General features: G+C 39.5%; 10 protein-coding genes across 16 annotated transcripts in view; 5 read left to right on the top strand and 5 right to left on the bottom strand.

The window, feature by feature from the left end:
* The window catches only part of RELN (reelin), a gene marked incomplete at both ends in the record, with an annotated part of 529,938 nt that extends 481,794 nt beyond the window's left edge, over window positions 1-48,144 (top strand). The window contains 18 exons of the mRNA XM_079711605.1: window positions 9,487-9,627; window positions 11,137-11,314; window positions 13,680-13,873; window positions 17,200-17,456; window positions 19,891-20,045; window positions 21,105-21,319; window positions 24,045-24,222; window positions 24,917-25,092; window positions 25,239-25,345; window positions 26,438-26,680; window positions 27,291-27,466; window positions 31,356-31,429; window positions 32,249-32,410; window positions 33,151-33,308; window positions 35,351-35,570; window positions 37,410-37,607; window positions 38,278-38,376; window positions 48,048-48,144. Coding sequence (XP_079567731.1) covers window positions 9,487-9,627; window positions 11,137-11,314; window positions 13,680-13,873; window positions 17,200-17,456; window positions 19,891-20,045; window positions 21,105-21,319; window positions 24,045-24,222; window positions 24,917-25,092; window positions 25,239-25,345; window positions 26,438-26,680; window positions 27,291-27,466; window positions 31,356-31,429; window positions 32,249-32,410; window positions 33,151-33,308; window positions 35,351-35,570; window positions 37,410-37,607; window positions 38,278-38,376; window positions 48,048-48,144 — 3,028 coding nt within the window. The remainder of the gene's footprint in view (window positions 1-9,486; window positions 9,628-11,136; window positions 11,315-13,679; window positions 13,874-17,199; window positions 17,457-19,890; window positions 20,046-21,104; window positions 21,320-24,044; window positions 24,223-24,916; window positions 25,093-25,238; window positions 25,346-26,437; window positions 26,681-27,290; window positions 27,467-31,355; window positions 31,430-32,248; window positions 32,411-33,150; window positions 33,309-35,350; window positions 35,571-37,409; window positions 37,608-38,277; window positions 38,377-48,047) is intronic.
* Window positions 48,145-75,763: 27,619 nt separating this feature from the next.
* Window positions 75,764-106,591, top strand: SLC26A5 (solute carrier family 26 member 5; the record flags this gene model as incomplete). The annotated part of the gene is made up of 18 exons (XM_079711045.1): window positions 75,764-75,921; window positions 77,694-77,833; window positions 81,387-81,497; window positions 82,569-82,735; window positions 83,281-83,445; window positions 85,377-85,529; window positions 88,448-88,530; window positions 93,327-93,474; window positions 94,754-94,867; window positions 95,659-95,736; window positions 96,417-96,512; window positions 96,728-96,834; window positions 100,768-100,837; window positions 102,772-102,864; window positions 103,589-103,696; window positions 104,365-104,565; window positions 105,168-105,222; window positions 106,407-106,591. Exons 1-18 carry the CDS (start codon window positions 75,770-75,772, stop codon window positions 106,589-106,591), a joined length of 2,226 nt encoding a protein of 741 aa, XP_079567171.1. The 5' UTR covers window positions 75,764-75,769.
* A 5,757-nt stretch (window positions 106,592-112,348) lies between these two features.
* On the bottom strand, window positions 112,349-126,942 carry PSMC2 (proteasome 26S subunit, ATPase 2). The gene is made up of 12 exons (XM_079711142.1): window positions 126,817-126,942; window positions 125,089-125,126; window positions 124,422-124,503; window positions 123,608-123,707; window positions 117,870-118,001; window positions 117,390-117,462; window positions 116,713-116,808; window positions 115,884-116,048; window positions 114,900-114,987; window positions 112,882-113,084; window positions 112,692-112,788; window positions 112,349-112,609 (listed from the first exon to the last, which is right to left on the bottom strand). Exons 1-12 carry the CDS (start codon window positions 126,884-126,886, stop codon window positions 112,452-112,454), a joined length of 1,302 nt encoding a protein of 433 aa, XP_079567268.1. The 5' UTR covers window positions 126,887-126,942; the 3' UTR covers window positions 112,349-112,451.
* Window positions 126,943-129,767: 2,825 nt separating this feature from the next.
* DNAJC2 (DnaJ heat shock protein family (Hsp40) member C2) lies at window positions 129,768-159,355 on the top strand. Of its 2 annotated transcripts, none has more exons than XM_079711461.1 (17): window positions 129,768-129,949; window positions 132,046-132,236; window positions 135,256-135,331; window positions 144,041-144,139; window positions 145,200-145,341; window positions 146,808-146,888; window positions 147,995-148,060; window positions 148,564-148,655; window positions 148,734-148,855; window positions 149,266-149,415; window positions 152,842-152,930; window positions 153,005-153,074; window positions 154,972-155,156; window positions 155,923-156,023; window positions 156,146-156,253; window positions 158,789-158,943; window positions 159,209-159,355. In XM_079711461.1, the coding sequence occupies exons 1-17, from the start codon at window positions 129,886-129,888 to the stop codon at window positions 159,281-159,283; spliced, it is 1,866 nt and encodes a 621-aa protein (XP_079567587.1). In that variant the 5' UTR covers window positions 129,768-129,885; the 3' UTR covers window positions 159,284-159,355. The 2 variants fall into 2 exon arrangements, with proteins under 2 accessions (XP_079567587.1, XP_079567588.1); XM_079711462.1 differs by having other exon boundaries at window positions 129,934-129,949; window positions 132,135-132,236.
* A 127-nt stretch (window positions 159,356-159,482) lies between these two features.
* PMPCB (peptidase, mitochondrial processing subunit beta) lies at window positions 159,483-175,549 on the bottom strand (the record flags this gene model as incomplete). Its single annotated transcript, XM_079711244.1, has 13 exons — window positions 159,483-159,619; window positions 159,709-159,784; window positions 159,942-160,030; window positions 160,114-160,199; window positions 161,208-161,368; window positions 162,895-163,038; window positions 163,899-164,011; window positions 167,029-167,108; window positions 167,496-167,694; window positions 172,928-173,057; window positions 173,420-173,506; window positions 174,221-174,361; window positions 175,418-175,549. 13 exons carry the CDS (start codon window positions 175,547-175,549, stop codon window positions 159,555-159,557), a joined length of 1,503 nt encoding a protein of 500 aa, XP_079567370.1. The 3' UTR covers window positions 159,483-159,554.
* Window positions 175,550-209,866: 34,317 nt separating this feature from the next.
* Window positions 209,867-251,984, top strand: NAPEPLD (N-acyl phosphatidylethanolamine phospholipase D; the record flags this gene model as incomplete). The annotated part of the gene is made up of 5 exons (XM_079711361.1): window positions 209,867-210,105; window positions 226,126-226,432; window positions 242,459-243,105; window positions 246,775-246,889; window positions 251,856-251,984. The coding sequence occupies 5 exons, from the start codon at window positions 209,867-209,869 to the stop codon at window positions 251,982-251,984; spliced, it is 1,437 nt and encodes a 478-aa protein (XP_079567487.1).
* Window positions 251,985-256,023: 4,039 nt separating this feature from the next.
* Window positions 256,024-289,873, bottom strand: ARMC10 (armadillo repeat containing 10; the record flags this gene model as incomplete). Of its 4 annotated transcripts, XM_079711028.1 has the most annotated exons (6): window positions 256,024-256,426; window positions 257,579-257,650; window positions 262,752-262,928; window positions 266,265-266,399; window positions 268,710-268,858; window positions 289,735-289,873. In XM_079711028.1, the coding sequence occupies 6 exons, from the start codon at window positions 289,871-289,873 to the stop codon at window positions 256,175-256,177; spliced, it is 924 nt and encodes a 307-aa protein (XP_079567154.1). In that variant the 3' UTR covers window positions 256,024-256,174. The 4 variants fall into 4 exon arrangements, with proteins under 4 accessions (XP_079567154.1, XP_079567155.1, XP_079567156.1 ...); XM_079711029.1 differs by lacking the exon at window positions 257,579-257,650; XM_079711030.1 differs by lacking the exon at window positions 262,752-262,928.
* A 466-nt stretch (window positions 289,874-290,339) lies between these two features.
* On the top strand, window positions 290,340-473,782 carry FBXL13 (F-box and leucine rich repeat protein 13; the record flags this gene model as incomplete). Its single annotated transcript, XM_079711473.1, is given in 25 exon segments — window positions 290,340-290,414; window positions 305,229-305,332; window positions 306,423-306,513; window positions 313,804-313,871; window positions 314,985-315,139; window positions 316,306-316,415; window positions 318,655-318,822; window positions 354,192-354,287; window positions 356,754-356,886; window positions 379,199-379,251; window positions 382,652-382,752; window positions 394,273-394,402; window positions 421,335-421,433; window positions 422,183-422,300; window positions 422,613-422,648; window positions 422,651-422,774; window positions 427,660-427,779; window positions 428,673-428,700; window positions 428,704-428,799; window positions 450,456-450,495; window positions 450,498-450,535; window positions 462,173-462,307; window positions 467,446-467,609; window positions 473,673-473,747; window positions 473,749-473,782. Coding segments are annotated over 25 exon segments (2,391 nt in total).
* On the bottom strand, window positions 362,846-375,755 carry LRRC17 (leucine rich repeat containing 17; the record flags this gene model as incomplete). Its single annotated transcript, XM_079711459.1, has 3 exons — window positions 362,846-363,243; window positions 366,784-366,939; window positions 374,987-375,755. The coding sequence occupies 3 exons, from the start codon at window positions 375,753-375,755 to the stop codon at window positions 362,846-362,848; spliced, it is 1,323 nt and encodes a 440-aa protein (XP_079567585.1).
* Window positions 473,783-484,649: 10,867 nt separating the features above from the next.
* On the bottom strand, window positions 484,650-551,059 carry FAM185A (family with sequence similarity 185 member A; the record flags this gene model as incomplete). Of its 3 annotated transcripts, XM_079711474.1 has the most annotated exons (8): window positions 484,650-484,762; window positions 505,405-505,539; window positions 509,157-509,252; window positions 524,394-524,435; window positions 537,073-537,211; window positions 542,392-542,484; window positions 547,968-548,077; window positions 550,633-551,059. In XM_079711474.1, the coding sequence occupies 8 exons, from the start codon at window positions 551,057-551,059 to the stop codon at window positions 484,650-484,652; spliced, it is 1,155 nt and encodes a 384-aa protein (XP_079567600.1). The 3 variants fall into 3 exon arrangements, with proteins under 3 accessions (XP_079567600.1, XP_079567601.1, XP_079567602.1); XM_079711475.1 differs by lacking the exon at window positions 524,394-524,435; XM_079711476.1 differs by lacking the exon at window positions 547,968-548,077 and having other exon boundaries at window positions 550,868-551,059.
* Between the last annotated feature and the right edge of the window lie 25,657 nt (window positions 551,060-576,716).

Below are 576,716 nucleotides of genomic sequence, written 5' to 3'. Positions count from 1 at the left end.
CACAGAAGCCATTCAATGTGTGCAGGAAGTTTAAAGGAATGGTGATAAGCTCAGGAAGGGGCAAAAAGATTGTGGAAGGACTGGAGTGATGGAATGGGGTTGGAGGAGTCTGTACCTTTTGGCACGTAAACAAATTTAGAGTAGGAGGATATTTTTCAATGATATTCCCAACTACTGTAACTGCAAAGAACAGGCTTTATTCTAAGAAAACCAAATAACTAAACATAATATTTATTGGGTTAATCATGGAGAAATAGTCAAGGGAATTACAAGTTCTTTTTTTTTAAGCCATTTATTTAATTAACAAAAGGAGAGAAAGAAAAACACATTCCAAAGTTAAAATGCTGATAAATGACAGAAAATTCACACTGAATCACCAGCTTCTATGTTGTATAATGTCTTTTTTTTAACATCTTTATTGGAATATAATTGCTTTACAATGTTGTGTTAGCTTCTGCTGTATAACACAGTGAATCAGCTGTACATATACATATATCTCCATGTACCCTCCCTCTTGCGTCTCCCTCCCACCCTCCCTATCCCACCCCTCTAGGTGGTCCCAAAGCACCGAGCTGATGTCCCTGTGCTATGCAGCTACTTCCCACTAGCTATCTATTTTACATTTGGTAGTGTATATATGTCCATGCCACTCTCTCACTTTGTCCCAGCTTACCCTTCCCCCTCCCCGTGTCCTCAAGTCCATACTCTACGTCTGTGTCTTTATTCCTGTCCTACCCCTAGGTTCGTGAGAGCCATTTTTTTTGATTCCGTATATATGTGTTAGCATATGGTATTTGTTTTCCTCTTTCTGACTTACTTCACTCTGTATGACAGACTCTAGGTCCATCCACCTCACTACAAATAACTCAATTTCATTTCTTTTTATGGCTAACATTCCATTGTATATATGTGCCACATCTTCTTTATCCATTCATCTGTCAGTGGACACTTAGGTTGCTGCCATGTCCCGGCTATTGTAAATAGAGCTGCAATGAACATTGTGGTACATGTCTCTTTCTGAATTAGGGATTTCTCAGGGTATATGCCCAGTAGTAGGATTGCTGGGTCATATGGTAGTTCTATTTTTAATTTTTTAAGGAACTTCCATACTGTTCTCCATAGTGGCTGTATCAATTTACATTCCCACCAACAGTGCAAGAGGGTTCCATTTTCTCCACACCCCCTCCAGCATTTATTGTCTGTAGATTTTTTGGTGATGGCCATTTTGACTGGTGTGAGGTGATACCTCACTGTAGTTTTGATTTGCATTTCTCTAATGATTAGTGATGTTGAGCATTCTTTAATGTGTTTGTTGGCAATCTGTATATCTTCTTTGGAGAATGTCTATTTCAGTCTTCTGCCCATTTTTGGATTGGGTTGCTTGTTTTTTTGATATTGAGCTGCATGAGCTGCTTGTATATTTTAGAGATTAATCCTTTTTCAGTTGCTTCATTTGCAAATATTCTCTCCCATTCTGAGGGTTGTCTTTTCATCTTGTTTATGGCTTCCTTTGCTGTGCAAAAGCACTTAAAAAAGCACTTAAAGTTTCATTAGGTACCATTAATTTATTTTTGTCTTTATTTCAGTTTCTCAAGGAGGTGGGTCAAAAAGAATCTTGCTGTGATTTATGTCATAGAGTGTTCTGCCTATGTTTTCCTCTAAGAGTTTTATAGTGTCTGGCCTTACATTTAGGTCTTTATTCCAGTTTGAGTTCATTTTTGTGTATGGTGTTAGGGAGTGTTCTAATTTCATTCTTTTGCATGTAGCTGTCCAGTTTTCCCAGCACCACTTATTGAAGACGCTGTCTTTTCTCCATTATATATTCTCGCCTCCTTTATCAAAAGTAAGGTGACCATATGTGCATGGGTTTATCTCTGGGCTTTTTTTCCTGTTTTTGTTTTTGTTTTATCCTATATTTCTGTTTTTGTGCCAGTACCATACTGTCTTGATTACTGTAGCTTTGTAGTATAGCCTGAACTCAGCCTGATTCCTCCAGCTCCACTTTTCTTTCTCAAGATCACTTTGGCTATTTGGGGTCTTTTGTGTTTCCATACAAATTGTGAAATTTTTTTGTTCTAGTTCTATGAAAAATGCCATTGCTGTTTGATAGGGATTGCATTGAATCTGTAGATTGTTTTGGGTAGTATACTCATTTTCACAATGTTGATTCTTCCGATCCAAGAACATGATATATCTCTCCATCTGTTTGTATCATCTTTAATTTCTTTCATCACTTTCTTACAGTTTTCTACATACAGGTCTTTTGTCTCCTTAGGTAGGTTTATTCCTAGGTATTTATTCTTTTTGTTGCAATGGTAAATGGGAGTGTTTCCCCCATTTCTCTTTCAGATTTTTCATCATTAGTGTATAAGAATGCAAGAGACTTCTGTGCATTAATTTTGTATCCTGAAACTTTACCAAATCCATTGATTAGCTCTAGTAGTTTTCTGGTAGCATCTTTAGGATTTCTATGTATAGTATCATGTCATCTGCAAGCAGTGACAGTTTTACTTCTTCTTTTCTGATTTGTATGCCTTTTTTTGGGGGGGGGTGTGGACCATGTTTTTTTGCTTGTTTGTTTTTTTATTTTATTTTTTTAACATCTTTATTGGAGTGTAATTGCTTTACAATGGTGTATTTCCTTTTCTTCTCTGATTGCTGTGACTAAAACTTCCAAAACTATGTTGAATAATAGCGGTGAGAGTGGGCAGCCTTGTCTTGTTCCTGATCTTAGTGGAAATGGTTTCAGTTTTTCACCAATGAGAATGATGTTGGCTGGGGGTTTGTCATATATGACCTGTATTGTGTTGAGGTGGATTCCCTCTATGCCTACATTCTGCAGAGTTTTTATCATAAATGGGTGTTGAATTTTGTTGAAAGCTTTTTCTGCATCTGCATTGAGATGATCATATGGTTTTTATCCTTCAGTTTGTTTATATGGTTTATCACACTGATTGATTTGTATATTGAAGAATCCTTGCATTCCTGGGATAAACCCCACATGTCATGGTGTATGATCCTTTAAATGTGCTGCTGGATTCTGTTTGCTAGTATTTTGTTGAGGATTTTTACATCTATGTTCATCAGTGATATTGGCCTGTAGTTTTCTTTCTTTGTGACATCCTTGCCTGGTTTTGGTATCAAGGTGATGGTGGCCTCGTAGAATGAGTTTGGGAGTGTTCCTCCCTCTGCTATATTTTGGAAGAGTTTGAGAAGGATAGGTGTTATCTCTTCTCTAAATATTTGATCACATTCACCTGTAGAACCAGCTGATCCTGGGCTCTTGTTTGTTGGAAGATTTTTAATCACAGTTTCAACTTCATTACTTATGATTGGTGTGTTCATATTTTCTATTTCTTCCTGGTTCAGTCTTGGAAGGTTGTGCTTTTCTAAGAATTTGTCCATTTCTTCCAGGTTGTCCATTTTATTGGCATAGAGTTGCTTGTAGTAATCTCTCATGATCTTTTGTATTTCTGCAGTGTCAGTTGTTACTTCTCCTTTTTCATTTCTATTTCTGTTGATTTGAGTCTTCTCCCTTTTTTTTCTTGAGGAGTCTAGCTTATAGTTTTATCAATTTTGTTTATCTTCTCAAAGAACCAGCTTTTAGTTTTATTGACCTTTGCTATTGTTTCCTTCATTTCTTTTTCATTTATTTCTGATCTGATCCTTATGCTTTCTTTCCTTCTGCTGACTTTGGGGTTTTTTGTTTGTTTGTTTCTCTAATTGCTTTAGGTGTAAGGTTAGGTTGTTTATTTGAGATTTTTCTTGTTTCTTGAGGTAGGATTGTATTGCTATAAACTTCCCTCTTAGAACTGCTTTTGCTGCATCCCATAGGTTTTGGGTCGTCATGTTTTCATTGTCATTTGTTTCTAGGTATTTTTTGATTTCCTCTTTGATTTCTTCAGTGATCTCTTGGTTATTTAGTAGCATATTGTTTACCTCCATGTGTTTGTATTTTTTAGTTTTTTTCCTGTAATTGATATCTACTCTCATAGTGTTGTGGTCAGAAAACATACTTGATACGATTTCAATTTTCTTAAATTTACTAAGGCTTGATTTGTGACCCAAGATATGATCTATCCTGGAGAATGTTCCATGAGCACTTAAGAAGAAAGTTTATTCTGTTGTTTTGGGATGGAATGTCCTATAAATATCAATTAAGTCCATCTTGTTTAGTGTATCATTTAAAGCTTGTGTTTCCTTATTTATTTTCATGATCTGTCCATTGGTGATAGTAGGGCGTTGAAGTCCCCTACTATGATTATGTTACTGTCGATTTCCCCTTTTATGGCTGTTAGCATTTGCCTTATGTATTGAGGTGCTCCTATGTTGGGTGCATAAATATTTACAATTGTTATATCTTCTTCTTGGATTGATCCCTTGATCATTATGTAATGTCCTTCTTTGTCTCTTGTAATAGTCTTTATTTTAAAGTCTATTTTGTCTGATATGAGAATTGCTACTCCAGATTTCTTTTGATTTCCATTTGCATGGAATATCCTTTTCCATCCCCTCACTTTCAGCCTGTATGTGTCCCTAAGTCTTAAGTTAGTCTCTTGTAGACAGCATATATACAGGCCTTGTTTTTGTATCCATTCAGCCAGTCTGTGTCTTTTGGTTGGAGCATTTAATCCATTTGCATTTAAGGTAATTATTGACATGTATGTTCCTGTTACCATTTTCTTAATTGTTTTGGGTTTGTTTTTGTAGGTCTTTTCCTTCTCTTGTGTTTCCTGCCTACAGAAGTTCCTTTAGCATTTGTTGTAAAGCTGGCTTGATGGTGCTGAAGTCTCTTAACTTTTGCTTGTCTGTAAAGGTTTTAATTTCTCCATCAAGTCTGAATGAGATCCTGGCTGGGTAGGGTAATCTTGTTTGTAGGTTTTTCCCTTTCATCTCTTTAAATATGTCATGCCACTCCTTTCTGGCTTGCAGAGTTTCTGCTGAAAGATTAGCTGTTAACCTTCTGGGGATTCCCGTATATGTTATTTGTTGCTTTTCCCTTGCTGCTTTTAATATTTTTTCTTTGTATTTAATTTTTGATAGTTTGATTAATATGTGTCTTGGCATGTTTCTCCTTGGATTTTCCTGTATGGGACTCTCTACGTTTCCTGGACTTGCTTGACTATTTCCATTCCCATGTTACGGAAGTTTTCAACTACAATGTCTTAAAATATTTTCTCAGACACTTTCTTTTTCTCTTCTTCTTCTGGGACCCCTCTAATTTGAATATGTTGGTGCATTTAGTGTTGTCCCAGAGGTCTCTGAGACTGTCCTCAATTCTTTTCATTCCTTTTTCTTTATTCTGCTCTGCGGTAGTTATTTCCACTATTTTATCTTCCAGGTCACTTATCCGTTCTTCTGCCTCAGTTATTCTGCTACTGATTTCATTTTTAATTTCATTTATTGTGTTGTTCATCATTGTTTGTTTGCTCTTTAGTTCTTCTAGGTCCTTGTTAAATGTTTCTTGTATTTTCTCCATTCTGTTTCCAAGATTTTTGATCATCTTTACTATCATTACTCTGAATTCTTTTTCAGGTAGACTGCCTATTTCCTCTTCATTTGTTTGGTCTGGTGGGTTTTTACCTTGCTCCTTCATCTGCTGCACATTTCTCTGTCTTCTTATTTTGTATAACTTACTGTGTTTGGGGTCTCCTTTTCACAGGCTGCAGGTTCATAGTTCCCGTTGTTTTTGGTGTCTGCCCCCAGTGGGTGAGGCTGGTTCAGTGGCTTGTGTAGGCTTCCTGTTGTAGGGGACTGGTGCCTTTGTTCTAGTGGGTGGGGCTGGATCTTGTCTTTCTGGTGGGCAGGGCCACCACATGCTAGGCAGCTCTGCCATCCTCCACTCCTAGGAAGATCTCCCCCGCCTTTAACAATCATCAAATCACTGCCCTCTCCACCACTGACCCCCAGCCCCTGCCCGACCACTCTCAAGACGTCTCCTATTTGATTCTTTCTGGCCACCTTTATTGCTGCCAATTAAACATTCTTTCAGTAAAGGTTTATGAAGCCCCATCTGTAGGAGTCACCAACAGTAAAATGGTAATTAAGGAGAATAATCCAACAGAGGAAACTATGCATGAATAGGCACTTTTATTAAAACGTGATAAGAGCTTTAATAAAAGGTGATGGATTTGTCAGAATGGCCATCATCAAAAAGTCTACAAATAATAAATGCTGGAGAGGATGTGGAGAAAAGGGAACCCTCCTACTCTGTTGGTCGGAATATAAATTGGTGCAGCCACTATGGAGAACAGTATGGAGTTTCCTTAAAAAACTAAAAACAGAGCTACCATGTGATCCAGCAATCCCACTCCTGGGCATACATCTGGAAAAGACGAAAACTCTCATTCAAAAAGATACGTGCACCCTAATGTTCATAACAGCACTATTACAATATCCAAGGCATGGAAGCAACCTAAATGCTCATTGACAGATGAATAGATGAAGAAGATGTGAGATGTATATATATATATATACAATGGGATATTACTCAGCCATAAAGAAGAATGAAATAATGCCATTTGCAGCAACATGGATGGACCAGAAGGTTATCATACTAAGTGAAATATGTCAGAAAGAGAAAGACAAATATCATATGGAATCGCTTATATGTGGAATCTTTAAAAATGATACAAATGAACTTATTTACAAAAGAGAAATAAACTCACAGACATAGAAAACAAATTTATGGTTATCAAAGGGAAAGGGAGGGGGAGAGATAAATTAGGAATTTGGGAGTAACAGATACACACTACTATGTATAAAATAGATTTTAAAAAGTACCTACCGGGGCTTCCCTGGTGGCGCGGTGGTGGAGAGTCCGCCTGCCGATGCAGGGGACACGGGTTCGTGCCCCGGTCTGGGAAGATCCCACATGCCGCGGAGTGGCTGGGCCCGTGAGCCATGGCCGCTGAGCCTGCGCATGCGGAGCCTGTGCTCCGCAACGGGAGAGGCCACAACAGTGAGAGGCCCGCGTACCGCAAAAAAAAAAAAAGTACCTACTGTATAGCACAGGAGACTGTAGTCAATATCTTATAATAAACTATAATGGAAAAGAATATGAAAAAGAACATATAAGATGTTACAGAAAAGCCCAAACGAATTTTTTGGCCAACCCAATATACATATATATATATATATATATATATATATATATATATATATATAACTGAATATATGTATATAAACTGAATCACTTTGCGTACACGTGAAACATTGTATATCAACTATACTTCAATTTAAAAAAAATTTAAAGGTAATGGAGCATATATAAAATATTAGGGGAACAAGGAAATCTTATTACTTGCCCACTACCTATGCACACTGAAGATATAAAACAATATTCCTTGAAGGAATACAGAGATATTTCCTGCCCTTCAGAAACATATAATCTAAAAGACAGAATAAGTATGTTAAGTGTTGACTTGTTATTAAAATCCAAGTAATGATGTGCTATGGAAAATACGATATTCCTCTATGTTATTTATAAGATGTTGCTGCATGTACCAGGCATAGCTATTAATAAACTTAGTCTTTTTTAAAAATTAACTAATGATCAGAGCACTGAGTTACACAGCCACAGCAGGGGCATCTTCATATTACTTACTCTGAGAATACCCGCTCCCTGCACCTTAGAGCACCTACTGAGTGCTAGGTGCTGTACACTGAGTGTATAATGTTAAACAAAAAGAGATTCACCCTGCTCCCTTACAACTTTTCTGAGGAAGAGACAGACATTTAAGAAATACATGTGCAAACAAATATATGACTACAGTTGTGATAAATACTATGAAAGGAAAAGAACCATTTGCTATGGAAGAAATGTAGTTTTTAAAGGGATCTGAAAGAATATTACTCTATGAGGACCTAACATTCCCTCTGAGACCTGAAGGACACACAGAGGTTAACCGGGCAGAAAGGAAAAACATGCCAGCAGAAGGCAAGAAAGAGTTGGAGGAGCTTCAGGAGCTGAGAGGAGGAGCCGGGCTCCAGAAGGGAGGCTGAGGGACCAGAGGAGAGGGCTCAGCTCCGGCAGAGCCTTGTGGGCCAAGGAGGAGCTTGGGATTGAAGTTAAGTGCAATAGCAAGTGACAGGAGGGTATTAGGTAGACGTTTCTCTGCTGAGACGAACAGATGGGAGCTGGCAAGCAAGACAGATTATGGAGAAATGAGTGCATAGATGCTCAGCAAACAGATATCAAACGGAACGATTTATTTTCAGAGTGAAGATTTGAGTTTTGTGGTTTCTTTTCTATTTTCTAAACTTAATATAAATGTGTTCAGTTGGAAAATTTTAAATCCTTGCTGTTATTTGGTCTTTGGCCCTGCCTAAAACAGGTATCTTTCAGTCAAGTGGTTAGCATATCTCTTAATGAGAAAAGTATATAAATCCATAAAACAAGAGTTGCTTTGGCTAATTATTTCCTCCAAGGTCTTTGAATGTTCAAGCTCACTTGAGCCTCAGGCATTGTTTGGATTTTACTGCCATCTAGTGTCCCTAAACACGTAAGTTTATTTGTCCTTATGAACAAGACTGTCCCCCAAGCTGTGCAAATGAGCAAATATATATTCTCCAGAATGGGAGAATCCCTGTTTGGGTTTTATTTACATTGCATTTAAATCAATATAAGATAAGTCTGGTCTTACTATCCTCTCTCTTCTCTGTCCAATTATCTTATCTAGGGTTTCACTGATCCTTCTGATATACACCCCCAGTCTTCCTAAGGCTCTCATTGTGAGAATTCCTCATAATTGCTGAGCAGTGTGCCTCCTGTACAAAAGTGTCTGGCCTTAGGGAGCACGTAGGAGTTGAAATCCTCTCCCCAACTCAAATGCAGAGGGGTTATGGCTGCTCAAGGACAAACATCATTTCCTAAAATGCAAATACAACTTGGCAGCAGCCCTGTTGTCCCTCCACAATGATTTCCACACAAAATTTAGGGCTCACTGGTCCCATGAGGCTACTGATTTTAGCATTCATTTTAGTATCTGTTTTAGTCTGTTTTCACAAGGCTCAGAAAGCTCATTGGCCTAAAATATTGGGTTGGCCCAAAATTTCCTTCAGCTTTTAAGTAAAAATAAAAGACACATTTTTTCATTTCCGCCAAGAACTTTATTGAACAACGTATTCACCGTTTTGTTCCACTACATTCTGCCATGCTGATACGACAGCTGTCCCAGTACAATCTAACAAAATTGTTTCAAATGAAGTTAAAGACAACTAAGCGGCACTAGAGCCATCTTACGGGAAAAAAACGAATGAACTTTTCAGCCAACACAGTATATTCTCAAGCTATTGCAGTTCAGTTTGGTTTGGTTTTCTTAATCAAAGTTTGGCAAAGAATTGGCCATAATGAGTACATTTTTCGGAACACAAGTGAGGACGTACGTGCATTTGTGTACAGTCCTCCATGCACTTGTTCAGACATACCAGAACACGTTCTCTTGTCCATCACATCCTTCATTATAATTCTCTTTTTCTTCAAAGGTCCCAAGCCACTCGTTTCCGTTGGCATCAACCAGCTCCTTTTGACAAGCAGCAGACATGGGCAATAGATAATGTCTATATCGGGGATGGCTGCACAGATATGTGCAGTGGCCATGGAAGGTGCATCCAAGGAAACTGTGTGTAAGTAGGTTTTTTTTCTTCCTTTTACAGAAAGTTCCTGACTCACTTTCCGGCCAGGAGATTTTTCTGAAACTGTTTTTTTAATCACTTCCAAGCTGCTTTAGGTTATATTGATACATTTTTCCTGAAATCTGACCTTGAGCTAACTATGGAGTTTATGGCTATCTTTGTTCTTGCTTAGAGATTAGGAACTGAACAATAGCTATCTTGTAGGGAGAAGGCTGAGTTATAATTGACTTGTTTTATTTTCTTCTATGTTTCTGTGATATGAGCCTTGAAAAAGACATTAGAAGAAGTTCAGGAGTTCCATATGTTCTGACTGAAAATAATACATCCTAAGTATTTTTCTCACTTAGGTCTGAATGTATGTAGTGATATGCCTTACTTGTGGTTTCAGTGGTATTCCTGTGGTATTTGCATAAGGAAGTATATAAATGCCTGATCAATTTGCCAGGTGTATTTGATGGAGAGACCTACAATTTTACTCAGAGAGCCTTAGTATCTTTGGAAGGATCTAAATAAAGAGAGAGAGAGAGAGAGAGAGAGAGAGAGTGAGTGAGAGAGAGAGAGAGAGTGTGTGTGTGTGTGTGTGTGTATGTGTGTGTGTGTTGTGTACTACAGGGCTCTGGGCTTTATTTTCAAAGACTCTGCTGTTCGATGGGGTACTATGAATGAAAATGCTGATAGAGAATTCAGTTCCTTCTCCACTAATCCCTGTACACCTGGGGAGTCTTTCCTTTGATTAATGATTCTAGCCCATATCCAGCATGACCTCTGAGATCCCGGAGCCTCCCAGTCCTATATTCATATTTCCTCCAACACTGAACAGGGAATTCACTTCTGTGGTCAGAGATGCTATCCAAAGTACCCTCTGCTGTTTGGAACATGGCCTCTTGGATTCCTGATTGGCTCAAAGCCTCTATTAAAAAGACCAGTTTCGGGCTTCCCTGGTGGCGCAGTGGTTGAGAGTCCTCCTGCCGATGCAGGGCACACGGGTTCGTGCCCCAGTCCAGGAAGATCCCACATGCCGCGGAGCGGCTGGGCCCGTGAGCCATGGCCGCTGAGCCTGCGCGTCCGGAGCCTGTGCTCCGCAACGGGAGAGGCCACAACAGTGAGAAGCCCGCGTACCACAAAAAAAAAAAAAAAAAAAAAAAGACCAGTTTCATAAATTATTAGGACCAACCAGTTTACTTTGGTAGCTGCAATTACTTATCAGCCATCCAGAGCTGTGTCATGCAGGGACAGGGCTTTAGTAAATTCTTTCAAATTGCTTCTCTCTCCACCTGTAAGCCCAAGTCACTACTTTAGGAAAGCATAGAGGCAGTTAATTCACAGCTTATTTCTAACCTAAAGCACTGTTAAGGAGAGCAGGTGAATTCCAGCAAGCTCTGTGAAGATAACCTTTCATCATCTTGGACTAGGAAAAGGAGTTGGCTTCGCTAATTTGAGAGAACACTTGCAGGGGCTTTGTTTGATGTTGACTTTTCTTTTCTCTTTCTCCACTCCCAGCTGTGACGAGCAGTGGGGTGGCCTGTACTGTGATGAGCCCCAGACCTCCCTTCCAACCCAACTCAAAGACAACTTCAATCGGGCCCCATCCAACCAGAACTGGCTGACTGTGAATGGAGGGAAATTAAGTACTGTGTGTGGAGCTGTGGCTTCGGGAATGGCTCTGCATTTCAGTGGGGTTAGTGTTTGGCTGCTGTTTATTCATTTCTGCATCCTCTGAGTTCCCCCCCAAAAAGTCAAGTCTCTTTTGAAGTTTAATTTGCAAATCAGGATGCAGAGTTAGACACTCTAAATGCACAACCCTGATGTGAACTCACAACTTTCTACAAATCAGAAAATGCTAATTATTTTCAGCACTTTCCTACCACAAATTAGCTGCGACAATTTAATTATGCAGGGTAGTGTCAGCACAGGCATACTTAAGTACACATTTAAAAAGGACTTAAATGAATTTCCACCCTGGGATAGAGAGCTTGCACAATGTGTGAGGGTCTTCCACCTGAATGATGCTCTAATTGAAAATTCCTGAGCTTGCAACAGATTTGGGATTTAGGGAGCCAAAAATCTGGAAAATGAGCTTCAGTTTCCTGAATTTATTAACAATAATTAATCCCTTATGTAAATTATCCAAGAAAGAGTAATTGTTAGTAATTACTAAACGTGTATTTTTAGCAGATTATTTTATGAATGATAGCAGCAACGTTAGAAAATTGCTTTGAGAAATTTCATAGTCATTATGCATTGCTGCCAAAGATGACTTGTTTAAAAGTAGAATTTCTCCAGTACTATAATTAAATACCCTTTACAGGCAATTTAATTTTTAAAAATTACAAATTCACTATCAGTTCGTTACTGCCCTACCACATCCTACCTTAGAGTTTACGTTTGTGCCAATGAAATATACTAGTATTTTAGCCCAAGAGTAGCAAGAAGACATACATTATGTTGGATTTTTATAATCATCAACAGTGATTAAGAATGTAGTGTTTCATGAAAGAATGCTCAGCATCATTAATCATTAGAGAAATGCAAATCAAAACTACAATGAGATATCGTCTCACACCGGTCAGAATGGCCATGATCAAAAAATCTAGAAACAGTAAATGCTGGAGAGGATGTGGAGAAAAGGGAACACTCTTGCACTGCTGGTGGGAATGTGAATTGGTACAGCCACTATGGAGAACAGTATGGAGGTTCCTTAAAAAACTACAAATAGAACTACCATACGACCCAGCAATCCCACTACTAGGCATATACCCTGAGAACACCATAATTCAAAAAGAGACATGTACCACAATGTTCATTGCAGCTCTATTTACAATAGCCAGGACATGGAAGCAACCTAAGTGTCCATCAGCAGATGAATGGATAAAGAAGATGTGGCACATATATACAATGGAATATTTCTCAGCCATAAAAAGAAATGAAATTGATTTATTTGTAGTGAGGTGGATGGACCTAGAGTCTGTCATACAGAGGGAAGTAAGTCAGAAAGAGAAAAACAAATACCGTATGCTAACACATATATATGGAATCTAAGAAAAAAAAAAAAGTTCATGAAGAACCTAGGGGCAAGATGGGAATAAAGACACAGACCTACTAGAGAATGGACTTGAGGATACGGGGGGTGGGGGGGAAGGGTAAGCTGGGACAGAGTGAGAGAGTGGCATGGACATATACACACTACCAGATGTAAAACAGATAGCTAGTGGGAAGCAGCCGCATAGCACAGGGAGATCAGCTCGGTGCTTTGTGACCACCTAGAGGGGTGGGACAGGGAGGGTGGGAGGGAGGGAGACGCAAGAGGGAAGGGATGTGGGAACAGATGTATATGTATGACTGATTCACTTTGTTATAAAGTAGAAACTAACACACCATTGTAAAGCATTTATACTCCAATAAAGATGTTAAAAAAAAAAAAAAAAGAATGCAGTGTTCACAGTACTCCTCCTAGCTTAGATGGAACTCTAAGAGGCCTAGTTTTCTTCATAGTTTCAACTAAGAAATGACTCTGTTAATGAATTAATATAGAAAACATTAAAATCAACTATAAAAGTTTAAAAAGCTTACAACTAATATCGCTAATTATAATTAAGTTGTATTACATTTTTGGACATCATTTTTAAATTTCATATTAAAATAGTCATCTCAGTGTACTATTTTGTTAATAGCTGATACCTTTTTAAAAATCTAAAGGATACCTATAAATACCTAGAAATAATTTAATAAAAATATAGAATAGTTACTTAATTTCAGCTCTCCTGTTGCTTAGAAGAAAATAGAAGAGAATCTCTTTAGAATACATTGCCCTTTGTAAGTAAATTCTAATACTGAAATTTCAAAGTTCAGCATATATTTGCTGTGTACCTACTGTGTGCTAAAGGCCATAGTAGGAGTTAGTATAATAGGAGAGATAAGAAAATCATTATTGCAATACTGTGTGACTTGTATTGCAAAAGAAAGGATGGAAGCCAGAGAATACCTAGAACGTGTAATGATGATTCCTTATCACCGTGTTGTTGCATTCTGCTTCTTTTCCTTAGGGTTGCAGTCGGCTCTTGGTCACAGTGGATCTAAACCTCACTAATTCTGAGTTTATCCAATTTTACTTCATGTATGGATGCCTGATCACACCAAACAACCGTAACCAAGGTGTTCTCTTGGAGTATTCTGTCAATGGAGGCATTACCTGGAACCTGCTAATGGAAATCTTCTATGACCAGTACAGTAAACCTGGGTTTGTATTCTATTTTATCTCTTATAACTAGTATGTTGAGCAAAGATGCTTAGTAAGACCTGCCAGCAATCCATCACAGGGACCACAGGGGACCTGGACCACACTCACCAGTAGAGGATGCCTCTGAGACCAACACGAAGACAAGGTTTCTGAGCTACATAAACAGCTGGTTTGGGGTTTTTATTTCAAAAAAAACTAGTTTGTGAATCCGCAAATAAAATAAAATACACAATCACAATGCCAATAATGAATAGACCCACTGTAAACACTCATATAAATTAATGAATATATGATAATTAATTTCAACAGCATTTTGGGAAAGTGGAAACAGAAAAGTAATTTATTTGTTTGTTTATATCGTGTTCACTCCATTTTAGAGAATTGGGGGCTAGAAAATAAACACAAAATGTAAATATCCTTAAGAAGCCTAGAGTCTATTTTTAAATTCCTTATTGAAAAACCCTGAAGAAACACAATGTATGGGTCATTTTTAAGCATATACTCTTGAAGGGCAAAAAACAATTGCGGCTGATTAGAAAAGTCCCAAGGTTGTTAAAAAGGAAAAGAGCATGTTTATTAAAGTAGGAGGAGGAGAATAGGGAAGAGGAAGGTGATATAGGAGAGAAAGAGAGAAGGAGAGAAGGTTGGAGGAGAGCAGCCAGAGGGGAGGGGAGGGCTGACTGCAGCCCAGTCAAGAAACAGAATAAATAAAAGGAGAAACGTAGATAATCTCAGTGCATGGCAAGCCAGGTACAAGCTAAAAATTACGTAAAATAAAAACAATCAAGAACCTTGTAAATGATCATTTAAATTCAACGAATCGGTCAAGGATATGTTCAGCTGTGAATTACAGAAAACCTAAAATAACATAAAAGGTGTTTTTTCCTCTCTTATGTAAGTTAGATCCAGAAGGAAGTAACCCAGAGCTGCTACAGCGGCTCCACCAGGTCCAGAGACCCAGGTTCCTTCTAACTGGTACTTCCGCCACACTCAACGCTTTGGTCTGAGAGGACCCCCATTCCAGCCTGCAGGCAGGAGGATGGGGCAAGAGCAGTGTGCTGTCTCTCTTTAAGGACACTTCCTAACCGTTGTCCACACTTCCATTCACATTCTAATAGCCAGAACTTAGTCACAGAGACACACCCAGATGCAAGGCAGTCTGGACATAAGCAAAAGTTCTGCCATAAGCAAAAGTTTTAAATACTGCACTTGCATTAAAGTTGGACACCAGTAAAGGATTCCAGATAGAAACTAAGTGGTACACAGTGTAATAGTGCAAAAAAATGTGCTCACCTATTAGTAGGAGATAGTAGGCAAGGCAAGTAAACTGTTTATGGAGAAAGTTATAATGACTCTCACATATGAGTTCCTGAACACTTTAACAGCATAATATACAGGGAGAAGGAAGTTATGTTTCTGTAGGATAAAAGCATAACTGTCTAATCCACTTTAGTTCTCTGAAGGAGAAACAAATTCACCAAGGTAGGAACAGTGGTCATAATTTATTTACACTTTTCGGTAGCCTTGGATAAATTTCCACTCCAGAGGTTTTTAAAATGTGGTCAAGGATTTATCAGGAAAGAGAAATAAAGATAAAAGATCGTTGCTCTGGATAAAGAAGTGTGATTGTGTGTCCCTCCAGGAACGGATAGATTTCTGATGTTATTTAATACTTTTTAAAATGTTAATTACACATGCCAATTCAAAGGAAAAAAATTATAGAAAGATCTTACAAGGTGAGCATACAAAAAAAGAGGGAAGGGAGGGGCACAGGTGAGCTTCAAAACTGAGATGCATGAGGAAATGAACTTTGGAAAAGATTATTTACCTAAAGACTCATGGTCTCCAAGCTGCCAGTTACTACACAGCTGACAGTCTGGGATTCACAATCTACACTTCCCTTCCCTAAGACCAAGACCCACTGAGTTATCATGGCCCAAAGTGTGCACAAAATGATGGACATAATCAAAAAAAGTATTTAAGGGACTTCGCTGGTAGTCCAGTGGCTAAGACTCTGCACTCCCAATGCAGGGGGCCCAGGTTCGATCCCTGGTCAGGGAACTAGATCCCACATGCCACAACTAAAGATCCTGCATGCCGTGACTAAGACCCAGAGCAGCCAAATAAATAAAATAAATAAATAAATATTTTTAAAAAGTATTTAAAATCCAAGTACTGGAAATCCAACTAATAACATCCTAGCCTTGAATGGATTTTGATTGCCCCTCATCTGGAATACTTCCTGCTCTTCTGGTCATTATACTTAAAGGAAGACATCAAAGAGAGAAGAAGAAGGAAACATAAAATCAACAAGGAGATAGTATGTAGGCAAAACTAAAATAACAAAACCTCTTCCATGTGAAAGACGAAAACCCAGGGGTCATATTGAAGCCCTCAGCTTAAGGGGTCTTCCCAGGATGAACTGCAGTGCTAACACGCAGAGGCAGCCCTGGAATGTAAAGGGAGGTAGATTAGCATGGATAAAAAGATGAGACTTTATAGGAGAGTAAACCTCAGGAAATTATATTCCCCAACAGATTTTATGAGTTGTGAATATCATTTCGAAGGGGTTTGATATCTTCCTGGGGTTTTAATGCATCATTGTGATTAAGGGGTATTTCCGACCTTATTTGTAGCTGGTAAAGATTCATGTTGGAGGGTGGAGCCATGTGTTTCCATGTCTGTCTTTGGTGATTGAGTCAGGGACAGCCTGCTCGGCTTGTTAGCCCATGGTTCTCACTCAGCATTTCTAAGTATAATGTTTTCAATAAAGCATAAAGTGGATGTCAAACCAGGCAACTGATGAAGTAATTACATATATCCTGGTACTCTCAGGCTGAGAACCCAAATGTCCTGCCACAATCTAGTGTCCAAATTCCAAGCAAGTTTCTGGTACACATGGGAGTGGAATAAAATCAAGGTGGCAGGAGAAGGAAACAGATGAAACCAACCCCTGAGTGGCAGAAAAAATGTCAGTATTGGTTTATGTCTACCAAAGTGCATATACCCTATGCCTACCGATCTGGAGGGTCTCTAGGCAAGCAGAAAACTGTAGGGTCCCTCTTAGTCCTGCCCAGGGACAGTTAGAGCAAGGGGGTAGTTCCAGGATGCTTGAATTTGTTCACATTCTGTTTCCCCAGTTTAGTGATTTGTGAGACTTCGTAAAATTAAGACAGTTTATCGTGGTTTTTAAAAACGATTTTAGCTAACGTCCTCTCCTCATCCTCCCTGTGACATGTAATATCTTATCTCTGGTTGCACATCCCTTCCTCGCATTAGATATTTGACAAGACTTTCCCCCCCACCCCAACCATCATTTTCTTCAGATTCGTGAATATCCTTCTCCCCTCTGACGCTAAAGAGATTGCTACTCGTTTCCGCTGGTGGCAGCCGAGACACGACGGCCTGGACCAGAACGACTGGGCCATTGACAACGTCCTCATCTCAGGGTCTGCGGACCAGAGGACCGTCATGCTGGACACCTTCAGCAGCGCCCCAGTGCCCCAGCACGAGCGTTCACCCTCGGACGCTGGCCCTGTGGGAAGAATTGCTTTCGACATGTTTATGGAAGACAAAACTTCAGGTAAATTTTTCACTGATGCTAAATGAAAATCCATTTGGGTCTTCTCCAAAAAGTGCAATGTGGAACCTTTTACAAATTTTCAAGTGGTACAGAAACAGTGAAAAGGGTGTCACCCTTTTGCTTCTCTCAACCTTCCTGGTTTACATTGTAACTAAATCTTTTCTTTCGGTCAAGCCAGCAAGTTTGTTTTAATAAATAGCATTCAATAATTTTATTAACAGGGTAATTTTCTTTAAAAAATTTTTCATTTCTAGATACATAGATACATACATTTCTAGATACATACTTACATAGATCTGATTCAGAACTTTGTTAAAGTACTTATTTATTTTTCCCTATGTAATGGTTTACATAAGTGAGTTTATGATCAGAGAATAATTTTAGTACAACTTCTGTACGAATAAAAGCAAATACATATTTTTCAAGTACCTAAAATAGTGATTTTTACTTTAGACTAATTCGTGTTGTACAATTAAGCTCCTGCTTGTCTTGCAAAGACAGTGCTCCTAGAAAGTGTAATATCTACTTATATAAGTAGTTTATGATATTGTGGAAGAGATTGATGTTAGCTGATTAATGTAAGCCCTTTTTCATCAGGATTGCAGAGTTCTAGCATAAAATAAAATATGTACCCCAGAATAAACTCAGGGTATTCTTATTGGAATTCAAATCTCTGTGCTTTTTGATTCTTGAGTCCTGTATCTGTACTGTAGGACTAAATGTAGCTCCAAATGCCATGGAATGAAAACTTAACAGATAATGGCATTGTGGTAGCCATTTGAGTCCTGGAGATAAACTGCTTGTTCTACAGACATATGTTATGCTCAGACAAAATCAAAAAGACACAACACTGGTGAAGGCTCAATTCCAATTAAATTGTTTGGTCTCTTCTCTGACTCTTCTGAGGCCAGCCAACTCTGTGATTTGCACAGTAACCCAAGCCTCCAGTTGCACCCATTCATCTTCACTGTGAATGCTGGAGCTAACCAGGAAACTGCCAGAGAAACGTTGGACCTATGAAATCAAAGTGTATCAGGAATTAGATGAAATTTCCAGATATGTTTAATGTCTGACCTTTCTGGGATAAAATCATTATGTTAAAACACCTCTTCCAGGCTTCCTTGGTGGCGCAGTGGTTGGGAATCCGCCTGCGCATGCAGGGGACATGGGTTCGTGCCCTGGTCCGGTAGGATCTCGCATGCCGCGGAGCAACTAAGCCTGTGCGCCACGGCTGCTGAGCCCGTGTGCCACAACTGCTGCAGCCCGCGTGCCTAGAGCCTGTGCTCCGCAGCAGAGAAGCCACTGCAATGAGAGGCCCGGGCACCGGAACGGAGAGTAGCCCCCACTCGCCACAACTAGAGAAAGCCCACGCCCAGCAGTGAAGACCCAACACAGCCAAAAATAAATAAATTTATTAAAAAAAAAAAAAACCTCTTCCGAAAGGGAAAGGAAATTGTGACAGACACAAACGTGTGCACACACGCACGTGTGTGTGTGTGTGTGTGTGTGTTTGAGAGAGAGGGACAATAGGATTATTCTGCACTGATCAGATCATAACCTTGCTGCTTAAATTTTCCTTAGACTCCTAGAAGCTTTTTTTAAAAAATCACTTTATTGAGGTGTAATTGATGTACAAAATGCTTTAGATATTTAATGTATACAATTTGATGAGTTTGGAGATAAGTGTTCACCCATGAAACCGTCACCACAATAAAGGCCATAATTTATCAATCGCCTCCAAAAGTTTCCTCCAGCCCCCCTCTTTTTTAATATTGATTTTTCTGTTATGGTAAGAGCACTTAACATTAAGATCTCTCTTAGCAAATTTTTAAGTATGAAATGCAGAATTGTTAACTGTAGGCCCCATGTTGTACAGTAGATCTCCTGAGCTTATTCAGCCTTGCATTACTGAAACTTTGTGCCCTTTGAGTGACAAGTCCCCATTTCCCCCTTCCACTATTCTACTCTCTGGTTCTATGAGTTTTACTATTACAATTTTTTTAATTGCCCAGAAGGTACTACCAAAATTTGAGTAGAAATAACTAACTCACTTGGCTATCATGTTACTAAAAATCTTCCTCTATCATGTTACTAAAAATCTTCCTCCTTCTTTAGATTCTGCCTAAAAAGTTTAACACCTGTCAGAAAAAAGAAATGGGTATATATTTTCCTTTGCTTTTCATCTGTAACACATACAATACACTCTTTCTTTCTAAAAGTAAACTTAGCTAGTATTGGATACTTGATATATCTCAATCTCTCAGTATCCATGTTCCTAAAACTATGTGCTTACATTAGTGTTTTGTCTATGGATGGTATGTAATAAGAGAGATTTCTACTTCAAATAATTCTAGATCTTGCCTAAAGTGAAAATTTGTTTCAAAGTATTTTTGTCATAAATCTGTCATAAAATTTTTGTTTTTCTTTTTTTAAGTAAATGAGCACTGGCTATTCCATGATGATTGTACAGTAGAAAGATTCTGTGACTCCCCTGATGGTGTCATGATTTGTGGTAGTCACGATGGAAGAGAAGTGTATGCAGTGACCCATGACCTGACTCCCACTGAAGGCTGGATCATGCAATTCAAGGTGAAAATGTGATGACCTCAATTACATAAATAGCCATACACCAGCAATATAAAAATGAAAAAAATTGTGGAGACAACGATCATACAGTATTTTATTGACTTAATACATACTTTGAAAAATGAAATTTAATATTAAGATAATATATCAATACATCCCAACTACATATAACTTAATGATTAAAAGTATTTTATTTTTGAACTATTTCAAGATGAAACTTACATAAGAGTAAATGTGTTTCTGTCTGGGATTAAATACTGATAGAGCAAAATATTGATAAATAAAATGTAGGATACTGATTTCAATTCCCTGAGTTTAAATCATTATATGATTTAGGCAATTTTTTTCCTTTAAGAGAAGATTAAAGCTATTGCAGTTATACCTACTTCTTTTTTTATACCTACTTTCTTTACAAAAGCATTTCAGTGTTTCTGGAGAAAGAAAATTATAGAAAACAAAGGCATGATTAGCATTAATGCCAACATCAATTTTGGCCAAGATTTTATTTCAATCAATTTATTCTGTCTACCTCAATCCCACTGTATTAGCAACAAATGTTGCATTATGACTATCTCCATCAACAAAGGGTTAGGGTCGAAGGTACCTTCTGTAATTACTTCATTGCATCTTACTTGTAGTTGAAAGTGATTTATTGAGAGTCATAAATTGTATAACAAAACAGTAAACTTGGTAAAGCTGTTAGTAATCCTTCTTGGTCGAGCATTCTGCCAAACAGAAGTGCCAGACCATTAGCACAACAAACAACAATTTGTAAGAGTAGGCCCAGGCCTACCAAGGCAATCAGCCAGCCATGGCAGAAGCACAGATTTCAGCTTCTCTCCAAACTCCCTGCACAATATATGTGACACTTTCTATAATTTGTCACCTTGGGCAACCATGTCAACTCCGCCGTCTATCAGCAGAGCAAATAATGAACCTGAAAATACAGGACAGGTGTGGTTGTCTGTCAAGTGATCAGCAACTTTCTGGCTACCAAGTCTTTAGAGCAGAAACTGTAATATGGTTTTAATATCTTAATAATCTTGCATTTCCATTTGTTAGATCTCTGTTGGATGTAAAGTATCTGAAAAAGTCACCCAGAATCAAATTCACGTGCAGTACTCTACTGACTTTGGTGTGAGCTGGAATTATCTGGTCCCTCAGTGCTTACCTGCAGACCCAAAATGCTCTGGAAGTGTTTCTCAACCATCTGTATTCTTTCCAACTAAAGGATGGAAAAGGATCACCTACCTACTTCCTGAAAGTTTAGTTGGAAAGTAAGTAGAAAATTAAAATAAAGCCTAGTTCTAAGCACTAGAAATAGGTTTAGGGACACTGTGGTCAGCCTGAAAGTATTGTGTAATTGTGGATAAAATGCTCTCTTCCTCCCTAACTCTGAAGGTTCTCTAACTGGTGACCTCCATGATGAGTTAATTTAAGGAGACCTCAAATTGTAATCCTCAGACTTGTCAAGATAGGCCTTGACAGGCCCTTCCATTTTCCATACCTCAGTGTCTGAAAATGGTGATGGCCTTGGAGCCAGTTGAAAACATGTATGCTACCTTATGGACCTTGTAAATTGTGGTCCACTGTACATCATACGCTTTGCACATTACTGCCTTGTCCATCCATGATAGAGCCAAGAACAAAACCTAACTCATCATGCTATTTGTACAAATCCTAACTCTTCATGCTATTTGTACAAATGTAGTTTGTAGGTAGGTTTCATTTTTTTCTTATCAAAGCATTATGTTCTGCACCTGCAGTGAAAAGTAATTAGCCTGGAGCAGTAGTGAGCCAAGATGATTAAACTGTTTTTTGAAAAGTATGTGGATAAGTTAATTTAGGCAATTACAAAAAATTTCCAAAGATGCCACATGCTGCAACTAAGACCCCATGCAGCCAAATAAATAAATAAATATATATTTTTTAAAAATTTCCCTTCGGGCTTCCCTGGTGGCGCAGTGGTTGGGAGTCCGCCTGCCGATGCAGGGGACACGGGTTCGTGCCCCGGTCCGGGAAGATCCCACATGCCATGGAGCGGCTGGGCCTGTGAACCATGGCCGCTGAGGCTGTGCGTCCGGAGCCTGTGCTCCGCAACGGGAGAGGCCACAGCAGTGAGAGGCCTGGGTACCGCAAAAAAAAAAAAAAAAAAAAAAAAAAATTTCCCTTCAACTATAAAATTAGGGGAAAAGATACATTAAAGAAGATGACAGGTATACTTCTACCATATGAATCACAGTTTCTGGCTAAATGAAGAACCTTCTTGTGAAACAGAGTTAGGATATAGGACCAGAACATATAGAGCCTTTGAATAAGGTGCTTACACATGGCAAAAAAAAAAAAAAAAGTCCCTTAGAGATCATTTATTACATGACCACTCACAGTTTTCTGCTACATATCTAAAGGGCTTAGTCAATTAATGTGCTAGAAAACAATCAGGATACTTTCAGCTGCAGGTAACAGAAAACTCCATTCAAATTAAAATTAAATGTGGCTCAGTTGAAGATGAAATGTATTATATCTATAATGAAAAAAACCCAAAGATAAGTGGACTCTAGGATTGGTTGATTGACAAGCTCAACAGTGTCTTCAAGGACATTGTTATTTCTTACTCTCTTACTCTTACTCTTCGCTCCACTGTCCACGCATGGATGTCACACTCAGTCTTCAGGCTGGTTCCCCTCGTGAACATAGATGACTTCCAGAAAGCTGGAGCACAGTGCATCCTTACCTGTGTCCAATGGGAGAGAGAGAGGGAGAGTCGCTTTTCTTTCTAACAGACCTGGAGCAAGTGCCTCCTTGCATCCCATTGGTACAAATTAGTTCAAGAATGCCCGTTCCTCGGGGCTTCCCTGGTGGCGCAGAGGTTGAGAGTCCGCCTGCCGAGGCAGGGGACACGGGTTCGTGCCCTGGTCCGGGAAGGTCCCACATGCCGCTTAGCGGCTGGGCCCGTGAGCCATGGCCGCTGAGCCTGCGCGTCCGGAGCATGTGCTCCGCAACGGGAGAGGCCGCAGCAGTGAGGCCCGCGTATCACCAAAAAAAAAAAAAAAAAAAGCCCGTTCCTGACTCCGTCAATAGTGAGGGGCATTATATTACAGTGATTATCTCATATGACTCATCTGGGCTGAAATGGATGCTGGGGAGCCACCACAACCTCATTTCCTCATTTCCCCCTCCTATCTTTACTCTGTTTTTTATAATGAGGTATAATTTACATTCAGTAAAATGAACACATTTTAATTGTTCCTCACCGTGAGTTCTTCCCATTGTATAACCCGTGTAACCACCACATGAAACAAGATACAGAACATTCACATCGTCCCAGAATGTTCCCTCATGCACTGTGAACTCTTTCCACCAAAATAGGGTGGCATCTTTTAATATCAGGTTAATTATGAGGCTTGTATGTTCCCCAGAAGACAGAGAAGAGCAATGATGAAATTGAAATCTCAGGGAAATTTTCCTTTAATATATAACCCTTTCAAAATTGTTTTCTAATTAGCACAGTTACTCTGAGAATATTCTTTATCTTTGGGGAATTCAGAAGTTGCTGTTTCCCAACCACCTGAGGGCTGTGTGTATGCTGACAAGGCTCTGTCAAAGGATTGATTCACCTTCTGTACGATTTCAGGAATACGATTAATGAATAGAAATGGTGTCGCAGCCACTGGACTCCAGTTCATAAGCTCCCTGATTTATGATAGTTACGGATTTGCATTTTTAAATGTTCCTTTTGCTTGAAATAGAGATTCCACTGTGGTTTTGGTGGGTTTTTTTTACAAGTTTACTCACGTATTTTAAAATGTAAATTGAACTGGCTTTAAACTTCCATTTCTAGAAAGATAGTGGTACTCTGAAGACATCTTTTATTAACCCATTTCATCTTGTCAGAATGATTTAAATGTTTTTTCTCTTGACTACTGAATAGACACGCAGGAAAATGGACCTGAGCAAAGTTAACTTTTGTTCTTCACTCCTTTGCTCTTGTGTTGCCAATAGTCCAGTAAGGTTTAGGTTCTATCAGAAGCACTCAGATACGCAGTGGGCAATTGACAATTTCTACCTGGGCCCTGAATGCTTGGACAACTGCAGAGGCCATGGAGACTGCTTAAAGGAACAGTGCATCTGTGATCCGGGATACTCTGGGCCAAACTGCTACTTGACTCACACTCTGAAGGTAATGTTAAAGCCCCTGAAGGAAGCATGTACTCGCATTGCGGACCGTGCATCAAGAACCAACTTAAGAGTGAGACTAATAATTTATAACCACATTCTTTGGGGCCCCCAGTAAATAAATCCTTTGTATGGAAACTTTAAAAATATGTATTAGGTTTAAGGGTTCTGGATTCCTAAATCAATCTCCAAGGTGGAGGGCACGTACTCCCAGGGAGAACAAGACAATCAATCAGGGAATATTGGGGGGGAAAGTGCTAAAACATCTGTTTTATTTTATCTTACTCCTTTAAATTTTCAATTTTTGTTCGTGTTTCATAGAATCAAAATAAAGTACAAAAGTATTTTTATATAATATATAAATAAATAAGTATATTTTGAGAGTACATGCTTAAGTAACATTTTACCAGTGGGAGTATTACTATACTCAACTTTACAATTGTCTTATTTTAAGATTCTAGATTTTAAATTCCAATTATTAAACATTATTTAAGCAGTTTAAATGAGTTTCAATATATGATGGAAAAGAATACTGTGGATGTATCCTGTTGGGTTTCTTTTAGTATCTTTTGGAAAAGCATTTGAAATCAGCTCTAATTTTTTTCAAGTCCAAGATGTAATTCTGTATTGTCTTAACTATTCCGTAATTATTCTTTAAAATTGTTATTTTTAAACACATGCCACTTAATCTTTTCCAGACTTTCCTGAAGGAACGCTTTGACAGTGAAGAAATCAAGCCTGATTTATGGATGTCCTTGGAAGGTGGAAGTACTTGTACTGAGTGTGGGATTCTTGCAGAGGACACTGCACTCTATTTTGGGGGATCCACAGTGAGACAAGCTATTACCCAAGATTTAGATCTCAGAGGGGCAAAGTAAGTCAATTTTTTGTTATTTTGGTCACAACTTAGCATATTGGCCCCCGAACCAGAATGCGTGTGGAAGAAGCTGTTATCCAGGACTTGAGTAGACGATTTGTTCTAATTAACTGTTCTGACGGATAATATGTGCTTGCGTTCAGATTCCTGCAATACTGGGGGCGCATCGGTAGTGAGAATAACATGACCTCCTGCCATCGGCCCATCTGCCGGAAGGAAGGCGTGCTGTTGGACTACTCTACCGATGGAGGCACGTTTTGGGGGTGAAAGCCACGCCCTGGAGCAGATTGCCACATTCCATCCAGTGCCCCTCAGCAAAGTCCCTGCAAAACTTTGCTGACCTGGCAGTGCAAATAGTGAAAGCCACAAAGAGAAAGCTACAGACCTTAGTTGCATTACACGTTCTATATACGTGTGACTTCTGTGTTATACAAAATCTACCCAAAAAAGGACAAGAGAGAAATCACATTAAAAAAAATAAACTCCAAACTTTATGAATAAAGAAAATAATCACGATGCTTAGCTGAAGCTTGATTATAAATGATACAATTAAGAAATAAATTTTTGCTTGGTCTTCCAAGTAAAAGATAATTTTAAAAACATTTTAAAGTGTTTTAAAAAGCTTTTGTGTGAACAAGCATGTAATAAATGCTATAGAAGAGCTACAAGAAAACGTCATTAGTTGTGAAAAAAGATAGTCAATTCGTGAGTCTGTCCTACTTTTAAGAAGATTCTGTTTCATTATTTTGAAGTAGCTGAAACCAGGCCAGTAGTACCATGAGGTCTTTAGAAAATCAGCTTTAGCAGATAGGTATCATTCTTAATAACTGGCAGATAAATAGATGACCCTAAAGTATTTTAGGGTATTCAAAGAGTTTTCTGAAGTAATGTAAACATTCCACCTACTCTTTTTATCAGTTGATGACAGAAGCTTCATATTTGTGCAACAAATCACAAATTGCATAGAATTATAATAGCTATATTTAAAAATACTAGGAGTTCTTGTCCAGAAACATGCAAAACATGGGTGTTTCTCATTATTTATGAGAAATAATGCATATAGGAATCGAGAACAAAATTTTAGAAGCAGAAAGTATATAATTTTTACTTAAGTGTTTCTATTTGTGGCCAAGTATTTCTAAATACCCTCCTTCCCCTTATATCATCAGCCTCATTTTGAAACAATATGTATAAGTGGGGAACACTTATATTAAAGTCAGTGAAATCAGTTCTCATTATCTGGCTGAAGATTTCTTTGGGAAATTTATGGTAACTGCAGTATACTGGTGGTTTGTGGTGTTTTGTCCAGATATGTTACTTTTTTGGTGTATTTGCTTTATAGGAATTACTTGGACTTTGCTCCATGAGATGGATTATCAAAAATACATTTCTGTCAGACACGACTACATCCTTCTTCCCGAGGATGCCCTCACCAACACAACTCGACTTCGCTGGTGGCAGCCTTTTGTGATCAGCAATGGACTTGTGGTCTCCGGGGTAGAGCGTGCTCAGTGGGCACTAGACAACATTTTGATTGGCGGGGCAGAAATCAATCCCAGTCAACTGGTCGACACTTTTGATGATGGTAAGAAACAAGACATTGAACAATCTTTCCTGTGAGTCTTTTGTCTGCTTATGTCTTCACATGAGTTACTATATGAAAAGCCTTTAGATGAGTTCCTAGCACATATTTACTGATCAACGAATGTTAGCTATTATTTTGCCCAATAGTTTATACATCTTCAAGGTTGGCTGCTTGTTGAAATGTCAACTAAGAATTTATGTTGAAATGTCAACTAAGACTTTAATAAATCTCATTAAAGACAAAATGTCTCGCTCTAAGTATAATTTGAAATTTCAGTAGCCCCAAATAATTTCCTTTTCTTTAGGAATTTCTGTGCAGAGATACACATTGTATTGGTTTGAAAGTATACCAGGAAAAATTTTGCAGTGGTGAAAGTTACCAGTCTAGCAATTACATTTTAAAACTTGAGTAATCATTGTTCTAGCATTTAATAATCTTTTCTAGATGTGATTTCTCATCTTGGATTTATATATTATACCAATTAAATAAAATAAAAGTCAATCTTAAAGAGTAAGCAAAGAGCTAGAGCATAGACATTCAAGTAGTTCAACACTAAACCAATTAATTCAAGAGAATAACATGCCATATTGCTTCCAATTTACCTTAACAGAAGGCACTTCCCATGAAGAAAACTGGAGTTTTTACCCTAATGCAGTGAGGACAGCAGGATTCTGTGGCAATCCATCCTTCCACCTCTACTGGCCAAATAAAAAGAAGGACAAGACTCACAATGCACTCTCCTCCAGAGAACTCATTATACAGCCAGGATACATGATGCAGTTTAAAGTAAGGGGAAGCGGCTCTTCCAGAGTCTGGCATTACATTTGGGGGAGGGGGTATAGAGAGAATACTTACTTGAACAACTCCAAGGAAATTATTGATTTCATTCATTAAAAGAGACTTTATCAATAAAAGAAGTTATCTTTCACAAAGACCTTTATCTTGTAGGATTATTTGAACACAGGTTAAAATCTAAGTATATTGGGACATAGCAAGAAATGTAACTGTATGGTATCTCAGATATGTAATCCTGAGTTCATTTTTCCAAACTTGGAAATAAAAAGCTCAAATAGGCACATCTGCTTATTAGTTTCTTTGTCTCTGTCCCTTTCTGTCTGTCTCTCTCCTCCATTTCTCTACCACTTTCTCTTTATGCCTGTTTCATACATCAAGCCACTTTGCTTCTTTAGCTATCCTTTTTTATTATGTCTTTCCATTTTCCTTTTGTCTCTGACTTCCAAAAACGAACCTGTACATTAGCCCAATTGGAACTTACCAAATCCTCAAAGATTTGAAAAGGACTCTCACTTCTTATAATTGCATATTTTATTCATATAGAAGAATGGAAGGGAAGGCATAGGAGGTAATTAATAGACAATTAGAAAGATAAAGTAATATTAATGTCTTTCTCACTGCAGAACACACTAAAAAGGGGCATTACAGAAATGCAGTTTATTACTAGATCATTTTAAAGAGACAAATCAGTTCTAATACCCTTATTTAAAAAGATGTGCTACAGGGCTTCCCTGGTGGCACAGTGGTTGGGAGTCCGCCTGCCGTTGCAGGGAACACGGGTTCATGCCCTGGTCCGGGAAGATCCCACATGCCGCGGAGCGGCTGGGCCCGTGAGCCATGGCCGCTGAGCCTGCGCATCCGGAGCCTGTGCTCCGCAACGGGAGAGGCCACGGCAGTGAGAGGCCCGCGTACCACAAAAAAAAAAAAGATGTGCTACAATCACAATAGTAAGAATCCTTATCAGTATAATAAAAATGTATTCACAACTGGGAGAAGGGGAAAATGAGGACTTATTATGTATAGGGTTTCAGTTTTGCAAGATGAAAAATTCCTAGAGATATGTTGCAAAAAAAAAACAAAAAAAATAAATTTTCTGGTTTCCTCAGCTCTTTATTAAACTCTCCTTCAGAGACTGGAGGGTGAGACAAGCCCCCCAAATGCTACCACTCCCTCAGTACTGTCTTTAATTTAGTGACATGAAGGATGCTCAAGGTCATGTCCAGTGTTATACCACCCCTAATTCCAAGCCACGTCCTTTAAGGCTTTCCCTCTACCAGGCTCACATCAGAGCATTTTTTGATTAAGTTGGTTGGGACCTCCTCTTTTGCTGCCTCTATCAACCCAGAGCTGAAGAGACTGAAATTTTCTTCTCTAGCCAAGTCAATTTGTTTCTTAAAAAAAACCAAAAGCTTGTCCCCAGAAATTTAATGATTAAAGTGTCACTAAATCTGCATTTTTACAGTCACCATAGAATGGTTACCTGTATATGTGTGGCTGAGTTGCTTTGCTGTGTGCCTGAAACTGTCACAACATTGTTAATCGGCTACACCCATATATAAAAGAAAAAGTTTAAAAAATAAAAAAATAGGGCTTCCCTGGTGGCGCAGTGGTCGAGAGTCCGCCTGCCGATGCAGGGGACACGGGTTCGTGCCCCGGTCCGGGAAGATCCCACATGCCGCGGAGCGGCTGGGCCCGTGAGCCATGGCCGCTGAGCCTGCGTGTCCGGAGCCTGTGCTCCGCAACGGGAGAGGCCACAGCAGTGAGAGGCCCGCGTACCGCAAAAAAATAAATAAATAAAAATAAATAAAAATAAATAAAAAATAAATAAAAAAATAAAGTCACCATAGACTTTCTAAACACCATATCCAACAGCTTTCAGCTTTCACCCATTCCTCCTTTTTCCTTTTCTTTGTACTATTTGGCACTCTTGTCCTTATCTTCTCCAGCTCGTGAAATTCTCTTTGCTATTGGCCTCTGGGTTCTCTGCTGCTTCTCCTCTTACCTTCTTGATGTCCACGTCTGTCTCCTTTTTGGTTCCTCTTCTTCCCTCAACCTGGTAAATATCAGCATTTCTTAGTGCTTCTCCCTGGCTTTCTTCTCTCTTCACAGACATTCTCACCTTTGGAAGCTTCATTCATCCTCTGGCTTCAAATATCCCATCTTTAAGAGCAACTCCCAGATCTGCATATCCAACCTTGACTGGCTCATCAGCAGTCAATTCAGTACTTTTAATAGCCTGTGTACATCTCTACACCTCTGTCTTACTGGCACCTCAACTCAGCTGTCTAACAGTGAACTTCATATCTTCCTGCCCCATGCCAACTTCTCTTTCTGATTTTCCTATTTCTCTTGTTGGCACTGCCTGTCACCTATTCACTGGCTCTAAATTGTAATTTAGTCTTTGACTTTGCACTTTTCACATCTAATCAGTTACTACATCCTTTTAATTCTAACTCCCAGTGTTCCTGGCACCCATCCCATCTCCTCTATTTGCACTATTACCACCTTTATTCTGGCCCTAATTAAATGAGTAGGCCACTGAGTAGTCCTTTCCTTTCTAATCTCTCTCCACTCCCACCCGTCTTCAACAGCACAGTCAGATTGATCCTTACAAAGCACAGCTTTGAGCCCATCATTCCACTGCTCATTAACCCTTCACGACTCCCCACTGCCTACCAAATTAAGATCAAACACCTTTGACTACAACTCATGGTCTGTCAAACTCAACCAATCTTTCCGACCTCCTCCACCAATATTCCACATACTCTACACTTAGACCAAAACACACCACACGCTGCACTCCAGACATGCCACAGTGCTTTCCCACCCAAATGTCTTTCTCCTGGCTCTACGTCTCAGACTCTTCCCATTCTTCAGGGACAGTTCACATACACTCTACCTGATGAATTCTTTTCTTTTTTTTAATTGAAATATATTTGACATATAGCATTGTGTAAATTTAGGGTATACAACATGTTGATTTGATACATTTATATATTGTAATATGATTGCCACAATAGTGATAATTAGCACCTCTATCACGTCACATAATTATCTTTTCTTTTTGTAGCTGGAATAATTTAGATCTCCCACTTCTGATGCACTATTTTCTAACCCACTTAATAAGATTCAATCTCTCCTTCCTGTGAAGCACCACAGCATTTTATTTGTATGTGTTCTGGTTTACATTTCCACTATTGGAATATACTTTCTATTCTACCTCTGAAACCAGGGTTGTTTTATGAATAAGCGTATAGTCTAAAGTTTTTAGCATTAACCTTCCCTAGTATCAGCACTGACATAGGACTTATTGATTGAGTAGATGATTAGAACTTAAATTTGAATCACCAAATTTTTCTAGCATTTATGCATTATTGATGATTCAAGCATTTAATTGCACATAATATGGAATGCTTTTATTCACATGGAAATGGAAAAAGACTAGGAATAAATATTAAGTAGTTAAAAATTGCTATTTTTAATTACAAATAAAAATTTAATGGTAGCATCAATGAAGATAGGATATCAATGAACATGTTTTGAACCAATGATACTTTGTTTCTTTCCTTTAATTCTCCAAATACTGCTTTCCTTTTGACCAATTTATCTTCCCCAAATTTATGATTAATATGTTATACTAATTAAGTAAATAGAAATAGTATTTTTTTAACCTTAATTCTCATCTCCTTGCAAAATGGCATGACTTTAACAAAGCTCAAAAGAATGTATTCTTGGTGTCCTGGCAGGCTGCTCTGTAAAAGCTTCTCTGAATACTTCTTGATTACTTTTCAGAGTCATAATGAACAGAGATGGGATTTCTAATTAATGAGAGGTATTATTTAATCTAGCCTGACACATATCAATTGTTTGCTTGTTTTAGATTGTGGTGGGCTGTGAAGCTACTTCTTGTGGTGACCTTCATTCCGTAATGTTGGAGTACACTAAGGATGCAAGGTTTGTGAACTACTGTTTTACATTTCCTCCAAACGTGAATATACAATTCAAATGTTTGTCTACTTTTAAGGCAGCTGCTTACAGGGGAGCATTCTTATGTATTAAAAGTGGCAGTTCCTGTGTATACATGTAAAAATTTCATTTGTATAAAATTCACACACGTATCTTATTTTCAAATTTTTCCTTCAAACTAAGAAAAATCAATGTTATATTACGCTGCAGCCAACAAACTTTACATTGTAAGTTAAGGAAGACACTACGTTTGTCCTCAAAGTAGAACCCTCTTTTATTCACGTTGCGTGTTCTCAACCAACCCTAATAAAAATATAGATCAATGAAAGGTCTGAACATGCTTTAGCTAGAGTCACACCTCCTAAAGCATAATAGCAGCACTGAGCATCAGTCTGACAGAGGAAGGTTGCCTTGTTGGTGCTGGCAGGCCTGCCTCTCACCACCACTTTGAAAAATGAATTATAGTGAGAAAGTTTGGGTAGATAGAGACCTTTGTCAGTCGACTCCAGGTGTAGTTCTTGTAACAATATCAGTGGGAGGAAGTCACTAGAATGCCACTGATCCTGCCATCATTTTATTCTGTCATCTGTGAATATATTAATGTGCCTGTAAAGAGTTAGGATCTATCTCATGGGAGGTAGTTTTCAATTTTTCTTGTTATTATCTGTAATTATAAATATATATAGGAAATAGGAAAGTTATATAAAAATGTCTTAATTTAACCCAACCCTAAAGCATTCCCTTGACATTAGACAGGTCATGTATTTCTCTGAAGAGCTTCTAATGCAGCCTTTTTGGTCTCTGCAGGTCCGATTCCTGGCAGCTCGTTCAGACCCAGTGCCTTCCTTCCTCTTCAAACAGCATTGGCTGCTCCCCCTTCCAGTTCCATGAAGCCACCATCTACAACGCTGTCAACAGCTCCAGCTGGAAGAGAATCACCATCCAGCTGCCTGACCATGTCTCCTCCAGGTAGGTTGCACACTAAGGTAAACTTTGTGGAATCATCTGCCAGTCTCTGCAGAGCACATACAATGAGGCAAGAGCACCTGATACAATGAGGCTAGACTTTTAGTTGCAGCCCTAGTACCCTTTCCCCTCATCTCCCCCTCCTCTCACCAACCCATGCCCCTAAATGGCAATTGCATGTCCCAAGAAGAAATAGGATCTTGTTTGTAAATGATTCATAGACGTCGAATTTTCTTTCGATTAAATACCACAGCACACACCAAACTCAATCACAGGCCCAGAGTCACAAATGCCCAGAGACTTGGACTTGGCACCGTATCTGTCCCAGTGTTCTGTGCCCCCAAAGGCTGTGCTGTTTCTCCCAGAATCAGTGCCCTCTGGGTTAGGCCAGGCTGGTTGGGTTACGCAAAGCTGCAGAATAAATATAATGGAGCACAGTCTTCCTAGAGCAGCATTTATTTTCCTCAAAGATTTGAACATGATACACCACTACAGGAAAAACAGACAGGTCTATTATGGAACAGAATAGGAAATTCACATAAAAATTTCAGGGCTTTTGGGGTATAGACTCCTAGAATGGGAGGGGTACACATTCACTCACCTCCACCCATTGGATGCTTTGGGGAGAAGTTTGGGAAGCCCTTTTCTTAGAAATAGCCCCCATTCCCAGAGGCTGGATGCTGGACATAGCCATGGAAAATAACAGCCTCCTGAATCCCTTCTGCTCTCTGTGGGACTTTCAGTGCAACACAGTTTCGCTGGATCCAGAAGGGCGAAGAAACGGAGAAGCAAAGCTGGGCAATTGACCACGTGTACATCGGAGAGGCTTGCCCCAAGCTCTGCAGTGGGCACGGATACTGCACCACTGGCGCCATCTGCATCTGCGATGAAAGTTTCCAAGGTCAGAATCCCATTTTGTCGATCTTGACACAGGAGGCCATGGAGTTCCCCTCATCTCAACGTGTGTGCAAAGGCTGCTAGGAAAGGGATAGAAACTCTGGCCTGAGGGATGTGAGATAGCTGATACACTCTTTGATCACAGTTATTTGCCTTTGGAATGAATTACCAAGGGTCATTTATGCTCTGTTCCTTGAATTTTTAAAAACGCAGATTTTATCCTCCCAGGCTATTCTATAGTACCTCACATTCTCCAACTTCCATATACCTCCCGGCTCCAACCCCTACCTTTCACACTTGATTTCCACTCTGGACCTCTCTCCTGCCTGGCCTGACTGCCTGTCCTAGATACTGGACCTTTCGCGGTCCAGGGAGCAGCCACTGTCCTCCCAAGATGGAGCCGACAATTCAAGATGTTCTGTTTCCCAGGTCACTCTGTCACATACGAAAAAACCTTCATGACTCAAAAAAATATACTTTTACTGCTTGAATTTCTAGAGGCTAACTGTGCATTTGGGGCAGAGTATTCAGTCAACTTCTAACATCCCAGGAGGTTGCTCTGTCGGCCTGTTTGAAGGCCTGCAGCCCTACTTTCTTTTGATGCAATGTTTCTCATAGGTTTCAGCCTCTATGTTACAAAGTTCACTCTATCTAATTACCCTTATACCCTCGGAGCCTAATAGCAATGCACAGTAAATCTTTTTTGAGTGAATCCTTACACTGCCTTATCCCTTACCATTTACACAGTATCCACCAATACATTCAGCAGAGTCATTTAGTATTTATGATATTCCCCATAAATTAGCTATGGTTAATATCATTATTCCCACTTTACAGGTAAAGAAACTGAGGCTCAGGGAGATTAAGTGACTTGCCTAAGGTCACATAGCAAGGACATGTCAGTAAGAAGACCAGAACTCGAGTTGTCCTTTCCAGTCAGCCTTGCTGTCTCTCAGAGCTGAGAGAGTTACCCAAAGAGAACCAAACTATACAGCTTCCCCAAGGGTACAGTGGAAGAGCCCATAGATTTGCACTGAGTAGAATCCATCTAGATTTCTTGGTGGATGCTACTTCCTTGCCTCCAAGTGAAATGAGTATGGTAAATGCAGACCGCTGCACATCTCTGAGGTTAGAAATTACTTAGCTGCCCTCTTTTTCCCCTGGTCTCATTACCACTGAGACCAACTGGGTCTGTTTGTATATTAGCTGGAGAATTTGAACTTTAGGCAAATGAGCAAATCAAGTGTCTCACAAGGAGTCCTAGGTGTCTGGAATTTGCCCTCTTCCCTGATCCAACAGAGCTATGACCTTTTGATTTTGAACTATTGTAGACATTGAGAAGAGTTGTGCTGTTCCAGTGAAGGAGAAATGCGAAGACATACACAGAAGCTAAAGTAGCACCTTCCTTAAATGCCCATATTTCAGCTCTGTGGTCTCTCAGAGACACTTCCAGTTTTTTATTCATGTATTTATCCCAGCTTCATGATGGAATATTTTATATGTGCTCAGTATTGTGCTAGGTGCTGGGATCCAACATTTATATGTGTTCAATATTGTGCTAGGTGCTGGGATCCAACAATGAATAAAATATAGACTCTGTTCTCAAGCATCATCAAATATAAGAGCTAGAAGGAGAACAAGAACATGACTTATTTTCTGCTACAAAATCACGCTAGGGGACAAGTAATTAGGTTGTCTCTAATGCCAGGGTGAGATCACCCTCTGGAGACACGTCATTGGTAAACATACAGGCCCAACCAGATGCTGTAGTTTTTTAACAATGGGCTTACACAAGAAATAAGCACATTAGCACCTACATATTTTAGTAAACATTGACTCAAAGATAATGGTATTTTTCAGCAACACAAGTCAACTGGAATAAAAGAGAAACATGCATTTCTGGGAGTCTATATCTGCTTGGTATTTTGTCATTCTTACAATAAATCTGAAATTGATTGGATTAAATCTGAAATTGAATGCTTGTTCTTAATCTTGGATGATTCTGCTTGTTCCAGCTAATTTTTGCAACTATTCCTTTCCCTCTAGGAGATGATTGCTCTGTTTTCAGTCATGATCTTCCCAGTTATATTAAAGATAATTTTGAGTCCGCAAGAGTCACTGAGGCAAACTGGGAGACTATTCAAGGCGGAGTGATAGGAAGTGGCTGTGGGCAGCTGGCACCCTATGCCCATGGAGACTCACTCTATTTTAACGGCTGTCAAATAAGGCAAGCTGCCACCAAACCTCTGGATCTCACTCGAGCAAGGTAATACAACTCCCAGGTTGTAGTCCAGACATAGAATCAGTCACAAGCGCCTCATTGTCTGCTGTTAGCAATGATCATGAACTTTATGGCACAGGTGTCACTAAGCAGTGGAAACCTAAATATCATCTGAATTTGGTATGAAAAAACATTATATGTTTTCACAACTCAGAATTATGCTTTGCTTAAATTTAGTGTAGAATTACCTTGTATCTCTTCACACACACTGGCTGAGTGTTGGTAACATAGGCATAAGCCTGGAGAAATGGCCCAGTATAAGAAATGGATAAGTGTATCACATCAACATGTTGAACACCGTGAACTTGCACAATGTTAGAGGCCAATTGTATCTCAATAAAGTTGACAAAAATAAATAATTGGTTATGAATAATCTATATAGATAATTTAATATGGACCATATGCAAGCATGTAAATATAAATGTGAATGTGAAGAAGATGCGTAGTAATGCACACATACATATTCCTGTATTTAGCATATGTAGCTATAAAAGGAAGTGGAGGACCGATGGCTGGCTGGATGGGAACTTTACAAGTTCACGTGCTTTATGAGCTGCACGGCAATGCAGAATAGAGAGGACAGAGAAAAGGAGACCCGAGAGGGTTCCTTCCCCACCTGCCCTTCCCAGCTCTACCACCTTAGCCAGAGCAAAAACAGCTTATTGTCTGTGTAATTAAAGAAGAGATTCCAAGGCTTTATAAAGGTTGCAAGATACTAGACTACTCACTGAATGCTGAAAAGTGCATGAGTATTTTTGAGAATTAAATGTTGGGTTAGTGGGAATGTAGATGTTTACTTGAAGCTTAATATTAGTAATGTATTTTCAGAGGCAGAAAGGCGGGTTGGGGGGCCTTCAATATGATAAACAATAAAAATATTAAAAAATTAATTCCTGTAGAGTAACCATATAACTAACCATAGACACCAGAAGTTGCTGTGTCCACCCATCCCCAATATTTTTCCTACCAAAAAGATGTACATAATCTAGTACATCAACCTGATGTACTAGTACATCAACCTAGATCAACCTGATGTCTTCCTTGACCCCATATATAGCTACAACTAGCCACTTAGTTAATGATTGCACACCATGTCATGCAAGTAACTTTGCTTTAAATTAATTAATGCATTTAAATAATGCATTTACCAGTTTAAGTCAGGCTCTTTATTTGACCACCTGTTAATCACTAGGAATCTTACGAGGATAGATTTCCTATGTTTAAAAACTGTATCTTCTAAGGGCAAGGATGCCTGTGAAAAACAAAAGGACACGTCAAACACGATAGCAGATATTGTCCAGAGCCTGTGTGTCTAACTCAGTTTTCCCTCTGCTCTGATCTCCAGATATCCTTTCCTAAAATACACATGATGATTTATCCTTGTCCAGATTCTGTTCAGCTTGAAGCTATTTGTAAAAAGCATGTAGCGTAAATACTGTGGTTTTATTTCTTGTCCTCTCCATGTCCTCAGCTGCCTATTTGGCCCATATCACTTTGCAGAGAACAGAAGGTGTTTCAGGAGAAATGCTCTAACAAGATTTCTAACATCATAAGAAGAAAAAAGATCTTTGAAAGTCAAAATTTTCACTGTGTAGAACACCAGCCTTCTGGGCTTATTTTTCATATGTGTGATGTAAAAGATAGGTTCAATAAATTTTGTTATTTATGTGACTTAGTCATAAGACTGGATGCTTCTACTTTTACTATATTATGAACATGAAAATTATGGACTTTAGGAACAAGAAAGATAAAAAAATAGAATGTATAACTCCTTGAATACTTCCTGACTTTTGTTTACATGTGGTTTCCCCTGTGTTTGTTCAGCAAAATCATGTTTGTTTTGCAAATTGGGAGTACATCGCAGACAGACAGCTGCAACAGCGACCTGAGTGGCCCCCACGCCGTGGACAAGGCCGTGCTGCTGCAGTACAGTGTCAACAACGGGATCACCTGGCACGTCATCGCGCAGCACCAGCCGAAGGACTTCACGCAGGCTCAGAGGGTGTCCTACAACGTTCCCCTGTAAGCGGTCAGAGAGCAAAAGCATGGTGTCACACATGATCCTAACAATTAACAGTGTTTGGTGAAGTTACTGAACCAACGCTGCAAAAGTAGGTGGTGGCAGAACCAAGACTAATCCAGATCTCCCGAGTTGTGTTACCGTTTTCTATTAGGACAACAGGCACAACTGGAAGCCAGGATAAGGTCAAGAGGGAAGAGAGAAAAACAATTAAATACAAGGGTGCATTGTGCATATTTCCCTCCCAGTAACCAGTGTTTCTAGTCGTTTAGGAAACAACATTTTTAATCTTCTGCTGGGTACACCGGTTTAAAAATTTGCTGAGGATAGGCAGCTTAGTCAGTTTTGCCTGGCATGGTACCCCAGCGTCTAGTACGGTGTCCATCACATAGAAGGCATGTCACATTTGTTGACTAAAGATGTGACTCTTCCAGGTACTAGTGGAGCAAGGGGAAGAAGGGAGAGAGATGTAGAAGGATTGCAAATCCTTGAGTAGCCAATAAGACTTGATGCTGCTTAGGAGAATACTATGACCTGAGCAAATCTAAATTCTAATACCCAAAGTTATGTTGATTAAGATTAGACTATTGTAGTTGAAGTCTGGAAGTCACCCACCAGAAAGTTCTCTGTGTTCTAGTGTTTAATCTCTTTGTCCTTCTATCTGTGACCCAGGGAGGCACGGATGAAAGGAGTTTTATTGCGCTGGTGGCAGCCACGCCACAATGGAACAGGTCATGATCAATGGGCTTTGGACCATGTGGAGGTCGTCCTGTGAGTATCTGATACATAGCATCTCATGTCCATTTCAGAAAGGTCTGAAATTCCTTTGATATGGCATGCCCCTTAATTCAGTAAGAACTGTCCCTGATGCGAAACCCCCATGGGACCACTTTGGCTTATACTCTTCCACAGTTGCAAACTACAGCTCTAGTCAACAGTGAAATAACAAAGCCCCGAATATAATTTAATATACCTTAGAAAACTTCAATAAGCAAAGGTTTATTAAGGGTTTGACAATATTAATTAAATTGGATCGAACAGAAGTCTCCAGGTAAATGGGAAACAGTGCCTACTACCAGATCTGAGTTGCCTTATAAAATGGAATGACATCCTGAAAAGAAAAAGGATCTGTACTGGTCTATGTACAGAGTATCACTAGGACATGTGCGCAATTACAAACACCTGTCCTAGCAACAGATGCCTGGGGCATTCTTCCATTTAATGACATGGTCAAAACTAGAAGAAAGAATTTGTGGTTTCAGATTCCTCGTGACCAATCCCAGCGCCTAAGAAGTCAAGAGTGTTCCCCCACGGTTTCTCCCATAGAATAAAGTTGTTAGCGCTCTCACCTAACTGGGTTGACTGTTCCACAGTGAGATGACTTGCTTTTTCTCTAACAATCTAGTTCCTGTAGAACTGGAATGCTTATGTCTCGACGGGTTCGGACTGATGGCTCCAAGTGGTTGGCAAGGAGAGGCGAATCTTCTCGGTAGATAGGTTCAAATGTTCATTCTGTTTACCAAATCGGAAACGAAATCAGTCCCTTGGCTGATTTCAGTCATTTTGAAAGCAAATTTAAGTGATTAATTGGTAGGAAGCCTACCAGATTTGTTTTCTTTCAATCATAGCCATGAGCTGAATTTTTCAGTCTTGAGTTAGCCCTCGTCTTAGTTTTCACTGAGGCACCTGCTTGCATGGCATCCATATCAATCCCCAAATCCAAGAGCAACCCGGTTCCTACACAAGCTCTCACTGTGCGCTCTGCTGCTTTGGACAACTTGCTGGGCTCTGCCTCCATAAGATAGAGTTGAAGTTTAAAGTAACAGTCCAGACTCACTTGAATCTATATTATGAGGCTGATGTTTTACTTAGATTTTGATTTCCTCAGACTGCATTATTCCAGGAGAATAGACTAACCTGGGCTCTAAAACGAATGATGTATGGTAAGTTCAGAGAGAGAGATATCCAGACAGACCAAAAGGCAACCCTCTAGCCATTATGCTCTGGCTACTTTCCTTTCAGAGCAGTGCTTCTCAATCTGATTGAACATCAGAATCACTTAGGAGCTTTTGGAAGCATCAATGAGTGTCCCAATGTCCATGCCCATACCTACGGATTACTTGATTTAAATTGATCTTCAGTGAGACCTGAGCATCGGTCTTTTGTAAAAGCACCTCAGTTCATTCTAATAAACTGGTTGAGAATCAAATTTAGAGTCAATAACCAGTTTTTATCTTTCAAGTCTCTTGCCAAGACAGTTTACCTTAATGGGGCTTCCTGTGCCTGACAAAGCATTACCAACTTTTATGGAAAGTTCAAAGCTTGACAGTCCTCAGTAGAAGGCAGGATGCTAATACTGACCTTGGGTAGATACAACAATTGTTAACATGTCATGTGTTTGAAAGGATATTTCTTATCCCCCCATACAACCAAGCAATTGCAGTTATCCATTTTGGATTTCAAAGGCATATTATCACCACAGTTTCCTCCCATGTACTAAGATTAAAGAGTAGGTGGGGTCAGAAGTACAAATATACTCCCTGGTATAAAATAACCCCTTGACAATTTGGGGGCAGAACAGAGTTGACCTGCTGCCTCAGAGGTTCTCACCACACAGCTCCCCAGGGAACCTTCTGGTATACCTGCTGTTGGTATTAATTTTTATAAGCAGTAACCAGAACCATGATATTATTACAAGAATCAAGGTCAGATTATATAAGATACCAGAAACCTAGCATTTCTGGTATTTTTCTGGAGCAATAATCTGTATTTATAAAGACTTCACTTTTATTCCATCTCCAGAATTTTAAGACTTCGAAGAGTTTAGCACGTAGGCACCTGTCTGCTCTTATTCTGCATGATTGTTTCAAAGTCTCAGGGCACTAAAACATTTCAAATGAGAAAACAGCATTGCCACACATGCAGAGTATTGCATGACTTGAGTTTTATTCAGTCTTCTTTTGGTGAATAATTTTAAATTATAACTTTACACGTGTTACCATAAAATTTTATATACTTATATAAATATGTGTGTGTATATATATAATATGTTAAAATTTGTTAAAACTAAAGGAGTCACTTTGTTTTCCTTCTTTTTTGGAAAGAAGAAATACTTCATAAAGCTGAGTTCAATCAATGAGTTGTTTAAAAAATACGGTACAAAGAAATTATATTTTCAGAACTATGTTTTTGATGTTTTGCTCTTGTCTTAGGATTTAATATTTCTATGCCACTGTATTCTTTCAAACTGCTTATTTTCAGAAGAGTCACAAAAAGTTTTAAGGCATTTGCTAGTTAATATGCCCTTAGTAGCTCTACAAAACAGTTACTTTAATTCATTTATTTGATGAGCTTAAAAATGAAGTTCCAGATAATTCAGAAAAATAAAATATAATAATTTTCCAAGTGTCTTGCAACCAAGTAAAGCACAAAGAAGCCAGCCAAGGTTCATGTCACAATTCACAAATATTACTAATTATAACTTTGCTGCAGTAGATGTATATTTAGAAATGGAGAGGTGGAATACTCCCATAAAGCCCTATTAAATTCAAAATATCCTCCTAATTAACTATACTTTTGTATAATAACACTTAGTTATAGGAACTAATAATGTTAACTCCTTAACTGTGGAGGGCACAGGAGGCTGAGGTGCATATCTCAAGAGATACAAGCCCTGCCTAATTGAATGCCACAGATAGGGCAACTAATATGTTTTTTGCAACCAATGGTTGGGGGTATACATTTTTAGAACATATTTTCTTTTCTGAGTAAAGATTGGCCCTAATCTAGCTTTATTACCATAGTTTAGCTTTTGTGCATGTGCACTAAGAACACATGCTAAAAACTCCTAGAAAGAAAAACTGTGGTCACGCATGGTATCTTGAGTCTAACCCCAGTACTGCCCATATTAACCAAGAAGATACATGAGTTTGATGAGAAAAAAATGTAGCACTTTTGAAAATATTTCAGAGTTTAGGAGTGCATCCTAAATGAGCAAGATAGAGAATATAGTTTTAATTTAATGGTTTAATTCTAAGATACTCCATCCAGAAGGATTTGAGTTTCATAAATATGGATATACAGAACAAGCCCCACACCATAAAGATAAAAACCACAGTTTTAGCATTTAACAAGCGAAGTCACTTATGCCTTATGCTTGTTTGAGAGTGTAATCTCCCCACTCTGATGATGTTTTTCAATAAAACCTGCACATGAAAAACACTTCATGACGATAAGCCTTTGCTAATCTGCCACAGAACAGATGAACTGAATTGACAGATCACTTTTTTCCAGCCTCACTAGCTTACAAAAAGTCCTCATCCGTAAAGTCTGAGTGATGCAGCTTAACACAGTCATTGACAGTCAAGCATCAGAAACCTAATTTCTCTGAATTCATTGGCTAGTGTAGAATATTTGTTTTTCAGTAAATGTTTTTGAATACATTTGGGCAGATCCCTTACAAGATCCATGCTGGTGGGGTTCTTCTTAGGATAAAAGGGGATCCTTTGTCTTATTGCTGGGCACTCACCCTTCTACCCTAAGAATCTCCCTCACCCAACTATGCATTTCATTCACACATCACATTTCCTGTGTACGTGTCTAAGTCACAACCTGTCATGTGTACAAGGAAGCGGGCCAATTTTTGCATGTGTCCCTTGAAAGCAAATGGCTCAGTCAAGAGTCAGCCTTTGTGAATTGATGTACGAAAAAGTGAATTATTACCACATTTGCTGAGAATTGGAAACGAATATGCTGCTAACTATGGTCTTAAAGGCATTTATCAGATTTTATAATATGAGTTCCATCATGGCTATTCCCTCATGTATTCATTATCAAGAGACTGTCACATTTTTGGCACAAATGATTTATGGAGAACAGCATATTACATTTGTTGCAAAGCATATTTATCCTTTATTAAATTTGATTGTGTTGTTTGATATAGAGGACTTACGTATTTTTAAGAGCCCATTCCTTAATATATTCAGGAATAAGTATGTTCTAAAATGTAAATAATTGAAAAATCAAATAATAAAATTAATGGTAGTTATTAAACTATTACTTTCATATTTATACTTTATATGCAACATTTATGCCAAATGTAGTACTATAGCTACATGTACCTTGACATACGGTTATGAGCAAATATTGCATGTTGCATTACATAGAAAAGTTAAATATATGTATATATTAGGTATAGGAGAATAAGAAATAACTTCTTTAATTTTTATTTTCAAAAGAGATGAAAAATCCTATATCGCATCTAAACCTGATCAGACTTTTATGACTAATCACAGTGCTGCATGTGTTGAAAGGCATTTTTTAACTTGTGTTATATTTCATTATTTGCTGTCATTGGTTTTCCACTAGAGTAAGGTAAGTCCTCTTACTAATTCTGGGGAACTGTTTACTAATAGTTTCATCAGTGTTACCTACATTAACTGAGAAGTTTTGTAGAAGACCTTTGCAACTGAAAAAAAAAAAACTGTGAAAACAAAGTTATATGTGATACTGAAATATACTGGAACACTTGAAACCTATATCATGTAAGCTCGGAGTTCAGCCAAATCGTGGTAATTTTCTGATGTATACAATACGGGGCACAAGAGCATAGACCAGAGTACCAATCAGCATTCCTTCATTTGAATGTTTGACTCTGTGCCTGGGATTTTGTTAGGTGCTCTTGAAACGTTAACAGTTTATAAGTTTGTTATGAGGGGAAAGTGAAAATAGAAATGTGTGGAAAAGAGCTAGGGGCTTTGATTAAATGGAGTGTCTTTCAAAAGATCTCTTGTGCTGGAGATGAGTGAGGATGCCTAGACTTCTTAATTCTATTCTAAGTTAATAAATGAACAGGCAAAAGGGAATGGGTTTATTCATAATATTTGTGAGTTCTAGATGCTATCCTTAGGTAAGATTGGCCTTTTTAAATATATATTTACATTTGCTCTCTAATAGAGAAACTTTAAAACTTAGGAAAGAAGGAATCCTTAGGTAAGATTGGCCTTCTTTAATATATATTTACATTGGTCCTCTGATGGAGATACTTTAAACTTAGGAAAGAAGGTAAAATGTTTATCATTTATTAAACAAATGCATATTCTACTAGAAGCTTTCATTTAATCCTTACAATTCCCCAAGGTACACAATATCAGATATTATTCCTATCCCCATTCAGCAGAGAAAAGAATGAAACCTTCTACATTTGTGAGATATATGAGCCCACACTTACCTACATGTAGCCCTCCTGAAAACACATGGCCTTGAAAGTAAAATGTACTTTTTTTTCTTCTATGCAGGGCAGTTTCATTGATTAGTTTCAGTGGCAGCTTCCCATTCTACTCTCGTCAATATTTCTCTGAAAGATAATGGCAGTCACTGGATTCTTATTTTTGCATTGATATAAAATATTATTTATTGTATCATTTTGTTTTGATGAAAAATAAATTACTGAACAGTAAAAATACCTAAATTTCTGTGAGTTCAAATTACTTCTACCAAGTCTCTATCTTCCCCATTTCCTTTAGAATCAATTAAAAATCAGTCAACTTTTTTCATAATAATAACCTAAGATAGTGGCTCCAGTGCAGAAGAGCAGTTCGAGAGAACAGTCACTAGTTCTTGAAAAAACTTGCAATATCCGTATTTCCTATGCAGAAACAGGGAAGCATTTTATTATTCCATATGCTGTCTAAAGTCCCCAAATTCCCTCAGTGATAATGGAAATTTAAGTTAGCATTTCCAAGAAGTCATCATTCTCCCTTCCTTCAATGACTTAACTCATAATGGGAGTTTATAAATGGACCTAGTTCTATTCAGAATCAGAGCAAATTGATAAGTACTGTAGTTGGTATGCCTTGGGATGAATATTACCTGCTTTCACTGGAATTACAATAAAAATAATTTCCCCTATAATCACAGTGAAGAAATAAATCCTTAAAATTCCACCACACCTTAATTATTTTGGTTATAGGTTTATCTATAACTATACATCTACATGTATCAAAAACAAAAATAGGCTCTCAGATCTGCTTCACAAAAAAAGATAATAAGCATGAGATCTTTAAACTTGTTTAAAATTCCCCTAATGCCCAATCCTATAACTTAAGACATTTTAGAAGCTACAACAAGTTTAATAACCATGTCAGTTTATTAAATGGTCCTCGAAGCAGGCAGCACTTTGATATAGCTTCCCATGGTGCTTGATTTTCAAAAGCTTATGAACTGGAAAAATCTGCTTTGTTAGATTCCAACTTAACTGTCTCCAGAGATATTTATGCTTTACATAACAAAATTACTAGTTAGTTTCAAGTGTGCTTTGAAAATGTGGCCATTTCTAATGTGACTACAAAACACTAGACATCTATAGCAAATGCTGAGTGCATATCAACATTCGCAGAGATCCAAAGATATGCTACTGATATGAAAATGTATTCAAAATTAAAGGGTATCCAGTGAATCAAAATGCCTCCTAAAGTAGAGGTCAGCTTCCAAGCTGGACTGATCAATTATCAAGGTATTAAAAGATCTGCAACCTGTTAATATTTATTTTCTCACATACAAAAATGAAGAATTTAAATCAGTCCATAATAAGTAAATAGTTATAAGGAGAAGTGGCTTTAAAGCCATTAAACATGCACATCAACTTTTGTTCAAATTAAATATTCCTTTGTTCCCGGATATGGAGGTCACTTTCATGTCCATCTCGGTCACATTAAGGTAACTAAATATCTTGAGTGTTCTGAGTTTATCTTTTTACCGTGTAAGATATTTTAACTATTTTAAATTCTCTTTGAGTACCTTATATCTTTAAATGTGTTTTCAACGGAATATTTTCATTGCTTTAACTTTGCAATTATTCCTTATAGTTAAAGAGTAATGATTTACAACAGGAATCCAATCAGTAAGTCACCATAAGTTCAACAAACATGCCTTGACCCCCCAGGGGTCAGGCAGGAGGCTCAGCGCTCTGATGTGGGGCTGGAGGGAGTGGGGCACATCCACGACACCCACCGCAGTTTAGTCAATGGGGAGCCAAGAGGTGAACACAAATCATCTCCATGCAAAGCAGAAACTGAGCACTATGGGGGTTCACAGGAGGGGGCGGAAATCCCTACTGCAGGGGGTAAGCAAGAAAGAAAATGTGATACTTGAAAAATGAGTAGGAATTTTAGGAAGCTGTGTTGGGGATTGTCCAATAAGGCAGATGGAAGAGGCTCAAGGTGAGTCTGAATAGAGATGTCTGTGTGAGGTGTAGCGGATGAAAGGACTTGAAAAACAGAGTAAGTGAAACATGTGGAGGACTTGAAATAGCTGGCGAAGTTGACTTACAAGGATTATGAATGGTTTTGTTGTATTTTTTTTTTTAACAAGATAAAGCCAGCATTTGAGGGAAAGTTTACTGAAACTGGTGTGCAAAATTCATTGTGTGTATGCGTGGGAAGATGCACACACACACATACATACAATTACACATTCGGTGATACTTTCTTAGTATTTCATAGTATCTTTTCAGTGGTGTTTCTTTCATAAGGGGAGAGAATGTGGAGGCTAGCTTAGGGGGCCACTGTAATAGCTCAGGGAAATTCAGGGAAAGGGACACAAGGTGTCCTAGGATGCTGGCAGGAAGACAGCTAGTGCCAGTCCCAATCTTCTGTGACGAAAGAGGTGAGAGGTTTCTTTCTCCTGACACTTGATTAGTTCAGTACATTAGGTCGTTGTCCGCTTTTTGTAACTAGACTTTACGTAGGCAGCAACTAGTACTTACAGCAGCTAATGAATAATGGATGCATTCATTTCCTTCTTCAACTATGACATTGAAACAGGTCAACTTGGTTGACACAGGGGAGCAAGGAGGGTAGTCAAGCTACCTGAAGACGAAACCTGATTTTTTTCTTTTTCTCTACAGTGTCTTCAGAGTATATTTTGTTTCCATTCTATAGTTTCTAGCATTTTGATAGTATAGAAATCCAGGGTGAAAAGTTATTAGCACTTTATTTTGCAAAATATATATCAATGTGATGTCTTCTTTTTATCAAGTTTTCAGCACAGATACTATTGCTTTTTGATTAAACATATCTGATGAAGTTCACTTTATGCATTTTCCTTTGAGAGATTTTATTATAAATTTTCTTTTCTAATGATCAAACATCTAGAAAATCCTATTTTAAAGGTTTCTGTATGTTACAAGTGTTAGTATAATATCCTAGGTAAAACAGTATCATTTTACACCTTGCCTGGTCTGTTGATCATTAATAACTCAGAAGAATACACTGCTCAGTGCAAAATTATCCATTCCCACCTCTTTACCGTGACTCAAGTTCATGTCATATTGACTGACCTTCATGGTGATAGCACATCACATGACATTATCCTGCTCCATACCCATTTTATGTTTCCATAAAATTAAGGAGGAAAAGACTTTAGGACCAGACAGTATTCAAGAGACTCAGTGAATTTGGAAAATACTAAGAGGCTCACACTTAAAAACCACACTTCAATGCTACATAGAGACATGTTGTGACTCCAGTCCATGTGTGAAAGGAGTCTGATTCTTGTCAGTGACCTTATGGATAATGATCCTTTTTAAATTACATTTTGATACCAAAACTTTAACAGCTGTCTCTACCAGTATCGTGCATATTCCTACAGGCTCCTAAAATCCATTTTCAGTATTTTTATCAGCTTCACATAGAGTATGTATGCATGAACGTGTATGTACATACATGGAGGGAATATATACACATACATTGACATCTATACATTGAGTTACACTTTCTTAGTATTTTATGATCTTTTTTCAGTGGGGTGTCTCCTTCATAAGGCCATGTGTATAGAATATGACCCAAGCTGCTTATTGTTTGAGGAAGGCAGTGGAATCCGACCTTCTGAGAAAAAAACTTTCTTTCTTATTTTGCCCCTGAGACTGCATAAAATAGGAAGCTCAAGCTGATTCAGATAACAAGTTTGTTTTCCCTTTGTTTTTGCTTTTTAAGCTTTAAATGAAAATGTTTGCTGAAAGAATCAGATTATGCTTTCTACTTGTTAAAGATGTATTTAAATAAGGTAATGGGTACAGCCCGCACTTTTTCTCAAATGAACTCCATCCAAGTAAATGTTTTCAAGAATAAAATTAAAAATCCAAAAAGTTTCGGTCCAGTTTTGCAATAAATCAAGAGAATTTACCATTTTTTCTGGTTCGGGCCTCACTCATGAAAAGAAGGGAATTTCTTCAAGGCCAAAGGCAGTGAATTCAGGTGTCAACCTTTAGTTCTTCTATCCTGGGGTGGTAATGTCAGCATGACCTATTAACCCTGAAAATTTTCAAATAAGTATCAGGGTAACTTAGGACCTAGACTAAGGTTCTAGATTGTGCTTTCAATGATGGGACTTACATGCTCTTTCTCCTTTCCCTCCCCTGCCTCTGTCCTTTCTGATTTTAACAGCACTCGCAAACAAAATTACATGATGAATTTTTCACGACAACATGGGCTCAGGCACTTCTACAACAGAAGACGAAGGTCACTTAGACGATACCCATGAGGAATCAAAAAGTTTATTTTTCCTTCCAACTTGTGATGTGTTGTTTTCCGTTCTTTTAAATCTTGTACTGCATCTGATATCAGGAAATTTCTGTGAAGGACTTGGTGATTAACTGAAAGCCCTTCTCCAGACTGAGTATACACCACTTTCCCACACTGTGAACTAATGACAAGTGACTTATTTTCTCATAAGTAAATGTCTTCATGTTGATGTGTCTGTGCAAATTGTGATCTGTGGTAATATCAGTTACAGTGGCAGTATTGAAAATAAGAAATAGTTTAACAGAAAAAAAAGTTTAAGCACAAAAGTTTAAGAGATTTTATGTTTAAAATGGCATTTAGTACAGTATTTAACATTCTTGGTCACAAAGCTATTTAAGTGGACTGTATTTCAGCTATGTATCATGTTTTATATGATTAAATTATCATTGTTTGTCCTTTATGTATTCTCTTCTACAATATAACAACACATTGACACTGTATTTACTTATGTTGCAATATTTTGCTGCTGAATTTCAGGCTACTTATATCCTGCAGAAAATTCATTGAAATACCTACTCAAGAAGATAGTTGTAAAGATATTGTATCTCCTTTAATATACCCCTTGAAATGTATGTTGGCTTAGCGTTGTTTTGTGGATAAGAAAGATGCCTGACCTTGAAATATTTTCTACTTAAAAATTGTGGATGAAGACCCTATCTCCCACAAAGGAATTCCCATTTCCTTGTCTAAAGATTCTTTTAAAGTGTTCTGTGGCTGATTTACTAACAGTAACTGCCATTTTGTGTCTGTGGTAACAGAGTGATTTGTAAAACAGTGGATGTTTTCATTGTGTTCTCTTTGTGGATTGTTTTTCCTGCGGGTCATATTCATACCTTTCTGATGAAGTTGTACCAACACCAGCAACATTATAATGGCCCTGTAGCCCTGAACTCTCTATTAACGTAACGAAAAGGTTGCACTCTAGGGTGAACCATGCTAAAAGACCATGCTTAAATAAAAATTATGTTCAAAAGCCATTTGAAGTTCATTTGTCTTTATTTACTGTTAATTAAATTTTCTGTAGGATTTATAAACCTGGTCAGGTTTGGAGAGAACAGTGTCAAATATATTTACGGTTTTTTAATTTTGTTTCATCATTGATAATAGCAATTATGAAGCCACACTCTCAATGTAGCCATTTTTCTCTTACTCAGGTTTTTTCTATTTTTCACTCTGTAATTACACTAAGAAAAGCCAGTAGAGAATTTTGAAAACTATTTAACTCCTGAAAATTTTGTTAGCTGCTGACATAATGCCTAGCTCATAATAAGTACTCATGCATTCATTCAGCAAATATCTACTGAGTGCTTGCTATTTGACAGGCACTGTGCTAAGTGTTGAGGATAAAAATGCTGATTGAGACATTTTCCCTGCTTGTTTTTAACATCTACAAAAAAATAAATATGTTGATATTGTTGAATTTGTTGGCTTTCCAGAGGGCTAAAAAAATATACCCAGGTAATAAAGGGCTGAATGTCAGTAGTATTTCTCATTGGATGATCTCCAATGAGATTGGATATCATTGGATTTCTCATTGAAACGATAAGGGATGATCTCACTGAGAAGTTTAGTTAAATTTTATTTTGAGTCTGGTATCAAATCCATTGTAAATCATTGCCTTGGAGATACAAGGCCTTCTTTTTTCTACCTAATATATGACATATTGTATAATTCAGTGCATATGTGGCCCATAAATGTTTCTAAATATTGTATCTTAATTGTTGATTCTTCGTTCACAAATTGTCTGCTGCTGGCTCACCATTTGGTGGTATTTTTGTTTCATTTTTTTCATTGGTACGAGGGGTTGAATTTTTCCCAAAGCCTCGTCTTTCCAAGTAACTTATATGCGCCATAGAACTACCCCCTGACTACGGCTGAGATATTTTCAGTGCTCCCATCCATGTGTCTCGCCGTCAGAACAGGATTTGAACTCCCCACCAATTCATCTCCTCGAAATTTTAAAACCGTAAGTTGGGACTCACATCTATTGGTTTATTTAATTTGAAAACATAGTTAAAGTAGGAATTCAAGTATTGTTGGCTCAACTGACTTATCTTGCCAAAGGAAACAAAGTTTAGTAACCGATAAAAAGTATCTGTATGGCCGAGTTTCCATGGTTTCTACACTGTTGTCTCTTCTTCACTGTATATTGTAATGTAAACTACACTCATATCTAATTTAAATATATTCAATATCACACGTATTTTACCTTTTACCTAAAAAATAACACATATATTACTTTAAAAATGCCCCACACTGAGGTGGTCACTAGCACTCTCTTCCTTATGTTCCAAGGTTAAAGAAAGAATTAGAGGGGATCACTTAAAACATGTACCCATTCATTTTAATGTTTTCCAGTTGATATTTTTGACAGCAAATTGTATATGTCAGCAAGACCCCAGACGCTAGGACATCAACAATACTGAAAATAAGAAAATACGGTTAATACAAATCTTTGTAGAGAGTAGTATAGTGTCAGTAACATTGAATAGGTTACAATATCAGTAAAAATTGTATTTGTGTATACAGCATGACGAAGCTACTTCTGGGTATTTACCATAGTAAAACTCTCACATGTATACACAAAGAGATTTGTGCAAGAATGTTCACAGCAGCATTATTTGTACTTGCAAATAATGGGAAGCAATCCAAGCGTACATCAACAAGAGAATGGATAAATTGTGATTTATTTGCATAATAGAACATTGTTTGGTGGATAAACTTAGAGTATACCTATTAACGATAACAACAAAAGTTGCAAAATTATAAATGTAGTATGATGCCATTTATCAAATATTAAAACTTGCAGACAAATACTGTATATTGCTTATGAATACATGCATACGTTGCAAAACTATAAAAGCATGTATGGGAGTGATACATACAAATGCATGATGGTAGTTACTTCGCGTGAGGAAATAAGATCAGAGTGGGGGATGTGGAAGACATTGTATCTAAAATATTTTATTTCTTTTTTAAAAGTCAAAAGATAATATAATGTTAAGACTTGAATGAGTTGTGTGCATACAAATGGGTTTGTCATATTTCTGTTCTCATGTGAGGATCTAAATATTATAGCAAAAAAAAAAAAAAAAGAATAGGGAATTCCCTGGTGGTCCAGTGGTTAGGACTCGGCACTCACATTGCTGGGGGCCTGGGTTCAATATCCCGCAAGCTGCGTGACAAGGCCAAAAAAAGAAAAGAATAAATAGGCTTTGTCAGGCAGATTCAGTGGGGAAATATATTCTAGCAATAGAGCAGCATGTGCAAAAATGCAAAGGCGGGAAGCAGCTTGGCTCCTTGGGGGAGTCAAAGCTCATTTGTATTTGAGGAGAGGCGCCGGGGAGCAGCCTGGAGAGACGTCAGGGTCCAAGGTTGCTGGGGGCCTTAGGAGGGAGAGAAGGGGAGCACTTGCTCAAACTAACAAAGTTCCGCTTTACCCAGGAGGCGCCGGGATAAGTCCACTCTGACCAAAGTGTGGAGAGGGGTCGGAGTTAAGGAAAGAAGCTGGGAGACTGGAATTAACAGGTAGATTTGGGACAACAGCTGAGGAATAATTTTAAGTTGACTGATAAGAATGTTGCTAAGGATTCATACTTCTCTAGAGAAACTACAAACTGCTTCACATACAAAATATAGTAGTAAATACCAAAAGTGACTATGTGTTTATATATTGTGCAGAAGGCAAAGAAAAAAAACAGCTGTTACTGAAAGAATTCCAGTTCAGAGGTGAGCGGGGCTTGTCATCATAACTGTATCTTCTATTTAGTCCTTTGGGTGCTTATTATAAATGAATTTTTACAGTATTTTTTAAACCCAACATGGATGGAAATGGATGCTGTCTTTATGGACACGGAAGACCATGCAATGACAATGGGAAAGTCTGCCTCTCTCCAGTGGCCTTATTACCTTATTCCAGCCCCTGGTTCCAGTGTCCAGAAACCATGTCAATACAGCAGAGAAAGAAAAGTTAAGTCTGGAAACATGACTTTTATGGAGAAAATACTGGTTGAATAATATATGGATATACATGTGAATAATAAAAAGGCACAGAAACTGTAAGAAATATTGCCTCAGTAAATCTAGAGACAGTAAACTAACTTACAGCAAAATTATTATAAGAATCCCTTAATGTTACTATCCATGGAAACCAGACATACTATGATAAGTCAGGCACTTTTCACCACCTCTGCAATCACCGTAACAAAAACTAAACAACTCCCTTAAACACTGTAGAAACCCAGGCATTCCTAATTTTAATGTAATTTCTTTCATGTTCATATTTTAGGTGATTCGAAGTTGATTATTTGGTCTTCCTCTAAATTTCCTAACTGTAATAAAATATTTATAACTATAAAATGTTGGAAACTACATGAATATCCAAACATACATGAGTGTTTGAACACAGTGTGGTGCGTATACACAATGGAGTATTATATAGCTGTAAAAAAGAATGAGGATAATCTCTGTGAAGTGATATGGAGTGATTTCCATAGATATTGGGACGTGAAAAAAGCTAAGCACAAAAGAGCATTTACAGTCACTCTTTAAGAAAGAAGAGAAAACAGAACACATAGCTATACCTGCTTAGCATTATGGAGAGAAACCAGGAAGAATAAGACAGAAAATCATGAAGTTGGTTACTCCGGGGGGGATTGGGTGGCATGAGTGGAACAAAGGAGGGAAGACATTTCTCTGACTATTAACATTTGTATAGCTTTCACTTTGGAGGTCAATATTAATCTACAAGTTCCAAAATTAAATCAAGCCACCAAACTGAAAGTAAACTCATCTCCAAATTAGAAACAATAGCACTAACTCACAAAGTTGTGATATAAGTTAATACAGGTAAGGTGCTTAGAACAATGCCAAGCACGTGTGCCAAGCACTAATAAGTGTTACTCAGTATTACTATTACAATTGTTATTATATTAGGTACCTGAGCACTACTTCCAAAAATAGTTTAATCCAACTATCTACAGTGTTGCTACTCAATATTTGGTCCTCCATTCGGCCCACCAGCCCCACCTAGGAGCTTGTTAGAAGTGCATATCTCAGGCCCAACCCAGACCGACTGAATCAGAATCTGCATTTTTAACAAGAATCCCAGGTGATTCCCAAGTACATTGTAATTTAAGTACTGGGCTGCAGGACCTGTGGGTGACAAGGTAATCTCCTAAAATGGCAAAGACCAGTGTCAAATGGACGACAACAGAAAGTCATGTCACAGGAATCCCATTCCTTCTCAGTATCTCACTCTGTTAGGATTTATTCAGAGATGATCAAAGCCTGAAGAAAAGCAAAATTGGTTTTACACACAGGCCGAGATACCAGTAACTTCATCACAGGACTCTCAGGCTGGTGTGGCGCCCTTGAAGAGAGTGCCCCCCTGTGGAGTAGAGAGGAAATTTCCAGCTCTCCCGTCGCATGCTGCGAGGGTGATACCCGGCCTCTGCTCAGAAGGCACTGGGTCTCCAGGTGCGCTTTTCAGCTTTAAGACCCGCTCCCAAATAGCTAGCTCGTCATATGTGTCACAAAAGTATGCACTCTGGAAACGCACAAAAGCAGAAAGAAAAAAAAATGACCCTAATGAACCAACCATAATCCTTGCTAAGACAAAACCAGAGGAAAGTTTTTATATTGAAATCATTTCCACCCCTCACCTTCTCGGATTCGAGCACTCTGGCCACGGTGCTCTCTTTTATCCTAGGTGCTAAAAACAAAACAGGCTCTTCCCTTCCCTCTTTGCTTCTTCTTTTATCACTTCCTTCGTTCCAGTCTCCATTTCCCCTCCATTTATATTCCTTTCTCCTAAATTGCATATTATGTTGCGTTACTTAATAAAAAAACAAAAGCTGATTTGTAAATTCTAACTCGAATGCCTGGGAAAGAATCTGTCGCGCATGTTTGCAGGTAGTGTTCATCCGAGGCAATTCGTCAAAGCTTTAAAAAACAAAGCAACTGCACTGTCAATTCAGTACTGTCATTGTTGCTGTGTCAATGTGAGTCTCCATAAAGAGTGTATTTTGAAATATCTGTTAGGGTATTTTCATTAAAAAAAAAATGACAGTAAGCAATGTTTCCCGCTTGAATACTCTCGCTTGTCTATTGTGTTTGCTGCACGAATCCCATCTTGAGGAGTCCGCGGGCCGCGGGAGACGAGGGTGGGTGTGGCTCGCGCAGCACTGCGGGGCTGGACGCGCGGGGTGTGGCTTTCCTTCCACCTTAGAAGTTCGAGAGGAGGCTCTGGGTCGCAGGGGTCGCGCGGCGAGGCGCGGCGGGGGGCGGGGCGGGCTCGGGTTACGGGTCGCGCTGGGCGCCGCGCCTCCACTGCCGGTCTAGGGAGCAGTGGCGCGGCGTCGAGGCGGCAGCGGCTCCGGAGCGCGGCGGGGCGGCGGCTCCGCCCAGGGCAGCGCCGGGCAGCGCCGGCCGGTGAGTGCGCGCGGGCCGGGGCCGGGGCCGGGGCCGGGGCCGGGGCCGGGGCCGGGGGCGGGAGCGGCCGCGGCGCGCGCGGAGCGCCCCCCGCCTGGTCCGCGGGGGCCCACGGGGCTTGCTGCGTCGTCGCCTCTCCCGGCGTCTTTAGCCCCTCTCTGTGTTTCGGGCTCTCTACCTCTCCGAAAACCCCTTTCCTAAAACGAATTCAACATTTGGCGTGCCCACGCCTTGGCCGTCTCTCACCCCTGACAGGATAAAGTCTGAAGAAGCGCCTGCCTTTGCCAACCCGCCCTCCACCCCCGAGGCCGCGGCCGCACAGCTTCTTTACCCGACGTTTGCGTCTTCCCTGGACGTGTGCGTCCCTGTGGTTCTAACGCAACCCTCTGGTCTTTACAGTTTTGTTTTCGTAGCTTCTCAGGCGCCCAGAACCCTCCGCCCTGCCCTGCTGTGCGCAGCCTCAGGCCGCGTGTACCCCAGCCCCGGTGCTGCCCTTCGTCTTCTCCCTGGAGCCCGGCGCCGCCCCCAGCCAAGCCGGGAGCCGGGGTGCGCTCGCCGCTTGGACGGCTCTGGTTCCCCCAGGTGTGGTTCGGAGACTGGGCCGCCCCCCGCCTCCTCCCGGCGCCCGGGGGACGTTTGAACCCCGAGTCTCCGGCCTCTCCCTGAGCGGAGGGCTTGCTGAGAGCCTTCCTGCCCTAGAATTTGGTAGTGGTGGCCTCCCGCCTAAGACAAGTCTCCGGCCTAAGCAGTGGGCGCTCTACCGTAATAGCCGCCCTGATATGATGGCCTCTGAAAGCCCTGACTTGTAAAACAGTTGATCAGGAAATCAGTTCGCTTGCATTGGCTGCCTCGCTGGGGCGCACTCTGGGCCAGACCCACGAGGAAGCAGGATAGAAACCCCAAAGCAGCGGTCAGATAGGCTGTGAGGCAGGTGGGGAGATTCTTTTCCTCCCCGTGATGAGGACTGTGTATCAGTGTGGAGTCTAAAACTTTCAAACCCTGAATGGAAACTTACAACAAAAATGGCAATTTCGGGGTGGAGGCTGGACTGAGATTCATCTTTTTCTTTCTTTCTTTCTTTCTTTTTTTTTTTTTTGCGGTACGCGGGCCTCTCACTGTTGTGGCCTCTCCCGTTGCGGAGCACAGGCTCCGGACGCGCAGGCTCAGCGGCCATGGCTCACGGGCCCAGCCGCTCCGCGGCATGTGGGATCTTCCCGGACCGGGGCACGAACCCGTGTCGGCAGGCGGACTCTCAACCACTGCGCCACCTGGGAAGCCCGGCTTCATCTTTTTCTTATCTGAGAACTGGGAACAATCTCTAGTGTTATATAAATGTATCATTTAAGGTGAGCTTGGAAATGGAGAGGAATTTGAAGCATGCAATAGGATGCATAAGCCTTTCGGAAGTGAAATTTGAAATAGGTTTTTGCCAGGCAACCCTTCTAATTATTTCTGTAGTGTTTCTTTGTTTCTGAAGACTTTCAGGCAGGGGACGGGAGGCAGGAGAAATTCAAGCCAATTTGCATTAGAAAGAAACAGGGGGAAGAATTCCTAGGTAAGGTTGCTATGGCTGATACCTTAAGTGCACTGCTGGAAAGCATTCTAGCCTGTTAAGTAACACCGAAAGCCCCAATTCTGTTACGTAGCATTTCTTTCTTTTTTTTTTTTCTCTTTAACTACTCTGAAACTATACAGAGTTACACGTTCCTCATTAATTTATGAGTGATACCAAAAGAATTGACTCAATCCAACAAGAATTTGAGCACCTTTCCTGTATGAGGTGCTTTGCTAAGAGCTGCAGAAGAATGGAAGATGGTGGAACTTTGTAATTAAAACAACAACAACAACAACAGTGGACTGATTTGTAAGGTGTAGGTGCAGGTGTGCACTGCCTGTTCAATTTGAAATCAAAAACAGTTGGGCTTCTCTTCATGCTAAATGCCACGTGTAGCCCCTGATAACTTAATCATTTGGCAATTTTATCCTGCCATTGCAGGTGGTCTGCATTTTAGTAATTCCAAAGTAAAAGGTTTTCTAAGTAATACAACTTAAGAAAGTAAGTACGTTTTCCTTAGCGTTTGCATTACCATTAAGTTAATGAAGTCAAAATCAACAAGAAAAATTAGATGATGATTTTCCTTTCCTTTGGTCTCAAACTAGTGAATCTTGCACAAAAGAAGACGGAGTCAGCATGAATAAATTTAATTTCTGGTGCTTTCCAAACTGTTGTATCTAAGTCCATTCTTTTGGAAGATAGATCCAGTTTCGTGAAATCTTTCAAGCCTTCTTGTGAAAGATAGTTCCAGAGGCCAACTTCATAAAACCTTTAACTGTAGATATCAGAAGCCATCAACATCATCCTCAGCGTCCCAATTTTACCCTTGAAAACAGTTGTATTCTAGGGGACTTTTGGGGAGAGGACAGGCCTTTTTAAAAATCTGGCCAAAGCTAGGGACTTTATCCCTAGAAAAAATGCACACTCATTTAGAATGTTGTGTATCTTTTGGAGGATTCATGGTATCTTGCTTCAGAACAGGGGCAGTGGTTAAGAATCTGCCTGACAATGCAGGGGACACAGGTTCGAGCCCTGGTCTGGGAAGATCCCACATGCCGTGGAGCAACTAAACCCGTGAGCCACAACTACTGAGCCTGTGCTCTAGAGCCCACGAGCCACAACTACTGAAGCCTGTGCGCCTAGAGCCCGTGCTGTGCACCAAGAAAAGCCACCGCAGTGAGAAGCCCGCGCACAGCAACAAAGACCCAGCACAGCCAAAAATAATAAATAAATAAATACATTTATTTAAAAAACAAAAAAAGAACAGGAGCAATAAATAAGTCAGAAGGTGGGTAGATGGAAGAAAATGGAAATGAAGCAAGGATGCGGGTAAATCTACAGACTGTAGATATATTTTAATTTACTTCAAATGGAATAAATACCTGGCCTTTTGAGTAAGTGTTCTGTGAATGGGAAGTAATAATTGTATTAGTTGTAAAAGACTGAAGACAAATTAGTCCTATTAATTTTTTAGTTGCTCAAGATCAGCTTTTATCTTGAACATTATGAATCTCGTTTTTCAATTTTTCTTGTTCTTCTCAAGGAAAGTGTTTCTGAGATGATTTTTCTCTTGGCGCTGATGCCTCATTCAGAACAGTTTATCATGTGCCAACTTTTCTAATATGGGAATGGTTGAGTTCAAAATTTGAACTTGCTCACTCTCACACAACACATACTAGTAGTTCACCTTTGGGAAGGAGATAGATATAGTATATAATTACCATATTCAACGTGAACCACTGTGATAGCAGTGGTTGTGTCTTGGAGAGAGTTGGTTCGTATTAGGAATGAGCGGACAGCATTAAGAATATTCTGGACGTAACTTCTTTTAAAAAGAAACAGTAACCAGTGGATTAACTTTCCTTCTTCTATCCCCAGGGCCAAGGAGCAAGCTCTCCCGTCTCCAGCTCTCAGCCTCACAGATCAAGATTTCACTGAGCTGCACTAGACCTCCCATCTGGGGACCCTGCCCCCTGCTCCGTGTGCTGCACGTTGGATCTGGGTAAGTAGAGGCCCCTGGAACTAGTAAATTGGGAGAGTGGGTCATAGGTAGTGATGAATTTTACCTGCACTACAAGATTCCTTAATATTTCCAGAAGCCTATATCACGAAGCACTATTTGGAAGAAAATGGTAAGAAAGAGAATGCCAGAACCATCACGGCTTACTGTCTCCTTTTAACTTGGATCAGGACCAACCTAACTGATCCTTAGATATGAACCAGTTTTAACTTATCTTATCTTTGACTGACAACTAGGTAACTGGTCACAACCCTAGAATGTCATTGATAGACATTAACTGGATTACTAAATTAATGGAGATCATGGTTTTAATCCAAGTTCTCTCCTTAACTAGGTATGTGATCTTGGTTAAGTAACAAATCAATTAAATTATTTGGACCTTAATTTTTCTATGTATAAAGTGTGTGTCATGGGATCAGTGGTTCTCAACTACTGTGTAGTTCCATGCATTTGATGGAACTGGAGAGTTTATTTAAAATATGTGTATACACTGGGTCAGAGATTCTGATTTAATTGGTCTGGGGCAGGCCCAGACATCTCTGTTTTTTAAAAGTCCCCCCACCCCCTCAGGAAGCACTAATGTCCAGCCAAGATTGAGAATCACTGGGTTAAATAAACGCTAAGAACTGATTCTAAGGTTGTGTAACCTAAAAACAGTAAAATCTGCTTTCATGCGTAGCTTGGCCCAGCATTACGTCCACTCCATGGTAACCAAGCCTAAACACGCCTTTCTAAGAAGCAGTCCAAATCAAGCAATTTAAATTTATTCAGGGAAGATGCTGTGCCTTCCCGTCATTTCAATATTCCCACAATGCTTTGCGAGTTCTCTGCACCTCGTTCGTTTTGATGGACTGAATTGGGTGTAACTCTGCCCATCTAAAATGATTAGCTGTTCCTGAAGGTCCCCAGAGACGATTATCTCTCTTCTCTCGGTATCCATGCCAGTGTTTACTAGCCTATTGAAAGTTTCTCCTAGAGGTGACCTGTGACTTTCTGGGGTTGGGGAGAAGGTGTCAGCAAGGGATAAGGATGATCGCATCGATCGTTGCTGAAATGTGAGCTCCTGTGTCCAAACTGAGATAAAAAAATGATCCTCACACCTTCTCAAGTAGTTGTAGACTATCGAGTTACCAGAACTGAGATAGGAGCACGTTGTTTACTTTCATCAGTTGTTGGGGCCTAATCTTGTTGCCATTACATTGTAAATTCTGTACATGTTCACACTTTGAAAATCATTCTTCAGTTTAGAGATAGGAGTTATTAAAGTGACATTTATTTCTCTTTATCCTACCCTTTTTTTCCTCCCACTACCCTTCGTATCCCAAAACACTTAGAAGAAAAAAAACTGTGTATGTGTGACTGTCAGATCAGTAAAGGGAAATGGACCTAAGCTGTGTATGTGTGACTGTCAGATCAGTAAAGGGAAATGGACCTAAGCTGTGTATGTGTGACTGTCAGATCAGTAAAGGGAAATGGACCTAAGCTGACAAAAGATGGAAAGGCATTAAGAAGGAAACGTAAAACAAGGCTCAGGAGGCTCATGGATTGCAAGGAGCTACACTTAATTTCTTTTCTCTCTGCTATTGGTCTTAGAGCCGCTACACATTGATTCTCAAGTTTTCTAAACTTTAGGCAAATTGGATCCCACCTGCTGTGTGTTGGTGGACGTGGGCTTGTGGCCCATGATCCCTCCGTGTTCCCTGCATCTTCCATACACAGTGCGTGGAGTGGTATCTTCATGGGTGAATTGGCAGCCTGGACATACTTGGTCTAATTCAGCCTTGACCAGTCCCAGAGCCTGACTTAATCCTAAATAATGTCTTAGGTTGGGGAATATTTTCTTCTGGAGTGGAAAGCTACTGGCTCTGGGACTCTTTACTTTTGTGTCTCGGAGCTGCCCTTACCTGGCGTCAAAAATCTGATGGAGAAGCACAGATTCAGCTCAGCCCCGCACTCTCCATCCTCCTAGAGCTGGCTGCACTCAGAAAAAATTCTAAGATTGGATTTGTTTTTTATGTTTATTGCTGATCATTGTTCCCAAAGATTTAGTGGTATTGGGCACAGGCTGTTTTGTTATTTCACAGTTTATTCTTTACATCTTAAAATGAATTAAGATAGGCATAAATACTAGAAAAGGATGGTTTTATCATCATAACTTTAAATCTCATGAAACACTTAATTCTTGCTAAACTCAAACACCCAATTATGTGTTTATATATAAGCATTTGTCCTCCCACAAATCTAATTTTTGAAGCTAGTAAGTATAATCAGGATTGGTCTGGTTCTTAGGATTGTCATTAGTTTGCTTCTTAATCTTTACTTCCTCAAGGTAATTAGAAATGATAACATCTTCTTAACTGGTCCCTGTTTTCTTGAACACTTTTAACAACAGTCTCCAAAGCTAACGGGGTATTTTGTTTCTTCCTTCCTTCCTTGGTTCACTTACCCGTTCAACAAATGTCTAATGAAGTTCTGCTTTGCACCTGTCCTCCTGTGGCTGTCATTTTTGCGAAGGGAGGAGAGGAGACAGAAAATAAAGAAGTAAAATACATCGTGAGTTCGATGGTGATACGTGCTGTGGAGGAAAAGAAAGCTGGGAGGAAGGCAGTGGAGGAGTTGGTTGGGCAACATTTAAAATAAGGTGGCCTGAGAAGGCGACCCTGAGACTAGACCCGAAGATGATCAAAAAAAAGAAAAGAAAAGAATAGGTTATGGAACTTTCTGGGAGTGGAGCTTTCTAGCCCACACAGTGGCCCTGAGGCAGGTGTAGGCCTGGCACATACACAAAACAGCAAGGAGGTCTGAGTGGCTGGAGCAGAATGATGAGGGGGGATGTGGAAGGAAATGAAATCAGCAAAGAAAGGGGCGGCTGTGTGCTGGAGTCTGGGAGGGTCGGGAAGATCCTGCAGGGCCTTTTCCGTGGGATACTTGTACGGTGCAATGAAGATGCGGCTTCTTACTGGTTAGCCGAAACAATGGAAGCCCTGTGATCTCTGTTTCTTCTTTGTTACACCCTCTGGATGTTAACCATCAAATCAGGCGATGCCGATATTTCCCCTTGTGGTTTCTTTATCCCCAAGGTTGGCTCTTGAGTGGGATTCAGTCTTCCCATCTTTGCTTTCTTGATGCCCTGAAGATTAGGCTTGCCCTTCCTTTTGTGTGTGTGTGTGTGTGTGTGTGTGTGTGTGGTACGCGGGCCTCTCACTGTTGTGGCCTCTCCCGTTGCGGAGCACAGGCTCCGGACGCGCAGGCCCAGCGGCCATGGCTCACGGGCCCAGCCGCTCTGCGGCATGTGGGATCCTCCCGGACCGGGGCACGAACCCGTGTCCCCTGCACCGGCAGGCGGACTCTCAACCACTGCGCCACCAGGGAAGCCCTCTTGCCCTTCCTTTTTAAAGAATGTGCCACTAGTCAATAAGAAACAAAAAGTGTCAGTACCAAAACCAACAATCCTGAGAGAAATTAATAAACTTACACAATGTATATCCTTGGTTTATACTGTAGTCCAGACACAAAGTGGTTGCATAGCTAGTGAATAGAATTTAGCCTGTGTGATTTGTTGGGTCCGCACATTGTTTTATAAAAATTTGTGTTGGTTTCCAACAGTTAAAAATTAAAAAAGTTTTCATTAAAATACAGTTTCAAGTTCTCTCTGAAAATTGAATGTTCTATTTGTATGAAGTTCTAGAATAAGCAAAACTGATCTATGAAGATGGAAATTGGAACTGAGGCTCCCTGACGTGGGGGTGTGGCAGGGATTGACTAGGTAGGGCCTCTAGGAGAAATTCTGGATGATGAAAAGGTTCTGTGCATAGTAGTCTGAAATGCATCATAAAACACATTAAACCATACACTGATCTGTGCAGTTCACTATATGTCAGTCGAACCTCAATATGAAGAAAGTTTAAAATGGAAGCCAGCATTCAGTGAGAGCCGACTAGCAGTGACCACTTCGGACTTGGCCTGTGCTCTTGAGATTGGCACAGACTCACCTGGTTCACTTCAATCATTGTCATTACCTACCTGGCCGCTGTAGGTGGTATTGGTGTGTGATTCCTGCAGTAGTGGTTTTGGTTTCAATTATCAATGGAGAAGAAATCTGAAAGGGCCTGATAATGCTTCACTGGCGGTGGAGAAATTATTACCTGCCTCCTTGGGTTGTATGTGAAGCATGTAACAAAAACATAAACCTGGTAGCTTGGATCCATCCATCTCTCAATTAGCGGTATTCTCAAATCTGGGATTCTCAGAGGTCTCTGAACATAAATCTCACCTTTCCTCTCAAATGTCAGGGTCGCCTATGTTTGCAGACTCCTCCTCTGAAAGTATAACAGAAAGTACCTTTCACTCCTATTATCAGCACTTAAAACGTACTTTTATTATGTTTGTTATGAAAATAATAGGGTCTACTGTGGAAATCCTAGAAAGTACAGGCAAGAAGAAAATAAAATTACCCACAATTCCAAACATAACCTCTGTTTACCATTTTGTGGTAAATGCTTTCACATTTTTCTCCATACACCTGTATATACTTTATATTGAAAATACGTTTACTATGTAAAATTTAGCACACAATCGCCCAATTTGCAAAATGAAAAAAAAAAATAAGTTAAAGATGAAAGATGACAGAGTAAGCACAGGCATTTGCCTTCCCTGTGTCCTATAACTCTTTTTAAATGGCTGTAACATGATACACACAGTAGGAAGAACTCTGAAGAGAATGGGATAGCGAAATGTTTGGAGGCAAGTTGCTGATGAAACAGAACCAAGATTTGGATCACCACCAGGATCAGGAAGGACCACCAGGGGAGGGAGAGTGACCCTCTAGAAAGAAGCTCTGAGCATGAAGTCAGCAAGGACAGAGAGCAGGCATGAGCAGGGGGGCCTGAAAGCAGAGAGGCTGGTGGCAAGTCTGTGAGTTAGTTAAGGTGAACCAATGCTTCTGGTGTGAGTTTGGCCTTGTAGAGTAAACCCTTTCTGTTTCTAGCATTTGAAAAGAGAGGTGCCCCTAGCCTGAAGGCCAGCCCTTGCCTCCTCATCCTGAAGTCAAGCTACACAGCATTGTAAATCAGCTATACTTCAATTAAAAAAATAAAATAAAAATCTAAGGACTATCAAAAAAAAAAAAGAAATAAAATAGCTTTAAAAATATGTGAGTACCCTCAGTGATTAAAAAGATATTGTTCCCATACAACAAAAACATAATTCTATAAAGAAAAAGTATAATCAAAAAACAGGCAAAAAAGGATCTTGAAAATTTTAAACGTAATTACTACAATAAAAATTAGTTTATTAGAGCAGCTGATAGATAAAGTTCAAGAAATCTCCTGGAATGTACAATGAAATGTCAAAGAGATGGAGAATATATATGCTACAAAAGATAAGAAACATAGAGAAACAGTCCATTAAGTCCAATTTCAGCCTATTGGGTCTCTAGAAAGAGAAAACAAAATGGAAGGGAAGAAGTTGACAAAAAAATACTAGGAAAAGATTTCCTGTAGTTGAGGAAAAGCATGAGATAAAAATGATCCATCAAATGAATGGAAAAATATCTATATAGAGATATAATCATTATAAAATTTCAGAGTCAAGGATACAGAGAGGTTCCTAAAACTTTCTGAAAGGGAAAATAAAGTCACTCAAGATTGATGTAAATAAAGCTTCTCATCATTGAACTGGATACTAAACTACAGTGGAGTAATGCCTTCAGAGTTATGAGGGAAAATGATTTTGAACTTAAAATTCTGTTGCCAGTAAAATTATTAAGAGTGAGAGTAAAATGAAGACATTTAGGAGGAACATGTGAAATAAGAGTGTTACTCCCCAAATGCAATCCTAGGCTGGCAGCTTTGTACCAGGCTTAGAAAGAAATTGATACAAATTAAAACAAATAGTCAGTAAACTCCAAGAAGAATGACTTTAAGAAGAACTAGGTAATTTCTGTTCAACAGATAGAACCAGTAATGAACTGTATTCACATAGTTATAATAACAGGACATCTAGCAACCTGGAGAACTAAACTGAGTCGTACAGACCTCCCTTTAGTACAAACATACAAAAATAAAGAATAAAACACAATGACATGTTTAAATAAGTAGTTAACTTTAAAATAAAGACTGCCAGAAGAATGCAGGAAATGGTTTAAAAGAGCACTAAGTGCAAGCTTATACTCAGCACAACCATAGCAGTTTCTCTGGGGGATACAGATCCTGGGGCGTGGGGATGGGATCATGCCATTTAAATCTGGAAGGAAGACGTGACCTCAGGCCCAAGGAGACAGGGAACCTCTTCTCACCTCCCTCCCGCTTAATATGAGCTTACAATTTTAAAAACGTACAAACCACCATAAGGGAATTTCAACAAACAAAACAAATAGAAGAATCAGATCCCAAAGAATTGAAAATAATAGAAATATGTGAAAAAAGTCATAAGTGTGTTAAAAATTATTAAAGGGGTAAAAAGAATAGAAAAAAGGAAAAAATAGTGCACAAAACATATTTCAAAAAGAAGATAAACGAAAAATATAGGCTTTTTAAAAAAATTAATGTACTAACTAAACAACATATTAGAGCCAAAGGTAGATTAGTGAACTGGAAGCCAAATCTGAGAAAATTGCCTAGAATCAACCCATTGAGGTTAAAAAATGGAAAATGTCAGAGGTTAAAAGACACAATGGTATAATGAGACGCTCCAAGAAATGTCTAATAGAAATTCCAGAAGGAAAAAATAGAGAGAATGACTTAGCCTATATTGGTTATATAGGTAAACAAATTAAAAGGTAATACAGGGACTTCCCTGGTGGTGCAGTGGTTAAGAATCCCCCTGACAATGCAGGGGACCCGGCTTTGATCCCTGGTTCGGGGAGATCCCACATGCCGTGGAGCAACTAAGCCCGTGTACCACAACTACTGAGCCTGTGTACCACAACTACTGAGCCTGTGTGCCACAAGTACTGAAGCCCACGCGCTTAGAGCTGGTGCTCCGCAACAAGAGAAGCCACCGCAATGAGAAGCCCGCACACCACAACAAAGAGTAGCCCCCGCTCACCACAACTAGAGAAAGCCTGCATGCAGAGCCACGAAGACCCAGTGCAGCCAAAAATAAATAATATTTTTTTTTAAGTAATACAATCTAGCAAAAAATTGCAGGGAGTGTGGAGACTTAAATATTCATTTTTCATGGTAAGCATTCATAAATAATGTATAATTTCGATAAATCAAAAGATAGACTCAGCCATGAAAAGAAAGGAAATTGAATTATTTGTAGTGAGGTGGATGCACCTAGAGTCTGTCATAGAGAGTGAAGTAAGTCAGAAAGAGAAAAATACCGTATGCTAATACATATGTGGAATCTTTAAAAAAGAAAAAAAAAGGTTCTGAAGAACCTAGGGGCAGGACAGGAATAAAGACACAGACGTAGAGAATGGACTAGAGGACACAGGGAGGGGGAAGGGTAAGCTGGAACAAAGTGAGAGAGTAGCACTGACATATATACACTACCAAATGTAAAACTGATAGCTAGTGGGAAGCAGCCGCATAGCACAGGGAGATCAGCTCGGTGCTTTGTGACCACCTAGAGGGGTGGGATAGGGAGGGTGGGAGGGAGACGCAAGAGGGAGGGGATATGGGGATATATGTATAGGTGTAGCTGACTCACTTCGTTATACAGGAGAAACTAACACACCATTGTAAAGCAATTATACTCCAATAAAGATGTTAAAAAAAAAAGATAGCCATATAATTATATTACTTGGAGCAGTAGTTCTCAATCCTAGAGGAGATTTGGAAATGTATCATAGTGACTGGAGGGCACTACTAGCATTTATTTAGTATTGGAGATGAAAATGCAAAATGCACAGCACAGTTCCACACAAGTCCCACCCAAAATACTAATAGCACTGTTTTTGAAAATGCTGATTTAGAGTTAAAAATAAGCCCACAAGAAGAACTAAAAACAAACTGGTTTTAAGAAAATGGTCGCTTCAGTGAATACAGCTGGAGTTGGGGGAAAGAGGGATGGAAAACTGTTTATTTTTGTGATTAGCCCTTCCATAATACTTGTATTTTTATCATGTCTGTATCATTATTATTATTATTATTTATTTTGTGTGTGTGTGTGTGGTACGCGGGCCTCTCACTGTTGTGGCCTCTCCCGCTGTGGAGCACAGGCTCCTGAGGCGCAGGCTCAGCGGCCGTGGCCCACGGGCCCAGCCGCTCCACGGCATGTGGGATCTTCCCAGACCGGGGCACGAACCCATGTCCCCTGCATCGGGAGGCAGACTCTCAACCACTGCACCACCAGGGTAGCCCATGTCTGTATTATTTTGACTAAAGTTATTATTTTAGAAAAAGAAATGACTGGTAAGCCAGTAGTTCTTTCATTTTCACTTAAACTAGAGAACTCTTTCTTATTAAAATATCTGTCATTCAAACTTAAGCACCAATATGAATTACTGAGCTTTTTGTCCCAAAGAAGATTCTGGAGGCATATCTTCTGACTATTAATGATCTTTCATGTGTTCCTAGTTGGAAAATAAATCTTGCAATTTATCAACTTAAGGAGTCACAGAAAATTAGTGCTGGAAGGGATTCAGTATCTTTAGTGGAACTGAATAATTTTTCCATGGTATGGTGGTTTTTATAAATTTATTTATTTATTTATTTTTGGCTGCGTCAGGTCTTCCTTGCTGCCCACAGGCATTCTGTAGTTGTGGAGAGCGGGGGCTACTCTTTGTTGCCGTGCGCAGGCTTCTCATTGCGGTGGCTTCTCTTGTCGTGGATCACAGGCTCTAGGCGCGCGGGCTCAGTAGTTGTGGCCCGCAGGCTCTAGAGGGAAGACTCAGTAGTTGTAGCACACGGGCTTAGTTGCTCCACAGCATGTGGGATCTTCCCAGACCAGGGCTCGAACCCATGTCCCCTGCATTGGCAGGTGGATTCTTAACCACTGCGCCATCAGGGAAGTCCCTGGTATGGTGGTTTTAATCAGTAGTTCTGTATAGGACAAAGGAGGATGGGAATACATTCAAATAGCTAGAGCATATGGCTTCAAATTTGAACGTGTAGCCTGCCTTTTATGGTCCTATAGGACCTCATCCTATTTGACCTCTCCAGTTTCATTTCCTGTAACTACCTAAAACGAAGTTGTTACCAGTGCTTTTGGTATTCTGTGAATAGGTCCTATTAATTTTTACCTTTCACTTCTGTGTGCAGTCACACACCCTCACTTTTTGCCTTCTATCCCTCAGGAGCTACTTCCAATGCAGTATCCTCTCCGAAACCTTCCTTGACCTCTAATCTTGCTTCTAGTTTGGTTAAGACCACCATGCTTCCTAAGCAACAAATCACAAGTGACAACATGTGCCTATAATTAATATAATTTCGATAAAAGTAGATAAACATTTTGACGTGATTAATCTGCTGCACAGTTAATGAGGCAGCATAGCATAAGAGCATGGTTTCTGCAGTGAGCAGACCTAAATTCCAATCCCAGCTGTTATCACTCTGAAAAATGTGGGTAATTCCTCCCTTACATAGATACTGTGATTCTTCAATGGCAGAGTCTCAACAAATGTTATACTATAATGACTAATTATTGTGTATAGACAAACTCACATAAATGTCAATCATTCATAATATTTTTTAAGTCAGTTTGAAGTTTTTATGTACTCACTTTGTAAATTATCCACTACTTAAAGTGAGCATTAACGTTGTTTAAATATGAACTATATTTTATTACCATTACACACATAAACTCAGATTGAAAAACAAAATCTCACTTGTGATAGCAGAAAATTTGAAGTAGCCTAAGTGTCTAATAATAAGGAAGGTGGTTAACTAAATCATGGTACATATATATTAGAAAATATTATACAATCATTAAAAAATATCTTCTGAAGTTGTTTATTTTTTTTAATTTTATTCTTTATTTTTTGGTGCATTGGGTCCTTGTTGCTGTGCGCGGGCTTTCTTTAGTTGAGGCAAGTGAGAGCTACTCTTTGTTGCGGTGTACGGGTTTCTCATTGCGGTGGCTTCTCTTGTTGCGGAGCACAGGGTCTAGGCACATGGGCTTCAGTAGTTGTGGCGCAGGGGCTTAGTTGCTCCACGGCATGTGGGATCTTCCCAGACCAGGGATCGAACCTGTGTCCCCTGCATTGGCAGGCGGATTCTCAACCACTGCACCACCAGTGAAGTTCCTGAAGTTGTTTATTGAGATGGCAAAATGTTTATGATATAATGTTAAGTAAAAAAAAATTTTAATGCAAAACTATTAAGACTATTTCAGCCATGTGAATATACATTACATATACATACAAACATATGTATTTGCAAGATACATTTACTATGTATCATTTATGCATGAGAAAAATGGAAAATTTCCAAATTTTCACAGTGCTTATATATTACTTTTATAATAAGAAGGTAAAAAGTAACATGATTTTTATATCAAAGCCCCTTGATCTGATTTCCTAAGTGTTGTATTTCCTCACCAGTGATCTCTTGCTCCCATCCCCAGAACCTCCTATGTTCCCCTGTATGTTCCATTATTTCATATGCCCCTAGCCACCTGTAAGACATCCTTAAAAGGATACAGATTGCTGCAAAGACATTAGATGACAAGTTCCCTGAGGGCATGAACCATAGTTTACGAATCTGTAAGCACAGTCAACTTGCATGTTTCAACCAAACATATAAGTAGGGACTAAGTAGGTTTGTATTGAACGAATGAATAAATGGAGACCCAAGGCCTCGAGAAATGGAGCAGGTGAAAGGAAATAAATGTGAGGTTCGTCTAAAAGGTAATAGTAGTTATAAATAATAAATATTGAGTGCCTTATTCTAAGCGCCTCATAATTCTTACATTAAGCCTCAGTGTAGCACTACTAGTACTGGACAAGCAAATTGAGGAACATCCACATAACAGCACAGTATGCAGCTGTTTAAAAAAGCACAAGAATGAGGAAACTTTTTTGTACTGATATGGAAAGGTCACCAAGATATCGTAAGTGAAGAAAGCAAGGTGTAGAACGGTGTTAAGTCATGCTACCGTTTATAAGAAGAAGACCATATACTCATATCTGCTTATGTAGAAAATATCTCTGGAAAGACACACAGGAAGGAAACTGACACCATGATTGCCTCCCAGCCACGGAATGGCAGTGTAACTTCACTTTAATTCTTTTTACACATGAGTTTTTGAGCCTTGTGAACATGTCAGTGATTCAAAAAGACAATTAAATGAAAACAAAGGAAAATCATTATCCCCACTTACAAATGAGCAACCCGAGGTTGAAGGAAATTAGGTACCCTCTCCACAGCAGTAATAATAATGGTCACACTTATTGAGCACTTAACTGTGTGCCAGACCCCATGTAAGTACTTTAGAAACATTTTCTAATTTATTTTCACAGATATATAACGAGGTTTTATCTGAGTGGTATAGCTGAAGAATCGGAAGGAAACATATAATTTATTTTCCAATCCAGGACATTCTGGAAGTACGAATTACTCTGGGACAGCAAGCATAAGCCAGGACTTATGGTCACCCTATTTAGAGAGGTCAGGTAACTTGCTAGATGTCCTAGCAAGAGGGCAGTACCAGGACTGGAACTTAGATCTGTGTGATTTCACAGCCTATGCTCCGAACTTCCACTTATAGATAAACAAATGAAGGCTTGTAGAAAACACCTATTAAGTGCCAGTTCCAATCTACAAACACAGTCTCCGAACCCAAAGCCTACCATATTGTGTTGCCTCTCTGGATACTAATCTAAGAATCCTTTGGCTGAGGAGGTAGGTGGCCTCCTCCTCAGGGGAGGTGGATAATTATAAAAGAAGAGGGAAGGGATGGGAAGAGCCCCAGGCTACATCCTCCAGCAGCCTTGGCCCCTAGCACTCAAAAACACTCCGGGAGCATTCAGTCAACAAGCTGCATGCCACTGTGTGCTAGGTGTTCAGACAATGGCCCTCCCCTCATGGAGCTTACAGTCTACATTCAGGACCAGTTTGCATGGATTTTGCATGGCCTTTGGCTCTTTCTACATATTGGGCCTCTTTAATTAATCAATGATTGTTAATAAGGGAAAGCAGGGCATTTATCTTGGTTATGCTGAAAGTCCCAGAAGTGTAGAAAAGAGGAAGCAGCTTTTTCAAATTGCTTTCAGGGAAAGGCTGGTAATGTCATAGGTGAAAGAAAAATTATTTCTGGACTGTAATTCTTTTCTGGACTATCAGCTTACTCTGTGAGCTTTGAAAAATAGAGACTCCAGAATTACTAAATCAGAATTTCTAGAGGGCCTGGAAATCTGTGGTTTTTGACGCCCTCCATGTGATTCCAATGTGCTTCCAAGTATGGGGACTCCCGGTCTAGTTGATCCTGTCATAACAGTATAGAATAGCTCAGATGATTGAGAGGCAGGACTAGGGCCAGACCCCGCCCCCAATCTCCAGTTTGGAGCATCTCCCACAAAAGCATAGTGAATCTTCATAACTGTCAAGCAATTCTTGCCTTTAGTTTGAAGTTTAAAACGTTGCTGCTGTTATAAATAAACATGTAGTTTTACATTTTTATTTATAAATATCTGAGCCTTTTATATTTGATGACTACTTTGAATAGGAAACAAGGTTTGCATTCTGAGAATATTTTTGGATAAGTCAAGTGAGTGAAGATGAGCTCCTTTTCTCACAAAGTGAGGGAGTTAAATTGTATGATTTCCAAGATTACTTTCAGATCTAGAAATCTATGTTGAAAGATGTTCTAAACTGTTTTTAAATCCCTTCTTTCATAGCTGTGGAAAGCAGGGCTTGAATGTCTAGATCAATTTGCTTTTCTGTTATTAGTATTTTCGTTGGAGGGCCTGCCAGAAGACTTGTCCCTTTGGGCCATCTGAGAGGTGACTTTTCTCATGTGAGGGTTTATGTACTTAGTCTTACAACTTGGTGATTTATAATTGCAATCAGCACACTGGAAGCTCATTATCTGTCAGATAAGCGTCTGGTCATTTGATCTCCTGCGTTGGTCCCTTGGTTACTTTGCCTCTCTTCTTCTGATAAGGTGGTTATTGATAGCCTTCAAGGCTTTAATTATTTAATCATTGTGATGAGCATAAAAAGTTCCCCAATAGGACAGCCTTTCATTATAACATCCTCTTCTCCTTTACTCTTCTCAGCAGTCCTTTTCTTTCCCAGTTGAGACATCTTTGAACTGCCAGGTATCTCAAGGAGGACATAGATTGTAGCCAGGGTCCTAAAACCTCAAAAATTTGAGAATCCCGTCTTTTCTGTGTCTCTTCCTGACCTACAGAGAGTTATTGTTGCAAGGTTTAGCAAAGAAAAATATGATACTCAGTTAAAGTTGGGATAAACAATAAATTTTTCATATAAGTATGCCCCATGCAATATTTGGAACATACTTACACTAACCAACTATTTCTTGCTTATCTGACATTCAAATTTAATCGGACATCCTGTATTTTATTTGGCAACACTGCAGAGAGTGCATACCCTAAGGCTTTCCTAAGTCCATCTCATGTCTTGGGGTCTAAATTCCTTTAATATTTGATCCTAATTTAAACCTTGAATGGAATGTTTGTAACAACTAAGACTTCAGTTTTATTCAGCATTTGCATGAGGTGTAGTGGATGTTGCACTGCCCACCTACACACAACTCCCTTTTGTTATGAGAATATACAAATAGAAATAAGACTTTGCTGGAGAAACCTAAGCTAGATAATTCTCTCTTTTCTAAGTTTTTATTAAATATTTCAAAGATACACATAAGCAAAGACAGTAATATAATGCATTGCACACAATTTATTTACACCCTATTCAGTTTTCTTCTTTTTGTTTGGTTGGTCGGGTAGGTAAATGTGAGTGTGTATACTGCCAGCCCCTAAGTCAGTGGTTTTGAACCTTGGCTGTGCATTTGAATCACTTGGAGAGCTTTTAAACTCTCAATCCCTGCCTGCCTCCCAGACCAATTAAATCAGAATCCCTGGCAGTAGCGTCAGGTGATTCCAGTGTGCAGCCAGGGCTGAGAACCAGTGCCCTGAATGAAAATGGCAAATGCAAAGAAACATTTTTTACTGGTAAATCATGTCCTTATATTTCATATTCCTCTTCAAAACTTATTTCGTGTATTATTCAGTAAGCATATTACATTATAGCATATTATATGTATTGTATTATAGCATAGCATATGTTATTTTATAAAGTTTACTTTAAAAAAACTCATCTGGCTTTAATCATGTCACTGATTCATTATTAATTTTGGAAAAGCCTATAATTGGTTTTTGTTTTCAGATGTTTCTTTGTGATTTTCCTATGTCTTTTTCATATGTATTTCTCTCTCTTAGGTTATAAAACAGTGATTTTTAACTTTATCTGCTCATTGGAATCATCTTACAATGCACTAAAAAACAATGCCTGGGCCACACCTCCCAGAGGCCCTGCTCGGAGGCTCTGTGCTAATTGGTCTGGTGTAGAGCCCAGGCATTGCTGTTTTTCAAAAGCACCTGAGGAGGTTCCGTGTTTAGGCCGAGTTGAAAGCCAGTATTTCTAAATATGTTAAATTCCTACCTAGCTGAGCATCTGAATCTTGCTGGAGAAATTTAAAACTTACATAGAATTGCCCTGCTTAACGAGGTAGAAATTATTTCCAGGTTCTGTGAGGAGGAGAAATGAGGGGGTGATAAATGGCCTTCCGAGTAATAGGTGTAAGTGAGGCATTTCTGTGGGGGATGGCCAAAGGCTTTTGAGAATAAAGAGAAGGATCTCGAATATTTTAGAAATATTTTATTTCTTCTGCTACACTTCAGCCTAACCTATCATGTTACTCTGAAAACTTGAAAGAAGGTTGCCACTCAGGTACAGGGATGTGTGCCCACACCTACTCGGAGTAAGTGCCCACGGTCCAGGCCCCACCTATGGGACCCTAATTCAGGAGGTTCAGAGTGAGGCCAGACACCAGTCCTTTGAAACCTTCCCCAGGTGGTGAGAGGGCCGCTTTGGTCACTGCTGCCTTCTACGATAACACATCCCTAGACGTGGTCATCACAGTTCATCCCAGCGACAGCTGGGCAGATTCATGTGGAGTAACAGTAATATCAGTGGTAAAAGTAGGTTTTGGCAACAGGGATTCTTAGTAAACCTCCCTCAGATCTACCTGGTCTTTTTCCCCTTGAGTGGCTATATCAAGAAGGAAGTGACCTTTCTAAAGCAGGACAGAAGACAGCCAAGGAGGAGGTGTCCAGAAGCATAAATAATGAAATTAAAATGTCAGAGCAGACTTACTCTTCTGTAATATGAAGTAACAGAGAGGAGGCGTGCCATACACTCTCAACAACGTGATGCACCCGTCCAGAGGCTGTGTACGTTCACCAGTGAGACAAGGACTGAACGGGGTCCTGGGAATTCAGGGTATGGTATTGCCTCAAGGAATTTGCAATCTAGAAGAGGAGACCAATAATTATATAGTGGGAAGAAATAGAAAATTATACGAAGCAGCAAGTATATACTGACATCCTGGGGGATTACAGGTGAGAGGAGACTCAGGAAAGCAAAGGACAAAACCTGGCTTTTGAAAGATGCAGTGATTGGGGTGTGGAGAAAATGGAAGGAGAGCGAGGGGAAAGAAACCGTTTCTTGTCAGAGTGAGTGGAACCCTGGGCATGGGCACAGAGGCTTAAAGCAGCGCGGGAGGTTGCCTGAATTGCACATGGTTCTGTGATGCTGTCGCGTGACGTTCTGGAGGAGCTGGGGGCAGGGGAAGGCAGAGTGGTGGAGTTGTTGCGTTTCAGACCCCGCCCGCATACCTCGGCCCCGCCATGCTTGGATATTATGATGAGTTCCTGGAATAATAAATAAAAAGTTAGATGAGAAGCCAGCCAGCCTTGCTAACTCTAAAACAAAAGATGTACAATCTTACTTTGTCAGAGTCTGCTGCAGAATCCTCTTTCTCCAGGCTTATCTTTTCATATCATCCGTCCTGATACTTAGTTGCATTTGCTGCTAGAATTCCCTTTTATTCTAGACTTTTAAATTTTCAGCCTCCTTGGACTTAGGCATTTATTTTGCGTGATGTTTCCTGGTTGAAAACACGAACGTGATTTCAATGTGAATGTTAAGCTTTCACCATAAGGGAATTGGATTGACCAGCATCAATAATCCCCAGCCTTCTCTCAGTCACCACACAGGCCCCTAACCATTAACCCACGCCAACCCCCAACTCCTCTGCCTTAACTTCCTTCAGTTAGGACTGATGGCTTTAGTTGTTGTTGTGCACTTAATTTTTCTTATAAAATATATCATTCAAATTTACAGACAGAGTCGTGTATGAAACACCAGTTGACTTACCACATGACTTAGTCAAATCTTAACATTTTGCTCTTTTTGTGCCAGTTCTTTTTCTACAAACTGAACATTGCAGATTCGGTTAGTTGAAGCTCCCTGTCTCTTCCGAGTCTCGGTCCCCTTCTCTCCAGAGGTAACACCATCCTGGTCTTAGTGTTTATCATTGACATGCATGCTTTTGTACATTCGCTATATATATGTGTATACACAAACAACCTACATTATTGCTTGGTAAGGTTTTTAAACTTTGTTTAAATAAATGCATCCTTGAAGTACCCACCTGTGCCTTGCATTTTTATTGAAAATTAAGTTTTTGAGATTTATTGATGATGACATACAGATTTAGTTCATTTTTTTAAATTACTGCATAGCGTTCAATTTGTGACTATACAAAAATTTATGTTTTATTGCATATAGGTAGACATTTGGGTTTTTTCCAACTTTTCACTGTCATAAAGCTGCAATTAACATCCTTGTACACATTCCCATGTGCAGAAACATACTGGGTTTTTATTCCTTAATCATTTCTTTTACTCATATGAGTAGTATTTATTATGTAGATAGGTAGGTAGGTAGATAGATAGATATAAATATAGATATATCAGTCATCCTAATAGTCTTACACATGACAACACAATAAACTTCAAAATGATTATAACATTGCACTGACGTTTTCACCTTGTAGCTCTTGTGGAGACAGGCCTCAGCTCTGAACCCTAGAATAATTTAAGGAGTAACCAAATGTGAATACAGAATTGGAAAGGAGGCTAATGTACCTTCAAGAAACTTAGGGTCAATTTAAGCACTGATCTTGCTACTTTTTCTTTTTCTTTGATGTGTAAATGGTTAGAGTCAGCCTGATTCCCTGTTTCCTTAATATTGACTTGGAGTCAACTTGCTGCAGTATTTAGCCACTGAAGTTAACACGATCCTTTGTTTAAAGTAGGCACACTACCCCCTCGTTGCCCTGGGAGAGACAACATGTTTTTTTACTGACTTTGCTTTCCTTTCATTTATTAGTGCCTACTCTGTCCAGATCACTAGGTTAAGTGCTCTGGGTGTCCAAAGATGAAGAGGTCCTCAGAATAACTTGCAATCATACCGCCAAGAAGAGATGCATCGGAACAGTCATCAGTAGGATTTTGGCATCTGACATAGAGTTTTATTTTCTCCCTTAGTGAAACTCAGGAAATGCTCGTCTCCTGCTATTGATGAATAGTTTCAGAGTACTATGGATCATGTTGAAGAAACTGAAATCCTTGCAGCAACCCAGCGGTACTATGTGGAAAGACCTATCTTTAGTCATCCGGTCCTCCAGGAAAGACTGCACAAGAAGGACAAGATTCCGGATTCCATCGGGGATAAGCTGAAACAGGCATTCACGTATGTTGTTTCAACCTATTTCCTTTAATCTGCTATTCAGTTATGAGAGAAGCAAGGTCAAATGTATAAAGAGAATCTGGCAATGTGGAGGAAAAAACAAATGGTGAGCCCTCGTGATTTGCAGAGCTGTCCACACAGTTCATTTAGTGGTAGATATTTGACGGAACACAAGCTTCATTACATATTTCACCATATTTATTAAATTCCTTCTATGCTTTATGTCTGTATAAAGGTTTATATAAACAACCCACTTTCCAATTTTCCACCCACCTACATAATATCCACCTCTTCCATTTGTCTCTCAGGAATGTTCCAACCCCTCTTTTTCCCACTTGACTTCTACTCCATGTGGCAACACCCTGAATCTATGCATTTAAGTCCCCAGCCTAAGCTATCAAGGACACTCAGTGTCTTAGGACACTTACCATTCCCAGGCCAGCAACATGGCTGTGTAATACATATGTGCCTGACGTGTACCTGATTGCACACCTGATTTTGCAAACCATCTGATGGCTGCCTTCTGAACCCTTGAGACCACAACTTCTGTGCTGGTTCATATAAGCTTCACAGTGACCCTGTGCTCTAGGTGTGACATCACGAGAGGTTGAAGGTATATGCACTAGAGTCAGACTGTCTGAGTTTTGATCCTAGTCCCAACCGCCCACCAGCTGTGCACTTGAGTTTCCTGCTTTGTAAAATGGGAATAGTAATTAGTGCTTACATCATCGAGTTCCTGGGGTTAAAACCTATTAATATATGCAAAGTGCAAGGCACATGGCAAGCACTATATAAATGCAGCTGTTATTAATATTTCAATTTTCTAAACCAGGAGACTGCTATGAAATCTGATTTCTTTCACTCAAATTCATTGCTCTTGCCATAGTTGTCTCACATTTTGCTTCCCGTATCTTCCTGCATCTAATTACCAGATACTCTTAACCACTAAAGGTACTGTATAAAATACCATGCATGCTGCAGTAATGCATTATCCTTTTAAATGGAATAAGTTGCTTCCTCATCACCAGGAGAACTTGAGGCTGTCATAGCAGCGATGGAACTCATCTGTCCGTACTCTTACTCACTGATGTCTTTGATTATAGGCATAGACTGGCAAAAGGACTGGCTGAGGTCCAGAATATAGTCTGTGTATCAAAGTTAATTAAACCATCCAGGGATTAAATGCAAAGCCTTGGTTTTTTCAGCATGGTGTTCACCTAACCAAGACAACCAGACATAGACCTAGCTACAGTGCTCCCGTGACAAATGGTGTTTTGAGTTTACCTAATCAGAGACCCTAAAGCACTGAACACATATTCATAAAGCTCATAATACCTGTGTAAATTTCCTTCATTTTATAAGGAAAGGGAAAACTAAGTGGGTAGATGCTGGTCATTAGTTGCACATCCAAAAGTTAACTCAATCAGTAAATAATTCCCCTACTTCACTTTATACCAACACAGGAAGCACATTAAGGGTTTCACCTGTTGAAATAATAGCTTATGGGATATCTCAACTATTTTGAAGCTAATTTTTTTTTTTCATGGTCGGTTGTAGAGCATTAGAGTGGAGCCAATTCAGATGTTCCTATTTTTAAACAATAATAATAACAATAAGCAGGTCTTCTTGTCTCTGACCTCTGCAAAGTAGAAGAGTCATCCTCGGCCCCAGTTTTGAGTCCTTCCTTAACTGCTCCAGGTTATGAGGAAGGGAAAAGGCCTTGGTGTGAATGCTACAGAAATGGTCCTCATTTTATCTATTTCTGTGTCCTCCAGATGTACTCCTAAGAAAATACGAAATATCATTTACATGTTCCTCCCCATAACCAAGTGGTTGCCTGCATACAGATTCAAGGAGTATGTGTTGGGTGACTTAGTCTCGGGCATAAGCACAGGTGTGCTGCAGCTTCCTCAAGGTCAGTAGAATATCTTTCTTTCTTTCTGTCCTTTGCTACCATCTCCTCAAACCGTTGCTTGACCATTTTTCTGTTTAATTTCATCGGGATTGGAAATTCATAGTTTTTATCATTATCGTTCTAGTAACCTTCACCTGTTTAAAGGAATTCTCCAGAAATAACCCTTTTAAATGACCTTTTCAAAGCCCCGGAGATATTAGCTGTAGAATGTGGTAATACTGTTTTACAGACCAGCACCTTTAGGAGCCGGCTGGGCCTGGCCTTTCTCTCGCTAAGTTAATCAGTCATTCCGTGAGCATGTTGTTGAGGTTGTCCTTTTTTGTTGTTGTTTTTTTTGTTGCTTTTTAAATTTTTTTGAAGTATAGTTGATTTACAATGTTCTGTTTCATTCAGGGGTTGTCCTTGTTCAGGTTCTTGACTTATAAGTCCATATTCTTCTTACAAGGGGCCATGATATACTGAATTCTTGTGCCTTTGTGTGATTTTATATGTGATATAAGTACTTAAGAAAACACTCATTAATTATTCCTCTGTTCACACACATTTGTCAAGTATCTGCCTGGCTGTCCCCACCTTCAGGGAACTAACTATCCAATCAGGGAGAGAAACACGAAGCACATAACAGCACGCATCAGTTTTTAATTGCAAATGATGGTAAACACTGTGAAGGAAGATACAGGGCACTCTGACGTGGTGACACTAGGGGGACCTAATTTAAGCAGGTAAGTCACAAAAACCCCTTTAGGAAGGTGACGTTGAAGTGAGACCTGAAGGACGAGCAGCAGGGAGGTAAAGAATGCGAAGAAGTGCACTTCAGGACGAAGTGATAGCATGTGTGAAGGCATTTAGCAGGAAGAGAATCGGGTGTTTGGAGAATTATGAGAGAGGCAGGATGCTAGGAGTGTGGGGAGTGAGGGGCTGGTGGCCGGCAAGGCGAGCAGTGGCAGGTGTGCACAGCCTTGACGGGCCCCTTTGGATTTCGTTCTGAGCGCAATGAAAGCTGTCAGCGTGCTTTTTTCAGTTGGGTATTTCTAGTAAGAGACCACTGAGACTATGGACTTGGCTGGCGAGAGGTCCCCAGGATGAATGTAGGGAGACCAATTAGAGGTGACAGTGACTCAGTGTGGCCAAAAGGTGATAATGGCTTGAACAGCCTCTAGGTAAGCTGGCAGAAAATCTATTCCCTTCTCCAGTTGCCCCAAAACTAATTACTGAACAATCAATTTGTAAAAAAAAAAAAAAAAAAATTATTTTCCCCAGTGATCAGTTAGCTGAGTTTTTAATTTTCCAAGTGACTGAGTTATCAAATCTATTAAATCTGTTAAACAAAATCCTTAAATCAGGTCTAGGACCATTCTCCACAACAATTTTGGCACCCACACCCCAAGGATAGAGAAAGGGATGTATTTAAAGGCAGAGGTGAGGGCAGGGGGAGGAGCAGACAGAGGCTGGGCATCTGGAGTGGGAAATAGGAGCTAGACTGACATTCAGTCAAGTCGGACTGACAGAGCCACCGGAAATGGCTGCAGTGAACGCAGGTAAACGGATACGGCAAAGAAGTCCTCAGAATTTAGCCTAGTTGGGTTTTCACTGACGTGCCATTCCACAAAGTTTTTTGGACCTGTAGACATTATGTAAACATCTACCCGTTGAACTGTGAGCTCACAAAGGCTCTTCCTTGCCCTGTTCAGCTCCAAAGAGCCTGCAAGAACTTACAGCACAAGGCAGATGGTCACCTGTCCCCAGAGAAAAGAGCTATAGTGACAAAGAATATTCTCAGAACTGAAATACGTGAGTTTTCAGACTGAGAGCAACCATCAGGTACCCATCAGAATTAATGAAAAATTACCTTAAAACAAGACACACCATTGTAAAATATCAGAATACCAGGAATAAATAGAAGATCCCAAAACTTTGTAGAAAGGAAAAAAAAAGTCACATAACCATGAAATCATAACCTAGAGGAATCTGAAAAAATAGGCATTACAGAAGGTCAACAGTTTATATCTACAACGATAAACCAAGAAGTAACAATGTGAACAGGTTATGTAGAACGGGTTTCTCAGCCTGTACCATGTACATTGGTGGTGGTGGGGGCATCCTGTGCATTGCAGGATGGGTAGCAGCATCCCTGGCTTCTACCCACCAGATGCAGCAGCAGCCCCACTCCCAGGCTCGGTAATAAAGAATGTCTCCAGACACTGCCAGATGTCCCCTGGGGGTGGGCAGAATCCTCTGATGTAGGAAGTGCTGATTTAGAAAAACAGAGATAAATGGTAGAAAAACAGCTGAAAGAGTTAGAAGTGAGTGCTTCCGGGGAGTGGAACCTAGAGTAAGGCAGAAGAGTGCTGGCTTTTCCTCCCAGCCTCCCTAGTACTGCTTGGCTTTTTATACTATGGACATGCGTTTCTTTGCTAGAAATAAAACATTTTTTAAATGCAACATTAAAGTTACCATATTATTACATATGAAATAGGGGTGCTTTCCCAACTCTTCTTTTGCTAAAATGTTCTTATCCACAACATGACAATGCATTACATGAACTTTCTAGTTATTCCAGATACTTGGTGAGGCCCCAAAGCTGAGAACAAAGGGTGTTTATTGCTTACACGCTCTAAAGAGGGATTCCAGGCCATCCATGCAAAACGATGAGTGAATCGTTTATAGTGCATCACTCCAACAGGATGTAAGGGGACAAGAAGACTGATACTAGATTTGGAAAGAGAATTTTTGAGAGAAAGGTGAAAAGCCCTATGCATTTCCCCTCCACCTAAAGTTAAGGAAGGAAGGACTGCAAGAGAATCACTTGGAGCACGGGACGTGTGTCCCCTAGAGTTTGTGGGCACTATTGCCTAATTCTTGCAAAAAAAAAAAAAAATCTACAGGTGAAAGGGTGTGAACTGCCTATGACAGCAAAATGAAGAGGACCCTTCCTGTGGGCATGGCCTGCACTTGCACATTTTCCTGGGGTAAAGCATCAGATAACTGGGCACGCTGGGAGGTAACCAGGCTTGGCTCATTTGAAAGGTACCTGCCCAAGAAGTCTGCCTACAGGATGAGCAGCTGCCAGCAGAAAGAACCTGGAGGAGGTGTAAGAACTGGAAACTGTAAGGGGCCTAGGTCGTTGGGGGGCGGCATTACATCGGCCAGGGAATAGTACAGTGAGAGTTCCTCACTGAAAACGGATCTCCAGAGAACCCTGAAAACACCCCATTGGAGAAACAGCTGGCATTTGGGCATCAACATCAGATTACAACTGCACCAGTCAAGTAAGACTTCCTGCCTTTATGTAATTTGGGAAAGAATAAAGCAGAAAAAAATCCACTCCTGGCAAAGAGGAGATGACAAGGAAAACTGTCTCAACCTGGACTCTGAACACAAATATAGGATTCCATGTAACAGTGGGATGGAAGGGTGGGCATGTTCAAACACATCTGCTTAAATTAACATGATTTTCACTTGTTCATCATAGATAAAGAACCAAGAGAAAAATACACATAGCCCTCTGTTTTCTAATGAGCTCCCCATTTCTGTTTGGTTTTTAATCCCACAGGTTTAGCCTTTGCAATGTTGGCAGCTGTGCCTCCGGTGTTTGGCCTGTACTCTTCATTTTACCCCGTTATCATGTATTGTTTTTTTGGAACCTCCAGACACATATCCATAGGTAAACCTTATAGTTGATATTTTAGTACCTTTCCTTTTGGGTTTCCAAGCTTTTCAGTGTGCCAAAGAAACAGCATGTTTGTTATTAGGACATCTGCTTAGTAACAACTTTTGTTACTGTATACCCAATAGGTGCTTTTAAAGATTTCTAGAACTAACAGCTTTCTTAAAATCTGGGCATAATAGAAAAAGACAATTTTCTTGTGTAAAAAGAGCAATTGTTGAAATCTGTGAAATAAGTGCTTGAGTTCATAATACAATTTGCCTGCATCTGTTTTTTTTTCCTCTGTTTTATTAGTGATACTGCAAGTTCCTAATTACTATGCATATAATGCATTTTCATCTTATTTTAGGCACTGAATTGTACTTGGTTTCTCTTTAGTGTATTTAGGATCAGATTTATATGGATTTCATAATAGTGTTGATGCTGCCTGAGGCGGCCACCAGCCAGCACACACAAGGTCTCAGCTGTCCGTTGCTGGGTAACACATACCCCCCCCAAGTTTAGCAGCTAAAAACAACCACCATGTGATTATCTCTCACAGTTCCTGTGGGTCAGGATTTGGGAAGGGCTCATCTGGGCAGTTTAGGCTCAGCGTCTCTCAAGCAGTTAAGGGTCAGGCGGGAGCTAGAGCCAGAGCAGCTACAGGAAGGCTGGACTCCCCCCTCCGTCTCTTCTTACCTCCCGCCCCCACCCTCTCTCCACGTGGTCCTGACCGCGGCTTTCTTGCTTGTCAGGCTGCATCACAAGCGAGCAGTACAGCTCTCAGGTGGAAGCCGCATCACCTTTTGTTACCTGGCCTCAGCAGTCATGCAGTATCACTTCTGCTGCATTCTTTTGATTACTAGCATGTCACAAGTCCACCCAGATTCAAGGAGAGAGGACTTAGACCACCTCTTCATGGGGAAATGTCGGGGTTCTAGAAGAGTGTGTGGGATGGAAGATTTTGTCACAGTGCAGTGTTATTTCAAGGAGGATTTATTGACCTCACCTGTGTCTCCTGGGGTGCTGGAAACAACCACATCAGACACACTGAACATAATTTCCCTGATTAATGCTTCCTTATTTCAGGTCCGTTTGCAGTTATTAGCCTGATGATAGGCGGCGTGGCTGTTCGATTAGTACCAGATGATATAGTCATTCCAGGAGGAGTAAACGCAACCAACGGTACGGAGGCCAGAGATGCTTTGAGAGTGAAAGTCGCCATGTCTGTGACCTTACTTACAGGAATCATTCAGGTAAGACTCACAGATGTGGAAATGGGCTCTCATTTGCTCATTTAATAAATATCCGTTGAGCACACTTGGCTGGTCTACCTGGTGGACAGGGTCAGCCAGCAAAACTCCAGAGCCCAGGGTTCATAGCTCAGGAACGCCAGTCCCACTGCATGCCTTACTTAAGTTGATACTGAATAGGAACTAGCTAGCTTCAGTTGGATACTTTAGAGATTCCAAAAGCAAGACTAGCTTGAAGCGGGATGGGTTAGTAATGGGAAGAGGGCCTGGAGGGAACAGGAAGTGACATGACTAAGCCTACCCCCACTTCTGAGGGACAGAGAGAGTACGGGGGTGCCCACTGCTCCGTGGGGCTCCAGGCCCTTCCACACCTTCCATTGTTTTCTGCATAACCAGTGATTGATTTATTAGCTGCTTACTTGCTGCAGGTGCAAGTTTGTAGTGTTAGAAAATGGTCCAGAAAGAACTTTTTAAATGTTTTCTGTTGGTTTTAACTTCCTGACCTATCATGTGATTTATTTGTTTCTTTGTCATTAAAAAAAAAAAAGTTTTGCCTAGGTGTCTGTAGGTTCGGATTTGTGGCCATATATCTCACGGAGCCCCTGGTCCGTGGGTTTACCACTGCGGCAGCTGTGCATGTCTTCACCTCCATGTTAAAATACCTGTTTGGAGTTAAAACAAAGCGGTACAGTGGGATCTTTTCAGTGGTGTATGTAAGTAAGCAACTTCCCGACTTACTGGTACTTGTTTTCCATTCTTTATTTTTCCCCATTCTCTTCTGTATCTCTTTGACTTTCAAGGCTCACTTTTCTTATTTCCAAGAATTTCAATAAAATGGAGAAGATTTAGTTATTCTAAGGCTTTTCTGAGAAGAACACTACAAGGAAAATTAAACCTTAAAGTCTCATTTCTTTAATATATGATACTATCTACCTCACAAGGAATTTTTTGGTTAGGTCTTTTTTTTAATATTTATTTATTCGGCTGTGCTGGGTCTTAGTTGCGGCATGCAGGATCTAGTTCCCCGACCAGGGATCCAACCCGGGCCCCCTGCATTGGGAGCATGGAGTCTTAACCACTGGACCACCAGGGAAGTCCCCGGTTAGGTCTTTATTTGGTTATTTCACCTTGACTCTAGTTAGCTAAGGAAACAGCTTTTTTCTTAAGACCAAATTAGATTATCTTTGGGAACTAACAAATAATTTAAAGGCATTATGGGATAATAGATCTCTCTCAAAAACTGCTTCCTCAAGCAGGCAAAAAAATAAGTCTGTAAAGGATTTAACTATCACAATTAACCAGTTTAATCTAATAAAGTATACATAGATCCTTCTACCCAACTCAGAGAAAATATAAATTATTTGCAAGCACGTAGGTAACAGTGGTAATAACTGATCACATTGAGAGTGGTCATGTAAAACTGATCACAAATTCTAAAAATGCAGTGTTGTTTCACATGGTGCAGCCCAGTAGCAATCAATAACTAAATATAGCTTTAAAACCCCCATGCATTTGGAAACCAAAAACATATTTTTAAATAACCCATGGATAAAGAGGAAGTTACGAAATAATTAAAACCAAATGACAGTGTAAGTACTACATACCAGAACTGAGATGCTGCTAAAGCTATCCTTGGAATGAGAGATCTATAGCCTTCGGAGGTATTGATGTGTCAGACACTGTGTTAGGCAGAGCAGTGAGTTTACAGTCCAATGGGAAGACAAGTAGTCAACTGCTAATCACATAAATATGTAATTAAGTACAAATTGTGTTAAGTGCTATGAAGAAAAAATCAGGCTGCTCTGAAAGTTGAATAGGGAGACATTTAGATTAGGTGTCTAGGAAAGTCGCTTTGAGGAAGTCACAGTTAAATTGAGTCCTTCAATGATTAGAATGGAGTCCAACTGTGGGAGCATTCCCTAAATTACTAAATTCTTCGTTTCCCGTAATAGCTGGTAACATGCTTCTTACTCTGAGATTTCTCAAAATGCCTTGCCACAAAGGAAATAGAACGGACAAGTATACTAGAGAATGCTCCTAGGCATTGATTGGAAAAGTGTGTAGCCTGGGCTCGGTGGTAACCTACTTTCCCAGGGTCCAGATAAGTACTGACTGCATTTGGGGTGCCGAGACTGCAGCCTTAGGAGAAAAGTAAGCGGCTTTCTTCTCTAACTTTCCTGGGCTTCTTTCCAAGCTTCAGCCACTCTCTTCCCTTCAAAGCTCACCTGATTCGTCTTTCACCTGCTAACAGTGATTTCTCTCCCTCTTTCATCTCCTAAAAGCTTTTGTATGTATTTACCTTTGGATTTTTTTGCTGATATTACCCCTAATCCTTTCCTAATGCTCAGGACTCAGCTTCAGTGTTACTTTTCTGAATTTTACAATTCTACATTGAGATGTTAGCGTAGCAAAGAACACTGTAATATAAGATTGTCAGGTAAGGTTTACAACTACCAAGTTGTATGACTGGGTAAAAATGACTCCTAATTGGTGAAAGCTGCAGAGAGAGAGAGACTTCAGCCTGAGAACCTTTAGCTAGAAATGTCCGCTAACGGGCTGGCTGGTGTGAATTAGAGCGCTAGACTGTCTCTGTCTCTTCAGGGGCTCTTGCTTGATGTAACATCCGGCGTTCACTGTGTTGCAGAGTACAGTTGCTGTGTTGCAGAATGTTAAAAACCTCAACGTGTGTTCCCTAGGCGTTGGGCTGATGGTCTTTGGTTTGCTGCTGGGTGGCAAGGAGTTTAATGAGAGATTTAAAGAGAAATTGCCAGCGCCCATCCCTTTAGAGTTCTTTGCGGTAAGTCAACTTCCAGCAGCATACACCTACCTATTTCTGTGCGGGGTTTAGAAGTGGACCCGGAGGAGGAAATTCGACCTCTTTTCTCTCACTTCTGCCAAGAGAAGGTTGGAATTTGTCAAGGGGAACTTTTACAGATACACTGACAAAAAAAGAAAAGCATTAAAGCAGAGTCATGGATCGTTTTTAAAATATAGCTGAAGTCTGTCCATAAAAATGTGAATGTAAATTATCTTTGAATGAAATTATGGAGATTTTTCTTTTTCAAAGTTTTTATTGTCTAATTGTTTTATAATGAACATATAAACTTTAATAACCTGAAAAAATTAAGCTGTGTCCATTCTGAAAAGAGCAAATGACAAAGGTTCCCAAACTTTCTTGGTTCCTGGCACTCCTAGGCCAAAAGAAATACCTAACTAATAGTTCCATTTACTAAGTAGTAAGGTCCAAACAACTTCATACGTATTTATGTTTAACAACTTAAGAATTGTTTGTAAAAATAATGCACATAAATTGAAATAAATATATTTTATGACATTCTTAAATCACCACAGTAATTTATTAATGAATGCGTATGGCGGCTGGTGGGCACTTCACAGTCCCTCAAACCTGGGAATCAGATGGACACCACTACCATCATTTCCTGTTCACTTTGATTTTTGCATGGTACCTGCTTTTTTATCACAGTGACCACTGAATGCCCAGCTTTGCAAACATGTGGTGTGACTGAAAGGAATGTAGTAGGAACTAATATCGGAACTGTGAACTACCTCAAACTAGAAGTTTGCATGGTGTCTGACAGGTGTCACTATTTTCCTTCAAAGTCATGTCCCACAGTGTCCTGGTGAGTTCTCCTTGGGAGCCTGGAGCACTTTGGTGTATAGTTTTTTTGTTGTTGTTTTTTGTTTTTTTAACATCTTTATTGGAGGATAATTGCTTTACAATGGTGTGTTAGTTTCTGCTTTATAACAAAGTGAATCAGTTATACATATGTTCCCATATCTCTTCCCTCTTGCGTCTGGTGTATAGTTTGGGAACCACAAGGAGAAGAAATAAAAAGTATAGGTGTCTGATCCAAATCTAGCAAAAAGTTCCAGCCACAAAAACCACTGGCTCGTGTAGCTCACAAAGAAGCCAGGCCCTTTGACCCTTTTCCTTGCTTTCGTCTTGTCTATACCCGAATAGGACTGTCTCTCGCTGTCTTAAGACCTGTTCTCTCACTGGGGCTGGGCCCAGAGTTCCTTTTTCCTCTTGGAGAACAGCAAGAGGTTCTCAGCTCCTTCGCATGGCAGTGGAGAAAGGCAAGCCCTAATCATGAAGTAAATGATGAAGACTGACTTTCCTGGCTTCAGATCCTACTTTTGTCCACTTTCCAGATTCCCTTTAAAGTTTCCTTCATGTTTCCCAGGGCAGTGGTTCTCCAGAATTCTATCATTATAATTATGGTTGAACCTGTTTTTTGTTTTTTGGGTTTTTTTTTGTTTTGTTTTGGTTTGGTTTTTTTTTTTTGCGTTACGCAGGCCTCTCACCGCTGTGGCCTCTCCCGTTGCGGAGCACAGGCTCCGGACGCGCAGGCTCAGCAGCCATGGCTCACGGGCCCAGCCGCTCCGCAGCATGTGGGATCTTCCCGGCCCGGGGCACGAACCCGTGTCCCCTGCATCGGCAGGCGGACTCTCAACCACTGCGCCACCAGGGAAGCCCTTGGGGTTTTTTTTAACTTCTTATCTGTATGCTCCTCAGAGCAAGGGAGAGGGAAGCCATACTGGAAAATTTGGGACAGAATCTTCATGACTCTCTTTAAACATACAGTTCCTTTCTTATCATAAAATTGTTTGGGGTTCTGCATTCTGTTTCACAATGCATCTGTTTGTGTTGGTAGGAAAGCTTTGGTTTCAATTTATTTATCACTGCATAAAGTTGATGCTCCAGGAACTTGAGCCATGTGTGTCCTGTGGATTTGAATTTTCTGGGCACTTCCCCAGTTTGCGACGCACAACAGATGCAATTAAGGGTGACAGACATTGAAACCAACAAAGGGGCATTTCATCATGGCGGCCAGAAGCAGCCACTCCCTCGGTCTCTCGGGCCGCTGTGTCTGATAATGAGCCCACCTTCCTCTTGGTTCCCTGCAGCAGCCCCCTTTGGCAGGGGTCTGGCTCCCTTCCCTGGCCAGCCGTATGCCTTCCCTCCTGGCTAATCCACTCAGAAAGTTCTACAAGCAGTGGTTCTTTGGGATGAAGAAAGTTGCTGTCTCTCCTGTTATTTTTCCTCTCCTTGTAGCTCACTATGGCTTGTACTTTACACACAGACTGAATCTGTGCCCCGACAATCCAGGCAACCTTACGTACAAGGACACTCTGTGATGGGTGGTTTCACCCTGACCCTGACTCGGCAACAGACATGGGAGAAGATAGCCATGGGGTGCTGGTGGAGGCGTCTAACCACCTTGGTGCTGCTGTCCTGGAAACAAGAGTCCATAGGAAGATTGTGCAATAGATCCAAACCTACATGTTATAATGATACACTGTCACTGTACCACCCTCATGATACATATTTCATGTCCTTTATTTGTGCCACCTTGGCCAGAGCCTCATTTTACCTGCCCCAAAGGCAAAGCCAACTCCTGAAAGGTTTTACAGCTTCTTTGTTTGTAGCCAACTAGCCAAATGCCTCAGGATGGAACAGAACAAAGTATAGAGAAAAGAATTCCAGGCCACAAGGAGACTGTAGCGTCCATTTTAATTTTGCAGAGAAGGGCCATTAGGAGAAGTTAGAATTGCTGGAAGCTAACTATAATTCTTTTTTAAAAAAAATGAGAAAGAATAGATTTGGCTTGGCTAACAAGTTCTTTGAAGCTTATTTTTGTGGTGTTTGAATGTTCATTTCTAAAGGTACGTTTGATTTTGTGTCTGTTTCAGGTGGTTATGGGAACTGGCATTTCAGCTGGGTTTAACCTGCATGAATCGTACAATGTGGATGTCGTTGGGACACTTCCTCTGGGGTAGGAAAATAATTTCAAGTAACCGTGTGACTTGAATAATCGAGGGATCTATTATTGCTTCTAACTCCTGCTTTAGTATTGCAATGAACAATCTTTTTTTTTTTTTTTTCCTACATATCAAATAGCTGAGGGTTTGGGGGTTTTGAGTTTGGTTTTTTTGGCTGTGTGTGGGGGGGTGGTGGCTTATTGTGGTTAAAAAAAAATAACATGAAACTTAACCATTTTAACCATTCATAAGTGTACAGTCCAGTACTGTTAAGTATATTCACATTGTTGTGAAACAGATCTCCAGAACTTTTTCATCTTGCAAATCTGAAACTATACCGTTAAACAGTAACTCTCCATTCTCCTTTCCCTCCAGCCCCTACTTTCTATCTCTGTGAATCCGATTACTCTAGTACTTGTAAGTGGAATCATACACTACTTGCCTTCTTTGTGACTGGCTTATTTCATTTAGCATAATACCAAGGTTCATCCATGTTGTAGCATGTGACAGGATTTCCTTCCTCTTTAAAGCAGAATAAAATTCCATCTTATGTATATACCACATTTTGTTTATGCATTCATCTGTTGATGGACATTTGGGTTGCTTCCACCTCTTAGCTATTGTGAATAATCCTGCTATGAGCATGGGTGTGCAAGTGTCTCTTCAAGACCCTGCTTTCAGTTCTTTTGGATATACATATAGAAGTGGGATTGCTGGATCATATGATAGTCTGCTTTAACTTTTTGAGGAACCTCCATAATGTTTTCCAAAGTGGTGGCACCATTTTACAGTCCTACCAACTATGGCATGTGGTTTTTCGTTTTGTTCTGTTTCCTGTTTAGCATTTATCGGTTTTTTAGATCTCTTCCTGGGTAGCTTTGGAGCTAAAAGCAAACCGACCTAAATCTAGCCTGCCACTTAGTAGCTTTGTGACCTTGGGCAAGTCACTTATCCTCTCAAAGCCTCAGTTTCCTCCCCTGCTAGGTAAGCATGGTAATTAATGACTATCTCAAGAGCAGTTGTGAGAGTTACAGGAGACAATGTGTCTGAAGTGGCCAGTGTAGCATTTGGCATGCACAGTGCACGTTCAAGACATGTTCCTTGAAAGTTCTGTGGCTCATCATTTCAACCAGGTTTCTAGTTTTAAATCATATATTACTTCTTTGCTTCATCTGTTTTTCTTTCACCAAATTCTACATTTTAAAAATTTTACTGGGCTTCCCTGGTGGCGCAGTCGTTGAGTGTCCACCTGCCGATGCAGGGGACACGGGTTCGTGCCCCGGTCCGGGAAGATCCCACATGCCGTGGAGCGGCTGGGCCCGTGAGCCATGGCCGCTGGGCCTGCGCGTCCGGAGCCTGTGCTCCACAACGGGAGAGGCCACAGCAGTGAGAGGCCCGCATACCGCCAAAAAAAAAAAAAAAAAAAAAAAAATGTTACTATTACTTTTATATTTGAAGGAGTGAGCGTGACTGCGAGCCTCTCCTGGTCTCCCTGTGCCCCTCTCTGATCCTCTGGCTGTCTCTGTACCTCTCTGCGTGTCTCTGTCTTTCTGTCCCTGGTACTGTCTCTTTCTTGCCACTCTGTTCTCTCTTTCCAAAAGAAGAGTCAGACATTTGCCCAGATGCTGGACATTGACAGGACCCGGTATATTCCATCAGGCCTTGCCCCTGGAACCACCTAAGAATCTCCAGGGAAGCACAGGCAGCAGGAGTTGCTCCTTAAGCCAAAGTTCAGAAGCCTGCATTCAACTTCAGCGAACTGCTGTCATAAACGTGTTACTTATGATTCAGTGTAAAGGTATAACACAGGGATAACCCTTGTTTTTCTATTTGCACTTATAATTTTTTAAGTACTCTTATACCCACCATGTCCGTTGATGCTCACAATTACACTGTTGATATATGTTATCTTCATTTAACAGAGAAGAAAGTCCATTTATTCCCATTTATTCAGCATATGTTTATTGAGTGCCTATTATGTGCCAGGGACACGCAGTTAAAAACAAAAGTGAACATGCAAGCAAAAAAGCCTTTGGTCTCATGGAACTTATATTCTACTAGGAGAGATAGACAATACATCGATAGTGAGACATGCTACGAAGACAAGGGCAGCCAGGTAAGGGATAGGCGGGGCTGGCGTTGCTGTTTTAGGTAGGGTATCAAGGAAGGCGACATTTGAGAGACACGAGTGCAGTGTGGTATGTCCCAGCCTGGACCCAGAACTCAATCTTCTGATACCCAGTTGTGTGATCTTTCCACTACCTCACACCTGGCTCACTGACGTAATTCATCATGTGATAAACATGTGTCTTTGGATCCAGTAGATAACCCTATTCAACAACTAATCACAAATAATCTACATGTGAATTCTCACGCTTAGATTTCTCCTTTTAAAAGTTCACATGCCACCATCATCCCTACCTAATACCTTCCTCTCCCTATTGCATCATACCCAAATACGGTGCTTTCCCTCTATGTGTGAGAGCTAAACTTTTTTTAAAAATAAATTTATTTATTTTATTTATCTATTTTTGGCTGTGTTGGGTCTTCGTTGCTGCACGCAGGCTTTCTCTAGTTGGCGGTGAGCGGGGACTGCTCTGCATTGCAGTGCACAGGCTACTCGTTGCAGTGGCTTCTCTTGTTGCGGAGCACGGGCTTCAGTAGTTGTGGCACACAGGCTCTAGGAGAGCTAAACATGTTTTTAAAAACTAAGAACATTTTACCTTTTTGAAACTTGGCTTCCCAGAAACCTTATCTTTCTGGAACTTTGCCCAAAACCAGGCAGGCAACCAGTCGTGCCTCCCTAACTTGCCGTCTGTAACAGTCATACTGCTTCAGTGATCTGTGAGTCCCACCGCCGAAGAACAGTGGCTTATAACAATGTCCGTTCATCTGCTCGCAGTTTGTCAGTGTAGGTGGGGCTCAGCTGAGTGGTTGTCTCCCTTGGGGTCTCTCAGGCAGCTGCAGACTCTGAAGGGGTGACCAGGGCTGGAGGATCCAAGAAGGCCTCGCTCACATGTCTGACAGCTCAGCTGCAGTGGCTGGAACAGCTGAGGGCTGGCTGGCATCTTCTCTCCATACGGGTCTCCAGCAGGGTAGCCAGGTTCTTTATGTGTCAGCTCAGGGCAACAGGACCGAAAAGCAGAAGCTGCCAGGCTGCTTACAGCACTCATACAACATCACTCCCACCACATTCTGTTGGTCAAAGCAAATCACAAGGCCAGCCCAGATTCAACCAGAGGGGAAACAGACCACATCTAGATAGGGGGGCAGCCCACAGAAGTATGGGAGGAATTGGTGGTGGCTGTATTTGGAAACAAACTAACACACACACACACACACACACACGCGCGCGCGCGCGCGCGCGCGTCCAGAAGGTGACAGCTGACTGTTAGAGATCCCATTCACGGCAATATATCACGTTCCTTGGTTTACTTCTCGTAACTCACTGCAGCATACATTCTTTTCTCATATTCTTATTCCTCAGACCCAAACCTGCTGCCAGGCCTTCTCTCCTGGTTAGTGCTTATGTAGCAAAGTGCAAGGGAAAGACAGTGAGTTCTGTAGTCAGACCCCCTGCGTCTGATTCCCTTCTCCATCTTCAGCAGATTACTTAACATCTGCAAGCATCCATTTTTTCACCTATAAATTGGGGTAATAATGGCACCCCTCTAAAAGGATTGTTGTGAGGGCAAATGAGATGACACATATCAAGCAGGTAGCACACAATCTAGGCTTAACATATGTTGTTCCTTTGCTCTCTCCCTTTCCCTTACCTCAGAACCCGAGACAGCCCCTTTGTCACTGTGATATGACACAGTATGAGAAATAGTGTGGAGAGACGTGTTCTTCGTGGTTTTTGTTGTACTTAATAGATGAGCTGTTTGACCTTGGACACATTACTTGGCCTCACTGTGCCTCATTTTCCTCATCTGTAAAATGGGGATTATAATGGTACCTAGCTCACAGTGCTGCTGGAGATAAACACAGAACCCGGCACAAGAGGAAGCACCTAATGAATGACTGTAACAGTAATAATATTGTACATCAATTAATTGATATTATTATTTAGCCCAGTGCCCTGCATTGGAGCACGTGCCTTTGAAAACCTCTCTTGCCCCTTCCCCCATACCATTCTGGGGAACACCTGTTCTGTTCTTTTAGGACAAAGGTTCCAAACTATAAGAATGGACCACAAAAATTAGGTTCCCCATTGGGGAGCTCCAGGAGCCACACTTTTGGCCTCTCCAGATTCCTAAGATTCCCAGAGGTAACCCAAGGAGAAAAATCTGCTGCTGCTTATTTCCCATGTCAGACACTCACCTAAAGGGATCCAGGGGAGAAACAGGGTCCTGACATCAAACAGCAAGGGAGAGCACTGAGTACCTAGTGTTGCCCGGACAGTAGTAATTCTCTGATATGAGAGCCCCTGTCCACCTCCCTCCTCACCTCAGTTTTTGGTTCGAATGTCTTGTGGCATCTGAGCGCTTCGCTGACCCTCTCCTCTTCCTGTTCTGAGTCTTACTTACATCTGCCATACAGGCTGCCGTGAGGTGTGAGGTTACTCCTTTTCTAAATAAAACGGCATTTGATCTCTGCTGATAACCCATTCAGGTAGAAAGCCGGCACTCTGGGGTTGGGGCCTGGAAAGAACTTGTGTGTCCAAGAGGGCCCTGCTTTTTGCCAAACAAGTACCCAGGTGTTGATCACCTCATCTGCAGATAATGCCCCCCTACCATGCTCCCCTCTAGCTGCGTGTTTTTTTTCCAGTGGTCACAATGCCCAGGTTAAAGTCAGCTTCACCTTTCAGGCTGCTACCTCCAGCCAATCCGGACACCAGCCTCTTCCACCTTGTGTACGTGGATGCCATTGCCATAGCCATCGTTGGATTTTCAGTGACCATCTCAATGGCCAAGACCTTGGCAAATAAGCATGGCTACCAGGTTGATGGCAATCAGGTAAAAATCATTCATTTCCTGCGGATGTTTCCTGGTGGCACAGTCATCTTGCTCTGCTATAGGAGACAAAGAAACTGGATTTCTCCATCTTTTTTTTTTTTTTTTTTTTTTTTGGCATTACGTGGGCTTCTCACTGCTGTGGCCTCTCCCGTTGTGGAGCACAGGCTCCGGACGCGCAGGCCCAGCAGCCATGGCTCACGGGCCTAGCCGCTCCGCGGCATGTGGGATCCCCCCGGACCGGGGCACGAACCCGCGTCCCCTGCATCGGCAGGCGGACTCCCAACCACTGCGCCACCAGGGAAGCCCTGGATTTCTCCATCTTGGTAGAAAAAAAATTACTTTGGTGATGGATGTATTTGAAGCATGTATTTATTCAACACCACAATTTTTTCGTGGTTTGTGTGCCTTAAATCATCAGAACCCTGAGGTACAGACCTTCACCTTCCTCACCTCATTAGTAGGTGCAGTCTCCACTCTGAGGTTTACAGCTCGCCATACTCCTCTAGGCGCTATCCTTATTTCTAAAGCTCACAGCCTGAGAATCTAACATTTTTCCAGAACCATTTTTACTCCACAAAAAAGCCTTCTCTTTGTTCACTGAACTTTGAGTTTATGATTCATCACTTAAACTCCATAATACATTCTTTGCCGCCTTCTTTTATAAGATAGCTACAGATAAAGTATTTAATCTGAATACCATGAGCCATTATTTATTTCTAAGATAAATACCCAGTGTGTATTTATCTTAGAAATTCACACTGTGTATTTCTAAGAGGCGACTAGACGCTCCATATTCATACGAGACACAGTAATCCATCTAGGAAAACCGCAGGTTGCCCTGAGATCAGGACTCACTCACTGGTCCCAAGAGGACACTGGCATGGGCTCCTTGATGAGCAAGAGCCCGGGCATTTAAAAGATGCCAGTAGTCCTGTTCACCAGTAACTTTCTCTTAAACAACAAAAATATTTTGTCCATTTTGCTGCAGTTTTCTTTGAAAACAAAAGCATTATCTGTGTAGAGAGTGTGTTTGGGAAAGAGGGGGCTAGGTGGTGAGCACAGCATTTATCTCCAACACAATAAAAATTCAAGGTGTTTCTCTCCCACCTTAAATTATGCATTAATTCCTGTTTTGAACTCATGTTAAACAAATCCTTGTATCTGGAAAGAGAATGAAGAGACAGCCTGTACTGCTGAAAATGTGCATTAAATGGACCATCATGCCTGGCTTCCTGAAAAATAACTGATCTCTTTTGTGCTTTGCTTCCACGTGGAAAAGGAGCTCATTGCCCTGGGACTGTGCAATTCCACCGGCTCACTCTTCCAGACTTTTGCGATTTCATGCTCCTTGTCTCGAAGCCTTGTTCAGGAGGGAACTGGAGGGAAGACACAGGTGCGTATGCAACTGGCCTCCAAGGTCTGGTGATTTGGGTGATAAACTTTAATCTGTTGATTATATTCTGCCTGAAGATCCATGCTCCAGTGAGCTGTGTATGAATCAGAGAAAGGCATGATTGGTTGAAGCAAATCACAAGGAACTGAATCTGCAGAAAAGGGGTATATTCGCCAGTCAAATCGAAAAATTAAACAACACTCCCTGCTACCAGTAAACCTCAAAGTTCAGACATAGGATGTTGTCATGAAAGCCTGAGAGTGAGTATGGGCAGGATGCCAGCACCATCCAATAGACCTTTCTGCTGTGATGGAAATGTTTGATATTTGTACTGTCCAGTATGGCAGCCACTAGCCACATGTAGCTCTTGAGCACTTGAAATGTAGCTCGTGCAACCAAGACCTGAATTTTTAATTTTATTTAATTTTACTTTTTAAAATTTAAATAGCCGCATGTGGCTAGTGGCTACCACTTTGGATGGCAGAGTCTTATCTGAACTCTTCTGGCCCCTGTGAGTCTTGGGTCAGCACCATACATCTCCTTTCCCCCACCCCTGGCACGGGCATTTCATTCAGGGTATTTAAATATTTCAGCTCCTGTTTAAAGGCTATATGAGGAACCAAAACCTCAGAAAGAGAGTGGGAACGACTTACAGGTTTATGTAATGGTATGGATGACTTATGTGAAGCCATATCTTCCCACGGTGATTATCAAAAGACTAAGACCAACCCATGCCCCACCTCTCACTCAGGTCTCCTAAAAGCCCCTTCCACGTGTCTTCTCTCATTCAGCTTGCAGGTTGTTTGGCCTCATTAATGATTCTGCTGGTCATATTAGCCACTGGATTCCTCTTTGAATCATTACCCCAGGTATGTGGCTTGGACTTGGTGTGAGGTTGTCTCATGTATAGAGATTTTGCTATTTTATTTGTTTATATTTTTGTGGCTGTCTCATGGGTTTTTACTCTAACCCTAGTGAGGTGGTATGAGAAAGAGCCAAGGCTAGGATCAATATCCTGTCCCACAATCTGCCAGTAACTGGGACCTAGGGAAAGCCATCTCAGCATCTTTGATTCTCAGTTTCTTTATCTGCAAAGTGGAGGTTTTGGTTTGGCCAATCTCCAAGGTCCTTCCCTCTTTGATCTGCTATGACCTTATACTCCCATTAAAAAGTTGAGATGGCCTACACTCATAAAACATTTAGTTACTGGAACATTTAAATCTAGTAGAGCTCAGGAATGCTATAGCACAGAGAAAATCATAATGCAGGAAGACCATGGGTGAGATAAGTCCTTGAGTACCATTTAATTCTGAACCTCTTGACCACCATGCAGGTTTGCTACTAGGTTATAAGCCTGGTTTTCAAGTCCCATTTTAGCTAACCAAGTCCTGAACACCCAGGTGTTCTTGTCTCCACATGTACCATCACTGCCCTGTAGGAAGGGAGTGGGGAAAGGACGGTGGGAGGGCAGCCGCAGGACAGTGAGGGGCCAGCAAAGGAGGTCTCTGGACATAAGAGGAGAGGCATGCATGAATGTGCTGTGTTTCAGGCTGTGCTGTCGGCCATTGTGATCGTCAACCTGAAAGGAATGTTTATGCAATTCTCAGATCTCCCCTTTTTCTGGAGAACCAGCAAGATAGAGCTGGTAAGTAACAAAGGTGATTGCTAGGTGAATATGTCATAGCAACAAATGTATTGTTGCTGATAAAAATGTGAGAAAGATAAGTTACTGTGGCCAGTTATTATATGCAGTATCCAGTTAGGCAACAAGGCTAGGTACTCTGTGTGTGTGTGTGTGTGTGTAACTCTTAGGAAATTTTTCACATGGTTCTCCCTGAAGCTCTCTTGTCTTCTGTTTAGACCATCTGGCTTACCACCTTTGTTTCCTCCTTGTTCCTGGGATTGGACTATGGCTTGATTACTGCTGTGATCATCGCACTGATGACTGTGATTTACAGAACACAGAGGTGAGTACACAGATGGGCATGGGTGTGCGTCCTGCCTGAGGCTGCAACAGTGAGTTTAAACGTAGATCACAGCTCGATCTGGTCAAAGTAAGCTCTTTGGTTACTTCTGGTCAGCGTGAAAGGGACCTGAGGACTCATGGGGCTTGTTGACTAAATAAACAAAATGCCAAATGAAAAACTCAATATGGTCGTGCCAGATGCTCTAGTCTATCACGGTTTATAATTCCATCAGTGGTTTTCTTAAAAGAGCCTCATTTGTCCCATGGTTCCTGCCAATCTGGCCCCTGTGGCACCCTGGCTTATTTACCCTCTTGTGAGGGTAAATGAACTGTGTGTTCTTGCAGTCTGCTTTGGCACCGGGTGCTGACATAGGTTTTGATAACATGGAGCAGACGCTGACACCAAGTTATCATATGTGGGGCTTCAGCTGTTCCTTCCTCCACCCTGAAATATTATCACCTGTCATCTCTTCTCCTAGTACGAAGCTGAGCCCAATGGGGAAGGTATAAAATAACTTTAAAAAAATACTCTGTTCATAATAAATAAATAAATCACTATAAAGAAAAAAAGGGAAACATTATGTTTTCAAATAGCCTGACTTTGGAGTCAGACAACCTTAGCTTCAAGTCCTGGCTGCACACTCTATATAAGCTCTGTGATTTTACGTGACCTCTTGGAGCCTCCGTCTCTGCCTCTGTAAAATGAGACCAGTACTTGCTGCCTCAAAGAGTCACAGTAAGGTTCAAATGAGAATAATGCACATGAAGAGCCCGGCGCAGTGCCTGGCACATCCTATGCATGCAACAAATTTAACACGGGAGGAATGAAAATGAGGTTAGTCTGATTTTGCCTGGAGTTGCAAATCCCACGATAGTTCTTCAAGTTCTGATTGTGGTATATTGAAGGGCTGCTAGATGGAAACGATGGGGTGCTCCCCACTCTACAGGGTAGGAAATGAGCATTTTCCTCTTCAGAAACGACATAGAGGGAAATGTAAACAACATGTGGAATCTAAACTCAAAAATTACACTGTTTTTAATAACAAACTCTACCCTGTCACCCACTTTTATGTAAAAGAAGTTCACCCTCCCCCCATTTTTTGTTTGTTTGTTTTATTGTTTTTTCTTGCGGTACGCAGGCCCCTCACTGTTGTGGCCTCTCCCGTTGCGGAGCACAGGCTCCGGACGCGCAGGCTCAGCGGCCATGGCTCACGGGCTTAGTTGCTCTGCAGCATGTGGGATCTTCCCGGACCAGGGCACGAACCCGTGTCCCCTGCATCGGCAGGCGGACTCTCAGCCACCGCGCCACCAGGGAAGCCCTCCCCCACCCCGTTTTTATACGAGCATTATTAGTACATGCAAGAGTTCTTTATCTCAGAGCTTTAGTGAACATCATGGTTTAAAAATATCTATATCCTTTAACAAGCCATGGTATAGAATTGGAGATTTTTTTTTCACTTTTTGGTGGTTTTTTTACCCAAATAATAGTTTATGATTTCTTATCATAAATTTTAAAGTTAGGCAGGTCGTTTTTTAAATGCGCTGCTGCTTTTTCTCCCCCAAATAATTAACTAAAGTTCATTTTTAATGTTCTGTCCCTGTTGGTGATTGTGCTGGGTCTTTGTAGGTTAGAGTTTGGGGAGCCAGTACCAAGGCTACGTGTTTATTTTCAGCTGCTCCTTCCTCTGTAATTAGGGCATGCTGTCCAGAGAGGGCTAGTGCTTCACTGGCTTTGCTTGTATTCCAAACACCCAGGTTCCCTCAAAGCCCACATGGTTAAGGGACAATCAGTTCATCAACATATAGTTCCTTATGCCTCCTCCGTGCAGGCGTTGTGGGTAATGCTATAAACGTAACGGAAATTCAGTTTTTGCCCCCAAGCGGGGGCAAAACATATTAAAATAATTATAATCTTATAATTTTAATTGGACAGTTTTTTGGGGGGACTACTAGGTTCCCAGGGAGATACTAGACTCTAGGGATATTGCAGTAAATAAAACATGGTCCTTCCCTTCAGAAAGGCTGCACTCTCCTAAGGATGACAGATACATAATGATAATGATGATGCTAATCATGATAATGAAGTAATGGTGGCACTAAATTATTGTAGTTAGTCATGTGCCTGGCTGTGTGCGAAGATCCACACTTTATGTCATTCATCCTTCCTGCCCAATGACTGTTAGCATCCCCGTTTCACAGATGGGGAAACTGAGGCCTAGATCGATTGAGTAACTTGGATCACACAGCAAGTGGTAGGCAATGATTCAAATATGAGTTTTTGTGAATCCAGAGGCTAACTCTTAATCAGCATTTTATAATCCATCTTCAAGAAATTGGAATACACAGTTGTAAGTGCTTCAGTTAAGGGTAAGCAAGGTACAAGTGATAATAAGCATAAGAGATGGACAAATAAAACCCCATCAGAGTTCATAAAGAGAGACTTTCTTGCTCCTGGGGTGACTAGGGAAGAAACAAGGAGTATTTAGACCTGAGGAAGTGGGATTCCAGCACACACCAGCTGGTCAGGAAGGCCTTTCCCTCATCTGCCTGTTGAAATCCATGTAAGTTTAGACCCCGCTCACCCAGCCAGAGAGATCCCAACTCCCCTGTGCGCCCACAGCAGCATTGTGGTCCTCCAGCACCTCACATGTCTCCCAGTTACTTGTGTACTTGTGTGGTCCCTGTGTCCACCCCTCACTCACCTCCGTCCGCTGGCACTGGATTGCAACATGTGGACATTTCGAGTCTCATATGGAAGGTTTTCTCATAATTGGGAACTCAACTGAGAACCTTGCCTCTCATCTCCAGTATCAGTCGTTGGTGTTATATTTGTCCACAGACGTCACTAGACTGTGAGCACCTTGGTTGTGTACGCGAGGCTCCTAGAGCCCAGTACCAGCATATAGTGTGTGTTCCCTGAATGCTTGTTGAAGGAATCCACCTAGAAAAACCCCTGACATTTCTGCTATAGATTCTAACTCACAAAGCACTTGCACATATGCGCTGAGAACACCAGAGCATAGTAACAAGACCATGGAATGTCTGTACAAGACCTTGAGCCATATTCTGGCTCTGCCAAGCTCTCTGACCTTGAACAGCTCACCTAACCCCACTGGACTTCAATTTCTCTTCCACATGACGGCAGAAATAAGCCCACTAGGGTTTTTCATGGGCTACAATGAGGTAATATCAGGTGCTTAAGAAGTAGTACCTGTCATCATTTCAGTATCTGATTTGAGCCAGACTGTCCTGTAAAAAGAATTCGGAATTTGCGCTTTTAAAAAATAATGTTTAAAACCTATTCACACCAGACTTCAGAAAACTTTCTATGCTGATTGGAGATTTTTCCCCCACACCTTCTGTTGACTAACCCCCCGCCCACTGCTCCACGAGTCAGAGACTCTTTTTTTTTTTTTTTTTTTTTTTTTTCAGAGACTCTTATTAGAGACAGAACGGAAGTCCCCTCTCCTGCTTTAGAATTAAAACAGGAAGATAATTCTGTCTACCCAGTAACATGAGATCGAGTTACACGTCCCTGGCACAATTCATTTTTGCCCCCATCTTTAGATGCCTGAGTCTTTTGTCTTGATCAGGTTGTGTGTGTGCCATACAGGATACAGGATGTGTGTAGTGTTATGTAGTGGGTATGTACGTGGTGTGCGTATGTGCTGTGTGTGTGTGGGGGGTATGTGTGTTGTGAGGTGTATGTGTTGTGTGTGTATATTGCGTACGTCTTGGGGATGTGTGTGGGGTGTGTTAGGCTTGGAATGGCACTGGGAATGTGAACATATGTGGAGCCCTTCTGAAAAGGCACCATAAAAGGATCAAGTATCCCTGAAGTCACTAGCAAATCCAACGTGCAGAACCCCGTGTTTCCGTCAAGTCCTGCACATCAGCACATTGGTATTTTAACACGCTCCTTCTCTGTCTTCAGTCCGAGCTACATAGTCCTTGGGCAGCTTCCTGACACTGATGTGTACATTGACATAGACGCGTATGAGGAGGTAGGACCTTTTTCTATCATTTTAAATGGTTGTAAGCATGTGATGTGACTGGCCAACTAGATATTATTTTTACTTAGGACAAAGAGTGGGGTGGAGAGCAGGCAGGTGTGGTGGTCAAAGTGAAAAGCCTGAACTTCAGTTTACTGTCTGGATTCAGTTTTACAGTTTATACTACACGTCAGTTACACAACCTCCTAATATTTATTTTTCCTCTTTTTTTAATGAGGATAAACATACATTCTTGGACTTAAAGTATATGTTTACAAAATACTGAGACTGCTTGCCACGGTGGTCTGTATGGGCATGATTTCCTTCTGATGAATTTAAACAGGTGGTAAAATACTAGTATTAGCAGTGTAAAATGTAGGTGGTGGGGCTATGGAATTCTCCCGCTTCATTTTTTTCCTGCTTCATTTTTTAATATATAAATTTATCTATTATATTTTATTTATTTTTGGCCACGTTGGGTCTTCGTTGCAGTGCACGGGCTTCTCACTGTGGTGGCTTCTCGTCGCGGAGCACGGGCTCTAGGCGCATGGGCTTCAGTAGTTGTGGCTCACGGGCTCTAGAGCACAGGCTCAGTAGTTGTGGCACACAGGCTTAGGTGCTCTGCGGCATGTGGGATCTTCCCGGACCGGGGCACGAGCCCACGTCCCCTGCATCAGCAAGCGGACTCTTAACCACTGCGCCACCAGGGAAGCCTCCCTGCTTCATTTTTTTTTTTTTTTTTTTTTTTTTTTTTTTTTTTGTGGTATGCGGGCCTCTCACTGCTGTGGCCTCTCCCGTTGCGGAGCACAGGCTCCAGACGCGCAGGCTCAGCAGCCATGGCCCACGGGCCCAGCCGCTCCGCGGCACATGGGATCCTCCCAGACCGGGGCACGAACCCGTATCCCCTGCATCGGCAGGCGGACCCTCAACCACTGCGCCACCAGGGAGGCCCCCTGCTTCATTTTTAATCGTTAAAATTATGGCTTAAAATATTCTTGACTTTGAATGTTCTTATGTGGAATCATCTTTTACAAAGTCTTAAACTAGTTTTATCTGTTTGTTTTGTTTTATGCTTGGAAAGAAATTCTCAAACTCACTATAAGATATTAAGAAATCAAACTGGTGTTAGGATTCTATTTTTTCCCCCTTCCTAAAGAATTATGTGCTGGGTTACTTGTTTCCAGCTGCACTCTAGAGTTCCATGAGGCTTCTTTTTTTTTTTTTTTTTTTTTATGGCTGTGTTGGGTCTTCGTTTCTGTGCGAGGGCTTTCTCTAGTTGTGGCAAGTGGGGGCCACTCCTCATCGTGGTGCGCAGGCCTCTCACTATCGCAGCCTCTCTTGTTGCGGAGCACAGGCTCCAGACGAGCAGGCTCAGTAATTGTGGCTTACGGGGCCAGCTGCTCCGTGGCATGTGGGATCGTCCCAGACCAGGGCTCGAACCCGTGTGTCCTGCATTGGCAGGCAGACTCAACCACTGCGCCACCAGGGAAGCCCCCATGAGGCTTCTTGATAAAATTTTCACTCTGTTTCACTTGGGTCCATTTTCACTCCTGCCTACGTTCTGTGACTCAACCAATATCAGACTCTGTTCATTTTATTTGGCTGCTTGTCACAGTCTGAGTGGCAGCTTCGCCTTTCCTACCCACTTCTCTTTTTTTTTTTTTTTTAACATATTTCAGTTTCTTCTTTGTACTTTATGGTAAAAATGAAACAAAGAAAGACTTTTAAAAGAAATGAAAATATGTGCATTTTTAAAAGCGTTCTGCTCAGCACGCATTCCTCCAGAGCATGAGTAGGTCAGCTAGAGTGACATTATTTTATTTAAACACTGTCAGAGGGCCCTTAGCAACTTCTGTATTAATTTTCAAGTTAGAAGAGGGAGGCAGTCGCTGTTTCGATTCTGAAATATTTCCATATATTAAATTCACTAACATTTTATTTCTCAGGTGAAAGAAGTTCCTGGAATAAAAATATTCCAAATAAATGCCCCAATTTATTATGCAAATAGTGACTTATACAGCAATGCATTAAAAAGAAAGGTGAGTCACAAGAAACTAAGGGTGATTATTTCTGAGGAGCGAATCTGAGGATTGATAGGCATGGGAGGTCACTTAAATGTCTTGGTCTACCTTTTACACTATTTGTTTTTCTTCGCCTCTGTTTTTTAAATTGTGGTATAATATACATAACTTAAAATTTATCTTTTTTGTTTTGTTTTATTTTTCTTTACATAAAATTTATCATTTTAACCACTTGGAACTGTACACGTCAGTGGCTGGAATTAAGTACGTTCGCATTGTTGTGTAACCAACACCGCTATTCATTCTCTTTTATCATATGCATGTATTACCTTTTCAAAAATATTTTTTTAAAAAAAGCGAAAAACTAATTTTAAATTTCTTATTCTTGGGTTCCTTTGATCATGATTAGGACTCCACCCCACACTATCCAGCAAGGAGGAAAACCTTCCAGTCAACCCACAGAGTCTCTGAGAGATCTAAGTTTGAAAAATACTACTTTAAAATTCTCTTTAATATTTAGCTTCTGGTTGTCTGGAATCAAGACCAAGAATAAGAAAAGTTACTACTGTTCTTTTAATGAGGGATAACCCAGTTCAGGGCATCTGAGGGAAAGGTAGAGCAAGGGTTATGGTGATGATTGGGCGTAGAAAACAGTCAGATGGAGAGATTTGAAGATTAATTGCTTTGGGTGGGTTCCTGGGAGCCAAGAAGTGATTTTTGCATCTATTGCCCTTCCGTAAAGACTGGAGTGAACCCAGCCTTCATAATGGGAGCAAGAAGAAAGGCCATGAAGAAGTATGCTAAGGAAGTTGGCAATGCCAACATGGCCAATGCGACCGTCGTCAAAGTGGTGAGTGATCCCTTCATCGTAACTTTCCCTTGTCTCTTGATCTGCAGTGCCCCCCACCTTTATTCATGATTGAAGTTTTAACACAGCATAAAGTCCCTAAAGTAGGAAAGCTTAGAAACAAGCTAAGTATCCTTTGTATATTAAAGATACATGGTAAGGTCAGTTATGAGAATGCTTCTGAAATAAGTAGTGATAGGAGCCCAGGAAAACATGGTTTTAAAAAATAGAAATCACACAGTATCTTAATAAATGTTACCATTATTACTTTGTCAGAGATTCATTCAGCTGATAGTAAAAAAAAAACAAACAAACTCAGAATGGTTTTTGCTGTTTGGGCTTATGATAACTGTGGTCTGTCATGTTGAAGTTAATGGGACTATTTTAGAAGTTAGGGGAAAATGTATATGATGACTAAAGAGAGTGGATTTCATTGGACAAAAGAACAAAAGGAAGAGGAGGAAGAAAAAAAGAAACAGCTAACACTAAATATTGTGTACATATCCTTTTTTGTCATATTACAGGGCTAGGATATAGCAGATATTTTGGAAACGGTCTGGTATAGTCAGAAACTTGAGCATATGAGGACTAAGTTTTCCCTCATAAATCTTTCTCAGAACCGAAATATGAGTTGTTCATAGCACTCTGGTTTGGTTTGATTTTTAACATAGGATGCAGAAGCAGATGGAGAAGATGGCACCAAGCCTGAGGAAGAGGAGAATGAAATAAAATATCCCCCAGTAGTCACCAAGAGCACACTTCCTGAGGAACTGCAAAGATTTATGCCACCAGGGGATAACGTCCACACCATCATTCTGGATTTTACGCAAGTCAATTTTATTGATTCCGTTGGTGTAAAAACTCTGGCAGGGGTAAGCATCATCTTCAACACGTCTTTTAATATCTCTGTGCCCAGTATCACCATCAGTAAAATCAGAGAATTGAACTAGGGTCCTTCTTCAACTCTCAAAATTTTGTTGTTGTTTTTGTTTTTCAACTTTTGATTGTGGAATATATCGAAAATATACAAAATAAAGAGCAGAGTGTAATGAACCCCCATGTAACTATCACTCAGATTTAACTATTATCAGTTCATGGTCAATTTTGTTTCATTTATCCCCACACCCATTTTCCCCTTCTCTTAGTTTGAAGCACATCCCACTCATAATCTATAAATATTACAGTATATATCTCTTCGAGAAGATTCTTTTAAAAAACCATTACCATAATACCTTTAGTACACTTAAATAAAATTTGACAAGAATTCTTTGATGTTCCAAATTATCACTGTTGATATAAAAATCAAACAAAATACAGATTTTTAAATGATTAGTTCAAAATGCATAATTATTGAAGTGGAGTAGCTCAAGTGAATGAACCAGAGCATCTTACATCACTAAATACGTATTGATAGAAAGAAACTTGCACCTCACAGAGTCAAGAGAAATTAAACTTTATTTCAACGTTATTACAGATTGTAAAAGAATATGGAGATGTCGGCATTTATGTGTATTTGGCAGGATGCAGTGGTGAGTACACTTGTAGAATGGGAGAAGTTTTAACCTTTTGGTTTTGTTTCTGTTTTTTAAATAACTGCATTTGGAAGTATTTTCCCTTAATTTTAGTTTTAGGTGAAAATGAAAATTATTCTTCTGAAAATCTAAAGCTAGCTTTGAAATTTGCCACTGACAGCACTCACATCCCTGGGTTACTTGGTGGTAGGCCTCCTGTACTGGAGTTGGAGGAAAGGAGCTAATAAACCATTGTTCAGGGCTGGTATATTTTTTAGTAATTATTTTTGTAATGGCTGCTATAAACATAGTTATATAAAATCATTTAGGTTTTTCCAGACAGTGCCTGCTCTTTTTGTTTTAATATAAATTTTGGCTAAAACAGTGCTTGAAAATGAAATTCACATAAAGGCATCACTTTTCACCTACCAAAATGGCAAAAATCGAAAATGTTTGACAGCAGGCTCTGTAGGCTCACTGTGGGATGACAGGAACCCTCAGACATTGCTGGTGGGAGTGCAAACTGGAGCAGCCTCTGTGGAGGGCAGACAGGCATTTTCTTTCAAAATTACAATGCATTTACCTTTAACCCAGCAAATCCAACAGTATGCTACACACATTCAAAATAACACATGTACATGGTTAATGATCATAGTACTGTCTCTAAGAACAAAACACTAGAAAATAAGTAATTGTCAAACAAAAGGGACCAGTTAAATAAACTAGGGCACATTTACACCATAGAATAACACCATGTATAGTAAAAAATTTTTATTATATCATTTTAATATTTAAACTATATGAAAGTGTTACGTTTTTAAATGTTTAAGACTGACACCCAGAGTGTGGGCTAATTTTCTTCTTTTTATTTATTATTTACTGATTTATTTTATTTATTCTTGGCTGCATCAGGTCTTAGTTGCGGGATCTTTGTTGAGGCATGCAGCGCGCAGGCTTCTCTCTAGTTGTGGCATGCAGGTTTTCTCTCTAGTTGTGGCGTGCAGGCTCCAGGGCACGTGGGCTCTCTAGCTGAGGCGCGCCAGCTCAGTAGTTCTGGTGGGCGGGCTTAGGTGCCCCGCGGCATGTGGGATCTTAGTTCCCCGACCAGGGATTGAACCACGTCCCCTGTATTGGAAGGTGGATTCTTTACCACTGGACCACCAGGGAAGTCCCTGGGCTAATTTTCCCTTCTTCTTTTATAGCACAAGTCGTGAGTGACCTCACTCGAAATCAATTCTTTGAAAATCCTGCCTTACTGGAGCTGCTGTTCCACAGCATTCACGATGCAGTCTTAGGCAGCCAAGTTCGAGAGGCGCTTGCCGAACAGGAGGCCACAGCTGTTCCTCCGCAGGAGGACTCTGAGCCCAACGCCACTCCGGAAGCTTAGACGAGGAGCTCAGCCTGCAATGGGGTATGAGCTTCTCGTGAAATTACTAACCTACACACTTTAAATAGTAGACACTAAATGTTTTTTTCCTAAGGGTAAATACTAGTAGTAGGTAAATACTAGTAAATACAAGGCTTGATTTGGAGGGTGAATGACGCATAGCAAGATGTATCTTACTTGTATTTTTTTTAATTGACTATTTCAAAGATATTATTAGCCTCTTGCCTGCATTTATTGTGTAGTGACATTTCTGTTACTCTTTAGTATTATCTTTGTGAACTTAAGGTATTTCTTTAAGTACTTTATCCACAAATCAGATACCCTGTCACCAGATGGGTAGTAGCTCTTTGCTTTTGTATTTGTTGATCTACAGATTTTCTGTAATCAGTTATCTCACAGAGGAGGCAAACCCCCAATTTTCTAGAAGTTCTTCTTTTAAAATAACCATTTATTGTTACAGAAGCAATGTAAGTACATTGCAGAAAATTAGAAAATATAGACAAGCAAAAATAAGAAAAACATTACATTACCAGCAAAGATTATTGCTAACACCTTAATGCATGTCCTTCCAGATCTTTTTCTATCCGTATATATTGACATCTTTTAACCAAAATAAGATCATACTCTGCATAGTGTTCTGTGTGTGACCTGTTCTTTTTCAGTCATCCATCTCTGCTTTCTCATTCTAGAACATGTTTACCTCAGACCATATTCAAACTTCCCCAATTGTCTCCACAGTTGTAGTTGGTTTATCCAAACTAGTATTCATCCTGTGACCTTACACGACAAATGGTCATGTCCCTCTAAGTCCCATAACTGTGTCTTAATCTAGCACTGTCCCTTTTTTGATGACATTGACTTGTTAAAGGGAGTTGGGGCCGTTGTCCTGTAGAATCCCATCTTGTGAGCGTGTCCACTCACTTTTTCAAGGTGTTATTTAGTTTGTTCCTTTATTTCCTGAACTACCTATGATCTAGAAGTTATGTCTAACTAAAGGCGTCATGAATTTGAATAAAACATTTCTTGCTAGAATATATCATAGATGAACACACGCTTCAAATCGCATCACAACAGAAAACAAGTAATATCTAGTTGACCTACCATTAATGATGCTAAAATAAATCACTGGGATTAACATGACAACCAATCCCCCAATTACATTTTCTCCTTTGTGACTAGTGAGTTAGCTGTATGGTGTTCCTTTGGCATTGAATGAATGCCCAGTTCTCCATTAGCCGTTCACCCAGGGGTTTTAACGTCTAGTGTTAATCCTTGCCTAAAGCATCAATTTTATTAAGGTGTGTGAATTTTCTTTTCCAATTCTTTCATTTCTTCTGCATTTATCAGTTGGTGTTTCTGTGTAAACTACAGCTTTCCCTCAACTTGAATTATTTAGTCATCCTTAAATATAGTTCTTACTGGAAGGGCAGGTTAAATTTTTTTTTTCCATTTAGTTATCAACTTCAAAGTAAGGAGTTGGTTTAATAGATGGTGACGAATTAGGTTCTTTTTGATTTTTCCTTTTTCGTATAATTATACACTCATGAATTGTTGTCGTTTTAATGTGTTTCAGTGCATTATAGTTATTCTTTTTGGTGTTCAAATTGTCACACCTGTGGCCAGTAGGAGGCCCTAGAAGTTTTGTTGTTGTTGCTAAAAGTGATTTTACCACATATTTTAGAAAACTCCTGGGTATAATTTAATACCTTCCTTCTAAGTCCATAGAGTTAGTTAATTCTTCGTCAAACTCAGTTTCAAGCCGATGAGTGAGTAAAATGCTGTTTGAAGCATTTTCTCTACAGTTGTTCAAAAGGAGTGGGGAGACCTTTAAGCCACTTTGTCATCAGAAGTTCCTGCTCCTGTAATTCTCACCACCTGCTCACTCCAAATCACAGCACAGGGCCTCCCTGGTGGCGCAGTGGTTGAGAGTCCGCCTGCCGATGCAGGGGACGCGGGTTCGTGCCCCGGTCTGGGAGGATCCCACATGACACGGAGCGGCTGGGCCCGTGAGCCATGGCCGCTGAGCCTGCGCGTCCGGAGCCTGTGCTCCGCAACGGGAGAGGCCACAACAGTGAGAGGCCCGTGTAACGCAAAAATAAATAAATAAATAAATAAATAAAATCACAGCACAAGTATTAGCCAACCTACCTAAAGCCTCATCTGCTAAGATTTCCTGCTAATAGTTGTTTTTGTTTTTGTTTTACGTGTTTCCTTTTTGGCTCCTTGTTTTAGTTTTCACGAAGAAAACACTTCCAGGGGAAAAGTGCATCAGGAAAGAAGTAGGTTAGCATGGGTCTAGTCCAAACCAAACCCTATGGCTTGTTTGCTTTAAGTCTTATCAGGTTTCTCAGTGACTTTACTAATTTAATTCAGAGTAGACCCCCGCCCCTTTCTAATCAATACTTTATCTAGATCTAGAGTGAAATTAGATTTGCAGTCAGTTATTTCCTTTGCAATCATCAGATACATCTGCATTCTGATACAGACTGCCTTCTGAAAGAGCACGTAGTTATAGGACCTCAGCTTATACTAGAAACTTTTATAAAAGGGCTTGTATCATTTCAGCCATGAAAGTAGAACTTAAGGATTTTAAACAATATTATAAAATATTTTATTGCATAATCTTTAGCACCAGTCTTCAATAAATGCTTTACACACAGCATATATTCAAGTCCTGGTTACTGATAGATTGAAAGCAGTATACAAAAAAAATACTTGTCTGTAGCTTACAAATTTGTATTTAACTTTTCTGTCCTTTAATTTTTAACCTATTTTGAATAGAATTCTACCATGTACATAAAAAGCATTTAAGTCCTACTGAGGGGTAATATGTTTTTGTTTTGGCATGCCTCTGATATCATAAGAATGTATTTCAAAATGTATTCTATCTATATGTAAATATTTTGGAATGTTTTACTTAGAGTTATTTCCTACAGTGGGAAATTTCCTGAATTCTTTTACTTACAATCAAGTTTTGTCTCTACCTCCTTCTTTCTGGACCTTAAAAGCTGCTAGTATATACCTTTCTATGTTTTTCAGCCCTGGTTCAAATTCAGATTCTTACTGCCCTATCAAAAAGGGCATAATCCACACTGATGGATATAGGGACTAGACTAGCCTTATTTTATGGGAATATGGGAAAGCCCTATTTCCAGGAAGGTCCCATATAGTGATGTGGTCTTTCTCAAATCCTGTGCAACACGACCATGGTTGTTCTCTGTCTCATGACTGGATGGAATATGTTTGCAAACAGTTTTGAACCAGGGCCCGGGAAACTCCTCATTCAGGTCATAGACGCTGACTGTACAATCATATGGCAGCTGAGAGTGGGATCCCAATGCCAATCTCATCTGCAGTGGGACTCAGAGAAACAGTGAAGGGTATGCATCCTCTGCAGGCTCTGGGAGAAGCATTTTGTAGTTTTCAGGTAACATCTAAAATATCCATGTGGTTTGATCCTGTATCCTTACCTGTTTCACAGAGAAAGGAGGTGCCTGCCTCCAAAGGCACCTGTTGAGAAAATGAGACTGCCCTCCAGTGTGTGGAGAGGGTAGCAAACCCAGAGAATCTGCCCCAGAGTGGGTGGGTGTGTTGTCCTGTTTGGGGAGTGGGGGTCGAGGGGGTACCCTTGTGTGGGGCTGAGGGAAGGAAGGGTATGTGGTGAAGACGACTTTATCACGTCTGCCCCTTTAATTACTTCAAATTCTGAAATCAAACACAAGTTCCTTGGTGTGAGCCTGTATGCTTTAGTGAGTGCAAAAATGCTGTTGGTCCTTTTTTTCAGCAATGCTTTTAGGATTCAGTGGTGTAGATTGTTGATAACATGGATTGAGTGCTGATAAAAGTTGGTCTGAGGACTGATAGAAGTGTTATCTAATTCTCCAAACATACAGCTAACCAAAATGTGTGCAGTGGCTTTGAAACCCCTCAAATCCCAGCAGCAAAACGTTCAAAAGCCAGGACTGCACCAGGTAACCTGCCTGCTTACTGACTTGGATTTAAACAAGTTTGAGCATCTCAAAAACCCACTTTGCCTTTAAAAAAGGCTTACCAGGTTTTTCATTGTACTGGTGTATAGCATTTCAGCTTTATGTAACAGATGAACGTGAGCTTTGTGAAAATTAAATTTTATAAATCTAATCACATTTTTAAAATGTTTTTTTAAAGTTTTTTTTTGAAGGATCGCTACAGTATTTTTCTGAAGTCATAAACCCTTTGTATTGATTTATCAGCACGCTAATATGTGTAAACATGTATGTCTGTACACACATATACACGTGCTTATGCACACACACATACATATTTTAGGTGGAGGGAGTTACCAGTGAATGTGTATTTTTTCTTTTTAAATGGGATACAAACATGCTAATCTAGATAGTGTTGATGCTATCTGCATACATATGCCTGGGTAGAAACACCCAGATTTTTCAGATAATTCATTGTGCATTGATTTGATGTGTGGCCAGTTAGATTTTCATCATGAAACTGAGATGTCAAATTATTCACAGCCTGTGACACGTTAGGCCTGAGTGAGCACCACATAACCAACTTGAGTTGTCTCACATTGGTGCATCTGATGTATGTGGCAACGTGAACAAGTGGTAAGACTTGAAGGAGTGGGTTCTAAATGCTTACATTGATCAAAACAGCACAAACACAGACATCTTTAGTCATTCACTTATCAGCATAACCTGGAAGTGGCTCGCTTTCATACCTCATGAAAGACTAGGGCAGGATTAGAAAAAAATTTTCTCATCAAGTTCACAAAAATGAAGAGAAAGGATGTTGGTTGGATTTTATGAATGAACAGCTTTATTCTGCTTTAAAACTTTCATATTTTAAATATTTCAGTGCAACACAGCATTTTCTATGTTGTCAACTTTTTCTTTTGTGAATTAAAATGTATCCGTCTCTCACTATTTTGCATTACTTGTGAATGCTGAACTACAATAAAACTATTCTTTATTGTGTTTGGGTCTCAGTGTTTAGCAGGGGCCTGGAAGCGGGTAATTGTGGTGGAAGAGGGGAGGGAATTTGGTGGTGGCTGCACAAGAAATAGTTTTAAAGAGCTTTGTTTAAGATTCTAATAAAAACTTTTATTTTAGAAATACCTCACTATAGACCAGAAGTCTTAACGGGAGCTTTACTGAAATCTTAAACCATTAATTTATAAAATGAAAATAAGTACTTTTCTGTATAAAGCCAATTTCGGATTTTCTAAATGAAATTATTTGCTTTACTACTTTGCTAGTCATTAAAATCAGCAATTCTTCTTGATTAATTTGAAATCAACTCAAATGGCAAAGCAAAACACATTACATCAGATGCTGCCTACACTTTAAACATAGTTTAGCCAAAGCTGCTTTATTCAACGTTGTAGGAAAAAACCTGTCGAAACACATGTGATCATGTGCCTGGATGGGCCGTTGTGATGAGGGCAGAAGAGCATAATGGACGGGACATCGGGGATGGAGCTGTCAAACTTGGACTTGAATCCCAGCTCTGCTACAAGGAAACGAGGTAGGAAAATCCTGCATCTGTTAAATCCACGTCACTGGGCAGATGGGAAGATAAAATAAGATAATATATGTACAGCACTCAACCAGCATATGCCTAGAACATATGTGGTCAAAGCAAGCACTTGACAATTTGGAACCTTTAAAAATGGTAGCAAGTCAAAAAACAGCTTTTCTGCTTAACGGCATTAGATATCACCCTTTATTGTACCACAGAGAAAAGACATCTGAAAAAAAAGCATACAATTTTGAAAACCATTTATTTTGTGTGTGACGTGGTTATTAAGAAGTCTGTATAAGGTTAGGATTCCAAAGAAAAGTGTTTTCACGAACACCTCCACGGCTCAGTTGTATGTCATGTAGCGCGGAGTAGCACTGAATTTGGCATAGGACTTGATGACCTTATTTACAGCTTCCAAGAAATCCTTCTCAGTAGCAATTTTTCGCCGTGCTCGGATGGCAAACATACCAGCTTCTGTGCAGACGCTTCTGATCTCAGCACCTTTCAAACAAAAAGAAAATAACAGGCTTAATTAAAGCAGCCCAAATAGATCAGCAAACAGTAGCAAGACCTTTCTACCTACCAGTGCTATTTGGACACAGTCGTGCTAACAATTCAAATCTGATATCTCTTTCAACGCTCATTGAACGGGCATGAATCTTAAAAATGTGAGTCCGACCCTAAAAACAGGGGAATTGACAAATATTAAAATGGAAAACACAGGAAGAAAAAATTTCAAGAATCCCTTTTCTACAGTGAAATGATGTTCCCACCTCTAGATCAGGTAAGCTAAACTCAATCTTCCTGTCCAGTCTCCCGGGCCTCATCAGCGCTGGGTCCAGAGTGTCAGGTCTGTTTGTGGCCATCAGAACTTTAATGTTGCCTCGAGGATCAAACCCATCCAGCTGATTGATCAGTTCCAACATGGTCCTCTGCACTTCATTGTCACCCCCAGCACCATCGTCAAAACGAGCCCCTGAGAAGACAGGAGGAAAGACACTCTTCACGCCTACTCAGAGCAGCACTCTGCTCAGTAAATCTCAGTTCAGATCACACCCTCCAGCCCAAGGGAACTTCTCAGTTTTAAGCAAATCCTGTAAGAACAGCCTGATTTACACAAAACTAACGAGAAAAGGACTCATCATAGGTTGATTTAACATAGGTTCCTTTAAAGTATTTTTTTAAATCCTCTTTAAGGATTTTGGTTTAAGTCACTCAAGAACACCCCCATTCAACACAATATACACCTGGACTAGGCAAAAGAATACATGCAAAGTTTAGCACTATAATGGTATTTTAGTATATGTAAGAAAATGCCATACTCTTCTAAATTTCTCAAAACTGTCCTTAAAAATATGGCTAAATCCATAATACAGTAGAACTGTAACAGCTTACTATCACACTGATTTGGATATATTAGAATACTCTAGGTTAATGTCAATACTCTTCATTTCAACCAAAATAGCACAAGAAGAGGCCTCCATATACATTTTTTCATTTTAAAATTGTATAAATACATACTGTTGTATTAATGCATTACATACATTATAAAATAAAAATTTTAAAAATGAGATTAAAATTAAATATGAAGAGAAGTACCAGTATTTTCTTCCTTCACCCTAATACTGTTTTATACAAAATCCATTTTGGAAGCCACAGTTTCAGAGCATCCTGACATCATAAGGCTTATTCCAATGATACTACAAAAATGACTTCAGGGTCACAACACCGCATCTACAGACTGTGGTCAAATTATGGCCCTTGAACATTACCTACAGAATGTCCAAAGCCCACAACATCCATCCAGTCAAAAAGCAAGGGGCCTCCCTGGTGGCGCAGTGGTTGAGAGTCCGCCTGCCGATGCAGGGGATACGGGTTCGTGCCCCGGTCTGGGAGGATCCCATATGCCGCGGAGCGGCTGGGCCCGTGAGCCATGGCTGCTGAGCCTGCGCATCCGGAGCCTGTGCTCCGCAACGGGAGAGGCCACAACAGTGAGAGGCCCGCATACCACAAAAAAAAAAAAAAAAAAAAAAAAAAAAAAAAAAAAAAAAAAGCAAGACTTTAGGTATCCTAACCACAGTCCCCAAACAGTGTTACAGCATCCACTATATTTTTTAAGAATTTTTTTGTCACTGAGTTCATTAAATAACAACTGTCTGGTGATACGACACTTCTGCAGCTAATAGGAACTATTACTCTTACAGACTGTAACAATAGCCAAGGCCTATAGAACAGTATAGAGTTTTCCAAGTCAATCATATTTATGACTGACTTCAAACCTCTCAAAAACCCATGAAATAAACAAGGCTGGAATTATCATTTCTTTTATAAAAGGAGCAAACTGGCGCTCAGAGGTAGTTAAAATAACTTGTCTAGATTGCACAGCTAATACTGTATTTCATCAAATCTATGAAGCCAATAATGTTATTTTATGTACACTTTATGAAAAACTACCACCAATTAAATTATGCCCCAGTGCTTTCTGATCCGATTAAGTGAAGCTGTATCCCAAGTTAGGAGTTGCTAAAGTGAAAATATGTGCCCTAGGAAAGAAACTGGGAAAGTTCAAAGATAAAGACTTTGAGAAATACCAATGCTATATAATGCTGCTGCTTTCCTTTATGGTGTGGCCCTAAAGTTTATTAGATCCGTGACTCTGATGTGCTAAAGCTCATAAAAGAGTTGGAATTAAAATTCTGTACAAAATTAATGTATCAGGGGAACTTTACACATACTACTACAGAATTCTCACGAAACCCAGCTGTAAAGTTCTCTGAGATACCATTCATACCTCCAATAGCATCAATTTCATCAAAGAAGATAAGGCAGGCTTTCTTTGTTCTGGCCATTTCAAAGAGCTCCCGAACCATTCGAGCCCCCTGATGAAAACAAGTGTTCATTCAGAGTTGGTTTTAAAATTTTTTAAAAATATAATAAGTTATACTTCAAACTTTTTAATATTCCTAACAGTTATTCTCAACCATTATTACCTAAAGCTTTTTCAGAAAGACTGAAGTTTGTTACCTATTCCATCAAATTAATCTTACTAGCTTTAAAACAATATTAAGTAATTTCTTGATTCGGTACCTATTAAATAGCCAATAACTTTAAGACCTGAAGAGGTCAAATTAACACGATTAAATAAAATAAAGGCACCATTTCAATCAATAAAACTTGAGGAAATAAAAGCATTTGATCCATCACTTGGCATTTCTGATCAATGAATTTGATTTGTAGGTTTTGATAAGGGAATAAAAGTATATCTCAACTCATGCAGATCCTTTTTCTAATTCTCATTGTAAACATACTAATCATTAATGTTTCAGATATAATATATTCAGCCCTAGACTTACTCTCTAATGAAAAAAATGTGTGTGTGTGTACATACATGTGTGTACATACACCCGCGCACATACACATAGACAATCTCTGTTCTCTTTCTCAGAATAACATAAAACACTGCCCCTGAAGTGAATACACTTTTGAATGCATTCACTGGGCATTACTGGGTTATTGATCTTACAAACCGAATCTGTAGAAAATGTCACCCTTCTGAGTAGGGAGCATACTGATTTAAAAAGTTAAGCAGTTTACTTCCAAATGACCACACGGGAATGCTGGTGGCTTCTGGGCTTCTGACCTACTAATTACAATCCATCAATCAAAACATTTCAGGTCTCAATCTTCAATGTGGAATTCCCATTTTAATTTCATCTATGCTTTATAAATCTTTCACAGAGCTACATATTCTTTGATTATTATCAATTTACTTTACCTCACCGACGTACTTCTGTACAAGTTCAGATCCAATAACTCGAATGAAGCAAGCATCAGTCCTATTAGCAACTGCCCGAGCACAGAGTGTCTTGCCTGTACCCGGTGGACCAAAGAGCAGCACACCCTTAGGAGGCTCAATGCCAAGGTTAACAAACCTCTCTGGCTGTGATGGAGACACGATTTTTACACTTATCAATTCTCTATAATAAAAACAGGACTACTTCTACATCAATATATTTAAACCAAAGTTATTCAGTCCACAATTTATATACTTGATCTAAATAAGAATTTTACTTATGAATAAGACATAAGAGCTAAACTAGACTCATATTAATACACAAGGCTGAATGGCTTTTAAAGGTATTTCTATTATCCAGGGTTAACAAAACATTTTTCCCCCTAATTTTAAAAAACGACAGTGTTTAAAGAACAAAAGTATGATCTCATATTTAATATTCTAGTTTTGTCCATTATCCCCCCAGGCTTAATTTGATTCAATTAAAGCCCATTTCTTCTTGATAGCATTAAAACACATTGTTTCTTCTACAATAACCTACGCTAAAGGTTACGCCTCACCCTCCCTTGTCACTCTAAGTAGCAGACTCTTCTGTGTTTGAATAGGCTTGACGACTCCATCCTTTTACTTTCTCTTCTGGAACGTTTACCGGTTCTCCACACCTTTACCCTCCACCCCATCAAAAATGTTCATTTAGGAAAACATAAAATTTAAAAACTAATATATAGGCATAATTTTAGTGCGCAGTACACAAAAGGCTCTCACATCTTTGTACAAAGAAACTTAAAAGGCAACAGACTCGACCACTTACATGAAGTAGTGGGGTTTCAACTACTTCTCGAAGTTTCTCAATCTGTTCCTTACAGCCACCCACATCACTGTATGTAACATCAGGTTTTTCCTCCACCTAAGAGAGGGATGAAAATGTACAACATAGAGCCACACGCTTTTGCATACTAATCCAATTGTTCTATCCAGTAGAGCAGACCCAATACCCTAAAAGAAAAATCAGATTTATAGCAAGTAAGAATTTTAATAAAAATGGAATACACTGCCCAGTGTCCCAGACCCACTTGCTATATTACTTGTTATGACACTAAGTGAGAGACAAACTACTAAAATAAAGACCGATAAAGACTTTCTCATCTGAAAAATTGTTTTAAAAATTTTGGCAACTCTTCAATACATACCCACATATTAGTATTTTATTAGTTAAAAGTTTCAACGTTGAGCCACAATTACTGAGCCTGCGCGTCTGGAGCCTGTGCTCCGCAACAAGAGAGGCCGCGATAGTGAGAGGCCTGCGCACCGCAATCAAGAGTGACCCCCGCTTGCCACAACTGGTGAAGGCCCTCGCACGGAAACGAAGACCCAACACAGCCATAAATAAATAAATAAATAAAATTAAAAAAAAAAAAAAAAGTTTCAACGTTTTTTTGAGATGGATGCAATTAGTCATGCCATTCCTTTTCCCTCATGGTTTCTTACCTGCATCATGGTAACTGTTGGGTCAATCTTAGGAGGCAGTGGAATGTGAATCTGATACTTATTTCTGTCCACACTAAGGAGGTAAAAAAGAGCCTCACCAATACATTCAAAAAATTTACTGAGTGAATTATCATGTGTTCTATATACATTATTTACATTAACTCACTTAATCCTCATAACCATCCTAGAGCAAGTGCTTCCTCCACCTACACCGTGTTACCTTAAACAGACTGGCAAACTCAACTCTACAATTCTATACTTAGTTTGATCATGACATTTGAGGCCATAAAAGGCCAAGTGGGGGTGGGGAGGTCAGGAAACAGATGCAGCAGCAGCAAGGCTGTCCAACTGCAGCCCTCTCCTAGGTTACCCCGGTATTCCATGGCACCCAGTTCACCCATTCAAAAGCAAGCCAAGGGTGTGAACGTGACATGGCATCTTCAATGAAAGACGAGTATTTACGGCAAATAGAAATCTTACCCGACTCTCATCCCTTCTTCAATGTCAGTAGGTGCAACCTGATCACTGAGGTCCACCACAAACTTGGCAAACTGCTTCACATTGATAATGTACTTCGGGTCCTCCGAATCAGCATTGATTATCTTTGTGCATCTAACATGGCAAAAGGCTTGATTAGAGTAAGGAACCTGAACCACTAATAATGAATTCAAGTAACTAGATTCTCCCCTGGGTATGCAGTACACTAATAAGCAGGTGTAAACTAGAACTGCAGAAACTGGGCCACCGTTAAGGATCCTTCTCTACAGAATATGCGCAATCCCAAGGGTCTGCTCAACTTTAGCCAAGCCATAAAAATTTCAAAAGATACATTCCCCTGGAAAATTAAACCCAAATATTTCATCATTAAGAAGTTCTCTTTACCAAGGGGGGAAAGTGGCGGGGAGGCGGGATGGTGGTGTGATGAATTGGGAGATTGGGATTGACATATATACAGTAATATGTATAAAATAGATAACTAATAAGAACCTGCTGTATAAAAAGATAAAATTTAAAAAAATGCTCAACTACAAAAAAAAGTTCTTTCTTGATTTTCATAACTATATGGCTTTATTAGTAATACTGCTCTGTATCTTCAGGTATTCTCCTTTTTATTTTTCCTATAAAAAGACAGTCATCTTGTCTTACGTCAAGTAATAAATATGTTCATTCTTTCCTGAGTTTATACTTCAAATCCATTATTACTGTTGCTGTTTTTAACTTAAATATATTCCTTTCCTGTGGGTTGTGGTGAAGGCGAATCTGAAACCCCACATACATCACAGTAGAAGGTAGTCTACTGCCTATTTTCTATACTACCTCCCTACAGAAGAAACCCAAAAACAAAAAACAGAACTCATATTGGAAAGAGCTTATATCATAAGCTGTAGCAACAAATACAGGGGAATACAAAATAGTCTCTGGCGTGTGCATATAGGTAGAGCTAAGAGTAGGGTAAAGAATTCTTTGTCCTTGCAGCATAAATTGTGGACAGGACTCCATTTTCTGTTATTGGAAAAGGTCCACCAGGGAAGTAGAATTTTATATATAGAAAGTATCTATCACTACTTTATCTGACAGACCCTGCCAACACTGTTGCACAGATAGGGATTTTTTAAATTCTCAGCTGAAAAAGTATATATACAGGGACCTCAACTTGCAGAATGTTAAATAAGGACCTTTGAAAACCTGCTCATCCTTGAAAGCAAAGAGAACACTGGCAAAAACATTCAAAATCAACATTGTTCAGAACTCAAACTATAGGTTTGTAACAATCCAAAGAATGTTTATTCAAAAAAAAAGGGCTGAATCCTGGTAAGAACAGCGAGCATTCTGCGTTTAAATTCGCCTTCATCCCATAGCCCTCTCCCCAGCTCTGCACAAGACTTGAAAGCCAACAGCCTCACAGCCATGGTAGATGTGAAAACAAGGAGGCTTCCTGGGGGAAGGCGGGGACAAAGAACTGGAGCTCCCCAAAAGCCCAACCCCAGAGAACTATTTGACCTGTCTGGCAGCTGGCTGAAAAGCTCCATTCTCAGGACTTGCTTTTATTTGACCGGACTCAGAGCTCACTGTCTACACACCCCCTGCCCACAGGACATTTACTGGAAACAATCGGTGGCAATTGTTTAACGTCAACTGTCTGAGGTGGCATTTACCAGTTGGGGCTAACAAGAGGCTGACCAAAAAACTTCAAAGGAAAAACAGCAAGGAACAGCAACAGTAACAAACCCTGGGGAAAGGCGAAATCTGAGTTCCAGAACTGACATTATTTAAAATGTCCAGTTTCTATCAAAAAATTATGAGACACAAAAAGAAATAAAATATGGCCCATACATAGGGAAAAAAGTCCATAGAAACTGTCCTTGAGAAAGCCTAGATATTGGTCTTACTAAACAAAAACTTTCATCAGTGTCATAAATATTTTTTTAAAAACCAAAGGAAACCATGTCTAAAGAATTAATGGGAGGTATGAGAACAATGTCTCACCAGAGAGTATCAACGAAGAGAGAAATTAGACTGGAATATAATTTGGCTATTAAAAAAAAAGATGTTCTGATGCAAGCTACAACATGAATGAAGCTTAAAACACTCTGCTAAGCTAAAGAAGCCAGAATAAGGTCATGCCTTGTATGATCACATTTATATGAAATGTCCAGGACAGGCAAATCCATAGAGACAGGAGGTAGATGAGTGGTTGCCAGGGGCCAGTGAGAGGGGACTAGGGACAGTTAATAGGTACGGGGTTTCTTTTGGAGGCGATGAAAATATTCTGGAGAGTAAAACAAAGCGTCACGAAATGCTGGGGCAAGGGGTAGGGTGGTGGTAACTTCACTGAAAATGAGAGTGTGGAGGTGAGAGAGGAAGGGTGATTAAACAGAAGTGAACCTCCCACTGACATTCCTTAGCCCTCTGTCTCCACTGTTCTTCCAAAATATTGGAGATTGGAGACAACATGAGACTGAAGACAACTTCTCTGGGAAAAGTGACCATCCAAATGAAAAGATCTAGAGATAATGACCCTGAAGGCTCCCCAACTAAACATTCAACCGTATAAGCTACAGTGAAGCCTGAGATGGACATGCCTCACTCTTGAATCTAGAGCTTCTATCAGCTTTTTGGTCTCCCACTAAACAAAAGCACAAAGTAAGATTACCAGACATCGAACATAAAAGACAGACACCAAGCAAGCAAAGAGGAAAAAAGCATCTTAGAGGAAACAGAAGCCTTCCAGTTATCCTTAACTTCCTTAGATGTGACAGCATATTACAACCATGATATGAGAACAGGACAACACAACATATACACTGAAAGAAAGAAAAGCTCTTGGAAATTAAAAACTTAAGTGAGAGGGAAAAAAAATCAATACATAGACTCAAAGTTAAGAAAATCTAACAAAAAAGTAGAACAAAAAGACAAAACAAAGAAAAGCAGGAGAGAAAGATTAGCATTTCCAGGAGGTCCAATATCCCTGTAACAGTAGTCCAGAACAGAGGACCAAGAAAATGGAAAGAAACTATTTACAAATAAATAGCTTCAAGAAAATGTGCACACTGAAGGACATGAGAGCACAGCACCACAGCTGAAAACACACCAACACCAAGGCACGACGCCATGGAATTTCAGAACACTGAGAACAAGGGAAGACCCTACAACTTTCAGAGGAAGAACAGGTCACATATATAGGACTGGGAATCGGAATGGCTTCAGACTAACAACACCGGCAGGCAGAGGACAATGTAACAATGCCTTCAAAATTGTGAAAGAGAAGAATTTTCTATCAGCCAAGATATTTCCAGACCTATGTGGTCTCAGATGGTACCTCCCAAATGACCCTTTCAGGAAGCTACCAGAGAATACAGGCCACCTAATGAGGGTGTAAATAAATCAGAAAGAGAAACTCGTGATACACGAGCAACAGGAGAGAGTCAAAGGGAACCTCCAGGGTAAGAAGTCACAGGATGCTCGTGATTCAGCAGGCATTCAGGCAACCAGTCCAAACTGAAGCAGGTCAGGAAGTGCTGGGAAAGGCCTGCTCGGGAAGATGAACCTGAGAGAATACCTGATGCAGCTGATGCCCCTGAGGTACACATGAGAAAACCTGACGGACCTAAGGCATCTGAAGAATAACTGAGATGATCGGGAAAACCCGGGGGGCAGGGGGTTGAGTTAGTAATATACATAGACAACAAGGCAAATGAAAAAACGAGACAGTTAGGGCAAGGAAAACAAAAAGTGGCAGAAAAAAGGAAAAGTAGTCACAGTTTACTAACGGCTCTTTGCAAACAGGGTCTACTTAGCCATAATTATGAAAACACTAAATACGGATCTAACCAAAATTTTAATATAATTACATTAGGAGGCCGTAAGGATGAGAAGGGCATGTCTTTGGGATGAAGGTAGAGGAAACAAAGCAAAACAAAATCCTCATCTTTCATGGTGGGAAAGCCAATAAACACCACCTGAAACTAAACAATCAAGAAGAAGTGATCTACAATATACAAAACTTGACACTATCCATTAGAAATAGAAAGCCAGGAACCAAAATAACCACCTAAAAATTTTGAGAATAGGTGTCTCTAGTAAAGAGGAATTAGGAAAAACTGTTGTTATAGAATTATTTAACTCTTTGAAACCATGATAAAACTAAAAAGCAAATAAGTGAAAGCATGGAAAGACAGAAAAAGGAAAGGAGATACGACGAAAGAAAAATAACCTGTGACTGCAGTAAAGAGGCAGAATTAAAACAAAAACTTTCAGTAATTAGAATACAACACAGGAGAACATGTTTATAATCTTGGACTGGGGTAGGCCTTTCTAACCAACATTAAAACCCAAAAGGTATAATGAAAAAGCTAATATATTTTATTTACCTCCTAAAAAGTTAAAACAGTACAACAAAAAGTACCGAGAAGTTAAAAGTCAAGTGAGAGACTGAGAAAAAATATTTGTAACATATTTAAGAAAAGATTAATATGTACAATATATGAAGCATTCCTAAAAATTAACAAGAAACAATCCAATGGAATAAAACATGAGTGGTCAAAAAAATACAAATGTTTAATAAGTATAAGAAGTAGCTATCATACTACTAATCAGCACGACACAAATTAAAGTGAATTGTTTTTTTTTTAATTTTTTTGCCCAAATGGCAAAAGTGTAAAAATCAATAATCACATATCTTACATTGATCAGGCAAATAGGCATTTCCCTCAAAACCTTTGGGTAAGAGTGTAGACTGGCCAAACCACTTTTTTTTTCACACATTTTCAAAATGGTAAATGCCGCTGTCCCCATAATTCCACTTCTAGTAAGCTATACTATAGAAATGTATGCACATATGTAGAGAAATATTTAACATGCGTGTTCAGTCCAGCACTGTTATCATAACAGAAATTGCAAACAACTCAACACCTATAGAATATTATGTAATTTTTAAAAAACAAGAGAAACAAGAAATAAAAAAGGTACATTTGGGCTTCCCTGGTGGCACAGTGGTTAAGAATCCGCCTGCCAATGCAGGGGACACGGGTTTAAGCCCTGGTCCGGGAAGATCCCACATGCTGAGGAGCAACTAACCCCATGTGCCACAACTACTGAGCCTGCGCTCTAAAGCCCGCGTGCCACAACTACTGAAGCCCGTGTGCTGCAACTACTGAAGCCTGTACGCCTAGAGCCCGTGCTCCGCAACAAGAGAAGCCACTGCAGTGAGAAGCCCACGCGCCGCAATGAAGAGTAGCCCCCACTCACCACAACTAGAGAAAGCCCGCGCACAGCAATGAAGACCCAGCGCAGCCAAAAATCAAAAAAAATTTTTTTAAAAGTACATCTATAACAAAGACAATGAAAGATTTCTAAAATATGTAGTTATATCTAAAAAGAAAACAGGATGTTTCTTTGTATGTAAATATATACGTGAAGACGCACTGGACGATTAAGAGGACCAAATTACTTTCAGTAGTCAGATGGGAAAGAAGGTTTTCATAGTTTGCTCTGTATCTTCCTATATCATTTGAACCTTTTACATGATTATGTCTTCACCTATTTCTTAAATAACTGTCTAAAGTATAAAGTTTTAACCCCAGATACTTTTGGAGAAAGCTGCATTTACTTGGAATATGGCATAAAAATTCTTTACGAACTATTACATTATACCCAAGGCTTGAAAAAGTACCTGAAAGTACAGATAAAAATAAATTTCCACAGAGCACTATGCATACCTTGCAACCTGCAAAGGCTGTTCACTCTGGAGTGTCTGCTTATCGGCAGCCAAATCCCAGAGTGCTGGTGGGGCCAGGCCAGTGTCAGACTCTTTAATACCTACGTAAAGAAAGGTTACAAAATTCACTGGACTGTAACGCAAGCTTTCTCACCCCAGCACCACTACCATCCTGGACTGAATAATTTGCTGTGGGGGGCATCCTGTGCATTCCAGGATGGTTAGGAGCGTCCCCGGCCTCTAGCCACTAGTCACTAGCACCACCTCCCCTTTAAGTTGGGAGAATCAAGAATGAGTCTAGATGCTGCCGAATGTCATAGGGGGATGACCCCAGTTGAAAACCACGGCCCTAAAGTAGTCACAGGCCAAAAATGTGATGTGATGCCATATTTGACATTTTTCTGTGCAAGTCAAATACTATCAATATAAAACTTCACCACTCAAGTTCCCAAAAAGAAAAGTTTCCAACTACTAGGCCATAGCCTGCTTACTTCAAGCAGTACCATGTGAGATCATAGTTTTATTCAAGAAGAAATTTTGACTTGTTTATTATAGTCAACTGAACTTGGCTTTGACCAACAGAAACAATACTTGCTTAAAGGATGATGTTTCTTAATTGCTTAAGCATTAAACTTTCTTGTAAAAGGTAATGAAAAGAGATTATTAAATGAGATGCAATTTCTTAACAGATAGGAAGGATAATAATTTTTTTAAATCTGTGATTCATGGAAGAGTGACATTGGTATTTCAGCTCCTTTGATATAATCAAACCATTACCCATAAAGAGGGGAGACAGAAATAAAAAATATACATACCCGTGAGCTCATTAATTTTCTTGAGAAGTTGTTGAATGTCATCTTCAACCTGTTTGATTTGCCTAGAGTAAGTGCTCTGACCCTAGGAGATAAAGGTCAGTTTAATTAGAATATCGATACCAACAATGTATTAAACTATAAACAAAAACTTTTAACAGTTACACTTGTAATAGCTATTATTGTCCTAAAGCTTGTGAAATGAGAGTAGAGAGAGGGAATCTATCATTTTCAGAACTATTCCTGAACCAATATATTCCCCTAAACAGGCAACACACCGTTATGCAAGGTAACAAATGAAAATCATGCCTAAAATTATCTAAAATTCAAGTCTATTTCTATGCATTAAAACTTACCATTTCAGATCTAATTCATTTTCATACATTTTAAATATAATAAATATTTCTAAATATAGTAAATTATTTCAAATATCTTTCAATATAGTACCGCACTTTAATTACAAATAGTACAGAGATAATGTATAAGCTTAGACACACTGAGTATTTACTCTCTAATCTATTCTAAATAGAAACTGTAGGTAGGTAACTTTTTATCAGTGAAGATTAAACAGCTGGACAGTCTCTTCCAACTATTCTGGAAGGCCAATACCAACAAGAGTCCTTATTTCAACACAAAACATCTATATTTTGTAGACATTGAAAGGACTTACATAAGTTTTCAGCAAGGCAATATCCCCCTCATCCAGAGCTAAAAGAAAAGAGATAATACATGAATTCAAACAAAAGAAACTAGAGCTTACAATTCTTTTCTGTTCAATTCAGATTGCATTGAGTGAGAAAAACTGTGAAAAGTTGTAATGATATAAACACAACCATCAAATAGTTCCTGGACTCAAGGAACTTTTATCTAACTGGGTGAAGGCAGATTTTAAAAAGTACATAACATAGCTTCAAAGTGATATGACATAACAAGAACACGGAGCCCAAAGAACAGACTTTGAGATTCAAAACGACCTGAGCACTAGTCCTAGCAAGATCATGCATTTGCTAAGTAACCATGGAAAAACCATTTAAGTTCTCTGAGCATCAGTCTTCTCACCTGGAAAAATGTTAGCCTCAGTGTTGCTCTAAAGATCAAGTAAGACATGGATGAGGAAGCACAGAAAAATGCTACACACATTAGTCATAAGTGTATCCAAGGGATAAATTTGTTAATATGTTTATAGAATTATAACTTACCCAGAGAAATACCCAGATGAAATGTTACATCTCTGTGACTAAATTTTACACTAGGTGACTGAGTACCTCTTTCAAGGGAAAAGAGATGAAAGTGGAGAGGAAATGCTCCTTCTCTGAGGGGTGGGTGGATATTAAGAAGAGGGTGCTAGGAGAGGCTGAAGTTGTTTAGGAAGGAAAGACAACAAAAATCCACCATAAGAATGTTTTAAAATAGCCTATAAGGAACAAAAGAAAACAGCATAAAGATGAGGCTTTTACAAAAGGGGCTACTGGGAAGAAATCATGAACGAACGTGCTGCAGGGAAAGGGTCAAGTGGTATATAGTCTCTAAGGAGAGCAACCCAGCAGTGTCTATAAAAAGTACAACTTCATTTCTAAAACTTACCCTACAGCTTGTGTCTGTGCATGCAGTAAAGAGTTGTATTAACAAGGTTATTCATTGGTCTACATGGTCTATGTCCATCAATAATGATTATTACTGAACACCCAATCATTTGGGATACTATACAGACCACACTGACTCTACCTAATGATATGAACATATATCATTAAGATTTTTTAAAAAGCAAGATGTACAGCATGTTACATTTATGTAAAAAAAAAAAAAGAATATACAAACAAACTTGCTTGAATGTACACATAAAATGCCTAGAAAGATGAGGCAAAACGGCAACATCAGTTGCCTCCGTGGATAAGCGGTGGCCGGGGTCAAGGATGAGACACTTTTCCATTTATCTTTTCCGCTTTCGTGTTTTGAATCATGTGAATGAATTATCGAGTCAAAGGAATGTTTTTTTAAAAAAGAAAATTATGTCTCAGGATCCTGGCTATACAGTGATAAGAGCAAGCTGTCACTTGAGGGGGAGGAAAGGCAGCAAAGAGGGTCCAGGCGACCAAGCACCGCCAGGCGGGGAACTTTTCAAGGCCTGCAAGGCCAAGCGGGGCGCGTGACTCCTTCAAGACCTGAGAGCTGAATGTGAATAAAAATTTCGATCAGCGGGAGATGAACACAGGACGCGGGGCTGGTAGAGGGAGACGGAGAGGACAGGCCGGTCAACCCGGCTGCCGCACCAGACTCAAATCACTAGCGGCACAAAAGCGACAGAGCGCCGAACAGGAATCCAACCCCCCCCCGATCCCGGACCCCGGGCCAAGACTGGTCCTGCCCCGGCCCGGAGCTCCTGCCTACGTCAACTGACCTCGGATGGGCTTGTCTTCCTTCTCCTCTTCTTTGGTTTTCCGCTGATCTGCACCGAGGTAATCCGGCATTTTAGGAGATCCAAGGACCTCAGCTTGCTGGTTGATTACACAGCACCTTCCTCGCTTCCGGTGGCGCCCCCGCCTTTCCCTTCCTCACCGGAAGTAAAGCCGGCTCCGCGGGCCCTTTTGCCCCAGAAACGGGCGGAAGAACGCCACGGAGGACACGCGCTGCGGCGGGAGAGCAGCGAAGGGGAGTGAGAAGGTTTCGCTGTTAGGAGGGCACGTCGTTCTCCCTTAGCCCCTCACCGTGGCGCGTTCCCTGAGCAACAGAGTGCAAGATCAACTCAGGCCCAGGTCGCTGAGTGTAAATCCTGCTTTAGTCATTTAAACTCTGTACTCTTGGGTAACTTCTTTAATCCCTGTGCTTTAATTTCCCCCTTGACCTCACAGCATTGTGGATGCATTAAATAGCAATGTTTGTAAAGTACCTGGCTTATTCGATACGTAATGAGTAGTGACTAAATTTATACATAGAGTGAAGGTAAATAGAAGTTGTTCACTAATTTGACATTAACAAGGGATGAGGAGGTAAACGGTTTCCATGTTTACCATGTACGCTCTTTCCACTGCGGCCAAAGAGCGGTACCGTCTTCAGATACAGGAGAGCTAGAGAAGAGAGCAGGTTTTGAAAGAAATGAATTCGGGAGATGAGGAATGGAAGAGAGCAGTTAGACAATTGTAGAAGTTAGAAATGGAAAGGAAAAAAAAAAAAGCCTAACCTTTCTGTACCCAGTCAGCAGTGAAAAGGCAACCTACAGAATGAGAGAAAATATTTGTAAATCATATATCTGATAAGGGTCTAATATCCAGAATATATAAAAACTAAAACTCGGGAATTCCCTGGCGGTCCAGAGTTTAGAACTCAGAGCTTTCACTGCAGGGGCCCAGGTTCAGTCCCTGGATGGGGAGCTAAGATCCCACAAGCCTGTGGAGCCGCCAAGAAAGAAAGAACTAAAACTCAGTAACAAAACACAACCCAATTTTTTAACTGGACAATGTACTTGAATGGACATCTCTCACAAGAAGTTATACAAATGGTCAAGAAGCACATGGAAAGACGCTCAGCTTCACTAGGCCCTGGGGAAATGCACATCAAAATCATGAAATACCACCTCATACTTGTTAGAATGGCTATTATCAAAAAAAAAAAAAGTGTTGGTGAGGACGTGGAGAAAATGGAAACCTTGTGTACTGCTGGTGGAAATGTAGAATGGTGCAACCACTGTGGAAAACAGTATGGCAGTAGCTCAAAAAATTAAAAATAGAATTATCAAATAACCCAGCAATTCCAGTTCTGGGTATATACACACAAGCATTGAAAGCAGGGTCTCAAAGAGAAATTTGTACCTCCATGTTCATAGCAACATTATTCACTATAGCCGAAAGGTGGAAGCAACCCAGTCAACAGATGAATGGATAAATAAAATGTACATACAATGGAATATTATTCAGCCTTAAAAAGAAGAATTCTGGCACATACTGCAATTGTGAGGACATTATGCTAAGGGAATAAGTCAGTGACAGGAAGACAAATAGTGTATGATTCCACTTATATGAGGTACCTATAGTAGTCAAATTCACAGAGATAGAAAGTTGAACGATGGTTGCTCGGGACTGAGGGGCGGTGGAAACGGGGAGGTGTTTAACGCATGTAAGAGTTTCAGTTTTGCAAGATGAAAAGAGTTCTGGATATTGGTTGCACAACAGAGTGAATGTACTTAGCACTACTGAACTGCACAGTTTCAAGTGGTTACGATGAGAATTTTATGTTACGTGTATTTTACCACAATTAAAAAAATAACCTTCATGCTCTTAGAGGTTATGGTAAGAATAATTGGGATAGGTGTGAGAAAAAATTATTAAGAAAGTGGAGTCAGGTTACCTTGAGCCTTAGAGCTTGTTTTAACAGTGGCTACAGGTCAGGAAGAGTTTTAGGGTGAGATAATTAGCTTAGTTTTTGAAATGTCAGTTTTGAAGTAACAATTTTGTCATGTAGCAGATACACAGGCAAATTCAATGTATTTAACAGTGAAAATGTAATTCCTAGATAATAATTTACTAATTTCTGGTTCTCTTTGCAGAAGAGTGGCACATCAATTCTTCTCTTTTGCACAACCTATTCCAGATAACTGTGTATGGGGTGGAGGATGGGAGGTGGAGTCTGTGAATTTCCACCCCCTGATTTCTTTTTGCTAATTCTTGCATTTGACCTCAGTCCTAGAAGGAATCATACAGCAGAAGTATAATTGATTTTGTTAAACAATTAAACATTAAACAGTAGAGTCCTGTAATTGGGGATATCTTGAAAGAAAACTTCATGCTGCTAGAGCAGGGTAAAATGATTGCTGGCCTTGGATTAGAATCTAATACTACAGAGGGGTTTCTTCTGCAAATGATATGGGTATTAAATGCGATAGCCCAGGTAAATTAGTAATAGCACAAACGTTAGCTCCTATTATTATTTAGGTAAACACAAACGCATTACAGGTTTATGTACAGAATTCTCTACGAATGTATAGACAGTTATTGTCAATACTAATTCATACACATCTCACTTTCTATTTATACAAGTACAGCTACTACTAAAATCAACGGTTCAATTCAAATTAATAAAGTAGTCGTTAACTTAAAAAGGAAAAGAATATAGTAAGAGCTGCTAGAGAAAATCATGTCCTACGTATTCCCTATTCCACCTGGACGAGGCAAATAATCCTTTTTACCGCGGAACTGATAAACCTAGGAACCTTCCATTCGTGAATCTTGGTCCCCACCCGGATCTGAGTCAGTAGGACCTAGGCAGCCGCATACGTTGGCGGGGGTGGGATTGGCCTACGCACCACGGAAGATTCATCCCGGAAGTAGTTGTTGGTCGTCTCCATGCGCCGGTTCCTGGACATCGTAGAACCAAGGCGCGAGGCTCGGAACGGGAGGTAGAGCTGGCGGGACTCTAAGAGCCCTGCGCCTGGGACGGGAACTACTGCGCCCGCGGGGCTGGCTCCGGCGCCATCATGCTGCTCCTGCCAAGCGCTGCGGACGGCCGGGGCACCGCCATCACCCATGCTCTGACCTCTGGTACGTGCCCACTCAACCCCTGCTCAGTCTAGCCTCAGCAGCCCCTGCCTCGGTCCTCCACCTTGGCGACCCCGAAACCTCTCTACCCTTGCCCCTGGCAACTAGCTTATAGAGTGTGGGGCCGTGACAGGTGTCTTTTTGCTCCCTGCTATACAGAAGTCCTTCCCCAGACTGGAAGGAGGGAGGAAGGGGGGCGTCTTCCTTCTGCCCCCGCAGTTTCTTCCTTGTCTCGCGGCTGCTGACTCATGGATTGGGCGGAGGAGTTCGGGACCGAACCCTCCAGTACCCTAAGAAGGTTCTCATAAGCATCTTGCCTACGGCAGGAGACTGCCCACAGCGCGCACCCCACGTGCCGGGGGCCCTACAAAGCCTTACAGCTGGCGCTCAGTTAAACACCTCTCTCCCCTTTTACGTTTGCTCCGGCTTCGTTTTTTAAATGTCCCGACTCAGACGGTGCTCCTCATATTCAATATGAAAACACCACTGTGTATGCTGGTGCTAAGACCCGTGTACACAGACTTTTAAAGGCAGTCATTAAGTGAAGCTTGTTCTGTGGAAATCAACTATCTTCAGTTTAAAAACAAAGGGGGGGGGAGGTGAAATTTGTCCTGCTGCTGTAGGTTCTTAGATTTATAGCCCAGGACAGTCATGGTATTGTAAACTTAAAGAGTCTCTAATTTCAGTGATTTCATTGATTACCATAGCCACGTATACAGACTCTTGTTGTATGTGATTCTGGACGTATCTCACGGCACGTGTTGTGTTCCTGCTTACAGAAGTTTCTGTGTAATCTCACAAGTAGAGGCAAAGGCTTGAAAGGTCATGTTCTTGAAAGCCACACCCACACTACACAGGTAGTACTTCTTGAATATAGTGTTTTTGAATGCTGTCCTGTGAATGGTAGAAGAAATCTTAATTTCCCAACACAAAACATGAAAAGTCAGCTATTTTTACAAAATTGTGGCCCTTAGGTACAAGGGAAGACTTAAATCTGGGGGGTTTGTTGTTGTTGTTGTTGTTGTACGCGGGCCTCTCACTGCTGTGGCCTCTCCCGTTGCGGAGCACAGGCTCCGGACGCGCAGGCTCAGCGGCCATGGCTCACGGGCCCAGCCGCTCCGCGGCATGTGGGATCTTCCCAGACCGGGGCACGAACCCGTGTCCCCTGCATCGGCAGGCGGACTCTCAGCCACTGCGCCACCAGGGAAGCCCTTAACTCTGAGTTTTTACCAGACAGTAAAGCTTTTTGCTTTCATTTGAAATATGAAATTAAAATTAAGATGTTCACTTTTTTCCTGACCCAAACTACCTTTTGAATTGTTAATGTACACATATATAGTGACTTACCCCACTTCCCAGAAATAATGATAAAGACTTACATTTATTTAACAGTTTGTGACTTTCACAGTGCTTTTATCGTTTGTCATTCAATCCTTCCAAGGAACCAGATAAGATAGGTATTGTTCCCATTTTACAGTTGAAGCCATCGTTGACTCATTTCATATAGCTACTAATTGTCAGACCTGCACTGAAATCCAGAGCTTCTAATTTCAGATTCAAAGGTGTTCCACTAAAGCACGGTTTCATCAGTAAATTCCTGTTAGCTGCTTGAAAATTGTCTTTCAGAAAAAATCATTGCTAGTGAATTCCTAAAATTTTTGAAAGCTATCTAAATTCAGGTATTAATAATTAAGATATTTTGAGTTATTTTTAGATTTTTTTGATGAGGCTGGCTCTTGACAGTTTATAATTATTTACTGCTTTATTACAAGTCTAAAAAGAAAGAGATTGCAACACCTCTCCCTTTTCCTCATCTTCCTTTCATATCCCCAGGAAGGTATTGGTTTATTGTTGACATTGCTCAATGTTTTGTTTTGTCAGATAACTGGAAGAGGTTGATTGAATCTCTCTCTGTAAATACTAGGAAATGATTATTTATTGCTAACCCTCATGTTAACTGGATTACTGCAGTTATTTTCTCAGTTGATGGTTTTAAAATTATATTCTGATGCTGTCACTGTTTTGATCTTATTTATTGCCTTGGAACAGATTTATTCCATGCAATACATTGAAGCCTCTCTTAACGCTTTCAATCACAGCCTCAACACTCTGTCAAGTTGAACCTGTGGGAAGATGGTTTGAAGCTTTTGTTAAGAGGAGAAACAGAAATGCTTCTGCCTCTTTTCAGGAACTGGAGGATAAGAAAGAATTATCAGAGGAATCAGAAGATGAAGAATTGCAGTTAGAAGAGTTTCCCATGCTGAAAACACTTGATCCCAAAGACTGGAAGGTACTTAATATCTGAATCTTGTTCGGTCAGATGGCAGTTTTCCATTATTAAACCATGTTTTAAGATGCTTCAACAAAATAATCATGATTGAGCACCTGTTTATTGTTAAGCCCTGAGTGGGATAGCAGTAGCCCTAGGATACTATCTCTGCTGGAGAAATCCAGAAAAAGCCATGTCTGAGTTGGTCTTAAAAGGTTAAGTGACAGTTTATGAAACAAGAAGGGAAAAAAGGTGTTACGGGCAGAAGGGATAGATATGCAAAGACACCAAGGAGTAAAAGAATACGCACTGCCTCCTCGGGGACTGGTGAAGGGTAGAGTAGCTTATTGAGGGGTGGCAGTGAGAAATTAGACTGAAAACGGAGTCGAGATGACACTCTGTTGTGTCCTTTTCATGCCATGCCAAGGAAGGACTTTATATTTTATTTTGGGTGCAGTAAGATGTCATCAAAAGTTTCTGAGCTAATTTTAGAAAAGTAATTCTCCTGGCAGTACAGAAACTTGCTTGAAAAGGGAGGGCAGGACCAGAGGGGAAGGGAACAGTTTGCTGTTATGGGGCTAGTGCCGTAATCTAAGCCTGCGAATGAGTGCTTGATGCTTGAACTAAAGTTGTAGCCAAGTTTTGAGGACAAAGGGACGGATTTGCTTTTTGGGGAGGTAGACTTGACAGGTCTTGGAGACCTGGGCTGTGCCGCCCAAGAGAAGGGAACATATTGGGAAGACCCGTGATCATCCCAGCTTGAGTCACCTGCTAGACTGTGGTGTCAGTCACCAGCACAGGGTTGCAGGGAAAGGTAGTTTTGGGGGAGCGTCGTGTCTCTGCATCTGGAGCTCAGGAGTCCACACTAGAGTGAACTGCGGAGTTGCGAGCATTTACAGGGCACCTACCGTCTTCTAGCCCTGGCATTGGTCACGTCACCTTGGACCAAAGTATATAGAGAGAAAGAAACCCGAGGACTGAGCTTTGCGGGGCTTCGAGAAGCCAGTCAAAATGGCTGAAAAACGCTACTGGAAGATGGGAGGAAAACAGAGTGGGTTCACAGAAACTAAAGGAAGATAACGTTTCAAGAAAAGAGTCAGCTGTGCTGCCACTGAGAGTTGAAGTAAAGTGAAGGCAGCTGGGTCATCTTGTGTTTGACAGCTGGAAACTGATACTGACGAGAGCAGCTTCATAGCCCCAGGGGTGAGAATGGACCGAGCAGAGCTATACTGGAGTGGTTTGAAAATGAATGCTGGGGGGTAGAAATGTTCTGTGGGTGGCTTTTTCAAGAAGTTTAATTCTGATGGGCAGCAAAGAAGTGGAAGTGGGGTCATGGGAGAGTCTTAAAGATGAGAGATAACAGAGCTTCTTCTTACAATGATGAAAATAATCCAGTTGAAATTTAGAAGACAATTGAAAGATGCTAGCATTTGAGAGACCTAGAGAAGGTGGTATTCAGGAGGGGTGGAGTAATTTGTCTCGGTAGGATGGGCTTTCTCAATGGTGAGGGAAAGGGAAAGATGCACGGGTGCAGGTAAGATGGCAGAAAGATGCTGGAATTTGAGTAGGATAATTTAAAGTTTTTCATTAAGCAGGAGGCAAGGCCATTGATGAGAGGGTGGGGCAGGGTCTGTGAGGTTTAAGGAAAGGCTAGAGGACTGAAGTATGTAATAATAGTCTTAGGGAGTGGAAGAGCAAACCAACTGGAACGAAGTGTGAGTGCCAGGCGTAATAAAGGAGCACATCCTTAGGGAGTTTGCAGTCTGCAGTCCTGAATTTAAAGGAAAACCAATCAACCCTATTTGACTTTTTTCTCCTGTGTGTTATGCCCTCAAGCCCTCTTTCTCCCCACTCATTCTCCAATACTAGATACACCCTTTGGGTAAGGAGCCTTCACTCAGGTGCTACCTCAATCTCTAGATTTGCAAGGATGTTAACCAAAGCAGAAATAAAAGCAGGTGCTTCCTATCCAGAGAAGCCTCATCGCCAGTTTTTCAAAATTTCCATCCAGCCTTCTTTGCTCCACGGCTCCTGTCCTGTCATTGCCACTGGCCCAACCTACTGGGACTACTGTAATATGCTCTCCTCAGTTCTGAAGTCTTCTGGCTGTACCTTGATTTAAGAATGGCCATAGCATATTAATATGTATTAAGAGAAATACAAGACCAAGAGTTCTTTGCTCAAGTTTTGGAAAATGCTGGGCTATATAGGTTTCCGTCTGCTTGGTTTTTTTTTTTTTTTTTTTTTTGCGGTACACGGGCCTCTCACTGCCGCGGCCCCTCCCGTTGTGGAGCACAGGCTCCGGACGCGCAGGCCCAGCGGCCATGGCCCACGGGCCCAGCCGCTCTGCGGCACGCGGGATCCTCCTGGACTGGGGCACGAACCCGCGTCCCCTGCATCGGCAGGCGGACACTCAACCACTGCGCCACCAGGGAAGCCCTGTTTTTTTTTTAATTGCAGGACTTCTCAGAGCCTTTGTTTGGCTTCTGTGCGTACAAATTATTAAGAAGGCTATATACAATGCTCCACACTTCCCAAACTTCTATGACCTCAGAACCGGTTTTTTGTTTTTAATTTTTATTCATTTATTTACTTATTTTTTGGTTGCATTGGGTCGTTGTTGCTGCACATGGGCTTCCTCTAGTTGCAGTGAGCTGGGGCTACTCTTCATTGCGGTGCATGGGCTTCTCATTGCGGTGGCTTCTCTTCTTGAGGAGCACGGACTATAGGTGTGTGGGCTTCAGTAGTTGTGGCTCATGGGCTCTAGAGCACAAGCTCAGTAATTGTGGCGCACAGGCTTAGTTGCTCCACAGCATGTGGGATCTCCTCGGACCAGGGCTGGAACCCATGTCTCCTGCACTGGCAGGCGGATTCTTAACCACTGCACCACCAAGGAAGTCCCAGAACCTATTTTACATGGAACATCTCACTAGATTTCTGTTATGAGAGTCTCACTTTGGGAAACTGTTTTAGGGCACCAACACAAGGAATAGGATATATGGCTTCATTTCAAACTTGACTCCCATTTTGTCTTTATCAGAACCAAGATCATTATGCAGTACTTGGACTCGGCCATGTAAGATACAAAGCTACACAGAGACAGATTAAAGCAGCTCGTAAGTACTTAGTTATTTTGAAGTAATCAAATATCTGGTATAGGATATGTTATCCTCTTGAAAAGATATGCAAGATCATAGTCTATAGCCATAACTTTAGATTTAACATGTGTTCTATGGTATAACGATGTGTAACCACAGTCTCTTACCTTCAAAACCAGAAAAATGCAGTCTCACGAATGGACTTTCTCATTAGGAACAAGAAATCAGGGTGCGTGTATGTGTGTTTGTGACAGGATAAAGAACACTCTTCCAATAGCAAGCTTTTAAAAAATAATATTTCACCTCCCCTTGGAAGTATGGCCAGCTGTACTTAGTGGAAGTTGCCTTGTTACTTAGATTTTTCAATATTCTTTTGTGATCTTAGGTCACATCTTTGTTGATACCACCCTGTCTCTTTTTTTTTTTTTTTTTTTTTTTTTTGCGGTACGCGGGCCTCTCACCGCTGTGGCCTCTCCCGTTGCGGAGCACAGGCTCCGGACGCGCAGGCCCAGCGGCCATGGCTCACGGACCCAGCCGCTCTGCGGCATGTGGGATCCTCCCGGACCGGGGCACGAACCCGCGTCCCCTGCATCGGCAGGCGGACTCTCAACCACTGCGCCACCAGGGAAGCTCCCCACCCTGTCTCTTATTCGGAAGAAAGAGTTATCTGATGTTTCATTGTTCTTTTCTTTTTTTTTTTTTATTAGTTTCTGCTTTATAACAAAGTGAATCAGTCATACATATACATCTGTTCCCACATCCCTTCCCTTTTGCGTCTCCCTCCCTCCCACCCTCCCTATCCCACCCCTCCAGGCGGTCACAAAGCACGGAGCTGATCTCCCTGTGCTATGCGCTGCTTCCCACTATCTATCTACCTTACGTTTGGTAGTGTATATATCATTGTTCTTTTCAATGACAAGGTTAAAAATTGGGGCAGGGGGATGGGGGCAGGAATTGTTGGCAACCCAGTCTTTATAGGCCTTATGAAACACCATCCCCTTAGTGCTCTGAACTGTCAAACTGTCCTGTCCTTTGCAGTCCTGTGGACGTAATTCCTTACACCCCATTCAGTTCACCTGATGAGTGAAGTTTCATGAAAGAGGTGAAGGTGATGAGTTTCCTGTTTTGTCTTAGGACAGTGTTCTGCCCTCTACTCTAGAGAATGGATATTGAGGTCAGAGGAGGTAAGATTGTGGCCATATGGAAAAGGAGGAGGGAATCAGGGACAGAGAAAGTCTTGCACTTGGAGGAAGATGACTGAATGAGACCTATTTCACCCTGAAAAATGCTCGTTGAGCCTAAGTATAGTAGATAAACTCAAAATTTTCTCATTAATGCTTGTATTTAGGAAAGTCACAGGAAATACTTTTTAACAAGGTGAAGGAATTTATGAGGTTATTTTAGACCTATTATTGGATTTCTTTAAAAGCTGGCATGATTTTAGATTAAGCATATGTTAGTGTGTATGAATAGTCGTTGCAATATACATAAATGCCAGGAAAATTCATTTGCCCTGGAAAAGTATTTGCGAAGTCTTACTATATGAAAGAATAGCATACAGATACCAAATATTTCTTGACACATATAATTTGTGAAAGAACCAGAAGTGATTGAGAGCTAGGAAAGCAGTTGGTGTTTTAAGGTGAAGGAATTGTTTCTTTCTCTAAAAATAAAAAATGTATAATAATTGTAAAAGAAACATCCATTTGCTTCTGTTAAGTCTGTTTGTTTTATTGGGATAATAGAGATTAAATTTTTTTTTTTTTTTTGCGGTACGCGGGCCTCTCACTGCTGTGGCCTCTCCCGTTGCGGAGCACAGGCTCCGGACGCGCAGGCTCAGCGGCCATGGCTCACGGGCCCAGCCGCTCCGCGGCATGTGGGATCTTTCTGGACTGGGGCACAAACCCGCATCCCCTGCATCGGCAGGCGGACTGTCAACCACTGCGCCACCAGGGAAGCCCCGAGATTAATTTTTGAATATTCTGTTGCCAGAAGTCTTGCACCCTGACTGTACAGATTATTAACGTTATGTGGGTTTACGATTCACTCTCTGCCACCTTGCTGAATATTCTCAGTATTTATTCAGAAGCAGACTGTTGTTCTCTTTCCTCTATCACTGTAAAATAGACAGTTGCTACTTACTGCTCTCTGAAATCTTGTCCAGAAGTAAAAATACAAAGTTATTGTTTGCAAATTTATCATCATTAGCACAGACAAACCTAATAATAATGTAAGACTGATGACATTTGAGATCCTTCTAGTTCTTGAATCCTTTCACAAACACACACATAAAGGAGGTTGGTGGGGTTTTTTTTACATTTTATTTATTTAATTAATTTTTTTTTTAATTGAAGTATAGTTGATGTACAATATCATATAAGTTCCAGGTGTACAGTATAGCGATTCACAATTTTTAAAGGTTATACTCCGTTTATAGTTACTATAAAATATTGGTTGTATTCCCTGTGTTGTACAGCTTATTTGTTGTACAGCTTATTTTATACATAATAGTTTGTAAAAAGTTTTAATTTTGTTTAATGTATTGATATTTTGAATTGCTATAATGAAAATTAGGGATTCAATTACGTGTGGATAAAGTAAGTGGTCTTTTTTTCCTTTTCTGCATTATCTGAAAAGAATATACTAGGAAAGTTGAATGATGGGCTAAGAGAAAGTACTTAAGTACTAACAGTGGTATTTCAATTTTTTTCTTGAAGAAAAATTGCCACAGTGGCAAATGATGCATGTAGGTTTGCTATTCTTTACATGGAAGTAAAATCTTTGATTTGAATTTTCTAAATTTAATCATTTTAGCTTAAAATACTTCCCATGTTTTAAACTGAAAAGTTTCATATTATGCCTCTTAAAAAGTTGAAATCAGAGACTTTTTGTAATAATCTGTAATGGAAGAGAATCAGAAAAAAAAAAAAATATATATATATATATATATAACTGAATCACTTTGCTGTACACCTGAAACTAACACAGTATTGTAAATCAACTATAATATTTAAAAGAATCATAGAGACTTTTTATAATAATAGAGGTATGAATGTACAATAAAAGCCCATTTGCTAATGTACCCTCAAAACACCCCAGAAACTATCTTTGGTGGGGAAGGGTGGAGAGGTAGGTCTTTGAAATTTCAGTAAATATACACAACAGCTGTTCTTCGGCCTCCGTTGCCTTATTTTTAATATTGGGTGACATCTTTTGCCTCTCCCAACCCCACCCCTGGGACAGAATATAGGAGAATCTCAGGATGCCCTACTGTACATGAATGACTAGAGGTGATTAGGTGGAAAAGTCAATGAAGAAAAAAACACTGTAGCATAAGAGGAGACTATCCAACAAAACACTGAGACATCACCTGTCTCAGACTTTACAATCAGGTTCAAAAGAAAACTTAATTGCTCCACGTTGTCAGTGAGATATGAAGACACTGCCTTGGGGGCGGCGGGAGCAGCACAGGCACTGCAGAAAGAGACTCGCGAGAAAAAAGTAGAATTGCCTGGAAACTAAAAACAGGAGAGCAGCATTTAGAATTCGAAAGGCTGACGTACAATTAGAAAACAAAGTAAAGCAGAGGACAGCCTTGAGGAATGTTCGCAAGACTCAGAAGGAAAGAATAAAGAGATGTCAGATTTCCCCAAAGAAGAGGTCAGAATGAATGTAACAGAGACAGTAATTGCAAATGAAGAAAAGTTGCCTGATTTATTATAAAAAGATATGACTTGAGATTGAGAATGTTTGTAGGCATGTGACTTAGGTTTTACTCCTCAGCGTTTCAAAGGAGAACCGATGTGAGTTAGGCCGAGCTGAACAGCATCTGTTTTGACAGCAGGGGTGGAAGAGCAGTGCCTTGAGGAGCTATGGCTTTCCCCAAGCACTGGCCGTGGGAGGAGCCTGTGCTCCGTCCCGCAGTGCCCAACAGTGGTGCGGTCATCACACCTCTGAACTGTCTGGTATGCTGTGATTATTGTTCCTGGCTGCTTAGCTTCCAAGCCTGATGGTCAGACTCTCAGTTCCTGTGAGCCGCCTAATAACCTTTAAATAAATTCCTTTCCTGCTCAAACCAGCTAGAAGGTGAAAATGTCTTCTCTTGAGTGTTAGTGGAGAAACTGATAATACACTTGACTCTAAGAAAAATCTTGGAGCTCAAAAAAAACCAAAAGTGTATTTGTCACAGTTTCTGAACCCTTGCAGTATATGTAGAAACAACTAAATATGCCCATAAAAAGATTTGTACAAAAATATTCATAGCAGCCTTATTCACAATATCCAAAAACTGGAAACCACCCAGATGTTCACCAACAGGATGATGGATAAGCAAACTGCTGTATACAATAGAATAGTACTCAGCGGTTTTCAATAAATTACTAATATACACAAGGTGGTGAATCTCGAAACATTATGTCAGATACAAAGACATACTGTATGATTCCATTTACATGAACTTCAAGAACATGCGAACATAATCTGTGGTGACAGAAATCAGAAAGAGGTTGCCCCAGATGGTGGGGGGTAGGAGTTGACTGGAAAGGGGGTACAAGGGAACTCTGAGTGATAGAAATAGTCTGTATTTTCTTTTTTTTTTTTTTTTTTTTTTTTTTTTGCGATAACCGGGCCTCTCACTGTTGTGGCCTCTCCCGCCGCGGAGCACAGGCTTCGGACGCGCAGGCTCAGCGGCCACGGCTCACGGGCCCAGCCGCTCCGCGGCATGTGGGATCTTCCCGGACCGGGGCACGAACCCGTGTCCCCTGCATCGGCAGGCGGACTCCCAACCACTGCGCCACCAGGGAAGCCCCTGTATTTTCTTTTGGGTGGTAGTTAAGCGAGTGTATACAGTTGTCACAACTTATTGAACCGAATACTTAAAATCTGAACATTTTATTCTATGTAAATTTTCTCTCAATTTAATAAAATAGATCTGATTAAACAAACCAAAAAAAAATCACTTGGGAAATGAAATATACTCTTTTGCACCTAGACAGAAATAAAAATTGTATTAATAGATTCTTTTCATGAAAGTAAGATCATTGCCTGTCAAAACATATGGGATGGCAGCTAGATCTGTACCATCAATAAGTTCATTGCCTTCAACTGTTGTGTTACATTTTTTGTTTGTTTGTTTGTTTGTTTTTGGCCACGCTGTGTGGCATGTGGGATCTTATTTCCCCAACCAGGAATCGAACCCGGGCCCCCTGCGGTGGAGGCGTGGAGCTTGAACCACTGGACTGCCAGGGAAGTCCTATGTTACCTTTTTTGAAGGAGGGAAAAAATAAAATGGGCATTCAATTCGAATGTTTAAAAGAATAGTACTAATAAGGAGGATGGAGGGAAAAACTAGATAAAACAATATCTTACAGTGGATTTGTGAGAAGAAAAAACAATAGTGAAATACAGAAAGGATGAAAACAATTACAGAAGATATTTTTAGCTGAGACCACTATTAAATGCAGTGAATTTGATAAAATTGGCTTTTTTGGAATTGAAGAAATTTAAAGAGTTACCAAGAATTATCTCCTAAAAAATGTTTTAGGCCTAGGTGATTTCTTAGATGAATTTTTTCTCAAATGCTTAAGGAATTGAACATTCTCATGCTGAATGTAAACTGTTTTTGCAACAATTCATTTTGTGACATTAATGTCATCCTAGTATGAAAACCTGACATTGAAAGGCAGAATTATGGAGACACTAAAAAGTTCATGGTTGCCAGGGGTCGGGGGCGTTGAGGAGGGATGAACAGGTAGAAGACAGAGGATTTTTAGGGCAGTGAAACTACTTTATATATTATGATGCATACATGTCATTATACATTTATCCAAACCCACAGAATGTATACCACCAAGAGTGAAAACTGTGGCCTTTGGGTGATTATGATGCGTCAGTGTAGGTTCATCAATTGTTAACAAACAGCAGGAATACCCTGGTGGTCCAGTGGTTAGGACTCAGCGCTTTCACTGCTGGGGCCTGGGTTCCATCCCTGGTCGGGGAAGTAAGATCCCACAAGGCACATGGTGCCGCCAAATTAAAAAAAAAAAAAAAAAAGCTAGATGAAAACAACATTGTAGCAAGTGTACTGCTCTTGTGGGGGATGTTGATGAGGAGGGCAGGGAGGGAAGGCTGTGCACGTATGGGCGCAGAGCGTCTATGGATCTCTTAACCCTCTTAATGTTTCTGTGAACCTAAAACGACTAATTAATTTTTAAAACCTGGCAAAAAGAGCTTTTTTAAAAAACTACAAATATCACCCATGAATATAATACCAAAAAAAAAAAGCACCCAGTTAAAATAATAGCAAATTAGGGCTTCCCTGGTGGCGCAGTGGTTAAGAATCCTCCTGCCAACGCAGGGGACACGGGTTCAGTCCCTGGCCTGGGAAGATCCCACATGCCGCAGAGCAACTAAGCCCGTGCGCCACAACTACTGAGCCTGCGCTGTAGAGCCCACGAGCCACAACTACTGAACCCGCGTGCCTAGAGCCCGTGCTCCACAGCAAGAGAAGCCACCGCAATGAGAAGCCCGCGCACCGCTCGCCACAACCAGAGAAAAGCCCATGTGCAGCAATGAAGACCCAACACAGCCAAAAATATAAATAAATAAAACAAAATTAATTAATTAAAAAAATAGGAAATTGAATTCAACAGTATATTAAAAGAATAATGCCCATGAACAAGATTTCTCTTAGGAAATATATCAGTATGATGTCCTAAGAAGAATGTGAAAGTACATATAGTACAATTTAATATCCACTCCTTTTTGGTAAATACGACTTTGAAAAGAAATGCAGTTAATTCCCTACTTAGGTAAGTATTTCAGATTCACTGCCAACAAACTTTTAACTGTGTGACATTAGTGATATTCCCATAAAAGCCCATGGGGGAAACTTACCTGCCCATTACTTTTATGCTATTTGGGAGTTTGGGTCAGTGAATTAACAATATTAAAGGAGAGAGAACTATTAGAAAGAAAAAGAAAGAAATATATTATTTGTAGGTAATATAGGATCTACCTAAAAACTGAAAGAGCTGAGTCAGGTAGCCAGATGCAAGAAAAATACACAAAAATAATACACAGTTTTTGGAAGTTACCATCAAATTAGAAAGCTGTAGTCATTTTAAAGATAATCCTGGGACAGGAATAGGTAGCCAGAAACAGACCCTGGGAAAATTTACTGTGATAAAGGAGGCATCACAAATTAGTAGAGAAGGGAGGATTATTAAATGGTATTAGGACTTTGAAAAAAAACTAAGCTTTTCAATTCCGACCGTAGAAAATATTAAAATAGAAACATATATCTCAAACTTTTGCAGAATGAAGGACCTTCTACCTTTATAAGTACTGGAATAAAATTATAAAGGAAATGATCAGTAAATAGAAATTAAAAAACTGAATGTTTTTTGAAAACAAGAATAATCACAGCAGTTGTGGAAAGCGTTAGCATCAAACAGGACGGACTAGGACAGGCAGCACACAAGCACAGGCTTAGGAGTCAGGCTGCTTGGGTCGGAGCCCAACTTGGCCAGGACTTTGGACAGGTTGCATAGAGGCTTAATGGTTATTTCACCTCTCTGTGCCTCATTTTCCTCATCTGTAAAAGGGAGAAACTAATAGTACTTTCCTCAGCAGGTTACTGAGAAGATCAACTGATAAAAATAGTGCTGGCGGGCTTCCCTGGTGGCGCAGTAGTTGAGAGTCCGCCTGCCGATGCAGGGGACACGGGTTCGTGCCCCGGTCCAGGAAGATCCCACATGCCATGGAGCGGCTGGGCCCGTGAGCCATGGCCGCTGAGCCTGCGAGTCCGGAGCCTGTGCTCCGCAACGGGAGAGGCCACAGCGGTGGGAGGCCCGCGTACGGCAAAAAAAAAAAAAAAAATGCTGGCACATATTAAATGCTCAGTAGATGTTAACAGCCAGCCATTAGTCATTGTAAAGTGACTCACACAAACTAAGAAGAAAAAACTGAGACAGACTCTCTTTCCTCCATAAATGAAGGATGAAGGGTAGAAAGAAAGAACAACAAAAAATGTGTTGAGCACCAGTGATAATCATATTTTAAATAATTGGGTCCAGTGTTGAGGTTGTGGTGAAAAGGATGTTCCCATAGGGGTGTGCAGTGGTATGACTTTTAGAACGGGACTTGTTCCTACATTTTCAGTCACTAATTCACTTCTCTGAGTATATCCTAAGAAGAAAGAGTCCTAAATATGGAAAAATACTTCTCTACAAAATTATTCAAATTGACTAACTTACAGTAGTGAAGAATTGGAAACAATCTAAATATCCAGCAGTAGAGAAACAGTTACATAAGTTATGATAAATCTACTTGAAATACTGTATTAAGTAGTCATTAAAATTTTTTGAAGAGTTTGCAACAGTGTGGAAAATGGAACTGCTGTAATGTTAAGCTGAAAAAAATCACAACTTAAATTGGTATATATAAAATGATTATAGCTACATTTTTGAAAGCATATGCTTAAGGAGGAAGAAGTCTGTGTGGAAATACACCAAAATATGAACGGCACTTGTCTTTGGGTGCTGGCACTTTGGCCAGTTCTTAAAATAATTATTTCAGTTTCTCTGTAATTTCTGTTTAATAAGTATATATTTTACTGTATTTTTTAAACTAATACTATGCTATTAGAAATGGCTCTTTTTAGCTCATCTTTATTTTTAGCTTTGATGCCTAAAAGGACAGATTATCTAAATCTGACTTATTTTGTAGATAAAGCAATGGTTTTAAAACATCACCCAGACAAACGGAAAGCAGCTGGTGAACCAATAAAAGAAGGAGATAATGACTACTTCACTTGCATAACTAAAGGTAAGAAATCGCTTTAGAGTCAGAAATTTCTGTTAGTGAAGATTATGTATTAATTGCTGGGATTAGGTGTCCTATGCGTTGTACTTCATTTATACTGTAACATTTAAAAACATCTTTAGTTAACATCTGGTTATTTCTGGTAATCTCCCCCAGAGCCTCACCGCACAAAGTGAGGCTCTCCTACCCAGCAGCATCAGCAACCCTGGTAGCTTGTCAGAACTGCAGCAGCTCAGGCCCTGCCCCAGACCTCCTGAATTGGAGTCTGCATTTTAACAAGATTCCCCAGGTGGTTCTTTTGAGAAGCGCATCCTAGAGTTAATTCATATACCTGTTATGTTTAATGATGAGAATACTAAGATCTTTTCCCATTTCAGACACTTTGCGGGGCTAAGCTGTTCCTCAGACGTTTTGCTGATTTAAATGAAGAAGTTGATTCTATCCTAGTAAGGGGACGCCCCCCAGCCATCAATGGATATTTAAATAGCTGTGTCCTCATTAAGCAAATTAATAGAAGGAGCCACCATACCTAAATATTTCCTTAAATGTAATTTTACAGTTTGATGCTAATTTTTAAAAAATTGTATACACACCTTTCAAACTTATTCTTTGTTGGCCCACTCGTACATAGTGCTCAGGATGTCAAAGATCCTTTGATCTTTGACAACCTTGGGATCTAACAGTTAGTCTTCTAGCTATTTCTTTTTTCTCAGAGTCATGCTTTCCTAAGGGTTGAGTGTTTCTGTACTTACATGGTTTGCCAAGTATGCTATTATAATGAAACTGCCCTTATTTTAAAAGCCGGTCGATGACTCCACTGGTGAAATTTGATAAATAAACATCAGGATTATTAAAAAAAAAAAAAAAGCGGTTGAGTGTTTGTTTTGTCCTTTGCCTTCCAGAAGAGGTACTTAAAGAAGTTCTTAAGTCCAGTTGTGCTAGAGCTACTACCTAAATCCTCCCTTCCTCACAAGCACACAGAATTTTTAAATATGAAAAATAACTTTTTTTAAGAAAAAAATGTAGCATTGTGGTGATGTGACCTTATGATTTTTTTCCTCAGCTTATGAAATGTTATCTGATCCAGTGAAAAGACGAGCATTTAACAGTGTAGATCCTACTTTTGATAACTCAGTTCCTTCTAAAAGTGAAGCAAAGGACAATTTCTTTGAAGTGTTTTCCCCAGTGTTTGAAAGGAATTCCAGGTGCGTTAAGGCATCCCCTTGTGATCATAATGCTCTATTGGCTGGCTTTTTTTTTTTTTTTTAGAAAAATGAGCTTTAATTGAATTGAATGCAGAGGTTGGTTGTACTATGATGCTCTGTTGGTTGGCTTCTTGTAGTTCCAAGTTTCTGGTTTTTTCCTCTAGTAATAGCTAGTAATAGTTTTGTGTTTGTCCTCCTCATCCTCTACAATATTGAGCGCCTCTAGTGAACTTACTATACTAATTTATTTTGCTCTCTAAATGGAAGTTCTTCCTTTCCTTAGTGAAATTACAACTCATGGGATGTTTTTCTTTTAAATTTCCTTTGGGGGAACGGTGGTTGACTTTATGTAGTGTGATGCTGATACTTAAGTGACAGTAATTTCCCATTCTTTCCTTCCCCTTTGTTAATGGGTACACTGCTGCATTTGGCCCATTATCATTTAAGAAAGCTTTTGTTCTATTTTTGAGCGTCTGATTATCATAAGGTTCTCTGACAAAGGATGATTTATATTTAAGATTAAAGCATATGTAATTTATTTCATTAAAATCAGTTTTTAAGTAGTGTGAACCAATAATCTACATTTTTTGGTTCCATCTGCATTGGAAGGTTTCCTGAGAGTGCATCTCAGTTGCGTATTGGAATCAGTTGGAGAGCTTGAACAGTTCCCGCTGCCTGGGTTCCACCTGGAGAGATTGTAATTTTAATTTAATTGGTTTGGAATGCCTGTAGGTTTTTTTAATGCTTCCAGGTGATTCTAATGGGCAGCTAAGTTTGAGAAGCACTTTGAGTAGCGGTTTGATGCAGACTAATTATTTCCTCCACCCTTTCTCCTCACATTTGTTTTGTAACAGTGCTGAAGGTGGTTAAAAAAAAAATATATATATATATATAGTGTATTATACTTTTTTTGTGGGATGGTTTCACAGAGTGGAAAAACATGGGTCAGTAGCAAACTCAGGGTCCTTTTAGAGATGGTGGGTGAAGTGCTGAACCTACAAGTCTGACTCTTAGGGGGAAAGTGGTGGCAATGAGGGGGTGGAAATCTATTCCATTTGTGAGTATTCACATTTTTTCAAATGCAAGGCCTACCGGTCGCTTCCGTACTGCCTGTTTAGGGGCAGGACTACGTGAGCTTGAAAAGTGGGGTTAGAGCCTGTTTCTCCTGGCCAGCTTGGCAGCTGCTACCCCCCTGTAGTTTACAGAACTGAAGATGACCTGAGGGTTAGCACATTGTTCCATTGGCTTCTCCTCCTCACCGCCCCTCTCCTCTTGCCCTCCCTTTTACTGCACCTGCATTTTTCAGCACTGCACTGCTGACTTCCCAGTTCCATCTCTTAGTCGTGGAGGACATAGGGGAGGGATATTGTAGGGGACTAGTAAAAACTGTTGTTGTTTTCAGTAAATCAGCTTGTTGAACTTTTTGTACAAAATGTTTTGAGTTTTTCTTTTTTTCAATATTTCAGATGGTCCAATAAAAAAAATGTCCCTAAACTTGGTGATATGAATTCATCATTTGGAGATGTGGATGCATTTTATTCTTTCTGGTGAGTGAATACACTGTTTCTCCCATGCTTTCATTTTGTAAGAAGGTAAGTATTCAATAAGTGCTCGACTGACTTCTGTAAATTAATTGAGGGATGGGAAAATTGCAGAACCTTCACTGAACAAAAGCACTGTGTTTAGAAATCAAAAAGGTTTTCACAGGGCTTCCCTGGTGGCGCAGTGGTTGAGAGTCCGCCTGCCGATGCAGGGGACATGGGTTCGTGCCCCGGTCCGGGAAGATCCCACATGCCGCGGAGCGACTGGGCCCGTGAGCCATGGCCGCTGAGCCTGCGTGTCCGGAGCCTGTGCTCCACAGCGGGAGAGGCCACAACAGTGAGAGGCCCGCGTACCGCTAAAAAAAAAAAAAAAAAGTTTTCACAGAATGCTTTATTATCTCCTATGTAATATTTAGGCTTTTATGATTAGTTTTTCAATCTGTTTTCTATTTATCAGATTTCTAGATATCAAGCACACTGTAGCAGTAAAAAATGAAAAATAAGGAGTTATTTGAATCATTAAAAAATAATTTTTCATTTAGCTGTTTCTTTAAGTACTTGAGTATATGATGAAGATGATGTCTCTATAACTAATTCATTAATTTTTAATACGCAGTATTCATTTTCCATTTTTATATTATATGTGCTATATTTTCTCATTAAGTATCTGGTAAATATGAAAACACAAAATCACTGTAAGACAAAAATGACAAAATTTAGCTCTACAAACCAGATAAAGTAATGACTACTAGGTTCCCTTAAAACTTGACAGACTAGTGGAGGTGAAGGCAGGGAAAACTTGATAAAGTCCCAGGCAAGAGAGAAACCTAATATTCAGAAGAGATAGCAGGGAGCTGGGATTTTGTTTTAGGGGTGATGAGTATTTTAGACTTTCATACCAAATACAATGTCATTTTAAAAAGAAGAAGAAAAAGACTTGTGTAGTGCTAGTTCAGTATCAAAAGAGAGGGGAGGGATAGGGATCTATTAAAACGAACTCATCCACTTATCATTAAAGTTTCTTAAAATTATATGCACCTAACTTAATTTTAAAAGGAAGATTTTTTTTCATTTGTTTTGGCTTGATTTTATTTTATTTCTGTTTATATTAGGTATAATTTTGATTCTTGGAGAGAATTCTCTTATTTAGATGAAGAAGAAAAAGAAAAAGCAGAATGGTATGTATGTAAATCATTAATAAAGGAAGATACTTGTTTGGTTCTTTGGTATTTGTGATGATGTAAAAATATACCACATATATTTTCTTTTGCATTTTCTCTTTGTGTATCCGTTTTAAATGAGTTTTTTTGATATTTTGAGATCCTATCTCACAAGTTAAGCTTGATAATGCCAGATCAGTAGTTGGTTATGAAGCTTAAGAAATTGCCAAGGAATGTAATTGTCAATAAAGCTCAAGTCAGCAAATTCTTTTTCTTCTGGTTGCTTAACCAGTTTTCTTTTCATTTTCCCTATATGTGTAGGGAAATTCTTTTGACATGAATGTTCCCAAAAAATTAACCAAAAATAATAGTAAGTACTATTACCCTTTAATGTTAATAATGACATAGCATTTTAACCTTTCAAGACATTATTTGCATTGTAGCTAAATTATAAAGTATTACATTTTCCTATCATACCATCCATAAGCACTAGTTTATTTCCAATATTTCCTATTTTATAGTCGTGACGAAAGGAGGTGGATTGAAAAGCAGAACAGAGCAACAAGGGCCCAAAGGAAAAAAGAAGAAATGAACAGAATAAGAACATTAGTTGGTAAGGATAATTGATGGTTTTTTTTAAGTTCTGTAATTAAATGTTAGAAATTCAAAAGATTAACTTTTTTTCTGGTAGATAATGCATATAGCTGTGATCCAAGGATAAAAAAATTTAAGGAAGAAGAAAAAGCCAAGAAAGAAGCAGAAAAGAAAGCAAAAGCAGAGGCAAAACGGAAGGAGCAAGAAGCTAAAGAGAAAGTAAGATGACATTTGACAAAGTTGGATTTTAAATATTCATAAAATCTTCAATCTTCAGATCTATTTTTAAATACTGTAATCTAGCAGTAGAGAATTAGGTGCTACTATGAAAGAATCATGACATTTGGCACAGTTGATAGAACGATCTTCCTTACCAGCAAATTCTTATTGAGCAAAAACATAATGTCATATAAATTTCTTAGTACTACACTCACTTCTAATATGTCCTTTTTACATTTCTAATAAATTTTTATAGAACTTTACCATCTGCTTTTCCTTCAGTCTTTGATAAGTTGATGTTTACCTTTGTGTAATTTAAGTTATTAAAAATTGTATTTTTTGAATAAGATGATAGAGCATTTTGGAATTCTAATTTTCTTATTAAATGATGTTATTTTCCATTATTAAAGCAAAGACAAGCTGAATTAGAAGCTGCTCGGTTAGCAAAGGAAAAAGAAGAAGAGGAAGTTAGACAACAAGCGTTATTGGCAAAGAAGGAAAAAGATATCCAGAAAAAAGCCATTAAGAAGGAAAGACAAAAACTTCGAAACTCATGCAAGGTACGTCAGACTGATTGAACAAGCACTGCCTACAAGTAAAGCAAATTGCTGATTAAGCTTAAAAATATTTCTATACTATGGAAATATAAACTACTGTACACATTTTATCTCAGAATATAAACGTTTTTAAATTCACTTTTTAAAAATTTCACACAGGGCTTCCCTGGTGGCACAGTGGTTGAGAGTCCGCCTGCCGATGCAGGGAACATGGGTTCGTGCCCTGGTCCAGGAAGATCCCACATGCCGCAGGGCGACTGGGCCCATGGGCCATGGCCGCTGAGCCTGTGCATCCGGAGCCTGTGCTCCTCAACGGGAGAGGCCACAACAGTGAGAGGCCCGTGTACCGCAAAAAAAAAAAAATTTCACACATGCATATTCAGTATGCAACTCTGATAGGGTTGGTTGTGTTTTTGTTTTTGTTTTTTTTAACATAACCATCTTGCCATTTTCAAACCTAAAAAAAAAGTTGTTTATTATTCTAATACTTGTTCCATATTCACATCTCTTTGATTATCTCAATGTCTTTTTATCTAAAGAAGATCAAAGATTTCAGCTGTGTGTCTCCTGGCTGTGTCTGTTGCAGGTCCCCTACCATCACCATCTCTCCCCCTTCCCCTGGTTGGAGAAATCAGATCGTTTGTTCTGAAAATGTGCCACAAATTGGTTTTGACTGGTTACTTCCTTAATGGTGTATAATTAATTTTTATCAAAGAAAAAGTTCTTTAAGAAGTTAAACTTGGGTTGTTTTTAAGGATCTAAAAGCTTTCATTTTTATCTAAATAAAGGGATATCATTCAGTTGAGTACTGGTAGTTTGTGTTCAGGTACAGTTTTTACTAAAAAATATTGACTAAAAAACCCCAAAAGTTTTCATATATAGTTTTGTCCAAGAGATGGTCTTACTTTTTAAACTGGTAAAGTTAGAGGCCAGTATTGTTCCATATCAAGTAGCATCGAATGAATAAATTAACGAAATTCCAAGCTATAGTAGAGATTGCCACACAATATACTACACCATTGTAGTTAAATTCAGCAAGTATGTTTACTGGGTATAGAAGACTTTTTCATGTGACTGTCCAGAGGCTCTAGACACTAGTATATGTGTTCTAATATATGCCATCCTAAATCTTCAGTTAATAAAATTGAAATTAACCTGCCCCATTAGCAGGCTTTGAAAGACATTTAATAAAAATACAAGCACAGGGGCTTCCCTGGTGGCGCAGTGGTTGAGAGTCCGCCTGCCGATGCAGGGGACATGGGTTCGTGCCCCAGTCCAGGAAGATCCCACATGCCACGGAGCGGCTGGGCCCGTGAGCTATGGCCGCTGGGCCTGCGTGTCTGGAGCCTGTGCTCCGCAACGGGAGAGGCCACAGCAGTGAGAGGCCCACGTACCGCAAAAAAAAAAAAAAAGAAAAAGAAAAAAATACAAGCACAGGATGTCTCTTTAAGCTTTTGATAAGTAAGAGGAAAATCTAAATAGAAAAAAATGAAAGATTTTCCTCAGATTTCACCTAGAAAATTATACTGAGAAGAATGCAGTATATCATAGTAGTTGAGAGCATGGACTCAGATTTGAAGTAGTTTTCCACTTCCCATGTCCTGGTCCTCAGGAGGTTCCCTCAACCCATTTATGTCTCAGTTTCCTCACCTATACAGTAACTGAAATAATACCTAGAAATAGAGTTGTGAAGATAAAATGAGATCATTCACATGTAGCACTTGTTAGATTTGGCATAATGAGAACTGAATCAACAACTTGAAAAGGTCAGTTAGAAAACAGAAAACTTGAATAGTTCTTAGAGATGGTGCCTAAATGAGGGTTAAAGTTCTGGCCTTTTGTAACTTATTATAGCTCCTTTCCAGCATGAGTTCATTTATTCATTCATCAAATATCTGATGAGCACTTAACTATGTGTCAAGCGGTTATAATTGATGTTGATACTATGATGACACCGTCTTTGCCTTCAAGAATCTGCTGGTTAGTGATGGAGAATGACAAGAAAACAGGCCAGTGAAACACTTTAAGATGGGTACTAGGACAAGAAGGTACCGAACAGGTGGTCAAGGAAGGCTTTCTGGATCTAGTGGGATTCAGCCAGGTGAAGCAGTGTGTGTATGGGATTAGAGATGAGAGAGATCAGGGAGCACTGAGAGAGTGTAGAGATCCAGAAAAGTGAGGTTTAATGAGCCAAAGGAAGGAAGAGCATTATGTATCTTGCTAGCTTAAACGTGACGCTGATCCTGAGTCCCTTATGCTCAGGATGCTGAGAGAACACTAGAGGCAGAGACAAATTGAGTCTTTTGCATAATCCAGGTGAGAGCATGGGCCTTGAACTAGAAGAGATGGTGGGAATAGAAGAAGGTAGATTAAATGAACCAACATTTAGGAGGTAAGACTGGCTGTTGCCTGTTGGGTATTGATTATATGTTGGAGGTGGAAGAGGAGTAAGGGTTAGTACATGTCCTGGTTTCTCGCGTGGAATACTGGATGGGTGATGGCATTATTCAGTGAAACAGAAAACAAAGGAAGAGGAAAAGGCTAGGGAAGTTTAGGGCATGTTGAGTGCATTGAGATACTCAGATGAAGATGCTCAGTAGGTGACTTGACTTTGATGTACTAGTCTGGAGTTGAGTGGGATCGTCACAGAGTCATCTACATCTCAATGGCAAGTAGTGGAGATCCCCCAGGGGAGAGAGTGTAGAGCAAGGAGGGTGGAGACGGGACACTGGCAAACACCAATACTTAAGGCACTGACGGAGGAAGTGGAGCCTGAGAAGGCGTGACCCAAGCAGGTAGGAAGAAAATCAGTAAGGCTTTTGGAAGCCGAGGGAAGTGTCACAGTAAAAGAAGCATTGGAACCTTAGCACCAGATTGCATGATTAAGGAAGCAAGGAAAAGTGAGGAATGAGAGATGGGTCAGCAGCAGCTTAAAGAAGCACGAGAAGTACCGACACTTTCCAATTCTTGTTCACCCAGGCACATCACAGTATTCCATTCTAAGCATAATCTCTAGTTATATCAGGTTTTGCTGAACCTCCTGTTTCTTAACACACTTTTTTACAGTTTGGCAAACATTAAACAGAACAGGCAGCCTAACGAAGGGATTTTATTTTAACTTGTCATTATATAGCATTTCTTGATTCTTCAGTGGTTCTGTGAGGAATCATTGTTTTATATCATCCAGAGGCCTCCTGCACCATCACCTTGCTTCTGTTTTGTGCCTCCATCCATTTAGTGATGCCTCCTTGTTGCTGGCTGGCCAGGGAAAGCCTCGCATGGTGCCCGGGGAATGTGCTTGTCGGTGGCCAGGAGGCCATACAGTCAACTTAAGAACCTCTCAAGGACTTCATGCTTGGTAGTTGTGTTTATGGATGTACTCTTAAGTGCCAGTAGAGATGATGAAAATGTTTGTGTTCATACTTCTAGACCTGGAATCACTTTTCTGACAATGAGGCAGAACGTGTTAAAATGATGGAGGAAGTGGAAAAACTTTGTGATCGGCTTGAACTAGCGAGGTATAACTGTAGAGCTGCTGTTGAAGTCTTCTTTTGGGCTTAGGATAAAGTTTCATCCCCTTTTTTCCTTTAAGTTTACAGTGCTTGAATGAAACACTCACATCGTCTACAAAAGAAGTAGGAAAGGCTGCTCTGGAAAAACAGGTAATAGAAGAACACATCACTTCTACCTGTATTTAGCATTTAATTCTGCTTTAGTATTGCTTTCACCTCAGTGTTTCCCCACCTAACATGTAAGTTACTATAGGGGCAAAGAGTGTCTCATTTCTCTTTGGGTTGACTTAAATTGGATTTAAGTGTGTATAGTTGTTACCATATATAGTTGTTTGATTTGGGGTTATCTAGCACATTAATCATAGATTTTTCAGAATCACTGTTAGAAAAAAATCATTGTTGACTATTCCTTGAGCATTTTTGTTGGATAATAACATTTAGAACCGGGGCTTCCCTGGTGGCGCAGTGGTTGAGAGTACGCCTGCCGATGCAGGGGACACGGGTTCGTGCCCCGGTCCGGGAAGATCCCACATGCCGCGGAGCGGCTGGGCCCGTGAGCCATGGCCACTGAGCCTGCGCGTCCGGAGCCTGTGCTCCGCAATGGGAGAGGCCACAACAGTGAGAGGCCCGCATACCACAAAAAAAAAAAAAAAAAAAACATTTAGAACCAAAAGAGATTTTTTATTGTCTAGTCTACACCTTTTATTTTACAGATGAAGAAACAGGCCCAGAAATTCAATTCAGTGCAACAAGTGTTAGAACCTACCATATATAGCCCCATGCCTAGGTGATTTGGAGAAAAGTCTAATGCTATTGCTGCCACAAAGGAGTTCAGGAACAGTTATGCTAAAGAGAAAAGGCCTAAGGCCCAAAAGATGGAGGGCCCCCAGTAAACGCTGTAGGTTAGAGAGGAAGTGCCAACACCAGGTTGGAGTGGTCAGGGAAGCTTAGTGAAGGGTTTGAGCCAGTTTTGAAGGACGACAGTGTTAAATGAAGGTCAGGGGGGCAGCGTAAAATACAGGTAGGAGTAGAAAGGGGAAGAAGAAGCGGGAGATTAAGTTGGTTAAGAAGAGGAGAGCGGGCTTCCCTGGTGGCGCGTTGTTTGGGAGTCCGCCTGCCGATGCAGGGGACGCGGGTTCATGCCCCAGTCCAGGAGGATCCCACGTGCCGCGGAGCGGCTGGGCCCGTGAGCCATGGCCACTGGGCCTGCGCGTCCGGAGCCTGTGCTCCGCAACGGGAGAGGCCACAGCAATGAGAGGCCCGCGTACCGCAAAAAAAAAAAAAAAAAAAAAAAAAGACGAGTAGAGCCAGATTAAGCAGGTTTTGAATACCAAGATGACCAGTTTCCATGACCACAGATCTTTGAGTAGCACAGGGTTAACACTGTGCTATTAACCTGGCATTTGTAGACAAGAGGCATTGGATGAGTGTAAGTGACTAGTGTAAGAATCTCGCTGGAAGGACTTGGACTGTGAGTGATAACGGGAATCACTGAAGTCTTTGGGACTTGGCGACGGGTTCTAAGGGATTGAAGTGGGGAAATGAGTCAGAGATGACTCCAAGGTAGCACCTGACAGAGCAACAACATCAAGTAAAGATTTTTTTTTCACTTGTGCATGTTTGAAGGTACACTGGAAGTGACAGTGTAAAAGGTAGAACTTCAAGGTAAACCAAAGGCCACTTTGCTGTGCTTTTACCTTTTTGTAGAGAGTAAATGACATTATCTGTGAAAGAGTGGGTATGAGCTTTGAAATGGCCTTGTGGGTGAATAACCCAATGACTGTAGACTTGACAAGTAGTGTCCAAGGCAAATAGAGATATGATAGGAATTCAGGGTAGGTCAGGCCAAGGCTGGTTCTTGTTCCTCAAGCAGAGATATGCAGCCTGGAAGCCAGAGTGAAAAGGCTGATTGTGGTTTTGGGGTTGGCCTGGGGGAGTGTAGGGTCCTTGCCTGGATGATGCTGAGGGTCGAGAACCACAAGCTGGCAAGGGAGTGTAGAGTAGTAAGATGCTTTAAGTCCCTGACTTCCCTATGATATTTGTGTAGATAGAAGAAATAAATGAGCAAATCAGAAAAGAGAAAGAGGAAGCTGAGGCTCGTATGCGACAAGCATCTAAGAATGCAGAGAAATCAACCGGCGCAGGTGGAAACGGCAGTAAACACTGGTCAGAAGATGATCTGCAATTACTAATTAAAGCTGTGAATCTCTTCCCTGCTGGAACAAACTCAAGGTACTGGTTCTAATGAAACTTCTCTTCAACACATACTGGAGCCTAGGGATAATATCGACATCCAAACAGCAGCACGTTACAGCAAACTTCCAGAGATGTGCTTGGATCTAGACACTAAGCTCTGTGCAAAGTGTGAAAAGCAGAGTGCATTTTGAACCTGCTAGTCTTAGCAGCTTATACCAACACACGTATATATATCCATACATACAGCAGGATGCTTCATCAATTTCTCAGGAAATTAAGGATCATAAGACATAAACCTTGACTCTCATGTTGGCTTATTCCATTGTGGTTTATACGAGGCACTAGGTTTTGTGCTCCATAGTTTCTCTTTCAGTCTTAATCCTTCTTTGTTGCTTCTGACCTCAAACTGGAGCTCACTGCAGAGTCTGAGCTGAGAACTCAAAGAAACCTTAGAGATCCAGCCTCCCTTATTCTGTATATGAGGAAACTAAGGTTCTCTTTTCAGAATGATCTGTCTCCTTAAGTATGTGTCCAAATGGCAGTATACACAAATGTGTGCTTCTATTTCTGTTGATTTTTACACAGAATCAGTAAGGTTTTGTACAAACTTGAAACCAAGATTATACACAGTTGATTTAAACATACGAAAAGCAAAAACCATAGTCCAGGCAATAGTAATAATTAGACCACCAATTTAGAGCTAATTCTTTAGATGTTATAGCTAACCCTTATGCATTAAAAACGTGGGATCATTCTGGGTTTTGTTTGGGGTTTTTCGTTATTTTTGTATTGGTTGCTCTAGATGGGAAGTTATTGCTAATTACATGAACATACATTCTTCTTCTGGAGTCAAGAGAACCGCCAAAGATGTTATTGGCAAAGCAAAGAGTCTTCAAAAACTTGGTGAGTTAGTTTTGCCAAATCAATTTTTTTGCTACCTTGAATACATATTTTAAAAATACTCTACGCAATTTAATGAAAGACTAAATGAGATGATCTGTATTAAAGTTTTTTCCCCTTTTCAGACCCTCATCAAAAAGATGACATAAACAGAAAGGCTTTTGATAAGTTTAAAAAAGAACATGGTGTGGTGTGTCAAGCAGACAATGCAACACCTTCAGAACGATTCGAAGGTAATGAAATTTTATTTTTCTATGAGTAGAAAATGCTAACCATGTATCTGTGTGAGAGTATACAAGATCTACGGTCTACATTCAGAATGACTGGAATAGAAAGCATTTAGCAGACTGAAAGGTATAAAGCAGATGTTTTCAGGACAGATTTACTTCAGCACCATTGAGAATTACAGTTCTTCCATTTCATATGCCATGAGGGAAGGGGTTGTGTTTGTTTTGTTCACAAGATTTTACAATCAGTGTTAAAGGATATTGGGACAATTGAAATTTGAATAAGGTCTGTAGACTAGATAATTTTTTATCAAGGTTGATTTCCTGATTTTGAAAAATACACTGTATGTAAGGAAAGGTCCTTGTTTTTAAGGGAAGACAGGAATAAAGGGGCAGCATGCCCGCAATTTATGTGGCTCAGAACTAGTTATACAGACACAATTTGTTGTGCTGACATGTCTTGGGTGTTCTAGTTAATTTGATTACTCTGGACCAGTATGTTTCAAATGCAAATTATGACTCAGAAGTGGGTCATGAAATCAGTTTAATGGGTCATGAATAGAAAATATCAAGAGCATTACACCTATTACATAAGTGGGTATTTGTGAAACTTTTGTTCATGTGTATAAGTGTCTGGGATGTGACAATTTTTTCCTACTGTGAGTTGCTGACAAAACGTTGAAAAGTTCTCTTTCACTACATGCATTTGTGAGCCACCAGTCCTTTTCTCCCTAAACTAATCTTGGATATGCTTTCCAGATCACAGTGAGTGCCAAATGTATGTTTTGGGATTAACTGACAGCCTTGACTCTTCATGATGACCTGTCCCTGTCTTAACAGTCCCACTTTTCCTGTATTCTTGGTCTGGTTCATTATCCCAAAATTTCAATTTGAAAATATCAGGAGAGACTTAATGTCCTATAAAGAGGAAAAAATCATCCTGCGTTTGCAAGTTGCATTTGCAAAATCGAGTGACTTTTGTCTAGGCTGGGCATTATTTTGGCTCTTTTCAGAAAGATAAGTAACAAAGTGGAAATTTCAGAACACTTGGAAGGCACGTCTAAAGGAGGTTAATTCTCTTGCCTCTTACGCCGTCCACAAAAATCAGACACATTCAGATATCACTGCGTTATTCTCAGCCCTTTCTTGTGGGACTAGTTTCCGTGCTGGAGGCAGACACTGATGGTTGTGCTTTCTGGCAGATGGGTGACCCTGTGAAGGCAGGAGTGATATGGTACTTGGGCCTGACTCCTTTACCTCTTTTTATGGATTTAATGGGCAGGTCCCTGTCTCTTCAACTGCTCCAGTAAACAGCAAGCTGGCCACATTTTTTGGAATAGTGATTTCTTATAGGAATTTTACATGTTTCATTCATTTTGGTATTGGGAAGTCCCTGGATCATAACAGCAGATAATAATTATATGTCAGTTCCATCTTTTTTCTAAGAGAGAGGAAATGAATTAAATCTATGGTGTTAAATGGGGCTTCAGACTAATAAAAGGAAATTCCACTAAGGGGTTCCTGGAATTTAAAAGCTGATTTCAAAAAAAGCTTCAGTCTTTAATCTGTCTTCAAATACAAGTTCTCTGCCTTGTTCTAAGGTGTGTTGTTATTCAACTTGTTCACTGTGTCTGTGTGTTTTTAATTGGGAAATAACTTAGATTTCTAGGCTTTACTTTGTACCTGATCTCACAGGATACAATTTCAAGAGGTAGTCTCACTACTGGTAGGATAGGTGCCACTGTGTTTTCACTGCATGATCTGAAATAACTAAGCTGTCAGTAATCCATTAACTTAGAATAACCAAATCAGCTTTTTAACCATTTTCACATTTTCATTTTCCTACAGAAGTGGGATGTGTACTTCTTACATCCTTAGGAAGGAATATATTTGTTTCTGATACATGTATGAGGTGTTCTATCAAACATAAAGGTCTGGTTTAGTAGAGATGCACAGTGCAGGCTCCACAAGCTTTTAGTGGACGTGATGACAGTGCCACACTGGAAATGGAATCTAATCTCACCTTGGCTCTACAGCATTGAAACCATGGGAGCTTGGCTTAGCTTTGTTAAACTTGTTTCTTCCAGTGTAAAACGAGAATGGTTTCCAGGCTCTCATCGAGCTAAGTTTTTAAGTAGGAGGCAGCTCTTTTCCCTATGATATAAGGAACTAGATTTATCAGAAATCTTAAATGACTTGATTGTGGTTTTGAACCCAACAGTCCAACTGTGTATGTTAAATCTGATTTTTTTTTTAAGTCTGGTGAATATAAGATTAGATTGTGATAGACCAGAAATACAAAGCATATTGTGCTTTAAAGTCTCATATTTTTCTGGGATGTGAGCTATCCAAAGTTTTTTCCCTGATTAATACCTAGAGGTATATATGTGCGTCTAATTTGGTCTGTTCAAGATTGCACATCACAGATTCAAATGGGCACTTACCAAGATGTGAACCAAAAGACTCATCTGGGAAGGTGTTCCAGGACAGTTTTCTATCAATTAGGATAAAATTTTCCAAACAAAATTTTTTCTTAAACAGGTCCAAGCACAGATTTCACCCCTTGGACAACAGAAGAACAGAAGCTTTTGGAACAAGCTTTGAAAACGTACCCAGTAAATACACCTGAAAGATGGGAAAAAATAGCAGAAGCAGTGCCTGGCAGGACAAAGAAGGACTGCATGAAACGATATAAGGTTGTAGATCTTTAGTGTATAGATTCCATTATCAATCATTTAAGTTATGTTTTTGTGCTTATTCAATACCACAGTAGTCGTGGGGCCAATATTAGAAATAACCAACCTTAGAAACTTTCTAGCTCTGGCCATTACTAAAAAAAATCAACCTTTTCAGTATAGATTTACCCCAGTCTGGATGTTTTACATACTTATACCAAACACTAGAAATGTCTGCAAATTCTGACAACTTCTTGGTTTAAGTAACATCTTTCTCCCTTCCTAGGAACTTGTCGAAATGGTAAAAGCAAAGAAAGCTGCTCAAGAGCAAGTGCTGAACGCAAGTAGAGGCAAGAAATGACTTATGACAATCTTTGTTGTGTGTGCATTTTTATAATAAAACTGAAAATACTGTACAAAATTTTATTCTTAAAACTACACTTAAAGTGTGTTGTTCCAGTATAATTTCTCAGAGCTCAGAGATCTACCATTCATTGTGGTGGTCTTTCAAAATCTGAGATAGTTATTTCATTCATATTTACCAGTATAGATGTTCATTTTTTTTTTCTTTAGGACTTGAAGGTCTCGGTTTTATAAATATATATGTTCAAAATATGTTTATTAGGAGCATTTTAATCATGAAGCCAGCACATGTTACTGCAAATCTGGTTAAAATCTGGTAGCTGCTCAATAGGACCTAAAGATTAAAAGAAAAGACAGTTACAACTAAATAGAAGGAAAGTCCTTAGCCAACTTTCTGCATAGGAGAAAAGGAGCCAGGCTTACCAACAGCAGCAACAGCTGGGCTCTTATCATAAATATATTTGGTACACACTTCTCGAATTATCTCAGCATTTACAGCCTGAAAAATTGAAGACACAAGCATTCAGACCTTTTTGTAGTAGTGAAGACATTCTATACCTGTTTTTGAGCTAAAGCAAGATTTATGATGCATATCTCCAGGTGTTGTAACAAGCATCATTTTACACAAGACCCAATAGTATCTAAGGACTACTTACATCAATTCTTGCTTCAAGCTCAGGGATGGGAATTCTTCGATTATAGCATAACATTTGCCTACCAATATCTTCACAGATGGGAGTGGAACCTGTTTTAAAGAAAAGGGAAAACTAAGTACTGGAACATAAGTCAACCATGTGAAAATAGGACTTATGTCTTTAATTCTTTTACCATCAAGTTGCAGCAACATGTTTGTTTTCAGAAGATTCTTGGCTCGTGCAACTTCACTTTCAGTGACACTTGTACAGAGTCGCATCCTAAAAACCATTTGGAAAAATCAAATGTCAAAGTAGTTTGAAAATGTTATGCGTTTCATGAGTTAATGACCTAAAGAAAGAAAGGATGCCATATTCCTAGAAAGGATGCCATATTCCTATGTATTACACCACAAATGTACAAGTGATTATGATTTCAATTTAGTAAAAAGTTGAAATTACTAATGATCCCAACAGTTAAGCAGAAGTTAAAATAATACTGATTATTTTCCTGGTAGTGTTAATTTCTCAAAAATGATATGGTTAGCAGAGATTCAATACAATATAAAAATAGGCTGACCGCATTTTGAGAAATGCTACAGTCATTTTGAAAATTCATGAATCCTCATCTGATAGGATCTGACTTGCTAGGGGATAGATAGGTCAGTGGGTCATTGGTTTCTCAAAAGAATCCAGTTGAGTCTAACTTAAACCTAATAATTAATGATTACACTCCAACTAGACTTAGAGAGATGTAAGCCATTTAAGAATGGTGGAGGAAAGGGACCAGAACTAAATAAAAGTTTTCCAAGAAGCTTTGGGCCCTTCTGCCTGTCTCAAGGTACTAGTTTTGACTAAAACACTACATTTTTCTTTTAGCAATGGCAACTTCAGGTTCATTTTCATAACAGCCTTTCCAAGCCAGATAACTTTTAGAAATATTTCCTAGAATTCTAGTTGGCATTTAAACATTTTTAACTTTTAAGATCTTTCTGAAGTAATCTGCTTCTTAATGATTAAGAATTTTCTATAGTATAAATCAGCTTCACATGAGACTTAAAAGAAACATCTGTGATCTTTAAAAACATGGCAGTAACTGCTACTACTTAAGTCTTGTTCTCTTAATAAAATGCTAATAACATCACCATAAAAAATTAATCAGCATCAACAGTGTAAAAAGAAACTAGTCTAAAGTGGGAATTCTAAGCTAAAAAATTAATCAGCATCAACAGTGTAAAAAGAAACTAGTCTAAAGTGGGAATTCTAAGCATGATTTAAATTTTTTCTCACCATTCTTTCTGAACAACATGTAGCATGTCTGCAACAGTGGCTGGTTCACAAACCATATAGATGCCCCATAATCCTGTATCTGTGTAGGAAGTGTTGAAAGACTGGAAGCTATGGCAGAGGTTGCCATGACAGGTGAGCTGGGCCAGCTTACTAGATAAATTCTGTAAGGGAAAAAAACTGTCCAAGAGAACTGTAGGTATACGTGTCCAAATTACCAGAAAGAAAAATGAGATGTGAAAATCGTGACTGCCTTAAAAGGCCGAGTTTCTCAGTTTTATCCAGCAGTATCTGAATAATAAAGCTAAAATTCACTGAAACTAAGAATTATAGTAATCTCACCAGCCCAATGCATCATCCCCAGAGAAATTCATAATGTTAAAGCAGTGAATCCTTATAATTAATTTAGTAGCTGCACCCACTTCTAAAATAATATATTTTGATGGACCTAGAGATTATCATACTAAGTGAAGTCAGTGATACCACTTACATGTGGAATCTAAAAAAAAAAAAAAAAGATACAAATGAACTTATTTACAAAACAGAAACAGACTCACAGACTTTGAAAACAAACTCATGGTTACCAAAGGGGAAACGTGGTTGGGGGAGGGATAAATTAGGAGTTTGGGATTAACATATACACACTACTGTGTATAAAATAATCAACAAGGAACCTACGGTATAGCACAGAGAACTCTACTCAATATTCTGTAATAACCTAAATGGGAAAAGAATCTGAAAAAGAATGGATATGTATGTGTATATATAACTGAATCACTTAGCTGTACACATGAAACTAACACAACATTGTAAATCAACTATACTCCAATATAAAATTAAAATTAAAATTAAAAAAAGGGAAAAATCCAATCAGGCCAAAGCTGTCCCTAAAATTAAAAATGGGTTGACCTCACAGGTTGTAGTTCAGGCATGTTTACAGGGTCCCTTGGTCAATCCAGCCCAGCATTCCACTTCTAGCAGTGATTGATGTGAGATATGGTTATGACTTCTAATTCTGTGTTCCAGCTTTGTTTAATAATCATTTATAACCATATCAACCAAAAAATTGAATAACCCATGCCAATATGCTTTGCCAACAACAACAAAAATTTAAAATAAAAATAATTAGCTATTATCAGCCCAATTTGTAGAGCTTTGGGCTGTTTGCTTAAAAAATTGAAATTATATTGCATGTGAAGCCTAAGATACTTGTATGACATGTATTTTCTCAAAATCTTTGAGTATAAATATATACACTTTGTATTTTGAAGTAATTTCAGACTACAGACTAGTAACATAAATAGTACAAAGAATTTCCTTTATCCAAATTCCTTAACACCTGTTACTTTACCCTTTTTTTTTTGCTTTATCATTCTCTTTAACATATTTTTCAATTGTTTGAGAGTACAGTGCAGATATCCTTTTTACCCCTGAATTCTTTTTAATGTGCACTTCTGGAAAACAAGGATATTAACCTCAGTACAATTATTAAAATTAGGATATTAACACTGATATATTACTATTAACAAATCCTTCTATCCTTATTCAAAATTTGCCAATATGGCAAAAAAAAATTTGTTTTTTTCTGGCCCAGGATGCAATCCAGGATCAGTTTATATTTTGAGTCAGAATTCATAGTACAGTTTCATCTTCTCACTTAGTACGGAAATTTACTTTTAAAATCCCTTACCATTCCTCCTCCGAAAGAGCGATCCCAGTTGCCAATCAGTGTGTTTGCAACCATGAGACAGATTGTATCTGGATGTGCCCAACCAACAGCTTCAACAGCTATTGCAAGATGTGCCAAAGGCATCTTGTCATCCCTCACTCGAATCTAGTTAGGATAAAGGATACAAAGCTCTAGTTAAGATTACCACTATATAACATGCTTAACAAGAAACAAACTCACCAGCTCCATTAATTGCAAAGTTAAAATGCTCACCATGACACTGCTTTGTTTTTTAAACAATTAGGCCTCTTTACACTGTATAGTCTAGTCTAGAAGAATTTCACCAAAAGATCTCCAATTGAAATAGTCCAGACACAGCCACCAGATAATGGTCAAAAAGCGATGCATTATTTCACTGGTAGAACTAATCTTCTGTCAGTCTGAATTTTTCTGACTCTCTAAATTTAAGCTAATCTTGACATAACAGGCTTATTTTTGTACTGCCAATGCTACAGTCTTATGCAACTGCCAACATAAGGCTTCTTTCCAGATACAACTATATGAGCATCATCCCTAATGTGGCAAACTAAGCTTCTAATGAGGATTAAAGATACAGCTGACACATAGCAGGTTCTCTACAAGTTCTGGCTTTAACAGCTACCCCCCCAGAAATGTACTGTGGGCAGAACCTAGCCAAGAATAAACCTGATTAAAAGTCAAATTTTGTGGTGTTTTTAAAATAAAAGATTACTTTTATGCCCTACAATAGGAAAATGGGCATAGTATCAAAGAAAAAGCACAAAAAGACCAAATTATGTTTTCCTTAAAACCTTCCTTAGGAAAGAAAAATAGGTGGTTAAATATATGGAACAGGAAAGAATATAAACAACTGAGTCCATCCTCGGCTGGACTCCTTTGGCTTCTTCCATTTTACTGTTAGAAACAGGCACATTTGCTACATACATTCATAAATAAAACACAAGAAACCCAAAGGGTTAAACACCAGCTTAGGAGGCTTGCCCTACCTCACTTCCTGTGAATTTGCAGGAAGGCAGGGCTGGTATTTCTCCTTTGTGTGTGGACAGAGAGTCACCAAAATGAAACTTTGCCAACTCAAGCAGTTCATCATGGGAAACTCCTAAATTGAAGGAAAATATGTTATATATCCAGTAGCAGTGCAATGTAAAGCACACAACGAACTGCCAATACTTCTGTTTGCAATAAGCTCAAGGTGGTATAATGTGATACAGGTTACACACGGACTGCTTGCTCTGACTAAAAGCCTTTTTAAGAGTAAGCTCACAGGGCCTCCCTGGTGGCGCAGTGGTTGAGAGTCCGCCTGCCGATGCAGGGGATACGGGTTCGTGCCCCGGTCCGGGAGGATCCCATATGCCGCGGAGCGGCTGGGCCCGTGAGCCACGGCCGCTAAGCCTGCGCATCCGGAGCCTGTGCCCCGCAACGGGAGAGGCCACAACAGTGAGAGGCCCGCGTACCGCAAAAAAAAAAAAAAAAAAAAAAAAGAGTAAGCTCACAGAGCACACTATTTCCCTGGTTATAAGGCTTAGGGCTGCACAGCTTTCTCATTCTGAAGAACAATCACAGTTTTCATGGCATACCAATGGATTCACAGATAAGGATAATAAGATACCTTGAAAATACCATTTTCCATACAGAATCATGTTATATTAAATAATTAAAAGTCCTAGAATGCAAACTAGCAAGGAAAAGTCACTTTTCAATAAATTTTTTAAAGTAGAAAAGAATAACTGTATCATTTAAAGAAAGCTGGATACAAGACATGCTTCATTCTCTGTGCTCTGCTATCAAAATACAGGAACAAAAAATAACCTCATAAATTTCTGAATAAATTCATAGCTATTCAAACACTCACTACTTGCCATCCAAAACTTAAGAGTAGATTCTATATCCCTTATTTTCCAAACTTGGGATCCAAACAGATTCAGTCAGTGAAAGATTCCTGAACTTACAAGACAAATTTAAACATGGGTAAGTGCCTTAAAAAATATCACAAGATTTTTTTTTTTTTTTTTTTTTTTTTTTTTTTTTGCGGTACGCGGGCCTCTCACTGTTGTGGCCTCTCCCGTTGCGGAGCACAGGCTCCGGACGCGCAGGCCCAGCGGCCATGGCTCATGGGCCCAGTCGCTCCGCGGCATGTGGGATCCTCCCGGACCGGGGCACGAACCCGTGTCCCCTGCATCGGCAGGCGGACTCTCAACCACTGCGCCACCAGGGAAGCCCCCACAAGATTTTTTTTTTAATGAAACATTCCATTAGAACATAAAAGCACTACTTAACACCCATATTTTCCAAACAAATCTCTGGTATAAAACAAGACAGTGAATGATTACACACGTTTTCACAATCACTATGTAGGAGAGCCACCTTAGGTATCAATCCAGAGGGTGACAAAACAATAGGAAGACCCTGGTGATACAAGGATGACAAGCAGAGAGTGTAGAACCACAAACATGCACACAGCTCTCAGCACTTAACAACCACTTCCACTGTTTTACTACCTTCACCTATAGCCCTCCTGGTTGGATGTTCCAGATATTCAGCTCCTGCCCCAGCACCACCTCTGCCTACCTCTATCCAAAAGGCAGGGAGACGGTAAATTTTATTTTTTTTAAATCAAGCTAGGTCTGGCCTATTTCACTGAGGTTAAGATGCCACTGTTGATAAGAAACATCATCACTTATGTACCAATAAGGCAAAATGCTAATTAATCTAGGATAGGCCATTAATTAATTGTAAGATATCCCAACTCTGGTGATGTCAAAATGAACCAGTGAACTGTGATAAAACCCACTGCATCCATATGCCACCAACAATGGCAGAGACATCCCAGACAGCTTAGCTGCTGAGGCCCCATCCAACCAACAGTGTTCCCCTTTCCAAGGCAGATTCAATTGTTGAACCCCAGCCATTTTAGAAACAATGTTACTAACTCAAGATAACTTCAGAGCACACTTATCTGCCGCAAAAAGGTAACATGTTTTAAGATGTTTAACCCTCATTTTCATCTTCTCCATTATTCCCAAGTAATGAGCCTAAAGTCTATCCAGGGCAACTAGGATTTTAATTTATTGTCATTTCTAAAGAGAGAAAAATTAAATTTACACAAAAGAACATTCCATGTATCTTCACTTTGTCCTAAAAAGAGAAAGAGAACACAAAACTGGAAACCAATAAAATGTATAATTTGCCTAAATTCAGACTACCAGGAAATCTAGCAAAATCTAATGTGAATTTTCTTTCATTCACTGGCTTCAAACATGTTCTCACAAGGAAGCCTTGTCCTGATGCCACTTGCATGTTCAGATTCCCATTAAATATTCTCCTAATCCCCAATATACTTCCCCTTCTCAGTAACTAGCAGATCTTACTGAAAGAACGAACAAATCAAAGAATGAATAAACAACATAACATACTCATACCATGCCTGACCAAGGATGAAGCTGGTTCTCAAGAAGTAATTTAAAATCTCAAGAGATTCCCAAACCGTAGAACACCATCTTCCAAGTCTCATTATCTCCCAGTTCACTCATTTGCCCTTTTCTTACAAGTAAATTCCATTATGTGTGCACACTTATATATTGGAGGGTCACTAAGTTTTCCCATTGGAAAACTCTACCGGGCTTCCCTGGTGGCCAGTGGTTAAGAATCTGCCTGCCAATGCAGGGGACACGGGTTCGTGCCCTGGTCCAGGAAGACCCCATATGCTGCAGAGCAACTAAGCCCGTGCGCCACAACTACTGAGCCGGCGCTCTGGAGCCCGCGAGCCACAACTACTGAGCCCGCGTGCCTAGAGCCCATGCTCCGCAACAAGAGAAGCCACCGCAATGAGAAGCCCGTACATTGCAACGAAGGGTGGCCCCGCTCGCCACAACGAGAGGAAGCCCACGTGCAGCAACGAAGACCCAACACAGCCAAAAATAAATAAAGAAAAAAAAAGAAAAACTCTACTAAAGAGAAGACAGAGGAAAAGTGTGGTTCCAGGGCTCCACACTGCCCTTACCCAGCACATTTAACAATCTGCTCTCTAAATAAAAACTCTAAAGACATCTCCCAATAGCATCAAACTGATAAGCACATCACTCTGTGTTTAAAACAGTCACAGAAATTTAAACTAACCTCCAGCAGCAGCAAGTACTATTCTTGGCCCCTTATAATGTGTGGTTATATAATCCACTAAGTCCTTACGATTTATAGATCTGTAAATGGAGTAAGAAAAGCAATATTAAAAGGAAATTTAAAAGCACAGATCCTCACATAATATACCTGAAATTAAATTGGACCTTAAAGGTATTCTAAGTTAAATGAAGTCAGAAATAGGATATATGCAACAAGTAATCAAAGAATTTCAACATTTATATATCAAAAAAAAAGATTTAATACCATCACTTGTTTATTCCAGAAGTAGCTACAAACCCAGACACCTGGGAGTTAGGTGGGGCTAAAGTGTAGCTTAAGTACAATTTCATTCAGATTATTGGGGGTAAAAAATTACTTTTTGAAACATACTTTTTGAATGTTTGTGAATCTTAATTTTCACAATTCAAATTTTTTCTCAAAAAAAAAAATCTGAGAATTATACCTACTTGATATTTTCAGTTGGTCCCAAAATTGTCCGTCCAAGTGCAGTATTTTGATAAGCTGTGGCATGAAGATAATCAAAAACAACTTCTTGTAAATTGGTTTCAACTTCCTGCATCTCTCTAAGGATTACTCCACGTTCACGTTCGATCTCTGCTTCTCCCAATGTGCTGTTTTGTATTATATCAGCAAGAATTTCTACAGCTTATTGAAAATAAAACACAAGAAGAAACACTAAAATCTTAAATTTTCGCTATTTAAAATCTATTAAATTAGCATCAGAAGCCACAATAGTGACCATCACTCAATATTGACTAAATGATTAAACTAGGAAGAAATAAATGTTTCTATAATTTGATATACCTAAAAGGACTAAATTAAAATGAGAAATGCAATCCCCTGTGGTACAGATGAACTTGAGGAAAACTAAATTTGCCAGAAGTCCCCACAACACTTGTAATGACTGCCTACAACCACTTCAAAACGGTCATGGAAATCTGCATATAACTGTATATTGTTCTCTGTGACAATGGTAAGGAGAAAATGATCTATCTATTCAGAGCACACAGGTACACACAGAGAGCCGACATCACCCAAATATCTACTACCCAAGATCCCACAGCAACGAGGCTACTATATTAAGAAGCCAAGAACCATCGTAATCTAATATATACCCCCAATGAACCACTTACAGAATTAGTGTCCTCTCAAATATCTTTCCCCACTTAACTGCAGTTAATGGTCAATGCTGGTTAGATTCTGGTCAATGCTGGTTAGATTCTGACCATTAATTAGTAAAGTCACTGATAAATGATGATCCAACAGAGCTGGAGCAGTTAACATTTGAAAAAAACGATAGGTACCCCAAAAGAGATAACATGACTATCAAAGGATTAAAAGTGACCACTGGAAAAACTGATAAAACCCTCAAGTGTTTATACAAAAATGACCCTAATTTGCAAAAAGCCACAAGTGAACTAAAGGATATATCATGCTATTAAGCAATTTTATCAGAAAAAGTACATACTTCTCCAAAAAAGGAAAACCTAAACTATCCTTGAAGAATTAGTATATAGTTGCAATCACAATCTAAATTTTAGTCAATATAAAACAAATTTATAAACTTTAGTTTCATTTTGTTACTCTGCTGTAAATTTCTGTTCCTTGTTTTAAGTTCACTTTAAGGTGAATTGTCTCAGAAGCAATAACGTTCAAATACCAAGGACCTCCTGTAATTAATTACCTCTACAGACTACCGAACATGACAAAACAGACTGCTAGAATAGGCTGGGACCGAGATCCTGGGCAAAAAGAAAAAATTTTCTGTAAAACCATCTCTCTGTCTAATACAATGTTGTAAATCAACTATGCTCCAATAAAATTTAAAAACAAACAAAAAAACCCTATCCAGACAAGAGAAATAAAGGCCCAGGTGGGTAAGGAAGAGCCCAAAGACAGGTGGGAGGACAAGGGATCCTGTGTGAAGACCCTCCTTTATGTGGAAGTAGTAGTCTAGACTGGTACCTTCTAAAGTGGGGATTCATATTTCCCAATATTTATGTTTTACTCAGAATCTTCTCTCTTTCTAATGTATATGTAATACTGTATATGTTAGTACAGCAGTACATGTACTTAATTTATACATATACCTATATTGAGGATATATGTTCAAGTCTCCTACTGATAAGAATGGATCATGATAAAAGTTTGAAGACCACTTGTCTAAACATCTAATTATTACCTCACACACCAGGTTTCACCCAACTGAGAGTATAAAAGCCTCAAGCAAATTCCCAAAGCGGGATCTGCCTCAGAGAGCACTTCCATTTTGGATTCCTCAAAGAGCGCCTCTCCTTCCCATTTCCACTCCCACTGGCAGGGACTCTGTCTTTCCCAGCCAGAAGCCAGGAAGAAAAAAAAAAGGTCTTCTAAATTCTCTCTTCCTTTCTCTAGTCCTCTTTTTTGCTTTCTTTGCTGTTCTCTGTGTAAATAAAGGAGAGAAACAGGCTAGAATCAACAGTCCCTTCAAGTAGCCTGGCCCAGCCCTCTGTTCGTAGTGCCTAACTAGTCCTGGGGCAAAAACTGTTTCTAGGGAAATCATTAAGAATCTAACCAATGTTTTTTGCAATTCAAACCAACACACCCTCCACTGTTTTCATTTTCATTGGTTTTAATGCACAAGTTAGGCTACCAGGTTATGAAAATTTTACTTTATTTATTTGCAGGTGGTAGGTTTTTTGTTTTGTTGTTGTTTTGACAAAGCAACCTGACACAGTGAATCTGAGTGAGAAGACAAGCATTTGAGTCCACAGTAAGCTACTAAGTTATGTGATCCGGGGAAAATCACAGTCTGGGCTGGGCCTCAATTTCCACAACTGCACAGTGGAGACACTTATCTGATTACTATGCTGATCAAATGAGATGATATATACACAAATTACATATGTACAAAGGTACTTGTGTAAAGTGGCATTCAAACATTATTAATGAAAGCCTATTAGGAATCCAAAATTTCAAAGTAATGAAATTAGCTACAACTATACAAGGACCTTAAAGATTAATAGTCTCACCAATTAGCACTAAAACTGCTACACTTTTTGGTTAATTCTCCCATTGGGAAAATGTTTTGTGTAATAACTTTCCCTTAAGATATCCAAAACACTCTACAACATGGTAACTACAAAAAGTATCTATGCTGTCAGAATAATTATTTTACTTCTACAAAATAAAAATAAAATATTTTATTTTATTGCTATGAAAACAATCATCAATAATCTTTTAAGTGAACACTTGCTTATTCTGCTTCAGAGTTTTTGTAACAAAAAAGGAATAAAAAAAATTGCTCCTAGTCAGAGCAATTAGGCAAGAAAAATAAATCAAAGGCATCCAAATTGGAAAGGAAGAAGTAAAACTATCACTATTTGCAGATGACATATTACATATAAAAAACACTAAAGACTCCATCAAAAAAACTGTTAGGACTAATGAACGAATTCAGTGAAGTTGCAGGATACAAAGTCAATAAGCAAAAATCTGTTGTGTTCCTATACACTAATAATGAACTATAAGAAAAAGAAAATAAGAAGTAATCCCATTTACAATTGCATCAAAAGGAATAAAATACTTAGGAATAAATTTAATCGAGGAAAACTACAAGACATTAATGAAATAAACTGAAGACAACACAGGAAATGGAAAGATAGTCCATGCTCATGGATCAGAAGAATTAATGTTGTTAAAATGTCCAAGCTACCAAAAGCAATATACAGACTCAGTGCAATCCCTATCAAAATTCCAATGGTGGGGCTTCCCTGGTGGCGCAGTGGTTGAGAGTCCTGCTGCCGATGCAGGGGACATGGGTTCGTGCCCCGGTCCGGGAAGATCCCACATGCCGCAGAGCGCCTGGGCCCGTGAGCCATGGCCGCTGGGCCTGCGCGTCCGGAGCCTGTGCTCCGCAACGGGAGAGGCCACAGCAGTGAGAGGCCCGCGTACCACACACACACACAAAAAAAAAAAAAAAAAAAAATTCCAATGGCATTTTTCACAGAAATATAATGAACAATCCTAAAATTTGTATGGAACCACAAAAGACCCCAAATAGCCAAAGCAATCTCGAGAAAGAAGAACAAAGCTGAAAGCATCATGCTCCCTGATTTCAAACATTACAAAGAATAGTAATCAAAACAGTATGGTACATAAAACCAGGTACTGAATCAGTGGAACACAACAGAGAGCCCAGAATAAACCCAAGCATATATGATCAATTAATTTACAACAAAGATCCAAAAATATACAACAAAGAAAGGATAGTCTCTTCAATAAATGGTGTTGGGAAAATCGGCCACATGGAAAAGAATGAAACTGGGCACCTATTATACACAAAAATTAACTCAAAATTAATTAAAGGCTTGAACAGAAGGCCTGAAACCATAAAACTGCTAGAAGAAAACTGAGGAAGTAGTAAGCTCCTTGACATAAGTCTTGGTGATGATTTTTTGAACCTGACATCAAAAGCAAAAATAAACAAGTAGAACTACATCAAACTAAAAAGCTTCTGCACATCAACAAAATGAAAATGCAACCTCCTGAATGGAAGACGATATTTGCAAATCATATATCTGATAAGGGGCGAATATCCAAAATATATGAAGAACTCATAGAAACCAACAGGAAGAAAACAAACAATCAGATTAAAAGATGGACAGAAGATCTAAATAAACATTTTTCCAAAGAAGACACACAGATGGCCAACGAGTACATGAAAAGATTCTCAACATCATTAATCATCAGGAAAGTGCAAATCAAAACGACAATGAGATATCACCCCATAACTGTTAGAATGGCTACTATCAAAAAGACTAGAGACAAGGGTTAGCAAGGATGTGGAGAAAAGGAAACCCTTGTACACTGTTGGTGGGAATGTAAACTGGTGCAGCCACGATAGAAAACAATATGGAATTTCCTTAAAAAATTAAAAATAGAACTACCATACAATCCAGCAATTCCACTTCTGCATATTTATCCAAAGAAAACAAAAACACTAACTTGAAAAGACCTACCTCCGTGTTCACTGCATTATGTACAACAGCCAAGATATGCAAACAACCTAGGTGTTCATCAGTGAATGAATGGATAAAGAAGTTGTGATACACAAATACACACTCACATACAAAGAGAGGAGTATTATTACTCAGCCATAAAAAAGAATGAAATCTTGCCATTTGCAATGGCATGGATGAACTTCAATGGCATTATGCTAAGCGAAGAAGTCAGACAGAGAAATATCAAATATCATATGATCTCTCTTATATGTGGGGAAAAAAAGTCGAAAACAAAAAAACACCCAAGCTCATAGATACAGAGAACAGACTGATCATTGCTGGGGCGGGGGTGGGGGATCAGTGATCTGTATTGGGTTTTTTTTTTTTAGTTTAAATAAATTGAATTTTGAAAAGAAGTAATGGAAAGGACAGTAAGATAGAAGTGCACTCCAGGATGAGGAACCAGAATGTGCAAATGCAATAAAGAAGCAAGCAAGTTTTGTTCAAAAACAAAGCCCAGCAGTCAGTAGATAGAAAATCTGTTCTGACTTGTAGAAATAAAATATTCAGATAACAGGATAGAGAAAAAACAAAAAGTAGGCAGTAAAAGTAAACAAATAATAAAACAATTAAAAATGGTTCACTACACAGGTATGGCTCTGGAGGAAGTAATATGTGAATCAAGTGTTGGGACCTGGTTTGCACAAGTCCTGCAGCCTACAAATATTTTTATCGTTTCTCATATTTGGAGGAAAAAATAAAAACAGGTGCCTCCTCACCCAAAGTTTGGTTCGTTTTTTTCATTTTCTTTCTCAACAAACATAATGTAAACAGCACTAAATTATTTCGGAATTCCTGTGGAAATTACATATCTGCAGTATAAGTAATAACAATACCTCTTGGCAAATCTTTAGAGAATGCTTTGGCATAATATACAGTCTGCTCTCTGGAGGTATAGGCATTGAGATGAGCACCCATGTTTTCAATCTCAAGTTCCAGATCTAACTGGGATCTCTTTTTGGTGCCCTGAAATAAAAGAAGAAGAAAAAATTATGACCTCTTCCTTTATCCCTCATCTGTTCTGAACACTTAGGGACAATGAATATGAGGACATAAGCCTATGTAAGGACCAAATTTGGTTTCTAAAGTACATCAGGCTTCAGAAATAGTGGCATACTTTCAGATGACCTTTATATCCCAAGAGAAAATCCTTGTTTCGCTCTACAGAGCAATTATCAGTAATTATTTCAGGTAATTATCCTGAAAAAAAGATTTTAAAAATAAAAGTAAAACATGCTATCTATTATAGTTCTCCTTACCTGAGAATGAGATTTTGTGTTTACTGCCTCTTGAAGAAAATGCATTAAAAAAAAAGTCTTACAACTTGCCTTGAAAGCCATATGCTCCAGAAAGTGAGCTGTTCCATTATTCTTCTCATTTTCATATCTACTTCCAGCATCAATCCAGAGCCCAACCTTAATGCAATCAAGTAAGAATTAAATAAGACATCATCTTCTTTCTTTTGAGGGGATGGGATAGGGGTAGGGGGCAGTCTTCTTTTTTCTGACAAATGTTTTCCAGCCTTAACATTAAAGTCTTCTTGAGTGGATTGACAGTACAGTCCTATGAACTATGAGATTTAAAAATTTTGGTCATCAGGCTACTGGGTGCCACAAATACCTACTTGCCAGCTTTACTGAGGACCCAGATTCTTAGCCCAATGTGTTACTACAGTCAATTAACAAGTATAGTATAAAGAACATCAGAGACTGTCAGAAAATCTAGGTTCGAATTCTGGTTCTGTCATGTATTAGCTGTGTGACCTTGGACAAAACCATTTAACTTCTCTGATCTTGTTTTTCAACTGTAAAATGGATGTGATGATCCCTGCTACAAAGAACTATTCTAAAGATCAAATAATATATGTAAAAACATTTGGCACAGAGTAGTCCAGCAAATATATCTCTCTCATTATTATCAACACTACATGACACAACAGGCTACAAGAACCAGATGCAGACACTTGTGTGGTATGGAAGTATCACAGGAAGAGATTCCCAAGTGACAGTCACTTGTCAAGGCAAAATAATTGCTGCTACTTTCAACCACCTGCCAACCAACTGAAAAGCTTAAATTAAAATCAACAGTTTGCTCTCTCGCCTGATGAGGGGTCAAACTAAATCACTTACTGTGCATGTTGAGAGCCCAGAGTCTTCAGAGGCCACTCTGAGTCCATTCTCCAAACAGGTTACGCGCGTTTCAGGGACATTCAGAACAACTTGTGTAGCAGCCTGTGTACTTCTCAATCTGTTTCCTCCAAAATACAGTGACTGGTTGGGGGTGGAGGGAAGAAGCAAAACCTATCACTATTCTAATATGAAATGTTGATTAGAAAACCAAATCTATCCCGAAGAGACTCTATCAAGTACTCCTTCCTCCTTAACTTTTATTCCACTGAGACCCACCCCTTGGCTGGCCTATGTTGAGACCATTCCTCAACCAACCACTTTCCTAAAGCCAGCAACATGTCTGCACATGCCCTTCTTTCCTTAAGGCAAATAAACAGTTAGTATAATTATCCTGAAAGAAACTACTTTTATTTCAATACTTCTCCTAGAAATGTTTAATATTCACCATAGAGGGCACAAGCGGGGGTAGGTGAGTGGGGGAAGCCAAGAAAGGGAGCGAAGGATATAAAACTACCTGTACACAGCGGAGACACGCTTACGGTGTCCACCGTGTAAGAAAAGCAAAGTCTTGAAAAGGCAGAAAAAGAGAAGGCAGGAAGAAGCGCAGGTGCTCACGATACACTCTGGCTGACTGACTTGTTGGCTACGGACTATTCGCCTGTCCCCAGCTTTTCTTGTCCTCTAGACAAAGCTAGTCTCGCACGAGAAATATACATATACAGACACACGTTTCCTTTAGGTACCCCTTGGTTCACAGCAAGCAGAGCTGATGATGACGCTCGGTTTTAAGAAAACACAGAACTCGGGGCGGGCGGGGTGGGGTCCTCACTTTTTAATTTCCCCCAATGGCAACCACTGCGATTTTAGTGATCACCACGCACTCTTTATAATGACTCCCAAGTGACTAGGGCAGGGGGCCGGTAAGCCAGGGTCATGCCCCACGTCACCCGCGGGTCACGCGCTGCGGGGGACCAAAGCCAGCCCAGCGCCGGCGGGAGATAAGCGTCCCCGGCCGCCTGGTGCCCCACGGCTCCCGGCTGGGAAGGCCCGACCCGCCGTTGCGGGGGCGGGGATGTGGATCCGACGCCCGCGGCCCGGCCGGGCGCCCGACACTCAGGCTCGCCGCGCGGAGTTCTGCGGGAGAGGCCCGGCCTAGCCTGGTCCCGGCGGCACCCAAACAAGTGGAGGGAAGCTCACCCGTCCGGCAGCACCTCCGGCCAGGAGCCTCTCGGTGAAACCGCAGAGCCTCCGCCGCACCGCGGGCAACACCACGGCTCGGGCCGCCGCCGCCGCCGCCGCCGCCGCCGCCGCCGCCGCCGCCGCCGCCATCATCATCTTCCCTCGGGCCTGTGCGAAGGATGTGCTTCCGGGGTCGTGACCTGAGGTCCCAGACGGGAGGGCGGGCTCCACCAAGTGACCGTGATGGGAATGACACTCGTCTAAGCAGTCGTGGAAGGAATGGACCTGGACGTGGTGCGAGCCGTCTAATAACGCGAATTCAGCAGTCTGTAGAAGCCCCTGTATCAGCAGTCACTTCAGTCGCCTACGACGTGCAAGGCACAAAAGTAGAAGAATGAAAGGTAACCTGGTACAACATATTATCCCATTGGTGGCCGAAATTGATTGGAAAAAGGGGAATATGATCCATAACTCACTGTCCTTAGAGGAAGCCTCTGGTGGGAGAGAGAGGCGCGGTGAGGGGAGGGAAGAAAGTATCAGTGTTGACCCTTACTCACTTTTCAACACTTTACGGTCGGCTCATTCCATTCCACAGCAATCGCTCTTGGGGAAGCCACTAACTGCTGAAAGATGGACACTGTATAGACCTTCTGGTACAGTCCTCTTGGCTGAATTCGACAAGGTAAACCTCTGTGAAGCTGTCTTTCCTCACTGCACCTTCAGAGCTCCTCCTCCTCCTTCTAGTTCCTTCTTCTTCACCTCCTTGGGCAGCTCTTTATCCACAGATGTCAGTGAAACGAAACATCGCAAGCACTGTTCTAACTGTGCTATTCAGTATGCTCATTTTACAGATGCAGAAACGGGGGTAAATAACTTCCCTGAGGTCAGGACACTAATAACAGGCTGTGGGGCTCCAAAGCCTTTGCACTTCAGCACCACACCATTTTGCCCTGAAAGTTGCTGTTCCCCAGGGTTCTGGGCCTGGGCCTGGGCCTCTTCTACTGCACACTCTCCCTGATGGTTTCCACTTTCACCTGAGGCCTTTCCTGTCTACCTAACCAGGCCTCTGTCTTGAGCTCCAGGCCCCCTTAACCACTCAGTGACTAGACAACTACACTGGAGTATCCCATTGGCACCTCAATATCAACTTGTCCAAAATGCGCTTCACTGTCTTGCCCAGGAGTCTATTCCTGTATATTCAATGCAAAACAGCCAATGTTACCTCCGTTCAGCAGAGACACCCAAACCAGAAACCCAGGTTCATCCTCAGCTCCTCCCTTTTTCCCCACTCGCAACATCCAATTGATACACCCCTTTCCTGCCTCTTCAATCTACTCCAGCCCCACTGTCATAGTTTTTGGCCCAAGGGATCTTTTTTTTTTTTTTTTTTTTGCGGTACACGGGCCTCTCACCGTTGTGGCCTCTCCCGTTGCGGAGCACAGGCTCCGGACGCGCAGGCTCAGCGGCCATGGCTCACGGGCCCAGCCGCTCCGCGGCATGTGGGATCTTCCCGGACCGGGGCACGAACCCGTGTCCCCTGCATCGGCAGGTGGACTCCCAACCACTGTGCCACCAGGGAAGCCCAAGGGATCTTTTTAGAATGCAACTTTTAGTATGATAGTGCCATTATGAAGAACCCCCCAGTAATTTCCCTTGGTCAGGATAAAGTGAAGCCTCCTTAGTTTGGAAGATAGGTCCCTCCATGAGCTGACTCCTACTTATCTTTCCAGACTCATCTCTCTCCACATCTCCCTTCTGCTATGAACCACAGGTTCAGCCCACAGGATCTATTATATAATAAGGACAACCAAGGTTATCCCTTCATGTTTCTAAAACACATGTGTGTTAACATTAATAAAGAAATACAAACATCACACATATATACAAAAATATTTAGGTATAATCGCAGGAAGCACCTGGGAAATTTTAGCACATCTTAATTCAAACTTAGTTTAAGACGTCAGGGAAAATGACAGAATAAAACCTCTGAAAATCCTCCCTGCTTTTCATAAAATAAATGAGAAAACTGGTTTTAAAAATGGCCAGAATCTGGGACTTCCCTGGCGTTCCAGTGGTTAAGACTCCATGCTTCCACTGCAAGGGGCATGGGTTCCATCCCTGGTCAGGGAATGAAGATCCCACATACCATGTGGCGTGGCCAAAATAAAAATGGCCAGAATCGACATTTTCAAAACTCTGGAAATTAAACAAGTCTTGCAGTAATCTGGGGAGCTCTTCCCCCCACCCCAATAAAAACACCTAAATTGCAATAAGCAAAGGGAGCTTTATAGTGCTTTATAGTGTTTAAACTTATAGTGTTTAACTCTATCCTTAACCCCTTCCTCCTAACTCCATGGTAGCCTTGAAAACCAGGATCCCACAACCAAGATGAAAATCAGCAGCCTGGCAGCCACCAGAGGGGGCAAAATTGGGCTGGAGTTCCTTCAAGGCCTCAAATCCAGAGAATTGAAATTATTTGACCTGTCTCATGCTTCCCTGGATGATCTCACTTGCAAGTTTGCCTTTATTTGACCTGACTCAAAGCAAAAAGGCTTTTTCTGGGGATGTTTGTCAAAAATATTTAGAGGCAGTTATCTAACTTTGGGTGGCTGCCTGGAGGTAGTAAATAACACTAAGGGCAAACAATAGGCAAACCAGGAAGCTTAAAAGGAAAAGCTAGGGCCTGAGCTGTCTATACAGGATACCTCATTTTATTGCGCTTTGCTTTTTTGTGCTTCACAGATATTCTGTCTTTTACAAATTGAAGTTTTGTGGCAACCCTATTAGAACCATTTTCCCAACAGCATTTGCTCACTCTGTGTCTCTGTGTCACATTTTGGTAATTCTGACAATATTCCAAACTTTTTTCATTATTATTTTATTTGTTATGATGATCTGTGATGTCAGTGATCTTGAATGTTACTAAGGGCAACATGATGGGTACCAATTTTTAGCAAGAGATAACTTTTAAATTAAGGTCTGTATATTGTTTTATTAGACATAATTCTACTGCACACTCAATAGACTATAGTATAGTATAAATGTAACTTTTATATGCAGTGAGAAACTGAAAAATTCATGTGACTCACTTTATTGCAATATTCACTTTATTGTGGTGGTCTGGAACTGAACCTGTAATATATCTGAGGTATACCTATAGAGACTTTGAGAAGCCCAGATGTATTCCTGGGAATCTGGAAGGCCATGCACATGTATATGGCTGTGTGCATACCCAGGGCTGTACACATGCCCAGGAAAGACCGGAGAAGGCCCTAAACCCTCCCACGGCACTGACCTTGAGGCTCTGTGCAAGCAGGAAGTGAAGGCTAAGGCACAGTTGTCAACTATCTGGCTAAGTGTTGAAGGTATACCATACACAGAGCTCCTCAACAACAACTGAGAAGTTCATTGGTTCTAGGCATTTATCGAAGTATCTGTATAATCATTAGCTGACATTAAGCTAGTTGAGCAGAGACTTCAGTAGTAACACATGACTTTAGGAATTTACTTAGAAAAGTCACTAAACAAACAGAAGCAAACAGCAACAACAAAGCTGGGAGGGGGTGGAATCTGATATTCAGAATTGACACATATTATTTTAAATGTCCAGTTCTTAACAAAAAAATTACAAGACATTCAAAGAACTAAGAAAATATGGTCATGCACAGGAAAAAAAATCAATAGAAAATGTCCTTGAGGAAGCCAAGACATTGGACTTAAAAGACAAAAACTGGGCTTTCCTGGTGGCACAGTGGTTGGGAGTCCGCCTGCTGATGCAGGGGACACGGGTTCGTGCCCCGGTCCTGGAAGATCCCACATGCCGCGGAGCTACTGGGCCCGTGAGCCATGGCCGCTGAGCCTGCGCGTCCGGAGCCTGTGCTCCGCAATGGGAGAGGCCACAACAGTGAGAGGCCCGCGTACCACAAAAAAAAAAAGACAAGAACTTTTTAAAATAAGCTGTTTTTAAAATGTTCACAAAACTAAAGGAAACAATGTCTAAAAAACTAAAGGAAGGTATGAGAATTATGTCTCATCAAATACAGGATATCAATAAAGAGATAGTAATTATTTTTAGATCAAAATCCTGGAATTAAAAAGTACAATAGGGCTTCCCTGGTGGCGCAGTGGTTGAGAGTCCGCCTGCCGATGCAGGGGACGCTGGTTCGTGCCCCGGTCCAGGAAGACCCCACATGCCGCAGAGCGGCTAGGCCCGTGAGCCATGGCCGCTGAGCCTGCGTGTCCAGAGACTGTGCTCCGCAACGGGAGAGGCCACAGCAGTGAGAGGCCCGCGTACCGCAAAAAAAAAAAAAAAAAACCATAGCACTATTATTTTCTTGAATTGAATGTTGCTTTGGGGAAGTCTGAGGCTAACCATATCTTTTTTTTACCACTTTTAAATATGGCTTGCTTTGTCTGTTTGAAATCCTAAAAAATTATTTTATTCTTGAAGTCTAATAACTTAACTAAGGATATATATTAATATTGTGTAGCTTTGTGTTCAGTGATTTTTTTGGTGGGTGGTGGGCATGCCACACGGCTTGCGGGATCTTAGTTTCCCTGACCAGGGACTGAACCTGGGGCCTCCACAGTGAAAGCACAGAGTCCTAACCACCGGGCTGCAAGGGAATTCCCGTGTGTTCAGTGATTTTTGTCATAATTTCAGGGAACACAATATATTCTTTCAATCTGCAGATTCACTTCTTCCTTCATTTAGGAAAATTCTCTTTGATTACATCATCTGACATTCCACTCAGTGGATTCTTTATTGGGGATAACAGTTATCTTTATGCTGAATTACAATACTTTATCTGTCTTCCACATTTATTAGCATCTCTCTAGGCTCTTGAAGTTTCGTCATTTTCATCTGCATCTTTTGTGATTATCTCAAACCAGAAATAGGCCCACACGCATCTGCCCAACTAATTTTTGGCAAAGATGCAAAAGTAAGGCAATGGTCGAAGGATACCTTTTCCCACAAATGGTACTGGAGCAATTGGATATTCCTAGAGTCCCCTGCCCCTCAATGAACCTCCGCCTAAACCTCACACCTTATACAAAAATTAACTCAAAATGAATCATAGACTTAAACGTAAAACTATAAAATTTTAGAAAAACACATAACATAAAATCTTTGGGATGTAGGGCTAGGTGAAAAATTTTTAGACTTGATATCAAAAGCATAACCTATAAAAGGGTTATCACAGTCACACACTCAAACGCACACACGCAGAGATGTATTAGTCACAGAGGTTCTTACAAATTGACATAGGAAAGGAAATTTAGAATTGTTCATCTGGGCATAACTAATAAGGTAATAAAGGGAACTGCAAATGAATTGGAGCAAAAAATCTTTGCATGTTTCATAAAGCTTTCCTGATCCAGCCTTTTCTACAATGGCCGCCTAATGAGGAAGGAGCGATTAGTGTGCTATGAGATGTGTAACGTGGCAGTTTGAGCAGCTCCCTGAGTCTGGCTGTGGCGCTGGCAGTCTTTGTGCCCAGTCTGGACTCACTGAAGTGCTTTGGCCTTATTTCCTTTTGTTTCTTGCTTCTTAATGGAGGTTACACTGAGTGGGAAGGAAGTCCTGAGTTGAATGTATAATCACCATGGGAACAGAGGCCACAATCAATCCCTGGGAATGTAGCTCATGGCCCCCACATAACTATTGTCAAAGTCCTTCTTATGCACTTTCTATGTTTTGAATGCTTCTGAGTTTGAGTGAATGCCTGTGTGTATAATACTTATAGGTTACCTGGTTTATCCTTGAGGGCAGAGGCGGCAGAAAACGTAGGGAACTTTATACAGACAACGTCACATTCCTCAAACTTCTGGTTTGTGTTTATTAGCTAGGAATCAATTGTGATCAAGTATAGTAGAAGAAAAGTAATTTCTGAACAATCTGAACTCCCACTTACCTCCATTCAGGCCACCATGTCTCTTCTATAGGAGACTAAGTCCAGCATTTATGATGCTAGCAAAATTTGACTTTCTGTCTTCCTCACCTTCATTTCCTCCTGGTCTAGATGACCCCAAAGTGCGATGATCTTTGCACACCCAGTGGTCTTTCTGGGACTCTTAAATCATGAATTGCCTCTTCATCTTGTTCTTCTCCATCGATTATCCACTCAGTGCTCCTTGACTCCCACTGGATTGATATGTACCGAAAGTTTCTGCCCCTGGGCTCTATTCACTCCACAAACCTTCCTAGAGACTGCCTTTCCTGTAGTGAAGACCTACAGTGCCTTCTAGACAAATATTCTGCTCTAAATGACTCCAGTGGTTACCTTTAGGGTAGACTTAAACTTGCTAAATCTTCACGAGAAGACTCCAACAGGCTTGGTAGAGAGGGGATGAAGAAGACAAAGTCTAGGATCTAATTTAATGTGTGGAAAGCTTCTATAAAGGTCTCAAAACAAATTTGCAAGAGTATGAAATCACCTGAGTCACAAGATGCTATTCTTCAGACATGGGTGTAAGATTCTTATAGAAGTAAGAATTGAACTTGTTTTCAACATTTGCTCAGTTATCTCATATCTGAGAAAAGAATAGGCAATTCAGAAACTATAGGAATGATGATCTGCCAATTCAGTACTTTAGATTTCCAGGGAGAGAAGCTAGTCACATCAGTTGGTTATCTATCTACCTGGTTCTCCTGTGTGCATCCCTCTCTTCTTAACCCTGGCTGATTTCACCAAATGTGTATAGAGATTGCTACTCCTGAAGTAGAATTTAATGATAAAGGTATTTTTTAAAATTCCTACCAAATCCATAAACTGGCATCAAACTCTTTTTTATTGATGTCTTTTTAGTTTCAGCGTGCAGTGGGCAGAATTCTAAGATGACCCCCAGTGACCCACGCCCTTATATAATCCCCTCCCCGTGGAATCTCATTCCTGTAATTAGGTTACATTATATGGAAAAGGTGAAGGGATTTTTTCAGATGGAATTAAAGCACCTAATCAGGTGAGTTTAAGTTAATTAGCCCTGGGGGGACTTCACCTCATCAGGTGAGCCCTTTAAAAGGGTATAGCGGCAAGCCATTCCTCTGCTAGTCTTGAAGGAGTAAGATGTCAGCAGTTCTACAGCCGCAAGGAAATGAATTCTTCCAACAACCGTGTGTACTTGGAAGAGGACCCCAAGCCCCAGATGAGACCCCAGCTCTGACTGACAAGATTGTAGTCTTGTGAGACCCTGGAGCAGAGAACACAGGTAAGCCATGCTCGGCCTCGTAACCCATGGACCCTGTGAGGTCATAGATAGATGTTGTTATAAGCCCCTAAATTTGTGTCAACTTGTTGTGCCGCTGTAGAAAGCTCATACACAATTTAATCCCTAGATGTTTGGTTAGCTGTTGCAGAGTGGTTATTTCGTTACCTTGCTTTATTGTCAGTCTCTTTCAGTATGCCCTATCAGCTAACAGGGGAAGGCAGGGAAAAAAACACCTCTTAACACCAGGCTCTGAGCCTGTGTTTTGCATACTGTAGACAAAAGAGGGGAAATAGTATAAATATAAACTCTTATTTTGATCTTCCATCGAGATATAAAACTTTCCCCATTGCAGACAATCCATTACCAATTCTGTTGGTTCTGCGTTCAAAGTATATCCCGAGTCCATTTTTTCCTTTCAGTCCCCATTCCACCCTAGTCGAAACCACCATCCCTCATAGCCCAGATGAGTAGAAACCAGCCTCCTATCTAGTTTCCCAACAACTTCCCTTTCCCTCTTCTCACTCTTTCCTGACCAGTCCAAGGAGTTATGAAAATACTGGGGGGGGAGGACTATGTCTCTTCCCCACTTAAAGCCTTTCAATGGTTTTTCATTGTTCTTAGGATAAAATCCAAAATGACTTGGGTTCTCCCCAAAGTAATCTTGATCCACTTTCCTCTACAGCACAATTCTCCAGCCCTGCTGATCTTTTTGTTTTTCATTAGGCACATGTCATCTCTTGAGCCTGGAATACACTTTTTTGGCTAATTCTCACTCATCCTTCAAGTCTTAGCTCAAAACTCACTTCTTTAGAGAAGCCTCCCCAGACGCTCTGTAGCAGATGCTATTGAAGCCCCACATCATCACCTGTACCCAGGTAGTGAACGTTCCTTAGCCACTACAGGTGTGGCTGCTGCTAACTGCTCACACCTGCACCTTTCTATAGAGAATTGCCTTTGGCTGATGGGAACTGCCTGGCTGAAAGATGCCTAGGAGGTTATTCTCCCCGAAGAGGGTGGCCTTAACCAATTATTAAGTGATATGGGCGTAAAACAGCTCAGTCCTCTTGCCTCTGAGACAAATTTGGTCCTGAAGGGAAGCTTCAGAGCTCCTGGTAGGATCAGGCTGAGGCTAGAGTTCTCCTGAAACCCCTCTTTACCCAGATTCTCCCCCCCCGTCCTCACTCTGCAGCTGTCAGTCCCTTAGAGGCCTCTCCAGAGAGCACTGTCTGAATGAATCACTTGCACTTCAGGTTCTACTTCTAGAGAACTTGCCCCAAGATGCTCGCAATAGAAATGACGTTCGTTACTGTCTCACGTACATCCTCTTTTCCTTCCCTGCACTTTTCACAAGTAGCGATTTTATATTTGTTTGTGGGTTGATTAATTTCACCTGCTTCCCTGTTAGCCATGATCTCTGTGAGGGTGGGGACCGTGCCTGTTTCACCCACCCCTCCATCCCCAACAGCACCACGTCCAGTACCATGGGGGAGCTCATAAGTTGTTGAATAGATGAATGAATGTCTGACTGTGGTGTCTGCCTTCAAGATGAGTGTAGCTGGCAGTGGAGGTAATGCATACATTGTACCTTAGACCAGGCCTTGGAAGTTCTGTGCTGCTCCTTTATGTGTTTCTAAGTGGAAGCACTTAGAAAACTAGGCTTCGTTAATTAACATTCTTGCCTCATGAGGAGGAGGGTGGGGAGAGAAAATAGAAGGGCAAGTGGTGGTGTTTCTTTATTCACATTAGAGAGATGAGAAAACAGGTTCAAGGGGATTAGGCCACTTGCCAAGGCACAAAATGAATCAAAGTCTGGACTGGGAACCTAATCTAGGGCTTTCTGACTCTAAATCCCATGCTTTCCTCCTCCTAGGTTTTCCTTCTCTCTCAACCTACTAACTTATTAAATTATGTTGGACCAAATATAAGCAAAAGTTTAAATACGTGAACTTTGAGTTAATGTCAAAACTGGATATAAATCTTAAAATACTGTTAGTCTTATAAATGACCATTAGTCTATGTGATATTGTATTGAACACCTATAAAGTGTTAAACATTGATCTCACCATGACTAAAAAGGGAAATTGATTGGAGATGATTTTTTAAAATTAAAGTACAGTTGATTTACAGTATTGTGTTGGTTTCAGGTGTACAGCAAAGTGATTCAGTCATGTATATATATTTCAAGATTCTTTTCCATTATAGGTTATTACAAGATATTGAATATAGGTCCCTGTCCTATATAGTAAATCCTTGTTGTTCATCTGTTATATATAGCAGTGTGTGTCTGTTAATCCTATACTCCTAATTATCCCTTCCCCATCCCTTTACCCTTTGGTTACCATAAGTTTGTTTTCTATGTCTGTGAGTCTGTTTCTGTTTTGTATACAGATTCATTTGTGTTACTTTTTAGATTCCACATATAAGTGATATCGTATGTAAGTGATTATCATATATTTGTCTTTATCTGACTCACTTCCCTTAGTGTGATATTCTCTAGGTCCATCCATATTGCTGCAAATGGCCATATTTCATTCTTTTTTGTGGCTGAGTAATAGTACATTGTATATATATGCCACATCGTCTTTGTAATTCAGGATGATTTTGTTTTTGGATTTCTTGCTGGCCTAGTTGTTCTAGGGTCACCTGATGGAATAAAGTGTACCCGTGTTTCAAGGACTGGAACAATAGCTTCTGTATCTGCAGTTTCACCTCCCTCAAAGCCATCGTTAACCCCAGAGTTTACAATGACTCTTTTTTTGTTTATTGAAGTAGAGTTGATTTACAGTGCTGTGCCAATCTCTGCTGTACAGCGATGCGACTCAGGTGTACACATGTATACATTCTTTTTTTTTTTACATTCTTTTCCACTATGGTTAATCCCAGGAGATTGGATATAGTTCCCTATGCTATACAGTAGGACCTTGTTGTTTATCCATTCTAAATGTAATACTTTGCAACCCCAAACTCTCAGTCCATCCCTCTCCCTCCCTGCCTCCCCCTTGGCAACCACAAGTCTGATTTCTATGTCTATGAGTCTTTCTGTTTTGTAGATAGGTTCATTTGTGCCATGTTTTAGATTCCACATATAAGTGATATCATATGGTATCTGACTTCACTTAGTATGATAATCTCTAGGTCCATCCATGTTGCTGCAAATGGCATTATTTCGTTCTTTTTTTGTGGCTGAGTAATGTTCCATTGTAGATATGTACCCCATCTTTTTTATCCATCTGTTGATGGACATTTAGGTTGTTTCCACGTTTTGGCTATTGTGAATAGTACTGCTATGAACATAGGGGTACGTGTATCTTTTTGAATTACAGTTTTGTCCAGGTGTGTATGCCCAGGAGTGGGATTGCTAGATCATATGGTAATTCTATTTTTCGTTTTCCGAGAAACCTCCATACTGTTTTCCATAGTGGCTGCACTAACTTAAACAAATCGGACCTAATCAAACTTACAAGCTTTTGCACAGCAAAGGAAACAAACAAAATGAAAAGACAGGCTATGGAATGGGAGAAGATATTTGCAAGTGATGGGACCGACAAGGGATTAATCTTCAAAATATACAAACAGCTCATGCATGTCAATATCAAAAAAAAAACGAACAACCCAATCCAAAAATGGGCAGGAGACCTTAATAGACATTTATCCAAAGAAGCTGGCCAGTAGGCACATGAAAAGATGCTCAACATCACTCATTGTTAGAGAAATGCAAATCAAAACTACAATGAGGTATCGCCTCACACCGGTCAGAATGGCCATCATTAAAAAGTCTGAAAATAAATGCTGGAAAGGGTGTGGAGGAAAGGGAACCCTCCTGCATTGTTGGTGGGAGTGTAAGTTGGTGCAATGACTCTTCGTTTTCAGGATGAATTCCAAACTTTAGAGCAGGGTCCACAAGGCTCCCACAGTCTGGCCCTGCCAGCTCTCCTGCCCACCCTGCTGTCACTTGCCACCGCAGCTTTTGGCTCAGTCATGCACAGCTTCTCCCACGTTTCCTCTGTGCTCCTGCTTAAACCACCTCAGCTGCCTCAGCGCCTCCTGCCAGTCTCTGCCTTCTTTCAGTGTTCAGTTCAGGCATCACGTTCTCTAGGAGGCCTGGCCTGACCCCATCCCCACCCCCAGACCAGCCTATAGATCCGTCCTGTGGGTGCCATATGCCCTGTGCGGTTACCTTTTTATGTTAACTTAAAATTTTTTACTTTTCATTATTTTTTAAAATTGATAATATATTCACATGGTTTAAAATTCAGAAGGCTCAAGAAAGTAAACAATATGCCTTTTTACCCTCTCTTTTGGCCACCCACCTCCTTTCCATAGAGTCAATCGACATTACGACTTCCTCATGACTCCTTTGAGAGACTGACTAGTACAGTCAGTTGACCCTTGAACAGCACAGGGGTTGGGGCGTCGACCCTCCATGCAGTTGAAAACCCCAGTATAACCTAGAGTCAGTCTTCTGCATTCCCTACCACCCCTCACAGCATCTTTGATTGTCGTGTAGTAACCTGTGTTGTTCAACTGTGCAAGCAAACATACGTATTTATACTCTATCTTCTTTTTTCTCCCTTTTAAAAATATACATGGCAGCATATTACATACAACCTTGTGCTCCTGTGTTTTAAAACAATATATCTCAGATCATGCTATAGCACTGCATAAAGGTCTTGAATTTTTAAACGGTCTTTTAATGTACAATTTTAAATTGTAATGGTAAATATACAATTATATAGGATTCTGTTGAATTGAATGTGGAGATGCTTTAGGCATCTCCAAATTTACCTGCTTTTAGCAGGGCTTGGCATGTGGTGGGCGTGCAGTTAAAGTTAGCTAGCCTCAAGTTATTGTGTAAGGACTAAGCTCATCTCCACATGCTTTGCTGCCTGCACATGTCTGAGGATCACTAGACCTGCGGGCCTCTAAGGGGTTTGCTGGGTTATTCTCTTCTCCTCCCCTTCATCCTTTCTGTCGCTCTCTACCCTGATCTCTGTACCCAAGCGGGAGCTGAGCCTTACAGACATCATCATCTAGGCTCCCCGCCTTTGGCTTCCCTTGGGGTTCATCCAGTAGGAGGCACTGCCGGGGATGGAGAGCGGGAGATGGAGGTCCTTCCTCCTGCTGCTTCCCTGCCTCAGCATTTCAGTTCTGGCAGTGCTTGTGTCTTCCTCTGGGTGGTGCTGCAGCTCCCTCCCTCCACAGTTCTAACTCTCCCAGCACTCATGACACTGTCTTCCGCTCTTGCCCTTTTCGGTCAAGGTAGTAACAGCCCCACTGTTAGTCCTGGGTGGTTCTGATCTTGGGTGGCTTGGCCTGCAGCGGCCTGAAGCAGGATTTCGGTTCCCAGCCGGAGACTGAAGTCAGGTTGCGGCAGCGAGGGTGCTGAGTCTTAGCCACTAGACCACCAGGGCCCAGTGACAAGGCCCCTGGCCCCTTGGCTTTGTAGAAATGAGTTCCCACAAAGACGGAAAGTAGTGAAACAAGTAAAGTGTTTATTAGGAGGAATGGGCACACACGGGCAGGCTCAGAGAGAGAGTCGTGCCCTCGTGGTAGTTTGAATCACTTTTATGGGGCATTTCTTCCAGGTTTCCTTTGGCCAATCATCTTGCTTTGCCTGGTTCTGAGTCAGTATTTGGTTTATCTCAGGATCCTTCCGCGTGTGTGTGTGTGTGCACGTGTGTGCGCACACATCTCTTAGCCAAGATGGATTCTAGTAAAGAGATCTATGGGTAGGTTGACATCCCTTACTATGAGGTGACGCCCCCTCCCTTTTGACCTCTGAGGAGCCTTTCTGCGCATGTGTAGTCGGGAATGTCTCCATGACCTCGAGAATGAGAAATATGTGGTCTCTTATCTGGGCAGGGCTTAGCTTCTCCTCCTCTTCATCTTGGTGTATCTGCCCTCAGGGGACAAACTCCAGCTGCTCAGCCTGGGGCCCATCAATCTCCCGCCTCAGTTCCTCATCCCTTTTTGGATCCCTTAACCTTGCCCACATCCCTATAAATCAACTTGCCATTAAATTATCTTCAGTTAAACCCTTCGCATGGAATTCTGTTTTCTGATAGGAGCTTCACTGATTTAGGATCTCTTCTGAATCTGAAATTCTATCATTCTAAGCCTTGAGAGAGAGTTTCTCAACTGATTTTTGAGCTATAACAAAATATAACAAAAGCTGGCTAAACAGGCGGTCAAACTGTAACTGATTGTCCAAAGCTTTATGACAATAGTAATAAAGTGGTGTTGAGAAGATGAAGCACCTAAAAATCCCCTTTGTTCTACTGTGACTACTTTGCCAGCATCAGCATTTATGATTCAGCCAGCAATATATAATGAAAATACTCACAGAGTTTAAAGAGTATTTCAATGGCTTCTGCCTAGAGGTTCTTTTCACTCATTGAAGCAGCAGATAGGAACTGAAAAAACAGAGCAAGCAAATAAGACCAGAAAGATTTTATGTGAATTAAGCAGTATTCTGCTTTATACACTTCTTATAATGTATATAAATAATGTTTTCAATGTGAGCATTTCTTAAATAGCTGTTCATTAGTGGGCCGTAAATTGCATTTTTTATATCTATAGGTTGTCTTCCAACCAATTAAGTTGAAAATAGCTTTTTTTTTTCTCCCATGATTAATAGCTGAGCAGTAGCCTGAAGAGCCTTCAGGGCATTGAGATTGATTCTTTGTACTTTTGAATTGTAAGGAAATCTGCTTAAAGTAAAACATAATGGCTGCAGATTTCAATGTTCCTTATTAGCAAAGCTAAGGCTTTTGAAATTGGTGATTTAGGATTTTCCTTCTGGAAGGATCAGGCTGCAATGTCTACACACAGTTTTTGCTTCTAGACATTAGCTACCAAGAACTTTAAAAGTCACACAAAAAGTAGGCCTGTTTTTAATTGTCTCAAATCAGGCTGCTTTTAAGATAGCAGGATCTTTCTCAGCCATAAAAAGACAGTTTGAATAATTCATGAAATCCTTTCTCTACCTTGAAAATAAAATGAGGGGAATGACAAATAAAATGACTTACTTATTTGCAGCAAATAAATGGAAATTTCTTTGGGAAAACATATGCTATATGTATGCACATGTATATAGATAAATACATACATATATAGGAAACTGAGTCCCCCTTAAATCAAGTTCCCATGCTGAGTTTATGATTAACCTCTCTATTCGAAATGTTATTCTGTTTCTTTCTTTTTTTTTTTTTTTTTGCGGTACGCGGGCCTCTCACTGTTGTGGCCTCTCCTGTTGCGGAGCACAGGCTCCGGACACGCAGGCTCAGCGGCCATGGCTCACGGGCCCAGCCACTCCGCGGCATGTGGGATCTTCCCGGACCAGGGCACGAACCCGTGTCCCCTGCATCGGCAGGCGGACTCTCAACCACTGCGCCACCAGGGAAGCCCTAGAGTAGTTTTTAAAAGTGTGTATGTTGAAGGAAATTGCCAATAGGAACAGGAATCCTGGTGGGATTTGAGGACATGGGCTTCTGAGAGCACGTGAGACACAGTCCCCTACCCACTCTTCTGTAGCAGAACTAGCAATATCACTGCCTGTTCCACTAATCAAATAGCACACAGATGAGAGGTGAGTGCATCTTTATCGTTTATAATTTCAAGTTCTAGTATCTCGGTTTTAAAATTGAATGACTCCCTCACCAGGACCATATTTCAGAGTCACTAGGGGAAAGGAAGCAGGGAGGGGTCAGAGTGATCAGGGTATTAAGATCCCCAGGCACAAACCTGTGGTCCCACAAAACCAGGTTTACTGACCCCGCGCGGTGAGGGAGAGCCCTAAAGAGAGGGAGGAGGGAAGCATTCTGTAAGTCTTAGGTTCCTTCTGAGGGACTCTGAGGGGGGCGTAAGGGAAGCAGGGAGCAGCTCTGTATTGGATGCTGTTTCTGCTGTGAGTTTAAGAGAAGAAGTAAACCAGGGGGTGGGCGCTGCCATGAATGGACGGCTATTTAGCAATTAGGAATCCCCAGTAAGATGTGGAAATAATAAGGTGGCTTGGGACATCCTTGGAAGGAAAGAAGCAGCCAGTCAAAGAGGAGGGATGTGGCGTTTTACAGCTGCCATAGGACTGGCTGGGAGCAGTGCTTCCTGTTAACTCTGCAGCTGGCTCTGTGTTCATCCTCCCAGCCTGAATGACAGCAGGGCTGCTTTTTTTTTTTCCCCCTTTTTTTCTTTTTCAGTTTGAGCTGGGTTTTTTTCATCTTTTCGTTCCAGACAGGTTTTCACTCTTTCAGTGGGGTGGGGGAGAGCATGGGGAGGAAAGTTGAGCGATCCCCTTGGTCATTCAGCTGACCCTCCTGTACTGGGATCTGGCCCTTGGTTTTGGATTTTTCCATTATCATTGATGGCTGCGACCTTCAGATGCTCTCTCTTAAGCAATGTTCATATCATAACCTGGATGAGAACATTGAAAAGCACGCTTATAAAGTCATAAGCGAGGACTTCCCTGGTGGCACAGTGGTTAAGAATCTGCCTGCCAATGCAGGGGACACGGGTTTGAGCCCTGGTCCAGGAAGATCCCACACGCCACAGAGCAACTAAGCCCGTGAGCCACAACTACTGAGCCCATGTGCCACAACTACTGAAGCCCACGCACCTAGAGCCCATGCTCCATAACAAGAGAAGCCACCGCAGTGAGAAGCCCGCGCACCGCAACCAAGAATAGCCCCCGCTCGCCGCAACTAGAGAAAACTCGCACGCAGCAATGAAGACCCAACACAGCCCAAAATAAATAAATTTATTTTTTAAAAAAAGTCATAAGTGACAGAAAGATGGAGGGACAGGAATTTCTGGATGAGTGGACTGAACAACGCATGAAATGCTAAGTGCCTGCCAGGGCTAGACACCTTGAATAAGGCATCTCCAGGCAGTACCTTCTGATGGTGCCACATTCTGATCTTGTTTAAACCAGATCATGCTTCCCACCCACAACACACATTCCGTATTTAAAACTCCTAAATGATCTGGCCTCTGCCTGCCTTTCCAATTTTATCTTCTGCCTCTCTTCTCCTTACGCCCCGTAGTTCGACCACACTGGCCTTCTTTCTGTTCCTGGACACCAGCCTCATTCCCATACTCAGACCTTTGCTGGACTTCTCTGGAATGTGTGAGAATACGCTTACAGAGATTTTTGACAAGAGTAACTCCTCATCATTTAAGTCTTAGCTTAAATTTTATCGTTTCAAAGAGGTCTTCCCTGTCAACTCTCTCTAATCCCTTCCCCCAGCCCAGTCTCTCTCATTACCTCTTCTATGTATATATATAATGGCACTTACCACTAAATTTTTGTCAAATTACTGTCTTTCTTTTTATGAGTGCTCCCTGAGAGCAGGGACTTGGTGTATACCACCAGCCACTATGACAACAGTTGGCACACAATAAGTGATCAATTAATATCTGTTGAATGAACACATTTTTGTCAAGTGACTTCATTGTGTCGGCCACATCTGAGTGGACTAATAATTGCTATTCTAGCGAAAATCCTCTGTTAAGCTAGTCACGACAAAGCAGTGGCCTGTGAGTGGTCCTCATAAGAAATCTGCCCCACAGATTGTGTGGTGACTATCAGACCCCATCAGATTCACATTAAGGGCATTTTGAATCCAAGATATAGGGGGAAGGCAGTAGAAATCAGCAGCAGCAAAGGGGGCAGTAGAAGCAAAGTGAATAAAAAAGCAGAGAGAGAGAAACAAAGACAGATTTGGGGCCTCCAAAACAGTGTCACTAGCATTTGGATTGCTCGGGTTACCAAAGATGTTTTGAGCCAGGAGAGTTACTGCTGTGTCGTAAATGATAAACATTTGTCTGGTTGTCCAAGAGGCCTTTTTCTTATATCTTTCAGTAAAAACCTATCACCTTAGTCACGTTTTTGCCACATGAAATGATATTTGACAGAGACCAAACTGTAACCTAAGATGATAGGCTCAATAGGCTGGGGTGATGGGCCTAATGCAATACATTAAGATTTCATAGGTATAAACTTAAAAGCTCTCCATTTATGTTCAAAGAATCAACCATGCAAATAGGAGATTAGTGGAAGATGTAAGTAAGCCGCAACCTAAAAACAATCTTTTTGCAAACTGCAAGTTCAGTTGATATTAAAAACTGTGATGATTTTTTAATTTTATAGAGCAGGTAATAACAGTGTGATGATTTTTTAAAAAGTAATTCCATCTTAGGCAACTTTTATAAAACTGTAGTGTTTCACCCTGGAGAAGGGATCTTCCCTCTCCATGCTGCATATCCACACTGCCTGGAATATGGTATTCAGCTCTGGGTACATGCTTTATGAGGAATTCTGTAGGAGCCCCCAAGCTGAGTCTATGTGAGCTCACCACTGGAAGTCAGATTGGCATGGGTTTGTCTGGCTGGTTGATGGACAAATGAACCTCTTGAGAGAACAGAACCAAAAGGAAGAGTCCGACAGCTAACCTTGGCCCAGTTGCAAAGTCTTAAGTGTTGCAAGGAGTGGTGTGGGCTTAAGTTTTGTCCCTTGAATGTAGCTCCTGATTCAGGCAATCCCTCCCCTTCAAATTCATACCTGATTCCTATGGAGAGGGATTGGGAGTAAAACAATTAAACAGCAATTTCATAAAATCTTCAAGACTTTGGGGCCTTTGGGGTCTAAGCAGCACATCCTTGGTACTTATGAAAGATAATCTACCAAATCCTATGGGAATAGGAGTGGTCTTCCCCCTTTGCCACAGAAATGTGATTTTCTTGGGCTCTGGTGCACCACTAATGGTACTGAAAGCGACAGAATGGCTGGCGCAGGCAGCCAAGCTGCAGGCAGAGGGGCCGCAGGCAGAGCGAGCTGGACCAGGAAAGGCAGCTGATCAGACTGAGAGCACAGGTGCTCTTTGGGGACTCAGAGAAATAGCCAGAACACTTCCCAAAGGGAGCTGCAGCTGGGATCTGTGTCTGAGGTATCCCAATATGAAAAAGGATCTGGAAACATTGAAAAGTGAGTAACAATTGAAAGAAATTTTAGCTTGGGAAAGAGAAGACATGGAGGAATTTGACAGATGTCTTTCACTGTTGGGGAGCAGTTGGGAAATGGGAAGAAAAAGGAACATTATTTGTAAAGCGCCTATTCTTTATTCATCTTTTCAAAACTGTGCCAATGCTTCCACATTTCTTTTTTTTTTTTTTTTTAATTTATTTATTTTTTTTGCGGTACGCGGGCCTCTCACTGTTGTGGCCTCTCCCGTTGCGGAGCACAGGCTCCGGACGCGCAGGCTCAGCGGCCATGGCTCACGGGCCCAGCTGCTCCGCGGCACGTGGGATCTTCCCGGACCGGGGCACGAACCCGTGTCCTCTGCATCGGCAAGTGGGCTCTCAACCACTGTGCCACCAGGGAAGCCCGCTTCCACATTTCTTACCTCCTTTGATTTCCATAGTTGTCATTCCTCCCATATTTACAAATGAGAAAAATGAAGCTTGGAAAGTTTTAAACAATGTGCCTGAAGTGATATAGCCAATAGGTGGTTGAGCTCGGATTAAGCCATAAATCCAGTGGTGTGCTGGTAAATGTTTAACTATTGGCTCTTTGGGGGATAAAGAAGCCTTGCTGACTTCTGTGGTGTAAATTCTCCCATCAGGGTGGACTTCCAGCTACCAACATAACGCCATTAAACACAGTGTTGGGAAGAGATGCACACAAACAGCTCTTCCAAGCCGTATGAGCCAGTACAGTGCACCACCTTATCTCCACACTCTCTCCATCCTATATGCTGCTTCCCAGGATATGTCTTAGTCTCCATGAAGCAGAGGTTGCTATAGCTACTGACTGGAAATTCAAAAATAGACTGTCCTGAGGTGGTTGGCTTTCAACCCTAGCTGAGGGACTGCTGGGGACAGGGTTGTAAGAGAAGGAGATTCAGATATCATCGAGGTTTGTCAGGATTTCCAAGCCTTGATGCACATCAGAATCACCTGGACAGCTCGTTAACATATAGATTATGGAGACTATCGAATAGAGGTTAAAAGTGCAGATCTGGAGCCAGACAGTTTATGTTCAAGTCTGGCTGAGGTGACCTTGGGCAAGTTCCTTAACCTCTCTGTGCCTCAGTTTCATTGTTAATAGATGGTGATGACAATAATAGTATTTACCTCACAGCATTGTTAAGCAAGTTAAATGAGTAAATGCTTGTAAAATGCTTAAAACAGTGCATGGGACATACTAAACACTGTTAGTGTTAGTTGTTGTTATTACCAAAACCTCTCCTGGGTGAGGCCTATCTGTTTGTATTTGAAACATACTTCCCCAGTGATCGTAATGCAATCAGCTGTTCTTATCCATAGACATCTGGGAAACCACTGAAGTCTATGATTCTTGCTCTTTGGGAGTTGGGTAGCTTCCTGTAGACCAACCCAAGAGTGGATCTCAGACTGTCCTTGCAAATCGGGGACATTCCATGAATCCTAAGCTCACTACGGTTGTGTTGGACATCCTCTCAGAAGTCCTTATCCTTCCACAGAAGAACTAAGTTGTAGGATATAATACAGATCTTGTTTTTATTTTATTTTTTAAAGGAATAAATAAAACCTAATCCACAGTCAAAGTTTCACCTTAATGATGGCACAGAACATGACAGGGGCTCTAGGTTAATCTGAATTTCTACAAAGCATTGTAATTTCCACTAATATCCCCCTCAGCATTCATTTACATGTACATCATAAACCTATATTTCATTTCTGGCCTGGATCCATGTAGGCAGTCCTTAGGGCTCTAGCTTTGCTCTCTCTGACTTCAAAAACTAAAAGAGGAGATCCATGAAGATGGAGGAGAAGAGGGCATGGATTTCACCTCCCTCCACGAACAAGTCAAAAATACATCTACGTGTGGAACAGTTCTCACTGAAAACTAACTAGAAACAGAAGGACCCCCGTACAACCAAGGCTGTAAGAAGATCCACACGTAATCGGGTAGGAAGGAAAGAAAAGCAATTGTGTCAGGATCCATGCCCCTGGGAGGGGACTCAGAAGAAAAGGGAGATTGCACAGGCAGACACCTGCCCTGGGGTGTGAGTGGTGAGAGCCGCAGATTGGATGCACTGGTCCTGGGGTCCTACGAAGGGGAGATGAGCCTCTTTGGCTGGTTGGAGGACTGCCGAGACTAACAGAGGGTCTGTGGGAAGCCTCGACTCCACCCATGAGGAGCGGCGCATGCTGGCTTGCCCTCGAGGCAGGTGGAGAGAAGTCTGCTCAAATGGCCCCCAGGTTTCTGTGACCTGCTCACTCCAAGCCACAGCACAGCACTCGATCTGGGGTGGCCACAACCAGGGAGAAGACTTGATCATGGGACATGGATGTGACCCGGACCCAGGGCAGAGCCTAGGTGGGGCAGTGGTGGCTCTCGTTAGTGCTAACTCAAGCCGTGCATCAGAAGCAGCCCAAATCTCTGATGGCAATTGCTCGACCATAGCTCACACACTGCTGAGAGTCCATGTGGGCCCCACCTGCCCTTATAATGAACTATCAGAAAAAGTTTTTTAAAAATCCTGTTTAAAATCACATCAAAAAGAGTAAAATACCTAGGAATAAATTTAGCCAAGGAGGTGAAAGACCTTTACCCTGAAAACTATAAAACACTAATGAAGGAAAGTGAACATGATACAAAGAAGTAAAAAGATGTCCCATGCTTTTGTACTGGAAGAATCAAAATTGTAAAAATGACCATACTACCCAAAGCAATCTACAGATTTAAGTCCATTCCTATCAAAATACCTGTGACATTTTTTACAGAACTAGGACGAATAATCCTAAAATTCATATGGAACCACAAAAGACCCAGAATTGCCAAAGCAATTTTGAAAAAAAAGAACAGAGCTGGGGGAATCACGCTGCCTGGCCTCAGACTACTACAGAGCCATTGTAATCAAAACAGCGTGGTACTGGCACAAAACCAGATACATGGATCAATGGAACAGAATAGAGCCCAGAAATAAACTCCTATGCCTATGGTCAATTAATCTATGAAAAAGGTGGCCAGAATATACTATGGAGAAAAGACAGTCTTTTCAATAAGTGGTTCTGGGAAAACTGGACAACTATGTAAAACAGTGAGATTAGAACATTTCCTCTCACCATATACAAAAATAAACTCTAAATGGATTAAAGACCTCAATGTAAGACCTGAAACCGTAAAACTCCTAGAAGAGAACATAGGCAGAAGACTCTCTCACATAAATCATAGCAATATTTTTTTGGATCTGTCTCCTAAGACAAAAGAAATAAAAGCCAAAAGAAACAAATGGGACCTAATTAAACTGAAAAGCTTTTGCACAGCAAAGGAAACCATCGATAAAATGAAAAGACAAACTTTGGAGTGGGAGAAAATATTTGCAAATGATACGACCAATAAGGGGTTAATATCCAAAATACATAAACAGTTCATACAACTCAATATCAAAAAAACAAACAACCCGGGCTTCCCTGGTGGCACAGTGGTTGAGAGTCCGCCTGCCGATGCAGGGGAAATGGGTTCGTGCCCCGGTCTGGGAAGATCCCACATGCCGCGGAGCGGCTGGGCCCGTGAGCCATGGCCGCTGAGCCTGTGCGTCCGGAGCCTGTGCTCCGCAGCGGGAGAGGCCACAACAGTGAGAGGCCCGTGTACCGCAAAAAAAAAAAAAAAAAAAGAAATGGGCAGAAGACCTGAATAGACATTTTTCCAAAGAAAACATACAGATGGCTAACAGGCACATGAAAAGATGCTCAATATCACTAATTATTAGAGAAATGCAAATCAAATCTACAATGAGATATCACCTTGCATCTGTCAGAATGGCTATCATCAAAAAGACCACAAATAACAAATGTTGGTGAAGATGTGGAGAAAAGGAAACCCTTGTACACTGTTGGTGGGAATATAGATTGGTGCGGCCACTATGGAAGACAGTTTGGCGTTTCCTCAAAAAACTAAAAAATAGAACTACCATATGACCCAGCAAGTCCATTCCTGGGTATATATCTGGAAAAACGAAAACACTAATTTGAAGAGATACATGCACCTCAGTGTTCATAACCGCACTGTTTACAATAGCCAAGATATAGAAGCAATCCAAGTGTCCATCAAGAGATGAATGGATAAAGAAGATGTGGCATATATATATATATATATATATACACACACACATTGTGTGTCTGTATATACACATACAGTGAAATACTACTCAGCCATAAAAAAGGAATAAAATTCTCCCATTTGTAGCAATGTGGGTGGACCTAGAGAATATCCTGTTGGCAAAATAAGTCAGACAGAAAGGCAAATACTATAGGATATCACTTATATGTGGAATCTACAAACAAAACAAATGAATGTATATAGCAAAACAGAAACTGACTCACAGACAGAAAACAAACTAGGAGTTACCAGTGGAGAGAGGGGAGGGAGGAGGAGCAAGATAGGGGATTGACAAAACTACTATGTATAAAGTAGGTAAGTAACAAGGATGTATCTAGGGGACTGACAAAACTACTATGTATAAAGTAGGTAAGTAACAAGGATGTATCTAGGGGACTGATAAAACTACTGTGTATAAAGTAGGTAAGTAACAAGGATGTATCTAGGGGACTGATAAAACTACTGTGTATAAAGTAGGTAAGTAACAAGGATGTATCTAGGGGACTGATAAAACTACTGTGTATAAAGTAGGTAAGTAACAAGGATCTATCTAGGGGATTGATAAAACTACTATGTATAAAGTAGGTAAGTAACAAGGATGTATCTAGGGGATTGATAAAACTACTATGTATAAAGTAGGTAAGTAACAAGGATGTATCTAGGGGACTGATAAAACTACTATGTATAAAGTAGGTAAGTAACAAGGATCTATCTAGGGGATTGATAAAACCACTATGTATAAAGTAGGTAAGTAACAAGGATGTATCTAGGGGACTGATAAAACCACTATGTATAAAGTAGGTAAGTAACAAGGATGTATCTAGGGGACTGATAAAACCACTATGTATAAAGTAGGTAAGTAACAAGGATGTATCTAGGGGACTGATAAAACCACTATGTATAAAGTAGGTAAGTAACAAGGATGTATCTAGGGGACTGATAAAACCACTATGTATAAAGTAGGTAAGTAACAAGGATGTATCTAGGGGACTGATAAAACCACTATGTATAAAGTAGGTAAGTAACAAGGATGTATCTAGGGGATTGATAAAACCACTATGTATAAAGTAGGTAAGTAACAAGGATGTATCTAGGGGACTGATAAAACTACTATGTATGAAGTAGGTAAGTAACAAGGATGTATCTAGGGGACTGATAAAACTACTATGTATAAAGTAGGTAAGTAACAAGGATGTATCTAGGGGACTGATAAAACTACTATGTATAAAGTAGGTAAGTAACAAAGATCTATCTTACAACACAGGAAATTATAGCCATTGTTTTCTAATAACTTTTAATGGAGTACAGTCTGTAAAAATACTGAATCACTATGCTGTACACCTGAAACTAATATACTATTATCAATTAACTATTTTTTTTAAGAAGAATTGAAACAGAGAGAAGAGGAACTCTCCAACAGACACAGGCCTGGGTCTTGCATCCACATCCTACTAGCTTTGTGCCCTCGGGAAAGTTAATTAGCCTCTCAAAATCTCAGCTTTGTCCTCTATAAAAATGCTTAGTGCCTGAGTTTGTTATGAGAATTAAATAAGATTTGTAAAGCCCTTAGCATAGTGTCTGGTACATGAAAAAGGTACAGTAAGTGGTGCCTTTAAATAATAAGCTGAATCTCAAATGTAAAATTCTAAAATGACACAAATATACGGAATGAAACAGCAAAGGAACATACGGAGGTGACTACATCATAAAGAGAGATGCATGATCAAAGACACATTGTAAATTATCATCAGTCTCTATATTGTGAAAAGACTTCATGGGTTTTCTAAGGTGTGTGGAAATGATAACCTCATTTCCACTTTAAGGAGGTTTTCTGAGTACGTTTGTCCTTTGTACTTTGTATCAAGAAAATGGTAAGACATATCCAGATCACTCAAGGAGTGGGGGGAGGGTATTTCTTACGCCTAAGAGAGAACACTGAATGTAGACGGTTTTATGAGTTGTTACTCAGAATGGTCTATAAGGCCAGAGGTGTTAACTAGCTACCATAAAATTCTAAAGTTGTAGCCTCTGCCTAGGGGCACATAAGGATGCAAAGCTGACAAATCATACATGGCTGCCTGCCATCCGCCCCAGTTAAGAGCTTCTAATCAGCAGATTGTTGTGCAAGGTAGCTCATACTGATAACTCCACTTAAAAACTGACTTTGAAGCAAGGTCAAGAGAGATGCTAGATTGCATGTACAATGAGTATCTGAGGACAGCCTTGAATTAAATCATCGCACACATCAGACTCAGCTTTTTCTCCAAGGCTCTGGAAGTCTTGCAGAAACATAAATTTCCTGTCCTCTTGTCCTTCCTTTCCATCCCTCCCCACATCCCACTCCTGCCCAGTCCCAAGTAGGCTCTGCAGAATTCAGGGAATCATCATTCATTTATTCAGTCCACAGACACAATAGGAGTGTCTGCTGTGTGCCAAGCACAGGAGTAGGTGCTAGAGGTATACATATGGATCAGGCAGAGTGTCTCCATATGAGTAGCCCACATTCTGATTTGGGAAACAGAAATGGAAACAAATAGTCATACTATAATTTGCTACCTGCTTTAATAGTTCTCTGACAGCACCAAGGCAGAGATGACCATTCCGCTTTGAGAATGTGGGAGAGCTCCTCAAAGGTGGTGATTCTTTTTTTTTTTTTTTTTTTTTGCGGTAGGCGGGCCTCTCACTGTTGTGGCCTCTCCCCTTGCGGAGCACAGGCTCCGGACGCGCAGGCTCAGTGGCCATGGCTCACGGGCCCAGCCGCTCCGCGGCATGTGGGATCTTCCCAGACCAGGGCACGAACCCGTGTCCCCTGCATCGGCAGGCGGACTCTCAACCACTGCGCCACCAGGGAAGCCCAGGTGGTGATTCTTGATTTGAGTGTTGAGGGATGAGCCTGAGTGCTCAGGGGTGAAGCCAGGGAAGATAAATTCTTTTTTTTTTAAATAACTTTATTTTATTTTATTTATTTTTGGCTATGTTGAGTCTTTGTTGCAGTGCACATGCTTCTCATTGTGGTGGCTTCTTTTGTTGCAGAGCACGGGCTCTAGGCAAGCACATGGGCTCAGTAGTTGTGGCACACGGGCTTAGTTGCTCCATGGCATGTGGGATCTTCCCGGACCAGGGATCGAACCTGTGTCCCCTGTATTGGCAGGCGGGTTCTTAAGCACTGCGCCACCAGGGAAGTCCCAGGGAAGATAATTTTAAGCAGAAGAAGCAATGTGTGCAAAAGCTCGGATGTGTGTGTGGTTGACATGCAGGCTTCGTGGTGGACAGGGAGGCTGGAAAGGTTGGCTGGAGAGCGATTGTAACAGCAGTAACATGTGAATGTGAAGTTCAAAGGGAAACCATGTTTTGCTACAGCTCCGAATTTTAGAATTGGAAGGGATCTTAGTGATTGTGCAGGTCAACCCCCCAGAGGCTCAGGGAGCTTAATGACATGTTCATGGCAGGACCAGAAGCAATCTGTCGGGAGGGGAAAACATTTCCCACTTCCCCTTTTAGTTCTTTTGGCTGGTTGAATAATTAAAATGACATAAGACAGATGAATAGGAGAGAAAAAAAAAGAAATTTAATTATGAACATACAGGGAATCCACATAAACACAGGAAATTCCAAAGAACCAAGTAAAATGAGGTATATATGTCATCCTGGACCAAGGAGAAGGGAGTAGGCGTCTGGGACTTCAAAAGTAAAGATGTAAATTCATAGGAAGAATGAAGAGAGCAAATGTTTAGTATCAATAAATGTTTACTGGGCCAAACCAACAATGGGACACAAAGGGGAATTTTAATAGGCTTTGCTAGGTTCTTCCCTTGTCTACCACACCTAGTTCATATTATGCTATAGATACCTCTCGTGATAGTTCTCTTTCCTGGAATAGGCCCTCTATCTAGATTCTTTCAGGCAGTTAAGTGAGAGCTGTAAAGAGAAACTTCCCGAGTTTTCTATTCCTTCCTCACACCAAGAGACACATTTTGGTTTGGTAAATTTTGCTTCCCTACCAATGCCTCCCAACACTAGGACTTCTCCTTTCTCTGAATCTTCCAACCATGACTCCTAGCACCAACCTGGAAATTTGATCCTCTAAAGCCTGGAAATTGGGTCTCTCAGAGCTCAACCTGGAAGTCACAGTATAGAGTTTAGACCTATGTGTCTACTCGTGAATGTTATGCTAATGGACAAATATTATATATATATATAGTTATCACACTTCAAAGACTGCTTAAAGGAGAATGTGTTAGTTTTCCATTGCTACTGTAACAAAGTACCTTAAATTTGGTGATTTATACACATTTATATATTTTCTTACGGTTCTGGAGGCCAAAAGCCAAAATCATTTTCACTGGGCTCAGTGTATCAGCAAGGCTGGTTTCTTCCAGAGGCTGCCCACCTTCCTTGGCTGTGACTGCATCACACCAATCCCTGCTGCTGTTGCCACATTGCCCTTCTTTTTCTTTTTTTTTTAAAATTAATTAATTAATTTATTTTTGGTTGCATTGGGTCTTTGTTGCTGTGCATAGGCTTTCTCTAGTTGAGGCAAACAGGGACCTACTCTTCGCTGCAGTGTGCAGGCTTCTAATCATTGTGGTGGCTTCTCTTGTTGCGGAGCACGGGCTCTGGGTGCGCGGGCTTCAGTAGTTGTGGCACAAAGGCTCAGTAGTTGTGGCGCATGGGCTTAGTTGCTCCATGGCATGTGGGCTCTTCCCAGACTCTAGGCACGTGGGCTTCAGTAGTTGTAGCACGTGGGCTCAGTAGTTGTGGCTCACGGGCTGTAGAGCACAGGCTCAGTAGTTGTGGCGCACAGGCTTAGTTGCTCTGCGGCATCTTCCTGGACCAGGGATCAAACCTGTGTCCCCTGCATTGGCAGGCGGATTCTTAACCACTGCACCACCAGGGAAGTGCCTTGCCTTCTTCTCTCTTTGACCTTCTACGCTCCCTCTTCTAAGGACCCTTGTGATTACATTTAGGGCCCACCTGGATGATCCAGGCTAATCTCCCCATCTTAAGATCCCTGATGACATGTGTACGTCTCTTTTGCCACATAGGTAACATTCACAGATCTTGGGGCTCAGGAGGTGAATATTTTCTGGGGAAGAGAGGATTCTTCAGTTTACCGCAGAGAGCAGTATTCTTTGTTCTTGAATTGGAAGCAGATGACACACACCTCTTTGTGGCTGGAGACTTGGGAATTTAGGGGTAGACGGGAAGGACTGGGACCAGTAACCCTCATTAGTTGCTCAGCCTCTGGACGATCAGACACCAGAGGGGTCTGGGGGGAAGAAGGCAAGAAGAAGTCTTTTCTCTCCCTGCCCATAATAAATGCCACGCAAGTTGAATTAACATTGTGCTGGAAATGTGGCTGGCAATTTAAAAAGGGTTAAGGGACTCCTTCTGAAAATCACTGATGGCAGAGCCATGTGACTAGCTGAGTAAACTTTTTTAGAGATGCGGGAAGTTCACAGTTTTTGATTCTGGATTGGCTGTGTGTACAGTTCGGGACATGCTGAAGGCTGTTCTGAGTCTTTTACCCTTAGACCCAGGTAAAAAGCCCTGTGCTTGAGAGCCCACTCTGGCCTCCTTTGGCTGCACCTCTCCTCAGGTGTGCCACGGGGACCTGTCTAAATGCTCTCCAGGTACCTAGGAACTTGCAGTCCTGCCAAAATGCACCCAAGCTTGCTTCCAGGGCCTGCACAAACCTCTTCCCCATGTCCATCCTCCTGAGGTCAGGCAGCACACTGCTGTGTGCACCCCAAGGCCCATGGGTAGCTAAGGGGTGGCTCTTTGGGGAATGGAAGGAACTTAGATACAGGGAAGGGTTCACATGGGTAAGCTCCAGGCCATCACGGTACAGAGCAAAGCTCTGGAGCTGATATCACGGACCAAAGGCCAGCTCTCCCAGACGGGTGGCCAGGGTCTGGTGGAGAACTCTGGGGAGGCTGAGAACTCCAAAGAACCTGGGCTTCCTTGTCTTTATGAAGGTGTATTTTGTCAAGGTAGGAGGAGCGAATATGTTTTGCTTAACCAAGTGTCAGCTTGATTTATGACTTTTAAATCATTAGATATGTAGACTATGTCCCTCGTTAATACTCTTGCCTTGGGCTCTGTATATGCTTGTGGCAGGTCTGGCCAGAGCTACACTCACTGCTATGAATAGCAATGCCTAAAGCAGAGGTACCCCACACATTGCACAAAGCAGTGCAATGAAAGCATCATAATGTGAAGGAACCAAGTCAAGTTTCTTTGGGCAGCAAACTGAATGTAAAAAGAAGTTCAATTAATCCAACAAGTCATTAGGGAAAGTATCTATCTTAGGGCCCAACCTTCATAAGATAGAATATTTAGTTAGCTAGGGTGAAGAGGATAAATAAGATGTAATGCCTTCAACATTAACAGTCAGTTTTTGATGTTTAGATTTTGGAAAATGTTTGATTCTATATTCTAAATTCCAATCTTTTGTTGTAACTGTGTAATTCAGCTGCATGGGAACCCAAAATAACATTAGCAAAAAAGCACGAGAACAAAGAATGAGTGATATTTCACAATCAGTGTGCCCAGAAGAAGACGTCCCTCAAATCATATTCTTTGAACCACTTAAGTGTAGGAGGGCTCCTCTCTCATTGGAGAAAACCACGGCGGGTCTTCCCATATTCTTCTGGTTAATTTGTCAGTGGATTCCTCCTGACAGTCTAATAAGGATTAAAAATTGAAGTCTATATTCAACACAAGCAGTGTTTTTAAAGTTAAAACGGGTGTTTTAAAAGTTAAATGAAGAATAAACTCAAATATAAAAGTTCAAAAAAACCCTGGAAATCTAATAATTTTTCTTAATCACAAAATACATATGTATTGGTGACTTTGGTTTCCTCTTTCACTTTTCCTTTTTAAATGCATCTAAAGTTTCATGATTAAAAATAGCCTAACACAGAGGTCAGCAAATTTTTTGGTAAAAGGTCAGATAGTGAATATTAGGCTTTGTGGGTCATATGTCTCTGTTGCAACAACTCAGCCCTGCCCCCTCTAGTGCTGAAGTAGTCAGGTGATATGTAAATGAGTTCATGTGGCTTTATGTCAATAAAACTTTTTTATGAACCCTGAAATTTGAACCTTATGTAATTTTCAGGTATTGCAAAATATTATTTTTGATTTTGATTTTTTTCCCCCAACCATGTAAAACTGTAAAAAAGTCATTCTTAGCTCACAGGCCACACAAAAACAGGTGGCAACCTAAAACTATAAAACTACTGAAGAAAACAGAAGAAAAACATGACATTTGACTTGGCAATGATTTCTTAGATATGACAGTAAAAGCACAGGAAACAAAAGTAAGAATAGACAAATGGGTCTATACCAAACAAACTTTAGTGCATCAAGGACACAGCTAATGGAGTGAAAAGGCAACCTATGGAATGGAAGAAAATATTTGCAAATCATATATCTGATAAGGAGTTAATGTCCAGAATATATAAAGAATCATATAACTCAACAACAAAAAATCAAATAACTCAATTTAAAAATGGGCAAAGGACTTCAGTAGACATTTCTCTAAAGATGATATATAAATGGCCAACAAGTATACAAAAAGATGTTCAAGATTCCTAATCATCGGAGAAATACAAATCAAAATCACAATGAGATATCACCTCATACCCATTAGGATGGCTAATATCTAGAAAACAGAAAATGACAAGTGTTGATGAGGATATGGAGACATTGAAACACTTGTGCACTATTGGTGGAATTGTAAAATGATGTAGCCACTATGGAAAGTATTAAAAATTTAATAAATGGAAACCCCAATTAAATAGAGTTGGGAGACCAGAAGGGAGAGCTCTCACACCCTGTGATGATAGTAGAGCCCAACAGGAAGAAGAAAGACTCTTCTACTTTCCTGACAAGGATTCAGCCAATGAGAAGTCATGGACTCCTTGTTTACTGAGCCCTCCCAACTTCCTTCTCTCCTCTATAAAAGTGTGCTCCTTCCCTTGCTATACGGAGACTTGCACATGGCTCACCATGGTTGCAGACCCTAAACTGCAGTTCTCTGCTGATACCAAGTCCATCTTTGCTGGAGAAATATCTGGCAGTCTATTTGTTTCAGATCAATAAAGCAGTATTGAGGTTCCTCAAAAAATAGGATTGCCATATGATCTAGCAATCCCACCTCTGGGTATCTGTTTGAAAAACTGGGAGGCAGGGTCTTGAAGAGAGATTTGCACACGCATGTTCATAGCAGCACCATTCACAGTAGCTAAGAGGTGGAAGCAACCCAAATGTCCATTGATGGATGAATGGATCAATAAAATGTGGCAAATGGAATATTATTCAGCCTTAAAGAAAGGAAGAAAATCTTGTCACGTGCTGCAATACAACATGGATGAACCTTGAGAAGATTACCCTAAGAGAAATAAGTCAGTCACAAAAAAAACAAATACTGGATAATTCCATTTGGATGAGGTATTTAAATAGTCAAATCCACATAAACAGAAAGTAGAATGGTGGTTACCAAGGCCTGGGGGTAGGGGAAGAATGGGTATTGTTTAATGGGTATAGAGTTTTAGATTTGCAAGATGAAAAAGTTCTGGAGATCTGTTTCCCAACAATGTGAATATACTTAATGCTACCGAACTGTACATTTAAAATTTACCACCTTAACCATTTTTATGTTATGTGTTTTTTACCCCATACAAGAAGTGAAAAAGTATCACTATAATATACATGTTGAGGACTTGATATTCTGAAAAAAAAAATAGTTTGAATCAAAAACAAAACAAACCAGGGGGCAGGCAAGATTTGGCCCTCAGGTCAAATTTTGCTGACCATTGGCCTAATGTAATCCAAATTCCCCTGTAATCGGCATGCTGTCTTCACATATTTCCCCCAAAATCTTTTTTATAGAGTCACCAAATGTTACAACTGCAAGTGGCCACGGAAACTCAGTCATTTTGGAGGGTAGGAGTAGGGGCCTGGTGAGGTGGGACGGGTATTTTCCAAGGTCGAAGACGTAGTTAATGGCAGAGCATTGATGTAGAAGTTAGCTGCCTTATTGCTTTTCCGAGTTATCTATAGATTGTTAATGATCATGCAAATAAATTTGGATTTAACTGGAGGTGAACTCAGTAGTTAACTGAATTGCACAGGTGCTGCTATAAATACACATTGAATTAAAGCCCTCTAGTAAGTAGTCACGCTGTGCTCTAGTCCCCTGTGCCTTTAGGCCTGGAGCTGGGAGAAGAAAGGACGGTACTGATTGCAGAACTCGCTTTACAGATGAGCTGTTGTGCTAACATTGGTTTACATCTGGTTTCCCAGAAGTAATTTAACTAACATTTTGTGAAGTATTTAAAATAAGCTCATTTGGGACTTCCCTGGCAGTCCAGTGGTTGGAATTTCACCTTCCAATGCAGGGGTTGTGGGTTCGATGCCTGATTGGGGAGCTGGGATCCCACATGCCTCAGAGCCAAAAAAAAAAAAAAAAAGAAAAACCCAAAACTTAAAACGGAAGGAATGTTGTAACAAATTCAATTAAGACTTTAAAAAATGGTCCACATCGAAAAAATCTTTTAAAAATATATTAAATAAAATAAGCTCATTTAATACTAGTCTCCAGAAATGTTACCTTGGCCACTTTAATGGAACTGTGTAAATTTGCCCATCTTCTTTACAGCATTAATTAACATTTAAAAATGAAGTAATGTTAAAACAAATTCAACTGAGTAAATTTTAAAGATCTTATAGGCTTTTTTCAATGATACATGAATTGGGCAGCGTCTCATTTAGCAGATAGAAAGAAGCTCCAAGGAGTTGTACAAAATGAAAGACCTTTACAGGCAGAAGGGAGTGGACCAGGAAGTTATAATAGCAGAAAGTGGATTGGTTGTGACAGATCACTTTCCTTTAGGGGATGGCACGGGTCTATCAGGCCGATTAACTAGTGCTGACCAGGTGATTCCTGATTGACTGGTTTAAGATTCCTATTCTGGGAGAGGCTGACATTCTAAGTCTCCATTTGGTGATGTGGAGCTTAGCATAAGTGACTCCATTTTAGACCTGTTGTTTTAACAGTGACAGCTTAAAAGACAAACAGTTATTTGCTGCATGCCTGACTTCCTAGGGGTGGCGTAAGAAGGAAGGACAAATAAAACCCTGTTCAGCAGGTCAGGATCTAAAATTAAACCATGAGTGAGAGGCACAGCGTTCATTCTGCTCTGTACTGTGAAGCAGCGCAAGCTAGAGGTTTTACCTGGAGTGATAGAAATTGTTTTACTAAACAGCTTTTCCTTGTCTAGAAAAATTAAGCTTTGGAAGTCAAGTAGAAATTACAACACAATCCATAAAGTTTATGTAGTAAACTACATAAAAGTTTATGTTTAGAAAGCATAAACATTAATTAATACAGCTTCAATTATCTCTGTGTTGTACTAAAAGGTTACTATTCATTCCTCCTAGACTTTCCTGGTCCACATAAATGTGCTTATCAAAAGCACCTGGTCTCAGTGAAAAACAAGCTGTAAACATTTGTCTCCATTTGTCTGTAAGTTTGTAGGGAAGAGTTATCAAGCGAACGTTTCAAATTGCTTCTTAAACAACATAATAAGCGAATGCCATGCATGAGCCTAGGCAGTTAATAAGCCTAGTTCAGAAAATAAAAAGGCTATAAAAGACATTCTTGGGACAATCACACAAACTTGAAACTGGACTGAACATTAAATGGTATCAGGGAATTGTTTCCTTAGGTGTGCTAATGGTATTGTGATTGAGGCGAATGTCCTTTCTTTAGAAGAGGCAGGCTGAAATATTTAGGGGTGATTGATTTTGTTGTCTGCAGTTTATTCAAACGGTGTAACAAAAAGGCATCTCTATTTTCTGTAGGTTTGAAAATCATCATAAAGGATTGGAGTGAGGGGAACAGAGGGCATCTTTTTAAAGTTCCTTAGCCAAGAGCATGTGAAGACCTCCTGAGCTAACAGTAGCTTCAATTTACAGTTTGGGTTTGTAGCGCTTTGTCTTTTTTTTTTTTTTCCTGTTGCACCTCAGGTACCACTGAGTGAGTGCCGTCTCAGCCCAGCCCACAAGCAAGCAGCTCTTAATCACACTTCAGTGAGTAAGTTTCAGCAACAGCTGCAAGCTACCCTGTGGGGGTAAAAGTCCACACCTGGCATAATCTTCTTTACATTACTATGCTATTACACTGGCACGGTCACTTTCAAATGGCAAAATAGTTTGGTTTGCATTTTCCACCAGTCGTTTGCATTTGGTTTGCATTTTCCACCAGTCGTATCTGCATTCTTAGTGCCAGAGGGCATTTCTTTCTGGCCCGTGGACACACCCCCGAGGACTCTTATAGAGGAATCTCTTTGCCCAACCACCCATTGTTGAATTCTATTTCCATCTGTCTATACTTAAATTACTTACTGGAACGGTAAATTTCATCCTGCAGTTCAAAAAGGAAAACCTGGGAAAAGCTGGGAATCATAATTGGTGCTCCGTTGTCATCATCCTGAGATTTTTTTTAAAAAAGCGCAAATTTAGTTGAGAACTGTGTATACCAGGAAGCTGTGACATCTTTTTAATAGTTAATGAGCACAGACCGTGACAAGGAAATGCTTGCCGTGAATATTCAATACCTACTGTACACACTTCAAATTACAGTTTCGTTTCTTCGCTACGGGGCTCGTGGCACCATAGGTTGTAAGTATCCTGCTACCAGGTGCTGGTCTACTACGATCGCGCAGGCTACGAGAGGCCACCAAGATCCCATTTAATTTTAGCAATTAGGGCGGGTGTTCTAGAAGGTGTTCACGCGATCTGAAAGTTAGCTTCTAGGTCTAGGACAGGAAAGCAAGTTTGGTGTCAGAAGGGCTTGCGCAGAGTGCGAGAGAAGCATGGGCCCGGCCAGGAAGGGCAAAAGTGCCGCGGCGCCTCCGGTAACCAACAAGGCCTCGGCGCCGGGGCCTGGGGGCGGCCATTTTGGTAAAGGCCTGAGCGGCGGCCGGCGCGGGGCTGCCGCGGGCGGGGCTGCCAGATTCGAAGGACACAATGAGTGAGTGACCGGGCAACGTGGAGCGGAATCTAGCTCGGCCAGGGCTCCGCGCGGCGTGGGGGCGCCCGGTGGGCCTCGGATGCGGCGCCGGCTCGCCCCCAGGATGGTGAGGCGGCGAGCGCTGAGGCGCTGCCTGCAGCTGTTAACGCCCTCGGCGGAGCCGGCGCGGCGGGGCCGGGGGCGGAGGAACCCGGGCGCTGGCCACCGTCGCCCCTTCCGCTGCGCTGGGGCGCTGTGGCCCGGGGCGCTGTGGCCCATAGCCGAAGAGCAGCAGCAGAGGCGGCGGCGGCGCGCGCGCCTGACCGACCATCGCGTCAGGTGAGCCCGCGCTCCGAGCCATCCTCCCTCCTCCTGCCCCCCACCCCAGCGCCTTTCCTTCGCCCGGCTCCGCCTGCTTTCTCTCGGTCTCTGGGTGGAACGGTCCACACTCCCCAGCTTGGGGCTGCTTGGACTCTTCCGGGGGTAGAGCGGAATGTGGGTGGATCCCTGCTCCCGAGCCCTGCCTCATCCCGGAGATGCTGCACTTGTGAGTGGCAGGGATTCGTTTGAAATTCCGCACCTCACGAGGTGCGGAGCCCGCATCTCTGAGGCTGCCTGGATGAAGAGCCACATGATTTTTTTTCGCTTGGGAGAGTAGCCGTCTCTGGGATTTGTTATAAGTCCAATCGCCTCTGCAAATCACGAGGTTGCATCTTCACCGATTGGAATACATGTGGGTGTATTTTTTGGTTGTATGTAAATAAGTGGGTGGACAACTTCCTTGGAGCAATTTATTTCTGCTTCACCTGTAGTATGTATTTCAAAAAAATCCGTTCCACCAGGTTTCTCCCCTTTTATCTTGAAAACTAACCATGGAATGGAAATGAAGAAAGATTGGAGCAAGGTGCGGCGAGGTGGTGGAAGCCGGCGCTTTCTTGAGTTTTCTGTTCGGTGGTTGTTTGTTTCTCAAATTGAATATTATCGCAGGCTTTTCAGACCAGGTATTCAGATAGTTTTTTTATTTTTCAGCTGTAATCCTGGTAGTTTAGATAAAGACGCTTATACAGGCTCCTGAGTCTGAGATGCATCACATCTCAGTTGAACCTGGAAAATATTGAGTATGAGAAAAGTTAACCTTCAAAAAGTAGCTAGGTTTTCGGCCTTGTCTTTACTGCAGTTGTTCTATATATGTTGTAATATGACTCACCTGGTTTACTTTAGCTAATTAGCATCAAGTGTTTGCTATTTGATAATTCTGATTAAGTTATTGAGAAAGTCATTCCTGAGCTACAGCTCTCTGGAAATTAAGAAATAATTTCCATCTTTGTTAAGAATGCATATCTAGCAGTTCCATTTCTATTTTCAGTTTCACTGGTTTTGATTTAGCCGCAGACGTCGATATCATTTAGAAAGAAGTTATGTAATCTTTAAAAAGATTACCTATTTCCCACAGTAGTCTGATTTTCTTGCAAGAAAATTTAGATCTGCTGGAGAAGAAATTTAGGGCCTGTTTAAAATGTAAGAGAGATATTGATTTCAATTCAAACTGTTTTAAGTTAACTGAAGATATTGTCGCAATTTTCAGATTTTATTTCATTACATTCTGCAGGCTTTCCTGCTGCAAGAATTTCATGTCTCCAAGGGATGAAAATAGTGTATTTCTCATACTCTTATTTTCCTTCACAATTTCAAATTATATTGTACAGATTTCATATTGCAAAATTTAATTTTTAAATTAGTCAGTTATAACTGACTGATATTTTAATATAAGCATTCCGTCATCGGGTTTTGGTTTTGGTTATGCTTTAGATGATACAGTCATCCTGTATGAAAAGGGTATTATGTTACTTTGAGTATTAGTGAGCTTGGGAAATTGGGGAAATTTTTAAGAACATGTTGTCCGTGTTTGACAAAGTACTATTTGCCTTTAATTTTGTTGTTTCATTCTGCTTTTTCATTGTAGTGGTAGATAGCTGTAGTTATGTTACTGGGTTGGCGTGGGTGGTGTCAAAATAGCTTCAACCGAGGAGGTCAGCGGAAGACCCGGACCAGCAATCTCGGTCCTTGTGATAGCATGCAAAGGATTGCAGACTACCACTTAGGGCTTAAGCACAAAGCAGAGTTTTATTAAAGCATAATTACACTCTCAGAGGGAGAGCGGGCTGTTTCTGTGAAGTGAAGCCAGGAGCTCCTGTGCAGGCTTAAGGGTGTTTATAAGGAGCGCTCTGCGAGGAGGCGGGGCGCAATCGTGGGTGAGTGACAGGGGGTCATTATTTGATTGACAGTCCCGAGCTAGGTAACAAGTTCCTTATTGCGCATGCGCTTACCCTTGATTCGCTAAGAAAAGCCCAAGGGGGCGGCAAAACCACCTGCAGATTTTATTGTAATGATGGTATAATGAGTTTGGTTTACTCTAGGTTATACGCCTGTCTAGTCTGGGCATGCACAGCCCGGGGAAGTCCCCTTGTGTTACTGTGCTCCCTCTTTATCAGGATAAATTGCTCGCCACACGACCATAGTTTCCCCCGTTCTGAGTGGAGTCAGGGGAGGGTCGTCAGATGGTCGGGGTGTAATTCCACTAGTCCCCTCTTTTCGCCACTGTCACCTCCTTGCTGCTAATGTCTAACTACCTAACAGATATAGTGGGTTTTTCCATTCCATTCTGCTCTTTTTTTGTAAATTAGAATATGGCTGTAGCTGAAGGACTGTGTTGATCTGGGCATTTTAGATTGAAATGCATACAAGTAAAAAATGTTTTCGTTGAAGTATTACTAGGGAAATGGATTGAGCACATAATTAATGGTTAACGAGCACCTTTATCCTGAAGACCTGTGAGGGCATATGTAAAACTGGCATTAAAAAAATCACCCATGTGATTTCCAGCATGAGAGTCTAGTAATGTGCTATTCTAACTGCTAGAATACCGAAAAATTCTACCTATCTATATCTATAGTGCTTTCCTTGACTTGTCTTTTGAATTTAATAACCATTTATTGTGTATTTAAATTTTTTAATACTTTTTTAAACATTTTTATTGGAGTATAATTGCTTTACAATGGTTTGTTAGTTTCTACCGTATAACAAAGTAAATATTTTATTAACAGACTTTTGTGACAGATTATGTATGAACTCATACATCCCCAGGGGCAGTCTTGTTATGTCAGAGATAGTCTTTTGCCAACTCAGCTGGTTAAATAATGTATTATAACTTTATAATTTACAAAGCCCTTTCAAGTATTCTTGTATGTATTTATATTTACTTTGGTTTTAGAGACGTACAATATGTGAGATTATTAATGCCCTTCCACCGATGAGGGAAACAGGAAACTGAGAGCCTGGGAGATTTTAGTAATTTACCCTGGGTTCCTTAGCACAACTGCCCTGGCCTTTGGCCCAATACGCGTATACACAGCTGCTGCTTATTAGAAAGGGGGGTACCAACTGAAGCCAAGGTAAGAGTGGCTGGGATCAGCAAACTTTGGTCAGCATCACAGCCATAAGTTGCAGCCCTAAACCTGTTGGTGGTGAATGGTAAGTACCATTGGCTATGGGGGCACAGGGCTGGCATCTAGATGGACCAGCATAAATTCAGAAATGATTGAAAATCCACTCAGTATACGCCTGCTACCTAGAACAATTCACCTTTCCCCCCGGGGGCAGCAGATTTTCCTGTGTATTTAATTGGAGGGCCTTCCCAGATTTAAGGGACAGTACAAAATGCCTGTAGACGTCCGTGCTCCTCTGTGATCTCTCTCAGTTATAAGGATGAAATGGCCAGAATGTAGAAAAACCAAGCTTCCTCATTGTTCCGGCACCCCTTAAAACGGGCAGACACTTGATCTGCTTACAGAAGATCCTGTTGCTAGGAAAACTGGACGACCGCAATCATTTGCTTTGAAAGTTGTTTTCTGTATTTTGAAGGTCCTTCAAACTACAAAGATGTTTGATTTCTTTTCAGGTTACTGTGTTCGTTCCTTTGGCTTGTTTAGAGAGTTCGTGCAAAGTACTACTATCTGTATTGTGCTGTTCTGTGATTGAAGTAAGTAATGATGGTTTAAAGAATCTCTGAGCTCGAAGTTCTTTTTTAAACTTGAGGCCAGTGTATCTGTTTATGAGCTAAAGCAAGTGAAATACCCACCATGAGGTGAAATGAATCATTTATCTCCCCATGCTGACCACATGCTCTGTTGGTTCTAAGTGTTGCTAGGCATAATTCAGGTGAGAATCTGGCTAATCAGCAGTCCAGGCTCCATCACCAGACACAGCTGGACCCTTGGAGTGCCATGTACCTCTCTGCCCTGACTTGCTTCTCCTGTAAAAGAAAGGGGTCACAGAATGTTGACTTGAGTCATGGAGTGTTCAAGTTAGAAAGGACCTTCGTATGTGGCTGGTCCAACCCCTTAACTTACAGATTTCCTGTTTCTACTTTTTTTTTTTTTTTTTGGCTGCGTTGGGTCTTTGCTGCTGTGCACAGGCTTTCTCTAGTTGTGGCGAGCGGGGGCTACTCTTCATTGTGGTGCGCGGGCTTCTCATTGCGGTGGCTTCTCGTTGCAGAGCACAGGCTCTAGGGCACGCTGGTTTCAGTAGTTGTGGCTCGCGGGCTCTAGAGCACAGGCTCAGTAGTTGTGGGACACGGGCTTAGTTGCTCTGCTGCATGTGGGATCTTCCCGGACGAGGGCTCGAACCTGTGTCCCCTGCACTGGCAGGCAGATTCTTAACTACTGTGCCACTCGGGAAGTCTCTCGTATTTCTACTCTTGCAAGAGTTTTTAGCCTCTCATGATGACACAAAAGTGAAACGTCAAAATTAGACTTTTCCACCATTTCACAAAGATGAGGTACAGATCTTCCTGACTTGCGATGGGTTTACATCTTCATAAACGTGACTGAAGTTGAAAATATCATAATTTGAAAATGCATTTAATACACCTAATCTATCGGACATCATAGCTTAGCCTAATTTAAGCATGCTCTGAACACTTATATTAGTCCACAGTCTGACACAAAGCCTATTTTACAGGAGAGTGTTGTGTATCCCATGTACTTTACTGAATACTATAGTAAAAGTGAAAAACAGAATGGTTGTAAGTGTATGGGTTGTTTACCCTGGTGATTGCTAGCCAGCGACCCCAGTCACCCACTGGGAGCTGCGACTTGCTGCCTCTGCCCAGCAAGGGAAGAGAGTATCTTTTGGTCCACATATTACTAGCCCAGGAAAAGATGGAAATTCGTAGTTCAAAGTAGTGTTTCTACTGAATGCGTATCGCTTTTGCACCATTGTAAAGTCAAAAAATCATAAGTTGGACCATTGTAAGTCGGGGACTGTTCGTACTTTAAAATTCTTACTTGAAAGTCCATTCCTTTCTTATTCTTTCCTCATATAGTGTCTCAATTTTATATGTCGACGAACTGTCCATCGTGTGTAAATGTATGCGTGCCTTTCGGAGCCCATGTTTTTTGGGTTTTTTTTGTGGTACGCGGGCCTCTCACTGCTGTGGCCTCTCCCGTTGCAGAGCACAGGCTCCGGACGCGCAGGCTCAGCGGCCATGGCTCACGGGCCCAGCTGCTCCGCGGCATGTGGGATCCTCCCGGACCGGGGCACGAACCCGTGTCCCCTGCATCGGCAGGCGGACTCTCAAGCACTGCGCCACCAGGGAAGCCCCGGAGCCCACGTTTTAACTGGGTGAATGTGAATGCCGGAGCGCGTATTGAATATGATCACAGAAGAATTTGACGTAAACGTCTGATGTTTTCGGCAACATTCTCTCGGTTAAGCATGATTATGTAGAGCTTTATAATTTCCTTTTGCTTAGCTGCCCAAATATCTTAAAATCATACTTTATTATAAAGCTCATCTCCAGTTTAGTATACACTGCCCACATTTTAATACATTTTGTTGAAGGCATTACTATGCATATATATGGTACCCTGAGGCTGCAGAGTGATCAGTCTTTCAGGTTTTCCCAGGACTGAGGGCATTCCCAGGATACAGGACTTTCAGTGCTAAAACTGGGAAAGCCCCGAGGTGTTGATCCTCTTACCTGAAAGTGTCTCTTCATTGGACTTGATTAAAAAATCTTACAGCTGGGGGCCTCCCTGGTGGCGCAGTGGTTGAGAGTCCGCCTGCCGATGCAGGGGATACGGGTTCGTGCCCCGGTCTGGGAGGATCCCATATGCCGCGGAGCGGCTGGGCCCGTGAGCCATGGCTGCTGAGCCTGCGCGTCCGGAGCCTGTGCTCCGCAACGGGAGAGGCCACAGCGGTGAGAGGCCCGCGTACCACAAAAAAAAAAAAAAAAAAAAAAAAAAAAAAATCTTACAGCTGGAAGGATAAAATGCCAGGTGGTTATATGCTGGATGAACTCAAAGACATCTTTTCAAGGCAAGGGAAATATCTTTAAGGCCCCATGTATATTTTCTGTTTATATGACTGAAATATAGGACTAATTTATTATTATTTTCTGTGTAATTTTAAACGAAAATAATTTAGCAATTAAATAGGATAGTTAGATCATTTGAAATCGCCGTGTAATATTGAAAGGGCAATTATAGGGCTTCCCTGGTGGTGCAGTGGTTAAGAATCCACCTGCCAATGCAGGGGACACAGGTTCGAGCCCTGGTCTGGGAAGATCCCACATGCCACGGAGCCCCTAAGCCTGTGCGCCACAACTACTGCGCCTGACTCTAGAAGCCCATGATCCACAACTACTGAAGCCCGCGCGCCTACAGCCCGTGCTCTGCAACGAGAGAAGCCACTGCGATGAGAAGCCCGTGCACCGCAATGAAGAGTAGCCCCCGCTCGCCGCAATGAAGACCCAACACAGCCAAAAAAATAATAATAAAATATAAATAAATAAATACATTTATAAAAAGAAAAATAAGAGAACTGGTATTTATTGAGTGTCTACTAAGTGCTTTTTACTTTGAAAGGGGAGAAAAAAGACATTGTTGAAAGCAAGAAAGGCTAGCCTTGTCAGTGAGACCATACTGTTGGCTGTATGCAACTAACTTTAGAACTAGGTATCTGTTTAAGATAAATTTATGGGATTCTCCTTGCATATTCAACATGATTAGTGGAAAGAGCATGGATTTTGGAGTCTGATCAGCTTGGGTTGGATTTCCAGGTCCAGCTGTTACCAGCTTTTTGACTTCAGGTAAACTACTAACCTCTGTGAACCTCTGGTATGTCGCCTGTGACGTGAGGATAATATCTGTCTACCTGGAGGGAATGTTGTGAGGATTAAATGAGATAATGAATGTGTATAAAATGTCTGACCCATATAAGTGCTCAATAAACGATACACCTATAGCAAGTCATGGGTGCTGCTCTGTGTACCCATGTTTGGATTCGGAAGGCTCTATTTTTGGATAGTTACCGTGTGTGTTTTTATAGCTTCCCTAAACTTCCAAGTTATGGTCATTGTATCAGTTAGGATTAGTTTGGGGAGGTCCAGGGTTGCAAGGTCCAGGCTTGGTACGTGGCCTCTGTCTGAAGTCCTAGTTCTTGATGCCATTCCTAGAAGTGGCCATGATACTCATGGCTCAAGGTGGCTCCAGGCAGCAGGATGCAGGAAGAATCCAGAATGCCTCCCTTTCCCATATAAGACTTCTGCTTCGATCGCATCGGCCATCCCTAGCTGGAAGGTGTGGAAATGTAGTCATTAACTGGTGCATAGCTACCCTAAGTAAAACTGGCATTCTGTTACTGAGGAGAAAAGGGGGACTAGATTTTATGGTAGGCATCTTCTGGTCTCTACCACTTTGTCACCACTTTACCACCATAGAATTCAACTACTGAAGTATTCCCTAAGATTTTTCAATTTTTATCTCCATAATTAGTAGACTTAGTGGGAATGCCCTTTGTTGAATTTTGTCTCATTGTCCTTTGGTTACTTTTGCTTCTCCTGTAATTTTATTCCCAGCAGATTCTCTCAAACAATTAATTCTTTTTTATTTTTTTATTTTTATTTTTATTTTTTTTTGTGGTACGCGGGCCTCTCACTGCTGTGGCCCCTCCCGCTGTGAAGCACAGGCTCCGGACGCGCAGGCTCAGCAGCCATGGCTCACGGGCCCAGCCGCTCCGCGGCATGTGGGATCCTCCCAGACCGGGGCACGAACCTGCGTCCCCTGCATTGGCAGGCGGACTCCCAACCACTGCGCCACCAGGGAAGCCCCTATCATAAATGGGTGTTGAATTTTGTCAGACGCTTTTTCTGTATCTATTGAGATGATCATATGGTTTTTATTCTTCAGTTTGTTAATGTGGTGTATTGTACTGATTGCTTTGTTGATACTGAAAAATCCTTGCCTCCCTGGGATGAATCCCACTTGATCATGGTGTATGATCCTTTTAATGTATTGTTGGATTCTGTTTGCTAGTATTTTGTTGAAGATTTTTGTGTCTATGCTAATCAGTGATATTGGCCTGTAATTTTCTTTTTTGTGTGGTACCTTGGTCTGGTTTCGGTATCAGGGTAATGGTGTTCTCATAGAATGAGCTTGGGAGTGTTCCTTCCTCTGCAATTTTTGGGAATAGTTTGAGAAGGATAGGTGTTAGCTCTTCTCTAAATGTTTGATAGACTTCACCTGTGAAGCCATCTGGTCTTGGACTTTTGCTTGTTGGAAATTTTAAATCACAGTTTCAATTTCAGTACTTGTGATAGGTCTGGTCATATTTTCTATTTCTTCCTGGTCCAGTCTTGGAAAATTGTACGTTTCTAAGAATTTGTCCATTTCTTCTAGGTTGTCCTTTTTTTTTTTTTTTGGCTGCGTTGGGCCTTCGCTGCTGCACGTGGGCTTTCTCTAGTTGAGGTGCGCATGCTTCCCATTGTGGTGGCCTCTCCCGTTGCAGAGCATGGGCTCTAGGTGCCTGGACTTCAGTAGTTGTGGCATCGGGCTTAGTTGCCCTCTGGCATGTGGGATCTTCCCGGACCAGGGCTCGAACCCGTGTCCCCTGCATTGGCAGGCGTATTCCTAACCACTGTGCCACCAGGGAAGTCCCTAGGTTGTCCATTTTATTGGCATATAGTTGCTTGCAGTAGTCTCTTATGATCCTTTGTATTTCTGTAGTGTCCATTGTAACTTCTCCTTTTTCACTTCTTTTTTGTTTTTTTCTTTCTTTTTCTTTTTTGACTGCACCATGCAGCATGCGGGATCTTAGTTCCCCGAGCAGGGATTGAACCCATGCCCCGTGCATTGGGAGCATGGAGTCTTAACCACTGGACCACCAGAGAAGTTCCTCCTTTTTCATTTCTAATTTTATTGATTTGAGCTCTCTCTCTTTTTTTCTTGATGAGTCTGGCTAAAGGTTTATGTATTTTGTTTATCTTTTCAAAGAACCAGCTTCAAATTCTTTTATCTTTTCTGTTCTTTGTCTCTATTTTATTTATTTCTGCTCTGATCTTTATGACTTCTTTCCTTCTACTAACTTTGGGTTTTGTTTATTCTTCTTTCTCTAGTTGCTTTAGATGTAAGGTTAGGTTATTTGAGATTTTTCTTGTTTCCTGAGGTAAGACTGTATTGCTATAACCTCTTAGAACTGCTTTTGCTATGTCACATAGGTTTTGAATCATCATGTTTTCACTGTCATTTGTCTCTAGGTATTTTTTGATTTCCTCAGTGATCCATTGGTTGTTTAGTAACGTATTGTTTAGCCTCCACGTGTTTTTTTTACAGTTTTCTTTCTTTGTGATTAGTTTCTAATCTCATAGCGTTGTGGTCAGAGAAGATGCTTGATATGATTTCAATTTTCTCAGATTTACTGAGGCTCACTTTGTGGCCCAGCATGTGATCAATCCTGGAGAATGTTCCATGTGCACTCAAGAATGTGTATTCTGCTGCATTTGGATGGAATGTTCTATAAGTATCGATTAAGTCCATTAGTCGAATGTGTCATTTAAGCCTTCTGTTTCCTTATTGATTTTCTGTCTGGATGATCTGGATTGTAGTTCTTCTTGCTTCTGGTGTCTGCCCTCTGGTGGGTGAAGTTGGTCCAGGGGCTTGTGCAGGCTTCCTGGTGGGAGAGGCTGGTCCCTGCCTGCTGGTGGGTGGAGCTGGGTCTTGTCCCTCTGGGAGGCAGGGCCGTGTCAAGGGGTGTGTTTATAGGCGGCTGTGGGGTCAGGATGACTTTAAGCATCGTGTCTGCTGATGGGTGGGGCTGTGTTCCCACCCTATTGGTTGTTTGGCCTGAGGCGTCCCAGCGCAGGAGCCTGCAGGCTGTTCCTGGGGCCAGGTCTCGGTGCCAAAACCTCCACGGGAGCTCACGCTGGTGAATATTTCCTGGGGCCTCTGTCACCAGTGTCCTTGCCCTCACAGTGAGCCACAGCCGACCCCGTCTCCCCAGGAGACCCTCCAAGACCCTCAGGTAGGTCTGGCCCAGGCTTCTATGGAGTCACTGCTTTGCCCTGGGTCCCAGTGCACATGAAACCACGTGTGCACCCTCTAAGAGTAGTGTCTCTGTTTCCCCCGGGACTGTGTGGCTCCTGCACTCAAGCCCCACAGGCCTTCAAAGCCAAATGCTCTGGGGGCTCCTCCTGCCAATGCCAGACCCCCAGGCTGGGGAGCCTGACATGGGGCTCAGAGCTCTCTCTTCTGTTGAAGACCCTCTGTGATATAGTAATTTTCCAGTTTGTGGGTTGCCCACCTGGTGGGTATGGGATTTGATTATATTGTGAAAGCACCCCTCCTACCGTCTTGTTGTGACTTCTTCTTTGTCTTTGGGTGTAGAATATCTTTTTTTGTAGGTTCGAGTCTTTTTTGGTCAATGGTGGTTCAGCAGTTAGTTGTGATTTTGGTGTTTTCATGAGGGGAGATGAGCTCAAATCCTTCTGCTCCGCCATCTTGTCTCCTGCCTATGAATTCACGATTTTATATTTGCTCTCCTATCTTTAGTGAAGAAAAGCGTCCTTTAATACACTGCTAGATAACATAGCTAATGAAACTATTTCAGTTCATTGAAATGCCTGCACAGGGCTTTGCAGGTTAAAAGTAAACTGTCCTCCCCTCCCTTTGCATGCAGTACAGATTTCCCTTGAGAAGGGTGTTAACCCCACAGGCATTTAGGAGACTGATGGGAGGGCAGATATGTCCCAAGCATGGGAAGTACACTGGATAATAGAGAATGTTCTGTGGGAGTTACGTGCACGACATGCATCGGCAAAGGAAATACTGCCTTGTTTTTCCGTGAATTTCATTTTTAACTCAGTTTATTGACTTAACAACCAGTTTTGCTAAAAAGTTAAAGGAAAGCAAAGCAAACAGAAACTTAATACATAGTACCTAGGAGCACACTATAAAATGGTGTATTTCATCAGTTTTAAGACAGACATTTTATTCTGGTTTTAATACCACCCATATCAGGATGAATCATACAGTGCATGACATAATTATAGTTGATAACATTTTAACTTTCTTAGTGGCACATAAAATAACTGCCTTACAAATTCATGGTGTCTTAAATTGGATGAACATCAGGATAACGTAAAGATCTTCATCAAGTTTTGAACCTCCCTTTTGAAGCACAGGTTGTTGATGGTGTACATGGACTCATGAGTATATCTCTCCCCTCGCGCTTAGTGTTGGCCTGAAGTCAAGGCAGAGTTTTCATTTAACGTTGTTAACTTTGGAGATGGATATATAACAAGAAATAATTGGGAAATCTGCTACATTTCAATAAGGAAACTCCAGCCTTGATATGTAAAGCTAGGTATGTTTTCTGAATCGGCAAATCTGGAAGCTAGTTAACATAGCAGGATCGAGTCTTCCTTAGTTCTAGTTTTCCTGTCATTTTATCTTTGGTATTTAAGGATGACCTTTGTGAGATTGTTGCTGTATCCACTACGGAGTGACCAGAAGAGTGATGTTTGATGCGGAGCCTTCTCATGACCCAGCCCTCAGGCAGGCTTGGTACGTCTCCACGAGCTGATGCTCCCTTGGTCACGGGACCACCTGTTGACAGAGCCCATCATTGTGCGCATTCACCAGCCGGAGTTCTAGTACTTTTCCTCCAAAAGAATGAGTCCAGGTTGTCGCAGTTCAGGTTATGTCTTTCTGGTTCCTTCCCATCATCTCACACTTAGAGTGCATAGTGTGAAATGCTGCATCATAGTGCCATTTTGTGTTGTTTTGAACACAGTTTGTGGTCATACATAATCCTGTGAGTACCGACGTCCATATGCTACTCCCTCCTCCCACCTCAAGGATATTTTAAAAAATCGTGTGCAAAAGCCCTGTGATGGCAAGGTGGCCCTGAGGCGGGAGCATGATGCATCTGAAGAAATAGATGAAGGGCTTGTGTTTGGAACAGAAGAGAGTGTGGGCGGGGCTAGAAATACACACCCTCATGGACCATCTTACTGACCTTTGCCCTCATTCTGAGAGTAAAGGGCATCCTCTGGAGGTTCCCCCCCGCTTTTTTTTTTTCTTAAATCAGATTTGCCTGTAAAAAGCTCACTCCTGAAGTCTGGATTTTGTGTGTGTTGCGGCTGGGGTATGTTAAGAAAGGACTGCTTTTGGTCGAGACCTGCTTCCAAGGATCGACCAGGGTGAAAGCCTGAGTTAGTGGGAGTTAAGAAAATGGGGACCATGTGAATAGACAACTTTAAAAAACGTTTATCTTCCCGATAGAAAACAGTCACCAAACCCATTTTTCACTGTCCTTTCAATCTCCAGGCCCCTGGAAACCTCTCTGCTGTCTCACTCTCATCACCCCCCAGAGCAACCTGGATCCCAGAGTCATCCATTTGTACTGGGTGTCAGTGCCCACTTCCTCTTGGATCCTTCCTTCCCTGTGGTCTCAAACCCTGCCTCATACTCGCTGGGGCAGAGATCTGCCTTCTCCTCCACACTCCGAATATGCACTTACTTTCCCCTAGTTCCCTTCCTGGGCTAGTGGTGCTCCTCCCATTTTGACCCCCTCCCGAACCTGCCCTGCAAAGTGGCCAAAGTTTGCCGCCATCCAGAGACTCTCAGTTCTTAGGGATTCAGCTTCTTTATTGTCTCTTGGAATTATTCTTTCCCTTCTCACTGTCACTGCCTCCTCATCTTTTTTAAAAAAAATATTTTATTTACTTATTTATTTGGCTGTACTGGGTCTTAGTTGTGGAACGTGGGATCTTCATTGCGGCATGCAGGATCTTTAGTTGAGGTCTGCGGGATCTTTAGCTGTGGCATGTGAACTCTTTGTTGCGGCATGTGAGGTCGAACCCGGGCCCTCTGCGTTGGGAGTGCAGAGTCTTAGCCACTGGACCACCAGGGAAGTCTTTGCCTCATCATCTTTTGACTGGGCTGCTATGTACCTCTTAGTTTTTCATTTAAAAAATGAGATCATAATACCTACCTTGAAATTTTGCTGGGAACATTAATTTAAATGCACCGTGTAAAACACGTAGCATAGGGCCTCGCTATTAGTGGATGTTCTGAGTTTCTTCTGTTTCCTACTAATTTATGTCCCTGGCTCTAGTTTTTAGCCACTCCCTTTTTGTTTTTGTTTTTATTTATTTTTTTTTTTGCGGTATGGACCCAGCTGCTCTGCGGCATGTGGGATCTTCCCGGACCGGGGCACGAACCCATGTCCCCTGCACCGGCAGGCGGACTCTCAACCACTGCGCCACCAGGGAAGGCCTGTTTTTAATTTTTTTAATCTTTATTTATTTTTGGCTGCGTTGGGTCTTTGTTGCTGCATGTGGGCTTTCTCTGGTGGCAGCAAAGGGGGGCTACTCTTCATTGCAGTGTGCGGCCTTCTCATTGCAGTGGATTCTTGTTGCAGAGCTCGGGCTCTAGGTACCCGGGCTTCAGTAGTTGTGGCTTGTGGGCTTAGTTGCTCCCCGGCATGTGGGATCTTCCCCACCCAGGGCCCGAACCTGTGTCCCCTGCATTGGCAGGCGGGTTTTTAACCACTGCGCCACCAGGGAAGTCCCCTCCCTTTTTGTTTTTATCCTGTGACCAGAGTTGTCTTCCCCACATATGCCCTTTTTAATTAAGTACCTTTAGTGTTTCCCCGTTGCCTGAGTGTAGCCAAACCCCCTTAATGTCACAGCCCAGGCCCGCAGTCCAGTCCCATCCTTTTCATCCCGTCCTTTACACCTTTACCACCTCGACTCTCTCAAGCCTCTCGTGCTTATGTCCCAGGTACACTAGACAACTAGATGTTGTCTGAAAACCCTGCATTGACTTTTTTGTGTGGTTTTGAATCAGAGTGCCCTTTTCTTTTTTCCCCCTTATTTCTTGATTGTTTAAAACAATGAGCCAATACTTTATATATATTTGGTAGAATTATTACATATGTGTGTTTATATGTATGTGAATATTTATGTCTGTGTGTAACAAATGCAAACAGTCTCACAAACTGTTTACCATCCCACGGGGCGGCGTGAGGTCAGCTCTGCCATCGGACATTATCTTGTTCAGAAGTGACTGAAACTCTCTAAACCTGTGTATTTTCATCTGTTCAGTGAAGTAAGGTTTAAATGGCTGGTCTTTGTTTCTGCCCTTTGTAAAGGCCTCGGCCTGAATGTAATTATGACCCAGGTAAAGCCATTCTATAAGAGGAACTGAGATAACTCTCCCAGATGCATTGCTTTCTAATAGAATGTAAAGAATTTAGATGGTTTAGGGAAAAAGAATTAGCCCTTGGCTGAGTTGCAAGCACTTTACATACATTATTATGTCCTTGGATCCTTTGAAGCCCCACTTGAAGTAAGTAGGTATTTTCCAGATGAGACAATTGAGGACTAGAAAGGTGACGTCATTTGCGCAAGACATAAAACTGGTTAGACTGCCTTAGCTGTCAGGCTGTCCCACTACCAGCTGTGCCTGAGCAGCAGCGGGTGCTTCAGCTTTTGTGAGCTGTGGTTTCTTAACACTTGTTTTTCTCCAGATCATAGACTATTTACTCCAGAAAGTTTGGGGGAGAAAAAGTTCTGGTTGAGTGTACGTGTATGTGTACCTCATCCTGGGGTTTGAGTTATTTCCCTTTCTTCCTGGGTAGTATTTCTATTTAAACAGCACTGTAGTCAAAAAATAATACTTCTCTGTTATTGTGCTTATTTTTCTTGGGGTTATAAAGAGTATTGTGTATTGTGTATACACAGTACACTTAGACTAAACAGAAAGCAAACGTTTGTTTAACAGAATAGGAAAGAGATGAAATTCATGGAAGAAGAATGTATATTCTTACTGCACTGTTTCTCACTTTCATGTGTCTGGAATCCTGTGTCGTTCAAAAGCAAGGATTTCAGTGCCTTGAGTTAAGTGGTGTAAGTGGGCATAGGAGCCGTAAAGAAAGGGGCAGCAGCAGCCCCTCACGTTTGTTGAGCTGATGTATATGATGCACGTGACCATGTGCATACATGTATGTTACATTTGCTATATACGTTTTACATACGTGTTCTAAGTGCTTTACTTGCATTTGCTTTTTCAGTCCTCTCAATAACCCTTTGGAGGCAGGTAGTATTATTATCTCCACTTTACAGATGAAGAAATCAAGGCACAGAGAGGATAGGGCACTTGCCTAAGGTCACAGAGCTAGGTTACATGCACAGTTCCACATCTGAGTTAATTCAAATTTGTATTGTTAACCACTTAAATACATTATTGAAATGTTTCTCAACTAATGTGTATCTCCTTTCTGGGGATTTGGACTCATTGTACTTTGGGGGGGCATTAGTAACAGATTGTCTACAAAGTAAAAATAACTAGGCCTAATGGGGTTCTATGTAAGTCATCTGAATTACTGAAGTGTCTTGGAAGAACTAAGACGATCCTTCTTATTTATGTTATGTTATTAACAATAATACTTTAAAATGAAGGTATGAAAGTATTACAGATTCATGAAGGTGCTTTTTTCTACAGAATGTCATTGAAATGGAAAATTATCATATGTTTAAATGCTGGCTGGTAGAGTAGATTTGTTTTGAATTATAGCACATAAGGAATTTTTTTTTTTTTTGCGGTACGCGGGCCTCTCACTATTGTGGCCTCTCCCGCTGCGGAGCACAGGCTCCGGACACGCAGGCCCAGCGGCCGTGGCTCACGGGCCCAGCCGCTCTGCGGCACGTGGGATCCTCCCGGACCGGGGCACGAACCCGTGTCCCCTGCATCGGCAGGCGGACTCTCAACCACTGCGCCACCAGGGAAGCCCCACATAAGGAATTTTTTAAAGGTTTGGCAGTAATAAGTAAAGCAAACACCTTTACTATTTAGCAATACAATTCTAAAATTGTATTTTGCAGGAAGAAAGTTTGAGCCTAATAGAAACATTGTTATAAGTTTGAAGACATTTTTATTGGTTAAGAAATAATACTATGTGTATGTTTTAATGTCTGTATGTTAAACTCAGTATATTCCCCCTCCCCCTTTTTTTTAGCTCTTCACGAAAGGACATGGATGAAAATGAAAGCAACCAGTCCCTGAGGACAAGTTGCCAATATCCTAAAGAAGCAATAAGAAAGCGCCAAAATTCACGGAATTCTGGAGGAAGTGATTCTTCTAGGTTTTCCAGGAAGAGTTTCAAACTGGATTACAGACTAGAAGAAGATGTAACTAAATCAAAGAAAGGAAAGGATGGGAGATTTGTTAACCCTTGGCCGACATGGAAAAATCCCTCTATTCCAAATGTTCTCAGATGGCTGATGATGGAAAAAGATCACAGCAGCGTTCCATGCTCCAAAGAGGTAGCATTTGGCTTTTTGAGTGCTGCGTATTTGCTCTTAATATATGCATTACTTAACGTTGCTGTGAATTGTACTATGACACTCCAGTTAGCTAATTGAGCCCTCTGGGGAGATGACATGAATAAGGTGCCTTCAAGTTCATAGTTGAGCAGCAAAGTACATGTGTGAATAACCAGCTCTGATCTGCTGGCAACTAGAAGTAGGAACAGATGCCTTAAAAATATAGGAAAGGACGCAATTAACTCTGACTGGTGGGATTGGAAATGGCTTTACAGAGGAGATGATATTTGAGCTGGGCCTAGAAAGATAAAAACTATTTGGTAGTGGTTTTCCAGGTGGATGATGGGCATGAGGAAGGTCACAGAGGTGAGCAAGTGCATGGCATGTTCCAGAAAGTAGTAACCTGTGTTTTGGAATATGAATTATAAGGGTTAAGCCTGGAGCTCTTCATCCTTGGAAAAAGCTGCTAAAGTTATAAAAGAAATCGTCAGATAACCTTCCACTCCTTTAAAAATTGGGAATAGGTTACTGGGCTTTCAATATGCTAGTTATACTTAGGATGGGACTATTAACCTTTGGCCTGTGGTTTATGAGATGAGTGAGATTTCACTTCAGCAGGGAGTCGGTGGCTCCCAATGGCAGTAGCGCTTTTTTCTCCCTTCTTAGTTTCTTGCCCCGCTACACCTCCTACCCTGCTTGGCCTCTCTTTTCTAACAACCCCTGTCCTGACACGCCTTGTGGGGAACTGAGAGATAAGGAACTAGACATTGGAAGTGGATGGGATGAAAAGAGTGGCGGTATCCCTGAAGCATTGATCTGCAGTAAGGCAGGAGGCTGGGGAGGGAGTCGGTGGCGGTAGTGTTAGATCGTTTACCTTAGTAAGTGTGTCCATTTTTCTTTAAAGGATATGAGATTTAAAAACCCCCCAAAAACCCATATTGTCACTTTGATGCTAAGGAATGTTCATAGTATTAATCCTAGTTAACAGAATTGAGTAACATGAATAATATTTTCCCAGCACTGTTTAAGAATGAGTCAGGATATTAATAGATAAAACCTTAGTGTATGTTTTGACTTTGTGGATAGAAGGAACAAGAAAATTTTATGTCTTCTGGAGAACCTGGTATGAAGAGAAACATGGAGTCAAGCTGTGAGCAGAAGGGTTTAGGGCAGGAGGCCAAGATGGGTAGGTTACCTGTTCGGTAAAAATTCCTTCCTGGTTTTTGGGCCACAATTTCTAAAGATACAGAAGTAGTAATGGTGTCTTTAGTTTTCTTTCATTTCAAACAAGAAAGTGAGTGACCACATGAAGGTGGAAATACATCTCTGAACTCTGATGATTTGGAGATATTGAAGAAACTGGGTTCAATTTCTGAGAACTCACCAGGCCAGTTGTTCTTAAACTCCACTATTCTAGGTGCTAGAGAGAGAGCCATGAAAAAGCAGAAAGACAGGGGCTTCCCTGGTGGCGCAGTGGTTGAGAGTCTGCCTGCCGATGCAGGGGACGCGGGTTCGTGCCCCGGTCCGGGAAGATCCCACATGCCGTGGAGCGACTGGGCCCGTGAGCCATGGCCGCTGAACCTGCGCGTCCGGAGCCTGTGCTCCGCAACGGGAGAGGCCACAACAGTGAGAGGCCCGCGTACCGCAAAAAAAAAAAAAAAAGGGCAGAAAGACAGCCTGGCCTCCTTGGGCCTTCGGTTTAATGGAAGAGAGACAATAAACAGATAAGAAAATGACGTGGGATACTGAAAGATGATTGGTGCTTTGAGGAACAATGAGGCAGAAAAGGAAGTTGGGGGGTGGGAGCTGAATTCTTTAATGAAGTGTAAGCTTTCTTTTTTTAAAGGCAGGAGTTCTTTGTTTTTCTTTGCTTTTTTTTTTTTTTTTTTTTTAATTTATTTATTTTTGGCTGCGTTGGGTCTTCGTTGCTGCACATGGGCTCTCTCGAGGTGCGGCGAGCGGAGGCTCCTCTTAACTGGAGCCACGGGCTCTAGGCGCACCGGCTTCAATAGTTGTGGCTCGTGGGCTCAGTTGCTCCGCGGCATGTGGGATCTTCCCGGACCAGGCCTCGAACCCGTGTCCCCTGCATTGGCAGGCGGGTTCTTAACCACTGCGCCACCAGGGAAGCCCTTTCTTTGCTTTTTATTTTAATTTTTATTTTATATTGGAGTATAGTTGATATACAGTGTGGTGTTAGTTTCAGATGTACAGCTAAGTGATTCAGTTGTACATACACAAGTATCTATTCTTTTTCAAATTCTTTTCCCATTTAGGGTATTACCTTAATATCGAGTACAATTCCCTGTGCTAAACAGAAGGTCCTTGTTGATTATCTATTTTATATACTAGTGGGTATATGTTAATTGTGAACTCCTAATTTATCCCTACCAGCCATGTTTCCACCCACCCCCGGCAACCATAAGTTGGCGTTCAAAGTCTGTATGTTTCTGTTTTGCAAATAAGTTCATTTGTATCATTTTCACCTTAGACTCTACCTTCAAGCTATATCAGATGACATTTGTCTTTCTGTGTCTGGCTACTTCACTTGATGTGATCATTGCCAGGTCCAGCCAGTTGCTGCAAATGGTGTTGTTTCATTCTTTTTTATGGCTAATATTCACTTGTATATATGTACCACATCTTCTTTATGCATTCGTCTGCTGGTGGACAATTTGGTGGCTTTCACAACTTGGCTATTGAAAATAGCCCTGCAATGAACGTTGGGGTGCATGTGTCTTTCCAAAGTATGGTTTTCTCTGGATATATGCCCAGGAGTGGGATTGCTGGATCATATAGTAGATTTATTTTAGTTTTTTAAGGAAGCTTCATACTGATCTGCATAGTGGCTGTTACCAGTTTATGTTCCCACCAACAGCATAGGAGCATTCCTTTTCTGTACGCACTCTCGAGGATTTGCTATTTGTTGACTTTTTAATCATGTCCACTGTAACTGGTACAGGGTAATACCTCCTTGTAGTTTTGATGTGCTATGATAATGAGTGATGTTAAGCATCTTTTTATGTGCTTTAAAAAACAAAACAAAACAAGAAAAAACCTTGTGAGTAAAATTTACCCCCTGAAATGGGCTTATTGAAAGCTGGCTCTGTTTTGAATTTTCTTTCGATCACCTACCACACTACATTTCTAGAGGGCATTGTTCATTTAAGCCTCACAGGCCTTGTGAATGTGAAGTGCCCTTAAGCACTGGTTTTAAAGTTGTCATTCCAGGAAACAAGGCAGCAGCATTTCTGGTTGCCCAACTCTGGTTACTTGGGCAATGAGAGGCTTAGGCAAAGTCCTGCTGCTGGGTTTTAAATGAGTGGAATATGCCAGAACAGACACTCAAGGACTTGTGTCTCAATACTTCCACCCCCTTCCCTTTCCCCCTGGGACAAATCCCAATCCCTGCCAAAGCGCTGTGCTGAGGGTGCTGGCATCCGTAGGTGGGGTGACTCTGCGGAAGGAGACTGGAGGTGGGAACCCCAGCACCAGGAGACGTGGGGACCAGGTGACTTTTCAGAGCTCTTCCGACCCAGAGGGTCCACCATCCTTTGGCTGCACTAGGCTTGGCCTTGCTGTCAGAGGTCCATCGTGGATCTGGAGATTGTGGTCCATCCCGAAGGGATCAGGCACTGCAGGTCCAAGGAGAGCTCATTTGCTGGCACATCCTTCCCAGCTCCCTCACCCCCATGACACCCAGCCTTTGGAAACCAAGGCTGCTCGGGCTCCAGGGATGTGAAGCTGCCTGAGTCCCAAGGCCCGAGGAGAATGTTGTAGGCATTTCATTTTTGTTTTCTAATTTAACATTTAGTTTATATTGGAGTATAGTGGCTTTACAATGTTGTGTTTGTTTTATCTTTAAGCAGCTTGATTCAGGTAAACAGAGACATATCTACTCTTTTTCGGACCCTTCCTATATAAGTTCTTTCAGATTGTTGAGTAGCATTCCCTGTGTTAGACAGTAGATCCTTGTTGATGATCTATTTTATGGATATTAGTATGCAGGTGTTAATCCCAACCTAAGGTATCCCTCCAGCCCCACCTTTCCCCTTTGGTAACCATATGTTCGTTAGTTCTAAGTCCGCGAGTCTGTTTCTGTTTTGTAAATTTGGTTATTTGTATCAATTTTTAGATCTCACCTGTAGGTGATATCATATGCTATTTGTCTTTCTCTGTCTGGCTTATTTCACTTAGTATTGTCACCTTCAGGTCCATCCATGTTGCTGCAAATGGCATTATTTCATTCTCTTTATGGGTAAGTAATAACCTTTTTATGTTCCACATCTTTTTTATCCAGTCCTCTGTCAATGGATATTTTGGTTGCTTTCATTTCGTTGCTATCTTAAATAGTGGTGCAATGAATTTTGGAGTGTATGTGTCTTTTCAAATATGTTTTTTCCAGATATACACCTAGTAGTGGGATTGCTGGATCATGTGGTCCCTCAAATTTAATATTTTATGGAACCTCTATATTGTTCTCCATAGTGGCTGTTACTGGGGTACATTTGCATCAACAGCCTAGGAGGATTTCCTTTTCTCCACGCTCTCTTCAGCGTGTATTGTTTATTGACCTTGGATGATGGTCATTTTGCCTGGTAGTATGTGATACCTCGTTGTAGTTTTGATTTTCATGTCTGTAATAATTAGGGATTTTGGCTTCTTTTCATGTGATTTTTGTTCATCTCTATGTGTTCTTTGGAGATTGTCAAATTTAGATCTTCTTCCCCTGTTTTTGACTGGGTTATTTGTTTGATTTAGAGCCTCATGAGCTCTTTGTATATTTTGGAGATTAATCCTTTTGTTCATACTTCATTTGCAAATATTTTCTTCCATTCTGTGGATTGTCTTTTTGTTCATGATTTACTTTGCTATTCAAAAGCTTTTAACGTTTATTATATCCCCCTTTTTATTTTGTGTTTATTTTCATTACTCTAGGAGGTGGATCCGGAAAGATACTGCTCCGATTTTTGTCAAACAATTCTGGCTATGTTTATGTCTAAGAATTTTATAGTGCCTGTTCTCTCACATTTAGGTCTTTAATCTATTTTGAGTTCTTTTTTTTTTTTTTTTTTTTTTTTTTTTTTTTTTTTTTGTGGTACGCGGGCCTATCACTGTTGTGGCCTCTCCCGTTGTGGAGCACAGGCTCCGGACGCACAGGCTCAGCAGCCATGGCTCACGGGCCTAGCCGCTCGCTCCACGGCATGTGGGATCCTCCCGGACTGGGGCACGAACCCGCGTCCCCTGCATCGGCAGGCGGACTCTCAACCACTGTGCCACCAAGGAAGCCCCTTGAGTTCTTTTTTATGTATGGTGTTAGAGAATGTTCTTGTTTTACTCTTTTACACATAGTTTTCCAGTTTTCCCAGCACCACTTATTGAAGTGACTGTCTTTTTTCCATTGTATGTATAGTCTTGCCTCCTTTGGTAGATTAATTGGTGCTTGAGTTCACTTCTGGTTTTTCTCTTCTTTTCTATTTATTTTTCTGTTTTTGTGCTAGTACCATACTTTTTTGATGACTGTAACTTTGTAGTATAGTCTGAAGTCAGGGAGTCTGATTCATCCATCTCCGTTTTTCTTTCTAAGGATTGGTTTTTGTATTCTCCGTCTTTTTTGTTTCCATACAAATTAAAAAAAATTTTTGTTCAAGTTCTGTGAAAAATGCCATTGGCAATTTGATTGCGATTATATTGAATCTGTAGATTGCCTTTGGTATTATAGTGATTTTGACACTACTGATGGTTCTAATCCAACAACATGGTATATTTTTCCATCTGTTTGTGTCATTTTCGATTTCTTTCATCAACGTCTTATAGTTTTTAGAGTACAGGTCTTTAGCCTCTTTAGGTTGGTTTATTCCTAGGTAGTTTATTCTTTTTGATGCGATGGTAAATGTGATCGTTTCTTTAATTTGTCTTTCTGATCTTTCATTTTTAGTGTTAGTAATGCAAGAAATTTCTGTGTATTAATTTTGTATCCTGCAGTTTACTGAATTCATAGATGAGCTCTAGTAGTTTTCTGGTAGCATCTTTAGGATTTTCTATGTATGATATCATGTCATCTGCAAACAGTGGCAGTTGTACTTCTTTTCCAGTTTGGATTCATTTCTTTTTCTTTTCTGATTGCCATTGTTAGGACTTCCAAAACTATGTTGAATAAAAGTGGCAAGAGTCGACATCCTTGTCTTTTTCCTGATCTTGAGGGAAATGCTTTCAGCTTTTACTGTTGAGAATGCTATTAGCTGTGCATTTGTCATATATGGCCTTTATTATGTTTAGGTAGGTTCCATCTATGTCCACTTTCTGGAGAGTTTTTATCATAAATGGGTGTTGAAGTTTGTCAAACGTTTCCTGCATCTATTCAGATGATCGTATGGTTTTTATTCTTCAGTTTGTTTATGTGGTGTATCACAATGATTGATTTGAGATACTGAAGATCCTTGCATCCCTGGGATAAATACCACTTGATCATATTGAGTGATGTTTTTAATGGATTGTTAGATTCAGTTTGATAGTATTTTGTTGAGGATTTTTGCAACTATGTTTTTCAGTGATATTGGCCTGTAATTTTCTATTTTGTAGTATCTTTTTCTGGTTTTGGTATCAGGGTGGTTGTGGCTTATGAGTGGTTCTTAAACTCCACTGTTGTAGGTGCAAGAGATACAGCCATGAACAAGGCAGAAAGGAAACCTGGCCTCCTTGGAAGTTAGGTTTATTGGAAGAGAGACAATAGTCAAGTAAATGATGTGGAATATTGAAAGATGATTAGTGCTTTGAGGAATAATAAGGCAGAAAAGGAAGGAAAAGGAATAATAAGTCAGAAAAGGAAGATGATTAGTGCTTTGAGGAATAATAAGGCAGAAAAGGGTGAGAACTGCATTCTTTAATGAAGTGTAAGCTTTTTTTTAAGGCAGTTTTTTTTTAGAAAATGTCAAAAAGAAGGCTCAATATGAACGCATTTAAACAGATGCAGCATCATGTAAGAGAGAAGACTCATTTGTCTTAATCCAATTTTTTTTTAAATGTATTTTTGGCTGTGTTGGGTCTTCGTTGCTGCACACCGGCTTTCTCTAGTTGTGGCGAGCGGGGGCTACTCTTCATTTCAGTGTGCATTGCTGTGGCTTCTCTTGCTGTGGAGCACGGGCTCTAGGCGCTTGGGCTTCAGTAGTTGTGGCACGTGGGCTCAGTAGTTGTGGCACGCGGGCTCAGTAGTTGTAGCTCGAGGGCTCTAGAGCTCAGGCTCAGTAGTTGTGGCGCACGGGCTTAGTTGCTCCGCGGCCTGTGGGATCTTCCCAGACCAGGGCTCGAACTCGTGTCCCCTGCATTGGCAGGCGGATCCTTAACCACTGCACCACCAGGGAAGTCCCCTTAATCCAATTTTTATCTTCTTTCTTATCATTTACCTACATCTTGTTTCCCCTTGTTTCCAGTAAAAGCCTAGAACTAGATTAAATGCATGTTGACTTCTGTTATTTTCATAGAAAACTATAAGTCCATACTTTATCCCTTTAAGTTGCCGAGATTATTAATTTTTATGAACTGCTAAGTGTGATAGAGTTATTCATTTAAAAAAATTTAAAGACTATGTAAAGAATACTTACTTCAGATCGTTGGGCCAGTTCAGAATTTAATCAGATTTCTCGAAATTATTTTAATTAGATATTGGGATGCTAGAGTTTAACAATACAGATCCTCAAATTATTGTTTTGGAAGAAGAGGGTAATGTGATATATGTAGGGTTATGATGACTATATATAATGGAATTTACATCATTATAGTATGTTATGTTTAGGTATATGAATATGAAAGTGTTCCAGAAAAAACGTGATTAAAGTATAAAATAACTAATAGAACAGCTCTAAACAACGTGAAAATGGGTTATTAGCAGAGCTACACAATTGCATTGCCTGGTTAGAAAACAGGACTTCGTTCCGGATATTTGCCTTTTCTGGGTCATTGGAGCAGTGGGCCCGCTCACAGGCTTCAAGTTGTTCATGTGCTTTGTGCTCTTGCAGTGGCTCAGTGACCTTCTCTGATTGTTAGTGTTGATGATAGTCTCCAATAGTTAGGAGAAAGGAGGTTGGAGAACTTCAAAGAGGGAGGGAGGCAGGCACCTCCGAGTTTCATTAGTGGAAGGAGGCCGTCCTTATCAGTTACTGCTGTAGAAGTGAGAGGGACAGTCATGTTGGAGGAGGAGAGAGACACGGGACTGAGGCTGCACAGCATGGCCTGGTTCACCAGGAGTCTGGGAACCAGGCTCAGGCTCAGGAATCCTGTCACAGTCCCTCAAGGAACTCTTTTTTTTGGGGGGGTGGGGAGGAGGGAGCTATGAAGTTAGGATAAGAGTTTCGGTGACGAGGATTGTTTTGAGATTCATGTGACACATGCAAGTATTTTGAAAATCTCATGCATTCTTTAGGTGTATGATATTGAAGAATAGGATGCCCTGTGAAAAAATGATACGTACCAATTATTTTATATTTGTACTGTGGTAGGCCAGCAGGTTGCTTTTTTATTTTTATCGAGGGGAAGAAATGCATGTATACAGGTTTTTAAAAAAATATCATAGTACTGACAGGCTTATAAGATAAATACCAGTCCCCTAACCAGCCTCTGCCACCCAGGCCCCTTTATTTCCTTTGGATTTTGTCTTCATATTTCTTTTCTTTTTATTGTGGAATGAACACTTAACATGAGATCTATCTACCGTCTTAAACTTGTCAGTGTACAATGCATTATTGTTGCCTGCAGGGACCATGTTGTACAGCAGATCCCTGGAGCTTCCCCATCTTGCTGAAGTGAAGCCGTGTGCCCACTGGTAATAACTCCCCACGTTCCTCTCCCCGCCAGCCCCTGGCAACCACCATTCCACTCCTTGATTCTATGAGTTTGACTCTTTTAGATCCCTCAGATATGTGGAATCACGCAGTGTTTGTTTTTCTGTGGGCCTCCACATTACTGTCAGATGTAACCCACTCTGTACCCCTCCCCATCTCGCCTGTGCTTCTACTTGAGCTTTCCCCTTACTATTTACATTATTGTGACTATGTCAGTATTTTTCATGGATGAACCAAGTAATGTAGTGTGGCCATGTCTCCTGTCTTACGTACTTTTCCCTCCGAGGTTAATGATCCCTCTTTTTTCATCTGTTGAACTTTCTGTGTGTTTATGACTCATCGTTTCCCTCCTTCCCATGGCTTCTCAGGACCATTTTCCCGAGGGGAGACCTTCAGGAGGTTTTCAGCACCAGGCTCTAATCTGGGCTGATGCCCTCCAGGCTCTCTGTGGCTTCCTTCCGGGCTCTCCCTCACCGTCCTCCTGGGCCCCTTTTCCTCCTCACTGTGGCCCTGTTTCCTGCATCCCACCTGTTCCCCATCTTGGATATTTTCTCCTTTTGGTGGAGCGTACTCTTAATGAGCTTCCTGAGAAGGGGGTGCACGGGACGTCAGTTCTTTGGGATCTTGCTTGTCTAAAATGTCTTTATTCTCACTCTTTATTTCAAATTAAAGTAGAGCTGGTTTACAATGCTGTGCCAATCTCTGCTGTACAGCAGTGACTCATTTATACACATAGAGACATTCTTTTTTTATATTCTTTTCCATTATGATTTAGCATATGATACTGAATATGGTTCCCTGTGCTCTACGGTAGGACCTTGTTGTTTATCCATCCTGGATATAATAGTTTACATCTGCTCACCCCACACTCCCAGTCCTTGGCTCCCGTACCCGCCTACCCTTTGGTAACCACAGGTCTGTTCTCTATATATGTGAGTCTTTTTCTGTTTTGTAGATAGGTTCATTTGTGCCATATTTTAGATTGCACATATAAGGGATATCATATGGTATTTGTGTTTCTCTTTCTGACTTGCTTCACTTAGTATGATCATCTCTGGTTGCATCCATGATGCTGCACATGGCATTATTTCATTCTTTTTTATGGCTGAGTTTATTCTCATTATTGATTGATAGTGTGGGTAATGGAATTTTAGTTTGCAAACAGTTTTCTCTCAGAATTTGAAAGCATTACCTCCATGACCTTCTTTTTAGTATTGCTTTAGAGCAGTTCAGTGCCATTCTTGATCCTTTGTGTGGGACCTTGATTTCCTCTGTGGAAACTCTGAGGATCATCTCTTTGGCACCAATGTTCTGAAGTTTCATGACGTGTGGTTCTTTATTGATCATGCTCATGCCTGGTGGGCCCTTTAGATGTAAAAATCTGTTGCCTTCAGTTCTAGGAAATTTTCTTGTCTATTTCCTTGAAAATTTCCTTCCCTCCATCTTTTCATTGTAAAACAACTACTGATTATATTTTGGATCTCCTAGATCAACCCTCTGTAACTTTATTTCCCCTGTATTTCATTTCTTTCTATTTTTTTGTTTTGCTTTCTGACAGGTTTCCTCAAGAATTTGTTTCATTTTTAAATCAGTATGTGTTTCACTTTTTTACGTGATGGGTGAAAATATCATAATATGAAATTTTAAAAAAGAGTAGAAAATATGAATATCCTATGATCTTAACCATGCATAAAAATAGAACTGTGCATAAAAATAGCATAATGGGGCTTCCCTGGAGGCGCAGTGGTTGAGAGTCTGCCTGCTAGTGCAGGGGACACGGGTTCAGGCCCTGGTCTGGGAGGATCCCACATGCCGTGGAGCAACTAGGCCCGTGAGCCACAACTACTGAGCCTGCACGTCTGGAGCCTGTGCTCTGCAGCAAGAGAGGCCGCGATAGTGAGAGGTCCACGCACCGCGATGAGGAGTGGCCCCCGCTTGCCACAACTAGAGAAAGCCCTCACACAGAAACGGAGACCCAACACAGCCAAAAAAAAAAAAAAAAATAGCATAATGTTTAACAGTGGTTATAATCTCTGCACATGGATATAATGGATGGCTACTCTTCTTTATATTTTCCAAATATTTTATAAGGCACATTTTCTTTTATAATCAAGGAGGAGTTTAAAAATATTAAGCCATTTTGATGGATCTTGTACTCCTAATACGGATAGTATGGCAAAAATATGAAACATTAGCATGCATATTTAATTGAATCGGTGGTATTTTGGTAAAATCAATCTCTATTCACTGTTCACATATATCATCAAAATAAATATGAAAAACAAATATTTTTTATTTAAATCTTAAATATGAGTTGCAAAGTACAGATATTAAAGTTTCCTAAAACAGTACAAAAATACTTTCAGTTGGAAGAAAAGGATTAACTCAAGTCCTCTTTAAAAGTGATTTTTTTTTTTTAGAAAGTATGGTTTGAACAGATTTTTGTCGAATCTTTGTCTCATTCATGTACACAAACACATACACTTAATAAGTATATTAACAAGAATGTGGGTTTCATTGTTTGGAAGTTTACATTATCAATGCCATGGAAAGAGTTATGGTTTAATGAAGAGAGAGGGTCTTGAGAGTCAGAAGACCTTGATTCCACTCCTGATTGGACACTTACTTGTTGTATGACCTTGGCAAGTGTCTTAGTGACCCTCTGCCTTGGTCTGGTTTTCTGTGAAATGGCAGTAACATCTGCTTCACAGAGTTAGATGACAATGTACTTAAAGCATCTGGCAGAGTAGTGGTTGAATAAATGTTGGGATTTTTCCCTTTCCCCAAGAAAACTGAAACATTAACTAGAGTACAGGTTAATAACAGGCTTAGGGATTTTCCCACTTGTAGCTTTAAAAAAGGAGGACCAGCCAAGAAAAATCTGGATCTAGTAAAGAAAAATGCCAAGTGGGTGCTTGATTTCTTTAAATAAAAAAGAATTTCCCCACTCTACATACTTTTTCAAACTCTGATTAGGATAAAAAGTAAAAAACTTTTCTTTTTGGAATCTCAGTTGTAGACACTATTTCTTTGAGTTTCTGGGCCAGTAGTGTTAGAGATCAAATTCTTTAAAATTCTTTTGCGATGGATGGGCTTAGAAACAATATAGCATGAGGAAAGGACCTTGAAGAAAAGTGTGACTGCTTAATTCAGATCTCTTGTCAGACGTTTACCTTTTTTAAAAAACAGCTTTGTTGAGATATAATTCCCGTATTATACAATTGACCTGGTTAAAGTGTACAATTTGGCAGTTTTTCAGTACATTCAGAGTTGTGCAACCGTCACTACATCTAATACATTTTTATTATCCCAAAAAGAAACCCTGTGTCCTTAGTCATCACCCCCCAGTTCTCCAGCCCCTGGAAATCACTAACGTATTTTCTGTCTCTATGGATTTGCCTATTCTGGAAACTTCATATAAATAGGACCGCACAGTGTATGATCCTTTGTGATGGGCTTCTTTCCACACTTTACCTGTTAGTACTGCGTTTGGAGAACAAGTTGAGGCTGCCAGAGGTGCTCAAGGTTTCGTTTCCTCTCAGTTGTCAGTGGATAATGCCAGATATTAAACTTTAAAATGACTTTTAAACTTAGAGCAAAAAGAAAATGCAACAATTTTCAGGGAGTTTTGTTTCAGATGTTTTGATGCACTGTTTAAACATGATGCTACTTAAAGTTTTTATAGTTTTATTAACATAATAGAAGCTCCACATATTCAAAAAGTAAAATCTGGCAAGTTTGGATATCTGTATAAACCTGCAAAATGATCACCATGATCAAGAAAATGAACATATCCGTCATCTCTAAAAGTGTCCTTGTGTCCACAGTAATCCACCTCTGATTCTCCCCGACCTGACTGCCAGGCTGTTACGGACTCACCCTGGAAATATTGCGGGTTCAGTTCCAGACCACTGCAAGAAAGCCAGTCATACCAATTTTTTGGTTTCTCAGTGTATGAAAGTTATGTTTGCATATACTGTAGTTAATTTAAAATACTTTATTGCTAAAAAATGCTAACCATCATCTGACAATGCAAGGTTGCCACAAACCTTCAATTTGTAAAAAAACAAACAAAACAAAAAAACACCGCAGTATCTGTGAAGCGCAATAAAACAAGGTATGCCTGTACTTGTGTTTTTAAAAAATATGTATTAAATGAGAATACTTGGGAGTAAGTCTAGTGGCGTGAGGCAGAATGTGTGGAGGCAGGCGGCGTGCCCTCGTGTGAATGCTGTAACTTCTCTGTTTTTTTGTCTGTAAAATGGGGAGAGTTAATAACACCTACCTCCAGCATTCTGGTATTAAATGAAAAAAATTTTATGAAGCAGCACAGTTTCTAGCACATGGTTAGCACTCCATGCATGTATTTTGTGTTATACGAAAGTACGTGATACATTAGATAATGCTGCATCATCATCATCATCATCGTGTGCCTCGTATGAAGCCTAACACATGCTAGGGACTCAATTGATACTCATTCCCTCTCCTTTCTATCATAATTCTTGATCAGCACACCATATGGCATTTGTTCACCAACCCTAACTACCAGCTTTGAGAACCGAGTTGAAAAATTCATTCACTCATCCATTCAACAAATTTTATCGTGCAGGCTGTGTATCAGTTGTTGAAGCAGGCACTGTGAATGACTCCAAGTTGAATAAGACATGGGCTGCATCCTGTGTGCAGTGAACCAGGGTAACGAGCAGAACATCCAGAGACGGTGTGCAAACGGGTGGCATGGGAGTGGAGTGGGAGAGAGCACTGCCGGCTGTGGACTCAGGGATGGCTCCGTGACGGGCGTGCGACGTGATTAAGGTCTCGAAGGGATGAGAGAGAGAAGAAAGAGGGTCGGTGTCATGCCGGGCTCCCAAGCTCAGGCTGGGAGCGAGGTGCAGTCCCAGTGTTGGGGGGAACACAGAGCCGTGTGCAGGAACTGAGTGAAACAGCTGGAAAGGAGGAGCGGCAGTCCACCCACAGGCTTACCACTGGGCTAAGGAGGTGAGACGTGCTTTGCCAAGCGGTACAGAACCAGTGACGATTTTTCAGCAGGGGAGAGAGTTACGCCATAAGAAAAGTGTTTGAGTGGCTCTAGTGTGTGGAATGAGTTGAAGGAAGATGGGTGAGCCATCAGGAGGACTTGAACATGCCTAGATGTTACTTAGGATCTTAACTCGGATCTTAACTCCTAACTATGAGTAAGGAAACAAGTAAATATGTAAGGGATCGATAGGGGTGGTGCCTGATTGCTTGTCGGGGTTGGGGCGTGCTTCCTTCTTCTTTTGCAGTACTTGCAGAGGGCTTACTCTGTGCCAGCCTCTCCTAATTCAGCCCCCAGTAATGACATGTAGGTGCAATTATTATACCCATTTTTCAGATGAGGAAACTAAGGCTTAGGCTGGCTAAGAGCTCTCTTGTCATTCTCCACCTTCTGGGCCCATTTCCTGTTTGGACCGGCTCAGTGACCTCTCAGTTTCCCTTCACCTGCATCTCCCCTATCTGCCCTCTCTCTCTGCCCTTTGCTGTCTCCTTTGTCCAGCTCTTTGTCTCTCCTGGCAGCTACTGTGACACACCCCAGGTCGTCATTTAAACTTGAAAAGTGGTTTCTCTAAACATGAATTGGGTCATGTCTTTTCTTTTCTTATCGATGCTTCCTCACTGTCTCTGGGTGAAGCGTGGGATTCCAGGCTTTTACTGGGTCCTGATCCTTTATAGGTTTCAGCTTGTCTTCTGCCCCCGAGCGCCACATTCCTGCGTGGCTCTGTGCCTTTGCTCGGGCATTTTCTCCACCTGAAATGCCCTTCCCCCTTTCCTCTGCATCAGGAACTTCTCACCATCCTTCAGGAACGCACACAAGTTACTGTGTCTGTAATGCCTTCCGCAGCTGGGCTCCTCATTCCTTCTTACTGGGCTACAGCATGCCTTGTATTTTATTTAATTAGTCAATACCATGCCTTTTTCAACACTGATTTGCAGCAACTTATAAAAAGACATGTAGCGGTAAAAAACCAGATGGATAAACGTACAAGAGCAAATGGACAATTCGGGTAGAAAAATAAAGCCAAGAAAGAGGTTAGCATAGAAATCTGTTCCATTGTTCCCTGCGATGTGCCCTGTCCTGTTCCCTTCTGCACATGGGCTGGAGGAGTCTTCAGCTTTTACCCTGAACTTCCTGTCAAAGCAAAAGTCAAAGCAGGATTGTCAGTCTTCCCAATGGTAGTCAAAGGAATAAAGCCAATTGCTCTGCAGAAGAGCTTTTCCTGTTCCAGGGAATCAAGAGCAGTGTTTCTGGGGTGTGTGGGAAGGTGGGGTCGGTGTGGGCTGGTATCCAGTCATCAAGACAGCCAGCCCCACGGTACATGCCCGGCAAGTTTCACAAGGAAGAGACCTCCATGCAGCTGTATGGCCTAACACCAAAGCACAGTTTATGAAAGTTTTATAAAAGCCAGGACTGTGACGCTAGAACACAGCTTCTTGTTGGTCCAGCTTAATCCAAGGATAAAATGAAGAATAAAGAAAGGAATAATACTTAACACATTATGTTGTAGTTATTGTTTCACACCCGTTTGCCCCCAGAAGCGATCATCTTCTCATGGGCAGGGACCGTGTTGCGCTTTGGTTTGATCAGTGGTAGAAAACCTCAGAGGTAAGCGATGAGAACCATCTATGCCCATGACTTTCCCAGCAGTCATCACAGTTCTCTGCTCTGAATTCTGTGTACTCAGGAAGTCAGGTTCATGTGAGATCCACGATCTACACATACGTGGTCAAAAGTTTTCTTTACTATTTCTAGGGGCTGACCTCCTGAGGCAGTTTTCAGCAGCGAATGCACCAGCTGAGTAAACAGCAGTAGCAAAGGGACTGCATCTCGGTTGGTCTACTTCTGGCACTTACAGAAGAGAGCCTTTAAAAATCTTTCGTAAAGTCAGCAGTACTCAAAGTTTTAAGTTTAATTTTCCCTTTGTTGGTTGCATTTGGGAGTAACATCTTACATCACTATATAGTGATTATTGAGTCAGATTCAGAAAGAAGTATGCACTTTCAAGAGAAAAGCAAAAATAACACATTTATCGAATGACTTCAGTTCCCCCAAATAACCCTTCTCTCTATAATTTAGGTCAAAAATGTATTTATGATGGCATATAATACCTTTTTTTTTCAATAGCTGCTTTTCTTTCTTTCTTCATATATGTAGGAGCTTGATAAAGAACTCCCAGTGCTTAAGCCGTATTTTATCGATGACCCTGCAGAAGCTGGAGTGAGGGAAGCTGGCTTAAGGGTCACGTGGCTGGGACACGCGACAGTGATGGTGGAAATGGATGAGCTCATCTTGCTCACGGATCCCGTCTTTAGCGCCCGGGCCTCCCCATCGCAGCACGTGGGTCCCAGGCGGTTCCGGCATCCCCCTTGCACCGTCGGTGAACTGCCCCAGATAGACGCGGTCCTCATCAGCCACAACCACTACGACCACCTGGACTACAGTTCCGTCACTGCTCTGAACGAGCGATTTGGTAACGAGCTGCGGTGGTTTGTGCCTCTGGGGCTCCTGGACTGGATGCAGAAATGTGGCTGTGAGAATGTGATCGAGCTGGACTGGTGGGAGGAGAACTGCGTCCCCGGCCACGATAAGGTGACGTTTGTGTTCACACCTTCCCAGCACTGGTGTAAAAGGACTCTGACGGATGACAACAGGGTTCTCTGGGGCAGCTGGTCTGTCTTGGGGCCTTGGAACCGATTTTTTTTCGCAGGAGACACTGGTTATTGCTCTGCTTTTGAACAGATAGGAAAAAGATTTGGACCTTTTGACCTTGCAGCTATTCCCATTGGAGCGTATGAACCGAGGTATGTAGATGTCTAAAGCAAGCATTCCTGCTACATGATAAATTAACTGGACTCCGAGTAATCTGTGGTTTTAATGGTGGACTTTGTTATACATTGGGTGGGGGGTTGGTGGGCCAGAGTCAGTTAAGATTTTTCTTTGAATTTTAAAATGCTTTCATTACAGTCATATCAGTTAAATAATTATTGTAGTTACTGAAATTATATTACCAAGAAAAAAGGACGAGGGTTTAAAGAATTACTCTGCCTATAGCCCGAAGTCCGTGTCCTGTTCTGGCTAAAGCTAAACCTGTCAGCCAGTACTCAAACCTGACTCCCGGTCTTTCTTTCACGTGGAGGATACTCTCCGTGAGTGGAACGCACCCATGCCCTGTCCTGTGTTTAGTGGAGAAAAAGGGCTTGGCCTATAGCATCAGTCCCTTGTGACCGTCTTACTGGAGGCAGCACTGAGGTTAGTCTGCTAAAGACATTGCTGCACTACTGACCACTTGCCCTGCAACCTCTCTGTACTGACTGCCTGTCTTCAGAGCACAGAGCAGATAAAGGTCACACGAGCATTTGAGACCCAGGAGACCCATCCGCTGCCTCTGTTTTCCTTAATACTGCCTATTTAAGGAAAAAAGAAGTGATTTCCAAGAATTCAGTTAGATTTCAGTCAACTCTGGTTGATATGTACAAGTTAAGAGAAAATGAACACTAAAAGTAACAAAGTAGGGGCTAATTTAAAAAATGTTTTATTTTCTGAAGTGCACGCACAGACTCATACAGAATGGTATGTAGGATGGCATTTTATTTAGGCGATCCTACAAACAGAACACTGATACATAGATGAATTGAGCAAATCTGATCATTGGTTTCCATCAGATTGTTATACTTACTCTTCATTAACTTTTTAAGTTCACCAAAACCATTTCATTGCTAAGTATATTAATGCTTATTTCTCCCTTTTTTCTAGTTTCTTCATTTAAGGGACTAGATATTTTTACCTTACTAAAAAATTATTATAAGCCAATAGTAGTGCTTGAATTTCACTTTTCCACATAATTCTAATTCTGAATTCTAATGAAACCTCTTAAAACATCAGTCAACCTGTTTACAAATCAATTTTATATGGTATTGATCCTTATTCAATATATGTTCTTAGTATATTAGAATACTTCTTTCTTATAATTGTGAAAATAAAATTTTCATATGTAGAAATATACAGACTTGTCATATACAGGTGATGATAAAATGTGTACAGCCGAAGTCTGCAAATGCACTCACATAATTCCCCCTTGCTGCTTGCACTGCAGCTGTCTTGTCACTAAGATGGGAGAAGGATGGGGAGGACAACATTTGCTCTAAAGAGTAAAATTGTAGTAGCCTCTACTCTGTATTCCAGTTCTCTAGTCAGTTCTAAAATTTTATTTTTATTTTATTATTTTTTGGCTGTGCCGCATGGCATGTGGGATCTTAGTTCCCTGACCAGGGATCAAACCCATGCTCCGTGCATTGGAAGCCTGGAGTCTTAACCACTGGACCACCAGGGAAGTCCCAATACCAAAGTTTTAGAAATGTTGTTATCAACAAAACTTCAGAGTAGTCTATAAATGTAAGATGATCACACCCAAAACAATTTTCAATAATCTGCTTAGAATGTTTTCACCCTTACTTTTGGGATCTCCTGTCATCGGGCATTCTATCCAAGTCGGTTAGGATTTTAACTTTTTATTTTAATTTGTATACCAGAGTAAACACTTTATTTCAGACATGAAAAGGAATGTCTATCCCTTTGATTTGAAGAAAGGAATATGTCTATCCCTTTGATTTGAAGTAGGAGTTCTTAAAAAATCAATAGAGGGCTTCCCTGGTGGCGCAGTGGTTGAGAGTCCGCCTGCCGATGAAGGGGACACGGGTTCGTGCCCTGGTCCGGGAAGATCCCACATGCCGCGGAGCGGCTGGGCCCGTGAGCCATGGGCGCTGAGCCTGCGCGTCTGGAGCCTGTGCTCCGCAACGGGAGAGGCCACAACAGTGAGAGGCCCGCGTACCGCAAAAAAAAAAAAAAAATCAATACAGAGAAACAGCCAAAACTGTTTTCATCTTGCCCTGAATTCTAAGTGTCAGGAGATAAAGCAGAACAAATGCTTCTCTAATCTCTTGTTGAGAACACAGTGGCTTTGTTTTGGGGCTCCCATCAGGCCTGGCAACTCCTAACAGTAAATAACAACCCTTGTGCTGTGCAGATGGATGAACTTTTCCATGACGTGTTCTACAAAGTGCAGCAGCCCCTCTGCTGAATCCAGATCCCTTCATCTTCACTGCAGTGTTCATTGCCAGTAGCAGACCCAGGATATAAATAATGTGAAGACACTGTTGTTTTTCCTCTTCTAAACTGCTGGCTGGAGGGCTTCCCTGGTGGCACAGTGGTTAAGGATCCGCCTGCCAATGCAGGGGACACGGGTTCGAGCCCTGGTCCAGGAAGATCCCACATGCCGCGGAGCAACTAAGCTCATGCGCCACAACTACTGAGCCTGTGCTCTAGAGCCCGCGAGCCACAACTACTGAAGCCTGCATGCCGCAACTACTGAAGTCCACGCGCCTAGAGCTCGCGCTCTGCAACAAGAAGCCACCACAATGAGAAGCCCGCGCACTGCAACGAAGAGCAGCCCCTGCTCGATGCAACTAGAGAAAGCCGGTGCGCAGCAACAAAGACCCAGCACAGCCAAAAATAGATAAATAAAATAAATTTATAAAAATAAACAAACTGCTGGCTGGGCAAGCAAAGGATTTGCCTGTATGTAGTACATTCTACTTTTGTATCAGAAATAATTCTTTCTCCTGAAAGTGCTGGCTTTGTCAACTCCCTACTCTTTTGGAAGAATTCTATGAAGTAGCTGCTGTACTTCATGCTTTGAATACATTTTGTCTTGTTTAATCCTCACAATACCCTTGTGAAGTGGGCATCGTTTCTGTTTCACAGACCAGGAAGTGGCAGCTGGAGAAACTGAAGCAGCTCCAAAGGCATTCCCAGGAATCGGCAGAGCTGGGATTCACGCCCAGGCCCCCTGCCTCCAGAGCCGTCTCTTCCCAGGCATGGGGCAGCCTTGCACGTTGCTAAACTCTCTCTGTTTAGTCCCCCTGATGGGGCCTTTCTTCTTGCCAAACCAAGCGCCTCACTCCGTCAGTTGTATGGTATTTAAATAAAATCCTTGAATAGTAACTGGATTTTTTTTGCTCCTGATCTTACAAATTATACACTAATTTTTGTTTCCTTTTCACTTTAGCACGTTAAAAAACAATTGTTTCAGCAAGGTTATTTGCAACTGGAGTTTTGATTTCTAGTGCTTTACCCATTATTCCATTTCTTTTATTCATACCAGGATTGCAAAATGTCTGCTTTTTAAAGTAATAAGATATCTTCAGAATAAATCATCAGTAAAATAAAAATACATGTGAAACAAAATCCTACTATTCAAAGGGAAGTTTTGCTTGAGACTTATCTACTGTATAGCAGTTTGTACAAGAAAGATTTTTATTTTTTTCCAGCAGAAAAGTGGACTGAAGGGAGATGGTTTTGCCTACTATGATTTATTCCTGTGCAGAATGTTAAAGGTTGATTACATGAAGCAGTAATTAGAATTTATTGTATACTTAAAAGCCCAGATTTAATAAATTATTGTGTTTTATCAGGTGGTTTATGAAATACCAGCATGTAGACCCAGAAGAGGCTGTAAAGATTCACATTGATGTGCAGACGAAGAGATCTGTGGCAATTCACTGGGGAACTTTTGCCTTAGCGAATGAGGTGAGTGTGACTGTGGTAACAAGAACTCGTTACGTGTCTGACCGATGACAGGATCGATCACTGTACCCTGCAGTGTGTTCAGAAACCAAAGTAGAATCAGAACCTGCATGGTCATCAAGTGAATTAGGGTGGTAAATCATATAAATTAGTAAAACAATATTTATATACAGTGGGAAAAAATCCTCATTGCATGTTGTTCTTTTGGCTTATTTCTGTAGTTAATGAAGCATGTGTTCATACAACCGAAAATGTGTGTAGCCTTAGTAAACAGAAAAGTGAACCATCATGTCATCCCCCTCAGGGGAGGCTTTTGTTCTGGCAGAAGATACAAGACATGCACATAATTACTCAGAGTGCTGTAAAGTGGGACAGATAAAGTGGTCTCAGAGTCAGGGACTATTACTAATTGCGAGGATCGGGGAGAGCTTCGTGGAAGAGTTGACATTTGAACTTGGCTGTGAAAAGGCAAAAGGAGGAAGGCGTTTCAAGGGGAGGGAAGGGTGGGACTGGAGGCAGCCGGCATGGGGAACAGTGAGGACTCCGTTCAGCCAGAGTATGGATGACAGGGAGGCAATGGGGGAAGTGAGGCTGGGCAGCTTGGAAGTTTTCAGAGGTATGTTATTCATCCAGTAAACACTGACTTGGTGTCTGCCGTGTGCCAGGCATTGGGATAAATGGCGGTTTTATCCCTAGACTAGTAAAGAGCTTATTTTTCCTTAAGGTGGCTGAACCCTGGAACTCTGCTACTGGCCAGGGTTGTGGCATCAAACAGAAGCTTAGCAAAAAGCATTCTCTCCTTTCCTCGATCCAGGGCCTGCCCTAAGCAAAATTTAGAAACAGATGACTGAACTTGGCTTCTTCTGTTTTGCTCTGTGTGGCATCTTCCCCATTCCGGGGCCTCTCTGCAGGAGCCCTGTGCTTTCCTGCTGTTTTAAGCACTCCCTCTCTGTCCTATTTCTGGCCCACCCTCTCCCTAGTTGCATCTTATTCCAGAACTAATACACTGCCTGCCCCCTGCCGACTCCCCCGTAGTCAGAATTCCCATTCCGCAATGCTGTGGCCCTGAGCCACACTGTTGGGGGACAGATTGGAATCAATAAATGAATGTCCACGGGCGTGGGAAGGGTGAAGGAGAATATGATGAGTGTGTGTGTGTTTCTGTGTCTGTGTATTTGGAGAAGGGGGAAGTTTGATACTGGTTTCCATTGGGTTACCACTATTATTTAGAGGCAGTGTCTTACTCCGTGTGTGTGTATGTGTGTTCCATATGTATATAGGTAAATTTAGATACATGCATGTTTATGTTCCATATATAACATATTTCAGCAACTTAGATGAAGTAATAGTATTTTATTAAACCTTGCAAAGAGAAGAATCAAGGATGACTCCTAAATTTTTAACTTGAGTAACTGGGAAGGTGGCTGTGTTCTTGACTGAGATGGGAAGATGAGGAGAGGAGAGGAAACCTCAGTCTTCAAGAGTTATTGTGTTATTCAGCCTTCAAGAATTACTCCTGTTTTAAATCTAAACTTCACCTTTATTTCTTAATGAAATATAAAATACACTCTTATTTAGTCTTTTTGACATTAGTTGCATAAATTGAGAACTACGAGTTTGCTAAATAAATTATAAAGTACATGGAATTTTGGGGGAGGATGTTTAGCCTATGCTTTGCAAACACTTTTAAATGATTTGCATGTAAATAGTTGTAATAACTGCTTACTATAATATAAGCAGCTTAAGGATGTTATTGACTTGGCAACACTAAAACTGTATGTAAGGCAACATCTGATTTATCTAAGGAATGATGAGTGAATTTCCTAAATGATGTATTTAAGCACTTAAACTTAACTGACTAGTTTTGGTAGAAACAAACTGTAGGCACTACATAATATATGTTAACTTCTTAAATGACCAGGGTCTTTATTTTGAGTCTCTTCTGTTGGAGTAGATCATAAAACAGTGACCCCTTTGAAAGGGAATGTATGAGCTGTCTGGGGCGGGTTGCCTGGCCCTTAATGGGTCCACACTGCTGGGAGCTTCTGCTTTCACCACTTACTCTTTTTCTTTTCCCACATCTTTATTAGATTAAAATTGCTTTACAATGTTGTGTTAGTTTCTGCTGCACAGGTATGTGCATGCCTATATCCCCTCCCCATCACACCCCTCTAGGCGGTCACAAAGCACCAAGCTGATCTCCCTGTGCTGTGCGGCTGCTCCCCACTAGCTGTCTGTCTTGCACATAGTAGGTGTACATATGTCCGTGCTTCTCTCAATTCGTCCCACCCTCCCCTTCCCCCACTGTGTCCACAAGTCCGTTCTCTACGTCTGCGTCTTTAGCCCTGCCCTGCCACTAGGTTCATCAGTACCATTTTTCTAGTTTCCATAAATATGCGTTAATACACGGTATCTGTTTTTCTTTGTGACTTACTCTGTATGACGGACTCCAGGGCCATCCACATCACTACAGATGACTCAGTTTTGTTCCTTTTTATGGCTGAGTAATATTCCATGGTATATATGTCTCTAACCTACTATCTTGCTTTATACATATTGTTTGGTCCCATGGCTATTAGGCCTTTTTACCTTCCCTGCAGGATTAATGTGCTTGCACTAAGAGCTAGCTATCTGTCACCCAGAGGCTTTCTTGCCTACTTCTAGAGCTCCCTTCTAGATGGTTGAAGCAGCCACGAATTGACCTATGGAGAAACTCAGAAAGATACTGCAACATCAAAATGCATACTAAATTATAGCTTATAACTAAAGTTACAGTTTAGGAAAGACATTATTAGTGTAGGGCAGTTGTGTAAGTGCATTGTTGGCCAAGACTTGTAAGAGAGAGCACAGGGGAGAAAAAATTTAACAGAACAGTTATTTTTCATTGGGAAAGAATTTCGTCATTTTGAAATCTCTTAAAAACAATTTTGCAAGGGAAGCTTCTTGACTTAGGCTATTATTTATAGTTAAATTTCATGGGGGATATATTAGCAATCTCCTATATGCATAAAAAAGAGTAAAAGTAGATTCCTGTTGTCAACTAACCCACTAATAAGTGGCAACCTCAGTTACTCCGTAGTCAGTGGGAAGGCATCCCTGACCCTCGAAACATAGCCATAAACCTAGAAGTGCGCAGGCGGGGAGAAAAGACCCACGTGTGGCCAGTAACTGTTAGCAATCTGTACATCTGAAGCCACAGAAAACATGCCTGGTTTTCCTAGTACATCACCGGCTGGCCCTTCCTACTCTCTGCTGCTAGTTCCTCGTCCGCAGTGATTGCCTTGGGACTCAGTCCAGGGGCCCCATTTCTTCTCTAGTTGGTTACTCCCTTGGGCATCTCATGAGTCTTATGGCTTTAAACACCATCTATCCACTGTACCTCTCTAGCCCAGGTTTCCCCCTACAATCCATGTTTATGTGTCCAGCTGCCTGACGTCTCCACTTGGATGCCCATCAGGTACCCAAAACTTCAGTCTAAAACCAAACTTCCTGATCTTCCCTCAAAATCATTTCTCCTAATCTCAGTAAATGGCAACACCCTCCTTCCAGTTCCTCAGGCCAAACCCTGTGCTCTCTTTCTCTCATATCCTCCCTCCAGCTTTTCCCCACTTGCAGTCAGCTCATCCTTTAGATTGTATTTAGACTTTGAGTACCTCTTACCCCCGTCACTGATGCCACGCTGCCCCTTACAGTCTGTTCTCAACGCTGCAGAGGGCAGCGACCGTACCCCTTAGGTCAGACTGTGACACTCCTGTGCCAGAAGGACCTGCAGCTTTCCATCACACTCCCAGTCAAAGCCGCAGCCCTCACAGCTGCCTGCAAAGCCTGGTGCAGGCTGCTCCCTCAGGTCTTTGTTCAAAGGTTGCCGTCTCCGAGGGGACTTCTTAGACGGTTGTATTTAAAATTGAACCTCCACCCCCGACACTTACCAACTGCGTTCTCCCCAGAACATGTCACACCCACTCAGATACTGTTTTATTTATTTCTTATCTGTCTCTGTATTGGGATGAAAGCTCTAGGAAGGCAAGGGTTTTTATTTAGTTCACGGACCTGGCCGCTCTCTGGGTGCTCACCAGCCATTGCTGCATGGAGGGTAGAAGCTGACTTACCACCGGCGATCAGAGCAGAGACTGTTTGATTTTTATTTCTGCTTTAATTTTAACATTTTATAGCTTTTCTAATTGAAATTGGGGAAAAAGCCCTTTGGGTAATACCTGTTTTCTTCCTTTATTTGCTGTAAAAATAGCTACTGTACACTGTAAAGATTTAGCTCGAAAGAGAAACAACTGGTGAAATGATTTCTTTTATACCTTTTGCTTTCTTTAACTATAACACATATTCAAGTGGTTTCCATTTATTTGGTAAACATTTGAGTATGCTGAAACATTCTTCAACAGTGTGCTGTCTTTATTTTTTTTTGAGTTATGAAAAGGTGAGGAAACAAACGGTAACTCCATCTGTTACATCTCTTTTCCTCAGGCCCCTGTTCAATCCATAGACTACAGAATCGGTATTTGGTTGGGGTTTGGGGATGACAACCCTTCTGCAGCCAAAAGTATTTTCTCTAGCGTTTGCTTATACACACATACTCTTCCTTATAATCTAAGTGTCTATGTTCTCCCCAAATATTGGTAACACTTAATTCTTTAGCATTGATTCCATTTAGACTGGGATTTCATGTAGGGAAATAGTGATCAGAGTTCATGCAGTCTAATAATGCTCAATCTAAGTTGGCCAAATTTGACATGCATGGTGTTAACAGATTGATAAATATGACATTTCTATTGGCTTAATGATTCTATATTAGAAAGTGTGATTGACTCATTTGCTAATGCTTCAGTGAAAAGGAAGAGCATTACTTTAAGTAGGCTGTGTTGCTTATTTTAGTTTGAACTCTTGTTTGACATATCCCCCCAAATATATGTATGCTTCACTTTTTCCATTTTTGTTTCTCTCTGCCCTTTGCCAGCATTACTTAGAACCTCCAGTGAAACTGAGTGAGGCTCTAGAAAGATACGGACTTAAGACTGAAGAGTTTTTTGTCTTGAAGCATGGAGAGTCAAGATACCTTAATACTGATGATGACAACTTTGAGTAAATATGAGCACAGGGGCTTTTAATGAAAAAGGCATCATCTGATGTAAATCTAAAAAGACTAAGAAATTCATGAATATTACGATTTTTTACATTTGGAAACAACTTCTGCAGGTTTGTGTTCTATGTTGTAACCTGCTTACTAACATGATTGCCAGTTCTTATAAACAGAGAAGAGTTCAGAGGTGGGTCATTTAAATGATGAAGGCTAATGTGGATTTTAAGTCGTGTCTCAGTGACACAAACATTGCAATGGAATTTTTTTTACTAAAGCATTCTACTTTAGTTGTAGAGTTTTGAGATTATGAAAAACTGATTTTAAAAACTCATTTCTGTTCTTCTATTCTTAGGGGCCTCCTGCATGGTAAGTCAAGGCTGTCAGATTTTCTCACAGGCCTGCACATAGAAACATATTTCTTACAGTCATGTTAGAGCAAATGATGACATTGATTCCCCACGTGGTTATATGCCAAATGTTAAGAGATTTATTTTTTTCAACATAAAAACATAGGAGTTTGGGCTAAGTTACCTTTTTTTTTTTTAAGAAAGGAATAATATGCTCTGTGGCATATCTACAATCCCCAAATCAAAAGCCCTCTGAGCTGGGCCGAGGAGGGGGAGTGTGGTTATGAGAACAGGATTTGTGAAATGTTCTATTTTTAATCTAAACGTCAGACCTGCTCAGCACAAATATAGCTGCCAGGAAATAATTTACAAAGATAAATGCAGATCTTAAATGTTAATAGACCATATACTTTGAGTTAAATTTTATTCTTTCCATATTCCATCTTCTCTCTATATATATATACTCATTATTTTTTCTGGTTTCTTAGCTCAAACCCCAGTATGTCAGTGAGCTTTATAAATATTTTCTGTTTTACATGATTCTCTTACATTTTTATATTACACGATCCTTAAGCACGGTTCTACTTTTATTAAGCCAGTGTGGAATATTAGTGGTTGAAAAAAAAGACCGTGATTCTGGGAGTCCACTGCCCTGAGTCTTAGTCCTAGACAGGCTCTACACGCACTCCGTTACTCTGAACCTTCCTAAATGAGAGAGCTGATTCGAGGCCCGTTCTGTCTTCCCAATCCAGCCTCAGTGAAATGAACTTTATTCATACAAATAATCAAAATAGGTTTCCTACACCAAATGCTACCCAGGTAGTGCCCTGTAATTTATTTTCACATATATATGCACGTTAGCCACTTAATCTGAATTTTAATCCTGCTTCCACCTTGGATTTTCTGTGTGCCCTAAAACAAGTCACCTAAGCTCAGTGTGCCTCAGTGTCCTCATGTGCAACAAGGGGATGATTTTCACCTACCTCCAAAAACTGTGAAGAATAAATAAGTCTTTTTTTTTAAAAAACAGTTTGAAAATATAAGGGAGAAAATGATATCTTAAGATATCACTGCCTAATACAGATAGGTAGATTTGAAAGTGGAAAATAGGCTAATGCTTTTGATAATATATATTCAAGCATATAAGGACACTAAACATGGAGGACTAACAACTTTGTCTCCCACATTTTGTAAATTTGGAGAATAATAGCCAAGATAAATGTAAATAATATTTATCAAAATTTAGCATTTTTATCTACAAAGATGCAAATCTGTCAAGGGGAAATGTATATGTAATATAGGTAAATGTATATGATTCGTGGGCACTAAAGCACAAAAAATTTCCCCATAAAATAAACCTTCAGGAAAAAAAAAAAAAAACACTTTTTCACTCCAAAGGAACATTTAGCAAACAGATGGGAATCAAGATGTTTGGCTTATGGTGGATTAGCTTTGGCATGGGTCGCCCTAACACTAGCCAGAGTTCTGTGGTCACCTTCCTCGCTGTTGCACGCCAGATGGAAAATTCATCTCTTACCTCTGCTCTATGAAGCAAGCCAAGCACATCTTGCTTAATTATTTCTTCTCCTTGAGTGGCCTTAATATTAATTTTGTATTCACATGTACTGTTTAACTGAGGGGTCTCCAAGCACTTTAAATTATGTTCTAAGTTCCACTTAATTGGGCCTGCCTCATTTTCTAGGCTTCCTCCAAGCTGTAATTTTTATGACCATTTGCATTCTGTTCATTAGGAAGTACATTGAGCTTCATCTCTCCTATCTACATTTTGAAGGGTTTTATGTACAAAGCAAAAACAAATTTTGAAAAATAAGAGTAATCCACTCTGTTCCCTCCATTCTGTCTAATACATGTCATACCTTTTCGTTTGTCTCATCCTCTAAGTCAATTTCATTTTCCTCTTTGATTAGCCAGCATCCATACCAACATGTAAGATTTTATTGAAATCCCTTTCTCCCGTGATAACTGAAGAACACTTTGAAACTCACTGCCCAAGAGGGTGGGACCATCAATTAGGAGAAAGCCCACCTAAAAAAGGTAAGATGTGCCATGACCTACATAGGTAAAGATCGAACTGTGCACTTTCCCTGTGGAATTTTTTCTGGATGACTCCCCCCTTTTCTCTAGCATTTTGACATTTCAAGCTCAATGCTCTGATCGCCAGGAAATGTTATTTGTTCAAACTAATAATAGAGGAAAAGAAGAGAGGGTGTTTTAGAATCCAATGCTGCTACCGCACATTGAAATCAAATCTTCGTTTTAATGTGTGTACATTTTGAATATATATTTTCATTAAACAAGGAGGAAGATTAAGCAAAATTGTTATAAAGAAATGTGCCTTTCAGGGAGTTAATACTTATGTTTGCATCACTTGATAAATGATCCGTAGCCTTCATAATGTACATTATTACTGCTGTAGCTAATTTAGAATTTTCATGTTTTCATCATATTTCTATTGTAAAAATATGTCTCCCAAGTTTCATTTCTGTATCAGGATAACCCTTAGAAAGCACATTTTTCTGTTTGAGGATTTGTGACTTCCTATGGAAATCTATGTATTTACAAATGAAATTTAAAGTACTCTTCTCTTAAAGCTTTGCCTTAAATACACGAGTAGGAAAGCTTCTGCTGACAAATTGATTTACTTAATAATTAAGCATGGTGGTGGTTATGAACTTGAATATTACAAAACCTGGGGGGGGGAAACCTGGCTGAATTCAAATATATCAATAAATTGTTAGAGTAGCTTATGGGATAAAAATACTATTAAAAATAACTGCTGAGAATTTTTCATATCGTGTCATTTTCATCATGTAAAATATGGGCGAAAATTAATGAATAAAACTTCTTTCAATTAAGGGGAGAAAATAATCCTGTGACATTTTTCTAATTTATTTTTTTTAATTATGAAATTTATGCCCAGAGTAAGAAATTCAAACACTAGAAGAAGGTGTACATAGAAAAGTCATTTCCTTACTCCCTAATCATATTCTCAGGAGCCTGGTTTTCATTCTAGATATATATACCAAAATGCCTTTATATGAATGATTGATAGAAGTGTTCTGTCCATATATAAAGCATAATTTTTTTGATTTTAAAAAAACCACAAATGGGGTCATATTTTTCTACAACGTGTATTTTGAAAAACAACCATATTTCATGGATGTCTTTCCACATCAGCACATTCAGACTTGCTTCATTCTCTTTAAAGACTATATAACTGATTTAACCCATTGCCTTGGCCTTTGGATGGATTTTGATTGATACCAGTATGTTACACACATCAAACCGAATGGGGGTGGGTGAGTGCTAGGAAACATTTCTAACAGTTTACAGTCTTCATGGACTAGAATAGATTCTAATGATGAGAACAGACCTGAAAGAGCGGCAGGTGGCCTTGGGAGTATGGGATCGATCTCATCACTACGAAAAGAACAGGGTCCTTCCTAGGGCGCTTATGAAACATACTGCTGCTGTCCCAGCTGAATAACTAACTGCAAATCACTGCCAACAGTGGAAGGGTAGCTTACACATAAAAAGGTCACTGTCACTCCGTGTAGAGGAAATAACTGAAGTAGCTTAGCAAAAAGCAAAATAAAAACAAAGAAAATGGTTTCAGAACAAGCTCTTATATTCTTTTGGTATCAATAAAATGATCCGAGACCAGGGCAAGTTGTAGCTGTGTTAATGATGAAAGGTGCTATTTATTTACTGTTTGTTTGTTTAAATTCAGCAGTTGAAAGAATCCCTTTGTAAGGAAGGTGAAAAACGAGAAGTTTATGTGTATTATTTCTAGACTGCATTACTCTTTGGAAAAATATGACCAACCAGTTAGAATTTTGGTATCATTGTTGCCTTTTCCTTCACATCTGCATCATGGTGATAAACTAAAGCTCTTATTTTCTGGACACATTCTTCTCCATATAACAGGTAAAACAGTGAACCTTCAGTGAAAGTTGGCTGAATAACTAAATGGCCGTCCTTTTCAAGGCAGGTACTTATATTCTGCAACAGTGTGAGAACTCGAAGAAGAATCTCCTTTGCTACATGGCCATCATAAAGGGAAAGGAATGATGAATCCACCTGAAGTAGGAAACAATAAAAATATACGAAAACATTTTCCATGTGTATGTTCACATTTTAAAGCTGTAGTGAATGCATTTAAGAAATCTTGTCATAGAAAACTATCCCTAAGACTGCATAACATAAATGTGTAAAATCTTAGGCACTCCTACATCATATACTAATGGAAAAAAGAGGTTTTGTGTTTTAGCTAAAAAATACTATTTCCTTGGAATCCTAGAATGTAGTCATTTGGAAAAACACCCATTTCCTCTTTAAGATCCATCATATATAGTCATCATGGAAACTCATTAATTCACCAAACACTAACTGCACACACAGTGTGCAGGGCATAGAGCTGAGCAGATGAATATGACAGGGTCCCTTTCCTATAGGACTTGAGGTCCATTCTACCACAGCACTACCTATGCTTCCTTCAAAATACCACAGCTTTTTTTTTTTTTTTTTTTTTTTTTTTTTGCGGTACGCGGGCCTCTCACCGCTGTGGCCTCTCCCGTTGCGGAGCACAGGCTCCGGACGCGCAGGCTCAGCGGCCATGGCTCACGGGCCCAGCCGCTCCGCGGCATGTGGGATCTTCCCGGACCAGGGCACGAACCCGTGTCCCCTGCATCGGCAGGCGGGCTCTCAACCACTGCGCCACCAGGGAAGCCCAAAATGCCACAGCTTTTAACTGCTCCTTTCTTACATATTTTTGTCTCCTCTCCTAGATTGTAAGCTCATGAGGACAAGCACCATGAAATGCTGTACTCACTGGTGTATCTTGGCACTCAGCCCAGCATCAGGCACATACTGTGACCTCCAGAAATACTAGTGTTTCAGTGGATACTAAGATACACTGAACATAAGCAGGTCAAATATATAAGATGTGATGATATACAAGTACCCCAAATTGGACAGAGACAGAAAAGTTATAATTCATTATTGCTAGGGAGAACTTTTCAAAATGATTTTTAAAAGTAAAATACGTTCATTACAGAAATTTTAGGAAATTCACATCAGCAAAAAGAACCAAAAAAAAAAACCCCACCTCTAATATTGCTCCTCAGAGATAAGCCCTGTTAATATTTGAGGTAAGTCCTTTCCTTCCAGATCTGTCTGTCCAAATCTATATATTTGTACGGACAAAACAAATATGTAAGCTACTGAACTTACTTTGGCACCAAGGAGTCCATCTGTCATGGCTGGATTTTCCGACAAATTCAAAAGCAGTTTTAAAACTTGAACCTGAAATAAGAACACTGGTTTATTTCAGACTAGCAAGCGTGGGTTTTCTCTCCCTGGCAGGCCGTCCCCCAACCAAGTCCACATTTTAAAGTCCTGCCTATTCAATGTCTGACTCAAATTCTCTCCATTCCACGAAGCTTTCTCAATTCCTCTTATTTAAAACCTTAGTTTTCCAATTATACTGACAGGGAGACAGGGAGAAAATAATGAACATCTTAGCTACCCACCCCTGGCGCACAGAAATACCTAACACAGAGTAAGTTTAGCATGTGTTACATAAATAATCTTTATCACGATTACTGTTAAGTGAAATATGATCTTTAGAACAAAAAAAGGAATCTCTCAAAGCTGTTTCTTTCTACTTCAAGTATGAAAATTTGGGGATAGTTTGGTTATGAAGACTAACAATATGGTGCTTTATACTAGGTTTCTATGATTCTTGGAGCTTAGCTTTTCTATGTGAAAAACTACAATCATTTAACTACGCAGTGACATAAATAATAAGCAAACAAATGTTACCTTATAGCTGACTAGCCAAAATATCAGAACTCTTATCACTTATAACTGAAAAGTCAGTAATGAAAACATTCAAATGGAATTCTTCCTTTAAAAATGCGAGTCGTGGCGCCTCACTGGTGGTGCAGTGGTTAAGAATCCGCCTGCCACACAGATGCAGAGGACAAACGTGTGGACACGAAAGGGGGAAAGTGGCGGGGGGGATGGTGGTGGTGGGATGAACTGGGAGATTGGGATTGACATGTATACACTAACATGTATAAAATAGGTAACTGATAAGAACTTGCTGTATAAAAAGATAAAATTCAAAAAAAAAAGAATCCACCTGCCAATGCAGGGGACAAGGGTTCGAGCCCTGGTCCGGGAAGATCCCACACGCAGCGGGGCAATTAAGCCCGTGCGCCACAACTACTGAGCCAGCGCTCTAGAGCCCGCGCTCTGCAACAAGAGAAGCCACCGTGATAAGGAGCCCACGCACCGCAATGAAGAGTAGCCCCGGCTCGCCACAACTAGAGAAAGCCCGCGCGCAGCAACGAAGACCCAACGCAGCCAAAAAAAAAAAAAAAAAAAATGCAAGTCATGTAAAAGTATACTTTCTACAAGGTACTTGAAACTGCAGAACGTGAGGAGCAGGGAGAGCAGACTGAAATCAGGAAAAAGTGACAAATGTGCCCTCCATTACTCCCTGGAAGAGACCCGGATATTATTATATAAACCTTTTTTGAATTACAAAGGCATTATGTGTTTACTATAGAACATTATTTTTAACTACAGAAAAGCAGAAAGGAAAAGGAAATTCACATTTCCATGACTAGAGATGATATTAAGTTTGGTATTTTCTCATATACATATCCTAATACACATTCCTTTGATCACACTGTACATATTAATTTAAGTAGAAAGATATGACTTTCCCTACTTTTACTGTTTTTATCATTTAAAACTTTTAAATAAAATTAATACATGTTCATGATAAATTTCAAAGAGTGCAGGAGGGTTCTGCACAGCAAAAGAAACCATAAAAACGATGAGACAACCTACAGGATGGGAGAAGATATTTGCAAATGATGTGACCAACAGGGGTTAATTTCCAAAATATACAAAGAGCTCATGAAGCTCAATATAAAAAAATAGCCCAATCAAACAATGAGAAGACCTAAATAAACATTTCTCCAAAGAAGACATACATGTGGCCAAGAGGAACAAAAAACATGCTCAACATCACTTATTTCTAGAGAAATGCAAATGAAAATAAAATGAGGCATCATGTCCCATCAGTCAGAATGGCCATCATCTTTAAATCTACAAACAACAAACACCGGAGAGCACATGGAGAAAAAGGAACCCTCTTACTCTATCGGTGGGAATGTAAATTGGTAACAGGCGCTATATATTAACGCATATACATGGAATCTAGAAAAATGGTACACATTAACCTAGTTGCAGGGCAGGAATAGAGATGCAGACGTAGAGAAAGGACATGTGGACACGGGGTGGGGGAAGCGGAGGGTGGGATGAACTGGGAGATCAGTACTGACATATATACACCACCACGCATAAAACAGAGAGCTAGCAGGTACCTGCTATAAAACACAGGAGGTTATTAACCTCGGTGCTCTGACATGACCTAGGTGGGTGGGATGGGGGGTGGGATGGGCGGATGGGAGGGAGGACCAAAAGGGAGGGGATATAGGTATACATATAGCTGATTCACTTCATTGTACAGCAGAAACTAACACAACATTGTAAAGCAATTATACTCCAATAGAAAGAAAAAAAAAGCACGAGGGGGTGTCAAGGGGCACCAGTCAGAATGGCCGTCATCCCAAAGTCTACAAACAATAAACACCGGAGAGGGCGTGGAGAAAAGGGAGCCCTCCTACACTGTCGGTGGGAATGGAAATTGGTGACTGCCACTATGGAGTAGGCGTATATCTGGAGAAAACCATAATTCAAAAAGACACATACACCCCAACCTTCCTTGCAGGGCTATTTACACTAGCCCAGACATGGAAGCAACTAAAATGTCCATCGACAGGTGGATGGATAAAGAAGATGTGGTACATATATAAGGAAATATTACTCAGCCTTAAAAAAATGTAATAATGCCATCTGTAGCAACGTGAATGGACCTGGATATGATCATACTAAGTGAAGTCAATCAGACAGAGAAAGACAAACATCATATGATATCGCTTGTATGTGGAATCTAAAAAAAATGATACAAATGAACTAATTTACAAAACAGAAACAGACTCACAGTCTTCAAAAACAAACTGAGGGTGACCACCGGGGAATAGTGTTGGGAGGGATAAATTAGGAGTTTTGGTTTAACATATACACTGTTTAAAATAGATAACCATGAGGACTTACTCTATAGCACGGGTAACTCTACTCAATATTTTGTATTTATCTAAATGGGAAAAGAATTTGAAAAATAATATGTATATGTATACCTGAATCACTTTGCTGTACACCTGAAACTAACACAACATTGTAAATCAACAATACTCCAATATAAAATAAAAAGTATGAAGACAGAAAGATAGAAATCAGCCGCCCGCTTTTAGACTCGTGACCTGGGTTTACATCTCGTGTGTTAAAGGTGAGAAAAACTATATATAAAGTTAGAGTACAACTACAGATTAAACAGTTAACGTGTATGTATTTTGTTTTGAAACCACGGTCAGTCCTATTGAACCGTAACTTTCTTGTGTCACACATGCCATCTTGTGGTGGCTCTAGGACATTTCTTTTAAGCCATTACTTTCTTGTGTTCTCACGGCAGATGTAGCAAACACAAGGTTTATTTAAATTCACCTTCTACTATTCGTATGTAGTTATGAAACACTGTTGAACCCAAGAGGTTATTATAGTAGAGTGAGATCACTTATTAAAAATATTTTTAAAATTCATGTTGGTGGTTTTTTACTAAGAAAATATCTAAAATGGATACATTTTTCCACTTACAAATGGATTATTATCCGAAAGTTAAGTTGCAACTTTAAACTCATTTTTTTAAAAAGACTTTTCTGACGTGGGCCATTTTTTAAGTCTTTACTGAATTTGTTACAATACTGCATCTGTTTTATGTTTTGGATTTTTGGCCAAGCGGCCCGGACCAGGGATCGAACCCGCACCCCCTGCATTGGAAGGCGAAGTCTTAACCACTGGACTGCCAGGGAAGTCCCTAAAGTCATTGTTTAATGGAGAAACAATTGGTGGTTAGCCTCCCAGACAGACGAAAAAAGCAAATTTTCTATCCCAGAAATACCTGCTAGGCAATGTAGTAGAAAAACAAAACAAACCAAAAATGAACATAGTATTGTGGTGTGAGTCACTTTCAAAATGTCATAAAATATAAACCATCTCTGAGACAGATATATACAGCCCCAAGGCCAGAGGTGCTTGGCTCTGAACACAACGTGCCTCTGAGGTTCTGGGCAAAGTAGCTGCAGAGAGAAACAGAAGAGTTTCCAACAGCCCCAATGCCATGGGGTAGAGAGAATGCAGTTTCTATGGGGGTCAAGGGCTGGAAGTTACCTTGCTCCCCTGGAGAGAGGGGTGTTGATGGGCGTGTGCATTTGGAAATTGCCTATGGATGGAGCATTATTCCTAAAATATTGCTAATATGATTATTACATTTAATTTTGAATGCCTTCGGGTACCTCTTGGACCAGATCTAAGTAAGTTTGGCTACCTGAAATGTGGAAAGCCCATATAAAAACATCTCAGAACAAATTTTAAAAGGACTATAGTAAGGCTCTGCTGTAATCACAATTTGATAACCTCAGAAGTAACTTCAGTGAAGTTGATTATCTGGAGTTTGGCTTCACATTTAGTCCTTCTAAAATGCTCATGCGTTTTTTTCAACTGTGCCAGAGAACACAGACCAATACAGTAAAACACTGATGAACAACTGACTCAACTAATTAGAACCTTTGATTACTCTACCTTCTGTTTTTATGGTATTTCTTGGAAAATGGTGCTTGATAAGAATGCACACCAATATGAGGGGTTTACTCAAGCAGTTTTCACAGGGTGTCCCAGTTAATTCAGCTCCAACTCTGTTGCCTCCTACATCTATTGATACATAACAGGTCAAAGTGGAGCACTGAGACATGCATTACTGAAACTTACAAGTTTCGGAAAAATTTTACAACATATAATGGTCGAATCAAAAAAAAAAGTTCTGTTAACCCTGAGGTAAGCAAAAAATTCAATTACCCAGCACTGTCACTCAAAGACTTCTTTTAATCACAGTGGTCCTGTATCTGGTGCGGGTGAAGCTAGCTACTTCACTTCAGTAAAAGGTAAACTGATTTTCAGAGAACCAAATGAATACCCATCTATTGATAAGTGAAACAACAGATTATTTTCACAAGTTAACTTTGAAGTTCAATATTAGGGTATAAAAATAATATACTTTCTTGTGCCCATGTAAGGGTTTTTAGTAAACTTTGAACTTTCTTTTTTGAGGAGTATCAACTTAAGACGGGTCACTTGTAAACTGAATTCCAATCTTAATAAACTGGATGCAACAGCTGTTTGTACTGCAAGTAATGACCAACCACTTCCTTCATACCTTGGTGCTTCCATTTCCCGTGAGCAACAAGTGGAACAGGTCTGGAATGTAACTGCTAAGCATGTGCTGGTGGTCATTGGTCACTGTCATGTTTGTTAACAACCTCAGTCCGGCCAGCTGCACAGCGGAGTTCAGGGGGCCGGAGAAGACATCCTCACAGACTTGACTGACGTACACCTGAAGGCAGGGAAAAAGTGAGCGTCTTAGGATCTCCAAAATTTTTCTATTGAACCGTAACTTTTCTGCACAGCAGAACAGGGTGATTGTTCAGGATGAGACTTGCTCCTTAGGAAAGATGGCATTTGTATCCAGCCCTCAAACTTGGGCGACTTTTTCTTTTAAGCTGCCCTTGTTAATGGGAGGCACAGAGCATTTTACAGATATACCTCACTTCAGCCCTGAGACAACTCTAATGAGGCAGTGTTAGTATGGCCATTTTACTGACAAGGACTTTAAACTCTTCCAGGAGCTTGGACCCCCTGCCCAATGTAATGAGCTGGTGGAGCAGTGTCCAACCCCAGAGACCATGCTCCCAACACCAGTGGGGGACCTCCCAACCCAGTCTGCCTTTCTGTGTCTGGGCACACTAGGATGAGGAGGAAGACCTGTAGGGCCATTGTGTACCATGGTTAAGTACCTGAACAGTAGGATCTAGGGGCGATATCATGTTAGAAGTAAAGAATGGGGGGGACACAAAGTCAAATAGAACTTTTCTTTAGAGCTCTTTCCTTCAAAAGTAAGCAGAGGGCTTCCCTGGTGGTGCAGTGGTTAAGAATCTGCCTGCCAATGCAAGGGACACGGGTTCAAGCCCTGGTCCAGGAAGATCCCACATGCCGTGGAGCAACTAAGCCCGTGCGCCACAACTACTAGAGCCCACGCACCACAACTACTGAGCCCACATACCACAACTATTGAAGCCCGTGCACCTAGAGCCCGTGCTCCACAACAAGAGAAGCCTCGACAATGAGAAGCCTGCGCACCGCAACGAAGAGTAGCCCCCGCTCACCACAACTAGAGAAAAGCCTGCGCGCAGCAACTAAGACCCAACACAGCCATAAATAAATTTTTTAAAAAAGTAACCAGAGGCAAACTCTATTTGGCCCAAGGTTCTTATTTACCAAGGTATATGCATATGAACTACTCCTTCGTAATTTGTAAACCGCCACTGGCAAAAAGTAATGCAATGCCAGTAGTACTCCTATTTCACACGTGACAGATCTAAACTAAACCCAGGGTGATGGAAATTTTTCTGAAACTCTATTTTCTATGTTTGGCCATGATCTCTCCAGCTTGGAAAAATTATGTCTCACAAATAATTGGTATTCACCTAAGTCCGAACTCCACCAAACATTCTAATTGGTAAGAAAAATTCCCTAACATAAAATGCTAATGGACTTCCCTGGTGGCGCAGTGGTTGAGAGTCCGCCTGCCGGTGCAGGGGACGCGGGTTCGTGCCCCGGTCTGGGAAGATCCCACGTGCCGCGGAGCGGCTGGGCCCGTGAGCCATGGCCGCTGAGCCTGCGCGTCCGGAGCCTGTGCTCCGCAACGGGAGAGGCCACAACAGTGAGAGGTCCGCATACCGCAAAAAAAAAAAAAATGCTAAGGAATTACCAACCGTCCCATAAGCCAGTATTAACTTTTAAAATTATCCAAATGTATTCATGTTACCTAATGGCAGTAAAGCAAAGAGAGATTAAATTTTTAATCTGGTTTCAAGATCTAAATGATATTTACACATCAATCTCGCTGTCCTGGGTCACCATTTCATTATACATCCATCCTTTAAAAAAAAAGGCATTTCCTTAGAATCATTATAAATCGTGTATTTTCACAGGATGCTCATGTCTTTCGAAGCATTTCCTAAAATGTGCTGAGCATTTACATCCTTATTAGCTCTGAATCTTTTCTCCACTTCAGTTCTAGCAACAAGAAATGGGCCAGCTCAGTTATTCCTGGAGCCGTGCCCGTCTCACCTTGTTCCTTTCTCTTGTGATTCCCTCCTTCCCCAACTCTGCCCGTAGAAAGCTTAGACAGTCTTAAGAGCCATCCTGGGCTCTAGCTTTTACAGAAACTTCTGAATGAAATCTCTCCTTTCTGTGTATTCAACGATATTTTACTTGTATTTTTCCTTAAAGTATTTCATCATGTTCTGCCTTGAATTACAACTATTTGTGGACTTGCCTTATCCCTCCTTCTAGCTTTCTTAAAACAAGAGCTAATCATGTTCATTTCTAAACTCTGTAACACAGAGCAGGAGCTCAGTAAATGTTGAATTAACATAATTTCCTCATTTATTGTGTCTTCCTGCTGATGTTATCTGACTTTGGCCTGGTTCCTTTACCACATTTGGATTAAACTGAACCCCAAATTCAAAAGTCCACTGCACTTCTTATTGGCTGGTTCAGGTCCCTCCTTCCTCTGACTTAGTCTCCATAAAAATGAGCAGAGGGCCTGAATAGACATGTTTCCAAAGACATACAAATGGTCAATAGGTTCACGAAAAGACGTTCAACATCACTAATCATCAGGGAAACGCAAATCAAAACCACAGTGAAATATCACCTCACACCCAGTAGAGTGGTTATCAAAAAGATAAGAAGTAACAAGTGCTGGCAAGGATGTGGAGAAAAAGGAACCCTTGTGTACTGTTGGTGGTTGGTGCAGCCACTATGGAAACCAGTATGGATATTCTTCAAAAAATTAAAAACAGAATTACCATATGATCCAGTAATCCCACTTCTGGGTATATAGCCAAAGAAAACAAAATCACTATCTCAAAGCGACACCTGCACCCCCATGTTCACTGCAGCGTTAGTCACAATAGCCAAGACATAGAAATAACCTAAGTGTCAATCAATGGACAAATGGATAAAGGAAATGTGGTGTGTATATACAATGGAATATTATTCACTATAAAAAAGAAGGAAATCCTGCTATTTGTGAAAAATGGACGGACCTTGAGGGCATTATGTTAAGTGAAATAAGTCTGACAAAGACAAACAATGAATGATCTTATTTACATGTGGGATCTGAAAAAGCCAAACTCACAGAAACAGAGAGGAGAATGTTCAGGTGAAGGAAATGGGGAGATGTGATCAAAGCAGACAAACTTCAAGTTATCAGGTGAATAAGTTGTGGAATCAAATGTACAGCAAGGTGACTGGTTAACAATACTACATTGTATACTTGCATGTTGCTAAGACAGTAGATCTCCAATGTTCTCACCACACACACATGCATGCACAGGTAATTATGAGGTGACGGAGGTGTTTGCCAATGCTATACAGTAGCAGTAATCATTTTGCAATATGTATGTGTATCAAATCATCATGTTGTATACCTTAAACTTACACAATATTTATGTCAATTATATCTCAATAAAGCTGGAAAAAAAATAATTCTTGGCTATAAAGTTATAAAGTATGGCCTACTAAAATTTCATTACTTACCTTTTTGTTATTTTTCTCTTTCATTTACAGAAATCCTTACCTTTTGTGATTTCAGATAACTTACCTTTATCTTTATTTGATTTTCAACATTCACACTCAGGTTATTCAGTGCATTTAAAGCTTTCTCTTTAATACTCTGGTTGGGATTGTTGATTTTGCTTCCAATGATTGGAATACCACCCAATTCACGAATCATGACCTAAGAGGGAAAAAACAGGACCATGACTTCAATATGCAGCCCCCTTCATTATATTCTTTGCTTCTACAAATACAAATAAAAACTAATGACTCTTTGGAAATACTGTTCCCATATACAACCTCTAATTCCTATTTTTTAAAAAAGTTTACGACCCATAATTTTACAGGTAAAGAAACCAATTGAAAATAAATTATTAATATATGTAATATTTAAACTATAGCATGGAGATATACAATGAAGATTTATATCTACTACAAGAGCTACTACAATGATCTCAAAGCAATTTACAAACAAAATTATTTTACTTTGAAATAAGTTATATCTCTATTACAGGCCAATTTGGAAATGCATTAAGATTTAGAACACTACAGTAGTGTTTTGCTAAAATGAATACTTTGGAACACTAATCCCTCAAGATTTTAGTAGATGCTCCATTAAAAAAAAAGGGAGCTTTCATGGATAAGTAACTTTGAGAAACTCTGGGTATAACAAGACTAAACATGTCTCTTTATTTTGATGCAATCCTATGTTCGTGTGCATTGGAATCTCTGAGAGGGGAGTACTGAATATAGTACTTCTATAAACTTTATCCATAAAGATCATTTTTCAGTTGGGGAGAGGAAGAAAACTTATTAACATCTTGAAGTATTAAAGTTCCACACAGTTTGGAAATGGTGCCCAAATTTTCAGAGGAAAAATAATCTGGAGATTTCTCACAATCAATTGCAACACTAAATACTATGTGCCTTTGTCCCAACATTGAAAGAGACATAAACTTTCATTTCTTACAAGAAAAATAAGCTGAAAATGACTCCTGTCAGGCCAAAACATGCCGTTCTATCAGAAAAAGAGAGAAAGAAGTTTTCCCTCTGCAATTCCAGGTTCTTCCAAAGAATGTGTGGTTACTAGAAAACAGCCCTTTTAAAAACAACAACAACAAAAAAACTGTACTGTTAAAGCAGATGAAGGCACTATAATAGATGACGAGGGACCCCAACTCCCATTACTGAAGAAAGTACTTGTTCACCAGTGGCTTCTGAGCCACTCACTCTGACTACAGTTTGTTTCAGAGGAATATAAAACTATGGCATCATAAATAACCCCAATACAGACATGCTAATAAGCTAGTCACCATCTGTTGTTTTTGTCTGCCTGGCACCCCTCTTTCTATTGGGGCAGACACAGCACCTCCTCTATCCTATATAGTCCCTGGTGGGACTGCTGGTCAATTGTGTTTACACCCATCCCTGTTGCTTTTGGCTGCAGGATGCACATGTGAGCCAGGCCTTGCTAATCATGATCCAGGGTGCTTTGGCCCAACAATCAATCCAAAGGGTTGGCACTTATCCAAGCAGAGCAACTCCACCTTTCAGATCATGAGCTACAATGATGAAGGCTTGAGAGGCCAGTGGCTTTCTTTCCATCCCTGTGAAGAAAACCTCTTTGTGGCCAGAGAGACAGAGATCAAAACACAAAAAGAAGCAGGGGTAAGCAGCCAAAAGACAGAGAAAGAGAAGGTCTGATAATGCTTTCTGTAACCTTGAACTATATTCACACTTGTGCCTGAAACCAGTGATACCCTTGGACGTCCAAGTTAACTGAGCTCAATATTTTCCCTTTTTGGTTTGAAATAATTTAAGTTGGGTTCTGTCATTTACAACGGAAATGTGAGTAACAGACAAATATTCCTTGTATCTCCCGATACATCTCTAGAGCTTTAGAGTAAACCTTGACATGATGGATAAATACGGACTAAAATGAAGTATAAGTTCAAAACTGTGCATGCATGACAATGTTAAGAAAGGGCATTAGCTGAAAATCATGACAAAAACTGTTTTACTTTTCTCCATGGGTAGTGGGGAGGAAACAGAGGCCATTTACATTGGTCCGTGGTTGTCAGCGTGTGGTCTAGGGAGCACCTGCATCAGAACCATCCTCGTAAGCCCTGTGCACGATGTAAAGCATGTACTGAAATGTCAGATGCTTTTGTTACTGTACTGCAGCACTGCTGAACTTTAAATAATTAAAAAGGTCAGGCAATGCTAAGTGTCGATTAGATACACTTATTACAAATGTGATGCCAGTGACCAACTTCATAGGGACCTTGAGCTAGAATCCTATTACTAATCGTATTACTATTAGGCTGTGCTTTTCAGAAGTACACAAACGTTATTCTGTAGGTATCCACAGCCATACTATATAGATGAAAAAACTGAGGCTCTCTGGGAGGTTAAGTAACTTAACAGGGTCACAATTAGTGCTGGTGTGTGAGAATAGGAGGAACGTGTTTGCAGAGACTAGGGTACTCACTTGGTTGACTGAAAAGGCTGCATTGTTACCCAGAGTGACCAAAGCTCTTTCGATAATGACAGGATCCTCAGTAGACTCAAGCAGGTAAAGGAGTTTCTGAAGTTGTTCAGCATTTAGGATATCATCATATGAGTCACTGATTAAGTCTTCTGCATAAGAATAAAGTTATTTAAAGTTCATTTAAAATCAATGAGACAAATTTCTTTTACGAACAATACTGAATGCATATTCCGACACCAGGCACAATTTTAAGCACTTCAAATGCCTTATCTCATTTAATCTTCAAGTGACCCTTGGAAGATACTATTATAATTCTCAATTTACAGACAGAATACTGAGGCTTATAGAAGTTAAGAAATTAGCCAATGGTTTTCTCTTTTAGTAAGGCACTGCACGCCAACAGCATTTCTTTTTTAGTAAGGCACTGCATGCCAACAGCATTTTCTATTTCTCCTTTCTAAAAATCAGGTACACCCATCCAGTGGAACACTTCCCTACAGACATAGATTATTAAGAAACAGAATTTGCATTAGGGATAACTGTTCTGATCACAGTTTTAAGAGTGCCTCAGGCTGGAGCAAAAGCTATGGGAGTGGCCCAATCATGCTGCTACTGGGGCGCTTTTGTTTGGTTTATATGAGCAAGGCATGATGACCGAGACGCAAGAACAGTAGTCCACCTGGGGGTGAGGACAAAAGCTGTTGTTCTGAGGAATAGGTCAAGTAGTCAAATGCTGTATCTGCTCAGGAACATTTGAAATGTATAGCTCTAACCTTTAAAAAAAAAATCCTCTTTATAGAAATCACCACAGGAAAAACAGAAACCATTTGTATAATGATATAATTGTGTTATAAACATAGAACATGATTCTCTCCAAATTAAACTATGAGAATAGGTCAGACAGTGCAAGTGTCCACCGTACATTGCCCAGGGTGGGGCTGAGGGGGCAGTTTATAACAAGAGGTGCTGTATGATGTCACAGCTGTGCTTTTTGTTTTTAAAAATGTCTCTCAAATTATTAAAAGTTATCTTTGGATGCTGGGATTATGAATGACTTATTTTCTACCCCTGTGTTCATGAGTACTTTCTGATTTTTTTGCAGTAAATATGTACACTTTATTAAAATAATTGAGTATATTACTTAAAGAGGAAACACAGACAAATATGAGGTAAACAGACAAGTTTAGATTATGGGAGCCAATAAGTGATATGATGTCCTGAAGAAGCCAAACAAGAAACCAATCATTAGGAAAATCTAAAAGCCAAAAAGCCAGCAGATTCTCACTCCCATGTCTTATAATCAGAACCTCTGTACCATGCTTTTACGCCTGAATCCACTACCTGCCTCATTAACACCTTATAAAAGAATTTCACCCAAAGAATACTTGAAAAGGTAAGTGAAACAATGACAAAAACACAGATTTTTAGAATGGAAAGATTTTTGGGGGGTTCATCCAAACCTCTTACTTTACACACAAGGAAACTGAGACCAGGATCATTTAAGGATTTGCCTAATGTCACAAAGGAGTTAGTAGCAGAGACCAGAGAAATGAAAATACAAAGCTACAGACAACCACTTAACCTCTTTTGGGTCTCAGTCTTCTCACATGTAAAATAAGGTTGGTCAAACACTATAACTGGTTCCAAAACTTCCTGTACAGCCCTGAAGTTGTGTAATTTTGTACATATACACATGACAAAAACAGGATAAATTTAACTCATTAATACTTCCAAAACATTTCAAAATCCTATAACTTCCTTATACATTTTCCCACAAGGCCATTAAAAAGTTTTATAGATACATAATTTATAAATAGCCAAATAAAAATTGACAGGGAAAAGTGTTAAATCATAGACTTTTCACTTGAAGGAAGGAAGTGCAATGTGGTTAAAAGTAAAAGTAAGTTAAAAGTAAGCTCTTTGGAAGATGGCGGGAGAGTAAGACGCGGAGAGCACCTTCCTCCCCACAGATACACCAGAAATTCATCTACACGTGGAACAACCCCTATAGAACACCTACTGAACGCTGGCAGAAGACCTCAGACCCCCCAAAAGGCAAGAAACTCCCCCACGTACCTGAGTAGGGCAAAAGAAAAAAGAAACAACAGGGGCAAAAGAATAGGGACGGAACCTGCACCAGTGGGAGGGAGCCGTGAAGGAGGAAAGGTTTCCACACACTAGGAGCCCCTTCGCGGGCGGAGACTGCGGGTGGCGGAGGGGGAAAGCGTCGGAGTAGCGGAGGAGAGCGGAGCAACAGGGGTGCGGAGGGCAAAGCGGAGAGATTCCCGCACAGAGGATCGGTGCCGACTGGCACTCACCAGCCCCAGAGGCTTGTCTGCTCGGCCGCCGGGGCTGGGAGCTGAGGCTCGGGCTCCAGTCGGAGCGCAGGGAGAGGACTGGGGTTGGCGGCGTGAACACAGCCTGAAGGGGTTAGTGCGCCACGGCTGGCCGGGAGGGAGTCCGGGGAAAAGTCTGGACCTGCCAAAGGGGCAAGAGACTTTTTCTTCCCTCTTTGTTTCCTGGTGCGCGAGGAGAGGGGATTAAGAGCGCTGCTTAAAGGGGCTCCACAGACGGCGCGAGCTGCGGCTAAAAGCGCGGACCCCAGAGACAGGCGTGGGACGCTGCGGCTGCTGCTGCCGCCGCCAAGAGGCCTGTGTGCAACCGCAGGTCACTGTCCACGACCCCTTTCCGGGGAGCCTGGGCAGCCCGTCACTGCCGGGGTCCCGGGATCCAGGGACGGCTTCCCCGGGAGAGCGCACGGGCTGGTGCAACGTCACGCCGGCCTCTGCCGTCGCAGGCTCGCCCCGCCTCGGTGCCCCTCCCTCCCCCCCCCCCGGCCTGAGTGAGCCAGAGTCCCCGAAACAGCTGCTCCTTTAACTCCATCCTGTCTGAGCAAAGAACAGACGCCCTCGGGCAACCTACACACAGAGGCGGGGCCAAATCCAAAGCTGAGACCCGGGAGCTGTGGGAACAAAGAAGAGAAAGGGAAATCTCTCCCAGCAGCCTCAGAAGCAGCGGATTAAAGCTCCACAATCAACTTGATGTACCCCGCATCTGTGGAATACATGAATAGACAACAAATCATCCCAGATTGAGGAGGTGGACTTTGAGAACAAGATTTATGATTTTTTTCCCCTTTTCCTGTTTTTGTGAGTGTGTATGTGTATGCTTCTGCATGAGATTTTGTCTGTACAGCTATGCTTCCACCATTTGTCCTAGGGTTCTATCCGTCTGTTTTGTTTGTTTTGTTTTTTAATTTTTTCTTAATAATTATTTTTTTAATTATTTTATCTTTATTTTATTTTACTTTATATTCTTTCTTTCTTTCTTTCTTTCCTTCCTTCCCTCCTTTAGACAACGAATCATCCCAAGTTGAGGAGGTGGGCTTTGAGAGCAAGATTTATGATTTTTTCCCCTTTTCCTCTTTTTGTGAATGTGTATGTGTATGCGTCTGTGTGAGATTTTGTCTGTATAGCTTTACTTCCACCATTTGTCCCAGGGTTCTAGCCATCTGATTTTTTTTTTTTTTTTTGCGGTACGCGGGCCTCTCACTGCTGTGGCCACCCCTGTTGCAGAGCACAGGCTCCGGACGCGCAGGCTCAGCAGCCATGGCTCACGGGCCCAGCCGCTCCGCGGCACGTGGGATCCTCCCAGACCGGGGCACGAACCCGTATCCCCTGCATCGGCAGGCGGACTCTCAACCACTGCGCCACCAGGGAAGCCCTAGCCATCTGATTTTTTTAAAATTTTTTAAAAATAATTATTTTTTATTTTAATAACTTTATTATATTTTATAATTTATTCTATTTTACTTTATCTTCTCTTTCTTTTTTCCTACCTTCCCTCCTTCCTCCCTCCCTCCTTTTCTTTCCTGCTTTCCTCCTTCCTTCCTTCCTTCCACCCTCCCTCCCTCCCTCTCTTTCTTTCTTCTACTAATTCTTTCTAATTTTTCTCCCTTTTATCCTCAGCCGTGTGGATGAAAGGCTCTTGGAGCTGCAGCCAGGAGTCAGTGCTGTGCCTCTGAGGTGGGAGAGCCAACTTCAGGACACTGGTCCACAAGAGACCTCCCAGCTCCACATAATATCAAATGGCGAAAATCTCCCAGAGATCTCCATCTCAACACCAGCACCCAGCTTCACTCCACGACCAGCAAGCTACAGTGATGGACACCCTATGCCAAACAACTAGCAAGACAGGAACACAACCCCACCCATTAGCAGAGAGGCTGCCTAAAATCATAATAAGTCCACAGACACCCCAAAACACACCACCAGACATGGACCTGTCCACCAGAAAGACAAGATCCAGCCTCATCCACCAGAACAAAGGCACTAGTCCCCTCCACCAGGAAGCCTACACAACCCACTGAAACAACCTTAGCCACTGGGGACAGACACCAAAAACAACGGGAACTACGAACCTGCATCCTGCAAAAAGGAGACCCCCAAACACAGTAAGATAAGCAAAATGAGAAGACAGAAAAACACACAGCAGATGAAGGAGCAAGATAAAAACCCACTAGACCTAACAAATAAAGAGGAAATAGGCAGTCTACCTGAAAAAGAATTCAGAATAATGATAGTAAAGATGATCCAAAATCTTGGAAATAGAATAGACAAAATGCAAGAAACAGTTAACAAGGACCTAGAAGAACTAAAGATGGATCAAGCAACGATGAGCAACACAATAAATGAAATGAAAAATACTCTAGATGGGATCAATAGCAGAATAACTGAGGCAGAAGAACGGATAAGTGACGTGGAAGATAAAATAGTGGAAATAACTACTGCAGAGCAGAATAAAGAAAAAAGAATGAAAAGAACTGAGGACAGTCTCAGAGACCTCTGGGACAACATTAAACGCAACAACATTCGAATTATAGGTGTTCCAGAAGAAGAAGAGAAAAAGAAAGGGACTGAGAAAATATTTGAAGAGTTTTTTTTTCCCAAAGAATATCTATTAGAGAAATCTATATTCTTTTTTTTTTTTAATTTAGTTATTTAGGGCTGTGTTGGTCTTCATTTCTGTGCGAGGGCTTTCTCTAGTTGTGGCAAGTGGGGGCCACTCTTCATCGCGGTGCGCGGGCCTCTCACTATTGCGGCCTCTCCTGTTGCGGAGCACAGGCTCCAGACACACAGGCTCAGTAGTTGTGGCTCACGGGCCTAGCCGCTCTGCGGCATGTGGGATCTTCCCAGACCAGGGCTCGAACCCGTGTCCCCTGCATTAGCAGGCAGACTCTCAACCACTGCGCCACCAGGGAAGCCCTGAAGAGATTATAGTTGAAAACTCACCTAATATGGGAAAGGAAATAGTTAATCAAGTCCAAGAGGCACAGAGAGTCCCATACAGAATGAATCCAAGGAGAAATACGCCAAGATACATATTAATCAAACTGTCAAAAATTAAATATAAAGAAAACCTATTAAAAGCAGCAAGGGAAAAACAACAAATAACACACAAGGGAATCCCCATAAGGTTAACAGCTGATCTTTCAGCAGAAACTCTACAAGCCAGAAGGGAGTGGCAGGACATATTTAAAGTGATGAAGGAGAAAAACCTGCAACCAAGATTACTCTACCCAGCAAGGATCTCATTCAGATTTGATGGAGAAATTAAAACCTTTACAGACAAACAAAAGCTGAGAGAGTTCAGCACCACCAAACCAGCTTTACAACAAATGCTAAAGGAACTTCTCTAGGCAAGAAACACAACAAAAGGAAAATACCTACAATAACGAACCCAAAACAATTAAGAAAATGGGAATAGGAACATACATATCGATAATTACCTTAAATGTAAATGGACTAAATGCTCCCACCAAAAGACACAGATTGGCTGAATGGATAAAAAAACAAAACCCATATATATGCTGTCTACAAGAGACCCACTTCAGACCTAGAGACACATACAGATTGAAAGTAAGGGGATGGAAAAAGATATTCCATGCAAATGGAAATCAAAAGAAAGCTGGAGTAGCAATTCTCATATCAGACAAAATAGACCTTAAAATAAAGACTATTAGAAGAGACAAAGAAGGACACTACATAATGATCAAGGGATCGATCCAAGAAGAAGATATAACAATTGTAAATATTTATGCACCCAACATAGGAGCACCTCAATACATAAGGCAAATGCTAACAGCCATAAAAGGGGAAATCGACAGTAACTCAATCATAGTAGGGGACTTTAACACCCCACTTTCACCAACGGACAGATCATCCAAAATGAAAATAAATAAGGAAACACAAGCTTTAAATGATACATTAAACAAGATGGACTTAGTTGATATTTATAGGACATTCCATCCCAAAACAACAGAATACACATTTTTCTCAAGTGCTCATGGAACATTCTCCAGGATAGATCATATCTTGGGTCACAAATCAAGCCTTGGTAAATTTAAGAAAATTGAAATTGTATCAAGTATCTTTTCCGACCACAATGCTGTGAGACTAGATATCAATTACAGGAAAAGATCTGTAAAAAATACAAACACATGGAGGCTAAACAATACACTACTTAATAACGAAGTGATCACTGAAGAAATCAAAGAGGAAATAAAAAAATACCTAGAGGGCTTCCCTGGTGGCGCAGTGGTTGGGAGCCCGCCTGCCGATGCAGGGGACGCGGGTTCGTGCCCCGGTCCGGGAAGATCCCACATGCCACGGAGAGGCTGGACCCGTGAGCCATGGCTGCTGAGCCTGCGCGTCCGGAGCCTGTGCTCCGCAACGGGAGAGGCCACAACAGTGAGAGGCCCGCGTACCACAAAAAAAAAAAACAAAAAAAAAAACCTAGAAACAAATGACAATGGAGACACAATGACCCAAAACCTATGGGATGCAGCAAAAGCAGTTCTAAGAGGGAAGTTTATAGCAATACAATCCCACCTTAAGAAACAGGAAACATCTCGAGTAAACAACCTGACCTTGCAGCTAAAGCAATTAGAGAAAGAAGAACAAAAAACTCCCAAAGTTAGCAGAAGGAAAGAAATCATAAAGATCAGATCAGAAATAAATGAAAAAGAAATGAAGGAAACAATAGCAAAGATCAATAAAGCTGGTTCTTTGAGAAGATAAACAAAATTGATAAACCATTAGCCAGACTCATCAAGAAAAAAAGGGAGAAGACTCAAATCAATAGAATTAGAAATGAAAAAGGAGAAGTAACAACTGACACTGCAGAAATACAAAGAATCATGAGAGATTACTACAAACAACTCTATGCCAATAAAATGGACAACCTGGAAGAAATGGACAAATTCTTAGAAAAGCACAACCTCCCGAGACTGAATCAGGAAGAAAGAGAAAATATAAACAGACCAATCACAAGCACTGAAATTGAAACTGTGATTAAAAATCTTCCAACAAACAAAAGCCAAGGACCAGATGGCTTCACAGGCGAATTCTATCAAACATTTAAGAAGAGCTAACACCTATCCTTCTCAAACTCTTCCAAAATATAGCAGAGGGAGGAACACTCCCAAACTCATTCTACGAGGCCACCATCACTTTGATACCAAAACCAGACAAGGATGTCACAAGGAAAGAAAACTACAGGCCAGTATCACTGATGAACATAGATGCAAAAATCCTCAACAAAATACTAGCCAACAGAATCCAACAGCACATTAAAAGGATCATACACCATGATCAAGTGGCGTTTATTTCAGGAATGCAAGGATTCTTCAATATACGCAAATCAATCAACGTGATACACCATATTAACAAATTGAAGGAGAAAAACCATATGATCATCTCAATAGATGCAGAGAAAGCTTTTGACAAAATTCAACACCCATTTATGATAAAAACCCTGCAGAAAGTAGGCATAGAGGGAACTTCCCTCAACATAATAAAGGTCATATATGACAAACCCACAGCCAACATTGTCCTCAATGGTGAAAAACTGAAAGCATTTCCACTAAGATCAGGAACAAGACAAGGCTGCCCACTCTCACCACGATTATTCGACATAGCTTTGGAAGTTTTAGCCCCAGCAATCAGAGAAGAAAAGGAAATAAAAGGAATCCAAATCGGAAAAGAATAAGTAAAGATGTCACTGTTTGCAGATGACATGATACTATACATAGAGAATCCTAAAGATGCTACCAGAAAACTACTAGAGCTAATCAATGAATTTCGTAAAGCAGCAGTATACAAAATTAATGCACAGAAATCTCTGGCATTCCTGTACACTAATGATGAAAAATCTGAAAGTGAAATCAAGAAAACACGCCCATTTACCATTGCAACAAAAAGAATAAAATATCTAGGAATAAACCTACCTAAGGAGACAAAAGACCTGTATGCAGAAAATTATAAGACACTGATGAAAGAAATTAAAGATGATACAAATAGATGGAGAGATATACCATGTTCCTGGATTGGAAGAATCAATATTGTGAAAATGACTATACTACCCAAAGCAATCTACAGATTCAATGCAATCCCTATCAAACTACCACTGGCATTTTTCACAGAACTAGAACAAAATATTTCACAATTTGTATGGAAACACAAAAGACCCCGAAAAGCCAAAGCAATCTTAAGAATGAAAAACGGAGCTGGAGGAATCAGGCTCCCTGACTTCAGACTATACTATAAAGCTACAGTAATCAAGACAGTATGATACCGGCATAAAAACAGAAAGATAGATCAGTGCATCAGGATAGAAAGCCCAGAGATAAACCCACGCATATATGGCCAACTTATCTTTGATAAAGGAGGCAGGAATGTACAGTGGAGAAAGGACAGCCTCTTCAATAAGTGGTGCTGGGAAAACTGGATAAGTACATGCAAAAGTATGAGATTAGATCACTCCCTAACACCATACACAAAAATAAGCTCAAAATGGATTAAAGACCTAAATGCAAGGCCACACACTATAAAACTCTTAGAGGAAACATAGGCAGAACACTCTATGACATAAATCACAGCAAGATCCTTTTTGACCTACCTCCTAGAGAAATGGAAATAAAAACAAAAACAAACAAATGGGACCTAATGAAACTTAAAAGCTTTTGCACAGCAAAGGAAACCATAAACAAGACGAAAAGACCACCCTCAGAATGGGAGAAAATATTTGCAAATGAAGCAACTGACAAAGGATTAATCTCCAAAATTTACAAGCAGCTCATACAGCTCAATATCAAAAAACAAACAACCCAATCCAAAAATGGGCAGAAGGTCTAAATAGACATTTCTCCAAAGAAGATATACAGACTGCCAACAAACACTTGAAAGAATACTCAACATCATTAATCATTAGAGAAATGCAAATCAAAACTACAATGAGATATCATCTCACACCAGTCAGAATGGCCATCATCAAAAAATCTAGAAACAATAAATGCTGGAGAGGGTGTGGAGAAAAGGGAACACTGTTGCACTGCTGGTGGAAATGTGAATTGGTACAGCCACTGTGGAGAACGGTATGGAGGTTCCTTAAAAAACTACAAATAGAGCTACCATATGACCCAGCAATCCCACTACTGGGCATATACCCTGAGAAAACCATAATGCAAAAAGAGTCATGTACCAAAATGTTCATTGCAGCTCTATTTACAATAGCCCCGAGATGGAAACAACCTAAGTGTCCATCATTGGATGAATGGATAAAGAAGATGTGGTACGTATATACAATGGAATATTACTCAGCCATAGAAAGAAATGAAACTGAGCTATTTGTAATGAGGTGGATGGACCCAGAGTCTGTCATACAGAGTGAAGTAAGTCAGAAAGAGAAAAACAAATACTGTATGCTAACACATATATATGGAATTTAAGAAAAAAAAGTGTCATGAAGAACCTAGGGGTAAGAAAGGAATAAAGACACAGACCTACTAGAGAATGGAGTTGAGGATATGGGGAGGGGGAAGGGTAAGCTGTGACAAAGGGAAAGAGAGGCATGGACATATATACACTACCACACGTAAGGTAGATAGATAGTGGGAAGCAGCCGCAGAACACAGGGAGATCAGCTCGGTGCTTTGTGACCGCCTGGAGGGGTGGGATGGGGAGGGTGGGAGGGAGGGAGACGCAAGAGGGAAGGGATATGGGAACAGATGTATATGTAGAGCTGATTCACTTTGTTATAAAGCAGAAACTAACACACCATTGTAAAGCAATCATACTCCGATAAAGTTGTAAAAAAAAAAAAATAAGATGGTCATTTTAACAATTCCTGTAGAGGTGATGGGATACAAGATGGTAGAGTAGAAGGACTTGAGCTCACCTTCTCTTACAAAAACACCAAAAACACAACTAACTGCTGAATAACCACGTTTTTTGTTCAAGTCGACAAAAAAAAGACTTGAACTGGGCTTCCCTGGTGGCGCCAGGGAAGTGGTTGAGAGTCCGCCTGCCGATGCAGGGGACATGGGTTCGTGCCCTGGTACGGGAAGATCCCACATGCCGCGGAGCGCCTGGGTCCATGAGCCATGGCTGCTGAGCCTGCGCGTCCGGAGCCTGTGCTCCGCAACGGGAGAGGCCACAACAGTGAGAGGCCCGCATACAGAAAAAAAAAAAAAAAAAAAAAAAAAAAGACTTGAACCTACCAAAAAAGGTATTCTGCACCGAAAAACAAAGAAGAAGCCACAAGACAGTAGGAGGGGTGCTTCTGTGATATAATCAAATCCCATACCTGCCAAGTGGGTAACCCACAAACTGAAAAATAATTATATCACAGAGGTTCTCCCACAGGAATTAGGGTTCTGAGCCCCACATGAGGCTCCCCAGCCTGACGGTCTGGAATTGGGAGTAGGAGACTTCAGAGTACTTGGCTTTGACGGTCAGTGAGGCTTTAGTGCAGGACTCCACAGGACTGAGGGAAACAGAGACTCCACTCTTAGAGGGTGCACACAAGGTTTCATGTACACTGGGACCCAGGGTAAAGCAGTGAATCCACAGAAGCCTGGACCAGATCTACCTGCAGATCTTAGAAAGGCTCCTGGGGAGGTGGGGGTTGGTTGTGGCCCAATACAGGGTCAAGGTCACTGGTGGCAGAGGCCCCTAGGAAATACTCCTCAGTGTGAGCTCTCCTGGAGGTCACCATTTTGGCACTGAGACCTGGCCCCACCCAACAGCCTGCAGACTCCAGTGCTGGGATGCCTCAGGCCAAACAACCCACAGGGTGGGAACACAGCCCCACCCATCAGCAGACAGGCTGCCTAAAGTTGTCTTGAGCCCAGAGCCACTTCTAGACATGCCACTTGACATGGCACTGTCCACCAGAAGGACAAGACTCAGCTCCACTCACCAGTGGGCAGACATGAGTCCCTCCCACGAGGAAGCCTGCACAAGCTCCCGGACCAACCTCACCCACCAGAGGGCAGACATCAGAAGCAAGAAGAACTACAATCCTGAAGCCTGCAGAACAGAGCCCACAAACCCAGAAAGTTAGAAAAAAATGAAATGGCAGAGAAATATCTTCCAGACGAAGGAACAAGATAAAACCCCAGAAGAACAACTAATTGAAATGGAGATAGGCAATCTGCCTGAAAAAGAATTCAGAACAATGATAGTAAAGATGATTCAAGATCTCGGAAAAACAATGGAGGCACAGACTGAGAAGATACAAGAAATGTTAAACAAAGAGTTAGAAGATTTAAAGAACAGAGATGAACAATACAATAACTGAAATGAAAAATACACTAGAAGGAATCAGTAGCAGAATAAATGGCTCAAAAGAATGAATAAGTGAGCTGGAAGACAGACTGGTGGAAATCAGTGCTGCAGAACAGGACAAAGAAAAAACAAAAGAAACGAGGACAGTCTAAGAGACTTCTGGAAAAACATTAAAGGCACCAACATTCACGTTATAGGGGTCCCAGAAAGAGAAGACAGAAAGGGCCTGAGAAAATATTTGAAGAGATAGTAACTGAAAATTTCCCTAACATAGGAAGGGAAACACTCAAGTCCAGGAAGCTCAAAGAGTCCCATACAGGATAAACCCAAGGAGGAACAGGCTGAGACACATATTAATCAAACTGACAAAAATTAAAGACAAAGAGAAAACATGCAGAGCAGTAAGAGAAAAGCAACAAATAACATACAAGGGAATCCCCATAAGGTTACCAGCTGATTTTTCAGCAGAAACTCTGCAGGCCAGAAGGGAGTGGCACAATGTATTTAAAATGATGGAAGGAAAAACCTACAACCAAGAATACTCTACCCAGCAAGGCTTTCGTTCGGATTTGACAGAGAAAGCAAAAAGCTTTACAGACAAGCAAAAGTTAAGGAATCCAGCATCACCAAACCAGCGTTACAACAAATGCTAAAGGAACTTCTCTAGGCAAAATGGAAAAGTGAAAAAGAAGTTACAACAGACACCACAGAAATACAAAGCATCCTAAGAGACTACTACAAGCAACTCTACGCCAATAAAATGGACAACCTGGAAGAAATGGACAAATTCTTAGAAAGGTATAACCTTCCAAGACTGAACCAGGAAGAAACAGAAAATATGAACAAACCAATCACAAGTAATGAAATTGAAACTATGATTTAAAACCTTCCAACAAACAAAAGTCCAGGACCAGATGGCTTCACAGGTGAATTCTACCAAACATTTAGAGAAGAGCTAACACCCATCCTTTTCAAACTCTTCCAAAAAATCGCAGAAGAAGGAACACTCCCAAACTCATTCTATAAGGCCACCATCACCCTGATACCAAAACCAGACAAAGATACTACAAAAAAAGAAAATTACAGACCAGTATCACCCATGAATATAGATGCAAAACTCCTCAACAAAATGCTAGCAAACAGAATCCAACAACACATTAAAAGGATCATACACCATGATCAAGTGGGATTTATCCCAGGGATGCAAGGATTCTTCAATATACGCAAATCAATCAATGTGATACACCATATTAACAAATTGAAGAAGAAAAACCATATGATCATCTTAATAGATGCAGAAAAAGCTTTTGACAAAATTCAACACCCATTTATGATAAAAACTCTCCAGAAAGTGGGCATAGAGGGAATCTACCTCAACATAATAAAGGCCATATATGACAAACCCACATCAAAAATCATTCTCAATGGTGAAAAACTGAAAGCATTTCCTCTAAGATCAGGAACAAGACAAGGATGTCCACTCTCACCACTATTATTCAACATAGTTTTGGAAGTCCTAGCCATGGCAATCAGAGAAGAAAAAGAAATAAAAGGAATACAAATTGGAAAAGAAGAAGTAAAACTGTCGCTGTTTGCTGATGACATGATACTATACATGGAGAATCCTAAAAATGCCACCAGAAAACTACTAGAGCTAATCAGTGAATTTGGTAAGGTTGCAGGATACAAAATTAATGCACAGAAATCTCTTGCATTCCTATACACTAATGATGAAAAATCTGAAAGAGAAATTATGGAAACACTCCCATTTACCATTGCAACAAAAAGAATAAAATACCTAGGAATAAACCTACCTAGGGAGACAAAAGACCTGTATGCAGTAAACTATAAGACACTGATGAAAGAAATTAAAGATGATACAAATAGATGGAGAGATATACCATGTTTTTGAATTGGAAGAATCAATATTGTGAAAATGACTATACTAACCAAAGCAATCTACAGATTCAATGCAATCCCTATCAAATTACCAATGGCATTTTTTACGGAACTAGAACAAATCATCTTAAAATTTGTATGGAGACACAAAAGACCCTGAATAGCCAAAGCAGTCTTCAGGGGAAAAAAACGGAGCTGGAGGAATCAGACTCCCTGCCTTCAGACTATACTACAAAGCTACAGTAATCAAGACAATATGGTACTGGCACAAAAACAGAAACACAGATCAATGGAACAAGATAGAAAGCCCAGAGATAAACCCACGCACCTATGGTCAACTAATCTATGACAAAGGAGGGAAAGATATACAATGGAGAAAAGACAGTCTCTTCAGTAAGTGGTGCCAGGAAAACTGGACAGCTACATGTAAAAGAATGAAATTAGAACAGTCCCTAACACCATACACAAAAATAAACTCAAAATGGGTTCGAGACCTAAATGTAAGATCAGACACTATAAAACTCTTAGAGGAAAACATAGGGAGAACACTCTTTGACATAAATCACAGCAAGATCTTTTTTGATCCACCTCCTAGAGTAATGGAAATAAAAACAAAAATAAACAAATGGGACCTAATGAAACTTCAAAGCTTTTGCACAGCAAAGGAAACCATAAACAAGACGAAAAGACAGCCCTCAGAATGGGAGAAAATATTTGCAAACGAATCAATAGACAAAGGATTAATCTCCAAAATATATAAACAGCTCATGCAGCTCAATATTAAAGAAACAAACAACCCAATCCAAAAATGGGCAGAAGACCTAAATAGACATTTCTCCAAAGAATACATACAGATGGCTAAGAAGCATATAAAAAGCTGCTCAACATCACTAATTATTAGAGAAATGCAAATCAAAACTACAATGAGGTACCACCTCACACCAGTTAGAATGGGCATCATCAGAAAATCTACAAACAACAAATGCTGGAGAGGGTGCGGAGAAAAGGGAACCCTCTTGCACTGTTGGTGGGAATGTAAATTGATACAGCCACTATGGAGAACAGTATGGAGGTTCCTTAAAAAACTAAAAATAGAATTACCATATGATCCAGCAATCCCACAACTGGGCATATACCCAGAGCAAACCATAATCCAAAAAGACACATGCACCCCAATGTTCATTGCAGCACTATTTACAATAGCCAGGTCATGGAAGCAACTTAAATGCCCATCGACAGACAAATGGATAAAGAAGTTGTGGTACATATATACAACAGAATATAACTCAGCCATAAACAGGAACGAAACTGAGTCATTTGTTGAGACGCGGACGGATCTAGTGACTGTCATACAGAGTGAAGTAAGTCAGAACCTATGTGGAACCTAGAAAAGTGGTACGGATGAGCCAGTTTGCAGGGCAGAAGTTGAGACACAGATTTAGAGAACAGACGTGTGGACACCAAGGGGGGAAAGCCGTGGGGGGGTGGGGACGGTGGTGTGCTGAATTGCGCAATTGGGTTTGACATGTATACACTGATGTGTATAAAATCGATGACTAATAAGAACCTGCAGCATAAAAAAACAAACAAACAAAACAACTAATACGAAACTTTCTTTGGGTTATTTGTATGGAAATATGTTAATATAAATGTTTCAGACATTACATGAAATTTCTAAAAATCTTATATGTTCTGGTATTATAAGTCATAATTCTAGTTATTACTTTAAAATGTATATCTCAGAAATAACTAAATTTCTTTGTCAACTGCATTATTATGAACTTTCATCAAATCTTTAACCGTGGTCACTTTTAAGTCTTTTGTCATTTACAGACAGTTCTGGGTGTACTCTGATGCTTTTGCTAATATGTTCCTATAAAAGGGTTTCATCTTCAAGGAATTCATGGAAAAGACTCTGACAAGTACAGGTTTCTGGTAACTGACTATACTGCTGAACTGAATGAATAAGCATTTTCAGAACTTTAGTGGAAAACTGATGAACTCATAAAAGTGCTAACAAAAGATCAAAATAAAAAAAAATTAATTACACGGGACTGAGGGAACTGATGAGGATGATTATAATTTTTGTGACTTTCTGTTTGAATAAAAAAAAAATCCCGGGGCTTCCCTGGTGGCGCAGTGGTTGAGAGTCCGCCTGCCGATGCAGGGGACGCGGGTTCGTGCCCCGGTCCGGGAGGATCCCACATGCCGCGGAGCGGCTGGGCCCGTGAGCCATGGCTGCTGAGCCTGCGTGTCCGGAGCCTGTGCTCCGCGGCGGGAGAGGCACAGCAGTGAGGGGCCCGCGTACTGAAAAAAAAAAAAAAAAAAAAAAAATCCCACAAGGACTCAGAGGCAAAAAATATACCAATCAATTTTCACTGCAAAGTAACGGAGCTGTTACAGTGGAGGATTACTGGACTGAATGTCAATATTATGACATAGTATGACTGTGTTTCGTGTTTGGTAATTGCAACCATTGTTGCTTTTGTTGTGGTCATCCATTTATAATGCTTGGTGTCAGTCTATTTATCTCTTGTGAAAATAAAATACAGTGTGTGTGTGTGTGTGTGTGTGTGTGTGTGTGTGTGTGTGTCAAAAACGAAACAAAACAAAACAACAACAAAATAATAATAAAATATTTTTTTTAAAAAAAAGAATACTCTACCCAGCAAGGCTCTCGTTCGGATTTGACAGAGAAATCAAAAAGCTTTACAGACAAGCAAAAGTTAAGGGAATTCAGCATCACCAAACCAGCTTTACAACAAATGCTAAAGGAACTTCTCTAGGTGAAAAAGAAAAGCCCAAAACTAAAAACAAGAAAATTATGAAGGGGTAAAGCTCACTGGTAAAGGCAAACATACAGTAAAGTTAGGAAATCATCCACACACAAATATCAAAAACATCAACTGTGAGGAGAGTAGAAATGCAGGACACTGGAAATGTATTTGAGATTAAGAGACCGGCAACTCAAAACTATCAAAACTATCTTGTTTATATATATATATACTGCTATATCAAAACCTCATGGGGGCTTCCCTGGTGGTGCAGTGGTTGGGAGTCCGCCTGCCGATGCAGGGGATGTGGGTTCATGCCCCGGTCTGGGAGGATCCTGCATGCCGTGGAGCGGCTGGGCCCGTGGGCCATGGTCACTGAGCCTGCGCGTCCGGAGCCTGTGCTCCACAATGGGAGAGGCCGCAACAGTGAGAGGCCCACATACCGCAAAAAAAAAAAAACCTCATGGATGGTAACTGCAAACCAAAAATCCACAACAGAAACGCACATGCTTCCTGATTTCAAACTATATTATAGTAATCAAAACAGTATGGTATCGGCACAAAAACAGACACATAGATGAGTGGAATAGAACAGAGAGCCCAGAAATAAACCCACACATATATGATCAATTAATTTATGACAAAGGAGCCAGGACTATACAATGGGGAAAGAAGAGTCTCATCAATAAATGATGTTGGAAAAACTGGACAGCTACACACCAAAGAATCAAACCAGTTCATCTGTACCATTTTTCTACAGATGAACCAGTCTGCAAGGCAGAAATAAAGACAAAGATGTAGAGAACAAATGTATGGACACCAAGGGGGGAAAGCAGTGGGTGGTGGTGGGATGAAATGGGAGATTGGGATTGACATATATACACTAATATGTATAAAATAGGTACCTAATAAGAACCTGCTGTATAAAAAATAAAATAAAATTCACACAAAAAAGAAGGAAACCGAACCACTATCTCACACAATACACAAAAATCAACTCATAAAGGATTAAAGTCTTAAATATAAGACCTGAAACCTAGGGGCTTCCCTGGTGGCTCAGTGGTTAAGAATCTGACTGCCAATGCAGGGGACACGGGTTCGAGCCCTGGCCCGGGAAGATCCCACATGCCACGGAGCAACTAAGCCCGTGCACCACAACTACTAAGCCTGAGCTCTAGAGCCCGCGAGCCACAACTAGTGAAGCCCCTGCGCCTAGAGCCCATGCTCCGCAGTGAGAAGCCCACGCACGACAACAAAGAGAAGCCCCCACTTGGCGCAACTAGAGAAAAGCCCATGTGCAGCAACGAAGACCCAAAAGCAGCCAATAAATAAATAAATAAATAAATAAATTCTTAAAAAAAAAAAAAGACCTGAAACCTAAAACTCCTAAAAAAAAAAAATAAATGGTAAGCTCCTTGACATGGGTCTTGACATGATTTTTTGGATTTGACCAAAAGCAAAAGCAACAAAAGCAAAATAAACAAGTGGAACTACATGAAAAAATCTTCTGTACAGCAAAGGAAGCCATCAACAAAATTAAAAGGCAACCCATGAAATGGGAGAAAGTATTTGTAACTCATATATCTGATAAATGGTTACTATCTAAAATATAGTAAAAAACTCAAGCAACTCAATAGGAAAGAAAAAAAGAAACAATCTAATTGTAAAATGGGCAGAGGCTCTGAATGGATCTTTCCCCAAAGACATTCAAATGGCCAACAAGTACATGAAAAGGGGCTCAACATCACTAATCTTCAGGGAAATGCAAACCAAAACCACAATTAGCTATCATCTCACACCTGTTAGCATGGCTAGCCTCAAAAAGACAATAGATAACAAGTGTTGGTTAGGATGTAGAGAATAGGGAACCCTTGTGCACTGTTGGTGGGGATGTAAATTTCCAATCACTATGGAAAACATGGAGGTTCCTCAAAAAATTAAAAATAGAACTACCAGGGACTTCCCGGCGGTCTAGTGATTTAAGACTTCACCTTCCAATGCAGGGGGAGCAGGTTCAGTCCCTGGTGAGGGAGCTAAGATCCCACAGGCCTTGTGGCCAAAAAACCAAAACAGAAAACAGAAGCAATATTGTAACAATTCAATAAAGACTTTTAAAATGGTCTACATCAAAAAAAACTTTAAAAAAATTCTAAAAAAATAGAACTACTACATGAGCTAGCAATTCCACTTCGTGATTCCATGAAATCACCACCTTGTAAAGATATTTGCACCACCATGCTCACTGCAGCATTATTTACAATAGCCAAGACATGGAAACAACCTAAGTGTCAATCGACGGATGAATGTATAAATAAAACGTGATCACACACACACACACACACACACACACACACACACACACACACATACATACAATGGAATGCTATTCAGCCATAAAAAAGAAGAAAATCCTGCCATTTGTGACAACATGGATGGATCCTGAGGGCATCATGTCTAGAGAAATAAGTCAGACAATGAAAGACAAATACACAATGATCTCACTTTTATGTGGAATCTAAAAAACTCAACTCATAGAAAGAGTGTCATGGTGGTTGCCAGGGGCTGGGGGCTGAAGGAAATGGGAAGATCTGGGTCAAAGGGTACAAACTTCCAGTTACAAGGGCAATGAGTACTAGGAGTGTAAAGTACGGCTTGGTGACTATAGTTAACAATACTGTATTGTACACTTGAAAGTTGCTAAGAGAGTAGACCTTCAAAGTTCTCATCACAAGAAAATTTGTGGTGATGGATGTCAACTAAACTTACTATGGTGATCATTTTGCAATACATACAAATATCAAGCCATTATGTTGTACACCTAAAGCTAATACAGTGTTTATCTCAATTAAAAAAAAAAAAAAGAGGGGCTTCCCTGGTGGCGCAGTGGTTGAGAGTCCACCTGCCGATGCAGGGGACACGGGTTCGTGCCCCGGTCCGGGAAGATCCCACATGCCGCGGAGTGGCTGGGCCCGTGAGCCATGGCCGCTGAGCCTGCGCGTCCAGAGCCTGTGCTCCGCAACGGGAGAGGCCACAACAGTGAGAGGCCCGCGTACGGCAAAAAAAAAAAAAAAAAAAAATCACCCTCCAAAACACAAGGGTGATGCTGACAAAATGGGTATTTCTCGAGTCTTCTTCAAAGAAAAAAGTGTAGCTTCAGGAAGGGGCTGTGAGCAACGTATTTTGTAAGCTGCCTGGCCAAGGTACTCGTGATTTTGGGGGGGGGGGGGCGCGGGTAGTAAGACTTTGTCAGTGTTCATCATGTTGAGTAAGTATAAGTGAGAAGGTATCTGAGTTCGGGTCACCTGACTACTTATACAGAAATATCTCTGACACAAAGACAACTAAGTAGGCTCTGGAAGTAAGGGTAAGTCCAAATCTTTTTTAAAATGAATTTTTTTCCCCTTGTGACAAAAGGGAAAGAAACCTTTCACCCACTCCCTTTTCTGAGAACATTTCCTTGAGCAAACTAGTAATTGTAAATCCTTTGTCCCTTTGATATAAATATACATCTTTTTAAAAGCTAAGTAAGCCTCTTGCCGGTTTAAAACCCAAGAAAAATCTTTCTTAGCGGCTTTGGTGTCATCTGAAGTGTAAACATCAAGGAAGATGGAGTCCCCATCTCCTTGTCTCTGTGTGAGTCAGTCGGTTCTTGGCTCTGTGTTGTAACTACGCGGTTATCACAGATACTGAGAAGTCTTATTTTTCTTCTACATAACGGCTATTAGCTAACACAAATACCACCCCAACTACCTGTGAATTTAGAATGAACTATGTGTAGCAAATGGTTCTGTCAAGTCCTCTTAAGGACAAATTACTGTTTATCTTGAGGGCATGTCCTTAATATGAAATAAGTTATAGGTTACATCTGGCTGGATACATAAAGGGGGTGAGAATTCTGTCTTTGCAATCCCATTAGCAGATTGCCCCTGATGGGCGTAGCAATCTGGTTTAATGCTTATTCTCTAATAAAGCTATTTACTTCTTTCCTACATTTGTAGAGAGGAATTTCTTGGTTGGCAGGAGATTTTATTTTTAATTATTTCTGTAACAGCTTCCATGACCTGAAATACCCCCCAGAACATTCAACAAGTTGTTAGAATCCTGAATGCAGCAATCAATTTTTGGACCGAAACCTAACCATGCACTTGTCCGCCAGGAGGGTGTCCTCCATGTAGACAATTGTTCTAATTTGATATACATAGCTATATCTGTATCTCCAGGACCTCTCGCATACTTTGCATGTATATATAGACCACGGCGACTTCAAAGTACCTCCCCTCAGAACTGCCCCTCTGGCGTCCCTTCTTCCAGGCTAACTGCACGCAGAATTTCATCTATCGCCCCAGAATCCCCCTGGTAACACAAAGGCCGGGAGCAAGCTTTAACGTTGAGAGGCAATCAACACGCTTTTGAGAAACAGTCCTCCGCTGTGACGTCAGACTCAGACAAGAAAGTCTGGGCAATTTTTCATCCCGGAATTTTGAACAAAGAAATGGAGGCAGGGAACCAGCTGTGAACCCTACACTCACCCAATCAAGTGGAAGACCCGTCTTTTGCACCTGGGCTTCCCGACTTTGCCCTTCTCATCAGCCTCCCTCCCTGGCTGGGCTCCTTATTTACTCCCAGCACTGGAAAGCCACGAGCACCTGTGGCGTCTTCAACCCCCACTCTGGGAAAGCCACAGTCCCAGTCCCCGCCCACCTGCCAGGCACCCCGTGGTCTCACCTGCAGACGGCGAGAGGCGAAGCCGTAGCCCGGGGCCGCCTCGCCGCCGGCCCCGCGTCAGCCTGTAGAAGCAGTAGCAGGCGCCGGCCGCTAGGACCAGGCCCGCCGCCACCCAGCCCACATACCGGGCGCCGCCCATGCTGCCGCTGGGGCCACGCGCAGCGCTGGGCCTGGCGCAGGATGGTCCGAAGCCAGAGGGTGCTGTCGCCGTCCGGGTTCTAGCCGACGGAGAAAGGAAATGGGAGACTGAGCTCCGCCTCTCGGAAACCGCCCTGTCGGCCCGGACGCCTCCCGGCGGCTTCCTCGAGTCTGGGCGGGGCGCGGGTGAAGGAGAGCGAGACTCGGTGAAGAGCTGCAAGGACTGAACACCCCAAGAGCACACACCAGGGGCCTCCCGCGGGCCGGCCCAAGGTTCACCTCCCTCCCGGCAATCCGCGGCCCCAAGGTGGGCGCTCGGGGTAACGCAGCGCCTAGCCCCTCCCTTCCACGCAGCGTGGTCGCCGGGGCAACGCCGAGACGCGCTAGCCCCTAGCCAGGCGCGGCTCCTGCTGCGCGGGGCGTGAAGAGCAGGCTGGAAGCGCGGAGTTTCAGCAGGGCCTCTGGTCATGGCCTCGCTGCGCCTTGCCAGCCCCAGGCTGAGGAACTACTTCAAGGAGAACTACATTCCTCAGGTCTGCGAGGTACTGGAGCCAAGTGGCGTCGGAGTTACAAGAGAAAGGAATTGGAGGAGCTTTGCCAGACGAGGGACTGGGGTTTGGTGGAGAGAGGGAGTGGAGGTTCAGAGGAGCGAGAAAGAAAAGGAGGAAGTCAGATTTGGGCAGGTCGGCGGTCTGGGCTGAACATACAGATCAGAGAGTTGAAGACAGAGGGGTGACAGTGGCTGAAAGGGGGGAATGGGTGACATGTCCCAGAGAGAAGGAACAAAGGGCCTCAGGACAGAAACCCCAAACTCCAACTTTTAAGTTTTGGAAAGAGGAGCCTGAAGACTAGAGGAGTGAGAATGAAGTGCTGTGGAGACAGAGAAGGAAAAGCAGGAGAGTGTGGCTTTATGAAGAGAGTGGGCAATAGTGTCACCTAAGATAAGGACCTGAAAAGGTGTAGTGGATTTGACCCAAGGTGAGTTTGGGTTTTCAGTAGAGCGATGAAGGCAGAAAATAGATTTAAGTTGGCTGAGGAGTGGAAGCTGAGACCTTTAGATGGAAGGTAGTTAGCCCTTTGTGAAGGGAAGGACCGCACAACCAGGACTTAAACACGGGAGGAAGGACTGTCCTCACCCACCCGCCTTGTAACAGGAGGGAAGGAGGACAGGGGTGGATAGGTTTTGTAGGTTTGGGGACAGGAAGTCAACAAAGTTCTCTTCTGGTGACTTCCATTTTCTCTGCTCATATTAGGTGAAATATTTGCCAAGAATGAGTATGTTTGGGTGGGGATGGAGGGTGCAGAAGAGGTTTTGAGTAGTTAAGCTATGCGGAGAAGGAGGGAGAGTTAGAAGTCTAGGGAAGGAAAGAGAAGGAGAGCCAGGCAGCGCTGAGAGCCCAGCTTGGGGTAGTAACTCTCCTACGCAGGTGGGAGGGCAATTCGGTATAGCTCCTCCTTTTTGGATGGTAATTTAGAAATATGTATTAAAATGTTAAATATGAATACCCTTTGACCAAGCATTTCCACTTCTGAGGATCCACTTTAGAGACATATTTGCACATGTAGCCAGAAGGATGTACAAGTATATTCATTATAACATTGTTCGTAGTGAAAATGGTTATTATCTAAGTGTAAGTAAGGGAATGGGATATTATGTAGAACAAAATACACCAGTACCTTTTGAGAAGAAGGGCTCTCCGTGACATATTAAATTTTAAAAAGAAAAGAAAAAACTGCAAACTGCTTAACAAAGTGTCTACTACAATCTAGCTACCTATCTGATTTCATATATGTATGTATATGTGCATATATGTGTGTTTATATGTATATATATGTACATGCATATATATATCTATATTTAAGACAATAATACATGCATAGAACATATGGCAAACTTAACAGCAATGTTTTGGGGAATGGTTTTAGGAGAGAACTCTCATCTTTTACTCCATATACGTCTGTATTGTTTTAATTTTTTTATGATGAGTTTCATTCATGTTTTACCTCTGTACAATTATATTTGAAAATGTGTAGAAAGCATGGGACTCATCTTCCCAGTTATATGATTTTCTCAAGCAGCACTCAGTAAATCAGATGCAGGTACACAAATAAGAGTTGACTTCATCCAGGATAGGAGTTTGCCAGACATATATAATGGAAGGGCAATGGTGAGGGATCTAAGCTTTTGAGAGTGCCTGAAGTGATGGGCCAAGGACTCTAAGGACTGGGTGGGAATGAGAACAAGACATAATACTGATATGTGGGTAGAAAGCAGAAGTTTGTAAGAGGAGAATGAAGAGGGGTAGAAGGAGTAATTGAGTGAGGGAGCTGGAAAACAGGAGACGGGGGTCAGAAAGTGGAATGTTTGTATAGTTCTCTCTCAGTATCTTCATCTTTTTGTTTGATTAGACCTTTTTCTTGGTCAGATATATTAACACATGACTTCATAGTGCAAAATTCCAAACTTATAAAAAGGAAATGGACTTAGTTTCCAAGGGGAAAACCTGAAAAATCTGTGGATCATCGATTTTCCCTCTTTGAAACCATTTTTGTACTATCATATCAATGCAAGTAGGCCTGGAGGGGTGAAACTATCCTGGGGAGAAAGAGCCTCCTCAAAGGACCTAATACAGTTGTCCCTCAGTATCCTCAGGGTTGGTTCCAGGACCCACCGTGGATACTAAAATCTGTGCATGCTCAAGGACCTTATATAAAATGGCATAGTATTTGCATACATACATGCCACTGTATAAGTCACCTCTAAATAAATCATCTCTAGATCACTTATAGGACCTAATCCAATGTAAATGCTATGTAAATAGTTGCTGGCACATAGTGAACTCTTTTGCTTTTTGAAACAATAGAATTCTTCCCCAAACATTTTGGATCCACATTTGGTTGAATCCACGAATGAAGAACCTGCAGATACAGAAGGCTATTTAAGATTCAGGCTAAAGCCATTCTGAGTGATGACTCAGTCCAAGTTGGCCACGGAGCAGGTAGCACAAATGGACTCAAGGTGAGGGTCAGGGAACATCAGGAAAGTAGGAACCTCTCCTTGCCTTGCTCTCCACTTGCCATAACACTACATGGCTGCAAGAGGCATCCTTGGTTCCTCCTCTGGATGGGAGCTCCTCTTCCTCACCAGCCTACCATACTGTTTTGCCCCTAGAGAAAAGAGGCCCTTAGAAGTGCTCCCCATTGCCTAAGACGATAGTCTTCTGAGGAGTCCTTCACTCACCTCTGCTACCACGTTACCAGCAGGTGCAAGAGAGCCTCACACACCCACCTCAACCTGGTTACCTGCTTCCCCTAAGAGACTATCAGGCTGAATCCCATTGTGTCTCATATCCCTGTACATGTATTCGCCTGACCCAATTTTCCATGCCTAGCACTCTTCTAAAACCCATCTTCTGCAAGTTTTGGAATACATCATCTTTCATCACAGATTTCTATGTATATTTAACCTCTTCTGAACTCCACCTACCTGTCCTGAATAAAACCTGGCTGTCTACTTAGGATATCATTTCCCTGCCAACTTTTGAATAGAGGCTGATTTTTTTTTTTTTCAATCCTGCTTGATTCACTGGGCTTACTGAATCTGTTGATTGATATTTTTCATCTGTTTTAGAAAATTCTTGGTCATTTTCAAATTCTGCTTCTACCTAATTCTCTCTTCTCCCTCTGGGACTCCGATCATAAATATGTTAGGTTTTTTTTTTTTAATTTAGTCCTACATGTCTATGCCTCTTTTGCTCTATTCTGTTTTTTTCCCCATTCTCTTTTCTGTGCTTAAGTTTGGATATTTTTCATTGATTGTCTTCACGTTTACAGATTCTGTTTTATGCTGAGTCTCATCTACTGTTAAATACATCAAATGAATCAAATGAGTTCTTAATTTCACATGGTATATTTTTCAGTTCTAGAATGTCCATTTGATTTTTTTATACATACCAATTAATATTCTGCATCTTTTCATCCATTTTGTCTATCATTTCCTGTTTTCTTTAACATGTTAGTTATTATTAATTTAAAACCATTGTCTGTTAAAATGAATAACTTTGAATTAAATTATTAGAATTTAATTATTAGAATAGAATAAATGTTCTTTACTCAACTTACTGGTGTGATTTCTGTCTCCTGACTGGACGCTGACTGATACAGAAGGCTTAAGTGGAACGCTACACAGGGGACTTTCTGGGGAGTTGGAAAATGACTGAGGTGTAGGTGTATCCATTGTCAGAATTATACAGCTAGGATTTGTGTTGAATTCATGTAAACTTTACCTAAAAAAATTATAATTGAGAACAGGTGGAAAAATGGGTGAATATGTAGATAATACAAAGATCACAGAATGGTGATAATTGTTGAAACTGGGTGATGGGCACATAGGGGTTCATTATACTATTGTTTACTTTATACACGTTTGAAGTTTTCCATAATAAAAAGTTAAAATAAATGATAGTCATGGCTGGGTGTTTTTTCTCATAATGTATGTAGCTAGGGATGGATGAAATGACAGGCTTGATTTGGCTGTGTAGTCATTTTCTGTTAGCTTGCTGTATCAATTATTCATTTCTGTGTAACACAACTGCAAAACTTCATGGCCTAAAACAACATGACTGATTTAGTTTGCTCAAAAATCTGAAATTCTTTTTTTTTTTTCCTTTGTTATATTTAGTTTTATTTTATTTATTTATTTATTTTTTGCTTTATAACAAATTTAATCAGTTATACATATACATATGTTCCCATATCCCCTCCCTTTTGCGTCTCCCTCCCACCCTCCCTATCCCACCCCTCCAGGCGGTCACAAAGCACCGAGCTGATCTCCCTGTGCTATGCGGCTGCTTCCCACTAGCTATCTACCTTACGTTTGGTAGTGTATATATGTCCATGCCGCTCTTTCACTTTGTCACAGCTTACCCTTCCCCCTCCCTATATCCTCAAGTACAAGGTTTTTTGCAAGGTTTTTTAGGGAGAGCTTGGGCCTTTCCATGGGCTGCTTGGACTTCCTCACGGTATGGTGGCTGAGTTCTAAGAGCAGGTGTCCCCATAGAGAACTAGGTAGAAGTTATATCACCATTTATGACCTAGGCTCGGAAGTCAACATAACATTATTTTCACCTAGATTCAAGAGGAGGGAACATATACCCCACTTCTTGATGGGAAGTGTATCAAAGTCACATTGCAAAAAGAGCTCATGGGATGGGATATATTGTTATGGCCATTTAAGGAAATACAATCAGCTATATACCTGGCTTGTTCATTCAAGGGGCATCTGGGATCAAGTTGGATCTCAAAGTATTATCTGAACGAATAAGCTGTGGATTACAACACTATCACCCAGTAAGTGGGTCTCAACCCTTCTATAAATATCCCTTCTTCTTTCTTTTCTGTGTTCCCCAGGAGCAGATGTATACTGGACATTAACAAGTTGCCTACACAACATCTACTTCCCTCTTCCTAATATTTCTTACACTCTTATTCCATAAACTACCTCTTCCCCGTATAGCCCATATGCTTCAGGGAAACTGACTATCCCTATCTCTGGGGTTGGACCCTGATTGGCTTATGACAACCAGCACATTCAAGTTCCCTGGCCACAACGTTTGTGACTATGACAGGTGGTGGTGAGGATCGTGGGACGGGGCAAGATGTGACCTAAACCAGTTTAGATCAGGTTGCTTGGTTGGAATGCTGGGACAGAGATATAGCATCTCTGGATGTTTGTGGGGAAGCATGTAGCCCTGGGAGCCATTGCCAATTCTCCTGTGTCCACAAGGAAAGATGGTTTTAGGGTGAGTGGATTCTGAGGAAGGTAGAGTCAGGAAATGGAAAGAAATCAGGCCTCTAGTGACATCAGTAAGTCACTGGGTTAAATTCATCCAAAGCATGATCTACCTTTAGAATTTCTAGTGTAGGAGCCAATAAACTCCATGTTTAGTTGAGGCTTATTACTTGAACCCTAAAGTGTGTAAAGCAATACAAGAGGATTATCTATTATTACGAGATTGCCTAGGTTTGATTCTTGGCTTTGCCAATTACTAATTGTGTGACTTTGAGCAAGTTTCTAAATCTCTCTGCCTCAGTTTTCTGTGTAGTGAGATTCCAGATGGATGAGAGACAGGCCTTTAGTTTCTAGAGTGGGAGAAAGCAATTGTGAATGGGAAGAACGGGAAAAGAAAATCACAAAATGTGTCCTGAGGCAAATCAGGTTCTGGAAAGAATACATGGGAAAGGTGAGGATCTGGAAATGGAGTCCTTTATAGTATTCACTCTCACATATCCCTTGGAAAGCCTTTGTGAGCTTCTAGAGGTTTGCACACCCGCTTAAAATCTGCTGGATTTTATGTTCAATTCAAGTTAGGTGTTTTTTTTTTTCTTTTAACAACAGATTAGGCTCTGGACACCAGCCAGCCTTTTTTTCTTGGAGGGGATGACAAGAGTGGTCAGCTAAGAAGGGTACATTTGACCATTTCATCAGCAAGCGTTTGCCAGGCATCTACCATGTGCTAGTAGAAAACAGCTTCAACCATTTGCAGCTAGGACTCTGAAGCTGTCTCTAGCTCAAACTTTCTCCTGAGTTCTCTGTGCATTATCCCTTTGGGTGTCCTACAGACACATTGAAGAAGTGAAAAGAAATAGGCGAAGTTAATTTTAACAATAGATTTTCTACAAACCAATCTATCCAGGCTATAATCATTTCAACATGGACTCAATATAAAATCATATTAAGTCTTCAAAATTGAGTGTGTATTTTACACTTGCAGCACATCTCAATTTGGACTAGCCACATTTGAAGTGCTCAGTAGCCACATGAAATTAGTAGCTGCCATATTAGTGCAGGTCTAGAATGCATTAACATATTTAATAAGCCAGAGAAAATTACCTTTGACCCAGATATCATCATTGTGTCTTTGAGAAGGTTGTTGCTTTCACAGGCACCAAGCTTCTGGAACTTCAGGAAGAGTCTGAGTGGCACAGGGAGGGTGGAGCGGCTGTCTGGTCAGGTTGGTCACCTGCAATCAGAGTCACACATGGGACAGTTGTTCTCACATGCACCGAAATAAATTGATACCTATTTTCAAATCTTCAAGAATCACAGTGATTAGTTTCATATTGTGAAAAATGAACAAAGTGATATGAACATGCTATAGACTGAACGTTTATGTCTCCCCAAAATTCATATGTTAAAACCCAATCTCCAGGGCTTCCCTGGTGGCACAGTGGTTGAGAGTCGGCCTGCCGATGCAGGGGACACAGGTTCGTGCCCCGGTCCGGGAAGATCCCACATGCCGTGGACCGGCTGGGCCCGTGAGCCATGGCCGCTGAGCCTGCGCATCTGGAGCCTGTGCTCCGCAACGGGAGAGGCCACAACAGTGAGAGGCCCGTGTACCGCAAAACAAAAACAAAAACAGAAACAAAAACCCAATCTCCAATGTGACGGTATTAGGAGGTGGGGCCTTTGGGAGGTGATTAGGTCATGAGGGTGGAGCCATCATGGATGGGGTTAGAATACTTACAATGAAGAGTCCAGAGAGCTCCATTGCTCCTTTCATTGTGTAAGGGCACTGTCAGAAGATGGCCATCTATGAACCAGGAAGTGGTGCTCACCAGACACAGAATCTTCCCGCACTTTGATCTTGGACTTCCCAGTCTCTAGAACTGTGAGAAATAAGTTTCTGTTGTTTATTAGTCCCCCAGTCTGTGGTGTTCTGTTATAGGAGTCCAAATGGACTAAGACAGAGAGTAAGTCATGGACTAACTGCTGCCATGGCTTGTCTCAAACCACAAAACCCTTTAAATCTTTAGCTGAGAAAGACTCCAGGGGAGACTTCGGGGGACATGAGTAGAGAGTCAACAAGTGGCCCTGCTATCTTTCTGAATTGTACCATCCCTTTGAGATTCTCTCTTTGGTTACTGTTATATCTTGCATCCTTATCTAAATAAAGCCTGTTCCCCAAAATGACATATCGAAGGTATAGAAAATCATAGATGGCTAGTATCTTGGTTGGCTTGGACTGCTATAATAAAATACCATAGACTGGGTGGCTTAAATAACAAAAATTTCTTTTCTCAGTTCTGGAGGCTGCAAGTCTAAGATCAGGGTGCCAGCATGGCTGAGTTCTGTTGATGGCTCCCTTCCTAGCTTGCAGATGGCTGCCTTCTCACCGTGTCCTCACTTGGCAGAGAAAGAAAGAGAGCAAGCTGTCTGGTGTCTCTTTATATGAGGGCGCTAATCCCATAGTGAGGATCCTACCCTCAGGACCTCATCTAAACCTAATCATCTCCCAAAGGCCCCATCTCCAAATACCATCACATTGGGGAATAGAGTTTCAAAATATGAATTTTTTTAAAATAAATTTATTTAGTTATTTTTGGCTGCATTTGGTCTTCATTGCTGCATGCAGGCTTTCTCTAGTTGCAGCGAGTGGGGGCTACTCTTTGTTGCAGGGCGTGGGCTTCTCATTGCAGTGGCTTCTCTTGTTGTGGAGCATAGGCTCTAGGCGTGCAGGCTTCAGTAGTTGTGACTCATGGGCTAAGTAGTTGTGGCTCGCGGGCTCTAGAGCGCAGGCTCAGTAGTAGTGGCGCACAGGCTCAGTTTGCTCCGTGGCATGTGGGATCTTCCCGGACCAGGGCTTGAACCCGTGTCCCCTGCATTGTCAGGTGGATTCTTAACCACTGCGCCACCAGGGAAGCCCCTCAATATATGAATTTTGCAGGGACACGGTTCAGTCTATAGCAGCTAGTAAATGTAAGAAAACTAATTTAACTGCACTGAAAAAAACGAAATGTAGATGAAAATGAATTATTTTCATCAAATCAACAAATATAAAAATGTTTTAATTCTCAGTGTTGGCAAGGTGAATGGGACACTCCCACTGGCTATCAATGAAAGTATAAACTGATAATATCTTTTTAGAAAAGCAATTTTGAGAAATGTATGAAGATCTTCAAAATATACATTTTGATTCTATATTCTATTTCTAAGGAACTAGAGGTGAAGATATGTACATTTCATCATTAGTAGTGATAATATGTATATCATATAATTTTTAATAATGGGAAAAAGTTAAAAACACCTAAATGTCCAACCATTTATAAATTTTAAACTTTTATGGTATAATTTTATGCAATAGGTTATCAACCAACCTCAATACGTGATGTTTTGAAGAATTTTTGATGGCATGGAAAAATGTTCGCAATGTAATAACTAGCCAGAAATAAAAGAAGGTATATATAGGTACTTCCCTGGTGGCAGAGTAGTTAAGAATCCTCCTGCCAAAGCAGGGGACACGGGTTCGAGCCCTCGTCCAGGAAGATCCTACATGCTGTGGAGCAACTAAGCCCGTGCGCCACAACTACTGAGCCTGTGCTCTAGAGCCCACGAGCCACAACTACTGAGCCTGCATGCTGCAACTACTGAAGCTGGCATGCCTAGAGCCCATGCTCTGCAACAAAGAGAAGCCACAGCAATGAGAAGCCCATGCACTGCGATGAAGAGTAGCCCCCGCTCACCACAACTAGAGAAAGCCCGCACGCAGCAGCAAAGACCCAACGCAGCCAAAAATAAAATAAATAAATTTATTAAAAAAAAAACTATATGTAGTATGATCTTAATTTTAATTTTGTAAAAATATATGTATTGAGGAAAGACTGAAATTAAAATTTTTATTAGAGGCTATTTCTGGTTGTCAGGATGTTTGTTGCTTTTTATTTCTTTGTATTTTTTTTCAACTTTCCAAATTACATAGAACATATACTATATTTATAATCAGAAAAAGTTCATATATTTAAACAAAATAATGAAAACAGGCTTATGTGTAGTGAAAAGTGCCTCCTTTTTTGCTTTCCCATACTATTATCAAGTGAAATTTATTGATGGAGAATTAGAAAAAAAAAATACAAAGACAGCATAGGAAGCATAAAAACACTCATTGCTGGCAAGTGCTGGTTTCTCATCCTAGGAAACCAGCTGGCTGGCCAGTTTGCAGGCCTGTGTCTGGTCTCCCTGGGATGAGAGCCCTTTTCCTCTGGCTGCTGTGCCAGCTGAGATCTCCTGGACACCCTCTTTCCTAGATGGGTCAGCCTCTTTTCCTGCTTACGATGGCACTTTCATAAAATCTTCTCACTCTGCTTTCAGGTATGCCTGTGTGTGAGTAATTGCATACTGATAGATTTCCAAAGTTTTTTTTCTTTTTTAGCAGAATCCCAGGGTTCTAAGGACTCCTATGGGGGATGCTCTAGAAGTTAAGAAAGGATCTAGATTATATTTGGCGATTCTCATGAGTTTGGGAGTTTTTTAAAGATTTTTTTTTCTGATTTAAAAAACAAAATTTGAAACCACTGTGATCAATCACAGGAAATAATCTCTTCCTTCATGGTTCATGTCCTCCATGTTGCAGCAAGTGAGTAGACCTCATAGACCATCAGCACCTAGCACAGTGTCATGCAACCTAGGTGTATTATTTATACAACAGATATAAACATAGAGACCTTTTTTTAGACCTTGGAGTCAAGTATTGTTTTAAACTTTAATTTTAGATTTGAAAAAAAAAGTGAACTAAATGACCAAAGACTTGGGAATTTGGGCAATAAAATATTTACTTTCTATATATTATTCTAAGATTTGGCAAAAGTATATTTCAGAAATTCAAAGTTTTTAAAAAAACTATCTACATGTAGACACTGAGAGCCTGCGCCTCGATACAATTGTGGGGAAACTGAATATTGCCTTCTAATTCTTCACTCTCACTATATTCATTGTTTCTCTCTCTGAGAACTCTGAAATACTCATCCCACCACTGTTGGAATCGCCTTCCTTGGAGATATTCCTTCCAAAAGACATTTGTATTTTAAAAGCTATCACTAAGCTAGGAGTCCATACAATGAAGCCCTATTGGTAGAATATCAAACAGTAGGTTATCAGAAGTATTTAGAAATCTGTTTCTCTCTCAATTTTCTACATACTAGGCAGAAGTCAGCACACTGTCTAAAAACAAGGCCTGCCCCATAGGGACCAAGGATGGGCAAGATATTAAGGGTATAATGTCTACAAAACTCTTTAGTCCCTACATATAAAGATTGCATCTGCGAGTAAGAAAGAGTTAGCTCAGGTTTCGGTTTAACAACTAGGAAAGATTAAAGGAGTTTGCAAAACTAGATCTGCCCAGCAGAGGGCATATTTAAGTTACAAACCATGATCTTTATGCAAGGTTTTCTATTTTTAGAAATTAATAAATAAATACATGTTTTAAAAAATTCTTATGCAGTTTTTATGCTTTGTGTTTCTTTCATGATTAAGTTTCCAATCTGTATTTAAAAAAAAAAAACGTATTTATTTCTAAATCACATAAACTCTACTATCAGAAGTTTTTTAAGAGACTAATAGCTGCAAATACTTGCCAGAGATGCAAGAATCAGGAATTACTAAATATATGAGCAAGAGACCACAAGCTTATGTAGATGAGAAGGAACTGGTCACACTAACTCATTTTGCTGGACCCTGGGACTAGAAGGTTGTGGCTTCCCCTGAGGGCAGTTATGTTTGCTGTGTTCCCTTAGCCCAGCCAGCCAGTTCATAGATGCAGTTCCAGAGGCAAACCCATGGTACACTTAAACAACCCAAAGGCATATGACAACCCCAAAGGCTTATTATTTCTCCAGTAAAAATTCACCTACTCATCTAGGGATTACATGGCTGGTGACCACCTCCCTGCTGGGCCAGGCACGATCCCACAGGTATTAGGATCCTGCTTTTATTGTCTTGCTCGCACCTCATAAAGACCTCGTCTCCTCTCCTGTCCAGTCTGCCTTAAAACCCCTCAAGTTCTGGCCTTGGGGGCATCTTCCTGTCCCTGGGGTCCCTCCTTAATGGCTAAATCCAGTTGATCCCTTTCCATAATCTTCAATATATTTTTAGCTATAGAGTTTCTAAAATAAAAATTTGGCACCCTCTATTTAAATGTTGACAAGACACAGAACCCCCTTTATTTACAAATTTTTAACTTACTAACTTCCATAGAAAAAAATTAAGACACCTAGAACTACAGCATGCCAGCACCATCTCTACTACAGATGGGGATGGTGAGCATTTCTGAGATGTCACTTTGGACTTGTTTTGGGGGTTGGAGGGTAGGGAGGTTGAAGGGACTTTGGACAATGTTTAGAAACTTAAGCCTCTTCCTAAGTAAAGGGGTTTCTGTTACTATGTGGTGCTGACATTGCAATTTTAAAAGCAATCTCGGGCTTCCCTGGTGGCGCAGTGGTTGAGAGTCCGCCTGCTGATGCAGGGGACACGGGTTCGTGCCCCGGTCCGGGAAGGTCCCACATGCCACGGAGCGGCTGGGCCCGTGAGCCATGGCCGCTGAGCCTGCGCGTCCGGAGCCTGTGCTCCACAACGGGAGAGGCCACAACAGTGAGAGGCCCGCGTACCGCAAAAAAAAAAAAAAAAAAAAAAAAGATGATGGCTTGCTCTCATTATTATCTATTGAGTACTTATTTGTACTAGAAAACAATTCAAAGTACTTTACATATATTAATTCATTTAATTATCATGATAGCCCTATGACATATATACCTTTATTATCCCATGTATGGTTAAGGAAACAGAAGCACAAGAGAAGTAGCTTGTCAGAGGTTACATACCAGAAAATTACAGATCCAGGAGTTAAACCCAGAGGACTCCGTTCACTGCATTGTCTTGCTTCTTGTAAGATGGTAGTACTGAAAAGGAGTAGAAACAACCGTCTTGGATAAACCCTTCTTTGTCCTCAGTACCCAGACATTTTTCTGAATATTTGAGAAATATTCTGGACTGAGATTGGGAGGCAGGGTCAAAGACACTGGAGGATTGCACAATTGTTTTGTGAATTTACAAGACTGAGAAAGCCAAGGAAGTCACGGTCTTTCTTTTGTCCTTGACCATGTACGTTTTTACTAAGAAGGCTAGCAATAATAAAGCCCTACTCATTGTTTTTGAGAGTCAAACATTCCTTTTGCAGGCATGTTTGCATATTTTGTCTCTCCTTATAAAGACCAAGCTAATAATGGTTTATAGCAGAAAAAAAATCTATTGATTCACGAACTATGCTTTCATATTTGCATGGAGCTATGCACTGTTCACACATTAAGATGTGAAACCTCAGGATATTTTATTTTGCCCAGTGGGAAACTATGAACAGTGAGATTTCTTATGCAAGAAGTGAACATTTGAACTATGCTAGTTCCATATGACTTTATTAGCATTCCATAGACTTATCCTTTCAACTTGATTTGATTTCTGCGGGATAACTTTTCAGGAAAAGTAGTTTTCTGATCTGTGGAGCTTGGAAATATAAAGAAATAAGCAACTTCTCATATTCATTTAGCAGATCCCAATTTTCTCAATAAGTTACTTTAAAGCTGAATTCCAGTAAGGCTTCAGCGTGATAGGAATCAACTGGGGAGCCAATCAAAATGCAGGTTCCTGGACCTCATCCTCTGAGACCAATTCACTCCCCAGGTTATTCTGCTGCAGATGTCCTCTGGGTACCAGACTAGGATGAAGGGGAGGATGTGGAGAAACTCAGTACTCTAGTGATCGAGGCACAGAAGGGCTAGAAAGCAGATGGGCTTTTCATCAGGGCTATTTAGGGAGCTGTCTGAAGTCTAGCCTCCAGGGAATAGACAACTTCAGCCCTTAGGTAATAGAAGACTATTCAAATCCAGCTTGACAACTTTGGTGAGAACACTGATCTCCTGTATCACTATATTCTTTAAGTTTGGGGGAGAAGGAAATTAGTCTGCAGATGGCTGAGTGCTCACTGTAAGCAGCTGGGGTGGGGCTACATCGCAGGCAGAGCTGGGAAGGGAGAGACATCGAGGTCTTACCCTTTGGCAATAGCCCTAGGGGCTAGGTTCCCAGCCTGCAGGCTGCACACTAAGTGTGTGGGGGGACATGGAGCTACTGCAAATGGGAAAATGTGTTGTGCAGGTTCAGTCAGGAGAATTATCCTCTTATGTGGAGGAACACTATGAGAACTGCTGAGAGTCTAAAACCCAGGACCCCCAGGCCTGGATCTGTTGACACTTGGCTCATGGAGGTAGGTGGGAAGAACTCTGCATGACTCAGAGGTGGAATTATTTTGTTCATGAGAGAGAGGAGTAGGAAAAAAGCCAGCAAGAGGAGGCCCTATGTGGAGGGAGGGCCAAAGAGAGTGCCTCACCCACTATACACACATACACATCCCCACACCTGTACCAGGAGACCCACCAGTGAACCAAAGAGGCAAAGAGAAATGTCTAAGCACTCCAGGTGGTTTCTGTGGGATGTGTGCTGTAAATCTTTTTCTCTATCTCAAATGGAGAGGTATTCAATATATGACTCACCAATACATTTTTAAATTTTATTTTATTTTATTTACTTACTTTTGGCTGCATTGGGTCTTCGTTGCTGTGTGCGGAACATATATATATATATATATATATATATATATATATATATATATATATATATATATATATATATATGGAGGGTCCTTTCCCTCCACCCATTAAAATCACTGATTCAATTTCCATTATATATATAGAATGGAAAACAACTCAGCCATAAGAAAAGAATGAAATAATGCCATTTGCAGCAACATGATGGACCTAGAGATTATCATACTAAGTGAAGTAAGCCAGAAAGAGAAAGACAAATACCATATGATATCACTTATATGTGGAATCTAAAATATGATACAAATGAACTTATTTACAAAACAGAAACAGACGCACAGACACAGAAAACAAACTTATGGTTACCAAAGGGAAAAGGAGGAGGGAGAAAAGATAAATTAGGGGTTTGGGATTAGCAGATACAAACTACTATATATAAAAAAGATAAACCACAAGGTCCTAATGTATAGCACAGGGAATTATATCCAATATCCTATAATAAACCATAATGAAAAAGAATATATCTATATCTATATCTGAATCACTTTTCTGTACAACAGAAACTAACACAACATTGTAAATCAACTATACTTCAATAAAAAAGGAGTTCCTCATATTTAAAAATGGTAAAATCAATTTAAAAATTGATCTAAGGTAATCACAACTATTTCTTCAATTGGACTGTAAAGTACTCCTCACATAATACAAAACACTGTGCAACAACTCGCCATTTACAATGGAAGATTTTTAGGAGTAAAGGTAAACTGCATGTTGCTCTGGTTATTTGGTAACATTGAATAAATACAGAGGGGTATCTATAAAGCACGTTTAGTTTAAAAACTGTCACATTATTGGACCTTGTCTGACAGAAAGTCTCTTGCTTAGTAAGAACATGCAAATCCAGAAACACTGATTCCATTTCATTTTCCCAGGCTCTGTTCTGTGGTCTACTTGTTACATGTCCTGAGGATCCCCTGAGGTATTTAGAGGAAATGATCACTGCTGTAATGGAAAATGGTCTTGAAAGTCTTCTCTGGTAAGTATTGTTTTGATTTATGGTAGGGAGATATTTTATTTTGAAGGTAAAACACTCATTGTATACTATCAAAAAAAGGTCTTGCTAATAAATGTTTCCAATCTTAAGATTGTCATAGAATCCCTCCATAGGCTTTTATATATATATATAATCATCATCATTGTTTTTTTTTTTATTAGTTTCTGCTTTATAACAAAGTGAATCAGTCATACATATACATCTGTTCCCACATCCCTTCCCTCTTGCGTCTCCCTCCCTCCCACCCTCCCCATCCCACCCCTCCAGGCGGTCACAAAGCACCGAGCTGATCTCCCTGTGCTCTGCGGCTGCTTCCCACTATCTATCTACCTTACGTTTGGTAGTGTATATATGTCCATGCCTCTCTTTCGCTTTGTCACAGCTTACCCTTCCCCCTCCCCATATCCTCAAGTCCATTCTCAAGTAGGTCTGTGTCTTTATTCCTGTTTTACCCCTAGGTTCTTCATGACCATCATGATTGTTTATTGAGCTAGGACATTGTTACCCCAAGTAGTTTTCAGTCTATTATTTTTTTATATATATATAAATGTATTTATTTATTTATTTTTGGTTGTGTTGGGTCTTCATTGCTGCACGCGGGCTTTCTGTAGTTGCGGGCTTAGCTGCTCCACGGCATGTGTGATCTTCCTGGACCAGGGATCTAACCCGTGACCCCTGCATTGGCAGGCGGATTCTTAACCACTGTGCCACCAGGGAAGTCCCCCTCCACAGGCTTTTAAGTCCCCCAAACTTCAATAGGAACAATTTCTCCACTGGTTCTTAAGTTAGAAACATAGCACACTCTCATCAACAACATGTGCTCATAGGGCAGTTTATTTCAAGTTGAGGATGAGGACAGGGAGGTTATGCCTTCTTGGGGAGCACAGCAGAATCCTGAGGGGGAGGAGTTTGAAAAAGCCCTCCAGGTGATTCTGACATGCCTCTCCCAAGGGGAAGTGTTTTTCCTTCCCTTTCCTTCCCCTCCACCCATTAAAATCACTGATTTAATTATGGAACTAATTACTATGAAATGAAATTAACTTTTGACTGCATTTTATTAATTTTATTAAAGGGATATGTGCATTGATCCATCAATGAAACCCAAAATTCGGAGACTGCTGGAAACTTACGTGGAACAACTTTTTGGACTGGATGATCAGCTGGTAAGTATTATTAACCAAACACTCTACACTATACATCTTAAGTTTGGACGGAAGCTCTCAAAAAGATTTTAGATTTCATGAGAGGTGTGAGGTCACACTGTTTTTGAAATTTGGGCCACTCAGAAACATGAAAGAACATCACATACACATATACAAACATCCCACCCCACTCCCCTACACACATATGCACAAAGCCACACTCATAGAAACCTCCCCAAATTTCCAAGAAGCATTTGGACAGGCAGTTATTCTTTCTCTTTCTGACAAAACCTCTCTACTAAATCTCCCCCTTTCTCCTTCTCCTCCTCTCTTGTATCTTTATAATGACAAAAATAGCATTATGGAAAGCTTTAAAGGAGGATATTTTCTTTCCGTTCTAATCTACTTCCTCTGTATTCCACGCCCCCTCCATTCTCTCTGCTATCTGCCTGGGAATTATGCTCACAAAGATATGGCCGAAACATTAATGAGACCTAACTTAAAAACCAGACCAAGTTAATGAAAGGAACAACCAGCTCCAACAGCTGGTTTTGATCCTGTAAAGAGAGGAAGGAAGTAATTCAGAATATGGAGACTTTCAGAACAAAGACTGTGCACCTGAGAGAAGCTAAAATAGCAAAAGGCATGTGCGGAGAGAAAGGGCAACACGAATTAGATGTGTGTGGGACCATGCGTCATACCTCTAGATCCCAGGCTGGTGTCTCAGTGAGCACAGGCAGGGCTAGTTGCCGGTGACATCAGGCACTGAAAAGTAGAATCAAAGCCAGGGTCACAGTGGGTGCTGAGAGCCAGGAACAATCTGAAGCATCATTTAGAAGGATGGGTGGAGAGTAACACCAGATCCTAATCAGTGATCTACGACAGAGAGACAGAAATAGAGGGATGGGATATTTCTGCCAAGCCTGGGATGATTCAGAGGCACCAATACACTGGGAAGAACCCTTATGTTTGATCATAGTTGATCTGCATCATGGTGTGTGGGTGTCTTAATGACTTTATCAACCACAGAATTTTGATCCACTATGGAGTGCAGATATCTGCAAACTGTGTTCTTGGAGGTGTTTGGGGGCAACCTCAGGAGCTGGGGAGAGAAGCCCCAGGGCATGGGATTCTTAGTCCTCCCCTCCTCACCCCTTATCCTCTAGAATAGTACTGCACTTAGTATAATGTCACATGAAAAACACTTGAAAACCATTGCTATAAGATACTAAAATTATTAAAAACCACTGATCTAGAGGGGTAAATATTGTCAATATTTTGAAAATGACCTTATAAAACAATCAGATTGTGTCCAATGTCTAGCTAGAAGCCTATAGAGAATCTTTAAAAGTTTGCACAGAATTCTAAGAGACACTGTAGCTACTTCAAATCTAAAGTTTTATTTGAAAAGGAATTCATAGAGATATTTCATGACATTAAAAGCACAAAATATTGGAAGCTGATCCAGATTTAGAAAGGAGTATGACAATTCATCAAGGCATAGAAAGGCTGCCCACTTCATAAGTTAGAAAAAACAGAAACTAGATATGACTTTGCAAACTGTAAATCTCTAGGTGCCTAGGATTGCTTAGAGGGCTCAACCTAGGCTGGATAGATAATTCATTTCTCTTTCACCCTCAGAGAAAAATGAAGGTTTTTTTTTTTTCCCCACAAAGACATAAAACACTTTAATCCTCAATGTTTCTAATATTTTAAATTACAGTATACTAAATAAACATTAGCTTTGCTCCCCACCCCCCATTTTTCTTTCCTATAGTTATAACTGCCAGTCAGAGAGTTTTTAATGGTTTGATAAAATATTTTACAGATCACAAACAATTGTAATTTCCCCCATGGATTATTAAGATTGCTTCGCATGGTTTCAGCGTGCAGTCATTTTTATGGCCTCACGCTATGAAGTCCTCCACAGCAAGGACATGTCTATTTATAAATATGTATTTGTTTCTATTTGTGCAAACAGAGAAGATTGAATACAAGAAACTGTAAGCCAAACAGTTACAAAAAAAAAACAAAAAGAGAGAAACTGCTCTCATGACAGAAGACAGAAAGACAGTTTAACTGTGTATTCCAAGATTAAAGAATCAACCATTGTAAGGAGGAAACTAAATTCACAGACTTGATTCTCATTTCTTAGGAAATGAAATCTCCAGATGAGCCTACTAATTACAAGAAGAAAAGGCATCTGTAACATTAAAAACATCGTTTGATTACAGAAGAATTTAAATATGACTCAGAAGTAGAGAGAATATATAATGATCCCTCTTCATTCAGCTTAAACAATAATCAACATTTTGCCCATCTTGTTAATTATTCTCCCCTCCCCCCTTTTGCCGGAGTATTAGAAAGTGAATCCCAGGAATTGTATTACTTTACCAGTAAATACTTGAGTGTGCAACTTTAACGACAAATGGCGTTTTTAGAGAACATAGCACAGGGCAATTGTCTATGAAATGTAATGAAATGAGCAATAATTCCTGAATATCATCTAGTGATGATTACATTCAGATATATATAGACTCCATATTCAGTCCATATTTGGGTTTTCCAAATTGCCTCGAAAATGCCTTTTCACATATGGCTCTGTTAAGTTGAAATCCATACAGGGTCCGCATATTACACTCGGTTGTTATGTATCTAATGTCTCTTGCCATCTGCAATAGTTCCCCTTTCTTCTTTTTTCCCACACCACTTATTTATTGAAGAAAACAGATCATCTGTCATGTAAAATGTCCCACATTCTCATTTCCTCTAGAATCCTTTCATTTGTTCTGTTTCTTGTATTTCCTGCAAGTTTGCAGTTAGATCTACAAACTCGATATTCGGGCTCTTTTTTCCTTCTTTTTCTCTGATGACAAGAATAATGCAGAGGAGATGTTGGGTTCCTTCTAATGCATCGCAGCAGGAGGCACCCATGGTCTGCCTGACATTAACTAAGTGCTTATTAGTTTCATCCTACAACACCCATATGATGGTTTTGAAATAACAATACCACAAACCACTAACCAAAGAACTATGGAAAACAGTTTAAGAAAATTATGCAATTCTTTTTGCTTTTAAGATATATATATCTTACCCAGTGTTTTCATTAAAATAGTACTTTTTTGTGTGTCGATGGTCATCTTTTTTTCTTTGATATAATTATGCTTTTTCAATTACTTGTAACATTACATGACAGCAAAAATCAAAACAATAGGGCTTCCCTGGTGGCGCAGTGGTTGAGAGTCCGCCTGCTGATGCAGGGGACACGGGTTCGTGCCCTGGTCTGGGAAGATCCCACATGCCGCGGAGCGGCTGGGCCCGTGAGCCATGGCCGCTGAGCCTGCGCATCCGGAGACTGTGCTCCGCAAGGGGAGAGGCCACAACAGTGAGAGGCCCGCGTACCGCAAAAAAAAAAAAAAAAAAAAAAAAAAAAAATCAAAACAATAAATGAGGAGTTCGCAGAGAAGTACTGTTCCCTTTCCTGCCTCTTTATCTACTCTATTCCATCCTTTTCTCTAGGTAACCAATTTTAGTACCGTTTAGTTTATCTCTCCATTGTTTTTTTTGAAAAAATATGAGCAAATACATGTATTCCCCTCCCCCTTGACTTCCTACACAGAAGTAGCAGACTACATATAGCCTTCTGCTTCCTGCTTTTCTCCCTCAGTATGTCCTAGAGATCACTCCCTTATACGACTTTTAAAATGATGCTATCAGAGAGAGCACTGAGTAACAAAACTCTAAAATCTAAATGAAAGATGTGGACTTAAAAAGTCTTACTGATATAACAACCAAAGCTTAACTATGAAAAGGGAACTTAACTTTATGAACCCAGGGGCTGGGGTTTTAATAATTTGGGAGAAGCAGACAGATCTTGTGCCCTAAACAAGCCAACCACACACTATATCCTTGCTGGTTTGCAAAACTAGTCTTTTGAGATTGGGTAGATTACTGTTTCCTGAGGAGGAATCAAAATAAGTGTTACTGTAATCTGGAAGGAATAAAAATAATGAAGTATAGAAATAGTGAAGATACAAACTAGATTCATATTGTTTACTTTAGGATAAGTTTAAATATAAAATAAGTAATAATAGTTAATGATATAGCATTTATGTATGTGTGTCTGCTGTGTATGGCATTTGAGAGTTCTAAGGAACATCTTTGTAAGTTTTTAATTTAGTTTAAGTTGTTTCAGGGACTTTACCCAATGAAATTTGCAATAAACATTTACATGTTTAAGAAAAATTGATTTTTCCAAGTTGTACTGAATTAACTATGTGTTTATTAAACAGAGCTCTAAAATACAAATAGCAGTGAGTCTTTCCCTCCATGCAGAAAAGCTCCTTGAGCATTAAATGGTCTGCCAATAATTTGCAGAAGGTCAAAAAATAAGAAAACTACTCAGCATGAAAAATCCAATACTTATGTCAGGCCATGGTACTGTATGTTAGACTGTGCTCACTTCTGCATTAAAGACATGGTTTTTTTTTTACTATTGTTGTTATTACTATTAGCTTTTATAGCCTATGAAAAATAAACAATTCAGAGTTGGGAGGGATTTAAATTAATGCATTCAACACATATTTATAAACTCTTAGTCTGTTCAGGATGCTATAATGAAAATATCATAGACTGGGTGGTTACAAACAAGAGAAATTTATTTCTCACAGTTCTGGAGGCTGGGAAGTCCAAGATCAAGGTGCTGGCAGATTTGATGTCTTGAGAGCCTGCTTCCTAGTTCATAAACTGCCATCTTCTTGCTATACTCTTACATGGCAGAAGGGGAGACAGAACTCTCTGGGGTCTCTTTTTGTTTATTTATTTATTTATTTTATTTTTGGCTGCGTTGGGTCTTCGTTGCTGCATGTGGGCTTTCTCTAGTTGCGGCGGGCAGGGGCTACTCTTCATTGTGGTGTGTGGGCTTCTCATTTCCGTGGCTTCTCTTGTTGCGGAACATGGGCTCTAGGCATGTGGGCTTCAGTAGTTGTGGCGCGTGGGCTCAGTAGTTGTGGTGCACAGGCTCTAGAGCGCAGGCTCAGTAGCAGTGGCACATGAGCTTAATTGCTCCACGGCATGTGGGATCTTCCCAGACCAGGGCTCGAACCCATGTGCCCTGAATTGGCAGGCAGATTCTTAACCACTGAGCCACCAGGGAAGCCCATCTGGGGTCTCTTTTTTAAAGGCACTAATCTCATTCATGAGAGCTCCACCCTCATGACCTAATCACCTCCAAAAGGTCCCACCTCCAAATACCATCACACTGGGGATTAGGTTTCAGCAGATGAATTTTGGGGAACACAAAGATTCAATCAATAGCAAACTCCATACTATTTTGCTAGCATTATTCTAGAATGATACTATATGGGATATTAATAAAGCTCACGAATGAAATAAAGGCATGGTGCTTTAAAATATGGTAAGATATGTTAAGACAATTAATATATAATTTCTTGTTTCAAGGATTAACTGAGCAAAAAGAGGAATTGCCCACCAGAAGAAAAATTGTTATAATATGCCAGAAACCAAAAATTATAATCTGAAGTTAATGATTAACTTATACTATACTAGGTACATCAAGTATTATAGAAGTAAAACCTTTTTTCTATAGGTATTATTTAAATACATCCATTTTCTCACATATAATAAAATGAGTATCTTACAAAGTTAAAAATTAATGGGGGGATTTCCCTGGTGGCACAGTGGTTAAGAATCCGCCTGCCAATACAGGGGACACGGGTTTGATCCCTGGTCCGGGAAGATCCCACATGCTGCGGAGAAACTAAGCCTGTGCACCACAACTACTGAGCCTGTGCTCTAGAGCCCATGAGCCACAACTACTGAGTTCACGCACATAAAGCCCGTGCTCCGCAACAAGAGAAGCCACCGCAATGAGAAGCCCACGCACTGCAATGAAGAGTAGCCCCCGCTCTCCGCAACTAGAGAAAATGCTCAGCAATGAAGACCCATCACAGCCAAAAAAAAAAAGAGAGAGAAGTAATGGGACCAGTTACTACTGACATTAAAGAGCCATAACTCGGTATCTGTTTGTAAGTTAGCATTAATGATTTGTAAATGGTGTTTCATTATCTTTTCATTTATTACAAAATTTCCCCAGGTCTCACCATCCTGGGATAGTAACAGTGTTGATAGTAGTATCCCAAATTTCACTGCTTCTAGCCCCTATCTTCGTAACCCAGGAGGTTGGTTTCTCCTTAAAATTCCAAACAATTGTTTCTGGGAATCTCAAAGCTGTCCTGTGTGAATTCAAGAAATCCAAGTGTCTCTGTCCCAAAGCTGCGAAGCCATCTGAAGGTGGAGGCTTAGTGCTGCTGCTGTTGCCTTCCTAAGAGCTTTGATGTCCAATTGAGGTGGAGTAAAGATACCTATATTATGTTAACCTACTGTTAATATAATACTATCTTTACTCTTTAAAGAATGTACAGAAAGTACAGACGATTTCAGCAATCCTCAGTGAGCCATTCCCACATTAATGTGTGTTATTGTGAATAACTGCAGGTGATATCTGCATCTCTTTCAGCATATTCCACAGTTTAGACTTTTAATTTATATAGTTTTCCTATTCCTGCTTGGCAAGTGAGGCCTTCTTGTATTTTTTTAAACAGAGAATCTCATTTTCTACTCTTTTTTTTTTTTTTTTTGAGTTTGGGCTCATCCCCTAATTTTATTTATTTTTATTTTTATTTAAAAATTTTTAGTGGAGAATAGTTGATTTACAATGTTGTGTTAGTTTCAGGTGTACAGCAAAGTGGATTAGTTATACATATACATATATCCACTCTTTTTTAGATTCTTTTCCCATATAGGCCATTACAGAGTATTGAGTAGAGTTCTCTGTGCTGTATAGTAGGTCCTTATTAGTTATCTATTTTATATATAGTCGTGTGTATATGTCCATCCCAATCTCCCAATTTATCCCTCCCTCATTTTCTACCCTTGAGAAGGCAAAATCATTCAGCTTAATAGTGACCAGCCAACCCACAACTATCAATATACTTGATAATAATAATGCCATAGTACTTACCTGAAAATGCTTTAAAGTAAGTGCAATATAATGGGAAAATTTTAAGCTGTGATTTTAACTTTTAAAAAAATGGGTTATAGGCATACACAATAAAATTCCAGAATATATAAATGGTATATAGTTCTTCTAGTCTGTTCCTGTCTCCCTACTGCCTTATTCTACTTCCCAAATGCAACCATCGCTCTCATTCTCTTGTACCTCTTCCAAAGGTAGCCTGTGCATTCCATTTATTTCTAATGCTTGTTATTTCATTTCTTTCATTATTTTAGGTGACTCCAGAATTAATGATAAAAGCATGTACTTTTTATAATGGACATTTACTGAAGACCCACTTTTAGTAAGAACATGATTTTTATACACTATTTCTTCCTCTTTGTGTTCTTATTCTTGACATTCTCCATGTGAAGAACAGCTCACTTTTGGCCAGTTGTGCTGATTTTATCTGTTTAATCTTTTTTAAAATTAATTAATTAATGTGTTTATTTTTGGCTGCATTGGGTCTTCGCTGCTGCCGGCGGGCTTTCTCTAGCTGCAGCGAGCAGGGGCTACTCTTCGTTGCAGTGCACGTGCTTCTCATTGCGGTGGCTTCTCTTGTTGTGGAGCACGGGCTCTAGGGTGCGTGGGCTCAGTAGTTGTGGCGCATGGGCTTAGTTGCTCCACGGCATGTAGGATCTTCCTGGACCAGGACTCGAACCCGTGTCCCCCTGCATTGGCAGGCGGATTCTTAACCACTGTGCCACCACGGAAGTCCCTACCTATTTAATCTTGTTTCCACAATTTTGTATTATATATTTCTTTTATATTTAATTGGTTTTTACTTAAAAGATGTTCTTTATGTCTTTGAGGTGTCACTTTTTTTTTTTAAATAGAACTTCAAAATTGAAAGTATAGGTCCACAATCCGCTTATCTGAAGCCCTTGGAGACAACATGTTTTGGAATCTAGATTCCCTTTCTAAGAAAAATTTTTAGAAAGGAAATCTCTGCACATACTCTGTACTGTATAACATGTTCAGTGGTGTCTGAGATGGCACATTGGAACCAAACATATCTGAACATATTAGTATTTCAACAGTAAAACATATATGCATATTCTTACTAAGTAAAATGAAGAAAGCCTCTGAACAGCTATGTGTCAGATTCAGAGAGGTTTTGTTGCAAAATTAGTTTAGGTCAGGTCTAGCTTTGCCCTTAAATAGGTTATGGAAAAAAAAAAAGCTTTTGGATTTCAGAGCTTTCTGGGCTTTAGAAATGTAGACAAGGGAAGTGCAAGCTTAAAGGAAATGCAAGGACTGGCTGTAAATAAAACAATAAAAATAACAATTTCTTTCATGCTATGGTTTTTGAGGAGGTAAAGGAAGCCCAGTGTATTTCTTCTTCTCTCTCTCAATTTATTTACTAATGTATTGCCATAACATCAAAATATTATGTTTCTGTATTTTCTGCTTACAGCACATGGAGAGAGATAGCAATATCTCCTACAAATGAAGATGAACTTCTGGCTGAAAAAATGGAAAAATCAATAGAATATGACAATTTCAGACTTAAAAAATGCGTATTTCATCACTGGCACTCTTATGTGAAAGGTCGAAAAGAGCGACTTAAAGGTAAATCCTTACATAGTAACAACTGGTTTTTTGTTTTCATGTATCCAAAGTTTCAACAAACTTAACAGTTAAACATAATTTGTACTAAAGAATTTTTTATTATTTTTATGTCTAGAGGATTGTCATGAAATATAAAGCCACTAATTTAAAATATTTAATGAGATATGTCTCAAAGGGTTTTAGTGTAATAGAAAATAGGCATATTTAAAATAAAATCTATATGTATTTGTGTGATATATATATATACAAGTTTCAATATAAATAGGGATCTACTATTAACTTTTTTACGTAACAGAGAGCTGGTATAGATATAGATAGATAGATAGATATCAAAACTGACTATTTTTTGTAGAGAGCTCTTCATTCTTTATAGATATTTCATTTAATGAATACCTGAGAAAACTTAAAGAAAAATAAGTTTAAGTTTTACTTAAACCCTTGATAGCTGTAATGAGTGGATAGCGCATGTATGTGTTCTTAGGAGCAAGAATAGAGATTTTATCCAGCTCACTAGATACTGATTTATTTATGGCTGCTGCAAATCAGAGAATCATTTCCTCTTGATTGGCTCCTGTTGGTACCTCAGAGTGGACTCTCTGATGGTTTTAACATAAGGGTTAAAGTGGGTCTCTATTTCTGAGAGGAAACAATTATCTAAGAGTAGTGTCCCCAGGGCCTGCCTTAATCATCCTCCTTCCCAGCCTGGCCCCTATGTTTGAGCTTTGGACCCCTGGTTGGAAAAAAAAAAAAAAAAAAAAAAAAAATATATATATATATATATATATATATATATATATATGGAACAATCTATTTAATCATAGGGTATTTAACTAAATCAGAATACTACCTCATGATTGTATTTCTATGAATAAATTTGGAAGTTCTGGTTTTATAAAGAACAGATTTGTTTAAAAATAAATGATATATATCTTGACATTTTATTGCATCTATTATATCTTAATTTAAAGGGCAAAGGTGATGTTTACAGGTTAATAAAGTCTCAGGAGTACTATCTACTGCTGTCAAAAGTAATTTCATACGTAATTAAAATAAAAAAACTATCAGATGCAACATTGGTTCATATTATAAACATGATAGAGTCTTAAACACTTTGTTTTTTTAGAGCAGCTTTAACTATATACAGTAATCTAATGCACTTTCTTCAGATACACTACTGCGGGTACAACAGATGTTCTACTGCTACAAGCTGATAATTATCCTAACTAAATGGAGGGATAAAGCAAGACATAAGTATAAACAGAGAGAAGATGAGCTGGTATGGCAGATTGGAAACAATTTTTTTAGAAACTGAATTTTGCTGTTACATTGATGTTGCCTCAGATAATAATGCTGTGTGGAAAACACTAAAGTCCTGAATATTATATACTTTTAATGGGGTCCTTGTTCTTTTAACTTAGTAATTTAAATGTCACCTCAGCTACCCAAAATATTTCCTAAAATATTCTGTTGTTTCATTTCAACTATGAACATCAAGGAAAAATCTTTTTAACATTTTGTTTAAATTTATTGATAAAGGCACCAAGATTTTTTGTTTAAGCAAGTGTTTAGGTGGATATAGATGTTTAAAGTGGAAGAGAAACTGTTTGATATGATTATAACAGAGAAATAAATGATAAAGACTAAATTTATTCTTTTCTAGATAAGATTAAATTGCTATTTATTCTTTTTCAACATTCAATTTAATAAATTATAATCTTAATACTAAATTATTTTTTAAACTACTAAATTGCTAAATTTAAAGGATCATTCTTAACTGGGACACCCATTAGGAATTAAACCAATCAAAACAGAGGATCCAAGCAAACTCCTCCAAACTTAAAAGTATCTCTAGTTTGCTTTAGCTATCAGTACAGTATATTATCATTTAATGTTGTTTTAGAATATTCATAGTAACTAGTAGGAACAGACATAGAAACATGCTGGAATTTTTTGTAGTTACATTATTTAGTAGGTAACGTTTTATTAATATTCTTTGAAATACAAAGTTGGGATAAATAGGAGAGAGAAAAATAAGAAGAAATTAACCCCCCTGTTTTATGGTTGCCCTGTGGAGGGGAAGATCAGTGCCTCTCACCCCAGATTGTTTCAGATATTGACACTGACGATACTACGTATGTACCAAGAGAGTAAGAAAAGATTTATTACTCACATAATGCTTGAAACAGTGCTAGAGTCTGCGGAGGAGACTGAGACTCATAACGCATTGATCATTCTTGCTCTCTAAAAGTTTATCATCCCCTGGTATTGAACTGGTGTTCTTACCGGATGTCCTCTAGCACCTGCCTTTTGTGGACTACATTTTCAACGTTGCCAGTTAAATGGTTGTACTTTGGGTACCACTGTTTTAGTCTGGTCATTCCGTGTTTTCCACCACTTCTTGTACTAAGCTAATGTTTTGACCTGGCCCCTAGCCTGGTCATTGTCTAATGGTGAAAAGGTAACTGTGCATGACCAGGTGGCCCCTTTTACATCCCTTTAAACTGAACATCCCTGAGAGCAGGCAGTATTGTTCTCTTAACCATCCCCATACACTGAGCACAATGTTTTGTAGTAGTTGATATATATTAATATATATGATAATAATATCCTCAATATAGATATGTATTAAATAGTTAGAGAAAAGTTTTCTTTTAGCTATGTGATATCTTGGCCTAACAATATTACTAGGCCAGTATTCACTAGGGTGGAGTGAGGATGGCAGGTGTCTGCTGGGAGGAGAGGCAGGGAACACTTGTATGTGCTAGCTCTCCAGTGTGTGCTCTTCCTTAGGCTCTAATATATCCATATATTACACCAAAATCGTGTGTGTGTGCGTGTGTTTGTATGGGTACGACACTTATTTACCCTTTGGGTGTTTTCTTGATTATGCAGTTTTAAGGAATGTATTGAAAGTTAAAATGGGGACTTCCTGTAATGATAGATTAGGCAATTCTCCAAATTCTTTCCTTCTGACTCTCTCTCTTTTTAAAAATATTTATTTATTTTTATTTTTAATTTATTTTTTTCATCTTTGGCTACACCATGTAACTTGTGGGATCTTAGTTCCCCGACCAGGGATTGAACCCAGGCTCCGGGCAGTGAGAGCACAGAGTCCTAAGAAGCAGACTGCTGGGGAATTCCCCTAACTCTCCTTCTATAGCTCCATGCTAACCCTCACCCTTCCATGCCCCACATACCAGTTCTGGCATTACCAGAACCTTGACTCTCTGGGATTCAGCTTCCTTGTCTCTAAAAGAGAAGGCTGGACCACATCTTCAAGGTGACTGCCTATGCCAATGTTGTATGACAACTGGTGGAAATGATCTATAATGATGATTCAGAGACTACACATTATTACATATGCTCTGGACAATGATAATTTATATAATGACAACGATGATAATAAATAATGTTTAATTGGTGCTATGATTGTATCAAGCATTGTGTTTTACATGTATCATCTCATTTAATCCTTACAGGAGTTCCATGGAATTTGTAAATTATTTTCATGGCAGATGTTAAAGCATGAACTTCAATTAAAAAAATGGAGAAGCAAGTTAAAACTCAGAGTAAATTCTAAAGAAGAATACATTTCTCCTGAACAAAATGTGTCTGAAGTCTTTCTTGTAGGTGAGATTCCTGAATTTGACGTTTCACAGTTACCCAAAAGAACAGTATTACAGGTTCGTATGAATTCATATGTCTTAACTAGTTATTTTCACAATGTTTGTTTAAAGAATGGTTTTATGAACCTTGCATGAATGATGGAAGCCATATTTTGAAGAAAAATATTTTTTACAACTAGCTTTGGGCTATTTCATTTTTTGGAAGTCATCAATTTGGATGGCTGTAAATTGTTATAACAATCAAAAATGGAGAAATTAAAGCTATAGTAAATAAGAATGAAAGGAATGCCTTTCTTTCCTTCCTCCTTCAAGCATATATTGTCATTTAAGGTACAACAGATTTTAGATAACCCAGTGCTTAGTTTTTAATCTCTAATCCCTAATCTTTTAATCTTTTTTGTTTGTTTGTTTGTTTGCGGTATGCGGGCCTCTCACTGTTGTGGCCTCTCCCATTGCGGAGCACAGGCTCCAGACGCGCAGGCTCAGCAGCCATGGCTCACGGGCCCAGCCGCTCCACGGCGTGTGGGATCTTCCCGGACCGGGGCACGAGCCCGTGTTCCCTGCATTGGCAGGCAGACTCCCAACCACTGTGCCATGAGGGAAGCCCCCTAATCTTTTAATCTTTACGTTATACCTACACCCCAGAATATAAATGGGGCTTGTCATATTGCACCTTTCAGTTAGTTAAAATATTTATGTCTATCATCTTTCTTCCATAGATCATGAGTTCATAACAACAAGAATCATGTATCTATAGCTTACAACTCATTGAATTGATCTCTGAAATATAAGCCATAATTCCAGCTACTGGTTATATTCTTTTCTATTTTGATAAATAAGCAATTTCTACTTTGTGGGACTACCTGATAAATGGTGGAAGAGTTGTAAAATATCATCTTATTCTGGTTGATGGCAGATTTACATTATAAAATTCCATGTATTAAATCCATCCTTCTAAATGTAGAGACTTGAGCTCAGGTTATTTTGGGAAACAAGATATCTATACCTATATTTATATCTAATCTTGCACTTTATGTATGGTATAGAGTTAGGATGAGGACATTTTTGTCCACTGTTTCCTCTTTATAAATTGCCTGCTCATCTCTTGCTTGTTTTTAAATTGGAATTCTTATAATTTTCTTACAGTTCATAATAGCTCTTTATATACCGGTAATATTCACCCTTTGCCTGGAATGTATTTGAGATTTTTTCCCCTACACTTGATGCTTGCTTTCAGTTTTGCCCATGGAGTCTTTTGATGAGATAAATTTTAAAGCTTTAAGTAACAGAGTCTATTACTGTTGCCCTAATTGTTTCTCTTTTTGTGTCATATTAATATGTCATTCTTAGCTATTTTTCTAAGCCATATCACACTCCTTCCTACACTTATGCAGCTGCTTTTTGTCTTTGAACACCTACGTTTTGACTGCTGTTTCTTTATTTACATTGTAAGCAGCTGCATTTTTAATTTACTGCACATTATGCCTTAGAATAATTTTTTATCCCTTTACATATGATGTAAGAACCTAACAAGAGTATGCTTTCACTTCCCCCCTCCTGTGCTTCATGCTATTATTGATGCATTTTATTTCTATGTATTTATAGACCCTACATTAGAATTTATTTTTGCTTTAAACAGTCAATTATATTTTATTCAGCATGTATTTTTCATTTTTAACAATCTCAAACAGAAAAGTTGCAAGTACAACACAAAGAACTTTTTTTCCTGAACGAGTTGGGAGTAAGTTGCTGACATGATATCCTATCACCCCTAAATATTATTGGTGTATTTACTATAAACAAGGGCATCCTCTTACAGTCAGCCATCAAAATCTTTGGACCTAATTTGGGTATCCCCAGTTGTCCCAATAATGTAAAAGGATGCAGTCCAGAATCACACAGAACAGTTGACTATCATGGCCTTTCCTCTCCTTTAGTCTGCCTTTCTTTAATTTTCATTCCCTTGACATGAAGATCAGGCCAGGTTTACTGTAGAAGATCTCTTAATTTGAGCTTGTTTTATGTTTCCTCAAGAATAGATTCAGGTTCTGCATTTTGCTGGAAATACCACAGACATCATGCTGTGCTCTTCTCACTGCATCCTATCAGTGGCACAGGATTTGGATTTGCCCAGGATTGGTGATTTCACGGTGGCTGCTTGTTGTAAGTGGTGTCTGCTAGGCTTCTCCACTATTCAGTTGCCCTTTTGTAATGGATGTGCATTTCGTGGGTAGGTACTTTACAATTATATAAATATGCCCATTCCTCATCAAACTTTTAGTTTATTTATATCAGTTTGGACTCATGGTTTTCTATTTTATTCAATGGGTTATAATCCATTACTATCACTGTTTATTTTGGTGCTCAAATTGTTCCAGATTCAGTGGGAGTCCTTTCAGGTTGCCTTCTCTGTCCCTTTGATGTGTAACTATCATCCTCTGAGCACTTCCTTACTTTATAGCACAGCATGATGTCCCAGGCTCCTCTTGTACTTTCCGTGATCCACCCTGGATAGGTCATTTCTCTAGGACTCTTTGAATCCTTTTTAATGGAGAATTGTACATAGGAACCAAGATTTGAACTCTATCTGTGCTCATCACCATTGAAGTGTTGCTTCTCCCATGCCTTCTCAGTAGACAGAACTAGAAACTTTAAGTAGGAACACACATATACATATTTTACCCCGTATCTATGTACCTCTATATACCTAAAAACCCTAAACTAAACCTAAACTGTATGTGGATACTTCCAGGTCCAAGTTAGCACCACAGGGCTCATACTAGTCTTCTCCTGTTACATATCTGCAAATGTCCTTCTCCAACAGTGAGAATCCCAGCTCTCATCATTCTTCATGTATTTACTTATTTGATCACTCCCCCTGTGTGTAAGCAGTCACACACGTGGCTGCCACTGTTCCCTCCCTGTGTGGATACCTTCCTTATCCTGCTCAGGCTTTGACATCCCTTACCATGCAGAGGCCCTCCTCACGCTGCTTGGGCTCTGACATCCTATGCCAGTTGCTTGTCCTCCTACGTAGTTGCCTTTCTAACTCTGTTTGGGGTAACACGCCCTGCACTGAGTACCTTCCTATGTAGACGCCCTCCTTACCCTACTCGGGCTCTGACGCTCCATGCGTGGGCTGCCCCTCTTTGGGGATGCCCACCTTATACTGAATAGGCTCTGTCACCACATGCCCCCCTCCTCCCCCAGTAGAGCCACTCTCCACATCCCACTTAGCTCCTGGTATGTTATACAGGGTTTCACTTCCTTGGTTCCCCCTCCTTGTCCTGCTCAGGTTCTGACATCCCACAGTGGCAGCCCCTCCTTAGGGACTTCCTCCTCGTTCCTTGCAGACTTCGACATCTTACATTATACTTCTATGTGGACGAAGGCCCTTCTCAGTCTGCTTGTTCTCTGACTGTCTGTGCTGGGCAGATGTCCTCTTCTTGGGCTTCATCTACTTTGGGCTCCAGTATCCCACAGTGAGCCATGCTTCCTCATCTGTCTTCCTTTTTCCACTGGGGCTCTGATAGTCTACTCTGGGACATTCCTCCTTGGGGACACCCTCCTCACCTGTTTTGTGCAAGGAAGGCTGCTCCACTGAGTGGATGCTCCCCTTTATGTACCCTAGTTCTGATGCCCTGTTCTGGGCCAACAGAGTCCCCTCTGCGCCCCTTACCCTGGCGCGGATGCCTGCTTTGCTTGGACCAATCTAATGGCTTTAGGACTGAATTGTATTGAAAGAAGAAAGCGAAAGGGTAGTGGAAGAGATTCATTATCTTTTTTTTAATATAAATTTTTATTTTATCTATTTTATTTTTGTCTGGGTTGTGTCTTCGTTGCTGTGTGCGGGCTTTCTCTAGTTGCAGAGAGCGGGGGCTACTCTTTGTTGCGGTGCATGGGCTTCTCATTGTGGTGGCTTCTCTTGTTGTGGAGCATGGGCTCTAGGCAAGCAGGCTTCAGTAGTTGTGGCTCGTGGGCTCTAGAGTGCAGGCTCAGTAGTTGTGGCACACAGGCTTAGCTGCTCCATGGCATGTGGGATCTTCCCAGACCAGGGCTCGAACCCGTGTTCCCTGCATTGGCAGGTGGATTCTTAGCCACTGAGCCACCAGGGAAGGCCAGCGTTCATTATCTTTTAAAGAAATTTAAAACTCAGAAAAAAGTATTTTTCCACAAATAGGTTGATTCTGGTCTTCTTTCTTTTGGTTTAGATTTGAGTTTTCATCTGGAGCTATTTTCCTTCAGCATGAAGAACCTCCTTTAACATTTCTTGAAGCACAGGTCTGTCTGTTGGTGTTTAATTTTCTCAACTTGTATTTCTCTGAAAAAGTCTTTATTTTTACTCTGTTTCTGAGAGAGATTTTCTCTAGACATTGACTTCTAGACTGACAGGTTTTTAAAAATTTCATTCATTCCATTTAAAAGATGTCATTCCATTGTCTCCTGGATTGCATTATTTTATTTTATTTTTTTAATTTTTATTTTATTTTATTTTTTTGTGTGTGTGGTACGCGGGCCTCTCACTGTTGTGGCCTCTCCCGTTGCGGAGCACAGGCTCCGGATGCACAGGCTCAGCAGCCATGGCTCACGGGCCCAGCCGCTCCGCGGCATATGGGATCCTCCCAGACCGGGGCACGAACCTGTATCCCCTGCATCGGCAGGCGGACTCTCAACCACTGCGCCACCAGGGAGGCCCGATTGCATTATTTTAAATGAGAAATCAGTGGAATATTTTTTTTCTTCCTTTGTATGTATGTGTCTTTTTCTTTCTGGTTGCTTTGAAGATTTTTCTTTTTATTACTGAATCTTTAGCAATCTGATTTTGATATGCCTTGTAGTTTTCTTTGTGTTTATCCTTCTTAGAATTCATTGAACTCTTGGATATACATGTTTATATTTTTCAGCAAATTTGGAAAGTTTTCAGCCATTATTTCTTCAAATATTTTTCTGTCTTCTTCCTCTTTCTGGAACAATTACACATATATTAAACAACTTAATATTGTCCCACATTTCATTGAGTTCCTGTTCATTTTTTAAGCCTTTTTTTTTCTTTCTGTGCTTCATTATGAATAGTGTTTATTGCTATGTCTTCAAGTTCAGCACAGTAAATATGCAACTGTCTTTAAAAAGCCATTAACTTCTGTTTAATTACTCACCAAAACTGGCAAAAAAGGGCACCAACAATTTGCATAATAGATAGCCTGCAACATACTGCTGAATTTTGTCAGTAGGATGAACTTAGCATATTTTAAAATTCTTACTAGCTTTTGTTAACCTCCTTTTTCTTCAACTACCTTAAAAGGGGATAAAAATGCATATAGTCAATTCTGAGTTAAGAAACATCTCAGAAAGATGCAGAGAGGAAGGGCACAATAAACAATAACTTCCTCATAATGTACAGCAAGAAAATCATTGGTCGTTAGTGGCATTTGCCTAGTTTTATAGTAGGGATTCTTTTGTTTTTATTGACTGCCTCCCTCCAAAATAATTAAACAGTGTTTGTTTAGGGCAAAAAAAAAAGTCAGTGTCTAATCTGCTATTAAGCCATTCCAGAGAATTTTTTCACTATAGATGTTGTATTCATCTCTAGAAGTTTTATGTGGTTCATTTAAAAATATCTCCAGGGCTTCCCTGGTGGCACAGTGGTTGAGAGTCCGCCTGCCGATGCAGGGGACACGGGTTCGTGCCCCGATCCGGGAGGATCCCACATGCCACGGAGCGGCTGGGCCCGTGAGCCATGGCTGCTGAGCCTGCGCGTCCAGAGCCTGTGCTCCGCAATGGGAGAGGCCACAACAGTGAGAGGCCCACGTACCGCAAAAAAAATAAAAATAAAAATAAAAAAAAATAAAAATAAAAATATCTCCACTTCTCTCTCATTTTTCTTTGAAATCCTTGAGCATTTTTATAACAGCTGTTTTAGAGAACTTGTTTACTAGTTTTATTATCCCTGTAATTTCTCTGTGTGTTTACATTCTAAATTTTTCTCTTGGTTATGTGTTGTGTCAGATTTTCCTTCTTTACAGATATAGTAATTTTTTTCTTATATGCTGGATGTTTAGTAAGTTACATTGTTGAGTATATTATGTTGTTATTTTTAAGAAGTGTTGAACTGGTTTTGGTAGTCAGTTAACTTACTTGAAGATAAGATTCATCTTTTTTTTTTTTTTTTTTTTGCGGTACACGGGCCTCTCACTGTTGTGGCCTCTCCCATTGCGGAGCACAGGCTCCGGACGCGCAGACTCAGCGGTCATGGCTCACGGGCCCAGCTGCTCTGCGGCATGTGGGATCTTCCCGGACCGGGGCACGAACCCGTGTCCCCTGCATCGGCAGGCGGACTCTTAACCACTGCGCCACCAGGGAAACCCTAAGCTTCATCTTTTCTCAGCTTTTTCTTAAGTTTTGTTAAGGAAAGACTAGAATAACTTATACTCTAGGCTAGTTTTTCCTTACTCCTATCATGTGACCTTCCTGGGTCTTTACTGAATGCCCCAAGTGTTCTGTGGCATGTCTGTACTCTGATTTGTCTCAATTTGCAAAATTTCCAATCCTGTACAAACTATAGTATTTGTTCTGCTTACAGATTCCCCACAGATGTTTTGTCCCCAGTAGTCACTTTTTTTTTTTTTTTTTGAGGTACGCGGGCCTCCCACTGTTGTGGCCTCTCCTGTTGTGGAGCACAGGCTCCGAACGCGCAGGCTCAGCGGCCATGGCTCACGGGCCTAGCCGCTCCGCGGCATGTGGGCTCTTCCCAGTACGGGGCACGAACCCGTGTCCCCTGCATCGGCAGGCGGACTCTCAACCACTGCGCCACCAGGGAAGCCCCCCAGTAGTCACTTTTTTGTTCAGCCTCATGGAGTGTCCCCGGCACACACATTGTTTAAAATGCAAAGATGTAAGGATCCCTATGCAGACTTCTCAAGCTATCTTTTCTGTGTAACTCCCACTTTTCCAGTACTTTGCCGATAAATTCCAGCAACCTCAACATCCTTGAATCCCACTGGGGTTCTATCTCCTTGGCTTAGTGAGACTGCCTGGCACTCTTTCTCTCACAAGCAGCCAAAAAATGTCTACATGCAGAAAGCCTGGGCTATCATAAGTCTTATCTCATTTATTTTCCTTCTTTCACAGATCCGAATATTGTGATGACTGTTGTCCAACATCTGAAAGCAGTTGTTTCACATATTTTGTCCATTTCTCTAGTTATATATGGTGGGAAGGATAGTTTCGTACCATTACCTTATCGTGGCTGGAAGTGGAAGACGGTTGATGGTTTTCCTGAGTGGTATTTAACTTCAGTCGCTCCGAACAATGCCTGTCTATCCTTCTATGGGTCTCTTCCTTCCATTGCTTACAGAGACTGTTTCAGCTCTTATTTATGGACTAAATGTTTGTGTCCTCCCCTCCCCATTCCTGTGCTGGAGCCCTAACTTCCAATGTGACTGTATTTGGAGATAGGGCCTGTGAAGAGATGATTAGGGTTACATCATGAGGTTGGGGTCCTAATCCAATAGGGTGGTTGCCTGTATAAGAAGAGGCAGAGACGCCAGCGCTCTCTCTCCGCCATGTGAGTACACAGCAAGAAGGCAGAGAAGAGAGAGCTCCCACCAGGAACCAAACTGGACACAATCTTGAGCTCGGACTTCCCACCATCCAAAACTATGAGAAATACACTTCTGTTGTTTAAGCCACCTCATCTATGGTATTTTGTTATGGTACCCTGAGCAGACTATGACCACTTTTCAGTTTTTCATGCAAAATCCCCCACTTCACTGACCTTCACCTTCGCTTTCCATCCTTCTTCACTGAGAAAATACATGCCATCAGGTAGGAACTCCTTCAACTTACTTCCTGACCTCTTTCCTCATTCCTGTTCTCCTGATCTCTCTACCCTCTTTTCAAATGTACCAACCATACCCATCTTTGCTTCCTCTTCTGTTCTAAGGGCATTTTGCCTATATAATGTAGAATATTTATATTAGATGTTTTTCTCTAATTTCTGCCATGGGTAGTGATGAAAGCTATTTTCAGGCCATTATTAATATCAGTTTTGAGTCAGTGAGGAGTAGTCAACAGAAAGTTGCATAATGAACTTCAAATACAACACAGTTTCTCAACATGGTTTTGTTGCCTGTTAGTCAAGGCACTCAATGGTATACACATACGAGGTTATTCCTGAATGTCTAGGAGTATGTCTTATTCATATTATATTCCCTGATTTACAAGCATACAGAATATTTTTAAATATTTATCAAGTGAATGAATATGTCATTTAAGAAATTATACTGTGCTGCTCCAATTCAAGGTTCAGAAAGATGGTGCAGATCTAGAATAAAAACATCAAAGTTTTCCTCAGGCTGTTTCTTGTGCTTGTGACAGTCAAATCTCTAAACAATTATTGATGAATAGACATAAAAGGTAAGCTTTCAATCACTGAAAAATAATCCTAGGGCTGATTGAAACAGAAGAGAAAAGGGGTAAGGTTCTGAAAGATCTTTAGGTCTCAAGAACACAGCACCTTTCTTTTTATGGGCCTCCATACAGATGACTTAAGGAGAGCATAAAAACATTTAAGTCCCTAGTCTCAGAAGCTGATTGGATGCAAACACTTCGGTGTGCTTCAAAGTAGCTATTTTATGCACAACATTCTGGGTCTAGTAACTCTCTAAGGTATCAGCTTATACTGCCTTCACCTACCAATATAGGAAAACCTGACTGATAGTGGGGCTTAAAGAAATGAGGGCTTATTTTTCTCCTATAACACAAAGTCCAGAGGAAGGCAATCCAGGGCTGGTTCTCCATAATGCCAATAAAAGTGGAAATTTTCTGTCTTTTCACTCCACAGTCCTTAGTATCCTCTTGCTTATTGTCTCATGGTTCCAATATGGCTACTCCTCTTCCAGCCTCATATTCATTCACCAGGCCAGGAGAAGGGGGAAAATCACAGTGGTAGAAGGCAAATGGTTCCCTACCTTTGTTTATTAGGAAAGCCAAAGTTTCCCCAAGACCCCACAGTCAAGAATTTCAGTGATGTGCTTTAGGTTAGAACTTTGTCACTAGGCCAGTTCTAACTGCAAGATTGCTATGGGCAGGAGGGGACTTTGAGTGGGGGATTGGGTGAGATAATTGGGCAATCAGCCTCACTGAAGGTGCATTTGAACTGCCAGTCATCAGACAGTATTTAAAAGGGCATTCCTCCTTGTCAGAAAAAAATGTTGGTTTCAGTAAAAAGCAAAATAGCAATTACAACAGATAAGAAACAAGAAGATGTTTAAGAAGTCAATACATAGTTGCTGCAGAGGAACTCTGGTTTAATACTCTTCTGTCTTCCAGTTCAGAGAAACTAAAAATGTCAACTAATAAAGAACCACAGAACCCAGAGCCAGTAAACCACTTTATAATGTGATCCGGGCCCTAACAGAAACTTGTACATGGAAACTTCAACAGTTATGATGAGCTATGAACTTGCAAGCTTTCTCATAAGAAGTCTTTTGGTTTGATCATATGATTAAAAGTCCAGGCATAGGGCTCAGGAGAACTAGGTTCATACCTTGCCTTAGCTACTCCCTAGCAATACGACCTTGGGCAGTTTCAACCCTCTTGGCCCTTGATTTTGAAGACTTCCGCATTCTCATCACCCCGACAAAACTCTAAACTTACAGAGACGAGTTTATGTTGAATTAATTGACGTTTGGATTCACTTTGGAAACATCTCATATCAGGATATGGGAAACATGTAGAATTACTGGGGATTTTGCTCAGGACAATGAAAGTCATTGCCAGCGTCTGCATTTTAAAGGTTTCTTTACGATGTCATGTCATGGGTTACAATCAGCCTTCCTGTTTGTCCCTCCTTCCACCCTAATTCTCACCCCCACCTCTTTGTGGAATGATATTGAGGCCTTTTGGGATCAGATTTATAGAGTCTACCAGAGTGCTCAAACCACAGCATGATCTAGAAAAGAACATAGAGATTTTTGTGCTGAGCTATGACCTTTTTCAGGAGGGACAGCTGAGGATCTGAGAAATTAAATGACATCCCCAAAGCCAGACAACTACAAAACTGAGACCAGAATCTGGTTTTCCTGACTACTTGGGTAAAATTATAGCCTCTATATCACTCTGGTTTTTCCTCTTGGAGAATTCTAAAGAAATAGAATAAGACTATATGCGCACACATATATATGTAATTATATTGATATATGTAAAATAATCATTTATAATATGTGTACATATGAGTAAAATAATTGTGAAACAAAAAACAATAATTAAGAACCATTATATTCAAAATAGATAGCTAGTGGGAAGCAGCTGCACAGCACAGGGAGATCAGCTGGGTTCTTTGCGACCACCTAGAAGGGTGGGATAGGGAGGGTGGGAGGGAGACGCAAGAGAGAGGAGATTTGGGGATGTATGTATATGTATAGCTGACTCACTTTGTTATAAAGCAGAAACTAACACACCATTGTAAAGCAATTATACTCCAATAAAGATGTTTAAAAAAAAGAACCATTATATTAAATACATCTGTTTAGTTGTACTACCCTTAAAAAAATACAAGAGGAACTTTTAAAAATTACTCAATCTTGACATGACACTAAAGCACAGAATTATTTTTGGAGATAGTCTCAAATTTTTCCCAATCAAATAAATTGTCAAGAATATCCATTAAAATGTATACGTAATAAAAGAGTGAATTTATATAATATTATAAAATTGGAAATTAATGATTCTAACACTCCTGTCTTAAACAGTTGGGTTTATTAAGCTTATTAATGCAATAGATTTGCAGAATTAATTTTTTAAATCATAGTTTTAAAATGGCATTTAATTTGGTGACTTCTCTGGTCAATGAATTCTCAGGGACTTAAGAAACAAAACATAAAAATGTAACGTGAGTTGGATCTAAACTTTAAAGTGTTTGGAAGTGTTAGTTTTCAAAATAGAGATTTGTATATTTAGACTGCCTAATGTTTTGAAGGAATAATTGAAAACAGCAATCAGTTTCAATTATTGCGATACAATTTGAACCTAACTTGGAAAACTGTAGGCTTGCTTTTTAGGTTCAGTTGCATCAACTCATGAAAACAAGTCAGGTTCTGTTTCACTATCAGTTTCCTTAGTATCATTTACCCATTACGAAAGGCTGCTTTGTTAGATGGTAGAGCTCATACACTATCAGTCAAACTCAGGGCTATTTGGGAAGTTTGGCAAAGATCATTTTCCATGAAAATGCAACTTTTTTTTTTTTTTTTTGTATGTGTGTAGTTTGACAAGCAATACAGAGAAAACCCTTATGCTGATGAATTTGGAAAGTCTAAATAATCTAGTCAAGTAATGCAGTTGTCCTAAAATGAAAAAGTGCTTGATTAGTTTAATAATATAAGTAGTATCTTAGGGCTGTCTTTCATTTTAAACAACTGTAGCTTTTTGTTTGTTTGTAAAAGATAATAGTGTGTGGACTTGCAAAGACTTGTAAAATCACCTTCAGATTTTATAGTGTTGATGACTCATCTCACTTGGGGAATAAAGTCCCTGGAAAAACGTTAAAACTTGTACCATGTTGCAGGAGACAAACCAGATGGTTCAGGCCTGTTAGATTAAATTACTTGGAATTCTAAAACAAAAGAGTGGTCTCAATGACTTTTTGAGTTTATGTTTTGATAACCTCAGAGGTCAGTCTGACCTCAATTCACTAAAGCAGAGTGGTTCCAAGTTTCTTAGGCATGTACTGCGTGAACTTCAGATAAGGGAGCTTCCAAAACCACACTGCTCCATCAAAGAACTATGTGTGTGTTGGCTCAGTCTGTGGTGTGGGTGAAAAAGCAGATGAAGCCCAACATCTAAAAATTGCCTTAGGATCAGTTTATTTTGGGTATAAGATTGCTGTGCCCATAGACCTGGCTTTCATCACTTCAGCCCTAATCAGTAACACTACCTAAGTTAAGAAGTTTACAAATGATTTTGATATAAAGTTTTCATGACTTTTAAATTGTAGAAGATGCTACATTAATTTTAGCAGGAACCACCCTTGCAAAATGATACATCATTTGTAAGATGAAAAACTACAGCACAGAAAGAGGCAGCTACATGGAAATTGAGAGTGCGCTCTGGAGTCTGGATAGCTGATTCCATCACTAGCTGCATGACCTTGGGCATCTTGCTTAATTTTTTGTTTCTAAGCTGTCTCATTTGTAATGAAAGGATAATAATAATATCTCCTGCACTTGCTATTGTGAGGATTAAATGAGTTAATACACACAAAGTGCTTAGAACAATGCCCAGCACACCTAATTTCTCAGAAGTTACTACTTTTAACATATTGAATTTAGATGGCTGAATGACAGGAAGCCACTGAAGAGAAAGTCAGGAAGACTGGATTCTAAACGTAGCCCTGCTGGTTCTGTCAGCTTGCTGACCTCCCACAGGGCATCTAAGTTCTCTTACCCTCAGTTTAAAGACTTTGAAAATTCCCAGCAAAAAGTACGTATGTGTTCGTAGTTTCTTCTGTAAAATGAGGGTGGGCTAGATAGCTTCTAGGATCACTTCCAGCTTTAAACATCTATGACTCTTGGATGAAAACAAGCATCCCAGTAGAGGAAAATGTAAGAAGTGAACGCAGAAAATCCTACAGAGGGCTTTGCCCGTGCTCATATCCCATAGGGAACTCTTCTCCATCTGCTGTTAGTTTGACTAGGTCTCTGTTTACGTCTCAGAATGTTCCCCATTGGAAAGACCTCTCCTGATTACTCAATCTAAAATCAATCCTTGCTCTAAGGCCTATTCTTTTCCTTCACAGCACTTCTCATTGTACATAACTATTATTTTTAATAGTGTTCTTGGTTTTTTTGTCTGTCTCTCCCACTAAATTGTATGCTTTGGGGGTTTTGGAATTACATCTGTTTTGATTACTTCTGTTGACCTAAAACAAATATACTGTCAGGCAATTCTCCAGCAAAGATGTGTTTATTCAGGAACGGAAGAGAATTGCAGTTGGAGGTCTGTAACCATTATGAGTCCTGCGCAAGTCCCCCAATGGCAAGGGAAGGAGAGCGCTTTTATAAGAAGGAAAAGGAAGTTGGGAGGGCTAAGTAAACAAAGATCCCATGGCTTCTCCCTGCCTGAGTCTTTGCCATGGAAAGAAGAGTTCTTCCTGTTGGGCTCTGCTATCCTTGCAGGTGTAAGAGCTCTCCTTTCTGGTCTCCCAAATCTATTTAATTGAAGTTTCTGTTTATTGATTGTTTACATTTCTTTATCCTCAGCACCTAAGAGGTTGGCACAAGCAGGCGCTCAATAAAGATTTTATTTTATTTATTTAATAACTATGTTGAACGCCTACAATGTACAAGGCTTTGTTTTAGGTATTGGGGAAATAGTTGTGGATTAGACAAATACCTTGCTCTCAAGGGGCTTATATTTTAGTGTGAAGAATCAGACAGCAAACAAGGAAACAAATACACAAGGACATGTCATATAGAATTAAATGCTGTGAAGAAAATATATCAGGGTAAAAGATGAACACCTTTACTAAAAGGAACCACAAAAGCAAAGGTGGGGATGTAAATTGTTGCGGCCGCTATGAAAAACATCGAAGTTCCTCAAAAAATTAAAAACAGAACTACCATATGATTCAGCAATTCCACTTCTGGGTATTTATCTGAAGGGAACAAAAACACTAACTCAAAAAGATGCCCCATGTTCACTGCAGCATTATTTACAGTTAGCCAAGAGATGGAAACAACCTGAGTATCCATCGACAGATGAATGGATAAAAGAAAATGTGATATATATAGATATCTAGATCTATCTATATCTATATCTATGTATAAAGACCCAACTCTTAGTTGGGTCTTCCAGCATCTATTCTTGACCTTGACCTTCCAACTCATTCTTCATTTGCCCACCAGAGATGTCTTTCTAAAGTCACATTCATTCGTGTTACTTTCCTGCTTAAAATCTCTCCTTGACTCCCCATCGGCTCTATCATTGCCCACAAAGCCCTTTCTGTCCCCCTCATTACCTTTCAGCTTCATTCTGCACCATTTCTCCACAGGACTCTTTGGCTCTAGCCATACTGAGTTCCCTAGTCTACTACTCAAGTGTAAGACACTCTCTCCAGCCATTATGCCCTTTCTGTATAGGGTCCCCTTCTCTTCTTGACTGGCTCCCTCCTGTCTAGGCACAGCTCAGATGCCATCTTTTCCAGAAAGGCTACCTTTCATCTTCTGTCCTCTGCCCTAGTCTTGGTTAGTTACTCTTCATATGTGTTCCCAGAGCCCCTGAAGCATTTCTTACTGTCTGTTATAACTGGCTATTTTCTGTTTTCCTCTTGGACTGTAAGTGCCTTGAGGACAGGGACGGTGGCTTACATGCTTTGAATTCATAACCCCTAGATGCTCAATAAATGTTGGTTGAATAAATGAATGGGCAATGATGTTTCCCCTTTCAGCCCCACCGCCACAAACTTGGTCTCATTCCCAGGAATTTCTTAATCATCAAATCCAATAGCTTATGCTCACTTCTTCCCTGTTCTTTGAGTAGCATTTGATTATGGTTTTTTTTTTTTTTTTTTTTTTTTTTTTTTGCGGTTCACGGGCTTCTCACTGCTGTGGGCTCTCCCGTTGCGGAGCACAGGCTCCAGACGCGCAGGCTCAGCGGCCATGGCTCACGGGCCCAGCCGCTCCGCGGCATGTGGGATCTTCCCGGACTGGGGCACGAACCTGCGTCCCCTGCATCGGCAGGCGGACTCTCAACCACTGCGCCACCAGGGAAGCCCCTCCCAGGAATTTCTTAATCATCAAATCCAATAGCTTATGCTCACTCCTTCCCTGTTCTTTGAGTAGCATTTGATTATGCTTCTTTTTTGAAATGCTCTTTTTTTGGAGGGGGCTGGTTCTACAGCATGACACGTCCTAGTCGTTTTCTCTGGGAATTATTTATCCTCATGTTAGGTTTCTTGCTCTTCCCTCTCCCCCAGCTTCCTCACAGCACCTGTGGATATTGACCTTGGCCCCTTCTCTTTTCTCCATACTCTCACTAGATCTTGGCGATCACAGATTTTCAAACACCACTTGGTTATGTCAGTATTGATTTGCAATCATGATAGGGATGTTTTCAACTTCCCTACCATTTGGGAACTTTAACCTTTTAAATCTCAATGAATGTGAGGCCAGTTGTACTTTTTTTTTTTTTTTTTTTTGCGGTAAGTGGGCCTCTCACTGTTGTGGCCTCTCCTGTTGCGGAGCACAGGCTCCGGACGCGCAGGCTCAACGGCCATGGCTCACGGGCCCAGCTGCTCCGCGGCATGTGGGATCTTCCCGGACTGGGGCACGAACCCGTGTCCACTGCATTGGCAGGCACACTCTCAACCACTGCACCACCAGGGAAGCCCTAGTTGTACTTTTGATGTGCTACAATGTTGGGACAGTGAGCTGGTGTTGGGGGAAGAGAAATTTAATTTTAGATTCATTGAATTTGAATTTAGTGTCAACTGGACACTAAGTTAGAAGATCCTAGAAGTATCTGAGAAGTCATTGAGTCACAGAATCCTACATTTAGAACAACTTCTGAGTTATATGGTCTAACATTTCCCCCAGGACGGTATTCCTCACAGATAGTCTTAGAGTCTTAGGGGACAATAAAATAACAACACCCTCTTCCTTGTCTGAGTTTGGAAACAGTTGGGAAGTAGACAGATGGAGAGCTAAATATTATCTGATACAGATGGTAGGAAACCATGGCTTAAGACATTGACCAAGGTGACTTGCTAGTACTTTACACCTGGATCAGACAGACTTACCCTCAGTCACTGCACAGCCTGGACTACCGCAGCCCTCCCTCAGGCTGCTGAGGGCAGTCAGGATGCATGCATTTGCTTTTGAGTCAGGGCAGAGTGGACCGGGAGCTGAATTGTAGGCCTGGTTATTTCTCCCAAATTCGCCAGTCAGGTACATCCCTCCTCTTCTCCTGGGGAGATGGGAAGGGTGGAGACAGAGCCCTGGAGTGTTGCTGAAGTGCTTTCAGATGGGAATAGGAGGCCAAGAAAATGAAGCATCTCCAGTAGTAGTAATGTGTATCCAGCCTCTGGTCTAACGCTTTCTATGCTTGAGAGGCTGTTGACTTTGGGGTGCATTCTGTTCCCTTTTGGGGAGGAGTAGGTATGTAATTAGCAAGTTGTTTCTCATACCAAAGCAGAGAAAGCAGCTTCCCAAGCACCCTTTGTCCCTAGTTCTTTCTGCTGCATCCACAAGGAATAAGAACAAATTTGTCAATTATTAAACATAGCTATGATTTTATTTTCTAGTACTTATGTGGTTACAAATTCCCAGTTCAGTCAACTGTCTATTCTTCTCTCACAGTTTCTAGTCTCAACTCTTCCATCCTCCACTCCTGCTACTGTCTTGGTTGCCATTTTCTGAGAATTCTCTATTTGTAGGTCCCTCATAGAGTGGTATGGACCATGTTTTCTCCCCACCCTGAATGGGCCCAACTTTCTAAATACAGGGGAGCTCTCCAGGTAATAGGTGGCCTGGATCGCTCTGTGCTTTTATACTCAGCTCCCTCCTTATCCTGGTCCTGAGGTTTCCCTTCAAGTAGCAGTGTGAGAGAAAACGACACTAGACAATGTGAATATTCACTCATGTGACGTACTACTCAACACTGAGTCAGATGAGAATCAGTGGGAGTAACAGCACCCAGGGTGGGTCTTGCGCACCCAGGTTCAAGTTAATCCTTTTATATGGAAACCTCTGTCTCCCAGATAGAGATACCCAGGTCATTTAAGGCTCTGACCAGTTATGGGTTTATTCAGAGCTTGAGGATTTCCTCATAATGCTGTTTGCATCATGAAGGCATCCTTTGCTGGAGTCATAGGGTGTGGAATGTGCACCATGCTGAGACCCTCAACCCCATGGGGTCTGATCCACACTGTGTTCCTGGCTGCTGTTACTTCTGTGGTTAAAAAATATAAATCACTCCATATTCCTGCCTCTGCCCTCTTCGTTTTGTCTAATTTCCATACAACATGGCTTATCAGTTTGGTTTTTCCTGAGCCTTCTAATTTATCTTCTATTTTCACTACCTAATTTTTTTTTGAATTTTATTTATTTTTTATACAGCAGGTTCTTACTGGTTATCTACTTTATACATATTAGTGTATGCATGTCAATCCCAATCTCCCAGTTCATCCCACCACCACCATCCCCCCCGCCACTTTCCCCCTGCTGTCCATAGGTTTGTTGTCTACATTTGTGTCTCTATATCTGCCCTGCAAACCAGTTCATCTGTACCATTTTTCTAGGTTCCACATATAAGCGTTAATACATGATATTTGTTTCTCTCTTTCACTACCTAATCTTGATGCCTGCCTGCCTCTCTTCTCCTATGCAATGGCTGTCTCCTCCAATCAGTACTTCACACTCAACAGTGCCAAAGTTAGAAGAAATATTCCAAGTGTGATTTGATCAGGGCAGCATCCAGTGCAAGTATCACCTCCTTTAAAATGGACATTCCTGAAGCCCATCTTTGCTCCCACTTTTCCACTGAAGTTGTGCTAGCTAGACTCTCCATTGACCTTCAACAGCTGATGAAAATGTTATGACTTTATTGACCTTTCTGTGACCTGACATGGATGACAACTTCTTTAGCATTAAATCTCTCTGTAAATGCAAATCAAAACTACAATGAGGTACCACCACCAGTCACAATGGCCATCATTAAAAAGTCTACAAATAACAAATGCTGGGGAGGGTGTGGAGAAAAGGGAACCCTCCTACACTGTTGGTGGGAATGTAAGATGGTGCAGCCGCTATGGAGAACAGTACGGAGGTTCTCCAGAAAACTAAAAACAGAATTACCATATGATCCAGCAGTCCTTCCTAGGCATATATGCAGACAAAACTGTAATTCAAACAGATACATGCACCCCTGTGTTCATAGCAGCACTATTCACAATAGCCAAGACATGGAAACAACCTAAATGTCCATTGATAGATGAATGGATAAAGAAGATGTGGTACATATATATAGTGGAATACAACTCAGCCATAAAAAAGAATGAAATAATGCCATTTACAGCAACATGGATGCAACTAGAGATTATCAACTAAGTGAAGTCAGAAAGAGAAAGACAAACACCATATGATATCAGTTATATGTGGAATCTAAATGACACAAATGAACCTATCTATGAAACAGAAACAGAATCATGGACAAAGAGAACAGACTTGTGGTTGCCAAGGGGCAGGAGGGTGTGGGAGGGATGGACTGGGAGTTTGGGGTTAGCACATGTAAACTATTTTATATAGAATGGATAAACAACATGGTCCTATTGTATAGGACAGAGAACTATATTCAATATCCTATGATAAACCATAATGAAAAGAATATTAAAAATGTATTTATATGTATAAGTGAATCACTTTGCTGTACAGCAGAAATTAACAGAACATTGTAAAAAAACTATACTTCAATTAAAAAACTGAAGAAAAATCTCTCTTTAAACTCAGCCTCAGTGACAACACTCCCTCCTGGTTTTCTGTCCACCTCTCTGAACATTCCTTTTAAGATTCCTCTAGAGATAACGTGTTCCTATTCACTTCTTATATGATAGTATTTGTAAAGGCTACATCATTGCTTCTTTGATCTTCTCATTCCATCCTCAATCCCTGGGTGATTTCAAATATATGCTTTAGGTTATATGCTGTTTACTCCTGACTTTCAAATCTATGTATCTCCAGCCAGCTTTCTCTTCTGACACCCAGGCCACTATCAGCAATACCTGCTGAGCACCTCTACCTGAATGTTCCACAGAATCTACCCCTAGCTTGTCCAACTTAAAAACATCACCTCCCTACTGCCCTTGGGGGACTTCTCCCCACCCCTCCATATTCCTCGCCTTTCTTGGTAAACAGCATCATCACTTGTCACCCAAATCTTAACTGTGAGGGTCATCCTAAACATCCCCTTTTATTTTTATTCTCCACATCCAATTAGTGATTAGCAAATGATACCCATTCAAGATGTTTTTCCACATAAGAATAAAAATATAAAATGGGATTCACGTTTTTTTCAAATTTTGCCATATAATGGGTCTCATATTTTTTATTGCACTATGTTAAATCCACAGAATTCATATTTGTATAAAATGAAACCATACCACACTAAGAAATATGTTAGGGTTTTTACCACAAGTTATCTCATGTAATTGTCCTAAAAGCTTTGTGAATTTGGCATTATTTTTTCTTTTTTGCAAATAAATGAAATGATGCTTGGAAAGTAGGTTAAATCGCAGTGGTATGGTTGGGATTGGTCTGAGTCTGTCTGACTGAACAAGTCCTTTAAACTTTGTAGAGTGTGAATTATACTCCCTAATATTTGGATGAAAATAAATGTCATATTTATTTATTCCCCTATGTCAGGTCCATCTGCTACATGTCCCCACCCATTTGGCAGCCAGTAAAGTCAATCTCAATCATGAAATGTAATCCTAATCCCCCTTGGCCCCTGCTCCTTGGTTGTGCAAGAGTCTTAAAGGTCTCTTAGAGCTCAAGTACCCAAGAAGAGCACTGGACTTGAGCCCACTAAGTCCAGTGCTGGCCACCACACTTGTGCTTCCTAAGTTGATTCAGTCCCTTGAAGGCAAGAGGCTCCACAGTTTCTGAACCAAGCTTGGACACAGGGATTTTTACCATGGCGCTCAAGGCAGGCTTTTTAGTGGTCAGTTGCTGTGGCCTTCAGAGGGCTCCCATTACGGGGCCTGTCACCTCTTAGGAGGGTTGGCATGGGAATCCAGCACAGATGTCTGCCATCAGCTCCCATTCTTTCCCTAAGTGGTGAAATCAGGAATTGAGATAGGGTATGTTTGAATCTAAGTCTTGTTTTTTCATCTACTACATCATAATGCCTATCCTTGAACTTGTGTTGAACAAAAATGCTGAGGTCTTTTTTATCTGAACTGCTGGCCAGCAGTTTTACCTTATGTCACTGCTATTCTCAACCTAAACACAGCAGTTCCTGTTATTCCTGTTCAATTTCATCTTGTTGATTTTGGTTCTAATTCCAATATTCAGTGAGTTAGCTATGTCGTACAGCCTGTGGAATTCACTGCTTTGATAAACATGATGCTTACAGTTTTATCAATGGTGAAAAAATGTTGAACAAAAATCCTGTCTACTCTTCCTTTCTGGGGCTCATTCTGCTGCCCTGAGCTGTAAGATGCCTCTCTGGCTTTGCTTTTTTGTGTTTTTAAAATCAGTTTTCTATCCATATTTTCCCCCTTCCCACAAGACCTTGTATTGTATGGAAAGTGGGCGTGGTTTATATGCTGGTGGGACACTTAACCAGGATCACGACCACCAGGGTGGTGCTAGTTCTGGGTGGAGTGAGGGGAAGACTGTTCCATAGCTGATTGTGGTAGAGAATGGTCTTCAGAGGATTTGGCCAAACAGCCACAGCCAGGCCAGGTAGTGAGCATGGAGGAATTCCCATCTGGTGAGAGTCTGCAGGTGTGTAGAACACAGGGATCGGGGTATGGCAGCTGTCTACATGTGGTGACCGTGGCAACAGGCAGGTGGTGAGGGACGGGTGATCAGGCAGACACTGAGAGTCTGTATACAGAGCTAAGGGACCAGAACAAGCAATGGAGGACCCCAATTCAGGTGAGGGTTGCCAGAGTTAGCAAGTAAAAATACAGGATGCTCAATTAAATTTAAATTTCAGGTAAAGTTTTCCTTTTCTTTGTAGTATAACTTTGTCCTGTACAATATGTGGCATATACTTATACTAAAAATTTATTAGTTGTTTATGTAAATTCAAATTTAATTGGGCATCCTGTATTTTATGTAGCAAGCCTAATCCAGGTAAAAAAAAGCCTAATCCTGGAAAATGGTATAGAGTTAGGTCCCTCTATCTTTAGACTAGGATAACAATGGACACATAACAGGGGTCTTCTAAGAATTAAAATGAAACGCCTAGCACAGAGGAAGTGCACAATAAATGTAAATGCCCTTTCCACCTTCACACAAGCTTCTTTCCCTTCTTACTGAAAGTCTAGCATTAAAATTTTGATTAGGTAGTTGTCATAAATAAAATATCATATAAGCCGTAAGAGTGAACAAACTCTTTGAGGGAGAGAATTTTTAAAAATTTGCTGGTGCCAAAGGGTGAGCCTTGGGAAATACCCATGATTCAAGAAAAGGCAGGGAAGCCAATTGGGGACTGTTACGGTTAATTTTATGTGTCAACTTGAATGGGCCATGGGGTGCCCAGATATTTAGCTAATCCTTATTTCTGGGTGTGTCTGTGAGGATGTTTTTGGATGAGATTAACATTTGAATTAGTACACTGAGTAAAGCAGATGGCCCTCCCCAGTGTGAGTGGGTATCATCCAAGCCATTGAAGGCCGAATAGCCAGCTTGCCAACTGCAGATCTTGGACTTCTCAGCTTCCATAATTGTGGGAGTCAATTCCTTATAGTGTGTGTGTGTGTGTGTGTGTGTGCACGCACGTGCACGCATATGTATATATCCTATTGTTTCCCTAGACTAATAGAAAAATGGAGAGAGCAGAGAACCAGGGTGGAGAGTCAGGGAAAAACCAGGATATGTGGCATCTTGGAAGCTGTGAGAATAGAGAATTTACATTAAAAAAACAAAAATGAGGTTCACAGTAAGTGGTTAACGTCACTGTCTTTCTGGAGATAAAAGAAGGTCCTAAAGAAAAAAGTTCTTGACTTTAGTTTCCAAAAGGGTAATATTTGTTAAATGTGATTAATGGATATGTGCTTATTATTAATTTCTTTCTTCCTCTAGATGATTAAATGTTTCATAATATTTTACTTTGCTTTGATCTGAACTTCCCAAACTTATTTGGTCACATAATTATTTTTTCCTACCAAATATTTTTTAATATTTTAAGTAACACTTGTGGAAATATTGGTCTATATGTTCCTGGGATCTAACTCGTGAATGTCAGGCTATAACCACCAAACCATAGTTCAGACCCATATGGAACTTCTTATATCCAAAACAATATTTTGACTTTTAATGGCATTTGGGAATCATAGTAGAATTGCTTTTAGGATACTGTCTTCTAGAGAGCATATGTCTCCTTTGAGAATAAGTTTAAGTTAGGGAGAAATAGAAGAAAGATACAGAGTGAGAAACTCACATTAATTTATTATTTTTCCTTAAGATTCTATATACATGAGAAGAAGCTCACAGTTAAGTTTTTAGAATATCTACCATTTTATACATCAGAAATACTGCATTAAAAACAAAAATAACTTCTCTAGAATGTCCTACTTTGGGTAAGCAGAACAAGATAGTTGCTACGAATGGTCCAGGAATTGAAATAATATTTAAATTTTTTTAAGGTTAAGTTAAAATAGAACATGCAATTGAGCCATGGAAGCAGATTAATTGTTAAGTGTTCTCCTCTTGGGAGCTCTATTTCTAATGGGATATGGTTAAATTTTCCTCTGTTTGGAAGGGCAAGTGTTGTTATATATATATATATATATATATATATATATATATTTTTTTTTTTTTTTGTGGTATGCGGGCCTCTCACTGTTGTGGCCTTTCCCACTGCGGAGCACAGGCTCCGGACGTGCCCGCTCAGCAGCCATGGCTCACGGGCCCAGCCGCTCCGCGGCATGTGGGATCCTCCCAGACCGGGGCACGAACCCATGTCCCCCGCATTGGCAGGCGGACTCACAACCACTGCGCCACCAGGGAAGCCCTGTTATATTTTTTGACATTAGATGTTGTGCAAAAAGGAATGGTTAGTTTAAACAGGGAACAGAAAACTCTTGACCTTGTACTGGTAAAAGTTCCCTTTTGATTTTGGATGAGGAGAATGACTTCATTAAACAATTGAGGTTTACTTTCGAACAAATTTTTTCTTCAAGTAAATGGGTGTTTGCAGAATTTTGACACAAATACCCGTTAGGACAATTTGTCAGCAAAATGATGTAAGTCTTTTCATACCGTCAAGTAGTTTATTATTGGAAAATGTCCAATAATTATGAGGCTCTGGAAAAATATTCAAAGTAGAGGTTATATGGTGAGGATTAAAATGTATGCTGAAAGGTGTTTTATGACTCACTCTGTTCTAGGCAGGTGGCAGTCAGGTGAGAACAATATATCATTCTAGAATGGGGTAAAGTTTCAGTGGAAATTGTGTAGGGAAATGAATCCTAAATGTAGAAAGTCAAAGTATGAATCTGAGCTCTGGATAACTGTGTGTTATGGACTGAATGTTTGTGCCCCTACCAAATTCATACGTTGAAGTATTAACTCCCAATGAGATGGTTAGGAAGTAGGATCTTGGGGAGATAATTAGGTTTAGAATTATCCCCCATAATGGGATTGCTGCCCTTAGAAGAAGAGAAAGAGACACCAGAGCTTCCTTTCTTTACCATGTGAGGACACAAGAAGAAGGCAGTTGTCTACAAGCCAGGAAAAAAGCCCTTACCAAGAACCAAATCTGCCAGTACTTTGATATTGGACTTCCCAGCCTCCAGAACTGTGAGAAATAAATGTCTGTTGTTCAAGCCACTCAGTCTATGGTATTTTGTTATAGTAGCCTGAGCTGACTGAGACATTGTGTAACCTACAGCATGTAATTTAATCTCTTAGATCTTCAGTTTCGTGATTTGTATAATGGGGATAAAGCTGATGTGAACTATAATGTTTGTGAATGAGCCTACCAATACTAAACATGACTAAACCAATACTAAACAATCCCACTGGTAGACAGTCAATGGTGGAATGGACCCAAGAGGACTACTCCGACATTTAAAAAGCACTTATGCCTAAGCTGCCTAATGATGACCTCGATTACTAGTGAATGTTTAAATATATTCACATTCTAACAGAACTCTATTTTTAATCTCTGGGAATTGTGAAAACTGGCCCTTTTGAGGCAAAGCAGTGTTGCCAAAAAAGATCTTTGGGGATTTTTCATTTCTTGCCCCTAAATTTGGGTCTATTTGTTCTGATGAAATGAGTGTTTCAGGACACAGGTTGTCCTCAGGACAGGGGTGACAAAAAAACATATAGGGTTAAGAATTTGGCTTGCCCCCAGGGATCTTGCCACAGCTCTTTTAGGTTAAGTCCCAGAAGAGCCACCAAGCTGGGCCCATCTTGGGAGTGCTGAGGATGGGGATGGTCTACAGCAAGGGTGGCAAACTGTGGCCTATGGGACAAACCTGCCCACCACCACCTATTTTTGTATGAATTTCTAACTAAAAATAGTTTTTACATTTTCAGATGTAAAATAAAAAAGACCATTCATCTTTTGGTGATTTGTTGTTCAGTGAGTTGAGGACATTTCCTCTTGGCCCACAAAGTCAAAATATTTACTTTTTGGCCCTTTTTAGAAAATGTTTGCTGACCCCTGGTCTAGCAATAACCTAGAAATACTATAGGTTAGTGAGTATGACCCAGGAAATCAAAGAGGTGGTGAAAGCGTCCTGAAGCCAAGGGTGTTTGCTCCCTACTTTGACGATCTGTTGGGTGGTGGACTGGCAAGATGCTGCTTAATAGTCAATCCCTCCCCTCTTTCTTGTTAACAGAACCTTGATTTGGTTCAAGAGTCTACTCTGCATGAGCTTCAGGGGATGATTTTCCTGCTCCTAGCCTCCCCTATTTATCTAGTTGTGTATAATCGAAAACCACGACTTCCCACCAACACCCAATTCCAGTGTAACACCACAGGGTTCATTCTAGTTTTCTTCCTTTCCACACTCATAACTACCTTCTCCTAGAGGGAGAAACCCGGCTCCCAATTTCCTAGCCTTTTAACTTACTTGATCAATCCACCTCTTCCCCATATGTACCGATCTCCTACCGTCACGGCCACCTTTCCTGTGCAAGTACCACCCCCTTACACTCCTCTGGTTCTGACATTCCACACAGGCCAGTCCCTCATCTCAAGATTCGATGTGCTTCTCACACCACCAAGCTCCATCTCCCCCCACGCCCCCACCCCAGGGTGACCACCTGCCTTCTCTCTCCTGGGGTCCCCATTGCTTGACTAGATCACTTTCCTGTGCACTTGGGCGCTAAGCCCTGCGCCAGGCCAGCTTCCTCATGCTGTTGGTGCCCTACCTCTGACACCAGGCCCTCACCCCTCACCCCTGCCTCACTTGGATGCCCGCCTGCCCCAGTGAAGCTCCAACATCGGCACTGGGTAGCCGTCCTAAGTGGACACCCTCCTCTGGGAGTGGCTATTACTCACCTTCCGCTCAGAGGCCTACTGTGTTAGTCCCACGTAATAGGTTTAGAAAGATGATGGGTTCGGGTTTTCACATCCCTCCCTCGTTCTTTTAGTCCTGGGCAGAGGACCAGGCCTACCTGAAGGTTGTGATACAGGCTTTGGCACATTATGTGTAATGGACCAAAACTGAACCTTTAATTTGTATTATATCTTATTTCCATCAAGAGAAAGGACCTTTTCCATTTCTCCAGCTCTGAGGTATGGTCTGTTGGTTTAGAACTCACTGACAGACTCACCTACTCAGTCACTGGATAGAGGTACCAGTGAGTGGTACCTGACTTAGCTTAGTGGAAATCAGCCTTTCACAGGCATGTTTTTCTCATTTCTACTTTTTCTCTTTTATAAACCTCGAGAAATACAGATATCTTGACCTGAAGGGAATCCCTCTTCAGCTTTACCAAGCAACTTGAATATACAGGCCTTGCAGAATGACTTGGCCAGCATGCACGTAACAGCATTTTGTAAACTGAGTGCTATACAGTTGCTCAGGAGGCTTTGCTACAGTTATTTGATGGTGCACGCTGTCGCATAATTCTGTGATGCATAAATTGTGTCTGATTTAGAAGATTTATACTGTGACATTTTCCCCCTCCAGTGCCAATAGTGTCTGGACTTATTTTTGCTTGGTTTCCACTGTGCTTACAGCAAGAACTGCCACATGAAATGCATTACTATCCAGGCAACCTAACAAATAAGTAGGGAGTGCTGGTGTTACTAGAGAATAGATTTAATTCTCATGAAGTTTTTTTTTTTTTAAGAGCTGGCTTGTCTTGGAAAGCAAGGAATTACAAAATCTTAGAATAATAGGATCTTTGTCTAGGAGGAACTTAAAGTTCATCTTTTCCAACAGGCTCCTCTACCCAAGTCAGTATCTCCTCGGTAACACACTCAATGTTCTATCACAGTCAGTGAGCAGACAGCCTTCCTAGTCAGCCCACTTCACTTCAGCTCTTCCTTGATCCTTCTCCCTGCTCTTATGTGGAACACATGTGCTGATATGTGTTCCAATACCAATCGAACACCACAGAGGGTTAGAGAATATATTTAATTCTCACCATGACCATTATACATTCTTTTCTTCTGGAACTTGCTTGCTTGGGAGAGCAGAGAATTACAAAATCCTAAAATCATAGAGTCTTTGTGCTAGAAGGGACTAGCCTAGAGGACTTTCCTTACATAAAGCTGAAATCTGTCAGCGATTGATTTCCCCCCAGGGATCCTAGTTCTATCATTTGAGGTCAAAATGAAAATATCTATTGTACATCTGGTGCTTCAGCTTACTGTCAGCATTTCATAGTCTACCCATCCCAAGAACCATTCCTGGTCTCTTGCAAGTGTCATTCATTACCACATGAGTCAGGAGGAGTGAGGAGTGGGCATTAAGTGTGAAAGGTCTCAGACTCTAGGTAGACTCTTCTTCCAGCTGCTGCCATATTCCTTAGCTGGGATCATATACCACCAGCACCTGTTGTTTGAGTTCTTAGGGGCAAAGCAGGCTTCCTTGAACTTGAAAGGTCTCAGACTCTAGGTAGACTCTTCTTCCAGCTGCTGCCATATTCCTTAGCTGGGATCATATACCACCAGCACCTGTTGTTTGAGTTCTTAGGGGCAAAGCAGGCTTCCTTGAACTTGTGAATTCTTTTTCTTTTGTTCTCCCCCTACTAGGGGTGCAAGGTTCTTCTCTCCTATTTTGTCTTCTTTGTTACATCCCTCCAATTCCCTTGTGATATGGGCTCTCATTTCTCTAGCTCACCTCACTATGTTTTCACGACCACTAGATGTTCTTTCTTCTCCTAAAGATCCCAACTCCACCTGGCACATAGTGGGTACTGACTGATACATATTAAATAGGAAGACTGAATAGCCTCATACTTGATACTTATATATAGTTTCATGGTATTAAGTTTTCTTAAAACTTCACTTTTTATTCTCTGTCACATCTTGTCAGTTTTTTTTTTTTTTTTTTTTTTTTTTTGCTGTTGTTGTTAGAATCCCTTGCATAGAATAACCACACAATAATTTTCTATGGAATTGAATTAGAAATCCACACTCACCTGCCCTGATGTTCTTCCCAGGTTTCCATGTTGGCAACAGCCCCTGTTCCTTGTGGAGTTATTTTCCGTTTTTCCAAGTATAAACGCATATGAATGTTTTAGAACTCTCAATATGTATTGCACAACAATGGCATGACTCCCTAGGAGAAAGTGTAAGTTTATGGTAATTGCACTTAAATTCTTTACAAAAATTTATTCCACACTGAGATGTGGAAAACCTGCCTCTTAAATATTTCTGGGTAATGTTCTATAGGATTAGTGAGGTATGACTGTCATAGAGCAGGTGCTTAACAATAAGTGTTAAATGAACTAGTGAATAAATTAACACCACATATCGGAAATGGCATTATATGGTCTTTTTCTATTAGCCCCTTGTTTTTCTACTAGGTAGACAAGAATGCAGGAATGCCTTTCATATAAAAGTCTGTCTCCATTTATGCAAGAATTTGCACCTGGATGATGGGTACAATCCAGTTAGAAATGGACTTTCTTTTGGTTATAAATAATACTGTTAGATTTCTCATTTAAAAGTAATTTAATTACATGATATGGGAAAAATCAACCTTTTAAACTTAACATTAAAGATCACACGATGGCAATACAATTAGAAGTCTAGTTTTAACTATCTGGCCATGAATCACAACAGTAATCATAAAATTTTCAGTATGGAAGAGGCTATGGGAGATTTGCTCATCAAAGACCCTCATTTTGCAGATATGGAAATGGACTCAGGGAAGTTAGGTAATTGAAATGAGTAGTATCACTCCAAAATTCATGTCCAACCAGAGCCTCAGAATGTGACCTTGTTTGAAAATAGATGTAATTAACTAAGATAACATCACACTGGATTAGGGTGGGTCTTAAATCTAATGACTGGTTTCTTCATAAAAGAAAGGAGAGGGAGATCCAGATACACAGAAACACACAGGAGGGAAGAAGGCCATGTGAAAAAGATGGGAGTGATGTAGCTACGAGCCAAGGAATGCCAAGGAATGCCAGCAAACAGCAGAAGCTAGAACGAGGCAAGGAGGCAGCCACCTCTAGAGCCTTCAGAGGGAGGATGGCCCTGCCAACACTGTGATTTCAGACTTGTACCCTTTTCTGTTGTTTTAAGCCACAGAGTTTGTGATAATTTGTTACAGCAGCCTTGGGAAACTAAGACAGTAACCTTCCAAGGAGTAGCAGTGACTCTGGAATAAAGGCTCAATCCACCCTGAGCAGTGGTGTGTCCATTTCCTTGTGTGTTGACGAGACTCAGAGGTGCTCTCTTCAGTGACTTTATGTCTTCATTAGTTCTATTACAGTTCGCTACCCTTAGGGCTTTGTTTTCTGGCCCCCTCTTACTCCAAGCTGTTCTTACCCAACTCTTACACAAGTCACTTGTTCTCACATTGCTTAGTGTCTCAGAAATTTGGCTCTACACTTTTACTGCTATTCTGTGCTGCTACTTCTCTTTTCTAGGTTGCTTTTACCCCTGGGCATAAACCCTGTCTATTATAATACTTCCTCAAGTATAGTATATGTGCAAAACTGTACAGGTACACTTTTCAGGCCATCTGATTGACCATAATACCCTTCCAGTACTTCTAGGCCATTTCAATGACTGACAATTTGTGGCACATTTTTTCCCTTTGCAGCACATACAGACAAAAGGTAGAGTTTTTACTTTCTGATAAAGTCATTTGATGCACAGAAGTTTTAAACTTTGATGAATCCTAACTTATTTTTTCCTTTATTGCTCATGCTTTTGTTGTCATATCTAAGAGTCCATTGCCAAGCCCAAGGTCATGGAGATTTACCCCTATATTCTCTTCTAAGAGTTTTATAGATTTTAGCCTTATATTTAGGTTATTGATCCATTTTGAGTAAATCTTGTGTATGATGTGAGGTAGGAGGTCCAAAATTTATTCTTCTGCATTTTGATATCCAGTTGTCCCAGCACTGTTTGTTGAAGAGACTGTTCCTGACACATTGAATGTTCTTGGCATCCTTGCAAAAATCAATTGACCATAGATGTACTGGTTTATTTTTATGCTCTTAATTCTACTGCAACAGTCTATTTACCTCTCCTTATGCCAGTACAATGCAGTTTTGATTACTGTAGCTTTGCAATAAGTTTCAAAATTGGGAATTTGATTTTCTTTTTCAAAATTGTTTTAGCTACTTGGGGCCCCTTGCAATTCCATATGAATTTGAGGATTGGCTTTTCTGTGTTTCTGGAAAAAAAAAAGGACCACTGGCATTTTGATAGGGATTATACTGAATTTGTAGATCACTTTGGGTAGTACTGACATCTTAATATTATGCGTGTTAGTATTACCTATTCCTTGGATATTTGATAGAATAGTCTTGTAAACTCTTTGAGCCTGTGGGTTTGTTTGTTTGTTTTTGGTGTTTACTCATAGGCAGATTTCAAGGTCTAATTAAATTTATTTTATTGTTATTGTTGTTATGTCTTCCAATCTATTAACTTGGGATATTTTTCCATTTATTTAGGTCTTCTTTAATTTCTTTCAGTAAAGAAAGAAATTTCAGTGTACTAGTCTTCCACCTCCTTAGTTAAATTTATTCCTGGGTACTTTATTCAAAAGTGAGGTTTTTAAAATAAGATATTTTAGGCATGAAAAGAAATATAATGTAATGAACATGTGTAATCACTACTCAGTTTAAGAAATAAAACTTAACAAATACAATTAAAGCCTCTCTAACTGCATTTTTCCCCCTCTCTCAGAAGTAACTGCTCTCTTACACACCATACACAAAAATAAACTCAAAATGGATTAAAGACCTAAATGTAAGGCCAGACACTATAAAACTCTTAGAGGAAAACACAGGCAGAACACTCTATGACATAAATCACACCAAGATCTTTCGTGACCCACCTCCTAGAGCAATGGAAACAAAAACAAAAATAAACAGATGGGACCTAATGAAACTTCAAAGCTTTTGCACAACAAAGGAAACCATAAACAAGACAAAAAGACAACCCTCAGAATGGGAGAAAATATTTGCAAACGAAGCAACTGACAAAGGATTCATCTCCAAAATATACAAGCAGCAGCAGCTCATGCAGCTCCATATCAAAAAAACAAAAAACCCAATCCAAAAATGGGCAGAAGACCTAAATAGACATTTCTCCAAAGAAGATATACAGATTGCCAACAAACACATGAAAGGATGCACAACATCACTAATCATCAGAGAAATGCAAATCAAAACTACAATGAGGTATCACCTCACAATGGTCAGAATGGCCATCATCAAAAAATCTACAAACAGTAAATGCTGGAAAGGGTGTGGAGAAAAGGGAACGCTCTTGCACTGTTGGTGGGAATGTAAATTGATACAGCCACTATGGAGAACAGTATGGAGGTTCCTTAAAAAACTAAAAATAGAACTACCATATGACCTAGCAATCCCACTACTGGGCATATACCCTGAGAAGACCATAATTCAATAAGAGTCATGTACCACAATGTTCATTGCAGCTCTATTTACGATAGCCAGGACATGGAAGTAATCTAAGTGTCCATCAACAGAAGAATGGATAAAGAAGATGTGGCACATATATACGATGTAATATTACTCAGCCATAAAAAGAAATGAAATTGAGTTATTTGTAGTGAGGTGGATGGACCTAGAGTCTGTCATACAGAGTAAGTCAGAAAGAGAAAAACAAATACTGCATGCCAACATGTATATATGGAATCTAAAAAAAAAAATGGTTCTGAAGAACATAGGTGCAGGACAGGAATAAAGACACAGATGTAGAGAATGGACTTGAGGACACAGGGAGGGGGAAGGGTAAGCTGGGATGAAGTGAGAGAGTGGCATGGACATATATACACTACCAAATGTAAAATAGATAGCTAGTGGGAAGCAGCCACATAGCACAGGGAGATCAGCTCGGTGCTTTATGACCACCTAGAGGGGTGGGATGGGGAGGGGAGGAGATATGGGGATATATGTATATGTATAGCTGACTCACTTTGTGATACAGCAGAAACGAACACAACATTGTAAAGCAATTATACTCCAATAAAGATCTTAAAAAAAAAAAAAAGTAACTGCTCTCTTAAATTTAGTGTTTATCATTTCCTTACATAGTTTGATAGGCAGAATAATAGTCCCCCGTGCTACCCACCCCCCACCCCCACCCCAATCCTCAGAACCTGTGAATACATGGCAAAAGTCTTTGCAGACTCAAGTTAAAGATCTTGAGATGGTGATATTATCCTTGTTTATCTGGGTGGATCCAATGTAATCACAAGGGTCCTTGTAAGTAAAAGAGGGAGGTAAGACTCCTTGTAAATACATCTCTCCAAGGGCCAGATAAGCACCAGTGTCTCTAGCTTTTATGATCTATAGATGTCTCCCAGGTCCTGCAACACATATCTCCTTGAATGTAAATTATTAGGGATCTTCCTGACATCTTGGGAGCTTGACCTAGGGAACTAGGCCAGATTATACACATTTGACCTTCTTGGGGAGAAAAGAGAAGTTTTATTATCCTTTTAGATCGGAGAAATTAACTAGACAGAAAGCTACAGATCTAATCTCCACAGTATGTGGAAAGTAAAATGTTTATAGAGGAAGTGAAGACAAAACATTACCTTTTTATCGTATAGATTTCTGTCTCCAGAGGCTAGAGCTTTTTACAGGAGCATTGAGGAATCTAGGAAAGATTTTTATTTCCTCACACTGATTTATCAACAATTGAGAGTTCTGATATAATCTTTCATCATGATTGTGGATCTGTCAATTTTTCCTTGTATCTTTGCAGCTATACTACTGGATACTTTCATTTAGAATTGTTATATATCTTTAGTAAATTATTTGAATTGTTTTCTTTAATTATAATGTAGTGACCCTCTTTATCAGATAAATTTTAAAAATCCACCTAAAATACAATACTGAACAAGATGAACACAACTGAAAGGAAATTTGATAGCTATATTGATATCAGAGGGGAAAACTTTAAAGCAAAAGCATTATTAGGGATAATCTTTGTCTTCCAAGCAGTGAATTTTGTTAAATTTATTATTATTAGATATACTTAGATTCATTTTTCTCATCTTATTTTATACTATTTATTCTCTTTTATGTGCTTCTGTTTTGCCCTTTCCTGCCTTTATTTATTGAATTTTAAAAGCTACCACCTTGTCCCCATTTTCATGTGTTAGAAGATATCCATTCTATTTCCACTATTTCGGTGGCTTCTCTTAAATATTTTTGACATGTGCATTTACCTTAATAAAGCCTAAAGTAAATTAATAGCTATACTTTCTTCCTAATTAATGGAATTTAGAACATTTTAACTCTGATTACTTTCTCCAGTCTTAGAATATGAATATATTCTAGGGGTTTTGTCCCTTGTTTTTGTACTCCCATGTGTCATCATCCTTATATATATTTTTTTTTTTTTTTTTTTTTTTTTGTGGTACGTGGGCCTCTCACTGTTGTGGCCTCTCCCATTGTGGAGCACAGGCTCCAGACGTGCAGACTCAGTAGCCATGGCTCACAGGCCCAGCCGCTCTGCGGCATGTGGGATCCTCCCGGACCGGGGCACGAACCCGTGTCCCCTGCATCGGCAGGCGGACTCTTAACCACTGTGCCACCAGGGAAGCCCTCTTATATGTTTTTATAAGGTTGCTGGGTTTACCCTTATGCTTATTAAATTTCTTTGCCCATCGTTACTATTTCATCTCACTCCTTTCCTCTGATTTCAGTGTCCTTTAGAAGTTGTTTTGTGATGGGTCTATTGGAGGCAAACTCTCTCAGTCTTTGTCATAGAGTGTCTTTACTTAATACTCATCCTTGAGTTGTAATTTACTTGCATGTGGTATCTGAGATTGGTAAGTATTTTCTGCTGACTATGCTTTCTACGACTGCTAAGTGACATTCTTTAGTAGGTAATCTGTCTCTGGTTGCATTTAAGGTTTTCCTTTGCTTATGGCCTTTTGCAATTTCACTACAAACCCATGGTATCTTGATTATCCTGTTGGGATTTCTTGTGCTTCTTAAATCTGAGAATTGTTGCTTTTCATCACTTCTAAAGCATTTTTATCTGTAATATTTTTGAGTTTGCTTTGATTCCATTCGCTCTGTTCCTTCCTTCTGGAAATTCTATAAAGATATATAGAATATTGGACCTTTTTATGTTATATAATGTGTCTCTTAACCTCCTTTATATTCTCCATCTCTTTATCTCTCTGTGCTTTATCCTGTGTAATTTCATTATACATAATCCAGTTTGCTATTTCTTGTATTAGCTGGGTTTCTTCTGCTATTTAACTCATCTGTTGAGTTTTTAGTTTCAATCATTATGTTTTTAACTGCCATGAATTTTATTTGGTTTCTTTATAAATCTGCCCAATCCTTTTTCAACAACAGCTTTTCTCAAGAATTTTTTTGTCTTCATCACCTTAATGTTTTCATGATTACTGACAATTTTATTCATGAAGTTATTGTTTTTCTGTTGTTGACTCTTATTGGACTTTTTTTCCTTCCTGTGTTTTGTAATTTTTATTGAGAGCTCATTTTTTTGTGGCTTAATCTGTAGGAATTCTACAAGGCCAGGTTTGAGGGTGTGTTTCTTTAGAAAGAGGGTATTTATTTCTGCCAAATGCCCCATAGTTACTACCAAGTTAGAAACTCTTTTCATGTTAATGTATCAAATACAATTACAAAGGTAATAAATTCACGTTAGATCCCACAAATAATTAAAAGTCAAATTCCAATGCACACAATAAGTGGTCTTTGGTTACAAATTCTTTGGGAAATTTTTTTCATCCCAGGCTAGGTACTTTAGTTTTTCTCTTGTCAATAGCAGTTTTTTGTTTTGTTCTTACATCTCTCTTTTTTATAATCCTGGATTTCTCTGTCTCTCTCCCTTTCTCTGTCTCCTTCTCTTTCTTTCTCTGACTCAGTTATGACCTCCAGCTTTGTATAAGCCTGGTAACTTTTTCTGTCCCTGCATGGCCAGTAAAATCTGAACCTATTTGTTATGAAAAGCAGCAACCACCTCCACCGTTCTCCCATCCCAAGCAACTATGGCATGGATATCTTAGTGTGCGTCTGGGTTTACAAAGACTGGGGCCTTGGGTATTTTCCTTACTTTCTTGAAAACTCAGTTATTTTTTAAAAACAAATGTTTGCTTTAGAGAGTAGAAAAGTGATTATTAGGGGTTATGGGGTAGGGGAAATAGGGAGTTTGGAAAAAGGGTATAAACTTTCAGCTATAAGATGAATAAGGTCTGAGAATCTAAAGTAATACACGGAGATAAATAATCTAATACACTTTAGATTAAAAGTAATCTAAATAATGACTATGGTTGATAACACTGTGTTGTATAATTGAAATTTGCTAACAGAGTAGAACTTAAATGTTCTCATAAAAATAAATAAATAAAGATAAGTATGTGAGATGTTGGATATGTTTAATTTAACTAGATGGGGGAATCCTTTTACAATGTATACATAAATCAACTCACTATGATGTACACTTTAAATATCTTACAATTTTATGTCAATATACCTCAATAAAGCTGAAATTTTAAAAAATTTAAAAAGGAAATATTTTTTAAAATGTTTGTTTTAGCATTTACTGATGTTTTGTATCAAGAGGATTTCCAGATTTTCTAGTCTACCAGTATTCTAGAAATAGAAGCCAAAGTGGGTTTATTGATCTTTCCCAGGAATCCTATAACTTTAAAAAGAATCCAGTTCAGCAAATAATTATTGAATGCCTTCTATGTAGCACCAGCTACTATTTAGGGAAATTATTCACTTTCTAGCAGAATACCACTTTCACTCAGAAAATAAAATAAATCTACCTATCTTCCTCACCATCCTTCTGCAGCTATCAATTTGATCACATTATATCAAAGGCAGCATCAGATAAGTTCTAGAACTCTAGATAAAATTCCTACCTTCAGATAAAATTCAAGCACATAAACCCCTGCTACAATATACGGATTACATTACCATTATACATACACACACACACACACACACACTCACACAAAATGGTAAAGAGTTAGATTAAAATTCACATATTTTTTCAAAATCGTGAATGTTTTTCTTTGTGTTTAGATTTTCTCCTACCTCAGTTTAAGAGATGTGGTAATATGTGGTCAAGTTAATCGCTCCTGGTTGTTGATGACACAAATGAGCTCATTGTGGAATGGTGTAAGTAGACACGACCTGAAGCTATGTCTTTATTCTAGTTCTCAAAGGAGAAGAGACTGCTATAAAGCCACCTGTAATGGGGAATACCTTCTTCCCTGCTCCACAACATGGGGCCACAAAAAGTAGATGCATTTGTTTCTCTTTTGTCCAGGCACAAGACTGAAGGACAAGATAAAAAAATGTTATTTGAAGAGATTCAATATGAGTATTTTCTAATTTAAATAGTAGAAATAAATTGAATATTATTTTTGGATTGAAACAAAGCTCCATTATATCTGAGTTAGGCTTAACATTGCCTTACTCAAGGAGCTCCAGAGATATATTGAGAAAATGCAAGCAAGGTGCTTACTGTAGAGCCTGGCATGTAGGCAGCACTCAATAAATATTAGCTATTATTGTTGGCTCAAAAAATACAACAAAGTAGCACAAAATATGGAGTAAAGGAAAAAAAATTACTGAGCATGAAATAGGGCTAAAATATATAACATGTAAGCAAAGCTTATTTGATAATTCTTAGTGTATTTGCATGCACATGTACACACACACACTCAGGAAGTTTCTAATGCAGACTCCTAGGCTCATGCCTCTGTACTGTTCTTGTCATTGCACTATTTTTGTACTATTCTCATAAACTAGAACAAGCGTATATTTTTCATTCCAAAGAGACATTGGGTGGTAGGTCTTAGCCAACAACAGAAAATAAGCATGTGTTATCCCTGATGACCTTTCTTTTCTTTTTCTTGGTTGATTGATTTAATCTTAACAACTGTGATCATTTATGCCATCAACAAATGTTGGAGTAGTAACATTTTCCTTGTTGCCTAAGTCCAGTAAATAGCTGGCTTCACCACCCCTCCTTAACTGCTATTGATTGGAGGACAAATGATATCATGTGCTCAGACTGATCTATGAATAGGTGGTCGGGGCCATTCTGCAGAAACTTTGACAAAAAACTAAGAGGAGTTGACAAGGTACAGGGACTCTAGCTCCGTAAGTCAACTCAGAACCTTTACATCTCATCAGAACACCACCCCATTCTTGGCTATACTGCGCTACTCTCACCTTATGCAGCAACGGCAATAAGAAAATGTGCTTCTGTCTTAGTGAACCCCTCTTAGCTACCAAATTTAGTATTCCTGTTGTAGATGTATTTTTAGTTGAAGGCAGTGATTCTTAAGCTTTAGAATGCATTAGAGTCATCTGAAGGGATTGTTAAGACAGATTGATGGTTGCCCCCTCCCAGAGTTTCTGACTTAGTAGGTCTGGGGTCGGGCTTGAGAATTTGCATTTCCAACAAGTTCCTGGGTGATGCTGACGCTGCTGGTCCCAGGACCACACTAAGAAGCACTGATTTAAAGTAATAAATCTCTTACTTATGTGACAGATTCGGTGTTACCTTTTCCTTTGGAAAACCCATAAAGAAGAAAAATAAATAAATCCAAATGACCTGGAAGAGAAAGAATATGTACAATATTAAAATCAGGACAAGTCTTGCAGAAAACTAGAAGAAAAAGCCAGCTCTTCTGCCAAGACTTCACTGGGTAAAGAGGAAGAAAATATGAGCATATGGCAGTGAAGAACAAAGCCAGGATAGGAAGTTAAGCTGCTTTATGTTCAGCAAATTTCTCTTTCCTCAGTTATGCGTTGTCCTTCATTTGCAGTTATTTTTTCCTTTATTTGTGAGTGCTCAAATGTGGCGCAACTATAACAAACATTTTAGCACAAAGAATAGTTTTGTTCAGAAGGCAATGAGAAAGTGAATGTTCATATACTTAACCTTTTAGCTGAAAGACAGTATTAATACTATGTTATTGTTATCAACTATACTTCAATTTAAAAAATACTATGTAATTGTTTATCAACCAGCCCTGGCCATTCGGAGCTCACTAAACCTCTGTGCTCTTCAATTTTACATATTATCAGCCAGGTACACTCAGGTCATCTTTCCTTTTCTCTAGAACTATCCCCTCCAAATTATGAGTTACGAAAAGGCCATTACAGACCACACACTCTAAATTGTCTTTCCCATAGTCAAGGACTCAATGTATAGTTTGTGCTCATGAAAAAAGAAGCAGGCACACATTAATGATGAACCCAGGAGGGTTCACTGACACTGAAGAAGGGGGAAGCCTTGGGGCTCATCTGGAATTATAGGGGGGCATCCAGGCCACTCTAAGACAGTTGACTCTGTTGAGGGGTGGATGTGAGACCCCTGCCCTCCCAGCTGTCAACCTGGACTGGACATTTGGAATCTGTTTTTAATTAAACCTAGGAATGACCATGAAAAAAAATCTATTTGTAATTAAACCTGGGAATGACCACAAAAAACCCAAACCAAAAAAAAAAAAAAAAAAAAGAGTGGTGAGATGAAGAAATTTTAGTTCTTTGATGCTTTAAAAATATTTTTAAAGTTTTACATGCAAAAGATCTCTCTCATTTCTTAATGTTTTTGTTTATCCTTTTCAGATTGATTTTTCCGCAATAAAAAATATAATCACAGATAAACACATAGTGTCTGCTTTGCAAAGGTGGCGTCTAAATGTGCTGTGCTTGAATTTTCGTGGTTGTGTTCTCCGATTGAAAACTTTGAGATCTATCAGTAAGTATGTTCATTACAACTGTTTGTCTTGCTTTCCTGTATTTTAAAATGGAAACTTCAATTACCACCTTAGGCCATAAGAATGCCTATTAAAACTATTTAAAAGTCCTATAATATAGCCAGCTCTTGCTACATTGTATGCCTTGGGAGTTGGTCCTTTGGTCATTCTTATTGACTGCTTTTTTTTTTTTTTTGGTCTAACATTTTTCTATCTATATGTCATTAGTTTATCCACTAATAAAACACAATATAAGAACTTCTCATTAAAGAAATTCTAACAATAGACGGTAGAAGCAGAAATCTACCTTCATCTCCCTCAAACCCATTCACTTACCCCATGGTACTCAACATTATCAGTCTTTCTGTTTTTCTAAAATACATTTATGTATTTGTGATTAAAAACATACAATTTTAATTTTTAACATTAAAGGGATTATATTTTCTATTATGTCTTGGAAATCTTTTCATGTCAGTACATATAGAACTACTAAGTTATTTTCCCATACTATGGCTATACTGTAACTTATTTAACTTTCTTCCTATTGATGGACATTGAGGTTATTTCCAGTTTTTTCCAAGCTGTTTTGTGAAGTCTGTATTTAATTGTCTTAGTTCAAGCTGCTATAATAAAGTTCCATTTTGGCTGGGTGGTTTATAAACCACAAAAACTTATTTCTTATAGTTCTAGAGGCTGAAAGTCCAAGATCAGGGTGCCAACATGGTTGGGCTCTAGTAAGGGCCCTGTTCTGGGTCATGGACTTCCGTCTTCTCCCTGTATCCTCACATTGTAGACAGCAGGAGAGAGCGCTCTCTGGAATCCCTTGTGTAAGGGCACTAATCCTATTCATGAGAGTTCCACCTTAATTACATCCCAAAGGCCCCACCTCCTAATACCATCACACTGGGGGTTAGGATTCCAACATATGAATTGTGGGGGAACACATTCAGCCCATTGCATTAACCCATATGTCCTTTGAGGTACATTTTTAAGTTTCCATATGTATTTCTGGAAATGAGAGAAAAAATAGATTTCAAAAAGTATACATCCGTGTTGACTTCAGATAATGAGAAAGAATGCCCTAAACACATGTAAATATCAACATGGATGAGTCTAAAGATATTAATGGGCAAAAGCAAGTTGCAGAATGATATACATAATCTAATACCATTTGTATACAACTTTTCAATGTGTAAAATAATACCATATACTTTATATTTGGAAATAATTTCAATACTATGTATTCAAGGGCACTTGTACATACACACACACACAGTAAAATATAAAAAGCATGCATGGGAATCAAAAACCCCAAATGCAAGATAGTGGTTACCTCTGAGGTGGAGAGGGTTGAATGAAATGGGGAAGAGGTTCACAAGGGGTCTCAACTGTTATCTGTAATATTTTTTTCATTGAAAAAGAAAAAATACAAAATGGAATAATTCTAATTGGTTATTGCTGGTGCTGAAGAAAGCAGTAGCTTTATATATGATGTTATTTTACCTGATCATGTATTAAACTGTCTTCTTGGTTTTAAGTTTGTTGGTTGAATCTTTTAGGTTTTCTAGGTAGACTATCATGTCATCTGGAAATACTAACAGTTTTATTTCCATTCATTCCTATTCTTGTATCTTTTACTTCTTTATTTCAGTAGCAAGGATATGTAGCCATCTTGTCTTGTTCTTGAGTCCTTTTCTCATATTGTTAAAGAGAATGGTGTTAATATTATTATATCTTTTAATTTCTGGGACACACGTTTCATAAAGATATAATGCTGCTCCATCTTTTACAGTAGCCATCTTATGCATGTTCCTCATTCAATCTGGTCATGTCTGCCTTTGGATTTTTAGGGACTATTAACTGCTGATCCACCAAGACCATTCCTTTTTTTTTTCCAAGGATATTATAGATTAAAAATCATTTATTTCTTGTAATTTGGGTAGGAGAGGAAAACTGAAACATGTGCTTAGTCTGCCATCTTAAACCAATTTGTTACTTTTTTCTTCTTTTGCTCTCTCTCCTTGTGATTTGATGACTATCTTTAGTGTTTTGTTTGGATTTTTATTCTTTTTGTGTGTGTGTATCTATTATAAATTTTTGGTTTGTGGTTACCATGAGGTGTATATACAGCAGTCTTTATACATATTTGATTAAGTTCCTAATCTCTTAAGTTTGAATGCATTTTACTCCCCCCAAGTTTTTTTTTTTTTTTTTTGCGGTACGCGGGCCTCTCACTGTTGTGGCCTCTCCCGTTGCGGAGCACAGGCTCCGGACGCGCAGGCTCAGCGGCCATGGCTCATGGGCCCAGCCGCTCCGCGGCATGTGGGATCTTCCCAGACTGGGGCATGAACCCGTGTCCCCTGCACTGGCAGGCGGACTCTCAACCACTGCACCACCAGGGAAGCCCCCAAGTTTGTTTTGGACATCATAGTTTACATCTTTCATTTCGTGCATCTCTTAACTACTTATTGTTGATATAGATGATTTTACTACTTTTGTCTTTTAAACTTCCTACTAGCTTTATAAGTGGTTGATGTGCTATCTTTACTGTATATTTGCCTTTACCAATGAGATTTTTTTCCTTTTGTAATTTTCATATTTCTAGTTGTGGCCTTTTCTTTTCCACTTAGTGAAGTCCCTTTAACATTTCTTGTAAACCCTGTTTCTTTCAGCTTTTGTTTGTCTATAAAACTCTTGATCTTTTCTTTGAATGTGAATGATAGCCTTGAGTAGATTATTCTTTTTCCTTTTATCATTTTAAAAATATCATGCCACTCCCTTCTGAGGTGAAGAGTTTCTGCTGAAAAGGCAGCTGATGGTCTTACAGGAGTTCCCTTGTTACACTGTTGACTGATACATATTACATCTCCCCATCATTCACCAACACTCCACCTCCTGCAGAAAGAAGCCCCAACATCTCACAGAATTTAGGCAAGTAGATTCTCATTACTGAATTGCTTCTATTTGCTAGAGCAGGAGACTTGTTCAGATTTCTCAGAAACAGACGTTAATTGATCCAGGGCGTAAACTCCAGAGGAGGGGATGGTTAGTAAATGAATAATCTGAACTGTTTAATGTTAAATATCTTTCCCAAATAATCAAGAGTTAGGTCAGAGCTGACTCAGGCTTAGGACTCAGGAGAACTCAGCTTGTAGTAAATCTTATTTACTTCAGAAAAATCAAAGAATCTTAGAACTAGTTGAAAAAAAAAACACTTGGGTATTTGGATAAAAACTCAAGTGATATTTAAACATATATGTTCAAATATGTAGATCTCAGGATTGTATTATTTTTGACTACCATAAAATATACTTTAAAAAAATCTCTTGAATTTCATCACCTATTGAACAGAAGGAAGTTGCAAAGGCAAGTTATTAATCAATCAAGTATGAAATTGGCAGAAAGGGTGGATATATGTATATGTATAACTGATTCACTTTGCTGTACAGCAGAAACTAACGTAACATTATAGATCAACTATATTCCAATAAAAATTAACTAAAAAAAGAAATTAGCAGAAGAGGAGGTATCTAATTATTAATTCCATCACTGATCAACTATGCTTCCCTGAAAAAATATAAACTCTGATACAAAAAAAAAGCAAATTTTAAGCTTTTAAAAATGTATTTAAATTTTGACCCTGGGAGATATTAGCAATTCTAAATGACTTACTTTTGGATGGTCTGGATCAATTTCTATCATGATGTGTTCCAGAGCTTTATTTTCAAATAGATCCCTGGGAATGATCCTGAATATAAAAATAAACCAATAAAATTCCCAGCTAGCCTCCAAAAGTTAAACCAGAGAGTAACTTGGGTCCTTTCTCTGAATCAGATTTAATGCCCTTATTTCTTTCCAGAACCCCCACATTCCCATTGTGTGCCTCTGTCTTCCACTGAGGTCCCACCTGGCTTTCTCCACCATCAAATCTTGGAGGTTTTCTTTAATATTCCACTCTGAGTGCTCATCAACAATAAGTGAATTTATTACATCTCTCTGGTAACACTTCAAACTTAACAGCTACCTTCAATACCTCATGTTGAACAATGTGAGAATTTGCATTGAGAACCAGTATTTCTAAGTCTCCACCCTGACCCAAACCATTGACAAAATGCGCATAGCGGTTAGAACCTTACAATCCAGCATCATTTCCTGAACCACCAGCTCCAGCAATTGTTCCAGCTTCCCACTCTCTTGGTTTCCTATACATATTAATAGAATTAACTGACATGACCCAAAGATTATCGCCTGCCCTCATAGGTGTTTCAGGAGAAAAAGCACCTACTATTCTTTTAGTGTCTGTTTCTGGAAGTTCTGATGTGAGGCAGCCATGACTAAAGGTAATGTTTAGAATGCTCTGTAGCCTTGCACAGTAGAAAGGACTTAGGCGGACCTGAATCCAGGCTCTGCCACCTGCCAGCTTTGTGGCTCTATCCAGGTTATCTACATTCTAAGCCTTGGTTTCTTCATCTAGAAAAGGCAGATAATATTATGTACTTCAGAGGGATCTTGTGAGAATTAGAAATAGAATACATGAAGCTCTTAGCACAGTGTCTGGCCTCTAATAGGTGTTTAAGAAATGTTCAAGGGAATTCCCTGGAGGACCAGTGGTTAGGACTTGGTGCTTCCACTGCTGTGGCCTGGGTTCAATCCCTGGTTGGGGAACTAAGATCCTGCAAGCTGCATGGTGCAGCCAAAAAAAAAAAAAAGAAATGCTCAATACTATTTGTTATTTACCATGTTCTATACATTGAAAATTTGTACAAGTATCAGATAAGACCAGTTGTTAAACTTTGTATGAATACCTTGATATAAGAAATGGAAATATATTCAACTCAGTGAAAAGAAAATCTGCATAAAAAGGAAAAAGTGGTATTTCTAATGATAGGTACATATTTCTTTGCATTTTATTTTTCTAATAGTACAGTACTATCAAAATACAAACTGATGGGGTCAGTCTCCAGACACTTCCTCTCTTTCTGGTGATTGTTTCTCCAGGTGAGCTAATTTTAACCTGCAATGCAAATCATGGGGCTTCTCTTGGGTACCACCTCTGCCCTCAGTTGCTTCTGATATCACTTCCCTTTTTGTTTGCTTCTTTTTCATCCCAAATCCTGACCCTGAATCCTAATTTCATCCTGTTTTATGTTCCTTGACATATTAGCTTAGCAGGAAGGGCTCTCAGATCCTTCCCACTGACAGGTGGCTTACTAGTCTGAACTCTGTTAAAAAAACAGTGCTGTTTCCACATTTACTAGTGTTTATACCTGTTCAGAGCTCATGTTCACATCATCTACAACTGCTTCTGAGAGTCCCATCTTCTGAGCGGTCTCTAATATAATTCTCAGATTCTTGGCTAATTGCCTGTGGCAATTCTCCTCCAGGTCTAGCCTGACAGATTTTTGCAAGGATCAGTGAAAAGTAGTTGAGAATTTGGGTTTACCAGGACCTCATTTTGGAGTGCACAGGAATCAGAAATGGAAATTTATTCAATGCATAAGCTGACTTACTGAAAAAAAAAGTTGGGGGGCAGAGGGAAGAGAATTACATTTTATTATTACTAAGCATTTGTATCTCTTCATTTTGATCATCTTTAGGTATATGCAAGCAGCTCTTGAAAAGCATGTAAAAATGAACCAGGTTTTTTTAATTTTCAAAAAGCAGTAAAAACATTTATACAGAACATTATGACCTCCTAATGCCATCATTAGGACCCAACTCCTGCAGGTTACCAGTGTGGAGTCACCATCAAAAGCTGTTCTGCAAAGAGGCAGGCAAGCAGCATGAGAGTATTCCCTTGATTACTATACTGTGACAACAATAATAATAATTAAGGGAACCTTCCTTCAGCTGGGTAACCTTGCCTAAATAGGTAAAACAGTTAATCAAAATCTAAACATGCGGTTTTCCGACACCAGTTTAGCAAATACAAAATTAGCTGCAACCAGAACAATTTCTAAGTTATCCCACAATAGTGATTCTTACACTTTGTTTCTTTGCTGTGTGATCCTTATGTATTTTTTCCCATTCATCATCTTCTGTATCCTGGTCAAATGTTTCAGGGTATGCTGGTAATTTGTCTTTGGGGCATTCTTCATAGTAACTCCGAACGTATTTTCCCACAAACCACCCTTTGTATTCTTTGGGCATTTTGCACTCCAGGCCATTATAGTGCACGTTGTAGTGATGCATTAACCAGTAGTAGAGGTAGTGGATGTTGTAGTCACATCTCCAAGGGTTATCTCTGAGCCACAAGAGTTTCAAAAAATACAAGTCTTCTAATACTCCATAGTCAAAGTTTTGCAGACTGTTGTTTGATAAATCTAACTCTTCTAAATGTGTGAGTCCTAAAAAAGCAGCTAGAAACAGAAAATATTTATTAAACCAATTGGGTAATTGGGTTAAGTGCACTGTATATTATAAGGACAAATTTAAATTAAAAATAAGAGAGTTAATTCTCTCTATTGAAAATAAAGGAAAAGGTTTCCCTCTCCTCCTTTTTCTCAGAGCTCTTACTTTAGAAAACTTGCAAGTTCTTTCTCTTCTCTTTGAAATGTGTACATATCCTTTAGAAGACTAAAGAGGCCTTTTTCAGCTTTATGAGGATCGTCCTTCTTAAGAACCTGGGAGCCATCTCTTTGAAATGGAAACATCAAGGGAGATAACACCTGTCTCCCAGTTTCTGTGGGGGGATAGGAGCCTTCTTTCAAGTCACAAAATTACCTCTTGTCATAAAGATAGAAGTTTGTTTTCCTCTTGATAAAGCCAATTAGCTAACACAGATGCCAACTCACTTGCGAAGTAAGGTTAGAATGAACAATGTTTGACAAACGGTGCTGTCAAGTCTTCTTACTTAAGAACTAGTTATTATTTATCCTGAAAACACGTATGTATTAGGTTGTATCTGCTTGGCTATACGAAGGGTGAGATTTCTTTCTGTTTCTGCAATCTCTTAGCAGATTGCCTGTGATGTACATCACATTCTGGTTTAATGCTTATTCAATAATAAAAGAATCTTCTTTCTCTATTACCATTGTGGAGAGGATTTCTGTGCTGAGTGAAGACTTCGGTTTTAATTATATTTCCCTAACAGTATACGTGTCTAAATGCAAAATTCTGAAACATGTTTTTACTCAGATAAAGCTTTGCCCTTGATTAAATTGACTAGAATACAATATTTTATTTGAAAAATCAGTTTTAAGTTAGCTTTCTAAAAATGTACTTTGTGCTCATGTGCATTTTTTAATACTCACTGGAAAGATGCCACAAAAAAGGCATGAATTAGGAAAATATCTCAAATGTAAGACATAAGTGCATAAAAAATGAGAAATGTGTTTGGGGGTGACTTGACAGCTCTCTGGGATATAACTCTGAAAATGCCTAGAAGATAGCCGTTTCCCAGTTTCCTTCCCAGGGGGAAGGAATTATATTCTTGTATTGTCCAAAACCAAAAAAATTTCTATCAACATTTTGAAGACATCTGGTTATATTTTGGCAAGCTATGGTAGCTATCAGCTTTGAATTCATATGTATTTAATTCTGCGGGAGGGTGGATCATTAAAACAAATATCAAACACATAACACAAACTAATACAACAAAAAGCTTTTTTTTTCCCCCCTCTGAGAGTAAAGAAATCTAAACCTAAATTATCCCTACTTCAGTTGATGTAAAATGACCAGGTACTCTAGAATGTACAGGTCAATGCTGATTTCAAATATTTTGTTTCTGTTTCAAACATTTTCTCATTGCTCTTTTTCTCACTGCCCTTATTTTGAATTTGAAAAATATGCTCTCAAACTAATCCCATTAACTATTTTCATCTTATTTGTTCTCAGACAAAACCCTTAATTCCCCCTAGAAGAAGTCTATCTTGGTGCAAAGCAATGACCTGGGTCAATGGGAGGCGGGGGCAGGTGGCTGGGGAGGAGCAAAAGGCCAGCCCTTGCGATGACAGTTCTGAAGACACTGCGTTTTAGAAGATTTGCTAACATCCTGTGAGTTAATGATCTCACAATTTTCTTTTCTTTTTTTTTTTTTTTTTTTGCGGTATGCGGGCCTCTCACTGTTGTGGCCTCTCCCCTTGCGGAGCACAGGCTCCAGACGCGCAGGCTCAGCGCCCATGGCTCACGGGCCTAGCCGCTCCGCGGCATGCGGGATCCTCCCGGACCGGGGCACGAACCCGCGTCCCCTGCATCGGCAGGCGGACTCTCAACCACTGCGCCACCAGGGAAGCCCTCTTTTCTTTTTTTTTTTTTAAATTATTTATTTATTTTTGGCTGCGTTGGGTCTTTGTTGCTGCATGCGGGCGAGCCGGGGGGAAGTTAGATACTTGCCCACAGACCCGAGACAGGCATGCTTGTCTTGCAGTTCTTTGGTTCTCACTGAGTAAAAGAGGATCTCCACCTCCAGATTCTTCACCCTGTGGCCTGGCTTGGTGGAGACCGGCTACCAGTGACTGACCTGCACACTAATACAATGACCGTTTCATTTGGGAGAAGAGTATCTCTACAGTATTTTTATTCAATGTAAAATGAAAATTGCTTTTGATCTCAAAATTTGAAGATACTCCCAAGTTTACACTATCTGTACAGGCTAAGGTATGAGCGTAGCATATTGCTGTTCCTTTCAAAATTTTAAAAAATTATGATTTCTTAATACTTAAAAATGTTATTAATACTAAAATATGCCTTGGTAGCTCTAGAACATTCATTTTCAGTTTTTACTTCTACAGTGTTAAAATCCGAATGTTCTGTTAATGGTATTAAATTACCTTTAAGAAAACAAGAAACAATTGTACTCAAAATGTTTATGACATTAACATTGTACTATTAATAGTAGTAATACACATTTTTAAAGACAGAGCTTTTCAAATTACGAAGGCACTGCGAAGGCACAAATATTATGTATGTTACAAATCTGATCAACATTGCAGTAATTCTCAGTTCTTTCTAAAATTCAGTGAGTTAACTTACCATGCTCATTTTTGTCAGAGGCTTTGCTTAGCAAAGGGAGAAGAGATTTGAAGGATGAAAAAGAGAATTGATCTTGATCTAGGATTAGATAAAATCCATCTGGCTCTAGTTTGAGCACATTTTATCTTAATTTATGAGCCCACTAGATCTTAATTTTATGAGCTTAATTTATTCTGCTTAGCAGATTGTTTCAAATTTACTTTAAACAAGTTAAAGCCTTATTTTAAATAAGTTTGGACTTAATGAAAAGCAATGAAAATGCCAGATCTGAATTTCCTTTTAAAAATCACAACATGTTTAGCATATTATTGACCACTAGCCACATACCCTATTTTTTTTTTTTTTTTTTTTTGGCTGCTTTGGGTCTTCATTGCTGCGTGCGGGTTTTCTTTAGTTGTGGTGAGCCGGGGCTACTCTTTGTTGCAGTACGCGGGCTTCTCATTGTGGTGCCTTCTCTTGTGGCGGAGCATGGGCTCTAGGTGCGCGGGCTTCAGTAGTTGTTGCGTGTGGGCTCTAGAGCGCAGGCTCAGTAGCTGTGGCTCAGGGGCTTAGCTGCTCCGCGGCACGTGGGATCTTCCTGGACCAGGGCTCGAACCCGTGTCCCCTGCATTGGCAGGTGGATTCTTAACCACTGTGCCCCAGGGAAGCCCTAGCCATACACTCTTATTTTTAAAATATATTCTACAAAACACTTCTTTTATTTGGACCAACTGAATAACTGTTGCTTATTACATACTTCATAAAGCAGCAGTTTGGCAAATATTTCTGAGGGCCAAGCAAGTTCTACTATAAGCATCATGTTTAATTTAAATTCAAACTTCTTACTAGTTTTTTAAAAACTAAATTGTATTTACTATAAATGTTGCCATAATAAAAAAACAGTGAACACCTGTCACCTGTTTAAAGGGCTATTCTGTGGAACTTACCGGGATCTATGAATTGAATGCCGTTGCTGCTGAGGTTTAATTTCTTTAGCTCATGAGCATCTTCAAACTCCTTGGGTCGAAGCTGGTTGATTTTGTTGTGTGACAAGTCAAGTTTAACAATGTCTGGAGGGATGTTGTTTGGAACTTTCTTCAACTCTGGAAAAAATAAAAATGTTCAGGTTATCAAGCTCTCCTCTTGCCCCCATTTGCTCTATCACTCTTATCCCTGTGTGACTGAAGAGTCAGCTCTTGAAGGGGAAAAGGATACCCCATCTAAAGCTGAAGAACGTTACTATATGAACAAGCCTCAGAATATGCTAAATTCCACCAAAGCCCAGCAAACCAAGTGCATCACACTTAGAGGAGCAGATATCACTCCTTGCTGAACTGTTCTGAGAAACGTCCTAGAGGCGGCAAGAAATTAAGAGCAGGACAGCAGGCAGTGCAGCTCAGCTGGCTGGGCATCAGGCGGGGTGGTGGGGCTCAAGCCTGGCCGCCTGTTAGAATCACCTGGGACGCTCTTAAAAACAGAAAGCTGAAACAAAATGAAACCCACAAATCAAACCACTCTACCTGCATCTCCTCCCATTCCCTTCCCACTCCTCAAAGAGCTTTCACTATTAATTATTGCCTCTTTGTTGCATCTTCCTTTTATCCCTCTCCTCAGACTCCTTCTGTGAACAAATAAGCTCAGATCTTGCCATCCTAAGAAAGAAACAAAAAGCCCTCGACCTTGATGACCCTCAGGCTGTTACCTTATTTCTCCTTTCCTTGGATGCTCAAATTGGAGGAAGAATAGTCCTCATTTGCTCCCCCTGCTTCCTCATCACCCACTTATTCCCTGAATCCTGTGACTTAATTTATACTCCACCACTCCTCCCTGACTCTTCCCAAGGTACTGAAGTAACTGGACTCCTCAGGAAAAACAGTAATAACAATAGTGCTGCTGCTATTATTACTACTACTACTGCTACGACTACTACTACTGCTGAGATGACAATGACTACTACTACAAAAAAGCCTCTGGAAGAGGAGTCCAGTTATTTTTCATAGGTTAATAGGAAATCAAGGTTCACCTAATTTGTCTCTTACTATTTATATTTGTCTTTAAATCATGCTTTAAAATACTATAAAGTGTGTTTATTTTATATTTTAGCATAATACTTGCCCTTTCTTTTAAGCTTTAGCAAAATATTCTCAAGAGGTTTTATTCAATTTTAAGTAGGGCAAGTGAAGCCTGTGAAGAGAAACAAAGCTGTTCAGACAAAAGAAAATTAGAAGCAACAAATAAAATGTCCAGATTAGTTCACACCTGAGAAACAGCAGGACCCAAAGACTTTCTGAATAAGTAGAAATTCCTTGAACTAGGTACAGTAAGTTTATGAAAGGTGGTATCCATTTATCCATAATTCCCTTTTTGCTATAGAATAACTGACTTACTGATAATTTTTTCCAAATATTTTTAAAAAACCCCTTCTGGTATATATGATTTCTTAACTCATAGTATGTTTACTTTCATAAAGACTCAGTCTTATATCCCTTCTTTTAACAGCTCAGAATCCATGCTTAATGGGATGGTATTGGTAGTTCCTTCTTTGGTATACTTATTACTGTTAAATTTGCTTTTTCTTCTTGATGGGATCTTGGTATCTTAGTACCTATGTACAAGAACTTTTTCTAGGTGCCCTAACAAGTATTATGTGACAAGAACCCTATGAGCTAAGTACATTATCCCCATTTTACAGATGAAGAAACTGAGGCACAACTTGCCCATAGTCACTCTCTAGGATTTTTTTTTTTAATAACACCCAGGCTCAGCAGGTATAAAGGGAAGCAGCTGACAATTTTGCTGCTGTATCTCTGCCTTGAGTGTTTGGTTTTTTTTTTTTTTTAACACCTTTATTGGAGTATAATTGCTTTACAGTGGTGTGTTAGTTTCTGCTTTATAACAAAGTGAATCAGTTATACATATACATATGTCCCCATATCCCCTCCCTCTTGCATCTCCCTCCCTCCCACCCTCCCTATCCCATCCCTATAGGTGGTCACAAAGCACCGAGCTGATCTCCCTGTGCTATGCGGCTGCTTCCCACTAGTTATCTATTTTACGTTTGATACACACTCTAGGATTTAAACACAGACATGCTAGCCCCCAGAACTATGCTTCTAACCACTATGCTCTGCTGCCTATTCATGGTACCTTTCTGCTTCACTTATGCTGTTCCATCTGCTTAGAATCCTCAAGCTTGTCATGTAGGGTTAAGTGGGGATTGGGGAGCAACTGGGGTGGGGGTCAATATATTGGAATGGCCATAATACCTTTCTGGCTCTGTACTTAAAATGACATCTCCCTGCTTTCAAGTAGGCAACAACAGCAATGCTAATACCATTTCCTGCTTTTTCTCAATGGCAGTTATCAGCATCAGGCACAGTGTACATCTTACTGATTTTTTTCATTTTTGCACCCTCCTTGCCATGGAAGCTTCCTGAGAGAAGTTTAGAACAGTGCCTAATATATCATTAAATAAATAAGTGGTATGTGGCAGCCAGCTTCTAAAATGTCATCCAACAATCTCCTCTACTGATATTCATGCCCTTGTATAAACTCTTCCCCTTAAGTATGGGCTGAACCTAGCGACTTGCTTCTAATAATAGAATGCAGCAAATATGATAGGAGCTCACTTCCATAATTAGGTTATAAGAAATTGTGACTTTTGTCTGGCTAGCAGCCTCTCTTTTGCTGGCTTTGATGAAGCAAGTTGCCATTCTGGAGAGGCTCACATGGCAAGTAATTAAGGTTGGCCTCTGGCCATCAACCAGCAAGGAACTCAGGCCCTCGGTCCAACAGTCCTTGAGGAACTGAATCCTGCCAGCAGTCATATGAGCTTGGAAGAGGATATTTTTCCAGTTGAGCCTTCAGGTGAAACCACATCTAATTGCAGCCTTGTGAGAGATCCTCAAGTAGAGGACCCAGCTAACACATGTCTGGTTTCCTGACCTACAGAAACTGTGAGATAATAAAGTGTGTTGTTTTAAGCCACAAAGTTTTGGGGTAGTTTCTTAGGCAGCAACAAAGTTATCTAACTAACATATGGGAAATAATGAGCTCATTAAATGTGTTGAGTTTAATGATTCAGGAATATTGAGCCCTCTTGTAATAAAAATGCTTTCAAAATTTGGATTGATTTTATTTCCATCCTCTGATAAGACATTGTTTTGTTTGACCTAGAGTTGTGTCTGCCAACATATAGAAAGGTGAAAGGTTTTAAGACTTGAACTTATTATAATGTTGCAACGCTGAGGTAATCCTCCCTTTAGGACCAGCAAGACCCTGACTGGAGATCTATATTCTCTCTTGGGCACTACATGTAAACAAGGAGATGGATATCCCAGGAAAAACTGAAAACCACAGAGACACTTGAGGACAGGCAGAAGAAATAATTTCTTGACATTTAGCATTTGGAATAATTATTGAGAATGGCTGTGGCATTTTCTTAGAAGATTTTTAAAAAAGGAATAGAGTTTTATTTCAAAATACCCAGGATCCCACCTCTCCTCTCTTCCTTCACTGCTACCACATTGGTCCAAGCCACCAGCACCTCTTATCTGGATTATCCCAATATTGTCCTAAGCCCAGGTGATCATGTTAAAACATGTGAGATCCTGTCATTTTACCAGATGGCTTGCCATCCTCCAGATGGCAGAACCCTTTGCTTCCCATCTCACTATGAATAAAAGCCCAAGTCCTCACCAAGGTCCTACAAAGCCATTAAGGGCTGTAGGTCTTGCTTGCCACCAGAGTTAGTATCTCCTAGGTCCTGGAAAACAGCCTATTTATCAGTACTTGCTTGCTGAACCCACATCTGCTGGGCTGCACATGAGGGTGAATGACAGAGACCTCCCAAGCAACCACTGTAGGACAAGCTAAAGTGGGTTAACCACAAATAAATGGGTAGAAAAAAATGCTTATGAGAACACCCTGAAACCCAGCTTAAGCAATGTGGCAGACCTGTGGAAGAGGAATATGAACTGCAGAACCAACTTTGGCATTGTTACCAGCAGACTTGAGTAAAAATAGGATCCACAAGTAATACCAGGAAATGCAAATCAAAGCCTTTACTAGTAGGCTTAGAAAAACATGGAAAAATCTTATTTGTTGTATTGATGAGTAAAAACGGTTCTTTAGTTTTTAACCTTAAACTTGAATGAGAAATGCAAATGTTGATGTGAAGTAGGTTTGTCTTTGATAAAGATTACACAAATACAAATTTCCCCAGACCAGAAGTCAAATTTGGTCAATGCCCCCATTTCTAGACCAGGCACCACATGGTTATTTGCTGCTGAGATTTTTGGTAAACCTTCAACAAATATAGTATTTACTTGATTATCACCCCTGACAAGACTGCCTCTCCCCCAACCAAACCTTGCTGATTTTGAGGAGGAAGTTGGGAAATTTTTTCCATGTAATTTCTCATTTAGTAGGCTACCTTGATTGTCAGCAATGTCAGAACTACTCCGAAGGCTTGGTAGTGGTAGGTAAAGAGATATAAATGGCCCTGTGTATTGCAAATAAAAGATTCTTAATTATTGTTCAAACTAATGGTGAAATTATCTTCAGAGGCAGCTGGGAGCAATTTATGGTCATAATTCTCCCCAGCCCTAATCTTAGAAGTAAAATAAATCCTTAAAATGGTAAATTATTCTGGTAAATGTGAAGCTAAAAAGCAGTTTTAAAACTCTCTCATGTATTTTTGGCAAATCCATCCATCTCAATATGGCATAAACATGGCTTTCAACTAATCTCACATCTATTCCCTTTGAAAGACTAAGTTTTGTTGGCAAAGTGCCTGTCACCCAGTGAATAAAGCTATTGTTTCCTTCTCTTGCTGTCAGATGTTTAAGGCAAAAATAGTGATCTCTGAGGTCTATGTGGTCAAATTGGCATGTATTAGGTACCCTACACACACCATCTGATTCATCATCTCTCAGCTGGGAAAAGCACAACTAATTCCCGAGTTAAGGGAATCTGTATTCAGCTTCCTTGAGTGTGATCATGTACATGATGAACTGTACAGAGCCTAAGAGGAGGGTTCAATACCGGAAGGAAGCACCCAGAAGGCTCTTATATATTCTTCTTGGTTAATAGGCGTAACCAGAATCTTGAAGGAAGAGAGGACAGTGCATGGTGGCCAATGGCTTGGGAACTGCTTAGGGATTGCCTATGTGGTCTTCAAAGGGCAACCTAACTTCTCTACTGCTCAACTTCTTCCTTCCTAAAATGAGGAGAATACTAGTATTTCTTTTAAGGTTGTGAGGAGTAAATGACAATGCATGAAACTGCTATGTCTTAGGCACACAGAGCATTTAGATGGCAGCTCTCATGAATATCACTGCTAGTTCCACTCTTGATGGCATGTTTTAGGCTTCTTTGGATCCTCCATAGTGTCCAACGTGTGAGCACAATCAAAAGTATTACTACCCTCTGGCAGGGAGTTAGAGATGAACAGTGCTGAACATTTATTCTCAGTATTTGACATTTATTATCTAGTTATAGAATGGGATAAGGAAAACTATAATGGATAAAATTCGGTGTCATATTTGAATTCCAGCCCTGATTTTTAACTTCTATGTATTTTTATGTTTAAAAGTTGCTTAAATTACTGCTTTGTAAGAGCAAAGAAAGCAGCTCAATTATTATCATCAATCTAAAGAACATGGCCCTGTGCCAGGCAGTACCAAAGGGAATTTAATAGAGAAGACCTTTGACTTTAAACTTATGGGAATCAACAATATATCAAAAAATGAAAAGTAAATTATCAGCTGAATCAATAGACTGATATCAACCATAGTGAGAGTGATTTATATTGATGATACTAAAAGACACAACTACCCTTCATTTTATAATCTAAAAAGTATAGGCTCTGATTTACGTCGTCATTAACAAGTGGAGGAACTTGAGTTGTCCTTTAGTGTTAGTATAGATGTACTAACTGTGCATGTCATATAAACTTTATTTATACCGTTTCCCAGTAAATCATGTGTTTTTAAAGCATGAGGAATGAATTTATGGGGCATATCTGGAAGGTTGTGTGTAGACAACAGTAACTTGAGGAAGGAAAGCAATAAAAAATATATTTGTATTTTTATAAGTTGATTTTTGCCAAGAAAAAAGAGAAAAATATCATGGAAAAAAAGACAAAGGCAGAAATAGGCTCACTGGAGAGGGGATGGCCAAAGAGGAGAAAAGCAGTAAAAAAGAAAGCTATTTCCTACTATGTTATCTTTTCTTAAATTACAGTGTGGCATAGCTGTAGAAATCTTCAATTTTGTGTTAATAGCATTTTTCTCAGATAATTAATGAGCTTAACTCTACTATTTTCTCTTTGTCACCTGATGCAGCAAGTGCAAATTAACTTTAGCTTGAGGATAGAACCTTAGCGATATCAAGTAGTTTTTCTAACTCAAGTCTAGGAATAGGAGCTTTGTATTAGTTTTTAAAATATATAATTCAAGGGTTTAAGCATCACAAAGGAAATCCTAGTAAAACATGCCCTTTGGCATGAAGCACTAAGTACCCACCGTTAACAGTGTTAGGGAAATTCCACCCAATCTGGCTACAGAGAAACTTCATGTACTGACTTTTCTGCAACTCTTTAATGCTTTCCTTGTTCCAGCTGCTTGTTTGAACATGGTTAGATTAACTCTGGATGCCAGCAGGCTCAGGTGGACCAAGTTTCAAATCTTAGTTTTGCTGCTTACCTGTGAGACCTTGAGCAAGTGACTGAACCTCCCTTAGCCTCATTTTCCTCAACTGTAGATGGGGATACTATCAATATTACCTTGCTGGCAGCTGTAGACAGCATGTGTGTGGAATACCTGGAGCATAGTAGGTTCTCAATTAATGAGCACTTTCTCTCAGAGGATCCCATAACGGCATCTCCCAGGTTATGATACTGTAATTGCTCTACGCTAGCATCAACGATATACAATTCACAGAGTGTCATTGTAAGCAAACCTTTTGGTGTCATGTAGTCGTGGTGTGATCTAACCAGATGCCACCTTCCACAGTCAGAGAGAGGGAGCAAGTCTTGAGCATGACTTCGCTGATAAATGAACAAATTTAGTCCTGCTTCTTCAAAGTCCACAGATTCCTGCCTAGGGTTTCCTTGAGAGAAGCCAGTCTCCGTGTTCCTCTTAACCTTTCCTTTCTGTTCTTAAAACAAACCCTCCTAAAATAACTGGAAGGAATGATACTATGTTCTATATGACCCTAATTCAATGACATCTGGCTTTAATTTAATATTACATATAAGTTATTAACCCATGCCAGAAATGAAACAGACACTCAAATGCCTTGTTGTCCTAGGGTAGATTAGCGGTGCCCAGACCGCACTTTGAGAATGTCTTCACTAACGTGTCAAGAGCCTTACTGAAATCTCCCATCTGTTTTCTTATTTCATGAATTTGTCCTGTATGCACAAATCCTGCACACTACTAGCCCAAGATTGTGTGTGATGTAAAAGCCAGTAATGATTTGCAGAAAGTAAGTAATATTCTAGAAAGCTATTCTTAGTCTCATAGTTCTTGGATTGATACTTTCAACTTAGTTTTTTTTCAATATTCTTATGTTTTATTTTGGATAATTTGGGAACAATTAAGATACAGGATGGTAGCAAGTGTTTTTGAAAACCTTGAGACTAAATTGTAAGAACTACAGACACACCATCACTACAGCCCACTTGGCTTCCTTCCCGTGGTGTTCTCACCTGTCCTGCTCTGCACATGGTTTTCCTTAAGGTTATTATCTCCCCACAGATGCACACCATGTTTTGAATTTAACTGGTGTAAATCAGGTTATATGGACAGCGCAATGGCACTTGATTTCATACCCACTGGTTTACCTACATAAGTTAAATTACATTGGATTTAAGACTAAAGAAATTTCTTACAGCCACAGCTTGCGATGAGCAAATAAGAGTAGGACCCAAATGGCTGCCCCTCCTGAGCATACCTCCTACCCTCCTCTAATGTTCCCCAAATCACTAACCACCTTGAGCTCGGAGTAAATTCCATTGTCACTGGGGAAAGATTTCTGGTGGAAATGCTCCCAAAATTCTAAGTCATGGTGGGATGCAGAGATTCCTAAGATTCAAAAAGCATTCTTAATCATCCATGAAAACGAAAAAGTAAGAAACTTACAAACCTTTTCTTTTGCAGTCCAGTGTTCGTATGGGAAACACGTAGTTGTGGCAAAGAGAAGAGTCCACCTCGGGCTTGATGACTGGGGGTTTCCCTGACACTTGGGGTCTCGGATCCAAATGTTCCTTTTCTCCTTCATTACATAACTGTTCAGATTTTATCTGCCTCAGTTTTTTATTTTTTAGTCCTTGTGGGCTTTCACACTTGGCGTAGTTCCCCAAATTCCGGTTCCCTGGAATCTGCAACATTGAAATAAGCGTTTCCATCTCACAAGTACAATGCCAGGGATTGTCATAAAGACGCAGGTAGCTCAGGAGAGGTGTGTAAATGAACACTTCCTCTGTCAAGACTTTAATCTGGTTGTGCTGCAGTAAGAGAGTGGTAAGTTTATTTAAACCAAAGAAAGCCTCACTCTCAATTTTGGAGATCTCATTCTGTTGCAAATCCAAGCTTTTCAGCTTTTTAAACTTGGAAAACATGTTGTTCTTCAGTATGCGGATTTTGTTTCTTGCTAACAGCATGTGCAGTAAATCCTGAGGCCAGCCCGGCAGCACATAAACTTGTTTTCTCTCTTGACAATCTAAGTACTTCTCATGAAGGTATGTGTATACTTCACAGGGGAGGCCTGGAGCATAGCGTTTGACCAGGCTGGAGCCTTTCCGGCTCCCACCAGCCCGGCTGTGATTCACTCGGTTTTTCGCACCCCCAGGGCTTCCTTTGCGCTCAGCGGCTTTACAAAAGAAGAGCAGGATTAAGATGGTAACCACGCGCATCCTGACATCCAGCTGGCCCCAATTACTTGGTGTGACAGATGGAACAATGAAAGTATTCCTTTGAAATCCACGTTTGGGTAATCCTAACTAACGCAGTTCAGGAACCATGAGACCCAGCTGAGGTACGGTGGAGTCCCTAGGTTGCAGGAGGAAAAAATATTGAGACCATTGTGAGCACCGCAATTGACAAATAAGTGCAAGTTTTCAAGTTACTTTTATTTTTAAGCAAAGGCATTCCGTTAATAAAGGCACATGCAGAAGAGTGGTATAGAAGAGTGGTGTAGAAGGCTCCACACCCTTCTACTTGCCTGGTTTGGTGGCTAAATGTTTTGGCCCTGAGTGTGAATCAAGACTCTTCTACTTGCTGAACTGTGGGACCTCAGGCTAATTATTTAACCTCATCTCCAGCATCTGTAAAGTGGGACTGAGGATACCTCTAGTATTGCTGGGAAGATGAAACAGGCTCATGTGCATCAGACACTTTGCAGTGCCTGATCCAGGGGAAGTACTCCACACTGTTAGGACTTAGCATTATGAAAACTGAAACTGGATTCAAGAAATTAAAGGGATTCTCCTTACAGCTTTGAGATGTGCAATTAAGAGTAGGGCTCCAATGAATGTTCTCCTGAGCTTATTTTTTTCTTTCCTTTACTGTCTCCCAGTCACCAATCATGTTGAATGTGGGCTCCAGAAATGCTCAGGGTAAACTGCAACTGTCCTTGTCATTTCCTGCACATCTTGGCTTAAATGTCCCCTTCTCAGCAAAACCTTCTCTGATTGCTCTATTTAAAAGCAGTACCCCTTCCCACTCGCTGGTTGCCCTCTAGTCCATTTCTGGTTTTATTTCTCTCCAGGGCACGTATCACCATCTGTCAAAACAGATATTTTGCTTCTTTTGTTTATTGTCCTTCTCCCTCAACTAGGATGTAAACTTCATAAGGGCAGACATTTTTCTCTGTTTTGTTCACTGCTGTATTTCCAGCACCTGTAGAGTTTCTAGCACATAGCAGGTTCTTGATAAATATTTGTTGAATTGCATGAATTCAGGTAACCACTCTATAAAAATATTAATAATCTCATAAATTTAGTTATTATATTTTTTGGTATCTATTATTCCCTTAAGTATTACTGATGACTTCCAAGAGCTGCACATTTTTTTTTAACATCTTTATTGGAGTAAAATTGCTTTACAATGGTGTGTTAGTTTCTGCTGTATCACAAAGTCAATCAGCTATACATATACATCTATCCCCATATCTTATCCCTCTTGCGTCTCCCTCCCACCCTCGCTATCCTACCCCTCTAGGTGGTCAGAGCACCGACATGATCTCCCTGTGCTATGTGGCTGCTTCCCACTAACTATCTGTTTTACATTTGGTAGTGTATATATGTCCATGCCACCCTCTCACTTCGTCCCAGCTCACCCTTCCTCCCTCCCCGTGCTGTCCTCAAGTCCATTCTCTACGTCTGTGTCTTTATTCCTGTCCTGCCCTTAGGTGCTTCAGAACCTTTTTTTTTTTTTTTTTAGATTCCATATTTGTGTTAGCATACGGTATTTGTTTTTCTCTTTCTGACTCACTTCACTCTGTAGGACAGACTCTAGGTCCATCCACCTCACTACAAATAACTCAATTTCGTTTCTTTTTATGGCTGAGTAATATTTCATTGTATATATGTGCTACATCTTCTTTATCCATTCATCTGTCGATGGACACTTAGGTTGGTTCCATGTCCTGGCTATTGTAAATAGTGCTGCAATGAACATTGTGGTACATGACTCTTTTTGAATTATGGTCTTCTCAGGGTATATGCCCAGTAGTGGGACTGCTGGGTCATATGGTAGTTCTATTTTTAGTTTTTTAAGGAACCTCCATACTGTTCTCCATAGTGGCTGTATCAATTTACATTCCCACCAACAGTGCAAGAGGGTTCCCTTTTCTCCACACCCTCTCCAGCATTTATTGTTTGTAGATTTTTTGATGATGGCCATTCTGACCATTGTGAGGTGATACTTCATTGTAGTTTTGCTTTGCATTTCTCTAATGATTAGTGATGTTGTGCATCCTTTCCTGTGTTTGTTGGCAATCTGTAGATCTTCTTTGGAGAAATGTCTATTTAGGTCTTCTGCCCATTTTTGGATTGGGTTGTTTGTTTTTTGTTATTGAGCTGCATGAGCTGCTTGTAAATTTTGGAGATAAATCCTTTGTCAGTTGCTTTGTTTGCAAATATTTTCTCCCATTCTGAGGGTCGTCTTTTTGTCTTGTTTATGGTTTCCTTTGCTGTCAAGAGCTGTACATTTTGAAGAATTGTTTTCATCTTTAAAATTCTGAAATTGGTTTTGGTTTGCACTTACTACTTAGGACATAGCTCATTCTTGGCAGAGACAGAAATATTCGAAATGGATTTATAATTAATAACATTTCTGTTGTTACTGTTGTGGGGCTCTTTGGTTATAACTGGCAGATGTGTTTCCTATTCATTGTAACCGTGTGACTGCCAGGATCACCCCTTACCTGGAGTTGCCTGCTTGTACAGGTCTCCTCCATCTAGAATGCCGTTCCCCGTCTTTGCCCCAAGCATTCCTCCCATATTCACTGTTTTATGTCCCCTCCCCTCACTGCTTCTCTTCTGTCTCAGATTTGGAGTTTTACTTACTGTTAGTCTAGACCCAGAGAGCTGATTGTATAACACAAGTCTTGCTTCCCCTGCCAGATCACAAGCTGTGCAGGTGTCTCTGGTTCCAGAACTAATCAGGCACTTGACCTTTCTGACTCTCCACATCTCAATCTGCAACTCGTTGTAAACTGTATGTAAATCTAACCTAAAATAGAAATATGTTGTTAATTACTATGCATGATGATATTCATGCTTAATTATTTGTGGGGAAGAAGTGTGCTGATGTCTGCAACTTTAAAATGCATAAAAAATTAAGATGGACTGAGGGACACAGAGATGGATGTGCAGGTGGATATGTGATAAAGCAAATATAGTAAAATATAAATTGTAGAATATGGGTGGGTGATGGGTACATTCACTGTACAATTCTTCAATTCTCTCAACTTTTTTGTATGTCTGAATGTTAAAAGGAAACAAAACCCCCCAAATTAACAAAAATGTCATGCCACAAAAAAGCAGACTGGTTTTCTTCAAGTGCTTCAAAGCTGAAAGCTCTAAGTATATACAGTTTCTTCCCAAAATAGTAGTTTTCTCTTTCCTCCTTCCTTCTTTAATCCTCAAACAATAATAAACATGTGCATACTTTTTAATTTTAAAGCCAAAATAAATCATTTTTTTGGGGGGGAAAGGAACCCATATACTTGGAACGAGTTATTTGCCAGGGTTTTTGTTTGTTTTCTGATGAATACACAGCAGTGAATGTAGGATGGAAAAACTTTAAACATTTGTAATATGGTGTTTAATAATGTGTAACTTGTTTGATTTAGGCCTCTGTAGAAACTTGCAAGAGCTGAATGTCTCTGACTGTCCAACGCTCACGGTGAGTATAAGAAGCTTATTTTACTGTTGTTTATATAGATTCAGACTTGCTCCACTGGAGCACTAAGACACAGAGATTCTGCCAAAATACATGCCTGTGTGCTCATTTAGGATTAAATATGGAGAAAAGCAAACTATGTTAAACACTGGCAAGAAATTTTATCCAACTTATGTAATGCTCTTATTATTCCTGTCCAAGGTTGGAGTCTCTGGAAAGTGGAAACTATTCAACAATTAGACAAAAATGAACTATATTTATGTTTAAGGCCATGTGTGCATGAGACAGAAAAAATTGGGCCCCAGCAGAGACAATAGGCTCAATTTATAAGTCTTCATGGCTATCAACTGTGGCGCCAAAGAAGATGGAAATGAGTATGTAACTCTAGCCAACTCCTTCCTGGTCCCTGTCTCCAGGCTTTCCTCTACTTCCAATCTGTCTTACACCCTGTGGACACAGAATATTCCTTCTTAAAGGCAGATCTGACCACTTCACCACCATCTGCCATCATTTATACACACACTTATCATCTACACTATTGGATAGAGACAAAGCTCTTTAACATTACTGTACCTTGGAGACCCTCGGTCGTCTTGTCTCTGCCTCCCTTTCCAGCCTCATCTTCTTATAAATCCTACATGCACGTTAAGTTTCAGCAGCCACAAGCTGCTATGCTTTCTTTCCTGCATGCACCAAGCTCCTCTTGCTGTTTTGCCTTTGCTCCGGCTGTGCTCTTTGCTTGGAGAGAGGAGGGAAAAGAATGAACAGCCTGATTGCTTCCCCCTCCTCATTAAGCACCAGCTCCAGGATGAAGTCCATGCCCCTTGGCACAGGTGAAAAGACTTCGCGAATTGGCTCTTCCTTGCTACCTACCCAGCCTCATCATTAACAGTTCTTTCTTTCAGATTTCTACTCGATTTCATTCTTTCTGTGGATATTTTTAGCACCTACTATGTTAAAGATATATTTATCTTTATATATAAAGATATATAGGGAACTTATATGTTATAAAATAGAGGTTTTCTAGGGAATTTAAGATGAATTAAGTTTCAGTTCTTGCCCTCAGGGAGCTTTAGTTCTCACTTGAATAAAAGATCATATTCTTTAATTTGGCTTTCTAATAGGAAAGTCAAAAGAATTCCATCTGTGTTGAATTTGTGAACATCAAAGTCTTTTCCAGTTTTAGAGTTTAATAATGTACAGGGCTGATAACTTTATCCAGCTACATTTTACTATTGTCTTTCCCTTTGAGACAAAGACTGAGAGACAGGCTTACATTTAAGGAGTTGAGTAACATTCATTCAAAAAGCTCTGATTTCTAAGAAGCTTGCCTTATGAATATATTACATGCGGAAAGATTTTGAGTGCGTCATGGACAAATTCATGGACCATCCTGCAATGTAGACACTGAAACAATTTTTGCATTTATGTGCTCAAACATTTGGGGATTGAAATTTGGGTTCTTTTAAATATTGAGAACAAAATTCCTTTGAACTTCCTCCTCATCTCAAAGGGAAAATCAGATTATTCTATGTTACATAATGCCTACTTCATCTTCCTCTTGCTGGCTCCCATATATTTTCATCTGTGTGGCCACTTCTCTAGGGTGTAAACCAGCTTTCTATCTTTCTCCTTGTCCCATTTCATTTGCAGTTTTGCTGGTGTCTTCCACCAGGTGCACAATCACTTTGACGGTTGATTGGCACCATGAACATTTTTGAAGATAGATTCTTTGTATTGAACTATAATGCCACACATTATGTTTGTTCTCTCCATTCCTGCTGGGAAAAAGTGTACTGTATACTTTTTAATCTGTACATGTATATCCAAATCCTACATTTTGGTGGTGGAGTGTCTAGAAAAATTGCTGGTATCTTGAATGCAGTGGCAAGAGTACAGTGTTTATTGAAAGCCCTGCACTTGTTCTCATGTGTCATTGGCACATAGAACCTTTAGACAACAGAACTATAGTTTTACAACTTAAAAAAAACCCTTGTGTTCTCTTTAAGGTGCGGCTTGCTTCCCCGGTAAATCAACCAATTCTTATCCCATGTGCAAGATGCTCTGACCTACAGGATTTTGTTATTTTAATATTCATGATTCCAGGAAGTAGCTAGGAACAGAATGTGAGGCACTGATGGTCCTGCTGGAAGTAAACCTTTGCCATCCTTCGTGGAGTTCGGGGAAGCCATATTGACCATGCAGAATTCTTCCCCAAACCTCATCTCCTAGCCTAGTGCCAGTTTACCTCTTCCTGCAAAGGCCTATTCTTCCAGGACAATGTACCACAAATATTTAAAACTAGCAGACTTCTTCAGTGTTCCTGGGGAGACTCATAAATCATTAAATAAATACAAACCCGCTGCTACTCATTCTAGAACATTTTATAAATAGTTACCAATACAAGAAGCACACCATTGCAATCAAAGCTTGAAACACATCTGTCTTGTAAATGTCAATTTAGGGCTCATGCTTGAAATCACTCTTGTGTTTTTCTGTCTTTCTCATGTTGCAGTCATACTGTTCTCTTGTACTGGATTTCAGCTCCCTGGGAGAGGGTTCCCTGAATCTTTGATATTCTCCGCTACAGGACCCTCTGCATTGAATTTCATGTCCAACATGTATGCAGCCTATATTTTACTTCAGGACATCTCAAACTTACCATAAATTTGGGGCAAGTCTGTTTAGCTGTTTTAATATCTTCAGTAACAGAACCACAGAAACTTAATCACACACACACACCTCTGTATAAATATACATGTATAAATATGGACTCACTTTTTAATGAAGTCCAGTTGAAAGAGTTTCATCCTGTCTTTCAGAATGATTTTAGTAAATTTAAAAATGGATCCATTTTTAATCATTTTCATGTATCTAACCAGTCAGTAGTGTTTGACACTTTGGCACGAGCTTAAAGGGTTGAACTGGCAAGGGTTCAGATTTTAATGAAGTGTCATTGTGATGCAATGGGACTTTATTTCCAAAGAAAGGGAACGGGAGGGAGTAATGAACCTTCAAGCAAAGCCATCACCTCCTACTTAATTTTTTTTTTTTTTGCGGTACGCGGGCCTCTCACTGTTGTGGCCTCTCCCGTTGCGGAGCACAGGCTCCGGACGCGCAGGCTCAGCGGCCATGGCTCACGGGTCCAGCCGCTCCGCGGCATGTGGGATCTTCCCGGACCGGGACACGAACCCGTGTCCCCTGCATCGGCAGGCGGACTCTCCACCACCGCACCACCAGGGAAGCCCTACTTAATTTGATTTATAAATGATAACAAAGACTATGAAGAGACCAAGACTTGCATATACTTTTTTGGAGCAGGGAGTGAGATACTAGAGAGATAATGGTGAAAGAGCAAAGCCTGTTAGACTTTGATAAGATTCTTCCCTGTGTTTTTATGCAGGATGAATCAATGAAATACATCTCTGAGAGCTGTCCTGGAGTCCTGTATCTCAATCTATCTAACACAACTATCACCAACAGGATGATGCGACTCCTGCCGAGGTAATGCTTGTGTCATCTGTATTACACTGAAAATAGTTATGCTCCTCTAGGCTCTGACTTGCTCCAGTATTCCCCAAAGGCAGTGATCCTTTTACTAACACCCCACCACCTTGGTACCCCTATTCTGATAACAGGACTGCTTTCAAGTCCCCAAGCTAGTGCCTAACCTCTCCTTCCTTAGCCTTGCCTTGGCCGGTATTTGGGGGTCACTCTTGTAGCAGTTTGCCCAGTAGGTTGAGTTAGGCTCTGCCTATCTCTTTCTGGTCCTCGTTCCTGGGCTTTGGAGCCTGGCCCATCAATCCCAGTCCAGTGTTTGGACTTCTCTACAACAGGACCCCAATATCCTGCCTCCTTAGACCCTGAGCACTGCAGAGCCAGGTTCCCTGTTGCCATGCTCTGGTTACCTGTTGGGACCCCATCACCTCCAAGAAACCTGATGCTTGTGTTTGTTTGATCTATGGACTGTTGACAAGCCAGCACTTCTTTGGAGAAGAAGGGAGAGAATATAAGACATCACTAAGAGTTGACAGGATATTCAATTTTATCAAAAATTTGTGTCATCAATTATTCTTTATTTTCACCAAGGAAAGACTAATCAGGAAGAGTATATGCTCATATTGGGAGAGATTCAAAACAGTTTTCAAACTACTGTGAAAGAATGAACCATTTTTGAGAATGTAACTTTTTTGAGATCCTTTGAAAAATAACAGTGAGGCATTTAGAGAAGCTTAAACAGAGAAAATTATAGGTGGTAATTTTCCTTATCTTTTCTCTCTAACCATTTTCTGGAAATACGCAAGACTAAAAAAAGGTGGTAACATATTTGCTTTATCTCATTAATTGACTTTCCATATTCTAGTCAGTCAAATCTATCAAACATTTCCTTTGAAATTTCTCGAGTCTTTTAAAAAACAGAGGGTTTTCCTCCTTCCAAGCATTTGATATACATTTATTTTTTTTTCTTATATGATTTGTTTTTATTTAAATTTATAATCAACCTAGAATTAATTCTGGTAGATAAATGAAGCAGTGATCTAACAGGTTCATCAAACTATGACTTGTGCAGCCCAAAGCCTGTTTTTGTGCAGTCCAAGAGCTAAGAAGATTTTTTTTTCACATCAAGAGTTGTTAAACTTTTGGGGATAGCGGGGCAGGGCAGGGGAGGGGGAGAGATAAATTACGAGTCTGGGATTAACATATACACACTACTATATATAAAACAGATGAACAACAAGGACCTACAGTATAGCACAGGGAACCCTATTCAATATCTTGTGATAACCTATAATGGAAAAGAATCTGAAAAAGAATATATATATGTATACTTGTATGTATAACTGAATCACTTAGCTGTACACCGAAACTAACACATTGTAAATTAACTATACTTCAGTAATTAAGAAAAAAAGGGTTGTTAAATAACTAACCAATTATTCCAGCATCATTTATTGAATAAAACTTTTCTTAAGTGATGTGTGATACCTCTTTATATCTCTAAAATTTTTATATAGGCAGTACATACTAAAAACTCATCACCTTCTAATGTTTTTGTACATGTTACTATTATCTATGTTCTAGAGGTTATGTCCATTGTATCTGTATGGTTAAAATATTACAGCACTGTGCATCTCTTCCCAACTCCATGTTCAGTGACCTCTCATTGGTAGCTCAGAACCAGCCAAAATGGGAGTGCTCCATACCATGAAAAATGCCATATGATACAAATTAGTGTTTGATTTATTTTTTTGTTGATTGTTTAGAATGGAGAAGACAAGATAGCAGATTAAAAGTGTGTCGTGTCTGCAACCTACAGAATGGGAGAAAATATTTGCAAACGATGTGACCGACAAGGGCTTAGTTTCCAAAATATACAAACAGCTCATACAAGTCAACAACAAAAAAACCAAATAACCCAATCCCAAAATGGGCAGAAGACCTAAATACACATTTCTCCAAAGAAGAAATACAGATGGCCAATAGGCACATGAAAAGGTGCTCAACATCACTAATTATTACAGAAATGCAAATCAAAACTACCATGAGGGCTTCCCTGGTGGCACAGTGGTTGAGAATCTGCCTGCCAATGCAGGGGACACGGGTTCGAGCCCTGGTCTGGGAAGATCCCACATGCCGCGGAGCAACTAGGCCCATGAGCCACAACTACTGAGCCTGCGCATCTGGAGCTTGTGCTCCACAACAAGAGAGGCCGCGACAGTGAGAGGTCCACGCACCGCGATGAAGAGTGGCCCCCGCTCACCGCAACTAGAGAAAGCCCACGCACAGAAACGAAGACACAACACAGCCAAACATAGATAGATAAATAAATAAATAAATAAATAAATAAATAAAAATTTAAAAAAGGTAACTATCAGAAGTCAACAATTAAAAAAAAAAAACTACAATGAGGTATCACCTCATACCAGTCAGAATGGTCACCATTAAAAAGTTTACAAATAACAAATGCTGGAGAGGGTGTGGAGAGAAGGGAACCCTCCTACACTGCTGGTGAGAGTGTAAGTTGGTGCAGCCACTGTGGAAAACATTATGGAAGTTCCTCAGAAAACTAAAAATAGAATTACCATATGATCCAACAATCCCATTCCTGGGCATATATTCAGAGAAAACTATAATTCAAAAAATACATGCATCGCTATTTTATAGCAGCCCTATTCACAATAGCCAAGACATGGAAACAACCTAAACGTCCATTGACAGATGACTGGTTAAAGAAGATACATAATACAATGTAATACTACTCAGCCATAAAACAGAAAGAAATAAAGCCATTTGCAGCAACATGGATGCAACTAGAGATTATCATACTAAGTGAAGTAAGTCAGAAAGAGAAAGACAAATACCATATGATATCACTTATATGTGGAATCTAAAATATGACACAAATGAACATATCTATGAAACAGAAACAGAATCATGGACATAGAGAACAGACTTGTGGTTGCCAAGGGGGCAGGGGGTTGGGGGAAGGATGGAGTGGGAGGTTGGGGTTAGCAGGTGTAAGCTTTTATGTATAGAATGGAAAAGCAACAAGGTCCTACTGTATAGCACAGAGAACTATATTCAATATCCTATAATAAACCATAATAGAAAATAATATTAACAAAGAATGTATATATATGTATAACTGAATCACTTTGCTGTACAGCAGAAATTAACACAACATTGTAAATCAACTATACTTCAATAAAAAATATTGAAAAAAAGTATGTCATGTCTGTACCTGCAACATTATGATTAGCACAAAAAAGTTGAGGAAATATCTTTTCAGTACTTGAAAACTGTCACATCATTGATGGATGAGTGAAATCTGGACATAAATCTTTGTGGTTTTACTTTTGTCTTACCCATTAATATAAATAAAAATATTTGTATTGGAATTATACCCATTCCTCAATCTTTTGAACTTTATTTTTATTTTTTGTTTAAAAAAAAGAAATACATCAGAGTGAACAATTTTATTTTTCCTTTGTGTGCACAAAGGAGAAGACAAAAGTACTAGCTATATTTATGAGTTTGGCAAAAGTCAATGAATGAAAACATTGTGTGAGAATCAACTGACTATATGAAATTAGCAATAAACAGTATTGTGTATGTTATTATTTGTAAGTTGTATGCTGTACATCTTTTATATATGTAAAATAGTTAATGTAAAATAGTAAGATGTGGGCTTCCCTGGTCACGCAGTGGTTAAGAATCCGCCTGCCAATGCAGGGGACACGGGTTCAAGCCCTGGTCCAGGAATATCCCACATGCCGCGGAGCAACTAAGCCCGTGAGCCACAACTACTGAGCCTGCGCTCTAGAGCCCACAAGCCACAACTACTGAGCCCACATGCTACAACTACTGAAGCCTGTGCACCTAGAGTCCGTGCTCTGCAATGAGAGAAGCCACTGCAATAAGCCTGTGCACCGCAACAAAGACCCAATGCAGCCAAAAATAAATAAAATAAAATAAAATAATGTATTTAAGAAAATAGTAAGATGTACAAATTTACAGTAAACATATATACATTTATATGCATACATGTTTTTGAAGAACCAGCTGTAAGATATTTACCAGTATGTCAATAATTAAAGGTAAAATAAGTTGGGAACTAACCCATATTTTTATAATATTTAGTCTCCCTATCAGGAACATAGTATACTTCTTTCAAATGTTCTTAAATGTCTCAAAATTTTGTTTTATTCATATGGATAGTCTGTGGTGTCTTTTTTATTGCCATTGCGAATAGTATCCTTTCTGATTATGATTTCTCATTATATTTTCTAAATGGTTACTTTTTTTTTTTTTTTTTTTTTTTGCGGTACGCGGGCCTCTCACTGTTGCGGCCACTCCCGTTGCAGAGCACAGGCTCCGGACGCGCAGGCTCAGCGGCCATGGCTCACGGGCCCAGCCGCTCTGCGGCATGTGGGATCTTCCCAGACCGGGGCACGAACCCGTATCCCCTGCATCAGCAGGCGGACTCTCAACCACTGCGCCACCAGGGAAGCCCTAAATGGTTACTTTTGGACTTGGGCATGATGTACATGTATCTTTTTAAACTTTTCATTTGTATGATTTAATTGATTTCTTTCCTTTTAAAATAAAAAATAGAGCTATGAAATTACTTCTAAAGAAGAACTTAGGCAAAGCTTATAAGATTTGATAAATATTGTTCTTGTTTGCTATACAAACTGTTGTATATTTGATTATATGTTGATTACCGCTTTGACCTAATAATTATTTAGAAGAGGATTTTTGGTTTCAAATTGTTGAAGTTTCTTAAGCTTATGTTTTTAATTATAGTTTCTTACACTGTGGTCAAGAAATGTGGACTGAATTATTTCTACTTTTTGAAATTTATTGAGATTTCTTGGTGGACTAGTTTATATAATCAATTTCAGTAAATCATCCATGAATGTTTAAAACAAGAGAGTTTCTTTCAGAGAACAACATTTCTAGGTGTATATGCACATATATGTATAAATTCTTGATATGTCATAGATAAGGGATATATTAGTTGCCTATTATGATAAAGCTTCTATTATTTTTGTTATTTTACACATAAAGATTAATAAGTAGTATGATTCATTACAGATTGTAGCATTTGTTCACATAAAAATTATATTTTTTATCCTGGTTGATATTTCTTTGCCTTAAATTCTTTTTAATCTGTTATTTATATAGTCACCTTTGGTTTCTTTTGTGGTTTTGTGGAATAACTTTATGTATACCCATATTTTTTTTTTTTTTTTTTTTTTTTTTTTTTTTTTGCGGTACGTGGACCTCTCACTGTTGTGGCCTCTCCCTTTACGGAGCACAGGCTCCGGACGTGCAGGCTCAGCGGCCATGGCTCACGGGCCCAGCCACTCCGTGGCATGTGGGATCCTCCCAGACTGCGGCACGAACCCGTGTCCCCTGCATCGGCAGGCGGACTCTCAACCACTGTGCCACCAGGGAAGCCCTGTATACCCATATTTTTAACCTTTGTGTTGCTGTATTTTAGGTTTATCTTTTACATGCAGCACATAGCTAACTTCTATTTTTAAAAATTTCAATCTCTTTGCCTTTTTAAGAGGGAAGTTTAAAAGACTAATATTTCTTGTCAAAACTGAGTGTATGGTCTTATTTTTATCATCTTGCTTTATGTTTTAGATTTTTTTTTCATGTTACTGCACTGTACTCATCTTTTCTGCCTTTTGCTATAAAAAGTGTTATTTCTATAATCTGAATGCATTTCAAAGATATACACATATTCTCTTGTGTATTCTAACTAGTGGATATTTGTATGTTTTTTAAAAACATGCTTTAACATGCATTTCTCTAATTATCAAAGTCACGATGAAACAGTAACTTTGGCTCCCCCTGTGTTAGGCAAGAGATCTGATACACTTTAATTCTCCCTTGAACTTGACGTTCTTCTACTTCCACTCACCTATATGTAAATACCTATTAATTGTGATTTTTGTTAATCATTTAACTTTCCTTTTAATGTTGATTTTTGGTGTTTGAACTCAACATTGTAATCATATTTATAATGATTATGTAGTCCTAACTCTAGTTTTATCATTCATTGATGGTCCATTTGTTCCACAATTTCCTTATTCTTTAATTTTGATTTTGATTCACCCTATGATGACTGGAAATATAGTTTTAAAAACTCTTTATCTGGAAAGATGTGCAAGTATTAGATTTTCAGTCATTACTTTCTGAAGATGACTTTCTGTTGTCCTGAAAGATGAACAACAAATTCTCTTGGTGTATGGTTCTTGAATCATGTCCCTTACTCTATCCTTAAAACCCTACAAATGTTGCTCCATAATCTTTACTATTTCAAGTTAAAGAGAAGTCTAAAGCCAGCCTGATTTTTCTCTTCCTTTGTTGATAACCTATTTTTTTCTGCCAAGATGCTGGCATGAACTTCCTTTTCTCTGAGAAATTAAAAACATCTTCCAAACTTAACTGTGTTGTTTCAATTAACTTTTCCTGGAACATAGTAAATCTTTTGAACATTAAAACTTAGATTTTTCTCAGCCAAGGAGGGTGTTTTTCTCTTCCTTCCTTCTTTTTTTTTAAAATAAATTTATTTATTTATTTACTTTTGGCTGCATTGGGTCTTCATTGCTGCGCGCAGGCTTCCTCTAGTTGTGGTGAGTGGGGGCTACTCGTCGTCACGCTGCGTGGGCTTCTCATTGTGGTGGCTTCTCTTGTTGCAGAGCACAGGCTCTAGGTGCGTGGGCTTCAGTAGTTGTGGCACACGGGCTCAGTAGTTGTGGCTCGAGGGCTTAGTTGCTCCACAGCATGTGAGATCTTCCTGGACCAGAGCTCGAACCTGTGTCCCCTGAATTGGCAGGTGGATTCTTAACCACTGCGCCACCAAGGAAGCCCTCTTTTCTTTTTTTTCTATTAATTAAAGTCTTTATACAAATTTCATCAAGTTTTCCACTCATGTCCTTTTATTTTTGCTCTAGGATCCAATGTAGGGTTCCATATTGCATTCAGTTGTCATTTCTCCTTAGTCTCCTCAAATCTGTGCCAGTCCTCAGTAGTTCCTTGTATTTCACGACCTCGACACTTGAAGAATACGGTTTAATTATTTATTTTATATAATGTCCCTCAATTTGGGTTTATCTGATGGATATTTTTCTTTTTAAATGCTTCTATTCCATTTGTTCAGGTTTTATCTTAAGAATCCCCTTTTATTTTTAGATCGATTTTTATTCTTGTCCTTCAAAGCTGTCATCTTCTCTCTCACCATTTTTATTTCTGTATACATTTTTTCAGCATACTGCATTCTCTATGTCAGTAGTTCTGAAAGTGTGTTCCAAGGACAGCAGTGTCCCAATAAATGTTTAATAACTGGCTGGAGTAGGGAGTAAAGGTGTGTTTTTTTGTTTGTTTTTTTTTCTGCGGTACGCAGGCCTCTTACTGTTGTGGCCTCTCCCGTTGTGGCCAAGCCCTAAAGGTGTGTTTTGATTTGTAGGGTTTATTGATTTCTGTGATATAAATAATTCCATCATGGCCAACTTTAAGCTACCAACATGATGCCACTGAATGTGGAATTGGGAATAGATGCTAACAATTGGTTCTCATGAGCTGGTACAAGCCAGCTCCAGAAGCACCACTGTGGAGGGCCCCTGACCACTTCAGGAATTCTGTAGGATTCTTTGTCCTGCAATATAGAACATCACTCAGTACTTTTCTTTAGACATTTCATATTAAGATATATATGTGATGATGGGCTTCCCTGGTGGCGCAGTGGTTGAGAGTCCGCCTGCCGATGCAGGGGATGCGGGTTCGTGCCCCGATCTGGGAAGATCCCACATGCCGCGGAGCGGCTGGGCCCGTGAGCCATGGCCGCTGAGCCTGCGCGTCCGGAGCCTGTGCTCCACAATGGGAGAGGCCACAACAGTGAGAGGCCCGCATACAGCAAAAAAAAAAAAAAAAAAAAAAAAGATATATATGTGATGAATATATGTGCATGTATGAATGTGTGTTTATATATAGAGAGAGAATATATGTGCATGTGTGTATGTATGTATGTGTGTATCTATCTATAGATAGAGAGTGGGGGGCTGAAGAGGGAAGAGAGAAATATATATATTAAAAAATCCATAAATCCATATGTGAAAATCCGAACTCTCAATGTAGATGATTTGGGAGTAGCATATATCACAGTACAAATTATTTTTTTAACTTAAAACATCTCTTCCAATCATAGTTTGAGATAAACTTTTCTCCTAGGAAATTTAAAATAACACTACAGCTCTGCATAATTTTTTAAGGATGTTTATTTTACAAATGAAGCTATACCTTTAGTGGGCAACAGATAGAAAAACAGGACCCAAAATGAGAATTCTGTTTTGATTTTAACTTCTAGTTCTTGCTATTGAGACAATACTTAGGATAAAACTACTTGATATTGATGTTTTTCGCCATATGAAAAAAATGTACATTGACTTTCTTATCTATAATAAAAATACATTTCATAACGATTCTCTATTTTTGCTCTGCTTTCTATTATTTCAAACATGCTTGGGTATGCAAAAGCATTTGTTAAGCTGTAAATAACCAGAGATGTGTTATTTGTTGCTGTTCTCATTGTCTCTCTGGTGTCTTTAGTGTTTCTTTCCAAAGAAAAATGTAATTTGTTTGCCTTTCTTGGCAAAAGTGATTTGCCAGTTTTTTATTTCAATATTTTTCCTCACTTCTTTGGGGACTTGCTCAGTTTTCTAAAGTTGAAAATGAGGGCTGCCCACAGCTCATACCCATTCCAAAACATTTTTTGCTTTTAAATATTTCCTGAATTAAACCCTCTCCATTTATTCCCATTGCCACAGTCTAGGTGGCACTCTCAGCACCTCATTTGGTGCAGCATCCTGATGGTTCACTCTTGGTCTCTCTTCCCTTCAATATGCTCTGCCTTATGCTGCGAGACGTATCATCCTGAACTTAGTCTTATCACGTCTTTGATATCCTTCAGGTCTAGACTCTTCCCTTACTGTCCAAAAACATTATGTTGATAATACAACATTATAAAGCAACTATACTCCAATTAAAAAAACCCAAAACATTATGCTGACAAAGGGGCCATAGATCCATAGGTATCTATTAAGAACTCCTCGCTCAGTTCTCATTTTTGGTATTTGTTAACTGACCACATGCACTTAAAGAAATTGAACAATAGGCTTGGACCAGATTTGAATATATTTGAATATGCATGATTTCATAAGTAACAGTTTGATTATTATATCTAAAGAAAGACTGACTGATATACAGAGCTTAGAAATAGGTTAGGAAGAACAGTCTTCAAATGAGTGGGCAACACATGGGAGGAACAGAAACTATGCCAGAGGCTATCAATCTCGCTAGAGTTGACAGATTACATATGGTATTACCACCATGACCAAAATGAGGGTATAGATAGCATATGAGGCCCCCCAAACTCTTAGTATCAGTTGTATGTACCACTCTTGTCAGGTGAGTACTTATTCCATTCAATGGAAGGAAGATAGTACAAACTCCATAAGAATAATTCATATGTAATTATTATTTGAGGTAGTAGTAACAATAACAATATATATATATTTAAAGGTTTTACCATATCCCTGCTAATATTTATCATCAAAGATCACCCTCATGAGATCAGCTCGGTGCTTTGTGACCACCTGGAGGGGTGGGATAGGGAGGGTGGGAGGGAGACGCAAGAGGGAGGGGATATGGGAACATATGTATATGTATAGCTGATTCACTTTGTTATATAGCAGAAACTAACACACCACTGTTAAGCAATTATACTCAAATAAAGATGTAAAAAAAAAAAGATCACCCTCATTATAATACTATTACATCTATGTGCTTATGTAATTGTCACATCTCTAAGAGGAAAGAGCAGATAGGATTACATCCATGTTACAGATGAGTAAACTGAGGTTCAGGAAAGCTGGAGGCCCCACAGTTGGTGAGGGTTAAAAAAAAAAAAAAGATAATGTTAAAATATCCACTTAACAGATGCAGAAACAATCTCTGAGAGGTTAGGAGAAGTTGCAGTAAGTGTCAGGACTGGGATTCAAATCCAATTTCGTCAGATTCCAAACCCTTGTGTATTTTCCATTGTGTCATGCTGCCTGCCTCACTATTCCTTTCTCCAAATTAGAGAGCTAAAGGGTTGTTAGGAATGACAACCCCCAAGAAAATTGTACTTACTCAGCTGAATCACAAGGGTATGCTTCAGGGAGAGGAAGATGGAGCATTTCCAAAACTTTGGCAATGCTCTTAGCTAACTCAAGGGCCCCAGGAGAAGGGACGTTCTTTGGGATGTTAGTGCTCCTTTCTCCTTCAGAACCCTGCCCACCCAGCCACTGGGGAATCCAGAAGGCTTCCCTCTCCGTTCTCCTGAATCTCATGGACACAGCCATTACCAGAGGGAAATGTGTGTTCTGAGTCAAATAATTTGCTATGGAATGTGAATCATATCATATAGTTGTGTTTTTTCAGATTTGGGAAATAAATCTGATTAATGGTCAAAGCTTGCATATCTAATTTCCCATTTATGTGAAGGTAAAATTTATTAGTCATTTGTGGGCTTTTGAGGCACAGAGAGGAGTTTTCTTCCTACTTTTCATTCTTTTTGCTTTCTAATTTGCTGTTAAACTGTTGCAGATCACAAACCAAAAGCACGTTTTTAATTCCATTGCAAGAGCAGGCAGTAGTGGGAATTCTTGCACTTTTATAAAATGCCAAGCTTAGGAGGGCTTTGAAAATCGTCCACTCATTTTGGTCACGGTGGTAATGCCATATTTAATCTGTTTCAACTCCAGTGAGATTGATAGCCTCTGATTGTAGTTTTTATTCCTCTCATATGTTGCCCACTCATTTGCAGACTGTTCTTAACCCATTTTTAAGCTCTGTATATCAATGTCTTTCTTTATCCATAATAATGAAACTGTTACATACAAAATCATGCACTGTTACAAAAAAAATCTATTTTTTTCAAGCCATTTGCTTACCATGTCCATTTTAAGAGCCTGTTATGTCCAATTTGCCTCCTTTCTACCCCAAATCCTAACTCTCATGTAACAGTTAATCGCCACTTAAATGTTTACAAAGGGTTTGTCCTCCTAGACATTTTGCATGTTATTTTGGTGCTCCAAAGATAAAACCTAAATGCAACAATAACACAAACTCTGAAACTGCTTTCAAACACTAACTTCCAAACAATAGGAATGCACAAACCTCCCCCACCCCCAAAGCTTTATCCCAATCAGCTTTCTTAAAAATCTAGACAAATCTTTGATTATTTTCATTTGAAATGTGATTATGCATTATCTGATATGCTACTGCAATCTCCTTTACTTAACAGTAAGAGTATTAACAATAAAGTTCAACTCTTGAATATCTGTAAGGAGAAAAGATTAATTTACAGTTTTACTTCTCTTTGTCATAGTGGCTTAACAAAGATGTGAGAAAACAACGAAAGTGTAATCACTTTCCTTCCTCTCTTCTCTCGCCCTGTCTTTTCAGGTACTTCCACAATTTACAGAATCTTAGTTTGGCTTATTGCAGAGAGTTTACAGACAAAGGTTTACAGTACCTGAATTTGGGGAATGGATGCCACAAGCTCATCTATCTGGACCTTTCCGGCTGCACCCAGGTTTGTCTTTCAGCCTTCTCTTTCCTGCAGCAGGCGAAGAAGTCCTCCAGAGAATGAGAACGGGCTATATCCAGCCCTCATGTTATACTAACGCTGTGCACGGACCGCAGCACACTTTTTGGAGGTTTTAAATTACATGGCCACAGCTGCTTAAATTTTCCCCAGGATCGCTACTATAGGCTCTTGGCTTCCTTCCACTGGAGTGCCACATCCACTAACAGGCAGAGTTCACTGGATGATGAAGCAGACAGAACACTTCTCTGTAGATACTCTGAGCACAGTTATAATACCAGAGTCCAAATCTTGAAAACTTTTTAGAATTGATACCAAGATACAAACAAAGGAAAACCTTTTGTGTGGAGAATGTGCAAAGAACTTCCTGAAAAGTCAGTTTGCTCTCACGTGGGCTCTCAGAGAGTAAATAGTATTGGGTAAGATGCTACAAGTGATAAATGCATGAAAGGAAAGACACAAAGATTATGATTTTATTTATTTATTTTTTATTTGTTTTTATTTTTGGCTCTGCTGGGTCTTTGTTGTTGTGCACAGGCTTTCTCTAGTTGCGGCGAGCGGAGGCTACTCTTCGTTGCAGTGCGCGGGCTTCTCACTGCAGTGGCTTCTCTTTTTGCAGAGCACGGGCTCTAGGCACACGGGCTTCAGTAGTTGTGGCGCACAGGCTTCAGTAGTTGTGGCACGCGGGCTCTAGAGTGCAGGCTCAGTAGTTGTGGCACACGGGCTTAGTTGCTCTGTGGCATGTGGGATCTTCCCGGGCCAGGGATCAAACCCATGTCCCCTGCACTGGCAGGCAGATTCTTAACCACACCACCAGGGAAGCCCAAAGATTATGATTTTAAAAACTGCATTATATCCTTGGGCTAAATAACATGACGATTTGAGGTCTATATGGGGAAATATTTAAGTTTGAAGGAACAAGACTAAGGAAAACTGGGCAGAAAAGAGTGTGGAATTGTGGAGGGTAGGGCATGGCACTTTGGAAGCAGTTACTACCTCCTTGATAGTTTCTTCTGCTCTGTTTTGTTTGATTTCAGTCATGATTCTTTTAACTTTTCTTTCACCTCTCTGTGTATTTTATTGATATTTGTGTCATAGAATGTTCATCATTCTATGAGACTAATAACACAAATGAGAACAGTTACTATATGCCAGGCACCATGTTGACTGTTTCATACAGATCAAATTTACTGCTCATATAAATGCTGTGCAGTATGTATTTATCATGCCCATTTAGACATGAAAAGACCAAGGCTCCCAGGGCTGCACGGCTGGTGAAAGCACATGGTACTGGTACAGTTATAAGCAGGTAGATTCCCTGGAAGGAATACAGGGACAGAACAGATTTCTCCTCCAAGTTCTTGAACAGACAGAAATCTTACATAGCACTACTACTGGCATATCATGGTTTCCTGGTACACCACGCAGTGGAGAGGATGTAAGGGAAACGGGGTGGGGGGGACGTTAAGCTAGGGCTGAAATGGCTAGAAGTTGCATTTGTTTAACATCCAATCTACTGCAATATAGCTTGCTGAGCATCAACATCTACCATCACTCTGTGGCCAAGAAGGCCTTAATGTTCCCTCCAGGTGGACAAAACTTCAGACAGGCTTCTTCTTGACTCTGGACCCCTGACCTCCCTTTTCTTAGAGCGTTTACTTTAGAAAACTTGTGGTTGTACATTCTTTCTCTGCTCCCGTTGAGATGTAGAGCCCTTAAAAAGCTTCTTGCCGGTTTTACAACCCAGGAATGTCTTCCTCAAAGACCTGGGAGCCAGACTCTAATATGTAATCATCAAGAGAGGGAGCATCAGTATCTCCCCGTCTCTGTGGGAGGATGGGAGCCTGACTTCCATATGGATGTCAATTAGCAAACACAGACAGCCTAATCACAAAGGAAGAATACCTTCAAATTCAGAAATAATGTGCTTGACACATCTAACTGATCAATCTCTCCCCTAAAGATACATGCTCCAGTACTTTTTTAAAAATTAATTTTTATTGGAGTTTAGTTGATTTACAATGTTGTGTTAGTCTCTGCTGTCCAGCAAAGTGAATCAGTTATACATATACATATATCTGCTCCTTTTTAGATCCTTTTCTCATATAGCCCATTGCAGAGTACTGAGCAGAGCTCCCTGTACTATACGGTAGGTCCTTATTAGTTATCTATTTTACATACAGTCGTGCCTAGCTTGCCTCAGTGCTTCAGAACCCTCTGCACAGTGTGACTTACCTCCTTGTTCTTCTCAGCTTCCACCAGGTAACTATTGTAGCAAAAACACACAACACATGCACAGACACACAAACACACATACACATGTCCTAAGGTTAAATATTTTCAGACACACTAAGGTCAAAATTAGAGGTTTCAAATTGATGATCCTCTGCTTAGATATATATGCAAAACATATACACACAGTCTGTCTTTAAATTTTGAGCCAACAGTTGGAATTTTGGAGTTTTCAAATAAAAATCTAGACTTCAAGCTTCTCTTAAAAAACCAGAAGAACTAGCAAAACTTGGCCTGCTTTCCCACATGGCAACAACAGGCTGGAGCTGAGACAGCCTCACCCCCTTGAGATGGAGCCCCCTCCTCAGTAGGCCGCCCTCTCCTCCACTCAGTAACGTCCACACATGCACTTACTCTGGGACTGCTACCACTTCACTGCATTGCCTGCCTGCCTCAGTAGGTATTTGAGTTTGGTCTGAATTTCTAAAGAATAGATTTCTTTTCCTAACTGACCCTTAATTTGTAAGTCTCAAACCACAGTGACATTAGTATTTCACATCATTATGCAAAATAATGTTAGGGTTTTTTTTTTTGTTCATCCGTCTTCCATTTGCATTTGTTCATTTAATAATTTAATTACTTGAGAGATTTAGCCCTAGGTGTCAGGCACTGGAAACTGTACCATTTGAAACTTTGTAAGAAACGGGCTCATTATGAACCACAGATATCTTAATAATGGCTGCTGCTGTAACTTCAGAGAATCAGTGAATCTTGGATGTTACTGCTTCTGAGGGACTTATTAAGTCTTTTGAGGAGGCTCCATCTACCTCCCTAGCTCTGGGTGTGAGGATAGTTTCACCCTTCCAGACCTACTCGCATTGATATGACAGTATAAAATGGTTTCAAAGAAGGAAAGTTGACTATTCACAGGGTTTTCAGGTTCTTCCCTTGGAAAGTAAAACGTATTTTCTTTTTATGTTTGGAATTTTGCACTATGAAGTCATGTGTTAGTGTATCTGATCAAGGAAAAAGGCCCTAATAAAACAAAAAGTTGAGAATAGAAGCTTACAACTAAATGCTTTACACTGGTGTTTATTGAGTGCCTGCTGCATACTGGGCACAATGACGAGTCACATAGCATCTCTGTCTTTTGGAAGCTCTGGATGAACATAAATGAATTATGTCAAGGGCTAAATGTTCATGCAGTCACAGCTGCCCGAAAAAGGAAAGATGTATACAGTATTGTGAAAGAATTTGAACCATATTTGTTAGAAAAAAGAAATAAGTGGATGATGGAGAACTACAAAGAAAAGTGAAAATCAATTACATATGTTTTAGAAATATTCTGCATTCTTATGGGATTGGATAAACACTGTAGGGTGCCCTAAGTAATATGACCGATTTCCTAATGAGTACCAGCACTTGCACGTTCCCCTGCATGTCATCATCTTTGATGGGGTTGAGGTGACGCCTATGCCCAGTTTCTCCTCCTTGAAAAAGCCTCTGCTCACACGTGGCCTGAACTGGGAGAGGGCTGCTCCAGTGAGCTCTCACTATCCTCTGCAAATTTCTACTCATATACTTGCCACTTTGAGTTTTCTTTTTTCACTTTTAAAAAACCTGCTTTTTTTCTTATTACATGCTAAATGCAGAAAAATACAAGAAAAAAAGGAGAAAAAGGGACTTCCCTGGTGGTTCAGTGGTTAAGAATCCGCCTGCCATTGCAGGGGACACGAGTTCAAGCCCTTGTCCGGGAAGATCCCAGATGCCGCGGAGCAACTAAGCCCGTGCGCCACAACTACTGAGCCTGCGCTCTAGACCCCGTGAGCCACAACTACTGAGCCCACGTGCCACAACTACTGAAGCCTGCGTGCCTAGAGTCCCTGCTCTGCAACAAGAGAAGCCACCGCAATGAGAAGCCTGCGCACCACAATGAAGAGTGGCCCCTGCTCGCCCCAACTCGAGAAAGCCCGTATGCAACAAAGTCCCAACACAGCCAAAAATAAATAAATAAATAAATAAATAAATAAATTTAAAAAAAAAACAGGAGAAAAAAATATTAATTACCTGAAAATTCATCACCAGAAATAATAAACACTACTAGAATTCAGGGTCTTTATTCTATGCCTGTCTAGACTTTTAAAAAACTGAAATGGATTATATAGTACACATATCTTTCATTTAATGTTTTATAAAGTGAATATCTCTTTATTCCATTAAATATTTTTCCTGTAACTTACTTTTTTTTTTTTTTTTTTTGCAGTACGCGGGCCTCTCACTGTTGTGGCCTCTCCCGTTGCAGAGCACAGGCTCTGGATGCGCAGGCCCAGCGGCCATGGCTCACGGGCCCAGCCGCTCTGCGGCATGTGGGATCTTCCCAGACTGGGGCACAAACCCGTGTCCCCTGCATCGGCAGGCGGACTCTCAACCACTGCACCACCAGGGAAGCCCCCTGTAACTTACTTTTAATAGCTATATAGTATTTCATTGTATCAAAATACCAATATGTATTTAACCATTCATTATTGGCCTACAATTCTTTTTTTTTGGCCTACCATTTTTTTTGCTATCATAAATAACCTGTGAGGAAAATTATTGTAGCCATATCTTTGCATATGTCTATGCAATTTTTTGGTACAAATTTTTAGAAGTGAAATGGTCAGAGGATACAGTTATTTTTAAGGCCATCCATACCCTACAAAGATTGTCAGTTTACACTTACAATAAATGTAAAATAGTTTGTTCTCTTCATAAATATATTATATATAAAAAATTTTTGCCAATTTGACATTGAATATGATATTTTATATTTTCAATTTGTATTTCTTTGATTACCAGGCAAAGTTAAACCATACACAGGCATTTAATAAATATCTGTTGAATGACAGCATTCTTATCCCAACAGGGCGCCAATGTTAAAATATTTTTCAAATTAATTAAAAAATCTCTTTCAAACTGGGGAATATTGGAGATAATGTAAGTTAAGTGCCTGACACAGTTGGTGATAAAAAAAGAAAACCTATTAGTATATTTCTCTAACAAAATTTCTTCAGAGCCTGAGTGCAACATTTTCATTATAGTAGTTTCAGAAGAAAAAAAAAATCTACATTCATTTAACAAAATGATTCTGGCTGAATCCGTTGAACAAATTTAATTTGTTTGCTTTTATATTTGCTACTTACTCAAAAGTTATAAAATCTAACCTTATGCCATAAAATAATTTTTTAAAAACCATGTTTAAATACAGTTTGGAAAGACTCTGGAGAGAAAATGGTTTTATCACGTAAAGAAGGTACTCTTTCCTGTGCTCCTTTGTCATCTATAATCTGGGAGACATTTGGCGACAGTGAATGGATCCATCTTTTTCTATGCTCTAAGGAATGATGTGTGACCTAACTCATGGTAGACATTTGTCAGATATTTGTTGTATTTTTGGATCAATGTTTAGTTAAATAAGTGAAACTAATGAACCACTGTATGAGATGTTGGTAGTCTTCCTTTGCATCTCATACTCTGCTTCAAGGAACCACTCCTCTCCCTTCCCTTGTGGTTCTGGGGAGCTGTCAGTCGTGGCACCTTGAAAGCAACACACTACAGTAGTTGGAAGCATTGGTTCTGGGGCACCTGCATTTTAATCTTGAGTTTGCTATTTACTAGGTATGGGACAGGGGCAGGTTACTTAAGCTTTCTGTATACCTCACTTTCCTTATCTATGAAATGGGGAAAATACTAGTAACTTCCTAAGTGTGTTGTGTGAATGAAATTATTTGATACATAAAAGAGTCTTAGAATGATGGCTTCATATAGCAAATGCTTAGCCACCATTAGCTATTATTATTAGATTACTATTAGTATTTTTCCAATGGCCGCTATCATTTGGCCCAGGCCTAGACATTCCTAAATTCCATGTGCAGTGGCTATGATTTTTCCAGGAAGAGCATGACCTTAGCAGAACTATTCAGAACTCTTTTAGGTGCTCAACATTGGGAAAAATAAATTCAGTTTTTTCTGAGGTTGCAGGGCCTGGAATGTGTACGTCTAGGCTGGTTTGTGGTTCTCTTGCTCAGGAACATGGAGGAAATTTGTCTGCAATGGGAAAGAATAAAATCATCACAAAGAGGCTGACCTTCAAGAGGGATAGATGCTGTGTTAGAGAAGGAGAGATGGTATATTTTTGCTTGGCTGGACTTTCAGTTAGAGATACCACTAATTCCCTTTTTACCTACGCTAGTTTATGTTGGGTCATTGTGACTCAAGGAAGCTGACTGGTACAACTGTTGAGGATGTGATTCTTATTTAGCTTTTAGTTGGGGTACTGAATACTTTGATGGAAAGCCTTTCTCAAGGAAAAAACTAAGGCCCAAGAGAGGAAGTTGTGAAGGTTTCTCATAGCTCTTCACATGCTTGTATTCTACCATGTACCTGAATTTGTTGCTTTGAGCATGCCTGTGACTGACCACAAAGCAATCCTTAACACACAAGAAACTGAATTAAATCTGCTTCCTGTTTTGCTGGCACTGACAGCTGGGACATACTGAGCAAAGGCATTCCCTAATGACTTTTTTGAGGGTAAGTATAATATACAGAAAAGTGCACAAAGTGCTATATACATGTCCTGTGGTGAACACAGAATGTATTTCTGTTGAGTATACACATAGGAATCAAATGGGCTGGGTGTGAAGTACGTGTATGTTTGGCTTTTGTTGATATCATCGTTAGTTTCCTAAATTGGCTGTGTCAATCCTAATGATTATGATTTAGAAAACTCATGTGGATGTGATTTCTGCAAGAAAGCTAATGCTGTGGCTCCACAGACTTACTCCCTATATTTACCGACATAATTTATTTTCATAGCAACACTATTATTAAAGTGCAGTACAGGAGAGGTAGGAGAACAACATTCAAACCTAGAGTGGGCTTCTATGCTGATGAGTACTCTTCCCTTCTCAGAAATTAGCAGTAAGTATTTAAGTCACCTTATATACACTTCCATAGCAAGCCGGTTTCATTAAACTTCCCTCATTTCAACTATTTTAATCAAACATTTAGAATCCATCGCTGGTGACTATTTTCAATAAAAGAAAATAAGAAGAGAGGTTTAAAAATATTGTGTGTTCTCTGCAGTATTTTTCAGGAGAGGAAAAGTACTCAAGGGAAGAAACATAACCAGGGATTTCTGTTTTATTTCATACTAGATTTATTTTATTTTCCTTATTTTGGAACTCAGGTACCAGTAACAGATTTAATCACACTCCTCAATTCATGGCACACTTTCATCATCAGTCCATGCAAGGCTGATCTCTTGTTTTATTTATTCCCTTTTATCTACATTTCCCACTCATGTTCCCCTTTCTCTACACAAGCAAACCCTCTAATTTGTTTTATGTGGTTCCATATACGAATATATTCTTAAAACTTTCATTTGAAAAGATACTTGTACCCCAATGATCATAGCGGCACTATTTAATAGTCAAGACACAGAAGCAACCCAAGTGGCCATCAACAGATGAGATATACATATATATATATATACACACACATATATATATCACATTTTCTTAAGCCAATCATCTGTTGTGTGTGTGTATATATATATTTACACACATATATATCACACACACACATATATATACACACACATACACAATGGAATATTACTCAGCCATAAAAAAGGAAATATTGTCATTTGCAGCAATGTGGATGGACCTAGAGAATATTATGCTTAGTGAAATAAGTCAGACAGTGAAAGACAAGTATATATGATATGACATATGATATGAATCTAAAAAATAATACGAACAAATGTATATACAAAAGAGAAACAGAGTCACAGACATAGAAAACAAATTTATGGTTACAAAAGGGGAACGGGAGGGGGAGGGACAAATTAGGAGTCTGGGATTAACAGATACAAACTACTGTACACAAAATAGATAAGCAACAAGGATTTACTGTATAGCACAGGGAGTTATACCCAATATCTTATAATAACCTATAATGGAATATAATCTGCAAAACAACTGTCACTATGCTGTACATCTGAAACTAACACAATATTGTAATTCAACCATACTTCAATTCAAAAAATGAGCAAAACATAAAAGTCTTTCTCTAGCAACAAAAAGGAATATATTAATATATATATCAATGTATTCTTGCATTCTTATATTGTGGTTCTGTGTGTGGGTTTTAATCCTCATAAACGATATTGTGCTATAGCTCTGGCTCTTTCTCTTATTTCTGACAATGTTTCTAAAGGTGCCTCAGTCACCTCTTCTCTTGAACCCCTTAATCTCTTAATCATAGAGAGCCCCAAGGTTCAGTTCTTGGTCTCTTTTTCTTCTCATCACGCACTTGGTGATGTTACCTAGATCATGGCTTTAAATATCACCTACAACAACAAACACTCATATAAAAAAAAAAGAATCACGTGGGCTTTCCTGGTGGCGCAGTGGTTGAGAGTCCGCCTGCCGATGCAGGGAACGCGGGTTCGTGCCCCGGTCCGGGAGGATCCCGCATGCCGCGGAGCGGCTGGGCCCGTGAGCCATGGCCACTGGGCCTGCGAGTCCGGGGCCTGTGCTCCGCAGCGGGAGAGGCCACAGCAGTGAGAGGCCTGCGTACCGCAAAAAAAAAAAAAAAAAGAATCACGCAACAAACAAAAGTTTCTAGGTATGAGACACAACAATAGAAACTGGAAAAATGGTAAGATATGTTCCCTAATCTAAAGAAGATCAAAATATAGTAGAGGAGACAGACAGGCATAAAAATTATTTTACAATGTGGTAAGAGAGGAAGTATAAATGTGGTTAAAAGCACAGACTAAAACACCAAACAGACCCAGTTTGAAATCTTAGCTTTACCTATCACTTCTAGCTGTGTATTCTTAGGTCAAATAACCTCTCTAAGGCTCAGTTTCCACATATGCTAAAGGGGATAATCATAGTACCTACCTGATGGGGTTCTAGCCATAAGTAAATAAGATAACACATGTGAACCACTTAGTAGAGTGTCTGGAACAACTATTTTAAGTGCGATACCAGATGTACATCTGTACATGAGGGTAAGGAGCCTTAAAGAGGGAATAACAAACATCCTGAGTGGTCTGGAGGTTATCTGTTGAGTGGAACCTTGAGACATGAATAGGAATTCATCATTAAGAACAGGAGGGAAAGGAAAACAACATAGGAGCAAGGTGTACTCTGTAAAGAGAAAGGCAGTAGTTAGTGTGCATGTGGGAAAATAACAGGAATGGTTGAAAAAAAATAGGTGGGAGCTGGCTCACGAAGGGACTTGTATTTCCTGCTGCATAAGCAGCTTGAGTTTCGTCCTGTAGATAATGGGAAGCCACTGAAAGATTCTTAAGCATAGAAGTAAGGTCGGGTATCATGTCAAGATACAGCTGAGGGCTTCCCTGGTGGCGCAGTGGTTGAGAGTCTGCCTGCCAATGCAGGGGACATGGGTTCGTGCCCTGGTCCGGGAAGATCCCACGTGCCATGGAGCGGCTGGGCCCGTGAGCCATGGTTGCTGAGCCTGTGCATCCAGAGCCTGTGCTCCGCAACGGGAGAGGCCACAACAGTGAGAGGCCCACGTACCACAAAAAAAAAAAAAAAAAAAAAAAAAAGATACAGCTGAGCAAAACCTACAATATTTAGTAAGGTATGGGCAGTTTCATAGTTACAATGATCAAACACAAAGACCTTAGAGACCAGCAGTCCAATGCCAATTTTATATGACAAAGTGGGGTTTAAAAAATAAATTTGATTAGAAATGGAAAAAGCTAAAGGCAATTTTAAAGTCAACAAAAAATGAGAATTATTTGAATTATAATTGAGACCACTGCTCATTCTCAGATCATGTGATTTGAGACTCAGGTAGTACAGGAAATTATGACCCAGTTTCCATCCTTTGTCTCTTCTGATCCAACAAAACATATCTTGTCATTAAGACAAGATATCTAAATCTGCCTTCTACACAGGGCGTCTATGAAGCCTGGAAACATAAGTAACATTTTACTTTTTTACAGATTGAAGGTGTCTTTGACAATATTACGCATATTCGCCTATGTCTGGGTAAAGAGACACTTTCTAAACCTCTTTAGTTTTATTTTAACAATAAACTTTCATTAAGTAATTTTTTTAAATTACAAAAATAAGGAGGAAAAAATGCGGTAATCTAAAGTGGCAGGGCCACACACTCCCTTCAAGTACTGGGCACTCGCTCGCCTTCACAAGGAGGTCAGTGAGCTCCTTCTCACTACTGTACACCGCTCTGGAGGCCTTTCCTTCTTGCCACAAGACATCTACAGAGAAAGGGAAGACCACTGGATCAGTAAGCAGGAGACTTTGGGAAGACAGGTTCTAATAAAGAAGAAATAGGAAGAAACTCCTCTGCGTACAAAAGAAAAAAAAAAAGTTGGAGTGGAAACCCAAAGGCGTTCTTACATTAAATCAAGAAAAAGAACTCCAATAAAGAGTTATCACAGCAAAGTAGAGATGGAAGACCAACAATTACCATCAACAACAGTGTGAAAAAGGTATTAACAGCATCTAGGTACAATAGAGATAGTCCAGTAATAATGTCCTCATTCTCAACTGCCTTCCAGCAGCAGAACAATTTTCCTTTATCTATACTCATTTTCTGTTCTCTGTAGGGCTCAGGTTGACCTTTTTCGGCAGTGGCTTCCTTCTTCTCTGCCTTCCTAGCCAGTCAAAGGAAGTGTGTGAACTGCTATGAGCAGAGTTAGCAGAAAAGAGTAAGGCAAAGGTGTGGAATTTCAGTATACTATCACCAGAGCTGGAGCCAGGGAACTGAATCCCTGACTAGACAAACCGTGGTGAGAGATGAACCATCAGCCTCCTGACCTCAGGGACCCCTCCTTCAGACAAGCCCGGAAACCCATACAGAATTAGTCACCTGCTTCCAGCAACCTCTGCTGCAGCACTCAGCATCAGGAACACAGCCATCACTGGGAGAAGGCTCAGAGGACAGGTTCCTGACCAGAATGTAAGGTCCAACTTTCCACTTCCTGTCTGAGGTGCTCCCCCAGAGACACTCTACAATACCAACGAATCTGTTCATGTGGGTGTCTCGGGTCCTTTTATGACAACATGGCTGTGCCCTATTGAAAGTGGGTAGTGAGAATTACAGAAGCACCCTAGCTGAAAACTGTTGCCATGGGCTCTACAAAGCCAAGGTCTGCAGTTCCAATGAGAGCAGAAGACTGAGTAGTGAATATCCAGACAAACCCGTCATTCTCACGTGATCTGTCAGCTCTGGCTTGTGGTCAGTTTGACTTTCCCTCTTTCTTTAGAGGACACTGGTCTGTGCCATGCATGTCTTCAGACCAGAGGTCACTAGCGTTTCAAAAGTAGGATATACGGTTTTATTTCCTGTTCTTTAACTGGGGCTACAGAGTATGGCAATGGACAGCGACTTAAAAATGGAAGGGAAGGAAATATGGTGCAGCCAACCAGCCCTCATAATCATAGAAATCTTTAATATACAGGCCTCAGAGAATGCTAATCCTTGCTTTACATCATATATAAATCCTGGACTGTATCTAGTTTTGTACCATCTGATGTCAAAAATTCAACACATGTCAATTAGAAATTTTTAAATGTAGTATGGTATCCTGGACTAGATCCTAGAACAGGAAAAAAGACATTATAGAAAAACTGGTGAAACAGGAATAGAATTTGTAGTTTAGTTAATAGCACTGTAACAATGTTAATTTTTTAGTTTTGACAAATGTACCATGGTTATTTTAGATGTTAACATCAGGAGAAGCTGGGTAAGAGGTATGTGGGAAATCTCTGTATTATCTTTGCAAATTTTCTATAAATCTAAAATTATGCTGAAAAAACCCAACAACAAACACTCATATATGTATACATATAAAAAAAATATATAATGTATATATAAAATCATTACATATGTATATGCATAATATACACACACAAATATATGCTCACATACGTATATACATATACATATATATGTAATGTATGCACATAGGAGTACGTTTATATATGCATATATACATGTGCATGTATATGTGTTTATAGGAGTATATATGTATATAGGAGTACTTATATATGTTATATATAGAGAGAAGTAATATATGTATATATGCATGTACATATATATACATATACACATATTATGTATAGATACACAGACACATATATATGATAGATAATATATATCTTCAACCCAGAGTTCTCTCTTGAATTTTAGACTCATATCTTTTAAAAAATTTATTCATTTAATTTATTTTTGGTTGCATCGGGTCTTAGCTGCAGCACGAGGGCTCTAGTTGAGGCACGCAAGCTCAGCAGTTGTGGCACGTGGGCTTAGTTGCCCCGCGGCATGTGGGATCTAACTTCCCTGACCAGGGATCAAACCTGCGTCCCCTGAATTGCAAGGTGGATTCTTTACCATTGGACCATGAGCGAAGTCCCTAGACTCTTAAATCTTAAAAAAAAAAAAAAAAATCCCTGCTGGAAAATGTAACTCCTTGCTCCACCTTCGGCCTTTCCTATCTCAGTTAATGACAGCTCCATGTTTACAGCTGCTTAGGCCAAAAGTCTTGGAGTCATCTGTTACAGACTGAATTGTATCCGCTCCAAATTAAGATGTTGAATTCCTAACCCCTGGTATCTTAGAATGTGACCTTGTTTGGAAATAAGGTCATTACAGATGTAATCAGTTAAGATGAGATCATTAGGGTGGGCCCTAATCCAATGTGACTGATGTCCTTATAAAAAGGGGAAATTTGGACACGGACACATGCATACTGGAGAGCGCCACGTAAACATGAAGATAGCCATCTACAAACCAATGAGAGAGGCCTGAACCATATCCTTCCCTCACACTGAAGGAACCAACCCTGCTAACACTGTGATCTTGGACCTTTTGGCCTCCAGAACTGTTAGACAACAAAATTCTGTTGTTTAAGCCACCAGTTTGTGGTACTTAGTTACAGCAGACCTAGCCAACTATTACAATATTCTTGACTTTTTCTCTCACAATCCACATGCACTGTCAGGAAGTCCAGTTGACTATCACTTCAGAATCTCTCCAGGATCTGACCACTCCTCACCATTTTCACAGTTACTACCCAGGTCCAGGTCACCATCATCTCTTGCCCGGATTATTGTGATAGCTTCCTAACTGGTCTCTGTGCTTTCACTTCAACCTCTAAGTTTCCTCTCAACACAGTCGCATCTAGAATGGTCTTTTGAAAACCCAAGTCAATGTTCTGCCTCAGTTCCAATACCTGGCAAGTCTTCCTATTTACTCAATAAAACAAAAGCCTTGGAAGGACCTTCAGGATCCCATATAATCTGCCTCCTTCCCTCATTGTCTCTCTGACGTCACTTCCTACTACTCTTCCTCTTGCCAACTCTGCTCCAGCCACACTGGCTTCCTTGATGTTCTTTCAACACACAAGCTCTTGCCTTCGGGTTTTTTGCACTGGCTGTTTTCCTTGCCGGGAACACTCTTTCTGCAGCTACCTGTATGGCTTTCTCACCTCCTTTAAGTCTTTCTCACATACCCCCAAATGAATGAATAAGTGGATAAAAATACATCAGCTAAAATGCTCCAAAGAGATCCATATTAGTTCCATGTTCATATCAGAGCTCTCTAACATATGGTCTTGTTTCTTTCAAAATCTCAAAGAAGAAAATACGGGTAGGATTAAGAGTTTTAATGGAAAGGATAAGTCTATCTTACACGTACATGAGAAAGTGCCAATTAGGAGGGCAGTGATTCCTGGTTATGCTTTTCCTTTACCCTCTGCTCTGTTTGTGTGTAACTCCAAGGGTTCTCATGTTGATATTGCCTTTGGGTAGCCACTTTTCCTACAGATGCATGTATCTCCAATTGTGTTTAGCAGTGGGTTATAGCATTATGTAGGAAGCTAGGCATGGAATAATCACAGCTATGCTGGGAAGGAAGGCTAGGCTGAAGCCAACCTCTGGTTGAAACCCAAATGCCCAGAAACCAGTAACTCTGAACATGAAGTGGGAAAAGGAGCCAGATGAAGAGTGGGGAGTTTGGGCCAAGGTACAGATTTAAGATTTCAGTTAAACCAGAGAGCAAGAGAACTTACAACAGTTTCTGCCTCTCCGTTCCCGTGCTCTTCATTTCCAGTCTAAGTACTTCCACTAGGCTCACTTTTTGCCCTCTGACTAAACACCGGCATACTGTCCCTTTCTTCCATTCACCAGGTTAACTTTCATATACCCGTTGAGGCTCTGCTCAGTCACAACCTTCTGTAGGGACCCCTCCTTTCCCCTAACCCAAGCTGGGTTAAGATCCCTTCATTCCACCTCCACTAAGCATTCTCTATGTATTTGATGGTCTGCTTATTTGTCTGCTCTCCGCCCCACTGTGAGCTCCTTGACGGTCAGGATGGTGCCTTATTTATCTGTATCTGTATCCTCAGTGCATAATAAATACCTGGCACATAGTAGGACTTTGATCAATGTTTCATGAATGAATGAATGAAACTGCAGCCAATTTCAGGGTATGGCTAGCCAGGTTCTTCAGGTGGACGCTCAGGAGGCTTGTTAGGTATCTGAGAAGTTGGCAACTTGCTACAGCAAGGTCTGATGATCTTTTCTTGGTAAGAGTTGGGTCTGACATTTCTTTAGATTTACAGGGAGAAAAGAGCCTAGGAAACTACAAAATACTAAAGTGAAAGTATGTTTTCATCAATTATTTTTCAGTTACTACACAAGTCAACAGCAATGAAAAGGGACAGCATCCCAGAAATGTTCAAATGATTGGAATACTCAATATAGTAATAATGGTTTATCAATAGTTCCTGTACTATTAAATCTCTCTGGGACCCATGAATCTTAAAGGTACACTGTGTAAACTGCAAACTGGAAGATTCTAAGGACATTTCAGTTCTCTCTAGGCTACATAAATTCCAACCTCCCCTTTCAGAGAGGCAAAGATCATGGAAGGTCTTACTTATTCACCCCTGGGGTTTGTGGTGGAGGTGGGAGAAAGCCACGGAGGCACATCCAGGGATGAATGTATTAGCCAAATGGAACAGAGACTGCATAAGCAGAGCAATCTCTCTCACTCTCTCTCTCATACAGCAGAAAGCAGTGGGATGGTGAAAGGAGCCTCAAACTGAAGTTAAGAGACCCGGGATCTAGTCCTTGCTATGTCACTAAGCACTTGTGCAACCCTGGACATTTACTTGCTTTTTCTGCTTCAGTTCTCTCTTCTGTAGAATGGCTAGGTTAGCCAGATGATCTCTGAGATATTTTTCAGCTTTAGGATTTTGTGTTTCTGTAGGATGACTAACCAAGATAACTGAAGAAGGAGTACGACTGGGGGAAAAGAATAATGAATGTTATTTTGGAAAAGCTGAATTTGAGGTTCCTGTGATATACCTGGTTGTCAATGACAAGAACTAATTGCAAGTGGAAGTCGGGTCCTTGGAGCACAGCTGGGAGTGGAGGTACAGATCCGGTACTTTATCAGCAGGAGGTAAATGGAACAATAAGAGTTATGTGACCAGCTAAACCAGTTGTGAATGCACAGTTTATGTACCAAACTAAATTGGTAACAGCCAAATTCAAAATTATAATTCAGTTAATATTTATTTGATTACATTTTCCCTTATTCTATACTTTAATGGATGGTAATAATAACTGCTACCATTTGTTGGGTATTGGCTATGAGCTAGGTGTTGAAGAAAGTGTTTTACATTTATTATCTCATTTAATATTTATAAATAACTACATGAGGTCAGTCTCACTATTCCCATTTTTGAGATGTGGAAACTGAACACTGGTCAGTTGGTAAACATCGAACAACTGGATAGGAACATGCAAATCCTGGAGTTACAGTGGTTGTTGACTTCCATGGTGTCAAAACTCTCACCATGGCCTATTTCAAGCTAACAACAAGAGGTCACTGAACAGAGAGATAGGAAGAAATGTGCCTTATGTAATACGGTCACCATACAGATATAATAAACATATATATCTTCAAGAGCATAGATAATGGTAACATGTGGTAAAATAATTAGAAGGTCATGAGTTTGGGTATTCACTACACTTGTTAATATAGTTTATTTAAGTTTATATGATTTAATCTTTTAACTAGCTGTGTTTAACAACTGGCTTCCATAGCTCCTAACATTTTAACAATCTGCTCTTGCAAGCTAGTATAAGCTGGCTCCACACACCACTGGAAACGATGCTAAGACAGAGGAAGTAACTTGCCTAAGGTCACATAGAAAATGTCGGGGTCAAGATTAGAACCTTGATCCACCTAATTCTGAAGACCAGGCTCTTAACCACTAGACTATCATCTGTAAAACTATAAAGTGCTATATACTGTGTACGGTAAAAAATTATTGCTGCATTTCGTATCTGAAAAAAATGTTATGTGGTCTTAAGTGTCATCAATAAGGAGGGGTTCTAGTGGAAAAGCAGCCACGAATCAGAAAAGTCACAGCGCAATGTCTGCTTTTCTGGGTCAGTTCTTGTGCCTGAGTTTCCCTTTGTTAAAGGAATGCTTTGTGTCCTGTTTGAATCGCACTTCAACCCGTGTTGGGAAAAAAAAAATAGAAGAAGTTATTAACATCTTTTTACGTTTCTTGTAGACAGGACTCATGGAAGTTTAAATGGTTGTTATTATTAGTTTGACTATAACTTTATACTAGCCATACTGAAAATAAAATATAAAGAAATATAACAAACACCTATCGTTTAGCATCCATAGATTAAGGCAATCTCTTTGTAGCCAAAATGTATAAGGATGTTTATTACATTAAGTAGTAAAAAATAAAACATCTGGAAACAATTTTTAGATCTTGAAGAATCAGAAGACAAAATGATGAGTCTCAGGGCACTAAGATCATACTTACCCCTCTGGAGAAAAGGTTTGAAAAAAATTTTAATGCTTTCTGAAAAAACATACTTATTTTAGTTTCTCCTCTGTTCCCTATCATAGGAAATGACTTACACACAGAATTTCATGAACTGCTCATAAAACTCTACTTAGGTCTCTGGACCTGGTTGAAGCCTGTAGTTAGGATTGTAGCTGTAAAGCCACCATCTAGCTCAATTAATCTAGACAAACCAAGTAGCTCTATGGATCATTGTGTTGTAAAAATAAAGTATTATAGTTGTGATTCTCTTGGTTAAAAAAGAGATAGGGACTTCCCTGGTGGTCTAGTGGTTAATACTTCGCCTTCCAGTGTAGGGGGTGAGGATTTGACCCCTGGTCGGGTAGCTAAGATCCCACATGCCTCACAGCCAAAAAAACCAAAACATAAAAAACAGAAACAATATTGTAACAAATTCAATAAAGACTTTAAAAATGGTCCACATAAAAAAAATCTTAAAAAAAAAGGAGATAAAGCTCTGTTATAATACAGGGGAAGCTATAAGTAATTTGGCCAGTGGGTGAGGAAGAGAACAACATAGTATACTCTAGACAAGAATGGTAAAGTTTAGGAAGGGTCAGCCTGCTTCTGCAGATCGCAGCTCTGAGTCATTGCGCGGTGAGTACATGCAGAGTTGGCACGCATGTTTGCCTTCCTGGCATCTGCAGGCTTTAATAATCTTGTGTTCTAGTTCCTTACTCACATTGGAAAATGAAAGGTTTTTTTTCATATTTGGCTGTTCAGTGTTTTGGGGTTCTTTTTTTTTTTTTTTTTGCGATACACGGGCCTCTCACTGTTGTGGCCTCTCCCGTTGCGGAGCACAGGCTCCGGACGCGCAGGCTCAGCGGCCGTGGCTCAAGGGCCCAGCCGCTCCGTGGCATGTGGGATCTTCCCGGACCGGGGCACGAACCCGTGTCCCCTGCATCGGCAGGCGGACTCTCAACCACTGCGCCACCAGGGAAGCCCTGTTCAGTGTTTTTAGATATATATGGCAATCTTTAACAAATGACCGTATTGACTATGCCCCACCCCCACACACACTTTGGAACTACAAATTTACATTCTACAAACAACTTGTTTGACAACTACTTGGTCTACTAACAAGCGGTTGTTGCATCATACTTTGCGCTAAGCACGGTGCTGTACTGTAAAGGACATGAGGGATAAGATGCTGTTTAGATATAAGACATGTGCATATAAGGCAGAAGATGCAAAATGCAAAGTGAGGGCTCTGGTCGTTGGTGCTCTGAGATGTAACAGAAAGAGACAGCTCTATCTGAAGCTTCTTCCAGGGCTACCTGGGAGAAGTGCATTAGTGAACATAGAGGAGGGGGTGGCCATGAAGAATATACAGACTGGGAAGTACAGCATCATCCAAAGAGAGAGATTGGCAGGGATAACAATTAGACCTCTCTTCCTGTCGCCACAGAGGACACAATATTTGAAAGCCTGTCAAGCCCTGTTAACACAGATCCTGGGAAGTGTTGCTATTGAAGCTTGTGGCACATTTGAATGCAGTAAAACATAATATTCCATAATGTTTTGGGAGAAATCTTTGTCTTTCTCTCCAACAATTCATTCTACTTGCTAAGCCAGGCTTCTCTGAGGTCACCAAGAAGTCATGAAGGATATATGGATATGACTAAAGTCATCACATTACACATTAGTCACTGGTTGCAGTGCTGGTTAGAATGAGAGAAACAGCTGGAAATGGTACAGGAACACAATGTGGGCCATGTCTACCTAAGATGGATATTTCTAGCTGTCATAGAGGGTCTGGCCCTATATATACCTCTTTTCTGTGCTGTTGAGCTAACTGATTCAAAGACACTGTTGTTAAGAAGTGGAAAGTGGGAGCTTGGTAAGATGCCATCCTCACCGAGGTAAGTCTCTTCCTTCTTTTTACCACTTTGGAGTGGCTAGGAGGGATCTGAGCTAGACCCTGATGCACAGCACTTTCGTCTTCATTTTGTATGGCTCACTGATAGCTCATTTCCCACACAGACAGCTCTGTCCTGTTGTGCTGATGGGTTGAGACACATGAGGCAGATGGAGAGAATTTCCCTGTGATCACCAAGGTTTCTCCCCCATTAGCACTACAGTAGCAGTCTGCTGGGGCTTGAGACTGGAACACCACTGGTGTGGCCAACTTCCCCAAGTTCCTAAATCAATGGGAACTTAAACCAGAAAATAGCAGAGTGGCAGGGCTCCAGTTGGTGCCCAAACTGAAGCCCAAATCACCTCAAAACGGAACAACAAGAGATTAGATCCCAAGTTTTGTAAGAATCCTATACAGAAAATGCACAGATACCAGATGTGGTGAAACCCGTTATTTTAACGTGGTAAAATAGTTTGCTTTTTCCTCCTAGAGAGGAATCTTTAATTTCAGGCTTATATCACCATTCTTTCAGTGAAGAGAAAGGACAACTAATAGTTGGTTACCCCAAAGGATTCTGGCAGGAATACTTGAGTCATGAAATATTAGCCAAGCAACTCTTTGGATATTCTAAAATAAACTGTGTAGAGAACTAAGTGTTTCATGCCAGGACAAAACTAAAAAGCTTTTCTCAGAGGTCTCCCTGCCCCCACTTTTCTGTATACAATCTTACTGGTTGATAGCACCCAGTTTTTTGGCTGCATTGCAAGGAACCACTCAGCTGTGGCTGATTACTGCTCTCATTTTTTCCCCTTGTTCCGGAAATCTTGTCATGAGCATGTTTCCAAGAAAGCAAGACAGAAAAAGGTTTTCGCTTGTTTTGGGGAAGCCATTATTGGAGAGGCTAGTGTTAGGGTAATAGACTAGGGCTGAGATAAAGGGGAGGAATTTAGAAATGTTGTGAAAAACAATTGTTTCCATCCCTGGAGTTGTGAGTCACAACGAGAGAAATGGTCTCTATCCTTGGCTCCGCCATCGACGGTGTGACTCAGGAACACTTTCATTCATTCAGCACGTACGGAGCACCCACTCTGTGCCTGACACTATGTCCAGCACTGGGGACGCACAGTGAGGAACAGATAAGGAACCTGTTCTCAAATCACACAATGTCTCTAAATACCTTTTCTTTATGTTTACAATGTGAGGGATGGACTAGAATGATCTTTCAAGGCCTTGAATCTTTATTTTTCTGTGGGCTCACAATGTGCCCAGAAGAACAGTAACAAGAAAACTGGTTCTCAAAGCACATGCCAGATATTGTGCTAACTAATCACTTTTATATACATTACTCTATTTGTTTTCTCAAGAAACTCCTAAAATAAGCATTATTATATCCGTTTGATAGATGAGAAAACATCTGTAAAGCATCAGATAGGTTGAGTTACCTTTTGTTGCAAGTGAGAAAGAGGCAGCACCAGACTCAAACCCAGCTCTGCCGACTCCAAGCCCAGCATTCTTTCCCCCTCCTCTGTTCTCCAGATTTATAATGTTAATTCATCTCCCCTGGACTTTCCTCTGGGAATATTTATGGAAAACTTATTCAAGAATCCATGGCAGTACAATATGAAATACGTAACTTTTGCCTTATGGGTCTTCCATTAGTTTTCCTTCCCTCTTTACCTACTAAGTTTTCTTATTCATCTCAAGGGTGATCTTGCCACTTCATTTAAGCCCAGTGCTTCCACTGCTTTGCCTTTGCTTGTGCTTTACTTTCAGCTTGGAATCATTTTCAATCTTGTCTTCAGCCAAATTCTGTACTCTTTCCCAGACTTTGTCTTACTCCTAAATTTAATTCATTCACCCCCTAATAGTTATCCAACACAGTAAGAAGTTAAAAAAAAAAGAGTATAAGATCATCTCCTTGGGGGAAATAAGATATGCACAGATTATAGGAAAGTTATAGGCTAAAATACTTATAGACCTGTAAGGGAAAGAGAAGGAAGGTAGCAGAATAGGGCTGGAGTCATTGGAACCTGAGGAATAGTTAAGGATTGATTAGATGAAAAGAGAAAGAGGCAGGGAAACGTAAGATGGTCAGACAAAGAGCAGAGAGGTCCACTGAGTATTGAAGAAGTTGGATGTCTTTCTGGCCGGAGTGACTAGGTTTGAAGAACTCTGGAAGCTGGAATGGAACATTTGAACTGGATGTTATTGTTGAAGAGTGTTAATCAGAAGGAGTACTGGATTAAGAGTTTGCACATCTGTGTTCTTGCCGGATCAATTTGTAATCTGGAGAAAATTGATCAAGAGACCTGAGTCTCCATTTCCTTATCTCCTGGGGCTACCTCGGTCTATAGAAGTCCAAGCTCCTTACAATAGCCTGTCTCTTTTTCTACTGTTCCCACCTCTAGCCATTTTATAGTATGTCTTTACGTGTGAGGAGTCAGTTATGAGCTAAGCCCTTTCACAACATGGTATAATCACATGTACTCTGTGAGAATGCTCACAGTGCTGAAAAACATGATTTCTCATAAAGGTACACAAGTTAAATAATAAAAATTAAGCTATACAATTTAAATAATGAAATCAGGCTACACAAGTTAAATAATACTCATACATATGCATTAAAAATTGTATTTTTGATCGTGAGTTTGGGATTAGCAGACGCAAACTAGTATATATAGGATGGATAAACAAGGTCCTACTATATAGCACAGGGAACTATTATATTCAATATCCTGTGATAAGCCATAATGGAAAAGAATATGAAAAAGAATATATATGTATAACTGAATCACTTTGCTGTACAGCAGAAATTAACACGTTGTAAATTAACTATACTTCAATAAAATATTAAAAAATGGAATTTTTACCCTACCAATTTCATAATTTAAGACACTAAAGTTCCTTAATTAAATATTTAGAATTAAAACTTTAGGGCTAGAGAGTTTCTGTTTTAACTTGAAAATGTGAGGCAACAATAAGGTCTTAGGGCTTTCTTTTCAGTTGTGTATGATTCAGAGAGTTAGTGGTGCAAGATAGGATGAATGGTCTCAAAGATGCTAATCTGGAAGAAAAATGTGGCCAGGGAAGCTCGGATGATCAGCCAGGACAAAGCAGGCAAGAGCAAAAAGAGCATCAACCATGAGTCTTAGGAAAAGTCAATGTCCAAAGTCTTCAAGGAAGCTGTGATGTTAATTTTAGTGTGTCAACTTGAATGGGCCATGGGGTGCCCAGTGTTTTGGATAAACATTTTTCTAGGTTTGTTTGTGAGGGTGTTTCTGGATGAGATCAATATTTAAGTCAGTAGACTAAGTAAAGCAGATTGCCCTCCCCAGTGTGGGGGTCTCATCCAATCTGTTGAGGGCCTGAATAGAACAAAAAGGCTGAGAAAGAGAAAATACACTCTCTTTGCCTGACTGTCCTCAAGCTAGAACACTGGTCTTTTCCTACCTTCAGACTTGGACTCAGACTGGAACAATACCTTCAGCTCATCTGAGCCTCCAGCTTACCAACTGCAGATCTTGGGACTTCTTAGTCTCTATTGTTGTATGAGCCAATTCCTTATAATAACTATGTATCTACGTATGTATGTATGTATGTTTCTATCTATCTATCTATCCATCCATCCATCCATCCATCCATCTCCTATTGGATCTCTTTCTCTGGGGAACCCTGACTAACACAGTAGCATTAGCATCTGGATCCAAAAGTGAAGGAACAAGGCAGCAGGTTTCCCTCAGAGTCCAGTGGCAAAAGGTCTTTTGTGTCCTTTTAAAGACACATGTACCCCACACACATGTACACCACATGCAGTGTTCACTGCAGCACTATTTACAATAGCCAGGTCATGGAAGTAACCTAAATGCCCATCAACAGACAAATGGATAAAGAAGATGTGGTACATATACACAATGGAATATTACTCACCCATAAAAAGGAATGAAATTGGGTCATTTGTAGAGACATGGACGGATCTAGAGACTGTAATACAGAGTGAAGTAAGTCAGAAAGAGAAAAACAAATATCATATATTAACATATATATGTGGAACCTAGAAAAATGGTACAGATGAACCAGTTTGCAGGGCAGAAATTGAGACACAGATATAGAGAACAAACGTATGGACACCAAGGGGGGAAAGTGGCAGGGGGATGGTGGTGGTGGTGTGATGAATTGGGAGATTGGGATTGACATATGTATACAATGGATAACTAATAATAACCTGCTGTATAAAAAAATAAATTAAATAAAATTCAAAAAAAAAGAAAGGTCTTTTGTGTCCTTTTAAGCACAGTAATGCAAGCTGATCTTCTTAAGGGGTAGTGTAGTTTAATGAGTACATTGGAACTAGACTGCCTGGATTCTTATCCTGGCTCCACTATTTATGAGCTAGATGACCTTGAACACATTACTTAACTGCTCTGGGCCTCATTTTTCTCACTTGTAAAAAAAAACCTCCCAATAGGTGGTTGTGAGGATTATACAGACCAGTATATGAGTATCTGGTACACAATAAGTGTTACTTAAATGGTAGTTATTATAAACCCTCCTGGATTCACTGAGCTCACCACAGTCCCTCACAGAACATTTTGGATCTTCTGATCAGCAACTTTTTCTTCCAGTCACTGACTAAGGAGTGGGAGGAAGAGGAATTCCACAGAAGTTTTCCTGAGCTTTACCAGGAAGTCTTTGAAATCATCTAACAAGATACTTTTAGGCCAAGTATCACCCAGTGTCTTGGCTTTTCAATAAGTTAAAAGGACCATGTCCTGGAGTAGAAGTTCTCAGTAGATGCTCACTTTCAGCTTACTTCAGCAGCACTTTCTTTAGGTATGTGACTGCAAGCCTACTGTGTGAAGAAGAGGACTGAATTTCCTTCTTTCCTTTGATATAAATTGCTTTCTGATTAGAGAAGAATTACACACTCATTATATAAAATTTTTAAAATATAAAAGAAAATAAAAATAATCCATACTCCTAGCATCCAAAGATAACAAACAATATTTTGAAATGTGTCTTTCTAGTTTTTTGTCCATTTGTCTGTGACACATACCTTTTTAAATTTTTTAATTTATTTTGGCTGCACCATGTGGCATGTAGTTCCCTGACCAGGGATTGAACCCATGCCCCCTGCATTGGAAGTGTGGAGTCTTAACTACTGAACTGCCAGGGAAGTCCCAACACATACTTTTTTAAAACAAGATTAAGATCATAATATATACAACTGCTGTTCCTCGTTCTCACTGTCATGCTATTGTGAAGATGACTCTGTGGGAGAGATCCCCCTGATGTTTGTTTCTGGATAGAGTCTCAGTTTCCCATTACTGAATCAGTACATCATTTCCCATTCATGACCATTTGTTAGGAAATGGAGTCTAAATAACATGTTATTTTAAGGTAATTCATTCATAGGTGAAGATATTTGATCTCTTGATCAGTAATTACTTTGAATACTCTCTACCACTGCTGCTTCCATTAATGTGGATAATGATAGTTGAAAGAAAGAAATCAGTATACAAAGCTATAGTAATCAAAACAGTGTGGTACTGGCATACAGACAGACGTATAGAATTGAGAGTCCAGAAATAAACCTATACTGTTATGGTCAATTGATTTTCAACAGAGGTGCCAAGACCATTCAGTGGGGGAAAAAATATTCTCTTCAACAGCTGGTGCTGGACAACTAGATATATGCATGCAAAAAAAAAATGAAATTGGATCCCTACCTCACACCATATATAAAGATCAACTGAAAAGGGAACAATGACCTAAATATAAGAGATAAAATGATAAAAATTACAAGAAAATACTCAGGGTAAATCTACATGACCTTGGATTTGGCAATGGATTATTAGTTATGACATCAAAAGCATATGCAACGAACTATAGAAATGATCCCTGAAAGCATAGTCTTGTACCACAATGTTCATTGCAGCTCTATTTACAATAGCCAGGACATGGAAGCAACCTAAGTGTCCATCGACAGATGAATGGATAAAGAAGATGTGGCACATATATAAATGGAATATTACTCAGCCATAAAAAGAAACGAAATTGAGTTATTTGTAGTGAGGTGGATGGACCTAGAGTCTGTCATAGAGAGTGAAGTAAGTCAGAAAGAGAAAAACAAATACCATATGCTAACACATATATATGGAATCTAAAAAAAAAAAAAAAAAAAGATCATGAAGAACCTAGGGGCAAGATGGGAATAAAGATGCAGACCTGCTAGAGAATGGACTTGAGGACACGGGGAGGGGGAAGGGTAAGTTGGGACAAAGTGAGAGAGTGTTAGTGTATATATGGATATATATATATATATATATATATATATATATATATATATACTACCAAATGTAAAATAGATAGCTAGTGGGAAGCGGTCGGATAGCACAGGGAGATCAGCTCAGTGCTTTGTGACCAGCTAGAAGGGTGGGATAGGGAGGGTGGGAGGGAGGGAGACATAACAGGGAAGAGATATGGGGATATATGTATATGTATAACTGATTCACTTCGTTATAAAGCAGAAACTAACACAGCATTGTAAAGCAATTATACTCCAATAAAAACGTTAAAAAAAATAATAAAATAAATAAATAAATATTCATTGCTTAAAAAAAAAGCATATGCAACAAAAGAAAAAACAGAGAAATGGACTTCATCAAAATTAAAAACTGTGCATGAAAGGACATTATTAAAAGGTGAAAAGACAACCTAAAGAATGGGGAAAATATTCGTAAGTCATATACCTAAGGGTCTAGAATCCAGAATATATAAGGAACTCTTACAACTCAACAAAATGACAAATGACCCAATTGAAAATTAGTCAAAGGACTTGAGTAGACATTTCCCTAAAGAAGACATTCAAATGACTAATAAGCACATGAAAAGATGTTCAATCTCATTAGGCATTAGGGAGATGCAAATCAAAATCACAATGAGGTACCACCTCAAACTCATTAGGAAATTTTTTGAAAAAGGAAAATATGGAAAAATAAAAAATAAGTTTTGGCAAAGATGTGGAGAAACTGGAACGCTTGTAGATTGCTGATGAGAATGTGAAATAGTACGGCCAGTGTAGAAAATATTTTGGTTGTTCCTTAAAAAGTTAAACATAGAAATGCCATATGATCTGGCAATCTCACTCCTAAGTATATACTGAAAAGAATTTAAAACCGGTACTCAAACAAATAGATGTACACATATGTTTATAGCAGCACTATTCAAAATATACAAAATATCTATCAACAGATGAGTGGATAAACAAAATGTGGTATATCCATAAAATAGAACATTATTCAGCCATAAAAAATGAAAAAAGTACTGATATATACCACATTGTGGATGAACTTCAAAAACATTAAGGCAAGTGAAAGAAACTAGACACAAAAGACCACATACTGTATAATTCCACTTATATGAAATATTTAGAATAAGTAAATCCATAGAGACAGAAAACAGATTAGTGATTGCCAGGGGCTGGGAAAAGGTGAGTATGGGGAGCAACTGCTTAATAGGTAAAAGCTTTCTTTTTAGGGTGATAAAATGTTTTGGAACTATGTAGAAGTTGTGGTTATACAAAATTATGAATGGTTAAATGACCTTTTAAGTGACTGATTTTATGTTATATGAATTTTACCTCAATAAAAAATAGAATAACAAGTTAACTAGACTAACTGTGATGATAATTTCACAAAACATACATATAAAAATTAAAGAAATCAATATTAGATTCTTTGTTTCCTTTTATGTCTGCAATATTTTATGGTTTCAATTTTAAAACACAGTAGCAAAATCATGACATAACTTTGGCTATTACTATCTTAGGGTTTTATTAGAGGTCATACTAATGGGTTCTCCCACATTTTCACCAGCTCTGTACAATTCAGATTTCAGTCCAAGGCTTCAGGAACATTGCAAACAGCTGCAGTGGGATTAGGCATCTGACCATCAATGACATGCCAACTCTGATGGACAACTGTGTAAAAGTACGTAGTTGGAAACTATATTTTCTTTTCAGTCTCATTTGGTTGGCACATTTTCTAGTGGCTTGAATTATTGAAAAATATGAATGGGTTTTTCATTTTAGTTTTTTTATATAAGAAAATCATTAGGAAATTTATACACACACATTTGAACATTTGAATCCTTAAATACCTTGAGAAGCTTCGTTTCACAGTTAGGATATTTTTATTTCAATGATATTGTAGCTTAAGCATAAACTTTAAGTCTAATTCTACATGTCAAGCTTCTAAATGTAGTGATTCTTTTCAGCATTCCATTTTCTCATGTTTTCCCTTACTTTTTTTTTTTTTTTTTTTTGCGGTATGCGGGCCTCTCACTGTTGTGGCCTCTCCCATTGCGGAGCACAGGCTCGAGGCACACAGGCTCAGCGGGCATGGCTCACGGGCCCAGCTGCTCCGCGGCATGTGGGATCTTCCCGGATCGGGGCACGAACCCGTGTCTCCTGCATTGGCAGGCGGACTCTCAACCACTGCGCCACCAGGGAAGCCCTCTCTTACTTTTGATACATCATTTAGTTGATTCCTATGCATTACTCAAATGAAAGTGTACTAAAATATAATGAAAAAACGTCCCATTTTCTTTGAAATTAGGACAATTTAATAGTTAATGTGTCTGTTTCTGAAAATATTGAGAGGAAAAAAATAACCTCATCACTTTCATAAGCCTTGTTCTCTATACTCTGGTTAACCTTTTTTTTTTTTTTCTTCTAAAGGCTTTAGTTGAAAAATGCCATCGAATTACATCAGTAGTTTTCATTGGTGCACCACATATTTCCAATTGTACTTTCAAAGCTCTTTCTACTTGTGACCTCAGAAAGATCCGATTTGAAGGTCTGTGATGTTAAAAAGTGGTTTAGCATTAATTTTTTTTTTTTTTTTTTTTTTGTGGTATGCGGGCCTCTCACTGTTGTGGCCTCTCCCGTTGCGGAGCACAGGCTCCGGACGCGCAAGGCTCAGTGGCCATGGCTCACGGACCCAGCCACCCCGCGGCATGTGGGATCCTCCCAGACCGGGACACGAACCCGTGTCCCCTGCATCGGCAGGCGGACTCTCAACCACTGCGCCACCAGGGAAGCCCAGCATTAATTTTTACTTTTAATCTTGTGGCAATTCAAATACAATACTTCTTTTTTTAAAAAACAGGAAATAAAAGGATTACCGATGTGTGCTTCAAATTTATAACAACAATTCTCCAAATATCAGTCACATTTACATGGTGGACTGCAAGGGAATAACAGATGGTAGCCTCAAGTCCCTCTCAGCTTTGAAGCAGCTTACTGTGTTGAATCTGGCAAATTGTGTAAGGTAATGAGTCATTCAGTCAAGAAACACTGATTATCTAGAATGTTTCAGACTTCCTCAAGATGCTCATTGGTTAGGAGAGTAAACATGAAAGTCAGGAGTCCAAGTGGAGGTAAATGCAGAGTTCTGCGGTAAAACAAAGGAAGGGCACCCAACCCAGACTGGTTATGTAGGGGCAGGGGGAGGTTGTCAGGGAATGCTCCGGATATGTGGAATCACAGGCCCTTGTAAGATTAAATGAATTTGCTGGAACACTCATGGGCTACCTTTCCTAGTGAAGGTTCTCACAGCTAGTTCAGTTAATAGGTCTTTTTCCCAAATGGACTTTCCAACTTGCCTATGAAGAACCAATCTTACTGAAGTGTTTCCTCTTGGGTACTAGTTATATTTCTCCTCTGTGTGGGTTTGCTCACAGATGGACAGATGGCAAGTTCTTACTGAAACCCTTTCTTTAGCTGGGTTACAAATGGGCTTCTATCCTGGTATTCTCAGGTGGGCAAGGATCATATTCTTGCTAAAATTTCTTCCCTGGTGGATATCTCAGCCTCTTGCTTGTATAAATTTCTTATAATATTAAAGGGCCAGATGATAACAAAGTAGCATTTGATCTATAATGAAATTGGTTAATATTTGGGAAAACATAAGACAAGTCAGACTAATAAGCTAAGCTACACAAAATCTTAACCCATGTTCCCTATTATTAAAATGGGGAGGCACCATGGGTTGTGGAGGGGAGGTAAAGACAGGATTTGGAATGGGAAAAACCTGGATTACAAAATGAAGCCTCCAGTCAACAGCCGCAAGGAACTGAGGCCTCCTGTCAACAGCCATGTGAGTGAACTTGGAAGCAGACCCTCCACCCTTAGTCAGTCCTTCGGATGATTAAAGTTCCAGCTGGCATCTTGGTTGCAAGCTCATGAGCAAGCTGGCATCATAATGCAAGCAGGATGTGTGTGTGTGTGTGTGTGTGTAACAGCTAACCCTATCTGTATTAACATGTGAAATAAAATTGAATTGCATTCATATATTTCACTCAGGCTTCTGCAGGTTACCTAATTTTAAAAAGAAATGGAGGTTTTTCTGTGTCTAGCCTCATAGTTGACAAAACACTTCAAAGGACTCCTCGCTACAAACAATTTAGATCTTGGATGAAACATACTTTCAATACACTGCTGAGCCCACAAAGAGTACGAGAAATATCCAATATCATGATTCTTCACCACCTTCTCAATGAGTAGACTCTCTAAGACAAACAGTGAATACCAAGCAAACACAGAGCTGCTATGAGCATAAATGTTCATTTCAACATAGGCATTGAGACAATCAGTTTTAGCGAGACTCAAGATAGGGAAGCAGGATGAGACTTCTGCAGTCTCTGGACCTCTTCAAGGGGGACAAAGTGGTCTCAGGTAGACAGTACCTAGGCCCCTGGAAGAAGTTAGCTCAAAGCTTTTCTGAAGGAAAGCACCTTCTCTTTAGGCATCCAAAGTTCCCATAGGTTAAAGTCAAATAAATAGGTGCTCACAACTGAAGACCATCAAATGTACAAAGATATGAGTCACCATGAAGCAAAATAAATTTGAACTTCCATAATTCATATATTAGAATTATCATAGAATATTAAGTAACTATGTATGAAATATTTGAAGAAATAAATAATGGAACCAGAAATATGAGCAGACAACAAAATGTGATAAAAATAACTAGGTTTACTTGAAAAACTAACTTTTAGAAATAAAAAATATAGTTATTGAAATAAAGAAAATGAATTGCTTATCAGCAGATTAGAACTCACTGAAGAGAGAAGTACAAAGCTGGAAGATAACTGAAGAAATGACAGCAGAGTGAAACAATAAAAAGAAAAATGTGATAGAGTATAACAAAAGACAGAGAAGGTTTAATATCAGCGTTTTAGATTAGATTTTTAAAATTCATCTATAAGAGATACACCTAAAATAGGAAGTTTGAGAGTCAAAGTATACATTTTTCTCAACCACATATCAATCCTTCAAAAAATGGACTATGTATGAAGTTTTATTGTGTTTTCTTTTCTTTTTTTTTTTTTTTTTTTGCAGTACGCGGGCCTCTCACTGTTGTGGCCTCTCCCGTTGCGGAGCACAGGCTCCGGACGCGCAGGCTCAGTGGCCATGGCTCACGGGCCCAGCCGCTCCGTGGCATGTGGGATCTTCCCGGACCGGGGCACGAACCCGTGTCCCCTGAATCAGCAGGCGGACTCTCAACCACTGCGCCACCAGGGAAGCCCCTATGTATGAAGTTTTAAAGCAAGTTCCCACAACTTTCATAGTATTGGTAACAAACAAACTATATTTTCTAACTACAATGCAGTTAAATTAGGAATCAGTAATAAAAAGATAAATTTCAAAAATATATATGATTTAAAAGTGAAAATTCCAGGGCAGCAGAATCACCTGAAGAGCTGAATAAAACTACATATGCCCAAGCCCTACCCCAGAGCTACTGAATCTGAATATCTAGGGATGGAACACTAGCTTATATATTTTTAAAAAAACAACATGGGTGCTTCTGATGCACAGCCAGGTTTAGGATTAACTGCATTAACCCATTAACTTGGACCATTACCTGAAAAGTCCTTTTCTACTGACTTTTATGCCTCCAGGATTATCATATAAATGTATATATACATCTATATATACACATCCATATATATACACATACACATGTCAGTATATGTGTGTGTGTGTGTGTTAGTATATAAATGTCTGTTTTCAGGCTATCTTTTCTGTTCCATTCATTTATCTGTTTTCTGTCTAATCTTGCACAGTACTTTATCTGTAAAATGGGGAAAATAAAGAGTATATACTCAGGATTGTTGTGAGGATCAAATAAGTTAATTCATGTAATGTACTTAGAATAGTGTCTGGCACATAATAAGCACTCAAGAAATGTTACCCTTTATTATTATTACTGCTTTATAATATGTTTTAATATCTAATAGAATGAGACTCTCTTTGTTAGTAGTCTTCTTTTAAGTTATTAGATATTTTTGCCAGTTTATTCTTTCAAGTGAACTTTAGAATAATTTTGTCATATTTCAGAAAAAATCCTATTGAGATATTAATTGAACTTATGTTAAATATATAAATTTTGGAAAGATATATAGTTTTATAATACTTATCTGATTTTCTCTTTACCCAAGAATTATTTATTAAAAATGTATTCAGATATCCATGTAGTTTATATCCAATTATCATTGTTACTTATTTTTCATTTTATGATATCATGGTATAAAAATACAGCCTGCACAACTTCTGTCTTTTGGGATCTTTATTTAGGGGTAATGCTGGTGAAAAAGATGATGGTTATGTTGTTTATCATGTTGAATATATATGAATAGTCCATGGAACTTAAATTACATTAATTATATTACTTAAACTTTAGGCCCTTTTTTTGTTTGTCAAAAGCTAAGTCTAATACAAAATTATATCTTAATTATGTTCTTTTTGAATTTTTATTTTTCTTTCATTTTGGATTTATGCTATATTATATGTTGCATAAAAGTTCATCACTAAAATTACCAAAAAAAAAAAAAGAAGCCAGACTGGCCTTGGATTTCTCTTCTGTAACAGAAAATATATTTATAATTGATATTTTTATTAATATTGTTTATATTGTTATGTAATATATATACATTTATATGTTTGGTATTTCTGTTGCAGAGGAGAAATCCAAGGCCAGTCTGATTTTTTAGGGGTTTTTTTTTGGGGGGGGTTGTTTTTTGGGTTTTTTTGGCTGCACTGCACAGCATGTGGGATCTTAGTTCCCCAACCAGGGATCGAACCAGTGCCCCCTGCATTGGAAGCATGGAGTCTTAACCACCCTGATTTTTTAAAAAAATTATTTTATTGAAGTATAGTTGATTTACAATGTTGTGTTAATTTCTATGGATAGTCTGATTTTTTTGATCACACACACACACACACACATATATATATTTTAAATTGTTGCATCATTACACCATTTCACTGTACGCAGTTTCATGGCAGTAAAGAATATGATCCCCAAATTCTATACCCAACCATATTATCTTCATTGGGGTGATACCTAATCAATGTAAAATTACCCTGCTAGTCTTGTTTAATATTTTTACTAGTATAGTATTCTATCTCTATGTAAAATTATCACCCCTGTGTTAATTTTATTTACCTTTACCTAATACCACTGCACAATTTTCTTTGTTTTTGTTGTCATTTTATTATAAATGTGTTTCTGGTTGACTATAATCCAGAGAATCATTTATAAATGTGGACTTACATGGGAGGGGTGGAAGGGATGGCACTGACACATAGGTGTCTATGATTAAGGACAGTATAGGAAGACTGAGGTCAAGACCTTCTTATAGCATCAGATTTTCTCTGCTTCAGAAAGAAAGGACCTTTAGGTAACTTATTAGGTTTCCAGTCCAGCTAAGTTGACTTGTACTTAGTGGAAATTCCTCCAAGATTTTGACAGTAGTTTGACTGTTAGGCTTGGTTCTCCCTATCCTAAGTTTTTGTCTTTTTCTTTTGCAGATTGCATCAGGCACTGTTTAATATGATCACATTTTAACCCCAGGGAAGAAACCTTATAGGCTATCTGTTTTATTAATAATTAGGCCACCTAATTAAATGAACAAATGAATAGGAATAGCATTTTTAGTAATATTTCTCCCATTATTATCATTTATATATTTTCTATTAAAATAAAAGCTATATAATCAAATTTGGTTTACAAATGTTGGCAAAATACCAGATATAGATATCACCTTGCTGTTTTGGAATGTATTGGGTATAGTAACTATTATTTTAATAGTATTCTACATATTTATACATAAAATCACATGTAGAGGTTTTCTTATTCTTTCCTACAGAATTGGTGACATGGGACTAAAGCAGTTTCTTGATGGTCCTGCAAGCACAAAGACAAGAGAGCTAAATTTAAGTAACTGTATCCACCTGGGTGATGCCTCCATTGCAAAACTATCAGTGCGGTATGATAAAACAATAATATTTTACATCATGTTATTAGTAATTGTATATTTGTTAATAGGACAGATCAGAGACAGACTTTTGAAGCCATTTGGAAAACATAAGGGATGCCCAGAAGCTGGTCCAATATTCAGCGAAACGAAATAAGACACCGGAGTCATAGAATGAATTAATCTTTTGACTATATCTAAGATGTTTCTAATTAAATTTCAACTTGGAGAAAGTTTGAGATGGAATCACTCATGAAGTTATGAATAGCTATACCTGGGTGACTTCTCTGTACTTTTCAAGGATATCATCTCTATGTAAACCTTTACAGTGTTTCCCAAGGGATATTCTAGCTGGTGGGTTTATTCTTGATCCTGTTTACTTGTAAAAGGTCTTGTGTACACTAAGGGGTTAAGTACAATTCTTGTAACAAACTTGTAAAGATAAGTGAGAAATTTAACTTTGCACTTTCAGTGGTCATTCACCGTGGTATTTACATGATAGTTTTTGTATGCATGTAATATATTTTTTCTTATTAGAAATTGCAATATGAAATGAAATCACAGAATGTTTTATACAATAATCCACCTCTCTTTCATTCAACTTTGTAATGTCAATTATTTCCACTTTTTTTTTTTCCCTTGGCCGTGTTGCCCACGGCATGTGGGATCTTAATTCCCGACCAGGGATCGAACCCACGCCCCGTGCAGTGGAAGCGTGGAGTCCTAACCACTGGACAGCCAGGGAAGTCCCAATTATTTACACTTTTAAGCTTACTTTTATGACAAGAAAAGGAAAATTCTTGTTTCAATAGCATTTGCTTTCCCCAAGTAGTTTTTAATATGAAGAAATTTCTACTGAGTGTGATTAAAAGCTAAAATGAACTCTTCATGCTACTTTCTTTCAGCTGCTCTAATTTAAACTACTTGAGTTTATGAAATTGTGAACATCTGACTGACCTAGGAGTTGAATTTATTGTAAACATCTTTTCTTTGGTATCAGTAGATCTCTCTGGAATAGACATCTCTAATGAGGTAAAAAAAAAAAGTGTTCAAACAATTCAATGACTTCTATTGCTTTCTGTAATATAATCATTTTCCATTGTGTAAACAATGGAGAGAACAACAATTATTTTTATTTCTTAGAATATTGGATTATAAAGGGCAAGTTTGGGAATATTGTTTCTGGAATAGTGATAGGTGAGGTTATTTGTAAATCAATGGTCTTGTTTCTCTGCTTTAAAAATGGGCAAAACACAATATTTTGAGGAAAGTCCTGAGAGATCAGAGTTTTATGTGATAGATCTGAAACGTGTTTCAATTATAGACATTTGGTTATTGTGGAGATATATTTTGGATGGCTTAGGTATATTTTTCCTGTGGATTGTACATTCTATAAGACTACCTGAGCGCCTTGAGATCCAAGTCCTTAGTTCAAAACTGAAGTCTAGAAATGGCCTCTACAAATCTATAAGAGGCTACATTTTAAGAAACTCATTTCTTGCAAGCTGCTGTTGCTACCCGTCAGAGTTGAAACACAGGTCACACCTATCCTATCATTCCAGCACTGCCCCATTTACTAATGAAAATGAAGATAAACCCAGAGATCTGTCATGTTTCTGAAAGACTTTAATGGACTCTAGTTAGATAAGGAATGTACTGGCTTCTCTTAAAAATCAGAGCATTGGGAGGGATAGAAGAAGACAACAGAGGTGAGGATCTCTCCCCCATCTGCTTGCTAAATCCCTATTCATCCCTGAAGCTCATCAAATATCACCTGTCTCTGAGGCCTTCTCTGAGAAGTCCTACCTAACAGGCAAGTACAGGAACTTCTCTATGTACATCTCCAGCCACAGTGCATTCTTTAACACGACCTGTTTCTGTTTCTCACTGCATTACTGATACCTGTGTTATATGTCCATCCTGCCCTACATATTCAGTGGGCTCTTTTAAATAACGATGTCTGTTCATTGGTTCAGGTTCTTTCCTTTCTTTATCTAAGACTGAATTTAGATTCAGCCTCCATCCTGCTAGGTGATGTCCTCTCTCCTTCCCTGGAGTGTTGTCTAAATGTAGTATGAGAGTGGGAGCTCAGGGCAGTTACATGGAGTCAACTCATGGTGGAATCAAGCCTGGTCTTCTCAATGCTGTCTTTTGTCCAAGGTGGAATCCAGTGAGATGTCTGAGGGCCCATTTGGTTTCCTTCCAGGTAAATTCCTGATGTGTCTTCCCTTTCTTGGCTCCAAGCCCCCCTTCAAGTCTTCAGGCTCCTTTGTCATAGGGGCCCTTGCTCTGGAGCCCTCTGGGTCATCCTGGGGCATGGGGACTCTGTGAGGCCCTTCTTAGGTCCACAATCCCAGACATCCCCTGCAGACATTTTCCTGCTGTTACATCTGGGTGTATTTGCCCTCAGACCCATGCCTCACCCTTCTCACTCTCCTACAGAATGGCCGATTCATGTCAGTTAGATTCCAGTTGGGTTTGGTACTTGCGAGGCATTTGTGCACAATGGGAGGGTCAGAAGGAGGGAGAGGCCAGGGTTTTCCTCCACCTTTCCTTTCATTATTACCATCAGCTGCACGTCTTTTGTGATCTAGTCCCTTTAGTCAGAACTGCTGTGGTTCTAGATTCCCTCGTGACCTCGGACTCTGGGCTCTGATAAACTCCATTGCTTCCCACTGTCCTTCCAGCATAGGGGTGGTAGTGGTTTCCTGCTGCTAAATCTCTAGATTTGTCATTATTCCACTAGGCTCCTCAGTTCTCTAACACCTAGGTCGTCAATTCTCTTTCACAATTAAATTTCCTCAGTTTGAAATTAGAGTTGTTTTTAGTTTCCTCATTAGATCTTAGCTGGTACAATGATGAGCGCAGGAAAACTCTCCTGCCTTGTTGCTCTGCACAGCCATACCAGGGAAAGGTAGAATGAGTTCTCATGTACTCTTAGACCCCCAAACCTATCAGCAGATAGAGTCCAGGGAGGTCTGCAACAGGCCCTGTATCCCAGCACCTCATTCCTTTGCTTCCCCCCTGCTCTCCCTTCCCCTCTTCCTCCTCCACCCTCCCCTCCGGCCCCCCCTTATCCTCTCTCCTTTCTCTTCTCCTCTCCCCTCTTCTCTTCTTTGCTCCCCGTCTCTTCTCTTGGCATAGATTCTTTGTCTAATCTGAGGGTGGAAGAAATGTTCCAACTGATTACATGGTTTTTAAAAATGTCATGTTCCAAGTCTTTCAGGGTTTAGAATTTAAAGCCTACAAGTCTAGGATGTTTTTCTCCTGTGTTGTTCTGTAAAAACCCTTCCCCGACACATATAAGTAGAAGGCCCGGCTGTTGTCTGAAGGGTCACAGGGTAACAAGAAGGATCAAAGCACATTACAAAGTACATCAAAATATAATTCCACCACAGCACTCATCACAAGCCTGAAGTATCTGGTGAACATTTGTTGAATTAACGAAGGTAGGCTTAGATGCTCTATCCTAGTTTTTAGCATTTGTAAAAAGCTCAGTTTTTATTTTTGAAGACCACATATTAAAATTTTTAACTGAGGAAAAGTTAAAAACTTAGGAATATAGCCTCAAGTCCCATTCACTGTTTTAATTTTCTTGTAAAGAATACACACAATCTGAAAGAGCACCTATGCAGAAGAAAGCTAGTTGTTTTCTGCTAAAAGACTGAAAAATAAGTCTACTGAAGGCTGTTGTTTTCTTCCTCCAAGTAAGTTAAATTGTGATCTAAAAGTCAAATGATTGACAACATAGTGCTACGACAGCTGTGGAAGCTAACCTCAAACAGTCAAATTAAAATGAGTCAGCCCAGATGTCAACTCAGGCAGCTAAACACCAGCCTGGATTATAGGTCTGATGAAGTGCAAATATGACTATAGACTTAACATTCAAGATTTAAACTCTGGAATGTTACAGATATTCACCAGAGATCAAATGTGACCACTTACGCCTTTGGGAAAAAAACAATTTATGTTTTCTAATAATTATGTTCACTCACAATTCTTTTCAATAGTGAGCTTTTAGTTACAATCACACTACTTACTTAGTTAACAAATATTTACTCTAATTACATTGTGCTTGGTGCTGGGGATACTGGGATGAACAAAACAGACAGGGTCCCTCCTCCTAGCCCTTACATTCTAGTGGAAGACAGGTGTGAGGCAAGTGGTTACAAAACATGATGGGTGTGGGAAACAAACAGATGGGAAACTTAACCTGGCTCAGAGAGTCAGAGAAGATCTTTTACGAGAGAAGGAGAAAGAGTATGTGGTGAGCCAAAGAAAAAGCTCGCACAAAGGTAAAGGGGTTGAAAGTATGGTCGTACCAAGGAAATCTGCACATTTAGGTATAGCTTGATTAGGAGGAGAGTGGTGAGAGATGATGTTTGAGAGGTAGGCGGGGGCCAGGTCATAAGGGGCCCAGAAGCCACAGTGCGGAATTTGTTCTCTGCCTTGTTGGCAATGGAAGGACATTCAGTATTGTCAATTAGACAGTAACATAGTCAGACTGACAGTTTGAAAAGGTCACTCTATCGGCTGGATAGACATGGGGATGATAGATGCACTAGTGACCAATTATAAAGCAGTAATCTAGGTGAAAAATTATGAGGGTCTATATTAGGGCTATAACCAGGGAGATGGTAGTAGGGCTGGCACAGCAGATTGAGGGACATTTAGAAGAAAGAATCAACGGGAGCTAGGGATAGAAGGGGTATGGGGGTAAGGAAGAGAGGGAGGGAATCACGGATGATGCCAGATTTTTGGCTTGAGCATCTGTATAGATGGCGGTGTCCTTTACTGAGCTGTGTCCCTGCCATAGGGGGAGGAACAGGTTGGCTACAGGTTGGGAAAATAGGCATGTTTAGTTTGAGTCACGTGCAAGACAGCTTTATAGAGATGTCTAAGAGCTCCGGAAATAAGCAGGGAAATCAGTGAAATTTACTCCTTGGAGGTAGAAAAGCTCTCTAGGGTGGCAGTGGGTGATGGGGCATTGTGTTCAGAAAATCATGGATACTTATGAGGAAGTTAATCAGCAAAGGCAAAACTATAGATGTTTAGAAATCCAAAAAGATGTTCAATTGAGAGAGCTAATTTAAATGGGGGAAACCAAGAAGAGAACACAGTTATTTCAAACTTTATACATTTTTTATAATTATTTTATTGTCTTCAGCCATTCCTTTTGTGGAGAATAGTGACTAATGTATTACATACATCATCCATGAATAAAAGTTGTTTAGGAAGTTATCTAATAAGCATATTTTACAGAAAGAGGAAAAACATCAATTTTTCTCTTCCAATATAAACAGGATAGGGTTTGTAAGTGAAGGAAATAGCTTATTAATGTGATGGTATTTTAAGCTATCTTTAAAATTCTTTAATTTTCTATAACTTTTTCTTAATGTCTAACTCAGTGGGATGTTATCTGTTCTCTACTTACCCCAGAGGATTGTTTGAATATAAGGTTATATCTCCATGTATACAGGAAAATGTTTTCTACTCTAGTTAGGAGAGTTATCATTTGCTGAAGACCACAGGATCCACAGTTCGGGCAGTTCAATCTGTTGCTTAAACTGTTTTAGTCACCACCATACTTGTTTAAAGGAAAAATGAGTCAGAGCAATGTTCCAGACAGTATGCTCAGTCAGAAGTTTAAGAAGACTCTTTCATTTGCCTGATTTTTCAAAAGTTTTCACCATGAGTGCCTACTGTGTAGGCCATTTCCTGGAGTCCCCTCACTAGAATGTGAGATCCATGAGGCTGAGACTTTGTTTTGTTCACTGCTGTTTTCCCAGAACCCTGGGGGTAGTAGACACTCGATAAATACACATTGAAAGAAGGAACAAATGCTGGGCTCTAGGGCACCAAATGTGATTAAGATCTGTTCCCTGCAGCTCAGTTTGGAAGTGGTAAATATGGTGTAGTGGTAGAGGAAGCAGAGAAAAGGATCTATTAACTCTGTCTAACATAGAAGCATGCAAATGCATGCTTGTTCAAGGAACTTTATGTAGCTTAGTACTGCTAGAATATACTGTGAAAGGAGATGTCACTGAGGGAATATCATGTTATCCCCAAGGAGCCTGGACTTGAATCAATGGATGATGAAGTAGCATCTAGAAGGGGAGCCACAGTCAGAGTCAGCCTCCCATTTTAGATTATTTGGGTTATTCTCTGGGTGACAGACTGGAGGGGAGACCAGTGGGCGTTACTTCAGTAGTTAAAGAAAGAGATGAGGAGTTCATAAACTAGGTCAGGGGACAGAAGTAGTATGGAAAGAACATATTCAAGACTACTTAGGAGGTAAAAGTGAAAGAACTTGATGACTGATTAGATGTGGAAGATAAGAGCCTAGAGGTGAGGGGGAGGGTAAGAATGATTCCAAACTCTGGCTTTGGGCAGATGGAAGTCCTACCTGAAAGAACGTTAGGTAATGTAGGAAAAGTAACAGGTTTTGAGGGAAAGGTGATCTCAGTTTTATCAGACTGAGTTAGAGTGTGTGGGATATTCAGGCCAAAGGCATGGGAGAGAGATCCTGAAGGAAGACTCAGATTTAGGAGTCATCAGCATGGAGGTGTGAATGTGGCCAAGATCCTGAGAGACAGTGTAGAGAGTAAGGAGATATGTGCACCCAGGAAGAACACAATAGAACATCAATATTTAAAGAACGGGAAGAAGATGAATCCATGAAGGATACTAAAGATAGAGGATGAAAAATGTTGTAAGAGAATCAAGTGAGTGTAGTCATGTGTGGAATGTTGAGGGAGAGAGAGAGGCATGGACATATATACAGTACCAAACGTAAGGTAGATAGCTAGTGGGAAGCAGCCGCATAGCACAGGGAGATCAGCTCGGTGCTTTGTGACCACCTGGAGGGGTGGGATAGGGAGGGTGGGAGGGAGGGAGACGCAACAGGGAAGGGATATGGGAACAGATGTATATGTATAACTGATTCACTTTGTTACAAAGCAGAAACTAATAAAAAAACCAAAACAAAACAAAAATAAAATTGGAGAAAGACCAAAATTTGAAAGAACATTTACCATTAATTAAACAGATGCCTGCCAACTCCTCTGATATCATTTCATGTGCCTGATCCTCTCATTCTCTTTGCTCCAGCCCCACTGCCACTTTCAAGCTCCTCAAACAAGCCAAATTCTCTCCTACCTCAGGATCTTTATACATATTGTACTTTCTGCTTGGGATGCTCCTCCTCCCATCCTTGTGCTTGAGTAGGTAGATGCTAAGCAAGTAATCCCTGATGTTCCCGACAATAGCTGTAGCATCTTGACATGAGCTGATAATGCCTTTTAAGATATTCTGGATGTAATTTTATAAATACTAAACATTAGGCATGCTATCTGTAATTATCAGAAAATCACACTCTCACAAGCCTCTTAGATAGCCTCATCCACCAGAGGGCAGACAGCAGAAGCAAGAAGAACTACAATCCTGCAGCCTGTGGAACAAAAACCACATTCACAGAAAGATAGACAAGATGAAAACGCAGAGGGCTATGTACCAGATGAAGGAACAAGACAAAACCCCAGAAAAACAACTAAATGAAATGGAGATATGCAACCTTCCAGAAAAAGAATTCAGAATAATGATAGTGAAGATGATCCAGGACCTCGGAAAAAGAATGGAGGCAAAGATCAAGCAGATGCAAGAAATGTTTAACAAAGACCTAGAATTAAAGAAAAAACACCTAGAAGATTTAAAGAAAAAACACAGAGATGAACAATAAAATAACTGAAATGAAAAATACACTAGAAAGAATCAGTAGCAGAATAACTGAGGCAGAAGAATGGATAAGTGACCTGGAAGACAGAATGGTGGAATTCACTGCCATGGAACAGAATAAAGAAAAAAGAATGAAAAGAAATGAGGATAGCCTAAGAGACCTCTGGGACAACATTAAACACAAGAACATTCGCATTATACGTGTCCCAGAAGGAGAAGAGAGAGAGAAAGACCCGAGAAAATATTTCCCATGTTAGGGAAGTCGAAAACTTCCCTAACAGGGAAAGGAAATAGCCATCCAAGTCCAGGAAGCGCAGAGAGTCCAAGGCAGGTTAAACCCAAGGAGAAACACATCAAGACACACAGTAATCAATTTGGCAAAAATTAAAGACAAAGAAAAATTACTGAAAGCAGCAACGGAAAAATGACAAATAACATACAAGGGAACTCCCATAACCTTAACAGCTGATTTCTCACCAGAAACTCTACAAGCCAGAAGGGAGTGGCATGACATATTCAAAGTGAGGAAAGGGAAGAAGCTACAACCAAGATTACTCTACCCGGCAAGGATCTCATTCAGATTCGATGGAGAAATCAAAAGCTTTACAGGCAAGCAAAAGCTAAGAGAATTCAGCACCACCAAACCAGCTCTACAACAATTGCTAAAGGAACTTCTCTAAGTGGGAAATACAAGAGAAGAAAAGGACCTACAAAAACAAACCCCAAACAATTAAGAAAATGGTAATAGGAACATACATATCAATAAGTACCTTAAGAGTGAACGAATTAAATGCTCCAACCAAAGGACACAGGCTCGCTGAATGCATACAAAAACAAGACTCATACATATGCTGTCTACAAGAGACCTACTTCAGACCTAGGGACACATACAGACTGAAAGTGAGGAGATGGAAAAAGATATTCCTTGCAAAATAGAAATCAAAAGAAAGCTGGAGTAGCAATACTCATATCAGATAAAACAGACTTTAAAATAAAGAATGTTACAAGAGACAAGGAAGGACACTACACAATGATCAAGGGATCAAACCAAGAAAAGATATAACAATTATAAATATATATGCACCCAGCATAGGAACACCTCAATACATAAGGTAACTGCTAACAGCTATAAAAGAGGAAATCGACAGTAACACAATAATAGTGGGGGACTTTAACACCTCACTTACACCAATGGACAGATTGTCCAAACAGAGAATTAATAAGGAAACACAAGCTTTAAATGACACAATAGACCAGATAGATTTAATTGATATTTATAGGACATTCCATCCCAAAACAGCAGATTACACTTTCTTCTCAAGTGCACATGGAACATTCTCCAAGAAAGATCACATCTTGGGTCACAAATCAAGCCTCAGTAAATTTAAGAAAATTGAAATCATATCAAGCATCTTTTCTGACCACAACACTATGAGATTAGAAATCAATTACAGGGAAAAAAAACATAAAAAACATAAACACATGGAGGCTAAACAGCACATTACTGAATAACCAAGAGATCACTGAAGAAATCAAGGAGAAAACCAAAAAATACCTAGAGACAAATGACAATGAAAACACAACGATCCAAAACCTATGGGATGCAGCAAAAGCAGTTGTAAGAGGGAATTTTATAGCAATACAAGCCTACCTCAAGAAACAACAAATATCTCAAATAAACAATCTAACCTTATACCTAAAGGAACTAGAGAAAGAGGAACAAACAAAACCCAAAGTTAGCAGAAGGAAAGAAATCATAAAGATCAGAGCATAAATAAATGAAATAGAAAAAAAGAACACAAGAGCAAAGATCAATAAAACTAAAAGCTGGTTCTTTGAGAAGATAAACAAAATTGATAAACCATTAGCCATACTCATCAAGAAAACGAGGGAGAGGACTCAAATCAATAAAATTAGAAATGAAAAAGGAGAAGTAACAACAGACACCACAGAAATACAAAGCATGCTAAGAGACTACTACAAGCAACTCTATGCCAATAAAATGGACAACCTGGAAGAAATGGACAAATTCTTAGAAAGGTATAACCATCCAAGACTGAACCAGGAAGAAATAGAAAATATGAACAGACAAATCACAAGTAATGAAATTGAAACTGTGATTTAAAATCTTCCAACAAACAAAAGTTCAGGACCAGATGGCTTCACAAGTGAATTCTATCAAACATTTAGAGAAGAGCTAACACCCATCCTTCTCAAACTCTTCCAAAAAATCGCAGAAGGAACACCCCCAAACTCATTCTATGAGGCCACCATCACCCTGATACCAAAACCAGACAAAGATACTACAAAAAAAAAATTATAGACCAATATCACCCATGAATATAGATGCAAAAATCCTCAACAAAATACTAGCAAACAGAATCCAACAACACATTAAAAGGATCATACACCATGATCAAGTGGGATTTATCCCAGGGATGCAAGGATTCTTCAATATATGCAAATCAATCAATGTGATACACCACATTAACAAACTGAAGAATAAAAACCATAGGATCATCTCAATAGATGCAGAAAAAGCTTTCAACAAAATTCAACATCTATTTATGATAAAAACTCTCCAGAAAGTGGGCATAGAGGGAACTTACCTCAACATAATAAAGGCCATATACAACAAACCCACAGCAAACATCATTCTCAATGGTGAAAAACTGAAAGCATTTCCTCTAAGATCAGGAACAAGACAAGGATGTCCACTTTCACCACTATTATTCAACATAGTTTTGGAAGTCCTAGCCACAGCAACCAGAGAAGAAAAAGAAATAAAAGGAATACAAATTGGAAAAGAAGAAGTAAAACTGTCACTGTTTGCAGATGACATGATACTATACATAGAGAATCCTAAAGATGCCACCAGAAAACTACTAGAGCTAATCAATGAATTTGGTAAAGTTGCAGGATACAAAATTAATGCACAGAAATCTCTTGAATTCCTATACACTAATGGTGCAAAATATGAAAGAGAAATTAAGGAAACACTCCCATTTACCACTGCAACAAAAAGAATAAAATACCTAGGAATAAACCTACCTAAGGAGACAAAAGACCTGTATGCAGAAAACTATAAGACACTGATGAAAGAAATTAAAGATGATACAAACAGATGGAGAGATATACCATGTTCTTGGATTGGAAGAATCAATATTGTGAAAATGACTATACTACCCAAAGTAATCTACAGATTCAATGCAATCCCTATCAAGTTACCAATGGCATTTTTTACAGTACTAGAACAAAAAATCTTAAAATTTGTATGGAGACACAAAAGACCCCAAATAGCCAAAGCAGTCTTGAGGGAAAAAAACGGAGCTGGAGGAATCAGACTCCCTGCCTTCAGACTATATACAAAGCTACAGTAATCAAGACAATATGGTACTGACACAAAAACAGAAATATAGATCAATAGGAATAGGATAGAAAGCCCAGAGATAAACCCACGAACCTATGTTCAACTAATCTCTGACAAAGGAGGCAAGGTTATACAATGGAGAAAAGACAGTCTCTTCAATAAGTGGTGCTGGGAAAACTGGACAGCTACATGTAAAGGAATGAAATTAGAACACTTCCTATCACCGTACACAAAAATAAACTCAAAATGGATTAGAGATCTATATGTAAGACCGACACTGTAAAATTCTTAGAGGAAAACATAGGAAGAATGGATAACTCTTTGACATAAATCACAGCAAGATCTTTTTTGATCCACCTCCTAGAGTAATGGAAATAAAAACAAAAATAAACAAATGGGACCTAATGAAACTTAAAAGCTTTTGCACAGCAAAGGAAACTACAAACAAGATGAAAAGACAACCCACAGAATGGGAGAAAATATTTGTAAACGAATCAATGGACTAAGGATTAATCTCCAAAATATATAAACAGCTCATGCAGCTCAATATTAAAAAAACAAACAACCCAATCCAAAAATGGGCAGAAGACCTAAATAGACATTTCTCCAAAGAAGATATACAGATGGCCAAGAGGCACATGAAAAGCTGCTCAACATGACTAATTACTAGAGAAATGCAAATCAAAACTACAATGAGGTATCACTTCACACCAGTTAGAATGGGCATCATCAGAAAATCTACAAACAACAAATGCTGGAGAGGGTGTGGAGAAAAGGGAACTCTCTTGCACTGTTGGTGGGAATGTAAATTGATACAGCCACTATGGAGAACAGTATGGAGGTTCATTAAAAAACTAAAAATAGAATGACCATATGACCCAGCAATCCCACTACTGGGCATATACCCAGAGAAAACCATAATTCAAAAAGACGCATGCACCCCAATGTTCATTGCAGCACTATTTACAATAGCCAGGTCATGGAAGCAACCTAAATGCCCATCGACAGACAAATGGATAAAGACGATGTGGTACATATATACAATGGAATATTACTCAGCCATAAAAAGGAACAAAATTGAGTCATTTGTTCCACATATATGTGGAACCTAGAAAAATGGTACAGATGAACCGGTTTGCAGGGCAGAAATGGAGACACAGATATAGAGAACAAACGTATGGACACCAAGGGGGGAAAGTGGCAGGGGGGATGGTGGTGGTGGTGTGATGAATTGGGAGATTGGGATTGACATATATACAATAATATGTATTAAATGGATAACTAACAAGAACCTGCTGTATAAAAAAATAAATTAAATAAAATTTTTTAAAAATCACACTCTCAACCTACGTCATTTTAATGCAATATCAATAGGTTTTATTTTATTGATGCATTCTCTCTTTAAGAAAACATAAATCACATGGTGAGATTAATTACTTTAGATGGTTTCCTAAATAAGTAAGTGTTCTTTAGTTCCTAATATATTGTATCTTATCTCTGCCACATTACAGCATAGCCCCCTAGAGGGGTGTTATGCTTTTAGATGGCCTCATTTGGGTAGCACCCAAATTATTTTCAAATTGAACTGCAAAACAAACAAAAAAACCCAGTAATCCTAACTGAATATTGGCGTGTGGTTTCCATCTTAATTTTAATTGTATATGTTATAAGGTCATTTAGTTTCAGATATTTCTAGCCAAAAAAAAAAAAGAAGCCAATGTGAGAACTTTAACAATATCTCCTATATCTGTCCCCTGCCTCCTCTCCAACCTTGCTGCCACTGTCATAGTTCAGGCACCATTTCTCCTTACTAACCTCTCTTGCCTTAAGTATCACTGTCCTCAAATCTGTTCTCCACTGTGCTGTGGTGTGATCTTCCAGCATGCAAATCTGAGCCCTTCACTTCCTTGCTCAAACTTCTTTAGGAGCTCTACGTTGCTCTCAGCATAAAGTCTAAATAGTCTAGTGTGGAGAGCCAAGTCCTTCCTGAGGTGGTTCCTGCCTACTTGTGCAGCCTCACTTCCAGATGACTCCCACCTTTCATCTTTGCTCCACAGACATAGAACTGACTCTCCTACAGCTCCGCAAACATGTCATGCTCTCCTTGCCTTCCCATTTCTGTGAGTTAATCTCTCTGTCTGAAACAGCCTTTCTTCTTGTCCACCTAGTACATTCTTGCTTATCCCTCAAGTTTCAGCTGTGTGAAGCTCTTCTGGAATTCCTGGGCAGGCTTAGGATCTACCTACCTTGTGCTTCTGCTGTACTTTATAATGCCTCCAATAAAGCAATCAGCTCAATATATTTTAATATTTTTTCCATGTCTGTCTCCTTACAAATTGTAAGTTTCTTGAGGGTAGAGGCTGGATCATCCTATCTTTGGGATGCCCAGCATAATGCTTAGTACATAGAGGCGTGTAAAATATTTGATCAGTGAGTCAGTGAGTGAGGGAATGAATGGATCTGGTACCATTTCCTTCCTATAAACCAAACACTTAGACTTTTAAAAATTCCACATTTTCTTAGCTATGATCTGAGCTGGAGTGGGAGAGCTTACAGTTGCATGTCTTAATCTGATGATATGCTTTCAAGAGACCACCCATCTGCATGGAACACACATACAAATAAAGCCTGAGGTTTAGTGCAGCACAACCCCTAAAGGAGGAAGCACATGAAATCACTTGAGATTTAAGAAATAGAAAGAATGGGAGTTAAAAGAAAGCAGAATAACTCAGAGACAAATGGATTTGCCTTGGATTAAAAACAAAAAACACATTAGAAGTCTGCCTTACTGAACTTTTTCATATGAAGCTGGACCTCTCCTTAGTCCATTCCAGGACCTTCTTCCCAGCCAGTGGCCTTATATGAGTCTGCTGGTTCCATCACTAGCAATAGTGGTTTTCCTCATAGAAGTTCCAGTCAATTTTCTCCTGTTTCCAGCAAAATGCCTACTAAAATCATTGCAAAAAGAAGTGACCAACCTGAGCTTGTTTTTTCCCTCAAGGAGAAGATCTGGTTGATATAACTTTCCTCTCAACCTCCATCAGGTAGGAGGCAAGTAGACTCAAGGTGACTTGTTCTATTTCCAGGTAACAGAGATGCTTATTTTCCTTCCCTCCATAAACATATAGAGGACCAATTTCTGTGTATTGACCAAAGCCTGCTTTCCTTTAGACTTGTAGGTTGGTAAATTAGGGTGGAAAGGTTGACACGTTTTAAAAAGAAGTATGATACAAAATTCATACTAATAATCAAGTAAGTAAAAATAAATAAAAATAATTAAGAAGAAAAGGTAAATTATTTTTATAAAATTGTAATTGCTAACCAGAGTATAAAAGGGAAGATCTCTTGTGAGGTTAAGATACATTTTCATGGACACTGTACAAGATAGCATTATCAATGATTTTAGAAAGAGGATGTGTTAATTGAGATAAAACACATTTCCGATAAAAGTTTTGTTCTTTACTCCTAAGAGAATGTGGCAGGCAACACCAAACAGAGCGAATCTTTCAGAAAGAAACATTATATAAATGTAAAACTGATTCACACAATTACAAAGGGAACTAGATCTCATCCAAGTATTCTGAGAGTATGCCAGCAAGATAAGGGAAAACTGGGTCCATAAAAATAATTTTATAGACTACTCATTCATTCACAAATACTTATTCATTGTCAACTGTGTGTCAAATGTTATGCAAGGTTATAGGAGTACTAAACTTACACAGTCCTGGTCTCAAGGTACAGCTTAGTGGCAAAACAACAACAACAACAAGAGTAACAACATTACATTGGCTAAAAGTTACTAAAAGCATGAGTTCAGAGTGTGGCTTCACATCCTTCCTGGTGTCACAACACTATGAGAGTTCAGGCAAGTTACTCTGTGCCTCCATTACCCTCTCTTTAAAACAGTTATTATAATATTACTTTCCTCATAGTGTCATGAGGATTTGTAAACTGCTTAACGTAAGTGTCTGGCACACGGTAAACACTCAATGCATCTTAGCAATAATTTATTGTAATTATGACATAATGAGGTATATCTGCTGTTATGGAGATATGTGCACTGCACTGCATCTTGGCAGCATGGATGAGTTGGAAAGTGAGTGCTTTTGTCTCTGTTGTCTCTGTGGAGGAGTCAGGAGATGCTCTTCAGCTTTTGAGGTGCAGCCAAGAGCTTCAGTAGGTGTTTGTGAGGTAAAGAAGAGCAGAGCATTCTCAATGAAGGAAGAAGCAGGGGGGAAGGCACAGAGACATGACAGAGGGTTATATGTTGGGGGATCCACAGGTGACTTCGTATTGTCATAGCACGGCCTGAGAAGACAGAGGATGTGGCAGGAGATGAGGATGGAGAAAGAGGTGGAGGGCAGAATGCGTATGGCCTCGCAAAGCGGTTCAGACTGTGCCATATGCAGTGGGAGCCACTGAAGAACTCTGAGTAGGACTCATACAGATTTGTGTACACAGACATAACAGTAAGGGGGTTCTATTTAAGAATGGGAAAGGTATTGCAATGACACTAGAAAGAATGAGGTTTTGATCATGGCGGCAGATGAGGCATGCATAAGAGATTTTTAGGAGGTAGTATAGGTAGGGTGGGCTTGGTGATTGATTGGATATGGGGAGCAGTGGGGAGAGGAGTAGACACAGATCATATCCAGGTTTTTATTTGGTCAGTTGTGGACATGGTGGTACCATTAACCAGGCAAAGAATCCTAAGAAAAGGATTAGGACTTGGACACAAGATGCTGAATTCCATTTCAACATGTTTCAATCCAGTACCAGGACACACCTCTCCTGACTAAGAGCTCATTTGGTCCTGGTTGACAAAAAAGACAGACACCCATTTGACTTCAGAATCTTCCCTTTTGTTTTGTTTTGTTTCTCAGTATGTTTGACAAGGAATCATAAGCATTCCATATATTACAATTTAAGCATTACTGAAAGCAGGAAATTTACACAAAGGATTTTCAACAACACCTTCTAACTGTATCGCCTCTATCACAACAACTTATATCCCATTTTACCCTCAAAAAAAAAAAAAAGCAGCAAGAAAGAAGGCTTCTTATATTTGCTGTTAGGGACCTTTTGTTCTTTTTAGATTTCTCATGATCTACACCCCCGATAATTACACCAAAGTACTCAGTCATCCTAGACTCCTGGGTACCTCATTCCATCTTATTTCATAGAATGTATTTTCCAACAGCCTATATTCAAATATTAAATATCCTAAATTGTATAGATTATATTTATAGATTTCTCAGTTAATTTCCCCCCTATATTTGTTTATCTTTGTGATTGTATTTTATCTTATGTGAATTTTGTTTATGTTCTTTAGTCATTTATATATTTAGGGGTCTCAATATTCCTGCCAATTTGTATGAACTCCTTATAATAATGTAGTTATTAATTATTTGTCATATTTTCATATTTTCTCCATACTTTACAATGGCTTATGTCATGACTATGGAAGAGAGGTTTGTTTTAGTGTTTTAATATTGAAAGCCTACAAGCTGCTGCTTATAAAGAGTATTCAAGAAAAAATGAATTAAAAGTTGGACAAACTATGCAATCTTATGTAATTTTATACAGATTTTTTCAAGAGACTTACTTTAATCATATGCAGAACAGATTATAAAATTTATTTATGCTTATTTACTGTTCTGGTGTGCCTGTATTAAAGTGTTGACAGTTTCCAAACTGAAATATACCATAAACAAGGATGGTTTGTGGCTATCAGATAAACTACATTGTATTTTATTCTGAAGTTAGTATTCCATAATGCCTAGACCATCTTCCAGACTTTTTCTAAAAGCACAGACTCTCAGAAGAAAAGCCACGTGCAAGTTGTAAAGACTAAATGTTTCAGATTGTGAAGCCGATTAACAAGGTTTCCTCAACAATATACAAAACTTGTTTCTTAATTATGACCAAATATTTAGTCTTATAATAGGGCAAAATACTGATGTTTTTATTTTCCTCAGTGTGTCATCTTTTGCCAACAAACAACATAATTACACCAAGCAAAACAGTAACTCCATTTTGTAAATGCACTTAACAGGAGTTTGGGAAAATTAAAAGACTGTTGCCTGTTAGAATGGCTATTACCAAAAAGACAAGAAATAACAAGTGTTTGTGAGAATGTGGAGAAATGGGACTGCTTGTGCACTGTTGGTAGGAATGTAAATTGGTGTAGCCACTATGGAAAACAGTATGAGAGTTCCTCAAAAAATTAAAAATAGAACTATCATATGATCTAGCATTTCCAAAGGAAATGAAAACATTAATTTAGAAAGATATATGTAACCCCCCTGCTCATTGCAGCATTATTTACAACAGCCAAGACATGGGAACAACCAAAGTGTCCACTGATGATGACTGGGTAAAGAAAATGTGGTGTATATATATATTCAGCCATAAAAAAGAAGGAAATCTTGCCATTTGTGACAACATGGATGGACCTTGAGGGCACAATGCCAAGTGAAAAAAGTCAGACACAGAGGGATAAATACTGAATGATCTCATTTATATGTGGAATCTAAGAAAAAAACAAACAAAAGCCTCATAGACACAGAGAAGAGATTGGTAATTGGTGGAGGTGGAGTTGGGGGGTGTGGGCAAAATGGGTGAAGGGGGTTAAAAGGTACAAACTTCTAGTTATAAAATGAATACGTCATGGGGTGTAAAGTACAGCATGGTGACTACAGTTAATAATAATGCATTGTATATCTGAAAGTCGCTAAGAGAGATCTTAGAAGTTCTCAGCACAAGAAAAAAAATTGTAACTATATATGGTGACAGATGTTAAACAGGCTTATTGTGACAGTCATTTCATGATATATACAAATACTGAATCACTATATGTACACCTAAAACGAATATAATGTTGTATGTTAATTATATCTTAATAAAAAAGACTGTTAATAGGTAACACAACAAATTAACTGGGACAGCTAGTTGTTATGTCTAAAATAATCTTCTGTTCAAAGTACCTCTCAAACTATTCAGCAGGAAATAAGAGAAAGAGTGATGGGAAAAAAGGTTTAAATAAATAACAGATTCTAAATTTAGAAGGAAGGATAGAATCAGAAAACTCAGCATTTTGCACCTTTCAACAAAATAACTGATTTAGGCAAGGATCATCAATTAATGCTCAAATCATTGACTGAAACGTTGTTGGGAAACAGGGAATTCATGTGGTCTCAAAGGATCACATCTTGGATTATTTATTAAATAAACAGGAAAAATACAGTTCTAATGAAACTACACCTAGGTAGTAGTTTTACAGAAAATGTTTACCTAGAATCTAATCATAAGGAACAGTCAGACAAATCCAGAATGTGGGACATTTTATGTAATGGCTGGCCTGGGATCTTGAAAGACAACATTTAAAGAAAAAAAAAAAAGGCTAAAGAGACATGCAACCAAATGCAACGTGTGAACTCTGAGGACTGGATAAAAAGCAAATTTGAATATTGACTCTATATTATATAGTATGGTAGTACTGTTAATCTTCAGTATCATATTATACATACATAATCCTATATAGTTACATAGGAAAATGTCCTTATTCCTAGGAAGATGCATATAGACTATTCAGAGGTGAAGCATCATGATAGCTGAAACTTATTTTCATATGGTTCACACTACCCATATGAATTTAAAATATATATTATATATACATATAAAACTATATTTACACATAAAAGTAAAACTATCGCAGCAATTAAGCAAAATGTGGCGAAGTATTTATAATTGGTGAATTTAGGTAAAGGATATATAAGTGTTCATTATACCATTCTTTGAACCTGGCTGTAGATTTGAATATTTTCAAAATAAAGAGTTGGGGGAAGTATGTTTGATGTTTATGTTGGTGATATTCTAAGCTTGGCGTAGTATGACTCAGTCATATAGTAAGTACACACAGACACACATACCATTCCAACATTTGGTAACTCGTTCATTGCTGATGTCTATCTACCTCAGCTAAACAATTCCAGATGTAAAATTGGGGGAAAAAAAGAATAGCTTTCAAAGTATTTGTTTGCTCCCAACTATCTGGTGTACGTCTATCTGTTCCTGGCAGTATGTAGTGTTCCCACCCACTACTCCCAGTGACCCCAGTCTGAACTATTTTCCAAACAACTCACACTTTCCAAATGAAGCCTTTGTTCACGCTGCTTCCAGTGTTTCATGCTTGAAACACTGTTCCTATTCCTTTGTCAAAATCTTACCCAGACTTTAAGGCTTAATTCAGATTCTTCTTCCTCTGTGAAAGTCTATTCTAGACTGTCACCTATTCCTTCCAACTAAAAGCAATCACCCCCTGCCCTGTGATCTCTATACCTCTTTTGCAACACATCCTCATTCTTTTTGCATTATTGTCACTTATTCCCTAAAGAGGGAAAGTTTTGTTTAACAATGTTGCATAGGATAAAATCCACATTCCAGAATAATGTACGAGGCTCTCATGGCTTGGTGCCTGCTTCCTTCTGAGTCTTCAGTCTTGACACTCCCTTCAATGGACCAGAGCTACAATATAAGCCAATTTTTCACTAGGGACGCCTGGACCCCTAAGATCCAGGTCTCTCAATTCCATGGCCTATGAAGGAGCAAAGTGCTCCCCAGGATTCCTATGAATTCCTAGAGCTTCGCATTCTCATACAACCTGCAATGCTAGTGACTTCTCCAGGCTACCACACCATCTGCTTTCCTTTGCATTTTACCTGATTACAAAATTTAGCCCCTTCTAAATTTTGGGAAAATAAACCAGAACCTTTCCTGCAAAGCATTCGTGAGTTTGGCTGACTTCTGAGGGAGATGAAGGAGGATTTACATTTTCATGATGCTACAACTTCCCTGAAAATTTAAGTACCCACCTGCTCTTTGCCCCACTGAGGCCCAGTCACTCCATCTGGTTGGCTCCTCTGTGCTTCTTTCTTTGTCTTGTCCTCCCACTTTCCTCTTTTTATCCCTCCCAGAAGTAAAAGCTTGGCACAGCCAACCCCCAGGACTTCTCCCCCGCAAGCACTTAACAAGGTATTAAACAAAACAAAACAAAAACAAAACCCTGCAGTTTCTTCCTTAAGAGAAATTCTTAGATCAGCTTTTCAGATTTTATAAAAATCCATGTAAATCTAATCATGCCATGCTATATAGTTCCATACACATGCCATACTATTTCATACCTCAATGCTTTTGCACATTCTGTTCCTTCAGCCTGGAATGTCCTTCCCTTTGTAGCTTTCTTGGCAATTTACACTTCCCCACTCATGACTCTCCTCCATGCAGTCTTCTCTAATCCAAAGTAGTGCCCTCATCTTTCCTCTTTGGTTCGACCACTGTGCCCAATATTTACCTTTCACAGGGTTGTAATGATCTAGTGTACATGTCTGTCTTTAATGCCAGACTATGGGCTCCTTGACAGTAAACACTGCACCTCATTGACCTTTATACTCCCAGCTTCTATCCCAGAGCCTGAACAATATAATACATGCTAAATAAATATTTATTGAATAATGAATTAAGAATGAATGAATTTTACCTAGACCTGAGATTTAAGACTCTTTAAGGTATAAAGAAAGACTGTAAAATGTTGGAACCATCACTTGCTTCATCTTCTAATTTGGAGCATTTATAAGCTTCAAAATGCCAAGGCATCTTATTATCTGTCCTTTTAATTATAGCCATCCTAGTAGGTATGTAGTATTTAGTATCTCACTGTGGTTTTGATTTGTATTTACTTAATGGCTAATGATATTTAACTAATTAAATTTTGAGGCCATACATTTTAATGAACAACCACAGTGATGAAATGTGGCACTCCATTTTAATACTAATTAATAATATTTTAAAATAATTTTGAACAAAATGGTAAAGATATTATAGTCTGTTAAATGTCATACTTAGCAAGTATACTTCATTACAGCTCATCTTTAAAAAATTCTAACATGGCTACATAGACAAAAAAAAGTGAAAACTTCAGAGAAACTATTCAGAGATAGTTTCATAAGACAAATTCCACATAGAATAATAAAACATATTTAGCTATTATCAAGTACAGGGCAAAGAGGAAAACTTTGCATCTCTTACTTGATATTTTTGTTCAAACAATTTAGTTTCTGTTGGGGTAGTATCTAAACTCCAATTCTTCTAACATGAATGAAACAGCATCCACATCTGGAACCCAGACCACATGTGATGGCTTCACAGGGTTTGACCATTCTTTGTTTTGAAATAAGGAGACAGAAAACATAATGTGCTCCTAGCAAAAGAATCCACATTTGCAATAAAATTAAAAGAATAAACGGAGTGATTTTATTTTTGTGTGGTATACAGGACTGTTAAATGAAATTAGAAACTGCAATTTAAACAGTGACTTCAATGAAGCAGAATTTCAAGCACTTTTCTCCTTGATCTGGCTTTTGTTTTTGAAAAATGAAAGGGCCTAATATGTACATCAGTGAAAAAAGTGGGATATAATATTTGCAGGACCCATTTTCAATTACAATCCAAATGTGGTTTTTACGATCAATAAAATGTAAACCAGTCCTGCAAATAAAATGTAAAAAGGACAGGGCTTCCCTGGTGGCGCAGTGGTTGAGAGTCCGCCTGCCGATGCAGTGGACACGGGTTCGTGCCCTGGTCCGGGAAGATCCCACATGCCGTGGAGCAGCTGGGCCCGTGAGCCATGGCCGCTGAGCCTGCGCGTCTGGAGCCTGTGCTCCGCAACGGGAGAGGCCACAACAGTGAGAGGCCCGCGAACCACACAAAAAAATAAAAATAAAAAAAGTAAAAAGGACAAATCATATACCATTTCTGGCATTTTCCCTGCCAGCCAGCTCTGGGACCATAGAATGAGGAAAATGGTCTAGGAAGCATATCTAACAGAAATTGAAAAGTAATATGATCCTGAATGCAAAACAGGAGGATGGCATCTATAATGCACATTAGTCAGTTCCTTATCTGAATGTTGTGCCAGTTTAGGGCGGTAAGGTATGGAGAAATAGGCCAGCAAAACCACACATAAAAAAATGAAGGGCTAAAAGTACAATCTATTTTTTTTTAAATAAAAAGAAACAAAGCTTTTAGCCTGAAAAAAGAAGTGAGCTATTGATGAATGATTATCTGTCTATAGGCCTTTATATAAAGATGTTTCTTCTCCCTCCAAGCAGTTAAACATAATAAAATGAGCTAAAGATTTTCAGATGTTTAGGCTAGGCATAAAAAAGAATTTATTGATAAATAGATTCATTAGCCACATGAAGTGTCTTCAAAACAAAGCTGTAAGCTTAGGGGTCTTTAAGGTTTCTTTATATTGATTCGTATAACATTTACCTGGAAACAGAAGGCAAGATAAGAAGTTTCCTGGCTCTGGGATTTCTAATACTTTTTGTAAAACATTAGAGACAACCTGAAAATTTTATTTAACAATGTTGTCTAACCAAAGTGATTTTATGATTTGTTAAGTGTAAAGAAATAGAAGACAGAAGCTAAATTTTTTTAGTTTGCATAATTGTTACCTTATTGGAAATATACCTTCCATACTAAATTATAATCATCAAATAATCTTTATATTAAACATTTTTAGGGTTTGATGACACTTTCCAGGCATAAAAAATTAAAGGAACTTTCTCTGAGTGTGATAAAATCACCGATATTGGAATTCAGGTAAGATAATTACAGTTTTTTGTTAAAGAATTAAGATCGAAAATTAAGCACAAATCAAATAATCTTTGTAGGTAACAACAGAAAAAAGAAGTGGATTGGAACTGTAACAATACATATGTGATCTTGGTTGAGCCAAGATCAACATCTGCCAATAGTCAGGTCTCCACAGCCCAAGGTGACTGAGAGGTTTGCTTTCCCACTTTTCTTGTCTACTCTCTCCCTTCCAGATGTCAGACTTACAGGATAACTAGGGATAGGTTGACATTTTACTTGTAGAATGATAAGCTGCAATGTGGTAAAAGTCTTCTCATATAATGGAAGTGTTCTGTAGATAATCTGTGTTGTATCATCTAACCATAAAAATTGGGGGACTTTGAAAACCTATACCAGGTACTTAACAATTAGGGACTTAAGTTACTCAAACATAGTTGGTAGCATAGTTTACCCGGATGGAAAGCGTGAGATAAGTAACTGGATAGGATAAGTGATTATGTGCTCAAATGGTACTTTAAGAACTCATGAGAAGTACATTTCCTAGACCTGGTGTTGAGTGATATATAGGAAGTCATAAAGTAGCTATTGTGAGTAAGCCACATGTAATGTTTATCACAACATTAAGCAACTCAATTTGCTGTTAAAAGAAGAAAAGTTGCAATCATATGTCACACATGTATTGAACTAGGGCAAAATCTGGTTACTTATTAGTAAAATAATGGATGATAACATTCTTAAAGGGAACCAATAATCTAGGGATGCGGAAACTGTTAAATGCATCAGAAACTCCATTTAAAGTATCCTGAGAGTTCAAAACCCCAAGCATTTATAAAAATCTGGGGCTAAACTCAGAAAAAAAATTTTTTTAAATAGAAACCCTTATTGAGGTAAAAGGATTTATCTCACATGTGGAAAGATACTGCAAATGATAGCTGAGAAGTCCACCAGAGCATGGCAGACTTGAAGTTAAGCTCTCTTCCATGAATTTGAAATGGACTTTGCAAGTTCTAACATTACTAATAGGAGAATGTTAAAATATTATATGAACTGGTGGGCTATAGAGAGGGCCAGGCCAAACGGTGCTCTAGACTTCAGCATAGAATTCTAGTGTTCTGAAGCTCAAGGAATCTTAGAACCATTTAAACTACTCTGTAATTTTACAAGTGAGGAAACTAAGGCCCAGAGGTCTTAAATGATTAGTCCAAAGTCCTACGCCATCTCAGCAAACTAATCTAACTCATCTAGTTTTACAGAAACGAAGAGTAGAAGTAGAGAACTGCTGTTCTAAATGGTTGATTGGCAACATGACAGTAGGAAAAATTGTTTTCAAATGATTTTTGCTGTATTTCACTGCATCTGGACAATGTAATGGTACTTAAGAGGAAAATGTAACACCATTAAGAAGTCTCCTTTTAGAGGCATTAGTGTCAAGCAATGTCAATTTCCCCCAGTTTCAGACCCTGGTTCCAAAGGTTCTAGCAGGTTCCTAAGAAATCTACCTAGTAGTACATTCAATTGTATAAAGAGTTAAAAAGAACAAACACTATCTTTCAAAACAAAGATCCCAGAGAGGACTAACAACTTGCATATAGGACAAGATTGTAACTCTACAATAACAAAAGGGGTTATAATGCATGTAACCCACTAGAAGAAAAAGTCAAGAGGTTCCTGTAAGGCTAAACCATGGTTTACCTACTGCAGTTCATTTAAGGATTAAACATGCATTTACATAAAACTTTATCCATGAATATGATCTAGTCAGGCTTTCAAAAGGTCTTTGACAAGGTGATAGAATAAAGTTTATTAAAATAAAATGGTTAAGTGTTAACATTTCTAATACTGGGTTATATTTCGTATATGGTGATCAGTCACATTTGATCAACAACTACAAATCATTCAGAAGTATTAAAACCTACCATGGTGATGACATACATGGCCTCTTAATATCCATCACTTATTAATTTTAAAATGCTTCTTTGGATGAGAGAGAGGGCTGACCAAAGTCTGAGACTACGTATCAGGAAGCCAGTGCTTTCTGCCATTTATCTTTTGAGTCTACAGGTTCCAGGCCTTTTTATTTACATTCTTTGGAGCCTGAAAAATCATACTATTTTTAGGTGCTTTGAGATTTTAGATTAAAGCATTTACCCATATGCTAAGAATATGATCATACAGCTGAGTTTGGCTTAGCTTTAAAAAATGTAACCTTTTGGGGCTTCCCTGGTGGCGCAGTGGTTGAGAGTCTGCCTGCCGAAGCAGGGGACGCGGATTCGTGCCCGGGTCCGGAAAGATCCCATATGCCGCGGAGCGGCTGGGCCCGTGAGTGAGCCATGGCCGCTGAGCCTGCGCGTCCGGAGCCTGTGCTCCGCAACGGGAGAGGCCACAACAGTGAGAGGCCCACGTATCGCAAAAAAAAAAAAAAAAAAAAAGTAACCTTTTAAAAACTGGTATGTATTGATTTTCAGTGACCTAAAAGAAAACAGGGGGAATACAAGCATATGGAAATACAGAATTATTTAATTATTAGTTGCATAAGATCAGCTGTTCTATTCAAGTTCATGAAAAAATTTTTTTCTCTTTCTCGTCATCCCTCTTTTTCTCCTCCCTGCTTTTGGAGTGTGTGTGTGTGTGTGCGCACACTCGAGTGTCGTGGCATTTAACCTCCTTTTACCTCTTCCAAGTTTCCAAGGTTCACACTTCTGGGCATGTGGTAATCCTCCTCCTCCTTCCCTCCTCCAGCCCAATGACTTAAGTTCCAAAAGAGATGAAACAAACAAGGGGGAGGAGAAAGTGACACTTGAGCCAATTTCACAATTCCTTATCTGGATTTACGAGAGGGGGAAGAGAATAAACTAAGGTGGTTAAACTGAGACATTTAGGTTATCCTAAATTTACCAGGACATTTTTTCTTATTACTTTAGAAGATAACTATAGGAGATTTTCTTTTTAGCTTAAAACATTGAAAACTACATAATGATTTAATGAGAAAAAGAAGGTGAGCATTTTTACCCTGATTTGGTTTTGCACGAATCATGAACATTATAGGAATAAAAAATTACCTCATTTTAGTTTTACTGGAAACCACAGCACATGCAGTTTGAGTGTCTGGAGCCTCAGATGTATTGACTTTTTAGGATCTGGTTTTAATTACTTTCCCCAACTTTAGTTTTGTTCTGAGAACGTTAGACATTCAACGATCATGTTAAACTAAAATTATTTGGTGCTCTTGAAAGACACATTTATTTTGGAAGCAATGTTTGATACAGTCATAATTGAGCGTTTCTTAAGAAACTTTTTCCTTGAGCATTTTGCGAATTTAAATAAAAGACTGTCAAGTTTGGCAAAAAATTGGTCTAACTGGGATGTTACAATACAAATAAATTGGAAGCCCTGTCTTATTAAGTTGTTTGGGTAGAACCAAAGGAATAAATAAAATTATTTACTCTAGTTGCTTTTTACATTCTCTTAATCTAGTTTTTATTTCTCATTCCCTTTTTTGGGGAATGAAGTATGCTATAAATACATTAATGCAATATCCATACATATGAATGTGCATATTTTTCTTTTTTTTTTTTTTTGTGGTTCACGGGCCTCTCACTGTTGTGGCCTCTCCCGTTGCAGAGAACAGGCTCCGGACGCACAGGCTCAGCGGCCATGGCTCATGGGCCTAGCTGTTCCGCGGCATGTGGGATCCTCCTGGACCGGGGCACGAACCCGTGTCCCCTGCATCAGCAGGCGGACTCTCAACCACTGCGCCACCAGGGAAGCCCCATATTTTTCTTTATGCAGGTTATTTGAGAGTGAAAATCTTGGAGATTGACAAAAATTTTTTATTATTTCAGTTTTCATATGTTGAGGTAGTTGATTAAGAAACAGCACTAAAGAGGAGAAAATCAGGTTTAGTTATGTCTCACCACAAGGACTTACACATGTATGTACGCACTGAAAATATGCCTGTGTGTGTTTACATGTAAGTATGTATGTAAATGTATACCTATGTGTACTATCTGTGTGCAAATTAAATATTTACAAGTTTTAGCACATGTTAGATTACATATATTTACATGTAAATACATGTAAGTATATACCTAATTGTCTAGTACATGTGTGTAAATTAAATATATGTACACATCTTAGTGGTTGTTAGACTACCTGAATATGTCAATGTGTGTGGATAAATTATTATGCCCAAATTGTGTATAGAGATGTTATAAGATTATTTATTTCTGGGCTAACACCAAATAAATGATGGTCAATATTCAAGACAAATAAAATCAGTTTGTTAAAGAATTATCTTTTTGTTTATACTTTAACTTTAAAAATTAAATATCTATGTAAATGGCAAGGCTCTATTTCCTATGGTAAGGAAATTCAGAATATGCTCTTAGAAGAAATAATTTTTTTTTACAAACAAAAAAATTTTATTGAAGTACAGTTGAATTATAATGTTGTGTGAATTTCTGTTTTACAGCAATATGACAGTGATAAATTTATATATACATTCTTTTTCTTTTCTTTTTTTCTTTTAACATCCTTATTGGAGTATAACTGCTTTACAATGTTGTGTTAGTTTCTGCTGTATAACAAAGTGAATAAGCTATACATATACATATATTCCCATAATCCCTCCCTCTTGCATCTCCTTCCCACCCTCCCTATGCCACCCCTCTAGGTGGACACAAAGCACCGAGCTGATCTCCCTGTGCTATGTAGCTGCTTACCACTAGCTACCTATTTTACATCGGGTAATGTTTATATGTCAGTGCTACTCTCTCACTTCGTCCCAGCTTACACTTCCTCCTCTGTGTGTCCTCAAGTCCATCCTCTACGTCTGCGTCTTTATTCCTGTTCTGCCCCTAGGTTCTTCAGAACCATTTTTTTTTTTTTAGATTCCATATATATGTGTTAGCATATGATATTTATTTTTCTCTTTCCGACTTATTTCACTCTGTATGACAGACTCTAGGTCCATCCACCTCACTACAAATAACTCAATTTCATTTCTTTCTATGGCTGAGTAATATTCCATTGTATATATGTGCCACATCTTCTTTACCCATTCTTCTGTCGATGGACACTTACGTTACTTCCATGTCCTGGCTATTGTAAATAGACCTGCAATGAACATTGTGGTACATGTCTCTTTTTGAATTATGGTTTTCTCAGGGTCTTTGCCCAGTAGTGGGATTGCTGGGTCATAAGTAGTTCTATTTTTAGTTTTTCAAGGAACCTCCATACTGTTCTCCACAGTGGCTGTATCAATTTACTTTCCCACCAACAGTGCAAGAGGGTTCCCTTTTCTCCACACCCTCTCCAGCATTTATTGTTTGTAGACTTTTTGATGATGGCCATTCTGACCGGTGTGAGGTGATACCTCATTGTAGTTTTGATTTGCATTTCTCTAGTGATTAGTGATGTTGAGCATCCTTTCATGTGTCTGTTGGTAATCTGTATATCTTCTTTGGAGAAATGTCTATTTACATCTTCTGCCCATTTTTGGATTGGGTTTTTTTTTTTGATATTGAGCTGCATGAGCTGCTAATAAATTTTGGAGATTAATCCTTTGTCAGTTGCTTCATTTGCAAATATTTTCTCCCATACTGAGGGTTGTCTTTTCATCTTGTTTATGGTTTCCTTTGCTGTGCAAAAGCTTTTAAGTTTCACTAGGTCCCATGTGTTTATTTTTGTCTTTATTTCCATTTCTCTAGGAGGTGGGTCAAAAAGGATCTTGCTGTGATTTATGTCATAGAGTGTTCTGCCTATGTTTTCCTCTAAGAGTTTTATAGTGTCTGGCATTACATTTAGGTCTTTAATCCATTTTGAGTTTATTTTTGTGTATGGTGTTAGGAAGTGTTCTAATTTCATCCTTTTACATGTAGCTGTCCAGTTTTCCCAGCACCACTTATTGAAGAGGCTGTCTTTCTCCATTGTACATTCTTGCCTCCTTTATCAAAGATAAGGTGAACATAGGTGCATGGGTTTATCTCTGGGGTTTCTATCCTGTTCCGTTGAACTATATTTCTGTTTTTGTGCCAGTACAATACTGTCTTGATTACTGTAGCTTTGTAGTATAGTCTGAAGTCAGGGAGCCTGATTCCTCCGGCTCTGTTTTTCTTTTTCCAGATCGATTTGGCTATTCAGGGTCTTTTGTATTTCCATACAAATTGTGAAATTTTTTTCTGTGAAAAATGCCATTGGTACTTTGATAGGGATTGCATTGAATCTGTAGATTACTTTGGGTAGTACAGTCATTTTCACAATGTTGATTCTTCCAATCCAAGAACATGGTATATCTCTCCATCTGTCTGTATCTTTAATTTCTTTCATCAGTGTCTTACAGTTTTCTGCATACAGGACTTTTGTCTCCTTAGGTAAGTTTATTCCTAGGTATTTTATTCTTTTTGTTGCAGTGGTAAATGGGAGTGTTTCCTTAATTTCTCTTTCAGATTTTTCATCATTAGTGTATAGGAATGGAAGAGATTTCTGTGCATTAATTTTGTATCCTGCTACTTTACCAAATTCATTGATTAGCTCTAGTAGTTTTCTGGTAGCATCTTTAGGGTTCTCCATGTATAGTATCATGTCATCTGCAAACAGTGACAGTTTTACTTCTTCCTTTCCGATTTGGATTCCTTTTCTTTTTTTGTCTTCACTGATTGCTGTGGCTAAAACTTCCAAAACTATGTTGAATAACAGTGGTGAGAGTGGGCAACCTTGTCTTGTTCCTGATCTTAGTGGAAATGGTTTCAGTTTTTCACCATTGAGGACGATGTTGGCTGTGGGTTTGTCATATATGGCCTTTATTATGTTGAGGTAAGTTCCCTCTATGCCTACTTTCTGGAGGGTTTTTATCATAAACAGTGTTGAATTTTGTTGAAAGCTTTTTCTGCATCTATTGAGATGATCATATGGGTTTTATCCTCCAATTTGTTAATATGGTGTATCACATTGATTGATTTGCGTGTATTGAAGAATCCTTGCATTCCTGGGATAAAGCCCACTTGATCGTGGTGTACGATCCTTTTAATGTGCTGTTGGATTCTGTTTGCTAGTATTTTGTTGAGGATTTTTGCATCTACGTTCATCAGTGATTTTGGCTTGTAGTTTTATCTCTTTGTGACATCTTTGTCTGGTTTTGGTATCAGGGTGATGGTGGCCTCATAGAATGAGTTTGGTAGTGTTCCTCCCTCTGCTATATTTTGGAAGAGTCTGAGAAGGATAGGTGTTAGCTCTTCTCTAAATGTTTCATAGAATTCACCTGTGAAGCCATCTGGTCCTGGACTTTTGTTTGTTGGAAGATTTTTAATCACAGTTTCAATTTCAGTGCTTGTGATTGGTCAGTTTATACTTTCTATTTCTTCCTGGTTCAGTCTCAGAAGGTTGTGCATTTCTAAGAATTTGTCCATTTCTTCCAGGTTGTCCATTTTATTGGTCTATAGTTGCTTGTAGTAATCTCTCATGATTCTTTGTATTTCTGCAGTGTCAGTTGTTACTTCTCCTTTTTCATTTCTAATTCTATTAATTTGAGTCTTCTCCAAGACTCAAGAAAAATCTTGATGAGTCTGGCTAATGGTTTATCAATTTTGTTTATCTTCTCAAAGAACCAGCTTTTAGTTTTATTGATCTTTGCTACTGTTTCCTTCTTTTCTTTTTCATTTATTTCTGATCTAATTTTTATGATTTCTTTCCATCTGCTAACTTTGGGGTTTTTTGGTTCTTCCTTCTCTAATTGCTTTAGGTGTAAGGTTTGGTTGTTTACATGAGATGTTTCTTGTTTCTCGAGGTAGGACTGTATTGCTATAAACTTCCTTCTTAGAACTGCTTTTGCTGCATTCCATAGGTTTTGGGTCGTCGTGTTTTCATTGTCATTAGTTTCTAGGTATTTTTTGATTTCCTCTTTGATTTCTTCAGTGATCTCTTGGTTATTTAGTAGTGTATTGTTTAGCCTCCATATGTTTATATTTTTTACAGTTTTTTTTCCTGTAATTGATAGCTAGTCTCATAGTGTTGTGGTCAGAAAGGATATTTGAGATACCGTAGTTATGAATTCAGTTTATAACTTAGAATTTTGGAAGTTGTATTTCAGCCTTTTTTTTTTTTTCTTCTGCTGTACACAGGCCTCTCACTGCCGTGGCCTCTCCTGTTGCGGAGCACAGGCTCCGGACACACAGGCTCACCGGCCATGGCTCACGGGCCCAGCCGCTCCATGGCATGTGGGATCCTCCCGGATCGGGGCACGAACCCGTGTCCCCTAGCACCGGCAGGCGGACTCCCAACCACTGTGCCACCAGGGAAGCCCGTATTTCAGCCTTTGAAGCAGCACAAAATAGTCTTCATTATAGAAAATGGTTCTTGGTAGCACAAGATTTTTCTGTAATTATCAACAGGAAACCCCACCCCGCCCCCAAACAGAAGTTGGTAGCAGAATTAATCAGAATGTAATGAGGCAAATAGTCAAGAGATGGTGTTATGAGTATGCACCATGAGGTGAGCTTTTTTGAGACTGGGAGCTGCCACCTGTCGAGGTGGTTTAAATCAGGATTTTGGGAGAAGCACATTATTGTGACAGTCAGTAAATGTTAGTGAAACTCAGTTTCCTCTACATACCCAACTTAGGAATGCAGTCATTAAGCCCCCATACTGTGACTCAACTCATAAGATACAGAGAAGAAATTATTCAACTCACTAAGCGATTTGGAAGTTGTCTTCAAGATTGTTAACCCACAGCAAAATTGGATGATACATGGGATGGAAGTCAAACTTGGTAATTTTTGACTTTCTCTCCATTTTCACTATAAAAGATTAAGAATCTCAGTCTAACATTATCCGAGAAAAGAAAATCAACAGCACTGATGTATGTGTGATTCTGTAACACTGTAGCCAGAAGAGCATATAATAATCTTATCAGTAGGGGGGAAATGGAATTTCATGAATGATTATGTTGAAACATGCCTGCAGACTTAAGTACTTAATACGACTTACATGTCTCTAAAGGAAAATATGCATTATAAGAGAGAAAAGTTCTGACTTATTTCTCAGATCTGCCCTGATTTATGCCAAGCATAATGCCTTGGACTCATCTTTGTGCCTCAGATTTTCCATGAGTGAGAATGCTACCATGAATGTATCACAGACCTTGTAATCATTTTTATAAGTTATTCTTAATTTAAAACCTCTGAGAAAGTTTAACTTCAAAAAATATCAGAGCTTTAAAAAAGGCTTAAATCAGAAGTGATTCAAGCAGTCCAAGATATTGACAGATGCTACTGAAAAGGGTCTGCAGACACCAAGAGCCTTGAATCTCCCTCTGAAGCTTGTTTCGTCTTTCAATAAACTATCCTTATTGTTTAAATATTCCTTCTTACTTTACATTTTCTCTGGTTCCTTGAACTCTAACCATTCTCTAAGCAGGAAACAATGTTATCCTACCCCTTGCAACATAAGAATTCCTGTATTATTAAAACAATTCTTTATATCCTTGAAGATACCCATAAAGGGTTGAGCAAGCAATTAGTATTTATTGAGAACTTACTGTATTCTAAATATGATGCTTGTGAAAGGGGTATAAAAAACCAGCAGGGTTCCAGACAGTACCTCTGAGAGACTTATTGCATTCTAGTTGAAAAACTTGTTGAATCTGAGCTGAGCTTCAAGACCACCAATTCCAGTCCTTTAAAGCTAGATTTCCCTCTGCACCACACTAGTTGTGCCCGCTATGCTTGATTATCTCCAGTGACAGGGACCTCAATATTTCCTGACAAACTGCTCCTTCCAATTTCTGACATCACTTAGTTGCTAGAGGAAACAAATCTCCATATAAATTTAGCCACAAAACAGGAATGAGTCAAGTACTATAAGTGCTGAATCAGTTGAAAAAGACAAGTTCTGTATGAGGTCAAAGGAAAGAGGAATCACTGTTGGTTGCTGTGGTCAGAAAAGGATGATTTAGGGTAAAATAACCAATATCTTTTAGTTTTCTCCGAAGTACAATATAAATGTGCATCTTTATTATTACTGGTATCATATGCAAATCCCAATAACAGTTAACAGTTACTGAGTGCTTACTACATGCCAAGCATGTTATACTGTCTCTCAAGTAACACTGTATATACAATTTTATAGCTAGCTAGAGAATCTACTTTGTTCTAGGAACCATATCAGGTACATATATTATTTCATATAATCTTCACAACTAAACTTTGATATGGGTGTTATCATTGGCACTTTACCCAAAGAGACATTGTGGCTCAGCGAGTTTCAGTAACCCATAGTGGCAGAGCAAGGCTTCTAAACCCACTATAGCTGATGCCACCGTCCTAGTCTTATCTACTGTGCTAAACTGCCCCTCCAGGAAACCTTCCCTCTTCTATTAACTTACTAAAGAAAACAGGTGGCTGACTAGTTCTTTCCAGTCTTCCTTAGGGCTAAAATAAGGGGAAATTGGCATGCTCAATGGGAGGGAAGCCCACTGGTGGTTTTACCTCTGGAGTCATCCTAATGGCCATTACTGATCCAACAGCCCAGGTCCTTCCCTCAGGTCTGAGAGGAAAATGTCTGATAGACATCCACTTTTACATATAAATAAGGAATGCCTTACTAGTCATCCTCTAGGATTACTAAAATCTGATACTTATAACTAAAAATGGTAAACTATCATATACCGAGGTCTCTAATTTAGTACTTTAAGAATTTGAGCTGCTTCACAATGAGGCTAAACCTTTAGAGTGACTGAGCACATGTTGATAGTTGTAATTCTTGTTAATTTGGGGGAGGGACTTTTCTTATTAGTGTTAATGTTATCTTGAATTGGTCATGGTTTCCAATTTCTACTCATCTTGACTTAAGATATTTTTACAGTTACTGTTAGTTTACCTCTGCGGATCATTTTGTTCTTGTATAACTGCTGAACTATAAAAATCTGACCATTATTTCCTCATGGATTCTTCTTATCACTCAGGTTTTTTGTTTGTTTGTTTTTTGTTTTTACTGAAAAGTAGGAATGAAAATTAAGAACTACTGAGATAAAGGAAGAATTTCCATGATTTCCAGAACTTTTCTAGCCCTAAAAATTTCAGATGAACATTTTGGCATTTCAGAACAATGCTGGAGGGCAGATATTTTCCCTAATTTGAAGAAGAGGACACTGAGGCTCAGAAAGGTTGAGTGACTTGCTAAGGTTTCAAAGCTAATAAGGTGGTAGAATGAAATTAAAACTCAGGTCGGCCTGGTTCCAAAGACTGTGCTTTTTCCATTATATTATACTGTCAACCCCAGAGTGTTTGCCTTCCAATTCTCATCTCCAGATTTCTTTTCCTCCACTCATTGGACTGAATATAACTGTAATAATTACTAACCACATGGGTAAAATTACATTAGCGCTAACCTCAGGAAAACCAAATTCTGTTAGCAGGAATTTGAATATTACTGAACTGTTAACTGGTGTGTGAGTATCTTTTGTTATAAAGAAATTCTGGACATAATGGCTTTTGTTTGCAACAAAATGTAACATCTGTATTTCAGAAACTGAAATGCATACTAGGTAAACTGCTATGGGTAAGATGGCTATAGATGTACACAACATTTGAATAAAGACTAAGAAAAAGAAAAAGAAAAAAAAACCTTTAACTTTGGAATTTCTTGCAGGCATTCTGCAAAGTCTCACTGATCTTGGAACATGTGGATGTCTCTTATTGCCCCCAGCTGTCAGATGAGATTATTAAAGCACTGGCCATTTACTGTATTAATCTCACACCTCTCAGCATTGCTGGCTGTCCAAAGGTATGTGCAGGAGTCAGCTCAGACATATCAGATTGAAGTATTGCCAAAGAACCCAGGCAGGGTAGCAATTAGCAGTTGGACTCACCAGAGAACTTGTTTTCTTTGCCATGTCTGAGGTATTCATTAGAGTTTTCTTCTTTCCCCAAATTGGAAATAGCTTTATGATTTCATTTGTGTCAAAGTAGAATCTGCAAGAAGTTAAAGACAACTCTTATACAAATATAAAAATGTGTCAAATATTATTTAATTCAATGAGAGAACCAGCAAAATGGTAAAGTCAGTTCATAGAGCATTTGATCAAACTGGGTATTTATAGGAACTGAAGAAAGAATGTTGGAATATGATTGTTAGGTTAAATCCAAAATTGGTTAATGTCCTACAAGGTAACAAGTCCATAACCTTGGAGTTATAGTTTCTACCAGACAAAAATAATTTGCATCTCTCCTGGGCAAAAATATAACAGAGTTTGGGCCCTAATCAATACTAAACAGTATGTCAAACAAAAGCATAATTTCTTACAGAATTTCTCAGTTGGACCTGTTAAAACAATGTTCCGGTAAGACACTGAAAGGATATGCAATCATCTTTTGTCTTATTTTCAAGTGTTGGATAATTTTTCTTGACATCTGTCTCTGAAAGGAATATATACTCGTTGAAAAATCTTTGGACTACATATAAAAGTGTGAAGGAGAAAGTAAAAATTCAAAGTCATACCACCAACCAGGACATAACCACTGTTGCATTTTATACTTATTCTTCTAGAATTCTTCTCTATGTACAGAGATTATAAATAGTTACAGGTTTGTGCTTTGTCTTGTTTTTTAAAGAACAGAATCATACTTTCTAAAATACATTGTAACCTACTTTCTTTTCTCTTAATATACCATGCATATATCCCCATGTCAAGAAATAGAGATCTCTGGTTATGGATTAATAAGGCAGATTGAATATACACATACAATTTTGTTCCCTCTTGAAACTCTACCAAAACTGCAGAAGAAGGGTGAGGGGCCACTTTGATAGGGAAAACAGTAGAGGAGACAAGAGCAACGAAATTTTGGAAACTTGAAAATAGATGGACTAATTCAGCATACCAGAGATAGCTTTGAATCCTAAGACAACATAGAGAAAGCTGGGAAAAAAGTGGATTTACACCATAATCTTCAAACTTGGCAATACTGTGTACCTCTGGAACGAGGTTAAGAGGGTGGCTAAAGTAAGGAAGACTGGGTTAAAAGTTCTTGAGAAGTAGACAGATCTCTAGATCTCCTCCTATACTCTATACCTCTGGGCAACTGTCCCTCCCCACTCTCACCAGATTCGAGATGTATTTCCTACAGCCAGATTTCTCAGCCTTGGCGTTATTGATATTTTGGACAAGATCATTCTTTGGAGTGGGGGATTTTTCTGTGTACTGTAGGATGTTTAACAGCATCCTTGCCCTCTATCCACTATATGTCAGTAGCACCTAGCCCCCCACACCTCCAGTCATAACAATAAAAAGTCTCCAGATATTGCTAAATGTCCTCTGGGAGCGGGGGAGTGAAATCTCTCTACTATCTGCTCTCTAGATAATAAAACAGAAGGTTGCCGAGCTGGGAGACTCATGTATAATTGAGAGCTTGGGTACAAAAGTGAAAATGGGAATTAAGTGACTAAATGCTGAATGCAGAGACATTCAGCACTCTTCCAACACAGCATTCAGAATTTGGTTGCCAGATCTTTGCCTCCAGGCAGCAGATTGGAAGCCTCTTTTCTGGGGACTCTGACTAGCCAAAGATGAAAGATTGAAAAATACTAACATATGTGGATTTTCCAACAAATAACCCATCCAAACCATTGAAGTTTAATGTAGAGAAGGCTCATATCATGCACTCAGACCTTCCAATCAGCTTTTAGCTCTCCACTATTAATCATGAGCAGACATCAAGGACATAAGAGACTAGACTTAAGAGAAAAGCCTCTAAAGTGGAAGATAAAGACCAAACCAAATTAACAGGAAAAACTTAGAGGAAGTAAAATACTCAGAGGGAAGAAAACTAAAAAAACTTTAAAAAAATCCTCAGAAACTGCAAGGTTATTAACAACCTTGTCCTCTTCTCTTGTGCACACTGATGGGCTTCTGTTTACCAAAGCAACACCTGAACTTTCAAGATGCCTTCATTCTAGCTAGTCTAAAACTTCAGCTTCTCAGTTGTTTAGTCTGGGTGGTGAGTAGATTAAGAAAGTGATGCTAGGAACTCCTGATTCCTCCATCATTAACTGTGCCACAATAAGGAAAAGGAGGCAGTGGTGGGAAAGACATGGTGAATCATGACATTAATCTAAAAAATTCACAGTAAAATTCTCTTTGTACAATAGTGTACTTGTTTAGAACTAGGGAAACCAGATGCCTTTCCGGTCAACATCATCTTTTTCTAGAAGTGAGCTGGGTCAAGGAACTCGGGACACTAGCAGCACCGACCATGAACCCTCTGCAGCTTGAGCAGTCATGGTTCGCAGGGTCCTTGCTTCCATTGCACACGGACACATGGGTAACACATGGCTCACTGGGAACTGCCTTGGCTGTAAAGCAGGCACAGATGTCGACTGGGCTTTTAAGAGGCTCCACTAATAAGGGAGGAAAGTAGGAGAATGAGAAGAGGAAAGACTCCAATGAGAACAGGAATTGAGGCAGAGAATTTTTTGTTGTTGTTTCGTTTCACTCTGGGTTTTTTTTGGTAAGGAAAAACTGAGAGTTCCTTCTATAAATTGTGCGGTGGATACTGCCTTGCAGCATAGAAACTAAGGAGGATATCACACAAGTGAGATATTATAAAATGAATATCTACACTGAAGATCTACGCTGAGAAAAAGGAAGGAGAGTAGTTATTTCAGAACCTCAATGTAAGGGAGAAGGATTTAGCTTTACCATCTATGCAGGTGAAATGAGTATCCTGATTCAGAAGATGTAGTGACCATAAGTTGGGCCAATGTGAACACTCCTCACAGCCTCAGAAATCATAAGGCTGTGGTCCTGTCTAATATATTTCAGTTCCATTGCTTCTGATGAGCCATGAAACACATTAGTGTCTGGCTCATCATTCTAGGCTAGGTTTCCCAGAAGCCCATGGGTCAATCTTGAATGGCCATCTTGTCCATCTCCTGGAAGGTCCCTTCAACCAGCTCACCACCAAGGTCAGTGAGTAGTACTGTGACCTCATTCCACCCAGCACTAAAATGAGAACAACATAATCTCTGCTCAGTAGGACTGAGATCAAGACCATGTATCTGGGAGTTAAGAGCATGGCCAGTCATCTTCACCTCCAGTTTCCAGCTCCCATAAGTCCCCAAAACGTCACCTCAGTCACTGAACATTTGGGATTCTGATCTACAGGAAATGTTGGGCTCCTTTTCAGTTCTCACAGTATCAATAAAACCTAGCATTCTGAGCTCTACCTATCCAGGATTTTTCCATCATCTCATTGTCTTTCCTTTTCTCTACAATTGTGAGAGTTAACCCCCGCCCCCAGTGACATCAGATCCTCAGAGACCCACAAAGAATAGCAAGAATGTCTGAAGCATTTTTGTGAGAATCAGATGCAATGTTAAACCTTGGTTCTGAGCAAGTTCTGGAAACAGGGCATGCTTAGATAGTGACATCTATTTTTCCAAACATAAAAAGTATACATTTCGGGCTTCCCTGGTGGTGCAGTGGTTGAGAGTCCGCCTGCTGATGCAGGGGACACGGGTTCGTGCCCCGGTCCGGGAAGATCCCACATGCCGCGGAGCGGCTGGGCCCATGAGCCATGGCCGCTGAGCCTGCGCGTCCGAAGCCTGTGCTCTGCAACGGGAGAGGCCACAACAGTGAGAGGCCCGCATACCGCAAAAAAAAAAGGATACATTTCAAACTGAAGGGTTTTTCGGCATAATTCTCTCAATTTTATGTTAAAAACAAGAGCTTAGCCTCATGGCATGTTTTTTAGAATGTTCAAACATTTAAAATAAGAAATTAAATCCAGTTGGAAAAAAATTCCTCTGGGGAGAGAAATCTAGTTGATTTTGCAGCAAGTCCCAGTTCAGCTATAAATTCAAAAGCTAAACCTTGACTAAGTGAAGTAATCCAAGAAGTGGAGTTGAATTACCTCTGCAGAACGTCTGGGCAAACTCTCAAGATACTGGAACCCTGCACAGAAATTCTCAGAGTGAGATTCATGCAGGCTCTGTGGCTTCTACTCTTCTCTCCCCTGCTGCCTACAAACATCTGTCTTACCTAATTGTCCCTTTCCAGAACCAATTACTCCATACACAAATCATCAGAGATGTCCAGATCCCTCCTCACAGCAATCTGATCCTGTCTGCAGGTTAACTTCAGTGGATATATATTTTTTATAGTTTTGTAACATGTGATGTCATTAAACTTATGTTTCTCCAATTGATGATGCCTTACAGTGGATTTCAAGTTTAAAGTTAAATCCCATTATTGCAGCATTTCATAAATTGCTCATATTGGTGTGACAGGTATTACTAGGGAAATTTTGATGAAGTTTCCAATCCCAAACAGACAACTCTAAAATGAAAACAACAGCAAGATCACAAATTCTATTACTGCCACTTGAAACAGACATCTTACTGTTCTGGAAACAGACTTAAATCACTAACTTGAGTTATATAGGCTCATCATGTGACAAGCTAGTTAAAGAGAATCTGCAATGGTTCTGATTCTATTTGTTATGGACTGAGTGTTTATGTCCTTCCAAAATTCATATGTTGAAACCCTCATCCCTGATGTGATAGTATTAGGTGAGGCTTTGGGGGGCTAATTAGGTTTAGACCGAGGTCACAAGGGTAGAGCCCCCATGATGGAATTAGTGTCCTTAAAGAATAGGAAGAAAATAGAGCTCACTCTCGGCCATGTGAGGCTACAGCAAGAAGGTAGCCATCTGCAAACCAGGAAGAGGGCCCTCACCAGACACTGAACCTGTGGGTAACTTGATCTTGGACTCCTCAGCCTCTAGAACTGTGAGAAATAAATGTATGCTATTTAAACCATCTAGTCTGTGGTATTTTGTTATAGCAGCCCAAACTGACCAATACACTATTCTTCCCTGGGATGGAGTTTGTTGGAATAATCAGAGTTACTCTGGCTGTGTGTTTAGATTACTGACTCAGCATTGGAGATGTTATCGGCAAAATGCCATTACCTGCACATTTTGGATGTTTCCGGTTGTATCCTGCTTACTGACCAAATGCTTGTGAACCTTCAGATGGCCTGCAAACAACTCCGGATCCTAAAGATGCTATACTGCAGACTTATTTCCAAGTAAGTATGTACCTGAATATGAAAAACTTTGAGAACTACTTTCTGAGAAAATAGAATATGTCACCACGGCATTCATAATACATAGTGGCTTTCAGAGTTAGGAAGGTTTCATTTTATTTTTTACCTAATTGAAGCCAGTATTTTGGGCTGAACCAAGGGAAGCTCCCTCTAAAATAGTCTTTGTGGCTTCACATTCCTTTCCCAGTAGCCCTTCTACTCTTAGTACTTCCCCTTCTTTGACCATACAGATGCTCAAAGCCTTAACTCTGTTCCTCATAGAATAATCACTAGCTCTTCCTCCACTACTCTCTCAAAATATTTCCATTCAGTTAATCTCCTCTAGGGGTTAAGAAACTAATCAGACTAAACTAGTTCACAATTATGGACAAATTACTAACAGTTATCCTAAGAGCCCCATCTCTCCCAAAGCTGTTTGTTTAACACTTGTTATTTAACTAAGATCTAGAGCTCAGAGTAAGGTATTCTGATGCTACAGGCCAAATGTCTATTTACTCAATTTACAAAATGTTTCCAATGAAATAACTGTTGGGTAAATAAGCAATCTATAATGGTGGAAGGTATTAGGTGTCCACCCTGTGAGTTTTTAGATAGAAAGCAGTTATTTGCTCCATTGCTCATTTTTGTTCCTATTGACTGAAAGTAAAAATGTGCAAGTATTTTAACTGACCTCTTGAAGTAACCTGTGGAGTGTTCAAATGAGAATTCTTGACCCATCCCTGAAGGTCAGGTTCTTTTCTGAAGGTTGGAAAAATGAATACTAAGAATTAATATTATCAAAGTACAAAGTACATAATGTGTTCTAAGCATGTAGACTTCACAGAAGAACTTTCTTAATTAAGCAGCCCTGGCATGAGCTGAACCATGAGATCTGGTCACTTGATGCCTGAGGAAGAAAATGATTTCTGATCTAAGGATGTGTGTGCTAAAATGAAATGAAAAACAAAACAAAAACAAAACTATTACTTGTAAAATAGGCACTGCCACTGGGCCCAGGCTTGCCGGGGAGGAGGGCAGCCAACTGAAGCTGGATCAGAAAAAAGGGGGCAGGTTCTTAAAAATCTTTGGAGAGGAGTGGAGACTCAGCCCTTCTTGATAGGTATGGAGATGACTGACATGGATATTATTAACTTCATTTAAAGTGTGTACCATGAAATGAGGTCCTACGAGTCCCTGCTGACCCTGTCATATCGTTAAACAGCCAACTTTGGTCAAGATGACAGTAAATGAATTAATATATTACACAAAGGAGTTTAGCTTCTAATCTTTTTTTTTTTTTTTGTGGTACACGGGCATCTCACCGCTGTGGCCTCTCCCGTTGCGGAGCACAGGCTCCGGACACGCAGGCCCAGCGGCCATGGCCCACAGGCCCAGCCGCTCCGCGGCACGTGGGATCCCCCCAGACCGGGACACAAACCCGCGTCCCCCGCATTGGCAGGCAGACTCTCAACCACTGCGCCACCAGGGAAGCCCAAGTGTAGCACTTCTAATCTTTTGACTTTATTTTGCCAATCATTATTTTGGGAAGGTAATATTATTGAACTTCTAAAACGTAGGATTTTAAGTAGAATGAATGAAGACTTTCTAGCCAGGGCCTCTCTGATCCTAAACATGGTGGACGTAATCATGGTATGGGATGTTAAAGTGTAATAAATATGGTGCTTGGTCAAGAAGACCCAAGATATCTAGTAATTTCCAATTCCTGCCTTTGACTACCCACTCCTCTTACAAGGTCCTTAGTTAAAAATAAAACAAATAAGATTTTACTACTAGGGGTTGGCCTCCAAAACCCAATGCAAAACTCTAGTTAACTAACTGAATCAATGGAAAATTCCTTTACCTAATCCAGGACAGCCAAAAGGCGTATTTTGTTTTCTACCACCAAGCCTGCCTGTCCCTATCAGCAAGAAGCAGACAGAGACTTGGCCCTGATACCTAGAAGGGAGCTGGCTTGTCTGCCCATCTCATTGTCTAAAGAGGCCAAACCACTGTAGTCTCCCTTATAGCTCCACTCCTGCTAAGATCCAGCAAGAAAGAGGCCTAGAATTCTCTGATTCTATCCTTGTCTAGCAATGGAGAAGGGCTATCCCCACAGCAGGGTGGCTAGACTAGTTAGGCTCCAGGAGCATCTGTCTTGACATCCTGCTTCTAGGAGAGGATGCTGTTTGTCAGTCAAAGAGCTCCCAAGATACTTGGGCTTCAAAACTTTGATTAGAGAAGTGGTAAGGCCTGGCCACATTCTGCTGTTTGGGGTCAGCTCTAGAGACTGTAGAGCATCTTCTTCTCCACTTAGATCCATGGGATCCTTGGGTGGAACTGGAAGTGCTGCAGATAATGTGGACCCTTCAAGACACAAGCTCATGATGACATCTAATCCCTTACCTATGTTCACTCTAAAAAAGCACAGTTGTTTGCACCTGCTCCCTCAACAGCAAGAGCTTTGTTTTGTCTGGGTGAAATGGAACATTTGGTAGTTAGGATATAGGAGATTTTTCTTGGGAAGAGGTTCAATGACTTTGAATCACAAAGCAATGTATTCCCACACATCTGATTCCATTTGAACATAAAAGTGTACGACGCAGCCCTTAAAATCCAATTATAGCCCTCAGAAGAAACTGTTTTATATACAAATTCCCCCATATTCAATGGAATCTGAAAACACTGCACCAGCTTTACAAATCAAAGAGGTCTGTTCAGCCCACCCTATCTGAACTAGGGGAGGAGCAAACTTTTGGTCAATGAGCAAACTGGCTGAAGCGCTTCCAGCATGAGATATGCTGTCATTCTACAACCCCAGAGCCTGAAGGGATTCCAGGAAGTGATTCCAGAAGTCCCATGTGGAGACATAATAAAGGCTCCTTTAATTCAAGGAGAAATAATAACTGAGATGATAAATTTGATGGGAAAATCTAGCTGTCTACATTTGAAGCAGTTGTATTCAACTAACCTTTCAATTTATGGACCTCTGTGGGGAAAGCAAGACAGTCAATGGAGATGAAGAAAAGCATAGTGGAAAAGAGGGAGAAAGACCCAAACAATGGTCTCCACAACCCAGGAGGGTCTGAACCACAAAGAGGCAGAAGAGCCATTAAGTCTATAATTAGCAAAGAGCAAAGGGACCTTTCTGATATTTTTGTGTCTGGAGTCCAAAACTTTAAACTTTAGAGAGATGAGTAGAGAAAGTCTAGGTGGTCTTCAGAGCCCCAAACAGCAGTATAGAGATTCCTTGAAGACCTTATTTAGCAGTTCCTGGCAGCATAAATTACTACCTAGGTACTCTAAGGTCTGTGTTGTTAGGAAATAAAACTCAGAGTTCTCCTCTCTAGCTCACGGAAAGGTCTTTGTGGAAAGGCCTTTGTAATTTGGACCTACTGAATTTTATTATTAATATGAACAAATAATATTACTTAACAATGATCATTTGCCATGTACTGTGCTAAATCCTATTTTATGTTTATTATCTAATCCTCACAAATACCCTATTACCATAAAAATGAATAAGGAAACTGGTATAAACAGTTTAAATAACATACCCAAAGTCATACAAATAAAAGACAGAGCCATAATTTGTACCTAGGTCTTATCATTGTTATGCTGCTCTTTTATCTTTAGATTAGTGATTTTCAAGTTTTTTAAAGCTCTAACATTCAAGAGATTTGATCAATAAGGGGAGACAAGCACTGTTTGCCCAATTTACTTGCTGATGCATAAATAAGAGGCTGATTACAAGTAGTCTTTGGTGTAGGCTCCAAATTCCCCTTTCTTTTAGCTTACTCAAGAAACTAGAAGGAAATGTGAGGGCAAGTGATGTTATTACAGGGATAACCTTGAATCCCCTTTAATTTAGAAAAAACAAAAATCACAAACTTCAAAATATCATTATTATTAACCATATGATACTTTGCAACTGTGTGGCATATCGTGTTTGAAAATCATTGTTCTATACTGATCCAAAGAAACCTCTCTCGCCAGGTTAAATGTGTAATGACTAACCATTGCAGTAGACGGCTTCAATTCCCAAATCATTTCCTACAAGTTCTTGGAGTCACTCAGACCTAAGTACCTGAGTAGAAGGTACTCAAAGGATTCCACATGCACTTGAAGAAACATAGAACACACAGTGATTCCTAAGTAGACATTTTCTTTTCAATATTTCCCAGCTGTCATCTATACTAGAGCATTAAGCTATTAAAAAGAGACAGAGGGAGTCTGAGACAGACAGACAGACGTGTTTCTGGCAGGAGCATTCAGTTTCTACATTTTCAAGTTTCCTGATACTTTTAAAAAATGCTTGTGTTTACATTATGCAAAAATAATATCCTACTTAGAGGACATAGAAAGATTATTCAAGAAGTTTAAAACATAGGATCACACTTTTTTTTTTTTTTTTTTTTTGCGGTACGTGGGCTTCTCACTGTTGTGGCCTCTCCCGTTGCGGAGCACAGGCTCTGGACACGCAGGCTCAGCGGCCATGGCTCACGGGCCCAGCCGCTCCGCAGCATGTGGGATCTTCCTGGACCGGGGCACGAACCCGCGTCCCCCGCATCGGCAGGCAGACTCTCAACTACTGTGCCACCAGGGAAGCCCGCTTACAGTTATTTTAAAACACCTAAGATTTGATTCAAGTGAAACAGTATTTCAAACTACTGATGTATCTTAGCCTTTTTGATTTCATTACCCTACCAGAACTCATATAGCCATTGAGCACAAACTTAAGTCAAAGTATATGATAATACCAGCCTCCATATCAATGACTGTTTCCAAACTGCTGCAATAATAACTCAACGTAATACACAGCAAAAACAGGCACAGTAGCCCCTACATGGGCAAACATTATTACTCATTTCTGATCCTAGGGAAGCTGCCAATTACTCATTTCCTGTTTGGTACTGGTCTCAAGATTCAAACCAACTTTCTAGGAAAATCCTTCTGTCTTGGAAATGACATTATTTTCAAGTTAGATATACTTTTTTTTCTGATGCTGCAATATTGTGCTTTATAAGACATATACATTTGGTCATTCAGATGATCAAAATATATTTCTCATATATATCTGGAGAGTGGTATGCCTGGAGAGAGCACAGAAGCTCAGCATCCTTTCCTTATACCTTGCCCTATGCATCTCTGATACCTGGTTGTTCTTGAGTAATATCCTTTAATAAACCAGTGATTCAGCAAGTAAAATGTTTCTGTGTCCTGTGAGCAGCTCTAGCTGGTAGATCAGAAGCCCAGGTAACAACCTGGTATCTGAAGTGGAGGGTGATCTGTGGAACTGAGCCCTTAATTTGTGGAATCTAAAGCTATTTCCAGGTAGATAGCTTCAGAATTGAGTTGAATTATAGGACATCCAGCTGGTGTCTGAGAATTGCTTGGTGGTGTCGGGAATGCCCTCCTCCCGCCATGTTGGAATTGGGGTCCTGAACAACTTTTAGATGACTTCTTTGCTTCCTTCCTCCTAAGAGAGACAGTAACAATATTTTTAGTCATTCTGACCATGGAACACCTTTGAGACTTTGATGAAAAGTCACAAACCTTCTCCTCAAAAAAATGCATAGTAGATACAAAACTGCATGAATTTTCAGGAAGTTCATGGGCTTCCCTGAAGTTCATCCATGTATCCAACAGGGATCTGCGGACTCTAGGTTAAGAGCTCCTGCTCTGGTACATGGCCAGCCTTCACAGGTTGGCAGGTTAGGATACTCCCTCATCAAAGAAACTGGAAATGTCAGGCAGAGGGCTCATTTAACAGTGCTATAGAGTGCCCTCAGTGTTCCTACGCCACGGCCATGCAGTTTCCTTACCCATTTACTGTATCTGTTAATCTCTGAACTGGCTGAACCAGAGAACTATTGAGCTACTTAAGCTTTGGGATCCTGATTATTAGCACAATTTACCCACACCCTCCCCCTCAGGAAGGCAAGAGAGATGTGAAATGAATTCAAGTTGTGACAGTGAGTTCTTTAACTCCAAATTGTGATCTAGTTTGAAAATTCTGCACTAGTGATTACTTCTGCAACTAGCTAATGCTCATCACTGTTATTACAGGGAAGCAGCTAAGAGAATGTCATCTATAGTTCAGCAGCAGGAATACAGTGTTACTGACCCTCCACTTTGGTTTGGCTGATTGCGAAGGCAAGCCTCTTCCAGAGCAATAAGATATAACACAACTTAAAGATTCAGAATTGATGGCGGAAGAGTCAACATACAGTAGTCAAGAGGAAGCAGTATGACCTTCAACCTCAAGCAGGAAGAACAAAAAATGTAGAACTTGGCAACTTCATTTTGTCCAAGTATTTTTACTAGCTGGATCTTAACTGTGTAAACAAGCAGCGAATCATCTCCAGATTCTTATTCCAGCTACAAATGTTTCTAAATACATCTGTAAGTTCTTCTGTCTCACAGTCATGATTAAAAGCCAAATCAAGCACTGCTACTATGTAAATTTTCCACTTAAATTTATCTTAATCAAACCAATCGTTTTGATGAGATTATCAAATTTAAGGTTACAGTTGTATGAAACAATCCTGAGAGATGTGATATTATTGACAAGGAATTTAGAAGCTTCTCTTTAGAAAAGAAAGCAGAAGGCTATATAAATCAGAGTAAGAGTTTGAGTAAGGGCAATGACTTTAAGGATCTATATATATTTTACATATAGTAGTCAGTACATGTTAATCCCAGACTCCTAATTTATCCCTCCCCCTACCACCTTTCCCCTTTGGTAACTGTAAGTTTGCTTTCTATGTCTGTGGGTCTATTTTTATTTTGTAAATAAGTTCATTTGTATCTTTTCTTTTTTTAGATTCCATGTATAAGAGATATCATATGATACTTGTCTTTGGCTTACTTCACTTAATGTGATAATCTCTAGGTCCATCCTTGTTGCTGCAAATGGTATTACTTCATTATTTTTAAGACTAATATTCCATTACACACACACACACACACACACACACACACACACACACACACCCCACATCTTCTTTCTCCATTCATCTGTCGATGGACACTTAGGTTGCTTCCATGTCTTGGCTATTGCAAATAGTGCTTCAATGAACATTGGGGTGCAAGTATCTTTTCGAATTATAGTTTTCTCCAGATATATGCCCAGGAGTGGGATTGCTGGATCATATGAAAGAAATTGAAGATGACACAAACAGATGGAAAGATATAACGTGTTCTTGAATTGCAAGAATTAATATTTTTTAAAATGACTATACTACCCAAGGCAATCTACAGATTCAATGCAATCCCTATCAATTTACCAATGGCACTTTCCACAGAACTAGAACAAAAATAAATTTTTAATTTGTATGGAAACAAAATAGATCCTGAATAGCCAAACCAATCTTGAGAAAGAAAAACAGAGCAAGAGGAATGAGACTCTCTGATTTCAGACTATACTACAAAGCTACAGTAATCAAGACAGTATGGTACTGGCACAAAAACAGAAATATAGGTCAATGGAAGAGGATAGAAAGCCCAGAAATAAACCCACACACCTATGGTCAATTAATCTATGAAAAAGGAGACAAGAAGATACAATGGAGACAAGAGTCTCCTTAATAAGTGGTGCTGGGAAAACTGGACAGCTATACATAAAAGAATGAGATTATAACATTCTCTAACACCATATACAAAAATAAACTTGAAGTAGATTAAAGATCTAAATGTAAGACCAAATACTATAAATCTCCTAGAGGAAAACACAGGCAGAACACTCTGACATAAATTGCAGAAATATCTTTTTGGATCCATCTCCTAGAGTAATGGAAATAAAATCAAAAATAAACAAATGGGGGCTTCTCTGGTGGCAAAGTGGTTGAGAGTCCGCCTGCTGATGCAGGGGACACGGGTTCGTGCCCCAGTCCGGGAAGATCCCACATGCCGCGGAGCGGCTGGGCCCGTGAGCCATGGCCGATGAGCCTGCGCATCCAGAGCCTGTGCTCCGCAACGGGAGAGGCCACAACAGTGAGAGGCCCGTGTACCGCAAAAAAATAAATAAATAAACAAACAAATGGGACCTAATTAAACATAAAAGCTTTTGCACAGCAAAGGAAACCTTAAACAAAATGAAAAGACAACCTACAGAATGGGAGAAAATATTTGCAAATGATGCAACAAACAAGGGATTAATATACAACATATACAAACAGCTCATATAGCTCAATATCAAACAAACCCAAACAGCCCAATCCAAAAATGGGCAGAAGATGTAAATAGACATTTCTCCAAAAAAAGACATACAGATGGCCAACAGGCACATGAAAAAATGCTCAACATCGCTAAATATTAGAGAAATGCAAATCAAAATTATAACGAGGTATCACCTCACTCTGATCAGAATGGCTACAGTAATAAATGCTGGGGAGGGAGTGGAGAAAGGGAACCCTCCTATACGGTTGGTGGAAATGTAAATTGGTACAGCCACTATGGAACAGTATGGAGGCTCCTTAAAAAACAGAAAGATCTTCTTTTAATCAAATTTGCACTATGGGAGAATTTTTCAAACTATGCTATATCAAAAAAGCTCCCAATTTTATGCTAGGAGATATGGGTTACTGATTGTGTATCTACAGATTAATTTTTAAAAGCTTTAATCTATGAATTTTTACCATTCTGGTAAAAGATAACTCTCTTTGGATTTTAACAGAATTCAAATTATCACATGCCAGTGTATCATTATTTGATACTACGTAACACTGATGTTTATAGAGTCCAGGAAAGGAAGAAATCTGTTCTGACTGCCACAAACAATGTTGGTAATATTAGATCAGTCTTTTAACCTTTCTATTTCCTCCATTATTCATCTCTTAAATGGGGTTACTGTCTTTTGTACCCCAAAAATGTGAAGTAAGGATAAAACTTAAGGTAAAAGATATGAAAGTTATTTTGAAAAGTTTTGAAAGGTCTTATTTTTTTAAAAGGTATTTTACAAGGTATTATTATAGGGTACTCTGATATCAGCTAAATGCTTTTAGTAATTCTCCCCTTAGGTTGGTTTTGAAAGTTTTTGAAGTAGGTAGTATCATTTAGCTGTAGAATCGTTCCTGGAAGTGGACAGGGGAATCAGCCGAGTAGGAAATTTTAAGACCTAACCCAACAGACATAGATGACTGTTCCAGAGGGTGATTTTTTACTAAATTTGGAGATTCTGGCAGCTGCATATAAATTGGCTTCTGACCCCTAAGTGTCACAAGCACACAACTGGAGAGACCTATACAAGAGGCAACTGCTTTCTAAAGGAAAAACACCTGCATGGGGAAGACCAGGGTTAAGGAGAAACATACCCCGTTATGTTCTCTAGAAATCAGGCAGGGTATTTAACTGTCAAAGTTTGCTCCAAAACTCTTTGAGTAAGGTCTTCTTCTAAACAAGAAGAGGAGACACATTTGTTAATTATGAGGAGACACATTTTATAGTTACAGAAATGAAAGAAAAAGGGTAGGTGTTAGAAAAAGTGGGCTATGAAAGGGGACCAAGGAGTAGAGAGAACAGGTGGTGAAATCTTTAAGTTCTCAGTGCAAAGTACTCAAGGTATCCAAAATATTACTTAGGTCTTCAGATCTTAAGCATTTGAAATATATAGGTCTGTGTTCAAGAGAGTAAAACATGTCACATTTCCTTTCTGTTTGGACTTGACTATGTTATCCAAAGATGTACCATTCCTTTAATAATTTTAAATACAGTTGACTGCTGTTTATGCTCATGACCTTTCTGGCTGTTGTTGACCAATTTCATAAACTTTATTTTTAGTCATGAAAGTATTTATAAAATTGCATAAGGTGAAAAAGATTATAAAAATTGCCTCATTGCTTCCCAGTTTCCTCTACTTAATAATTTAACACACACACACCACAACCACATCAAACATACTAACATGTGTTGTCCAAACTCATACAAATTTTGATTTCATGAAGGGTGAACTAAAAAGTGACTTTGAGAACACCCCGCAAAGCTGACTTGTTTCATAAATAAGAATTTAAACACAGAACTCCAAATAAATTAAATATTAACAAAAAGAGACTATTACAAGTCATATTTGGAAAGGCTTATTAGAAAATCGGAGGTTAAGAACTGATTTATCCTAAGCATAAGGATAGGCCTATAAGGATAGGCCTATAAGGATAGGTCAGTAGATAGGCCTATTCAGTGTTGTATAATTTAAATGTTCCAGGAGTAAACATGTAAGGTTTGAAAGAAAGAGAATTCATAAAATAACTTTATATAGTACACCACTGTAAAAGTGAAAATCTGTCTTCATACACCAGGATATAAAGTAGCTGAATGCCCCCTCCCCCCAATGCATTATGTCTTAAATTACATACAAAAAATAAGAATCAGTAGCAACTGCATCATATTTGTGATGTGTTTTATTCAGCTTAAAGTTATACTGTTGTCATAGTAAGCACAATACTAAGTAGAAAACATGTTACACAAGAGCTCTGGTACAAAGAATTTCAAAATAGCTACCCCCTATTACCTATATTTTTGTAAAATGTCTTCTTCTTGAGTGTAAGTGAAAACTATGAATATGATGAGATATCACTCCATGACTGTTACATTGTATGGCAAAACAAAGATTATCCTGAGTAGGCCTGACCTAATCCTCTGAGCTCTTTAAAAGCAGAGTTATCCCAAGGTGGCTGCAGAAAAAGAGCTCAGATATTCACAGCATGACAAGGACTGATTGCATTAGTGCTGGCCTGAAGAGAAGGCCATGTGAAAAGAGATGCAGGTGGCCTCTAGAAGTTTAGAGTGATTGCCAACTGACAGCCAGCATGGAAACAGAGATCTCAGTCACACAGTCACAAGGAACTGCATTTTGCCAACAATACAAATGAGCTTGGAAGTAGACTATTCCTCAGATCATCTAGGTGAGAGCTCAGCCTGGACAACACCTTAAGTCCAGCCTTGTGGATAACTCGAGCAGAGAATCTAACCATGCCGAGCTTGACCTACAGAACTGTGAGCTGATAAACAGGTGTTAGTATTTTTATTTTCAGCTTTACAACTGATTTTATTTTTCAAAAAATTTTAATGAGGTATAGTTGATATACAATATTATATAAGTTTCAGGTGTACAACATAGTGATTGACAATTTTTAAAGGTTATGTTCCATTTATAGTTATTATAAAATATTGGCTATATTTCCGTGTTGTACTACATATCCTTGTAGCTTATTTTATATAGTTTGTACCTCTTAATCCCCTACCCCTATTCTGTCCCTCCCCACTTCCCTCTCCCCATTGGTAACCACTGATGTGTGTTCTCTATGAGTCTGCTTCATTTTTTTGTTATATTCACTAGTTTATTTTTTAGATTCCACATACAAGTGATATCATACAGTATTTGTCTTTCTCTGACTTATTTCACTTAGCATAATACCCTCCAGGTCCATCCATGTTGCTGCAAATGGCAAAATTTCATTCTTTTTCATGGCTGAGTAGTATTCCAGTGTGTGCGTGTGTGTGTGTGTGTGTGTGTGTACCACATCTTCTTTATTCATTCATCTGTTAATGAACACTTAGGTTGCTTCCATATTTTACCAATTATAAATAATACTGCTATGACTACTGGGGTGCATGTATCTTTTTAAATTAGTATTTTTGTTTTTTTCAGATAAATACCCAGGAGTGGAATTGCTGGGTCATGTTAGTCCTATTTTTTGTTTTTTTGATAAACCTCCATACTGTTTTCCATGGTGGCTGCACCAATCTACATTCTCACCAAGTGTAAGAAGTTTGCCTTTTCTCCACATCCTTGCCAACATTTTTTGTGATCTTTTATGATGATAGTCATTTTGACAAATGTGAGGTGATGTCTCATTGGGATTTTAATTTTAATTTCTCTGATTATTAATGATGTTGAGCATCTTTTCAAGTGCCTGTGCCCATCTGTATGACTTGTTTAGAAAAATATCTATTTGGGTCCTCTGCCCACTTTTTAATCAGGTTTGTTTTTTCTTTTTTCTGTTTTTTTGATGTTGAGTTGTAAGAGCTGTTGTATATTTTGGATATAAACCTCTATGGGTCATATCATTTACAAATATTTTCTCCCATTCAGTAGGTTGCCTTTTTATTTTGTCAATGATTTCCTTTGCTGTGCTAAAGCTTTTAAATTTAATTAGGTCCCATTTGCTTATCTTTGCTTTTATTTCCTTTGCTTTAGGAGACAGATCTCCCAAAATATTGCTACAATTTATGTCAAAGAGTGTTCCACCCATGCTTTCTTCTACAAGTTTTGCTTTCTGGTATTACATTTAGGTCTTTAATCCATTTTGAGTCTGTTTTTGCATACGGTTTTAGAGAATATTCTAATTTTATTCTTTTACATGTAGCTGTCCAGTTTTCCCAGCGCCACTTATTGAAAATACTGTCTTTTTTTCATTGTAATATATTCTTGCCTCCTTTGTCATAGACTAATTGACTGTAAGTGTGTGGGTTTATTTCTTGGATCTCTATTCTGTTCCACTGATCTACATATGTTTCTGTGCCAATCCCATACTGTTTTGATAACTGTAGCTTTAGAGTATAGTCTGAAGACAGGGAGCGTGATTCCTCCAGTTCTGTTCTTCTTTCTGAAGATTTAGTTATTCAGGGTCTTCTGTGTTTCCACACAAATTTTATGAATAATTATTTTAGTTGTGTGAAAAAAATGCCCTTGGTATTTTGATATAGATTGCATTGAATCTGTAGATTGCCTTGGCTAGTATGGTCATTTAAAAATATTAATTCTTCCAATCGATGAACACAGCATACCTTTGCATCTGTTTGGATTGCCTTCAATTTCTTTCATAAGTGTCTTATAGTTTTCCAAGTACAGGTCTTCTTCCTCCTTAGGTAGGTTTATTCCTAGGTATTTTATTCTTTTTGATGTGATTGTACATGGGATTGTTTTCTTAATTTCTCTTTCTGATAGTTCAGTTAGTGTATAGAGACACAACAGATTTCTGTGTATTAATTTTGTATCCTGCAACTTTACAAATTTAGTGATGAGCTCTAGTAGTTTTTGGTGGTATCTTCAGGATTTTCTATGTATAGTATGTCATCTGCAAACAGTACAGTTTTTCTTCTTCCTTTCCAATTTGGATTCCATTTATTTCTTTTTCTTGTCTGACTGCTGTGGCTAGGACTTCCAAAACTATGCTGAATAAAAGTGGCAAGAATGGGCATCCTTGTCTTGTTACTGATCTTAGAAGAAATGCTTTCAGCTTTTCACCAAGTATGATGTTAGCATTGGTTTGTCATATATGGCCTTTATTATGTTGAGGTGTGTTCCCTCTAGGCCCATTTTCTGGAGAGTTTTTAATCACAAATGGAGGCTGAATTTTGTCAAAAGCTTTTTCTGCATCTATTGGGATGATCATATGGTTTTTATTCTTCAATTTGTTAATGTGGCGTATCACACTGATTGCTTTGTGGATATTGAAAAATTCTTGCATCCCTAGGATAAATCCCACTTGATCATGGTATATGATCCTTTTGATGTATTGTTGGATTTGGTATGCTAATGTTTTATTGAGGATTTTTACATCAATGTTCATCAGTGATAATGGCCTGTAATTTGTGTGTGAGATCTCTTTGTCTACTTTTGGTATCAGGGTGATGCTGGCCATGTAGAATCAGTTTGGAAGTGTTCCTTCCTCTGCAATTTTTGGGAATAGTATAATAAGTGTTAAGTGTTAACTCTTCTCTAAATGTTTGGTAGAACTCATCTGTGAAGCCATCAGGTCATGGACTTTTGTTTGTTGGGAGGTTTTTTTTTTATTATTACTAATTCAATTTCATTATTTCTAATTGGTCTGTTCATATTTTCTACTTCTTGCTGGTTCACTCTTGGAAGATTATACATTTCTAGGATTTGCCCATTTCTTCAACATTGTCCATTTTATTGACATATAGTTGTTTCTAGTAGTCTCTTATGATCCTCTGTATTTCCATGGCATCAGTTGCAACTTCTCCTTTTTCATTTCTGATTTGATTTGGATCCTCTTTTTTTCTTCATGAATCTGGCTAAAGGTTTATCAATTTTCTTTATTTTTTCAAAGAACCAGCGCTTCACTGATCTTTTTTTAAGAGTCTATTTCATTTATTTCTGCTCTGACCTTTATGATTTCTTTCCTTTGACTAATTTTGGGTTTTGTTTGTTCTTCTTTTTCTAGCTCGTTTACGTGTAATGTTAGGTTGTGTATTGGAGATTTTTCTTGTTTCCTGAGGCAGGCTTGTATTGCTATAAACTGCCCTCTGAGAACTGCTTTGGCTGCATCCCAGAGATTCTAGACTGTTGTGTTTTTGCTTTCATTTGTCTCTAGGTATTCTTTTATCTCTTCTTTGATTTCACCAGTGATCTATTGGTTGTTTAGTAGCATACTGTTTAGCCTCCACATGTTTATATTTTTTGCAGGTTTTTTTTTTTCTTGTAGTTGATTTCTAGTCTCACAGCATTGTGGTCAGAAAAGATGCTTGACATGATTTCAATTTTCTTAAATTTACCAAGGCTTGTTTTCTGGCCTAGCATGTTATCTATCCTGGAGAATGTTCCACGTGCACTTGAAAAGAATGTGTATTCTGTTGCTTTCTGATGGAATGTTTATGTAAGTTCCATCTTGTTTAGTGTATCATTTAAAGCCTGTGTTTCCTTATTGATTTTCTGTCTGGATGAGCTGTCCATTGATGTAAATGGGGTATTAAATTCCCTACTACTGTTGTGTTACTGTCCATTGCTCTCTGTATGTCTGTTAATATTTGCTTTGTGTGTTTAGCTTTGCTTATGCTGGCTGCATATATATTTATAATTGTTGTATCTTTTCTTTGGATTGATCCCTTGATCTTTATGTAATGTCCTTTGTCTTTTCTTACAGTCTTTGTTTTAAAGTTTATTTCATCTGATATAAATATTGCTACCCTGGCTTTCTTTTGATTTCCATTTGCATGGAATACCTTTTTCTATCCTCTCACTTTCAGTCTGTGTGTGTCTTTAGATCTGAAGTGAGTCACCTGTAGGCAGCATATATACAATTCTTGTTTTTGAATCCATTCAGTCACTCTATGTCTTTTGATTGGAGCATTTAATCCATCTATATTTAAAGTAATTATTGATATGTATATTCTTATTGCCATATTGTTCATTGTTTTGGGGTTGTTTTTGTATGTCTTTTTTGTTCCTTCTTTTGTTCTCTTCTTTTGTGATTTGATGACTACCTTTAGTGTTGTTTGGATTCCTTTTTCTTTTTTGAGTGTGTATCTTTTATAGATTTTTGGCTTGTGGTTACCATGAGATTTACATATAGCAATCTATATATATATGATTGTTTGAAGTTGCTGATCTCTTAATTTCCAATGCATTTTAACAACACAGAATTTGTACTCTCCTACCCTCATGATTACTGTTTTTGATATCATTTTTTACATATAATTTTCTTGTGTATCCCTTAACTACTTATTGTGGATACAGACAATTTTACTACTTTTGTCTTTCAACCTTCCTACTAGCTTTGTACATGAATGATTTCCTACCTTTACTATATGTTTGCCTTTACCAATGAGCTTTCTCCTTTCATGATTTTCATGTTTCTTGTGTCCTTTTTTGCTTAGAGAAGTTCCTTCAACATTTCTTTAAAGCTGATTTGGTGATGCTGAACTCTTTTGGCTTTTGCTTCTCTGTAAAGCTTTTTCTCTCTCCATCAAGGCTGAATGAGAGCCTTGAAGAGTATTATTGGTTTTTGGTTTTTCCCTTTCATCACTTCAAATATATCATGCCATACTCCTCTGGCCTGAAGAGCTTCTGTTGAAAAGTCAGGTGATAGCCTTATGGGAGTTCCCTTTTATGTAACATGTTGCTTTTCCCTTGCTGCTTTTAATATTTTTTATCTTTAATTTTTGCCATTTTAATTACAATGTGTCTTGGTGTCTTCCTCTTTAGGTTAATCCTGTATGGCGCTCACTGCACTTCCTGGACTTAGATGTCTGTTTCCCTTCCCAGGTTAGGGAAGTTTTCAGCTATTATGTCTTCAATTATGTTCTCAGCCCCTTTCTCTCTCTCTTCTCCTTCTGGGAACCCTATAATGCAAATATTAGTGAGCTTGATGTCCCAGAAGTCTCCTAAACTGCCCTCATTTCATTTTTTTTTTCCTTCAGCATCACTGATTTCCACTACTCTGTCTTCCAGCTCACTAATCCGTTTCCCTGTATCATTTGGTCAACTATTGATTCCCTCTAGTGTATTTTTCATTTCAGTTATTGTATTCTTCATCTCTGTTCGGTTGTTCTTTATATTTTCTAACTCTCTGTTAAAAACTTGTAACGTCTCACTTTGTGCATCCATTTGTTTCCCAAGTTCTTTGATCATCTGTACAATCACACCCCTGAACTCTTTCTTGGTTAGACTGCATATCTCCACTTCACTTAGTTCTTCTTCTGGGGTTTTATCTTAATCCTTTGTTTGGAATATGTTCCTCTGTTGCCTCATTTTGCCTAACTAGTTGTGTTTATTTTTATGTACCTGGTAGGTTGGTTACGTTTCCCAACCTTGAAGAAGTGACCTTTTGTGTTCCAGCAGTGCACTCTCCTCTCATCAACAGTTATATGCTCTAGGGGTTCCTCCTATGAGGGATGTGTGGGTCTTTCTGTTTTGGCAGGGTGACTATGTAGGTGGTCTGATAGGCTAGGTTGGCCCCTGGTCTGCTTGGTTGCCAGGTCCTGCCTTGTGCAGATGCTGCTGGCCACTGGTTGATGGTTGACGGCAGAACCCTGGGAGGCCCTGGGGCTAGCGCTGGGTTACTGCTGGGTGGAGTCAGGGTCCAGGAGATCCCAGGGCAAACAGGTATTATTTTAAGTCAAAAAGTTTGTGGTAATTTGTTACAGAAGAAAACTAATAGCTAAGTACAAATTTTGAAAAGGCTGCCCCAAGACATCCCAATTTATTGTTTTCAACATTTATATGAACAGTGGTATTTGAGTTTTTGTAGTCACAGATCTACTAATCGTTGTTAAAATTTAGAAACATAACTCAAACCATTCTCAGTCCTGCAGTTTCAGGGACTGAAACCAGCTTTGGCTTCTAAAGCTTACAGTGCCTTTTGGAGCATCAGCCTTAATCCATTTTTCATGTTTGCTTGCTTGATTCAGGAGCCCTGAAATACAAAATTGCATAAAGTTATATCCTGATTGACAAGAGCAATATTTGACTACACAGATCCTAACACTACATCTCTAAAACTGAAAAACACTTTTGAACTGCAAAAATCTTAGTAAAGACAACCTGAGTTGGAAGAGAGTTGCAAATAGGTTACTTGGGCTTGTTCTCTCCTTTCTTTTCCTCAGAACAACTCTGAAAGGGAAACTACTCTGTTTTTTGTTTGTATCTTTTTTGGATGCAGGTTTTATAAAGAGCTTTATTTAAGTACAATTGACAAAATAATACATGTATTTAAAGTACATAATAAGTTTTTACATATGTAAAAGTCTGCAAAACCATCTCCTCAATCAAGATAATGAACATATCCATCACTCCTAAAAGTTTCCTTGTGCCCCTCTGTAATCTTTCCCTCATGCCCCACCCTGCCTGTCACCTCTACCCCCCCCCCACCAATCCCTTGATAATTACTAATCTACTTTGTGTCACTTTGGATTAGTTGCATTTTCTAAGATTTTAATAAATGGAGTCATACAAAATATACAATACGTAGTCTTTTAAAAAATATCTAGGTTATTTCAGCATAATTATTATGAGGTTCATTCATATTGTAGCATGTATCAGGTGGTTTCCTCACATAGATGCTGATCTATACTTTGCTGAATTGTCATGGGCACCCTGTGTACCTCTGTTTGCTCTGGAACTTTCTCTTGTTAACTCTAGCAGCCCTGGCCTCCTCCACTTGGTGAGTCTGTTGTGCTCTGCCTATGTTACCCATCCCTGCCCTGAAGCCTGGAAACACACTCAAGGTAATAGGCTATGGCAATCACGGAGCTCACCTGGTTTGTTTCCCATCTCTAGTCTTCTAGTTCTGTTTTTTCTTTCAATCAAGGTAGTTACGATGCTACACCTCCTCTGGAGCTCCATTGCAATTCTGAACTTAAGAGACCAGTCAAATCTGAACTGATGAATGTTATGAATACACTGGCTCAATTCATCATATACATTTTCTTTGTTGAATCCAAGCACACAAATCAGGAAACAACTCTCTTCTCTAGGACAGTTTTCTTCTTTGTTAGTATCATATGATGTTCCCAGCTGCTGAAGAGGTGCTTTGTACCATTCAATCTTTGTGTCAAGTGCTTTTGTGTGATACAAATTCTCCTGTGAATTCTTGTCTCTCCCCTTTAATCTGAGCCACAATCTTGTCTATCTACATCTTCACTGGATCTTTCCCAAAAGACAGCAGCGTATTCAATGACTTCCTCTAGAGTTTTTTTTCCTTCCACTTCTCTTGCTGTATTTTCAGTATCATCACAACCCCACTTCTCATTAAACTGCTTAAAATCTCTCTCATTCCAACTAGTAAATCCCTGTATTAGAAGCTTCTCTTTTCCCCCTAATCTTCATCATTAAGGGGTTCAACTTTATCAATTTTAATCTGTTCATCTTTTTGTGCCTTACCACATTTAGCAGGTCAGGATTTCAAGGTATCTACACCCAATAGTTTCTGTATAGTACAGAATTTCTTTTTCTAGTAATTCAAATAAACGTAGAGGAAAGAACTGGTAATCCTGAATATTGGTTGTTCTATTATTTTTTTTACACATTTTAATATCAATAGTAAAGCATCAACAATAGTAAGGGTTTCCCAAATATCTAAGATCTTTTACCTCCTCAATCATGAGTTTCTTGCTTATGGAAAGAGAAGCCAAATCTACCCATTTCCTTCTGCAGCAGAACAGACCATGCACAGTAATACTGTTACTAACAAAATGAACACACAAGTGATTTTAGCTTAGGGACAATACTCACAAGCAAGACAGTTTGTAAAGTTCCATTTAAGTTGCTGGAAAATAGCTTTATCTTGCGAATAAGAAATTTACTGAAAGCTCTGTACTTTGGGTTGAATCTGTGGAGATTCGAATTCTTATTTGTAAAGTTTATAAATTCCTTCCTACAAAAATCTTGCAACAGAGATTGGAACTTGGGGCTGCAGAAACCTTGTTCCTTATTTAATCCCCTTTACCAATGAAAATCAGACAATTTTTTTTGACCAAGAAATGGGAAATGACTAACCTATCCCCATGTGGCTTGGCTTCCTTTAAGTGAGAGAAAAGTTTCTTCTCAGGACATGTTTTTAAACTCTAGCATTTGCTCTCAAAATCTGCCATGTCCAAATCTACTCAAGTATATAAATATCCAAAAGTTTGACTGACTGATTGATTTCCAAATACCTGGTTGATAAGCATTACTCATTATTTAACCCAAAATGCACCTGATCTAATCAGCACTAGTCATGGACAAAGATAGGGCTCTAAGGAGTAATCGGCAGAATTTCTGTTCCTTGTTTAAAAATAGGCTTAAGCTTCTTGGCTAAGGTGAGCTTCTTTCTGTCCCCTAACCCACCACTCCCCACTCCAAACCTTGTAACAGACTTTGTTTACTTACATTCTGAGGGATAATTCTGGTGCTGCTTTATTAGGAACAGGTTAAATTTCAGTGCATCACAGTTGGAGGATTCCCTCTTTTACATTATAAACACTACTGACCACCCATTACGGGAAACACCATGCTAAGTACTTTAGGGAGGTCAAAACATGTAAAAAGACATGGTAATGCCCTCAAAAAGCTTACCAGCTGGCTAGGAAAATAAATTATACACTTTTGAAAAAGCATTTAAATAACTACTCTGAAATCTTATTTTTAATGCACGTTTTTCACAAACAAAAGCTCTAACACCACACACAATCCCATAAAACCAAATATTTTAATGTTGTCAACATTTTTCATCTGTTCTTCCCTTGACAAAAGTGCTACCCAGGACATCTTAATAACAAATTTTTACAAGCAAATATTTTTGAGCTAGTCATAATGCTGCCCATCATTATATTTTCTCTCAATTATTTGGAATAATGAAAAAGTCAATAGTACACTAGGTTTTGAGCAAGTATGCAATTCAACAGTTTTGCCCAAGAAATATCCTTTTATGTCTAATCCCATCCACTGTATTTTTCATCTCAGATATTATAGTTTTCATTTCTAGAAATTCAATTTTGGTTTTTTTATATCTTCCATGTCTTACTTAACTTTATTCCAACATGTGGAATTCAGTTATAATAACTATTTTATTTTTCTTCTCTGCTAATTCTAACATCTGTGTCTTTTCTGTATAGCTTTCGATTGATATTCACTTCATTTTGGGTCATGATTTCTTGCCTCTTTGCATGTCTGATAACCTTTGATTGGATGCCAGACATGGTGAATTTTATTTTGTTGGGTGCCAGGCATTTCTGTATTTCTATAAATCTCAAGCTTTGTTCCGGTATGCAGTTAAAGTACTTGGAAACAATTTCAACTTTTCATCTCTTGCTTTTATGATTTGTTAGGCAGTTCTGGAGGAATGCACAGTCTAGGGCTGTTTCCAACTACTAAGTGTTCTACCCAATGCTCCATGAGTTATGGTATTTTCCAGTCTGGCAGGTGGGCTAGGCATTTTTCCTGGACTTGCGTGAGCATTACGTTCTATTCCTTCTGGTACTTTATAAACTCTAGCTGTCAATCTCTGTGGACTCTCCTTATGGTTTCCTCAATTCAAGGAGTCTGCTGGGCTCTACATTAGTCCCTCCTCCATGTACTACAGCCTGCAGACTCTCTCGAGGGAGTAAGCAGGGACTCATTTTGCTTGTTTCCCAGCTCTTAGTGATCACTTTCTTTTATTGCCTGATGTACAGTATCTTAGAAACTGTTTTTTCATGTATTTTGTCTATTTAAAAATTTTTTTTGTTCTTGGTTTAAGTAGAAGGGTAAGTCAGTCCTTTTTATTCTACTTCTAGCCTAGAAGCCCTCACTGTTTCTATCTTTCTCTCTTTCTCCCTCTTCCCATCTTTTTTCCCCTCCCTACATCATGCTCTCTGTAATTTCTTGTTGGGAAATAATTAAAGACTCAAAAGAAGTTGTAAACATAGTACAAAGAGGTCCTGTGCACCCATTACGCAGTTTCTCCAATGTTGACATCTTATAATAACCATCGTGCATTATCAAAAATAGGTAATTGTTTGGCATACAATTAATTAGACTACAGAGCTTACTCAGACTTCACCATTTTTTACATGCACTCACTCTTTTACACGTTTTTGTTTATACTTTTATGAGATTTTATCACATGTATAGATTCACATAACCATCATTAAAATCAAGATACAGAATTGTTTTATCATCACAAAGAAAGTTCTATGTGATATCTCTTTACAGTTTTATCTTCCCTCTCCTTTCTTAACTTTTTGCAACAACTTGTCTGTTCTTCATATCCATAATAATGTCACTTCAAGAATGTTAGATAAATGTAATCATACAGTATGCAGTATTTTGAGACTGGCTATTTTCACTCAGCATAATACCCTTAACTTCTATCCAAGTTGTGTGTATTAACAGACTGTTCTTTTTCACTGTTGAATACTACTCCACTGTATGGACATACCACAGTTTGTGTGACCACTTACTGGTAGAAGTATATTTTAGTCACTTCCATTTTTTGGCTATTATAAATAAAGCTATGAATACTTATGTACAGGTTTTTATGTGAACATTAAGTTTCATTTCTCCAAGATAAATGCCCAGGAATGTAATTGTTGGGTCATATGGTACTTTCTTTTTAACCAAATGCCAGGCTGAATTCAGGAGTGGCTATATTATTTTCCATGCCCAATACCAATGCAGGAGAGATCCAATCCCTCCACATCCTTGCCAGCATTTGATATTATCAGTATTACTTATTTTAGCCATTCTAATAGGTATGTAGTAGTATCTCATTCTGGTTCTAATTTGTACCATACCAATGGCTAGTGATGTTGAACAGGTTTTTGTGTTTTTACTTGGCATCTTATATCTTCTATGGCTGTACTGTTTCTTAAATTTTACATGATTACACTTTTAGGTGCACAAATCTTTTTTTCTTCATTACTGGGAAGAGTTTCCTCAGGGTAAGATTTGGCTGTGCTTCAGTGTTTGGTATATGACCAAAATAAACATGAAAACAAAAACTAAAACAAACAAACAAACAAACAAAAAACCCAGGTTGGGCTTCCCTGGTGGCACAGTGGTTGAGAGTCCGCCTGCCGATGCAGGGGACACGGGTTCGTGCCCTGGTCCGGGAAGATCCCACATGCCGCGGAGCGGCTGGGCCCGTGAGTCATGGCCGCTGAGCCTGCGCGTCCGGAGCCTGTGCTCCGCAATGGGAGAGGCCACAACAGTGAGAGGCCCGCGTACCGCAAAAAAAAAAAAAAAAAAACAAAACCCAGGCATTACAAACAGAATTCACATGCTCTAAGACTGGGTGGGGCCTGTACTTTGATCTCTAGTCTAGGGGTAAGCAAACTATGGCCCCCAGGCCAAATCTGGCCTGACGCCTGTTTTTATGGCCTAAGAGCTAAGAATGACTGCTACACTTTTCTTTTTTTTTTTGCGGTACACGGGCCTCTCCTGTTGCGGAGCACGGGCTCCGGACGTGCAGGCTCAGCGGCCATGGCTCATGGGCCTAGCCGCTCCGCGGCATGTGGGATCTTCCTGGACCGGGGCACAAACCCGTGTCCCCTGCATCGGCAGGCGGACTCTCAACCACTGCGCCACCAGGGAAGCCCAACTTCTACACTTTTAAAGAGTTATAAAAAACAAAACAAGAGAATAAACAACAGAAACCATATGTAGCCTGAAAAGTCTAACATTTACAATCTGTCCTTAACAGATAAAGTTTACAGGTGAATGGGAACAAAACCTGATCTTCCTTTTTTTTTGGAAACCTTAACAAACAAAGCTGATGTCTACCTATTACACTCTCCCAGGATCTTACACTTTAACAAAATGGAGAAATAAAAACACCATAAAAGCACAAACGATCTGAAGGCAGTTCCTACATTAACTCCCTGTCAAAGTATTTTTGAGCAGACAGCCATAAACCTACAGCATTCTTCATTCTGTTACCAAATTTCTTCCATGTCATCTGGAAGCACATCTACATGACTGACAGATCCATATGCTATAAACTTGGAGAAAACCAAAACTTAAGTGTGTTCTAAAAAAAAGTTATTTCTATGAGTCATATCAAAAGACTAGATTTTTTCGCCGTTTGGAGAGAAAATACTGTCTCTAGCTCTTAAAAGCGGCATCCTGTGGGCTTGAACCCATTTCAACATCTTTTCCAACAAATGAACCCGTTTTCCATTATAAATCACAATACCATTAAATGTATAAGTCTCCAGCCTACAAACAAGCCAAGAACTCTCTTCTGACTTGGTAGTTTATTTTAATACCAAATGAACTTATTTTTATTATGCTTTACATTTCCAGTATGACTAAAATGAAGTGAACCCAGTAATACCACCTTCCCTACCATGCAGACAATGACAAACAATAATCATTTGGCTGACAACATACTTTATCTCTAATCATCTAAATTGGGGCGTTTTTAAGACCAAAAGACTTTGTACCACATGCATTTTTGGTCTTAAAAATGGCTTGATATACAATGGTGAGGTTTCATATCTAAGTTGATGAACCCAGTCTAAAACTTAACAGAGAAGTCAACTTATTCCCAGAAATATCTTATCTAAGGTATTCACCACCTATCCAATTTGCCATATATGGGTAGAGCACAAAACTTAGAATCAAGGATCTCATAAGGATTAGAGAATGCATCCCAAAGAATACACACTGTGCACAACTCTTTAGTAGGTAAATGTTTTACCTTAAGAGAGTTCCAGGCTTTCTTTTGACCTCAGAATACCACGTATTTGTAAATCACTTTAAGAATTATACAACACACAGTGACAACTAACTGATGAACAATCATCAACAGGAAGACACTGGAACTCATCAAAAAAGATACCCCACATCCAAAGACAAAGGAGAAGCCACAATGAGACAGTAGGAGGGGTGCAATCACAATAAAATCAAATCCCGTAACTGCTGGGTGGGTGACTCAGAAACTGGAGAACACTTATACCACAGAAGTCCACCCACTGGAGTGAAGATTCTGAGCTCCACGTCAGGCTTCCCAACCTGGGGGTCTGGCAACAGGAGGGGGAATTCCTAGAGAATCAGACTTTGAAGGCTAACAGGATTTGACTGCAGGAGTTTGACAGGACTGGGGTAAACAGAGACTCCACTCTTGGAGGGCACACACAAAGTAGTGTGTGCATTGGGACCCAGGGGAAGGAGCAGTGACCCCAGGGGAGACTGAACCAGACGTACCTGTTAGTGTTGGAGGCTCTCCTGCAGAGGCGGGGGGGGTGGCTGTGTCTCACTGTGAGGACAAGGACACTGGCGGCAGAAGTTCTGGGAAGTACTCCTTGGCATTAGCCCTCCCAGAGTTCGCCATTCGCCCCACCAAAGAGCCCAGGTAAGCTCCAGTGTTGGGTGGCCTCAGGCCAAACAAACAACAGGGAGGGAACCCAGCCCCACCCATCAGCAGACAAGTGGATTAAAGTTTTACTGAGCTCTGCCCACCAGAGCAACAGTCAGCTCTACCCACGACCGGTCCCTCCCATCAAAAAACTTGCACAAGCCTCTTAGATAGCCTCATCCACCAGAGAGCAGACAGCAGAAGCAAGAAAAACTACAATCCTGCAGCCTGTGGAACAAAAAACACGTTCACAGAATGACAGACAAGATGAAAAGGCAGAGGGCTATGTACCAGATGAAGGAACAAGATAAAACCCCAGAAAAACAACTAAATGAAGTGGAGATAGGCAACCTTCCAGAAAAAGAATTCAGAATAATGATAGTGAAGATGATCCAGGACCTCGGAAAAAGAATGGAGGTAAACATCAAGAAGATGCAAGAAATGTTTAACAAAGACCTAGAAGAATTAAAGAACAAACAAACAGAGGTGAACAATACAATAACTGAAATGAAAACTACACTAGAAGGAATCAATAGCAGAATAACTGAGGCAGAAGAATGGATAAGTGACCTGGAACACAGAATGGTGGAATTCACTGCTGTGGAACAGAATAAAGAAAAAAGAATGAAAAGAAATGAAGACAGCCTAAGAGACCACTTAAACACAACAACATTCACATTATAGGGGTCCCAGAAGAAGAGAGAGAGTAAGGACCCGAGAAAAATTTGAAGAGATTATAGTCAAAAACTTGCCTGACATGGGAAAGGAAATAGCCACCCAAGTCCAGGAAACAAAGAGACTCCCATACAGGATAAACCCAAGGAGAAACACTCTGAGACACATAGTAATCGAATTGGCAAAAATTAAAGACAAAGAAAAATTACTGAAAGCAGCAAGGGAATAATGACAAATAACATACAAGGGAACTCCAATAACGTTAAGAGCTGATTTCTCAGCAGAAACTCTAAAAGCCAGAAGGTCGTGGCACGATATACTTTAAGTGATGAAAGGCTAGAAACTACAACCGAGATTGCTCTACCAGGCAAGCATCTCATTCAGATTCGATGGAGAAATCAAAGCTTTACAGGCAAGCAAAAGCTAAGAGAATTCAGCACCACCAAACCAGCTCCAGAACAAATGCTAAAGGAACTTCTCTAAGTGGGAAACACAAGAGAAGAAAAGGACCTACAAAAACTAACCCCAAACAATTAAGAAAATGGTAATAGGAACATACATATCAATAAGTACCTTAAATGTGAATGGATTAAATGCTCCAAACAAAAGACACAGGCTTGCTGAACGGATACAAAAACAAGACCCATATATATGCTGTCTACAAGAGACCCACTTCAGACCTAGGGACACATACAGACTGAAAGTGAGGGGATGGAAAAAAATATTTCATGCAAATGTAAATCAAAAGGAAGCTGGAGTAGAAATTCTCATGGCGGATAAAATAGACTTTAAAATAAAGAATGTTACAAGAGACAAGGAAGGACACTACACAATGATCAAGGGATCAATCCAAGAAGAAGATATAACAATTATAAATATATATGCACCCAACATAGGAGCACCTCAATACATATGGCAACTGCTAACAGCTATAAAAGAGGAAATCGATGGTACACAATAATAGTGGGGGACTTTAACACCTCACTTACACCAATAGACAGGTCATCCAAACAGAAAATTAATAAGGAAACACAAGCTTTAAATGACACAATAGACCAGATAGATTTAATTGATATTTATAGGACATTCCATCCAAAAAAAGCAGATTACACTTTCTGCTCAAGTGCGCACGGAACATTCTCCAGGATAGATCACATCTTGGGTCACAAATCAAGCCTCAGTAAATTTAACAGAATTGAAATCCTATCAAGCATCTTTTCTGACAACAATGCTATGAGATTAGAGATCAATTACAGGGAAAAAAATGTAAAAAACACAAACACATGAAGGCTAAACAATACATTAGTAAATAACCAAGAGATCACAGAAGAAATCAGAAGAAATCAAAAAATACCTAGAGACAAATGACAATGAAAACATGACGATCCAAAACCTATGGGATGCAGCAAAAGCAGTTCTAAGAGGGAAGTTTATAGCAATACAAGCCTACCTGAAGAAACAACAAATATCTCAAATAAACAATTTAACCTTACACCTAAAGGAACTAGAGAAAGAAGAACAAACAAAACCCAAAGTTAGCAGAAGGAAAGAAATCATAAAGATCAGAGCAGAAATAAATAAAATAGAAACAAAGAAAACAATAGCAAACATCAATAAAACTAATAAAAGCTGGTTTTTTGAGAAGATAAACAAAATTGATAAACCATTAGCCATACTCATCAAGAACACAAGACACAGGACTCAAATCAATAAAATTAGAAATGAAAAAGGAAAAGTTACAACAGGCACCACAGAAATGCAAAGCATCCTAGGAGATTACTACAAGCAACTCTATGTCAATAAAATGGACAACCTGGAAGAAATGGGACAAATTCTTAGAAAGGTATAACCTTCCAAGACTGAACCAGGAAGAAATAGAAAATATGAACAGACCAATCACAAGTAATGAAATTGAAACTGTGATTAATAATCTTCCAACAAACAGAAGTCCAGGACCAGATGGCTTCACAGGTGAATTCTATCAAACATTAGAGAAGAGCTAACACCTATCCTTTTCAAACTCTTCCAATAAATTACAGAGGATGGAACACTCCCAAACTCATTCTATGAGGCCACCATCACCCTGATACCAAAACCAGAAAAAGATACTAAAAAAAAAAAAAAAATTACAGACCAATATCACCCATGAATATAGATGCAAAAATCCTCAACAAAATACTAGCAAACAGAATCCAACAACACATTAAAAGGATCACACACCATGATCAAGTGGGATTTATCCCAGGGATGCAAGGATTCTTCAATATATGCAAATCAATCAATGTGATACACCATATTAACAAATTGAAGAATAAAAACCATATGATCATCTCAATAGATGCAGAAAAAGCTTTTGACAAAATTCAACACCCATTTATGATAAAAACTCTCCAGAAAGTGGGCATCAAGGAACCTATAATAAAGGCCATATATGACAAACTCATAGCAAACATCATTCTCAATAGTGAAAAACTGATAGCATCTCCTCTAAGATCAGGATCAAGACAAGGATGTCCACTCTCACCAGTATTATTCAACATAGTTTTGGAAGTCCTAGCCACGACAATCAGAGAAGAAAAAGAAATAAAAGGAATACAAATTGAAAAGAAGAAGTAAAACTGTCACTGTTTGCAGATGACATGATAGTATACATAGAGAATCCTAAAGATGCCACCAGAAAACTACTAGAGCTAATCAATGAATCTGGTAAAGTTGCAGGATAAAAATTAATGCACAGAAATCTCTTGAATTCTTATACATTAAGGATGAAAAATATGAAAGAGAAATTAAGGAAACACTCCCATTTACCACTGCAACAAAAAGAATAAAATACCTAGGAATAAACCTACCTAGGGAGACAAAAGACCTGTATGCAGAAAACTATAAGACACTGATGAAAGAAATTAAAGATGATAGAAACTGATCAAGAGATATACCATGTTCTTGGACTGGAAGAATCAACATTGTGAAAATGACTATACTACCCAAAGCAATCTACAGATTCAATGCAATCCCTATCAAATTACCAATGGCATTTTTTATGGAACTAGAACAAAAAATCTTAAAATTTGTATGGAGACACAGAAGACCCCGAAGAGCCAAAGTAGTCTTGAGGGAAAAAAACGGAGCTGGAGGAATCAGGCTCCCTGACTTCAGACTGTAATACAAAGCTACAGTAATCAAGACAATACGGTACTGGCACAAAAACAGAAACATAAATCAATGAAACAAGATAGAAAGCCCAGAGATAAACCCACGCACCTATGGTCAACTAATCTATGACAAAGGAGGCAAGGATATACAACGGAGAAAAAAGACAGTCTCTTCAATAAGTGGTGCTGGGAAAACTGGACAGCTACATGTAAAACAATGAAATTAGAACACTCCCTAATACCATACACAAAAAGAAACTCAAAATGGATTCGAGACCTAAATGTAAGACCGGACACTATAAAACTCTTAGAGGAAAACACAGGAAGAACACTCTCTGACATAAATCACAGCAAGATCTTTTTTGATCCACCTCCTAGAGTAATGGAAATAAAAACAAAAATAAACCAATGGGACCTAGTGAAACTTAAAAGCTTTTGCAAAGCAAAGGAAACTACAAACAAGATGAAATGACAACCCTCAGAATGGGAGAAAATATTTGCAAACGAATCAATGGAGAAAGGATTAATCTCCAAAATACATAAACAGCTCATGCAGCTCAATATTAAAAAAACAAACAACCCAGTCCAAAAATGGGCAGAAGACCTAAGTAGACATTTCTCCAAAGAAGACATACAGATGGCCAAGAGGCACATGAAAAGATGCTCAACATCACTAATTATTAGAGAAATGCAAATCAAAACTACAATGAGGAATCACCTCACACCAGTTAGAATGGGCATCATCAGAAAATCTACAAACAACAAATGCTGGAGAGGGTGTGGAGAAAAGGGAACTCTCTTGCACTGTTGGTGGGAATGTAAATTGATACAGCCACTATGGAGAACAATATAGAGGTTCATAAAAACTAAAAATAGAATTACCATATGACCCAGCAATCCCACTACTGGGCATATATCCAGATAAAACCACAATTCAAAAAGACACATGCACCCCAATGTTAACTGCAGCACTATTTACAATAGCCAGGTCATGGAAGCAACCTAAATGCCCATCGACAGACGAGTGGATAAAGAAGATGTGGTACATATATACAGTGGAATATTACTCAGCCATAAAAAGGAACGAAACTGGGTCATTTGTAGAGACCTGGATGAAGCTAGAGACTGTCGTCACACAGAGTGAAGTAAGTCATAAAGAGAAAAACAAATATCGTATATTAACGCATATATGTGGAACCCAGAAAAATGGTATAGATGAACCAGTGTGGAGGGCTGAAACTGAGACACAGATGTAGAGAACAAACGTACGGACACCAAGGGGGATAAGCGGTGCAGGGGTGGGGGTGGTGGTGGGATGAAGTGGGCGATTGGGATTGACATGTGTACACTGATGTGTATAAAATTGATGTCTAATAAGAACCTGCTGTATAAAAAAATAAAATAAAATTCAAAAATTCAAAAAAAAAAGAATTACACAACACACAGTTATTTATCAGTGACGGCAACAACAAGGGAAACTATGGAGCAGGAACTTAAATAAAATTACAGGGCTGACACATCAAACCCTGTGGGAAGCCTGAGCCCCAGGAACTAAAGTTATTTGGCATGGTTTCTTGCAGAAATCATGCTACAGATACAATCCAGACCTCTTAGCAGTGAGAGTATTTCTGTTTCTATGCCTCATAGGCTCTGTAAGGAAGGCCCAAAAGAGCTGAGCTCAGCTGCCTATAATAACAACTCACACATAAAGTTTGCTCATTACTTCCAAACTTGGGTTTCAGATTGGAAATCTCCATAGAAAAAGCAATCTGCTTTAATTTTCTAGGTCTCAAATTATTCCATCCACTTGATAAATAGGTCTGTGGCCTTTTGGGCACCAGTTTTGGAATCAAAATGAAACAAAAGTTTCTCTAAACCCAATAACTTGTTCATACAGCTCTCTCCACAGGAGATAGTTGTGTTTATCTGAAGCCCCTCTGTACTATTACTTTAACGGATTTAATCTAATATCAGAGACAACCTACAGATCCACCTGGGGCCCAACCTCATTGTACATCATGTGCTACTCTCCAAAAGAAATCTGCTGATCAGTACCCAGATTCTTGGACTGTGGGCAGGAAATAAACTTTGCTCTAAAATTTGGACCTTCCTGGTTTAGGAAATAGGGGCTAGAGTATAAGATACAGTAACAAATAACAGAAAAATAATTAAATGGACTAAGGAACTTCATAATAACGAATGAGGTAAGCATGCATCTTCCTCATAGCATCCATTTATAAGCATAATTTAAAATTTTATAAATTTTTTATATAATAAAAATTTATAAAGAGTAAAACAAAAAATGCTAACCATTATCTGATACTTTAGCAATTAATAATCTTTTTGCTGGTGGAGGGTCTTGCTTCAGTATTGATGGCTGCTGACTGATTAGGCTGGTGGCTGCTGAAGGCTGGAGTGGATATGGCCATTTCCTACAATAAGACAACAACAAAGTTTGGTGTATTGACTGACTCTTCCTTTCATTGTTTCTCTGTAGCATGCAATACTGTTTGATAGCATTTTACCCACAGTAGAACTTCTTTCAAAATTGGAGCCAATCCTCTCAAATCTTGCTGCTGCCTTATAAACTAAATTTGTGTAATATTTTAAATCCTTTGTTATAATTTCAACAATCTGCTAGCATCTTCACCGGGACTAGATTCCATCTCAAGAAACCACTTTCTTTGCTCATCCATAAGAAGCAATTCTTCATCCATTAAAGTTTCATCATGAAATTGCAGCAATTCAGTCACATCTTCCAGCTCCACTTATAATTCTAGTTCTCTTGCTATTTCCACCACATCTGCAGTTACTTCCTCCAAAGTCATGACTTCCTTCAAAGTCACCCACGAGGCTTGGACTCAACTTCTTCCAAATTCCTGTTAATGTTGCTATTTTGACCTCTTCCCATAAATCACAAATGTTCTAGTGGCATCTAGAATGGTGAATCCTTTCCAGAAGGTTTCAGCTCACTTTGCTCAGATCCATCAGAGGAATCACTATCTACGGCAGCTAGAGCCTTACAAAATGTGTTTCTTAAATAATGACTTGAAAGTCAAATTTACTCCAGATCTGTGGGCTGCAGGATGGATGCTGTGTTAGCAGGCATGAAAACGTTAATATCATTGTACATCTCCATCAGAGCTCTTGGGTGGCTAGCTGCATTGTCAGTGCACAGTAATATTTTGAAAGGCATCTTTTTTTTCGTTTTTTTTTTTTTCCTGAGCAGTAGGTATCAACAGTGGGCTTAAAATATTCACTAAACCATGTTGTAAACGGATGTGTTGTCACCCAGGCTTTGTTGTTCCGTTTATAGAGCACAGGCAGAGCAGATTGAGCGTAATTTCTGAAGGCGTGTAGGATTTTCAGTATGGTAAATGAACACTGGCTTCAACTTTAAGTCCCCAGCTGCATTAGCCCTTAAGCAGAGAGTCATTCAGTCCTTTGAAGCTGTGAAGCCAGGCACTGACTTCTCTTCTCTAGCTATGAAAGGCCTAGATGGAATTTTCTTCCAATATAAGGCTGTTTCTTCTACATTGAAAATCTGTTGTTTAGTGAAGTCACATTCATTAATTACCTTAGCTAGATCTTCTGGATAACCTGCTACAGCTTATACATCAGCACTTGCTGCTTTCACTTTGCCCTTTTATGATATGGAGACGGCTTATTTCCTTAAACCTCCTTAAACCAAACTCTGCTAGCTTCAAACCTTCCTTCTGCAGCTTCCTCATCCCTCTCAGACTTTACTGAATTGGAGAGAGTTAGGACCTTGCTCTGGATTAGGTTTTGGCTTAAAGGAAAGTTGTGGCTGGCTTGATCTTCTATCCAAACCACTAAAATTTTCTCCATATCAGCAATAAGGCTGTTTCGCTTTCTTATCATCCACGTGTTCACTGGAGTAGCACTTTTAATTTCCTTTAAGAACTTTTCCTTTGCATTCACAACTTGGGCTACCTGGATGAGGCCTAACTCTCATCCTATCTTGGCTTCAATATGCCTTCCTCATTAAGCTTAATCATTTCTAGCTTTTGATTTAAAGTGAGATGTGCGACTCTTCCCTTCACTTGATGACTTAGAGGCCATGGTAGGGGTATTCACTGGCCTATTTCAATATTGTTCTGTCTCAGGGAATAGGGAGGTCTGAGGAGAGGGAGAGAAACAGGGGACCAGCCAATCAGTAGAGCGGTCAGAAGACATAGAACATTTATCAATTAAGTTTGATGTCTTATATGGGCGATGTCGTTCATGGTGCCCCAAAATAACTGCAACAGTAACATCAAAGACCACTGACCACATATCAACAAAACAAATAATAATTTTAAAAGTTTGAAATACTGTGAGAATTACCAAAACGAAATACTGAGATGCAAAGTGAGCAAGTGCTCTTGGAAAAATGGCGCCAACAAACAACTTCATGCACAGCTGTCACAAAACTTCGATTTGTGAAAAACACAAATTGTATCTGTGAACTGCAGTAAAGCAAAGTACAATAAAATGAGGTACACCTATATCAATTTTTTCCACCAAAATTTATCCAAGGCTTATTTATTCATTTGTTTAGTTTAAAATAGATCACTGTGGAGTCCAGGCCACTGAACTCTTTCTCCTGAATTACTACAGTAACCTGCTAATTAAAATTAACTTTTCCTTCATCCACCATTGTCCTTTCTAATTTTTCCCCACTCAACATTCAGTGATCTTTCTAATACACAGATCTGATTATATGAACCCCAGATTAAAACCTTTCAGTGCCTTTGCAAAGCACAGAGTATAAAAGCCAAATCTGCCCTATGTGATCTGATCCCTCTCGAACTCTCCAGCCTCCTTTTATGCCACTGTGGCCCTTACTCGCTACACTCTAGCTATATTGGACTTGTCTCACTTCCTCAAACTCACAATGCTAGTGTAATTTAGATGCGCTACCTCCATGCTCTCACAGTACCACGTACTTATCTTTATTATAACATTTATTGTATTGTATTCACTGGTTTGTCTGTCTTGCTTCACTAGGATGTAACCTCCTCAGATGGCAGAGAGATCATACTTTATTCTCTTATCTTTGCACTCCTAATTTCTAGCAGTACCCGACTCAATAAATGTTTGCTGAGGGACTGACTGAACAAATAGAGGAAAATAGAGATGACAAGTGGAAGAGGAACTAGGCTAGGAAAAGATAATATTTGTTTTCAAATATACTAAGTTTGAGGTGGTACCTGTTTAGTGGAATGGAAATGGGCAAGACTTAATAAAGAGATCGGGTCCGCAGATAATGATTTTATCCAATGACAGGACTAGTAACTGTTCTTAGAGGATTTAATAAGGTCTTTTTTTTAATGGTTGAAATGATGAGAACAGGGTTTTGAAATGCAACTTAAACTAAATCTAAATTTTAAAAAGGCAAATGATTCTATGAGTTACAGAAGAAAAATGAAAAAATAATTTATAATTCAAACATTCTTAACTTATGTAAAATAATTTGATTATGCTATCATTCGGAGCATTATTAAACAAATTTGTATTATTACTTTACATTACCAGGGCCAAAAAAGGTAACTGTATCAGCTCCCTATCAAATTCAAGATATCAGATCACAAGAAATTGATTCTTACCACATTTAACACACTTGAATTTTCATCAAATTTTCTCTGCGTAACTAAGAGTCTACCCATTAGGCACTGAGTTAATCTGAAAGTGTACAGGTGTTATTTTTATTACTGCTGTGCTTTTTGTTAATATTCTATGATTTTTAAGACTGACTTCTTAACCTTTACGATATATAAAATGAATATTTAAAACTGAAACTTGATCTTTTTTCTTGGTCATTAAATAAATTACTTTATTTTTGAGAAAAAAAATACTCCCTCCCCCAAATAATCTTTACTCTCTGCCAAGATTTAATATAGTGTCTGTTAATAATTGTGAAACTTGATCTTATGAAGACACCCCACTGCCACCATAACCACACACCACCACCACACTTTCTTTTTCTTGAGACTATCTCATGGGTAAGCCTGTGGCATATGTGCACGTATACACACTTTAATTTCAATGTCCTCTGGGCTGGAGACAAGATGGCGCAGTAGAAGGATTTAAGCTCACCTCCTCTCAAAAAAACACCAAAATCACAACTAACTGCTGAATGATCATTAACAAAAAGGACTCAGACCTACCAAAAGTGATATTCTACACCCCAAAACAAAGAAGAAGCCACAGCGAGATAGTAGGAGGGGCACTTTCACAATATAATCAAATTCCATACCCACTGGGTGGGCGACCCACAAACTGGAAAATAATTATATTGCAGAGGTCCTCCCACAGGGTGAGAGTTCCAAGTCCCATGTCAGGCTCCCCAGCCTGGGGGTCTGATATCACGAGGAGGAGCCCCCAGAGCATTTGGCTTTGAAGGTCAGTGGGGCTTGAGTGCAGGAGCTCCACAGGTCTGAGGAAGCAGAGACTCCACTCTTGGAGGATGTACACAAGTTTTCACATGCACTGGGACCCAGGGCAAAACAGTGACTCCATAGAAACCTGGGCCAGACCTACCTGTGGGTTATGGAGGATCTCCTGTGGAGGCAGGGGTCAGCTGTGGCTCACTGTGGAGTCAAGGACACTGGTGGTGGACGCTCCAGGAAACACTTATCAGCGTGAGCTCTCCTGGAGGTCGCCATTTTGGCACCGAGACCTGGCCCCACCAACAGGCTGCAGGCTCCTCAGTCCAAACAACCAACAGGGTGGGAACACAGCTCCACCCATCAGCAGACAGGCTGCTTAAAGTCGTCCTGAGCAAACAGCCACCTATAAACACACCCCTTGACACGACCCTGCCCACCAGAGGGACAAGATGCAGCTCCACCCACCAGTGGCCAGGCATCAGCCCCTCTCACCAGGAAGCCTGCACACACCCCTGGACCAACTTCACCCACCAGGGGGCAGACACTAAAACCAAGAAGAACTACAATCCTAAAGCCTGAGGAATGGAGACCACAAACAGAGGAAGTTAAACAGAATGAGATGGCAGAGAAATAGGTCACAGACGAAGGAAGAAGATAAAACCACGGAAGAAAAACTAAGTGAAGCAGAGATAGGCAATCTACCTGAAAAAGAATTCAGAAGTAATGATAGTAAACATGATCCAAGATCTCGGGAAATGAATGGTGCACAGACTGAGGATACAAGAAATGTTTAATAAAGAGCTAAAAGCTTTAAAGAACAAACAGAAATGAACAATACAATAACTGAAGTGAAAAACACACTAGAAGGAATCAATAGCAGAATAAATAAGGCAGAAGACCGAATAAGTGAGCTGGAAGACAGATTGGTAGAAATCACTGCTGCCGAATGGAACAAAAGAAAAAAAATGAAAAGAAATAAAGACAATCTCAGACACCTCTGGGACAACATTAAATGCATGAACATTTGCATCATAGGGGTCCCAAAAGGAGAAGAGAGAGAGAAAGGGACTGAGAAAATATCTGAAAAGATAATAGCTGAGAACTTCCCTAACATGGGAAAGGAAACACTCACTCAAGTCCAGGAATCACAGAGTCCCATACAGGATTAACCCAAGGAAGAACACACTGAGACACCTATTAATCAAATTGACAATAATTAAAGACAAAGAGAAAATTTAAAAAATATTTTAAAACATTAAAAGATAAGGGAAAAGCAACAAATAACATACAAGGGAATCCCCATACGGTTATCAGCTGATTTTTCAGCAGAAACTCTTCAGACCAGAAGGGGAGTGGCATGATATACTTAAGATACATATGTTCAGATTTGATAGAGAAATCAAAAGCTTTACAGACAGGCAAAAGTTAAGAGAATTCACCACCACTAGATCAGCTTTGCAACAAATGCTAAAGGAACTTCTGTATGCAGAAAAGAAAAGGCCACAATTAGAAACAAGAAAACTAACAAATGGGAAAGGCAAACATAGAATAAAGGTAGGAAATCATCCACACACACATGATATCAAAACCAGCAATTGTGAGAAGAGGACAGTACAAATTCAGGATATTGGAAATGCATTTGAAACTAAGAGACCAGAAACTTAAAACAATCTTGTATATATACATAGATTGCTATATCAAAACCTCATGGTAATTTCAATGTCCTTCTCAATGTCATTCTGGTTAAGATTTTTAAAAGTTTGCCAGCATTAATTTTTTTTACTATATAAATATATTATCTATACCATAAATATTTTTTTAAAAGTAGTATCAGCCATTAATACATCCACAGGTAATTAGAAAAAATGTGGAAAAGCTCTTCACATTTCTGGAACTGAGAATTTGTACTAAAAGGTCAGGTCGTACTAAAAGAGCAAGTTTACAATGTGCATAATACCAAACCAAACTCCTATTTATTATAATCATACAAAATTAACTTTATATCTTACACTGTAATATATGTATTTACGGTTGGCCCTTGAACAACACAGGTTTGAACTATGCGAATCCACTTATACACAGATTTTTTCAATAAATACGTAAGACAGTACTACACGATCTGCAGTTGGTTGAATCTACAGATGTGGAACCACAAATATGGAGGGCTGACTGCAAAGTTACAGGTGGATTTTCGACTGCCCTGGGGCAGGGGACCAGTGCCCCTAACCCCTCTGTAGTTCAAGGGTCAACTGTAGTTGATTTTCAAGTCCAAGAATTAGAAAGCAGCTGTGCCAAAAAAGAAAAAAAAATTTTTAATGGTTTTCAGATTTTTGATTATGGTAAAAAACACGTAAAACAAAATTTACCATTTTAACTACTTTTAAGTTTACAGTTTAGTAGTGTTAAGTATATTCATATTGTTGTGCAATAGATCTCCAGAACTTTATCATCTTGCAAAACTGAAACTTCATACCTGCTGAACAACTCATTTTCCTCTCCCCCTACTTTGTTTCCTTAGATATCTTGTATAAATGCAATCATACATTATTTGTCTTTTTTGTGATTGGCTTATTTCACTTAGCATAGTGTCCTCAAGGTGCATCCATGTTGTAGCATGTGACAGGATTTCCTTCCTTTTTAAGGCTGAACAGTATTCCATTGTATGTTTATATATCACATTTCATTTTTGCTTTCATCCATCAATAGACATTTGGGGTGCTTCTACCTCTTGGCTACTGTGAATAATGCTGCTATGAATATGAGTGTGCAAATATCTCTTTGATAGGGAAGTTTTTCAAATAAATTTTATCCAATGACTATTCACTATCTAGGAATAGTGAGTGCTTCAAACTAAATGTCTGCAATTGTGTTACTGATAAGTAGTTGGAAGAAAAAAGTGTCAAACACCAACATGTGCCAATAGAAAGGAATAAAGACTAAAACTTCAGTTAAATGTAGCATATTTCTACTCACAGATGGACAATGACTACTCATCTTACATAGCAAAATGCAGCCTCCTTACCAGTAATTATTATACCATCATCTTTATGAGCTTCATCCATTTCTTCAACATGGACTTCTGAGTTCACATCAATCTCTTTCCCTGATAACTGTAAATAAGCTTGAAGAGAAGATGCAACCTTGACAAGAACAGATCCTGTGATAAATTTAAAGGAGAGCTTATTAATGCAAAGAAATAAAAAGTACTAGAGCCTATTATAAAAAATGGTTGAACAGGTAGCATTGCTCCTGATATACTGTCTTTACTCATCAGCTTATTTTATTTAAATAGCTGTACCTTTTCCTTACTCCCAGGTATTCCCAAGGCATTCACAGTATCTTCTGTCAAGAATGAGTCATTAGGACATCATGAACTACTATTTCTCTTTTTGCCAACAGCCCTAGTCAGCTCATCCAATACCAGAAAAGTGAAGTTTAATACACATGCAGCTTATAGACAGAATTTACCATTAATTGAGCATTTACTAAGAGCCAAACACCTTCATTATATTATCTTTTAATTTCTCTCTCAACTTTATGAGGTATTATTATAATTCCGATTTTACAGATAAGAACTTGCTCAAGTTTCCACTACAGCTACTGCTGGAATCAAGATCCATTTCAGTGACAACAAACCTATGCTCTTAAACATTGTCGTGTTTCATACACTGCTACCTCATTGTATTACAGAACTTGTAACCTCACTGATCATTATAATACAACCAGAACCCTGAGTTCTTGTGCTTTCAGTGGTACCTTGTTTGGTTGGGGGTGTGGAGAGGGCGATAACAAAAATTTATTTAAATTTCAACTGACTAACATTTCTTTTTAATGGATTACAGACTTTTTGGGTACCTGAAGCAAGACACTCAACTTTATTTCATCTACAATCTTACAATAATTCAACTTCTAAAGGACGAAATAAGAAAAAGTAGTCTGTTAGGAAGGAATCATTTTTCAAAACAATTATGTGGTTTGCAGTGCAAAATCACCAGTACACTCCTGTTTCAAGAGTTTTTCTTTCTCTATTTCTCATGTATCAAATAAATAAGAGAGGCCTTTCCCATAAAACAGTAACCCCAACTCTGTGGACAAAGATGGTCAGGATGACATCCATTGTGAATGTTGTAAAGATTCCTTTTAGAAGGCATTTATTTATGGGTCTTTGTGTGCTTTCTAGTTTGGTTAACATAAGCTTAAGTTTCACTAAATAATTCCATATCTTCTCAGCCTTTCTAATGGGAGCTGGAAATCTGGGGTTAAGACTGATGAAGTTTCATATTTACTACTCAAAAAGGGGGGAAGAAAGCACATAACTACAATTGGTTTATCTTATTTAAAAAACAAATTGCTTTTCAGGGTTTAAATGTAAACTACTAACAGGAGTTGCCCATAAAAACAGATATGAGAGCTTTAGGAAAATACAAAACAAAAACAAACCTGGAAAATGTCAGGAAGAATAGAAGATACATGTTTTTTCTACCAAACATACTTTAAAAAGTAGAAAATAACAGATTTTAAAAACTTTTTCTAGGACATTATCTCTAAATACATCAAATATAATAATTTTATGAACATCTTTCTTTTCTGTTCTTAAATAAGGGATCTTAAATCTGTCAGAGTTTTAAAAATGTTAAGCAATGCAGATAGTTCTATCCCCATCTCTCTCCACATCCTTAAAAGCAAAAATTATCACTATTAAAACTCCACTCCTATTTGTGAATGAAGAATTCTCATGACTTGAAAGCTTTCCCAAATGTCCCATCTCTAAGACTATCTTCTTTAGAAAGGAGAGCTCCTGTATGTCTTCAACCTCTTTTCACTTCAAAAACTGCTTCACGGTTATTGACATCAATACCATTTTTTAAAAATTAGAAAGTGAACTAATACTAACAACAGCATCATTTATTGAAGGGATACTATATATTAAGATTAGTGGCTTTATCAAGGACAATTTTTAAGTGGAAAAGTCAGTACTCAGATGCAGTTCTGACTCTCAAGCCATAACACAGCCTTTCTGAATGAATGAATAAGGTCACTATGTTAAGTTTCATAGGAAGAGAGGAAACAAGCATTGTGACATTTTTTCACTTGGCAAAATGGCCATAGGAGCTGAAAGGACAGCCTAAGAGACTCAAGTAGCTGGCTCTTAAACCCTACAGCAAGACAGTGGCAGAGTTGGAAAGGATTCCAGATGTCTTTACTATTAAGCAATAGAATCCTGAATAACTTTCCATCACTCCAGAAAGTTACTGTTCCCAAGTGTAGTGAGAATTAGAGACCTGAATTAAGACAGAAATCTTTGTTTCCAGTTATCTTTAAGCTCCTGCCAGTATCATGGTCCCAAGAGGAGAAAACACAAAATTGTAATCCCAATCAAATCTTGCAACATCATATGCTATTTCAATAAGTTACTGGAACAACAATCCAAATAATAGTTAAAAATAATTCAAGTGGATGAAGATTAGCAATGCCTTTTGTTTGTTTTGTTTTACTTTTTTGCCCATCCATACAAAACAGGAAATAATTTTCATGTAAGAGCTGCTATTCAAAACTTTGCTTTTACTCTGTTACTAGTTACGTTAAATGTAGTAATGTTTATTCTCCTTGGGTCTTCATAATACAAGAATGCAATTATATGACTTTCTTTGACATTTACAAAATACCCTGAATAGTATTATTGAAGCTCTTAGAAATTTAGTGAGAACATAATATTAACCTATTTAAAAGGAAAAAAAAATATGATCTTGAGAAATCAAAAAATACCTGTGTCTCAGCAATAACTTCAGTTTCAGACGTCTGTGTTTGTAGTTTTATTTTGACATTGACAAGAGAGCCTCACTGGACAAAAAGCTATTAAAAAGTGTTAAAACTTTAAATTTTAAAGTATTTAAACTTTGCCAACATGGCAAAGAAATTACTAACAGCAGGAACAACTGGTCTCTGTAGAGGTTTTTTCCTTGTTATACACATAGCCTTGTTCTGGCCCATATGCAAGAGCTTCCAGACTTTCTCTAAAAAATTTTTTATACAGAGCTATGGTTCTTAACTTTCTGAACCCAGGTCACTTAAGCCACTATAGCCAAGCTACTCCAAGTACCCAAGTCACTTGCCAGCATGCACATGTACATCTATGTGCATGCATGCACACAAAGACTTGTATATTCAGCCTTCAGATGATTAAAAAGTGTATAATTATTAATGAAAGACTTGGACTCTTAGAATAAGCTATTTGTATTAGAAATAAGATTACAGAAAGAGACACATCATAAGCCTGATACTACAGGAGACTAAGTCAATAATCACTTTACAGGACCTTTTGGTGATACCTTTATTGCAGGATCACGCTTTTAAAAGTATTACTCTAGAGTAATGGCCTGAGAAGGTCCTCTTATAAGTTAGTAGGAAAGCTTCCAAAAGAATGTATGAGAGCACTTTCCCTCCAAAGAATATTCTATTTCCGACATAAAACTAAACTGAAAAAACCCAAACACTAACACTAAAAAATTCCACGATAAGAGTCAATAAATTACAACATTTTTGTTTGTATTACAAAAGGAAAGATAGTCTTCATGGCCATCTGTTCCAAAAGTTTCAAAGATCACTGGTCTAGAGGGCTAGTATTCCAGTCTTTAAATCAGGTTCTAACAGAGAAAAATTTTATTGAAATCTCTATGTCAGTGTAGATAAGATAATTTGACCATCTGTTTCCTGAATGTTACATAAAACCTTCCTTACACCATATGTCAAAATAAAACATTCTACTTAGCTAACCTTTATGGGATTTCAATTCCACTTTTCCCAGTTGGCTGACATAAACATCTATGGCACCCTGATAAGTCGAGGCACTTAGACATCCAGAAGACGAATCTAGGAGGAAGGAAGAACCATAAGTATAATCGTCTTATTTAAGTAACTGTAATTATAAACTTGAAATAAAAGGCTCTACTTCAGCATTAGGATAAGGAGCTAAGAGTCCTGCAAGGTTTTGTATTTTCCTTATAACTATACCATCTTTTGTTTTAAAATGAAAACAGAATCAGCAATCTAGAAATATACAGCTGGATAACTAATAAGAAAATCCCTATGCTTGTAGTAATCTCCAAAACTTAACTCTAAACATGTTTACTCTAAAACCTAATGTGTAGGAAGGACAGTACACAAGCAATGACAGCCAAGACCATTAAGCACCACTGATACATTTAGTTTATTATCAACTTTCAATATTTACTAAAGAACTCTATTTCACGTACAGTCAAGTATAAGTAGTAGCGAAGTTAACAAAAATAAAAACTCTTATATTTTCTCCTTTTAGCAAATTTGCTAGTACTAAAAAGTGCAGCTAATAGTGAAAGATTACTCTAGATAAGGTTTTGTTGCATTTCTTAGAGGGACAGAGATGGGGGGGGAGGGAAGGAATGACCTGAAAAGTGGGAGAAGCTTGTTAATATCTAAATATTTCAAGTTTCTGGAATTGAACAGATTATCTTTAAGTCAGGGGAAGAAAATTACAATTAAGGTGGTCCTGATTTGACACTCAAATTTCCCTATGTCAACACTGAACCCAGTTTTTAATCAGCCAACATTTCAAGTTCCAGGGAAAGCTGACAGTCAGATAAAGAAGAGAATTATGTTGAAGAGTCAGTGCTAGGTAGCTTCTCCTTTTTCCTCCTCTCCCACAGCAACAGAACTTTCAGCTCAATATTCTATCTGATTGCCCTGAAAAGAGCAAAGCATATTTTTTTAGAGAGATCTCTTAAAAAGCATATTTTATCAGGAGGTTTTATTACTTCAAAGTAGAAACCAAGTAGGGAGTATGGTGAAAATAATGCCAAAAATTACATTGTACTTTTTGCAAAATGTGAAGGAAAAAAACATTTGTACACTCACAAAGGAGCCAACATTCTTCTTTACAATAAATGTTAAATGACTCTAAACAAAGACAAAAACTTGGGAAGAAACTGCTTAAAATGTGACTTCAAGATAATTTATAATAATTTATCTCTAACCTATAATCAAAATGCCATTTATCGGATCCAGTGTATTTAATTTTTGAGTGTCAAAACCGAACACTGAAGCTGGGAAGTTAAGTCACTGGATATAAATGACAGAATAGCTGGACAAGGATGAATATTTCTCTTCTTAGGCACCAAGAGAAACTCCTTTAAAAATCTCTTACTACATCCTAAACAAGTCAAGTAAAAATATATTATGGTAAAAAAATGTGAACTACAAAGTGTCTATTATCCCAAATTGAACAAAGTAAAATATTTGAAACAACAGTTTAATTTCTTGCTTTCTCTAGGGGGAAAAAACCCACAAGATTTTTATATGGTTCATAAACAATACTTTTTATTTCTTTTCCTCTTCACATGGGACATAAACAACACCTAAATAATTATATCCTAAGCCACTAATTAATTACATCCTCATGTTATCGGTCTTGAGCTCTAATCATGGCCCATCCACTGGAGGCTGTCAAAAAAATTAAAACTCAAGATGTGTTTTCAAAAGAGAAAGCAAAGGTGGTATTTTAAAAGCTATATAGCAAGAAAAATACTAATTTTCTTTTGTATTCTATAATACAAATGATTGGAAAGAAAAATTAATTATCAAGAGTCAAATTAAGGCTTCATTCACAGAATTTCATTTTTTGGAGACTCACAATACAGAAAAATTCTATTATAGCTCTTGGAGGAAGTCTTAAGGGAAATATGCACTAGAGATTAAGAAGTAAACAGAAAATTATTAGTCCAGACAGTGACTGGAATAAACTCCCACGAAGAGTTTTCTATCACCACTATTTTGGACAAAGATTTTGTTCATCTGACAGAGACCACTGAGTTTTCCTGGACAATTACACAGACAAAAGAGAAAAACTGATGTCAACTACCAGCTAAAACAACATATAATCAAATAAACAGATATCTGTGATATGTACTCTGCTATTAAGCAAAGAATAACAGCTAAGCTCAAAAGGCTAAAATTCCAAACTTTTCTGTTTTCCTTTAGATAAAGGGAGAATTCTCTTGAAATTGTTCAAGCATGTTCAGAAAATTCTTCTGAATTTTTATAATTTCACCTCAAGTGTCAACACGTAGGTAACTAAAGAACAGCAACACAAAAGATATTTCTTGATTTCTGCAACTTGATTCCTACACTTCCAAAGCTACACTAATTGCAAGAGCAAGGAACGAGTTTTATATATAGGATGTAAAGGATTTGCAAAGGCAGAATTTTAAGGTCACTTCAAGGAAAGTTTTCTAAATTAATGTCCTGCCTAGGTATTCTATGTTAGGGAGATAGCATATAGGAGGCTGGGCTTATGAGAGACACACAAGGCAACCCCTACTGCTCCCACACCCCCAAAAAACCTATGAAGATATTCTTTTTTAAAAGATATAATTACCAGTATACCGCTTCTGGCAGTGCCTTCCAAAAGAGGCAACATAGGGCAGGGAAAGTAAAGCTGGGTGAGCAACTTCTATTCCACCATTATCTACTACCAAGCTCTGCTTTCTCCTGTTGACTTTTTTTTAAATGGAAGATGACCAGGTATTCCAGAAGATATTATTTTTAAAAATATGAGTCTAGGGAAAATCAGGGTTTTGATATACATAATCAAATTTTTTATAGCACTTCAGCTTCTAAGAGACTACTATATGTATTATGGAAATTAGGAAGAACAGGGTTTGGGGATGTAGGTTAGAATGTATTTACAAAATCCAAGTGACTGATGAGATTACCTAAGAAGCTAATCAATTATATTATCTAAACTAGAATTAAAGGACCATAATTACACATATTCTTCTTAAAGGAATCATGGAGATGACACAATCTATTTTCCTGAAATCAGATAGTATAATACCTAAATCACCTCTAGTCTCATAATATCCCAATTTGATACTATTAAATGGCCTTTTCTCTATATCCATTCCAATATTTTGAAGCCTCTGCTAATCTAACAAATTTCCCTCTCAGGTACCTAAATCACTTTGTGTTTCTTTGTAATTGTTTTGCTTCTACTGATCTCAATTTCTCAAAATCCAAGTTACTCAACTGACTTTGATTAGGGTGTCATGATTTGCAGAGTTGCCTTCAACTTTCTCCAGCAGATCTTTTACTCTAAGGAAAACACAAACCAATCAATCAAGAAATTTCAAATAAACATTACCCACTTGTCATCTTTGGGATTAAGGCATCAAACCCCAAATTTCTCCAGAATCATAACAATAGTGGTTTTTAGACTCTACAGCAGGGTCGCCAAATTAGAGCCCCCCTCTTGTTTTTCTTAATAAAGTATTATTGTAACACAGACACAACTATTTGTTCGTATATTGTCAATGGCTGCTTTCATGTTAAAGTGAGAGAGGTGCATAGTACAGACAGACCGTGTTGCTTACAAAGTTTAAAAATTTTACTATCTGGCCTTTTATAGATAAAATCTGCTGTTCCTAGAGCAAAACATTTTGTTTTGAGCTTTTTTTCCCCCCAAAAAAACAAAATGTAAAATTTGATTCTATTTAAGACAAAGAGATTTACGAATGAAACCAGCCCTTTTTTCTAAGGCTTCAGTAATGTACACAGATAGGTATACAATTCTTGCTTATAGAAATGAAAAAAGTTGTTGTCTTAAGGTAGTTCAAGCTTTTCATTGACCCTGACTGCTTACTATTTTCTAGGGGTAATAGAGTTGCTTCCATCCAATTTACTAAAGTGAGAAATAGCACATCACCAAGTAGATAACTAGGACTTTGCTGACTTGCTTAAAGATTATGTCAACTTTCTGTTTATTTGTTTAACCTCTTAAGCAGTATGCTATTATTAAACAAAAAATTTAGCAATGTTTTTTGACTTATGAAAGAGCTCGAGTGGGTTCTTGAAAAATTGTATGGCATATCCTGATCCAGTTGTCAGTAGAAATGGGATGTATTCCCACAAATCAGTGACTTAGGTCCAGATATATTCAAAGGAAGAAACCTATCACAGGATCTAAACAGCCTTGATTTCTATATAAATTTTGGATGATTTCTGCTGTGCTCCTCTCTCACTTCCTCTCCCATTCTCTTTCCCTCCCTTCTTTTTCTGAATTAATGCTCAATATAAAAATATACATAATACTTTGAAATGCTGGTACAATGTTTTACTCTTTTTTATTCATTTAATAAAATGTCAGGAATATCTTTCTATATTGTATACTATAGAGCTAGGTTATTGTATTGTTAAAGGCTGAGTAATATTCACTTTATGAATGTACCATACTATAATTATTCTCTTACTGGGAACAACTTAAAATGTACACTCTCTTTTGCTATCATAAACAAAGAGATAAATGCCCTCATGCATATATCTTTATATCCTTACCAGATTTTTCCTTGAGATTAAGTTCTAAAAGGGGAAGTGCTAGAGCAAAGCAAATGTAGATACTTCCAATTCTGATATACGTTTCCAAACTGACCTACAAAATGGTTGATCAATTCATACTTGAACTAACAACTGATAGGAATCTCTGTTTCACCATAACTTTCTCAACAATGAATATTATCAATGTTTTAAATCATGGCTGTTTATATTTAGATGTTTTGGATTAGCAGTAAGGTGGAACAACATTGTACATGTATATGGACTATTTCTCCTGTGAACTGCTTGTTCATGTTTACCCATGCTCCCATCCCACTGATTGTTCCTTTTCTTCTCATTTGTTGTACGTACATACGGATGGAGATTTTATATATATGTATCAGATATCTTTCTAGTTTGTTACCTGTCTTTTATTCTGGTTTATATTTTATTCATACAGAAAAGAAAATCAATCAACTCAGAATTATACACCTAATGATAATATCCTTCCAAAAAGAAGGCAAAATGAAGACATTTTTGATGAGAGAAAACTAAGAGAATTTATTGCCAGCAGACTTGGACTGACTATAAGAAATGGTAAGGAAATGATACCACTTGTAAAATCATATTTTCAGGAAGAAATAAAGAGCACTGGAAATGGTAAATATCTAGATAAATATAAAATATTACTTTCCTCTCTTTTAAGTTCTTTAAAATACATATAACAATATAAAGCAAAAGTCATATCCATGAATCAATATTAAGGGATCTATAATATATGTAGCTATGATAGCCTATACTATAAAGAACAAGAACAGGTAAATGGATCTATCTGGTTGCAAGTCTTATGCATTTTATAGGAAGTGGCATAATAATAATTCTAAATAGACTGAGAAAAGTTAAATTTCTATATTGAAATCACTGGAAACTCCAATAAAAAATGCAAAAAGGTATAGTTAAAAAGTCAAAAGGAAAATTAAAATGGAATTCTGAAAAATATCCATTTAATGCAAAAGAAGTCAAAAAAAGGGAGGAAGAAAGAAACAAAAATAGAAGGGACAAAATAAATAACAAAATGGTAGACCAATACCCAACCATATACCAATACCCAACCATAACAATAATCATATTAAATGCTAATGGACTATACACTCCAATTAAAAGACAGAGAATTCTAGGGACTTCCCTGGTGGCACAGTGGTTAAGAATTCACCTGCCAATGCAGGGGACATGACTTCGATCCCTGGTCTGGGAAGATCCCACATGCTGCGGAGCAACTAAGCCTGTGCACCGCGACTACTGAGCCTGCGCTCTAGAGCCCACGAGCCACAACTACTGAGTCCGTGAACCACAACTACTGAAGCCCGCGTGCCTAGAGCCCGTGCTCCGCAACAAGAGAAGTCACCACAATGAGAAGCCTTTACACCGCATCAAAGAGTAGCCCCGGCTCACCGCAACTGGAGAAAGCCCGCATACAGCAATGAAGACCCAATGCAGCCAAAAATTAATTAATTAAAAAAAATTTTTAAGACAGAATTCTAAAAATGAGTTTAAAAAAAGCAAGTTCCAACCATATGCTATGTATAAAAGATGCTTTTTAAGCATAAAGACCGATTGAGAGTTAATGGACAGAAAATGATACACCACGCTAACATTCAGCATAAGATGACAAGAGTGCCTTTATTATTATTAACATTAAGCATAAGAAGGAAAGAGTGCCTTTATTATGATTAGACAAAGTAGATTCAAGACAACAAATATTACCTAAGATAAAGAAAGACATTTTATAATGACAAAAGGTTTAATTCATCAGGAAGACATAACAATCAAGAATACGTATGTACCTAAATAACAGAGATTCAAAAGCCAAACGTAAAGCTGACAGAATTAGTTGAAAACTTAAACCCCTTCTCTCAGCAACTGATACAACAACTAGAACAACAACAAAAAAAATAATTGCCTTACACATCATTTTAAGGGCATGTAGCACTAGGCTAGAACCACAGGCCGGATGATAAAATAAATCATAATAAATGTAAGACAACTGAAATCACACAGAGTATGTTCTCTAACCAGAATGAAATTTAATTAGAAATCAATAAAAACAAGAGATCTAGAAAAATCTTAAATATATGAAAATTAAACAAGAGACTTGTACAGACCAAAGATGAAATCACAAGCAAAATTTAAAATCTTTTCAAATGAATAATAATGAAAAATGCAACATTTCAAAATTTGGGGGATGCACTGCTTAAAAGAACTTATCATTTAAAAACTAATATTAACAAAGTCTAAAATCAATGACCTAACATTTTACCTAAAGAAGCTAGAGAAGAGCAAAGGAAATTCAAGGTAAATAAAAGGAAGAACAAAATAAAGAGCAAAAATCAATAAATTAGAAAACAAACAACAGAGAAATTAACAAAGTGAAAAGTTGGTTCTTTGAAAAGATCAACAAAATTGATAAAGTCTAGCCTCATTAATCAGGAAAAAGAGAATATAAATATCAATATCAGGAATGAAACAGGGGGTATCAGTATAGATCCTATAAGCATAAAAATGAGTATAAGGGAATACTATGAACATTATGTGAACAAATTTGACCATTTAATGAAACAGACAAACCCCTTCAAAATATCACTTACCAAAATGTAATACCAGATAAAACAGAAATAGAATAACAGAATATCTATTAACAAAATTTAATTCATTATCAACAACATTCCTACTTGCAAGGAAGCTTTCACTGGTGAATTCTATCTAACATTTAAGGAAGAAATTATACCAATCTTACATAAATTTAGAAAAGAGAAAGGAGGGAATCTATTCAACTTCATTTTAAAAGAACAGCATAAGCCTAATAGCAAAACCTACAGAGATTTTACAAAATAAAAAATTACAGATCAACATTCATCATAAACATGAATGCAAAAATCCTTGACAAAATATTAGCAACCCAAACCCAACAATGTATAAAAAGGATAATAAATCATGATTAGGTACAGTTTATCCCAGGAACACAAGGTTGGTTAACATGCAAAAATCTATGTAGTTGATCATATTAATAGCGTAAAAAAAGAATAAAACATGCAATAATTTCAATAAATACAGAAAATGCATTTGACAAAATTCAACAACCATTCATGATCAAAGAAAAGAAAAAAACTTTCAGAAAACTAATAATAAAAAAGAATTTCCTCAGTCCGGTAAAGAACATCTAGAAAAAGCCTGTATAGCTAACATCATACCTAAAAGGTAAAACAATGAATGCATTCCCTCTAATATTGTATACTAGGATTGGGAACAAGAGTAAGGAATCCTACTTTCACCACTACTATTCAATATCGTACTGAAGAACCTAGCTAGTCTAATAAGGCAAAAGAAAAAAAAAGGAATACAGATTGGAAAGAAAGAGGTAAAACTGTATTAATTTGCAAACGGAGTGACTGCTTACATAGAAAAGAATTCTGGATTCTAAAAAGTACGCTATTAGAACAAATAAATAAATTTAGCAAGGTCACAAGATATATGGTACATGTATAAAAATCAGTTGTATTTTTTATATACCAGCAGCAGACCATTAGAAAATGAAATTTTCTAAAATTCCATTTATAATAGGATCAAAAACACAAATAAATTTAACAAAAGATGTGTCAGACCTCTACACTGGAAACTACAAAACAAGATGACAGAAATTAAAGATATATATAAATGAAGAATTACACTATGTTCATGAATTGAAAGACTCAATTTTTGTGAGTGTCTCCTCTCTTCAAACTGATTCAGTACAATTCCAAATATAATTGCAACTGGATTTTTGGCAAAAAATTGACTAGCTAATTTTAAATTTTATATAGAAAATCAAATTCAAAACACTTTTAAAGAAGAACAGGGACTTCCCTGGTGACACAGTGGTTAAGAATCTATCTGCCAATGCAGGGCACATGGGTTCGATCCCTGGTCCGGGAAGATCCCACATGCCATGGAGCAACTAAGCCCGTGCACCACAACTAATGAGCCAGTGCTCTAGAGCCCACGAGCCACAACTACTGAAGCCCGCGCACCTAGAGCCTGTGCTCCACAGCAAGAGAAGCCACGGCAATAAGAAGCCCACGCACCACAAGGAAGAGTAGCCCCCGCTCGTCACAACTAGAGAAAGCCTGTACGCAGCAACAAAGACCCAACGCAGCCAAAAGTAAATAAATAAAATAAATAAATTAAAAAAAAGAAGAAGAACAAATTTGGAAAACTACCTATTTTAGAGACTATTTTTTTTAATTTTATTGAAGTATAGTTGATTTACAATGTTGTGTTAATTTCTGCTGTAAAGTGACTCAGTTATATATATATATATATATATATATATATATATATATATATATATTCTTTTCCATTATGGCTTATCACAGGTTACTGAATATAGTTCTCTGTACTATACAGTAGGACCTTGTTGTTTATCCATCCTATATATACTAGTTTACATCTGCTAATCCCAAGGAGACTTACTGTTATAAAGCTACAATAATCAAGACAGTGTGGTACTAGCCTAAGACCTGACAAATAGATCAATGAAACAGGAGAGACAGAACAGAAATAGATCCATACTTATACAGTCATTTGATTTCAGACAAAGATGTGGAAGTAATCCATTGGAGAAAGGAAGTTTTTTCAACAAATGGTGATGTAAAACTAGGCATCTATATGGGAAAAAATGAATCTTGATTCCTAACTCACAACAAATACGAAAATTAGAGATGGATCAAAGGTAAAAGCAACAATTTTAAAGCTGTTAAAAGAAACAAAGGATAACAGTTTCATGATTGAAGGCAGACAAAGATTTCTAAGGACACAAAAAGCAATAACCATAAAAATAACTGGTAAATTAGACTTCATCAAAATGGAAATCATCTTCTCATCAAAATACACTGTTAAGAAAATAATCAGGCAAGCCACAGACTGAGAGAAAACACAGAAAAACAGTATCTGGCAACAGACTTGTTCCTAGGATATATAAAGAACTCCTACAACTCAATAATAAAAAGAAATAACCCAATGGAAAAATGGGCAAAAGATCTGAACAAAACTTCACAAAAGGTACACTAATGACCAATATGCACGTGAGAAAGTGCTGAAGGATGGACCTAGAGATTATCATACTAAGGGAAGTAAGTCAGTGTTGGGAAAACTAGTAAAATGGTCTTCTTCAGGCTTCAGAGGCAGAAGCAGGCCTCTGATGGACCTGTGACCCTGCCTGGACTGCATGCCAGCTTGCACACCTAACAACTGCTGCTAGCAAGTCAAGCAGCACTTACGATAAGAAAGGGAATGGGCCTTGGAATTTCTTGAGCCCTGGGGACCTGGCCAGTCCCCTGGGGTCTGGAAAATCTTGTGACTCACATGATGAAATTAACAGCATTGTTACAACTGAACCAGAGCTGAATTTTTGAGCAAACACTGATAATAGTTTGCTGCCTCTAATTATAAACAGAAGCCCCCAGAACTCCAATCTGAAGTCTCACCTGTGTGGTGGACGTACCACCCAGGACCCTTCCCAACTGGGGCTCCATATTGCTGTTACTTGGGACTTCCCAGCTGCTGTTTGGATCTGGAAGTAGGTGTTGGCCCAATTCGGTGATGTAAATACCCTGTAACGTTTTTCTAATATTCTTATTCTTCTCCTTCTAATGATTTTATATTAAAATTAAGTTAAATCACCTCTCATTAAAGAATTGATTAAAACTTTATTTGTGTGAGACGAGTGGTGATTTTGGCAGCGAATCCAATGAACCTCAAAACCGAAAACAGGCTTTCGGCAAAAGAGTCAGAGAAAGACAAATAACATATGATATCACTTTATGTAGAAACTAAACTATGATACAAATGAACTTATTTACAAAGCAGACTCACAGACTTAAGATTACCAAGGGGGAAACTAGGGGAGGGATAAATTAGGAGTCTGGATGAGCAGATACAAACTACTATACATAAAATAGATACATTGTATAGCACAGGGAACTATATTCGCTATCTTGTAATAACCTCTAATGAAAAAGGAATATGAAAAAATATATATGTATAATTGAATCACATTGCTGTACACCAGAAACACAACACTGTAAATCAACTATACTTCAAAAAAAAAAAGTGCTGAACACCATTAGCCATTAGGGAAATGTAAATTAATACCAGAGATATACTACTATCCACATGCCAGAATGGGTAAAAACAAAAAGACTGACAATAATATATGTTGGTAAGGATACGGAGCAACTAGAATTCTCATACACTGTAGAAGAAAATGTAAAATGGAACTTTGGGAAAAGTCTGGTAGTTCACCATAAAACTAAACATAAACATACCTACTCAAACCAGCAATTCTCTTTTTTAAAAATTACTTTACTTGGTATTTTAGAATTTAATCCATATTTTATTGTCACCCCCTCACCTGCCCTCTTCATTTATTTATTTGGCCACGCCGTGTGGCTTGCAGGACCTTAGCTCCCCGACCAGGGATTGAACCTAGGCCCTCAACAGTGAAAGCGTGGCGTCCTAACCACTGGACCACCAGGGAATTCCCTCAAACCAGCAATTCTATTCCTAGGTATTAAGAAGGAAAAAAAAAATACATATACATATATGTGTGTATGTGTGATATATACACATATATATATTCTATATACACATATAAATAAAATAAATGTATATACATACATATACGTACATATATATAATACATATGTACATAAATATAAAATAAATACATACACACAACACGGGATTGAACTGCGCAGGTCCACTTATACATGATTTCTTTCACTAAATACATACTACAGTACTAGACAATCTAAAGTGGGCTGACTCTGTAGATGGAGAATCACAGATGCGGAGGGCCAACTGCAAAGTTATATGTGGATTTCTGACTGCAGGGAGGGTTGAAACAACTCCTGCACTGTTCAAGGGTCAATTTTATATATAAAATCTCCATATCCGTAAAATAACTTGTCTAAGAATGTTCATAGCGGCTTTATTTACAATTGCCAAAAACTAGAAACAGCTCAGGTAGCCATCAACAGGAGAATGGATAAACGAACTAAGCTTTCTAGTCACCTGCTTCCACGTTGGCACCCCTCTGATACAACAACTAGGTGGTTCTCTTTAAATACAAATTGTATATCTCCCCCGCTACCACCCTGTTGTAGTTGGAATAAAGTCCCAACTCTTACCACATCTATAAGGCCCTGTGATCTAGCTCTCACTTACCTCACCTCACACCACTTTCTCCACAAGTCTCCCTTCTATATCTCAAAAATTATAAACTCATTCCATTTTAAGGGCTTGCACTGGCTGTCCTCTATCTGGGCAGCTGTGCATCCAGAATCTTACATGCCTCTTTCCCATTACTCTGGGCTTAATTCAAATATCTCTTCTCCAGACCCTCCCCAATTGCTAAACGAAGTAGCTTTCTTTCCCCCTCTCTCTATCTCATTACCCTCTCATTTATTCATTGTACTATGTGAAATTATCTTTTGTTATTTACATACCTACTGTTTTTTTTCTCAGCCCGAAGGTGAGCATAAAGACATCTTGTCGACCAACATATTCCTCAGTACCTAAACGATTTCCTATTATAAGGCAGGCACTCGGTAAATATATGTAGACTAGTTATTGCCATATGGTTGTCTTCAAATGCTAACACAATCTTAAGATCAATATAAACAGTGACATAGTTTATACTTTCTTCCAAAATCTTAACAGAGATATTCAAAGAATTAAAGGAATTTAAGAAATGAACACTTCTCTTATTATTAAGGTTAAACATTGAATGACTACCACGCATTGGGCTGTGCTTTACATTATTTAATTTCTCAAAAACCTTGGGCTATATGGGTGGTAACCATGTATAAAAATGCAAATTCAGAGAGATTTAGTAATTTTTTCAAAGCCACACAGCTAACATGTGGTAGGACCAAAATTCACAGTCTTCTCAAGTCCATGCTTTTCCACACTATCACAGATCATGATAACTTAATAAATGCATACTTTTTCTCTTATTTTGAAAGACTCTTCCAAAATAGGACTCAAAATTTATCAATGATGTTTACAAAATTAGAAATTCAACCTTTATTTACCTTCACTTATTTGGAATTTTTAAGAACAACCTAAAGCCACAGATGCCATTTATGTTTCACTGAAAAAAATTATAAAGGCTCATTAAATACTTCTATAATTGTGGTCAGTTATATTTCTTAACACTGAGCTCAGGTAATTTTCTCTGAATGAACAGAGATTTATTTAAGAAAAATAAAACACTTTGCCTTAAAATCTCTCTAATACTTAATAGTGGGAAAAGGGGAAAGTTAATAGGGGAAATTAACAAGAATTCATAATGTTAATCAATTATACAGAGTGCGAAACCATCTTCAAAGATGTAAATTACTGATCATTTCATCCTTGTTATTACTATTCTTTTTCAGTATGGATAAATAACACATTTATTTCCAGTTTTAGAGAGAATGGTTTTCCCTTTATGTTCCCACAATTCCATCCAACAATAATACTAGCATTATCGTATTATATTAGATTATAAGTATTCCTCATATTCACATCTGCCTAAAGGGCCTGCTAGTGGGTAATGAAACTTCTCATGCCTCCCAATTTGGAATATTCCCCTTCTTTTTCCTCCTTCCCTACTGCTACAAACTCCACCCATGTCTAGGACTTTCTCTCCTCAGCTAGCTCAGCTTCTCACTAGTGTACCTTTTTTTCACCCTAGAAACTTCCCTTACTATCCCCAGATGTATGTACCCTCTGATGAAATGGCCTGAAGAGTCAGCAGTGAATTTTGCTTTCTCACTGGAAAACAGGTAAATCCTGTCATGTTTTAGTTAAAATGATTTATAATCATCACTTAGGAAGCCTTTATCTTCTATTTATCCCTCACTGAACATAAAAGTTATAATGTCTAGAAAACTTAAAAAAGGATGTGCACTCTAAGCCAGAGAATCCAGAAGGAATGACAGTGAAAAGGATTGTTGGGTATATTCACTATTTCAGTCAGCACAAAGAAAAAGAAAATGTCAAATGTCAAAAAGGACAAAACAAGGAGGCCTGGGCATTCACACTGGCAATAAGCCACAGCTGCTCAATAAAGAGGGAGTTTCCCATCCCCAAATCCCCACCCTCTAAGGCCTAAAAAACAACCACCATTCTTAGAGCTCACAGTGTTCCTTCACCCAACAGGCAAGCAGGTGCTATTTGGGTTAGAGAAAAGCTCTGTCTAAACTATCTGGAAGAGACTTCCCTGGTGGCACAGTGGTTAACAATCTGCCTGCCAGTGTGGGGGACACGGGTTCGATCCCTGGCACGGGAAGATCCCACATGCCGCGGAGCAACTAAGCCCATGCACCACAACTACTGAGCCTGCGCTCTAGAGCCCGTGAACCACAACTACTGAAGCCAGCGCACCTAGAGCCCGTGCTACAGCCCGTGCTGCGCAAGAAGAGAAGCCACTGCAATGTCAGCCCGCACACCGCAACAAAGAGTAGCCCCCGCTCACCGCAGCTAGAGAAAGCCCACGCGCAGCAACGAAGAACCAACGCAGCCAAAAACAAACAAACAAACAATCTGGAAATCTGAACTTTTGCTCCCACAGGCACAGCATCACATGTGGTGATTAGGTCTAAAGTACCATTAGCCACTATTAGTTCTGGCCTAGGATTAGAACAATTACAATAATTTAAATGGCTATTATTTATTGAGTATTTAAGCACATGTCAGACACTGTGCTAAAGTACTTTATATACCTCATTTAATCCTTACAAGAACCCCATACGATAGGTACTTACTGTTTTTTTTCTATTTTTTTTTCAGATGTGTAAGCTGAGGTACAGAGAAGTTAGGTCATTTGCCCAAGTGTAGAAAGTGGTGAAATCAGAATTCTAACAGTATTCTGATTGATACCAAACCTATAATTATACAGTATTTATAGGATGATGAACCAATGAACTTCCAGAAATAATTTCACATATTCCTATACTGGGTCTGCCTATATTTGACTAGGCAGAATCCTAACAGGTATATCAAGATCCTATTAGGTTCATCAGCTAAACTGTAGACTTTATTTACTCTAATTAAATATCACAAATATAGCTATTTTAAAAAGCACACAAGGGGGCTTCCCTGGTGGCGCAGTGGTTGGGAGTCCGCCTGCCGATGCAGGGGACGCGGGTTCGTGCCCCGGTCTGGGAGGATCCCACATGCCGCGGAGCGGCTGGGCCCGTGAGCCATGGCTGCTGGGCCTGCATGTCCGGAGCCTGTGCTCCGCAACGGGGGAGGCCACAGCAGTGAGAAGCCCACGTAATGCAAAAAAAAATAAAAAAATAAAAAAAAAAAAAAATAAAAAAAAAAAATAAAAAGCACACAAGGGCTTCCCTGGTGGCGCAGTGGTTGAGAGTCCGCCTGCCGATGCAGGGGAAACGGGTTCGTGCCCCGGTCCGGGAAGATCCCACATGCCGCGGAGCGGCTGGGCCCATGAGCCATGGCCGCTGAGTCTGCGCGTCCGGAGCCTGTGCTCCGCAACGGGAGAGGCCACAACAGTGAGAGGCCCACATACCGCAAAAAAAAGAAAAAAAAAAAAAAGCACACAAAATTTACCAACCACTTAGCACATACCTACTGTGATGTTACCCATCTTGCTTTGTAATGTTATATTACCTGCAAAAGAGAAAAAGACAACTTTAGACATTAGAGATAATCTAAAAAGGAACTGTGTTAATGGTATCCTAAAACACGGTTAGATATCCACAACGTTATTTAATAACATTGTTATTGTTGTTGGCAATTTTTCTCAGATCACAAACCTAGTGAGAGATTCAGTTGCAACTCAAAAATAAACAGATTTAGGCAACTATACAAATTCTCTTCCTCCACCCCACCTTAATCTTTTATAGCATAACTAAAAAACAAACCCCCATACTTTCTGGGAAATATGGAAGAAAAATAATGATTCTTCTAAAACCCAAAAACGAAATAATTACTTAAATGTGCTCAATATTCATTTTCAATCTAAACATCACAATATTTATCAGATGACACAAAGCCAAGTTTTGAACCAAATAACACTAAAATAATCAATGGAAAAAAGTAATTACTATTATTTTTCAGGCCAGTTTGGCATGTCTGTTAGATTGAAGTGGTTTCTGTGCCAAGAGTTTAAAAGTTTGGGGGCAGGAATAATGAAAACACTGAAATACGACCAACAAAGAAAAAAAATCTTGAAATATTTCCACCTTTCAATGAAAATATATGTTCCAGGATACGTACAGGATATTACAACCATTCTTCCCAGCCCCTTCCTCCAATACCAAAACCAGTAGGATTTTTCTTCATATGTGTTTGCATGTATAATTACTTGTAGAGTCATGCTACCTATATTTACTGCACTGAAAGTGTAGGCAATATTATCTCTTCTACCATAATTCCAAAACTACAGTAAAAAGTAAAGGAATAACATCTCAGAATTAATCTAGAGTAAGTGAAATAATTTACTTCATTTCATACCTCTTGTAAATACTGACATGTATCAGTACCTGGGAAAAAGAAAAAAAAAAAAAAAGGCACTTGATTCATTTGTCCAAAGTCAAATGTGCTCTAAAAGTTTTATATTCCATCATACTTCATGTGAATATATGAATAAAATTGGGCTTGTGTGGGCTTCCCTGGTGGCGCAGTGGTTGAGAGTCCGCCTGCCGATGCAGGGGACACGGGTTCGTGCCCCGGTCCGAGAAGATCCCACATGCAGCAGAGTGGCTGGGCCCGTGAGCCATGGCCGCTGGGCCTGCGCGTCCGGAGCCTGTGCTCCGCAGCGGGAGAGGCCGCAGCAGTGAGAGGCCCGCGTACCGAAAAAAAAAAAAAAAATTGGGCTTGTGTGAAGTTAAGCTTATAAAACTATTTTCAAGTTTCAGTAAGTTACAAGGTTGTGAAGATCCTCCAGTTAAATGGTTAGGTAAATAAATATTATTTCATTAGTGTGCTCTAGATACTCTTCCAATTTTCAAACCCAGTAAATGCAGATTCACATGCAAGTAGTAGCCAAAGATCTTATAGCTTCTAAGATGGCTTCCAATGATCCCTGCCTCCCGGTATTCATGCCCTTGTATAATCTCCTCCACTCATGTGTAGGAGATTTGCTTTGCTTTTACCAAAGAGAATACTAAGGGCAAAAGTGATGGGATGTTACTTCCAAGACTAGGTAACAAAAAGATTCTGGCTTCTGTCTTGCCAGCTCTCTTTTGCTCTGATGGAAGCCAGCTTGCCATGCTGTCAACTGCCCTATGAAAAAGGCCCAAGAGCAAGGACCTGAAAGAGGCCCCAAGCCAATAGAATCTAAACTGAATCCTGCCAACAACCACGAGTGAACCAGGAAGCAGATTCTCTCTTGGCTGAACCTTCAAATAAGCCCATGGCCCCAGCTGATACCTTGATTACAACTTCGAGAGAGATCTGGAGGCAGAGGACCCAGTTAAGCGACACCCAGATTCCTGACCCATTCAAAGTGTAAGAAAATAAATGTTCATTGTTTTCAGCTGCTAAATTTGTTACACAGGAGGAGGTAACTAGAAAAGATTTTAAAAGCTGGAAGTGGGGTGATGCCACAATAACTAACTAAAAATATTGGAATAGCTTTGGAACTTGACAGTAGGCATAGGTTGGAAGGATTTTTAGGAGCATGGTAGAGAAAGCCTAAACTGCTTGAACAATGTGTTAGTAGAAAGTTGGACTTTGCGTCTAGTTCCCATGAAGGCTCAAAAGGAAGAGAAGAAAATGTTTTTGGAAACTGGAGGAAGGCCGATCCCTGTTAAGTAGTATTGGAAACTCTGCAACACTGTCACTATCAGTACCGTGGAAAGTAGGAAATGTGCCTAATGAACTGAATGATCTAGCCACGGAGACTGCCAAGCAGAGTCAAAGTGTGGTAGGTGCTGCCTATTTTTCCTTGACGCTTCAGTAAAATGCAAGAGAAGAAAGATAAGCTAAACTAAAGAAAGGACTGTTAAACAACAGAAAGACCAGGACATGAGTGATTTTAAAAAGTCTCAGCTTCTCAAGATGGCAAAAGATGCTCAAGGTAAGAATGGCTTCTATACAAAGTTTGAATCCAGGGCACGGCCAGAACACGGCCTAAAAATAAAACTGGTGGATTGACTGTAAAGTCTTTTGTTAAGAATCCAGAAAGCTCAAGGGTGATACCTCACAGTATTAATCAGTTATACAAAAAGTCCATTAAACAGATTATGCGTATCTCACAGATCCTCTCAGTCAAATGATAGGTCCTCTAGAAAGCTTGAGAGCACTGTATCTTAATATCTCTGCAGAAGTCCATATTTTGAAGAGATGCTTGGCTGTGGCTTTTATCTAATGGAATAAACCCCAATATGATTCACAGGAGGCTGACAAAATTTTTGAGAGAAGTGTATCAGCAAACACGTTGCTAACTTCGACTGAAAGGGACAGTGACAGTACAAAGTGAAATGAGACCATTCAACCCCCAAAATTCTGCTGGCAGGAAGCAAACTGAGAAAACTCCTCAGCTGCAAACACATGCTACATTTCATGAAAAAGGAAGGATGACTCAGAGGGCAAACCTGGAACCCTAAAGAATTACTGCAAGGCCTTGAGATCTAATCAAGTAACCTCCAACGTTTGCCCACCTGAATTTCAAAATCATTATGGACCAATGACTCCTTTGCGCCCCTTATTTTCTCCTCTTTGGACAGGAAAGTCTATAGAAATTATCCTATGCATATCCCATACTTGTATTCTGAGTGTGTAGGTGGTGTATGTGGGTTGAGGGGGCTAAAGAACTTGTCTCTTCAGTTCGCAGGTCTTCAGATTCAGAAGAACGATACTTGAGTTATACTTAAGCAACTATACCCAAGGAGGCTCATCTACATCTGGATCTGATTTTGATGTAGAGATCCTGGACTCTGAGGAGATATGTAATGGGATGAGACTTTGGGAAACTTGAAATGAAGGGAGTGTGTTTTGCATGTAGGAAGGACCCGAATCACTTGCAGGGGTTGCAGAGAACAGACTGGCCATCCAAAACCTTATAGGCTATCTGGGGAGATGCACATATGAGAAGTTAAAAATTAGAATTTATTAATAATTATAAGTGAACGTTGTAACTGAACAGTATGAATTAGTTGCCACAGCCATTCAGAGGAAACAGACTAAAAAGACCTGGCATGAACAGGGAGAATAGTGATATTCGAGATATCACCAGAGTGGAAGTTTGAAATGTGGGTAAAATTTGATGCTGAAGGGAAAGGATTTTGTGGAAAAAATAATGAAGTAAGCAAAAGTAAAAAGGCATAACTATACACACTATTATTTAAATCATGCTCATCAGTTAGGCTGGAGCAATTAGGCAAGTCTATGAGGACAGGAATTAAGTCTTTCTTATTTAGGGTTATATTTTGAGAGCTTAGTATATTGCCCAGTACATAGTAAATACTATTATTTTTTGAACAAATGTTCAAAATTAGTTTGGAAAAATAGGTAAAAATAAATCTGTAGAAGAACCATAGAGTGCTTAGTCTATTGACTTTATCCTATACTGAAGGAGTCAATGAAGAATTTCAAGATAGGCAACAATACAAGAAAAACATCTTGTATTCCTTCCTAATCTTTAGGAAAATTAAGCTAGGGTGAGACACTCAGAATTCTCTTTACTGTTTTCACCTTATGAATACTTCAAAAATAAGGTAAAGCAGACCCCTGATATTTGTGATTTTAACTGTTAGTAAAGAACTATGATATAGTTCTACAGTCAGTCATTTAGCTAGTAGTAAGTTCAGTCACCCACTCAGAAAGACAAAATTTTGGAGCTTTATTACCTTATATTAGTCTTCAATGAATGCAGTAAAAATTTACTTTTCTAAATGAAAATAGAAAATGTGGTCTTTCTCAAAAAGTTAATCATTAGTGCTTGTAATGAAAGTGAAGTGATCAAGAAAACAACGGTTTTAGAGCCATAAAATAGAAGCTTTAGATCCATTAAAAAATGAGGACTAGTTCACATTATAGCAGAATCTGTACAGTCTCAAACTACCTCTCTCTTGAATGTTAGAGTTCTGTACAGTAAAAGCATAACAGAACAAGAAAAGTATGGAACTAATTTTAAATATAAAGAATATAACAAAATATTTTTATCAACGCTAAAGGATTTTTAAAGCAATAAACAAAAAAAAAATATTCTCCACTTATATCAAAATATTTAGAAAACCTCTACCCTAAACAGAAATATTCCGAAGTCATTAAAATATACAACATGGAACTCTTATCTCCAATACTTTGTGGAATAAGGTAGAATATTGTAAAGTACACAAATCAACCAAATGGCCATTACTAACACAATTTTCTATATTTCGGTTTCACCTATTTCATCTCCAAGCACTGAAAATAAACAAATCAACTATTTGAGAGGAGTAGATCTTTGCAAAAGCCTTCCTTCCAATAAAGCAGATGCCATATGGTCTGTAATAATTATGTGTGCTTACTCTTCTTTCAAGTTATGAAACTTTTCCACAAACCCCAATTTTTGAGAAATTATATAGTTCTCCTTAACTAGCAACTCTTCATTCTAGTGTGGTCAGAGGAAAAATAAGCTATCGATTTAAAGATAAACATCAGTTTATTTTTCTTCACTAAAATAAATGTAATTATGGTAAAAACAGCACATATACTTTCGTAATCCAAACAGAGAAAGGAAATATCCTTAAAAGTTAAATCCTTTTTGTGCTTCTTTCTTAGGGGGAGGGCTGTGGGAGCAGGAAGAGAGAGATTTTTTTATTTGCAAGCCACAGGGCTAAATGCTAAGAACATGGAGGTAAATAAAACACGACCTTTGCTCTTTAATAAGGCAAGAATTTATGGGTCAATGGAAGGCCAGCGATGGGGGAAGGCTGCTTTAGCTGAGTACTAAAAGATTACTAAAAGTCAATGAGATAAAGAAAGCCGGGAAAATCATTTTAGGAAGACTATAATTGACCAGTATGATCAAGGGCTCTGATCAAAAACTCAGAAGTAAAGAACAAGTAAGAATATATACAGGAAGAAGTAAGAGACTGTGTAATTCTAGAAGACAAAGCATAAGGTCAGAAAAAGGAATTAGTAAGTAAGCTAAGTTACTGAGGCAGTAGAAAAGGGTTTGGGTAAGAGAATGCCATGTTCAATGTGCCTTTCTAATAACCAACCATAGCTATAGTGAAGACGATGAATTTGAAGAACGCAAGACTGGAAGCAAACTTACTGTTAGAGTTGAGGCAAGAGATGACAAGAATCTGAATTAGAATAGTAGAAGTTTGGGGACTTCGCTGGTGGTGCAGTGGTTAAGAATCCACCTGCCAATGCAGGGGACACGGGTTCGATCTCTGGTCCGGGAAGATCCCACATGCCGCGGAGCAACTAAGCCCGTGCGCCACAACTACTGAGCCTGCGCTCTGGAGTCCGTGAGCCACAACTACTGAGCCCACGTGCTGCAACTACTGAAGCCCACGTGCCTAGAGACCACGCTCCACAAGAGAAGCCACAGCAGTAAGAAGCCCATTCACCACAACGAAGTGTAGCCCCCGCTCGTCACAACTAGAGAAAGCCCACGCACAGCAACGAAGACCCAACACGGCCAAAAATAATCAATCAATAAATAAAATTTAAAAAAACAAAAGAACAGTAGAAGTTTGAAAGAAAAAACTGGGATAGATTGAAGAAATATTTAGATGATAAAACCTACCTATACTTTGGGATTGATAGATGTGGAAGGTGATAGAGAGAGGAATTTAGGGTTACTTCTAGATTCTAGCTTGGGAAATTAGGTACATGGTAATATTAGAGTCTGCAAATGGAAACAAAGGAGGAGGATTATATTATGGATGAGGTTGGGGAGGTGAGGGCTGGGAAAGTAGGAGAAAAGAAGTTAGAAATGTGAAGTCGTTTGAGAAGCCTGTAAAGATCCAAATGGCTATATCTACTAAGGAGATGGATGTATAAGCTGGAAGTCAGCACTAGAGATACATATTTGAATTATCAGAATACAAGGGTAGTTGAGACTCAAAAGTGTATAAGATGCCCAAGGAAAAGAAAGAATGGAAAAAACAATGAAACAAGGATGAAATCCTGGAGAACAGCAAGGGGGTGTGAAAAGAGGAGGAACTCATAAGACATTTGAGAAAGAGCAATTATAAATATAAGATGTGACACAGACTGCCAGTACCCCCTAATACCTGTGTGTCTTTCTCCTTCCTTAGAACACACTAAACTCTTTATCTCAGAATTCTGCAGTTAAAGTCATTTGAAAACATTCTAGCTAACAAATTTCTCACATGATCCTCTATGATCTCTCTTCCTTTAGTGGAAGCTTGGAAGCCACACACTGAAAATGGCAGCATCACCTTTATGGAAGGAGCCCAGTCCCTCTAAGGACCTGAGCGGAGTCCAAACACTGCATGAAATAGCAACATATTTTATCATATGTCTAAATCATGAAAAAAAAACTATGCTGTCTGCACCACAAAGGAAGCTGTAATTCCCCTCTGGTATTTCGTATAAAAGTTTTAAGTGTCCAGATTCAACATTAACATAAATTATCATGTGTTAAAATGACAAACTTCACAATGAACTTAAGAATAAACACTAGAATTAGAACAAAGCATTTTCATGAACTTCATGAAGAGTTCCATTTAATCCAATAAAAGTTCTTTTAAAATTTTATATTACTTCTGACTTTCTAAATTCACAAGGCAGATTTATAAATTCACCAGAGCCTATCTGTCCTTCTTAAAGCAAATTGAGACATCTCTTTAAGAAATTTTGAGTGCTATCAAAATGATCAACTGTATTTGTATAGTCTGTATAACTTTTACTTCTGTGAAAGTTTCTAAAATCCGAAGTAATTATTTAAGGAAGAGTTTAAGCGTGTACAAGTTGCTACGTCTTTGGGGAACAAAGGACATCTGAAGTACAGAAAAATGAGAGAACTAATAGTCATCAGTTTATGTATTAATGTATGTTCCCGAAGAGGCTAAAATAAGACCCCAAGTTATATAGGGAATCTAAATATTTTAAATGCAGTTTTATTCATTAATCATGTATTCCAAATAATAACATAAGTTAAATATAAAACACTAAAATGACTGTCATGAGTACTCCTACATATTAACCCTAATTAATTTGTTTAAATTATGTCATAAATAAAATCAATCCCAGCAAGCCTTTCAAGGAAGCTTTTCTTTCTAAGTCAGGAGACTATATATCTATATTTTAAAAATATATTTACTAGAATATATATAAATACATGTATATCTCATATATACATGTACAGAATTCTTTTAAAATCACAAATATTCAAATAGCAGAATATAATAAAATGTACTTTACACAGAATCTAATTTTTTATAATTTAGAAGGAAATCAAGGTAGTAAACTGTCACAAAATTTTATATCTAAACACAAACTATCCAAGTACTCATTCTCCCACTAGGTTCTCAGTGCCAGAACATTGGGGAATATTTGTTGAGTCAGTGAATAAACTAGTTTCTTTTGTATTAGAAGGCACACATACTTAATAGATGTGATTCAACCAACATTACAAATAGTAAATATTACTAGTCAATTAGATTACTCATTTTCTTACCAAGAAAATATTGTTAGCTCTACTTAAAAATTTCATTTTGAAAAACCATTTAAGACAGATTTTTCCCTTCTCTACACACAGGAGTCAATTTGCAAAGCCAGGATAGACATATTACTCCTTTCATTTTCCCTTTCCTCATTACCTCTTAAGTATTCAGCAGTATGTTGGGTATTAGTTTGCATCAGGGTGTATGAACAAAAAGAATATACAGACAAGAAATAAATTTCATGCTGTCTTCCTTTCATGTAAGACTTAGAAGCCACACACTGAAGATAGCAGCATCACTTTTAAAGAATGAACTGAGTCCCTGAATGGCTCCACGGAGCTAAGCTGAACCCAAACACTATATGGAACACCACATTTTCATAAGGCAAAAAAATCCTGAAATTGGAGTTTACAAGTTAGAACCCAGCTGAAGCAGTGCATCTGTGCTGTAGTGCTGTCTGTCTAGAGGAAACATCTCTAGAGTGACCCAGGTAGCCCTAAAAGCAATGATGGAATTTGGGTTGCAATCAAGAAATTCACCATGGCTATGTGCACACATTTGTTTGAACACTGTTTAAAAACATCTCCTAAAAAGTCAAGAAACCTGGATCAAATTCTTGCTCTTCCACTAATTAACTTATAATTGAGAGCAAACAATTTGACATTTCTAAGTTTTGTTTTCTTCATTTGTAAACAGCCAATTATCCATTAAATAAAATGGGCTGGCTCACTTAGGCACTCAATACATGTTTGCTTTCAACATGCTTTCAAACAACCACCCCCAACCTATTAACACAAGGGCTCCAAACTCATATACCCGGTGAATCTATGAAAAAGACAGTTATTGTCATCATATTTGTGGTACAAATGGCTTTTTACAACATCTGTATGTTGGGTTTAAAAAAAATCTACCTTAAGAGAAAGAAGCCAAACTTGGACTTCCCTGGTGGTGCAGTGGTTAAGAATCCACCTGCCAATGCAGGGGACACGGGTTCAAGCCCTGGTCTGGAAAGATCCCACATCCCGCAGAGCAACTAAGCCCGTGCACCACAACCACTGAGCCTGTGCTCTAGAGCCCACGAGGCACAACTACTGAAGCCCTTGCGCCTAGAGCCCGTGCTCTGCAACAAGAGAAGCCACTGCAATGAGAAGCCCGCGCACAGCAACGAAAACTCAATGCAGCCAAAAATAAATAAATAAATAAAATAATAATAATAAATTTACATTAAAAAAAAGAAAAAGAAGCCAAGCTAAATAAATCCTGAACAGGCAGGTCTTAGAATGTGTATATTCTTCTGAATTTGTTTTCTGTAAGTCAGATGTTTAGAAGTAGCAACATATTTTCCTGTAAAAATAAGTTTTTAAGATTCCCAAGCTAGTTTATTTAAATACAGCCAAAATATGGATCTAATTGGTGTTATATGACCATCACCACTTAGAACAAAGACTTTTGTGGAATATATATTCAGAGTTCCAGCTTGGGATGATCCCTGGGAGGTATCTCTCCCTACTAAAATCCCAGTAGCTAGAGCATAGGGACTTCCTTCCACCAGTCATGACTCTAATCTTCTAACCTATCAGGATGTAGGGCTAGAACACTGCCTGTTCTTCCATACCCATCCCACCTCCACACTCCAAACTCAAGGAACATGTGCATATAATCCCTCAGGACAAGGATGGAAATAGGGATGGCATAGGAGGGGGAGGCAAGAAACTTGGGCCCCTCTTAAGGGTAATTTAAAAAGTAGGCAGGCACAGAGTATGACTAAGAAGTGCAGATGGTTTTCTCAAATCTCTCTTTCATATACTTACTACCACTGAAAAACCAAGCAGAGTGAGGGCCAAGGACTAGATGGAGAAAGCAGGGCTGAACATGGAACCTCTTCTACAGTGGCAACTGGATCAAATTTTCCCTTCTCCTACTTCTCTCTGCTCTACTAGTACTACAAACAAGAAAGATGATGCTCAATCCTTCCACTAGACCGTGAGTTCTTTAAGGATAGGTATCATCTCCTGCCCAACTTCATACCCTTGGTGCCTGAAAATCTGGCACACAGTAGGTGGTGAATGAATGTACTGCACGAATGAATAAATACAACGGTAGTGGGTGCTATGAGCCATCATTCAGAACCCCTCTGTAACTGCAGGGCTTATTTTCCTTTCTATTGGGAATACTGTTGGCAGACAGTCTTCAGCTCTCTGCTCTCTTAGGGAATTGCCTTATCTGAAGAGAGCCATTTTGATCCAAGATCATCGTGCTTCTGGGGCAGTTTGCATCTAAGGATTGGGGATATAAAGGTCCATCTCCCCTCACCCCAACTTGAGACAATTCTGAGGACCATCCCAGCTTCAGAGCACCCCTTTGGGGTTGTTGAGACTTATCAAGTCTAACCTCTCCTGTGGAAACTGGGCTTTGTTCCTCTGTATGGCACTGGTCCCCAGAGGCCTCCCTGGTAAATTTGCTACACTCTAATTTCCATCTCAGAGTCTTCTTTCAAAATCCCAACCAGAGACAACAGTTCAAAAGAGGATCTAGGTCTGGCTCAGATTGAAACCACCGAAGGAAAGCTATCTGACTTCACATTAAAGGTCAGTAAATATAAAAGGTTTTATAAAGGCTAAAGAATGAACTCTTTTATTCCTAGCAATTTGCTTCCATTTCAGCCACTGTAAGTAATCAAGAGACCTACAGTATTTTACAGAGTGAAATAAGTCAGAAAGAGAAAAACAAATGCCATATGCTAACACATATATATAGAAACTAAAAAAAAAAAAAATTTGTTCTGAAGAACCTAGGGGCAGGATAGGAATAAAGATGCAGACGTAGAGAATGGACTTGAGGACACGGGGAGGGGGAAGGGTAAGCTGGGACGAAGTGAGAGAGTGGCATGGACTTATATATACTACCAAATGTCAAATAGATAGCTAGTGGGAAGCAGCCGCATAGCACAGGGAGATCAGCTAGGTGCTTTGTGACCACCTAGAGGGGTGGGATAGGGAGGGTGGGAGGGAGATGCAAGAGGGAGGGGATATGGGGATATATGGATATGTACAGCTGATTCACTTTGCTATAAAGCAGAAACTAACACACCATTGTAAAGCAATTATACTCCAATAAAGATGTTAAAAAAAAAAAGAGACCTAGAGTATTTTGAGGACTGCTTCAAAAAAGTACATCTGTTTTACTATCATGTAAGCTACTAATGTACCAAGTTCAATTCTCAACTTACTTAAAAGAAAGCAAAAAAATTTAAACATTAATGAATTCAGTGTAAACATAGTATAAAGCACTGCAGAGAACAGAGCTGTTCTTATCATGGGTGTTAATCAACATGTGACATGATAAGGAATTGCTTTTCCACTAAAAATTACTCAATATATTAAGTACAGTACTTTTAGTTACAATTAACAGTTAAAAATACAATGCTTACATAAAAGTCATTGTTGAAATATGGAGTTACAAATTACCAGAACTATTCAAGGCACACCTGAGCAAACAAAACAAAAAACAACAAAACTGATGAATAACTAACAAAACTATTTGCTTTATTTTGGACTCAAGTAATACCTTAACCCTACAAGAATGGTTGATGAGGTTTAACTATGATATTGAGGTTCAAGAATTATTTCAAGCACATAAGTACTCATTTTTTCAGATTTTTTTTTAACTGTAAGACTACCTGCCAATTTGCTAAATAGCATGGTTAGCACTAGCCAGGTTTTCTAACACCACCTAATAATTCATGCTGACTACTAAAATCTGGAGGTTTTACCAAAGTGTATAGATAAATATATTCAGCTTTCCTATAGAAGTTAAATGAGTGGACTACGAACAGCAAAAGTTTGTCTGTAACTCCTGGAAAATGGTCCAAAAGGCATTTAGCAGATGTTTATATACTACTTGCCAAGATAAGATATTCTTAATTCTATGTGTACATATTTCAGAAAACATATCTGGACTTAAATCATCTGCTATGTGGGAATTTAAGAAGCATGCTGAGTGACACTGAATACCAGCATGCCCTTTCCCGTATTACTTCACCATTACATTCTCTTCTTTTCTTTCAATAACACAAAAGTTAACTAAGTAATATTACATATCTGCAGAGACATGTTTTAAAAGTCACAAGATGACATTTAATTAAAGAAAACTGAAAATGGCAGGGCACTGGGAGGAGCTGGTGCTAGTACTAATACACATAAAGCATTTCAGCCAAAATTAGTATCACTGAATTGCTATAATTGGATCCCACACAAATGTTTCATTAATTTATTTAATCCTTAGCTTTCCTATCATAACATAAAAGCAATCACCCAGAACCCATCTTTATTTTTCAATACTGCTTTTATTTCATTGTGCTTTCCTCTGAACATTCCTGCACATATTTCCTTGTTGTTCGTTGCCTTCTATAAAGAAATGAATTAAAAATCAGAATTATTATTAGCTTCATGTATAACAGCATAATATTCAATTTCTTGCCAAAATAAAATTCAGTACCATATGAGTCACTTTTATTTTGTGGGTTTTTTAAAAGATGGTTAGTCTGCAATTAATTATTTAGAGGGGCAGCTTCCTAACGGCAGATCCTCCTTCACCTACAAAGAAACACAGTCATCTCTTAAAATTTATGTCATGTGGCATATCTAAGATGTATTAGGCCTCTGTCACCTTACCATGAACACTTCCTAATGTAATATCCCCAGCAGCAGAAGATAGAAATGACGATTCTGTGTAAAGACACTTGGCTTTCAGCAAACCATCTTCAGTAGATACATTAACAGAACTTCCCTGCAGTTTATCTACGGTCACAGTCTAGTAAGAGAAAGACTCAAATCAGTTCATTATAAAATGAAGACTGGTAAAAAGCCAGAATTAGTGGGCAACTAATATGTACAGTACCCGGTCAATTTATTGACTTCAATTCCCCAGCTCTAGTTACAAGATTATGAGCAACAGTGTTTTCTCTGTGGAATAGACCCATTATATTCCTTCATTTATTTAGATCTTTAATTTCTCTTAATAATGTTTTGTATTTTCTATGTAGAGTTCTTCATCTTTTGTTAAATTTATTCCTATTTGATGTTTTCTAAATGTTATTATAAAAGATAGCTTTTTAAACTTCATTTTATCTTAACTGGCTTTTGTATTTGACCTTAAATCCAAAACCTCACTAAACTCACTTAACTGATTCTAATAATCTACCTGAATTAAAACAATTTTTCTACATGCATAATTATATTCTTTACAAGTGATCCTTTCATTTCTTCCCTTCTAATCCTCATATTAATACTGTTTTTCCTGTTCTTTCCCGCCTCAAAATCTGGCTCAGGCCTCCAATTTAACAGTGAATAGAAGTGATGAGATAACAAGTAAGCATCCTTATCTTATTCCTATTCTCAGAGGGAAAGCTTCCAACATTGCATCATTAAGTATGGTGTTTGCTATAGATAGCTTCTAGATCCCTTTTTTTTAGATTAAAGAAGTTCCCTTCTATTTCAAATCTGTTTTGTTGTTGTTGCTGTTTAACTCATGAATTGGTTTTAAATCCTAGCATATACTTTATCTGATTTTATTGGACTTTCTCATTTCATCTGTTAATGTAGTGAATACACTATTACTTCCAGAATTTTGCCACTTTACATCTAATTAGTCAGTAGCTTTCCACTGAACAAAATGGAAGGATTTTTGTGTTTATCCCTAAACTTCTCTAACAAAATTCAGTATGCATTTATGTCTCAAATATTGAGCCCAATGTAAAATGAAGGTATCTAATTAAGGATTCCAAATTATCTTTATAGTATTTTAAACAAATGTTTTATAAGCATAAAGTGAGCGTTAATATAAAATTGTTGACATAAAAACTGAATCACTAGGAAGGCTTGCCACAGTTTTGCCCAGGGTCAAATTCAAGCATTACACTGCGGTATTTAAAGAAAGAACATCATTGTTTTTTAACACATTGGCATCAGTATTATATTCAATCGTTATACTTCCTTCAAAACTTGTTGAGTTCAAAATATTACATAAGAATTGAGTTTCAAGAATACTAAAATAGGGCTTCCCTGGTGGCGCAGTGGTTGAGAGTCTGCCTGCCAATGCAGGGGACGCGGGTTCGAGTCCTGGTCTGGGAAGATCCCACATGCCGTGGAGCAACTGGGCCCGTGAGCTACAATTACTGAGCCTGCGCGTCTGGAGCCTGTGCTCCACAAGAAGAGAGGCCGCGATAGTGAGAGGCCCGCGCACCGCGATGAAGAGTGGCCCCGCTTGCCGCAACTAGAGAAAGCCCTCGCACAGAAACGAAGAACCAACACAGCCATAAATAAATAAATAAATAAATAAATAAAAATAATTTTTAAAAAAAGAACTGAATTTGTTAAAAAAAAAAAAAAAGAATACTAAAATATTAGAAGACAGATAAAGTATGAAAAGAGAAATTAAAGTACCCAGAGGTTGTTATGGGAAGCAAACTAAAATTACTTTGCTGTCCAGATTCCAAGTATATAATTTTGTTTTTTAATGGACTTTATTAGGTATATAAAATACACCCAATTGCTTCTTATCTGCTATAGCTAATTGTGGATTCATAGGATTTTTTTAAAAACCTAGTTTCAATAAATCTGTCAAAGAAAGATAGATATTTGATATACATTCAGATTTGTGAGAATACACGTTTTGCGTTCCTCAGTGTAAACAGTAAGGTTTAAAATTTCTGAAAAAATGTATCCTTTACCTACAAAATTTCTTCATGAAAAGTTGCTTTATGCATTAGCTTAAAATTCTCCAAGTATTTCCATAAAGCAGACAACAAGTATGAATACTCTAGCTTTTTATAAGTAGTGAGGCTGTTTTAGGGAATATCAAAAGATAAATGTTGAAAGAACATTTGAAACTTAATTGAATTGGCAAGGGGGAATTTTTGATTAAGACTCTCCCCACAACCAAATAAAGCTTTTAAGACACTCCTTATGAGTATCAGGAAAATGCCAAGGATTTACTTTGTTCATTAAACACTAAATATCTTACCCTGTAGGAAGCTAAAAAATATCCTACCCTGCCCCATCAAACTAAATGAAAGCGAGCAAAAGTACAACACTCCGCATCACAATAATATAGCTATTTTAACCAATCAATCCGTAAAATTAATTTCAAAGAAATAGAAAATTCACTAAGGGCCATATATAATGTACTATACCAGATACTAACTAGAACAATTAAACTTAGGACACCATAGTTTACAGCAAAATATTGAGGATCTTATTTATAGTTACTAATGCTAATGGAACAAACACTCAAAAAAATAGATTAAACTGTACTTGCTTATTAAGTGAAGTAGATATTTAAAGAAAGAACAAAAAGTAGATCCAAAAATACCTTTCTTAGGGAGATACTGCTATAAATTAATTTGCTTTTCTACACAAGAGGAAATTTTTTTCATAAAGTTTAGTTATTATAAAGCAACATCATAAAATGAAAATGAAGTTTTAAGGGAAAATCTGTGGCCTTGTAGCCCAAACTAAGAAAGGTCAACTGCTAACTATATTATCAATTCATTCTACAATCATTCATTCAACAATCCATTCATACAATGGATTTCTACCTTGTCTGTATCAAACTTAGGATACTGAAATTAACGATACAGTTTAAAAACAGCCATTCCATATAAAATGATACATAAAGAATATACTGTTAAGTGTTTATAATGCTCACTTGATTCTCACAATCTTGTTGAGCAGAAAAAACAAACAATACCATCCCTATTTTATGAATAATGAAACAGAGTCTCAGTAAAGTTAACTGGTAGGTCTAGGACTGGCCAAATTACCTTTCCTGTGTTTTATTTACCTCTATCATCATCATTATAGTCGACACTATAATGGAGTTAGCTATGCAAGACATTATCTTAAGTACCTTATCTGTATTATGCATTAACTCATTTAATCCTCATAACAACCAGTGTGAGTTAATGTCATTACTAGTATTCTATTTTGCAGAAAACCAAGACACATAGAGGTTAAATAACTCATCTGAAATTAAAGAGCTTAGTAAGTGGCTGAGCCAGGATTCAAACCCAGGTACTCTGGTTCTCAATTACGTGCTCTAAACGAATTCACTATGCTGCCTCTCAAATATCCAAAACACATTTCTATGGAAGTTGTATATTAAAAGTTAACATATTTCATAAGAATTTATTTTATATAAAAGCCCACAAACTTAGAAATATGCCTTAAAAATTAACACTATGCATAATATAAATAGAAAGAAATAGCAAAACTGATTCTTCAGTACAACACAAAACTCCATCAGGCAGGAAACAAAAGAGTATAACAGAAAGTAGGAATAAATGAATATTCAATAAACCATGAAAGTTGAGAGGATAAATAATGAGTGGAAATAGTGGTCAAAATATTAAAAATAGAAAATAATTAAGATGATTTAAATTCTTCTTTGATAGTTACATGTGAACATCAATATGCAATATTCTGCAACTGCAGTTGTCCAATTTCCCTTTTGCACCTCCAAGACCACAACAATCAGAGAGGTGAAACTAAATGCTCTCTCAAAACGGCTGCCACATAAAGCCAGGCAGTGTCTTTCAACACTTTTTAAAAAGATAAATTTGAATATTTGGGTTTAAACAGTCTCTCACAGGTTCTAAGAGAAAGGTGATGGAAAATAAAAGTGACAATATTAGAACAATTACTGTTATAACCTACCTTGTTTAATTATGCCAACAATAATCTATATATAAGATACAATTCCTCCCCACCAATTATCTGAGAATACAGCCGAGTATGGAATTGAACAAATTTATGACAAAAGAATCCTTGCAAATTGTCTAACTGTAAAATAAAAGGTGGCTTAGACCTTTCTAAAAGATTTAAAACATTACTGATCATGCTAAAAAATTGTGACAATTTATACTTCAAAATTATACCTTTATTCTTAATACTATGCTAAACCACAGAAAGCAACAAAAGTTGACTGAAAAATGCAAACTGTCTTATAACAATCAAAGTTCCTATGGCTAATAAAAGCTTTTGGAGAACAGTAATGCTGCCTAATGGTGCCATCTTGTGGAAAACACTGAAGAAAGTTGAGTTTTGAAACTCCTAAAATTGCCTAAAGGCAAAATAAACAGGTCTCAGAAAAAATACTCAAATAAACCTAACAATAAGAAAAATTTAATCCCAGTTATTTTGGTATTACGTAATGACTGATTTTAACCCATGATCATTAAGATTAAAATCTCTTCAGAATTAGAATTCAATATTAAGTATTTGCAAGGGATGAACTGGGAGTTTGGGGTTAGTACACAAACTATTACATATAGAATGGATAAACAACAAGGTCCTACTGTATAGCACAGGTAACTATATTCAATATCCTGGGATAAACCATAATGGAAAAGAGTATAAGAAAGAATGTATATGTGTGTATAACTGAGTCACTTTGCTGTACAGCAGAAATTAACACAACACTGTAAATCAACTACACTTCAATACAAAAAAATTTTTTAAAGAAATATTAAGAATTTAAAGATGTTATTGAGGGAGTTCCCTGGTGGTCCAGTGGTTAAGACTTCGCCTTCCAATGCAGGGGGTGTGGGTTCAATCCCTGGTCGGGAAGCTAAGATCCCACATGCCTCACAGCCAAAAAAACAAATCATAAAACAGGAGCAATATTGTAACAAATTCAATAAAGACTTTAAAAATGGTTCACATCAAAAAAAAAAAACTTAAAAAAAATAAAAAGTTAAAAAACGATGTTATTGATTCCAAATAAGTAACTAAATATCTATCAAAAGTATTAAATCACAAATTTAAAATTAAATTGTATAATATTTAATCATCTCAGTTCAAATTTGAATTTACTAATGAACTCAAATGCATTAAAAAGGGAATGTTTTGCCACAAATTTTGTAGAATCTACCCACTGTGTGAGCCAACCAGATGCAAAATAGCAAGTACTAAAAAAGAAAATTACAATCTTACACTTTTATCTGATGCATGAATATCTATATTTCCATAAACTGTTCCCAGGCAGATCACTTTACCTCCTTTTGTTTGAATATGTAATTTTTGACTCTGAAAGACAAATACAAAAATTCACACATAGAAAAAGAGACAATAAATTTGACTTATACTAATAAAGAATGTTCCAACATTTTATACATTTGTTTTAAAATAATAAAGCAGTAAAAGAGGAAGTAGAAATGAATAGAAATGCACTGTTTGGAATAATAACATCAGTGAGAAAAGAGTGTCAACTGCTGTTAAAGTGATTAAATAAAGCTTCCTGGACTCAAAGGAAAAAAGATACTTGGGTGTTCTGGTAGCTTCACTGAAGAAAGGGTTGGGAATCAAAGATCACAATGGCTAACTAAACATAAATCATGATGAGGATGACAACAATAATCACTGTTCACATTATTAATATTCATCATTAATAACAGTAATACTTATTACTTACTTGGCATTTTCTTTGCACCAAATAACAACATTCACTACTTTACATGAACTAGCATTTATTTCTCACAATTCAGAGATGAGTATTATATTTTTCCCATTTTACAGAGGAAGGAATCCAAGAATGAGAAAGGTTAAACAACCTTATCAGGTGACACATTAGAAAACAACAAAACCTAGACTAACAGAATCAAGCTCTGTATGATTTCAAATCCTACACTCTTATTGCTGGAGTCACCTGAAGAAGTATATATTCACACTTAGGATAACAACCCACTGACTGTTAAACTTTCTAGTACAACACAGCCCAGAAACTGGAACTAAATGAAAATGTCTCTAAGAAAATAGCAGTTACAGTTAGCCTCCTCTGCTAGATAAAAAAAAAATGTGTGTGTATGTAACACTTGATTTCACACTTGGCAAGTGTGGCAGAAACTATGATAGGTCCACAAAAATCCACTTTTTCCCAAAGTACAGAGTGTAGCTGGGCCCATGAAGAGACAATGTTTTCCAGCTTCCCTTACCTCTTAGGTGCTGCTCAGTTCTTGCCAACAGAACATAAACAGAAATGTCATGTGCAGTTTCCAGGCTGGAGCTTTTAGAAGAACTAATGTGCGTTCTCCGTGCTCTGACCCTTCCACCAGATGAATGTATATTACAATAAGGCTCTAACAGACAGCAGAGCCAGAAGATGACGGGAACCTACAATGCCTGAATAGAAACGAGTCACCCACACACTTGGACACAAATGAGAAATAAACTATAGCTGTGTGTGAGCCATTAGATGTTTGGTCTATTTTTTTAGGGTAGCTTACTTCACCTTAATATTTGCATAAGTCTTCAGTTCTAACACATCTATAAAGAGAAAAAGGATAGGTAAATACCAGAAGAAGAAAAATAGCAAAAGCAAACCCACCAATATCATAACAAGCAACGGTAGAGATGTATCTAAAAAGTGGGGAAAAAAATACAAAACAACCATATACCTTCTGGTTGCTTGACTCAGGGGGAAAAACAGTAAAACCTTGGGTAAAATGGCCCAGGAATGAAGTTCAAAAAATTCGGTGAAAAGGGCAAAATGAATCATTCTTAAAAAGTTTATCTATATTACAGCATGGTAGACTTCATGCCCATAGAAACATGAGTCAGAAGTCAAACTGTATTTAATACAGTCTTTATCAAGAAGACAAGTAACTGATGAACTTTAGAAAAAAGTAACTCCACAACAACTGTTATTTTATTTAAATCAGGAGTTCTTAACCAAGTTTACACGACATTCTAGAGAGTCTGTGAAACTTAGGAAATTGTAAGCAAAATTTCATATGTGTGCATTTTTTTCTAAGGAAATAATCGTCATATTTTCAAAGAGGTCTAAAGCACAAAAATGTTAATAGCTATCATTAAGTTCAAAGCTCATCTAATTTCAAAAAATGTAAAGTAGATTATAAAATTTTAAAACATATTGATCTTGGGTGGCCTCGGCCTGCAGCAAGATTTCAGTTCCCTGCCAGAGACTGAAGTCAGGTAGCAGCAGTGAGAGCTCTGAATCCTAGCCACTAGACCACTGGGGACCAGTGGCCAATGACAAGGCCCTAGACTGTCAGCTGTGTAGAAATGAATTTTCACATAGAGATGGAAAGTAGTGAAGCAAGTAAAGTGTTTATTAGGAGGAAAAAGTACAGTTCTTGTGGATAGACACATGGGTGGGCTCAGAGAGAGAGTTGCCCCCTTGTGGTAGTTTGAATCACTTTTATGGGGCATTTCTTCCAGGTTTCCTTTGACCAATCATCTTGCTTTGCCTGGTTCTGAGTCCATATTTGGTGTATCTCAGGATCCTCCCCATGTATGTGCGTGCATGCATCTCTCAGCCAAGATGGATTCTAGCAAAGAGGCCTATGCATAGTTGACGTCACTTACTCTGAGGTGGTGCCCCCTCCCTTTTGGACCTCCAAGAAGCCTTTCTGGGCATGTGTAGTCGGGAAGGTCTCCTTGACTTTGAGAATAAGGAATATGTGGTCTTTTATCTCTTATCTGGGCAGGGCCCAGCCTCCTCTCTCGATTGTCCTGCTATTGATATTTTGAAGTTTCTGGCCACAGGGATTGAACTCCAGCTGCTTACCCTGGGGCCCATATATCTCCTGCCTCAATATGCAAAACAAAGTAGTTAAAATGTTTAAATAAATCAGAAGCTATTTAGTGTAATATAAACTATTACTATTGCATTTTTTTAAATGCAAATATGTGGCATTCAGTGAGTTAGTACTGCCAGACATTTTGCTTAGACAATAAGGAAAGGTGGAAAGAGCATGAGCTTGGAATGCAGAAAGACCCAAGTTCAAATCTTAGCTCAATTTATTAGCTGTGGGAACCTAAATGAGTTCCTTAATCTCTTGGTAGCTCACAGTTTCTTCCTTGATAAAAAGAAGATAATTCAAGGATTAAATGAAGCCTTAGCTATATTTCTGGGTACATAATAAGGACTCAGTAAACAATAGCTGTTATTATTGCTATAAACACCTTATAACATAGATCAAATATATTTCAAATCCTTAAAATGAGTGGAAGAGAAACTTACATTAATAGGTGATCACTAATTAGAGATAATGATATTGTACCATATTTAAAACTTAGGGCTTTCCTGGTGGCCCAGTGGTTGGTAGTCCGCCTGCCAATGCAGGGGACGTGGGTTCGTGCCCCGGTCCGGGAGGATCCCGCATGCCGCAGAGCGGCTGGACCCGTGAGCCATGGCCGCTGAGCCTGCGCGTCCGGAGCCTGTGCTCCGCAACGGGAGAGGCCACAACGGTGAGAGGCCCGAGTACCGCAAAAAAAAAAAAAAAAAAAAAAAAAACTTAAACCAGATATTTCACGAAGCATTCCCATTCTGAATTTAAGTCAGTTAAATCCTAAGATCTCAAGAATAATTCTCTTACCTCTTAATTCTCCTAACTACCATTAAGATTCAGCAGACCCAATTCTAATTCTTGAATTTCTTTTTTGAGCTATTCTATTTGTAGGACTGATATTTCATGACTTTTATTCTTTCTTAGAGGTCTCCCAAAGAATAAATAGAAAATTTACTCATTTTTAAAATAGAATAAAACTCATTCTATCTTAAAATTACCATAATGGTTCACTGGACTCCTTTGTAAATCTCAAATACATTATGGGATCTTAGTATTCTTATTTTTCATATGTCTCATAACATTTTGCTATTTCATTATCCTAGCAGTTATTTCATTATTATTTGTCAATTATTCCTAACTATGCTAGAAAATGTCTAAAAGAATAAGACAACAGAAGAATGATGAACTTGCTTCAAGTGGTGGTTCTCAACTAAAGGTGATTTTTGTCCCCCAGAGGACATTTGGCAATGTGTGGAGATATTTTTCATTGTCCTAAGTGAGGAGTGTGTTTCTTGGCACTTAGTTGATAGAAGCCAGGAATACTGCTAACCATCCCACAGTGCATAGGTCAGCCCAGACAACAAAGAATTATCCAGCCCAAAATGTCAACAGTGCCAAAGTTGAGAAATCTTTTTTCATTTTATGCACATAATGGCAGAAAACTGACAAAATAGATCTTTCAGAATTATCAGATGGATCAAAAGATGATTGCAAAGAGACAGACAGCAGTACGGTAGCTTCTAATTTTGGCTGTGAAATTGAAAATCTAAGACTCTGAGTCTCCAGAGAACAATATTCTAGATGAATTTCTGAAATTCAGGCATTGATGAGTGACCAATATATTTATAAGGACAAAAAGGAACCATGGTATTCTCATCCATTTAGTCATTCAACATGAAAACTTCATTGAGCAATCTTTTACAAGAACTGGAACCATCTCATTTTTCCAAAAGGATATGTAATAGTATTCTTTAATCTTTTTTTATATTTGTGCAACTAAATTTTTCTTATTTTTTTGGCTGCGCCAGGTCTTAGTTGTGGCACGTGGGATCTTCGTTGCGGCATGCAGGATCTAGTTCCCTGACCAGGGATCAAACCCAGGCCCCCTGCATTGGGAGCATGGAGTCTTAACCACTGGACCACCAGGGAAGTCCCTGTGCAACTAAATTTACTGAAATGGTTCACATGTGAAGACATGCCAAAGGTAGGTGTGCAAATAAAAGTGGCTGGGACAAAACAAATAATGTAAAATTTTTTTAATGCATCCAATTAATCATACTAATTACTGTTTATGCATCTAAAAATGAAAATGTTTTGCAATTATGAAGCAAAGATGACTGACTTCAACAAAGTTACATACCACCAAAGTTCACAAAAGTATTGAGTTTTGGGGCTTCCCTGCTAGCGCAGTGGTTGAGAGTCCGCCTGCCGATGCAGGGGACACGGGTTCGTGCCCTGGTCCGGGAAGATCCCACATGCCGCGGAGCAGCTGGGCCCGTGAGCCACGGCCGCTGAGCCTGAGCGTCTGGAGCCTGTGCTCCGCAACTGGAGAGCCCACAACAGTGAGAGGCCCGTGTACCGCAAAAAAAAAAAGTACTGAGTTTTGAATATGCAAGTGTAAGTAGTATCAGTAGTAACAATAAGCTAGAACTTATCAGAGATGTATTTGAAATCATTTAGAGCTGAGACCAATCTAATTTTAAGAAAATTAAATATAAAAGCGTTGTTACAAAGTAAGACGAATCATTTGCTGTTTAGCACAAATACCGACTTAATCCTTAAGTAATGAACTACCTGGTACATTAAAAATGTGATTAATTTAATATTTTAAGCAAATTTATAATGCTTAACGACTTTTCCTTACTCCTTAATAAATGGAAGAAAATCATTCGTTAAAACTAAAATTTCTTAAACTTAGTAAAATCTGAGAATACTAAGAATGTATTATTAGTATCACTTGTACACTTTGAAATGAAACCTAAAAGGAACATGACAAAAACCTTCAAAGTTGCTACAACCTCTATACTTTCATAACAGAACTGACAAACTTTTTGCAAGGAATTTCTGAGTGATGAATAAATGATACTCAATATTTCCAATAAATGATGCTCAAATAATAACCTTAATTTGATACCGCAGTTCATAGTTTAAGGTGTTTTTAAAAATAATGTTGAAACAAAATTAGAAAAATATTTATACCTTAACTGACTGTAAGATGCTGGTCCCCTGTTCCATTTCAATTTTGCAATTATCACACTCAATATTTTGGACTTTTACACAGCCAGACCCTGATGACTTGATATTCAAATCTAGAAATGAAAAAAAGAAAAACCAAGTTAGTACTACGGTTAATGAGCTCCAAAGCATTTCAGTGTCCCGCAGAAATCCAGCTCCTCAGTTTACTGAATCCTGGAAAGAACACAGCTGTCTGCAGCCTCTCTCTAAAGGTAAGGGATCTCCACCACAGCAACAGGACCAAATGTAAAGCCCTTTTCTACCAGTTTTTAAAAAGCAGTTATTTCTGTTGGCGGATATCATTTAAAGAGAGAAAGTAACATAGGAGATAAGTAAAGCAGGTCAAAGATTCCAGTTCTTATAGAAGATCATAGAAGCCTCTTCGCCACTGAGGAAATACACAAACACAGATTTGAGTAAGAGTGCAGCAAGTTAACAAGTCATTATGGTGAACTGGATAAGTCAGTTAGCTTATTCTCTTCTATATTCATGAAAGTTTAAAGATTTGTTCCCAAACTTCCCCCAAGTTAAAAGCCTACTGCAGGAGTAGCATGGATCAGTATATATGACCATGAGTTTGGTTTTCAAATCCTACCTCTAACCTTTCATATGTAAAAAATGAAGATATTATCATGCAGCTATATCACAAGGTATTTGAAGTAATAAAAAGTGGGAACAACTTTGAAAAATCTAGTACTGAATAATATTAAAACCTCAAAATTGTGGATAAATAACAGTGATATATATGAAGAAAGTTTGGCAAATAAGCCATACTTAGCTTTAAAGTTTAACTTTAAATTCAATACAAGGTGTAACCTTAGGTGTCTCCGTATAAAAATTAAAAATCTTTAAAGCACTGATATTTAATACCCAGTTCAAATAAATATTGATGATTTCCCTTAAACCAGATGAGAGAATTAATGCTGCCCCAAACACAAACTACTGGGGTCTTAGCACTACAATTCCAATAGTCATGACATAAAAATCAATTTCTACAGTTGAGTATATGGCAGTCTCTATAAAGGCAATATTTTGGTTGGGATTAATATAAAATACATAAAAAGACAATTTTACCCCATACTTACATGGATGCAAATGTAACTGAAAAACTTTCAGCCAGTTAAGTAGTGTTACCAATTAACGTTTGATCTCAAGCAGTAATGATAGGCATGGGGAGAAGAAAACAGATTCTAAATATACTCTAGCCTCAGTAGGTGGGTAGAGAAGTTAAGGCTAGATACTGAGTGGTAGTAATGCTACGCTCACTCATTCACTGAAACAGTTATAGACGAACTGGAGGAACACGGGTAAGTATGAGTAAAACTGAATTATGTTGATTTGAGGGGCCTGTGGAATAGCCACATGTTAACACTAAATTGGACATGAGATTCTGGCTCTAAAAAGAGGAATCAGCAAATAATAAGGTTTGGGTAGTTCCATTTTTATCTGTGCTGCCATAAAATTTTGCTTATCTCTATTTCAATACTCAGTCGATTTTGTACTACATAATACATTGGCAAATCTTCCTCCCCACCCCAGACTGTTAACACTTTGAGATCAGGGTCTCTTATTCACCTAGGCTAGTTAAAAAAAAGTTGAAAAGCAGTAAGGCATAGTGGTTCAGCAGACTCCAGTCAGTTCAAATCTCAGCTCCACCACTTTATATCTGCGAGAAAATAGGCATATTTCGTGATCTAACCCCACGACAAATTAAATTTCATGAAGGCACGGATTTCTTCTACTTGTTCACCCACAATAAATACTTAGTATATGAAACTTGCTGTATCTCAATTCCCTCATCTTAAATGGTGACAATAAGTGTCTATAATACAGTGCAACTGTAAGGATTGGAAAAGATTATCTTAGAAGTGTTAGTTGCTATTACGATCTTCATTAGTATCTTCCTTCAGTCCCGGGAAGTCGGAGAGCCAGGGAAGACTCTCCTAGAAAAGTGCTGCGTACACAGTCGTTTCCATGTGAGAAATAACATGGAACCCAAATACCTAGGAAATATATCTGGCAGCCATTATCAGTTGAAGTTTCCCAGGCAATCTTACTCTGTGTTTTTCTTCATGGCCTGCTACTCAGAGAAAAGTTACTTAGGCCAAAATGAGTGGTGACGTTTTCAGTAAGAAGCCGGGTGCCTATCAGAAACCAAACACCTGGTCCAGGTTCGATGGAACATGCTATAGACAAGGCTGTTTGGGGACAGACGCCAGGCAGTGAGCAAGGGGAAACGCGGATGGTCTGCCATGCCACCGAGTGGATTATCAAGATACTTGAACCCTGAAAAATACACCACACTGTTACCGACCAAGTGCAGTGACACAAATAGGAACAAAGTGCCAAAGGAGAACAGAAGGGGCTCCACAAATGTTATTCGGCTTAGATTATTCCAAATCATGTTTCCGTTCAATTTATACAATTGCTGTAATTGAGAACCTAATTCCTAACTACTGCCCAGAAACCCAAAGCACAGCAGAAAAAAAGAGGCAACCCCCGAAGGCGTAAATTGTAAATTAGGTTGGAAAGTCAGATCCAAAGGGACCAATTAAAAACGCACGTCGGCCTAATTCTATAAATTCACTGGATGTGCCCTGGGACCCAAGCCCGTTTAAACTTCACTTGCCAAACTTCAGGGGCGCGTTCACTTCCACGAACGCCTGGGGGTCGATGACGTCGGACACGATGGCCACCTCCTTCTGCGCCTCGTCGTACCTCACCTGCAGGCTGGCCACGGCCCCACCCTCCACTCCGCTCACCGCCACCAGTACGCGGTCGCCATCCGGGTAGATGAGAGGGTCCAGGGGCCTCACGGCTAGGGAGCACGGGAGCCGCGTCCGCAGCCGGCCGAAAGGGCTCACGAGAAGCGCCCACTCCTTCAGAGTCCGGCGCGCGGGACCAGACCGAGAGACGTCGGGCTGGGACCCACCTGAGCCGTACAGCCGAACCTGACAGGCCCCGCACGCACAGCGCCCCGCGACCTCGCTGGCCCACACTCGGCGCAGACATAGCCGGAGGCAGCCCAGCCCCCATCCCGAGCAGGGGACGAACATGGCGTGCTCTCACGCTCCCTCAGATCACCTCAGCCACAGGCTAGTCTCGCCACGGCCAGTCGACTTGGCCTCTGTGCCGGCGCAAGTCAAAAGGGAGACATTTGAGAGGGTGTGCTGAAGCAACAGCAAGACTGCTCACTCCGTTCAGCAATTTAAACCTCAGCTACACACGCCTCGGCGGCAAATTGGAATTTCAAAGCTCTAAGCATCCACCCTGACCCTGACTCCTCGCCTAATCCCGCCCCTTTCGCAAAGGCCGGTGGGATAGGTAGTTCTAATGGAGTCAGACGTCGAAGGGCTCTGGCGGCTTAGAAACTACATTTCCCAAGAGGCAATGCGCAAGGTTGTTAAGGCTAGTAAGAGCAGGGGTTACACGGGACTCGGAAGGCAAGCGCTCCTTCCCTCTAGCCAATTATCCATTGGAGGGACAGGGGAAAAAAAAAAAACACACCAGAATCCAACTGGCCAATGGAAAGCGTGGAAGGCGAAAGATGGGCAAGGCTGTGTGGTTTCCTTGGATACCGAGGACGCTACTTCTTTGGAGAGGGTGGAGCTTCGGAGCGAGACGAGGAAGCCAAAACTGACAGAGAAAAATAGGAGCCTAAATAAGGATCAGGACCGAGGGAAGTGGTAGGAAATTGCGCTTTTAAAGGTGAGAACTAGATGCAAAATAGGAGTACCCTCAGTGAGTGGTTAGTTCCAAACTTCATTAAACTAGTGCGGGGTACCCTGGGATAGAGAATCCCTAGGCAAGAGGATCAAGACCAGTTAGTGTTTTCTGAGGAAACCCCCTCTTTGATATCAAATGTAGGAATAGCGTTAGAGTCCTGTCTCCTTCCTGACTCTAAATGATCTTACGTCAGTCATTGAACGTCTCTGGGTTTTAACCGCTCGCTCTTAAAATGGGGTCAATAATACCTTCCTTGTCTTGCCTCAAAGGGTTTTTGTAGGGATCAAATGAGATAATGGATGTGAACACGCTGCACAGGCTGCCAAGTTGCAATTTAAATTATTATATTTTTATTTTATAGCATAGACTCTAACTTACCAAGAAAAATCTGAGCGATCACGATTTGTGTTGACAGCAGCATTGTTCTCTTTGACTACAAATGATCCTCGGTTTTAGGTTTTAGGACTAAAATAAGATGGGGTGGGGGGAGAGAGAGGGTGGGGGAGAGGGAGAGAGACATAGTGCCATGGGAAGAGTATGGAATTGGTTATGAAATTGGTTATTTTCCTGGCTCGGCCATTGGTTTATCTGTGTCACCTACACCTGTTTCTTCCACTTTAAGATGAAGAAGGATTGTACTAAATGACTCCGTAAGGTCTGTTTACCTTTTATTATTTTGTGGGCAATTTAAAAATGAGAAAAGATTTATTCTCTCCTTTCCTGCTATCTCTCCCTCTCTGTGCCAGTTCCTCCTCCTACAAATTATTCCCTAAGTTCTTTAGCAAAGACACACTGCAAACAATGACGTCCAATAAAATGCAAGGGCTGAAACTGAATGCCGTAAAAAATTGAAGCCCTTGGCCAAGTGCAATAACCAGAATTACTGGGAGTAATAGTGGTAGAGGAATGGGCTAAAGTCCTAATGAACTGAGCTCAAGTCCTCAGGGGCCCAAGTCATAGGGTGCTTTGCAAGCCATTACCTTGTTAGAAATTCAGTGTTTTTCTTAAGTTATCCTTTCCTCCTTTCTGTCCCAGTCCTTCCTCCCTCCTTATTCTTCCTCCTTATGAAGGCTCACAACAGGTGCAAGTTTTAGGTTCACCAAGTTCCCACTGCATACTAGTTCTATCCTTGGCTTTGTGTTTCATTTGGTCATAATTATTCAAACTGATCTTCAAACGGTCTTTTTAATGAAAACCCATGGGAACAACTTTGAAAAAGGCATTGGTTTAAGCAAGTTGAGAATGCACTTAAATTTGTTGTACCCATGCCAAATATTTTTAGATTAAATAGAAAACCCTAATAGACAATTTTGTTTCTATGGTAATTTTTCCTTTTCTGACACAAACCTAGTTAGTGGAATTGGCAACTGAACAATAATTGCATATGTGGCAAAATCATTGTTTTTCTAGTTTCAAATAAACAAAAGAAAATTGACAAAAAATTACTTTTTGGATCATCTGAGTTTTAAAATGAAGAAAATTATGTATATTAAGGTTAACATAAGATATTAAAAATTTATTGATACTTTTAAAAGTCTAATGACATGTATCAAGTCTGTCCACATATCAGTAATGACCAATAAAAGTACTACCTTCCACCTGTATGATATTATAGTATTCAAAGCATGTTTACATGTATCATCTCATAGTATCCTCACAAAACACTCTGTGTTTGGCAGGGCAAGTATTATTTTGCTCACATTATTGATGAAGAAACAAGTTTTGAAAGATTAAAAAACAATTAGAAGGTCTGGCCCTCTTACCACTTTGTCAAAAGGTCCTTCTATCTTCCTGACACCTTTGGAGAAAAAAAAAGTTATTTATGAAATCAATAGAGAGTCATATATAACTCTCCCGCATATTTAGAGTTTACTTGGAGCGTACTTTACACGTTCAGTTTTTAAAAAGCCATTCCTGTGGTCATGAACATGTCCAGCTGGTAGGAGTGTAAGTTATTGAAACTTTCAGAGTTCAGTTTAGCAATATGCATGAAACACCTTAAAAATATGTGGATCCATGACCTGGAAATTGTACTTCTTGGAATTTAATGTAAACATAAAATTAAGGATGTTCACAAAAACTTAACATTTACGGATTTTTTTTTTCAGGATTACTTACGATAGTAAAGAATTGAAGCAATTTAAATGTCCAAAAATAGGAGGGTGTTACATAAATTAGTATACATATGGAATATTATGCAACTTAAAATTGTATTTTGAAAACCATTCAATGAAATGGGAAATCTTCCGTAACATAATTGTAAAGGAAAAACCTACAACTCTCCTTCTGTGTATGTCTCCTTGACTCTCACACAGTTACCACACTCACATAGCTTCACTTCTGACACTTCTAGTAATCAAATGTGTGGAGGTTTTCCCCCTGCAACAAGCAACAATTTAACTCACTTCTGACACTAATGTTAGATCCCACAGGTTAGGGGCTCATTTCCCCAAAACCACTCCCATCCACTTCAGATGCCAGTCACAAGCAGTAGGTCGTCAGGTTACCCACAACTTCTATCTCCTTTGGCTACAAACTGGAGATTCCGACAACCCTCTCCTCAGGTTCTATTAATTTGCTAGCGTGGCTCACAGAACTCAGGGAAACACTTAAATTTACCACTTTACTAAAGGATTTGATAAAGGATGCAGATGAACAGCCAGGTGAAGAGATGCAGAGGGTGAGGCCTGGGAGGGTCTGGACCACACGAGCTTCTGTCCCCGTGGAGCTGGGATGTGTCCCCCCTCCTGGTGTGGGTGTGTTCACCAGCCTGGAAGCTCTCCAGACCCCATACTAGTGGGAATTTTATGGAAGCTTCATCACGTAGGCATGATCGATTATTAACTATATTTTCAATCCCTCTTCCTTCTCAAGAGACTGGGGGGTAGGGCTGTAGATTCCAAGCTTCTAATCATGTCTTGTTTTTTCTGGTGACCAGCCCTCATCCAGGAGCCTACCCAAAGGTGCTTCATTAGAACAAAAGACACTCCTATCACCCAGGAAACTACAAGGGTTTCAGGAAGCCTTTGTTAGGAGCGAAGGGCAGAGACCTATATATATATATATATACATATATATATATATACATATATTTCTATTATCTCATAGTAATGTTAAGTGACATGAGTAGAATACCTAATTGTATGTATAGTAAGATCTCAATTCTATAATAATAATAATAGGAATTTTAACATATATTCCATAGAAACAATTGCAGAGAGAAACACACAACTTGATAACAATGCTTATCTCCATGTAGTAAGATGAATTATTTCTTCATTTTTTTATGTGTCTTCAATAATGAACATATATTACATTTATAATTTAAAAAATTTAAACGCACTTCTTAGCATATATTGTTTCCTAAGACTGACTCAAATAGTGAGCCAGTCTTTCTTACCATCTAAATGCCATCTAAATATTCTAAATGAATATTTTACTTAATTTAATAATTAATATTCAATAAATCTACAATTTAATATACCAAATGAAAATTCCATATTGAAATTTTGTCTGAGATAGTTTATGATTGACTATTCTGATAGTTAAAGCCACAATTTAAGCAGCTGTTGCCTAAACTAGCCTAGTGATTAAATCTTGACACCTTGCCCTGTGATGAAGAATTAACATACTTCAGACAGCCTAATGGAACAAATTTATTCAACACTGCATTATACATTCTGTAAAGTGAGTTACATTCTCTTATTGAGGGACCAAGTATTTTCAAGTGTTGGGGCAGGGAGGGCGGGGCCCCTGCAGCTGGGAGTCCCCTCCCCCCCAGGGCTCTTCTTCAGACTTTCCTGAACTTTGGCTGAAGTCCCCTGGCTCCTGGCCGAGCTCAGGAGATCCCCTCTGTTTGTCTTCCATCCCGTTCAGAGGGGCCAGCTGCTGTGGCTTAGAGAGTCCTCTTGGAGTGACCCATCTCAGCCCCTGAGGCTCTCAGGCTGCAAAGTCATAAATATCCAAGGCCTCTTGTCCATGATAGGAAATGGTCGCCATGTTAAGTTCTGTGGACTGAATCTATTCAGAAAGGAATCTCTCTCAAGTTTAAAAAAGGGAAATTTACTTGCCTTGTGCTACAAAAATAAGAAACTTAAAGATTTGTCCTTAAAGATCCAATGACTTGCAACTTCAAGGTCCTAGGCGAGGATAACTTGTTTTAAGTACTTTCATTACAGCATTAAAAAATGCCAGGTACGTTTTATAAGTTGAGGAACTCTACAACTCCTACACCTTATGAATGACAGATGATAGTTGCATGAAATTGGCAACTGTCTTCCAGGAAGCCCTAGGATTTACAAGATGCTCTGAGTGACATCAGTCACAAAAACCATGTGTGGACAGCCACAACAGACTGTCACAAAAACGAAAAGACAACCTACAGAACAGGAGAAAATATTTGCAAACGATGTGACCAACAAGGGCTTACTTTCCAAAATATACAAACAGCTCATATAACTCAACAACAGAAAAACAAACAACGCAATCCAAAAATGGGCAGAAGACCTAAATAGACATTTCTCCAAAGAAGACATACAGATGGCCAATAGGCACATGAAAAGATGCTCAACATCACTAATTATTAGAGAAATGCAAATCAAAACTCCAATGAGGGGCTTCCCTGGTGGCGCAGTGGTTGAGAGTCCGCCTGCCGATGCAGGGGACACGGGTTCGTGCCCCGGTATGGGAAGATCCTATATGCCGCAGAGCGGCTGGGTCTGTGAGCCAGGGCCGCTGTGCCTTCGCGTCCGGAGCCTGTGCTCCGCAATGGGAGAGGCCACAACAGTGAGAAGCCCGCATACCGCAAAAAAAACAAAACAAAACAAAAAAACCTACAATGAGGTATCACCTCACACCAATCAGAATGGCCATCATTAAAAAGTCTAAAATAACAAATGCTGGAGAGGGTGTGGAGAAAAGGGAACCCTCCGACACTGTTGGTGGGAATGTAAGTTGATGCAGTCACTGTGGAAAACAGTATGGAGGTTCCTCAGAAAACTAAAAATAGAATTACCATATGATCCAGCAATGCCACTCCTGGACATATATCCAGACAAAACTATAATTCAAAAAGATACATGCACCCCTATGTTCATAGCAGCAGTATTCACAATAGCCAGGACATGGAAACAACCCTAAATGTCCATTGACAGATGAATGAATAAAGAAGATGTAGTACATAGACACAATGGAATACTACTCAGCAATAAAGAAGAGAGAAATAATGGTATTTTCAGCAACATGGATGGACCTAGAGATTATCATACTAAGTCAGAAAGAGAAAGACAAATACCATATCACTTATATGTGAATCTAAAATATGACACAAATGAAATTATCTATGAAACAGAATCACACGCAGAGAACAATTTGGTGGCTGCCAAGGGGGAGAGGGTTGGGAGACGGATGGAGCGGGAAGTTGGGGTTAGCAGATGTAAGCTTTTATGTATAGAATGTATAAATAACAAGGTCCTATTGTATCACCCAGAGAACTATATTCAGTATCCTAGCATAAACCATAATGGAAAAGAATACATTTTAAAAAAGAATGTATATATAACTAAATCACTTTGCTGTACAGCAGTAATTAACACAACATTGGAAATCAACTATACTTCAGTAAAAAAATTCAATAAATGGACAGCAGAGGGCATGAGAGAGTTTTCAGAAAAAAATGTAACCTAAAGAAAGGATTCTAGAATTCAGTTTAAGTGGGGGAAGCCCTAGGAATTTGCTAACTTTCTTATAAACTTTTGAAATAAATATGTCTTATGACCTCTGTTCTTCTTATGAATCTTAATAAACTCAATAATCTAAACAAATAACTAGCAATACTAAGAAGTACTTAATGAATATGTAGGCAGTCCTATTTGAAATCTACATGTTATTTATTTTCATGTAGATGATGTACAGGAAAAAGCTTGTTATTTAATGTAGTCAAATTTCCCTCACTTTAAACACCTTGAGAAATTGCCTAGTTTACAAATATCTGAAGAAGATTCTCATGGTTGGGGGGATATGAGTACTTTGTACATTAAAGCAATATGTATTTGTGTTTGTGTGTGTGTGTAAGATAATATTTATTGCAACAGAAAGCTAACATAATAGAAAAACTTTAAAAGCTCACTTTAGGCTAGAGTTCTTGTATGTGCTAACACTTCATTCCATTTCTACAAAGTAGCAATAGTGTTGCAACCATTTACACTGTAGTAGCATTAATATACCCTTTGAGTAGAAATTCCATTTACATTTTATATAATTTGAGGCTATGCTGTTAGTTATGTATAGGTTCAGGATTAATATTGCTTCCTGATAAAATTTTATGGTCATTAAATAATGATCCTCATTATCTCTAGTACTGCTTTCTATCTTGATGTATATTTTTATCTAATAATAATATTTTCATCCTTTTATTTCAAACCTGTGACATTATATTTGGGACTTGTCTCTTATAAACAGAATACAGATAGATATTTTAAATCCAATTCAACAATCTGTCTCAACAAGTAAATTTAATCCACTTACTTTTTTTGGTAATTACTATTACATTTATAATTATTCTTACCATCTTCCTTTGTGTTTTCTATTAACCTTGCCTTTTTTTGGCTTTTTTGTTGCTGTTGTTCCTCCTTTCATATCTTTAGTTTAAATGTTTTTCTTTGTTCACCTTTTCCCTCTGTAGTAATTTGAAAGGCTATTTTACTTCTAATCATCATCCTTAAAGTTTTCACATACTCACTTAACTTAGCAAATGGCTAATCAATATCTCCATCTTCCTCTCAAAGAATAGGATTCTTTAACATACGTCTTTTCCCTTCCATCTTCCATGTCATTTATTGTCTTGTGTATATTTGTTCCACCTTGTTTTTGAAGCCACATGAATAGTTATTATTATTGTTGCTATTTATATTTAATGCTTATTAAATTTAGCAACATTTACCAATTTATTTGCTCATCTCTTTCCTTCTAGATTCAGTTTTGTTTCATTTTAAATTTATTTATTTATTTATTTTTGGCTGTGTTGGGTCTTCGTTGCTGCACGCGGGCTTTCTCTAGTTGCGTTGAGCAGGGTCTACTCTTCGTTGTGGTGTGCGGGCTTTTTATTGCAGTGGCTTCTCTTGTAGCAGAGCACGGGCTCTGGGCACGTGGGCTTCAGTAGTTGTGGCATGCGGGCTCAGTAGTTGTGGTGCACGGGCTTAGTTGCTCTGTGGCATGTGAGATCTTCCCAGACCAGGGCTCGAACCTGTGTCCCGTGCATTGGCAGGCAGATTCTTAACCACTGCACCACCAGGGAAGCCCCTCAGTTTTTTACTGAAGTATATTCATTGTATATATTCAATGAGAGCCTCTGAGTAGTTTCTTCAGATTTTGAAATGTTTTTATTTTTACCTGCTCTCTTAAGTAATAATTTAGCTGACATATACTGTCTCTCAGTACTTTGAAGAGGTACAGTTTTTACTAATGAGAAGTCTTCTATCTGTCTAATTTAGTTGCTTTGTGGAGAGTCTGCTTTTTCTCTTTGGTGATTTTTGGAATTTTTTCATTGTTTTAATAGTTCACATTTTAGCACTCTGTGTAGGTTTAGTTCTTTTTGTTTGCTTTGCTTTGCTTTAAAGTCAAATTTATTGAGGTATAATTTACACACAGTAAAACTCACCCTTTTTAGGTATACAGCTCTATGAATTCTGGCAAATACATAGAGTCATGTAACCACTATGACAATCAGGATATAGAACTTTTCCATCACTGCCAAAAGTTCCCTCATTTCTCTTTGTAGTCAATCCTTGTCCCCCAACATTCACCCCTGGCAACCACTGATCCATTATCTGTCCCTATGCTTTTTGCCTTTTTCAGAAACTCATATAGTAAATGGAATCATATAGTATATAGCCATTTGACTTAGTATAATATATTTGAGATTCATCCATGTTGTTTTATGTATCAGTAATTGGTTTCAGAGTTTTATTCCATTACATGCATGTACCACAACTTGTTTATATATCCACAAGTTGATATTTGGGTTGTTTCTAGTTTTTGGTGACTATATAAAGTCAATATAAACATATGTATATAGTTTTTGAATGGATATATTTCTTCATTTCCCTTGAATGTGTATTTACATATGAGTGGGGAATGGCTGGGTCACGTGGTAAATGTATTTAACTTTATAAGTAATATTTAAACTGTTTTCCGAAGGAGCTACCCAATTTTGCATTCCCACTAGCAATATGTGAGAGTTCCAGTTACTCCACAGCCTCACCAACACTTGGTATTGTCACTTTTAAAAAAATCACTCTAATAGGTGTGTAGTTCTCTCTCATTATGAGTTTGATTTGCATTTCCCCAATTACTAATGAAGTGAGCATATTTTCACATTCTTATTTGCCATTTGTATATCTTCTTAGGTGAAATATCCATTCAAATCTTTTGCCCATTTTTTGTTGGTCTGTTTGATTTCTTGTTATTGAGTTTTGAGATTTCTTTATATATTCTTGATACCAGTCTTTTGTCAGATACATTATTTGGTCACATTTTTTCCCCACCTGTGGCTCTTGTTTAGTTTCCCAACACTGTCACCTGAAGAGCACATCTTTTAAATTTGAAAAAGTCCAATTTATCTATTTTTTTCTTTTACGATTGTGGTTTTGTGTCCCATCTGAAAACAAAACAAAACAAAAAAACCCAAAACTTTCTCCAAACCTAGGTTGCAAAGATTTTCTTCCACATTTTCTTTTGGAAGTTTTTTACTTTTAGGTTTTACATTTAGGCCTATGCCTCATTTCAAGTTAGGTTTTGTAAATCATGCAGGGTATAAGTTGAGGTGCATTCTTTTACATAAGGATGTTAAAGATCAGTTGTTCCAGCATCATTTTTTGGAAAATATGGTGATCTTAATGGATTAAAAAGAAAACATTTAGCAAAATTCAATACCCATTCCTGATTAAAAACCCTCCATAAACTTGGAAGAGAAGGAACTTCCTCCACCTAATGTAGGCATCTATGAAAAACTTACACTTAATACCATATTTAACCATAAAAGACTGAATGCTTTTTTCCTTTTAAGATCTGAAACAAGGCAAAGTTTTTCACTCTCACCACTTTATTGTCCTAGAGGTCCTATACAGTACAATAAGGCAATAAAAAACTGAAAGGAATCTACATTGGACAGAAAGAAGTAAAATTGTCTATGTGCAGACAACATGATCATCTAAGTAGAAAATTCTAAAGAATATTATACAAAGCTAACTGAATTAATTAAAAAGTTTACAAGATACAAGGTCAATAACAAAAATCAATTCTATTTCTAAGGACTAAAAATGGCATTTGGAAATTGAAATTTAAAAACAATACCATTTACAATAGCATACAAAATGTGAAATACTTAGGGATAAATTTAATGAAATATATGCAAGACCTATTTTCTGAAAACTGTAAAACATTGCTGAGAGAAACTGAAGAAGATCTAGATAAGTGGAGAGAAATACCGTATTCAAGAAAATAAGACTCAAGATGGCATATCACTCCACACTGATGTATTGCTTCATTGTTCAGTCAAAATTCTAGCAGCCTTTTCAAAAAATAGAAATTGACAAGTAACTTCTAAAATGTTTATGGAAATGTAAAGTACCAAGTACAGCCAAAACGATTTTGAAAAAAGAACTAAGTTTGAAGACTTATACTACTTCATTTTAAGACTTATTGTAAAACTACAATAATCAACATAATGTTGTATGGCTGTAAGAATAGACATTTAAATCAATGGGACAGAATAGAGACTATAGAAATAGACCTACACATACATGGTTAGTTAATTTTTGAGAAAGGTGTTACTATAATTATAATATGACAATGGGAAGAGGATGCTTTTCCCAACAAATGGTGCTGGAACATTAAATATCCATATGCCTGTCCATCCATTCTCCAAAAGAACATCAACCTTTACTTCACACCATACACAAAAATTTGAAATAGTTAAAAGGTGCAAATAGAAGAGCTAAAACTATAAAAGTTCTGGAAGAAAATACAGGAGGAAATCTTGTGACCTTGAGTTTGGTGAAGATTTCTTAAATAAGATACAAAAAGCATGAACGGGCTTCCCTGGTGGTGCAGTGGTTGGGAGTCCGCCTGCCGATGCAGGGGACACGGGTTCGTGCCCCGGTCCGGGAAGATCCCACATGCCGCGGAGCGGCTAGGCCCATGAGCCATGGTCGCTGAGCCTGCGCATCTGGAGCCTGTGCTCCGCAACGGGAGAGGCCACAACAGTGAGAGACCCGCGTACCGCAAAAAAAAAAAAAAAAAAAAAAGCATGAACCATAAAAGAAAAAAATCCAATAAATTGGATTTCCTCAAAATTCAGAAGTTTTGCTCTTCAGAATGAGAGACCAGGAGAGACTGAGAGAAAATATTTATGAAACGTATTGATAAAGGACTTGTATCCAGAATACACAAAGAACTCTTACAACAATGATAAGAAGAAAACCTGATTTTTTTTTTTTTTTTTGCGGTACGCAGGCCTCTCACTGTTGTGGCCTCTCCTGTTGCGGAGCATAGGCTCCAGACGCACAGGCTCAGCGGCCATGGCTCACACGCCCAGCCTCTCCGTGGCATGTGGGATCTTCCCGGACCGGGGCACGAACCTGTGTCCCCTGCATCGGCAGGCAGACTCTCAACCACTGGGCCACCAGGGAAGCCCAAAACCTGATTTTTTTAATGAGCAAAAAAAACTGAATATATGCTTAAACTAAGAAGATACATAAATGGCAACTAAGCCCATAAAAAGATGCTCATCATAATAAGTCATTATGGAAGTGCAAATTAAAACCACAAAATTAAAATTAGATACCACTACATACCCACCAAAATGGCTAAAACTAAAAATACTGACAATACCAAGTGTTGACAAGGATGTGGAGCAGTGGGAACCCTCATACACTGCTGGTGGGTATATAAAATGGTACAGCCACGTTGGAAAACAATTTGACAGTTTCTTATAGAATTAAACATAATTTACCATATGACCCAGTAATTCTACTCCTAGGTATTTACCCAAGAGAAATGAAAACATATGTTCACATGAAGACTTGTACTTGAATGTTCATAGCAACTTTATTCATAATAGCCAAAAATGAGAAACAAATGTCTATCAACTGGAGAATGGCAAATAAATCACGGTGTATTTGTACAATGGAGTAGCATTCAGCGATACAAGAAATGAAATACTGATATCCATAGCAGTGTAGATGAACCTCAGAAACCTTATGCTTAAATGGTAGAAGACAGAAATATATATGATTCTATACATATGAAATTCTAGAAAAGGCAAAACTACTGGTTGTTACCAGGTGCCTGGGATGGAGGGGATGGGGATAGAAGGGGTACTGGCTGTAAAGGGGCATAAAGGAACTTTTTTTAAGTGACGGGAATGTTTGTGGCAGTGATTACACAACTGTCAGTATTTGTAAAAACTCATCAAATTGTATACTTAAAATTACGAGTTTTGTTGAACCTAAATTATATACCTCAATAAAGCTGAATTTTAAAAAAATTTAATCAATTCATGTTTCTCCTTTCCTCTCCTCCTCCTGAGCATGAGACCCAAGTTCAGGGTTATTAGGTAGCATAATACTTCAGGGTGGTTGGTGTCTGACCATGCTGACTCCTCCTGAGATATGCATCCACCTGGGTCTCAGATATGGGTCTTCATGCTGGCATCTTCTGAGAATTCTGCAACCCCATATGGTGCTCAATTGTATGGTCTACAAAGCTTTCTGAAGCAGTGTCTTTTCATCATAACACTAAGGGCTCTTGGGGTATAGCACTCCCAGCCACACTCAACACCTACTCCACTCCACTCTGTAAACTCTTTTGGGCCCCTCTCTGCCTAGACAGTTTTCTTTGCTTTATCACATGAAAGGGCAGAGTTGATGATGGCTCTGGAAATTTGCCACTTTCCCCAAGTCCCACTTGGGGAAGGAGGCACATTATCCCTCTGATGTCCTTGAAGTCCAAGTTGCACTATTTCATTTCCTGAGCTTGATCCTGGGTGGACAGGGTGCCTCAGGGGCCCATGTCAACTTGTTTCCTCACCACCTCTCCTTGTTCCCCAGCTCATAAAGAGGGTGTTTTTGGTTTATTTTTATTTTTAATTTCCTCTTCCAATGTAAAGTAGGAAGATTGTCTTGCTAAATATACTTCTAATCCTATAAGTAGTAATGTAAGAACATTTGCCTTTAGAGGAAGGAAAGAAATTGAGTAGGGGATGCTGCCCAGGGAGAGGAAGACAAAAGTAGAGATCTGCCTAGGGCCAGATGAAGCCTGAGAACAGGAAATACTCATGCAATGCAAAGAGGAGCTTGTGAAATTTCTAGATATGGGAAAGGGAAATTTGCCTGCTTTACTTACTGTCTAAAGCTGACTCTTCCCTGACTCAGAGTTGACACCTATTCTTTTAAGGACTTTAAAATTTTTTAGTTGCGTCCTTTCTCCCTCTCCAGTACCCAATATTCTATATAGTCTTTCTTATCCTAGATTTAAACATGTCACAGTGGGATTTGAAGATTAGGCTTACCAGGACTCTCACACCAAATCCTAAGGAGAGCTCTGGGACAAAATCATGCTCAAGAGGACCCAAATTGCCTTTTTCAGATCATAGATTCCTGAAATAATTTGGTCCAGGCCCAGGCTGACCTCTGTTTACTTTTTCCCTATAAAAATAATCTAAGGCATATTATACATGAAAGCTGAGGAACCAGGCAGTGACGGGAGGAAGCTACCATTTATTGAGGACTATATGCTGGGTCTGGGCTGAGACTTCACATGCGTTGTCCCATTTAATCTTCACAACAACTCTTAAATCATCTTGCAGCTAAGGAAACAGACACTTAGAGGCTACATATCTTGCCAAAGTTTACAAAGGAAGGGGAGGAATGAGATTCACGCCCAAAGTGAGGAACTTCCAAGTAGTCAATTCTATTAGGCCATGCTGTCATCTTGGTAGACTGAGTTAAAGCCACTAATCCTAGTCTTAGATGAAATAACAGGAGGAGGAGGAGGAGGAGGAAGGGAGAGACCCGGGCTGTTGCAGATGGGAGGCAGTGATGAAACCGACCAGAGTTCTTGGCCTTCCCCAGTCTAGAGAAATTGACTAGAGGCCAGACAAGAAATTCAGGCAAGCCTTTACTGGGGTCCCTGCTGCAGCAGCAGGGAAGCGGGAACAAACAACAGATTCCCTTGATTGCTCCCTCGAAGGGTGGGGGTGGGGGAGGGCCAGCTTGTCCCTTATATGGGGTGAGGGTAGGGGTGTGTCCAGGGGTCAGGCCAGAAGGGTGGCTTAGTTGTTTTGCCCACCCATTAGGTGGTGTTGCGTGCAGGGGGCATGCTCAGTACCCTGCTTTTGCTCCCAACACGCTGGTTTTGCTCCAGGCTCCTCAAAAGTGGCAGGTGGGTTTTTTGGTCTTTTTGTATCTTTGGGGTCCATAATTTGCCCCAACTGCACATGCACGTGGTTATTTTTAGTCACATACAGTTTCTTTGTATTTTGTTGCTAGAGGAGAGGTGTGTCTGGGTGCAAGCACTGCAGCACTGCAGCAAAGGGGCCTAGGTCCCAGCCTGTCTCAGTGATACCCCATTTTTCATGAAGATCTTTGCTAAGGAAACAGACCCATGTAGACTCACAGTTTCTCCTGACTATGCTAAGGGGAAGAGAAAAGGTGTAAATGACAGAGGAGGTATGCAAGGCAATGGCCAAATTAGATAAGATAGACAACTGTTGTAATGTTATGAATGTGCTTTCTGGTATCATTTTTTTTTTTAACATCTTTATTGGAGTACAATGGTGTGCTAGTTTCTGCTCTGTAACAAAGTAGATCAGCTATACATACACATATATCCCCATATCCACTCCCTCTTGCGTCTCCCTCCCACCTTCCCTACCCCACCCCTCTAGGTGGTCACAAAGCACTGAGCTGATCTCCCTGTGCTATGTGGCTGCTTCCCACTAGCTATCTATTTTACATTTGGTTGTGTATATATAAGTCCATGCCACTCTCTCACTTCATCCCAGCTTACCCTAAACCCTCCCCATGTCCTCAAGTCCATTCTCTACGTCTGTGTCTTTATTACTGTCCTGCCCCTAGGTTCTTCAGAACCTTTTTTTTTTTAAGCTTCCATATATATGTGTTACCATATGGGATTTGTTTTTCTCTTTCTGTCTTACTTACTCTATTTAGGTCTTCGGCCCATTTTTGGATTGGGTTGTTTGTTTTTCTGATATTGAGCTGCATGAGCTGCTTGTAAATTTTGGAGATTAATCCTTTGTCAGTTGCTTCATCTGCAAATATTTTCTCCCATTCTGAGGGTTGTCTTTTCGTTTTGTTTATGGTTTCCTTTGCTGTGCAAAAGCTTTTAAGTTACATTAGGTGTCATTTGTTTATTTTTGTTTTTATTTCCATTTCTCTAGGAGGTGGGTCAAAAAGGATCTTGCTGTGATTTATGTCATAGACTGTTCTGCCTATGTTTTCCTCTAAGAGTTTTATAGTGTCTGGCCTTACATTTAGGTCTTTAATCAAGTTTGAGTTTATTTTTGTGTATGGTATTAGGGAGTGTCCTAATTTCATTCTTTTCATGTAGCTGTCCAGTTTTCCCAGTACCACTTATTGAAGAGGCTGTCTTTTGTTCATTGTATATTCTTGCCTCCTTTATCAAAATTAAGGTGACCATATGTGCATGGATTTATCTCTGGGCTTTCTATACTGCTCCATTTATGTATATTTCTGTTTTTGTGCCAGTACCATACTGTCTTGATTACTGTAGCTTTGTACTATACTCTGAAGTCCAGGAGCCTGATTCCTCCAGCTCCGTTTTTCTTTCTCAAGATTGATTTGACTATCCGGGGTATTTTGTGTTTCCATACAAATTGTGAAAGTTTTTTGTTCTAGTTCTGTGAAAAATGCCATTGGTAGTTTGATAGGGATCACATTGAATCTGTAGATTGCTTTGGGTAGTATGGTAATTTTCACAATGTTGATTCTTCCAATCCAAGAACACGGTATATCTCTCCATCTGTTTGTATCATCTTTAATTTCTTTCATAAGTGTCTTATAGTTTTCTGCATACAGGTCTTTGGTCTCCTTAGGTAGGTTTATTCCTAGGTATTTTATTCTTTTTATGGCAATGGTAAATGGGAGTGTTTCTTTCATTTCTCTTTCAAATTTTTCATTACTAGTGTATAGGAATGCCAGCGATTTCTGTGCATTAACTTTGTATCCTGCTACTTTACCAAATTCATTGATTAGCTCTAGTAGTTTTCTGGTAGCATCTTTAGGATTCTCTATGTATAGTATCATGTCATCTGCAAACAGTGACAGCTTTACTTCTTCTTTTCCAATTTGGATTCCTTTTATTTCCTTTTCTTCTCTGATTGCTGTGGCTAAAACTTCCAAAACTAAGTTGAATAATAGTGGTGAGAGTGGACAACCTTGTCTTGTTCTTGATCTTAGAGGAAATAGTTTCAGTTTTTCTCTACTGAGAACGATGTTGGCTGTGGGTTTGTCATATATGGCCTTTATTATGTTGAGGTAAGTTCCCTCTGTGTCTACTTTCTGGAGGGTTTTTATCATAAATGGGTTTTGAATTTTGTCTAAAGCTTTTTCTACATCTATTGAGATGATCATATGGTTTTTCTCCTTCAGTTTGTTAATATGGTGTATCACATTGATTGATTTGCTTATATTGAAGAATCCTTGCATTCCTGGGATAAACCCCACTTGATCATGGTGTATGATCATTTTAATGTGCTGTTGGATTCTCTTTGCTAGTATTTTGTTGAGGATTTTTGCATCTATGTTCATCAGTGATATTGGCCTGCAGTTTTCTTTCTTTGTGACACCTTTGTCTGGCTTTGGTATCAGGGTGATGGTGACCTCTTAGAATGAGTTTGGGAGTGTTCTTCCCTCTGCTATATTTTGGAGGAGTTTGAGAATGATACGTGTTAGCTCTTCTCTAAATGTTTGATAGAATTCGCCTGTGAAGCCATCTGGTCCTGGGTTTTGTTTATTGGAAGATGTTTAATCACAGTCTCAATTTCAGTGCTTGTGATTGGTCTGTTTATATTTTCTATTTCTTCCTGGTTCAGTCTCGGAAGGTTGTGCTTTTCTAAGAATTTGTCCATTTCCTCCATGTTGTCCATTTTACTGGCATATAGTTGCGTGTAGTAATCTCTCATGACCCTTTGTATTTCTGCAGTGTCAGTTGTTACTTCTCCTTTTTCACTTCTAACTCTATTGATTTGAGTCCTCTCCCTTTTTTTCTTGATGAGTCTGGCTAATGGTTTATCAATTTTGTTTATCTTCTCAAAGAACCAGCTTTTAGTTTTATTCATCTTTGCTCTTGTTTCCTTCATTTCTTTTTCATTTATCTTTGATCTGATCTTTATGATTTCTTTCCTTCTGCTAACTTCAGGGTTTTTTTGTTCTTCCTTCTTTAATTGCTTTAGGTGTAAGGTTAGGTTGTTTATTTGAGATGTTTCTTGTTTCCTGAGGTAGGATTTATTGCTATAAACTTCCCTCTTAGAACTGCTTTTTCTGCATTTCATAAGTTTTGGGTTGTTGTGTTTTCATTGTCATTTGTTTCTAGGTATTTTTGATTTCCTCTTTGATTTCTTCAGTGATCTAGGTTATTTAGTAGTGTATTGTTTAGTCTCCACGTGTTTGTATTTTTTACAGATTTTTTTCTGTAATTGATATCTAGGCTCATAGTGTTGTGGTCAGAAAATACACTTGATACCATTTCAATTCTCTAATTTACCAGGGCTTGATTTGTGACCCAAGATATGACCTATCCTGGAGAATGTTCCATGAGCACTTGAGAAGAAAGTATATTCTGTTGTTTTTGGGTGGAATGTCCTATAAATATCAATTAAGTCCATCCTGTTTAATGTATCATTTAAAGCTTGTGTTTCCTTATTTATTTTCATTTTGGATGATCTGTCCATTGGTGAAAGTGGGGTGTTAAAGTCCCCTAGTATGATTGTGTTACTGTCGATTTCTCGTTTTATGGCTGTTAGCATTTGCCTTATGTATTGAGGTGCTCCTATGTTCATTGCATATTTACAATTGTTATATCTTCTTCTTGGATTGATCCCTTGATCATTATGTAGTGTCCTTCTTTGTTTCTTGTAATAGTCTTTATTTTAAAGTCTATTTTGTCTGATATGAGAATTGCTACTCCAGCTTTCTTTTGATTTCCATTTGCATGGAATATCTTTTTCCATTCCCTCACTTTCAGTCTGTATGTATCCCTAGGTCCGAAGTAGGTCTCTTGTAGACAGCATATATACAGGTCTTGTTTTTGTATCCATTCAGCCAGTCTCTGTCTTTTGGTTGGAGCATTTAATCCATTTACATTTAAGGTAGTTATTGATATGTATGTTCCTATTACCATTTTCTTAATTATTTTGAGTTTGTTATTGTAGTTCTTTTCCTTCTCTTGTGTTTCCTGCCTAGAGAAGTTCCTTTAGCGTTGTTGTAACGCTGGTTTGGTGGTGCTGAATTCTCTTAGCTTTTGCTTGTCTGTAAGCTTTTAATTTCTCTGTCAAATATGAGTGAGATCCTTGCTGGGTAGAGTAATCTTGGTTGTAGGTTTTTCCCTTTCATCACTTTTAATATGTCCTGCCACTCCCTTCTGGCTTGCAGAGTGTCTGCTGAAAGATCAGCTGTTAACCTTATGGGGATTCCCTTGTATGTTATTTGTTGTTTTTCCCTTGCTGCTTTTAATATTTTTTCTTTGTACTTAATTTTTGATAGTTTGAATAACATGTGTCTTGTTATGTTTCTCCTTGGATTTATCATGTATGGGACTCTCTGCACTTCCTGGACTTGATTAACTATTTCCTTTCCCATATTAGGGAAGTTTTCAACTATAATCTCTTAAAATATTTTCTCATTCCGTTTCTTTTTCTTCTCTGGGACCCCTATAATTCGAATGTTGGTGCGTTTAATGTTGTCCCAGAGGTCTCTGAGACTGGCCTCAATTCTTTTCATTCTTTTTTCTTTATTCTGTTCTGCAGTAGTTATTTCCACTATTTCATCTTCCAGGTCACTTATCCATTCTTCTGCCTCAGTTATTCTTCTATTGATTCCTTCTAGAGAATTTTTAATTTCATTTATTTTGTTGTTCATCATTGTTTGTTTGCTCTTTAGTTCTTCTAGGTCCTGGTTAAACCTTTCTTGTATTTTCTCTATTCTGTTTCCAAGATTTTGGATCATCTTTACTATCATTATTCTGAATTGTTTCTCAGGTAGACTGCCTATTTCCTCTTCTTTTGTTTGGTCTGGTGGGTTTTTACATTGCTCCTTCAAGTGCTGTGTGTTTCTCTGTCTTCTCATTTTGCTTAACTTACTGTGTTTGGGGTCTCCTTTTTGCAGGCTGTAGGTTCATAGTTCCCGTTGTTTTTGGTGTCTGCCCCCAGTGGGTAAGGTTGGTTCAGTGGGTTGTGTAGGCTTCCTAGTGGAGGGGACTAGTGCCTGTGTTCTGGTGGATGAGGCCGGATCTTGTCTTTATGGTGGGCAGGACTGCATCTTGTGGTGTGTTTTGGGGTGACTGTGGCCTTATTATGATTTTAGGCAGCCTCTCTGCTAATGGATGAGGTTGTGTTCCTGTCTTGCTAGTTGTTTGGCATAGGGAGTCCAGCACTGTAGCTTGCTGGTCGTTGAGTGGAGCTGGAGCTTAGCATTGAGATGGAGATCTCTGGGAGAGCTTTCACCATTTGATATTATGTGGAGCTGGGAGGTCTCTGGTGGACCAATGTCCTGAACTCGGCTCTCCCACCTCAGAGGCACAGGCCTGACACCTGGCTGGAGCACCAAGACCCTGTCGGCCACACGGCTCAGAAGAAAAGGGAGAAAGAAGGAAGGAAGGGAGGGAGAGAGGGAGGGAGGGAAGAAAGAAAGAGAAAGAAAGAATGAATGAAATTATTAAAAATGAAAAAAAATTGAAAAGTAATAAAAGAAAGAAGAGAGCAACCAAACCAGAAAATAAAGCCACCAATGATAACAATTGCTAAAAACTATACTAAACAAACAAACAAAAAAGTGGACCAACAGGCCCCTAGGACAAATGGTAAAAGCAAAGCTATACAGACAAAGCCACACAAAGAAGCATACACATACACACTCACAAAAAGAGAAAAAGGAAAAAAAAATCTATATATAGAAAAGAAAAAAAGGAAGAGAGCAACCAAATCAATAAACAAATCTACCAATGATAATAAACTCTAAATACTAAACTATGATAAACATAAAACCAGAAAAAAATTAGATGCAGAAAGCAAACCCCAAGTCTACAGTTGCCCCCAAAGTCCACCGCCTCAATTTTGGGATGATTTGTTGTCTATTCAGGTATTCGAGAGATGCAGGGTACATCAAGTTGATTGTGGAGATTTAATCCACTGCTCCTGAGGCTGCTGGGAGAGATTTCCCTTTCTCTTCTTTGTTCACACAGCTCCCGGGGTTCAGCTTTGGATTTGGCCCCGCCTCTGCATGTATGTCACCTGAGGGCATCTGTTCTTCACTCAGACAGGACGGGGTTAAAGTAGCCGCTGATTAGGGGGCTCTGGCTCACTCAGGCCGGGGGGGAGGGAGGGGCACAGAGTGCGGGGCGAGCCTGCGGCGGCAGAGGCCGGAGTGATGTTGCACCAGCCCGAGGCGCGCCCTGTGTTCTCCCGGGGAAGTTGTCCCTGGATCACTGGACCCTGGCAGTGGCAGGCTGCACAGACTCCCGGGCGGGGAGGTGCGGACAGTGACCTGCGCTCGCACACAGGCCTCTTGGTGGCGGCAGCAGCAGCCCCAGCGTCCCACGCCCGTCTCTGGGGTCCGCGCTTTCAGCCGCGACTCGCGCCCGTCTGTGGAGCCCCTTTAAGCAGCGCTCTGAATCCCCTCTCCTCGCGCACCAGGAAACAAAGAGGGAAAAAAAAGTCTCTTGCCTCTTCGGCAGGTCCAGAGTTTTCCCGGACTCCCTTCCGGCTAGCTGTGGCACATTAGCCCCCTTCAGGCTGTGTTCACACCGCCAGTCCTCTCCCTGCGCTCCGACCGAAGCCTGAGCCTCAGCTCCCAGCCCCGCCCGCCCCGGCGGCCGAGCTGACAAGCCTCTCGGGCTGGTGAGTGCCGGTCGGCACCGATCCTCTGTGCGATCCTCTCCGCTTTGCCCTCCACAGCCCTGTGGCTATGCTCTCCTCCGTGGCTCCGAAGCTCCCCCCTCCGCCACCCGCAGTCTTCGCCCACGAAGGGGCTCCTAGTGTGTGGAAACCTTTCCTCCTTCACAGCTCTCTCCCAGAGGTGCAGGTTCCATCTCTATTCTTTGTCTCTGTTTTTTCTGTTTTCTTTTGCCCTACCCAGGTACGTGGGGAGTTTCTTGCCCTTTGGGAGGTCTGAGGTCTTCTGCCAGCGTTCAGTAGGTGTTCTGTAGGAGTTGTTCCACGTGTAGATGTATTTCTGGTGTATCCGTGGGGAGGAAGGTGATCTCCACGTCTTACTCCTCCGCCATCTTGAAGGTCTCTTCATATTTTTTGAGCAAGCAAAGATAATGGCATTTGAAAAACGTGGGCATTTTCATAGCAAGAGTGAGGAATGGCTTGCAATGTGAGGATTCTAGATTGCATGCAAACATGTAGAATCTCTGTTTAACAGACCTTCTGGAAGACTGTCAGCTTCTGAGCTTCTTGGGCATTCCACACCTCACACAGGCTTTGGAACTCAGTCTCTTCTTACTACTAAATGATTTGCAAACTATTAGGGAGACCAATAGGGCTTCTGAGGCACTGTTTGAATTTCTGAAGCCTGACTGGGCTTGCAGAATGACTGTAAGTTATTGCAGATATAAGATCCAGCATTTCTTGTCATACTCTGTGTATGTGAAGGCGTTCCTTTGGTTTGTAACTAGAAAACAAGTTCTATAGCCCATTGTTTTGCACAGCTCAGTCTTAAGACCTCATGGACTGCCTAATAATTACTGCTCTACAAGAATATTTGGTTTTAACTGATTTACACTCTGCTGCTGGCCTGCTCTTTGCTGAAAGGGTCCTAGCCTTACACCTTCGGGGCGACAGAAGTTGCATTCATTCAGTCAGCCTGCCTGTATTCTTGATCCTGCTTTCCACTATGGAGGCCTAGAGGAAAGGGCTTTGCTAAGGCCACGGCAAGTGTCCTGTAGAGTTCAATGGAAAAGGGTCAGGAATTTGGAGCCAGTGAACATGGGTTTGAAAAACCACCGACATTTATTGCTGTGTGATCCTGGGCACATCATTTATATTCTCTGACCTTCAATTCCCTCATCTATAAAGTGGAGATAATAATCTTATGGAACATGGTTGTTGTAAGGATTAAGTGAAACAATATGAGGGAAAGTTTTGTTTAAATTTTGAAGGACTATATAAATGTTATTATTAGGTGCACAGGCAAGTGGCCACTGGGCAGGGGTATCTGCACAAGATGAGGGCAACCAGGAGGATGTGTTAGAGACAAAAATCATGTCTGTTTCCATGACAGTTCTTCCACATGGATGGTGCCACCATCATGATGCTATATGTTATACCCACTCAGAAATGAGTAATATAGATCTCCTTTTGGCACTGTATGTTTCTGAGAAGAAAGGGGGGAAAACATATGAATCTTTGAAGAAAGAGTAACTTTTCTTGGGTCTGCGTTTGGGGTATGGTGGGAGCATGCACACGGAGGCAAAAGGACAGTGAAATGAGTTGCAAGTAGGGCTCCAGCTCTCTTAGCATCCTTCCATCCCAAGGAAGGGAGCTCATGCTGTGACAGTCTTGGGTTTTCCATGATCATGGGCAATTAACAGGTTCCTCTCTGATTACACATGCAAATAATTTAAGACTTAACTGTCTAGTACTGTGAACATTTACTTTAAAGTTTAGATATGCACTTGGAGCTTCCCCTCAAGAGTTTTGTTTTCTTTTATGTGTATGTATGTTTTTAATTAAAGGTTTGGTCCAAGCCACATTGCTACGTTAACACTTTGATTATGAGACAGATTTTATCTGTACACACTGACTGCAGTGGTTTTTTTCTGTGCCAGAATGTTTCTTCCCCACCCCACCCCCACAGGATTCTTTTCTGAGAGGGTTTTTTCTTTCTCATTTTTTTTGAGGAACAGAAAGAAGTTGTGGTTTGATTTGCTGGGTCTCAATGACAAAGGTTTTCTACTCCCTCTTTTTAAAAACACGAACTGAAATCTGTATCTTTATGTTTAAAAAAATGTTTCAAGTCTAATCTTTGTATGGTAGTAATAGATATTGTATAATTGTACACAGAATTGCACATAAAGAATCTAGACATGAATAAGTGCAATAATTTTATCTGTTGCATTTAGGACTGCCAAGGTCATAGTATCTGATGATGATGATGTTGTTACTGTTGAATTAATTGGATCTGAGGTGACGATAGGCTGCATGTCGGGTTGGCTGCCCAATATTCTGAGCCCGTCATGCTGTGGACCAGAGGCTTCTCAGAAAGAAAAGCCTTCAATGTAGGCTTTTAATTTATCTTCAAAAGAGAGTATGCACGTAATCACAGAGACACACTGACAGGACTGAGAGGCACTTGCCATACAACTTTAAATATACCGCAATTTTTATAACCCCATTTTGATATTTCTATGTTTTTAAATAAATATAGGAAACTGAAACAACAAAAAAATTAGATGTCCTAGAATTTCCCCTTCCTCCAAGGGGTCCAGCTCTGAATTACTGTAGAAACGGTCGTGTAACTAACCTTTTATAGCAATGGGTGCTGGGGAAAGGAGCATGGGATTATGTTTCCAGGGCGTTAGAACAGCTAAATTATGGAAAAGAATGCTCAGGTTCTGTGTGGGACTAAGGAAGAAATACTATGTTTGACTTTACATTATACTCCCACTATTCTAAAATAAGCAAAACTTGTGTTTGTTCAGTGACAAGTAATATCAAAAGACAATGTGGTAGTTACCTGCTACGTCTTTCTTGAAGCAAGCATTGCCGTTTTACAAGAGTCACATCATTTGTGTATCCTGGCTCATTCTCTGGTGCTTGGGGTATTTGGTTTTTTGCATGTGCTTCTTGTAATTTGTAATTCAAGACAAATTTCCTTCAAAATCAAAACAAAACGATGATCACCTCTTTAGCTTTAGGAAGAGGAAGCGGTGGTGTGTCTTACAAAACAGGGTATACCCTGCAATGCTTATTGCTTAATTACTCTTTGTGAAGCTTCCATTTTGGCTCTTTCTTATAGCCCCAAGATGAAGTGTGAATAATAGAGGAGCTCAGTGTTCTTCTGTAATGGGACTAAAGCTTTTATTTATCTTCCTTTCTCCGTCACTGGCCTTTTGCTTTTCTGTGTCAAAGCTCAGTACATGTCCTTTCGTTCTAGAAAGCCTCATACAACCATGTCCTCTCTTCTTCGGACTCCTACTGTGTAGCGTGGTACCGCCTTGGTTCAGGCTCTCAGAATCTAACCTTCCTATCAGGGCTGCTTCACTGCAGAACTTTCCCTGTGAATGGCGCCCGCTGGGAATGTGCAGTGCCCATATAAACCTGCTGCTGCATCCATGCTTTCACAGCACCTATTTCAGTTATTCATATTTTTATCCTTATGTCTGTGACTCTGTGATTAATTGCTAGCTCACCAGTCTGTGAGCCCCCCTGAGGTGAGGGACCTTGTCTGGTTTTGCTTACCGTGGTATCTATCTCTTACCCATAGCACGGGGGCTGGCTCATAGCCTCTAAATTGTCTCCTTGCCTCCAAATTCACACCCTTTGCAAACCATTCTTCTCACTGCTACCAACATCTTTACAAACTCAGATAAGTCCTCTCTGCAGAAAATGTAATGGCTCCCCATACATATAGATTAAAATCTAAATTCCAGGATACAAGCTGCCTTTTAAGCCTTATCTACTTTCCTAAGAACACTGCTTTTTATTTAGGTTTATTTTACCTTACCTTGTATGACATAGAGCTAGTTATTTCCCTGCCTTCCTTCCTCCTTAGTTTGTAAATTGCTTGCATCTCTGTAGACTCTTGGTCTTCATAAAACGACTCAATAAATATTTGCTTAATTGATTTAGGTATTATGGAGATATATGTCTCCAGAATCACTATACTTGATAGCTATATAGTTCTTCTTTCACCAGGAATTTAGATGTTTTATAATTATTCTCGTTTATATCACTGTGCCCTGCAAATATATTTTATTCCATTGTTTTATTTATAGCTCTCAATTATATTGCCTGCCGCATGATAATATTAGTATAATGGGCTCTGCAATCCTATATTAACTGATCCTTGAATATATTTTTTTAAAGAGTTATTTTTTTTTAATTTATTTTTGGCTGAGTTGGGTCTTCATTGCTCCGCACGGGCTTTCTCCAGTTGTGGTGAGTGGGGGCTACTCTTCGTTGCGGTGTGCGGGCTTCTCATTGCTGTGGCTTCTCTTGTTGTGGAGCACAGGCTCTAGGCGTGCGGGCTTCATTAGTTGTGGCACGTGGGCTCAGTAGTTGTGGCTCATGGGCTCTAGAGCGCAGGCTCAGTAGTTGTGGAGCATGGCCTTGGTTGCTCTGCGGCATGTGGGATCTTCCCGGACCAGGGCTCGAACCCGTGTCTCCTGCATTGGCAGGCGGATTCTTAACCACTGCACCACCAGGGAAGTCCCTTGAATATTTTTTTTGTCTGTTAAACTTTGGTATCTACTTAAAGTCCTTTTGTCTCTGTATTTAATTAGATTAATTAGTCTTTTAGATATTAATTCACATGAGACTTTTGCATTTGCCTCTATTGTGTTTTCTTACTTTCTTACTCTTCCTTCTTTCCTAAGGGTTGAAGTTTTTCTGATAATGTCTATCAGAATTCTGTTATAGTGTCTTTTAGTTGCTTCCCTATGTAAAATGTTTTACCTGCCTTAAAATATTTAGAATGTTTTCAAGATAATAGAGATCGAAAACTTCAG

Source organism: Hyperoodon ampullatus (genome assembly GCF_949752795.1).
Source record: "Hyperoodon ampullatus genome assembly, chromosome: 9".
Taxonomy (NCBI): domain Eukaryota; kingdom Metazoa; phylum Chordata; class Mammalia; order Artiodactyla; family Ziphiidae; genus Hyperoodon; species Hyperoodon ampullatus.
Note: the sequence above shows the minus strand (reverse complement) of the source record. Positions and strands in the feature narration are given on the sequence as shown.

Excerpts from the sequence above, each read along its gene's own strand:
- DNAJC2 (XM_079711461.1), top strand. The coding sequence starts at position 129,886 with ATGCTGCTCCTGCCAAGCGCTGCGGACGGCCGGGGCACCGCCATCACC. Across the intron at positions 149,416-152,841 it reads AACTTCGAAACTCATGCAAG|ACCTGGAATCACTTTTCTGA; the intron begins GTACGTCAGACT and ends TCATACTTCTAG. Across the intron at positions 152,931-153,004 it reads GATCGGCTTGAACTAGCGAG|TTTACAGTGCTTGAATGAAA; the intron begins GTATAACTGTAG and ends TTTTCCTTTAAG.
- PSMC2 (XM_079711142.1), bottom strand. The coding sequence starts at position 126,886 with ATGCCGGATTACCTCGGTGCAGATCAGCGGAAAACCAAAGAAGAGGAG. Across the intron at positions 117,463-117,869 it reads GAAGAAGGGATGAGAGTCGG|TGTGGACAGAAATAAGTATC; the intron begins GTAAGATTTCTA and ends TTACCTCCTTAG. Across the intron at positions 112,789-112,881 it reads TTAGCTTACCTGATCTAGAG|GGTCGGACTCACATTTTTAA; the intron begins GTGGGAACATCA and ends CCCTGTTTTTAG.